Raw genomic sequence first — 576,716 nt, 5'->3', positions numbered from 1 at the left:
GCATCAGTGGACCTCAAGCCTTACAATGCATCTTTGATGTATCTTTGGACATTGCTTATTCTGCAGAAAAACTTTTAAAATATCTGTCAAGTAATAACTTCAGTATGTGGTAATAATTATTGAAAAAAGTAGTGCTATTTCCTTATTCTCTTTGATCTTTCTCTAGTTATACATGCACAGACTGCATTTATCCTCTTAGCCAAAACTCTGCGTTAGGAACCCATGTTGAACAGTTTTTTTCAAGGGATTAGCCTTTATTCTATAAGGATTTTTTATTTTGATGATAACCACCCATCAATCATAACCGTAGCCAACAGGAGCCCTAACTATAGCATATCCATGTGAAAATCAAGGTTGAAAGTGTCAGTTGAAACTGTAATTATTTTTATACTAAAAATACTGATTTTTTGGTATGATCTACCTATTGTGAGCACAAGTTGGAGAATAATGTTGATCTTCTAGAAAAGCTTGGGTGAATGGTTGGATGAACACTTATTTTTGTAACTATCTCTATAAAATTTAATTTGATGTGTTCACGCAGTGAAGGTGCTGATTCTGAGCTTGTTTTTAAAATTAGAGTTTTTAACTTTTGAAGAAAAATAATACGTGCTCTCAGTACTGCCTATCCTTCAGCACCTGGCTCAAGATAGGAATTTCTTTTGTCAATTTCTCTATTTTCATGCATGTTTACCCAGGCCAAAGAAGCCTGTGAGGCTACTAGCTGGCACAAGATCTAGCTCTGGAGAACTGTGTGTTTAGAACAGGACAGGTTGATGTTCTGCCACAGATACTGTGTGAGCAGGGGCTCACCCATTGGCCTCCCTGGGCCCTGAAATGTGCTTTCTCCAGCACCTGGATCCAGGAGCTGTACGAGCAGGCTGCTGACAGCTGTGCATTGAGTGACAGCCTGCAATCATCAGGCAACTGAAGTGATGACTCGTGTCCAGCATCAGCCCAGGAAGGCCAAACAGGAGACAGAACTGGAGACAAGAATTCCTGGTGTATAGCTCAGCCTGGGCTGAGACACTTTCTCTTGCTTCCAGATTTCACTTCCCAATTCAGCCCATCAGGCTCCCTTGTGCTGATTCTCTCTTAGCTCTGCTTTGATTCCTTGCTCTTTCTTGGCTCAGGGTCTGCTTCCAATATGATTTTCCAAGCCTTCACAGTTATGATTACATGGCTGTGGAGTTAATGAAAGTTTGTATGTAATTGTTGGGGCTCTTGTTGCATTCATTTATTATTTTAGAAGCAATCTATATTTGGTAAGAATGTCTGTGAGGTGTTAGTCTGAGCTAGAGCTCGTAAAAAAATCTAGTACATCAGTTCAACACTGACTGAATATTGTGATCTTTAAAGACAGCAAAATGAAGTACCATGGTCCCTTCCTTATGGAAGAAATTCCATGGTGAGTCAGTTCAAAGAGAAAATAAGCAGTGATAATTCTTTAAATATTTTGCCAATAAATTCTCTCCTTCAGAGGAAGTTTTTAATGGGGCTTTTTATGGAAGGAAGTGGTCACAGAGTAAGTTCTCAGCCTTCTAATATGGACACAGCCATTCCCTCCAGATAATACAGACTTCTCCAAACAATAAATGGATAGGGAGTGCATTGTTTCCAACTGATATGAGCTGCCAATAAGAGAAATAGGAGTCAAACGATCCTTTATTTTTTCAGGACATAGAATTTCTCAGATCATTGTGATCCTCTTCCTTTTCTATGTTTATCACTTGCAATTCTGCAATTGAATTTAAAAACTAATTCTTCTACAAGATTTTTAATTAGTGTGTATTGGACAGATGTGCTATAAACTGGGAGAGGTAAATTAGGAACTGAAGTATTAAAGTATCAGATTGCTTTTTTAGGTAAATGACCTCATGTCTAACACTGGATGGCTCTGAAGTACACACTATGGAGCCAAGTAGGGTACAGGAAGAGGCTAAGTTCCATTATAAAGCTTAATTCTGCATGGAACTAACTGGATAAGGGGTTTTCATGGTATTAACCTCTCCCAAAATAGTATCTCTTTAAGGTGCAATGCAAAGAGGATTTGTGAGTCGTCTGTGAGGTCTGATTCAGAATTTATCCTGGCATTATGACAGAAACTTAGCAGGCACTTGATATAGTGACAATTAAAAAATTTATATTGAGACTTCAAGGCAGAGTGCAAACTCTATCCTGACTCAGTGCAGCATAAGTAGCTGTCTGGTTTCATGTGAAGCTGTCTTACCTACTGACTGACATATGCAGTCTGCTGAGAGTTGAATATATGACTCCTATTTAAGAGGGATATTTCAATGGTCATTAATATGAAGGATTTGCAATGGTGCAATCCAGATGAGGATGTGAACTGAGCATGTGCTGAATTTAAAGCACAGGAGAAGTCCTCTGGATATTAAATATCCTCTTGCTTCAGAGCTGACCATGAAGAATGAAAAATGATGCTGCAATGCAAGTGTCAGATGGTCTCCTTCCTGCCTTCTCATATCTGCGCCCACTGTGTATTCTACAGAAGAAAAGTCTCAAAACATTCCATTCTGGGGTGATTTTGAAGAAATAATTTTAAGTTTTGGATTTTTCTTAGAATTTCTGTGTCTTAGAAGTCTTGTGTTTAGCAGAGCAATAAAAGGGCAGGATCCCTCCTATTTTGTACATGTCAAAGAACTTGTCAAGTTCCTTGTCATTTGCTATGACACAAAGGCCATCTGCTGGAGCTGGGCTGATTCCTTCATGTAATTCCCTTAAAAAATAAATCACAATATTTCTTGGTGTTGCAAGGAATACAAGTATGTTCCTTGTTTTATTGTTCTTTTTGAAACCATGATTAATTTTTAGTCTTGTCCTTAACTGCGTGCTGTTAATTTTGATGCTTGTACTACCTTGGAATATGATCCTATATTTTGTCAGAGATGCATAAAGTAACAGAGACTGCTCAGTTCATACAAAAAAAAAATTCCTCAAACAATAAACATAGCAGTAATAATATTAAGATTATAATTTTTACAACAACCTACCTGGATGAAGTCTTCCAGCTTCCTGTTTATGCAAAGTTTATTTTGTAACAACTTTTCAGGGGTCTCCAAAACACGTTCTTATTTATGACTTCTAAGTGGGACTTATGTTACCAATTTCTGTGTTGGTAACAGAAACTAATCCAAGCCTAATTTTTCCACCACTGTCCACAAATTACTGAGGTCAGTAGGATTTTATCTTGTGTGATGGAGACTGGCACATGGCAGCAGCATCTGGAACCATACTAGCATCATCTGGGTAGTAATTAATATTTAAACTCACTGATTAAAACCAACACAAAGATGTAAAGTACGTCTAGTAGACTAGAAGGTCTAGTAGTGTTTATGTCTTACATTCAAAAACTGAAATTGGGCAACAGGATTACTATGTCCATGCAGAGGTGTGGAATGAGTCAGTTGTAGTCCAAGACAGACATAAAAACCAGAGCTGTGTTTTCAAGTGCTGCACCACACCGACCACAATCATAATCAGATATGACAGCCTGTGGAGATCCTCTTTCCAATGGGCACCCACACTGCTTTTCCTACATTTTAATTCTCCTGTTGTGCTGTGTTGTTGCAGTCTCCTGTGTTGGCAGGTTGTACATTAGATACCTAACCTCGAAGTCTAGAGATTGCTTTGAATCTGTGATCAAAGAACTGGAAGTTGGTGCAGATGCTATGAAAAGGATGGGGAAACTGTCCAAAGGGAGATAAACTTAGAAGCACTTTTTAGTAGCTAAGAATTTGTCTCTTACAAACAGTTCAAAGAAAAAAAAACCCACACAAATACAGAATATGGTTTTAAAAAATATATTTTTATAAAATTCATAAATTGAAATGAAAACATGTCATAATTTTTATATTATCCAGCAACAATAATAATAAAAGTAATGGCTATTCACTTTTAAGCCTTATTCTTCTGAAACCTGCTGACTGAAAAAACAATAGTGACTCATTGTTCATGTGTGGTTCTTTGCTGCACAATATTTTTTGATAGTGTGTGAAATGCCAAGTACATGAATCAAAATAAATATTCCCCTCCTTATGGTCTGTAGTTTGAAGCCATAAATCCTGAAACACTGCTAAAAGTTTAGTGACTTTCCTATGAGTGAATGAAAAGTGTCCCACCTTTTCATCAGCTGCTGATGTCCCCAAGTAAACAATTACTTGGCTAAAAGGAAGTGTTGATGGATAGAAAAACAAGTCTTCCTTCTTGTGAAATATCCAATAGCATTTACTTCACAGGGGTTACACAGAAGTCTATCAAACTAGGGAAAGGAAAATAAATCAATTGTAACATGTCTATAGATTGTGCCACAAAATAATCCTGATCGATGCTCATGAAATTTTCAGTGTAGTTCAACCCTGAGAAGCCTTAAATTGTTTCTGACATTGCAGTGGTTTATATATCATTTTTATTGGCTTAATGAAATATACATGTGTACATTCTTCCTTGCCTGCCCTTGACTCTTCCTAATAAGCTCATCTTTTTGTAGTTTTCATTTGCCATAAAAACCACCTTAAAGCAAAAGGAACAGCATAAATAACTTGCTAACTACTGGGAGTTAAACTTGATATTAAGATATATTGTCAGTATTATATATATTCTAGACTTTGTGCAGTCGCCCATTAAAGCTATCTGTCCTAACCCTGCTTATGATAAAATTATATATATATTTCATTGAAAAAAAAATTTCTTAGATAAAATTATTTGACCGCCATTATGTTTATAATCTGTCTTATTATTTACTGCTTACTAATATTTATATTAAAATTTTATGACCCACTGTAAATGCAAGAAAACAATCAGCAAGAAGAGGCAATTTTTAATTTAGAATAGGACTAAGCTTTAGGTGTTTATTCCTAATCAAACTCAAGTCACAGAATAAATGATTCTGTTAGTTTTAAATATGGGTGAATCCTGAGATCTTTGAATTTAGGGAACCAAAAGCAGCAGTGTATACCTTGCTGGTTGTTCAACCCACAAATGATGTTCATTTACACCATGGTTTTGATACTAGAGACACCAGAAGGGGAAAATGCGAAGAACATAATTAATTTATTTAAATTCTGATGGTATTGCTACATTAGGGTAAACTCATCACTGTATTTTATTTGCCTCCTTACCATACTTTCTGTTTTGCTGTGACACTGTTTTTGCCTCCAGTGCCTGGTACCTAAGTGCCACAATTACACAGCATTTTCCATTGACAGATCTTATCTGAGCACATATATGTACAGTGAACATGTTTGGCTGATGTTTGTAAACTTACGCATTTTATTTCTTTGTTGATTGTCTTGGTTAGTAAGAATTGAGAGAGAAAGAGGGAGCAAGAGGAAGTTACAGTGTTTGATCTTTCCAAGTCATTGCCAAATATGATGGGGTCCTGCTTTCCTGGAGATGACAATACCTGCCTACATGGGAAGTGGTGAATTAATTCCTGATTTTAATTTGTTTGTGTGCACAGCTTTTGCTTTATCTATTAAACTGTTCTTGTCTCAAGCCATGACTTTTCTCACTTTTATTCTTCCAATTCTCTCCCTCATCCCCCCAGGGTGGTAGTGAATGAGCAGCAGCTTGGGACTCATCTGCCCACCAGGGTTAAACTTGGCACTTGTCTTCTTCAGATATTGTTTCTTTCAAATTGGATGCTCAGTTACAGAGTGCTGTGAACTCTTGCGTAGCTTCATTACAGACTCTTGACTTCCTGCCCCTGACAGTGTCTTACTGTTCTGTCAGAAATGCATGGTGTTCACCCCACCTTACCTGATCCATGACGGCTCTGAACTTCTTGTCCCAGAATCTTCTCCCGATCTGCTCTCTCGATAGTTGTTCAGTCCTTCAAAATCATAAGACTGTTTCTTTTTTAATGAGGTTAGCCACATGCTCTTTTTTGCACTTTCTTTAAATTGGAACATTTTTCTTATATTTCATTTTTTGTATGGAGTACTGTTGTTGCTGGTTTCACAGAATTCAGTCACCATTGCCCAACAACTAAAAGGCATTTAATTTATCATGTGCTTCAAAACCAAATATCATCCTTTATTCTGCTAGCAAAATGAGGTTTTGTTTAAATTTTTTCGAACAGCCATGTCTACAGGCCCAAAGTCTGTACTCATCTGAACAGATTTTAAACAATATTTGGGTTTTAGCTGCTCCATCCTTCCAGTTAGGGTTTCTTTCCTCTGTACATGATGACCAGGCAGTGTAGTTTTATAATCTCCCTAAACCAACAGACTAACTGGTTGCCGTTAAAGGTAATGATCTCTCCATTCCTTCCTTGCTTTGGCTGCACATCCTGCTACTGTCTATGGCCTGGTGCTGGCAGCTATCTAGATAAATAAAAACTCAACCTTTTTTCTTTTCTTTGGCACCTTTTCAGCTGTGTAAGTTTCCTGATCCAGACTGTTGTACAGATGCAGAAATCCAGTCTGTCATAGCAGGCCTGGGGAGGAGGAAGAAGTGTCAGAAACCTTATGTCTTAATCTTTTCACTAGAAGTCTCTTTACCTTGTACAGCAACATGCTCCATCCAGATCCAGATGTAATACTGAGCTTTTAAATTTCAGGATTCTCTATGTGGCAAGAATGAGAAAATGGACCAGATTCTTTTGACGCAGAAATCAAAGTAGTCCTTGTTGTTTGTTGTGTGCCTAATATTTTTCAATCTGATTTGGCATGTTTAGACAGTGTAGGTGGGAGAAGATGCTGCAAGCAGAATTAGGAACCTGTAGAAAATGAATTTGTTTGTATATGACATGGGCAAAATAGTACAGGCAGACTGGTCCCATTGTTAAATACGGAGTTTTATAAAAACAGCCCTCAGTTTAGTGTTTGGCTGTACGGATGGCTCCACCTCTGATTCAGACCTTGTGGCTGTGTCTACACTGCAGATCTGTGTCTACACTGCAATCTGTGTCTACACAGCAGTGCAGTGTTGTGCTTGGGGTTGACTGGGTGGATACCTGGTGCCCCCCAAAGTTGCTCCATCACTCCCCCTCCTCAGCTGGACAGGAGAGAGAAAATATAATGAAAGTCTCATGGATTGGGATCAGGATGGAGAGAGATCACTCATCAATTACTGTCACGGGTGAAATAGACTCAGGGAAACGGACTTAATTTGTTGCCAATGAAGTCAGAGTAGGGTAATAAGAAACAAAAGCAAATCTTAAAACATGTTCACCCCATCCCTCCCTTCTTCCCAGGCTCAACTTTTCTCCACTTTACCTCTCCCCAAGAGCAGCACAGGTACACTGGAAATGGAGGTTTTGGTTAGTTCAAAACTCATCTGTATGGCTCCTTTCTCCTGACTCTTCCCTTCCTCCAGTGTGGTGTCCTTCCCATGGGAGGCAGTTCTCCATGAACTTTTTCAACATGGATCCTTACCACAGGCTGCAGTTCCTCACCAACTACTCGGTGTGAGTCCCTCGTGATTTGCCATCCTTCAAGAACAGGCTGCTCCAGCATGGGTTCCCCACAGGGTCAAGAGTCACACCGCATACCTGCTCCAGCCTGGGCTCCTTTCCATGGGGGCACAGCTTTGGTGTGGGATTTTGCATTGGTTGTAGCTGAGTATCTCTTCCACCCTGGAGCACAGCTGCCTCATCATGGTCTGCACCATGGGCTGCAGGGGAATCTCAGCTCTGGCGCCCAGAGCACCTCCTCCCCCTTTTCTTCACTGACCTCTGCGTCAGCAGGGCTGCTTCTCTCACATGCTCTCACTCCTCTCTCCAGCTGCAGTTGCTCTTGCAGCAACTGTTTGATTTCACTCCCTGCTCTGCTCCCCCTCCTGCTACTTAAACAAGTTATCTCAGAGGTGCTGCCACTGTCACCAGTGGGCTGGCACTGGCTCTGTCAGACAGGGACAGATGCTGGCAGTTTCTCAAAAAGCCAAAACAGCCAAAACCTTGCCAAGAGAAATGTCAAAAGTACAGCAGGTGCATCACAAGGCCTTTCATGTGCGTTCTGCAAGTGCACCATCACGCAGAAATGCCCTGTGAGGTCCTAGTTAGCAAAAGATAAATCAGTCTTTAATTCAATAGAAAAATTGCTTTCTCCCAGAAGTTTTGGATTAAGTAGCATCCAAAGTGCTATTTCAGTAAATTCTTAAAATAGTGCCTGCATCATCTCATTAAAAACAACAAAAAACCCACCAGAAAAAAAAAACAAACACAAAAACAAAAAAAAGAAACACAAGAACAACAACAAAAAAAAAACCCAAAAAAAAACAACAAAAAAAACCATTACTGTTGCTACAGCAATGTTAAAAAGTACTTTGTGACACAGAGTTTCATAATGTTTTACTCTAACAGGACAAAAAAAAACCAAAACCAACCCTGTTTGTACATGAAGAACTTTTCTTCCTTTCAAATCCATTCTCAAAACACCTAAGGAGTGCATAAATTTGATTTTCTTTTCCTGGAGAAAGATATTACGGTGCCAGGGATATATGAAGAGTTCATACCCTCACTGCAAAGATCATGACACAAAGGAAGAGTGTGCCTTGAGGTTAGTTAATGATTTTGTAACTGCTCCTAACTCAGCCAGCTGTTTTAATTTGAAATCTGAACACAGGACACCGCTGCAGAATTTGTAAATATACAGGGAACAGAAATAAAGGAAAACTATTCTTCATATAATTGTTTAAAAAGGCAAATAGAAATGTTTTCTTTCTCTATTTCCATCTGAAAAGCAAAGATGCTTATCAACTAATGATAGTTCATAGTGGATTCAAAGTTGGCAAAGGATTTTTCTTTTGTGCTCAGTTTTCTGTCTGGAAATTTCATGCAGATTATGATCACTGCACTAATCAAAGAGGAGACTACTTTGGGAACCATCTTATAATTCTGTCTTTCCTTTGGAAATTACTCATTCTTACAGAGATAATATTCTATTTCTTATATTTAAGCAAACATTTTGAACATTTTGCAGTATTCAAAATCTCTCACTAATCTTACTCTCATCCAAAATAAGGCAATATATGCATTTCTATTTAAAGCCTCTTCATACACTGACTTTTATATTTAGAATTTAAAAAATAGGTTGTTATCCATATCTGATAGAAGCACATACATTAAAATTTTACTCACAGGATGAGTGAGACCAGACATTACAGTAATCTACTTCTTTTAGATGATAATGCGATAATTAATGCTACTCCTTTATCTCTCCAGGAACCATAAACACAGGCCGTTATTTTTCAGACATTTGTTTGATGACTTGGACATGAATTTTTCTAGTTTCCTCTCTACCTACCATCAGAAGGAAAAGTATCATCCCAGGTGCATGTAACTTCTTGCTGCATCCTCATGACTGAAGGGAAAGAAACAGAAAGATCAAATATGGCATACAGATGAAGTAAAATCTAACATATAAATTGGAGAGCAAAACAGCTGGCAAGAAGAATCAAGACAAAAGTGTAACAGTGCACCAAATAGATAGAATATGCAGGGAAAGAATGATTATGAAAGAACAAAGAAAAAAAGACAGTAAGAAAATAGTTTCGTGAATGAGGGTCAGGAGGAAATACACAAGGGAAAACAGATGCCATGGTTGTGAATTTGTCAATGAGTACTTTGAAAATGTATGTGAAAGACTGTTACTTGAATTATTAATACAAGTTGGATGATGCACATTTTTATCCTCTTTCTACAGTGGCATAACTGAAACAATCTAAACATGTGATAAAAATAATGTTAAAATAATGTAGTGATTGATCACATAGAATAGGAATTGGAAAGATTTGGATTTGAGTCTTTTTTTAAGTATTCCATGGAATAACAATTGTGCTTTGTCTTTTCCCATAGCCTATGAATAATTTCTGAAAGCACGATGTTGAGATTTTGGAAGTGATCTAAAAGAAGGGTTTGTTAATAGCTGTAAGAACAAAGCTGAAAAATTTTTAGTCTAATATTCTTGGAGCACAGAATCAGAATATACAGTTTCAGTACTTAATTGCTCTGTGGCAGTTATTCTATAATGTTTTTTGCTTTCTAAACATGTCTACTAATTGTGATGAAAAGAGAGTTTAATGCACTGAGGTTTTTTTACTCTTAATGCTAATCCATTGACCTTAAGCAGCTTGAACTGAAGATATTTATAGTTTGGCACTGTCTGGAGTCTTGGATGTTGAATGGGAAAGCTTCCTTCAATTGTTTGTTTCTGACTATCAGCTCAGACTCTTGGCATTCCATCAACATCTAGGAGCAGGTGGCCTGTTTTGTCTTGTATTCACTAATGTTGCTGAAGTATTTAAAATTACATTAGTGAGAATGGTGTAATGACAGCACTGTGCTACATGACCTGTGATCCAGGGTCAGTTTCCAATTTTCAAGCACTATGACAGAGGCAAGTGCAGAGCAGTTCCACTTTGAGCAGTTCTGAAGACCCTAGGGGGCTTTGAAGACCAAACAGATGCAAAGGAGCATTTAAGCATTTCTCTTCATAGCAGGCCTAAGGCAAGTCTTCTTATTCTTTTTCATTCTTCTTCTTCAAAAGAAAATAAAGAATTAATTTTTAATACTTGGATTACTTGGATGAATTTATTACAGAATCTGCTTCTTTTTTTTTTTTTTTTGGTTTGTTGGTTGGTTTTGTTTCTTGGGTTTTTACATTTAATTTCATGAAACCAAATGAAATTTTGGGAGATAAAAGTGATTCTAGACAATTTCTATCTCCTCTGCAACAGGTCTGACTTTCTCACTAGTCTTAAACTTCACCTTGCAAATGAAACTTTGCACAAAAATAGAGATTATTAAAATACATCTTACTTTTAACATGGATGTTTAATTTAAGAAGTATAGACCAAGAACTAGTAGGAGAGTTCGGGGCAGAATGTCAGTAATACATTATAGTTAATGTGCTGAGTAAGGACTGCACCCCTGAAAGTTTAAAATCATCTTTTAGAAGGTCCTTCAAGTCTGCAGGGAAAGATATTCCCTTATATTGGATCTCCAGACTGGCATACTTCAAAAAAGAAGTCTTCTGCAAAAAGTTATAGACAGTTAAAATGTACCAAGAATCTGCCTGATTTTACCAAAGTTAACCTTTGTTCTAACAACTACCTATAAAACATTTTCTATGTGCATTTCAACAATATGTTATAGGTACTTAATTAAATACAGTTTTCTTTTTCTGTTTATGTACACGTCTTATGGAAGTTTCATTGGGACTTCAGCAAAGCATGCCTCTTTGTTTAACTGGGAGAGGAGATACCTCCCATGTTGACCAGATCTCTCCTTCGTTCTGTTAGTTTACCTTCCTCACTCCAACATATATTTCCTTTAGAAAATATTTTCAAAATAGTTTCCACCAAAAATATTTTTATAAAAATGTCAAATGTTTATACCAGCATATTTTTTATTGATTCTGGGATATTTTTTTGGCAGTTTAGCAAAGCCTCAGTGTAAATTGCTGCTACATTTAAAAGACAAATTGACTGATTGCAGTGAATGTGGCATTACTAGCAAAGAGGTTATGTTGCAAACATAACAAACCCACAAATGATCTTTCTTTCAAACCATGAGGAAAAGATATGATTAGAAAGAGATTCTTGCTTCAAAAAGTGTCATAAATTTTTAAATTATTTCAAGATTTTTTCTTCTAGAAGGCAGCCTTCAAGACTTACCCTTCTAAACTTACTATTCAACAACAAATAAAGGTCACTTATAAGTTAAAAAACATCAAACAAGTGATTTTTTTCAACAGTCAGCTGCAGTTTTCTAATGGGAAGTTATGAACCATATCTGAAATAGATGCAACCTAAAAAAAAAAAAAAAAAAAGTATTAATGGAAAAGGGGGAGGACATTCCAGATTAGAAGGATTCCTCAAATATTATAAAATACTTAATCTGAGGCAACTAAAATTAAAATGCTTCTGCCTCTATTTCTACAATTAGCTCTTCAGTCTCATTTTCCCCCCCTCCATCATTATGAGGTTTTCAGGTTGTTTTTGTAATGAATGAAATAATGTCTTTACAGAAGTTTTCAGTCTCTCTAGGAAACAATAACATTGGGAAAATCCTGTGGATTTAACAGGTAAGCAGTGAATTCTGTGTCTTGAAAACCTAACATTATCTGCTATGTGAATGTCAATGACTGGTTTAGTTCTACTACCTTCAGTTAGCGAGAAGTGTAAATATCTGTCTGTATCTATCCCATTGCAACACTGTCTTCTGCATATCTTTTGTATTTTTAATAAACAAATTTACTTTCCTCCCTCTACACGAGTCTTCTCTTATACTCTGCCCCCAACAATATTAGAATTAGCAATATGCCTAATTTTAAGCATTTAATCACTAAAGAGTCCCCATGTAAGGTGACAATCTACTTACCTTTTAGAGACTATTGACAGAATGGAAGGCAGTTCTGTCATCTGAAAACAGACAGATGAGTCAGCTAACTTCTGATCTAGATGTAGATTTATCTCTTCATTAATTAAATAGAGAGATACAGAGATAGCTTAGATGCATCCTCAGTGAGTTTGTAGATGACACCAAGCTGAATGGTGTAGTTGATAATTTAGAGGGAAGAGATGCCATCTAGGTGCACAGTGACAGGCTTGAGAGGTGGGTCCATGTGAACCTCATGAAGTTCAACAAGGACAAGTGTAAGGAACTGCACCTGTTTTGGGGCAAACCCAAACACAAATTAAGACTGGGAAATAAGTGGATTGAGAGAAGCCTTGCAGAGGACTTAGGGTTCTGATGGACACAAAACTGAGTGTGACCAGTAAGTGAGCACTCACAGCCCAGAAAAACAGTTGTGTCTTGGGCTGTATCCACAGCAGCATGGGCAGCAGGTCCAGGGAGCGGACTCTGCCCCCCTGCTCGGGGGAGACCCCACCTGGAGCAGTCTCTTCATTCAGCTCTGGTGCCTCTGTCATGAAAAGGACATCTGTTGGAGTGAGTACAGAGGAGAGCCACCAAGCTGACCAGAAGACTGGAATGCCTGTCCTGTGAGAAAAGGCTGACAGGGGTGGGGTTGTTCACCCCAGAGAACAGAAGGCTGCACTTACAGACAGCCTTATAGCAGCTATCCAGTTCCTGAAGGAACTGAAAGCTGCTGTAAGGGGGCTTACAAGAGAGCTGGGGGGACTTCTGACCAGGGCGTGTAGTGGTAGGACAAGTGGGAGTGGTTGGGGTAGATTAGATGTTAGGAAGAAATTCTTTGCTGTGAGGGTGTTGAGGCACTGGAACAGGTTGCCCAGAGAAGCTGTGGATGCCCATCCCTGGCAGTGTTCAAGGCCAGGCTGGATGGGGATGAACTTGATCTAGGGAAAGGGATTCCTGTCCATGGCAGGGGCTTTGGAAAAAAATATCTTTAAGGTTCTTTTCAACCCATTCTATGATTCTATATCTCTCCTGTATATATCTAAAGCTGGGTGAGAGGATTATTATTCCTCAATATTTACAATTTATTTTTTTCTTGTTTTCAATGCAATTTGCTTACAGGAATCAAGAAAATTCATTTTGTTTCACCTTATGGATTTCCATAGCCTCATATGCTGCAGCAGTTTCTTGTAAATCAGAGTTGTACTAAAATATAATGTGGATTTATACACGTTTGTGTATAAATTTGTGACATCACACTTGAACACAAAGTAGAGGAAGGCTACTTTTATTGAAAAAACCTGGGAAAATGCTAATGAATTTGCTAAATACTGTCTCTTTGGACTGTACAATGCACCAATGACTACTTCTAAAAGACACCTTTTCCCTAATTTTCTTTTTTTTTTTTTGTGCAAGGCTTGGTGGTTCAAATATTATACACAAGACTACAAAGAAGCAGAGAAATGTGATAATGGTGTGTGGACAAAAATGCATAGTTCTCAAATAACAGGTGGAAATGGTTGTGAATCCCTGCAACAGTTGGATATTAAACCTCCAGTAGAAGCATATCCATGAGAACTAGCTAATTTCTGAATTTTCTCAAAAATAGCACTATCACTCTCTGGGATAAAGGTTGTGGGTCTATATGCTGGAGATAAAATGGGGAAACAAAAACTGGAACCTTTTGGCTAGAATCTAGACAGGGAGGAATGAAAAGAGCTAGCCAGTACTTCAAAGAAACCATTGCAGAATCCCAGAGATGATGTAATATTATAAAATATTGTGTAGGCAACACTGATGATCCCTTTAGGCTACTCAGAAAGAGATGGGTTGAGGAGTTTGGAGAGGGCTCAAGATTTATTCTTTTCTCATTGATATTCTGCTCCCACTTCTTGTGGGGCATTTACATTGATTGCATTTTAAATGCTAAAAGGCTGAACACTGGAGCCTTTCTGAAAAGATATTGTGCTGCCTGTTTTTATGATGCTCTGTCTTGCCTACAATGCAGTGCAAGCTTAGAAGAAACACCAGGAACTTTGCTGGTTTCACCTTGTCTTGGCTTCTGAGGCATTGCCTTCTGCATTGAGTTCCTCATGCAGGTATAGAAAAGGTTATGAGAAAATACAGCTTGATAATCCCACAATATTTTTGTGAGTTACTTTGTCAGGTTTTTGGGAAAAATGCCCGGGAGGCCCTGCAGCAAAGAAGCACAAGCTACAGAGAAAAGTAATCTTCATTTCTGCAGGGTAAGAATGGTTTTTGGGTTTTTTACAGTCAGTGGAGCAGAGGGACTTGTTTGTTATCTATTTTGTGTTTGTAGAAGCAGAAAAATTAATTCCTTTTTCTTCTCTCTCATTTAAGCCTTGAGGTTAGTCTAAACAGTGGTTCCTAATCAATTAAAATAAGGCAATTTCATTAATTGTATGACTTCACTCTAGCCACTGGAGAGGCTTTGGCAGTCAATTCATCACTTTCTGTACAGCTGTACAAACTCTGCTACAACTCAAGCCCAGTCATACAAATGATGGGCAAGAAAACCTACATGGGAATACTGAAAGCCCCTCTTTTGTAGGGAAGAAGGAATATGAATCATCTTGATAGCTGAGAGAAGTGTACCAGTTACTTAATTAACAGAAAGGAATCTATGAAGTGAAAGCTGTGTGGGTGATGCCAAGCTGTGGCTTGGATGCTCTCCCTGTTTCAGCTTCTCTTACTCAGTGAGGGGATGGAAACACAAGGCTGGGAACCTGGGATATTCTATGCTCATATTAACACTGGTGCTTGTACAGTAGCAAGCCTAAAGCGTGTAGAACAGTCTACTCAGTGAAGGCATGATGGATGCTGAATAATGAAGAATCCTTTCTTTCCAGCTTGAACATCAAGGCTAGAGAACTCAAGGCACATGTGTTTTGGATTGAGGTCCTTGGCTCAGAGCTTACCTGGGATCAGCTACATGGTGCAGTACATAGCATTATTAGACGATAATTATTGCAATATTTTTAGTGAAGGTCTTAATCTTTACATAACTATGGAAAGAAAAAAACAAACAACATGAGCTTAGAATGGAGGGAGAGGGATCTGGATGCAACATCCAAAGCAACAGGTCAAAATCAAGATGTTCAAGGATCACCTTATTTCAGCTGAAGCATTTGAGTGCACCAATCACTCTTGCATTGTTTCTTTTGTCCATTGTCTGGTCTTTTTGATCCATTTGAAAGTCTCAGAAATTATCTTTCTGCAATTAGGTCAAACCCATGTTAATTTCAAGCTTGTGGAGCCATAGATGCTTTAGTGTTTTAGCATTGTTCTTTCAGTAAGGACCACTGGGAATAAGTTGCAACATCTGTGAACTTTGTTGCTACTCTCTGTCAAGGGTGGCAGATAATTCTTCTCAGTACACCAAATATACACAGATGGGGTAGCCTCCAAACCCGCGGACAGCAAGATGAATAACTGGACACAAGACTGACAGTTATTGGATCTTCAAAAGTACAGAAAGTCCAGTTGGTGCCCAAACCTCACACAGATTTGTGGTAATTGAAACACAAATATCTGGGCAAGAAATTGTTATGACAGAGGTTAATGGTATATCAATGAACCAGAATTCATTGCTTCAGTGACTGCTGCAAATCTGAAAGATCTGTTTGTTATTTAAAGCTCATATTCTAATACAATTAATTGTAAAATTTTGGCTGTTTCATACTGACTGCACTGGTTATTTGAATCTCTGAATATTATTTTCACTGTAATGAAGTCCCTAAAAAAGGGTACATTGGAAGGTTCTGCATTTTCATCTAGTATTTCTGTAATTCCTGCCCAGCACATCTCCCAACATGACTTGTCTGTAATGTTTTGTCCTTACTAAACAACCTGTGTTTCCATAAAAGAAAATAAATTTGAAAAGTGAGCAGAACCATAAAATTGTTTGGGTTGGAAATGATCTTAAAGATCTTCTAGCTCCAAATCCCCTGCCATGGACAGGGAAACCTTTTGCTAGACCAAGTTGCTCAGCCCAGTCCAACCTGGCCTTGGACACCTGCAATAATGTTGCATCCAAAACTTCTCTGGGAAAGCTGTGCCGGTGTCTCACCACCCTCACAGCAAAGCTTTTCTTTTTAATATCTAATCTAAATCTACTCTCAGTTAGAGGCCATTTCCCTTAGTCCTCTCACTACATGCTCTTGTAAACAATCTCCATGTTCCTTGTAGGCTCCCTTCATGCACTTGGAAGGCTGCAATTAGGTCATCCCAAATCCTTCTCTTCCCCTAGCTGAACAATGCCAGTTCTCTCAGTCTTCCCTAATACAAGAGGTGCTCCATCCCCCTGATCAATTTGGTGGCCCTTTCTGGACTCTCTCCAACAGCTCCAGTCCTTCGTGTGCTGAGACCCCAGAGCTGATGCAGCCCTGCAGGTGGGCTCTCAGCAGAGCAGAGCAGAGGGACAGAATCCCCTCCCTGGCCCTGCTGCCCACGCTGCTCTGGATGCAGCCCAGGACACGTGTGGCTGTCTGGACTGGATCATGTCCAGCCTCTCATCCCTCAGCACCCCCAAGCCCTTCTGGGCAGGGCTGCTCTGATCTGTTCATCCCCAGCCTGAATTGACACTGGGGGTGTCACCTGACTGAGGTGCAGCACCTTGCACTTGGTCTTGTTAAATCTCATGAGATTACCTTGGCTCCACTTCTCAAGGTTGTCCAGGTCCCTCTGGATCACATTTCTAGTGCCCTAAGATGTTTTTTTCGGCAAGTCAAAAAGAAATGGCTCGTCTCTGATTCTCAGGCCTAATAGTCTTAAGAGCCAAAATTTTCTTTAGAAGGTATGCACTGGCTTGTGTTAGCTGATTGTGCATCTTTGTGAGACAAAGACAGTAGGCTAAAAGTATCTAAAGGTTGAAATACTTAGAAACATCTCCACTGAGATTAAAAATAAAAGTAAATTAAAAAGTAATTTCAATACAACTGAAATTACAGCACAGAATTGAAAAACTGAGTTAGAAGTTTTCAACATGAATATAATTGTGATAAGTTCTCATTCTGTATGATTTCTATCTGAACATATTGTTATTGTAAATCTATATATTCATCTGTAATGAAGCTGTAATTAAGTAAACAAATGAAATATATCACTTTATCCACATTAGATTAAGTCATCTGAAATTTGTCTACCCTTTGTGCAGTGCTTTGTTTATGACAATCTTGCTGATATGGTATTGCAGGGAACTGCTTACCAACACAGAGATCAGAAGGAGCACTCATTAATTTAATGAAGCACAAATGACACTTACCTTTTCATGTGCTCAGTTTCCCTGGAGTTGGGGATGGGGCTGTGCTGGCATCTGTGCAGCTTAGTAGCTCATCATCTGTTGCAAGGAGACAAGGGACAGAACATGAGCAATTTAGCCTAACTGTCCTGCTGATTAAAATTTTTCATTCAGAAATTAAGTTAGCTGATCACCTAAGGCATGCTTCTTGCTCTTCTGTATGCACACAGACACAGGCATGTGTATGCATGCATCTTGTCTACATTAGAAACAACCCGAAGATATCCAAATCTACTTTGAGGACTTCTAGCCTACTAAGACACCAATGCCTAGACAATGCATAATCTATTGCGCAAGGTGCTCCAGCGTCTCTGAAATTGATCCGGGTTATTCTGTGCTGCTAGGTGCCCTAGCTGTAAAGTGGAGCTAAATTTATTGGCCAAAGACTGTGTCTTGTCTACAGGTATTTTTCTGATATTTCTTGGTTGCTATGCTGAAGTGGCTGCTCCTACAAAACATAGCTAAAAAATTCCTATTTAAAGAAATGAAGGTGGCTGAAAATTAATTTTAGATGTGATTCTTAAAGATCTATTTATTATCTAGAATAGGCAGTCTTCAGTAAATGAGGGATCTAACTACTTATTTAACTTCTTGCAAAATTGAAATTAAAGGAAATTTGAAGCTTAAAAAGAACCAGTCCATGCTCTCTTCATACCTAATGGAACAATTTACAAAAACGTACTAGCTTACTGCTGGTGGTTAACCACAAAGACAAGATTAATTATTGCATTGCCCTGCATTTTTCAAGTATGTAATTATAATGGACAAGGCATGACATTCAAGCAGGACAGCAGGATTAATAGCACACCTCATATGACATGGACTAGAAGTAAATATGTATCTTTGGGAACAGACAGGACAGAGCTCAGCAATAATCTTATCAAAGGTATCCTGTCAAGAAAAGGCTCTCATCAGTTAAGACAAACAAAAAAGTGCTTGTTACTAAGGTACGATGGAAAACAACACAGACCTTGTTTTCTTTTGATCATGGGGGCAAAAAACCTGTTGAGCTTTAATGAACAGTGTTTGAGGAAGAATACTGTGGGTGTAATGGTATTGTGTCCAGTCAAGCTTTTTGTACTTTTATAAAGAAGAACTCTTGGACATTGTAGGAAATCTCATCTGTTGATCATCTATTAAGAAAGAAAACAGACATTGTAAATTCATGAGATAGATGATTGGGAAGGATAGATAATCTATGTCATGCTTGAAACACAAAAATTCAGCTATTCAATCTATCTCTATTGTGGTTGGAAGAGTAATAATACTTAACTGATAAGAACAATGCTTCTCTAATTAACCCTTCTTAATTTCATTAGTTTATCTGAAATGAAATTAAAGGGGTCTTCTAATTCAAACAAAAGGATTTGGGTTATTGACATTTTTCTGCCTTGATTCTTTCCTTTTTATGTGTTTCCATCTTCCCTTGCTTGTAACTTATTGCCTATGAATTGTGCACATTTTTATCTTCATAAGCTGACAAAATCCTTCCTAATCAGTGAAGGAATAAATTTTTAAAGAGATAATACAAAAACATATTATTTTGTTTGCTTCTTTTACATCTCACTCTTACATGGCCATCTCACCCTTTTAAAAAGTAAGCATTATTTTAATGTTCATGCAATTATTCATTGCCTGCTCTTTTACACAGCTTGGATTTAGATGTCTTTGCCAGCTGACCTGTAGCAGTGTAGCCCAGATAAGATTTCAAATGAGGGCTCTGATTTTTAATTTCTGGCTTAATTTCTGACTGAGATACACAGTTCCTGATCAGTTGTGGGTGATTGACCAAACCTTCTGTGGAGTCTTTCCTATTCATGAGGATGATTATTTTTTCTGTCTTACTCAAGTATTGTGAAAATATCAACAAATATTTAATGTACACTTATTGACGTAGCACCATACGGAACTTAAAACATACCCAAATTCTTCTCCAGTAAAATATGAATGAATGCTCTAAGAATATTTAGGGTGGGTTTTTTTTTGTGTGTAATTACCTGGAAAAAAATTGTAGACATAATGCTGTCTAGTTTCCTTTTTTTGGTTTTATTATATTTACCTTTGGTTTTCAATGTGATTTTATTACTCAAGTGCTGAACAGAGTGATTTGCTTCCACTGAAGTTTTTGCAAGGACTTAGCATCCATGCCATTTTTTCCTGGAATTAGTTTTTTGGTTTTGCAAACAATTTTTGCTAATGTTTTAATTGTACTTTTAGCCTTTTATTTTATTTCAGTAGGTAACTTATCAAGTGGAATGACTTTGTGTACTTGAAGTATGAATCAAATTCTTGAAGCCCTATTGAAGTCAATATTTCCATTTTTCATTTAGTTAATTATTTCACTAAATGACTGTCACAATGAGAATGCAGTTCTAAATTTGCAGATTCAGCTGTGTGTTATGTAAGAACTATAGTGATTTACAACCTAATGTCATAACAGTCTGTGAAACTAAAGGACTAGGCTTGCTCCTACAAAAATCTTTGTCTTTCCTACACTTGAATATTTCTTGCAGCTGCAACAGTGGTGATATTCCTAAGTTATTGTTAGAATTTTTCTTTCCATATGAAATAAAAAGAAGTGCTTTGTATATCATACTTATTCATTTTAAAATGGGATTTGGACTTACAGGTATAGATCTCATAATTACATAAAAGTATTTTGGAATCAGATGCGATACATTGTAGGAAGCATTTATTGTTTGCTATAGGTTATTAAAACCAGAAGTTGTCTCAGTAAAGCTGATTTCAAAGCATTATTTAGATTCCTCCAGGAGAAGAAATCACAAATGACATGATATACTGAAGACCAGTCACTAAATTAATTTCTCTCTGTCCAAGAAGTGTCACTATTTAATTTACCTAAAGGGTTTTAAGTCCATTGACACTGATACACATGAACTGTGCTTTAACAAAGATTAATAAAGATATCCACTCCCAGGAATATAGATATTCTAGAAAAGAAAGAAAAAGAAAAGGCAAGAAATGTAGGCAAGAGGAGAAGTAAAAGTGTGAGATTAAGCTGTGAGAATGCACAGACAATAATATAGGTGAGTCAGGGCATTCAACTACCATTTGGGCAATGATTTATAGCCAGGTATCATTTCAATCAACAGGCAGTGGGAGCAGCAGGGTCTCTAATACCCTTGAAAATGAGGGATACCTTGTATCTCCAGCTCATCACCCTGATTTTGGTGGACATTTATATGTCTATTTATGTATTATTAATTTATAAAATTTTCACATAAAATTTGTAGTGGACAGGAATGTACTCTTCTGAAATATCCAACAAAAGTTAGATCCTGAAATGTTACCACTGAAAGCCAGTTATTTAGTAACATACAAATATATTCTTAATTTTGCAAAAATAATTCAAAATTAATACATTTACCATAGGTTTACTTTTTAGTTCTCACTGTGTTTCCAGACTGAAATGCCTTTTCCCAAGCACTAGGTACAATGGGAGTTTTCTATTTAAAGCACAATGGCTGGCACAAGAGACTCCCACTCTCTGCCTAGTATCTCCATATGGTCTTATTTTTCATCCTTTAAAACAGTATTACTACTAGAATGGATGGAAGTGTTTGGACCTGGGTCTAGGTCAGAAAGCAGTGCCTCCTACTTATGCTCAGGACAAGGCTGTTACCATCTCCCACTCTCCAGTAAGAAGAGAGGTATTCTTATTTTGCTATTCTTGACGATGAACAACTTTGACAATGCTTCCAAAGGCGCTCACAGGACTTCCATTTCAGATCCTTTTCTTCACTGCAAGTAACTTCCAAGAACTGCACTGTATCAGTGATCTGGAGGCCTGGCTCTGATTCTGGCTGCCCAGAGGTGTGGGGTTGTACCTCGCCCCAGATCTGGTAAGGCTGAGATGGTACGTGTGCCTGAAGACTGCAGCAGTGCAGCTTGCTTAGGTGCAACAAGCCTCTGTGGAGCACCATGGCAAGCCCTCACAGAGTTTATAAACAGCTTTAAGTGCTTCTGAAAATGCTAACTAGCTCGAGTGATGAGTGTTTGTTGTGATGGAATTAAACGCCAATGTAGCATGGCTGCCTTCACACAGCTGAGGAGCTGCGAGTGTGCATCTCCGTTGTGCTAATTTGCAGCACACATATGCAGTGACTGGTTCAGCCTGCAGAGAAGGATCATTGTGTTTAGATCACATTGCTCATGTTGTTTAGTCTTTTGCTGGCAGAGCCTAATAATTGCTAATTACTGTTCTGCTAGTATTTGTAACACTGAACTGCTAAAGTACATGACATTTATCTGGGTTCTAGCTTTTACTCTCCAGCCAACAGCCACACCAGAAGGCTGGAACAGGCAAAATTTAGAAGTGCTTTTCTATGCATCACTGATAATCTGACGGAAGAAGAAAACAGCACTTGTTGAGAGAATCCCAATTAGCCGGGGTTTGACTACCAACTGTGCTTCAGCGAGGCACGATCAGGCCCAAATAAGCCGGCGTGGCCAGAAACGTTTTTCTCAGAAAACTGGCCAACATTGACATTCCCTCTGCTACTGCTTTCCTCTCGTGCCCCCATTACTGCTCCGCCAATTTCTTTTCGGATTCATTTCCGCGGATGACGTCCCGCGGGGACGAGCATCCCGATCCCTGCCGGGAAGGCTGCTGAGGCGAGACCGAGGTCCGCGCAGCGCGGGGAGGACGGAGATCCACGCCCGCCACCGGGACGGACGCGGCGGGGGCCGGGTGCCCACGCCGGGGTTGTCCGCACCGGACGAGCGCTCGGTGCGCGCGTGTGCGAGCGCTGCGGCTCGGCTCCGTTCCGTTCCGTTCCGTTCCGCTCCGCTCCGCACGGCTGCTGCGCGCTGCCCTCGCCATGTCGGTGGCCGGGCTGAAGAAGCAGTTCCACAAAGCCACGCAGGTACCGAGCGCTCTCCCCGCGCGTGGAGCGCGCTCGGCTGCGGCCGGCGTGTGCGCGGGCATGCCGGGGTGTGCGCGGGTCTCCGTTCGAGTGGGTTTGCGCGGATGCTCTGCCCGGTCGTGCGTGATGAGTGAGCGTGGCAGGGGCCGCGCGTGTGGCCGGGTGTATGGATGTGCGCGAATGTGCGCGGAGGGTGGTGGGTCTGCAGGGTGTCCATCTGCGGAGGGCCGCGGCTTGCCGGGCCGCCGCGCCTCCCCGCGCTCGGCTCCGGCCGCGATGCGGCAGCGGGCAGCGGCTCCCGGGCTGCGGGAGGAGCTCCTGGGCTGCCCTGACCTCCGCGCCGGGACCCGCGGGGCTGCTGCTGCAGCAAATACCCGCCGTGGGCTCGGAGCTTCCCTGCCGAAGTCTGTGCGCCGTGTTTCCATAGGCGTTGTTTGTTTTAGCCTGACTTTGGGAAAACAGCAGTAAACATGACCTTTTTGTTTCGTGGGTCTAGACCGCAGCTGAAATCCCAGTAATGATGTTTGGTTCTGTTGCTTTAGGCATGGTGTGATACTGCAGGAAGGTCAGGGTGAGTGTTTCACCAGTAGTTGAGTTGTTTCATAATACAAAATCTGTGTGTTACAGTCTGCAAGGCTACAGTTTCTGACTTAGTCTGCTTCAGGGCTAAATCTAAAATGGTTTCATAGAAGTCAGAGGAATTGATTTAGATCTAGAGAGCTGACACCAAGACCTGTGCAGTGCAGGTGGTTTTTTTGGTTGTTTTGTTTTGTTTTTTTTTTTTTATTTTTTTTTTGTATTTTTAGAGGTTTGTTATTGTCTGTTTTTGTGGTGTTTGTGTTGTTTGTTGGTTTTAAATTTTGTTTCAAATACAAAATCTCCAGTTATTTCCTATTGCTTGCCATTGCAGGCATCTTCAGCTAGGAGTCTTGGTCACTGCAAGCAATCTGTAGATCCAGTCACGCAAGATACATTCAGCTGTTTATATTTTCAACACTCATGTATTTCCCCCTTCTCATGCATCTCATCTCTTGAGCACTATGGGGAAATATTCCCTTTAAAAATGATCCTTAATCCAAATATTTGTCCAAATTCTGATTTTCCATACCTTGTAGTTACACTAGTACACATTATAACTCTGAATGCAATGGTTTTACACCAAGTCCTGCATGGTAGTGCAAAAGCATTGAATAACACAGTGTCTCACCTTTCACGCCACATTGTGCTGCATCATTGGTAAAATAAGCTTTGCAAGAAAGTGGCTGCACTCAAAACAGATGGCATAAGGAGCAGGTAAGGCTGCCTGAGCCTATCCAGCAGTGCCCATCTGCTACTGCTTACTTTGTTGTTTCTTCCCCTGCTGCCTATGGTGCTATGAGCAGCCTAGGAATCATCATTACAGCAAGGAGTTCTGGTACTGAAAATAAAAATTTCAGTGTCAGTCCATGCTTTAAGAAGCAGGCAAAATGAAGTTCACTTTTTAGGACTAGAAATCTCAGTTCTCCATTTTTGTGAGCTAATGAGAATGCATCTGCAACAGCAGAGGTAAACATCTTCTTTTGAGGGAGCATGGTGCGAAAGGTCTGTGCCTGCTGTTTTGCCCTTCAGATGACACTCTCACACTAATTGTCAGCAGTACTGTCATTTAGAAGGAAGGAAGAGTTTTAGCTGTCTGGAACAAAAATATTTAAGTCTCTGATGCCAGATTTAGCAGCCTGACATCTGATGACCCAGGGATTTTTGGCCCCAGCCTTGACTTTCACAGTTTGTTTTCACGCAGGCTATGAAGACACATTCATGTATGAGAATGACTCACAAGTATGTTGAAGAGTGATCTGCTTATTGGCTTGTGTGCATTATGAGTGAGAAATCCGCGACATAGTTGTGCTGACCTTGCTCCAGGAATAATCCTTTTGACTAGCGGTTAAACACCAGGTGAAATACAGGTTGACATTGCTGGCATGAATGGAGCTTTCCAGATAGACCAGACAAATAGGAATCTTTTAAAAATTATAAATTATTGATTTGGTTCTTATCCATGTTTATTTGTATGGTGCTGTTTTAATAGAGTCCTAAGTCATATCAAGAGCACATCTGGATTGTTTTATACAATGTAAACATTTTATTTAATTTTTTGTTTTCTGACTTGTGAAATGTCAAGCTAACCTGCATGAAGTACTGCCAGTTTAGCAGCTGTGCTGAAGAACTTAATGCCTGTCAACTTTCGTGGACTAACTGCAACAGCAGTGAGAGATTGAAGAGCAGGAGGATACTTTGCACCTCCTGGAATGACTCGAGTGTTTACCCTTTTGCCTTTCAGAAAAACTAATGGGTTTACCTCTGTGCAGCAGATAAATAAAGTATAGAGAAATCTTCCTGAGTTTGTAAAAGCAGGATGAGTCTGGAAGTCCTACGTTAATACAGAATTGCATTAATACAGATGTTCGACTGACCAGTGTGGAGCAGGTTAGGTTGTTCATTTACTTCTAATATCCACAGAGTACCTAAGAAGGAGAAGTAACCCCATTTGAATGTTAACATGCTGCTGCAGATCTGTCATACATCCTGAAGCTAGGAGGATCTAAAGAGTGTTTTTCCAGAAATGGGCAGCGAAGTGCTGTGCCACCAAATGTTCCCTTTTTCTTTAGGCAGCGGACTTCTTTGCCAGTAGTGTTATGCCAGTGTGACCAGCAGAATATTGCTTCCTCCAGGTTCATGTGCAGTAATAAAACTACCACAATCACTTTGGGTGATACAGATTGGACAGTCTGGGGCATTTAAACAGAGTTGCTTTAAAATAGCATGAGCTTTGTTTCCACATGACTGCATTCATTGCATAATATGGCTCTTGTGAGGCACAGTCAAAAGTAAGCTTTCAGAAAGTAATAATTTTAAAGGGAAAGAGATTAACAAAATTTCTGGGACAGGCCACATCTGATGTTCCATTTGAAACAACTGAATAAATGTGACTGACATTTAAATAGCAGTATGAATGTGGTGATTTGAACCAAAAGCTTGTAGTATGCTTTATTTTCTACCACTGTATTCTGCTTTCATGATTAAGCTTGTCTCAACACCAAGACCAAATTAACCAGTTTATACAGTCCTATAGAGAGAAAAATGTTTGAAAGAAACATCTGAAGAACATCTGAAGAAATTACTTCCACTCCACTCATCATTGTCAGTGGCTTGTAAGATGCCATTACTACATTTTAGGTGGAAAGTACTATGCTACGGTCTTTGACAAGGTAACCTGTGAATGGCACAGTAAGAGAATGACTCTGCTGGTTTATAAGAAGCAAATGGGGCTCCTGCCTAGTCATGCTGTTGTCCAAAAAATTCTGTGGTCTTCCTAGGGATTCTGTGCTAATTCAGAGCATGTCTACACAGATTCTCTTGTGAAAAAGGGAATATTGGGGTTCATCATGCTTTTTTAATTCCTTGGCCAGAAGTATGTAAAATGTTTTTCTCTGTAATGTATGACACAGTCCACTTACTAAACAAACTGCAACTAACCAATTTTTACTGTTCTCCGTTGATAACTATATTTTCCTTAATCTCTAGCACACTCTATATTCATAATATGTTCCTGATTGTCTGCAGTGTTGTGTGGGAGCTGTGTTTGCTTTTCCAGTGATAGGACATCACCTGTCTTTTCCAGCAGACTGGTTGAAGCTGGACTCACACTGGGTCTGCTTTTCTCCCTTCATGTTTCCTCACATGTAAAGGTACTTGAGGGAGTTGGTCTGGAAAGCTGGGCAGTGTTCTATTTTTCTTAATGCAAATGCTTGTGTGTTGCTTTTGTGGAACTTAATGATCTCCCTTCTCATGTGGTGGGGAAAATTGCGAGCAGTCTGAGGAAGGTGGAAGGAGAGTTGTTTGCTGCATGGTGTAGCTCTGAGGATAGAGCCCAAACAGGCTGCTAGAAACCTCTGTCTGAGAGGCATGCACCACTGGCAGTCTGTTGGTTTCTCTCAGTGTGGAGCACTACCTTTTGAGAGCAAGGAAAGAGAGCACTACTTTTTGATCAGGAAATAAAGACTGTTTTTAGAAAACAATACTTAGCTGCAGAGGGGATTATTTCCACAGCAGGTAGGGAAATTCCTTCTGTTTGTGCACTCTAGCTGATTGCCAGATACATTATTCAGATTTGGCATCGTTCCCATGCGTCCTTTTATTGATATTACATAATTGAAAGGGTGAAAAATTGACTTTAATCTAAATTGCTCTTTAGTTGGATACTGTGTAACCCTTTTGAGTTGTTGATGGCTTAAACAGTCTGTGCCAGTTTTAAACCGTGTTTCTAAATCTGATTGGAGGAATTGCTGCTTTTTGTACTAAAAAGATCATGGCTTTTTTTTTTTTTCAGGATTTCTCAAACATCTATTACTGTAGTAACTTTCCAGCTGACAGACACACTTTCCATTTTAATATATGTATATAAAAGTTGGCGCACTAAATGACACCCATCTCTGTGTTTCTCCCAGTTATGTCTGGAGGCAAAGAATACCTATGAATGCTGTGTTCAAAACACAGCATGCACCAGATTTTTGTTTCATATCTTGACTTCCATTGTAACTGGAATTATTACGTAGCAAGGAAGAACTGGACACTCTTGGTCACTCATGCAAAACTGTCTTTGAGTTTTAAATGTGTCCTCATGACTAACATGCTGCATAAAAGGGCTGGAGCAGCATAATCAGTTTTAATTGAAGAAGATTTTGCAGAGGTTAGTGCGCAGAAAATTCTGTACTTTTACGTAGCTCCTAATTACAAGTGGAAGGGAGGTACTGGGTTGGTCTGATGTACTTCTTGAAGGAATGGAGGCTTGAGGAGCTTGAACATTGCCTCTCATGACCTAGCAGTATACCGCTGAAGTCTTTGGCTTTTAAAAGCTCAGCAAGAGGGATGGAGTTGAAAATCTGCTTTGTGGGCCCCACGGAGCTGCTACCACTCTGTGAGGACATGTGAAGAGAAACTGTATGGACAGCATTCAGTGGTAAGTGCCCTGATGAAGCAGACTCGTGGCCCTCTTACCAATGAAAGTCTGTGGTATGTTCAGGGACAGCCAAAACATCCTCCAAACCTCTTTTCTTAGAACTAAAATGTCTTCCTTCTGCTGCTTTCCAGAAACTTCTGTGACTCTGATTCTCTTCTCAGGCAGTAGCCCCTGATGGACAATGGTGGTGCTTATTCTTTCTTAAGGATATGCAGATAATCAGATGAAAGAAAACTGAGCTACAGCGTGGTGTTATTGCAATGATGTTTGCCAAAGCACAATTACCTTGCCTTCAGTGCTTATCTAATCCTGCACTTAATCTTGGAGACAAAATAGTAGCGTTTTTATAATCTGAGGTTATAGCACATCTCAGGAATCCATCCAATCTGTCATAGAAGTGCTAGGAGTTAAAATTTATTGGTTTTTTTCCCCTCCCAAAGTGGTCAAAAAAGAGAGAAATTGCTACTTACTGTGCTTACATTTTTCATAAGATTTCCCCTTTATGGAAGCTCTACAGACCTGCATGGTAGAAAATTGAAAATTAGAAGTGGTTGTTTGAAGTTCAGCATATTTTCAGTTTGTCTATAGATGGAAATCACTGTGATGGACATGTACAGAATGATTTTTGGGTATGTAATTGCACTTGATATAATAGTGATTATGTTCTTGTGCCTGTGATGGAGGACATATCTTTATAAATAAACATATTTCAATTTTTTTTTATTCTGTAGCCTGAAATGGGACTGATGTAGTTGTTACAGCATCATATGATTCACACTGAGTGCAGGAGTTTATGCTCACCTTCCTTGCCCGTCATCATTTCTCCACAGAAAGGGAGTGTTATTTGATCCCAGCAAAGGTGCTGCTGAGGCAGCAGCAGTATAACCTTGTGGTTTGGTGTGATGCCAGAGGACCTTCTGAAAGAACAAGAAGTTCAACCACTCATTTAGCTATTGCACCTCTTACTGGAGGAGGGCTGGAGAATTGAATGCATATCTGTTTCAGAGTAGATAGGTGCCACTAGCTGGGATCCTTGTCAGCATTTATGTGATTTTCATCAGGCTGTGTTTTGGTCTTGTGTTCCTTGGATTTGTTACCACTGTCAAAAGGGGTTGCTATGCTGAATCCTTTGTAAGCAGAAATTCTAAAATATAGAAAAAATACTGGCTTTCCCTGCTTTTTCCTTCAAAATTCTATGGCAGCAGAACACTTTGCACTGTGCAAAATGTTTGTGTTGCACTCTGCCTCCATCATATTTTTTGTGGATTTCAGTTTGATGGTTTTAATAACTTGTATTATTTATACCTCAATTATTGCTCTTTTTCATTGCCTAATTTCCAGTTTCTATTGGCTGCAAAAGGTCTTTACATGTGAAAAGAGTTTATCTAAACGTTTTGATACAGAGCTTGTTTTTCATCTTTGGGTTATGAAATTCAGTGAATGTTGTACAGAAACACTAGAGATACTGTTTGTCTTTCAATTTAAAGTGCCATTAAGTACTAGACATCACTTTTGTTCTTTGTCTTTGGGAAAGAGTGCAACTACAGTGAAACAGGGTGGAAGAAGAACAAGTTTCATTAGAGATAAAAACTGGGGGTATTTTTCCTCTAGAAAGAAATTTTTCCTGCAAATGTTCACTTAGTCTTTTATGACTTTCAGTAGACTAACAGGATTTGCTCTTTTAAGCAACACTTAGATAGATATTATTGCTGAGTTCCTTTCCAATCTGTACACTTTTCAGCTTTAAGGTCTGTGCCAGAAATTCCTTTTCATGCAAAATCAATCTCGATGCAGAAAACCAATTAATAATTCATAAGGTATAAATGTCAAAAATAAATGGTGTTTGCCTTTCTAGATGAGTCACTTAGAGCTTGTCTGCCTTGGAAAGTTATGGTGTCGTAATCTAAAGGCTGAATTGGAAATGCTGCAATTTTACAAGTATAACTCTGCAATGGATGGGTTTCTTTTTGCATGTAGAAGAACAGCTTTAGAACAGCTTTTCAGCTTAACTGTTTGTTGGGTTTTTTTTTGTTTTGTTTTGGGTTTTTTTTGTTTTGTTTTGTTTGTTTTTTTTTTGTGAAGGGAGTTGAGGGCATCAAACTAAGACCTATCCTTCCGCTGCAGTGAAGGTGTTTGCATAGAACTGGCTAAGGCATTAGAGGTGACAGGCTAGTGTATTTTTCTCTATTAATTCACCATATTATTTTTTTCCCTCTGGGAACATTATCTTTGTCATCCAAACACAGTTAGCTAAAATTGCTGGTTGCTTCATTCCATTTCTTGCACTGGTCAGGAATGGATGGAATTTGGTTTTATTTTCTACTGTTATGAAAGGAATTAAGAACTTTTAAAACAGAGCTGAGGCATGAAGAATGTTCCAACCAAATGCAAATCAGAATGTTTGAATTTTTAGTAATCCAAATGTTTGAATGTGAAAATGTGCCTTGATGTGCAGGATAACCACAAGTCCATATTTACTGGCTAGGCTCCATCATCCAAGGAGCCTTTCACTAGTATTAAAAAATGGAAGTTCGTCTTTCAGGAAGAGTGGTTAGATCTTGTGTTATTATTTGCAGTCTAGATTTGGGTTTTAAATATGCACATAGTATTCTGGCAGGGAATCTTCCTTCCTCACAAAATTGCTGAAAAACATATTGCCAAATATAAGGCAAATTCACCACTGTCAGAAGTGGATATGACTGTTGCAAGTAGTAAACATAACATACCTTTCTTCTAGACTGCCACAACTATAAATAGGTAAAATATGAATTTTTGAAGCATGGGAAGGTGTAATTGCCTTAGGTAAATGGTAAAAGCTTAGGTAAATCATATAAATCTTTAGCTTTTCAATGCAGAAAAGTATTTTTTTCCTCTATTAGTATCTTTCTGTATTGTTTCACCTATGTAAGCTACTGCAAAAAAAGCCATATAGGAATGAAAATTAAGCTTTGCATGGTAGGAGTGGGATTTTCTTGCTAGAGAGAATAAGAGCCAAAAATATATAAAACATCAAAACACATAAAATATCAAAAGATAAATAAATTTTTATTTTATAATATTTTGTTTTATAATATTGTCATTCAAAATATGTAAGTCAGGGTGATTTTGGACCTGTGAATTTTAAAAGGCCTGAACTGGCATGTTTTTGGAAGGCTGCACTTTTATGGCCAAAAAACTGTAACACTTGAAATAGAATAACAAAAGCTCTACAAAAGCTTCTGGAAAGTATCCTGGTTTTTTTTATTTAACAGTAGACTTGGGCAGGAGTAAAATACTAGAAAGGAAGATGAGTGAGGATGAAAGACTGGAGAGGTCCACACCAGGGATCCTTGAAAACTGAGCAGAGGTAAACTGTCTGCTCTGGTATGTATGGGTGGGTGACTGACTAGAGGCAGACGTTCATGAAGGAAGCTAGCACTTGCTGTTTCCTGCTTTGTTAGCCTGCTAGTTCCAGGATTCCAGATCTGGACACAGTGATAATGTGTATTGTTCCAGCCCAGGAGCAAAGACAACTGTTCCCAAAACACATACAGTTTAAGTATCACCAACAGGTTGACGAGGTAAGCATGAATTTAATGGCGTCTGTCAGTATAGGTGGAATCAAATGTGACTAACAAGGGAAAAAGCCAACATTGTTTCTAAGATGACAACCCCAGGTGTTGCAGATTTCCTGTCTCACAGGGAGAAAGGAAAAGGCAATAATACTCCTCTGCTGCTCTGATTTCAGGATAGTCTTCTAACAAGACCTGCTGGACAGCCACTGAAAAAGAAGGTTTCCATGACTTAGTGCTTTTTTCTTTCCCTAGGGAGAGTTTGCTGTTCTGAGTAGACTGACAGATCCTTTATATTTTGTGTGTGGAAAGTTTCCCCAGCGCTGACTGCCAAAGGTTCTGCTAGGTTTTGATCAGCCAAGTCCCTGCATCAAATCGGTGACTCATTCAGGCAGTCCGGTGAAGCTCAAAACGCTCCCAGGCAGAAGCTGAGCTCTGGGCTAGCGTGTTCCTGGCGCTCCCTGCAGTGCCGTGCTGGGCTGGGGCCCGAGGTGCTCTCAGCGACTCAAAGTACCCAGCCGGGCTGCAAAGGCAGAATGCAGTAACACGTACTGGCTATGCAGATGTGTAGCTTTTTGGGATGAAAGACAAGATTGTCCCAGTGTGTCTTCCTTCTCCATAACCATAAGGAGGGGGAAGACCCTTGTACTTTAACATGAGAAAGCACTGCTGCAGACTCTTGAGATGAGTTTCAGTATGTCTGCAGAAAAGGAGCTATCCTGCTCTGTGCTGTTCAGTGCATGTCTTAAGTGACTAAACCAAATATGATCTCGTTTGTCAGAAGAACATAAGTCTCTGGACATGTGGGCAGTTTGTGGCTCTTGAGGTCTCGAGAGTCTCAAGGGCAGGAGGTGGGGCTTGGCTGTCTTGTTTCTTGATGCACAGCCTGAATGTATGAGCCAAGAAAGGAGATGAGCATGCTTGGGTTAAGCTTCTGACTGGGGTTTGCTGGTTCCACTGCAGAATCTATTCTAGTAATAAAAATAAGTTCTTGAGATAAAAACAAATTGAAGTGTGGATGGACTTCTATTTGAAAATGTCTGCCAGACTGTAGGAGAAAATTTACATGACACCCAAGGGCTGACCTACCACTTATTTCTTTTGAGCTGGTAGGATAATTGATTTACCCCCATCTTAAGAACAAGACCACTTCCCAAATTATGTATTGAAAACAGCTATATGAGATTTCTAGCAACTTTTATAAAATGCAGGCAGTCTTCCTGAGCAGATTTGAAAACTTCTCTAGAGACATACAGACATGGTGCTATTGTATATTGCTCCTTGTAAAAGACTCTTTCTCTCTTTTCTTCCACAGTACATTGGAGCAAGAGAGATTTGAAAATTTAATGAAGCTGCAATAAAGCAGCCTATTCTAGTTCCATATTTTTCTCATTTCTGTTTGCAGATTAACTACATGTGTGCTCAGGGGAACTTCTTGATCTACAAACAGATTGACTGCTGTAGACTTTTTTTTCCTTGATTTCCTCCTGATATTTCTTTAAAACCTTTGGAAAGTATTATTACAGTAAATTGCATTTCCTTTAAATGCTATATTAATTTTCTTGCAGTAAAATTAAAGTTGAGAAGGTAAATTAAGTAGCTGAGGGAGAAGCCGTGGGTGTCAAATGAGCTGTTTGTTAAAGAATAAAGACCAGATCAGGAGTATAAGTGACAGCCTTGTGGATGGCTGAGCCAGAAGGCTCAGGATTAGAAATTTAGGGCTCTTAGAAGTCCTTTGAAGCATGTGATGGAGCAGGTAGCAGAGAGCTAAAGTAAGTGGGGAGAGTGGGATGAGGTGTTGTCTTTGTATGCTGTGTTTTAGTAATTTTATTAACACTACGCTGAGGACTTAATGGAAGAGAATGTGAATTTTTTCCCCCTAGTCTCTATTGCAACGCCATGAATGTAGTCATGATGCCACAGCACACCATGGCAGTATCACTATCAGAAGTTATCAGATGCCTGGTATGTCCCTTGAAAGGGATTGGGTTTGTGGTTATAGGTTTAACATGTGAAATATTGAGGGTTTAGAATCATTAATAAGCGTGGACAAGATAATGCCAACTTGCTCCTTAGTATTCCCAGGTGAGAGATGAGAGTGCTTTAAAATGCTGTTGCCCTGTTTTTGCTTTTGGTCTTGCCTTTGAAGTTACTTCCTATACATTGAAGAAGAAAGTACTAGTAATTTCTGGTCCTGTGCTAAGCTACAGGGAAGACTTGAGAGAAAGGTATAGGAATTCTGTCCTATCATATCACAGAGGAACCTAAGTCTGACAGAAAATCCCAGGGAAGAGTGGAAGTGGCAGGGGGAAAAGACAAATTAAAGTATGTTTACAGCTATTTGGTTTTCTGCCACAACCTGCCTGAGCCAACAAGAAAAGCTCTGCAGTGCCCTCTTCTGCAACCATCCCTTTTCTCACATCTCTGCTGCAAAGTGACCAGGAGGGCATAAAAAGTGAATTTTTTGCTCTTTTTCTGTGCAATCCTTTGATATCTGAGGAATTTCTGATAGGTTTTGTGGGCCTCGTTTCCTCTGCAGCAGGTCAGGGTGATCACAGAGCTGAAACTTAAGCAATTAATTTATTGTTTCTATTATTGTGAGTCCTTTGCTCTACTGAAATAATGTATTTGGTTAGCAGGCTGGTTGGGTTTGTTTTGATACCTTATTTGTTTTTAAACAGCAAGAGTCCTGGCATTAACTATTGCTCTTAAATTATAAAACAATGTAGTGTAGATCTTAATTCTTTAATGTAATATTTTAAAGTATGTATAAATTGGTTAAGGAAAGTAGAAAGCATTTATGTATTATCACAAGTTTTGCAAGCAAGCAGTGCATTATCAAGATTTACAAGAATTCCCAGTATTTTGTTTCCAAAGGAGACTTTATACAAATGTACAAAGGAGGTGACCTTATTCTTAGTATGAGACATTCACTAATGCATGTGGTATATGCCTTTACTCAGCAGCAGAAAACATTCTGCAGACTAAATTCTGCTGATCTGGGTGTTTTTGCTCATTTATCTTAAGCATTCAGAAATAATTTTTAACCAAGATTTTTAAAATTATTATTATTAATAATAACAGTGGTTTAGCAGAATATAATCCCAAACATTAAGGAGACGTTACAGAATCCTGGTGTTTTAAAATTAGTAATGCAAGAGCAAAACGTAGGGTTTTGTTATAACTACATGGTTATAAGACTTCAGAGGTTTGAGGGAGAAACAACACATTACAGCAGACGAATGACAGGCACTGCAAGAACCATCAGTAATTCCTCTGAGTCATTTTGTCTCTTAAAGTTTACCTCCTTTGAGAGCTGTTCCAGTTTAAAATATGTTCCAGATCTTTGACAGTGTGTGATTGTGCCTCTCTGTCTTGCTGTCTTTCAGGCAGAGTGATGTAGCAGCTGACCTGAACTTCTGAGGCAGTATCTATATTGGAAAGTCACACAGTGCAAATGGCTTGTGAAAATTGCAGAAAACATTCCAGTTCCAGACGCGTTTTTCTATGTCATGTGAATATTTAGTTGGTTTTTTTTCAGACAGCTTTGAAGAGCTCTCTGTTCAGCTGATGGGTTGACTTGAGTTTTAAATTTATTAAATTGATTGTCTACTACTAACTTCCTTTGCAAGCAAGGGGGTGGGTAGATGCAAGAAGAAAAGTAACTTCATCCACACAGAAAAGAAATCATGTGAATTGATGGACCAAGAGGGTTGTAATAATTAAAAGATGTGGCAGGGCAGGTTTCTTTATCTTCATCTCATTTTAAAGAACTAGATTGTATTTTCTGAGGCACAGAAAACACGGGACTTTAAAGAGACCAGGAAGGAACTCCTGAAAAACTCCCTGTGATCTCTGGTGGTCTTGGTAGCACTGCTGATTTGCCATCTAGGAGTGTCATCTTCAGGAAATCTGAGGTGCTGGATACCCTGCTGCAGCACTGATTGTTCACATCTGCAAGGTTTGAAAAATGCAAACCTGGTGAGGAACAGCTTCTGTGCTCCATCATGAGTTTGATGTCTGCTGTAGTTGGCCTTCACTAAGAAGTGAAGGGTCTTTCACCACTTTCATTCTGCACCCAGACATAAGCTAGGCAGTAGATAATTGTAGTAACCGAGGGATCTGCAATGGCAGTGCAAGCTTTGCTCGGAATTCCTCTCCCTGCTTTGCATCACTTTTGTATCGCCAGTGTGCAAAAGTTGTGACAGTGGAAAAGTAGCTGTAAACTCATGAGGAAACTGTGAATTCATGATCTCTGGGTATGCCAGAGAGGGTGGCTATTGTAAATGTGGCCCTGAAGGCAAATGTCTATTTATTCTGCTTTTTTTTGCTTTGTATTTCTTTGTATTTTCTGATCTGAGCCATTGATCTCATGCAGCCAGAACCCAATGACTAGAGTGGTGTATGATGTTGACTGATGCTGGTCTTGCTGAAGATACATGCTGTGTACTTCTGACTTGCTAATTTACCCCAGTATGCAGTGCTAGTGATTGATGGTACTGCCGTACCTGTTTGTTGTCAGTGGTTTGAAATACATTGTTTTAAAACCTCACTTTGCAGACAAAGATAGCCCTGTGATTTCTCCTTGACATGAAAACTTTGGTTTTCCTGTTGATCAGGTAATCAGTGGGACTGGGAGATGTGATCAATTTAATCTACACTCAATAGGTGAAGCTTATTGTAGAAACTGAAATATTTCAGGTGAGTGTGGGAAGACCCTGCATTCTGCATCCCTCTGAAGAGTAAAGAATATGGTAAGCCTCCTGGCTTCTGGAGGCTTTCCAAATACTTCCAGTAAAGCAATGTACTTCATCAGAACCATGTGCCATGAATTTTGGTCACCTTCAAATGCTTTATTGGCACCTCAACTTTTTTTTGGTATGTGGTAGGAGAAAGATGTATATTTATGTTACTTTTAAGGTCTTTTATTTAATTTCTTTGAAGAGTTGAAGATTTAAATGAAGAGAGTGTATTCAGAAAAATAAATTTTCAGCACAGATAATGAATTGATCATAATTTATCATCTTTTTAAATTTGGGCTGTTCAGCTACACTTCCCGAAGTTCACACAAAAGCTTGATAAATTGTAATAAATACAGTTTCTCATTATGGTATATATTTGCTAATATATGTGGGTGAGAGCCAGTCTATATTTAAACTGGTTAGTGTACCCCCTATTTAATCATAGCTTTCCTCATATTGTTATGTGTCTGTCAGGTTCTGTAGAGTCATTGTGATCTCTGCACTCTCGCTTGGTAGGGGCATGTGCATGGCAAAACTTCCAAGGCTGCATGGACTTTTGAAGTTTTCAGAAAGCCCTCTTTGTTACAGAGAGCAGTCATGTAAAGTGAATATTTGTCTTTTTTCCCTTTAAATCTTCCTAAGGCAAATGTCACCATTGGTGTACTTTACTGTCATGCTGCGCAAATAATGCTTATCTGTACTTATGCAAACAGCCTTTGTGAGAGCTCTGTTCCTTCTGTTTACTTGTGTTTCTAGGGCTGTTACAACTTTACTTCCCATAAGACCTAATGACATCACTGAGCAGTGTTAGAAGTGATCTTCGTCTTTTAACGTGAACTAATCAGTAACACAGAATTGTCCAGGGAGTAAACCATAACCTGAATAATCTCTATGGTATTTTTTTGGTGGATTGTTCAACAGAGCTGCGAGCAGCAAGGTCCAAGATCGTCTGTCTAAATAACAACACAGAGATGGCTTTGCCCTCAGACTGCTATAGCTGATGCTGCAAGTAACTGTAAAGATTGGTGTATCCCATTGGAATCCTGCATATACACCCTGCCCTCTACCTGTGTCCTTGCTGCTGTGAGGACAAAACTAGATGGTGACAGACATTTCCTTGATACACTTCCTTCAGACTGAACATATATACAGACACACACACACACACACATATATATATATGTATACACACTATAATATGGTATGCACAGTTTTATATTTTGATTTCTTGACTGACATCATGAAAAGTAGCTGTCCCCCTGAGACTAACCCAGCTCTGTGTGTGTTCAGGTGTCTTAGAATTTGTCTGCTTTTGGGGTGATGTGTATGTGGCAATTGCTCTTCCTCTCTTCTGGTCCTTACCCTCTCTCAAGCACTCTGAAGATCTTAGGAGCCATATAAATACATTACTTTTTCTTGCTTTTTTTACACTACAAATGTATTTGGGTTTATAGCATTTCTTCTGCCCACATAACCTGAATTTTTCCTGCTAATTTAATGTATTCATTCTCTCTGGAAGGACCTGTGAGTCAGTCTTTGCTTTTCTGCATTTGGAGATGAATTTGAAATTCTTGAATCCAGTTAGAGTCTCCCTGTAGACATGCAAGCATTTTTCATTTCATGTTCTTCTGCTTTACTTGTCCTTGTGGAACTAGCAGTGAAATTATTATGAAGCATCCCTATTCACATATCTGTATATGATTATCTATCAAGCAGTCCCAGCCATTGGGGATGTGAATGTAATACTCAGACAAAGGTGATAGGTAATTTTCATATTATTTATTATCAGAAGAGGAGATATTTAGCTATGGACACCCTACCCCTAGTAATCTGAAGCTCCTCTTTAGGCGATGAAGTGGTATGTCAGAGAAAATGAGTAGCTATTGTTACCATCTGACCCGAGAAGAATATATGAAAATGGTGCATCAGTTGTATATATGTGTGCTGCAAACATAAACAAAAGGGTGTGGATACTAGTAGAAAAGGGATCATCAAGCTTTTTGTAGCAATCTTGAGCTTAAGCATTCAAATCAAGGGATGAACGTGCCTTCTGAAGTGATAATTAATATTTTATGATTTATATCCAAGTAGAAAATCATAGTAGTTTAATGAGACAAGCAGTACTATTTTTACATATGTGGTGTAATCAGCTGTGAACATTTAAAAATCTTGATGTAGGCCATTATGATACTGAGATGCTGAATTAAAAGCATGATTTAAAAAGTACACCAGACTGAGTTTGCATTGTTCTTGATTTGAAACTTTGTGTGTTCATGATTCCAAACCTTTCAAGAAGTGTGGGGGCTAAATGTTTAGTTTAGAACTCCAAGATGTAGATATTTTCAGGTAAACTGTTTGCCTCCAAGTTCTGAAGCTTTTATGAAAATAGTAAATAAAATTGCAGGATTTCAAAGTTTAAAAATCACAGACATTTCGCAATCAAAGTGAATTCCTCCATAGACTAAGTGTAATATGTGGCCTTTTCTTCCCAGTGTTGGCATTGGGATAATGACCTTCCCATTAAGTGACATCAGCTGCTCTTTGTAAGTCTTTCTCTGAAGATCTTTCACCCCCTTGGTCACCTTCCTTTGGACACACTCCTTGAACTGAGCTCCCAGAACTGCACACAGAACTTGAGGTGAGGCTACACCAGCACAAAGAGGGACAATCATTTCTCTTGCCCAGCTGGCAATACTTGCCTGAGGGACCCCAGAACACCCCTGTTGCCTTCCTGGCTGGCAGAGCACTGCTGGCTCATATTCAATTTGCCATCAATCCAAACTCCCTCTTGTTTTTCCATGAGGCTGCTTTCCAGGCTCTTGTCACCCAGTTTTACATGTAAGCTGGATTATTCCATCGCAGGAAGGAAATCCACCACTTGCTCTTGTTCAATTTCATGTAGCTGATGATTGCCCACCTCTCTAGTTTTATCCATATCTCTCTGTAAGGCCTCTCCACTCTGAGGAAGTTCACAGCTTTTCCTCTTTTGGTAACATCAGCAAAGTACTTAGCATACTTTCAGTTTCTGTGTGCAGATAATTTAAAATAAAAACATCAAAGAGCACTGGCCCTAGAAGTGAGCCCCATGAAGCCTGCTGGTGACTGTCTGCCAGCCTGATGTGACATCATTTACTACCCATCAGTCAATTTCTCACCCAACATGTTATAGACTTTCCTAGCTGTGTGCTGGACATTTTGTCCAGCAGGCTACTGTGAGAGACAGTATATTAATCATGTATAATTAATGCTTTCATTAAGTGCTGTACACCACATCCTCTCCATTATATAACATGTTTTAACTATTTATATTCACAACAGAGTGTGAAACTTCTTTTGCCAGTTCTTAACACTGTTGAATAAAGTTTTCTTGAGTCCTTTATGAAGTTTGCATTAAATCTCACCTCTTCTAGTTCTACGCTGTGAATTGTTTTCCTATGTCTAACACTTCAGAGATGACTCACCTGTCCTGGGTGATATCTTGACCCCAATGAAGTAGTTTTATAAAAACAAAAGTATTGCATTATTTTTTTTTCTGCACTGCTGCAGATGCTCTGCCTGTAGGGTCTTGTTCAGTTACAGAGGGAAAGAGAGGCTCTAGCAAACAAAGGGTCAGTGTACCAGTATGGAAATATTAGTATGTGGCACTGATAAATAACTGTGATTGCTGTATTTAAAACATGCTGGAATTAAATCCATTATGAAGCTCTTACAAGTAAAATGAACTGTAGAAGAAGAAATTGCTTTGCTGCTTCTATGTGAATGGCTTCTTTGGGCAGAGGTCTGGAGATCAAGAGTCAAGTCAGTTCCCAGCCAACACTTATCTGTGTTAGGGCGAGTATGCAGTGTAGATCTGCCTGAATGGTGGGTGTGAAAAAGGAAGGATAAGTGTGGTCACATAGTTTTACACATGCTGGCCAAAGAGCCTGGAGCAATAATGAGTTATGAGACCAGGCTGCAGGAGGCTGCTGAGAGCTGTAGTGTCAGCCTGTGTCATGGGGATCAACACACATCTTCAGGTTCTTGGAAGATGCAGGACCAGGTACTGTGCAGTTAACGAAATTAATGTCTTTCTGAAACATTCCATTATGCATTCAGATTTTTCATTTAGGTTTAAGGTTTTGATTTAAGGACACAGATGCAAGAATGAAGTAAGTAGAAGCTTGTGGCATATTAAAGATTTATGTATCGGCACTTTCTCTAGCTTAATTAATTCCAAATACAGAAGGCATACGGATGTTTTAAGTTCTTAGTATCCTAATTTCTATTATTTATTTATTATAATGTATAATAGGACTTTGGTTTTATGTAATTGGGGAAAGAAAATAAAATTATTTTTCTAACTCAGGTTCTGCACATTGATTTTCTTTGAACTTGAATTCTCCAGTAAGTGGTTCTTAAGCTACTTCAGACATGTTAAAGAATATTCAAAATCCAACTTTCAAAATTTGGTGAGGACATGAAATAATGTATCCAGTAATGATGCTGGCTATTATGATTGTAATAGGAAGAACTGTCTGTGGTTCTGATGGAAAAGATAAGTTAAATTGAAAGGTTTATGACATCTTTCACTACTAAGTGATAATTGAACAGTAGTTAAAGCCTTGTTTATCTTGAGATATATTTGAAGCACAGATATGTACAAGAGATTAAGTATGTTTTTTTATGTCTGTGTGAAATACAAGTTGACTGTTAAGTTCCTTATTCCTGTTTCTTTTTCTGGTGGAGCCATTGGCTAATATGCCTTGTAGAGATGGTTCTTGCTAGTAACTAATTACTTGATACAGGATTAATGCTTTAATACCATCTGTGGAATGGAGTAGTTTTGCTAAGAAATACAAATTATCACAAAATTTTCGACAATTATTGGTAAACTGCAACATTTATCAGTGAGATGTACAGGATGTAGAATAAAGTCTGTACAAGAATTTCATTTGGGAGAAGGCGTTTCTGTTTGTGTTTGAAGCAGTTTGTAAGCCAGTGTTTCACCAATTTTCTGCTCTTCTTTCTTAAGCAACTTCAGTTTCTTAGAGTAGAAGAGGTAATTGATAAGTGAAAGGCTCTGAAAGCAAGAATACCTCCAGTGATACAGCCTACTTGTGAGCTAGTAGGGGTATAGTATTGTAAGAGAAAAGAAGCTTACCTACTGAAAAATTCTGTCTGTCTTTCCACATTGGCAGAGAGGACCGTATCATCTGGAGCTTTGCCTGAATTTTCATGCCGCTGCCATCAGTTTTGCATCAGATGTCCAAGTGAGAGACCCCCTCACCCTTAGGGATGCCAGTAGCAGCAGAATCACTGTTGGGAGAAAAGAAGGAGAAGGCTGCATGGAGTATCACTCTAGAAAACACTTGTCAGGAGACAAACCAGGTTAATGATGAGCACAACAGTGATGATTAGTGGACAAGGCTGGTAAATGAACCCTTGTTGACATTTTAAACCAAATAACAATATTTATTATCCTTCTTCTCAGCACCTCATGGGGAAGCTCTCTAGTTGTACAAATATGAGAACTGGGGATTTAATTGTACTAAAAAAGAGTAAACCCTTTCATGTAAATAATGGCTTTTTCATAGGAACAAAAAAAAGAGACCTCTTTAAGATTTGTGTTTCCGTTCTAAGCTGACTAAAAGGGCAACACAAACATTCTAAAGACAAATGCTGGGATTAAAAAATGCTTTTTTTTAGGAGTTGTTTTGAGGGAGGAAAAATGCTGATGCATTTCAAAACAGAGATGCAGTTTTTATAGGAACTTCTGACACACCACAATAATCCCCTTAATCTTACATTCACACAAGTTACTTTAGGAAATGGTACTAAACAATTAATTAAGAAATGAGTAATGTGTGGTAATAGACAAATAATTTTAACTGTACAGTCCAAATTATACTGGTAACAATTAGTCTTTCAGTAACAGTCTTGTTTTGTGTGATAAGAGTGCCTTTGTGACGTGATGGTGGCTCAAGTTCTGACACATACCAGCCTTTGAGACAGTCAGTGATGCTCATTATCAAAGTGCCACAGCACAGCAAAGCCATGGTGACTGTTGTACTGCATGTTTTACTTTGCAACAGGCCCAATCCAACTTAATTTGGTAAATTACTGTAAACTTCCTTTGAGTACTCTGCAGAATCAAGCAATGTCAAAGGAATTGTTCAAGGCTCCACTATGCAGAGCAAAAATCTTCAGAGGAAATCTGAGGAAAGTAGATCTGGATAAGAGATTCAGGATTACTGCGTTTTGTAGGAATGGCATATCTAATTAAATAGAATTAAATACAGTTAAATACAGTTAAAATGTTCAACAGCATAAAAAAATAATGACTTTGTAATTGAACTATTTATAGAAAATGCCATTTGACATTTCAGTCATATTCAAAATACCTAATTCTCAGTGTGCATACTTGAGATTTAGGTAGTTGCTATACCAAGTAGAGGAATTATCAGTGAAGTAAAATTTAAATGAGCTCTGATTTATTGCAGTCCAAAGGTAGAGGAACACTAAAAAAGGTTACCACATTTGTTACAGGAGTTTTCAGAGAGACAGTAAAATAAAGTACATTGATTTGTTGGTTTTATGGACAAGACTGTAAACATATGAGCTTTTTATTTTGAGTTTTGGCAATTGAGCAATCACCACAAAAGATATTCAGCAGAAAAGCCAATACTGACCTGAAACTTTCATCATTATGTCTGTGGGACATTTCAAGATCACATTTCTTCTAGGCTTCCCCAGAACACTGCTGATTTGAAAATTGAGTCTTCCACTGTTTTTTTCCTTTCTTCTTGGTTGTGCAGACATCAGTGACATTGGAACAGTGATGCCTGTTCTGGCACTCCAATCAAATCTGTGGTTTCCAGAATAGAGTGTGCTGTGTGTCCACTAAAAGAAGGACACTCAAGGAACTGCTGTCTTGTATTTCTCTGTTCCATCTTTCCTTTAAACTCATCTGACACTAGTAATGAGGAGGCAGTGAAAACGTACTGATTAGCAGGAAACATCATATGCTAAGAGAAGAAAAGTCAGACTTTTTGAGAAGTCTATCTAGACAAAATAATGTTGCAACAGAATGGAGCTGACTACAGGAGTGGGTGTTGCATTGAACAGCTGTGTGAATTGGGGCTCCCTGAGGGAAGCAGTGATATGGTCAGTGTAAGTGAGTTGTTCAATATTATTTTCCATTCAAACCTCACACTCTTGCAAAGGCAGAGAAAGTTGATAACACTTTGATGTTCAGACATGGAATTTTCAGGATACAAGAGAGAACATCTACAGGTCCTTATCGTTGCTATCCCTTGACCTGCTTGGAAGCAGAAGCATTTGGGAATTTGCAGATAAACTGGTTCCAGCAAGGTGTCACTAAAGTAGAAGGAGTTCTCTGCAATACTTTGCCTCTCTTTGCATTTCTGGCTATAAATGGATGAACACCACATTCAAGATTATATTTTGAAGTGAAAACATCACTTTTTCAGTATTGAGTGGTTAATTAATTTTTATATGCCTCCAAACAGACTTATTACAGTCTCAGCTAGAAACCTTGGCTCTGACTCCTGCTTAAATGGTGATTACTGTTGTGGCTGACTGTTGGGTGATTAAATGAGGAACATCCGTCACTAAAGGTGGAAGATGGTTTAGGTTAATCTTGGATCTGTAGGCTCCCTGTCCGAGTTTACTGACGGTTTACATGATGCAGAGATAGAAGATAGGAAGGAGCCATTGTTATTGGATCAGAGCTGATTCATTCTGTTCATCCCTTCAAAAAAAGATTGTACTCTTTGTGGCTGTCTCATGCCAGGATGCTGACAACAGAAAAAAAATTGCCATTATTTTCCTAAGAGGCACAAGTCATTCAATTCCTGATGAGCTGTTCTTAAACCATATTTCTGCTGTAGAGTTTGTCATCATCCTCATCTCCAGACAGTCAGATCTGCTGTTGAGGCTGTGTCAATAGCCTAATTAACATGTTCTGTCCTGCTAGGAGTTACAGCAACTATACTGAAATCTTTTAAACTCTTTTCTTGAGGATCAACATTGGTCTATTTTTATAGTGTTGAGCAGCACATCAACGTTGTTAGGAAAGTTTTAAAGATGGCACCTTTGGTGCCTGCAATGTCTGTGGCTGTATGAGATTTATGTCCTGTGTCCTGTGCTGCGAGCACCGTTTTGGCTGTGTTTGGTGTGAGGTGAGGTGGCAGGAGCAGGGCTGATGGCTGGGGAGTGACGCTGCATTGCCCAGCGGTGGGGGGCTGCTGAGTGACTTCAGCACAGCACCAGTTCAGGCCCCCACTTCACAAATTTCAGTTGCTATCAGTTACAAGCACTGAGGGAGAAGGGGGGCACAGGAGACACACTTCACCCCTGCCTGGCCTTTTCCAGTTGATTTAAGAGTATTACAGTGGTTATATAATGCAGTGTCCCGGGAGGCATGGACAGCAGATTGCGTGCAGGAAGTTTCCTGATCAGAGAAATTCTGGCTTATGAGCCATTGTTGGGCAGCCTTGTCCCCTACCCTCCTGAACTGATATATTGTCAGCTCACAAAGCAGTACAAGCTACTTTTATTCTCTTGATTTGTCTGAGAGGATGTTAAGATTGTATTTAGTCACAGGGTATGATAAGCTGTATATGGCTTATCTGTAGGTTATGTAATGTTCCACAATCACAGGCTGGGGTCTCAGTTGATCCTGGGCTGGCTGTGCAGGGCTTATGCTGTAGCAGTATTGTCATGGCCTGTATTTATCCATTTGTTTAGAAACAGTTCATCCATTTCATACAGTCTTTGTAAAATGCTAAGGACAACTCTTAAGAAGCCAGGGCATCTGGAATAAGTCCTTTTGTCCATTTTTTTTTAAGCTATAATGCTACATAGGTAGAAAGTGAAAACAATGAAATAGTTGTTGTCAGTGTTTTGCCCTTCCTAAACTTTCACGTACCTTGGTGAGACCCATTTTTAAATATTTAGAAGCATCTTTGTTACCAAAAGCTGATACAGTATTCAGTAACAAAAACCTGAATTCTTGATCAACTAAACTTAAAGATCATTATTGAAATTTAACTCTAACAGGATTTTTAAGCCATTTTCTTTGTGCTTTATGAGCACTGCCCTTTGACAGTTAAAAAATCTGTTTAACAAATGTGAACTCAAACCAGATATTGTTGTAGGTATTTATAAACTTTGTATCCCTTCTGCAGTTCATTTATCTTACTTTCTTTGTAAAACAGTTTTTTAAGGCATCTTCAGTATTTCCTTAAAGTATTCAAAGGCTGCTTAGAAGACTTTGGCTCTTAATTAAAAGAAAGCACATAATAGGTGTGGAAAGAGAACAACAGGTTTGGATAGTGTTTAAATATTTATTGTTTAAATCTTGTTTCCTGCAAGAAGCTTGTATATGGAAATTTTTTGCAATATGTGTTTTTCTCCAGCTTGGTACAGACTGCATTATGATTGCATACCTTTTGAAATAACACTTGTTTCTGCAAACACAGCATCTTATGACATAGCAGTACTGTAATGATGATGAGGAAGAGGCTGTGGACATTGTCTGCCTGGACTTCAGCAATGTCTTTGACACCATCTCCTATAGCACTATCCTGGAAAAGGACAGGTGCAGCCTTCATTTAGTTAAGATGGCCAGGCTGGATGGCCAGACCTAGAGAGTGTGGTGAATTCAGTTTGTATTCAGTTGGCATCCAGGCGCTGGTGGCATTTCCTTGGGATCAGTGTTGGGCCCAGTCCTGATTAATATCTCCACTGGTGAGCTGGGTGAGGGGAGCAAGAGTGCCCTCAATACATTCATGGATCGCACCAAGCTGGGCAGAATTGTTGATTTACTGGAGGGCTGGAAGGCTCTGCAAGGGCATTTGTTTAGGCTGGAGACCAGCACCGTGACGTTCAGCAAGGCCAAGTGCTGAGTTCTGGTCTTTGGCTACAACAACCCCAGGCTGGGGGCAGAGTGACTGGAAAGTGGCCCAGCAGAAAAGGACCAGAGGGTGCTGGTGGCAGTGGCTGAACATGAGCCAGCAGTGCCCAGGTGGCCAAGAAGGCCAATGGCATCCTGGCCTGCATCAGCCATTGTGTGGCCAGCAGGAGCAGGGCAGGGATTGTCCCTCTGTGCTTGGCACTGGTGAGGCCACATTTCGAATCCTTTGTTCAGTTTTGGGTTCCTCAATTCAGGATGGGCACTGAGATACAGGAGTGTATCCAGCGAAGAGAAATGGAGCTGGTTTGGAGCACAGGTCCTGTGAGGAGTGGGTGAGGGAGCTGGAGTTGTTCAGCCTGGAGAAAAGGAGACTCAGCAGTGATCTTATCTCTCTAACTACTGCCTGAGTGGGGGTCAGCCTGTTTTTCCAGGCAATTAGTGACAAGATGAAAGAATGTAGTTCTAAGGTCCACCAGGGGAAGTTTAGGTAGGGCATCAGGAAAAAATTCTTCACAGAAAGAGTGATCAGACATTGGAATGGGCTGCTCAGGGAGGTGGTGGAGTCACTATCCCTGGAGATGTTTAAGGAAAGACTGAATGTCACATTCAGTGTCATGATCAAGTTGACATAGTGGTGTTCAATTAGAGATTGGACAATGATCTCAGAGGTTTTTTCCAGCCTCATTGTTTCAGTGACAACCTTAACAATGTCCTTTTAAATCTGGTGGCTCTTGCCATTCACTTGAGTAATTTCTCCTGTTCCTAATCTACTAGAAAATGATGCTTCAGCCACAGATCACAATTCCAATATGACTACTGTGAAAGATCAAAAAATTTGAGAATCTGCTACTGTAATACAACTAATTAACCAATAGTCAGCGAGTTACCTGTGTGCAGAAAACATTTATTTCTCCCAGGATTATTTCCATTGCAGCCATGAGCAATGATAGAGCAGTGGCCCTTCTTGCAGCTACTTATAGGTGGTGAATAATGTTTCAAAAGCTTTCAGATCTTGTAGAAGTTCTTTTCATCAAGTTTTAACAGATGAACTTTTGATAGCTGTAATGCTAGTATGCATTGGGGAAGTACAATATTTAAATAGAAGTGAATTGCTTGCCTTTGAAGGCTTACTTGTTAGCTTTCTGTGATGTGATTTAAGTGGTTATTTATGTTAAGAATATACTACTTTCTGTCTGAAAGAGCATGTTCCTGTGTTGAAAAGCTTCTGTTATGCAGATGCTGTTAAAATCAGTTTCCAGGGAACTGCTACTAGAATTTAAACATGAAAAGTAAGAATTTGTGATAAAAATTATTATTGTCCTGTAATTTAAATGATTCTCAGATTCAGACCCAGAAACCAATTAATACAAGAAAGACTATTTGTTTCTATTTCTGAATTTATGGAAACTTTGCAAACTGCAGCTGCACTAAAGTGACATTCTAACTTGTCATGGACTCTGTACTGTGATTCTTAGGGTACTGGCTTATTAATTGATGCATTGAATATAACTTACCAGTGTGCAAGCATGGAGATAGATTTATAAATGAGATATTCCAAAAGTTGCTATCATAATTGCATGAAAAGGTAAAGGATGAGTAAGCAGTGAAGATGTAAAAAGTTAAAGAAGAAGCTCAAGATGTCACAAAAATGTTCTGTCCATATAAGAAAAGGTGCAATCATGTAGGCTTTGATCAAGTTACGGGAGCCACATTTTTGTGCAGAACTGTTGCTTTAGCAAGGCAATAGTTTTATTCAGTCAGTCCAGCATTTGTAAATATCTTCTGGTAATAAACTCAACTGCAGTAAAGCAGTTGGATAGTCTTGCAACAGTATTGGTACTTTTCCCATTTCACCCATGTCAAAATATTCTGAGGAGTTACCTGTGACAGGATGAGGAATACACACTAAAGTGGACCCTCAATAAATTATAATGTCTAGTGAAGACAGACATGTGGAAAATATTTGGAGTCAAATATGAGTAATCAATGAACATATTTTACCATACGCTGTTTCAGCCAAATCTTGTATCTTGCTTACTGTATTCAGATGGTGAAAGAAAAGTCTCGTAAAGATCAGAAATCAGGAGATTGTCGTAAAAAGTTGATGGACTCATAGCAAACTTGAGGACTTGTACTTTGAATAAAGATTTTTTTCAAATATCCCATTGAAAATACGGCAGTGAATTTTCTGCTGCTTTTGTGCAAGCCAATGTATAACCACTTGAGATTTCTCATAGGAAAGGGCAAAATAGGCATTGCAATTGGGAGACCCAGAAAATGGAAGTACATAGATTTGGAGGCATCTATTTTACTTGATAGAATACATGACGATTATAGAGCTTGGGATGTGTCGAGTAAACCCACTTCCTACCAGAATGCATTTTTAAGCTAAATAAGAAAAAAACCTATACCATTGTCTATAACAATTGTTCCTTCACAAAGTCTATTCCCCATGTGCAAAGATTTTAGATGGGAGATAACAATCAGTTACAGAGTAAAATATAGACAAGGCGTACTCTACAAGAGTTGAGAATGTCAAATTTCTATGCTTTTAATCTCCTTAAGAGAGATTAAAATGGGTGTTAAGAATACTAATTATTTTTCATAAAGAATTGTTTAGGAAATAATGGTTTTTTCTCCACTGGAAAACAGTAGTCTTTCAGAACTATTTCCTTAATGTTCTAAACAGAAAAAAAGCTGGATATAGCAATGGGGTTCAGTAATGGCAGCAGTTGTGGCTTTCACCAGCCTTACAGTGGTTATCTTTTTGCGTGTATGAGTAATCCGCAACCTAAATTGAACCCAGCTGTCTTAGCTTGTTATTTAACTGCTGCAGCTTCTGGAATAAGCATGTGTTCGGCAGAAGCTTCCTGGGGATTATCCGTGCCTGTAAAAAGGAAATTGCAAAACTCTGAAATGGGCCTCACAGTACTGGAAAAATTAATTTTTGATTAATGATCTGGGCCAAATAGGTAAAATTGATTCAACTGCCTTCTAATTTTGATGTGTTATGATTTTGCCACTCATCTTGAGAGATTTTTCTTACTTGTCGTCTTCATAGGTTCCTTTTTTTTAGGAAATAAACTTTTAAAAATCATGCTTATTTTAAAGAAAGGAATAAAATAAAAAAAGAAGATGAAAAAAGAAAGGATAAACTTTGAAATCTCTGCAGCTAGCTAAAAGCAAAATTCCTGGAAAACTGATGTCTTAAAGATACCATTCCGTTCCCTCTGTGGTTCTCTGTGTCAACTGGGATCAAAATGGAACATTGGGCACCACCAATTGTCTCCAAATAATTTATATGATTTGTTTTTAAGTTAAAGCGTAGATTTTGAGGAATTCCAGAAAGTCCATCTTTTAGAATAATTTTGCATGCTTTCTAGACTTAAAAATGTGTAAACTACTTTTGTTTTTATTTTGAATTCTGTGAAACCTACCTGTCATGGTTTGACTCTGGCACAGTGCCAGTGCCTGCATGAAAATACACTTTCTCTAGTGGCTTCTGTGAGATGTGATCAGGAACAGAGCAAAGCAGGCTCCAACTTAGGAATAAAGGAAACAAACTTTATTAACTACAACCTCTAAAAAACGAAACAGACAGAATGAAGAATGAAAACCCTCCAAACACATTCCTCCTCCTCCCCTCCATTTTCTCTACAGAATGAAATAACACCATAGATTTCCACTCCGTCACCATCTCTCGCATAATCAACTTTCAGTCCATCATCACCCCTCAAATAATCAACCCTCAAATCCATCAGGGAGAGGAGTCCCCCCTTGCACCACTGGCTTCCCCTAGAAGCACAATTGAAACCTCTTGTGTTTCTGTGTCACTCGTGGCACTGCCCAGAGAACATCGGCCCTCGTGACTTCTTCCCCCCCATGTCCAGTGCTCTCACCATTGCACATGGGCCAGGACTGCTTTTAGGGTTCCCTGTTTAAGGATGCTCCACCCAGTTCCAAAAGCAGCAGTCTCTCAGCTTCGGGACACCAGTCCCCCCCAGATTTCACCCCCTGGGGCTGAGGGGCCTCGTGAACAGAGATCTTCCTCTTCACTAAAGGCAGAGGGCATCCCACACCCTCCTCACCCACCTCTGTTCAAGCCACTGCTTCACTCCAAGGCATTGCCTCCCCCTAAACACAGTCTCCGGGTCACAGGAAAAACACGGGTCTGTCCATGGCCATACAAGAAAGAGTCCAGCTCAAGGCCACTCCATCATCTCTTCCCACCTAGGACTCTTCCAACGGCTTCCGACACCTCTCACATGCACCAACTTTCCTCACACTTGCCCATTTCATCATGCTTCATCTCTCTTTCCTCATTCTGATTCAGGAGGATCAGTATTTGTAAGGTTTCCATTATTCTACAAAGGGGTTAAAATCTTCACCTCTGTCTGCCCAGAACTCCCATAGCTCCCGGGCACCTTTCCCTCCACTTCTGGCCAGCCTGCTGTCAGCAGGGTAGTGGCGGGGATCCGATGCTTCTCAGGGCTCCTCCACCCTTCCATCTGCAAGGCCTTCATCCCCCTCCTCTGCCCGAGGCTCCGGCCTACCTCACCCGGCCTCATGGCTTCCCTCCCCCAGCCAGCCCTGGCTGGGCAGGGGAGCTCTGAGCTCCTTCACTGACCGGGACCAAGAGAGAGAGTTCCTGGGAGTTCTCTGATTTTAACCCCCTGTGTTCTCAGAGGTGGTCCATACCTTCAGTGGCCAAACCAGGTGCCAATATTCAAATCCAAGCATTGATTGGTTTGACCACAACCTCCCAAAAAACTCACTTCCTTCTTAACCTACAACACTACCATATGTAAAAATAAATGTTTCTCCAACCATCTCATATCTCGCCACCAGTATATGCAGTTTAAAACAGCATTCCTTTAGAATGGCTTTTGTAGTCTTCCTAAGCTCCTGTCTGGTAATTTCTTGAAAGGATTTTTCCCATGGTTGGTCTTCATTTTAGATTTCTCAGAGGAGCTTCATTTTGAAATTCTGTTTTATAGGAGGAACTGTGTGAATTGCATGTCAGTCCCTTATCAGTTAGTGATGACTTCTCGTCATTGGCAAAGTCTGACTGTTTCGCTCTGTTAAATTTTTAACCTGCATATAAATCGGGGCCACAAGAGGATGTTTTCCCTTCTTATTTTCTAGTATTCTGATTTGTATTTCATCTTAATTAAAACCATGCCAGAGGAGAAGTTAGAAGATGATGACCCATACAGATTTTCTACTTTATGGTAGTACAGTTTGTGTTCTCTACTTGATAGAATACATGATGATTATAGAACTGAGGAGGTATCTCTTTTGCACTCACAAACAACTTTCTTCAAGAAATATTGTTTGTTTGTTTTTCCACCCTCAGCATTTGAATAGAGGTTGTATTTTGGACTTCTGGGCTGGTGGGAGAGCAGGATTCTGTTTTTTTTCGCTTAGTGCGGGGTCAGTGATCTTCTCTGGAAATTAATTCACAGACGACCTTCAGTCAAGCTGGTAGATGGGATTAAACAAGCAGAGTTAACATGCGTGTGATAAAACTCCACTTCTGCTTAAGTTTTTTATTTTTCCTAAAAATAAAACTGTTTGGTAAACTTCACTTTGACAAGAACTGTCAGCTTCTTAAGTAAAATTTTAAATCCTTGTGTTAAATATAAAAAAATTATGATCAGAAAATTCCAGGGAATTTAACTCTAGGAGATATATTTCAGATGTGTTTTTTCCTCTATGGGCTAATTTCTCATGGGGGACTAAGTTGTGTGAAAATGGGTATGGTCTGGTATGCTGTGAGTTACTTTGCTTAAAGGGCCTTCTAGAGAAGGTGGGGCTGTATGAGGCTCTTAGATTTTATTTCTTAAGGACACCATAATATATTTTTTGAGTTTTCTACCTAGAAAAGTGTAAAGATTTGACTATATTTGATTTTATGCTAATAAGAAAATTTTAAGGTCATTATCAGACAGTAAAACTAGCTTCTAGTTCTATTAAATTCAAGACATGGAAAGGTGAAGATGATAGTTTGACAATTATGTAAATGTTACTTCTTAAGGAAGTCCTTTGAATTAAAGTACTAGTAAATTTTTTTTTTCTTTTTTGCAGCGTAATGCTTTTTATCAATCTTTATGCAGAAAACAGGTCAATTTGCTTCAATAAAACCTTGCCAGTTAGTAACTGAGAAAAACTGTGGACAATTTATTCAGCAGAGAGCATGCAGCTCTGAGTTTAAATCACCTGGTAACGTGGTGGAAGCACCACTTTTGTGACACAGTATTTTACTGTATTTTCTTTTCCTTGCTGCTGATTTGTTTCTCAATATATGCAGACAAGTAATGACTGTGTCATCTCTGCTTTCCTAAAACATAATAGCTGCTAAAATAGTGTGTCATGTAGATGTCTTTCAATGTCTGCCATCCTGTAATTTTTGCATTTATCTTCTGCACAGTAACAGAAATAGAGACATAAAAAGAGACTAGCCTATTTTTTTCTTCTACATGGTGGCTTTGGATTTACCCTCAAAAGTCACAAAGTCAATGTGTATATCTGTCACATTTGCATTCCCATACTCAGGTCAAGTGTATTCCAGTACTTGGAAACATCTTTGATTGTTGGAACCTGGGTATTTTGAGGGGATGTAGTGTTATTTTGAGTACAGAATTATTTAAATTGCGCAGGTGAAGTGATTTGAAATCTACCACAAGCTGCATCTATCTGTTGCTTTATTCAGACACAGGTAACAAAGAACCCCAGCTAATGGGAAAAACTTATTTTCAGCACGTAATATCGAAATCTATTAATAGCATGCTCCTGACTTTTATATCCAAGAGCAATCCAAATCATCCATCTTTTCCTCCACTTTCCCACTATTTGTAAAAATAGTGGGATGCAATCATTCATCTTGAAATCCTGTTTGCACTGATACTTGGATGTCATCCACTGTACCTCTAAAATGAGTCTTTTACCACTTTCTGCAAAGAAAAACATAGACAAAAGTAATACTAATGAAATTCCTCATTACATAACATAATGTGATGATTCTGTGAAAACTTCAGTGAATACAGCAAGGTGTATCTGCTAGATAAGTAATTTTAACTGCTTATACATCTATGTGTGAGCCTCTTTGTAGTTCCTGAGACCTACAGAAAAACCTTTTGGGATTTTTATCATTAATTTTTAAAATTTGTAGTTCATTTTTGTTGTTCGTTTTGGGTTTTGTTTGCTTCTTTGTTTTTTAAAGAGGCATTGGAGAAGTTGTTATTTCATTGGGCTTTTTGTTCAGACACAAATCATAATTGAAAAGCAAGGAAGAAATAGACACTTTTACACAACATTTCAGTGTTGTGAAGTTTGCAGATGCGTAACATCCTAGTATCATCTGCTGCACTCTTTTCCAGGCTCCTTTGAGATCCACACTTTCTGCCATTTGGAGACTTTGGTAAATGCTTATTTTGAATTAACAAAAAGGAGGAAAAAGTCTGAAACATTAAGGATACTCCAGAATATATCTCTGCACTCTACAATAAGAAATTTTTTGCCATAGCTACTCTGTTAGGAGGGAAAATGACTTACCATACTTGAAAGTTATATCAGAGTATCCATCACTTGTTATGAATTAATTTTTTGGACTAAAATAAAGTGTGGTTTTGGCATATTTAGAGTTTTATCCAGCAAAATAAAAATGTGCCGTGGAGAAAGTGATACAGAGTTTATTGCTTGGTTGATGGCAGTATTTAAACAAATCAAAAATAAATTGAATTAAAATGTTGTAACCCATGCTAAATCATTGTCTCACTACAAACTAGCACTTTTTTCTCGCTAAAAGCTTTCAAGTTTTTTTGTTAGCTGCTATATTAGGCATACAACACCTGCTAGCTGGGATGCATATAGGTCTGTACTTACGCTCGTAATGAGTCATTCTGATTATGCTTACCTTTGGATTACTTAAAATAAATTATCTCACCTATTCATTCCTGTATCTGACACTCATCTGCTTATTTACCATTTCTTCAACCTGAATTTCTCACTAGAAGATAATGGTTTCATAGCAATGAAGCTTCTTAAATTTTTCATTTTTATTTTTCAGTTTTAATTTTCATTTCAAAGGTTAAATGCTTATAATTCTTTCTCCATCTAAATTCTTTACCATCTAAGATGGTAAGAATTCTGATTTCAAACTGCTAGTAGAGCAAACTGTCCACTTAAGCATAAGGTTTGACTAAAAGTTAAGGGTTTCATAGGAATTTGATAATACACAATGGTTTATAACACAAATCCAATGGGACCTAAACTAATAGATACTCTGGATTTTTGGTATTGAGGAATAAGAACAGAAAAAAACCCAGAAAAAATCTCAATCACTAGGCTGATTCCCCTTTGATTTTTCCTTGTCTGTTTGGATGCAGCTTCCCCTGGTCTTGGACAATAGGTCATCATTTATTTTGGGTGAAATCATGTCACTTTTGCTTCCTCCAGTCAGAAGATGAGTCAGCCACAGTTGCCTCACAGCTGATGTTTGGGTACTTCTTAGAGTCAGGTCAGTCTTATTTTCTTTGACTGAAGAGCTTGTGCTCAGGCATTGATGAGCACAAAGATCATTAATGAAAAGAGCCATCTGTTATTTTTCATTTGGGGCACATCAGGGACAACAGATCATTAACTTATAAGCCAGTTTTATTCCTGCACAAGTTTACCCTTCTCTGAGTGTATGGAAGGATCTTGAAAGTCTCTGTATAATATGACTTCTTGGCTAGGTTTTGTGAAGGTGCTGTGTGTCAGTATTAGGAGATGCTTACAGTGCAGTTGTTGTTTGACTTTGTAAGGTGGCTAAAATTGTCTTTTATAGTTTGGATTTTTTGACATCCTAAATGCAGTGATTTTTCTCACTTAAAAATGTCAGGCTTATTTTGATAAATTCAGAGAGATTCTCTTCTGCAGTAGATATGGACATACGGTAATGTTACATGTTTTGAAGGCAATTTTCCTTTGCTGCTGTATCTGAAAGAACATGTAGCTGAAAGCTGTCTCTAAAATTTCAAAGTTTAAATCCTGAAAAATTCTTCTGGCCAACTCCTGGGCCAGAATGCCTGCAATTCTACTGGCTTTTAAAACCTTGTCTCACCTAGTCTTCAGTTTATTGACTACAGTCTGTCAGTGACTTTGGTTCTGTTTCTACAACCAGCCAGCTGAATTCTAAGATTTAGGCAATTTAGTAGCTGAGCACTTTGCTTATAATTCAGAAGAACGGGTTAAAAAACTTGACTCTTATCTGTCTGAATTAGTCAATGCTTCATGGGTCTCATACTCACCTTCAGAATGTCACTCTTTGTAGTGGATTTCTTGTACCACTTCTTTTACCGGGACCTAAAACACTCATTCAGAAAATGGGAGAATTCTTCTGAAGACTAGTAATGTTCATTGTCTGTGCCTCCTGGTTTTGTTAGCAGTCTTTCAGTCACCGGAGTGGGAATATTGTACCTTATTTCTGAATCAGATCTTACAAACAAACAAGTGATCTTTTGAGTGCCTGGAAACATGGCTGTGAGATGTGATCTTCTTCTGCTTGGTTTCTCCACATTGGATTTGGAAGATTTGTCTAGGGACTGAGAGTAGGGCAGTAAGTCAACATTTGTAAGATCTCTGTCTTAAGTTATTTTACTGCCATTTTACTGCCATTTGGTATAACAAAACTTATGCCAACATAAGTTTTGTTATACCAAATTTTAATGTAATGCTAACCAAGACTCTGCAAAGGGTCTTAAGGGTTAGTGTTATAATTAAAAACCTAACATAAACCATAGAAGTGCAGTTACTGATTTTTTTTTTCCTGCACTCCCTTCCCTTAAACATTCTCTGAGGGTTTGGAAAGCTGCAAATGGAACAGAACCCTGGCTGTAGGTGGAAGGTGGCATGCAGGAAGAACAAACAAAAAATTGTAGTTTGAAAATTGAGCTCACTCTGCTGCACGTGGGTGTTAGTGGAGCTTCAAGTGGTCTCAGATGAGTGAATCAGTACATTTTTCTCTTCAGCAGAACATTATAAACAATTCACTTCACAGGACACTAGGGCCTGCTGGCGTCTGTAGAGGTAAAGCAACTAGGTTTTAGTAGTAAGTGCTGTAAGAAAAGGAGGATTGGGGTGAGGGGAAAGAAATGTAATATTTTGGCTTCCTCACAACAATATTTAAATGTTGACTGTGTCCTAGGCCAGCTGGCTACAGTTAAGCCTGTGTATTTAGAGCAGTCAGGTCAAACATGTTCTGGAGACATCTGCTGCAGTATATGAGCAGGACAGTGGGACAAGGAGGGAAGTCAGTTTACAGGATATGCATCAGTTTGTCCAGATCCTGTGGCCCAAAAGGTACCCTGTCTGTCAAACAGCCAAGCAAGGAATATATGTCTTTCCCATGGTCTTTTATAATCTGGTGTATGCAAGGCTTCAGAAGTATAACTCAACCATTTTTCCTCTTTTTCTGAGACGAAAGTGTGTAACATAGGATCTGCTGAGTCTTAACTTCACTCATATTTTGCTTTACATGAAGGTATTCCTTGTATTTTCCACTGCTTCTGTGAATATTTGTGGATGTAAATTTCTAGAAATCATATGCAATCATTTTTGTAAAGGCTGTTGTTAAAAAATGAGGAGAAACGTGGAGAAAATGGCATCAAAGGAGAGTGGGAGATTTAATTGAGCCAGTACTCTTTCATAGAGCAATAGCACTTTTCTCTTATAGTGCCTCCTGTGACAGTCTAAAAGATTTTTATCTTTTCAAAGATGAGGAACTTGAGACAATGGTATAGGCTATTTATATGGCTCTCCTGTGCAAGTATCATTTGTATGGGATGTGCATTTTAAATGAGTAAAATCAAAAGCTATTTTTTAATGCTTGTAGTGGGAAAATGGGTCATGCAGAGCTCGCTCAGGATTTTGGACACAGCCTTACTGAGATTAATTTATGTGTATGTAGAAAATCCTAATAAACATGGTTTGCTTAGCAAAGGTATATCATTGCTATTGATGTGCAGGCAGAGAAAATGCTTCTTGTGCAATTATTGCTTTTACAGCTTCATCTGTAGAGTTAAAAAGCAGAATAGGTTAATGACATAAAGATTGGTAGCATTCTAGTTTTACCCTCCTGAACTTGTGAAGACTTAACAGGAAAATTGATGTTGCTAATAATGTTTCAACCTTCAGTTTAAAGAGATTGTGTATGGAGAAAGAAAGAGAAGGGAAGTGCTCTTACTAATTCCTGGGGTTTTTTTAAAAATTGAGCTTTTCTATTCTGATACTGATGTCTTGACCACATAGACAACCTGCACATTTATCACTGTTTCAGTTAAGCTGCATGAACTTAGCACCAGATAGAATCACCCTAACAGAAGTTTTATTTTAAAGAGTACTGTGGGCCTGATAAAATCTGTTTTCAGAGGAATGGGACAGACATAAGAATACAAGTGGAGGTGTGATTATCTCACAGCTACTTACATCTGTATTAGTGAAAATCGTGGTAAAATGTCCAAATGTCCCTGTTCCTTTCTGAATAAACAGACGTTGCATGTAAGTGAACAGCTTGTGTTAAGAACGTCAAGCTGCTAATTAAATTCTGCAATAGTTTTCACATTTATTTCATTTAATCACCCAGTGAATATAATCCTAAGTATCTTGCAAGAAGGAAACTGTACTTTGTGAAACTTCATATCTCTGACAGAACCAGAGCAATGAATGTTTCTTATGTTTCTTGAGATCTAGTTATCTCCCCACTTGCTTTAAAAAAATAGAATTTGCAAGTACCTGACCTTACATTTGATTATTCATGTATCATCCATAACAAACAGAAGCAATAAAATATGTCCAACTTGGATGATTCTTTGTAATATTTACAACTTCCGAACCTGTTTCCTGCCTTAAAACTTTGTAAAAATAACCATTCAACAAGTGAAAGAAGGACCACTCTCTTTTCTCTGGTTTTTCTTTATGATCATGAACTGGATCAATGAGTTTGAAATTAACTAATAGGTGGCACTGAGAACTCATTAAGAAATCAGTCTCTTTGAAATTGAACATGAGTCATGTCCTCCCCCCTTACAGATTGTGCCACTTGAGGATGGCAATGACAGACTATGATCACAGGAATTGCCTTATGATGAAGACAGAATGCTGTGTAATTTAAGACTGTGTCTCTGTTTCTTCAGATCACTGGAGAGTATCAGCACCTGTTACCAGAAACTAAATTTTTACTTGTTTTTTAAAGAAACCAAATATTCCAAAACAAGTCAGTTGAGTAATTTTATCACATGGAATATCATGGTATGCATAATGTTATGCAGACAGGGAGTCTTGATAAGTACTCAGTTTCTTTTGGATCTGTCTTAGCAGAAAGATTTCATCTGTTTCTTTTCAAGGAAAAGTTAAAATACCTATCTTCTGAAAAACATTGAGGACTAGTAAGTGGTGCTTTTTCACATCTTGCTGTTGTACATTGTGTCCTTAGAGTGTTTGTTTTTCCCCTATTGCACTGTATTTAGAGTGTTACCCCAGAATAAAAGGAATTTTATGGGAAATTTGAAAAGCATCTTCTGTCTCATCTTTTTAATGTAAGTGAGTAGATATGGAAAGAATATCTGCCTTTGTGTGTTGCATTATGTATCGTAAATGAATTACATTTGTACTTCAAGCACTGGCTTCCATTTTGGCTGGCTGCTATGATGAGTGGCATATTTCCATATAGATCAATTAAGAAATAGTAACTGTGAAATAGGTATTTTGTCATTCATCCTTCAGAGAGGACGTGATGACATCAGATCTCCATTGAGCAATACATCCTTAGGAGCTGTATCACACCAGTGTAAGTACAAGGTCTTTCTACAGCTGAAAAGCACAGTGCCCTACACCTGGACACTGCAGGCTAACCTAGATGGCCAGGACACATTTTAATATGTATTTCAAATGGCTGGCTGGCTGAAAACTCAGCTGAACAGCAGTCAGCATCCTTGAAGCTGACTCTGAATTTAGGTGAGGAGTACAGCAGTTTGCCTAGGCTGCATGTCACTAGATTCTCCTCCTGGCCATGAGTTCCAGCTGCTGCACCACTTTGCTTTGTGGTGGAATTTTTCCTTTAATGAGGAAGGGGACAATGGCCAAAATTATCTCCTTCTGAGACAGTTTGCCTCAGTGTATAATAGCAAGAAAATGCACATTTTGTGGAGTAGGTGCAGACCTACCCACAACTTTACCACCAATGATAGCCAGTGTGAACTGGCACATTTTTGTCCAGATTAGTTACATCTGGAAAGAAAAGCTATTTTGTTGATGACGCTTCCTTGTCAGGACATTAACAGCTAATTAGGATGCAAAGGCCTCTTATCTGTTACATAGTGACTGTCTGGGCTAGTTTGTGTCCCTGAGATGTGGGTTTGGTTTCGGGTGCCTTGTTCATATTGGTTCTGGTGGTATCCTGAGAATGACAGTATCTCTATGTTGATATGGTCTTAGCAGACAGATTTAAAAAACAGCTAAGATTTTACTGCTGGAGTAGGACATTTGGGACCCAGAAACTTGTATTGCACTTTACAGTAGCACCTGAGCCAGGCAGTCTAATGGGAGATTGCAGTGCAGTTACTCTCACTAGGACCAGATGGAGCTGCACAGTCACACTGCAGTTGCCAAGGTAACTGCAGTAAAGGCAAATTCAGTCTTTGGAGGCTGGAGTTCCATATCTCAGTATTCCCATGGGGTGTCTGGACCCAGTTTCTCTGCTGTGCTCTTTCTCCCCTAATCTATCCCTCACTTCCTGTGCTCTCTATTCTTACAAAGTAATGCTTTAACTCACTGTTGCAGTCTTTCAGTAGTGTCCAAAGATGCTTTGCACTGATGTGAGGAACAAATGATCATTTAAGATAATGAATGAACATGGCACAGTGCTGTTGAAGTTGTGAAGAAAATTAGAGGTCAAAATCACCTTTGCTTTGTACCCTTTGCCTTCATCCAAAGTCAGGAGTGGCAGGTGAAGTTATCTCTTAGGATTCTCGTTGGCTGTTTGTATCCAGAGCATTTACAAGGCTAGCTTTTATTAAAGCTGATCAATCTGAAGCTAGATGTATGCTGAACACACTGCTCTCCTGATACAGTTGGTAACTGTGACATCCTGATCAGAAATTAAAATATGCAAGTATTAAAATTTATTGAGATATAAGATGCTAAGAGTCTTAAACCAATGAAGAAATAAACATTGCTGCACTTTTATTTAGCATGTCTCTTTTTCTGTGCTTTGATGCATTTTCTCCTAAACCAGAAGAAAACAGAGCAAAAAAGGAAACTTAGCTTCTGCATTGAATAGTTTCAAGCCTCCACAGCTTAAAAAAGCAAATAGTACAAACATTTTTTAAAAAGCATACTGCATTATCAGGTTAATAATTCCATTAATCATATTCAGAAGTGCAGCTTGCTTTTCAGCCCCTTAATGCTGAAGTTAGATGGTTTTGGTAGACCTTCCTGTAAAGTCCAACAGGCATCTACCAAATTTAACAAAACCTTGTCCCCAGGTGATTTGTTCTCACCTCAGAATATCCATCTTCTTTTTTGAGTAGTATCTCTCTGGCTTTTTTGCATGTTGGTATTCAATAACTCTCTAACAAAGATAATGGTTACTGCAATGTCTAGCAGCCATAATATCCTAATACTTTTCAAAGACTGGTAGTTTTGTGCTGTACATCCATTGTGTAATAATTGTTTATATAAACTTGCTGCAAATTATATATATGTATAGTTATAGATACACAATATTTCTGGACCATATTGTTTTTTAAGAAAGGCTTGTTTTGGTTTGGTTTAAATAATTGTAATTCAATTAGTTTAAAATCCCATTAAATGCTATAAATACTGCAGCCACATATGGTAGACAGACTGTTCTAAGATCTAGATAATCCTTTTGATTTTGGTTTGGAAACCACTGCAGACCAGGAAGCAGAGAAAAAGTGTCTTGACCTTTCCTTTAATACCAAAGATAGCCCCCCAAAACTCACAGAAGTACCTCTGCACAGCTCTTATTAATTGTTCTGCAGAACCTACCTTCAGCAGGTAAGGCAAAGAAAAATTTCAGCAAGGAACAAGAATCAAATAGCATAAATAGTAACCAGCCTAACCAAAAAGGTGGATTTAGGTTCTCTCCAGCTGAGACTTTGTTAGAGTTCAACTGATGCAGAAATAGTACAACTGAAATTGTTATCACAGGAGATGGAGTCTCACAGAACTTCAGCTGGGAATTGAACTCTCCGATTCTAAACCCTCATTTTATTGACTGCGAATGCGCTAATAATATCTTTAAGAGGAAGAAGTGTGCATTGAAAAGAGTAGAAGGTAAATTAGGGTCAAGACCTAGGATAGAGTAATGTACCTCAATGTTGTAGTGAGTAGCAAGCTTTTACGTATTCCATTAAAAGGTAATGAAGGCTCCAAAATTGGCAATTCCATAAGGGACACATCCCTTTGACTCATCTTGCGTAAGCAGAGCTGAGTCCTTGTGCCAAAAATAGAATAAAGTACTCCCATTCTATGAAGTGAAAGCAGTGTAGTTAAGGAAATATAATTTCCCCCCCCCTTTTTTCCCCTTAGCTTTATTTTAGTTGTGATTTTGTTGCTCTCAATTAAGCAAGATTTTCACAAACTCATAAAGTCTCAGCATGGCATTAAAAAAAAAGGTCAATCAGAAGTTCTTGTATGTGTAAGAAATTGTTACCTCAACCAGATCATTCAGCACCCCCTATTTTAATTGTGATAATTTTCAATTTAGAGGGCATCTTATTAAAAATGGACATTAATTGCCTTGTGTTCCATCATGATTTTAGAAACTGTGTCTTTTTAAGGACATTAAGGAGTGATTTTTTTTAGATTTATGGAAAAATAATCCAAGTAAGTTTTTTATATTGTATGACTGTAAATGGTTAAGAATAATAATAAAAATAAAAAAACCCCATGTTTTTACTGCATTTTCATAGCACCATGCCCAAAGATGTATTTTTTGTCTCTTATATATTTTGTCATAATACTATTTTTAAGCATACGATGTTAGTCATAAGAAGTCAAGACTTTTGAAGTAGCAGTAGCCATGACAACCTTCACTCTTGGGGGTGCAGTACAGGGTCTGTTGCTGTGTGGCTGGACGTACGCTGCATGTGACTGGATGAGATATTACTGTGTATGGTAAAATTACTTATGACTTCATTAAAGTCTACTTTTTCTAGGTCATGCAACAAATTAGCTACAAGCTGCAATTCAGGAAATTAGTTGTCACTGCTGTGATTGTTTCATCAAACAGTCGATAAAGACACTGTTGTGCAAGCAAGGTCTATTAAACAGGACATGTTTTGTGAATTATTCTTTTTATTTCTTTGTATTTCCAGTTTTCTTCTCACATTCTGCTTACTTTTCTTTATTTCCTCCCTTTTGCTTATTTCTCCATTTTTTCTTTCTGTTTCTCTGTTTTCTGCTCTTGATCATCCTTTGTACTTAGAACTGGTGAATTTCTAAAACAAGTAAATAGAACTTTTTTAACTTTCTTGGAAGATGCATGTGTTTTTAACCCCATCTGAGTTGTACTGATCTTTAACTGCATAATTCTCACTGCAGTCAATTGGAATAATTGAGATGTCTTGTGATACCTATCTTTAAGTATGTCAGAATTAAAATACGACACATTTTCTGAAGATGTGTTTTCCCTGAGGAGATGTGGGGCTCACCAAGGTAATATTTAGATGAGTGATGTTCTCTTGAGCACCATCAGTATTCAGCAATGCAGTTAGAAATGTCTGAATGAAACTCTGAAGCCCCTGTTGCTACTACTGTACTGCAAAAAAACCCATTCTGTGAGCAGGATTTAAGCTTTGTACATAACAGCAAAGGTGTTTATGATCATGTATGCTTGTCAGTGTATAAATACCAGGCTAAAATAATATCAGAACTGTATTTAGCAAGCATTTAAAAAAATAAGGGTTTTCTATGAAGTTTTTATCAACATAAATTAAAACTTTTGTTTAGCTCTCAGGTAGTAATTAATATGGTGGGAAATTATGTTATGAAGGATTTAATCTTTATGCAGGTTATGATTTTGTTGTAAGATGGTTCTGTACAGATTGCACAGTAGAGCTGAAAAAAAGTGAAATCCATGGGTTTTTTAAATGCTACCCATGCTATATAATGAATGACAAAATTATAGTGAAATTGCAGCTAGTTCAAAAGTAGTGCAAGTTTATACACCTTAGTGATATATGCAGAGAGCATGTTAGGAGCTGAATTGAAGTTACTTTGTGCTGTTTCTTGTATTTTTGAATGCATCTATAAAACCTTCCTTATCTTCAAAACAATTTTATGCACGTGGTTTAGTTTATGTTTTTTCTGTCTCTAAAATACAGTTACATAGGTAGTATTTTAATGATAAATATAGCAACAGTATTTCAGAAATAATTTTAGATTGCAAATAACTTATTGGAAATACAATTTATTATTGAGGATACATTCATTATGGTTAAATACTATTATAAACTTATATACTATTATAAATTTAAAGTATTTATTTAATTTAAATTTTTGTAGATGTATATTCAATCAAAGAATACATATCTTCAAGTTAAAACAACAGCTGCATTATTTCTCCGAATGTTAAGGAATTTTTACTTTTCAGTTGGACAACTAGAACAAAGCTAACCTAGATTTTTTACAAAGTTGCTTGGGAATGAAATCCAGGCAACATCACCTTAGTAATTTTACAGCATCTTAGATCCACTTACTCAATATTGAAACCAATTTCTGATCAAAAAAAGAGCAACTTACATAAACTACTTGTTTTGTATGTGGTTCATGTATCTGGATTTCTGGTAAGTATGGGTGTTCCTCCACATTAATACAGAGCTAGAAAGAAGTTAAGAGTTAGTTCACTTGTGCCTGTATTTTCACAGGCATACACATACACAGGCATCCCTGTCTGCTTAGAGGGAGGATGGTGGGGCATTTGCTCTAGTCCCCAGGAACAGTCTTGGAGGGCAGGGGGCAGGGTGGTAATGCACTGTGGGCCATGACGTTTAATAAAGTTATGTGTGCTAAACAAAACACCTGAGAAATGCCAGACAGGAAGGGAGGAAGAATTTGGGGGAGAGTTATGTTTCACATTGTGTAGTGTGGGGACAGATTGGGCATGGCAGCTTTTTCCCAAGGGAAGCAAAGGAGAGCCTGGCAGTTTAGGGTACTACTGTCCAAGAGCTGTCAGCACCAGCTTCTCCTTTGACCTGGTCAATTTGGTCTCTAATGCATAGAATCACAGAGGTGACAATCTTGCTTGTGATCCAGCCTCTTCCACTAGTTTGCTTTTCAGTTTTGCTTGTTTGCTCAAATTAAGAGATAAATCTGGTCCCAGGAGAGCTTTCTGTGAACAGCACAGAATATTCCCATGCAGTGCATAGGCCAGTTACATGCTGCATATTTGTATCTCACATGGACATAAGTCAAAACTGATCAAGCAGATGATAATAGTGGTTCATCTGGCATATTAAATTATGTAATAACCCTTACTTCTTTGCTGCACTTGGACATAAGTCGTGTCAGTTGTTCTGGTGTGTTTGACTTCTTACCTTCAAGATAGATCAGTAATTTCTGTATTTGAAGAAAATCTTCTCTAAGGTGTACAGTACTTGAGCATGTGGAACATGGGCATGGACTACATTATGTTTACTCTAAGTAGCTGGGTTTTTCTTTTGACTTCTGACAGATGTGTCGGTTCTGTTCCTTTCTCTTTGGCATTTGTACATATCAGAAAGTCAGTGATAGCCCATGTGTGAATGTCTCTGTGATAGAAGGATTACAATTTCAATATTCCAATATTGATTGCAATATTACATTTTGTTAGGACTACCCACTTTTGGTGTGCTTCTTCTGAAACACTTAGATAAAGTTCTGTATTCAGGTTTTTTTCATTTACAAGACAGTCCCTTGGATTTGGAGGTGGTAATTTTTAATTTTTTTTCCTAAATGATAAATCCAGCTGAACCAGCATAAAAGAAACCTGTCTCACAAGCCAAAAAGAACATTTATCTGGAATGCAAAATGTGGAAAAGGATAAGTATAGGAATATATTGAGATGCTATGCTTTGTGGTGGTAAAAAGTTCATTATTTCATGGGGTTTTTTTGTTGGTTGGGTTTTAGTGTTTATTTTTTGTTGTTGTTTTCTCAGTTAATTTATTGAGATAAAATGTTCTGAAATTTTTCTGAGTATTTCTGAATAGCTCAAGAAGCTTATTAAACAGCCTAGAACAATGCTGGGGTACAACAGTGGAAAAAAACCTGCTCATAAATAAATTATATTTACTGACAGGAAGTCAGTGTACTTCTCTGGTAATGATTCTAGCATGATAATGCAAAGTATCCTGTAGTTCTTAAAGGATTCAGGAATTTTCTTTTTTTTTTTTTTAATTTTTATTTTTATTTTATAGCTGCTTGAGAATACCTCATTTTGTAAAAATTCCTTATTTTGAAAGAATTTATCTGTATCTTAACTCTTGTGTGAAATATTTCTTTCAAATTCCACCTCTTTAAATGCTTATAACAAAGCCACACAGTAAATTTAAAATGCAAATAATCCCATGTTATTTATTTTGAGTTATTCAGAGAAAATAAGGGCAATGAAGCTGGTGGAGGTTCTGGAGCACAAGTCCTGTGAGGAGTGGCTGAAAGAGCTGGGGGTGTTTAGCCTGGAGAGGAGGAGGTTCAGGGAAAGCCTTGTTGCTCTCTACAACTGCCTGAAAGGAGGATGTGCTGAGGTGAGGGTCAAACTCTTCTGCCAGGCAGCCAGAAGCAGGGCAAGAGGAAACAGCCCCAAGTTGCACCAGAAGAGGTTTGGATTGGATATTAGGAAAACCTAATTGAAAAAGTCTGCCTGGGTTGAATCACCATCCCCAGAAGCGTTCAAAAATGATGTGGATGCAGTGCTTAGGGGCATGGTTTAGTGCTTATTAAACAGCCTAGAACAATGCTGGGGTACAACAGTGGAAAAAAACCTGCTCATAAATAAATTATATTTACTGACAGGAAGTCAGTGTACTTCTCTGGTAATGATTCTAGCATGATAATGCAAAGTATCCTGTAGTTCTTAAGGGATTCAGGAATTTTCTTTTTTTTTTTTTTAATTTTTATTTTTATTTTATAGCTGCTTGAGAATACCTCATTTTGTAAAAATTCCTTATTTTGAAAGAATTTATCTGTATCTTAACTCTTGTGTGAAATATTTCTTTCAAATTCCACCTCTTTAAATGCTTATAACAAAGCCACACAGTAAATTTAAAATGCAAATAATCCCATGTTATTTATTTTGAGTTATTCAGAGAAAATAAGGGCAATGAAGCTGGTGGAGGTTCTGGAGCACAAGTCCTGTGAGGAGTGGCTGAAAGAGCTGGGGGTGTTTAGCCTGGAGAGGAGGAGGTTCAGGGAAAGCCTTGTTGCTCTCTACAACTGCCTGAAAGGAGGATGTGCTGAGGTGAGGGTCAAACTCTTCTGCCAGGCAGCCAGAAGCAGGGCAAGAGGAAACAGCCCCAAGTTGCACCAGAAGAGGTTTGGATTGGATATTAGGAAAACCTAATTGAAAAAGTCTGCCTGGGTTGAATCACCATCCCCAGAAGCGTTCAAAAATGATGTGGATGCAGTGCTTAGGGGCATGGTTTAGTGGTGGACTTGGCATGGCCAGGTTAACTGGTTTGGACTTGATGGTGGTATTTTTTCCAACCTAATCAAATCTGTGATTTTAGAATAATAGACTATCTGTAAAAAAGATGTAATTTTAGTAGTAATTTACCTAAAAGTGTGGAAAATTCTTGATAAAAGAAGGCTATCCAAAATTCAAAATTGACTTCTGTTATCTGTGCCTGCTTTCTCACTGTTTTGAAGGTATGAAGCATCTGTCCTGGAACAATATTTGCTTCAGAGACTCCCAATGCCCACCTACCCTCTTTGCTTCCTATCTGCACAACCAGCATTGCACTGCGCTGTGTAGGAGACACATCACATGAGATTCAGGCTTGGTAGATTAATTCTCAACCTCAATGGCCCCCATTCTTGTTTTGCAATGTGTAGGGCTCTGGAGCAATAGCTGACTGGATTCTATATGTTTTTTTTCAGATAACCTACTTCCTTGTGACTTGTATGACTCCTATGAAACCATGCAAAGTTATGAGGGAGATATCCATCGCTGATAATATCACAAGATTTAATTATCGCTGATGATATCACAAGACAATGATTTCATTTTAAAGATGTTTTTTTTCCTAAACGATAAATCCAGCTGAACCAGCATAAAAGAAACCTGTCTCACAAGCCAAAAAGAACATTTATCTGGAATGCAAAATGTGGAAAAGGATAAGTATAGGAATATATTGAGATGCTATGCTTTGTGGTGGTAAAAAGTTCATTATTTCATGGGGTTTTTTTGTTGGTTGGGTTTTAGTGTTTATTTTTTGTTGTTGTTTTCTCAGTTAATTTATTGAGATAAAATGTTCTGAAATTTTTCTGAGTATTTCTGAATAGCTCAAGAAGCTTATTAAACAGCCTAGAACAATGCTGGGGTACAACAGTGGAAAAAAACCTGCTCATAAATAAATTATATTTACTGACAGGAAGTCAGTGTACTTCTCTGGTAATGATTCTAGCATGATAATGCAAAGTATCCTGTAGTTCTTAAAGGATTCAGGAATTTTCTTTTTTTTTTAATTTTTATTTTTATTTTATAGCTGCTTGAGAATACCTCATTTTGTAAAAATTCCTTATTTTGAAAGAATTTATCTGTATCTTAACTCTTGTGTGAAATATTTCTTTCAAATTCCACCTCTTTAAATGCTTATAACAAAGCCACACAGTAAATTTAAAACGCAAATAATTTATTAATGATCAGGTAATGACTTCTATTTAAAAGCTGGTAAACCTTTTTCATGGCACAACTGGTAATGTTGAAGTTGCATGTCTATATAGACACATGCTGTGTGCTGCACACAGCATTTCTTTCAAATTCCACCTCTTTAAATGCTTATAACAAAGCCACACAGTAAATTTAAAATGCAAATAATCCCATGTTATTTATTTTGAGTTATTCAGAGAAAATAAGGGCAATGAAGCTGGTGGAGGTTCTGGAGCACAAGTCCTGTGAGGAGTGGCTGAAAGAGCTGGGGATGTTTAGCCTGGAGAGGAGGAGGCTCTGGGAAAGCCTTGTTGCTCTCTACAACTGCCTGAAAGGAGGATGTGCTGAGGTGAGGGTCAAACTCTTCTGCCAGGCAGCCAGAAGCAGGGCAAGAGGAAACAGCCCCAAGTTGCACCAGAAGAGGTTTGGATTGGATATTAGGAAAACCTGTTCGCAGAAAGGATGATCAGACATTGAAAAAGTCTGCCTGGGTTGAATCACCATCCCCAGAAGCGTTCAAAAATGATGTGGATGCAGTGCTTAGGGGCATGGTTTAGTGGTGGACTTGGCATGGCCAGGTTAACTGGTTTGGACTTGATGGTGGTATTTTTTCCAACCTAATCAAATTTGTGATTTTAGAATAATAGACTATCTGTAAAAAAGATGTAATTTTAGTAGTAATTTACCTAAAAGTGTGGAAAATTCTTGATAAAAGAAGGCTATCCAAAATTCAAAATTGACTTCTGTTATCTGTGCCTGCTTTCTCACTGTTTTGAAGGTATGAAGCATCTGTCCTGGAACAATATTTGCTTCAGAGACTCCCAATGCCCACCTACCCTCTTTGCTTCCTATCTGCACAACCAGCATTGCACTGCGCTGTGTAGGAGACACATCACATGAGATTCAGGCTTGGTAGATTAATTCTCAACCTCAATGGCCCCCATTCTTGTTTTGCAATGTGTAGGGCTCTGGAGCAATAGCTTACTGGATTCTATATGTTTTTTTCAGATAACCTACTTCCTTGTGACTTGTATGACTCCTATGAAACCATGCAAAGTTATGAGGGAGATATCCATCGCTGATAATATCACAAGATTTAATTATCGCTGATGATATCACAAGACAATGATTTCATCTTAAAGATGGTTCAAAGCTTCAGCAAAGAGAGAGAATAGACCTGACTTGCTGTTCCTGGTGAGGAGCTGATGAGCTGTATTATGTATAACTGGGGCTTTTGGAAGTCTCTCTGAGCCTTACAAGTAGTGAATTGCGTAGCAAAGCTGAGAAATAGCAGGCTGTCAAATCACTGTCTCAGGACAGTGCCAAATGGGCACAACAGCTTGACAGTATTCTGCAATTGATTAAAGTGCTCTGCTCAGTGCTATGTTAGAGAGCTATGAGAAAGCAGCTACTTTCTGCAGAAAACAAAGCACGATTTAAAACCTCTTTAGGGCTCAGAATTCAGCATCCCTGTTATCTAAGTTGGAAAATTTTTATAAGGTGAAAACAAAGACTGAAAGTTTATTGAAGCAATAATCTGTTTGATATAAAGCAAAGATGATTTAAGACTACAAGTCTATACTATAAAGAAACAAAAAAATGCTTGTCTGTTTCTGTTTTTATGTCATCAGCAGTCACAGCGGGTCTCTATAAGAAAAGTGCATTCTGTTTTTAATGTGATCATAGTTATTTCTCTTTTTTTGAGATAGTGGTAGGAAAAAAATTGAGTTATGTTTCTGATTTTGTACTGCAGGAAAACACAAAGGTTTTCGCTCTTACACTGCTACAGAAGAAATATTAATTTATAGTATGTACAGGAAGAAAATATGGAAAATTGTTCCTATAAGTTGAATTGAAGCTCCCATGTTTCAAGAAATTACTTTAGGAAGGCTATGTTAGGGGATGATTTTGTGTTCTCTAAAGTGGACATAAACTAATTAATGTAACCTAGGATGACATATGATCTGTGAGTATTTTGTTATATGAGTTATTAAGGTAATTTAGTGACCTGTCTCAAGGTGCTTAAATAACTCAGTACTGGGTAATGAGGTTAACAGAGTTTGATCTGTAAGTCACCAACTTGTATCATTACTTTCAGCTTGTGGAGCTGAACGTAATGGTGCTCCTGGCCTGCTGCAGAGCAGGCTACTACGCTGCTTTAAAACAAAACTGACCATGTTCAGGGAATTAGTGTTCTAATTCCCAGGGATGTTGGTGTGAACACCGAGTGACGTAGCATCTTATAAACAAACTTCAGCTGTTATCAGTCAAGGCATTTATGGCCCTAGAAAAAAACAGTTTCTCTGACAATTTAGATAAATTTTCGATTAAATAATAACAAAGTGGTTTTTTCTAATGGGTTTTGTTTAATAATATTTTTATCTATTTAATAATAGAAGTGTGTGTTCTATTGTGTCAAAAATATTCAGTGCAGGGTTTGGCCTGGGCTTTGTTAGAAATAGAATGAGGTAGTGTAGTATAATTTCATGGCTATTTGTGACATGAATTTTTTTTGCATGGTGTATTAATGTACAGTTATATCAATAACCTTATTCAAAATTTACAGAACAAGCGCACTGCTTTTAAAGTTATGTTCCCTCTGGGCCAGTTTCATGAATTGAAATCTCTTACTAATGGCTCAACTTTTTGTGGTTTTTTTATTCAGCAATATTGTATATAGATCCAAGGTTTCTGTGATATGCAGATTGGTATTGGCTGGAAGCATATTCTAATCCTTTGTTTACACTGCAGAAATAAAAATATATTGTTTACTTTTGCATTTTTTCACATAGCCTTCCATACATTTTTACGTGTGGATAGAACTGACCCTTGCTGAGTTAATTGGTAAGAGAGACATGCTAGACATACTCCAACAAGTGAACAATTAATTATCATTAAAGCTAATATGATTTAAGAAAATTAATCCAACTGTATATTTAGTTGCTGAAGTACATAAACAAGTTTTAACCTTAATGTTTGTAAATGAAACTGAAGCTATTCAGCTTTGAGTAATAAAATGCCATTAGATGCTTGAGAATTGAAAAAGAATGCTAGTACAAGCAAACTGTGGTGTTGGTAGATGTGATGTGTGGAGGCACTGCTTCATTTTGTTGAAAAGGTATGTTTTTACTTGTCAGTACATGGAGGGAGTGTTTATTGTGGCCTTCACTTTCCTCTCTATTTTTTGTATCAGTTGTAGCAGTGTGGAACCACAACTGTTTATTTTCCGAACTGAAAGCCTATGGGCTTGCACACTGCTACAGAGTTTGCAGGTGCTTTCTGCAGGACAAGTGGTGATAAGGCCAGTTATATAGGAGATCTTTGAAGTTATTTAATGGGTTAGCAGTCAGTTGTTTTGGGATATTGGTATGATCTAAAGTTTCTTGCTAGCATATTCTAGGATTGAAAGTACTCCAAAAATTATAGGAAAGTTGTGAGGTGTCAAGTATGTAATGGAGAAAAATTTGAGGAAGGTTTTATGGTGTAATAACTTTGGGTAGCATTTTTTCAGTTCTACTTGTGAGCAGCATGCTGTGCTTTATTTGTGAAGAAACATGTATACTCTAGTGAGCAGCTCTTGAGCTGGTATATGTTAGTCTGCTAGTTAACTGCTCATCACAATAAATGCAAAAAACCACCAAGGGTAAGAAAAAAGATTAGAGGAGTAATGACAGGCTCAGGAACCCTTCTAACCTACTGCAAAGTACACTGAATCAGGGACTTGTCATCAAAAAATACCAAATGAATACCATCAGAAGGGGAATGTTGGATCATTACACTTAGTGCAAAATCTAAGATGATTTAAAGAAAAAAGTCATTTCACTAAATAATTGGAGGACATTCTCCTTGTGGTTTGAACTGACAGCGGAGAAATACTTTGTTTGGACAGCTCTTGCACAATTTAGTTTGCTCCAGTCTATGTCCCTTCAAAAGATAACACTTTTTTCTTTGACCTGGAGGCCTTCCATCCACTTCATGCATAATTACTCCTCTTGCGGTAAGTCTCTGAAATCAGTTAAAATGCATTGCTAAAACCATTGCCAAGTGCTTAGATGAAGGTAAGACTGCAGATGTTGAAATTCTTTTCCAGTTCATGGTCTTGAAAAATTGTTTTTATTGCCAGAAAGATGTCTTCCACCATAAGAAGAAAAACAACAAAATATTTATATAGTGGAAAAGAGCTAGATAAATTTTGTTTCGTACTCAATAGGAAAAATATTGTATGTAGTGGTTTATTTGATTATACATCCGGTGCAGCTACAGGAATTACTTTGGTAACTTCTCTATCAAAACTCCTAACATTACTACTGCAGAAAGACACTGCAGCAACAATTAAATGACAAACACCTTTTCTTGCTGTTACTCTGCCAGCCAGTGCACATGGACATAAATCTGAAGCAGAAACAAAGTTGAATTCATTCAGGATGTTGAATATTTGTTTGGGATATAATCCTTGCCCAGTAGCATTAGATGCTGCTCAGAAAAAAAAATGGTGTGAGTTAGTGTGAGACTGAGGAAAAATAGTAATTTGAAATTTGGTTTAAGTGGTTACTAAGAGAGGGTGAGAGAGTTGATTAAGAGCATTATAAAACATTTTAACACAGTATTTATTCCTTTTAGATCCAAGTCAAAAGACTTAAATAATTGCCATTTCTCCAACATGTACTCTGTTGTATGTGGCTACAGTAAGAGCACAAAAATATCCTGATCTCTGTGATTGGTAGATTCTGATCCTAGAGACCTAGGGATTTTTAAAATAATAAAACCCCTAATTCCTGACTCTGTCAACACATACCTTTCCCTTTTATTTTCTACCTAATAGAATTATTTTAATTCCACTGGTACCTCTCTGGAAACCTTAACTCAGTCACAAATGAAAACTGGAGTGGCTCTCCCATACTTTTGAAAGAGTTGTGTAAAGTCCTGAAAGTCTGGGCACCGCATCTTTCTGTAGGCAGGTGTGACTGGGTCATGTCCGTGGTGCTGCAGGTCTCAGGTCAGGCTGCTTGGAGCTATTGCTGTCTTTCTCTAGCTGAATTCCATCCAATCCATCCTCACTACCTGGCATTTTAATGCCAGCTACAAAGGTAGCTTCTTACTGAACTGTAAGTTGGAGTATAGACCTTCAATTTATAAAGAGATGTACAATTCACCCAAAAAAAATTTTTCTTTGAAATGGAAGTACTTAACATTCTTTCGCCTGTCTAGTTCAGCTGAAATGTAAATCACAGAGTCTAGATAATTGCACATAATCTCTTAATCTAGCAGAGATCTTGCTTGTATTGCCTCCATATCTAAAAAACACCAGCTGTCATTTTCTACACTCTCTAGGACCTTTTTAACTCATGTTCAAATCACCTGGACTGGTACTTTTTATGCTGGTGAACAGGAGCAGCACAGCTCCATGCTTACATTGCAGTTTCTGCGATTCTCTTCCATTTTACATTTGTATAACTGAAAAATCTCTGCATGCACTGTCATTGTTTTGTTTCATGTCATTTGCTTTATCCTTACATCCAGAAATTTCTCTTAGTTTTCTGTTTCTACAGTAGTTTAATTTTTTTGTTTTGATTTTTCCAATTTTCATCACTCATTTTATACTAGATGCTTTTCTTTCTTATGTGTATTTTTGGATGTTGTTTTTATTGCCTTTAGAGTTCTGTTCAGTGTTTTTTGCTTGTACTTCCCAGTAAATGTCTCTTTCATTTCATACATAAGAAAAGGTAAAATTTTAGCTTGTGTTTCTTAGAAACAATGTTATTGATGACTTTACTTACAGTTCAAGATTTGTATAATGACTTTATAAGTTTTGAAAAGCATTATAGGACCATCCTTGAACCTAGTTTAAGACACTGCATATGTCTTTAAGTGTTTGTTACAGAATGACATTTGAGCATCTACTCCTGTTTTTAGTTTTATATTGTAACTATTCTCTGAAAAGTATTTACATGGGGCTTACAAAGTTCTAAAAAACCTGCAAGTTTAGTAGTGTTAGATGATAGCAGTGTGATGAACTTCAGATGAATCAGTGGCAAATCCAAGAGTTAGAATACCCACCACCATCTGTGATGAGGAAGGAGCTGTGACCTGTTTATGAAAAAAGGCTCAAAGCTAATATTCTCTGAGTCATAGCTCTACCAAAGTTTGTATAGCTGGTGTAGTTGAAGCTAAACTCTGTACATGGATATATCTACAATTTTTTAAGTGAAGGATTAGGTTTGCCAAGGTACAAACACAGCTTCTTGAAAAATAAAGCTGGAGCATAGTTATTCCTGAACTGGAGCGTAGTTCTTCAGACAACATAAGGACTTTTAACATGTCTCTAATATCTACATCACACAATAGCAAAGTATGATCTGTGTCTTTAAAATAATGAATTTAGAGCTTCACATAATGGTGGTATTGCCCAAGAAAATAAGATCTTCTCTATCATCTTGAATATCAAAGAAATCTTAGAAGGTCTCCCTGTATGTAATAGTAACTGGCAAAATTGACAACAGACATTAAAGACTGTACATCCTTATTATGCAATTTAAAGTTCAATGAACACAGAGTTATTTTGAGTAACTGACTGTAACAGAGATGCCTGATAATGGTGCCCCTATAAAGAGGGATAAGTCAGATACTATGGTCCTGAAGAATGTGAATCAGCTAAGAAATAAAGATTGGCCCCTGAACTTAAGAAAAGTAGAATTTAGCTCTTCAAGGAGATAGTCAATAGGATCCCCTGGAAAACTGCCCGTAGGGAGTAGGGAGCAGAATACAGCTTGCAGATCTTTAAGGAAGTCTCCCATAGAACACAAGAGCTGACAATCCCCAGGAGTAAGAATTCAGGCAAAGAAGGCAAGAGACTGGTATGGCTGAGTAGGGAACTTCTGGTCAGACTAAAGGAAAATAAGCAAATGCAGACAGTGAAAATAAGGACCTGGGAAGGGTGTAGAGATCCCTAGGTTCAGTTGTGTAGGGATGGGGTGAGGAAGGCCAAGGCAATGCCAACCTGAAGTTGGCAAGGGACATAAAGAATAAGAAGGTCCCCTTTGGGTATGATAACCTGAAGGTGACCCCGCCCCCCCACCAAACAGTGCTGGAAAACTGGTAACTATGGATAAGGAGAAGGAATTCTGAGATTCTCAAATTTTTGTTTTGCCTCAGTCTTCAATGGTAACCTATCTTCCCACAGCTCTTAAGGGGATGGACAGCAGGATGGGGCTGGCTGGGGCGGTGGTTTCTAAATACTCCCAACTGTAAGTAAATATCAGGTTTATGATCACCTGAGGAAATTGAGTCTACCTAAGTCTGTGGGACTTGATGAGCTGCATCCCAGAGTCCTGAGGAAATTTACTGATGTAGTTGCCAAGCTGCTCTCCCTGATACTTGAAAAGTTGTGACAGTCAGGCAAAATCTCTGGGGATTGGAAATAGTGAAAGATTTTACCCATCTTGAAAAAGGATAGAAATGAGAGCCTGACAACTTCGCCTCAGTGCCTGTGAAGATCATGGAACACATCCTCCTAAAAGTTGTGCTTTTAGGGAGGTTCAGGAGGTGATTTGAGACATCGAGCATGGCTTCACCAAGGGCAAGACCCCACCTGGATTGCTGTGTCCAGCTCTGGGGTCCCCAGCACAAGAAGGATATTGAAGGAATGCCACAAAGATGATCAGAAGGATGGAGCAACTCTCCTGTGAGGAAAGGCTGAGAGAAATGGATTGAACAGCCTGGAGAAGAGAAGGCTTTATGGTGACCTAATCACAGCCTTCCAGTACCTGAAGGGAGCTGCAAGAAATATGGAGAAAGACTCTTTACAAGAGCATGTAGTGACAGCACAAGAGGAGATGGCTTCAAACTGAAAGAGAGTAGGTTTAGATTAGATATTAGGAAGGGATCTTTTACTGTGAGGGTGATGAGACACTGGCACAGGTTTCCCAGGGAAGTTGTGCTTGCTCCATCCCTAGAAGCATTCAGGGCCAGATTAGATGGGATTTTGAGAAGCCTGGTCTAGTGGAACTTGATTGGAACTGAGAAACTAATATCCAGAGGTGAAATAATGTGTCAAAGCAATGAATGCAGCACTGCTGATTGGCTGAGACTTGACACAGACAAATATTTCAATGTCATCTTGCAGTAGGTTTCTTGAATTTCCTCTACACACATGTTTCATGTGTAAAGCAAACCACTAGAGTGATGTAGTATTGACAACAGTATTGATAACTAAGGTTGCTGTTTACAGCATGTTTGATACCTACTGTACGTGTAAATGTTTCAGGATATACAATTTTTATGTATGCTTTTATGTTAATTTATTATTCTTTCTCTATGAAACTGCTTTGTATTAAGCTCTGATTTGATAAAAATCATTCCGTCAAGTCTTTGCAACTCTCTATTTGGTGTAAATCATGTATAAGTATGCAAACTGCACAGCCAATCTGAGGACTTCAGTGCATTTCCTTCTGTGTCATAAGAGCAGCAATCTGAATATTTGGAGTTTCAGTGTTTGTGATTTCTCTTTCTCTAGTTTCATTTCTGTTGTACATAGATTGTTCACCAGAAGTCTAGTTAGTAAAATATTTCAGTAGGTGGGATCAGTGGTAGATAATAATTTTTGCATTTTTTTCACCCATTTGTTTTAGGGAGAAAGACCTCTGAAAGGGTGGGAGAGAAATGTCTGCAGTACAGGGCAGCTGGGATTCCAAGAAAGAAAAAGTAAGCAGGTAGAGTGGTTGAAAATAGAATGGTTATGTGTGGACAGTAAAAAAAACTACTCAAGGGGAAGACTAGAGTTCCACAAACACTGGACATTGGACTATTATTTTACCATAGGCTAGTGGTACAGTATGGACAGCTAAGAGAGCTACCTATAGCTGAAACTTTATGGAGCTGAATGTCAAGTATTCTCATAGTACCTGCTATCTTGCATCTTCTACAAAGATACCTTTTAAAAACACCCCTTTGCCTTCTGCTTGGAGTAAGAAAAGGTCAGAAAACAATTACTTCAGCAGTAAGTTTGTGCACAAAAACTATTACAGGATCCATTTTGTATCAGGACTGGGACTGTTCCAAGGTGCTTCAAAAATCATCCACAGAGGTTGAGCATTTTTGTTCTTTTTTTCTCCTTCATCCTGCTTTGTTGGGGTTTTTTTTTCACAGCATTGTATAATATCTGTCTTATGACTCATGGCTTATTTGACATCTTCCCAAACAAAACTACAGCAGCTGAAGCTGACCTGATAATAAATTGGACTAGCTAGTAAGAAATGCTACTTGTGTGGGAAGTGAGAGTGTTTGTATAAGCCTGGATTGTGATGTCTCAGAGAACATCCCTCAAATCCAAACACTGGTGGGAAAGCTATGTCGGAATGGATGCATACCTGGGACTTTGCTGCTCTTTAGCTGCCATTGAGAGTGCTTGCAGAAAAACAAAACCCAGTTGTGGTGTGGATAGTGGATCTAAGCCTTTATACTTTTATATCAGTAGTATATTTCTTCTCTGAGAGAGTAATATTTATAAAGCATGAAATTGTACAGGTGTAATAAAAAGTGAAATAAATTTTGAGTGATGACACATTTTGCTTCTGAGTTGTTGCAGTAAATTTCTCCTATGTACTAGTTGATCTTAACAGTTTCTTTTGGCCCATCTCCACTTTGAGTTCCTTCTTTCTCTTCATTTGCTTCACAATTTTAATTCAAAATGTTTGAGAAATTTTTAAACATACCTAAAGCTATTCTATAGTGTACTGGCAGTTACTATTTATAGGTATTGTTCAGATGCCCTGAACTACGCAAATCTTTCTGCAGTTATTAATGGTGCTGATCTTGTGGGTTCCTAACTGTCTTTACAAAGGGCATATGAATCAGAAGTTATTACATAGAAGAGATGCAGGTAAGAGCAAAAACATCATCATGCTGTATCATTTGACCTGTTTGAACAGTGCTCAAATCAGTCATCTCCTTGATTGTATCACATGAGATGGCCAGTGTCTTAAAAGCTTCAGTTTTATTGCTTTTGTCTGCAGCTTGCACAAGGCTTTATAGCTTCATGAGGAACATGAGAGGTTTTTAGACATATCCTTTTGCTGCATTTTGTATGTCAAAATTGAGGTGTACCTCTCCTCAGCACTAGTGCATCAGCAGTGGCAAGCATACAGTCCTGACAGATTGAACTAGCATGATGATGTGTATGCTGTGTATAAAAATAGCCCCAGTGTTTCCCAGCCAGATTTACAGCTCCAGTATGCAAAAGAGAGAAAAATTGAGGAAGTAGGTACTACTCTTCACAGAAAGGATAGTGACATTGAAACATTAGGAGCCTCATTTCAAGAAATGGCTAGCTCTGTCAGTTTGTAGGTTAATACATCTGGTCCTAGTCCTGCAGGATTTAGAGATAAAATTTATCAGAATTTTAACTAGCATTTTTTTCCTGTGTCAGGATAACAAAATTGTAACTTGATATTGTTTTGTGTTGATTTATTTTTTCAGTTTCAAATTTTAGGATGATTGTTAAATTTTTTATTGATAAAGCTATTTCAGGGCATAATGTCCTTATTTTAGAGTGTTTTTTCATACTTAAAAGTTAGGGAATTTTTGCCTTTTTTTTTTTTTCTTGATGCTCCTACAGTTTAAGAGAAGGGTGTACTAATTTGGAATTGTAACTGTTCATTTTGCTCTGCTTGACAGAAGCAATGTTGTGTGTCAAGAAAAAGTGTATTGGAAAAAGCCCAGCTTCACAAAAGAACTTTATACAACAAATAAGAATTAGAAACTTCTCAGTTACTGCTAAAGATAAGTAAAATGTTTGTTGTAAGAGCAAATTACATGTTCTTTTCCGTTAAGCACAGTAATTCTTTCTTCAATTTCCTCAGTAATTTAAAGTAGCATTATCTCTCAGAATGGCTGTGCTGTGGTAAGATAAGCTTGAGAATGAAATATAAACTGTGGAGCAGAAAAGGCTTTTCATCCCCCCACTTACTACTAAATAAAATGGGTCATCAGTCATGAGAGTGGAGTGCACTACCAGGTTATCTCAGCAAAGGTGGTACTGCTGCTGAAGCTGTGCAAAAACAAAGTCAGGGTAGCTTGTGACAGAAGTAGTGCATGAACAAATTCTACTGTGGTGTATCGTGATCAGAAATAAAAACAAATGATTGAGTGACCACCAGGACAAGAACTTGTAATGATTTTTTTGACATCTTCATAAATAGATACTGCCTCATGTTTGTGAAGCACAGGAGATAGTGTATAGCTAGGGGTAGCTTTTCTTCCCTTAGAAAACAGACTTTGGGCTGTGCATCTTTTGACATCTTTAAAAGCAGATCCAGTTGGCTTTGCTTTTCCTAATTCCACCCCAGCCCCCGCACACACACATACCACTGTCCCCGTTCACAAGTGTAGTGGCAGAACCAGTTGTACATTTCTGTCATGCTGGAAGGAAGTCTTCTCCAAGCTCCTGTTTTCCCACCACTGCAACAGCTACAGCCTGCTTTCCCATATGTCTCTTTTGAGACTTCTAATACAAATAGGATTCAGTGGATCATGGCCTACCTTGTCATGGTCCACATTATCATAGTGGAGAACCTAAGGGTTGAAGAGTAAGAAGTGAAAAGTAAGTCTTGAGAGTGCCAGTAGTACATGTATCCATACAGTTTTTTGCCCTAATTTGTCAGATTGTGTCTATCAAGCTAATTTTCACAGTGTCATTATATGTGATGTTCTTTTAGCTTTTGAAAAGTGCTGCTAAACTTGTGTGACAAGAATCTCTTTTTTTGTACCTCTTGTTTAGCATTTGTCCATGTTTATATTGGCATAGAGTGTCTGGATATGGGATTCTTGGATCATAATCAGGAGGCACAACATGACAGATTTGTAAATCCATACAACTCCTGCATATTTTAAGAAGATACAAAAATGGTTCATTTTGCTGTATTTTACCAGTCACAGAGTAGCTAAAGAATTGGGTCACAGGGAAAATATATATTTTATATATATTCACAACATAGTTTATTTATTGTCCACCAGTCTACACAATGTCAAAGTAAGTGACATATTCAGCATAAATGGCGTATGAAAAATGAGATATTGCAAAATCCTCTATGATTTATCTGTCTCTGCACTTCCTAGTTTCCTTTCTAGATAGTTTTCAACCACTAAAATCCTTAATTTTGAATTGCCATTAGCTGATGGTAAATGACAGAATACTAATATGTCTAAATTTTCATATATATTATAAATTCTATTTATGTATTTTTCTTTATTTAGAAAAATCCCATTCATCTGTATTGATATGTATTGTAATGCCTGTATTACTCTGCCCCCAGCCTGTGGAACTGCCTGGGATTGTCATAACCAGAGGGTGGGACCCACCACTTGGCCTTGTTGAACCACTTCCACTCAGCATTGGCCCATCAGTCCAGTTGTTCCCGATCCCTCTGCAGAGCCTCCCTGCCCTCCAGCAGATCAACACTTCTTCTCCACTTGGTATCATCAGCAAGCTCACCAAGAGTGAACTCAATCCCCCGTGATTAAGAATTAATGGCCCCAGTTCTGAGCCCTGAGAAATACCCACTGGTGACCAGCCGCCACCTGGATTTAACTCCCTTCACCACCATTGTCTGGGCCCAGCCATCCAGTCAGTTTTTCACACAGTGAAAAATGCACCCAACTATTTTCTCCCAGAGAATGTTGTTTGAAATGGTTTCAGTGGCTTTACTGAAGTCCAGGTAGGCAACATCCACAGCCCTTCTTCCCCCTTCCACTAAGCAGGCCAGAGGTCTAACACTGCATCACTTCTGCAGCTTTCCTTTTGTAAAGTCAGTGAGAATTTTTCTTCTGATCTCTGTGGTAAAAGCTTAGTTGTGACAACTACAGCATGTTTCCTAAGAAGCAAATTTTGCTAACTTTCTGGTGAGTAAATTTGTACTTCACAAAACATTCTAACTCCAAGATGCAGTGGTGACTGGGATCCTCATTAATCCATCCTTCTGCTGATGTGGTGTAGGGAAGAATGTGCATGTGCTGAAATCTGGTTGCAGGTGATTGCAGAACTTGGCTAAAATTACGCTCATTCGGTGAGTACCTCACTGTAAAAACGTTCCAAACACAGCGACACCCACCTACATAGAGAAGAAGTGGTGTCTTAAGATATCTGTAGGGGTACAGTTTCAGCTGTAATACAGGATTTCCTTTTTTACTGGTTTTCTGAAGACTGTGAGGATAAATGAGTTTAAAATATTTTAAAATATGTGTATATGAGACACCATGACACGCTAATTACAGTACTCCTCATAGACTCAACAGCCATCAGGTGGTACTGTAGAAGATGCAAGGGGCTTTGCCTGTCACTGAATGGTTTGTGCAGGCTGGTCTGGTATTTTCTCTAGATGGAAGGTGCATTAAGGCAGTTCAAGACCAACGAAGCATATTAATATGTTCAAAGCTGACCATCTCTGCATATAATTTTTGCTTGCATGTTTCTTTCAGAAACTAATTTGAATGTAATATTTTAAAGCAAGAAACAGCAGTGTAAAACATTTAGGACTTCTCAGGAATTACTTTTTGCTTCAGATTGTGTATACTGCTAAGCAACTTCCAAGGCAGAGTAAACCCATGAAGTATTTAGTGGCTTTTCTATCTCTGTGTTTCTTTTATGGCCAGCTACATGTCTCAAGGCTGTGTAAGAATACAGTCCAACTTATTCTTCCCCTCACCTCCACAACATAAAACTTTGGGTGAAATGAACATGTTAATTGTCTGCAAAATGGACAGTAGCTCTGAACACCTCATCTGGTTTGCATTTTTGTTATTTTTTGCTTTTACATAACCTCAGAATAACGTGTGGTAAATTTCATATGGAACATAAATGTTCTATGTTTAATTAATTAATTAAAAACAGATTAGCACAAAGGATCATACATGCTTTGATATCCCATGCAGACTGTAATGTGTTTTTTCCTAAAATTCATGACATGTTTTAATACTTGCCACTATGGAAAACGCGGGGAAGACAGAGGGAAGAAAAAGTTCTGCTTTCCTAGTGTAAGGTGATTGCTCTAGTGGAAGGTGATTGTCTTCTAAAACATTTTCCGTTAGTTTATTTCAAATGGAAGGGGAATCCTATGCATTTTAGAGCTTTATTTTGCATATCTCTTTCATCTTATGCTGTAAAGTACAAATATTCTTTTTGCTGAAATGTAATACCTCTGAGATAGAACCTGGAATAAAGGAATTCAGTGCCTGGCAACACAATGTTTTTAAGAAAACAGATGAAGGAAGAAAAATGTCTGGAAATGGAAAACTGTCATAAAATGGAAGCTGATTCATGTGTGTTACACCTACTGAAGGACCCGTCTCCATTATGCTCTGGTTTACTTGCTTTTTCCACATGCCCTCTCTTCTCCTGAGGTAGTACTCTTTTGCAGGTAGCAGATAGTAGCCTCCACATGTTTTACAGAAGCTGTAGTCTCTGTGCATGTGGCAAGGACTGTATGACATGTCTATAAAATGGAGAAAATAGATGTCAGTGAGGTGCCTGTAGATGTGGAGACAGGCAGAGTCCATGGGCATGGGCTTTTCCGAGTCTCTCAAAGACAGATGTGGTCTTCTAAATTGGATGCAATAAACTAAGTAAAATAATCAAAATAAACTGTTGCTGTGTAACTGAACTTGACATGAATATGCAGCTGTCTTTCTAAAAAGGGCAGCTTTCTAAAAGGATAGCTCTTCATCTGCATTAAATGCTGAAAGAATCAGGTGGGGCTTTAGCACCAAACAGTATATTACCATGTCTACATTTCTGCGCTCCTACTTGAGAATATTGTTCCCTTTATGTAGGTTTTATTATTTATGGTTTTATTCTGTGTGCGCTGTCTAAAAGGTGGTCGCTCATTTTTCAGAGGAACATGCCTCTGGTGTGGTTTAGGAGGATGAAATGGCAGCATTTATAAACTCTTACCTTTATTTTTGTGAAGACCTCAGTGTTTTCCAGACTTATTTTATCTCATCTCTGAAAGTAACCTATTTATTTGTGCATGTGCACATTAGAATCTATTTCTCTTGTTTTGTTTTCTGCATGTGCTAATGGAGCTTAAGAACGTTTTCTTTATGGAGTTTAAAAACACTTTCATTGTTGGTGATGGACTTCCAGACACTGAGAGTAGGGGGTGCATGAAAATGGATTAACTGTTAAAGGCAATTTTGAAAAGAATCTGTTGTCACTTTTCATATTTTTGTAAAAATTAAGAAATTTAACCAGTTCCACATTTGCATCTTCCAAATCAGTTTTTAAAATTCAAAGTCCTCATTTTTTAGTGAGCTTGCACAGCCAGGTCTTGAAGACTTCATAAACTGCCGTAGTTTATTCTCATAAACTCTTAAAAGTACAGGGGAAAGGCAAAAGGCATCAACTGAATTTGTACATGAAGAGAAACATTCCTCTTCTCTGTGAAACTTCAGGTATGTAAATAATTAGGTGTGCAATGGCTCAGAGGTTTGACTGATATGTAAGCCTGAAAGACTGATTGTAGAGGACTTCAAATATATTGAGTTACTCAATGGTGTAAATTTTTACAAGTTTTGAGCTGGCCACAGATCCTTTGAGCAAGGACTTGTGTCGTCTCTTCTTTTTTTTTTTTAATTCTGTTATTTTTTTTTAAATCGCATTTTCACCAAGATTCCATTAAATTGTGGACTAACATTAGCAAAAATGACCTTTTAATTTTATCTCTCAAAAATCTGTATATTCCTTCTAGTAGTGAGACTCTGCTTTGTAAATTAGTTAAAAACTTACCAAAAGATAAGTTAATAATTCAATTATTTTCCTTTGTCACAGAGGCCTTCTTAGACCATCGATATCTTGAATACAAGCTAGAACCATAGACTCATTAGTGCAGTTAAGGCAGAGTTTGTTTGCTGCATTGTGATCAGATGTGACAGTAGTCATGAACCAGTCAATGAGATCAATGCTACTGTGTAATTTATTTTCAGGGGGATATTATGGTCCTCCTTCTCGTTTCTTTGGTGCCTCTTGGAAGGCAGTACCCATCAGAGAGCAGCAGACTCAGCTCTGCTTTTGCTTAAAGCAGATAGGTTTGTGTAGCTGCATGGATGTCAGAGGTGCTTCTGGTGGGTCTCTTGTTTATTTGTAAAAGTTTAGTTTCCTTACATTTTAAAATTACCTTTATCATTGGTAGCTGATACACACAGTGTTGAAAGGAGGAAAATTATCATCATCAAATTTAGATATTAACTCCTAAGGCTGTGGTTATGCCTTCATTTTGGTAGGAAGGGTATGCTCTTCCTCTGTGTCAGGGATACTGACAGGATCCCTCTGCTGACATTGCTGCAGTTGCAGAAGAAAAGCTGCCTCTGCTCTGTGTAGCATGCTTATAACACAATACAGTGTTGGGCTAAGTGATGCCTCCAGTCATTTTCTTCTTTTATCTGGATGTGTTTCATCCAGGCCTAACTCAGTCAGTTCCCTTTCTCTTCTTTTTCTCTTGCCTACATCTCAGAAGCACAAAAAGGCACACCACCATTTCAGTCCATCAGGGGGTCACACCAAAAATGCCCAGGGCTCATAGAACTTCACTGTCACATTGTGGTGCCCTCCCTCCAGCCCCAAGAACAGGCCAGCGCTTTGGGATAAATTGCTCTTATATGCTGAGTTGAGACAGAGGACATCAGTTTGATGGGAACTGATTAAATCCAGTTTAATTTAAATAGTGCTAATGTAAAAAAAAAAAAAGGAACCTTAAAGCAGATCTCAGCCATTTCTAAATGTGCTGCTATCAAACTGAAAGTGTTGGGTGGGTTTGGCTTGTTAAGTATGTAGTTAATAAGCTATCAACACTACCTGCCAACGACATAAGAAAATAATTTGGACTGGCACTTAGCTGTGCTGTGTTGACTGCCTTTTAGATGTAGTGGCAATAGGAAAACCAGAAAGCAAATGTACGTCAGTAATAGCAACAGCTTACAGGCATGTTTTTTCTCACAAAGTTCTTTTAATGTCTCTTAGATAACAATTAATTCAGTGAGAGTTTCCAACAAACTCTTCCAAATGTAGCAGGAGTAACTTCACAATGGCAGAGTTTGTATGGCTCCTAAATTATGAATCATATTTAAGCCATGTTCACTTATCCTTTTGCAGCTTCTGAATATTCTCTGCATTCTGACATTTCCAGATGTTAAAGACTAGGCTAACTTTCACCCAGCAGAAGGCATGTATACTAATATACATTATGTAGAGATGTAAAATACGTCCTAAATTTGGTTGCTGTGAACTTCTCATGCTGTTATTTTGCCTGCTCTTTTCCTTTTCCTTTTCCTTTTCCTTTTCCTTTTCCTTTTCCTTTTCCTTTTCCTTTTCCTTTTCCTTTTCCTTTTCCTTTTCCTTTTCGCCAGGTTATGCCCTATTTATTTCTGCTAGACTTTAATTCATTCCTGTATTGAGAGAAAAATTACAAAGCTTCAGTGCTCTAGAAAAATGGGCTGTTAATTGCCTGACAAAGTCATGTCTGCTTTACCAGTCAATGTTGTTGCATCACTACTTGCATAATGCTGATCAAATATTTGGACTCTATTGTGGAGATCTTAGCAAGCTGTAGACTGTGCCCTAGCACTCTTTACCTTCTATGACTGTTTTTCACTGCCTGTGAAATACTCCAATGTTTTTCAAAGTCTAGCACATGTAAGTCTGCTGAATCAGTAGCCAAGACTAAACATTCTTCATGAAGAGTGAGCATGAGCTCAGCCTCCCAGCTGGCAGCTTAAACCACTGCTGCAGAAAACATAGTTTTGTGCTGAAATGGAGTAGGTGAGGACAAGCAGTCTGGTGACATAGTTTAAGAAACCATGGGATTATTTAAATTTCCTGTCACCTGTGCCCAAATTGTGTCTACTTTGTGGTAAGGCATGTGCCAAGTGAAGCAGTGGAATGTTCTTGCTGAATTTAGAAGCTACATGGATGAAGCACACGTTAATGTGTGTAGTTTAGCTAAAATGGATCTTGATCCATAAGCATGCTCTAGATTAGGATGCTAACTGAATGGATATCTGGTCTGTGTTCTTTTCCTCTCTTTTCCCACTCCATATATTTTCATACTGTACATGTGCCACTCATCTGCCCTAAAGTACAGCAACAAAATTTAAAGCTGCAACTCAGTCTACCTAGAGGAAGCAGTTTTGTTTGAAAGCCTCTTCAAAATTGTTTTGGAGACATGAGAGAGGTATGGAAGTTTGAGTGAATATGTCATTTTAAGGTGTACACTCTCTCAAACCCTATTTACACGTATACATGATAATAGAGCACGATAGGTCAGGAGCTGGCAACTGGTAGCATAGCAGATGAGAAAGCCAGTGCTGTGTACCTTTCTAAGAAAGAAACATGAGAACTCCAGAATTTTTAGTGAATTTGGACTGGTTTTGCTGCTTTCTTAGAATTTCCGTATCGCCACCCAGTGGAATGAGCTGCTTACATCAAAGAAACAGGCAGCTACCAAATTTTTTTGGCACTGAGAAATACGGCACAGATGTCTTCTTTCTTTGTGGCAGTGCAGTGTAGGGCAGGGCTCCCTGTAAGAAATGTGTGTCTGAATCCAGATCCCTTTGCACAAAAGTAAAAACTTGTGGGCATTTTATTGCCCACAGGTTCACTATAGAGACTGACAGAGTCGTGGTGCTGTTGTCATTGGAAGTAGGGATGTCATATAGGAATAGATCCTCCGCTCCTTTCCTGTACTGCACAAAAGCAGAGATTGGCATGTTTTCCAGCTAACACAGCCACCTTTTTAATACCAATTTCTTCCTTTTCCCCTACTGGTGTCCTTCTGGGGACAGAGAGTGTTGAAAAAAGCACACAGTGTTCTGACTGTCTTCAGCTCTCTGTCAGCTTTTGAGCTTCTGCCAGCTTCTCTTTGTCAGCTCCCAAGGCCACTCTAAACTTCAGAGGTGCTGGGGTTGTGACCAGCTTGCTGGCTGAACTTAAACTTCTCAGAGAGCCAGCCTCCTGAGGTGTGTGTTTGGTAAACAGGGAAGACTTCAGTAATAAGTTTAAATATGTGAAATTAATTCTGTTTTCATGGATGTATTGCAGTGTCTCTGCTATCAGCCCACTTCTCTCACTGAAATGCATAACACTGATTTCAATTTTTGTCAGCCGTAGGGTAGTACCTTCCTCATCTGTCCCTGCCTCTAGACAGGGACTTCCCTTACAGAGATACAGCATGGAGCAGTACTGCACCAGTGCTTCCTCAGCAGACCCTTCCCTGCCTGTTTTATTTCACTTACCAGAGGACAGCCTCCAGTGTGATGCAGCAGCAGCAGCATTGCAGCAGAGTCTCCGCAGTAACTCCTGTCAGTGCAGAAGCTTGCGGCATACTTTCATATTGTGAGCTAGTGCTGAATGTGAATGACTTCCCCTGCATTGCTGGAGTTGCAGAAATTCTGCAGTATGGTCCTTGGTAGTAGTTAGAAAGCAGAAGTCTGGATCAGATTGAAGAAAGGATTGTTCCAGCTACCCTCGTCCCTCCCCTTGGAATACTCTGACTTGAAGATGAAAAATCAAAAAAGAGAATCTAAATGAAAAGAGTAAGAACATGAGATAGGTTCACAATGCGTATTTCATACCATGTAACAATGCTGGAGGTTGGGATCCTTACCTTTGTGTATCCTTCTTGAGGAGCAATAGGTTGGCTGAGATATTTTGCTTTTGCTCCACACTGACATTACTGGGCAGCCTATCCCACAAAGAGTTTCATTTATGGTTTGACAGGCTTTAGCAATGGCCTGTCTTTCACACTGACAGTTCTTGTGTCTTACGTATGTCACATCTACAGCCAATTTCCCTGGCTTTCTGACCTGCCCTCAGACTGTTAGTGGAACTTATAAACAGGGCCCTACTACTAGCAGCTGTGAGGACTAGCAGGGCCAAGCTATTGTGTATAGATATAAAGGGTATTTAGACGAAGCTTTGTGAGAGAAGAAGGCAAGCCTTTTAGAAGCCAGTCATAGCCTTCCCTGTTTGAGTTTCCAAAATTCAGTTTACTTCCTGGTCTTTGAATAGCACACTTTATTGTTCACACTCTGAATCCAGCAGCAGAGTCAAGGGAATGTTTAAGGGTGAATAAAGCTAGCCAGCCTGTGGCTAGTTTGGTGTTGTGATAGAACAGGCCAGCAAACAAAAATTTCTAGCAGGAAGAAAGTGATTTCAGTGCCATCAGGGGACAGAGTATATTATTCCCTGATTAAATATATCTGCTGAGTGACAGAAGGAAAAAAGAAAAGATAATCTCAGGCTTGTCTGGCAGATGCTTACCTAAAATACATGACGAACATTTCTGCTAGATATGCTGCTGATGGCAAGCGGTAGCGGGTGTAAATTAATGCTAACTATTTTCACATGTGCTTTGCAAGTGCATTTCTTCATTTTGCTATGGAGAAAGCAAAGCCTCAATGGCATGATCAGAGTCTCAGTGAAAACAGGACATAAAAATTAAGTTCACTGGACATTCTTAGTTCTCTAAGTTTCTTTACTTTTGCCTTTCACACTGTCTTCATGACCTGTTACAAGCTTCTGTGATAGCAGTGGAGTCACTATGCTGCTCAGTTCTGTATGGTAAGGATCTTCTGGTGCTGAGCTGGCATGTGGCCTTCCATTGTGGCTCTACAGCTGAAGAAGAGAAATTTACTAATGAAATGTAAATGGGCATTACTGTGACTTAAATGTATGTAAAATTTGTCCTCTTTTCATTTTACTACTAAGGTGGCTTTTTTGTATTCTCAAGTTGTGTTCTACTAACAGTCTATTTTGCACAAGCTGTTTACATATTTAAAAGAAAAATAGAATAATATTCATATAATGTTAAATGTAGCGTTGAGTGTTACAAGCTTTCCTTGTGAATCTGTTGTATTTAATGGAAGTGTGGGGTTTGCTCAATTTCACTGACAAATAGCTACAGTAGGAATGTAAGCTGCAGTATGAATGCAAGGCTTATCAAGCACTTCTGTCTTCTTGTGAGATTTATCACATTTGTTGAGTTTCCTGAAGCTTTCCAAAACTAATGATACTGGGTCCTTTGGCTTGTAAATGAGGACTACCCTTATCTAGATGTTTATTCTGGAAAAATTGATTGAGATTGCTCTACATCAGCTGAAATTATTTTCAGTATATGATAAGGTGCTGTTGAATCAGTACTGATGTTTTCTACAGCCTCTTAATGTTTCTGAGATAAGGTATCTCCATATTAATCTGGAAAAGTCCTTTTTATATATATATATATATATATATATATAGATGCCAATTGAAAAAAAAGGTCTAAAATGCAGCTAATTTACTTATGCTTTTGTGGTGGGTTTTTCTTACAGTTCCTATTCTTTTATATGAATAAGCAGAAGATCTCCTCTCTTGCTGACTGTTATTGCTGAGAATGTGATTTGCCATGAGGTGTTTCATAATCTACAGAGAACCAAGGTCATGATCATAAATCTAAATTGCAGATGTCACATATTTTCTGTGGTAGCAAAATCTGATACCATAAATGCCAAACAGTGCAGGATCAGCCAGACACAAAAATTAGTCTGCAAGCCTTTTTCTTACTCTAGTGTGTGGAGTGACAGAATAAAAAACAAGTTCTTTGTTAGAGGTTGTGGTTTTTTTTAAAATAAATATGTTCCTTTTCAAATATTTTCTCCTGAAAAGCCTGCAGTGTTGGAAAACCTTCACCATATATACACAGACTTCTTCCCATTGAAATGTGTACTTCTTCCTTGTGTTTGAAAAGCTCACAAAGCATCAAACATTTTAGAGCCTATTTGAAAACTTTTAACAAATCTGGAGATAATTCTTTTACTGTGCTTCCTTATTGTGACAGAAAAAACTCAAATGGCAAAAACAGCATGGAAGAACTGTAGAAACCTGTAGAAGAAATACTGAGCAATCAGGAATGAGAAATCAATAGGGTGACTTGAATTTAATGAGCACGAAATATAGAGAGCGTTTTCATTTTCCATTGTGAATTTGTAAGTTTCATTCATTAATCTTTCCCATAGCTGTCACATTAATAAAAATTTTCTTTATACCAACCTGTCCACTGTGTAACAATTAGATAGGACTGTGCTGTCAACAGCCTTCCTCCGAGAAGTTTAATGCAGGTCTTACTGCATTTTCAAGTTTGGTTAACATCATATCATACTCTCCAGGATTTTCTGGTAGCAGGTCTTTGGCCTGTGAATTGTTCAGAGCTCTGGTACAATGCAGTGTCCTGGAATAGCTGTCTAATGCATGTTTGATTTATATTTTGTGAATAGTGAGAGATGACAGCATCAGATTTGCATCTTTAGAGGACTGCTGTATGAGCTATTAAGTGATCATCACTGTATTCTATGAAAGATTACTAGAATTTTCAAGATATTCATAGTGACTGCACAAGCATTCTTTGGCATGCTGCATCATAACACAGCAACACACCAAAAAGAAAAAAAGGCTTATTTGCACAAATACCTGAGCAAATGGCTTAATAACTATAACTTAACAAGTTTTGTTGTTTCATATGAAATTAATCTACCAAACCTCATGCTTCTGTCAACATTTACCAAAATCTGTGTTTTTAATATTAACTGCCAGGAGAAGAGGAAAGAAAAAAAAACAAAACAAAAAACCAAGTATGTGTAAGAGTTGTGCCAGTTTTTTTGTTCCTACTGAAACCGTTCTGACCATCAGATGTCAAAATCATATTCTGCCTGTGTGGAAATAGGATCATTATAAAATTGGAATTTACTCCAAGGTACTATATTTAGCACTGGTTTTCAGTCAAATGAAGTATGAAGATACCAACAGTAAAACATGACATTATTAGGGGTAGAAGAAGTCTGTATATTCTTGATTCACAAAAATGTTTTCAGGATATCCCCTCATTCCTTTAGAAAGCCCAATTTTAGGTCTGTTGTAAAGCAAGAACCAAAATGTTTATGCCTTAAAATTACGTGGCCAGGGAGACTTTCAATTTCTGGGTAGCTGTAGCTGTTAGCTGACAACGTTCCTGAGAGCTTCTTAAATCTTTAGCACGAGAGCAGATCCTGAGCTGCTGGAAGCTGGCATGGCTTCATGACCTATGATAATCAGATCGGACAATCTTAGATGCTGATGGAGTGGTAGCCTGAGTGAAATGCATTAACAGTAGATTTGGAGAATGAGTATAAACAGGCTGAAAAATATCTCTAAATTTAGTCAATACTACTCACTACTACAAGGGCATTGATGTGGGCCCTATTGCAAATGCCTTTCTCAGGCTCAAAGGTCCCACCTGACTATTGATTTTGGCCTTGAAAAGGGAGTGTGGTGCCCTCTTTTGAGCAATTATCCCTTTCTGACCCAAGGGACAAGAACTGATGAAGGTTTAATTTTATTTTATCCTTAAATCTGAATTCTTAATTTGAGTTCTCATCTCTAGCTGCTTGAGTGACTGTGGTTTTCAAGGAAAAAAAAAATCAAAACCAAACAGTACTTAAATTTTTAAGTGGGATTTTGTTTCAGCTGTTTTTTTTCCTGTGGTCTGTCTGTGCTTCTCCAAACCAGAGGTTTGTCTGGATAATGGAGTTGAGCACAGTTCTTGGAGGGCATGTGATGTAACTATCCTGAGAGAAGAGACTCCCAGCCCCAGAAGGGCTGAACACTTAACAGCTCATCTCTCTCTCTCCTTTGACTTACCGGTTTGTAACAGTACTTGTCACAGAGCTTTACAAATTATTTTCTGCTTAGCACATAGTATTTTTAGCCACCTTAAATGAGTGACTCTGAATGGTAACTGTGAGCCTAATGTTGACAAGGTAAGCAAAAACTGAAAGTAAGTTTAGAAGAGGAGGTGAGCTGCCTTTTTGACTATGCAGTGACCACTCCAGAAGACTGCTGGGCTGTGCTTTTAAGAGTGTCATACACTCCTCAGCTAAGTAGTGATGAATGTGAAAGAAAGGAGCAATTGCTATGGTTTATAGATGTGAATTAGGACATTTAGGGCATCTGTGGGGGTGAAAAGACATGTCTTTGCAAATCCTCGTCAACCATGAAAATATTTCAAAATGATGAAATGTAGAGCTACAGCCAAAAAGGGCTGGGATATTAATTCATTTTGAGTACTTTGTAACCTTGGAGTTGAACTACAGATATTTAAAAATCTATTTTAAATATTTAAGTGCTAGCATATTAGCATACTGTTATTTTCAGGGATGTGAAATCTTTATGGTAGGAAGCTTCTGTGCAGATTTAGCCATATTATCTGTAGTAGGATATCCATTTGCAGAAGATTCATTCATGAAATTAATTAATAAAAACTTTTAAAACGCTGAAACTATTGCTTGTCCACTACTAACTGTACTGTTTTGATTCTTTTGTGGCACTTCGCTTATCTCTGTGGAGCAAAAGTTTAGTAATACAGACCACACAAATTCATTCATATTCAGATTATTGATAAGAGCCTGTCTGCTTGGTTTTGCAAATCTCTTTTGTACAGGAAATACTGGGAAGTACAGTTCTTTGTTTTTGTCACAGTAGTGTTGTTTCCTTAATGCACCATTTTGACTACTAATTTGTGAGATGCTGACAGAAAACAAACAGAGCCAATAGCTATTTCCTAGTGCACAGATAATTACAGCCTGCATTAGTAAGTACTTGGCCACCATGCACTTGCAGCTTTGTTGTACTGAACTGAAGTGAATTTAAAATCATACAGATGTCTGGATTTTACTAATTGCATGTGAGTGACTGTGGGTATTCCTCCTCTTTATACTAAACAAATAGTATAGAGGACTTTCCACAGTAGTTAAAACCAAGAGGGGAAAAGTGAAATTTTTGTTTTCTTTCTTCTTGTTTATTACTCGAATCACTTCACTGAAATCAGTAATTAATAACTTATATGGTGATTAATTGATTAATTAATATGACAAACACCATCCCAGTGAAAGATTAATACATTCACTGGATCATATGCACCTGATTTAGTTGAGGGATTATAGCAGTAGAAGACTTTGTGACTGACAAGGTAATTGTTAAAATCAATTTTCAATGGTGCTGTATTAGCAATTACTGTTCAAGTCTGCTATCATCAATATTAGTGTAAATGGGAACATAGTTTAATGTATTACATTGTATCAGGGAGGTTAAACAGTAGCACAATTAAATTTTCCAATTAGTTTTCAAACTGAATATTTTATAAAAAACCCAGGGTATTTGCTAAAGTCATACTAACAGAGTTCCATTTATTTCTTTCAATCTAGATAAGTGAATTGGGTATCTTATGTATAACTTACATAATACTCAAGCTCTTTCATGGTGTGAATATAGGAGTTTTTTTTAATCAATCTCTCTGTCTCTCTGACTATCAAGTTTATATATAAATTTTTGACTTTTACTGATGATCTACTTGGGGTTGAGTCAATATCTGAAAGTTCTCAGGCATGGGTGCCTCTTGCCTTCTGGATGGCTAGAGCCATGCCTTGTGAGCTTATTGCTTTGTCTTAAGTGTGACTTCTATCCTTGGTCAAAGACTGGGTCTCTGAGGCTTAAGCAGTAATATGTTATTTCTGAATGTTAAACTTCAGAGTGTGTTTGAAATAAGCTTTTCAGAAGGAGTAATAAGTTTTACTGTTGTGCTGACTCCACAGAAAAAACCCTAGCATTTCTAAAAAGAAATGTTGTAGATAGATTTTTTTTCAGTTGTTGCTGACTCTGTTGTTCTTTTTTTAATTGCAGAAAGTGAGTGAAAAAGTAGGAGGTGCAGAAGGAACAAAACTAGATGATGATTTCAAAGAAATGGAAAGGGTAAGTCTAAATACAGCATATATTCATTATTACCATGCATTTTTTCTTTGTAGGACAGGAATTTCAAAGGTTTTGGTCCAAGAATCACTCAGAGAATTTTGAACACTTAGCTTTTATTCATCAGGACTGTGTTTTCAGTTTTCTATTTATTTTTGTTTTCTAACCAAGGGATATGTAATGTATGGCACTCTATAATGCAAATGCTTCATTCATATATTGGGGCTGAAGTCATCTACAAATTAGCTGCATTTAAACCATTGTGGTAGATCTCTGAAAACTGGGTCAGTCTACAAGACAGCCATTTCAGTGGGGAAGGGGGCTGGTGGTTCTCAGTTCCTTGAGTATCAAAGCTCTAGGCATGACAGTGGCACTGTATTAATTCACAGCTTCAGAGGTCCTGTTAGGCAGCCTCCACTGGCACTCTGCTTCAGGTAGATGGGGCTAACCCTCCAACAGGCTGTTTGGTAAGGCTGGCAGTGATAGCACTGACTGTCTCAGTGGAGAGGAAAAAAAATAAAAGCCACAGCTCTCTGTGGCAGTAATAGTATTTCACCTGAAAGGATCAGTAGGGGCAGCGTTTTTTCAGGCTTCAGGTTTCAAAGGTACAAATCTTGTAACAAAAGCTTGTGATGGGAGATTTGTAAGGTATGTATCTGATCTATAACTCTGATTAAGCGAAACATAAGCTATTTATCTGTACGTCTGTATAATGAGGTGGGGGAAAAAACTTGGATGAAAAATTAAGTGTATGTGCTTCTTAAAAAGAAGAGCTGGCTTCTCCCTCTCAGTTTCTCTTTAAGTGGGGTAACCAGTATGGGCAGTCCTACTGGAAAATTTTAACAGGGTTTCAGAAAACTGGGATAGAGTTTAGAGTGAAAAACAGGAGATTGCAACAGCCTGTTGTGGGTCCCACATCATACTTGTGGGCGGGATGGGTTGGCAGCCCAGGAGACAGGAGCACTGAATGTTGCGGACAGAATGGAGTAAATCCATCAGTTGCCTCCACACTCCCCACCTGGCCCTGTGTCCACTGCCAGCTTTTCTGCAGGTAGTGGACATGAGCCTTCTGCACATCGCTGGCCTTCTGTTCCCTCGTCCCCACTATCCTCTGCAGCCTCCTAGCCATTTCTGTGTTCCCCGCCAGGCAGTTCAGCTGCTTACTCACCCAAGTCTGGCAGACCTCTCCTGCTTCTCTGTGTAAAGGATAGAGCAAGACCTGACAGATGGTAATGGCAACAGGAAACAGGAAGGACATGATGACAGCACAATGCAAACAACCTATCTCAGGTGTTCTTTTTTAAAATAGGAACTTGCCATTATAATAAAGAAGTTCACTCTGTGGGACACAAGCTACCCTGCAGAGAAATGCAATGCGTCCTCATAAATACAGAGTACAGGACATTATGGGATCCCCCAGTCTGCCAAAGCAGATTTTTTTCTCTGAGACCTGATTCTGAGAGTAAGAATAGTTGCATACTTTGCTACATTTGGTCTAGGATGTGGACAGGGACTGCTTCCTAGAAAGAAATATTTCTTACAACAAAAGAAAGTAGAGGAAAGTAATGCTATTCAGTTCCAAGTTTTTTAAAATTCTAGATATGGGAATCAGCCAGGGATAAATGAATGGTCAGTGCATTCATGCTGATCGGTTCCTTGAAACTGGGAACTGAGTGATATCTAGTCTTCCTTACCCCAGTTTTATCTTCTGGAAGAGGTAAACAGCACGTTTTATTGTTAGTGGTTGGTTTTGAGTGACTTCTGCTTTCCTCTCATTTTGCCAGTTATTAGGGGATCAAAGATAGACAGTTCTCCAAAAAGCTGTCTGTGACTGTTCTATCAAAAATGCTTCCCTATTGTGGATGATTTCCATGGTGATATCATTTATCCATGTACAGCAATAATCAAATGCATCAAATTTATCAATAACACTGTACAATGTGTCTAATTCCTAACCCATTCTGAGGTAATCTGTACTAGTGGTCTTACTTGAGAATAGACCTGCTCTAAACTGAAATGGTGGACTCATACTTTAGTACTTTTCCAGATATTGTCACCATTTGGTACCAGGGCTGTTCAGAAGCACATAAAAATAAAATTATAAGAAGAGTTAAAAAAAAGTATAAGAGAAAAATGAGAGAAAAACTTCTTCCTTTTGGCTAACTTCCATTTCTCTTTTTGTTTAACCCTCTCTCCTCTAGAAAGTGGATGTTACCAGCAGGGCAGTTGTGGAAATAATGGCAAAGACAATAGAGTATCTTCAGCCAAATCCAGGTAACCTAATTTCACAATTACAGTTTTGCAGTACTTCTTGGAAACACTTTTTTCTAAAGTCTGTCAGATCTCATCCTCACTGGTGCAATTATGGTTGACACAAAATTGGCAAAGTCATGACAAAATAAACAACAGAGATGAGTACAGTCCTCTGTGTTAGGCTGTCATGGTGAAAGGAGACTGGCTTTGGAAGGCTTTGTTTCCTTTCTGAGTCTTCTTTCGTTAGGTGACGGGCAGCACATGCCCACGAACCGGGGGTCATGTGCTGATGGTGATGAGGCCCCACCATCAGCCCACACCTGGGGGTCAGGGGAGGTGTGGTGGGTGTGTCTGCATGAGGCAGCTCTTTCCTTTGCCTTCCCAGTCATTTGCCATGTGAAGGAAAAGGACCAGGCAGTCCTTGCAGACCATGGAAAATCAAAGTTCCAAAGCAACTTCCTTCATGGCACTAGAAAAGATACCACTTTTCGTCTGGTCCTCTGGCAATTTCCCATCCTTGTTACAGAAAAGAGATGGTGTGAAAGAGCTGGTGATGTCGTACTAGAGAAAAGGACAGAAAATCAAGTGTTATCAGACATAAATTGAACCCTCAAAATAGAAACCAATGAGTCTTTTCCATTGGGAGATGAAAGAACAGGTTTGATAGGGCTGATGGAGAACTACCTATTCCTCTTTTGCCAAAGGTTTCTCTCAGCACAGGGTAATCTGGACTTGCAATAAACAGTAAACCATTACATTGAATATTACAGAGATTTCTGTAGTGATCTGGGAACATAATGTTTTGATGTTAGCATAAGTCAATGCCAGCATCACTGTTAAGGTCAATGGAGTTAGCTTGTGATAAATCACAGAATCACAGAATATGCAGAGTTGGAAGGGACCCTCAAGGATTATTGAGTCCTGGCCCTGAACAGCACCATCCCCAAGAATCATACCGTATGCCTGGAACTGTTGTACAAAAAACTTTTCAAACTCTCTCAGGCTGGTTCTGGGACTACTTCCCTGAAGGTAAAGTTAAGCCTTCTGTCTACCATAAGTACCTTAGAGTTTCATGGAACTACAGACCAAATTCACACATTTACCCTGAGAAATTTTATTCCTAGTAGCTGGAAATAAATATGAACTGCTGTGAAATGTTTTAACTCCAATGTGGTATGCTGAAGGGCCGCTGCTGCTACAGACTAATTGCTTATTTTTTGATGGGAGACGCAGAAGAGAAGATAATATTTTGATAATGCTGACAGTGGAGTGGGAAAAAAAAAAGGAGGAACAGTATTTAAAAGTTCAAGAACTACTCGATAGAAAATAATGATGACCCAAACAGTTTCTGTGTCAGCAGATGAAATTCTGTTTATGACTTGAGTACAAAGCTTCATTGCTCATTGTAATGTACTCTGCAGGAAAAGCAGCAGGATTGGCAAACATAGGAATAGTGATAAAATTGTTAACTGCTGTCAAACTGCTGTTAAGCAACACGGTGTAGACTGAATAATAAGCTTTGGCTGTTTTAGTGCTTCTCTGACTGCCTTCTTGACACATCTGAGAGGCTATGGTTGCTGTGAATCGTGAAACAGGCCCACAGTAAAAGCAGACAGCAAAATTTCTGCAGGTAGCTATGGGTCTGATTTCAGGCACTTCAGTCAGTTTTAAATTGGCAGTGCTGCATGAATGAAAGTTTCCATAGTCTAGCTACATATCCTTTCGTCTGCTTGTAGCACATGCAAGTAGAATCAAAAAATTAACATCGTAATAGGTGGGGGAAGATTCACTTTTGCCCATTATAATGAGATCATGTTCATTCCACAGGTAGGAGAATAAGAGGACTAAACTTTTTCAGCACTCATCTGATCTTAGATTGTGTTATGTCAGGTGAAAAAGGGCTCCCTATAATGAGAAGAATTTTAATTTATTTTTTCAATAAAATAAAATTTTTTCTCTTATAAATTCTCTCTACAGCTGTATTACCTTTTACATGGGTCACCAAAAAATGCCATTTTCTAGTATTTCCCATTTGCTTTCCCATTTTCATAAAAATTAGGAATATTGCATTGAGAAAAGAGAGAGAATTTAATTTAAAAAAATAAAAAACCCCAAAAACAACAAAACAAGCCACATACAGGAAACAAACCTTTTAACAGCGGTATTTTAAAGAAAATTAAAAGTTTAACTGGGTTTGGTAGGAAGAAGAGGACTTTAGATGTAGCACACATTCCTTGATAAATAACATGTGCCTGGAGAACACTTGGATAACATAGTACTGTGATACTACAGTTCACCTGAGTCCATGGTGTTTTGAAGCATCAATTAAAGAAGTATGCATCATTGTCTAACTTTTGCTTTCTGCTCTTACCTTGCTGTCCAAAATATAGCCACTTCATTTTTTCATATTCCCTCTTATATTTCTTTCTTTAATTTCTGAAAATGCTCCATTTGCTCCTGATTTAATCCAGCTTGCTGCCTCCACTTCCCTGACTAATTTTGTTTGTGCCTTGTTTTCTTTTGTGCTTCTGTATTTTTTTATTGCCACCATCATTTCAATGACATTTAACTTCATTAAAATGCAGTTTCTTGTATTGAACAGTCAGCAAGTCTGCTGACTGTAGTTTTGTAGTGGGTAGAAGCAGAAGGCATGAAGAAATTCAGTTATTGAAACATATAATCTGATGGCACTCCAGGATAGTGGGAAAACTAAAAAAAAACATAATTACTAAATGCTAAAAATACGTTGCCCTTTCACAGCTGGTTTTCAGGCAAAATAAGTACTGTGAGACTTGTCTGATTTTCCTGTGTGTGTTTCCATTACTGTATCTGTGTGAACAGATACAAAGGCTGAAAAATAAAACATACTCCACAAGAAGATCTCTCTCTTGACATGTACTTTTAACAATAAATATATGAAAAACATTTGTTGACTCCAGTCTGCTAATATTTCATTTTGCTGAAGTAACTTGTGTGAGGCTGAGTTTTGACCAATGAAATCAGCACACAACAGTGTGAACTACTAATGTTTTGTTGACAGGAAAACTAATTTTAAGAGCACCTTACAAAATCAAGCTTTTGCAAGGGGAAAAGTAGAATTCATAGCTGCCCTCCAGTAGCACACACAGTAATGTAGATGAGAAACATGCTCTGAGTCTGCATTGCTGGCAGTAGGATTTAGCTGGAAAAATTTGAAGTCAAGTGGCATTAACCAATTCACTCTCTACAGGCCATCCACATGCTGTAGTTGCAAAAATTCACTAAGGCACAGCAGCAAACAAATTAGTTCTTTTATATTTGCTGTCTTTGTTTCCATCGATTGCAATATTTGTGTTGTGTATTTTCATATTTGTTCTTCAGGTGTGTGTCTGAAACAAAATGCAAGCTGAAGTACAGTTGAAAACCTTATTGAAGTAGGAGTTTCCCTAAATCCCCATAAAAAACAAAAAGTGTTGCAAAAGCTGTTGCACGTCATGTTTGGGGACATAGGCTTTCCTTAATGTTCTACAACTGAAAAACTTTCAAACATTTAAAAAATGGGGCGTACCACAGTTTAATCTTCAGTATACCTAGTCTGGACTTTTCCTTGAGGGTAAGGCTGGTTCAGTCTGGTATCCATCTGGTATCTAGGCATCTTAAGATTAAGATGAATTTGGAGATATCTTAGAGATTTTCTTCTCTGTCACATGTCAAACATGCTGTCTTGGGTATGTTCCTGGGCTTACTTCTGTCCAAGTCATTTCAAGGGAAGCTTTGTCTTAGAAGTTCAGGACAGAGACTCCTCTCTCGTCTGCCAGCAAAATAAAAACAGTATTGACCAACAATATTTAATTCCTTTGCTCCAAAAAGAATTTATGAAAAACAGGGCTTAGTCCTAAACTTACATAGTGTCTTTAAAATATGTTTTAAGTTGCTCAGATAAATTTAAACTCAAGAATGAATTTATGCCTGTGTAAGCAAATTATTGCGTGCTTGTAACCTTTGTCACTTGCCTTCTTCAGCTTCCAGAGCTAAACTCAGCATGATCAACACTATGTCAAAAATACGAGGCCAGGAGAAGGGACCAGGCTATCCTCAGGCAGAAGCCTTGCTGGCAGATGCAATGCTGAAATTTGGCCGAGAGCTTGGTGAAGATTGCAACTTTGGTAACTTGTTTAATTCCCTTTCCATTATAATGCAATAAAAACAGCAGGAAAAATTCATAGGGCTTTCATTATTAAAGGGCTGCACTCTTATGGAGGAAAAACATCTGCAAGAAGCATTAGAGTTCTGCTTCTCACAAGAAGCTTTGGAATTCTGCTTCATCCAACTTTTCATTTAAGGTTGGTCTAGGCCTGTTTAGAGTATCTTTTGAAGATTTTGACTAGAGAAACTTCTCATATAAATGGAAGTCAAATTGTTTCTATTTTGACCCATAGGCGTTAGCTCTGTCAGAAATTGTGATACTTACTGTGGCTGTGTTGGATTGAAATATGTACATGTACAGAAATTGTATTATTGTGTATGCATATATAGAACAAAGTGCTTTTGTCCTCAGAATCCGTAAACCATCTGTTACTGTCGTCATTGCAGGCAAGGAATAAAAACTTACAGATTTTTAACAGGCTTTGGCCTTTTTTTCTGACCAAATTCCACATTTTAAGACACTAATGAACACTCCTGTCTTATCTTTTAACTCCAAATGAGTTTACAGCTATCTGAGTTACAGATGTTAAATTGACTCTTTAAACTATGTTCAGTGGTAGAGTTCTGATTATAAAAAGATGACCTTCACAGCAGCATGCTTTGTCTTTCTGTCTTGTTTGTGTGGACTTCTTTGTGGCCATTTTTACATGGAAACACAGAGGACCCTCAAATGGGACTGTGGAAATCCTGTTCTCTATTTGAACCATCATAAAATTGTTTTTCTGACATAAAGACATATGGAGTGGGAAAAGTACTTTCTTGTTTTATGTAATTCAGTAGTAAATTTGACAGATGTGGTTTGATTTGTGCTAAATACTACTGATTTTTTTTAATTGGTTGCCTCTCATTTATTAAATTTCAAATAAATTTTTAAAAGGAAAATGAAGAACTAATATAATCTAGTTTCTGCAACTTGCTTTATATTCTGTGATAACTTCACTACAATGCAGCAGAATAGATACAACAATTATTTTCACATTCTTAACTAATAGCAGCTATTATGGCTATTTGTCATTCTTTGTCCAAATCTGGAAGTCTCTCTCATTTTGCAGTGCATTGCTGGCATCTGCTGCTTGGGAGACAAAGCTTTGGATTTCTCACACATTTTGGTTTTCAGACCCTTTGTATTCTTTAAAAGTGGTTTTGCTTTCTTTATCCCTAGCCTATACCTCAAACCAGGAGGTATGTTTGAGCTTCTTGCTTTTCTTTTTATGGAGCAGAAGTAAAACATTTTTGTGGTAATTTTTGTGGTAATTTTTGTGGCCCTTAAGTTAATCTTGGAGGAAATTTCAAAAGGCGGTTGGGGTTATTGAAGTTCATGAGCTTCATAAATCTACACTTGAGTAGTGTGTGTAGTAGACCTCTTAAGTGTAGTAGTACTATGAAGTCTCATTAAAAACACCTTTCATTTAAAAACAATCTCTGAAATTGTTAAGAATTTTTACATTTGGTACTGTCACCAGTCTTACTGGTAGAAATGGGGAGACCTAGACTTGAATTGAACTATTTTTTAATGCAATGTGGTGATGATACCCCCAAGTAAATTCTGTTCTAGCATATTTATTTCAACAGAGTGAGGAATGAACGGACAACAAGGGGTGTGGAGGAGCCTCTCTTGACACATCATAGAACCACAAATTCAGTTGTATTACAAGGCATGAACTCTGCTGAATGCAGAACTGTAAAATCTATGTTGCTCTTTCACATAGTGCATTATCCTCTGTTTCTTTCCTAAATTTGTTACCTAAAATGAAATACTAATGCCATGATGTTTCCATGACTCAGTTTCATTCTATGGTGATTCAAAATGAACTTATTTTGACTGAATCTTTTCTTTCAGGACCAGCACTTGTTGATGTGGGAGAAGCTATGAAGGAGCTTTCTGAAGTCAAGGACTCTTTAGACATGGAGGTGAAGCAAAACTTCATTGATCCACTTCAGAATCTCCATGACAAAGACCTGAGAGAAATACAGGTATTGCCCTCAATGCAGCATTTTAATAATGCCAAATATGTGGACTGTCTATATGTTTAGAATTTTTGTTAGATGTGTAATGAAATGGGGCATTCAGGTTTGAAAATGGCCTGATTTTTGTCTCTTTTGACTTGAATTTTGCTTTCAATTCTGTATCTCTTGATGAGGAAAGATAAAAATTTGAACATTTTTTGATGGCAAAATTTTCAGTCTTGTGTAGGCAAGAGCACAGTACTCTAATCTTGCCATTTGAAAGCTCATTTCACAAAATAGATGTACTGATGTTTACGTTCCATTTCCTAGTGCATGGCAAATGCTTATCTGCATAAGTAGCTGCTCTTCTCAGCTCAGCAAGATTTTCATACTGTTAAATGTATGTGGATAAAAGATATCTTGGACTGTTTGATATAATTTAGAAAATGTGTAGTTATAAATATTGTATTGCATGATAAATTGATTCTTCTGAGAGAAAGTAAACACCTCAAATAATCATGGTCATGCTGGTAGCATTAACTTCTGGCCAGCTGAACATGGCAGCTGCTAAACAGATGAACATGAATGTTATCTCACGTAACAGTCTAGGAAATCTTCAGTATAAGATAGCATTAAGATAATTTAGTGGTCTGGTAGAAATGATAAAAATAAGTCCTGTGTTGCTTTGTTTATGAATGCTGTTACACAGACAAAAATGAAATAAGTTGTGCTTTGAAAGTATTTTCTCCTGAACATCTAGGGAAAAAATATAGTTCAGGTAATTCTCATCAGAGTTAAAAACCAAGAAACCTCTGTATCTGTTATAGAGATGGCAATTGAAGTTGTCCATTCTGCATGGCCTTTTATGAGTCTTGGTCTGTCATTTAGATCATTGCTTCTTAAATGATACGTAAACTCAAGTATTTCAGTGTTTCATATTTCTCTCCTCTGGGAAAGGGTTAGTAGGCAACAAACAGCATATGTTTCCAAGTGTGCGTGGACTACCTGCCTGCTTACAATGCAATATCAGGAAAGTTGGGGAAGTTCCTTTATTGTCTGCTTGCATTTGTGTTTTTTGGTTTTTTAGCATCACCTGAAGAAAATGGAGGGTCGACGCCTGGATTTTGATTACAAGAAAAAAAGACAGGGCAAGCTCCCTGATGAAGAACTTCGTCAAGCTCTGGAGAAATTTGATGAGTCAAAAGAAATTGCTGAGTCAAGCATGTTTAACCTTCTGGAGATGGATGTGAGATAACCCTTGTTAATCTTTGACCAGAGTTTTAGAAAGATAGTGGAGGCACATTCCTCCTTGTTGGACACAGTGAAAGGCTCAGAACCTATAGTAATGTACAACATATTCTTGTAGGAACCATTTTTTAGGTATTTTATAGGTAAGTGAGCTAGAGAATGTGAGTCCTCTGTAGCATCGTGTGCTTCCTAAATGCAAAGCATTACTTACAAAACTGAACTGTCTTTCTTCTTAGAATTATATAACTATTTATGTTTACAAAAGCCTTGGCCCAAACCCTATAACCACAAGTAGTTATAGGGTTTGAGCCAAGGCTTTTGCTCAAGTGTGTGGCCTGCTGAGAGGACTGTAAAGATCAAAAATTATAAACTCCTAACCTTATGGTCCCTGTTGTAACTAGATGTAATAGTGAACAGAAAACCCAAAGTTACTGTGACTTCATACCTGATTCTGCAGAATATGTTTTACTTATATATTGGTTCAGATTCAGCATTTTCTAGGTTTATCTAATGTTCTATTTATAATTAATGTTGAAGTTGTTAAATTATGCAAGAAAAACATCTCTATAAGACATCAGCTGTCTTATAGAATATGTTATCAAAGCAAATTAATTTTAAGTATTTCTGTTGATATGAATTATTTTATTTATTTTAAGCACGCACTTATTCTAATTCCTCATTTTGTTACCAGATTGCTGTAGATGAGCTGTAACAAACCTGAAAATATTTCCATATAGCACTTAGTATTTGCATAGGAATTAAATATAGCTGCACTGAAATGAAGGAAATATAACAAGTTTGTAGTTTTAATCTTTGTAGTAACATCCATACCTATGTGTGCAAATAGTGCTGACAAACATTACACCATTGTGGTGTTGTGCACTATGAAAGCCACTAGCAATTGCACTGCCCACCAAGTGGGGATCTGGGTGTTTTTTCCGTTATGAAGTGGAATGCTCTCTCCCCTCAGCACAATTATTCTGCATCCCAAAGTCTGTAGTAACTTTCTGTTTGGTCTGCTTCACAGGTCAGAATACAGTAGAAGCATGACCATGGTCATGTAGTTATGTGCCCTTCAAAGGCAGGGAGGGAGAAGGTGTATTATACTCTCATTACAGTCTCATTTTTACTTTCATAGTGTTTGCTGAATGTGGTAGGTCTATAGGCTGCTGTTCATGCGAATCAGCCATGGAGAGATGATCAGCAGAGAAGAGTTGCAGTTACCATTCCAGATCAGCTTATAATCAGATGTGGAAATGCGTAAAGACTAATATGCAAATTTTAATGCTAACTGCAAAGATAAATCAAGGTTTTAGAGAGATAAGTTAAATTACCTTTGTGATGGATAGTGTTCTTCATTCTCTATTGCCTGAGCTTTTAGTATTCACCTAAGATCTGATGTTTTAATGTCAATCCTCAGATTGAGCAAGTGAGCCAGCTTTCTGCTCTTGTGCAAGCCCAGCTGGAGTACCACAAGCAGGCCACACAGATCCTACAGCGAGTTACTTCTAAACTGGAAGACAGGTAATGCACCTTTTGCAAGTTTCTTGAATAGTTTGTTAGTTTTACAGAGGTGGAAAACCTATGAGTAGAATGCAATGCTGTTATCTTTCTCGACTTGGTACCTGTACTTTTATGAAATCAAGGACCATTTCATTAGATGATTGCAAGCTGAGATTTAAATGTTTTGGAGATGCATCTACTTCTAAGTATGGGTTCAGGAAAGCAGCTCAGCTCAGTAAAGCTATCAAATGTGAGTTAACTGAAAGTGTTTATAAAGATTGAACTCAGTGACACTCACTGAATACCTTACTGTTTGCGCACGTGTTCACAAAGCGTGCTCATTCTCTGGGTTCAAGAAAGCAGCTCAGCTCAGTAAAGCTATCAAATGTGAGTTAACTGAAAGTGTTTATAAATATTGAACTCAGTGACACTCACAACTTTGAATACCTTACTGTTTGCACGTGTGTTCACAAAGCGTGCTCATTCTGAAGGAAGATGTTAAAAATTGATTTTGCAAAAGAGTATCTTGTTGCATTCTTATCTACCTGAAGATCTTCCTTAGCCAGTAGTGAGACCCTCATTATTAACAACTGCATTAAATATTCCTCCTATTATCAGATAAAACTTGATACACTACTTGACCTATCTCTTCCATCCCCTTTTGTACAACTGCATACGCTATCAGAATTCCTACAACATCTTTTTTTAAAAGAGTTTCATAGTTTTTACTTTAGAATTTTTGTTTCCATCTAAACAAATTGATCAGCTTCTCACACACGTCCTTCTTCAAAGAAATTTAACATTCAGGGAAGGTTTCTCTACTAATATGGTTCTGGCAGACTCTTAGAAAAAGCTGGATATAATTCCCAAGAGGAGATAATGTTCACATACTGTGCAAAGGCAGCTGTTTTGTGATATCATTAGTGTAGATCAAGTTGCTAATACTGCCAGATTTGTCAGTGTTAATTTTCTCAGAGCATCCATCCTGAAAACCTCCTTCAGTTCTGAGTCTTAAAAGTGTTTGTGACTAGCAGCAGGACTTGTTATGGTGAGTAGGCTGTCGTGCTGACCCTTCCTTGATACAGTTTGCAGTACTGTCTGATCAGCTAACAGAACAATTTTTAGCACTTGCAAAAGAGTACTGCAATTCACTTTCTTTACAGAAGCATTCCTCAGGAACAGGTGTTTTATCTTGTAGTCCATAAATTATGCCATTAAGTGCACATACATCTCTACAATAGATTTCTCTTCCTGTATCAGTTCAGACGATCCTTTGCCATTTTTAAATTTCTGCTAATGGTCAGTATTTTTACTTCAAGTTTCAGCTATGAATGATTTTAGCTTTGCAAGGGACTTGCATCAGAATTCTATGATAATTCAGTTGAACTAAATGTTTTGCAACCCTAATTGAGGCTGCTGGCTAAATCATACTTCATCCACACCGTTGGACACAGATGTGTTCATGCCAGAGATGAGTCAGGGATATAGAGCAGTTACTATCCAAACTACTAGTCTTTCCCTGCTGTTGATAGGCAGGTAGCAAGTAATGCATAACCCCTGGGGTTTGGTTTGGTTTTTTTTGACCATATAGACCAGAAAATAAATCAGGATTTACTTTTAAGCTGAGCAAATTTGTTACTGTTCACTGTCAGTGATGTCTACAGCACATACTGCCCATTTTCTAGGTACTCTTTAAAAGAGTGAATGGAACCTGTTTCTGCTGGCTTCTGGCATGGACAACGTCCAATAACTACCAAGACTGTCCTGTGTAAAATATTCACAAAAGAATCTTTAAAAAGTATGAGATAGACTGCAAAAACAAATAAAAATTTAAAAGTGCACTTGTCCTCTATTTTTTCTTGTCTGTTTAGATTAGACTTCAAGATTTTCTTCAGGAAGTTCAAGTGAAAGAATTTAATTTTTTTTTTTGTACACATTAGTGGAAGGCATAAATGTCCTTAAAATGCTATGGTTTCAGGAACTAGGAAATGTTAGGAGTTTGGCTAACATTGGGAAATTTTCGGTAAAATTAATAAAAACTGGAAGGTCAGCAAAGACTATTTTGAACTCCCTTTTTCACCAAGTGAAATGAGGATGCAGTTTTCCTAACACAGTATCATGACAAAGTAGATGGGAAACAGGAATGGTCTCCTTGGAGGTATTTATTTTCTTAAGAATCATGGCTCATGCTGAGCTTTTGGGTAATTTTTAACAAGTCAGTAGAACTATCACCTTATAGTTTATAATCTGAAAAAAATGGTGTTTCATGAAAGCATTAAGTATTACAGAACTAGTTTTTCTTAAAAATTATACTGACTTGAATTTTGCTAATGAGTGAAACAAAACAAAGGCTTTTTATTTATTTTGACCACTTCAATTATTTAAATGGTTTGGTTTTTTGGGGTTGTTGTTGTTGTTTTCTGATGGGTTTGGTATTTTAATGTGAAAGAAAAGCACTCTGTAGTAACTGACTCATATTGGTATTTTGGATGGTGAGGAAAACCTTGTTATAAAAATCAAAAGTCAGTGTAAGTTAGATGTAGATCTTTACAATAGATAAAACAAAATGTGCTACCAGCAGCAAGTCTAGGGCAGATATAGAAAAGGTTAGAAAAATCAACTTGTCTTGTAAGTACATATGAAGCGTTCTTTCATATGTGGAATTAGAAATACAAGTGGTAGTTCTGCATAAGTTGCTCTGATTCTGTTTATCCCTTATTTGGATTTTACCCTGGAATTTGTAAATAGAGCCTTCTCTAGGAACTCTAGATTTCTCAATTAGAAGAAATAGTTGAAATTAATGATAAATAAATGGTTATTTTGAGAGTAGGGAAGAATGGACTTTTGTCCCTTTGTGAAACAAGTATTCCAGATTGCAAATTAACCAAGTCTGCAGCTGAAGTCAGTACATTCCCACAGAGTCTTCTTACAAAATGACAAGAGTTGGCATCAATTAACTGAATAAATAATGCTTGCAAGGATTTAGGAGCAAAAAGTCATACTAAAAATGGGGACAGGGATGTTTCTCTAGCCCTTCTCTAAGCACTGATAGTCATATAACAAGTTTTTTTAATTATGAGCTCTTTGTTTTTGTTAGACGAGAGGAAGATCTACAAATTGCTAGGTTTTCTAAAAGGAATGAAGAATTAACAACTTACAGCACAGTCACATCAGCTGGTTTTGATAATTTAAACTACCGTTGTAAACAAAAAAAACTACTCCAAATTACTCAACTTGTTTACTACAAATGATTAGTGGATGAGAATTTCAGCCTTGGAAATAAATGTATTTGGTGCTTCTTGTCTGCAAACAAGATATTGACTCTGCTGTGATGTCTTGGCAGAATAAAAGAGGCATCATCTCAGCCCAGGCGAGAGTACCAGCCCAAACCCCGTATGAGCCTGGATTTTTCAACTGGTGACAATACACAGCACAATGGAGGAATATCCCATGCCACCACACCCAAACCATCAGGTAATGTCAGAGTTTTGTGTCCATGCAGAAGCTGCATGCTGTCTTCTGGAAATTAGTCTTTCCATGAGGGAAAAAGAGAATAGGGATGGTATATAAAAGAGAGATGTTTGAACTGTTGTTCCTTTGGAAAGTGTTTACATCCTCAGGCAGGAGAACAGAGATGGATTATCTACTGCTTTAAATGTGTCTTTTGGTCAAAAATTTATTTTGTCTTAGAAGATTACCCTGAAATACAGATCTTTACAAAATAGTCATTTAGAAAACCAAAATAACAATTGAAAGTTTTCCACAAAAATCCAGAAACCTAAGGCCAGCAAGACCTCCATAACCATATCCTGCTTTTTAAAATAAGGTATTACAACACAATGAACCTGAAAGTAAAAATAACTGAAAAGAAAAACTAAGCTATATAAACTGATTTCTTTGTTTAAGTAGGAGCAGCACAAGCAAGATTAACCATTAGTACAAGTGTACATAATTACTATCTCAAAGAATGGTTTATTTAATATCAGCATATACCATGGAGGCCTTACTATTTGTTTCTTACACAATAATGACCTGTTATCCCATGGTACAGTGAGGGCTGGCCTCTGTCCAGACCCTGATTTTAGTTATTCCAGTTTACCTCCGTGACAATTGCTATCATGTTCCACCTTGCAAGAGTAGGTTTTTTTCACTAGATCTTTAGTCAGGATTTCCTTTCTTTCCTTCACATCCTGATGTGAATGTTTGATTTTCTCCCACATATAGATAGGAAGAGTATCTCCATTTGGCTCTGAAAACTTGAAATTATCTTACAGAACCTAGCAAATTCCTAACAATCTCCTGGCTATGCTAACAAGGAGAAGGATATAATGGAGATTCCCTGTGCATGAGTGTGGCTTGAGTCTTGCATGCTAGAGCTCTCTTCATTCCACCAGTAATTTTCTTCTTTACTCCTTTTTCCTAGTGTCATGAACAGTTGTCTGTGCTCAGCCAGAGCAGACTGACGTTTATGTATCTCTCCAGCATTTATATTTCCCTCTTCAGAGAGCTGTATTTAACATTTTTTTCAGTAGGGCTTTTATTTTGAAGTGTATATTGGTTTCAGAGGTACGCCTTCTTTGAAAATCCTTGAATATATGTTTGGAGCAATTAATTCAAAGAGTTTATTTGCTAATTCTTCTAAATTTCAGCTGGTAGCAATGAGGATACCAAACATGTTGTAAGGCTTGTTGATGTCGGCACAGTAGTCTTCGTGACAAACAAACCAAAATAGCCTCTGAGCATTATGTAAAGAAAAGAAAATAAGGTTTCACTGTAGTATTTTAAAAATTAATCTGGTATTTGAAAAACTTGCTCTATTGAGATCTATAGAAATGGAAAAATTTTCTTCTAAAATAACTCAAGCATGGGCCTTCTAACCAGCGTGAGTGTTCAAAATGAAGATGCAGAATGTTTGAATCTGAAACTTACTCATCTCAAAGCCAGTATTCATGAAAAAGTAAAATATATATTTTTAGAACTATCATTATGGTGAAGTGGCATGTGTTAGTTCATTCAGACCACTGAAAATGTGTGAACTTTTACTATGGAAATTCAGGGAGGGATATGATTTCTTACAATTTAGTGCTGCTCAATCCTAAATATTTTGACCAGTAACAATTTTGGTTTTGGTAGGCTTGAAGCTATAGAGACTTCAGGGGGAGGGAAGAGGGAGTATATTTGTTGATTTCATATAACATATGAAAATCCAGTCAAACTAATTACTTAAATAATAACCATTAGCTATCTTAAAGAGTTTATGGTCAGATGTTCCTCACCTAGCATATTGGAAAGCTCTGAATTTCAGACTTTCTGTGGATCTATCCTGATGGTTCTGCAATAAAGTGTTTTGTGGGAATGGGGAATAAAAGTCTTTGGAAGTGTGATACTAAAATTAAGAGGATTAGGAGCATATACAGTGGTATAGCTGTAGCAGTGAAATTTCCAAATAAAGGGCAAACACGCAGTTATATCTGCACTGTTGTTTTAAGCTACCACTTACACTGCTTACCTGAGGTAAACAGACAAAACATCTCTTCGCCAGTAAAGCTGGAAATATGTTAGGGGTTTTGCTTAATATTTTTTTTGTGTGTTTTATTAACAAACAAAAATTAGAGTCCAGATTTTATCATTGTTGTGGTTTCAGGTCTGGGCTTGACTATAGCTTGGTTCTTTTGGGATTCTCAGACTTCTACCAGCAGGCACTCAGAGTAACTGAAGACTGTCAGGAGCTAATAGTTGTCTTCTAACAAATTTTGGCAGTCTAAATATAGGTATAATCAAAGAACTGTCATCACAATATTAGTGAGAACAGAAACAGCAAAATCTGCCATAGGTACAGTAGTAAAATGGGTACTCTTAAGTGTTGAGATTTTTAAGCATGTTGTTTCTATGTTTCTTCTCCTTAGGTGTTCACATGGATCAGCCATGCTGCCGAGCTCTGTATGACTTTGAACCAGAGAATGAAGGGGAGCTGGGATTTAAAGAGGGTGATATTATTACCCTCACTAACCAGATTGATGAAAACTGGTATGAGGGGATGCTTCATGGCCAGTCAGGTTTCTTCCCCATCAATTATGTCGATATTCTAGTTCCATTACCCAATTAGGAATGCTGATGCACCACCTCTGACACAGATAGCTGTGTCAGTACCACTGCTTTCAAAATGCTGCTTCTTACACCTTACAAGTGCAAACTGCAGTGGTTAGAGTTACCGATTCCTAATGAGCATCTTTGGTTTACGTGTTGTCATACTATGTGGTGGTGATGCGTTGTATCTTCTGAGCCAGCATAGCGTGGATTAGTTTATTGACTGTGCTGGCCTGGTAGTAACCAGAGCCATTAGTGAGGTGAAACAGGGAAGATGATGGCAAGCAAAGCAGGTAATTCATAGTGAAGTAGCAGAAAGTGAAGGTGGTGTTGGGAAGATAATGCCTATCACCACCGTATTACTTTTTCAGTCTTAGTTCTCTATAAAAAGAGGGAAAAGTTCTTGCCATTCCATCTTTCCCTTCCTAATGATACAGTTCATACAGGTCTAACATTGACTAACCAGAATTGTATCTTCCAACCAAACTGACTGGCTGGTCTCACAGAGAGAGCATAAGTGTAGATCCTCTGGTTTCTCAGAAAGTGAACCACTGTACTGTGTGTCCTGCTGCTCTCTGCTAAGTTTTATATTCTTAATTATTGTTAAAAGGCCTATTTCCCTCCAGAGGTAAACTGTAAGCTATCAAATGGGGATTCCTGTAGTAGAAATGTTGGACCACAAACCACCTGAATTTGCCCTTCAGGAACTTTTAGCATGCTCACCAAAATGCCAGTAAATGGGCAAGATGGGGAATAAAACTGGCATTTATTAATGTTTCTTGTCAAGTCTTGGCACAAAACCTTGCTGCTTAAGCACCAGATATCCTTTGTAAACTCATTCACCGAGGAATACAGTAACCAGCCAAACACAACCCTCATTTCATTTGTTTCTGTCTGCCATGTGTTCTTTGAACATCATTTGTGCATACTCTCTCCTCAATGAGGACAAAATAAAACATTTTATTTTTCTGTTGAGCAACTGAAGACATGGGCTGTATATATAAAAACATTTCCCATCTGTTTGGTTGGTTCTTCTGTATTCCTCCTTCCTGCACTTGGTGTGTACAGTGCTGTGCCTAGCTTCTTGGCATTCTTTTGGTAACAGTTGCAGAAGTTCTGTTAGTTTAGTTATCCAGAGTTCTATTTATCTAAATTGTACAGACTCTATCAGAGGTTTAATGTGCTGCTTCGAATGTGCCACTTCAGTACTGGATGATGTGAAATGAAGACAATTCCCTACTGCTTAATGTTTAAACTATGTAATGGAAAGTATTGTTATTTCAAATAAATGCTGAGAGAATAACTAGAATGATGTTGTGGATTATTGCTTTGTTGCTTTAAAATCTGCTTTGATAACTTCAGCTAACAAGAATTTTATTTTAGAAAGCATATATCTCATTTCCTGCAAATGTGAAAAATCTTTCCCTTTTTTGGCATTATCATTTTACTTCAGTCAAATAAATCTCATACATGTAATGGCCTTTATAAGCAGGATGAATTTAACAATGACCACATTAAATTAGTCTCTCAGTGAGTAGCATGCTGTCTTGCAGATACAAGTTACTGCTTATCAAAGAACCCTGGCATCCACAATGCTAATGAAGCTTAAAGACTTGGCAACTTATAATTTATTTATGGTTTAAGTAAAAACAGAGATATTGTTACAAGCAAAACAGACTTGACTTGGAGAAAACTTATTTAAACAAATTCAAGTATTTTTGTGCAGTGAGAACAAAAAGACTCACTTTTCCTGTCCCAGTTCCCAAGCTCAAATTCACTCCTGACTCTCCCCACCAGCTGCTCACTGGCATGGGTACTTGTAGGTGTACAGTGTACATACAGGCACCTCTCTGCTGCTTCTCCCTCCTATTTTTTTTCTTCCTTTTCAGTAGTGAGTCGAGCACAGGTCTCATTGTGACTATCTGCTGTTGTTTCATGGACTGTCTCCACCTCATTGTTCTTCAGCCTTGGTGCTCCCTCTGCTAAGAGTGTTTCTCACTCTTATTTTCCCCCTCTTCTGCTCTCTGCTGTACGTTCATATCCCAGTGCACGTCGACAGAGACTGACAGGGTAGAAGAGTCTGTCAGAGATGGCACCTCATTCAAGGCTCAGTTCAAGGTCAGGCTGGACAAGGGTCTGAGCGAACGCATGTAATTAAAGATGCTCATTGCAGGGGTCTTGGGCTAGGTGACATTTTACAGTCCCTTTTAACCCAAACTATTAAAAAATATACATACAGAAACAATTCCTGTAACTTTTTATTACAGTTCAGTCCTAAATCCTATGGCTGGCCTCTAAGGAAGTTTCTGCCAGTGACTGGAAGAAATCTGTTTCAAACTCAATGGATGTGAAACCATTTTGCAGATGCATTAATGGTGCCATGCAGTTACTGTTAGTTAGTATTACTATAAACAGTTACATAACTAAAAACTATGTTAGTTATCAAGGCCTAGCAGACACAGGTACTGCACTGACATACCCCTGTTTTGTCAGATTATAATTCTGTAGCATTTCTGGAGAGCATGCAACCACAGGGCAACAACAGAGATAAATTTACATGATGTAGACCAAAAGAGTGGTTGGTGTGCAGTGCTGCCCCACCTTGCTGAGGGGCCCTGTTTTTTAAGATGTAGGGAATGGTAGTGTCTTTTAACAAATGAGACCAGAAGGATTGTACAAAATAGTCATCATGATGACATGGGCCTAGTCTTGACATGTTGCAGAATTCTTGGCACTTCCTTATTACTCTGTTCTGTGTCTCCTGCAGGTAATAACTAAAGAATGCTTTATTCCTGAGGTAGTGGGATCAGCATCTGACTTGGCTAAGAGAGGAATTACCAGGGATGACAAAAGTTTGTATCTAAACATTCGGTATTAGGATAAAGACAGTGATCCAGAAAAAAGCAGAAGGATGTTTGCTTTTGCGCATCAGGTAGTTCAAAGCTTTGCCTATGGAGCTCCATGACTTTCATTCTAGAATCACAGAGGATATGATGTTGATGGATGAAATATTTTTTCTCTGGGAGACTTAAACCTTCTGTCATCCTCCTTCCTAAGGTGTATGTTTGCAGAAATATTGTAAAAATATGACATGGGTTCCTAGTTACCAAACTTGGCTGCAGAACTGCTTGTCACAGAAGAAATTGGGAAGCCTGCCAGCACTGAGATATCAGCTGCCAGATATAGCTAAATGGTTTGATGTTGGTTTCTTTTTTTTTTCTTTTTTTTCTGTTGAACTGTAAGGTTCTTAGCCTGTACTATTTATTGCAGAGTGAATCTTTGTGAAAAAACATAGCAAAATACCCCAGCAGTTCGCTGAACAGTTCTCCATCTAAATAATGAAGTGATTGAAATTGTGAGGTTTTTCTTCTTTTAGAATAGCCTCTTCCCTCCAGAAAGAAAGATGGGAGTCACATCCGGAATTTTGTATTTGAATCTGGCTTACAGGCAGTTCTCCCCTTGAAGATAGTCATACTGCTTTCTCCACATGAGCTACTCTGGCAAAACTTGAAAACTGCTATGAGGACTTCTTTTCTGGTTTCACACTTGTAGGTCTTGCAAATCTTTATGGCCACTTCTACACTGAGTAATAGTTCTGTTTCAGAATGCATCCTAAGCTTCTCATCTCTCAAGGATTCAGGTGCATGTAGGTCAGTGGAAATGGTTCTTGTCCCAGCACAGGAGTAGGCTGACTTTGTGATAGGCAAATGGCACAATGAATTTGGGTGTATACTCGGTTAACACTGTTTAAAAGCATGTACATTTTATAGATGTGTTTAATTTTCTGTAAAGCAAATTAGGTAGGTTGTCATAGCTTAAGCTCAGAATGTCTAGAATGTTCTGTAATTATTATTTTTAATTTTTAAACTTTTAGCACTCTGGTAGTTCAAGCAGATTTGCTGAAATTTCCAGAAGGCTTTTCGGTCTTTCCTTGCCATTTGATCTAACATGTTGCATAAGATGGGAACAGATTTGTCATACCTATTCTTGCTGTGCACTGTAAGGTAGAGAAAATTTCTAAGTTGTTTATCTTTGTTAGTATTTTCTTGAAAATGCAGCACAGTGGACCAGTCAAAGAAACAGCAACTTCTGCTATGCTCTTGAATGCTCTAGTAGTTCTGGGACACACACGGGAAGCATCTCCCTTTCAGGTGCCTCTAGGAAAAACAGTGGACAAGCTGAAGTCCTTGTAGTGAAAGCCATCTCCTGGCCCACAGCGCATTTGGTGGAGTAATGGCAGCCAGCTTCATGCTTCTTGTTCTCCCTTGCACTCTGCTTAGGGCTTGTGTCTTTCACTTTCTCTCCACCTTTGGTTAAACATGGAATTGAAGCACTAATAATGCAGGGAAAGATAAAGGGGCTCAAGCTCCTCTGTCTCACCTCATCTGTTAATGGAAAGGTTCCAGGAGAGGCTGGGACAAGATCTGCTTTAGCAGTGTCTGCAGATACCCCTGTTACTTCTTCAGGTCACTGTTTGAAACTGGAGGATTCAGCAATTTATCCAACCACCATCAACAATGCTTATCTAGGGGCTTTCCTGTCCCTCAGCAGTCACTGATGAGGGAGACATCCTGTGTTCAGAGCCTTCACATGGGCAGCAAGATCCTTCAGCAGGCATTGGCTGTAATGCACATCACCAAGACAGCTGCTTTAGTGGAATTTCTAATAAATATATATAAGCTGGAGGTGCAGTTTTCCCAATTTTTAGGGTTTTTTTCTTTAAGAGAGGTAGAATTTACTTTGTTTCTGTTGGAAATGTAAAACCATAGCATTGTAAAAGCAGGTATAAGCTGTGCATTATGACTCTGTGTGACTGTTACAGCTATAATGGCTGACTGAAGTATTTGAGGGGTACTGAGGCATCTAATGGTGGATGTGCAAGTAGAACTCAATCCAGTATGCAGTTAAATTTTCTTGACTTATGTTGAGATCTGTTAGGTGACTTGATCTTCAGTACATCTAAAATGTTGAGCAAGAATTGGAGCACTTAGTCTAACTGGGCAGTCCCATTCAAACATTTCATATATGCGCCTGTCTGGATCTCCCACAGATCACAGTAGGAAGAACCCAGAAGATCCTGGGTAGGAATGTAAGAGGTATCATATGCCTGAAGCTTCAGCTCATGTATGGGGTTGCATGGTGAACAAGGCCTTCTTAGCTTTAGAAGAGGGAGAAAGGAAGTTTAAGCTGCTTTCTTAAGTAAGAAGTTTTACCAGAACCATCCTCTCTTATTGCTGGATTTTCAGGTAATAGTAGAAATGAATACTTCCTAAATCATAAGGGAACAGCAGAGTAAGAAAAAGAGGGAGGGATTTTATTTCTTTTCTGTTCTTCTAGATTAAGGATGTATATTCCTGGAATTTCTCTATTTTAGCCTGGAAGTCAAACATGATCAGAGATGATCCTAGGACAAATACCACACAAATAGAAAAATAGTCATAAATGGAAAACCTTGATAGCATAATTTAATTCTTAACCTTGAGAGAAAAGGTGGTCTCTTGCAGTCCTTTTACATTAGGCGGCAATGGCTTGTAGGCAGCTGCAGTTGCTATAATGCAAACTTGGACCATGAGGAAAAGAGACAGTATGATGATAGCATCAGTGATGATGTCTAGAGGAAGCTGAAGATTCATCAGCTTCATCAATCCTACAGAGATCTTCTGATCAAATGTTGTACCCAGTTCCTCTGTGGGTATGGGAAAAAGTGGTGCTAAGGCAGCAGATCAGTTTCTGCAACCTCTCTAATCAGGTGCTTTAAAGTGTCGTCTTCCAGAAGCAGAACAAACTACAGATATAAAGTAAGTAGAAGGCAGCAATGTATATGCCATCATTTTAACACTTCTGATCAAGAGGATAAAAGGGCTTGTGCACCACAATGTTGAATATGACAGAGCAGAACTGGTATCTTGGCTATGTGTAAATCTGAGATAGCTGTTAAAAATGAGTAAGCTTCCAGGGGTTGGACATTATAGATCATTTCACCACATCCTCAGCATTCCTTCTCCCAGAAACTGCTCCTTGCTTTAACTTTAGAGCATCACGAAGTTATTCTTTGCTTTGGGCTGAAGTCCAGCAGCATCTCATGGGGTTCCCAAAATGAGAAGGTCACATGCTACCTGATCAATTTTAGGTTCTAGGATGGAACTCAGCATAGATTTGATTTCTCACGCTGATGGAGAATTGTTGCCTGGGTAGTGCATTTAGATTTAATTCTGCAGCTGTGCAATAGGGATGATAATAATTCCATATTTCACAGAGTGGTTGAGGGTGCATATAAATATGCATAAAGCTCTCAGAGTTTTCACTGTGGACCTGTGGGGAAAAAAAAAAAAAATCTGTTGTTTTCCTGTGTCGTGGTTTGGCCCAGAAATGTGTTTCTGGAAAGGTTTAGGTCAAGCCAATTGGTAACTAGATCTGAAGCTAGCAGCTGTGCTGGCCACTGAGATTTAGATACACCTCTGAGAACACACAGGGGTTAAAAACAGAGCATTCCCAGAGGAACTTCCTCTGGGAGCAGGTGAACTGGTCTGACCTCCTCCCCCTGCCCAGCTGCGTCTGGGTGGGGGAGGGGGAGGCCATGCGGCCTGAGGGGAGAAGGCCAGAGGCTCCTGCAGGAGGAGGGGTGGAGAACATGGGACAGTTTGGGCAGCCCCCCTGGGAGAGAATGGCAGAGACTGTGCTGGCTTGGAATGTGATATCTCATGCAGGCACCACTGCCAGGAGAAGGGCAGGGGGGCGAGGTGAAGGGCAGGGGGGCAAGGTGCCCGCTGACCTCCTCCCCCTGCCCAGCTTCGTCTGGGTGGGGAGGGGAGGCCATGCGACCTGAGGGGAGAAGGCCAGAGGCTCCTGCAGGAGGAGGGGTGGAGAACATGGGACGGTTTGGGCAGCCCCCCTGGGAGAGAATGGCAGAGACTGTGCTGGCTTGGAATGTGATATCTCGTGCCGGCACCCGCCAGGAGAAGGGCAGGGGGGCAAGGTGCCCAGCCGCTGGGAGACCAGGCTGAGCTTTTAACCCTTTTAGTGTTGAAACAATGGAAGCTGTAAAACACTGATCTTCCCCAGCTGATAGTTAGGAGGGGACGGAGGATGGGAAAGAAGAAAAGGTTCAAGTAGGTGAAGAAAATACCAGCAGATGAGAGTGCCCCAGATAAAAGAAATTATTGGAGTGGCTTTGGCTGAACTTTTCTCTTACATAGCCACGGGCGAGACCAATTTTCTTCTGATAATAGAGAGACTACAGCCCTGGGGGAGGTGGTTGGCCGTAGGCCAGGAATGATAAGGCCGCGAGGAGAAGTAGAGAGAACAGAGACTGAAGGGGAGGGTGTGGTGGAGCCCTCTGCCTTCAGCAGAGAAGGATCTCTGTTCTCGAGATCCAGACCCCAGGGGAGTGAAAATATGAGGGGGACAGACGTCCCAAATGGTAAGAGGCGGCCATTTCTTGAAACTGGGCGACAAAGCATTCTTAAAAGGACCCAAAGAGCAGTCTAGATCCGTAGACTCTGGTGAGAGCGCAGAACATGGAAAGAAGATGGTCACCACGGCAGATTTTTCTTTGGGCTGCTGCCGCATGTGACACAGAAGCACAGGAGGTTCCACTGTGTTTCCAGGGGAAGCCCATGGTGTAAGAAGAAGACTTCTCTCTCTTGATGAACTAAGGAGAAGCTTGTGTGAAAGAGGGTATTAGACTGAGAATCGATGTGTTAGAGGAGATTTGAATGTTAGAGAACTGAGGGGAGGAAGAGTGTTTTGAAAGTTCCATTGTAAATTGTTGTGTGTGGTTTTTTTTCTTTTTCCCATGTTTTTGTGTTGTAGATTATTAAAGTGTTGTGTTTTCCCTCCATCCCCAATTGGGAGCCTGCTTTGTTCTGTTTCTGAGTCACGTCTCACAGCAACCATTTTAGAAATACACCTTTCATGGGGGCCCTGGCATTGTGCCAAAGTCAAACCATGACATTTTTGTTGTTTTTTTTGTTTTGTTTTGTTTTGGTTTTTTTTACTATTAGTTAGTTTTAGCTAACTAAAACAAAAAAAATTCGCTAGACTGTAATTTTTTCCTTTTTACTTAAACCTATTCAAACCTACTCTAAACTAAACACTCAAAAAAACACCAGCAACTCCACCTGTAACACCCCTAGCCAAATCTGAACCACAACAGTCTAGATCCGTAGACTCTGGTGAGAGCGCAGAACATGGAAAGAAGATGGTCACCACGGCAGATTTTTCTTTGGGCTGCTGCCGCATGTGACACAGAAGCACAGGAGGTTCCACTGTGTTTCCAGGGGAAGCCCATGGTGTAAGAAGAAGACTTCTCTCTCTTGATGAACTAAACACCAGCAACTCCACCTGTAACACCCCTAGCCAAATCTGAACCACAACATTTCCAACACCAAAAAAACTAATCAAAAACTAAATAAACCAAGCTACAACCCAAAAAAAGACTGTTCTGAGTTTACCTTTTTTTTAAAGCAATAAAAAGTTTTATTGTTTAATATTGTTTAGTTTCTTTTAGTTTATTTAATAAACAAATTCCTTTCCACTTTTTCTCCAAAAAACACATTTTCTCCCAAACCAATTAAAAAAAAAAAGAAACAATTAAATCTGCTTTTATAAAAAAGCCCCTTTAAAAATTATCTCCCAAACTTACCCTAAACCAAAACAAATACACCTTTTAAAACTGTGGTATTAATCCAGCCAAAACAAAATTTCTGCTTTTATTTAGGCCAGACATTTTTCTTTTGACAGTTTAAGAATATTTACAAAGCAGTAATACTCTAAACTTCAGTTGAGAGTATGAAAACAGAATTAAGCTGAATATGTCTTCCATTGAATTCTGGGATTGTGTTTGGCAAAAAAGAAGTATTAATGCACTGCAATTTCATAGCTATCTGGAGGTCAAAACATTACCACTTCACTAGACTGTGCAGCTAAGTGGTGAGGTGCTTGCCACACCTTCATGTCTGAGTAATACTGCAACAAGCATTGGTGCTTCTATTTCTATCCTGATTCTCAGCTTGAAAAAGTAATAAATAATGCTGATCTTGCACATTTTTCATTTCTTTATGTCTAAAGGAACTTCATGCAATTCCAAAATTCCCTGTAACCCAAGAAAATCTCTCATTTCCTGCTTCTCTGCAATATTGAAGTATGAAGAGTGGTATCAAGAAGCAAGTCTGCTTATCTGGCTTTTATGCGCACTTTGAGAGATACTAATACTAATGCTAATATTAATACTAAAACCCTGGTAGAAACTGGAATCACCGACATGTGTTAAAATCTTCCTCCCCACGTCAGACACTGGATGCTGATGGTCAGCAATCAGCTTCTGGCACACTGAAGCAAATGTTTCCATTTTGCACAACAAGGTTTTAAATTGATATCTGAGGCATCTGTTTACTTGATGTTTGTCTCCCTTTTGATAGTGTGCTACTGACAATCTTTTTCTAAGCTTAACACAGGTCAGTAGCCCATTTTTTTGTCACAGCTCCTGTGGGGAGCTAGAGCAGGAAAGGATCGTGCAGAAGCAGGACTTTCACAATCCTTGCTGAACTTGTAGGCTCTCATGAGATGTAGACAATTTAACGGAATATTCTTGGTTTCCATTTTCATAAAATGCTGGAAAGCATTTTGCTAGTTTGCACCCCTACACTAGTTGATGATGCACAACCTTGCAGCATTGTTGATGCATTATGATCGTGGTTTGCTCTGACGCACTCAGCAGCCACTGGAGAGGCCAGTCTCTTCAAGCTGCATACAGCCTATGGTACCACCACCTTTTCAAGACGTGGGATGGATATAAATCTGTTTTTAACGAGTGCAATACGTTTGAAATTAAATGCAGCAGTCGATCTCTTGTATTTTGGACGGCAGTGCGTTACAAACGCCTGATTTTTGTTACTGTTAGTGCTACCACTGTGAGCCAGTAGAGGGCACCCCGATATTTCATTTTAGTGTTACTTATAAATAGATACGCTGTCTCTGAAATTTAAAGTTTTAAGGGATACTCTTAACAGACGTAGTGACTTCTATAGATAATAGCTATTGTACAACGACAGTTTTGAAAGTCTGCTTTTTCAATATCATAAAACCCGAATATTAGAGTTTTAATTCCCCAAACAATACAGAAGCCCAAGCTGTGGAAATTGCTAAAGTTCACCCTATTTGCTTTCATCTGTCACATTTTCATAATGTAGGTAATTTTTTTTTCCATATGGACCCTCAGAATTAGTTAATATAATACACCTAAAGATTGAAAAGTCCTATAAAACAATTGAATAGCATCCACATCACTAATCTGTTCTGTATAAAGTTATTTTTAACTGTCAGCTTGCTACAGATCACTCCAGCACAATTTTTTATTACTTCAGTCAGGCACATACACACTTAGACTAAATTTTTTATCCCCTCTATCCCATATAATAACAGAATTGCAGATACTCACATTCAGAAAACATAAAATTAAAAAGAAAAATCTGAATAGGCTTTGAAATTGTTCATTCAAGCATGAACTATTTGTCAAAAAGTCCATCTGTCAGCCTTTAGCTAGAAGGAGAGTTGCTTACTTTGGGCCAAACTGTCTCAAGGAATATATTAGAGTGCGAATATTTTGACAGGTCATAGCATCTTTCATCTCAAGTTCCCTAAATATTTCACATATATTAATGGAGGTTCCTTCTAGTAGCAGAATTTTTTTATAACTAGTTTATATTTGAGCCCTTGAGGAATAAGTGATTAAAACCTCTTTTTGCAAAGTGCGTTTTGAAATTGCTATTTCAATGCTCACTGTGAGCATAGGGTAATTTCAAATGTGTTTTGTTTTGTTTCTCTAAAAATGCTTTAAGAATAAGAGAAGGTGTGGGAGCTAATACTGTCTAAGATTTTAATTAATTTGGAACTTGACTGCCAGATATACGTGCGAGAATAAGGAATAATAAGTGGTTTTAGGAGTAAAGTTAAATTCTCTAGGGACATTCCAAAAGTTACTCCTATTGGTAAAGAGCAAAGCTGAAAATACCTCTTAGAAATGCTGAAATAGGTACTCTTCATAGGAAATCTTGAAGCCATCCACATAACTAGATTGTAATCATATCAACCTTGTTCTGATGTGCAGAAGGAGAGAGAGGACAGAGCAAGAAAATAATAAACTCAGGCACTGGAAACTGGTATAGATGAGGCAGAGAAGATTCAGGATTTCAAAGGTACAGGAGCAATGATGGCAAATCATTGCCAAGTGTCCCTGCATGACTCCACCCGAGATGTCATCATCAGTGCCAAATATCATCATCAATGCCAATGCTTTGAAAATGTGTCTTTGTCCAGCATCACACAGAGACACATTTTCTTTAGACTTTCACTACTCATAGCTATCATTTTGACCATTCAGAATTAATTAAAAAGAAAAGAAAACAGTCTGACAAAAAGAAACTAGGTCTTTTTGTGTCCTTATTGGAACAGAAAAATAAGTGAAAAACACAAGAGTGGGGATAGAGCTCCATGGATACAGGCTTCTGTTTCCACCAGCACACCACTGTAGGAGGGAAGGCTTACAAGGGCTGCTCCCGGCATGACAGTGTCAGCACATTCCTTGCAAGTAACATGAATGTGCAAAGTGGAAATGTTTTGTTGATGTGCTCTGGAAAATCCCTTCTAGCAACCAATCTTTCTGTCTTTATCCCTTGCTCCTTTCAAAGCATCATTAGTGACAGCAATTGTATCAGCTAGCTCTTTGTTCCTGAAGACCTAAGGGAATTCCCTACAGTTAAATCTATCTGGATAACAAAACACAAGGTTTCCAAGGAATATGCAGTCTCAATGCTAAATTATTTGGATATTCTGTGCTGTGATAGATTCTCAAAACTTCTAGACAGTACAGATAGCAAAATATCTTGTGATGGCTGAAAGCAAATCCTTTTCATAGGGTGTTTAAATTTTCATTCTTTTCCAAATATTTGATATTTTTGTCTAAAAGTATTTTTTAATTGCTGCAGGGCTATTGCAACCATTTCCCTAAGGTACTTGAGCATAATAAGCCACAGTGACAGGCAAGCAAGCAAGAAAGAACTGAGTGGAATGAGCCATAGTATAGCTCATGGATAAAAACTGACAGGAGAACAACCCCTGAAACAGCTGGAAAGGCCCATTGTATATCTGTTTGAGACAGCATGGGGCTATAAACATCCACAGCATTAAGAACTTGGGGAAGCTGGTATGTGGACATCTGGCGCCATGAAGAAACAGAACATCCAGAATTCAACTGCAAAAGCATTGTCTGTCAAGTCCTGAGGCAGAGCCCATCACGGAGCCATTAGACAGTGTCACTTTTTCTGAATCCTCAGCATTCTAGCATGAAACTCCGTGCATGTGTACATGTGTGCAAAATCCTTTACCTAATGTTATAAGTAAAAATAAAAATTGACCGAACTGTAATAAAAATAAAACAAAAAAATTTATTTGCGACCGTATTACAGTCCCGACAGCCACCAATAAAAAAAATGGACAGCACAGACCCTGGGGATACAGGCTGGGTGGACGCAGATCTGGCCTCTCACACCGAACCTCCCTTCGTCCACACTTGCTGCAGGGACAGTCCTTATACTCTTTTACTTGCCCGTGGCATAGTCCTTTTGTCTCCTTTCAAAGTCCATCATATTCATGTTGGTTTCTTTCTTCACTCAACGCTGCACAAAACCTCGTCTGGGAAGAGGGAAATGTTCCTCCTCCGATTCCTGGAATCCTGTATTCAGGTGCAAGGTGTTGATGGCCCTGGTTATTTCAGATGTGTATCTTCATGGGCCATCATCACTGAGCGTCCTTCGGTACATGCCACCGTGAACGACCAGGATTAAACCCTGGCCCCCCCTTTAATAGCATGTTTGATACATATATCTATAATCCATTGGCACAAATTTCTATCATATCCCTAACACCTAACATAGTCCATGCTGCTGGTTTGGTCCATTTAATAAAGTAGTCAACTCATCTACGTCATGGTATCTGGTGTTCTTGTTCCCCCATGAGATTATGTTATTATCAAAGAATAGAAGTTACCTTCAAAATATTTTCTCCCTTTTTATGAGAGATAACTTTTTCTTACATTTAAATATAAACTTTAATTTCTTACATGTAAAAGTCTCAGCTCTGGAGAGTTTTTCTTTTCTTTGTTAAAGTCATGCTTTTGACCCAAAATGGAGAGTGAAAAGACTTATTGTTCTGCTATCTTATTTTTAAGTGTTCCACTGAAGCAAAATGACTACTTTCTTTTCTTGCTTATGGATTCTATATGCCATATTTTTCCTGTGTTTCAGTAGAAAGAACAAACAAATAAACAAAACCCTTAAAAAACTAGAATTTCTAGCTTTAGAAAAAGTACTTAAAACTTTTATTTTCTTCAGGTGTTTTACTCTGAGTCAGTATTCTAAGATAAAGGCCATTGGAGACAGTTTGTAATTAAATAAGTCATAACTTTTTCTGAGAAAAATAAGCTTTAATAAACAATTTTCAGTAGGCACTTGAGTATGTCTGTAATTAAATATGTGAGCTACAGCAAGACTTCCTGGACCAAGGTTAAAATATACAGGGTCTTATAGAACTGTGGAGTCATAAAATGTCTTGGGAAGGGACCTTAAATACTATCTGATTACAGCTCTCCTGCCAAAGGCAGGGACACCTTTTACTAGATCAGGTTGCTCAGAGCCCCATTTAAGTGAGCCTTGAACACTTCAAGGAATGAGGTACCCAACACTTCTCTGGGCAACCTGTCCCAATGCTGTATCTCCCCCAGAATAAGGAATTTCTTCCTGATATTCAGTCTAAACCAGCCCTCTCTCAGTTTAAATACATCGCCCATTTCCTGTCATTCTCTGCCCATATAAAATGTCCCTCTCCTGTTTTATAAGGCACTTTAAGGTACTGAAAGACCACAATGAGGTCTGCCTGGAGCCTTTTTTCTCCATTCTAGCCCCAGCTCTCTCAGCTTGTCATTGTAGGAGAATTGCTCCAGCCTGCTGATCATCTGGACATGCTCAAACAGATCCAGGTATTTCTTCTATTAAGAACCCCAGAGCTGGACATAGTACTCCAGGTGGGGAATCACAAGGCAGAGTAGAGGTGAAAATCCACAGGGTTCACCTGAAGGTCACCCCTGTTTGGATGCAGGCCAAAGACTGGCCTTCTGGGCTGAAGGTGCACACTGTTAGCTCATGTCCAGATTTTCATTCACAAGAAATCTCAGTCCTTCTTGGCAAGGTTGGTCTCAATGACTTCTTCTCCCACTCCTTATTTATATCTGGGATTGTCCCAAGCCAGATGCAGGGCCTCACACTTGGACTTGTTGAACTTCTTGTGGTCCTTGTGGGCCTACTTTTGAAGCTTGTCTAGGTCCCTGTGGATACCATCCCATCTTTCTGTGGTGTAAACAGTACCTGTTAACTTCAGGTCATCTGTAAATCTGCTGAAGGTGTACTGAATCCCACCATCAATGTCATTGATGAAGATATTGAAGAGCAGTTGTCCCAAGACAGAGATCCAAGGGACATCACTTGTCACTATCTTCCACCTAGATACAGAGCCATTGACCCCAGCTCACTTGCTGTGTCCATCCGTCCATCCATCCATCCATCCATCCATCCATCCATCCATCCATCCATCCATCCATCCATTTCCTTGTCCACTGAATCATCCATCAATCAGCTCTGTATTTGGAGATGAGGATATCGTGTGGGACCATATTGAACGCCTTAAAAAAGTCCAGACTGATAACATCTATCAGTCATCCCTTGTTGACTGTTGCCATCATTCCATAATAGAAGGCCACTAAATTGGTCAGTCAGGATGTGCCCTTAGTAAAGGGTTGTGCTGGCTGCCTCACATCACCTCCTTATCTTTCAAGTGCCTTAGCCCATCTTTTGGTAGGATCTGCTACATGATCTTGTCAGGCTGGTGAGGCTTACCAGTCTGTCGATCACTGTGTCCTCCTTTCTCCACTTTTTAAACATGGGAGCAATGTTTCTCTTTTTCTAGTCACTGGGAACTTCACTTGACTACCATGGCTTTTCAGTTGTGATAGAAAATGTCTTGGTTACAACATCAGCTAGCTCCCTCAGGACCCTGTTACATAAAATGGTGTCTATAGAGGCTTTGATATGGAAAATTACTGTACAACTTGCACTGTTATAGAGGATGCTCACCTACTTGTTAAGAAGCTTGCTCTGAAGGAGAAAATGTTGATAAAATGATACCAATTTATGAATCTCTTTTATCAACATTATTCTTTTTACTTTCATTTCTTCTTGTTGTCACATCTCTCCTGCGTATTCACTGTAAAACTTGAGAACTCATGTTCCAGAGGTTGCCGAAAATAGTTACTACATTTCATCTCTTCTGGCTGTATATTAGAATAGCATCAGCAATCCTTTTCTATTTGGCCTTTGTCCTTTTCTGCTTAACATTCTGTAAAACTTTATGTAGCTTTTCTATTTTTGTTGTGGATACTCAGACAGCAGGGATCTAGTTGAAAAGCACTTTTTAAAAATTCCCTAAATCTGTCTGCATTTAGTGGTGCACTGCCTCAGGCTGTGTGCATCTTCTCTCTTTCAACTATTTTGATTCTATGACTGGATAACTGGTCACTTATTTCTACAGGATTCAGTAGAGAAAGAGGAAAAAAATTCTCCATAATTTTTAAAGAAAATAAACATGTTGTAGTTCTACAGTAATTTTGCATATCGGTACTTAGCAGCTGTAGACATAATCCTACATAGTACACATTACAGCTTAAAATTGTCCAGAATAGTTTTTCCATTTATTTTCTATAATATTATACTATTCAGATCTGCTTTAAAAGGTCTCCCATACTAAGGCCTGTAATGACAATCTAGAGTGAAGGACCTTTAGATGCTGCTGCTCAAAAGCACAGAGAAAACAAGAGACAGTAAAAGTGTCTTGCATTAGCCATGTTCCCAAACAGCTAATCCTGTGTTGGTATCCTTGGGATCAACATTTCTGCAAATTGGAACCCACTAGTGGGGGTATCCACACACACACACAGGGAGAGTGAAGGAATGTTGAAGCCCAGGAATCTGGTGAGGAAAGGGTAGTTAGAGATTCTTCTCTGGTTGTTATCAAAAAGAATGTCATGTAATTCCTGTTCAGTTTGACGTAAAGGAAATATAAGACACAAGAAGCTTCTTACTTAATACTCTTCTCTCAAAGTAATAAGAGGGAAATTTTAATGATATGTTCCTCTGTTTCAATTAGGTCTGAAAACATTTTCTCATGTGAACATTTCACCCAAGTTTCTGCTTTTATTATTTCCAGTTACAATCAAAAAGGCTAAGCCTTTTTTCTTGGTTTGAAAGACAGGTGTCTGCCAAGGAAGGCAGGAACCTATGTTGGAATGGAGAATACAACCCCCCTCCCTCTGAATTATTATTTGAAATTATTTGAAATTAAGAGGCTTTCAGCAAAGATATGGGAAAAGGTATAACAGTTCTTTACTAGAACAAACAAACAACTAGGCAAACAACAACTAGGCAAACAACAACTAGGCAGACAAAAAACAACAATGGCAGCAACAAAAACCAAGAGGAAAAACCCAATGAACAGTCTCTTCCCACTCCGTAAGCAGTTCCAGCCGCGGCCAGGAGGGGTGCTGCTGGCTCCCCCGCGGCTGCAGGGGCGCTGTGGCGAGAGCTCAGGGAGCGCGCGGTTATGGTGGCTTGGCCGAGATGCGAAGGGATAGAAGGGATAAAGAAAAAGTTCTTTACAACCCCCAGGCACAGCCGATCCCGGTGGCCCCGCAGGTCCCTTGGAAGCAGCAAGGGTAGAAGTAAGGCAGCAGGAGACAGAGCCTGGCAGTGGTGACGAATTGTCCTCATAGCAACCGTGGCCTCTCTCCCCATGAAGGCGGAGAACGCAAGAGAGGTAGGAGCTGCACTCAACTCCTTTTCCCCAGCCCAGTTCTCTTGGTATCTCTGTCCTTTTCAGAGAAACACCCAGGTAAAAAGGAAGACTAGCCAGCTGGAGCCCTCCCCTGAGCTGTGGCCACTTCTCTTGTCCCTCTTAAATACCTGGTCATTATTGTGTCCTAGCAAGACATATGGGAGAAAATTCCCTGAGAGAAAGAAACAAAAGGAATAATCCTAAACCCTAACACCTTCATACAAAATATATTTCCAAAGTGTTGATTTACCAGCCAAAATATTTTGTATAAGCTTCTGTGTGGATATGTTTAATATATTTCTGACATATTTAAAAAAAACAAAACCAAAAACCACCACCTGTTAGATTTTCTGACCAGCTTCTCCTATGTTACAGCTTCAAAAATCCAGAAATCTTTCCTAGTAATTCTGTGCAGGGGATCTTACATTTAGAGAAATTTATGTGAGAAATATGTGGTTGATTTTAAAAAGGGATCAAAACTCAGTTCCTGCTATGTTCTTAGGCTATCAGAGCAGTCTGAAGATTTGTGAAGTTTTTCATCCCCTATCTTTTACTCTCTATGCTATTTTTCACCTCTACAATCTGTTGGTTCATGGACAGAGCTGAGGAGTTTGCTCCACTCAGAATTGGTTTTCATTCTGGGCTGCTGTTAAAGGATAATAAACAGATCATAAAAACTGTGTTATGTGCATGAGTTTTATATTGTTGAGCTGCTTCCAGCCATTCAAAATAAATCTGCACTTCCTTACTAACAACGATGCATCTAACTTTCTGAAGTATGTAAATAGAGTAGTAAACAGTAGATGCAAAGTTGCAGAGATTTTGTGAAACTGATGCCAGTACGCTACATATACCTCTAACATCAACACTTACAAAAAAATGAAAAATGTAAATGTGGGAATATACTTGTAAATTGTTTGAAGGTGAGGGAAACACCCTGGTAAAACTCAAACCTTGTTTAGCTTACTAAGAAATAGAAATAAATTATTTTTTACATAAAAATATATTTTTATATAAATAGAATAACACAGAGAATGCATTTGGTCTACTAAAGCTCATAAATACAATAAGGAAAGGCAGTTGGCCAAAATATAAAGGGAAAAAATTCATTCCTGATCTCTAGGTAATTGGGTCCCTTCCAAACTTCAGAGCATATAACACGGCAAAGTGTATACATGTAGTTACAGAGTGACAAATGAATTAAAGTCCTGAGGCTTGAATAAATGTGTCTATATGTTTGTTATAGGTAAAAATTGATCCAGCCAAATTGATAAAAAATAAAAATTAACAATCAAAAAATAGCGCCAACCCCGGGATCGGAGAGGGTGAACGATGATCTGGCCTCTATCGCACCAAATCCCCCTGTTCACCATCGAGACCCGGCAGAGTTCGATGTTTATACTCTTTTTCTTGCCCATGGCAGAGTCTCTTTGTCCCCTCCTGGAGTTCTTCATATTCATGTAGTGTCTATTCACTGTCCTGCCCTGGACAAAGCTACATCTGGGAATTGATGTGTTTCTGTCTCCAGTTCCCGGAATCCTTCATTCAGATCTATGTCCTTGATGGTACTGTCTATCTGGGGTGGACATCTTCATGGGCCATCATCACTGGGCGTTTTCTTGTTTATGCCATCGGAGAGTGCCCATCTCCTGTGCAGGCTAGGTTTTCTTCGTATGTTAATGGTGCACCTCCTCCTCGGCTGTGAGTTGTCCTGTGTGGCAATCTCCCTCTCCCCTTTGCTGGTGTGATCTTAAGGCTTCATTTTATATTACATTAATAATCTTATATTTCCAGCATGGATTACCCCCTTATTCATAACATGTTTAATAGCCCTTACCAAAGAAGTTGATTGGGAAGAAACCACTGAGATTGGACAGTAGAGAAAGAAGTGAACACACTATCAAAAAGGATGTAGATAACAGGAAAATAGAGCAACATGAGAGTAATGACTTCCCCTTGATGAAATTAATTAGCACTGTTGGTTTGCTAGTAAGAACTTGTGTTTGAAATGCATGAAGACTGTTTTAAGTGATACATTATGCCAGAAGATCTCTCTAAAGTCTTCTCTCCTTTCTTGAAAGGATGCTGGATGGATCACTAACCCTTACTAAAAAAAGTCAGACAGACCAACAGTGTAGCCTCAGTTCTATGCCAGAAGACTAAAGTCTTCTCTCCTTTCTTGAAAGGATGCTGGATGGGTCACTAACCCTTACTGAAAAAAGTCAGACAGACCAACAGACCTCAGTTGGAGGTGTTAATAGAATCTGAAAACCTAACATCTCTCTTGAGATACTTGTATACTGTCTTGTATACTGTCAAAATCAGCTAAATATTATAATCTTCCATTATGGTAGCTAGTTGGTAAGGTGATGAAATCCAGAAAAGGTGTGTGGTATCTTGACTCTGGTTGGATGCCAGGCACCCAGCAAAGCCACTCCTCTCCACAGCTGGACAGAGGAGAGAAAATATAAAAAAGGTTCCTGGGTTGAGATAAGGACAGAGAAAGATCATTAATCAGAGACTGTCACAGGCAAAACAGGCTTGAATGAGAGATATTAATTGAATTTGTTGCTATTAAAATCAGAGCAGAATTCAAAGAAATAATAGAAGACCTTAAGAAGCATCTTCTCCTCACCCCAGCCTCCTTCCCAGCTCTATCTCGTTTCCCTCAGAGGCACATGGAGACAGGGAATGGGGGTTCTGTCCATCACATGTTGTTTCTCCCGCTGCTCAGGAAGGGGACTGCTTCCCTTGCTCCAGTGTGGAAATTTATAACTAGTTCCTCCTCACTTACACTTGGTCTTCTCTAGTGTTCTTCAAAGTGGAAGATTCACACTTGTGTAGTTCAGAAAGAGAGAATATAGCATAAAGAACTTTCTAGCATATTCAGTCATGTAAAGAATTTTATTTGGTATTATAGAGGCAATGAGCATTTCACCTCCACAATCCCTGTATTGAAAATTTACCTTTATTTCATCCATTTTCTTTGATGGCATATATATGTTTCTATAGTACATGAAGAACAAGGCAGTTCATATTAATGATTGAAAAGTTTTTAGTGGATGCTTTAGCCCTATCTAGTCTTGAAGAATGTTCTTCAACTGTGTTTGGGTACTTGTAACTGAGTGCTGAAACAGCACAGTGCAAAAGAAGCATTATCACATTGAAAATCTCTGCCTAGCTGGCACACAAGCACTTTTCCTTTCTATTTTCTGTTATAGAAAACATTCCTAATGTCAAGAATTACTAGCACACCTCTGGATTCCCTGCATATTTTCATTTTATAAGAGAAGCTGCATTGTTCTCTTTTTTTTATATAACTACAGAAAGAGATCAATTCCTTGTGCAGTAAGTACCATAAAATAGTTGACTAACCTTTGAAATACATCAAACAGCTCCTTCAGATAGTGTGAGTGAAGTATATAATGTAAGTCTCATAGAGGCATTTAGCTAGAGATACAGAAGACAAGCTGATAGATGACAATGACAAGTCATTTAAGAAATTGTCTTCGGTTTCTTTTTCATGCATAATTAGGAAGGCTTTGTCCTACTTTCAGCTCTTCAACAACTTTGAGCAATTTGCGCCAGGCTGAGATAGATACCTGCAAGTGCATTTAATCCACTGAGAAAGGGCTGCACAGCATTCAGGGAAACTGAGAACAATCTTGGTGATGAAGAGGGAAATGCTGTTTGCATTTGGAGTGTTCAATATATTGCTTCTTTTTTTTCACTTGTTCTTAGAAAGCACCTTTTAATGGATTTCTGTTTACCTCATCATTAATACCTTCAATACAATGTGTCCAAAAGAGGTTTGTGAAAAGGTAAATTTGAGTGATAAAGTTTGGAGATAGAGAGATATCAACAGGGAGAAGGAGGAAAATAATGCCCAGAATTTTTTTCTGTTTTAATGGCTGCACCAAATTTGCTGCTACAGCTTATATCACAGTATCTGTTGTCTAATAATTCAAGCTTTATTGTCTATCTCTTTGAAAGATTTTTAAATTTTCCCGTGCATCTTAAAATCAGAATTCATATTTAACTGCATGGATAGTAAAAAGTAAAAATCCACATTTTGGCACATTGCTACTTGATGTCCAAATTTTCGTCTACCAACGCTCACAAGTCCTTTTTGGCAGGGCTGTTCTTTATCTGTTTACTTCCCAGTTCCAGCAGTATTGACACTGGGGATTGCTGTGACCCAGGCACAGCACCTTGCTCTTGGCCTTGTTATACCCCATGGAATTCCCACTCCTTAGCCTTTTCCAGCTCCCTGTCGATGGCATTCTCTCCCTTGGGCATGTCAGCTGTGCCACTGAGCTTGGTGTTGTCTGCCAACTTTCTGACAGCTCATTCAATCCTACTACTGTTTATGCCATTGACGAAAATATTAAACAGTACTGGACCCAATACGAATGTCTGAGGGACAACACTGATCTCCATTTGGATGTTGAGCTGTTGACCACTGCTCTCTGGATACAACCATCCAGAAAATTCCTTACACACATAGTAGTCCACCTATCAAAATCTTCTCCATTTAGAGAGAATGTTGTGAGAGACTGTGTCAGAGGTCTACTTACAGAAGTCCAGATAGGTGATATTTGCAGCCCTTCCCTTGTTCATGGATGAAGTTTCTCCACCATAGAAGGCAAGATCTCTCCACCACTATGTTGGTCAGGCACGATGTGTCCTAGGTGAAGTAGTGCTGGTTGTCTTGAAATACTTTACTCCATGTATAAATTGTATTTGGTGGACAGTGGCTGGGACAGTACCTGAGGGGCCAATACTTGGTCCAGTCCTGTTTAACACCTGCATAAATAAGCCGGATCATGGAACAGTTTGCCCTCTGCAAAGTTACACAAAGCTGAGAAGAGTAGCAGATACACCAGAGGGTCATGTTGTCATCTCACACGGATTTTGTCTGACTGGAGAAATGGGCTAACAGGAACTTAATAAATTTCAACAATGAGAAGTACACAGTCCTATACCTAGGTAGGAGCAGTCCAGCAGTGTGTCATTGCAGTAAAGAAAATAAATGAGATCCTGGGCTGCATTAAGCAAGGGATTGACAACAGGTAGAAGGCAATCCTTCTCTACTCAGCACTAGTGAGGCCACATCTGAAGTTCTGTGTCCAATTCTGGGTTCCTCAGTATAAGAGAGACATGGATGTACTGGTCGCAGTCCAGTAATGAGCAGTAGCAATGGAACTCTTGGGCAGCACCTCACCAACCCCTCTCACACCCTATCCTGTGAATTAGTTGGACAACAACCTAACTGCCCACCTGAATGTGCCTGTTCCTCCATTAAATTCAAGGGCAAATGAGGAAAGAAACAGGGATTATGAGTGAAATAGCCCAAATTTTACCTCCAAGTTGCACCCACTGGACTGAAAAATTACATTGGTTTTCAGGCCTCCTGCACTCAAGAGACTATAGTGCTCCCCATGGAACTTCTGGCTTTAGACTTTGGAGTTTACATCAGTTACAGATAAATGTCTGTATGTCCATTGCCTTGAGAATTTGCTGCTGGAGGTACAGAGCAGAAGTAAATCTCCCTGTCACAAAGACAGGTTTCTGTGTTTACAGTATTCAGCTGGAAGCTGACTGTGTTTTGGATTTCAGGGTGGAGGAATGGTGGCTCCCTTAAGGACAAGCAGAAGGCAGAAGAGGAGAGTTGTGCCAGTGTCCAGACTTAAGGTGCCATCTGAATAGAATGGGCCAGTGCTTTGGGGATTATGATGGTCAAATACTGCCAGGCTCCGATGACTCTTTCCTGGGGTTAGATGGAGGGAGTACCTCCCATGCAAAAGGATTTTGCAAGGAACTTAGGCAGGGAAAGTGAGTGAAAATAACATGGTCTTGTGTCCTGCTACCCTACTATGTGTGCTGAAAGTCTGGAGGGAGGAGAAAAGCACTTAGCATGGAGAGTTCAAGTCAACTGTGGGGTGCTCCAGCAGCATCTAGAAAGGAAAGATTCTTTACTTGAGTCCCAGAGCTGCTGGGTTTTCCAGAGCTGGTGACTCTAGGAAGGCAAGACAGCTGCTGTTGCTGGTTCTTTTGCTCACTGCCTAGGACTGGAAGCAATTTACCCACCCATCTCCAGCAGTGATTCTTTGTAGGATCACCCAAAATAATAGTCACTGACCTTTGGGATACATCCTTTATCTGCCACATCCATATCTGCATTGAGGTGCTGTAGCTGGTACCAGCTGTAATTCACATCACTGCCAGAATTAAAAACTGAGATAAAATTAGACTTTCTAATGATCCCTTCACAGTCTCCTCCCACATCAAGATGGCAAGATGTTGACTGCGGACATAGGGAGGTTGCGCATAGGGAGGAGGGAGGAGGCATGCTTGAGATCCCACCTCCCTGCTGCAGTAATCAGCCTCAGTTGACATAGAGGGGCAGCAGCTGGGAGTGGGAGGAAGAGGTCCAGGCAGATCCTGTCACAGGCAGAGCACTGACAGATATAGTGGTGTCCTGCAGAGACATGGACAAGGCAGCGAGCTCCCTCGCAGCAGGATGGTGCTGGCTCTTCAGGGCTGTCAGGCCCAGGCACGCAGGCAGGCTTGGTGCAAACAAGGCAGCTGAGGAACAGCCTGCCTTTACTCCTTTCCTGCAGCACTGCAGCATGCACACCCTTGCTGGCTGGTGTCCTGGGACTCCTGAGACCCTGCCAGGCTGCTGTTGGCTCCTCTCCCTGCCCAGGCAGTTCCTTGTGATCTTGGAGAAGCCTTTCTTGTACTCCTGATTGTGGGAGATGAAGCTCTTCTACAAGCTTACATGCTCTCCCTTAGCCACAGAAGTATTGTCTGTCTGGCCTGCTGTCCTCCGGGAGGTATCCAAGAGAACAGTGTCTGACAGGGTTTCCTGTCTTCCTCTCAAATTTGATTTGATTTGCCCTGTGCACCTGTGCAAGATGTGTACTTCCTGCAATCCCCAATAGCTAATCAAATGTAATTAGTATTACCAACCTGATAAAAACCTGCAATTTATAGGTTAGTTACCACAGCATTTATTCATCTTGCTCTGAGTACCAGCCTGATATATAAAATTATTTTGGTGGCTGTAAAAACACAGAAATTGTTAAAGTGCACCAATTTATTAATTGTAATAAACAATTTAATAATGCACAATTATTAAATTATTATTTAAGAATTAATAATACGCAATTTGTTTGTACTATTTAAGGCAAATATGTGTATATTTATAATGGTTAAAACCTAAACTGAATCCTAATGTAGTGTTGCAGTTGGTTTGGTAGGTGTTGTATCAGAACTGAAATCCTGTAGTGAACAAATTGATGACCTCTTCTATCTCCAGCAGCTTTAAAGGGAAGAATTAAGCACTGTCAGTGAAGTACTTGAAACACACTTAAAAACACCAGTAAAGTAATCTCCCGTAATCTTCCAATCAAAATACTTTTTAATCTGCTTATTATATTTCATCCTCTGGTTAGGCACAAGAACAAATAAGTGAAGAAAAATGTTACATGCTTCAGCCAACGTAAATGAGGAAAATACTTCCTGTGTTTCTGTTCTGACCTGACAGAGTCTGAAAAGAGCCTGGATTAACTGGTTGTTTGTAGTCTGGCTTTGCTCTATTAATATGTGCTTTGAGTTTTCTGCTAGTTGCTGTGGAGGGTATTTTCTTTGCCAAGGAAAGAAGACTCTTCTCCTCCCTCTTTCACTTCCTTCCTCCCTTGCCCCACTCAGAGAACACTTAAAAGATCAACTGTTGGGCACTGTCAGACTTCTCTGAAGCACTGCACTGAAAATCAAGTAAATGTAGACCAAATGTAGACCAAAATACCAACAATAAGTTTTATCTGGTGTCTGACTGATGAAAAAACTAATATCCTTGTGATTTAACCAACCATGGGGTTTGGAGTAAAGAAATATTTTTTCTTTAGATCAAATAGGAAAAGAATTATAATTTTTTCTTTCTCCTCAGTAGTGTCAAACATGGCTTTCTGCTGAGGATCATCTGTGAGCTTTGCCGAAGTAGGAGTCCATGTACGAAGCTGTGTGAGATTTGTGAGACCTTCTGTCCCCTCTGCTTATTTCCTATGTTTCTTTATACTTGTGGATTTTCTTCATTTGGCTTTGACTTTTCTGTAGGTTATTGAGAACTATTTTGGGTTCAGTGGTGACACACAGAATAGAAATCCTATAGCTGAGCCTTTTTGACAGTGTTTTTTTTTTCTTTTCAACAGCTAGACTAAAACAGACTTATTATTGTCTTACTGACTTGCTGCAACCATGGACTCTAGGACTATATCTAAGAGTGTAATTGAATCTTCAGTTACTAATCTTAAATTTCCACTAAGACTGTTGATTAATTTTGATTGTTATAATTGCTTTGAAACAGCCCTTTTATTTAGCTGTACATAGCAATGTATCTTATTACAGAGAGATTTGAGCTTTTTATTTGACATGAACTGAAGAATTTATTCCTTCTGCTTGCTTAAAGGTTTCCTGTGATTCTTTTCAAACAGAATTTATTCCTTTTCAAAATTAAGTAGCTGCAGAAATGAGAGACACTCATTCCCTGACCATCCTTCTCCTTTCTGTGTCCATCACAAAGCAAGATAGGTAGAAAAATGTAATGGATGGTTACTAGAGAATTATCTGTTTTACCAACACCTTCAGTGGGCTAATATGAGGAGATCCTGGCCAGTGCAGACATCTGTTCTCTTACCTTCATTATAATTAATGATGATCTGGATTCCACTTATCTAAATAAAGCTTCAGTTCAATAAGTGTAAGTGATATCCCATTTCCACTTCAGTGTGGCTATCATCCAGTCTCTTGAGCTGACTGACTGAAAATCTTTGGAAGCTAAGTAGCTGGTTCATTGCTCTTTTTTAAGCCTCAGGAATGTGACTGCATTTACTCACCTTGGCTCATACCAAAATTTCAGTCTGTATAATAAGTCTATGTTCATATAGGTCTCCATAACACTGGTTTTAAATATAATTCTCAAATGTGTGATGAAGGATGTGTAAAGATGAAGATCCAGTAGTGTGTTTAGGATCCAATTTTTCATTGCTGATGAAGACTTCATCTTTCTATAATTACTGATAGTAGACACAGAGGAGTGAAACCAGAATTAAATTATGTTCGTGGCTTTTTACATGGCCTTGTTTCAGGCTTTTGACCAGTGCAGTCAAAAGGTAAAGTTCATTGTAAGAATTTCTTGCAATATCTCCAGTTTCATTTAAAAAGCTCTAATATTTGCACATGACTGGGTATATGAGAAATCTTTTAAGTATGTTTCTTGCCCTCTAGAAGCTTAAAACATTTAGAAGATTTTTAAATGCTTTTTAGAGTATTAAAAAAAGAGGGGGGGCAGCTAAAAAGGAGTATTTACAACAATAACTTGAATATAATTATTTTTAAGAATCTTTTCTTTTTCGATGGCAGTTATGCCTAATCTTCATGGAGTGCAGTCTGGTACATGTCTTTGAAAAATCACAAAAGACAAGAAAATACCCTTTATGAAAAGGAAATTCTACATCCCCAAATTCTGCACTGAGAGAAAAAAAATTGTATTTCAAAGATGCTTTTGTTATCATGCTGCCCTTTTAACCTTTTGACTGAAGCTCTCTAAATAAACACAGATGCTCTGGGTTTTTAACTGCAGCTGGCTAGTTTTGACAGTGCATCTCTTCAGTGAAGGTGTCATTCAGCCCCCTGTAGAACAGTGGTAAAGGGCAGTTTCATTTCTATTTCTGCTACTGCTGAAGCATGCTGCTTCTGAAACATAGGTTCTGGATGAGGTGAGGCACATGTACAGTGTGTGTGGTACCTAAGGAAAGAGAGCAAGGGCCCATGCAGCCTTGGGGAATACCAGATTTTGACAGATCTCTGGATTTTGATGGATGACTTTATTTACCGAGAGAGAGAAACAGGGAGTGGTCAAGTTGACCAGGTTATTTTTGGGCAGGCAAAAAAAAGAGGGAGAGAAACAGCAAATAGTAGTATAAGCAGATGCTGAGGCTCTGTTTTGTGGCAAAAACTTAACCTTTTCTATTGGTCCTTTTTTTGGTCAGTTATTTAAGTCTCTGTTGTGTGCAGAGGTAATCTACAGGTACAACATTTATTACAGTGGGGCTCAGACTTTCTTTTGCAATAATTATTCTCTAAAAAACTGTTGTCAGGTTCTTTTTGTCTCAGTGTTTTCATCTCACATTATATATATGGAATACTTAAAATACCATTAAAAGCAGTGGCATTTGAAGGCCACAGTTTATCTTTCTGTGGTACAAAATTAATTGATATGTGTGTGACAGACAAGGAAACAAGGAAGTGTTGCTTACTCTGATTTTTATTAAAAAACAAATAAACAAACAAAAAACCCTCATCTTTCAAGAGAAAATATTCTGATGAATACCAGAGATCTTCAAGATTTCCAAATGACTCAAAAAATGTTAAGAATTCTGAGTGATATGTAAGAAACCATGCTATGCTATGAAGAAGTGAGCAGCTCAATAGATGGTACTTAGTGGTTACTAAGCAATGCAATTCTATATGCAAATAAAACTGATAAAAAGCATTTTGTTGCCTCTTAAGTGTCCAGTGCTTCTTTGTCATATAAAAGGTGGAACTTACAGACACATAATGCATGTATATTTTGTGTGACTGTTAGAGAGTGCACAGTTAAAATTTTACCTAAGTGAATATACAAATAAGTTCTAATTGAGAAGATTTAAAATTAGTTGATCCAGTTCCCTAATATGGTGAAGCACCTCTTAACATATATTTCAAAATGTGTTGTTTTTTATAGGGCTCAATCATTTTACTTGTTCAGAAACATGCATGTGTTGTAACTCAGCCAGAGTTCCAAACTAAGGCCCAAATCCAAACATCTTTAAAACTCGGATATGATCAGATCCAAAGTATTGGTTCAGCTCATTATAAGACAGCTGCAAAATCTGGATTCTGATGCAGTAACTTCCTCAGAATTTGTAGTGTCCAGATGTTTGGTGGGGAGCATTGCTTGTTCAGGTCATTCCAGCATTTGTTCTTTGTCTTTATTTTTTAATATATTCTTACATGTTTATATTCATCTTTTTTCTGACATATCTGTTGAGACAGTAAGCTTTATATGGAGTTTGAAAGACTGAAATGTCTTTAATCCTGGTTTGCTTTTTTTCCTATGTAATACAAACAGTGGATAAGCATGATACTGTAGAGAGACTGTCTTGCACAAATTTGTTGTGAGATTTGGCTTCTGGACACTGTCTTGGATTCAGCCTTGAAGTGAACCAATGCATCATTTCAGGGGCTGGAAATTCTCAAGACCTTGCTACTTGTAAGACCAACTAAGTTAATCACTGGAAATTTAAATCCATAGAGTAAAAGTATTTTAGAAGTTTTATCTGACTAACACAATGGTGTCATGTTCATACTGAGTTAATAATGTCATTTAGATTATAATATCCAAGACAAGTTGTTTTCAAATCCAGGACTGTATAGCTGGTGAAAACCGCACTGTTTGTAATACACTGCTAGATCAAACATTTACATTTATTATTATGAAGTTTTTGTTCCTCCTTTTGGAATTGCTTTACTCCAACATGTCAACTCAACTCCCCCATTGTTAGTGATTTTTTTGCTTTCTTTACATATGATAATCATTCCAGTGAGTTGAAAAGTGACATTATTCTTGAATTATTGTACCTTCTCTGAACTGTTCATGGAAATGAACCTGGAGGGATAATACTTTATGATTTAAAGTAATGATATCACTGAAGTAACTACCTTAATCACATCAGAATACACTTCAAGAGGATTTGTTTTCTTTCTGATGAAATTAAGCCCAGAGGCCAAAAGCAAGGATGGACTTCTAGGTCAATTTATCTAATTTAGAAAACAGGTATCCTGTGACAGTAACTGGCACTGAAAATAGTGCCTGTTCTCCTGACTCTATGTTGTAGGCTGTGCAATGTGCAAACGAAACTTTTCTAGGGTGGGCTGCAGGCAAAAATAATTTGCTCTGTGATAATTTTATCTAGACATAAAGAGAAAATGAGTTGTGTGCCCCACAAAGATCCTTCCATTCTACAACAGTGTGCTGCAGGTGGTGACCAACTGGTGGCAAGGCTGGGAGTACCTCTCAGCAGAGAGCTGGAAAGTGTGACACTTGTGCGTGTTCTCCCTGCTAACAAGCCCTGGGCTGTAAAATGGTGTGTGTTGGGGTGGGGAGGGCAGGGCCATTCTTTGCGTGTCTCCCGTGCCCTACGATCAGCATTCACTTGAGTGTGCTGTGTTCAGTCAGTATGACTTCATTAACAGGGGACAGTTTCAGCATGTGAAGGAAGAAGGAGCAGTGCCTTCTAAGTCACAGGGATGTTGTCAAAGCTGAACTGCACAGGAACAGCATGCAGACAAATGTTTGGCACCAGAATTACACTTGGGCTCCAGCAGTTTAGCTTCTCAAGTCCGGTTACACTCTGCAGCCAAAATCACAATGCTCTGATTTCCCAATTTATAGAAACCTTTGTGCTTTATATTAGGCTTCAATCTCTGCTCAATTTAACCTACTTCATGGTATATTAGGAGGAATTACCTGCAGTACCCTGAAAAGGTGTAGATATTTACTTACAAGGAGAGCATAAGATGTGTATTTTTCATAGAAAAATTGACAAAATTATTATATTGGGAGCTGAGCAGGACTTCCAACTTCTGCAGCTTGGGATGGTCTGAAAGTATGTATACTGGCTAAACTCCTACTGAGTGGTCTAATAGCAAGAATTTTAAAGGGAAGGGTCAGGGGCTTTTTTGTGTGCCATCTTTACTGGTAATACTGTTTTATTTCATAAGTAGTCTTATTGATCTCTGAGGTAATTCTTGGACTGGATGGTAAATTACTGTTTAAAACATGTAAGAAAAGCAAAATTGAATCATAAAACAAAGTTACCTTTACAATCATGGGGAATCGAAATAAGTGGTTTTATAGCAGGCCAAGGAATTGCTGACCTTTTTTTTTAGATCTCTGCTCATCTAATCCATCTCAACAAGCAGGGCTCACTCTCTGGCATTTAGCAACAGTGTAAGGGAGTGTACAGAGTGTACTTCCAGCACCAGAGAAGAAGTTGGAGTCTCCTCATTTGCTTTCTTTATGGTTCCTCCTTAAAGAGTGCTTCTAGTGTATCTGGCAATCTCCATTCACCTACATGTAGAGACAGAGGCATGTTGTACTTCTTCATGTACATTTTCCTGGCAATCTGCACAGTAAGAATTTTTGTATTCTTTCTAGCACACAAACAAGATCAAAGGTGACATTTTCCTTATTTCTTAAATTAACTTTTAACTCTTGTAATAGTAGATGTTAAACATTTTGCAGAACAATCATATATGCATGTTAGTGCTGTGAAAAAAGGATTCTTCCTTTTCCTGACATATGTTAATTACACAAAAGAAAGAATGTAGAATTACTTTGTGTGGTACCATAGAGCAGAGCTGCAAGTATTGGAATCAAATGATAATAAAGAGAAATTAACATAGGCTGAGCAACCAGAAAAAGTTCTTAATGAGTTCACATCCCAAGAGGCTTAGTGAAAACTCTGTCATATGTAATGCTTAACATTTCATTTTTAACATTAGACTGCAAAATGCATTGAATGAAGGACTAATCCTGCTCTGGCAGAGGAAGGTACTTATAATGCAACTTATAATTTCAGGGCCAAATTCTCTGCTTGCATAAATAAGCCAAACTCTGCTGAAGTCAAAAGAGACCCACCCTTTCATGCCAACAAAGGATATAGTCTTCGCTGCTACTCTGAATGTAGCACAGTTTTGAATGGGGATCATTAATCCCCATGAAGCAAGAGGCCTTGTAGAGTACTTAGCTTTCCAGGAGAGTTTTGGGGTTTTGGTTTAGTTTTGTTTGGGGTTCTTCCCCAAGCCCCCACCGCCCCACCGCCACTATGATGAAGGCCTGAATAAGAAAAAGCAATCTGTGGCATGCTTTCTTTAACCCCCAGCATGTAGTGTTTGTTGACTTTCATAGAAGTGTTTGTCACAGTTATGTCTCATGAAGCTGTGTGACTTTTTCAAATCTGGTACTGCAAAAAGAATTGCATTGAACTAAATCTTTAATTTTTTCAACAAATGTGTTTGATGCAGATAAGGGCATCAGCCCAAAGAACCGGCATTCTAACTGCAGGCACATTACTAAACAACCTTAGTTGTTTTGTTTTGTGGTTTTTGGGGGCTTTTGGGTTATTTCAGGTTTTGGTTTTTGTGGAGGTTTTGTTGTTGTTTTTTACTTTTGTGATCCTGATCTGTCAGTGCTTATACTTAGTTTAAACAGCTAAATTTCTCTCCCTTCTTTCTTCCCTCTGCTTGCACCAGCTTCATTCCAACAAGTAATAGCTCAAATGTGGTATTAAGGTGTACCCTAGGAGATCATCTAACCTCTCACTTTCAGACCTCCAAGTTTCAAATGCCTAGCAGCAATTCACAATTTATTTTCCCTGCTAACTGCTTTTCAAAGCCTGAGAGAATTATTGAGACTCACTAGCAATTCCAGTGGAGAACTTTTAGGCCCAGAATCAAAGTTGCTGTTATCAGATTAAAAAAAATCTGGTCAGATTTATTCAGAAATAAGGATGGCACGAACCTGCTGGACTGTGAGCCTCATTTATTCATAAGAGCCATAGGCATTTAGAGTATCAGAACACTGCTTGGGACCCCAGAGTGAAAGAGTGTCATTCTGTGCATGATGTGGGCAGAGGAAGCACAAAATTTTTGCAAGCAAGTTAGTATGTTTTTACCTCAAGGTCTGGGATCAGGATGGGCTTGACCCTTCGCTCCCCTTCAGTCTGGGCAGGGCCACTGCATTTAAGAAATTAAGAGAAATCTTGCCACCAACACCAGCAGTGATATGCAGAACTGCCCTGCAGACAGACTTGATGGCAACTGCCAGTAGTAGCCTTCAACTACTGTGTTGGAGGGCACAGTTTTGCTGCTCAGGATTTTGGCATACCTGCAAACCTTTTTCAGTGTGTGCATCTCTTGGGATGTTAATGCAATACTCATCTTCAAACATACTGAAATGGCCTCTATCAGTTCAGCAGAGGTAGAGTAGAATATTGCTTTCCACTTCCAGAAGGACTGATTAACACGTCAAGAAGGGACAGACCTTGTGACACCTATTTCCAAGTGTGCACTGATAGCAACACAAGATGTCAGTCCAGGTTTTCTCTATTTACAGTTGAACACCAGCCTTTTTTATCATTATTATTATTTTCACTGTGTAAGGAGCACTGTTTTCCAGCTGCTCTGGCTGGAAAACGCCATTTCTTAGTCTGAAAGCTTCTGGGCTAGAAACGGTTTAACTATCAACCAGATACTTATGTGATAACTATGTAACTTCTTCAAACACTTCTTAAAAGAACAGGGCTTTGCAGGATAAATCTGCCTGGGGGTGACGCCTGGAGGTAGTCTCTGGGATTCTGAAATAACACCATGTATTTTGTTCAGACTTTTACCCTGGCAAAAAAACCCTTCTGGACACTGGGATTCCTGTGATTTGCATACTTAGTAAAAGCTTCCTCAGTTTCTGCTCTCACAAGCAGAGTTCATCATTGAACACAACCTTATTATTTTATGAGAGGAAAATATATGGTTGTCCGTGATACTTTCACATGAGACCCAGACAAATTTGATAAAAGAATATTTAGAGAGTAGTTCCAGCCTGTTGTTCCAACAACAGTTGGACTACATGTTATTCTCAGGCATTATAGAGAGGCAGTGATTTGTGTTTTCCAAAAAACATTTTACAAAATAGATTTTCACAGGGATGTTAGGCCATGCCAGAAAAACAGAAAAGGGGTTCTTCCAGTGCATGTCTAGGTCAAAAACTGAAGGCTTTAAAAATATTGTTAAGCACTCTTTGTCATAGACTGCCTTCTGCATGTTCTGAAGGGTTCTGGTTTCTATTGCTCACGTCTCCTCATTTCTGATGATAGAGCACTGCACTGCCACACGCTTCTTAAGGTCATCACTGGCTGGATTTATCATAAGTCCATCACGAGACACCTCAGTGCCCCAAATTTATATTTTCACTGCTTGTTGTAGTTAGACTGATATCATTAACCTTTAAAGACTTGTCTCCAGATTACAAGTAGCCATTGAATTTGGAGTCTCATGACACATTTCATATTCAAATTTCAAATTTCATAATGTCCTCATCTGGAGACACATAAATATGCCCTGAGCAATTGCATCCAGTGCCCCAGGTGACTACTCTCAAATGTCACAGAATCTGTGCCATGATAAAGGCAGCAGTATTGCAGGGCATGTAAGACATTGTAAAGTTGAAGGCCTGATGCCATGATGAAGCACACTGTGAAAATGTTGGTGCTGCATTTCAGAATCACACATCCTTTGGCAGTGTCCACATCCTCATTGGTAAAATTCACATGGGGACTCATGGCAAGCCAGAGAGGAGATAACCTTACAAGTCATCTGATTTTCTTACAATGATAGTGATGGTGTGGTTGGATGTCTGTCTCAATCTTTTCTGTGGAAAATTTAAAAAATTGTTTTAAAATTTGGCATTTGGTATAATTTTTCTTAATATGCTCAGGACACATCTTTCTTCCTTTAATCTGCAACATATTCGGCTTTTTGTCATCATCTGTTTATCAGGCTGCGTAGCCTGATGCTTCCTACTTCTGTTGGAAGTATAGTTTTAAATAATCTCTGGAAAGACTTCTACCCACTGATGAAAATGTCAAACCCCTTAAATTTTATAGCCTTTCTTCAGACACTTCACCAATTCCAAAGAATACCACGTACCCATAAAGGCTCCTTCTTCATTGCTGTGGATGCAGAGGGCATGGCAGCTTTCTGCTCGAGCATGGCATAAGGGAAACAGTTGCTTGCCTTTTATTGTAATGGGAAGCACAGGGAGAAAGAGTCCCTGAGGTGGGTAGACTTTTACTTTGAACATCCAACAGCAGGCTGTCAGGGTGTCAAAAAATAACTCCAGGGTTTTCTGGAGGATAATGCTTTGTTTGCTGGTGAAGAAGTAGAGGCTACCAAAGTCTTATTAATATATTTTTCTGTCAGTGTCTGGTTTGCAATAAAACCAGAATTTTTTCCTGCCACCAAAAGTCAGTTTTCTGGGGCTCGGCAGCGTGAACGCTTTGTCTGAAAGTTTTCTACTTCTGAGTTTTTCAGTGCACCTCTCAAGAGCAGTTTGGATCTGATGTTAAAACCTACCATTTTCAGGTAGTTCATCTTTCATTATGTGTAATGCACATATCCAAAGCCAGGCAGAGAATTCCAGTTCTTTTCATGGTAACAGTCAATGCAGACATGAATAGATATCCACTAAATTAAAAAGTAGTAGGCACCGTAGGACTAGATGAACATCTAAAAAAGTAGGATCCTGCTTTACATTCACCATATTGTAACAGATTTAATTTTTTTTTTCCACAGACATAAGTGGCCAATGAAAAGTGTTGAATGCCTCTTTTTTTCCTTCTGTTTGTACTCATCTGGAGGGAGAAGTGTAACTGTGTTGTCTTCAAGGAACATAAACTGGTACATAGACTTGCAAGTAGAGGTCAGTGTAATGTTGGGGTCCTGTACAGCAATAAACTTCCACCTTTTCACTGTCCTTTTTTTCAGAATCTGCAATGGGGCATCACTGTATTCCTATTTTTGCATGATCTACAGGCATCTCCAAACATTTTTACATATTTTTTGCAATAATAACTGTTTATTTTGCAAGTCAAAATCCCTGTTCATTATAATATTGCTGTGCCTAGAACTGCTGAGATTTTTCTTTTCTTCAAGAATCATGCTGTTTCCTCCATAATAATCCAGTGGTGGAAGAGGGCCTTCATAAGTTCAATTTTCAGCAGCGTTGGGAAAAAATGGGGGAAATAATAGATTTCCTAATAGACTGGGGAAGGCTACTTAGCTTCATAGGAAAAGTTTACCACCTTGGGTGATTAATTGCATATGCATTTTTCATTTAGAAGCTGACTAACAATGAAGTGGCCATCACAACCTTTGACATTATGTGCTAGTAAAATATAGCCCTAAAATTTTCTGTCCATAAACAGCTGAATGAATTTTCTGCAATACTTGCAGCAAAGAAGATATTATTGTCACTGTTGGTTAGAGCAATTAAATATTCCAGGTTTTTAGTCCATAATTTTGCATTAGGGGGGATAGGTTGCAGGATCCTGAAAATGCTGCCACATATTTTTTCCACAACAATGAAGCCAGAAAGAAAGTTTGATCAAAGCCCTGATCGCTTTGTAGGAGAGTACTCACCCAATCTAAAACATTCTGTTGCATTGTGTAAATAAGTAGTGGGAGAAAAAAAGAGTAACTCATGCTGACAGCTTCAAGATGGAGTTGAGCATAATTAGCAGGTTCAACAATGAACAAATGTTTCATAAGTTTCAAGTACAGATTTTGGACCTAAAGTAACAAATCCGTATTGTTCTACATTGTGTTCAGCTCTGAGGTTCTGAACTGTCCAGAGCCAAAGCCTAACATGCTTCCTTTTGTCACCATCTAACTTCTTGCTGCTGCTTTGTGCTTCAGAATAAATAATCACGGTTTGTGCATGCTAAATCCTTTGTTACTATCTATTTCTGCCACACCCACAAACTGGCTCGGCTACCCTTTTATCAGCAACATCCTGCTGATGTTTTCTGAGAGCACGGGAACGGAGGTCTTCAGACAGTATGCTCAGCCCTCCATGTTACTTGCAACATCAAACTAAGGATATGAAGAAACATATCCTTAGATGAACATCCAACACAATTTTAGGGAAAGAGAGCTTTCCACCACTACCATCCTTTCTGTGTGACACTGCTCTTGAAATCCACTTTACAGTTCATGGACCTTTTTTCCGGTCCACCTGGTCTTCTCTTGGATCACTTTATGTCTTTTCATTATTGCCTCCTCCTGTGTGCTCTTCTGAAGTTGGCATTTTGCTCTGTTTTTCCACTTCTTCAAACAGCCTTGCCTGTGTCTTGTAGCACTGAGCAAATCCCCAAGTCTGTGCTGTCGCCCATTCTGCTGGACTGAATGAGGGTACAAAAGCCTCTTGGCTCATTAATACATGGGTATTTCGATAAGTATATGCTGGATATAAATGTATGTATTTTTTATCTGACTTCTTCATGGCCCAAAGGACAGAGGCAGGCAATCACCGAGTTGCCTGAGCACATGTGGGTATGATGGTGTCAAGAAATGGCCATCAGCCAATCATGGTGCAGTATGAGAGCATGTTAAACACACCATGTTTAACTACAGGTGCCATAAAACGTACGAAAACACATAATTTTCCTGTAACTGTTCTAGTACTGTCAGGTCCCTTTACACTATGTGGTGTTTGTATCCCAGCTCCTTGAATTAGGTGTTGACTTTGTGGAATGTGCCAGACACACATATATCTATATATACTCACCTTTTTTTTCTCTTTTTTTAAGTTGGAAACAAGCAGAAAAGAATGGAAGGGTTTGACACAAACATGCAAACAACATCTCTCTCAGCTGTTCTACAGCCTTAGAAAAAAAATGGAGTGTAGAAGTTGAAACTGCCTCCAGGCAGCTTGAAGTTTGAGGGTTGACACTTACATAACTGATCATACTAGGCTTTACTGAATTTGGCAGCCATGTAGGGGTTGTGTTTTTCACATGGATGAACTGTTCTTGAACAATTTCTCCAATGTATTGAGCACAAACAGGCCTTTCTTCAACATCGAGCATGCAGGTCTCTCTTTCTCACCTGTTCCTCCCCCCTCCCATCCTCCCACTAACAAACAAAGTTATTGTGACCACAGTGGTGGATTCTGTCTTAAAAACAAAATATATTCTGATAGCATAGTGCTGTTAAGGATGAGGAAATGGAAAGAAGTAAATTCACTTTGGGCTAGGTTGCAACCCATGCAATTGTGCCAGAGGGAACACACGTTATTGCCGTGCACTCACATACTTTGCAGATCAGCAGTAACCACAATCCCTGTGGATTTGCAATGCTCCAGAACCAACAGCTCAAATCTCTGACACACTGTAGGTTGTTCACCTGCTGTGCACTGCACCCTCTATCAGAAAACATAGATACTGGGAGTATAACTCCTCAGCAGCGAGGGGATTACAACTCTGCTCTCCCTGTGCAGCGTTAGGATTCAAGCCTTCAGAGGAGAATGGAAAGTCTTTCTTTTCTTTACATCCCAGGATACAATAGGCACAGAAATGGAGGGGCAAAATATCTGTGATGTGTTGAGAGTGGCTCTGTATCCTTGATCCACCTTTTGTCTAACTTTTGGGTTATTTTTAAGTGGTTTTTGTACTTTTCACCATATGGGCAACATAGAAATAAGAAAGAGCTTTCTGAATTTTTTTTTAAAAGGGAAACCATAAATCCTGCTACAGTTTCAGAGTGGGTTTTTGTACTTTTCACCATATGGGCAACATAGAAATAAGAAAGAGCTTTCTGAGTTTTTTTTAAAAGGGAAACCATAAATACTGCTACAGTTTCAGAGTTAAATATTTTCTAAAAATATGCCAAGTAGCTATTTTAAGAGTAATAGGGAAACTGGTACATTCAACAATGGTATTTTTAAAAATCCTTTTTTTTAAATTTGAGGTCATATCAGGAACACAGATTGGCAGAACAATGATGTATAAGTTATTTGTTCTTGCTGAATTAGTCTGTGAGGAAATAAAACCTAACAACCCCCATATATTATATTAGAGTTAACACAAATGGTAAAAAGCCTTATAGCTCTATCTCTCAGAATGTACTTTTAAATTTTTTATGCTATTTTTGACTACCCAGGCATATGTGAATAAAATTTTGGATCTATGGATGCTTCATTTTTGTTATAGTCAATCTGATTTTCTCATGTAATAGTATATACCCTGCTATATTTCTTATGGCTGCCTTTTTTAACCTCAAAGTTTAATACAAAATCTGTTTAAATGTGATGATTTTACTTTCTGTGTTTGTGTTTTAGCACTTTCAGCAGTGTTTACTGCATATGTTGCTCATGTTTTCTGATTCTGAAGCATTAAGGCACCAATCTACTTTTTAACATATGGAGAATCTGTATTACCAAATATTACAACCATTTTACATGGCTATCTGGTTTCTCAACTTGTTGATTTTTTTTTGTTTTTTACAGGAAGCAGCAATGAAACAGTGATGAACTAATTATTTGATTATCAGAGAGGTTAGGCTAGCCAAGGCACTTAAAACAAGAGCAGAAGGTTTTTCTGTACTTTTGAAAACCAGATTGTAAATGGGTGAGAAACAAAGCACAGTGCTTTAAAAAACATCTGAATGCCAAATGAAAACAGGGAGACACTTCCACACTTCCTAAAAAGTTGTGCTTAAATAAAACTGTTCCTCATTGAATAGTTAATATTCCCCATAGGACATTCTAGTAAGATGATGTAAAGTAGTTCGGGTGTGGGAGGCCATACCATGAAGCACAGGAAATAGCTGAAATCTTTTGATATGTTTACAATACTAAGTAGATGGGAAATGGCTACAGCTGAGGTTGTCAACTACTTCACAGTCTGGCAGATGGTCACATTTCCCTGTCAAAAATTCTCTGAAATTGCATACAGAAGCAAGGTGTGCAAGCAGTTCTGCAGCCAGTGCTCAGAATAGTCTCTTAAAGCAATTTGCTTTAATTTTAAAAGTTTTGCTTTGGTATTCCTTCTCTCCTCTGTGAGGCTCCTAAATAGTCCACACACACTTGTAATGTGTAAATGGGTTTTTCTTTTCACTAATAGGGTATGGATGCTCTTTACTGTACTGAACATGCTTTTAAAGGAGTTTGCAGCACCAGCCATGACAATCTAGAAGACACTTCTGTTTTGCTGTTTGTAGAAGTTTCCCTCCCTCCCTCCTTCCTTTGCTTCCCCTTCTTTCTCTGCTCTTGCTTTTTTCTGTAAAAAGTCAGCATATCTCCTACACAATGCCTCAGAGAAGGCAGGCTTGTGCCTTTGGAGCCTCTGATAACGGGAGTTATTCAGAGTTGTTTAGAAAGTCTCTGGGTGAAGGGACAGTACAACAGAAAATGAGAAGCACCGAGACCCTGATTCAGGAGTGACTACTTTCAGTGCACTCTTACTACTCCTGAAACTAGTAGGTCTGAATCCAAAACTCAAAATAAGTTTAGAATTTACACTTCAAACTGAAGCAAGTTTGTTTGGTTTTTGTTCCTCAAACATTGCATAAAATCACTTCATTTTTGAGGGACTACAAAAAGAAGAAAAAAGAAGGGAAACCAAAAAAAAGAAAAAAAAAAACAACCAAAATCAAAATCTGACTAAAAAGGAAAGGCTTTTTATCCTTTTATACAGTTATGTTGTTTTGGTTTCACTGTTCGTGTCTTTCACTGTTCGTATTGTTTTAATACAGAGGAATATAAGTTCCTATTCCTGTTCCTATTCCTATTCTATTCCTATTCCTTCATGGGTGATGTACTCCACAATTGTGCTCCCCTGAGTCTCTGGAGCCACAGAACAGCCTATCTTTGCCTGGTCATACAGGCTTCTTTGTAAGAGAAATGAGGGCAAGCAGGGGGCTGATACACAAGCTGCTGTTGGCAGCACTTGGAAAGAGACCACAGTATTTATGTGGATCTAGAAAAATTTTTCCATGGTTTAGATGCATTTACTGAGTGCTCTTCAGTCACCAGGCAGAAGCAAAACCAACATCTGTCCAAAGAGAATTAATACATAGTCAGCATTAAGGCAACTAAATATAAAATGGGCAAAAATTTGATTCAGATTAGTTTGATATATCTTACAGAACATGGAATTTAAGATTATGTTGAATACCTGGGAAGACTGCTTGCCCTGAATGACGGACAACTTTTATATTAAAGAAGTATTAGAATATATCAATATCTGTATAGGTCTCTGCTACTTATAGTTTATCAGCTTCCTCATCCCTTCCTAAATTTAACTTGCTGACAAGCCACTCATCATTGCATCCAATAACTATGATTATTGTGGTTGGTTGTAGCAGTATGGGGGTTTAAATGGTGGATGCTGCTTCCTATTTCCCAACAAGCATCTCCTGTAGAAAAGCCACTTGGGTAAACATTCAGGCGAGGCAGTCAAGTCCACACACCACACTCACCACAGCTAGCTCAGTGAAGAGAGGCAGAATGTCTTTTGTATGATAAATTCCAGTGAAGGCTTATTGCATCCACCACATCAAAGGGAAACCAGGGACAAAAGCCAGAACATGTTCTCTGCACAAGGCTTAAGCAGGGGAAGATATGGGGGCAGTACAAAGGGAAGAAGGGCCAGCCACCAGGGGTACCACAACAATGAGGAAACAGGGAAAGGAGAAACCAGGGGACGTTGGGACGTACAGGGAAAGGAACTGGGATGGATCAATGTTGTGCAAGACTCCACGGGGAAGTTTTTCTGTCCGCCCAGGTGGGGAAACTCTATGGTAAGTCTTTCCATGGAAGAGCTCTGGGGAATCCCCTGAGGAGAAAAAATCCTGAGGATTCCACAACTCCCCTGTTTTTTTTAGTAAGAAGGCTTCCCCATGGACTTCTCCTAGACACTCAACTAAGCAGGGAAACATAAGTAAAATGATAAAAACAATTATTAGAATTAAAAAATTCCTTTAACAAAAGATGAAACCCATCCTGTCAACCCCCATTGTCCAAAAAGTTCATTGAAATTCAACAGAGTCTTATAATCTTTTGTAGCAGTGGAGAGTCATCTTCTGTGATGAATATCTGTGTTTACAGTCTTTTTCAAAATATGATGTTTTATGAACAAGAAAAAGTGGGAGTCTGTTTCATGAGTTTTTTTTTGTTTTTTTTTTTTAACTTGAGGGACTTTAGACCTTGTTTTGTCTTACAACAGCTACAACACAAAAAGCAGTACTGCAGAGTTTACCAGAAGCACATCTGAGCCTTGAACAGATTGGATTATCATCTATGTCCCTTTTGTTATCACTGTTATATACAAACGTTGGTTTTGTTCTGGCTGTAGTTTTCATCCCATCAAAATTGAAAACCCATTTAGCTTGGAAAAAATAGTTGGAATGAGTAATATTTTCAGTACACTCATAACCTTTGCACTACCCCAATGAATTTTTTGCCTATAATGTGGCACTTATAAAATAGACTTCAGGGAAAGGGTACGATTCAGAATCCTTTAAAATACAGTAAAAATAGATGGTTATTCAAAAATTCTTGTAGGAAACTTTATTATTATATATATATATATATATATATATATATAATTTTTTTTTGTGGTGAGTATTTTTTTCCAGGCAATAAGGAAATGCCACTTACTGCCCCAAAAAAAGTGCATTCTCTGGCATCAAAGCTAGACATGAAAATGTTCACTGTTTATTAGAAAAACCAAACAACAAAATCTTTTCTTCATTTACACATTTTGGTTTGTGTGAATGCATAATCTCGGAGAATATGAGGCAAATTCCCTATATGTAACAAAAAATCCCATGCAGATTCTCTTGTAACAAGAACAGCTTTCTTGTTATTGAGCTCATAAAATGTCATCAAGCTTGCCTGTAACACACAGCAGACTTTAGTAGGAAACACCTATTTAGACAATGACATTAATTCTTCATTCTGACCTCTATGGACTGGTTGATACCAATGACATTATAATGGAGAAATAGAATTAATATCTGGATGTTCAGTATGTATTATGGGTCTTAATTTGGATTGGGTTTTTTGCCTTCTGTATCACTCAGATGTGCTGTGTTTTGTGGTTCCAGAGACTCAGGGGAACGCAGTTGTGAAGTATGTAGCCCATGAAGGAATCGGAATCAGAGTAGGAACACAAATAGGAACTGACATTCCTCTATATTAAAACTATACACATGAACAGTGAAATCAAAAAAGTCTTAGGTATGCCTGAGATGAAGGTAGTTCCAGTCCCCCTTCACTACTCATTATAGTAAAATTACTGATGTAGGAAAACATATTTCTACTTTGGAAAGTTATAAATCCTGATTGAAATATACTTATGAAGTGTTTTAAAACTGATTTTTAAAAATTAATTAGAACTGACTTGCTTCGGCCTGCAGCTACACAGTTCTTCAACCAAACCCGACCAATATGCACCAGCATCCCCATAACAGCCCACTGCCACTGCTTAATCTCTTCTAAGACTAACAGATAAAAATGGTTCATATTCAACATTTTTTGTTATACTAGACACTATTCTTTTAAAAATATCCCCTGATGTCTTAAAAAAGACTTATTTTGAATTGTTAATGTATTCCATACTGGAAAGATTCAGACATGGCCTTCTGATGATTCAGAGGTAGAGTCTGAAGTCAGAGTAATATGTTAGAACAGTATAGCTTCCTGGTATTAAGGAGTGAAGTATTCCTATATATTTGTTGAACAGTAAATGACTAAAAAACAAAAATTAGCTATTATTAGTCTATATATCTATACATCTCTCTTTATATCCATATATGTGTTATATCTGGTCTTCCTTCTCCCCCAAGCTTAGCTCTGAATGAAAATAAACTAAAACTGACTATTGCTGTGGAATCTTGTGGGCTTTGTTTCAGTGGTATCTGGAAAACAGGTATAAAGTGGACTGACTGCATTTTTTCCATTTTTTCCCATTTTCTACTGGAAAAATTTCTTTTTTTTGTAAAAAACTCTGATTCCTAGGAATTCCAAGTGAATATGGGTGAATATATAATACCCAATACAGCTCAAACATGTAAAATGATATTTATTCCCACACATATGAAAAATGTAAAAACATTAATTCAGTCAATTAGTCAAAATTTATAAAGCCACTCAAAAACCCAACACACCTGAGGATTTCAAATTGTTTTTATTTAGACTGATAGGCTGTAGTCCTTTTATTTATTTTGAAGTTAATATTGCTTGGCAATATAATTGAACATGTCTTTCTTGATTCAATCAGTCTAAATACTAATTTTGATTTAGCCTGAAGGGATTAGTTCAGGAAGAAGTTTTGCTCCTTTTGCAATATTCGTAACTTATCTTAGGAAAATACAGAATGCTGCACACACAAACAAGTGAGTCACAAAGACTCCTTATCCATTTATAGTAACCCTCCAAGCAGCCTATGCTCTCATCTCCCCACTTTAAGTTTGGGAATTCACTTAAAATCAGTGATATTTCCATTGCAGTGAAGTGTGAATCACTTGTTTTAAGCATGTGCTAACTTTTATGAATAAATGTAAATTCCCTGGGGTAAATTATCTATGAAATTGTTTTAATTTGCAAAGTTAGCAGATTTTGCAAATAAGCTTTGGTGTCCATACTTGTGAACAGAAAACAGCAAAGTACTAACCCAGTCCATCTTTAGAAATTCGCTTTCCAAATTGAACTTTCATTGATTCTGTTCTTGTTAGGTAGCTGCAGTTAGATGTCAGTGTTGTAGGTTGGAAGTGACATCACTAAGAACAGAGGAAAGAAAAAGAGATCAAATCATTCATTGTCTTATCAGTTTATTGCCTTAAATGCCTTAAATTTAATATATAACATCTCCTGACATCCAAGAGTTTTAATTGGGGTGTGCATAGGGGTCTCTGTGTGCAGACTTATGAAAGTGGGTTTTTATTTACTGCTTAAAAAAGGAAGAGTTCTTATTTCCTATATATAAGCTTCATGTTTACCCTTGCTTCACAAAGGAAGTCTGATGTGGGCATTCTGGAAGTCCATGGATTGTTTCTAAAGGCAAAAGAGGTAAATTATAAATGTGGTTATTTCTTATGTGAAGATGTTTCTTATGTAAAACTGAATACTGGCAGTATCCATGCAGTTCAAATTAGAAAACAGATCACTGTTGTAATAATAAAACAACGCAAAACCAACAAAAACCTCTTACACAGGAATTCACATTTTAGTATATAATAGCTTTCTGTTATTACCTGAAAAAATGAATGTCATGTAAAGTGCAAGGATGATGACTCTTCTCTAGTTTCTGGTACAGAACTAATTAAAATTTTCCTGGAACACACCAGTACCAGTCACACTGCTTGTGTTCTCCAGACAGACATGAAAAAGGAAAAGATAGCTATGCAGACACTTTCTCAAAGGAAGAAGACGTATTAAAATTATTATATTTCTAAGAAATATAATAATTTTCCTTTTTTACTACTTGAACTTTTCAACAGACTTTAAGATAGTTTTAATTCTTCTATAAAAGAGTAATCAAAATGTAAATAGGGATTGTGGAACAAAATTTTTGTATAACAGAATCAGGAATTTCCATGTTTAGAACTTGATTTTGGGCAGTGTCAGATTCTTAATAATTTACTTCAGCGAAAGTGATAACATATTTTATTTTGACTGTTATTTACAGAGTTGCTCCTCACAGAGGTTTTGGTTGTTGTTTTTTTTTTTTTCAGAAGGCAAAGTAGTTGCCACAAATTAGACCTATGCTCTTACAAATGGCTTTTTAGATGCTGTTCAGATGTTTGTGGAATGCAGTATATCACAAGCGTCTAATCAAGAGTAGGTGGTCCCATTGTGTCCCAAAATGCATTTTCATCTAGGCCTGAAAGGGAGTGAGAGAGGAATACACTGCTGCTGCTTAGTGTAATTGTTTATTGGCATTTTTGCTGACACTCTTAAGCAGTGGTGGAGACAGGCTTTTTTAGTGTGAATCCTATTAGGCCCAAAATGACTCAAAACAGAGCTCTGAAAACTGGCAACAACCTTCATAGTCATGTGTGAAGGCTTCATAGGTAGTTATTCTTCCTCTCTTATTAATTGAAAGTGGGAAAAATTAGAAGAATCTGTGAAATGCAGATTCAAAGCCACCTACTCCCCTAACTTTGTGATTTGGGTTTATATTTTGACAGAGAATAAAGCAGATTCTAGCACCTAAGTCCAGGTCCACTAAAATGGAATGTAAATCACTAAAATCTGGGAGTTATTGGAAACATGATTTTAGTCTGTATTCAGCTGTGATTTCTGCTAAGGTAGCCAGGATTTAACATAAACACTGGAAGCTCTTTTCTTTTCTTTTCTTTTCTTTTCCTTCCTTTTTCTTTCCTTTCCTTTCCTTTCCTTCCCTTTCCTTTCCTTTCCTTTCCTTCCCTTTCCTTTCCTTTCCTTTCCTTCCCTTTCCTTTCCTTTCCTTTCCTTCCCTTTCCTTTCCTTTCCTTTCCTTCCCTTTCCTTTCCTTTCCTTTCCTTCCCTTTCCTTTCCTTTCCTTTCCTTCCCTTTCCTTTCCTTTCCTTTCCTTCCCTTTCCTTTCCTTTCCTTTCCTTCCCTTTCCTTTCCTTTCCTTTCCTTTCTCCTTTTCCTTTTCCTTTCTCCTTTTCCTTTTCCTTTTCCTTTTCCTTTTCCTTCCTGGAACTTTCCTGGAATTTCCCTTCCCTTCCTGGAACTTACTTTCCCTTCCCAAAACTTCCCTTTCCCCTTCCCCTTCCTTTTCCCTTTTCCTTTTCCGTAAGTGTTTAATTTCTGACATGTTTTGGATGCAGTGAGTACCCATAGCTTAAAGAATTTTTTTTAATACACAAAAATTAGTTAAACATTAATACAAGATAGGACATCTGTTATCATATTTGAATACTTATAGCTCTTCGTATTTAAAAAAAAAAAAAAATTATCATACGTAGTAGTCAAAAGTTAGTGTGGAGTGTGTATTTCTCATGTTTTACCTTTCTCTTTTCCTCTCCTTTTTGTTACACCCGGATGAACAAAAATCACCTGCAGAGCAATTTTGGAGTAACTGGTGATGTGTCTATTTGCACAACATCAAAAATACCTTGGGAAATTATAAGACAAAAGACGACATTCAAAATAGTGCAGAGCATAGTTTGTAAAACATAAGCCTTAAAAGGAACATTTGTTCTAGAGACGTTTTCCCCCATGCCCTGTACCCAGTCAAGAGAGTGGAAATGCTGGTGCAGCCTTTCGGCCTGCAGCTCGCAGTCTCGTTCTGCAGTGCTCATGAATGCAGCAGGCTCCGCAGCCTGGAGAGCAGCTGTGCATCCCGTGGGGAGTCCCTGCTTGGTTACAGAGCAGATTGAAGAGCGCTGAAATCAGTGGCAACTGTTGAGCAGCTGTGGATGAGTATGTTCCACTTAATTTCAGAAAAGGTGTAAGTAGGACTGGAAGGTGAATTCCCACCTCCCTCATGCCATGAGATCTTATCCTACCTGACTTTTACCCTGACTCCTGTTACAGAGGAGGAGGATGAAGATGAGGATGACGAGGAAGATGAGGAGGAGGAGGAGGATGTCTATTCCACTGTATGCGTTCTCCAGGGCTGGAGATTGTCCCCCGCGTTCTTGCAGTACAAATCTATGGGAGCACTGGAAAGGCTGCAGCTAGGCTCGTTGTTCCTGTTCCTGCTCCTGTTTGAACTGTTGATGCAGGAGCTGCCATACTAGATGAACTCAGCAGCCTGCTTGCCTGACGGTCTGGCTGTCAGCTTTAGGCAGACTATGGTCATGAGTGCTAAGGCAATGTCCAGCTTGCTTTGCCTCCTAATCATCTTTTTGCCTGAGTGATATCTTGTGGCTATGACATGTTCATCTTTGAAATTTCAAAATGTTTATTTTTTCATCCCAAAGGAGTTCTGCCTTGAAAATTTTGTACGAGAAGGTGAAAAGGAAAATTCTTAGTGATATGGAGCTAAAGACATATGCCCTGAGTATAAACAAAATGAATTAATGTCTTTAAATAAAAATGTTGTCTGGGGTTTATAATGAGTTGACTCCTGTGATAAAATGGAGTTACGTAAGGGAAGAGATTTACTTGGATATACACAGAAAAATCAGCACAATCTAGGGCTCTTCACATTTGGGCATAACTTTTTATATTTCAGATAATAAGATACTGATGGCTTTCTTGTCAGGCCTCAATTATTTCTCCATCAGTAGGACTGAACTTCTCTGACTTGAGAAATGATCATTCAGAAGACTGCAACAGATCTACAGAAATTATTTAGCAATTAGCACTACAAGCCTATTATCAATAGACTTCAAGGACCATAGGATTAGCCTGTTAACCTTTGTCATTTTCCTTATTTGTTTCCCATCTGAAACACATTTCTATTAAGTTCCACCAGTTTCTGGCTTTTATCTCCCCATTTATGTCAGTGTTGTACAGAAGCTGATGTAACAGCAGCAACAGTATGTTCCACTAGTCTCTGGCTGATATTTGCTCACTCTTCCTAAGTGGAAAGAACCTAGGGAAGAATGCAACCCTGAAGAAATGGTTTTCCTAAAAGTAAAGGAAGGCGAGTTTTTAACAATGTGGTTTTTTAAATAATTCATATTTCAATTACTTAGTCATAACAAAACATAAAGTAGAGGAGTACAGGTTATTAGAAAGGGAGCTAGATTTGCTTTGTGGCTAAACTTTTGACCAGATGCCTGGTTCAGAGCCTGTTCTTCACAGAATCAGTGACAGGTTTCCAGTGTATTATTAACTATGGCATGTTCGGTGCCTTGTACAAAGGCACAAAATGAATTACTTATCTCAGGATTATTTTTGATGTGGAGAGTTAAGTCTATGAAGTGATGCAGGAGATGGGGCTTAGGTTTGAATTCAAGTAAAACAATTGACACTGTGCTAAAATAGTTGTAATGTAGTGCTTTGGAGACATAATCAGATGGAAATTTACCAGTATATGAACAGTGCTAATTAAACAGTTGTACAAAGTTTCTTATGGAGTATTTTCTTTATTTATCAAGCCTCTGAAATTCAAAGGGTTTGAATTTACTTCATGCATTTTCACTGTGTATTATTATAAATCTATCTGTTAGATTGTATATCACAAAGTCTGGATTTTCCTCTAGACCAAGTCGCTCAAAGCTCTATTCAACCTGGCCTTGGACATTTTCAGGGATGGGTTTTTCACAGCTTCTCTAGACAACCTGTTCCAGTATCTCATCAGTATCCCTCACAGTAAAGAGTTTCTTCCTAATGTATAATCTAAATCTACTATTATCCCTTGTTCTTTCAACACATCGCCCTGTCAAAAGTCCCTCTCCAGCCCTCTTGAAGACCCCCTTTAGGTGCAGGAAGGCTGCTGTAAGGTCTCTGTGGAGCCTTCTCCCCTCCAGGCTGAACAACCCCAGCTCTTTCAGCCTGTCTTCATAGGAGAGGTGCTCCAGTCTCTGATCATCTTCACGACCTCCCCTGGACTCACTCCAACAGGTCCAAGTCCTTCCTACACTGGGGGCGCTAGAGCTGGATGCAGTTCTTTTTAATAAACTCCAAAACCTGTATTGCTAAAACAGTACGACAGAATGTAGAAAATGCCATTATTTGTTTTGGAATAACTACCAGACCTTAGGAAAGAGTTTTTCAGGTATGCTTGAGTACACAAATGTATGAACAATTAAAAAAGCCTTGGTTCTGTGATAGTATGACATCTTAATGCCAGGGGGAAAAATCCCCAAAATGTGCAAACAAATACTTCAGCCATGTCAGAAAGTGCCATTCTACTGCAATTGAAAATGGCTTGTGGGAATGGAATGCATAACTACCTAATAGCTCCTGTGTGAACAAAGTACTGTAGAGGATAAGTACTGTGCTAAAATACTGAAGTCTGCATCACAAGTGTCATTTATTGGTGGGCAAGAAGGTGAATATCTGTTTCTGCTGCTCCTGACAGTGCATATGCAAATGCTGATGGCTGTGTTCTGCTCCCATCCCCTTTTCTGCATAATTAAATTTATTGAAAAGACTCATGGAAGTGGAAGCAGGTGACAGAGTTTTGCTATCTCCTGGCTCTTCCTCCAGCATTTGAGAAGTCACTAAGGATGGCAGATTCAGTACAGAGATTTCTGAGCTAGATATGAGGTGTTAAGGGAAACAGAAATAATTTCTGTATCAGTGTTTCTGTTCCACAAATATTATGTCTCTGTATTTTAACTATCTATTGCGTATCCTTGGGGAACAGTACATGGTAAGTTCTTTGAGAAGGTCTTTAAACACTCTATGACAATTTCAGGAACTTTTTATCGTGGTTAATCCTAGGTCTTGTATGGCTAGTTAAGCCTCACCCAGAAAGCCTCACCCTTCAGAGTTTATATGTGTTATTATACTTTGGAATGTTAAGTGTTTTAGATGCAGTCTCTGCTGGGAGCTCTTATATAAAGAACAGGTTTTCTTCCATGAAACAAGCAAGTATTCAAAACACACACCCCTCCCCCACAAAAATTCTGAAATTGCCTTGTATTGCTTAAGTTTTTAACAATTTGTGATACATTTTTTTATAAAAAGAGAAAAAAAATAATGCTGTCACACACTGAGTTTTGAACAAACCTAAATCAAAGGATTAAGCGTTCTAAGCACTTAAACACTTCATCCAATTAGTTTGTTTCAGTGTGGCTTTTCTATCTCTGAACTGCTTCTGGTAAACTTTCAATGCAGAAAGATAAACCCATCTATATGTTTCTACTTCTGTACAGGTATGATGTTGTTTTTATCCACAAAGTAATTTTAATGTTTAAATATGCATATTGTTAATTTTATCTTTTTTCCTTCTACTATGCTGATTCTTTGGATTTTTTTTTTTTGTTTTACTAATTCACTATATTTTGTCACACTGAAATGGATTCTGAAGACCTTGAAACATCATTTTATGGAATGACCAGCTGTTTCTGGCTCAGTGTCTTGAAAGACAGATCACAATAAATGCAGCTATAGTTAAAAGGTGATTGCCTGCTCAGTTGCCAACAGGTGAAATGTGATTAATGCATACACAATAGCCAACAAAATGCTTTGTTTGTCTGAGGAAACGGAAAGTGGCAAAGGACAGGGGAGGGGAGCACACGCATGGGATTGTAGTTTTTCTGTTTGCTTCACTGTTTTAGTCATTTATAGTAAAGTACATTTCTAGAGATTGAATCTCCTTCAACTTCACTGTCTGGGATGGAATACACTATTAAAACTGCTTGTTCTAAGGAAAATTATTAGCTTTTCAAAAATGGGATTTTTTTGCTCACTAACACATTTGATTCTTCAAACATTGCTTTTTTCTGCATAAACTGCTTTTTCCAGTGGTTATTATTTATTTAATTTTAAGGGTTCAATTCATGCCAGATATTAATTATTTTAAAAAAATGGGCTTGCTACTTATTACTTCTTTTGAATAGTATATAGTTAAAATATAGAAGAAAAGGAATCTCTACCTATGCTAAATCTTTCTGTGGAATAAAATAAAACACAAAAAAAAAAAAAAACAAGCTGAAAATCATTGTGTCATTTGCAAGCAGGAGAGGATAAGAAAGGAAAACTTGTACTCACATTTTCTATATTCCTTGAAAAAAACTTTGGGCCCTTCACTACGTACACTGAGCAATGGCTGACATACACGAATGAAGAGCCTACCTACCCTGTGAGACACCTGAAGGCTCCCACATTCATAATCTCTCAGCCATCTAAGCACGATCAAATTATCACAACTTTCTACATCTGGGAAAGGATTGTGTACTTACAACATTATCTTACTGATGCAAGCTCTAGTTACAAAAGCATGTAAGTGGGAACTGAATATCTAAATGGAATTGTCATTGCCTTTGTAGTTTCCGAGCTGAAGCAAAACTCAAACCCCTGGAATTAATTTTGTACAGTATGGAGAACAATGGCACATCACTGTTGTAGAGGTGAATTTTGGCCAAATATGTTGTGTAATTCTGAGACCAATGGAAGAAAATGCCTAAAGCCCAAAGTGCTAAATTGAACATTAACTTATCATGAGGTCAGAGGCTCTACCTGAATTTAGTGCTGCAAGTCTGTATTTAAAAATGCATTTCCATTTCAGCAGGAAACAACCTGTTTATATAGAAAAGAGAAAGAGACACAGGACAATCTTATTTTGTATGTCATACTAAGGCAATGCTGCTGGGAGGAAAAAAGTTAAATTTTCTACAGATGTAGCCTGCCTGGATTCTAAATATGGAGAAAAACTTATTCTTGCTAAGCATGTAATCTTCTGGCTAATACTGAAAGTGTCTTCAAAGTTGTTAAACTTTGTTGTTGTTAAACAAAGTTGTTGTTTTGTTTTTCTGAACAAGGAGAGCAATTCTCTCCCTACACATGAACCCTTGATATTTGCTTAGTTCTTAATAGATCTTAATTTTCCTAAGTCTTCTCAGAGCCCTGAGCTGATGATAGTATGGACTTGCTATATTGCACTTAGCAATATTGTTGTGAATCTCACAGAAGAGTAACCAAGAGCCCTGAGCTGATGATAGTATGGACTTGCTATATTGCACTTAGCAATATTTTGAATCTCACAGAAGAGTAACCGTACTTACTTTTGTAAGTACTGTTAATTTTTTTTCTGTTTAAACATAGATTTATTAAATTCCTTCAAGTCCATTTGAGCAGGAAGGTACTTTCAGAAAACTCTCTCTCCTTCCCTCACTACCTAGTAATTTACAACTCTGCTCTTGTACATACAACTGTTACAGAGCTATTAGACAACAATGGTACAGTTCCAACATTGTTGCTATAAATTTGGTGTGAGAATAGAGAAGTCTTGCTTTTTATATGCAAACAACAGATAGTTCATAATGTAAGTAGTAACAATTGTCGATAAAACATTTCTTAGTTCATAATGTAAGTAGTAACAATTGTCGATAAAACATTTCTTGACCATTAACATATAGCTTGGTTTTGCCTTGAACTGTCAGGCCCTTCAGACAGTTGTAAATGCCAGGAAATGTCCTTCTGATTCTTGAAATATAAGCATAACTTGCAATATGAAACTTGGAAACATCTCATTCCTGACCAATTAATGAAAATTTTTTCATGACAAAAACATGAAAACAACGTTTTGTTCAGCCAAATTTTGTTGCTCAGATCATGTGGTGTTTATGACATACTTTAGACCACACTATACTTACAGAAGTCTTAACCTCTATAATTACATGCTGCTAAAACCAATAATGTTTATGCACAATGTTTATGTATTTTTCTAACCATATGTCTGTAAAAAGAAAACCAAAATTCTAGAAGTTCATCAGAAGTCATACATACTCATAGAGTATTCCTGATGTACTTATATAATCAAGCACTTTTCAATTTAACTATGTTTCAAGTAGCTGTACTTGAAAGAGCATTTCTAAAATCTTAACCATGGAGTTTGTTTGTTGTATAATTAATAGGTTTTAAAGAATTATCAAATGAAAGAGGTTATAAATCTCAGTGTGAAAGAGCTATTATGATTTCTCATGCCGATCTGAGCCACAAACTCATCATGCGTTCTCTGCACAGGGCAAAGTCTTTGTCAACAATGTCTGACATAATGCATAAAAGATGGAGAGAAATGTGGCAGTTTTTAGTCCCTGCACATGCTGCTTCCCATATGATTTATTTGGCTAGTCAGTGAGGTGCACATTTTCCAGGCATTATCCAAATATCTCAATACCTGTGGCGAGAATGCTGTGGGAGCATTCAGATAGGCTTATGGTGGTGACTTTAGGGACATGCACAGTGACAGTGGTTATTAACAGGCACAATAACTTGTGGTTTTGCAAGAGACTTATAAAAGCTGCCACAAACTTTTCCCAAGCAGCCAACACAATTTTAGTCAGATTCTTGTTTGTCCCAGCTTGCATTTTGACTGTTGTGTCAAATGATGGAGATGATGAAGTTGCAGGTACTAGCCAAGAACTTTAAGTGAAGGGCTTGAAGGTAGCTGAGGGAGCTAACCATATGAAGGGGCTTTGCTCCCCTGGCTAAGCACCTGCAGCCTTTACCTCCAGGCAGATGTGGGCAGCAGGAGTCAGCACTACAGCATTTCAGCTTAGTATCCTGGAAATTCTCTCATGCTTAGTAGGCAATCATGTCAAAGAAAGCATACCACGGCAGGTGGGGGCCCGTCCCTGGATCTGCACACCCTGCACCTGAATGACTGGCTATGCCTGCCTGCCTTGTGCTTGCCGCAGTGTCCCACCCTTGCCAATATACCCTGCTCCTGCTTTAACCACCCAGGCCTGCATGGCCCGTACCCGCCTGCGTACGCCACCCCTGTCTGCATGTCCCATGCCTGCATGTCCCATGCCTGCATGTCCCATGCCTGCATGTCCCATGCCTGCATGTCCCATGCCTGCTTGTGTGCGCCAGCCCCACCTGCCTCAGCCTGGAACGTCCATTCCAGCCTGCGCGCTCTGTGCCTGCCTGCGTGCCCCGTTCTTGCCCACACGCCCATCCCTTCCCAAACATCGAATCCTCGCCCTCGCCCTCTCTCTCAGAGTTCCCCACCGCTGCTTGCACCTCCTGTGGCCGCCCGTGCGTTCCGTCCTCTCCGGAGAGCCCCGTCCCCAAGGCCGCCCACCGCTTCCCGAGCCCCCGCGTGCACCGTCCGCCCTCCGTCCGCACCCCTGCCCGGAGGACCCTCGGGGGCGGGAGCGGGCCGTCGTGGGCGGCTCCCCGCTTCCCTCCCCGCCGTCCGGCAGCGGGGGGCCGCGCCCGCGCCGCTCGCAGAGGCGCGCAGGGGCGGCCCGAGGCAGCCGGAGCGCCGCGGGAGCAGGATGGCCGCGGGGCAGCGCCGGGCCACTGCCGCCTCCCCGCTCGCCCTGGCCTTGGGGCTCCTCGCCGTCGCACAGGTAAGGGCGCTGGCGGGTCGCCCGCCCGCCTCTCCGGGACGCGGCTCCCCCGCCACGCTGGGGCGGAGAGAGGTCCGCACCTGCGGCTGCGGTCGGCTCCCCCTCGGCGGCAGGTAGCTGCCGCGGCTGCCCCAGCCGGGCGACTCTGCCCGCTGCTGGGCTCGCCGAGCGCGCGTCTCCGTGAGCCTGGCGCGTCCCGCCAGCTCCGTGGAAGGGCGGATGGAAGGGTCGTTATAAAAGTTGCGATGTTGCTGGGCTTTTCCGAGTGTCGGGAGTGAGGTTCTCAGCCTGCTTCATTGCGGGGAAATACTCTCCAAGATACAGAGGAACTTAGAGAGTCCCCGCCTGCGTTTCTCACATGGGTGTTTATTTCCGAAAGTCGAGACCTGAGCCGGGGCCGTGTCAGTGCGTTTCCCTTGGGTGTAATTTACATCCTCTAACGTGCTTTGCAGGTAGTTTGTTTTGCTTATTCATCAATTTGCCATTGCCCAGCTTTCATTTCAGACTCCTGCAAAACAAAACAAAGTAATGATAATAATAATAATAATAACAATACAAACTCACTGAGGGTGCACCAGTTACCACTCTGGAGACAATGTATGAACTCACTTTCACCTTTGTTTGTGCCTTAAGGAAAAAAAAAGTGTAAACCTGGCTCTCTAAAACTGTTCCCATTTTATTTTGTTCTTAAATTTCAAAGATGAATTTTAAACATATTTTAAAGCACATTTCAGTAATGATGATATTTTTGTGTTTAGGGCAATATCTTAAATCTCTCAAGAAAACAAGAAACAACACCTTAATTAAAAAAAAAAAACAAAAACAAAAACCAAAGATACAGGGTCACTTGAAATAAACTTAGACACATAATTATCTTTATTTGAATTTTTGGTCTCCTTTTGTGCTCATGAAATGTATTTTATCCTCTCTTGAACCTCTGCAGTAACTGTACATCCACAGGCAAGTTAGCCTAGTGATCTGAGTAAAGTTTTTAGTTTTGATAGAGAAACTTTTCTGTTAGCTTGTTTTGCCTTCTGTTATTGCACTACTTTGGGCTCCATGCAAGGAATCTGTTCAAAAGCACTGTGGAGTGCCATGAGGGATGAAGTGTGATGCCAGCCTGCACCTGTAGGCATGTGGCCAGGACTGGATCAGAACTATGTCACTGGAAAAGTTGTTGAAAAAGCTTGCATGTTGCTTTGGTAGCACTGGTATCCTCAGGATGCCCAGACTGGCCCACAGAGACCAGCCTCTAATGACATCTGCTGTCTTTTCTGATATAGGCCACTAGAGTTGTAATGGCTGTGATCCTGCAATGGAAAACTCATCTGCCACTTCCTTTAATCCTGCCTCCAGTCTCTTCCCAGGACTGAGATCGAGCTGATCTCCCTTGGCACTCTGCTCTCTCCCAGTTTATCCTGGCCCTGTGCACCTGCTTTCCCTCTTTCTTGCAAGCTGTTCTGCTTTGTGAGGAAGTGAAATATCTCCTTATTTCTTTTTACAAGCAAATACAGACTATTCAGGTTTACATTTGAAAATTGTGGAGTGATAGAAATGTAGTGAAATGTCTTGGGAGCTGAGACAGGTAGTTTAGTTTCCCCTGGCTTATATGTTGGATACTTAGTTACAACAATTTCGTTTTACACTTACTGAGATAGTGTTACTCTTGAAATAGCATTTTGGCACTGCCTCCTGCCTCTATTCTCAAATTTACACACAGATAGTGCGAGTAAAATCAGTTGTCCTCATGGACAGCATTTTCCTAGGGCAAGAACATAATCAGCTTGGGAAACCTCCTGTTGTTTTTCTTGCATTTGTAATGCAAGATAGTGGAGTAAGGGGGGATTAAAATTATGCTTCACTGAGCAGTCACAGGTTAGACAGCTGTGTGCCTGTATTACAAAAAAGGTGTATATATATATATACACGTGTGTGTGTGTGTGTGTCTCTATATAAAAACAAACTGCAATTGTGTAATGCTGCATGTATTAATTTAGAATTCTGATTAAATTAAGGTGAGAAATTATTCTTCTCATTTACTAAGTATGACCATATATTTATGATTTGGATGATATTTCTATACCATTCTATATTATCATAGCATGGTTTGGATTGAAAGACACCTAAGTATAATCTGGCTCCAAATACCCTGACATGGGCAGGGACACCTTCCATCAGGCTAGGCTGCTGAAAGCCCCATGCAGCCTGACTCTGAACATTTACAGGTATAGGACAAAAGAGCATGCTAAATCCTTTCAATACTTTTCCTTCTTTCTTTAGTTGTTTTTTTTAATTATTTTTAAGGAGAAATAAACTGGGTCTACAAATCATGCATTGTTGTTATTACTATTTTAATTATTATTTTAAATAGTTATTGTTATTTTTAAACTAGATCAAATTGTGTCTTTTCAGTAATGATAAATATCATCTATTAATAAATGTAGGTCTGAACTCTTTCCGAGCTCTATTTTGGAATTAAGTACAAATTTGCTTAGGTTGACATGTGCTCCTACTGCATTCTCAGTTCACTGTTTCTGTATAATTTCAATTTCCTCTTAATTTTAATGGATACAACTTTTCTTTCTTTCATAATTTTTTTCTTGTTTGGGTCTATAAATGAATATACTGTTTTTTTATTAGGATGGTTCTTCTCACAGGGATTTATTTTTTCATATTTGTGGTTGCGATTATAGCAGATACCTCAACAAAAGAACATAAACCAGCATCTAAAATTGAATTGCACATAATAGTTATTGTAGCAGCTGCAGTTTTTACTCTGCCTAAAATTTCGTGTATGAGCTTTGTGGATAAATGCATGTGCACATGTGTTCTGTGGGCTGATTGGATATGGGCAGGTTTAGGTCTGGAAGGAGTGTAAGCAAATGTAGGCCATTGGTAAGCAGATTTTCTACACATTTGCTATATGCTGTTCTATTTTGTATTTAAATTATTATGCTTGCTACAGTGTACCTTTGTTGTGTCCACAATACATGTTACATGTTACAGGGTGGAAGGAAGTAAAGTGGTGGTGTTTCGTGTGTCAGGAAATAGTCATATGGAGAAGAGAGCATCTTTTTAAAACAGTTACATGTAATGACAAATGCTTAATAATATTAAGCAGTTACCTTTATCCTCCCCCAGAAAAATACTTACCATGTGAAAATCCACTGAGTTTTGTTCCATTGTCCAGAGAAGACTATAACTTCCTCTTTTACTGGGCAAATTTGAAAATAAAGCCAGTCAAAGATACTGAAAATAAAAACACACTCCCTACACTCCTCTGAAATTACTCCTGATTAAAGAATTTAGATCCTCTTACTATAATATGGTGAGGTTTGAAAAACTCTTATTATAATAAGAGAATCTAAATACTTCAATCAGGAGCAATTTCAGACAAGACTGCAGGAAAAACCTGAAATGAGGACAAAATATTAGGATACAAGTACTGTATTTATTGGTACTTGGTCAATTAGTCAGCCAAAAATCACTAAAAATCACGATAAAACATCACGATGCCCTACTTGCTTCATGTACAGCCATCTTGAAAGCAGTTTTGTACCCATCAAAGCAATTTTATAGTGAGTTTTTTAATAAATCTTGGAAGCATTTTTATTATCAATATAATTTTATCAAAATTATATTGATAAACCTAATTATGGCTGGCAATATTAAATTTGAGCAAACTCAAAAGTAGTTTCATCTTCTTGTGGAAGGTTTAAGTAAACTTCTGTTACTTTAATGACTAGAGATTTTTTTTTAAATTTGTAGTAGATCAAATGGATTCTTGAGTTATATTGTCAACTCAAGGCAAAAAATTACACTGAGGTATATCTTTTTTTGCATCATCATCTGACATATTGAACTTCCTGTTGCTTCACCCTTCCCTTCCAATTAGAATCACAGAATCATAGTCTGAATAAGGTTTGCAGAGACCTCTAGACATCATCCTGTCCAATCCCCCCATTCAAGCAGGGTTCTATAGAGCCAGCTGCCCAGGATCATATCCAGGCAGATTTTGAAAGTCACCTCTCTGGGAAACCTATTCCAGGACTCACCCTCAGAGTGTCCTAATGTCCAGAGTGAACGTCCCGTGTTGCAGTCTGCAAACATTCCTCGTATTCTGTTGCTGGGCACCACTGAAAAGAGCCTGATTGTGTCTTCTTTGCACCTTCCCTTCAGGTATTTATATACATTAATAGGATCTCCCCTAGCCTGCCTTTCTCCAGGCCCTCTCAGCCTGTCAGTCCAGTTCCCCCATCATCGCTGTGGCCATTTGTTGGACTCCTCTTGTATGTCCATCTCTCTTGTGTGCTGGAGAGTCTGGAGCTGGACACAAGTCTCCAGGCATGGCCTCATCAGTGCTGGTTTGATGGGAAGGATCCTTTCCCTCAGACTACTGGCAGTCATTTGATTAATGCAGACCAGAATAACATTTGCCTTCTCTAGTGCAAGGGAAACTGGCTAATGGTCAGTTTTGTGTCTACCAGCTCTGACTGTGCCCAGTCTTTTCCTGCAGAGCTGTTCTTTACTTTAAGAAACCACTTTGGGCTAGCTTTTTACCATGGTGGGCTAACTTCAACCTGTAGTAAGTACACCTGGCTTCAACTGACTGTTTTTAGGAAGTATTAATGAAAAACTGTATTGCCATTTCTGAGAATTCAGGTGTATGGGACAAAATTTAATTTAAGACAGTTCTTATGACCTTTCTTTTATGAAAACCTTAAGTCCCCTTTGTGAAGAAGGGTTAAATATTTAGCAAGAGAAAGGACTTGCACTGGAGATGTCAATTGCTGGAATTATGAAAGTGGGAATAAGCTTGCTTAAGTTAGAGATCTCTGAGCATTCATAGCCTGCAGCTCACTAGAGATTTAAGCCCTCAGCATTTTCACACATTTTCACAGGCCATATGTGAATATGTGCAGGGAAAGAAGCGATACTTCCTCTTCTCCTGTTGCACTAAAGTCAGGTTATTCACAAAATGCTATTACATATGGATCCTGCAGCAGTCATATTTTCACGGTAATGGGCATGTACAAAAGGTAGGGTGAATCAAGGGTTTGTGCATTCTTACTGCAGATTAAAAAAGAGCTACACCTGATTCAGAGATAAAGAGAGAGGATGGGAATATTTTAGCACTGGTCTGATTGTACAGTTTCTGACAAAATCTCTGAAAATATTAGTAGTTCTTCTTGACCCCAATAAACCCCTCTTCAGGATGAAGGGAAAAGAAAAACTATATTTCTGTAGCATCTATCTGATTTGAAATTTTATCTCTTTCCTCATATAATTATGAATGTCAGATTTCACAGGCTTAAAAATACTTCCCTTTTCATGAATATTTCCTGCAGTGATTGGGTTGATAATGCTACCATACGATTAAGTACAGACAATGAATATTCTGTGATCATTAATGAGTGATGGCAGAATTGCTTGATGAATATATACTTCAAAAAGTCTAATTTTTGAGGTATAATTTTTGGTAATATGGATTAGATTGCTAGTATCACATTCCAGTTTCGTATCTCTGTAAATTGCTTCTCTTAGAATAGATATTAAAATTAAAATTTAAATGCATCTCTGTTCTTGCACATTGGGTGCGTGAAGTGAACACTACTAGAGCTTTATGGGAACGTCAGAGGATGTAAATTACTGCTGCTAGTTTTCCCCAAGGATTAAGGAATTCTGTGTGGCTATCAGATAGGCCTTTATTTTTTCAGGATTTTTGAAAGTCTTGGTTAGAAATGGAATGTTTTCCTTAGACTTTTATTATACTTTCACTTAACTTAAAAAATAAAAAAAAAATCATTTTTCACTGTAATCCACACTTCAGTAATTTTACTCTTCAGTGTCCTTACTTGTGTTTGTTTGTTTGGGAGTTTTTTGTGTGTTTTTTTTTTTTTTTTTTTTTTTTTGGTTTTGGTTTTTTTTTTTTTAATGAAAAGCACAATAAAATATGCCTGCCTGTGATCTAGAACATAATGAAATGTGATAAAGTCTTCTATTGGGATGAGTTATGGTGAATAGACTAGCAAGTAATTGGCTGAATTTTGCACCACTTTGCCGTTTTACAGTATTCCCTGTATGCATCTGGTCCTGTATTTTAAATCCTCCTCTAACAGCTCCTGTACAGCATGGGTACATGTTGCTATTGCACACCTTAAGTCACTTTGCATTCTGAATTTGCAGTTCTGTCCCACCTGCAAGCAAGATGTTTCTGTTACAGTAAGCAATGCAATGTAATGGCAAAGTAACATGTCATTTACAAGACTTGGTGAATAATGCCATGTGCATCTGAGTCATGCCTCTATTAAATTTAATTAAACTCTTTACACCCTTTTCAGTCTTAAGGGTATATTTTTTATGCCTTTTGAGAGAAATGTGCAGTCAGCATAATTGTTAAACATGTATGTGCAAGGAAAGCTACCAAGAGGGGGAGAGGTGGAAAGCAAAGAGGCAATTCAAGGCCTTTTGGAAATACATGTATTGGAGCTGCAGAAGTTATCCTAGAATACATTCTGGGATGACTATATCATTGGTATTTTTGGACACAGTTATATTTCTTTAAGTGGAAGAAGAAAAGAAAGGAGAGAAAAAAAGATGCTGCATCACTTGAACTGAATATATATAGGTGAAATTTTATTACAACAATGTGTTCTGCTGAACTACAGAAAGCCTGTGTTTTTTTAATATGTTCTGCTGAGTGGACAAAAGCACTATTATATGTGCTGCTTACACACCAGTTCAAGGCTGGTGCGGGAAAGGAGGGGGTGATCTAGCAGGACTGTCTGATCTTGGCCAATAACATCCATCAGAGCAATTAAACAAAGCTTATTCTTGCATCCATGCTTCAGATTTTCATAGTTCTATGTGTCTATATGTCATAAAAAATGACTATATTACATCAGTCCCAGATATGGCTTATGGAGTGTTGTTTGATCCTGCTACCAAGGATCTGCAACTGAGTTTTTCCGGAATTTTAATCTGTACCTATATGTATTTTTTTAAACTGGCCCCATGTATAATGGGTATTTAATAATGGAAGAATGGATTTATACAAAACTGCCAGTAATTGTTCTCATTTAGTTTTGTTTTGACTTGCAGATTAAATGGGCATGTGTATTGCACTAAATAGAAAGATCTGCTTTTGGATTTTGACATTGTTACAATAATAATGCCATTCTCTGTGTAACTCAGGTGGCTGCAGAAACCAGTTTTTCCTTGTACTGTAATTTTTTTGGATTCTGTGAAGAGTTGACGTGAAGGAAAGACTTTACGTATAAGAATGACCCTACTACGTAATATAATAGCCAAACACTAGTCCTATGTGGTTACATTTATGATTTGATTTGATTTGATTTGATTTGATTTGATTTGATTTGATTTCTCTCAGTGTTTTTTTAGATGAAATAGAGGGTGGCCACATTCATCCTGACTTACACTAACTCCCAAAGAAATAAGATGGTGAGATGACCATCTCTTTACTATTTCTATGGGCTTGGCTACACTATGTTGGATTGGACAGTGGAAATGAAGAAGGAAAGATTTTATTTTTTTCTTAACAGGTGATTTACATTTCAAGAGTAAATGAACATAGTGAAACAAGAACTATTTAGTTTGGGGTTTTGAGTCAAAGACCAGGAAATAGTCTTATCTTTGCATTGTTTTATTTATTCCATTTATTTATTCAATTTTCTTGAAACAGTGATTGTAGAACATACCTTCAAAGGCAAGTTTTAAACATACCTGCTCTAGGTAAATCACAGTGAGTTTGTAGTGTAGAAAGGATTTATTATTTGATGAATGGCTTGTTCAAGGAAGCTGAGCACAGGAGTTACTCAAGTGCCATTAGTTTCTGATATAATTTGCAAAGGTCACTTTAACTTCTTACTGCAGTAACAGAGAAATCTACTAATGACTGAACAGCCATGCAGTGAAGAATGTTTTTATCTGCTAGAAAAGAGACATAAGGAAAAAAAAAACAAACCAAGAAGGCAATGCTTGGTTGCTGTTCAAATGAAGAAATGTAGCAGAATTCATCAGACAGGAAGAAGTTTTTGCACTTCCCCTGACTGCCTGACCTGTGTCAGTCAAGGAACAGCAAGATGAAAAGAGATGCGCTTAATATTTCAGAGAGATAATATAAAACTGACTGCAGAGTTGATAGTGGGAAAGATGACAGTACTAACTGCATATGTGCATATGAAATCCAGAAAATTATTAGACCTGGTGCTAAAAGGCAATTTTGGGAAATTATTTTAAAGTCACAGTTGAACATTTTTTAATGAAATGTCTACTTAACAGAATAAAATTCTCCTTAGGAAAACCTTACTAGTAGAGATTTTAGGAATTTTAGAAACTATTCTTATTCCTTTTGAAGCCTTCATTTTCATTATGTTTAAAGTAAAAAAAAACAAAACAACCAAACAAAAAAATAAAACAAACAACAACAAAACTCCAAAACCAAAGCCAACCAAATTAATCATACTTAAAATATATTTTTTCTTCTGTAATTGTGTGCAACTTTGTATTTTGTACCAGGTCAAAGTGGACTATTCTCAAATTAATTTAGCTAGTGAGACCTGCAAGCTGTTTATAATGTTTTGGTGGAGGGTGAGTGGTATTTGAATTTTCATTTTTTCTTCAGATTTTTAAGATTTCTTGAGGGGTAGGAGTCTTTCATTTTATTTTCTTCTTACCTCTTTTCTTTTTAAACTGTAGCAACAATTTATCTAATCAAATCTCTCTAACAAAGAAGCATGTCTTCCTGGTCAATCTTAACATGCTAAAATTTCCTTTTTCCTTGTCCTTATTTCCCTCTCTCCTGAAATTAATGGTGCTGTTCTCAAACATGTTGATAGAAATTAAATTTTTTCATTGAATCTGAATTTTTTTGAGCAATTATGACAGAGCTTCTATTTATTCTCCTTTTCCTCTCAAAAACCTTCTGTCTCAAAAACCTTTCTTCTGTCCCCACATGAACCTACTCACAGAATGGGATATTTTGTTCATAGACCCTGCCACAGGATCAAGCTGAGGCCTTGAATTTCTAATGCTTCTAATATACACTGTATTTTGCATTCTTTATATGGCTTTTTTAGTTGTAACTCAGAGATGAGACTTTATATTTTCTCATGTCTTTTGTATTTTTTGTACAGTTTTGAAGCAGAAATTTGTATGTTCTTTAGGAAGTACATAGCACAACCTAGTTCTTGATGAAGTTATTCAGAAGAAATTGCAATTTAAATAACTACTGTGAAAACCACAGACTTTAATGGCAGAATCTCTGCAAGCTGCATTTTTGCTAGCTGAGTGTTTTCAGATTACAGGATTAACACCTGAAAATTATGTTTAAAATAACTGAAGTTAGATTTTTCCACATGACAGCTCTGAAATTCTACTAAGCATCTGCTGGCAGCATTTTTCTTGCTTGTAATAACAAGATTATATGTCTCCTCCCCAAAGCCTGCATTGTGTAAAGACATCCTTCAAAATCTTTATCAGCGCTCTTGCCATCTTTATCCCTGCTTTGGTAATGATATTCAGCTTTTTCCAAGTTTACAGCTACTGATAAATTTGTCTGGAATGCTGGGTAAAATCATGGTCTGGAAAGCAATTTCTAGAACAAAAATTAGGAAGAAACTTCCAGTGTTTAAATACTATGTCATAATACTTTTGTCAAATCTTTGTAGCCTAGCTAAAATAAAAGAGGCAGAAACCAAAGAACTGACAGTATATCTTTTCATCTGGAGACACTGTTTTCATGAAAAATTCCATCTACAATTCTTCATATTTGTGTATGTGTCTACCTGATTGTCTGTATAGTACAGGCACTTTATTGTGACCAAGACTGGAAGTGGGATATATTGAACCTGATAACTGTATGTAATTTTTCAAACTGAGGGTTTGGTACCTTTGCAATACTTGCAGTAGCAATGTTTGTCTGAATAGTACCATGTGTTATGAACTTGGAATTGAGAATGGATTCTTGATTGCATAAAAAACACAGAAAGTCAAATATCTTAAAGACAAAATAATGTTCACAACCATTATTTTTTTCTTCTATGTCCTATTTTAGCAAAGCAGGAGAATTTTTGTTTGTTTTTAAACTTCTAGAAGCACATGAGAAACCCTTCATGTTGTTCTTATTTTTGCTGTTTTGTAGTGGTTTTGCTTATGTTTGCATTTTCTAAGTATTTGAAAATGTCAAGATGAAAGACTGTATATGTAAACTGCTCTGATTTGAAAAATTTGGATGGTCCTATGAGATGAAGTTAGCATGGAGTTTAATTTACCCTAATAGAAGTTTTTCCACTTGTTCTGAACCCTGTGGATTCAAAGAATCCTAGTTTCTTAAAAGCTCTGGAATGTATACTTGTACCTCTGAGAAGGACAAATTACTTACATTGAATTGCAGAATTTAAGAGGGTTCAAATCATCTTCAATGTGTGCTAGAATGACTAGAAGAGGTATATGGTCACATGGCAACCTGGATATACTTCCCATGTCATTGGGAAGGCATGTTTTTGTGTGCATTTAATCTAAATATGTGGATTCTGAAATTGTGGAATTTTTAATTTGGTCGTTGTTCATGTTTAACAGCATCTTCTTCACTTGATGCTGTATTCAAAGTTGTGAAAGAGTGAGCAATAGAGATCTGAAAAACTCTTTCAAAGCTAAGAATTTAACTAGAGCATTTTTTTTTGGTAACTGTTTAAGAGGTGAGCCTTTCCCTCCTGCTTTCAGTGTGACTTGTTTCTTAGAAATCACATATCATTATGTTGAGAAAGCTAAGGATTCTCCCATACAGAAGTAGTGAGAGAATGAAATTACTGGGGTTAGGTTGCAGCTACAAATCACTTCAGCTGGTGTCATGTCTCTGAGGAGTGCAGCAAGAGACGTGCTTGTGACAAATTGTTTTTTTTTGTCTGGTTGGTTTTGTTTTTTGTGTTGGTTGGTTGTTGTTTTGGTTTGTGGTGTTTTTGTTTTCGTTTTGTTTTTTTTTTCTTTTTTTTTTAAATAAAGAAAAATTAACATCTATGGAGCCTCAAACAGTGAATGTTTGGAACTGTTCCTTTCCAGTCAGCAACAGGTAGAAATTCTCTGTTAACGTTCTCATAGCTGAGCAGAAGAAACATGCCTTTCATATTTTTAACACAATCTGGAAAATAGGAAATCGTTGCAGGACATTGAAAGCTGATGGTTATTGGATGCAAAAATAAAATTAATTCAGTTAGAAAAGAATGAAATATGAATTTTTAAAGACAGAATAAGGCAGAAATAATCTGAAACAGTTTTCAAATAATTAAGTACAATATCCAAACTGTAGTATTTGAGATTGTGTTTATCTTCAGTAGCAACAAGTAGTTTGACATCTTGGGTTATGAAAATTAAATATATGATTACTGTTTTTAATTACTTGGTCAAAGAGGATAGATCTCCCTTTAGAAATCTTGTTTACATAAATCACAATATTAAATGAACATAAGTAGCCTATGTTTTTTATTCTTAACTCCAATGGTAAACGAATGAAGAAAACAAAGCAGCATTATTTTTTGTGTTTAAGCAGAACAAAGAAAGCAAACAAAAAGTAATTCTGTGCCATTTCCTGAATAGACTATGTAGGTGCTGCTTTGAAACAGTTTCCTTAAATAAGGTATCTATACCACAAATTTTGCCATACCACTACCTAATACAAATGTTTGAAAAAACAGAGTTTTAGGAAGGTTATCTTCAGACTAAAGTACTTTCAAAAAGATACTTTAATTTCCAAGAAAGAGAAAATTGAAAAAAATCTGGAAAGGGATGGTTCAGAGGAAGTTATGAAAACAGAATAGAGGATAGTCCTGGATTTTCACTTAAGGAATTCCTCTAGCAATATTCATGAACAGGCACAGAAATCTCACTGGAAATGTTTTGAATAGTTATATGCAATAATATATTGCCCTTTGGAAAAGAGTTTTGAGGCAAGTATGGACAGAAGCAATTAACTGGATCCTTAATATGATAAACACTTAACTTCTTATGATGTCCCTTAATCGTTTGAGGTAAGTATTTCCTTTTGGTTTTATTTTCCAGGCCTTTAACTAAACATTTATTTATTCTGATGTAGCTTTTAGACTTGGACTTCTCTTGGCTACCAATTCATTCATCGAAGGAAGGAAGGAAGGAAGGAAGGAAGGAAGGAAGGAAGGAAGGATAAAGTGATTAGTTTAATGATGTCAGTCTCTTACTTTCACAGAATTGCTATAACCTTTGCAGTCTGTTTTCTTATGCTTCTATCTCTTCTTCACCTCCTGCCTATTCAAGATTACCAGCAAAAATATTTTTTTTTCCTACAGTTACAAAGTGTGTCTTGCTGAAAGCAAAGTTTAATACAAAGATTTAATGATATTAATTATAGAAAACCATGGGGAATTTCTTCCTTCTTAACGCTGAATAACAGGATGACAAGTTACATATCTATAGAATCTTGGAAGAATCATTCACATCCTCTCCTTTTTTATTTCTCCCTCCCCTTGTTCCCCTATCCACATTTTTCTGAAGCTCTGGATGTTTGCCATGGCTTGAAGGATGTTGAGCTGCATGTGCAAATAGCTTTCCTTGTTCTTGTGTGTGTAATTTTCCTCATTCAGAAGTCACTTGCCAGATTTTTAGGTCATTATCCTTGCCCTTTTCTTAAGATCACCTGGCATGTTCCATTTAACAAATTCTTTGTTGTAGGGCTGTGAATGATGTGTTCAGTGTTCCCTCATGGAGTACACCAATTTGTGCCTTTAGATAATTTGTATAAAGGATACACGCCTGTCATTTCCAGGGTGTTTGGTTGTGTGTAAGTGGTAAGCATGTGATGGATTTTCTGAAACTGGTCTCTTACCTGAAATGAGCCACTTGTGGGATTTTATCCAGCACTTTCTTCAGAGCCCTACCAAACAAAAGTATCCCTAAGTGGATCTCTCTGTATGTCATGTAATTGCTTTTGGTAAATAACTTGTTTTCAGCTTTTGTATTATCCATTGCCATAGGCTCTTGGCTGTCTTGATTAGTGTGATCATAAATTTTCATACCATAATTAATTTTGTTAGTCTTTTGCAGCTTCTTTAAAGTGGTTTAGATAATTAGGTCTGTGTTTTTTATAACAGTATTTTGTTCAATAAAGAGAAGTGTGACAGATAATGTACTAACAGCAAATTAATCCTTTTAAAATCTTCCATTAATCTTTTGTTTTCTAATCAAAGCAAGTTACCAGTGAATGCATTTTTATTTGAAAAAAATATTGTTGTTGTCTTCTTCAGTAACTGTCATAGTCTCGTTAAAGGACTGTTCAGTCTTTTCTTATTATGTTAGAATCTAGAACATGAGAAATATATAAAGACAACTGGAAATCATATTAATAAATTAATTGTCACTGAGGAACCGTATTTGTAATTGATTTATCCAGATATGAATGATGTGGTATTTTAATACAACATTATTCAAAAACTCAAATTCTGCAACATTGACATAATTTTCTTTGCTGAAGTTTTTCCTGTTCTTGGTATCTCCACTGTTACCCCAAATCATGGCAAAAGTTCACAGAAGTTTAGAGAAGGGGTTTTTCTGTTTGTTTTCTTTTGTTTTTTTGATACAGTGTCCTGTCCCAGAGAGTTAAAAATTAGAAAGTTATTGCTTGTCTGTTTCTGCAGTCCTGTGATCAGAAGAAAAACGGGGAGCACATTGTAGGTCAAAGTCACCAGTGAGCCAGCAAGAGAAACATAGATTTATGCCTCTACATGAAAAAAGTGATGAGAAAACATTACAGTGGAAAGTAATAGATACAGTAGAATGGCATGTAGGTGAGTAATAAACACAGACAATCTAGAGGGACAGAAAACAGACACGCAAAAAATGACACACATTCTTATGATTTGATGATGTTTTGTGTCTGATTTTGGTCCTTTTCATGTATCTGAGGCAAAATAAGTGAAAATTATATTAGTATTAGTCATAATCTAACATGCTTTTGTAGACATTTGTTACGTTTAATGAAAATGGGACTTTAAAGTTAGGAACAAAATGGGTTTTATTATTTTAATTTCACCTTCTGCTTTATCTGCTCAATAGAATATTTCCCAAAAGATCTGCAACCACAGAGAGCCTCGTGTTGAAATTTAAACCTCAGCTATGCAAGATACCAATATATTGACCCAAGATTACTTACTTTTTATTAGACATTGTTGCTCAAAAGCAATACTCTATTTACCCCTTACAGAGGGTGCAATATTTTGGTATGGTACAGGAGATGGGATTTCTTTACAATAAACTTATTTAAACTGGGAGATGATAGTGGCAGCTTCACTATTTCAGGGTTACATACTAAGAGCTGAGTTCAACAAACACATCCCAGAAACTTTGGTCAGCAGAGCTGAGAGGCAAGGGAGTGCGTGACTCCTCAAGTACCCTGTCTTGAGGCAGCACTGGGACTAGAAGCTTGCTAAATCCTGGGATTTTCTTTCAGCCTATCAGGAAGCTGAATTATACAGTAGTCCTCATGTTATTGAAGGTCTGCTGCTGCTCATGGAAATTAGCTGGTAGCACTGCAAGAGAGCTGCTTATAAACTGCATGTGGCTAAAAACCACATGTTGATTGCCCAGATATTAAGTATGTGATCATATAAGGAATTCTGTATGATGTCTGTATCAGCAGGAGATAAATTTAACCACAAAGGGATAAATTAGATAAAACTAGTGAAGTACACATTCCAGAATGCGGGCAATTAGCCAAAGATGCATATTTTGACCCAGTAAGGTATGTGATACCATTTTAAGTAGGTGGGAAAGCAGAAAAGCAGGTTTACACATGTTACTTCTTGGGAACCATCCTGCACTGAATAGAGGCACTTTAGATCAGCTAGTCAAGGAGATAACAGTACTCCGTAAGATCACCACTTCATGCAAGGAGATTGAGACCTTTGATTCTAGTGTTTCACAACCACTGTTCTGTTTTTATGTACTGTGCTGTATGAAATTAAAAAGTACTGAGCAATTTGAAGAGTAGTAGGCTAGATTAGACCTGAAGTGACTTTAACGACAAAAAAGAATATATCATTTGCATTTTTCATTTTTTTTAAAATTCCTTAAACATGCTTACTTTCATTTTTCAGAGAAAGGTTTTCTATTTATTGGACTGTTAGCTGGGAAAACTACCAGAAGCCTTTGCTTTTGTAAGAGTTGACTGAGCCAACATGCCAAAATCACCATGTATGGTATGGTGTGTACATCTAGCTCCTGAGCAGCATGTGCTGCATGTTCTGTGACCTTACTGGTTCAGAATTTAGCACAGAGGCCTTTTTCAAGTAAAATAAATAAGACAAACTGCACGCCCCTCCTAACAACACATTTTACAGGAATATGCATATATATATATATATATGTATATATATATATGTGTGTGTGTGTGTGTATATGTATGTATAAAATTTATATATGTGTGAGCATTTAAAAATTCTGATAAGGACAGAGTGAGACTTAAGAATTTTTTCTCTATAAAAGTATATACATATGGTGTGCAAATTTTTATGGATTTTATGTCTGTGAAAAATAGCTTGATGCTGAAGGATATGCAAAACAAAGTTTATTTATCAAAATGAACATGCATATTTCTATAATAAGTTGGTTTTTTTTCCCTGCCTCTAGCAGGGAAAATATAGAATGAATTGTAGAAAGTATGCAATAAATTGATCATTTTAATACATTAAACTAAATCATAATATTGAAGTGTCAAAGTTGTTGAGCACTCCATAAGTACTCATTTTAATGTTATTTAGTAATATGGTGGTCAACAGTCACTTTTATGGAGGGCTTATAGACTAAGGAAATACAGATTTATTTGAAAACTGGTAAGCAGTGCTTTTAATCAGTCTGGCAGTAAAAATTATTCTTATATTTTCTTCTTTGGAACATTACAGACGTAATCTATAAAGAGGTGTATTGAGGTTATTTAATTTTCATATATCATATATTCCCAAGAGGAAAGGTCTGCTAAAATAATGGTGGACAGGACAGTTCTTGCAATACTATATTTTTCTGAATTTGATCTGAATACTCTTCATTGCTACTTTTGAACAACCTGAAAGGCCCTCCTGATCTGCATGTGAGCTAAATGCCATCTGGGGAATGAAGGGATTGAGAACAACCTTACTGTGAAGGACTAGGGGTGCAGGTTGATGAGAGGCTGGACATGACCCAGCCTCTCAGAAAGCCAAAACGTGTCCTGGGCTGCATCCAAAGCAGTGTGGGCAGCAGGGCCAGGGAGCGGATTCTGCCCCTCCTACTCCACAATTGTGAGACCCCACTTGGAATTATGCATCCAGCTCTGGGGCTCTCATTACAAGATTTACGGATTAAAGGGATGTCCACGAAGATGGCCAGAGTGCTGGAGCACCTCTCCTATGAAGATAGACTGAGAGAGCTGGAGGTGTTCAGCCTAGAAAAGAGAAGGCTCCATAGGGATGTTACAGCAGTGTTCTAAAAGGATCCTGTAAGAAATATGGGGACAGACATTTTAGTAGTGTCTGCTGTGATAGGATAAGAGGTAATGGTTTTAACCTGTAAGAGGGTAGATTCAGACTAGATGCTAGGAAGACATTTTGTACAACAAAGATGGTGAGGCAATGGAACAGGTTGATCAGAGAAGTTGTGGATGCCTCATCTCTTGGAGTGTTCAAAGCCAGGTTGTATGGGGCTTTGAGCAACCTAGTTTAGTTGAAGATGTCCTTCTCATCATAGCGGCCCTGGACTAGATGACTTCTAGAGATCCCTTCCCATGCAGACTATTCTGTGATTCTAAATATGAAATAGAAAGAAAATAGTTTTATTTGTACAATGTTATTGTGTGAGTGGAGTTGGTGAGAGGAAGGAGTACTGGTTAAAGACTGCCAGATATTGGTGGAAAGTCACTATCCAGCCAAACATTAGAAGGGGTGAGAGAAGGATAGTGTTGTCAATTGACCACATGTAAGTTCCTTCCATTTATTGTGGAGCGTTCAGTCAGCCATAAGATAGCTTAATTAGGAATGTCTTTGGCTTAGATAAAATGGTAAGGAAGAGCTATTTTAATATCTTCAGGTTTGTGTTCAAGTCGGTCTCTTGACAAATATGGATAGAAGACTTTTCAATGTGATCTCCTCCATTGCTTTTCCAATGCAAGCAAATGATAATTCATTTGTAAGGTGCTAAGAAGATACAATACCATAGATTTGTTCAACGACCAGGTGTGGAAGCAGCACCACTGTTTGTCTTTTCCCTTTGACAGATGACTGGAGCTGAAGACTTGTCTGGAGCAAACATTACCTCATAACATATTTGGCACCAGCACAACTGAAATATTAGAGAAGAAAATAGTAATGTGCTAAAATGTGAAAAGGAAAAGAATACTGTTTTCTCCATCTGAAATTCACAATTTGTCCATTAATGCAGCATAGCTGGGAGAGTAGCTTGTTTCACTATTCTGTGTATGGGAACCGGTGATGCTTCCTGGATAAGGTATGTCTGGATGTCTTGAACCACTTGAATGAGAAATTTCTTCTTATTTGATGACATGCAGTCTTTTTAATGATGGAAGGTTAACGTGGTCACACTGTCATTTTTTACTAGCATACTAAACCAGCACTTTCTTCCTACTTCCTCAGATTTAATTATCTGTGAGCTACTAGTGAGCTAGTAGCAAGCTATGTTTAGAGTAATTTCTGCAGTAACACCTGGTAATAGCAGGGCCTACCAGCTCCAGGATCCCTGGCAGCTGAATCCACCCAGCAATGTGCTTTCAATTTTCTCACAAGCATTCCTGGTTTTGCTTTGCAGCTTTTGGGAACTTTATGGACCAGTTTTCTTTTTCCTCTCTGAAACAAATGTCAGCAGAGTCAGGATCCATAAACTCACTATTGAAAAGTGAAAACAAAGTGCTGACTCAGCCCAGGGAGTTGGAAGCAAGTTGCTCCCATAACAGGTTTGCATAGAAATAACTGCTGTGATAGCTGGGAGGGTCTTGTAAGTTTGCTTTTTATTGAGATTTTCATATGGGCTTCTGGTGTTGTGTTTTTGCGCCATTGCTTGAATTATATGGGCTGTGCAAACTCTTTTGGGACACCAGAAGAGTGACACTTCTTGACACCATTCCCTTGCTGGAGAGGATTTGAGTCAATATTGTCTGGTGCAAAGTCACTGTGTCCTTGTGCTCTGGAATATGGAAGTGTTCACTTCTGGGAACTGTACTGGTGTAAGTACAAACTGGCATGTGCAGGCAGACTGTGTTTTCTGGCTTGTATTTTATTTCTCCCGATTGCACTCTGAAGGTGAAAACAGAGATATCCTTTGCTTTTTGGGAGTGGTATCTTTGAATTAGGTAGGGTTAGCTCCCTTGAAGACATGCCATGTGCTGCTCTCCGTTTACATCATCTCAGCAGTGAGAAATAAATCCAGCAAAAAACCCTGCTTTCATTAGCCTTAACTTTATAAATTTTCCACACTAGGCAGTATCTAGTTAACATATGGACCATACGATAGATTATCCCAATGTGAATATGGTGTAAGCCACTCAAGGGATTTGGCCGCTGTGATCAATCACAAGAGCATTTGCTCTAGGGCCATGTGTTATTATTTATGATATATACTGTTTATACTTCATACAATTCTCTGATCACTCTTTATTTCATAAAATCAATTTATTGAAAGAAAGAGCCAAAAGATTTATCATTTTCATAATAAAATATCTTACTTCACCTGCCAGGAGTAGCCAAATCAATTTTTAACGTCTGTTAATGATTTAACTCTCCCTTTTTACTGACGTCAGTAAAAGGGTGTTGCCACTCCCAGTCTTCAGTGAAAGGGTATTTTCAGTTTACATAAAAATGTACTGCTTGCCTCTGCATTTATAAATGCATAATTTACACTACACTTTAATTTCTTATCAATTAAATGTTGAAAACTTAGGTAGAACTTAGATAATAGCATAGTTGGATACTCTGAATATAGTGGATATTCAAGAGGGCATATCAAGATGGCATGTAAAGGGTCTTTAAAAAATCGTTAAAATTTTATATTTACTCTTCTTCTGTTTATTATGAATAACTAATTTAAGAGACCACTTTGTCTTGCTTATCAGCCTTCTCATTGCAATTCAGAGATATTTAGATTGAATATTGATTAAGTCCCAAGGAGTATGCGCATTTTTAGAGAGAAAATGTGTTACACAAAGAATTAGGTAATTGATTAACAGATGCTCTTTTATGCACTTTGATATATAACATTACACAGATACCATTTTCTTCATTTCACAGTAAAAAATTGTCTAAAAGTAATTACTAGTATCATGTTCTTTCTAAGGGCGTTGTGAATTTAAACTTGAAATGTCATTTTGTGATGGGTTTTCTTTGTCCAAGTGGATTTTCACTCTTATTAAAAGGTTGCTATAATTGACTAGCCTTGATTATATGGAGATGAGAGATTATTTTGTATATAAGATTTTACAATGTAAACAAATACTTCTGTGTTTACATGTTTTCATAAAAATTGGTTGGTCAGAGGTTCGTATCTAACATATTTTCAGTTGTTACCTAATGTCTCTCTGTCAAAACATTTTATATAAATTTTAGAATTTTGGTTTAATTGAGAGGGTTTCTTTGAGGATTTTCCACATCCAGGATGGTTCTCTTGTTTCACAGTGTATAAAAAGAGCGCCCATTACAGAGTAGCCAGAGGGATGAGAAAGATGTGTGCAGCAAGGAGTTTGACTCTTTCCCCCATGCTTCATTTGTAAGCTGTCACTTATAATTGCTATTGCAAAATCTTATGGTATGTTTTTTTGTTGCTCTAGAAAGAAACTGTGATGGAAAGGTCATTAATTTTGGTTGATTCTCAAACAGGGGAAGTATTTTTTTAGGTTCCCCATTCTATCAGAGGCATGCAGGTTTATGCACATTCTGAAATACATGAATTGTTTTCTGAAAGTATCTCTTTTAATTTCTTCAGTGTATGGTAATCCTAGGAATACTGCCGTCTCAATTTAGCACATATAGATAACTTCTGGCATCTTTGTGATTAACCACTCTAAATCTGCTGCCCAGTGGCATCTTGGGTGGCTGCACTCTGGTGGAGAGGGCACTGAGCTGCTTTGTAAGTGTCACAGGAATGCAAATCTGGCTAGTTATTCAAGTCTTAACTTGCTCTGTTTAAATTTCAAATAAGCACTTTTTTTTTTTTTTTTTTTTTTCCTGATGGGGAAAAAAGTATCTGAAATTTTTAGACTAACTTGCCATGAGCTATAATCATGAGTACATTTTACCTGTTATCTTAGTTCCTCAGAAGGGAAAGATTCTTAACTCACACTCAGTTTAAAGACTCAAATCAGATCCAGTAATTTAAAAAAATTGCTATGTCTAAATTCTGAATAGTATTATGTTCTCATGCTTATTTAAAGCCATGTTTTAACCTGTTAAAATTATATTATCAAAACCATTATTTTTTAAAGGTCTGTCTGAAGAGCCTAGCCTTTAGACTATGTTGCTCTGGGCAAAAGTGAAATGTTGCATTCTTCTTCAAATCCACTTGCTATGACTTGAACAGTGTAAGCAGTTATTGGTCAAGATAATCCTGATATTTCAAATTCCTTTTATTAAGAAAATACTTATATTAAAATTAAGTACAGTAGGACTTCTTCCATTTTTCCCCTTTTCTCCCCCTCTCCCCTGTCTGAGAAGATCACTCTCCGAAGAGAAGGAATCAGTTTTGGTGTTGTCTTCAGGAGACTAACCACTTCAATAGTCCCTCTACACACATGGATATCTGTGTTGATGGCTATATTAATTTTTAACCTCAGGAGAAGACCATTTTTATTTTCTTGAGGTCTGTCTTACACTAGTAGCAGATATAGTTTTTTTGCCTGCTTTAACAGTGATATGGACAGTTATAGCTGTGTAACTGCGTTCTACTCTGGTAGAAACCATATTCCACAGGCTGAGTGTGTGACTGAGCTTGCATGTGCTAAGATTACTGGCCATGGTAGGAATTTATTTAGACCAGGGGGAAAGAAATTCCAAGGACAATAAGAGTTCATAAAAACATGGTGTGTAGACCATGTCTAAGAGATTCTAAACTTGGTAGGAAGCACCAGAAGGTAAATTCCTTTAAATGTGGAAATAGGTATGAAAGATATATGTATGTTTTTCTCTTCATCAGCAAGTCAGGTAATTCTGGCAGGAAGTAAAGGGCGACAGAAGATTGGCAAAGCCAAGTCGCAGGCAGTTTAAATAATTATCAGGCTTTTCCAGTGCTTTGCAGAGCACAATAAATTGCAGCAACTTCAGCTATTGTGTTCAGTGTTACTGACTGGAGAGCCATTTCTTAGTAAGACACTCAGTAGCCAGTTAGCTGTCACCTGATATGAATGAAAGTGTAGTTCCCTAGGTTTTTCCCATGAGTAGGCTAGGTGTGTCCAATCTCTTCTCTGAAAAGCCTGGCTATTGCTGCTGCTGATGTTTTGGATTTATGTGGAATAGCAGTTTCACACCGGCATGACAAATATCTCTTCTGGAGATGATCGTATGGTTCAGTCAAATCAAATGCTAAAATTTCGTTATCCCTTGGGATCCATACAGCTTCCTTTTGATTACATAGCTAACATAGCCATTTTTCATCAAGAAGTGAGATTGCCCCATATGGTGAGAAAACTCATACAATGTAATTAATATCATTCGAGAAAATAAATTTCAAAGGTGTCAATAGGTGGGAGAAACACTGTAAAATTATGCCTGGGGGCCAAGTGAAGTACCATTGAGAGTCTTGGCTAGCAATGCAGCAGCTTCTCTGTTTCTTTGACTAATTGCTAATTGGTATAAATATCCTTTCAGAGCTGTAACAGAACTGACAGGAGGAAGCATAGCATTATGGAAAAAATATCAAGAAAAAGGACTTGGTTTAATCATTGACACAGGTTGAAGAATGGATGGTTCACATTAGATCATAGTAAAAAGCATGAACTGAAACAAGTTATGTGGGAAATATTCCACTTACAGTAAGTTATGTATGTAAAGTGGCTTTCATAAAAGACAAATATATGGATGTGAGGAACTTTATAATGTTCTAAAATATTTTTTTAAGGAAAATAAAATAAAATCAAAGGACTGATAATGAAAGATGACAAAATAAGTGATTCAAATCAGAACCATTTCTGCAGATTTCTGCTAGCAGTAAACTGTGAGAAAAAGTCTGAATGGACCTTCTGTGTAATCTACTGAACTGGGACTATAAAATAGATTGATTTATGTTACTCTTCGATTTTTCAATTTAGTACTTGATTAAAAGTTCCTAATATATGAAGCACAACTAGACTGCTGATAGTAGAAAAAACAGTTCACGTGTCCTAGCCTTCTGAGGCATTTAAGGTGTACTCTGTGTTGCACTTCAAATTACTAGAACGTGTTATCTCTATCAGCAAAAGGGAGGCAAGCCAGTACAAGCAGGAGTCAGAAAGTTAAGAATGTAACAGAGAAGTAATAATACATAATGTGTTTTCTTACCTCCTGTAATTAACTATTTGTTGCAATATTTTGACAGGGATTCCACGTGTCCTTGTACACGCCTGCATACTTGCCATTTGTTAAAAATGGATGCACAAGTTAAATTGAACACGGATTTTTTTCTTTTTGGTAGATAATTTATAACATCCAAGTGCACAATAAAATCATAAAATACCAGTGTAAAAGTGTCTTTCACTCAGGAATTGGATGCTAACTCTGAGGAAGCATAACTGTTTCAAAGATCTGAGTGCAATTTGGCATACAACATAAGTTCTGTAACACTCTGCACACACTACAACAAATGTTACACACTGCAATTAATATCCCACACAAGCAATTGGATTAATCAGAATAGGCTTGGGGTATATGTATAATACAATACTTAAATATGTATAATACATACTTTAAAAATGTTTAAAATATTCAAGACAAGATCAATTTTTTTTTTATAAGCAAACATTTTACCTAAGAATTGATAAGTTCTGGGGACATAGGTGAATGTGAGTATTTTCCAAAACAACTTTTTTTTTGTTAGGTTAGGTGCTTTAAAGCAATATAGATAGGACTATTAATAATTTATACAGTAACAATATCTTTTTCAGGCTAATCCCACTTTTTTAATCTTTATAAATTTTTTTTGTCAGTTATTTCATTTAATCATGCCAAAGTCCTTCTCAATCCAACATTTCCTTAAATTTTCCTCATATTACACCCACCTTGTCCCATTCAGAACAGTAGCTAATCAAAAATGGTGCGGCAAAATGCTTACTGTAAATGGTAAGGTGTGACAATTTTGCTTTCTCTAAGGTAATTTAGCAGTCATAAATGACCCTCTAACTAAAAAAAAAAAAAAATCCTTTAGGCTGGGATGACTGCACTTTAAATTAAACTTTTTTGCCTTTCAGATGCAAAGGAAAAGTACTTTCATTTATAAAGGCAGTTTCCTTAACTCTGAGCTGTTGTAGAGACGTTGCTGCATTCCACAATTGCCTTTAGTTCCTAGTCAGTATTAAAGGTTATGGTACGACAGAGGATTTGTCCCAGTCAGGTTAGAGTGCAACTCAAACTCAAATAGACATTTAAACAAGAATGTGTATCTTAAGGATTCTAGTCTGCTGTCAGCAAACTCATAATTTCTCTTAACTGCCCACATTTTATAGAGCTCTGATCTCTGTTCTGTGTGATGTGAGTATTCCGCTGCAGTTCTTAAGCTCTAAATGTCACCAACGCCTTGTCAAACTCTGATCCTTATTCAAAATTGGAAATGCTGGAGTTAATTTAGGGCAGTATATGGAACAAGTCCCATGTTGATGTGACATCCTGGTTTTTTGATGCATGTGTTTTCCTTTCCTTTTTGTTTCTATTCACTTTTTAACTTTCATCAAGATCTGTGTCCAGCTATGCAGTGAAAACACTATTAAATTTACAGCTCAGGAACACTATAGGCTTTGCACACTAAAGATTTTGTAAGTAACACTTTACCAACTATGTGAAAAATTACTTTTATTTTCTTTTCACTTTGATTGTAGACAAAAATAATAGTTTTCAAAATAATGTATAGATTTAGAATAAGCGGGATGAAAAGAACTTGGGGACTGGTAAGATATTTTTGAGACCAAGTTATTAGATAGTCAGATGGGAGTGGATATTTGGCAATATATCCTTTCCTGCTCCTTTTCCCCCATGCCTTTTACCAATTCAGATATCTGGAATGTCCTATCTGTTAAATGCTGTAGGAAAGAGCATGCATCCCATGAATTCAGCATTCTTTCAGACCTTGACGTTGATAACATACAGAAGAAATTCTCCAGAATGACATAGTTTGGAGCAAAGACAGATAGTTTATGAAAGCATTACAAGCTTGATAAATTAGCTGGTTTGTGTTTGTGATTTTTTGCTAAGTAAGACAGTGACAGGTTGCATGCTACATTTGACAAATTTCATGGACTAAGACTTAAGAATTGTTTAAAATATCAGCTGAAATGGGGCTTTGCTTGATTACCCATGTGGATCCTGAAAATTGCAAAGAATGACTAATGTAGAAATGAGGGAATGCAGTATGAAACAGACGATGTTGCAAAGATTTTTCTTTAAAAGCTGAGTAGTAATAACTGTTATTTTTAAAATGAGAATGGTGGGTTTTCTGTTTTCTGTTTCTATGGTTGTTTCCTATTGTTTTGTTTAGGTTTTTTTTAATGTCTTGCTTCATTAGCTTTGTGATTTCTTCTTATTCAGTCTTTTGACTAGTGACATTAGTACCAAAATCAAATCATTATGTGCTAATAAAGAGGTAATATTCACAGCTTAAAATAACATTGGTCCTTTGTGAAAGAGAACACAAGGGTGAAAGCTGTGGCAAACAGAAGATCTATTTTCATGATAAATTTTTTTAAAAAGCTGTTTCTGTTTCTTACTCTATTCCCATTCTTTTACAATTTTAAACTGTCACACACACTGTCTGTTAATTAGAATACAATATTCATGTGATTCAAGAGTAATCTTTACCTTTCTATACAACCAGGAGAATCACAGGAGTTAGAATTTTGGAAAAGTTAGCTCTTTTTTCATAACAGTATGCATTGTATACTGAACAGCATCATTTACTCCCAAGGAAGCTGGTGGGCAGTCTAATTTTGGCTAAACAGTAGCCTAATTTTGTCTAATCTCAACCAGTTTTGTAGCACTGGAGCTTGCAGTATAACTTATAGCAAGCTATGAACCTGACATTTGCTCCCAATACACAGGAAGAAATTTGGGGGTGAACAAAATGCTATCTTGAAACTGATCTGTACATATTTTAGCAAAATGGATAAAAATTACAGAGGGAAAGGATAAAACTGACAATAAGATTTCAGCTTTTTTGAGAAGGTTAATGTAAAAGTAGGTAAGAAGAGGAAAAATCTCAACAGATTATTGAAAGAAAATTTACTCCTTTTTGAATTTTTTAAGACTAATTTAAAATTTCCTTTTAGAAAGAGTTTAATGAGTGTCTAAATGAGCTATTTCCGATTTAAACTCCTAGTAGATTATGTGCCATCTTTAATAACAAAACATAGAAATGGCAGCTTTAGCACTAGAATTTGGAAAAAAATGCCATGACTGCACATTAGAAACCCAATCTCTACATTATTATAAATTATAAATTATTGTTCCATTACTCAGGGGAATAGTTGACACTTCCTTCATCTCTGACCAGGTGATGATGATTCCTCATCTGTGGAGAGATCCCAATGATGATGATCAAAATTCATTAATTCAAGAGCTGAAATGAAGTTCCCTAATTCCTAATCTATCTGTCTCAATTTTGAGACAAGTTTTTTTCTTCCACCTGAACATGTTTTAGAAATGATCACTTATATCCACATCCTTTAATGGCTCCTGTATCCAAATATATGTATCATAAGATTTGCCAATAAATGTAGGTGTTTCACAGTAAACACTAGTGTAGGTGTGTTTCTAATCTGTAAAGGTATCTTTAAAGGACAGGGCCCAGATGGCAAGATGTAATCTTGATCACCAGGTGAACTTACTGAAAATGCTCTACTTGCAATATAAAACTAGTACCACTACATGAAGTAAGTTGTAGTTTCGTTTCTACTTCCTTTCTACTTGTAAGAAATTTTGTATTTGCTTACTGTTCTGCAGCAGTCTCTTTCTATCTGGCATGCCAATTGTACCTGTAAATATTTACATTTAAGCTTTTAAGCCACAGAAAAGTATTTTAAGCCTTTAAATTACAGTTAAACTTTTTTTCTTTGGTTTTAGATGAGGATTTTTGTATTCTATTTCTGCAAATATCTGTAATGGTAATACTTTGAGACTTTTCAATTACTATCTTTGGCTTCTCACTTGTCCAGTGTAGTTTGAGTTTGTTTTTTCAGTTCCATGGCTAGACAAATGAAACCAAGACCTAATTAAAAAAGACCGATCTGAGCACAGAGAAATTAAGTAGATGTAAGATTTATCCAATTTTAATTTTACCTGTGCTACCACAGCAATGTCCACAGAGTCTGCCACTGGTGCTGCTCAGGGGATGCAGAATTTCATCTTGAACTCTCCTGTAGCTTTAACAGCGTTTATTTATTGGGGTTTTTTTTGTTTTGTTTTTGGTGGGTTTTTTTGGTTTTTTGTTTTTTTTTTTTTTTTTTTTTTTTTTTTTTTGGTTTTTTTTTTTTTTTTTTTTTTTTTTTTTTTTTTTTTTTTTTAGTTTTTCATTTGCAAAGATGGGTCTTCAGAAGGTCCTTATATTCTGTAATCCTATAATGAAGAGCAAGATTAATCTGAAATAATCTTAATGCAGTGCTGAAATACATTTCTCAGACATGCCATGAGACATCAAAGGTCACATGTGATATTTTGAAACTGAGAATCCCATCAATCTGCTACTAGACCTCTATTAAAACCTTTATTTTCAAGGATCTAACTACACTGATGCCTAATCTTCATTCCCTGTGGCCAGCTTTTCAGGTACCTCCTGAAGCGCTGAATTAAAAACCAGTCATAACTGATAAATTCATGAGGAAAAATAATGGTGTGGATAAATAGATTATGCACAGATGTGAAGTATTTTTCAAGGTTGCTGATGTTGCTCACCTATGCACAACAAAGCAAAGCATTCAGATACCTCATATTTCTTTTACATACATCATGACCTCTTTAAAGTAGAGAAATCTTTCTGAGCCCTCATCATTGCTGTCCATGTTAAAGTTTTTGAAGTCAGATGGATAAAGAATGCAGAGGTCTTCTGTCAACATAAAATTCCCCTGTAAAAAGTGTCCATGAGCCCTGAAGAATTTATTTTATCTATTCATATACACCTGTTGTCCTTTACATATATTTCGGGAACCAGTTGGCCAGAGACTTGCATATTGGTCTTAGTTTAGTTATAGCCTCCATACTTTTCAAAAAGTTCTCTAAAACACAGAAATCTTCCTTCTTCAAGCAAAGGTTTTGAAAATCAATTTAAAAATTCTATATCTAGTTCTGGAAAGTTTTAATATTATTTCAAATCCTTTCCTGGGCTTGAGAAAACTGATTCTAGAGTGAAAGTGAGAATGTGTACATGTGGTGCATATTGGTCTTAGTTTAGTTATAGCCTCCATACTTTTCAAAAAGTTCTCTAAATAATAAAACACAGAAATCTTCCTTCTTCAAGCAAAGGTTTTGAAAATCAATTTAAAAATTCTATATCTAGTTCTGGAAAGTTTTAATATTATTTCAAATCCTTTCCTGGGCTTGAGAAAACTGATTCTAGAGTGAAAGTGAGAATGTGTACATGTGGCAATTAAAAACTGACTCAGTAACTTTTATACTGGAAAGCATTTCAGTATTAGCTCCGCTATTTTCATACTTAGAGTTGAGTCTCCACCAGTCTTCCTGAGTAGGAAGACCTAGTTCATTACTGAAAACAAGTAAGACCTTAAGGTTTGAACTTCCTTCTGAGTCAATGGGTTCTTGTACACCCACTTTTTTTTACCAAAGCAGTGCTTTGAGAAGCACCTTCCATTTAGTATTTTGCCTCTGTACGGTTTTCTTCTTTTTAGAAAGATAGTGGTTTGGAAAGATTACATTTTAACAGGCTATTATTGCTGTCCAGTTCAGCTCTTTTCAGTTAAGAAGCTATTTAAATTCTTCTGTATGTTTATCAACAGCAATACACCTCCTAAGGTTACTTCACCATTTTTGTCGTAGCATTGTCCTCAACAATATGACAGTAAGGGGAATTACGTTAAATCATGTCAACAAGGACTTTCTTTCTATTTATATTCAACTTTGTTTGTTTAAAATTTGAGGAAAATATGTGAAATCTGCTTGTGATCAGGTATATTAGCAGATTTGAATCTTTATATTTTAGAAATAATAGCACTTCTGGTAATATTCACCATTTTCTAAGACCATGTTGATTTCAGTGTAGTAAATTAGGTAAGGAACCTGCAAATAAGTATGTAGTCTAACTCAAGACTACATCTTAAGGTATTTTCACAGGGTCACAGGTTGACAATGCATCAACAGTTCTAAGTTTTGTGTGATCAGATTTATGAATTTATGAGACTGTGGTCAGACATAGTCTGTGCTGGGTCTTGGCTTATGACCAGAGACTTTCTCATGCTAAGTATACAGATTGGAGAGATTGGCCTTTTGGTTTTGTAAAGTTTGCAGGAGAACATTGGCCAAAAATCTATCTTACAACTGTAAAATATAGTTTTATTTTGAAATACTTCTTTTTTCTCAGTACAGTCCACTACAATTTAAATGTCTTGATTTTATGTCTGAATAATTGCCAATGAAGTAGATGACGTGCTCAAACCCAATGTAAATATCAATTCCATCTAAAAATAACATTTATGAGAAGTGCATAAAGGATGGAAAGAAGTAAACTGTCATTTTCAAGTGTTAATGCAGAGTTGAGCAAATCCTTTCATGCTGTGGTGATACAACAGTAAATAATGCGTGTGACAGCATCTAGCAATTAGTTGATAGTACCTTTTACTAACTTAACCATAATTCTTGCTTCATTCCATGTATTACCATACCATGGTTGAAGTTCCACTGTGCACACTGTCACACCATACCTATATTTTATGTGTTTTTTAAGCAAAGTGTGGGGAGCTGGGGCAGGCAGTGTTGTTAAAGTGAAAAGGTGTCACATTGTCTGTGTAACTGGTAGATTAAATTGAGAAATCGGCTGAAAACCTGTTCAGGTTTCTTTGCATCAGATGCTGATGAACAAAGAAATGGTAATAAGGGCCACAGTTAGCCTGCTAAGCTGTGGCCTTCCTTGATTGCCAGCCAGGAGGCTACAAAGCAAAACACAGCATTCAGGTACTTCGGAAGCAGACTTTTTGAGAACATAAGCAAAAGGCTGTCTCAAATCTTAGAGTCTTACTTTGTATTTTCCTGTAAATATTTTATGACAAATCCTTAAAAATTTGAGAGAGAATAGTTTTCAGTCAGGTTCCAATCTCACTAAGACATAAGAATCTAAAGACTGGTGAAAATAGCAATCTATCAAACCCAAGTTTTGATTTCTTACTTTAGAAAATAGTGAAAACCAAGAGATTTTATGCATGGATGCAAGGATTTTAGCACATTGTACCAATTTGTCCCTTAGTGACAAATTATTTTATACGTATGATTATCTGTATGTTTGACATTTATAGTACCTCTGCAGCAGTGGTAGCAGCACTTTTAGTTAAAGGTAAAATAAAAGCAAAATACATACACACACACATTTGTACACACACATATATATATATATGTAATATACATATGTATATTTGTTTCTTGGGATTAGATGATGGCTGTGGCCTGTGTTCAGTGTATAGTTTCCTTGAAAACTTTCAAACTCTTTTAGAAGCTCTGGCGTGCAGTCAGCATCCCTGCCTCACACTCCTAAACAACCAGCAAAGGGAGCACACCCCAAACTTGAACCCACAGAGCAGCTTACAAATGGCTTCCACAAACACAGGAACAAAAAGCCCCACCAAAGGTACAGAGGGCCATTCATAGTAAGTAATGTCTTGATAATTTACAGTTTTTTCTGCTTAAGATTTTTAAAGAAAACCAGTGACATTTGCAGGAATTAAAGGCTAAGGACTAAAAGTGAGCTATATTCTTCTCCTACACAGTTACAAATAGAAGCAGAGTTTGAGCTCCCATTGTAATTGATTATCTTAGGACTTCTTTCTTGCTCTGCCTGCAGTGTGGGTGCGTGGGAATGGTGCATGACAATAATGGCAGAGATAGATGAGGCCTGTAAAATGAGAAAATTGAGAAATGGTAACGCAATTATCAAGCTAAGCCATTAAGAGTTTCTAATAACAGAGTCACAGAATGATAGGGCTTTGGAGTGGACCTCTGAAGATCATTTAGTCCAACACCTTTGCTAAAGCAAATTCAGTTACAACAGGTTCAATAGGATCATGTCCAGGTGAGCTATGAATCTTGGCAAAGAAGATTTTAGAAAGTTTCTGGGCAGCCTGTTCCAGTGCTCTGTTGCCCTTCCAGTGTACAAGTTTTCCTGTATACAGAAGTTCAGAAGAAACTTGTGTTTCCACTTGTGACCATTGTCCTGTCCCTGGGTACTACTGAAAAAAGCTTGGTCTCCACAGATTCTGGATTGTATAAAAGACAGAGGGGAATTTGAAACTTTGTAGTTTAAAAAAAAAGACAACCATTAAAAAAATCTTTATGGAATTCTATGGCTTCTGCATAATATGCCATTATGTTATTTCTCTGTTATTACATTATAAAGCCCTTCAGCTTTAGTTGCAGCGGCTACTGCTGACATAAATTAGGGGTTGAACCCTGGCCTCTAAACCAATCATTCAATGTCCTGGACAGAATGTTCTGGATGAGTAGGCAAGGACTCTGAATAACAGACAGGCAGTTAGGGAGGAATTTAGGAAAGATAAAGTGTAGCTGACGGGACAATTCCACTCGATTCACTTCCACAGCAGACATCGACTTAACGATAAGCCCTAGAAATTTGTGCCTAATCCACAGGGATAGTATGAAATTATATTAGCATGTTTTTGTCTGCACAGGTCAGAGTGGAGTACTGGCAACATATTGTGTGGGGTGTGGCAGCCTTGCTATCATAGGCAGTAGAGATCTAGGCTGGGCTAGGCAGTAAGTTCAAAATAGGAAGTTTTAAAATAGAACTGGTGGGCAGTTCTATTTTGTTTGGGCAAAAAGATGCAGAAATAGCATTTACATATACCTTTGTCAGCACTTTTAGAAGTGCGTTGAAGTTCCAAAAAGTGAAGCTATGGTTGACAGAGCATCTTCTGTTTGAATAGCCTCTCCTGTGTAAAAGTGCTCTCTATGGACTCAAGATGTTTCACATGTGTGGAACCATGCATGATCATGCATGGTACTGAAGTTAGTATTTCAAGAAAGAGAAAGTGAAATGCATAGAGCTAAAGATTGTTGTGTGATCTTTCATATATATGAATATGCAAAGACTTGGAAATATCATTAAGATTGCTGAGATCTTAGCATATGTCACATATCTGACTCTTGAAAGATTGGTAGGACAATGTTAATGTTTGTTTTGTGGTGTGTTTTTCACATGGATTATTGGTAGTCTCTATGCAGTCTTCCAAGGAAGGAAACCAGAATGAAGTCATAGTTTAAAGAAATTACAATGACCTCAGTGCAAGGCATTTGGAGAAGAAGGAAGAATTACATCATCTGCTGGTGATAATGCAGCCTAATGTACCACGAATGAACAAAATTGTTAGTTTACAAAGTTGTTACTTACAATATTAGAATATCTTAAGAAACATCTCTCATAATGCTGATGTTTTTAAAATTTATTTGAATATATTCCTTTAATGACCTCAAGGGCAGGATAGACATAAATATTTAATGCTTTGAAATTTTTATTCTGCTTTGTGTTAGAAAAATATGTAATCTCTCTGTTCTGTGGAGAGCAATATCCGTTTAACAGTGTGTAGTTATGATACTGCAAACATGGTGATCAGTCCTTCTTGGAAGATTGAAATTTTGATTGCTTCTGGGGATTTTTTAAGCTCCTCCAAGTTGAACTTGATTCTCACCTTTCACTTAGAAAAAACAATATTGCAAGTTGTTCTGATTATAAAGAAAATATAAAATATGTGAATTTCAGTGACAAAGGTGAGGAAAAAAGAAAGAATACAATGGTAGTTTTACATCAACACTCCTGGAGACATGAAATGGAATTTTGGAACACTTGGGGCGAACAATATTAAGATCTGGTTTGTTGTATCTACCTACATTAGAAATTGAGTAGGATATTTCTGCTAACACTGATTTCTGCTTGAAGCTTTACAGACCTGTCTATGTATAACATATGGGCAGATCTCTGATACACAGCGATGCACAAAATTATAATGAAGAGATTAGATAATGTTGAAGGGATATTGCATGAGACAGAATTTCAGGTAAAATGCCTGGAGTGCTTGGTGGACTTCTAGAACCTGCATTAAAGAGTCTTTCTCAAAACTTTATGGCTATTCCAACTTGGTTAGCTAGACTGAAGCTGGAATGACTGACTATAATCCTGGAACAATGTTTTCATCCTCTGGAGGCACAGCTCCAGGCAGACAGTTACTTCTTGCTGTTAAAATATAGATTATCCAAGACAATTCCTTCTCATCAACACTTCCTTTTCTTTCTCCACGAATTCTGTGCAATTCTGTGGGATAAAGCCAGACTACTTTAATAGATTTTGAACACATTTAGGTAAAATCCTTCAGAAGCTTGTCAAATAGACTTACAGTTATGCTCTGATATACAAAGCCTTTTATCTCTGGAGTGCAGCCATGAGGTAACAGTGGTGTAAAGCAGGCTTGAGTATGCTCAGATGTTTCTGTGTATGGCAAATTCTCTTCCATATTATAAGCACTGTAGAGTTCAGTGGCATGGCTCAGCCAGGGAACTAATTTCTGAGCTGATGTTTTAGTTTTGTTTCTGCCTGGCTTGCAGGAAATAAAACATAATCTTTGCTTCTGAATGTTTTTTTCAGATGCTCTTTACCAGAAAGTGCAGTGTGTTTTCATTTTAGGTGGTTGTGATTATAATTGCTTGGGAATTTTTGAACAGTGCTTTTGTTTTTTTATTTTTTTCTTGTAAGAAGATATATATTCATCAAAACTGCAATAAGTAAAATTCAGTGCTTGTAAATTTTCAATCAAGTCCTAAACATATTTCAAAATTTTTGGAATAAATGTGGTTGTTCTATTATTATAATAACATTTTTATTTTGAACTTTCAGTTATGAAAAATTAACAAAATTTCACTATTTTGAAGTTATGAAAAATGATAAAGTCAAACTTATTTTTAACAGTTGTTCAACTCTGTTACATAGATAAACAAGTCATGAAATTCAATTAGAGTTACAAAATAATTATGAATATTCTCCAGTAATTTCCAATCCACAGTGGCCGGGCTTCAGTTTATGAATATCAGATATTGTTATGACTTTGTTTGTCAATTCAGAGAGTATTCTACTGTTGAAACTTAAGTAGATATTTATAATTGAATTTAGGCAATCTATGCTTGTTTCACTTACTAAACTTGGTTTCTGAGGCAAAATATCAAATAATTCCTAAATGAATCATGCAATTTGTTCTGAATCTTTCAATTTGAACACCTGTTTTGAAACAGAGATGTCAAAACCGAGTTAAGTGGTCTCATTGGTGCCTTGAATGCATGATATTTCAACAAATATCTCTAAACTGTTAAGGCATCCTCTGGCAGGAGAAGGTGGATTTAATATGTCTAGTCCATTTAAAATGGAAAGTGGCATGCATATATGCAAATGTCTTTGCTAACAATTCTCAAGTGACACTGATGGTGAGAAAATCATATATATAGGATCTCTCAACTACAGAACAAAATCTCTTCAACTGCTTATATATAGAACAAGTTATAAATAACAATATAAAGAATAATTTATCTGGTAGGTAAAATACGTATAAGTCAGGTAGCATTTAAAAATGATACTTTTGTACTTGCAGACATTCACTGCTGTGAGATGCAGTTTAAATATCAGTAGACATTTAAGCTAATACTGAGATAGGACATTTCTTTAGTTTGAATGATGCTGACTGTATATCTTAAGTAGTGTTATTGGTCAGTGCAAAATAAAATTAAAAGACCTGCTGAGAAAAACAGCTTAATTGTGAAGATTATTTATCTCCTAGTCTTTGCTTTCCTGGTATTCCTTCCCTGGACAAGACCATAATTCAGTTCTTATGCTAGGATGAAAACTGAGCTTGTGGAAATTTTCTGTCAAGCGTGAGCAAAGTTAAAATAAAAAAAAAAATTGTTTTATTTAAATTGCCATTTTTAGTGGGGTGGGAGCATTAGTTAATTTTACAGACAATGTGATGTCATTTGGATTTAACATAAATTCATTGCAATATGAAAATTCTTCTCATGAGTGTCTTTTCAATTAAAGGTGAGTAAAGTTTGTTCTAATCTTCTGTCCTGAAATACTTTACTCTTAATTCAGCTGAGAGGATCTTTCTTGTCTGCATGAAATAAAAATGTATGTTAGTAGATCTAAGAGATACTTTAAAAAAGGAGAACATGTAGTAAAGGAATGAGTATAATAAAAGCCCCTTGTATCTGCTGGTCTGAGCTTTCACCCGGTTATGGACTAGTGGCTAAATGCAGCTTTTGACCTGTTTGCTGTATGGTGGCCAAGCTCAGCTTTACTTTCTTCACACATCAGTACAAGTGCAGTACTTAGTGCACAGAACACTTTGATTTTGCGCTCTAAGGATTTGTGATTTTTTAGCACGTAACAGTAGATAACCTACAATTGTGTTTGTGCGAACTGCGAAATATCTGATATTATGAGTCCAATGCATAACAGAGTGAGTTTGTTTTATAATTACCTCTGTAGTGATGGAAAAAATAATCACAGGCCATTCAGGTTGAATTTGCCTGAGCTGAAACATGACAGGCAGGTGTGTAGCTGTGGAAAAACTACAGCTTGGCACTGTTGCTTTTTCACCGAAGTTGAGTGCAAAAATAAAAGGGAACCCAAACCAGGAGATGACTGTCAACCCTCCTTTTCCTCCTAGCCTAAATATGGGATGTCTTTGGCATCCCTGAAAACTGTCAGGGAGCTTTTCTGCACAAAGAAAGAATTTGTGCTGTGGGCAAGCTATTTTTACTTCACTTAGGGAACAGCCAAAGGAAATATACAGAAGCTGTCAGTAGAAATCAAGGGCTGAACAGGATGCATGCAGAGTGGCTGAATGGTCACTTTATCTTTGGCTCAACTTGCTTGGTGTTTTTACAGAAATTAATATGTATGATTAAATTTTTAGACCTTATTAATAGCTTGCTACAAGCAAATAGATACTTCAGAAGATATAAGCCTTAGTAGTCTAATACATAGGTCTATGTGAATACATGAATAATACCCCAAATATTGTTTGTATGTCCTTCATGTTTAGCTGAAAATCTTGAAGGAGTAACACCTAAACCACTGAGATTGCTGGCCCAAATTTCATAGCCTAACAGCAGAATCCCTGTTAGTGCATAATTATGGCGTGTAAGTTCCAAGTGAACAGTAATATTGTAGGAATCACAGCTGTTGAATGCTATAGAAAGTGAATCTTTGGATTTAACTCTTTCACAAGGCTTCCAATCAGTGACACCCTTGGGAGGGCTTCCAGCACGGGACACCTGCCTGGCAGCACCCTTCATGAAGTGTGTGCATGTGTGCGTATGGAAGTACGCTGTATGAAAAAGGGAGCTGCTGATTGAAAATATATTTCTTACTTCAGCTGTTAGAGGCAGTGTGTGGCATAAATACTTCACTTTATCTTAAAGACAACAGTCAGATTTCCAGACATTCACTTGGAAAATTGTCCTTGGAGTAGTAAATTTATTTTATTTTGTTAAAGAAAAGAACGTTATTCTTACACAATTTGAAGTTGATATAGTCACATCTTCAGCAAATAGGATGATTTGTGATAAATGGTGTCATTGGCTAGCCAGTTCCAGATAGTGTATCCTGTATAAAAGAAGGAACTGAAGATTGGATTCCTATTTTTTGCAAAAGCAAATTGAAAACTTTTACCTGATAAGGTAGGGGTTTGAAATAAACTCAAACATCCAAAGAAATTGTAAATGTGTTCTGGAAAGCTTTGCTCTAAAGTGCTTTTCTTTTTCTTTGAAGTTTCAATAGGCTGGTTTTGACCAATCCTGTTAGGATGCATTACAGCTTTGCACACAAATATTTTTATGTTTGTACCAGTTCTGTTTCATGAAAAAAACCCAAAGCTTTGTACTGAAATCAATCATCTATTCTTGAATTCTTTCCTATTGTGGAGGACAGTGAGCCAGGAAGAGAGAAATAAATAATAAAGACATTTAGCGAAACAATTGGAACAGAATACAATGGTACAAACTGTGTCTATATCTTACTGCTTTCATTTTCATGGTAGCTTTAAGGAATTAGATGGTCACTAAGACTATCTAGAGAAAATGAGAAATACCAGAATTATGCCAGGTACAGGAGGATCTCTCAAAGGAGGAAGCTGGAGGATTCCTTGATCATAATTCTAACCTCTTCAGGCAGAGGAAAGTCAGAATTGTTTTCACATATCCTACCAACCACTTAAAGTATATGATTTCCATCATTGTTTATGTCTACAGCATTATGTCTATAATGCATTTTCATGATGGAAAATGCATTATTTGTATGACCAGATATGTGATTGACAGAGAAAGCAATCTGTAGACTTATAGAAGGGTTTGGGTTGGAAGAGAACTTAAATATTACCTAGTTCCAATCCCCTTGCTGTGGGCAGGGAACCTTCTGCTAGACCAGGTAACCTTGTCCAGCCTGGCCTTGGAAGCCAGTTGATTAGAGTATAGTGCTTGTAATGCCAAGGTTGCAGGTTCACCCCCTGCAGGGCCATTCTCTTAAGAGCTGGACTCAATGATCATTGTGAGTCCCTTCCAACTCAGAATATTCTGTGATTCCTGCCCAACCTCCAGGGATGGTGAGTTCACAAACACTGGAAAACTTGTTCCAGTACCTCACCACTGTCATGATAAAGAGGTGCTTGCTAATATCTAATCTAAACCTACTCTTCTTCAGCTTGAAGCCATTCACCTGTGTCCTATCACTTTATGCCTTGTGAAATGCTCCCTCTTGAGCTGTCTCATAAGTCCCCTTTTGGTACTACAATTAAGATCATCAGTTGAAGGCTTGTCCCTCTTTCTTCTCTAGTTATTCCTAAATCCTGTCAAAATGCCCACTGAGATATATATTTGTGCATTTTCAAGCTGGACTATATGTGTAAATTAATATATTTTTCCCTAAAGTTTACCAAAAACAACTATCTATAAAATTAGGCATGCCCAAATATAAGTGGATGAAAATCCAGAGAACAGGATATTTCTTCTTCATATGAGTGGAAGCAAGTAATTTTAAACAAAAAGGTGTAGTGCAAAGTGAGAGAAACTTGTTTTAGTAACTGTTGCTTGAACTGTCTCTAGCACAGAGAAATCAAAGGATTTAAGGTCTTAGAGAGCATATAATTCTTAGTGAACCTAAAGAAGTATTTGTTGGCAAAGTATTTGCCTCACTACAGAAAACAGAATTTGCCCTCCATGGCTGGATGATGAGTGTTCTTCTCTACAAAAAGGAAAAGGACAAGATGACGTGTTCACTCATCAGCTTTAGTTCTTTTTGCAAGTAGTCAAATTTTCAGGAATTATGTAAGTATTCTCACTAGTAAACGCTAAGAATATTTAAATTAAAAATGTAAAAAACCTGAAAAGAATTTATGTTCCATGAGAGAAGAGAAAGTTACCTATGGTATGAGTTACCTATGGTATTTTAGATGCAATTAAACAAGAGCAAAGCTGTATACAAAGTGACACACTACTCTTAAATGAGATCTATAACTAGTAAATACTAAATTTGCTTGATCTTTTTGGGACAATAATAAACAGTGGAAATCACAAGACAGTTTTATTCATGTTTAGCTATAACATGACACTTAAATGTATGAATAATACAGAAGTATAGTAAAGAAAAAAGAATACAGCAGTATTTCCTAGTCTATTATTTACACATTCTCTGTTTAGAGTAATTTCTTCTGTTTGACCCTCTTTCGTATGTCTTCTTTGATGGTAAGCATAGAGAAAGAGACATTTAAAACACTGATCTATGGAATTTCTATTATCTATGATACCCCACAGGGATGGAAAAAGGAAAAAAACCTACTTCTTTCCATTGATACTTCAAAGAATTTCAACTGATTTGTCCAGAAGTTGCATTTCTGCATGTTGAAATATATGATAACTGTAAAAGTAAAAAATAAACAATGCTAATACTTAATCTCTATAAAGAAGAAACAAGTTTATGTTGCTTAAATGATCACTTGAATAAACATAAAGTACTCACCTTTCCAGTGAAGTTCTGCCCTTTGTTTCTCAAAAATATGTTCCCTACAGAACAACAAATTGTCCCGCAAAGACATTTGATTTTTGATGCAAAAGTATGATCTTTTTACGCTTACACATAATAACGGTAAATATAACTAAAATTTTGCACAAATGAGAATGGATTAAGGTTATGGGTTAACATCATGTGATTTATCAGGATAATGAGTTCAGCAAATGCTTGATGAGGAAATGAAGACTTAGGTATATGAGCATATAACTTTTAACTCTCTTTTCTTGGAACTGGCAGAAGCCACTGGAAATTATCTGTAAGTGCTCCTGGTGTATTCATTATGTTCTTCTTGTATCCTCCTAATGTAACTATGTTTTTCCACAGCAAGGAACATGCTGTGGTGCAATATGTAGTCTCAGATTGGAAGCCACCTGTGCTTGCATTTGGCCAACAGCTATAAAACATTCTTATAGGTGATGCCTGTAATCCTTGTTCTGCCTGACCAATCTGAACGTCCAGCCTAACACATAGATTAGCATCTGCTAATACTTGTTGCTAATGCCTTGGCAGTGTATGCTCCCAAAATTGTGTACAGCAATTTTACACACCCACCTTTCTCACATCATGCATAAACAGGAGCAGCACAAGCACACAACCTTGTGCATATGTGGGTGTGCCTGCTTTTTCAGGTTTTTCTAAAGAATACTCTTTGCATGAAGAATCTCTGTTAGATTGTGGTGTCGTACTCTGCTGTCAGTTTTGGTTCAGAAGGCACATGGAATAACAAAAGAGAAAAGCTCTTGGAATGATGTAGGGTCATCTGAAATACGTGACTTTCTTCTTCAATTTCTAGAATAATTAAAAAGTACAGAGGACTTAAAATACCTAGCATAATTCTTAGTGCAATTAAAGACAATGTTTCATTTCAAAAATAGAAATGTCTGAAAACTAAGTAGTAGAAAACATATTCAAGGAGCTACATATTTATATTAATTATGATTTTTTTTTCCCAGCTGAGTCAGAAAGCACAATTTGAAAAAGATGTATGCCTTTATTGATCATAGTGTCTCTTCTCCTTCTTCTTACCTCTTCCTTCTTTCATCCCTAACTGAGAGCTTTGTATCCATAACTGGAAGCTGTGATGTACATAAAAGTGTTCTTCAACAACTCTTCATTTCCGAGTGCTTTAGCTGTGTATCCTTAGTACTCTAAGTTCCCCAGACACGTGGGTGTCTGGCATTCCCTGTGTATTCTCTCTGATGGTTGTCAGGGGAACAAATGATATGCAGCCAAGTGGATGCAGAGAAAAATACTGAGGAACTCAGAACAGCTCAAGTCCATTTATCTTTGCTTCTAACAAGCACAAGGAGTAAGGTGGAATGAGTAAAACAAAAAAAGAGTGGGAGAAAGGAAAAGGTAAGAAGTCGAGACATGAGGGGTGGAAACATTTCAGACCCTGGGCTTTTGTGGTTTAAATTACATCTGTGGATGAAAATGCTTGAGAAGGAGGGCACCTTGGATGGTGGTAAACTGAACCTGTAACTGTAAAATGGGACAAACATTGTTTAAGTCAGTTTTCTTGGATGATTTTGAGACAGTATACCTTGTGACCATTTTGTGCACAGGAATTGGTTTGTGATGCCAGCACCTGCCTGAAAGAGGGATTTTCATTTTGTTGTTACAACTTTTGGTTTTATTCTTTGAAGAAGTAAATGTTCTGCAATGTAACTGTCAGAGGAATACAGATACAGCAAAATGACCAAAGACCAATTACAGCTTGAGCACTGAAAAAGAAAAGCAATTTAGAACCTAGGAACCACTCAGAAAGGCACTGGCAATGTATTTTGTTAGGTTTGTTTTGTATGGGCATTTTTTTTTATCTTTCTTGATGAGGAGTTTGTGAGCAGTAAGTTCTACCTGTACTCATTTGTCTGAAAGTACATGAATAGGAAGAATTGGTTATTATATCTTTTAATCCCAGAACTGGAGATTTTCAAATTACAGCAACAGATGTTGAATTAAAAGGGGAGAAAAAAAGTCCATATTTCTTCAAAATGTGTATAATTAAGCCATAGGAAGGTGCAGATTCCAAGATCTGAAATCATAGGTGAGATGAAAATAGGCTTGCATTTGTTCTTTTACTATCTCTTAAGTGACTACTTTGGCTGGAGTAGGGTGGCACTGATAGACATTTTCATTGAAGGCACCGTAAATTCTGTATCTGAAAAAGAAAAATTGTAATTTCTACTGAGAGGGGAAAACTAAAACACAAACCATGCAGGGAAGCATTTCCTCTCCTGATGGAACTAATTTAAATTAGCATAATCAGAAAATATTTCCTATAGAAGTATTGGTCTTGTCTGACTGAGCCTTATATGGATATTCTGAAATGGTTATCTTAGATTATGCATAGCATCTGTTTTTGAAAACAGTCTGTAATCACAAAGGATAAAACTGATTTAATGGAAACATTACTTATAAAAGTTGGCTACATCTTTACTTATAAAGAAAATAATTGTGTACGGGTATTTGTAAATATACAAATAAATTTTAAAAACCCAAACACCACCCAAGTAAACATGAAAAAGTTTGCTTGTATATCCATAGTATTTGTGTAACTTTGTTTCTAGGAATAAGGGAAGGAAGAATGTTTATATTTTATAATGTTTTGGGAAAAAAACCCCAAACACTTAAAAACTCCATCAAGAAAAATCAGAGGGGCAACTGCCAGTTTTAAGTTTCTAACAAATTACTCTGCCAGTCCTATGTGAGCTTTGTAATTGAAGACCTCCGATGCACAAATATTTAACGGGCTTTATTCTGCTTTAGCTGTTTGGATTATTTGCTTGTTTTGGAACTAAAAAGCTTTAATTTTTATTTTGCATTTCTTTGTGTCTTCCTTTAATTTTGAGGATCCCAATTGAAAATATCTCCTTCAAATGGATTTGCCTATGTTTTGCCTTTGGTTACTCCAAATATAAAGTAGGTTTCACTGTTAAATTTCTGTATTACTGTTGAATATAGTTCAATTTATCAAGAAACCTACCTGAAAAGATTTGGTTTGCAAGCACTACACAATATTAACCTGAAGGAAACAGTAGTCTAAAAGTCTAAATAAACCAAGTGTTAGTGAAGCTTATGCATTCTTGACAGAAATAGCAGGAGGGGAAAGAAAGATGATTTGCTGCTCTTCAGAATAGTCTCAGCTGTCTGAATGTCTTGATGTTCTAAATCTCTCTGCTAACCTGCCTGTGCATTGCACTAGGGAAATCTTTAGTAGCTAAGTACCTAGATTAGGAGTTGCACAGTGGTTGCAGCTCTGCTTGTAAACCTCTGATGTTTGAGCCCAGCTGTTTCAGTGCTGCCTATTAATTTGCAATTTTATTCACTGCTATTAAAGAAGATAGCATGTGTCTGCTATTGTTTCTGGAATACATAGAAAAGTTGAGCAGAAACACTGAATTGCTTGAGTTGTTCTGGCTTCCAGAGACCCCCACATAAATGTATAGAGAATGTCTGTCTCTTGATGTGGATCATGCAGTGTGGATCCTGAATGGTTTCAACTGGTGTTAAAGTATTTTTAAAAGAGAACTGTGAAAGATTATTATGGAAGTAAAATTTACATCCATTAAACAAAGGAACAGTTAAAGCTGATATTTTATGTGTGGGGAAATGAAGTGTAGAGATACATACCACTGGCATTTTATCTTATCTCTCTATAGACCTCTCCTTGTAGTTGAAAATAGGTGATAATATCCACAAAATAGTTAAATGTTCACTAAACAGAAACTGCTCTTCTGGTGCAAAAATGGGGTTTTTTGTGTGCCTTTGTATAGGTAATTATACAAATGTCTTTACAGCCTTCAATGATCTAATGTAAAATACAAAAACTGCCTTTTTTTGTTACAACTTTACATGCTGTTGAGTTTCAAAGTTAGTATCAATGAGAGTTAATGGCTGGTAATAATTGTTTTGTATGACTGGTTATTGCCTTCAGTAACATTTGTGTAGTGACATTACCAGGAATGTCATTATTTTTCATCTAAGGAAAGAATAGCAAATATCAGGATATGAAAGAAGAAAGACTCTATTTTCATTCTACCTTTGCTAAGCTAATTGGAATAAATGGTAATAAGCAGACATTTTTATGTTAGCTCAGAAAAGCTGACAATGTGAAGTATGAACTACCAGTTAATATAACATTTGCTCAGAAAAGAGAAATAACACACTTTGTTTTATGGTACTGAATTACAGGGTTCATGTCTAATTTGAGGTAGGAATTTGAATATTGCTTATTTTTTCTACTGTTTTAATACCTCTGAAGAGCCTGGCAGGATGTCACATCAGTATTAACTAGTTCTAAGGACTTCTTTCAGTATCAATTGTATCTGACTACTGTTTTACAAATAATTTTTGTTGTAACTTACAGAAAGAGAGAGCTCCCTGCAGACTGTGCACTGCAATTATCAATGTCTCTTAACACAGACATTCTCTCTTGTCCTTCTCTCTGTACTTGCCTGGTTATTAAACCTACACTGCATATACTTTTACTCTGACAAACAAATTCACATAGTGAATGATTGTGATTTGTTTCATCTTTCATATACCTAAAATGAAATTATTTTTTATTTGGGAAATGCATGTTAATTTTTAAAACTAGAACTGTTTTAATACCTTTTAAAATTGTTTAGCCTTGTAGAAATGATACATGGGAATCCTTTGCAGTATGTTCTCTTGTTTAAAAGATGCTTTGTTGAAAAGTTTGGCTGTCACATAACACAAACTTCTCTTTTACAACATGCCTCTTGCTGTTAAGTGGATTGTTTGGCTGTTGTAAACCTCTTTTGTCAAGTGGGTGTTCTGATTATGAGCCAGGCTCTACTCTAATTTCCATCCAGGTTCTGAAAGGCAAGACCAAACTATTTACATACATCTCTGTTTCATTATCTCCTGTGGTTAGGGTTTTGCTAGTTTGGGATTGTTTTGGTTCATGTTTTAAAACTGGTTTTATTTTCCCAATTTTTTTTTCTTTTTAAAAAAGTAAAATGAGGAACATATTATATACAAACACTGCATTCATGATCAGCATCTGGAAAAATGCCATTTTCCATTATGTGCTAGGCAAGCCATCAGGAAAAAAGTGAAAATAACTAGATCGATCTCCATTTTCTTGGGAATGTGCAGCTGGACACAAAACTTTTCTTTCTTAAAAGGAAAGAGGAATAAAATAAACTGGCTGCAATATTTTTTTCAAGAAGCAGACCTGTGGATCTTCATTTCAATGCAGACAACTTCACTCATCACAAGTCAATTTCAATAGTCTCCATGGGCTTACAAGTCCTTTGTGAATTTGTTACTTCTAAGAAATTTCAGATGAGGTTTTGTATGATGTCTGGGTCTGATTTGTTTGGTGATTCTCTTATGCTACCACATACTCTATCATATTTATTTGAAACAAACCTAATCCAACCCTTTTCTCAGGGAATATAATTTTGGTGCAATTCTAAAAATCTCAATGAAAGATTTGCAATATTGTTCTTTATCCATCCCTGGTGAAGAGTTGCTCAGGAACACTTTTATTCAGCATAAGAAAATCAGGTAAATTAATTCAGTGATTCCTGATCAGTACAAAGACACTAATATTTGTCCTCTGAGTACAATTATCATATGTAGTCTACTTATATCTGTCCTTTTTGTGCATGTGAACAGTTCTACCACTTGCCTTTATTATTTCCTGTGGTTTTATCCCTTCTCTCTCTTTAGCAGTTAGAACACGCTGTGTGTTCCTCTAGGGAAATGTATGTTAAGGGCTTGTGGCCTTTGGCTTAAATTAGCTTCTATGAGGTATAAAGGTTACTACCAGTTAATGGGGGGATAATTTGGCTGTGTTCAGCTGGCTTTGACTTTCACACCTGGCTTCATGAGTGAATTATAAACAATTTCTGCAGCAAGCATTCGTGCTTGAGAAAAAAAAAAACCTGAAATATTTAATGTGTTTAGAGTGGCTCAGTACTTTGGAGGTGAAGGGAAAAATATTTCAAAAGAGTGGTTTTCAACAGCTGGAAAAGCAACTGCACATAAAACTGACTTCCCAGTTTAAGCCCCGAAAGGGAAGGTGCTGAATCATGCAGACTTTACTCATGTATCCATTTTCCCTTTGAGATTACTTTCTCTGCAAAACAGAACAGGACTTTCAGTTGTTTTTTGAAGTATTATACTGCTGTGTAGAAAATGCACCTTGGTATTACTTTTGGCATGAAATGCATTCAGCTTATCTTGGTTCTTCCTAATACTCGCTATCATCAACAAAGTTGTCTTTATCCATGATCTTGATGTAATCTCAAAACACCTAAAGCCAGGATTCTCACTGATTTGCATGTGTATGTGATAATTTTTTAATAGCTGTAGCCTGGTGCTTTAATTTCTGGAGGTCCATATCAGATTTCACCCTCTATGACTTGTGCATTTAAGAAAGAGCAAGTTGAAGGAAAAGTTTGACTTGTCTGCTAAATGCTAGCCATGTAGGACTTTGAAGATTGCAGCCAGGGGTGTATTTTCGTCCTCTCTATTTCTCTGATCAGTATGAAGGGAGAGGCAGCATCCTTCAAGCTATTTTTTATCTGTGAAATGGGAGCTTCAACAGAATGCTGCAGAGAAGTAATTTCCTAGGTGTTGTTGAAACAATAATTGAAAAAGTTAATAGTTTTCCCATGTTAACTTTATATGATAGGTAAATCCTTTGAGGAGAAGTTCTTTTGGAACAAACAAGAATGGGTTAGTTTACTGTAACACAGTTTTACTATTCTTGATGCTAATGCAACAACAAAGGGAAGAGAGTCCTGTGCTGAAGCACTCTAAGGACTGATTGGTGTCCTCTTTTGTGTTTTGAGCTTCAAGACTGGAAATTTAACCCAGGTGGTTGAAACATCCCCTTATATCCCCTTACCATCCTCGGAATGAACTCTGAAATTCAAATATCTCTGCATGGACCTAAACCCGTAACAATTTAGAAAAAAAAGCTGAAAGGATGGCAGAGACTTATTAATCTTTTGGAATAGCAGGAAAAAGTGAGGTTTTCCTTAGCTTATTCCTAGAATACTTTCTATTTCTTGATGGCTAAGGACATATAAAGCACACATCTGGACTAACAAAAAAGAGTTTTGGGTATCCAACGCAAGTGTGGAGAAGGTAGCACAATTGTGTGATTATTGCTCATTGAACACTGAGTGCTCTTGGGATTAGTTCAAGTCTTTCTGCTTTGAACCCCCTCTTTAGGAATAGGAAGTTAGCCCCAGCTGAGTAATAATTCTGTTGGTTCTTGGAAAGGCAGGTTTTCTCTGGATACATATTTCTGTGACCTTTGCTCATTACTAGTTTCACCTGAATGTCAGTGGGGGAGAGTGGGAAGGTAATGTTTTTTTTCTCAAAGGGTTCAAAATTACTTTTAGAACAACTGTCCTTTTAAAATTTGTTGCAATGGTTGCTCTTGAAAGGTCATCTTTCATTCCCAGTTAACTTTTACAGAATTTGAAAGAGTTTTATCCACATTTATAATGGGAAGATAGATCAGTGATGTATAGCAAATGCTTTAATACAGAAATTCATATAGAAGTAATTGAAGGGAGTGGAGCTGCAAGAAGGGACTTCCATATCTCAAAGAACAAAGATTAGAGAGACAGAATTGAATACTTCTGAGTAAATCAAGGTGTGGCATGGGAAAAAAAAGATAAGAGGATTTAGGTAATATTTGGAAATGGAATATTTTTCTAGGATAATGTGTAGTAAACAGCTATCTTGTATTACCTAATGTAAGTTGTCACTGAGACTCATTCAGCATCTCTGCTTACAGAGACTGACTTATTCCAGCTTGCTTTCAAGATGCACAGATGTTTACTCTGTGACTAAAACATACAACAAGTAAGAAATAGAGAGCTAAGAATTACAAAATCCTCTTAAGAGTACAGCCAAACTTCTTCACCTTATCCATGTACATTTTCTTTTTTCACATGTAATCTCATTAACAGAGCTGCTTGGCCTGACTAAATAAGGCAAACTAAATCTTCAGAACCACTTCTTTCTAAATACTTCACTTCAAAAATAAATTTCTGTGCAGCGTTGTAGTTCTGACTGCACTACTGATTTGGAATTTGTTCGAGTTGTACCAGCCCATGCAAACTATCAACTTTTTTTTTAACTTCAATTTCTCAGAGCTCTTTCTAGTGCTGGCTATTTTTGCAACAGTTTGCAGATGTTCAGTTCAGACCTCCTCTAGAGAATTGTTCACTTAGTACTCTGGAACCGATGCAAGGGAAACTTAGATCATTTTAAATCATCCCAAGTTTGTACACATAATGTGTAATAAAAGGAGGAAAGAGGGAAGTCAGTTGGTAAAATGAAAAGTGGTTTGTTTTCTAATCTATAGTTTTAGGAGTGCATAGACTTTGGTTTTCATAAATATTTTTATAAGTGTATTTAAAAATAAAGGAGCATAGTGGTTTGGGTGGGGTTTTTTTTCCAGGGGATGTTGGGGGCTAAATAGGGCAGATATATCTGTTGTGTAACCAATTAACCTGGCTATTTGCAGAACTTGTGGAATACTTCTGGGAAGGCATTAATATGAGAAATTGTTGCAAATATGTTGGGTCTTTTAAGAGAGTTTTCTACAAATCCTGGGATCCAGGATGTGAGCTCAAAATCAGTTTAACAAGTCTTTTCTTCATTGTAAAATAGCTTGAGATGAGGAGCTAATACTGCATCTGAAAACTGTTGGAGTTTTTAGCAAGAACTCCACTTTTTGTCCAAGAATGGGGATACGGAGTGTTTGGTTGATAGGACAGAATCACATAATGGCTGAAGTTTTGAAGGGATCTCTAGAAATTACTTCCTGCTATGTCCCTGTCACCTAGAGCTGGCTGGTCAGGAACATTTTGAGATAGTTTTTGAGTATCTCCAGGGCAAGTGACTCCAGCACTTCTCTGGGCTCTCTGTTCCAGTTCCCAGCCATCCTCACAGACTCGTTACTTTCAGGGAGATCCTCCCATGTTTCAATTTGTTCATTTTGACCAATAACTGGGCACCAAAAAAGAGCCTGGCTTGATCTGCTTTCCTTCAGGTGTTCATACATGTTGATATAATTTCCCATAAATCTTCTCCAAGCTGAATAGTCCCAGCTCTCTTTAGTATTGGAGAACCCAGAAATAGACATGGGACTCCAGGTGCAGTCTTACCAGTGCTGAGTGTAAATAATCCTCTTTCATTTCCAGAGGTTACCTGACAGGATCCCTCAGCACTGAGTTTTTGACTGTTTAAGAATACAGATCCTTAAAAAGCCTGGTAGTTTGCTGAAAAATAAATAAAACAATGCCAGAATAAATGGCCAGTTTTCATAGCATAGCAAGGCCACCCCTCCAGTTTTTCAGGGACTCTGCAACTATGCAGGTGCTGACACCCCTGGAGATTTACCAGTGATCTGAAAAAGAAGTAGTTATCATTATGTAAGAAAGTATGTTGGCTATAAGTTTTTTTTCAGGTGGGAGCAGATATGAAGAGCTGTGTTAAAACACTGTATTAAACAGAAAGACAGGACAGTAAAATGGCAAATGAAGTTGAATATGGGTTTAAATGTAAAGCAAACAAAGAAGACTGTTTGTCACTCAGTGTGTAGCAGAGCAAGGTACTTCCTACTTTCAATCTGCTGTGAACATTAAAATTTTGTGTAGATGGTAAGATAACTGGATATTCTCATGGAAAAAGAAGTCCAGTAGAGGGTATCTGAAAAAAAATTAATTTTGAAAATGTCATTTTGTACAAAGTTCTTTCAATACAAATTTTTGAAATCAGTAACAGTATTATCAGAAAAAGCCATGTTTTTCATTGTTCTAGGGGCATGCAATGCTGGATGCAGTGTAGGGGGTCAATGGATGTGTGATTTTATGAGTACCATTGCCCTTAAGACTTTGTTGCCTTTGTATATTGGTTAAGCCAAAGTAACAGTGATATCCGTTCATTACTTTTCTCTGGACTATTGGGTAAAATTAATACCTGACAATATTTGAACTTGAAGGAAATAAGCTTTAAGCTGATCTTCCATATAAGATAGTTGAAACAACAGGAGTTTTACAGGGGAATTTTATCCACAGCTGAAGGTAAATTTCAGCAGCAGAAAAATTGGTCTTCATTGCTTTCCCAGGGCAAGACCACACCATCTGCTGCTGAAGCTCAACAGTCACAGCTCAGGAGAGTCCTGCAAATTACATATGAGGTTTTTTTGAGTTGATCATGGGACTGTTTGGGATCAGCAGAGTAAAAACATGAAGTAAAATGCCTAGAGTTCAGAGTGGCAGTAGAACTGCAACAGTAATTTTACTGTCCTGACATCAGCTCTCTGCATCAGGAGTAAGTTTCTTCTCTGTTTACTTTGCTACAAATTGTTATGACATGAATAATCTTAAATGTAAAGAAAAAAAAAAATCAGGATCCGGGGAATGTGTGGGTTTTATTGGGAGGTGGGGTTTTTTTTCAGTTTTTTTTGTTGTTTTTTGGGGTTTTGTTTTTTGGTTTGGTTTGGTTTGAGGGTTTTTTTGTGCAAAATGAAAAAAAAAAATCAGGATCCGGGGAATGTGTGGGTTTTATTGGGAGGTGGGGGTTTTTTTCAGGTTTTTTTGGTTGTTTTTTGGGGTTTTGTTTTTTGTTTTGGTTTGGTTTGGGGGTTTTTTTGTGCAAAAATTTACAATCAATTGTACATCAAACTAGAAGCTGGTAAATTTGTTCTGTTACTAAATAATAAAACAAGATAATTTACTTCCTGAAAGCAGTGCTAAGTCCTTATCATTGCTTTCCCCACATTTTTATTAATCTTGCTGGATATTTAAAAGTAGAAAAATAAAATTATTTTCTACTTGGCTAATAGTTGCTTTGTAGCAGACTTAAAGCCCATTGAAGATCTAAAACAGTTTCCAGTGTCTACTGTGAGATTTTGGTCTGAGTCTTATTTGTTAATTTCACTTGGTCAAAAGCTCTTTAAATGCTTTTCAGCACATTTGAAAACATGATCTGTCAGTGTGCTCCATGTGTATTCATAATTTAGTTTGTGCTAATTTATTATTTTATGATCTTAAAGAATACAGAAAGGATACAGACAGAAGGCTAAAAGATACTAATGTAAACTTGTGACTCTCTCTTCAGACTCTGACACAGCTTGGCTGAAATTGGCCAATAAGTCAAAATAATTCACAGCAGAAACCAATGAAACAACCACCTGTTGGATAAACAGTCTCCAACCACATTCCAAAGCAGCAAAACACAAGAGAAGCAAATGAGATAATACTGTTTTCCTTCATCTCTGAGGCTTCTCAGCTTCTAAGGAAAAGAATCCTGGGCAAGGGGATTTTTCCAGAAAATATGATGATGACACCAGCCTGAGTATAAATATAGCACCGGAGTTGCCCTAAGGGTATTAGATCACAGACCTGAATTTCCTAAGTCATGTTTAGCGGTCAAGAAACCTTTTCTTGCTTTTCACGTTGAAGTCTGTTAAGGAAATATGTTTAGCCATGCAGCTTTTGATAGGAAGTCTAAGTTTACCGCACGTGTAAAGGCATGCCGGGATTCATTTTCTAAGAAGAAAACCATGTTTCAAGTTCAAGTGGAACTTGAAACATAGTTGTTGGCACTTGAAGATTACAGACCTGTGAAAACTCTGATTTTTCCACAATGAAACCAGGATGCTTTGCACATCCTGCTGCTCTACTAAAGGTGCATGCTTTTAGACCAGCCCTCTGGAAACACAGTAGGCTGTACACTTCTTTGAGCTCATTTTCTATTTCTGAATTGCACATAAATTCTCTTAAATTAGACATTGGTTTATGTGATTTAAAATGTCAGTATCTAGGGATACCAGCTTTCAACATGTTCAGATGCACCCGGGAAAACAGACAATACTCAGGCATTTCTTCATGTTGACTAATCCCCTGGATTTCAAAGGGGTGTTTTTTTCCCCCTGGTGCTGTTCAAGGTGCTAAACCTCACCCTCTGACCACTTTGGTCTACCTGTTGTTCATCTACCATTAATTTTACTTGTGGTAGTAGTATTAATTAATTTTACTACTATTACTAGTAATTCTACTACTAATTTTAAATACTGATTATATCTATTAATGGGGAAGTGACTTAGGAAAGATATAGAAAAATAGGATTTCAAAACAAAAAACACCAAACAGTCTTTTCTCAGCCATTGCTTGAGCAATCTGAATAAAATGTTCACATGCTGAGTTAAAACCTACTTATTTTGACTACATGTAATTGGTCCTTCTTTAAAAGGTGAACAAATTAGTCCTATTTGGCACAAACATCTGATTAATTATGTGGGATTTTGCAGTGATGTTAGCTCCTAAAATACTAGTGGAAGAGCAAGTGGAAAGCAAGAGCTTTCCCTAAGTTACAGAGTGCTGCAAATGTGGATCTCCATGAAAGGAAATAAAAATACCAACTTCCTGTGAGAAAGAAAAGGTGGATGATCACTGTTCAAGGTGGAGCCTGCATTCAGCTGATGTTCTTTCCCTCAAAACTCCGCAGAGAAAAAGTTTATTCTGTGAGAGGAAGTGCAGAAAAGCTAGGTGAAAGACATTGAACTGATCACCTTCTGCCTGAATTGAGTGAGGCATGGGAAAAGATATTGAAAAAATAGCATCCACTTACTATAAAGCAAACCACTCTGTTCAAAGTACATAGTTAGAATAACCACATAATACTAACATATGGTGATAATCAGTAGAATGGTAACATTGAAAAAGGCATGAGAAAAAACATCAAAGAGAAAGTAGCACTGCTTTCAAAATGTTCTCTGCTGTAAGAGAAAGGTAAAAGGTTTTAAGGTTCTGCATCTGGTGTCTCCAGATGTCTTTTAAATTTTTTTAATTTTTTTTTCTTTTTATGCTCCAAATATAGAAAAGTGGCATCTAAACCAGTTCAGCTATTTATCAGCAAGGCACAGTTAATAATCCTGGGGAAAAAACCACCTACCATATTTTTTGACATTTCATTACAGTATATATATATATATATATATATAATTCTAGCCACAGGTTTTGTGTTTGGTGGAGTTCACTTTCTGCCTTTATTTTAAATATTTAGTTTCTTTATCATGTCATCTTCCTTATTAGTTTCTTGTATTACTAAAATTAAATGGGATTGTCTGCCTTCTACTTTAGATTCTCTTTCCATAGTAAATTTATTTTCAGCTGACATATATTGGATGGAAATATTTGTATTTATAGAATCTGGAACAAAACTTGCCCTGCCCCCAAACACACTCAGTTTGAAATTGAAGTTGGCCATAACTCACTAATAACCCAGGTTCTTATGAGGCCTTAGGGTGACCAGAAGTAAATGAGAAGCCTGATAAATTTAAAAAGTCATTCAGAGTCCACAAACAGCCAGAAACACTGGGAGCAACACAGACGTTCCCCAGTGGTAATGGATTCCTGTGAGTTGAGTGCAGGGAGAATATGTCAGCTCATTTGTATGAGAATTCTTCAGATATCTTAGTGAAGAAGAACTGAAATCTGCTTGAAATTTCAGGATAATAACAGTAATAGTACTGATATAGCCTTTACTGTCTGATGTATTTTGAGTCACAAGATTTAAAAATTATGTGGAGTGTTGGGTAACAGATTTTTTTCTCTTGTTTTTTCTAAGCAAAAAAAAATGTTGATTTACAAATGCTGAATGAACACAGGTCTGGAATGAAGGCAAACTTTTTATGCAATACAAGAATTAACAGCTTGTCACATTTTGACAACAAGTTTACTTCATTGAACAGTTCTACTTGTAGGACAGCATAAGTGGATTTATCCCATATAATGTGTATTCAGGCAAATGATCACTCCTACATTACACAGATGAACAAGTGTTTCAAGGACATAATGTGATGAAACAACTTAATCATAACTCTGAGGATATAAACTAATTTTCAGAGATTTAAGCAGATCAGGCAAGATTTTGTCACTGGATTTACAACCAAAAGGTATTTCTGCAAAGGTTCTTAATGGAACTTCAATATTATAGACATAAACTTTGTAGAAATTAACATCTTGTTCACTGGTAGTCCAATGAGTTATTGATCCTAAATTCCATATACAGACTGAATGTTCAAGGTGTTACCAGTTTAGTTCAGAAACCACCTGTGTACCTATAGTCTTTATAGAATATTTCCTTTAAAGCTTTCATTACAAAATTATAGTGAATGTTTAAAACACTCCTGGAATTTTTAACAGCAGTATATACATACTGTATATATGTTAAGCAGTGGACTGGATCCATCTTGTCAATACCTGCTTAAAATAATTTCAACATGCTGCTGGCTCTTTGAGGATTTGTTACACACAAAAATCATAATTACTTTGTGTAACCTACAGAAATAGGGAAGTGTGGCTTTTTTGGTTTAAAAATTGTTTTCACAAGGACTGGAAAAATATCAAGGGTATAAATATCAGTCAGACAGTAGTCTTTATCCCATTATGATGTTCAGAGTTGTTTGGTTATTTTTATTTTAATTTTTAACACTTTTTCTTTGCTTGAGAGAAAAAGTGAGTTCAACCTAAACATATTTCAGAAAGTCCTTCTCATTCTGTCCACTTGCCTTGGGTTACTCTCCCTTAATAAAATGCTATCAAACCTTTAGAAGCATTTAACAAGCCTCTCTCTGACTTTATACATCATGGTGCTCCAAAGTCCTATTAAATATTTAACAAGACTTACAAAAAATGCATGCAGATGGATTATGGTGAAAGATCTTTAAAATACAGTGTATTTTGTGTTGTGGTGTGTTGTGCACTGTTCCTTCATGACTTCCAGTAACTCTCATGTCCAGGAAGAAGGTGCAAGAAGTTTGAGCATGTCTTGTTCAATTTTTTGATCTTAATTAAAGATAAGACAATATGGGTATCCTCAGACATAAACGGTCTTTGAGTAATTTTCTTTCATTCAGCTTTTTAAATCCTTTACAGAGAACACACAGCAGTCTACAATAAACTGTTACATATGCTTCTCACTGAGGAAAAGAAATCTAACCTGTAAAACAAATCCTTCTTTTTTTAAATACACAGATCACCTTCTGAATAGAAATGCTAAGGTATTTATCTCCCTGCACTGTCAAATTTAAAAAAAATGAATTCATTATTCAAGAAAAATTCTAAAGCAGAAGCAGCAAGTGCTTGTTTCAGACTGTGACATTAGTACTGTCAAATCCTTCCAGCTGATGGTTTGTTGTTTCTGTAGGGTGCTAACCTCCTGTAAGTGTGTGAGAAGTGTTTCATTCTGAATATGCTAATCCTTTTCAGTAGATGGTCACCACATTGTCCTTGTAAAATTTGTATTGGGTAGATTTTCATTTTGTTTACAGCAGCAGGACAGTGATTCTGATACAGAAGAAAGAGGGTGTGAACTTTAAAACTGTCTTTAATTACATGAAGACTCCAGACAAGCTGAAGCATGGGACTCCCTGCTCCCACCCATGGAGCAGGCTTGTGCTACTAATTATATTAGCTTTTGGGAATGCTTTCTTCTGGCCTTGCCAACCCAGGTGAATACCCTATTTCTTAATCCATAAAATCATCTTCAAAACTTATTTGTGACATGCATTGCATCAATCTGGCAAAGTTATGCATAATAAAAATCTATGCATTGGCAATTGTGTGTGACTTTAAGTACTAATATGAACTTTTCAGGTGTGTCATTCTTCCTCCCTCTTCCTCTGAATATTACAATTCTAAGGATTTTAGATTTTAAAAGTTTCCTTTTAAACAGAATTGGTTTAATTCTCAGTGCTTCAGTTGTTGGATTTATACCCAACAACTAAGTCATGTTTTTAAAAAGAGATTTGAGTCTCTTTAATGGGCAGGTTTCTGTGTGCATTTAAATGAAATAAGTAATACTGAGAACAATCTACAGTTCCTCTCACTCCCTGATTTGATTTGATGCTTCTTCGTGAAAAGTATCCTTGTCTGATCCAGACATCTAAAAATGAAAGTACTAGTAGGTAGCAAGAAGAGAGGGAGAGTTTTCGCTTTGTGGTAAAATTTTTTCTGACATAAGCTGAAGATGACAATACATTAGCTCACTGAAAGACACAAATATTTTTTTGAGTTCCTTTAACTGAATCATTTCCCTCTCCAGCCTTTTCCTCTCAAAACTGAAGAACTTCTCAGCTCTTCAAATCTCTGTTCATAAAGCAGCCAATCCACCTCCTGGTTCATAGTTGATTTTCTTTTTCTCCTTTCTATCTTCCCCTTGAGATGCAAATAGTGGAATGACATACAACATTCAAGATATGTGTGCATCAGTGTTTGTTATAGGAACAAACAGATGACCCTGGCCTCAGTGACCTTCTTGATGAAGCCAAACTTTTTATTGGTTTCTCAAGTACCACTGCATGCTGAGCTGATGACTTCAGGGAACTTCCAAAGCTGACTCAGAGATACTGTTCAAGTTTAAATGTCATTTCTGTGTTTCTCCACAGCACAGTCTTACACCTACGACATCCCTGTGGCACTTCTAGAGTTCTTTGCCATGGGCACAGCATTTGGCCACCCTTAAAGAGCCTAGTATGACCTACATCTTGGAGATTTCAGGTGCCACTTTCCTTTCAGACTCCTTTCCAGGTGTCTGAAACGAAAGTGATATACAGCTGTACCCACTACCAACCCTTGAAAGAGGCACCCTACTCTTACAATTTTTCCATCCTGAAAGTTACCCCTAAAAACTACCATTTTCCCCTCTTCTGTATCTGTCCCCCTGTTGCCAAAATTATTTCTTATTTAACCCCACAGCAATGGAATTTCTTTATAAGACTTCGTGTGGAACCTTGTCCTAGGCCATTTGAAAATCCACTCAGGATTAATTAACATGGTTATAGCTATTCTTCTACAATTCCAACAGGTTAATAACGCAGAATTTCGCTTTATAAAAGCCACACTGATAAGTCCCCAACAAAGCTGTGCTCACCTGTATGTGTGTGTTAAGTAATTTCTTTCCCCATTTTCTTCCAAAAATCCCCTTCAAATCATAGTTTTCAAAGATGTTTATGGGAGTGTATGAACTTACTTGATTTGCAAAACTACTTAAGAAGGGTTGCAAGTAAAAAATAAAAAAGAGAATTTAAACTGAGAACTTTATTATGATTATTGATTTTTATTTCCATGTAACACTCACCAGATTGCTATATATCATAGTGTATTTGAATATTTTGGAAACTTTACAGACATCAACTTGGTGTGTGAAGTTCACAAATGAGATAAGTATTTCTTTTTTTGCATGGAGTGGCCAAAAAATCCCTGGCAGACCAAGTGTCTTGACAGTGAACTTTCAATGTATTGTTAAAGATTTCATCTTTGGATAAATAGTGATTTTGGAATTTATTGCATTTAAAAAAAAAAAAAAAGAAAAAGTCTATTTCAAATACAGTCATGTAGGAAGTTCAAGAAGACTAGATTCACATATTTTAAAATTCACAATAAATATTCATCATAAATATTATGATGAAATGTTCTCAGTCCCATGGAGGTTAAGTCCTCCTTAGAAGAACACAACAGTGACAAACTACTGTAGATGATTTCCTTTTGCAGAGCTCTGGCACAGACTCTTTTTAGCTGAGTTGTACTGCAACTGGCTCTGGAAACCTTCAGAGATATAGGAATAGTATATCTATGGAAGTTTTGAGATAGGAGTTTGGAAGACGGGAAGATGTTGATGACTGTTACAAAATCTCCAGTGGAAAGGCTTCCAGGTTTGCAGTAGGACTCTAATGCTTTTCTTCCTTTTTTCCATAGAATTGGAGTGCACCATGCATCCCTTTCCTCATATGCATACAGACATGCATGGTCTACCCTAAACACATTTCCTGTTTGGAAAGGTCCCTTTGTGCATCAAGTAAACTGACTGTGGCTTAGCCTTGAACATTCTCTTCAGCATTAAAATCACAGATTTTTGTGCACTGTTGGAGACTATGTGAATAAAGAAGAGTGCTAACTGGATCTTGCAAGTAGATGTAGGATCTTAGGTGACCATGGAACATTTAAAAGATTATGGAAAGGCTGAAGCTTCCCTTGTCTCTAGTGTGCCAGCTAGCTTCTATGCCCACTATTAGTATGAGGAAAAATCTCTCTCTGGCTTTTTAACACTTATTCATCCTTGGATCAATAATTACAAATTTTCAGGTTTTTTATTTTGAGGTAATGGGAAGTTCTTTCTGACCTTGCAGCTCTTTAGGTAGTTTCACACTGAAAATTCATGCTTCGGGGTGATCCTTTTGCTCATTAGATCATCTGCTACATTTTCCTCACTGGAGCTGGTGCTGCCTCCCACCAGGATAGTCTAGTCAGGATACTTTTGGGCCACCATCAGAATAGGGAGTTGCCAAAACAAATGTTTTCTAGAAAGATTTCACACTCATGTCTAATGAAATAGACATTTTTCTAACTGTTGCTTTAGAGCTTAGATTTTCTTCGAGGTCTGTAATGAAAATATTTCATGACCTGTTGACATATTCATATGGTGATTTTCAAAAGAGATATTTCGTTTACAAAATGATCTTGGCAACAAGCTGGAATATCTGGGAAGTTGAACAAGACTGTTGACAGGCAAAATTAGGATTGAATCACAACTGATACTAGGTTTGCAGCTGAGCCATTTTTAAAACTGACCAATAGGGTTTGCACTAGTGTTTTTGAGAGTTCAAGAGTGAGATGGGTAATCAGTGCATACTCACAGTGGTGATTGTGATTCTGGAGATACTTACATGAATGGCAGGTTTTGATAGAATTGGCTAGCTCTTATCCTGTGGATGTACACGTTACGAGAATGGCACAAAGAAAATGCTCAGCTTTTAATAAGTTACTCAGGGTGAGAAAACGTTTTTTCATTGTCAGTAAAACAAAATAAAACTTCATGTTCCCCTATTTTGTATGTTTTTCTTTATACACTATATTTGTTTCCTTATCACAATGGAGCAATTCCAAGTTTTGTCTTATTGTCCAGATTCCCAAGTTCATCGTGAGTTGGTGACTCATTTCTACTGGTTCTAAATCTTGCAAATTCTATAGTAATTCTTCATATTATGCAAGAAATTAGCACAATGGCGTATGGTTTATTTTATGTTTATTTTTGTTTATGTTTAATTCTTTGGAGGACCATGTTTTTTTCTGATGCAAAATACCTTAAAAATTGTGAAACTTTAATTACACTTGTAGGCATTGAATTTCATGTAAATGCAGTTGTTACCTTTTAGAGGCACTACAAGAAGTTGAAAAATGTTCTTTCCAGTAGTGGAAACAATAGTTCAATCTTTTAACATTATCACTTATGGGGAAAAAATGCATATTCCATGAAAGTAGTTGCAATGTGAAACTTAGGGATCAATTTATAGACATGATGCCAATCACTGCAGGGATTATGGTTTTATATGAATATATTTCACAGAAGTGTGAATAACTTAGAATTTACACTATGATGTAAGTTGGAAAACACTTTTGGATGACAATGCAGGACAAAAATATCATTACAATATATTCTTGTATGTATTAAAATTTAATATCGCTTCTAAAGATTTTACTGAGTCAGTGAAAAATATGGAGAATAGAGAGTCATAATTGTGGCAAACAGGGAATCAAATACTGTCTAATGTAACTGAGCAATTGCTAGGCCTAAAATCCAAGTATTTCCTTCAGATAATATAATGACAATTTGATACCATTGTCAGGGTAATTGAGGATGGCTGTAAAACTTGGTAGAAGGGATAGTTGATAAAAATTAATTGCGTTTTTGTGTGTGCAATTCACATGTATACATATTCACAGAAGTTATATGATACCTGTGTATTTTAATTCCCTCATGAAGTTTTAAATTTAAAAAAATTAACTAGTAAATAAATAAAATAATAAAAAATAAAATCAATCTACAAAAATAAACTTTACTAACTGAAAATACAGTACCGTGCTGATAATAAAATAAAACTGGTTTTGCCTCACTACATGTAGTACCAATTAAAAAAAAAAATCCAAAGTAATGTTAGGGTTTGTATATAATGAACACTAAGAAGAAAAAATATTTGTCATAACAAGTGTAATAGAACTGTATAGAAGAAATGCCACTCACATTTTGCACCATCCATAATTTAAAAAAAATAAGCTATGTTTTTGTAAGGTCTGGACCACCTCAAACCTTTTTCAGCAGTTAGAGAAACTAGTATTTAATGTAGAACCTTGACTTTGCACAGATGTAGAGCTTCACTGCTTAGCATTTATTGCTGGATTTTACAGCTCTAGCACTTGCCCAAATCTCCTGAATCGTAGGCTGTGATGGAAAGTTTGTAATTAGCATACTATATGATTTGATGATAAAAACCCCAAAATCCAAACAGCCAGCACACAACCCCATTAAAAAAAAAAAAAAAAAGCTTGGTGAGATGAATTTAAAGAAAACCTCAGCCATAATATTCAACTTTTCCTTCGAACTGAGAACTAGTGGTAACAGAACTACGGAACCTCCTGATTATTAGGAGTTTTTTGATAGTCCTAGGCTGAGCTATCAAGGTTATAGGTGAAATATATTATAACCTTTAAGAACTAAAATATTTTGACAAATTTTGTTCTGTTTCTTACAGTCTTAATACATTCACAATGATATCTTGATTCACTGCTCACAAGTTTAAAAGTGTTAATTTCTCACAACCTAAAGGAAGATTTTAGAATGTAACATAAAAAGCTGAGTGTGCTTTTGATTTTGTAAGATTTTGATTTTTGCTGAGAGGTAAAATTTTATAACTTTACAAAAAATAGTAACAAATCTGTCAAAATGCTTTATATGTTAATTTAAATATTCAATTATTGCTGTATTTTTCTTTTCACAAATATAAATATGAGGTAGAAATTTATTTTGCATTCTTCCAAACATGTAGTTAGGGGAAAGGTCAGTCTGGAGAATTTTTCTGAACTGATTTTTGTTTTTCAAAACTTCGGATTCAACAAAGTGTTACAGCTTCGAATTTTTCAGTATGACACTATTTTAAAACAATATAAATTTTTAGCTCTAGTTATTACCCAGGGATGAGACTGGGAGACCTTGCAGGATGGCTTGTATTACCTTTGCAAAACTGAATCTCTTACAGCTGTTGAACATAGACTCATAGATTGGTTTGGGTTGTAAGGGACCTTTAAGATCATCTAGTTCCAAGCCCCTGTCTTGCGCAGGGGCACCTTACACTAACCAGGTTACTCAGAGCTCCATCCAGCCTGGTCTTTAACACTGACAGGGAAGGGGCATCCACAGCTTTTCTGAGCAGCCAATTCCATTGTCTCATCACCCTCACACTAAAGAATTTTTTTCTAGTATCTAATATAAACCTTTCCTCTTTGAGTATGAAGCCATTCCCCCTTCTTCTCCATGAAATATACATATCCTTGTAAAAAGTGTCTTTTTGTCTTTCTTGTAGGCTGCCTTCAGATACAGGAAGAGTACAATGAGGTCTCCCCAGATCTTTCTCTTCTCCAGGCTAAACAGCCCCAACTCTTTTAACGAGATCTAATAGTGATAATTTCAAGATCACTTAGTATCATTTATTTAACTTCATTTTAGCATTGTTTGAACAAGTAGAATGTATTAATATAGGGTTATGTACTTCTACAAAATAATTCAAAATGACAGTACTTATGACCTGCTTTTGCTGAACTTGGTAATATAAACCCAGAAGTAAAGATGATCTGTTAATGAACAATTTTTTTGACATCTCTTACACTGTGATGCTGCAGACTATGACTTGTCCAAAGCAACAAAGCATCACACTAAATAAAGGACGTAGCGCAGCAACCAGCCTCCCAAACTACGGTCTGAATATTTTTATTATTTAGTTTAAGTACAATAATATTTCTCACTCACTTCTGTAATTTTTGACCAAGAATACTATGCTTTAGCCATTTCAATACACTACAAAATAACTTCAAGGAGATATTTGATCTTCAATTAGTTCAACATTCATGTTAATTTAAGCGAATAATTCTATGTTCCTCCTTTGCTAAATTTTTGCTGTAATAAGCTGCAGTCTATTGTTCTGATAGAGGAATTTAACACATCAGTCAGAGAAATGCAAATATGTCAAGAAAGTTCTTTTTATGTTTTTGAGAAATCCACATTTAAAAAGTTATTCAAATTCAGCCACACAGGATGCAATTATCTTATTTTTTTTGTAAACTTCCTAGAAGAAGATCAGTCTCTTTGTTGTAGTTGGCCTACCAGAAAATGGATCAAAGACAGAAAATATTATCATCACATAAATAGTAAACTGATGAAAGTTTGAGATAATTAAAATATGTACATATTTCTAAATCAGTGACCAGTTTATTGACTTTTGTATTTGGTGAAATGAGTCTAGACAAAATGAAACAGCCATCCAAACAGTTCTTTCAGCTGTCCAGGAAGAATGATGTGATAGTGATATCACCATGAATATTTTTGTTCATATGAAAATTAAAAACTGAATATTGAATAAATCAGTCTTGTCTTAAAAAAACTCACAATGTAGGTGTCACCTGGTTTAAAAGAGAAATGTCCTGTCAATGCGAAGAGTTTTCTTTTATAGTTTATTTTTAAGTTTCAGTCATTCCATGACTGAAAAGGATAGATTATTGTATTCATCAAAAAATCATTCACCAAAACAGGTTATTGCATTCATCAAAAGATAGTTCACAAAAAAATAATTGCTTGGAACTCCTGAACAGATTTTGCTCAGTTTAAAAACATTAAATATTTTTGTCTTTTTTCTTTTTTTTTTAAATTCTACTGGTGTTGTTATTCATGAACCTTTATCAGATACCAGATTTTTGCATTATTTCTGTCGTATTTTAAACTGATGTTAAGGTGATGAAATATACATTATATCTCACTTGGCCATGTTTTGGAGTCCTGAAAAGAATCCAACTATTTTCCTTTAGGCAGTCTCTTGGCATCAAAGCAATAATACTCTATATAGCTATAACATTAATATAAAATGAACTCAGAGAACATTATTTTTCTCTCATATTTTATGAAACCCAATGTATTTTCAATTTTTTTTTTCTTTTTTTAAGGCATATAATCAGTAAGGGGTAGTAGAAAAGCAGGAATTTTGGTAACATGGGATTATCATGTAGCATATGTAAAACAGGTTATTGGATTCAACCCATTTCACAGCAAACAGGTGGATCTATTACAGAAACAACCTTCCTTATTCTAATACTAATTGAAACTTATGTTTCTGTGTGTTCAAGAACAAATGCCAAGGATTAAGTGGGCAAGAAGCCAAAAGTAACCTTTTCCTCTGTAATAGGCACGTACAAAAAGCTGTTCCAGTTTCAAGAAACAGCAGAAATTATTCTTTATAATAATTCTTGGTCAAGTATCATATTTATGTGCACACAAAAATCAAAACAAGAAGCTTAATAATTGATTCTCATTCTTTTCTGTAAACTCAAGTGTAGGACAAAAATGCAATTCAAGCTCAGCAGTGCTTCTTAAAATTTAAGTGTATATTGTTTTGGAAAATCATTTTCATTTCATGCATGGAAAATTAACTTAGCAGCATTAGGTGATCCCAAAGATTTTTTGTTGGCCCAAGAATACATACCTAAAGATTTTTAAGACAGATGTCTGTGGCAGATAATAATTGCTATTAAATTTAATTGTCAAAGTTCAGTGTAGAGAAAGTATTCTTTGAGATGATTGAAGCTTTTTCCTAGAAGAAATTAATAGTAATAGTAATAGTAATAGTAATAGTAATAGTAATAGTAATAGTAATAGTAATAGCAATAGCAATAGCAATAGTAATAGTAATAAAACTGAGAAAAAATTGAACTAACAGAGGAACAATTAAATGGCAGCAATGAGGTATGAATTCAGTGAGAGCTTTGAAATGGATGGGCTTAAATTTTCTCTGATAATAAATTCCCCACAGTCTTTTTAAACTTAAAAATGCAATTAAAAGCATACCAAAGAAATTCACCTTTATAAATAAACAAAATTGCAACTTAGTACAAAACACTTTGGAAGAACAGAAACAAACATATTTATTTTCGCAGTTTTTATCAGTTATTTCAGTACTTATAGATCCTAATTTCTTGCACACTGTTCAGTGGTAACAAACTTATTCTGGTTCCAAGGAAATGCTTCTTACTACCTCAGAGACACCATGCCATCTCTCAATATTGCATTACTTCTGGCATGCTTACCCTCCCTCTATGCAGAAGAAAAATAATAATTTTTGTTCTGCTGAATCTTCTTTTTTTTTGTTTTCAGAATACTATAAACTTAGAAGGAGCTTCCAGTGGACATATATAGTACTCAGTGCCTTCTTTACCTTAGTCTTCTCCAACATGCTCTGCCTGATCCACCTGATTCCCTCTTATGAAGGATAAAAAGGCTGGATTGATGAGTAATCTGAGGACACTGGAGATTATTTGCATTGTCTATAGCAAAGCTTTTGACATTGTCTACTACAATATTCTTCTATCTGTTTTAGGACAATGAAGCTTGGGTTGATGAATGAGTAAAACACTTTGGATGGTCATATTGAGATGGCTGTACACTGCCTGGAGGCAAAATAGGGTCTGCCCTGGTACCTCTTCTGTTTTACATCTCTCTCAGTAATTGAGAGGAGGACACAGAGGGCATGTTTTTCTGTTTTGCAGATGACTTCAAACTCTGGTGACCACTCCTCCATCAAATATGCCTGCTTTCCTAGGTTATTTCTCCTAATTTTTGAAAGACTTGTAAATAAAAATGCAAAATATTAATGCCTGTGAGCTCAAGACACCATAGCATTGGTTTCTTAAATGCTTCTGATTCAGGGATACAGGTTAGAGTACCAAAGGTGAAGATAAGTTCATTTAAAAAAACACATGTTTAGTTTAATGTGTTTACTAACTTGGCTTCATCCATTCAGCTTGTAAACTTGTGAGCTATAGCTGTCAAAAGTGAAAATTCAGAAAATCAAGTTGTCTGTCATTTTTGTCCTGATAGATTTTATGTATAGTTTCTTTTTTTCTTTCTCCTCCCCCTCCATCTTCCACCTCAAAACTCCTTTTGTCAGACTAACGTAAAACTACAGTCTGATTTGCTTCATATATTGACAAATTCATTCCTTGTGAAACTTTCTTGCCTGCCTCTGAGGAGTGTTTTGAGTAGAATTTAAAACTCATTAATTCTAAACCTGCTAGGATTAATTTGATCTTTAAGTTAATGGCCTTACTGTTCCTGGTAATTTGAGAAATTTTATAAACTTTAAAGTCCTGGAAGTTTCTTTTGGTGTTGTAATGCTTCTATTTGCTATTCTTGTTGAAGCTGGAATGAAAGAGTAAGAGGGGTTATCAGAGCAGTTAACATTATTGAGAAGAATAAAGACAGCAAAAAATGATTAAAACACTCTTTGGAATTGTGTGTTGGAAATATAGAACACAGTGTTAAATATATTTCTATTTTTGCTTAAGAATGTTTTAGCAATAAACAGTCTCTCATGCTAATAACTTTCCAAGGAGACTTGCCTAACATTAATCGACCTTGTTTTAACATTCAGCTAACAGACACATGGCAATTGGACAGGGTCCTGTTGTTAGGAACACCCCTACATGAAATGCCCTTCATTACTCATGATCCGAGTGGTATGTATAAAAAGGCAAAGCAGCCAACTCTCAATCTGTGATTGCCTTTAATGGGGGTGAAGGGGAATACTCTGGAGCCACAGAAGTTAAAAACAAAGACAAACATAGAAACAGCGTGGTCAGAGGCTGTTTTAATCACATAATGGGGACATGATAATTTGATCCAGCTACATTCAACACTTTGGAATAGACAGGACTTCTGAAAACTGAATGTATTCCAAAATGTAATAGTTTTAGGTTCAAATGAGCTGGACTACTTTGAACTGAATAATCATATATCTTTCTCTCATTTGTATGTATTTATTACTCAGATAAAAGAGTTGAACAGCAAATTACCATGGGCTGCATTCTAACTATAGTACAAACTATGCTAACAGGGAGAGCTGTAGAAGTTGGCATTACTGTATTTTTGGGAGAGAATCTGCATCCTCTGCACAGTGATAGATGGCATAGATTTAGCACTAGATGTTCCACTGCCTTGCAAAGATAGGAGGAATAAATAGTCCTTGTCTGCTGCTTAGCTACTGTTTTCAGAAAACAGAAATGAAATGCCTTCCAAAGAGTTGAACTCATTCTGCTCTTCTTTTTGTAGTAGCACTAGCGCAGTCATATTTGGAGGGAGTTATTTTTAAAATAATTTGGTTCTTTACCAGTGTCTTTTCTGGTGGTGAATGGCTCATAATTCTAATGTGAGGTGATTACAAGCAATGTTCCTGCACACTGATATCTCCTGTTATTAAAAGAATTACTAATATCTATTATTTTTTAGCTGTTATTATAGACTCAGATCTGAATTTCTAATCACGATAATTTTTAAAATATTATACCTGTCATGACTATAGGTGTACATTTATGCTCTCCTATTAATAATTTTAAGTGGAGAAAAGGATGTCTATCTTAATTCTGCTCTTCCCTAAGTGGATGCTAATGACCACAGTTTAAGATTATCAACTGAACCACACAGAATTTTGGCCTGATGTAATATAGTTGTTCTTATGTGTAAAACATTGAACATTTGAGACTTTCTATGCTGTGTTGTTGCAGCTTTAATTGCTTTTCTTGGATTCATGTACTTCTAGCCAACCTGAAGCTGAAATGAGATGGTTTGAGGAAAATACCACAGTAGCAGTGAGCCTGGTCCAGGCACTTGCAAAGTTTCCACTGGGAAGTGGAACTGTTTTTCTGATAATGTAGGTTCTAACCATACACAAACATGAAAGGTCATGGGAATATGTGTAGTTTTGCATACTTTGTAACTTTAAATTTCAGGTCTCCTTAGCTGGAAGATGAACTTCAGAATATCGAGTCTGTTTAGGCAAGTCTGATTGCTTGTAAGTGAAGCCTTAAGAAGCATCATTAGAAACCTGGCAATTGTCCTAATTTCCTCTGATAACCTATGTACTATGGTGTTTTGTCATATAATGTTGTTTCCCACACGATTGTTTTCAGGTTACTAAACACCTAGGGCTGGGGCTGAGGGGATTCAAGTATTGAGTTGATATAGTGAAGAGAGTATCACCATACTTAAACTAACCTTAACCCTAAGGGTGTATGAAGACAATTTCATATGAAAGTAAATTATTTTCTTGCATTTGGCATTTGAATAGTAGTATTTGAATAAACTGTTATTCTCAAGTACAGTTTTACCACTCTCATTCATTGTAAATTTAAGTTTTGAAGATGAGGAATGCTATACTTTGTATTGGTTTCAATCCCTGCTTTTATATCAGTACACTAGAGATTCTTAGCTTTGACTCACAAATTTTGAATGGATGTTTTGGTCTCTCTGTCCATCCTCATAGGAATTAGAAGACAAAGGCAGAGACAGCCCTGGTCTTAAAATAAATAAGCAAGCATACATAACTATAGGAAATAAGGAATGATGATTTTTGCAAAAGGCTAGTAAGTAATATAGTAAGTTCCTGTTTGCTATTTACATATACCTAGTGGGCTTTTGTTTTGTTTTGTTTCTCATATGCAATGGAATGAGTTATGCACATAAATCATCAAGTTTGGGGCTTCTTTAATATTTACCCAACATGCAGGTGAGTTTTTACTGTTAAACAATGGAACCAATAAGACTCTCTCTCTATGGGAGAAAGAGCTTGACAAAATATAGTGCAGCTATTTCAAAATGCTACCATGAGTGCTAAACTACATACACTGAAACTCTGAGCTGAGAACATTTAGCTTCAGTGTACTGACACTTTCCAAGTACATACTCCTATATACTCAGATATGTTTTTTAAAAAGTAATTTTCCTGTAAAATCTGGGCCATTACCTCCTCTGTAGGATAATCAGAGCATGAATTAGACTAGAGGTACATTCACACAGACAGTGGCAGATGTCCTGGCTACACAGCTGTCAGCTGACAATGCTTGGGCTCAGCTAAGTTTCTGCTCAGATTTTGCCTTAGTTGGTCTGTAGTACATACAGAATTTTAATCTAATAACATGCTGGTCTGAAAAACCAACAAAAATAAATTGACTGAAGGTTTCAGTAAACTTAAACCTTAAACACCCCTATTTTAAGACCACACTGATACAAGTGAACTGAATTAGCAAGGAATAGTCTAAACTCTAGGCAAATGGTGTGTATAAAAATGTTTGTCTTATTTGCTTGATTTCAATAACTGAGTAGTTAAAATTACATGAGTGGGTGTTGTGCTTTTAATTTACAAGTGTGGATTAGGGTGGGGGAGGAGTAGGATGGGGAGGGTGAACCTGAGACCTTAATGCTTTGGAGTTTATTCCAGCTGTGTTTTGCAAAGATGTTGGGAGTTCCCAAATAAAAAGGTGGGGATTTATTGTTCACTAATACCTCTTTTGCTAGAAAGGGAGAGAGGGTTGGTTTCTCAAATTTGTCTGTCGTCCTCGCAGAATGTGGGGAGGGGAGGTTTGAGGAACACAAAATGAAATTTCATCGTGTAACCAGGGACTCGTTGTTAACACTGTCAAACATATGGCACAGCTGTGAAATTTTTGTGCCAGGCCTGGTGAGCTAGTGGGAAATCTTACAAAGCCAAGCAAGCCATTTGGATTGATGGTGTTGTTAGTAGGAAGAAGCAAATGATAAAACAATTTTATTTAAATGCTTAGAAAAATAGTCCTGTGATTTATTTTCTAAGCCACCAGATGTACTGTACTATACTGTACTACATAATTGAGACAGCATTCTCTGATGTAATAAGGACATAAAATGTGTGTGGGTGTGCGGGGTGAGAAAGGAATAGTGGAATTGAGGGCAAGTTGAATAAACTGTTGGAGATTTAGATTTGGCTTTTTTTCTCTCATTGCAGAGTGTAAAATGCTAATATGCCTCATAACCAAAAGGCTCTTAAAAATAACGGTGGGCTCAGAAGGGTTGGTTTTTGCTCCAGATCAAATCCCTGGCAAGCCATTTCCTGTGTACGTAAAGATGGTTCAGATTTTGTCATTGTTGTCAGCAGTAGGAAGGTTAATGACCAAGGGATTGGGTGTGGAGAGGGGAGAGGTTCGAGCTACTTTGCCAGACTTCAGATCATTAGCAGGAAGCAGCCAGGAGGAAACGTGCTGTTTCTGGAGCCCTGTTCAGTGCTCCTAGAGCAACGAGAAACATGCAGGGGTTTGGGTAGCAAAAATGCCCATGCTGGATACAGAATTTGTGTTTTGCTCTGATGGTTTCCTCAGACCACAAGGTTTTTATATTGCCTCTCAGCCAGAATTTGAGAAGTTCTCCATAGTTTTATGTGAAAGGCATTTCCCAGGTGGTGGGGCTGCCAATATAGGTCAGCTTTACAGAAAACAGGAAGGAAAGGGAGGTGGTCAGTGATGGGAGATACTTTTGAAACCTGCTTGGCGTCATAATTGCAGAAAAAGCAAAAAAGCCTTGAAAAAACTTTGACAAAAGTTATTTAGTTTGTAAAAGGGAACGAAAATCTGTGTCAGATAAGTTTTAAGAAAAAACCAGAACACGTCAGTGCTGTATTAAATATGTTGTTTTTATAGCAGATTTTCAGGTAGTAGGGATGAAAGGAAAAGGAACAGATGAGGCGAAAATCAATGCCTGTACCTTTTGTGTGAATCTTAGCCCAGACAAGTTTTTTTAAAAATCTTGATTTCTGGATATCAAATATATCTATTTTAATAACAGAAGTAGCTTTATACTGGTGGACAGAATTTTTTATTTTCCAAGAAGATAAACTGTGAAATTTCAGAAAAGACAGATGATTTATTAAAAAAGTAAAGGGAAAAGGAATAGAAAAAGAAAAAGGGACTGTTATATGGGTTTTAATCTTATAGAACAAAATTTCTAATTGGCTTTCAGTGTTCCAAAACCAGTGGAATTTTGCTGCGCATGCTTGATGCAGAACCAGGAAAAAAAGTTGTTATAAGTGAAGAGAGATTAAGAAAGCGATTAGGCCACTCAGCTCTGACACTAAGAAGCATAACAAACTGTAAGATATATGTGGGCAAATTTCTCAGAAAATTGTGGTTTTGACAGATTATAAGCAAAATTTGCACAGGAGAAATGACTGTTTTTTCTGGAAATTTTCATTTAACACAGATGTAGGGTTTATAAAAACATGTTACATTTAAATATTTAATTCTAAATAAAGGAACAATTTATAAAGCAAAAATTGCTGTTATTTGTTCCAGCACGTTTATTCCATTATTTGGGTCAAAAGCTTGTAAGTGAAAATTGTAGAACTGTCCATGAACTCAGATACAGATATGTCTTATGGAAGGGATAATGAAGGTTTTATCTGAGCAGCAAGGAGAAGACAAGGATAAATGTGTACATTTGAGTCTGACAGTGACTGACTTATTGTAGAAGAATGGAAGCTATAGATTGTTTAGATTGCATAGATTGTTTTAAGACATATAAAAATGAAAAATACTTTAAATTACATTTGTAATTGAAAATACCAAAGCATATCAGAATTTTTCTTTTTATTTCTTTTCCGCTACTTTGGGGTTTTGTGTGTGCGTGTGTTTTTAACATGAGACAAAAGGTAATACTGAAATTCCAACTTTCCAGTCAGGCCTAACAATAGTGAAAACCATTATAAAATATGTAGAATAAATTGGTATTGACATTTTCTGGTATTTGCAAATTCAAAGTTCTCTTAAACTTTGTTTTCACTGAGTATAATTAAGCCCCTTGTCACATATGATTCTTTTTTTAAATTTGCAGGATAAAGTACACACCATGAAAGAAGGAGACTTATGGTAGTGAGTGATATACTAATAACTTTGTCCTATTAATACCACAAAAGAGTTTTGTAAAAGGAAGTGTTAAGAGGGTTTACTCAAAAAGGCCTTTTCAGAAGATGGATTGTTTTATTTATCCTCATAGAAGCCTAGAATGGTTTGGGTCAGAAGGGACCTTATGGATCATCTCATTCCAGCCCTCCTGCCATGAGCAGGGGCACCTTGAAGTAGATCAGGTTGCTCAGAACCCCATCCGACCGTGAACAGTGCCAGGGATGGGGCATCCACAGCTTCTCTGGGAAATGTGTTCCAATGCCCAGGAGATGAAAGATAAGGATAGAAAGACAGAAGAATTATGCAAAACAACAATGTAACTACCACTTCTTCTTCCAACACTGTTCATCTGATATAAATTCAGAGAGGAGGTAGGGTCAGGACGTGTGCTTGCCGCAGGCTTTGGTTTAAATAGCCTTTGGCCTTCCTGGGCCCTTCCCCCAGGTGGGACTGGGCCATCTGGCCCTGCAAGGCCAGCCAGGGCTCCAGGGTGGGTTGGGCACGGCCTCCGGCGGGCCAGGGACCGGCGGCCACCGCGGGGCCGGGGCCAGGCCCGGGCTGGGCTGTGCGGGCAGGGCCTCGGCTCAGCAGGGCCGGGCGCGGCCTGCCCTGCCCGCGCACACCGCCTGCTCCCGCACACCGCACCTACCGTGCCTCACACTCACCTACTGACAACTTTGCAGCAAAAGCCCCTTCTACCTACTTACTGTTTTATATTTTTAATCCTTCTATTTAAATGAATAAACGTCTGAGCTTATTTTTCGTTATTTAATTTTTGCTTAATTAAACTAGTCTTCAGGTAGTTCCTTTTTGTTTGGTACTTTTTTGTTTGGTTGGGGTTTTTTTTGTTTTGTTTTTGTTTTGTTTTTGTTTTGTTTCTTTTTTGCTGTTGTTGATGAAATTATTTTCATTTGTCATTTTTCAAGTTCTACTAGCTGCAACAGCTACAAATTACTAAGCCTGTCATTGTTAGCAGTCTTTTATTTTCTGAATGTTTGGAAATATATTTGGAAGTATATTTGGGGTATTATTTTCTGTACAAAAACCCCAATCCTTGCCAGTAATTTCTTCTCCAGTAATAAGAATTAACTCTTTGCCTGTATCAAACTGGGACTGTAGTTGTGATTGGCAGACTTATTTTACAATCTCATCAGAGTCTTCTTTTTTAGTAATTATTTCACATAATATTTTTTCTCCCAGATAATTTTAAAATACATAAAGGCATACCTGACAGTTTTATCTTCAGTCTCCTTGAGCAATTCTTTCCTCACATTACCTGCATTCGGAAGTTTTTTGGGTTTTGTTTTACAATTAGATTTACGCCTTATGCATGTTTCTATCATCTGTTCAGGGTGTTGATAAGTCTTCTTATATAATTCTACAAAAGTAGGGCTCATTTCTTATGGACTTTAATTTTCTAAGCCAAGTTTGTATCTTTTTCACCCTCTGTAATTCCTACTTAATTTTTGCTCTCCACTTATTGATGTTTTCTGTGATTTTGCCAACTTTTCTGTGGAATTTTAAAATCTATTTTTGTATGGTATTTTACCTAACTTTCTATCTTCTGTGATTCAGAGTTCTGAAAACAAGCCTTTATACTCTTTATGTTTAATACTCTTCAGTTTTTTCCTTGCCCTGACCAAAGAAAGATTTTGTTTTGCATTTTTGGCCTACACACATGAAAAGGCCTGTTTCTATTTCTTCCTTTTGACAGCTAAAGCTGATCTACAGCACCAGTTCTTTATTTTTTTCCTTATGCAATTCAGTTCTTCTAATAAGCAAAATAATTGGATTATAAATGACCTGAATGTCTATTTGTGTGAAACTCCTTGCTGAACACGACAGATCTATAATTTATGTGAAAGTATACTTTTAAAAGGATGGCTTATGTCAAAAATTGACAGTCTTCCATCAGTTACCTAGTTATTAGGCCTTTGGACTACAGGATCGTTGCTGATCCCTTCCAACTGAACTATTCTGTTTTGTTCTAATTATTTTTTATGGTATTGCATATGAAATATATATTTGTGAAACGTATCTGTTCTCCAGAAGTTTCCTTCTTGCATTGCGTCTGTGGCTACAAATGTCAATTATCTCTTTCTTTAGCTTGTGCCTGGCCATTGCACAGACACTCATAGGCAGAAAGTTTGTTTAATAAAAAGCCCATGGCTTTTTAATAAAAAGCTTATGGCATAGGATAGAACTCTTGTTAATTCTTTCAGACAGGATGATCAAATGCGGTCCAAATTATGATCTCAAGACTCCTTGTTGTCTTCATCAGGATCAGGTGAAACTCTCTGAACCACTTTTTGCACTTGGATGGTGCTGTGTGACCACTCCTTCACATGCATGATCCTTCATTATTGGCTGGCTTGGATTACACAGAAACTATCTTCTAAACACATTACCTGTACAAAGGACTGTTGTGCATGGTGGCCCTGTCTGCACTTGCAGAGTTCCTACTGACTATTTATAACTGTTATATTTCTGCACTTTTTAATCAGTTCTGCAACAGGATCTTTTAGGGGCTATCTGGAGGAAGGCTGGGACTCCTCCACCCAGGATGCTAAACACCATATTGAAACATACAAACTGGTACATGCACTTTTACTAATTTTCAGGAAGTTTATTCAAGACAATCCAAAATTTCCACCTGGAACACATCTGGAAGAAGTAGTCAGACATTTTGTTCTGAAAATGGCTAGAATTTAGTACATCTTCTCTGTTGTAGTCAACTCACTGCTCCAAATCAATTGGTTCTCTCACCAATGCAGATGGCAGCCTGGGGAGATGCTGGAATATAAAGGGATTTCATGACTGAAATTCACTGGGTGCACACACAGGCACAGCAGTGATGCTGGGGCAGACCATATTTATACCTAAAGGACAAACATGAGGTAGTTTCCTTTCAGATGTAATGGCATTTTCCTTAGTTTTGTTTCTTTGTTCTTGAAAAATTGCTTGGTTTGATTTTCACTGGAATGTCTACCAGGAAAATGAAAGAAAAAGGGCAGACATTGATACGAGAACTCCACTAGCTTTCCTAAGAAATGAAGGGATCTAATCAGCAGCTTTCTGACATTATTCTTTCATTCCTTTCCACTTCATGTTACCTTGTTTTTCTGAATTATGGGCTCTTTCTTCTGAAGTATTGATATTACCTGCTTTTGCAGGCTTTATGCTTCATTTTACAGTGTATCACCGCTCAGAAGATAGATTCGTACTTGGGAAGCTGGAGACTTTGAACAGGGTTTTCAAACATTTTGCTTGTTTTAGCCCTTATATTCCTTAAGCCTTCACCTGCACGTCTTAATACTTTGTGATTACTTTGTTTAATGGTCCTTGTTTCATTGAGGCTGAATGTTGGCCACAGCAGTGACCCACTGTGGTTGTCTCTAATCTCCTCCTTTCCTGTGTCTTTCTTTGGGAAAGATAGAAGTAATAGCTACAGAATTGCTTTCAAGCATGTGAGCATGTGGCCAATCTTCTCCTGAGTAAAGGCTGTAGATTGCACAGCTGCAATTCCTTAGTGAAAGCAGATGAACCGTGACCTACTGCCGACAGCCACTTTGGGTTACATCATCCCACTAAGTCACCACCCACTGCTGTAGACAGCCAGCCAGAGAGACACAGCGAACAGGCTGCCTTTCATTGACACTTCATGAATTAACAGCTAGGGGCTGCTCAGGAGGAGGACAGTTGGCATTTCTTCCTCCTCAGAGACCCAGTGTTTGATATCCCTGTGGCAGAAATTCAGGGAAAAGAGGATGGATTACAAAAAGCCTCTCCTTGCTGTTTTGGAATATGTTGTTCTTTTGGCAACAGTGATTTTTTTTGTTTGTTTGTTTGGGTTTTTCCTTCTCTGCTACTAGGCTAGTATATTACCTAAAGAGATATGTCCTTCATGCAGAATATTTGAGGGAAAGTGTTGAAGATGAATTCCCATTCTTCTCATATGTCATTCTCTTGATTCTCATTAAAAGATGACTGTGTGTCTCTGGTTTTTATCATCCATGTTTTACATTTCAGCTCTTATGAGGAGTGATGTGCACTGTGCTGAGCAAATGCTTCATCATGGTCTTGCTGATTTCAAATCTGCTCCAGTGATGTGATCTGTCAAGCTGCTCTCAGAATGATTAGAAAATTGAATGATGGATCAAACAAGAAGCAGCTAAATGATAGCTTCCTGTTCAATGTCAGACCAGTAAACCCTACTTGTTAATTCTCTGCAAATAAAGTAGTACTCAATATAGTGAGACAAACACTGTTGAAAAGTCAAGCCAGTTCTGAGCAACATTGATCCTCAATCACAGTTAAGCTGATGTCATAACCTCTTAATGCAGAAGCAAAGAAATTCTCCATGGCAAAGATTTGTCAGCCTGTAGCAGGGTCTCAAAATTCAGCATCAATGCACTACCTAGAGTAAAGGGTAAAAAAATGGCATTGGGCAGGCAGTATAATTACATGTAATTGGTAGCCTGATTCTAGTTACTTGGTTTTGCATAAATTACTTTATACAGATGCTTTTTCACATCAGTAAAACTGTACTTAATATTTTAATCCAACTTTTCAATTTGCTATTCCACAGGGGTCTTACTGCTGTGAAAAGAAAAGAGAGACTTTGAAAATTCAAATAGTAACGCATAAAATCTAACATGTTCTTATTTGAAAGATGAGAATAGCTGCATCAATTTTATGCCTTTAAAAATGATGCAACAAATATTTAATAGTCTCTGCTCTTGTAGTTTGACATATAGTAAACAAAGATTTATCCACCAAAAGATTATTTGAAAATAGCTGCCAAACTGGACATTTTCAAGTTTTTTGCTGGTAGTAACTACTTCATTTTCCTTATTGTTTTGTTAGAATTATATTTGCACATTAAATAGGAAGGGGAAATCTGTGTATCAGTAAAGGTTTTCTTTCAAAATTCAAACCTGTTCTAAGTGAATCAAAATGTGAAATGTGATTGCTTGAAATAAAATAAGTGGCTTTCGTTTACATTGGCTTCAGTTTATTTTTGTCCTCATTCAAAGCAGTTTCTGTACGTTGATTTCACAGCAGCTAACTAAAGAAGCCTATTTCTAAAAGAAAATTAAAGTAGCCCTGAAGTTGAAATTAATGCAGTGTCTATCTGAATTTTGTCTAAGAAGTTTATTTTACAATGAGCTGCATGGTCGTCACTCAATGAACCCTGGCTGGGCGTGTTTATTCGGGTAAGGACAAAATCCTGGAAGATAAGGATGCTTGATTTAGTTTGTCTAATTCTCTTAAAGATTTAGAATCTGCACAAGAATCTGCAAAATTTAAGGAGGAATTTCTTGAATATTTAATGTAACACTGCTAGTATTTCCTGCTCTTTCTTGATCTGGGATAACTGTAATAGCAGTTGGTCTGTCTTAATGGAGTTTTAGCACTTTCCTCTCTTGGGAGAAATGAAACTGATGGGAAAAACAAGAAACCAAATATTTGAGCAACTTCAAAACCATTTGTGGTTTTGGTTTTAGAAATATGAAGTTTTTTGTGGGTGGAGTCACATGTTTATTTTTCTGAAGCAATTTACAAGCCCATAAAAATTGCGTCAAACCAATCGCCATTAGTTGCTCCCTTCTTAGCCACAGATAGCTGTGTTTAGACAATATAATTGCTAGTGTAATATATATATAAATTATTTTATTAAAACTAAAGTGATCCAGTTTCTTGAGAACTAAACTTTGAATAGTTGAACAATTTTTAAAAGTCTTCCCGCTTCACATGAGTAAATATAGCAGCTCTGGAACTGGGTCACTGTCAGGCAAGAGAGTTTGGAACAGTGCAACTGTTTAATGGAACAGTGCAACTGGGAACTGAGTTCTTATTGGAAAACACCTGTTTCTTGCATTATTTCAATAATATGAATGTACTCGAGTGATCACATTTCCCATTTTGTAAAATTAAAGTTGTAGTGAGGGAGCCCTCCTTAGCCCTGCTAAATCTGGGAAGAACACTCACAGATGTCTGAGATTATGTAATAGCTGAGAAAATACAAACTGAAGAGAGCACTTACAATTGCCTGAGATTAGTCAAATGATGATTTCCCTGGTTTGTGATGTCCTATAAATTCCTGCTATAATTTGGATAAAAATACTTCGTAGAAACACATTTTAGGGATTACAAGGAGGTACTGTTAATATTCCTGTGCTGAATAAGATGTCTGAAGTGTGCCAAAATTTTTTTTTGTAATTATCCTTAAATAATCCTTTTCCAATCCTTGCCAAAATGTTTCTAAGTTTAGTTCGTCAAATGAATAATAAAGGAAAGTAGTACATAGTAAATTTTTTACTACTTATATCTGATTGAAACTATTACCTGAAGAAGAAGTATGTCTGAAGCAAGACAATTTCAAGGCCTCATGACTGGTGAGAGTGTTTTGTCCTTTTTTTTTTCACAAATAAGTGAGATTGCATGCTGAGGTAGATTTATCAGAAGGGTATATGCCCCAGAGCAGATAGACTCAAGAGGAATTTTCAGGACCATTTAGTCCCATCACCAATGTTGTGCAACACCCTCATTTTCAATTTTTATAACCCCATCTGATATTAAAATAGCAATGTGAAACATAGATTCATGTGTCAAAACAGGACCTATATTTTAAATTCCTTGATTTTTTATTGGAATGAAATTGGTTTATATCTTTAACACAACATATATTAAAATGACACTGAAGCAGACATCAATAGATTATATATTTTGTTGGACAAAATATGACAAATTTGAGAAGTAAAAAATACCTCCATACATAATGTGGGTAATGGAAGGCAAAAATACATAGAAATAACACAAAAGACAGCACTTGGAATCTAGCTACATGTTAGTTTCAATATCATGTCTGGATTTCCTATGTGGCCTGATGTATTTATGTACTGAATGGATGACTTAGTGTGACCACTCTTCTACCTAAATTTATACTGTAGAAGTTTTAGTGTGAAAGACAAACTCCTCATAATTTGATATTCTAATAATAAAAGCAAAGTTATCTTTCTTTTATAATATTTATAAATTAAAAATAATTATAAACATCTCTATCTGTGATCCAGAGGATTATTTAAGCACAAGGGCTGTCTGATGTAGTACTGCTCTATCTCTAGTCCCACTCAGCCTTGCTTGACTCATCAGTGACTCAAATATGAAAGTAAATATTGTGATTACTAACCCTGGTATTATACAAATGGCACTGAAACAATTGCTTTATTTTCTACAGGCTGCTTAATAATATTTTAGAAACTGTAATTAATTAGCCAGTTTTTTGGGCTGCAAATGTTCAATCTGTTTGGTTGTTTGCTTGCAGGTCACCCAAATGCACATCTTTTCACAGAATGTCATCCAGCTTTTTCGTTGTTCCAAGTGTCGCCACAGTCTCATGCTCAGTGATTTTGTCCCTCAGCTTACTAATTTATTAAGGTGTTGAGGAACAAGACTTAAGTCAAGATTTTAGTAATATGTATTTAGAGTTTGTTGAAGATTGCTTACAGCTGGTTAAAAAATAGTTGAAGTTACTTGTAAAAAGCAAGCAAAGGCTCATACATGGCCAGTCTAAGAATCTTCTTAATTAACTTTAAACAACAATAAAGCAACACTGTGAATGCTAAACAGGACTGTAAAGATAGAAATTCAAACTGGAAAAAATTATTGTAGGGAGTATGTTGTAATATATATAAAATATGTGATGTATATTGTAGTTTTTCCTTTCCAAATCTATTAATTGTAACAATATCCTCTACAAATACTATGTGTACATACTGCCATCCTGTTCCTCTGTTTCCTTATTATCTCAATATGTCATAACTAAATAAATAAATATGTCATAACTAAAATGAAGTGTTTCTGAGTACGTAGATTCCTTGTGTTTGAAAGAATTCTAGAACTGTACTAGTAATTTCATAGATACTGTTTAGTAACTTCATTTGAATTGTGTTTTCTGACTTTTGGTTTCTTTGGATTGTGAGACCAGTAAGTCTCTCAACTACAGTGAGAATTGTTTATCTATGTTTTCATCCATCATTTCAACTACCATTGTGTGAGAGTTCATTTTTCCTGCCTTCCTTTCTGCTGTGTATTACCAGAGTGCCAAGGAGATGAATGATGGTGGCATCAGACTGAGGAAGTAGTGAGAGCTCTTTGGCAGCTATTATGTGTAGTTTCTCAATTTGCTACTCCAAGATTTGGAGTGTTAGGTCTTAAAAAATTTTTCATTGTCATTCATAAGATCAGCTGTCTTTTTCTAGAGTGTAAATGGAGAAGCATGAAACTTTTTATCTCAAAAGTTATTTACATGAAATTTAATGTCCTTCATCAAGATATGCCTGTGAGTGGAATTGTGACAGGAGGTACTCCTGTGTAGACACAGAAAATGCATGCCCATAATTATTTTCTCCTTAGGCTTGAAGACTATGAGGAAAGTATAAAAAAATGTCTTGTGGGAACCAGAAAACACAGTTCTGTTTTCATTCTTGAGATGTGAGACTGTAAAAAAGTAATGTTCATCTCAATGATTGCTTTACTACTCAAGGTATCAAGGCATGTGATACATCATACTAACAGAGTCTGAATTTAATTTTGAATAATTTAATTTTTTTTTAAGCAAAAAAGTATTGTTGTATTGCTTCTTAAAAACCAAAATTGTCTTCCAGAATCATGATTCCTTTGTGTGATTAAATCTGGTGGTGTAAAGAGTGTGACATTCAAATATATTTTTCTTCTTTTTTGTAATGGTGACTGTTTTACATGTTGAAATAGCCCGTAATTTTCCTTTCTTTGAATATGCTGTGACTGAGTGCACTCTATTGGAGATCTGAGGGAGAGACTCTTTCCTTCTCTCCTTACAATGGTCTGCATCTGGTCTTCTGAACAGGAAGAAATGTCATGCCTTGTATACTGTTTGTTGTCAGACATTCTACTACAAACTGGCACTGAATGTTGATATGCACCTACAACATTTGGGCATTGGTAGCTATTTTCAGGAGTTTTAAACTGAGTGTAAATAAACAAACTTGGAAAAAAATTGACTCCATCTGTTAATAGATCACAGACTTCCTGTTTATAACCAAAATGTAAAAATCTATGAGTTTTATCCACTTCCAGGTAGTGATGGAGTCTTCCATACCTTCATGATGAAGATCCTGATTTTAGTTAATCATTGCATTCCTCAAAGATGATGGTGTTTAGGAAAATTTGTTTCTGAAAAGGTCAGTCTAGTTTCTGTTTCCTGTTTAGCTAATGTAACTGTAAAATTTACAGATGAAACCCACCAAATGTATCTACTCAATGTTCAGATTTTTTTTTTCTTTTTTTACATTTTAGTCCTTTTTAAAAAATATATTAGATAGGGTATTTTTTACTATATTACTCTTTTGCTCTTTCTGTTTTTGTATTACTGTTTTGAGGTCTTTTATCTCTGTCATACAAATCAAACCCTGAACGGACATGAGTTTTCCTGTTTTATCTAGATGCCATACCATTTCCAGTAATTTCATCCTGGAAGTCAAATTCAAATTCCTTGAAGTCAAGCAGGCCCTAAGAGCAGCATCGTGGCAGGATTTGGGAGCATACTGAGACTGTGCTTTGTTGTCTGCTCTGTCTACCTCTGTGCAGACTCTCTTGGTTGCTGTGTTCTGTCTCTGTCTATGCAGCAGCTGTTCTAGCAGCTGTTCTAGCAGCTTCTAGCAGCTGCTGGATGTTACACTTTGCTGGTACTTCCTTCACTTGTATATGCAATTCCACAATTGCTTTTTAAGCTAAACTGGACTTAACTACAACTAATTTAAGTGTTTTAAACAGAAAGATATGACAAAGAGTGATGAAAATTATTTTTGGAGAAATTCTGGTGTAATTACTCTAACAAACTTACACAGGTATAGGATGTTACTCATGCTCCCTAATCAAGTAATGAGATGCTTCTTCTAAAATACATATTTTCTTTTTCCAAAAGTTATATGAGTAAGGTGGAAAACAGTGATTCTCAGGTTTCCTGCTGTTGGGATGACCTGAGAGTCCCTTTTTCCCAGCCTGATGGTCGAAGAAAGAGTCAGGATTCTTCAGCTCTGGTTCACAAGGTTGTTTATTATCTATTATTTAAAATATTTTTTTTTCAGACTCGCACAGGTCTGCTCTGCAGGTCTGTCCATGGCACACTGCCTGCCCCTGGTCTGGTGTCAACATTTTATACTATTAATTACGTGTACTTTATTTATCATTATTTTCCAGTAGCTATCACCTATGTTAGACTGTCTACTTCTATTCTAAACCCATCCAAATGTGCCAGCGTCACCCAGAACATGGAGGTTAGGAAGGAGAAAGAAAAAGGACAGGGAATGCCCAAATTCCTCCATTCTGAGACTCCAAATCCCTGTTCTAAAAATCCCAAAATTCTATTTTTGACCCTGTCACAACTACTATTATGCTACTTAAACTTTTGTGACTTGTAATTCTTCCTACAAAGTTGGTCATTTGTTCCATGGATTAAGATTGAAATCCCAGGTGTCTTTGGCTTCCTGCCAGGATTCTGCAGCCCCCTGCCAGGGGCACGTGCCATCCAGGGCACCCAGAGGGGTGTTCTGGGCTCTGACAAATGATGGATTAATACAGGAATTTTGTCTGAAATATATAGCCTGATAATGAATGTGGCCTCTGGCCTTCAATTCTATGAAACTCTGAAAATGCTGAAAAATGACTTGGTGAGATTGAGAACAGCATCTAACACAAAACAAGTTTCAAGTAAGCCTGTCACAAAAGGCATGTGACTCAGGTTCTAGGAAATTCTCTCATTATTGGCTGTATGAGCACAACACAGTGTAAAAGGGGTGCTGTGTTTTATGTACATTTAGGGAGACACCCTGTAACACAAGGAGTGAAGGGGATGTTGGTTATGCTTGGAAAAGGCAGTACAGTTAAGCATGAGCTGGAAACAGTGTGAGGAAGCTGTTATCTGGCTGGATGCACCATCTTGTGGTGTTAGGAAGCTGCTGTGTCAATGGCCACTGCACTCAGATAAAAAGGCCTCAAAATATCGTTAAAAGTAAATTAGAAACACAGTAACCTCCTCAGCAGTACAGCCTAAAAGATGAATGTGTGGATCACTAAATAAATAATTGGAAAATCCTGCTATGATTAAAAAAACAAAGGTTTTTTTTGTTGTTAAGCAGGTGTACTTCAGCTGGTAAAAATCAATAGTTGAAATGAAATTGTGCTAATTTACTACAGCTAGATATCTAGTCTCTTACTTGCTAATTTGTGTCAAATGCACAGCCCTGCTCTCATCTCCTCCAGAATTTTTCAGATGCTTATTTAGCATGCAAAGAACTGAGAGAAATTAGAAATTCTGTTTGCAAAAGTCTGACCCAACTGACTTCATTGATAACACATTCAATAATAATGTATCAAATATGAAGATTTGGCTGTATGAGCACAACACAGTGTAAAAGGGGTGCTGTGTTTTATGTACATTTAGGGAGACACCCTGTAACACAAGGAGTGAAGGGGATGTTGGTTATGCTTGGAAAAGGCAGTACAGTTAAGCATGAGCTGGAAACAGTGTGAGGAAGCTGTTATCTGGCTGGATGCACCATCTTGTGGTGTTAGGAAGCTGCTGTGTCAATGGCCACTGCACTCTGATAAAAAGGCCTCAAAATATCGTTAAAAGTAAATTAGAAACACAGTAACCTCCTCAGCAGTACAGCCCAAAAGATGTATGTATGGATCACTAAATAAATAATCGGAAAATCCTGCTGTGATTAAAAAAACAAAGTTTTTTTGTTGTTGTTAAGCAGGTGTACTTCAGCTGGTAAAAATCAATAGTTGAAATGAAATTGTGCTAATTTACTACAGCTAGATATCTAGTCTCTTACTTGCTAATTTGTGTCAAATGCACAGCCCTGCTCTCATCTCCTCCAGAATTTTTCAGATGCTTATTTAGCGTGCAAAGAACTGAGAGAAATTAGAAATTCTGTTTGCAAAAGTCTGACCCAACTGACTTCATTGATAACACATTCAATAATAATGTATCAAATATGAAGATATAAAAGAAAGAAACCCTCCTTTAAAGTCACATACTTATCTTTTTTAATCCCCAAAGGAAAACACAAAGCACAAAAACTCTCCTATATTCACAAACTATTCGTAATGACTCTAATGTTATTAAAACCTGTCTTACCACTGGCAGAAAGCATCACAAATTTCATGAGGAGTATTTTTAAACCAAAATACAGTTTGAAAAAAAAGATTCCTCAGAATCTGTGAATCAAGTCTTCTATTAAAATAAAAATCACAGTTGAAAGACATACAAAAAATCTCATGCCATGGAGCTACTTATTCTCATAAGTTTCCTACTGGATGACTTAATATTTCACAGACATAAGAAAATCATGGCTTCTATTTCAGTATTTTGCAATGTCTGACAAAAGCTTATGAATCTGGTGATGAAGTACAAACAAAACCAGTCATTGTATTGATGGAAACAAAGGTAGTTTGACTACCCAGCCAGGAAAAAGCATACTCATCTGGAAAAAATGAAGTCTGCAGTGCTTTGTTGTAAAGACATGAAATCACTGAAACCTATCTAATTGAATGGCAAGTTATAAAGATAGCATTTCTACTGTTTTCTACTGTATTAGCTGTTTGAAATATCAACAGTATTGCTGTAAATACTGTAAGATTTGATTAGCAGAAAATACTATATAGGTAATGACCATTAGCAATCTGGTAGATCACTCCTGAAATTCTAGTTCCTAATAAAGTAGAGGTGGTCTGAAGCACGACCATATGACAAGACAGTAATAAACAAACTATTATTTTAATAAATAATCCCATGTAAAGAATTACATTAGTTTCCTCTTCTTTTTTTGCAATAATATGATAGAGATTAAAAAAAAATATCCAGGGCCTTCCATTGTAAGTAGCTGTGCTTCCTGTCAGTAGGATTTGAGACAGTATCTGTAATGTCAGCTTACTGAATTTTCTACAGAGCTCCTTATTCTCTAACATAAAAATGTTTAACATTAAAAAGAAGAAGCCAAATGAGTAGTTTGATTACTTTGTTTAAAAGTGATGTTTATCAGTCCTGGGTCACAAAAGCCCAAAATTCAAGTACTGAAGAAATCATGAAGAATAGAATTGTGAAGTTTTATTTTCATAAAGAAAATATTCAATGCTTAGGGTTCCCAGGAAGTTTGATGAAGTGATTCTGAAGAACTTGCTAGTTTCTTCTTCCAAAACAGAAAAGTCAAGGAAGCTGAGGGGATTCCACAAATGAAGTAAAAAAAAACCCTCCTGAGAAATGGTATTCAAAGAGGAAGAAAAATAATTACTTTTTCAAATTATTCAGTCTCTGGGTTAAATTAGATTATGAATTCCATTAGTTTCCTGAATGCATATTTGTAATTTCTTATTTTCTCACTTTGGGAAAGTTCCACTACTATAATTTTTTTATAACACACTCAAAATTACCGCAATAAATATATGGTGATAATTTAAGTTCAGCTAATTGTGATATATGTTGAAAAACAATGGTAAGTCTTATTTTATGCTTACTTTCATGCCAATAACAGTTTGAAATCTGTTACTGCTGATTAGATAATATTTGGGAATGAGTGGTCTTGCTAATCTCAGATAATTATTTGTTCATGCAATTTGACATTGTTTTTGGCCTATTCTGGCCCTTAGGAAAATATTGCAAATGAGTGGCAAGGTGCATTGATAAATCAGCATACTGAGGCTTCTAGAATGATTTCTAAAACTGTTACTTGCTCCATATTCTTTCATAGCACATACTAATTCTGGCCATTTAAAAACTGATGCAGCTTCTAATAATTTAATAATTACAGTTAAAATAAATACAGTCTAAATAATTACAGTTTAGTTAACAAGTCCATACCTGTTCATGGTCAACCAAGTAAGGCAACAAACAGCAGAAGATGAATTCTTCAGACTTAATTTCTTGGTTTTGTTTAATTTTATATCATAGAAATGTATGTGTCTGCTTTCAAGTATTTTGAACAACAGTGTTTATTTGGCTTGTTTTGAAAAATAAATCTGTTTAGACCTTGGACACATTCTTTCTCAAATCTCAGTATAAATTTGTTTGTTTGTTTTTTGTCGTGTTTTTTTGTTTGTTTGTTTTGTTTATTTTTGTTGGGTTTTTTTAATAGCTTTCATGAAGATGAGAAGCTATAGCTATCTAAATATGTCCTGTTTCTCCAGTAAATTAGAAACTAGGTAATTCTGGACTATAATTTCAGCTCTTGCTCATGAAGCTTTTTAACCTTGATGCATTTTGCCTTATCTACTCCCAGAAAGAAGGTTCTAATCAGCAGGATTTTAAAGGAACTCTATAGCTTTGGGTTTTTTGTTTCTGTTGGACTTCAGCTTTTTTATTCCCTTTTTATCCAAAGTCTGCTTTTTTCTTTACTTGTTTTTTTCTCTTGTTCTTTCTCCATTTTCACCTCTCCTTTCTTTCTTTTTTTTTTTTTTTCTGTTCCTATGGTTGCTTGGCAGCAGGATAATTGCTGTGGTTTTGTGCATTCTGCATTTTTGCCTCTCCTTTCAATGGGGCCATATTATATTGGCTTTCTCTCTTGCTGGTAGACTGTGGGTCAAGTGTAGGCGAGTGCATGCTTTACAGATTTATCCCCATCGTTGCTAATGTCTGTCCAAGATGTTGGTAGCTGGTGGTTTTGTCTGAGGAGCACTTCAAGCTGTAATTCAAGAGTGCAAAATACTTTTATTTCTTTTGTTCATTTATAATGAGAGACTGAAATGGAGCTTAAATAATTCCTGCAATAAAAACATTAACCAGACTCTGCTATTGTGGTTGTTTAAGAACGGAAAATAATTAGCACAAATTCACATTTCCTTCACAGAGCTTTAAAAGAAGTCAGGATATTACAATTAAGATAATAATGAATTCATTCTCTGTGGAAAGGCAAGGAAGAAAGAAAAAAAGATTAAATATATTTCAAGACTAGCAAAAAGATTTTTGGTGGGAACATTTCACTATTGAATAAAACATTCCCTTGGGAAATACATTGCTATTTGTGCTCATATTTCAAGGCATCATGTGAGTACCTTCAGAGAAGCCAAACAAGAACACCCTCCTCTCTTAAAAAAAATTCTAAACCTACAATCCCACTATAAAGAGTAGCCAGCTTCAAAAGACCCTGGCTTTAATTCAGAAACTATAATCTTATCACTGTTTGGAAAGATTGGAATCAGAAAGCAATATTTTTGATAATCCAGTCTCAGGAAAAATTTCTTTTCCATGAGGGTAAAGAATTTTTGTTTCTTTGTTTCTCTTATATAATTTTTCCTGCTCATGACAAGCAATCCTATTTTGAGCTATCAGAAGAAGATATTACAGTAGTTAAGAATGTTGGCTTAGAATTTATTTAATTCATAAATCTAGACAACCCTTTCATCCATTTGAAAGACAGCAAGTTGAGAATCAAAGCCATAAAATCTAAGGGTTGTAAGGCAAGAACAAGCTATTATCTATCCATGAAAAGAAAAGCTGTGAAACTAACCTCTAAAGGTTACCTTAAAGAAAAAAAATTCCGCATGAACAAAGAGAACTTCTCTTCAGACCTTACTTACAGGAAAGACAGAAAGAAATATGTTGACAGCAGTTACTTTAGGCCTGGGATAGTCTTCTACACCTTAAGCAGAGGTGCTGAATCTTTGCCAAGGGTAATAAAGAACTGAAGGTGAAGAACTGACCCCAGTTAATCTGCTGAGAATCTGACTACTTCCTTATGCCCTTTCTATTCACTGTTGACTGCATGAGAGTTGTGTGTACAATCACCTGAGTTTTCTTCTGCATTCTCACATGGTAATAAATATTTTCTGTATATAGACAGCACTCCAGCATGCCTGTAATGGAGAGGCTCACATGAACTATACTATACTCACATGAGCACATTTGTCACAGGACTATGCACTGGGAATGTCATAGGACATTAGGCACTGGGAGCTTAATGCTATCACATGTGGATGTTTTATTAGAAAAGCCCTCAATTTTCTTTAACTTTACAACCATGGCTTAGAAATGAAACATATCATATTGTCTAACCTCATAAAAATGAAGGAAAAATCAAAGATTTATTGTTTTTTCCTTGTTGTTGTTTTTTTGGCAATAAAGCCAAAATGAATGTGTCCACTGAAGAAGAATGTGTCCACTGGAATAATTAAAAAAATCCCTACATTTCATGGAAGGGAAGGGATTTTCTATGGGGAGAACAGTCATTTTCACAGCTCTAGGGTATAATTTGTGAGACAGAAATTATAAAAGAGAAAGAAGAATTTAAGATAGAGCTGTTGCTACTTCTGTCTAAATATAAAATTTTTACTTTGGATTCTACCTTATCTCTCATACGGATTCTTCTAATCTTTGGTTTAAAGCAAGGCTTGAATGCACGACGGCAAACACTTAAAAATTTAAAATCTTTTTACAAGTGCATTGACAGTCTCTCTGTTCACCTGAATCTGCGTATTTCCCTATGGGCACTTAGAAAATTCATTGGGAACATTTTAAACATATCTGAAATATATAATAAGGAAACATAGCACTTGGAGAATGATGTTCTTAATTAAATAGGTTAGTATCTCCTTTAGGATATATTTATCTTAAAAACATAGTGTGCTCATATGCAAGAAATTCCCGGAAGATAACATGCAGAATAGATTTTAAATTGTGCATATCTTTCTGGGTCTCCGTGGAGGAATGAAAAGTGTTCAGAATGATTAACAGTGGCAGAATTGGGAAGTAATATTTCTGCATATTTTAAATTCTTACATGGATTTTGGTAAAAACAAACAGCTTTCACAATTTAGATTTAGAGCCAGACTATAATTGCTTCTGAATTTGGGACCTGGTATTGGATTGGTACCCCCCTCTACCTACCCCTCTTTTAATTTCATTTTGGAGAATAATGAAAGAGAAAATTTGGATCACCATTGCAGCATAAAACTGTGGCAGATTAAAGCCAATGGTAATGATTTCTTATTTCAGAATTCCCTATGAGATTTTGTTAAACAATTTCTTGAGGCAGCAGTGGTAGGAATCAAGTTTATTTGACAGCTAGCAGCTGCTTATAAACACTTTTGAGTCTTCTGGGATGCCTTTCCTTCTTGCATGATTGGCGGGGCTGAAGGATGCAGTAAAGCCCTTGTCACCCATATAAAAGTGCAGCACTCTTTCTCTTGGAAGTATGGGCAGTAAAGTAGAATGTTGTTGTTAGGTTTTATGGAGGGTAATTCAGAATTTAAATACATGCACAAGTTGGTATGGTGTTTGGAGTGCAGTTTAGTCTAAAAAAAGACAATGTACAATAACTTGGCTTGTTAAAATCCTGCATTCCTCATCCCTTGCTATAAATGTCACTGCCACCCTTTCTGCTATTTAATACCTTAAATTTGGTCATGTTTCCTATTTCAGTTTGTTTCTGTCAAGAAAATCAAAAGATTCATAGTGCTAGTTGGCAAAGTAGTCCTCTTTTCATTGTCAAAACACTGTAGGTCTCTTTGTAAAAAACCCAAAACTGGAAGAATCTGATTTTTTAAACAATTTATCAGAAATAATTTTTAATAAACAGGTGTTTTTGCCTCTAGTTTTGATGTTAGTCATAACTTTCTCTGTGCTTTAGACTTTGAAAATACAAAATAAAAAAAGCTTTAACAGAGAAACTGTCACCTTGAAACTACTAATGAAATGTGCCTAAATGTTTAATTATAAATATTTGAGGCCACATTTGATATTTCTGCTTTCTGAGCAAAGTACTTTGAAACTCCTTGTCTGTGCTGAGAAAGATGATATCAAAGGTGCTATGATTATTTACATCAAACTCCAAGCCTGTGTTGTTCGCCTTGTGCCTTGTGAATTCAGCAACATATTACTGTTACACCTTGCTAACAATAATTATTAGTAGTTTACTTTACTGCTGGTCACAGCAAAATTAATGGAGTTAGTTCCACAGTGGGACAGTAATAAAGTGCAAGAAAACTTAGGCTTTGTTGGCTGGGATACAACCTTTCATCTTCTGTTTTGTGTTGGGTCTTTTATTTTCTAATTATGTATTTGTCAGCATGATTCCTCAAAGATTTCCTCCATATGGACTCACACCACTGGATCTAATGGAACAATTTATGTTTTGCATTGATTTGAGAGATAAAAACTGAAAATGAAAAAAACGTTATTGCTTATAATTTGCTAGAATTTTATCTCATGTCAATTTCATAAAAGGCTCCTTTGCAAAGTTGGTTGAGCAACTGAATACCTAGATATCTTTCTCATACTGAGAAACTTTAATTATATGCCTTTGATTTTCATGTGCACTAGTGAAACTTCATTTACAATGTTGTTTGCAAATTCTTGAAAAGTCACATGTTGATGTTTATGACTGCTGCTGCTAAAGGTCAGATTACTGTCAGGCTACTGTTTCTTGTATGATTTGCTCACTGCTTAAAAAAGGCTACGTTGGGGTATTTTTGGAGATATTTTCTAAGCTTTTCTGATCATAAACTTATTGAAGATAGATGAGAAATATGATGGCTGTGTTATGATGAAAATAGGTTTCCTGAGGGCATGAAATGGTCATGCATATGTAGCCAGGACTTCGAGAAAAACTTGAAAAAGAAAAAACAGTTGTTCAGGACATTATTCCAATTTACTGACACTCATCTTTAATGGATGATCTTTAATGGATAGATCTTTGATTCCAGCTCTCTTAGTAAGGATGAAGATACGCGAAGTATGTTTTATCATATGATGGATAAGTTAAAGCTAACTCAGAGCGAGCTATTACTCAAAGCAGGAAAATATAATATATGAATCAGGAAAATAATAACATTCTTTGCATAACCACATACTTTCAGTCCTCTTCATTTTTTTCCAAGACTTTATCCTACATATTAGCTAAATTAAAAGAAAATTATTTTTTCCATTCTTTCCTTGCTTTCATTCCTTCATTACTGCTCTTCCGGGTCTTTTATTTCTCATCTTTTTCATCTTTTCCTTCATCATAAGGATCCCAATGTCTTCTTTTTTTTTTTTTTTTTTTTTTGACTGCTTGTCTCTGTCCCTTCCTTTGGAATAGTGTCTCTGACACCTATTTCCCACCTATGTAATTAGAAGTAGTCAGCATTAATGCTGCCATGGTAGACAGTTAAGTTTCAAAGATTAGCAATAACTTATTGAGATAATTGATATTGCATATGCATTCTTTATCAACAGATTTCATTTATTTTGAAAAACAAATTGAAATTTTAATAACTACAGCTGACTGCTCTTAAAAGGAAAAGAATTTTCAGAATCTGGGTATATTTTTATAGGAACAAAATAAGCTAAATAGGAAGGTGGATCATTGGTGATGAAGTGACTCTTTACATTGTAATTTGACTTCTAAAATTAATTACACAGTGATCTGGGCAGGCTGGATTGGTGAGAAAAGGCCAATGGTGTGATGTTCAATAAGACCTGGTGCTGTGTCTGGCATTTGGGTCACAACAACCCCAAGCAGCACCACAGGTTGGGGGCAGATTAGCTGGAAAGCTGCCCAGTAGGTAAAGGACCTGGTAGCAGTGGCTGGACATGAGCCAGCTGTGCCCAGACAGCCAAAAAATGCAGTGGCATCCTGGCCTGTACCAACAATAGTGTGGGCAGCAGGACTAGGGCCGTGATTGTCCTCCTGTACTTGGCGCTTGAAGCCACACCTCCAATCCTGTGTTCAGTTTTGGGTCCTTTGTGACAGGAAGGACACTGAGATACTGGAGCGTGTCCAGAGATGGGCAATGGAGGTGGTGAAGGATATGAAGCATAAGTCTCCTGAGGAAAGGGCGGGGGTAGCTGAGGGTATTTAGCCTGGAGAAAAGGAGTTTCAGTCTTATCTCCTTTCCAGGTAGCAAGCAATAGGATAAGGGGAAATGGCCTTGAGTTTTGCCAGGGAAGGTTTAGATTAGGTATTAGGAAAAATTAATCACACAAAATGTTGAGAAGCATTGGAACCAGCTGTCCAGGGACACGGTTGAGTCACTATCTCTGGTGGTTCTTAAAAGACATCTGGATGAGACTCTTAGGGATTGCGTTTAGTGGTGGACTGGGCAGTGCTGGATTAAAAGTTGGACTAGATGATTTTATAGATACTTTCTAAATTAAACAATTTGATAATTTTATAACTTTTGTCGTTAGATTTGCTGATCACAGATGTTGAAAATCACAAGTAGATGCCACCATTATTTCAAAGTAAAATAAAATAACAGCTTTCCTTTCTTGAAATAACTTTATTCTTTGAATAGATTTTGCCAAACTTGAGTTGAAACACTTTTATGAAGTATGACCTAGTTCAAAAACATTTTTATTTGTAAGGTAATGATTTATCAAAAAAGAATACATGTCTGTAGCAGAACTTCTTTTACTTTAGGGCACATGCCTATTTCTTCCTCAGACACCCCTGAGGACTCTGCATTGTTATGACTCAATAATATAAGAATAAAATCAGTGAATGTATCTCTGAATGTTATACACAAGATGGGAAGCCAACTATACATTTAAAAACCCTACTCCTGTAATTACTTTAATACATAATACTTTAATACTTTAATGCTTAATAAAATAACATTATTTTATGTAATGTTATTTTTCTTCTTGTGTTCTTAAAAAAAAATAAATTACAGCAGAGGATCTCAAAGCAACCAGAAGAATGTGGTGCTCTCTATTTCACTAATAGAGGCAAGAATTTTATATCAAAGAAAACATCTATTATGTTTAGGTGCATATGGTTTGGATTCATGGTCTCTTAGTTCTTCACATTACCCAACTTCATAGAAATTCCCATTTCTCCCTGTAAATTAATTAGATAATCTTCTTCTGGTCAGCTCATTATAACTGCCCTAGCTTTACAGAAGCTCTGCTCTCAGTTCTAGCTGGCAGGGAAGATTACCTCCTCCAAAAAAGCAATGCCAATTCACTTGTAGGGAAAAGAAGGCAAATCTGTTCATTCTCCCTTTGGGCACTAAAATGCCATGTTACTCACAAGCCATTTGAACTTCTCAGCTAAGTAGAGCATAATTATGACACCTGGCTGTACAGAAAGATGAATAGAAGAAATAGTCATCATAAAAGCAGCAGAACATGGACTTTCTTCTTAGTAAAAGGTATTAATTGCAGCTCTCGTGAGTAATAACTGTCCATTTATAAGTACTGCACCTGTCTTAGTGAGGAAATAACATAGCCTCTGTTCCTCATTATAGTATATTATAGTATCTTATATAGTATCCATCTCTGAGATGGATAACATAAACAGATACTTTTTACTTTTCTGGAACAGGAATCAGAATCTCATATAAATAAATAATTTATAGCAGTTGCATTTGTCTAATTCACACTAGTGTGGTTGCTGTTGTCAAACAATAAAGTAGTCTTACTTAGTCATTTTGATAAAGCATCCTGTTCTCTCAAATTGAATGGCTTTCCAAATGCTGGTAACGGAAAAATCTACCAGATTTCCAGAGATAACACAGTCCCTATTCCTGGTTGTTAACAATCTCTGTGGATATGTCACCTGTAGTGGAATTCTTTAGAGTCAGTCTAATGAAACAGCAATGTTTTGACATGTTCCAAAACCCTCCCTCATATTTCACTGGTTTCTAAAACTTTAAATTTATGTTATACCTAAAAAAGTTCTTTGGCTTGAACAACCAAAGAAAAAATTGATGTGAGAACTTGGAAGAATGTGGGTTTGTTTTCATTATTTATTTCTAAAATCTATAAAAATGTCATAATTCTACCTGGGACATTTTGATAGTAATTGCTTAGTCAACCACTGATGAAACAACCTCTTTTTCAGATAGCGCTTATATATATATATATTTCTAAAAAGAATAGATACAAAGTTAGTTTAAATTATTTTGAATGCATGTGTATATTGGAGTTTGCTAGCCAAAGAACTTATAAATAATTTTTTTCTGTCCCTTCAAAGTTTTAAGCTCTGTCTTCTTATGATAGACTGGTCAAAATGCTGGACAAACATTATCTGTTTCATAAAGTAAAAATGCAATTTAAAGATTAACTCATTTCACAAAAGAGTTTTTAAACATGAACTGCTTCATGAGCCACAGATATAAATAAGAATATAGAAACGTTTTCCACAGAAATTGCAGAATTTAATGCAAATGTAAATTATTTGTAACCATAATGACATTCTTTAAATGCACGTCAGTGTTCTCATTAATGGCAAGGCTGTCTGGTTAGAGCAAGTGTAGTAGTAGAAAACAGAGGACCATTAACTGGCTTTTTAATCTTCCAGTCATATTTTTCTGGTACTAGGATCATGTCTATGAAAGAATTAAAATTTTACATTTCCTAATATCATGTTTTCTTTCTAGGTTTTTGGAGACCAAAATCAAGGAGCAGTTTTCCTACGTGAATTTACATTGATTCGGAGAGAAAGTCTTCATGATGATTTCCTATCTGATTTGCTGAATAACCACAAAACAGAAGACCCGGTAGGAATCTTCTATTATTCCAAAACATTTTAGAAGAAATTGTTGCAGGAATTGCTTCATTCTGCTTCATTGATCTATGGAAAGTAATGAAATTAGATTTTTTAGCATAAAAATGTTAGCCTAAAAATACTGTAAATTTCAATTAAAGTAAAGACTTGTTCATAGGATAGGTTCATGGCTGTCAATGTATATGAGTTTTCATTATTTAAAGACAAACTTTTTCACACAGATTGATCTTTTGCTTTCTAATGGTAGCTTTTATATTCAGAATTTTGGCAGTCTAAATTGTTACCATTGTTTGCTTTATACAAGCTTAGGGAGATTATTTTTTATTAAATATGAATGTGCAATGCTAATTGTATAGGTTATATAAAAATAACCATTTGAAAGGAATAATTTTATTAAATGTACCAAGAAATTTAATAAACAGGGAAAACAGTCTTATGAAAAATATTTTTTCACTCTCTTCTGCATATGTTTGGCAAAGTACTTATTTCTGCTCTGAAGGATTCCATGTTGTCTAGCAGCTGATATTTTTGAAGAAAAGAATGTAGAAGTAAGTAACTCGGGAGTCATGCCTAATCAGGCTTTAATATGCAGTGAAACAAATGAGCTGATTTTAAACTGCAGCAAATATTTTCTGCCAAGATGACTAAGGGACTAGATAGGCTATCTGTGTTACAAGGAAAGGGTGAGGGTGCTGAGTTTGTTCATACTTAAGAAGAGACAATGGAAGGGGCATGTCATTAATACATAGGAATATCTGAAGGGAGGGTGTCGGTGGATGGATCCAGGCTCTGCTTGGAGGTGCCAAGCAAGAGGCAATGGGCACAAACTGATGCACAGGGAGCTCCACCTGAACATGACAAGGATCTTTACTGCGCAGTGACTGACCGCAGAACAGATTGCCCAGGAGGTTGTAGAATTTACCTCCCTGGATATATTCAAGAGCCATCTGTAAACAGTCTTGTGCAGTGTGCTCTGGGATGACCCTGCTTGAGCAGGAAGGTTGGACCAGATAACTCACTTTGACTTTCAGTCAGCCATCTGTAAACAGTCTTGTGCAGTGTGCTCTGGGATGACCCTGCTTGAACAGGAAGGTTGGATCAGATAACTCACTTTGACTTTCAGTTTCATCTCTTCTGTAATTTTGTAAACTTTTAGGTCTGATATTTTCAAGGACTGATACATCATGGATGTCTTACAGATTATGGTTTAACAGAAGCAGTGGTGCATTAGCCTCTGATATAACCAGGAACTGGCAATGTATTTTAGGGATGAAATACTTTATAATATTAAGTGTTTGTTTACTCTGGAGGACAGAGTGAGTCAAGAAATTAATGTTGGCACAGCCACACTTAGCCCCTTTTTAATCGAGTTTTACCTTTCTTAGGTTATTTTTCTTTGTGCAAGAGGGAATGTTATCTAATTATCACTGGTGGAAGTATGTAGAGCTAGGACTTCAGAAGAATAGAGTGGATGTCTTTTGATAAGTCTTACTGCTTAAAGAAACTAGTTAACAAAAGTAGTGAAGGTATTAAACAATCTACTGTGTTTTTGCTAACCCACCTGCTCTTGAACTAATTGTCCTTTGTGCTCTACTATTGCTAAAAAAAAATTTCAGATCAGTCAAAATCAACACTTTATTCTACCATTTTGGGTAATTTTACAACAGATCAGGATTTTTCAAGCAACTGCATTGCTGCTGGAATGCCTGTAATTGTTCTTTATTAAAACCATTTATTTTCTGTGCTCCAGAGAAGAAAATGACACTTCATTACAATTCTGTCAGTACTGGTACCAGTACTTGTGACTTGTTATTTCTTGTTTTTCTGAGTTGTGCTGGTTGTATGCGTGTTTATAAGTATAAGCAGAAAGTACTCTGCAAAATATTCATAGATTTCACTTCAAGGCAGGGTTCTTTTTTCTTTAATTACCTTCCCAGTTCCTGTGATCTTCTTTCTGTGCAGTTTTGAGTGCTTGAGAACACCTCTACACTGCATAGTGCCCAGAAAATATGACTTTGCAATCTACATTTACATATGACTTAAAGAACTTTACCAACTTCATCTCTCTGTGATATCATCTTCTAATACTGAAGCACATAATGTTTTCTCTGCATGACTGATTTGGTTGGCAAAAGGTAGTGTGAAAGAACTTGAAATAACTTTTCAGTATTTTGCCTGAAATATTGTAAATGTATGCGACTAGTTCATTGTAAGCTATGTAGTCTGTTTCAAAGACAGGCACTAGTTTCAACCAGGGCTTTCCTTTAGCACTTATTCCAAATTTCTGCTAAATACTAGTGAATTGGTTTTCCAAAATCTCTGTAGCATATACAGGGTATTGTTCCTATTTTATGGATGTAGATTCAAAGGTTTATAGATGGACATTAAGGTCAAAAGTATCAACTTTTCTTGAGTATTTGAGACGCAAGGATCCATTTTTTTCAATTTACCTTACGTGACACAGCACTAAGGTGAGGGGGGAACTGTTGACCTCAAATGCAGCCGTGACTGCTCAGCGTCTTTGTCTGTCAAGCTAAAGATAACAGGTAAGGCTTCTACAAATCAAAGTAAGTGATTAATGTATCCAACAAAATGCTACAAGTGACTCAACTGGAGTGATACAGAAATTGTTATAGAAGCAGATAGAGAGTATAATTTTCCAGAAAAGAAAGCACAAACTGTATTTCAGGATCAGTCATTCCCAGTTCATAGGACAAATCCTTTCTTTACGGTAATTTCAAGTGAGATAATGGTGTACCTAATGAGAAAACCAATGTAAAACTGTTTTTCTAACAAATAAAACAGAAGCAACCTCTTTTATAATAGTTCCCCAATAAATCTCCCACTCTGGTTCCTTTCAGAAGTCCTGTTGAATTGTGGTATGATTGCGTGCTGGTGTTGAGACAGCAGAAAAGGAAGCCATTTTTAGAAAGATGGAGTTGTAAGCCTTGCCCACATTAGGAAGATGAAAAATTGTAACAAAACCAAGCCAATGTTTGCATAATGGTATAGAACACTGTTTGGTCTACCACAGTAATTAACAGAGTCAAATTTATGCATATCTCTTCCAGATAACTCTCTTCTACAACTGAAAATTTTCCTAGAATCTATCAGATTAAGTAGCTTTTCTATTTGCCTCACTGAAGGACTTGAAACTCTTTTTTTCATTATACTGTTTCTGCTCCATGGGAGCATAATTCAAAAAGCTAGTAGCTGTTTTTGCACTAGTACAATATGTGGATGCTCTCTATTTGTGGAAATCTCACTTCTGTGCATTTTAATAGAAGCCTTTTGAAACAGAGTGTAAATAGTTCAAGAAGAAAATTAGTTTAGAATAGTCATTACAATCAAAATATGTATAAGTCTAACATTTCAAAGCAAACATTCAATGTCTTCTAAAATGTTGCTTCATCAAAATGAGCAATTCCTCTTTTTTATATAATTGGCAAAATTTATATAATAGATTCAATGGAATGGAATTTGTTAATTAAAAACAAGTGAAGGGTAAGCATCAAGCAGATGAAAGTAATACAAAAGCTCTCTAGCAAGAAAGTCAGGATATTGACCTGAGATATTCCAGTCTTCCTCTTCTATCTGAAATAATGAATTTCACCTTGAATTTTTCTATAGAAGGTAAAACATAAGTAAGTGTAAAGACCTATAATCTTTTAACAACTGATGATGATAATATGAGTGGCTCATTTAAATGTTTTGTAAGAAAGTACTCCTTTTTGTTGGACTTAGACTACAACCTTGACTAAGAATACCTTTTTCTACAGCTGTGCAAATGTTTGTGATTTTCTGCATTATAGATATTAACTGATCATGCTGGTAAAAAATGTGATTTAATTGCTTTAGGTATTTGCAAATTTGTCATTCCTCATACTTTCATAATTCTGTGTTAGGGCTGGTATACCTTTAATGTTCTGTAAGTTTTTTTTTCTTTGTGAATACATAATATATGTATGTATATGTATATGTATGTATATTTACATTATGGAGATATTTCATGTGAATATACCTATCTAGATGCCATGTTTGCAACACAAGTCTCAGCAGTGTGAAGTAATGTAGACTCAGCAAATGCTCACTAATCAATTGTTTGAAACAGACTAGAGGAACAACTTACAGATTATTCTTTCAGCTTTGCTTTTTCAGTAGTTACAAAGAATCTTATGTACTGTGGCCTGAGATATCTTTAGGATCACAGGCTTTTTAAGAGTGCTTCTCTTGCTTTCAAGGCGTATGGAGCTTTCTTAGCTGCACTGAATACAGACAGAGTTTGCGATCAATGCTGCATCTTGCAGTTACAGAGACTCTGCCTGCTGTCCTCCACCCCTGGTTAGTGCCTTTCAGCATCACTATAAATGAAAGGACAGGACTCATTCACTAGAGCCCAGGCTGCCTCCTGAGATTGGTCGTTGGACGTCCAGCCTAGGGAGCTTCAGCTGTCTAAGGGAGTTAACAAACCGAAGGGATTACAGGATGTTAGAAATGCTTAAGCTTCTTCCCTTTTGGGTCACACTAAATTATGCAAGGGTATTATTCCTATAAAAAGTTTGCTATTGAAAAATCACTGTCTGGTTTAAAAGTTTAAATTTAGCTTTTGGACCTAAAAGCAAATCTGTATGCCTGTATTTCCTAGCTATTATGTGGGCCATAGTCTGATCTTATTAAGCTGCTTCTGGTCTAGGACACTGAGAAAAGGTTTTGGAAACTTCTGCCTCTGAACTGTGCAGTAATTGCAGTGTCAGCAAAATGCACTAATGATTATAGAGTTTACACCAATGATCAGAAGGCTTGGTGCTTGGATTGTAACATTTTCATTGCCCAGTGTCAGCAAATATGCTTCTCTTTCTCTGTGTCTCCTTTCCTTTTCTTTAAATTTGTTTGTTTTATTATTTAATTACTTAACTATTTATTTATTGAGTATATTACTGTGATTCTGTGATTCTCATCTCATGGTTGCCATAAAGCTTACAGTGATGATATTAAAGAACATATAGTTTTGTAAATGACTTTGTAGAAGCATAACTATAGGCAAAGCTCATATATTTCCATGCTTATGTAAATAAATCAACAAGTGGGTTTGCAGACCTGAATAAACCCAGGCCAGAATCAAGTGCTTACTTGCTGAACTTTATTGTCATGTTTACTCTGCTTCTAGTGTCTAGATTTAGTATTGTAAATACTTGAATACCTAAGAATGGATAACCACAGAATCAGAATAAATCCCAAGTTGCTCGTCCTCCATTGAAGTATCAATAAGGAGAACATGGTTTCAATAAAAATTGACACACAGAGCCATTTTTATATCTTAATAAATTTGTTTCATTTGTTGGCATTTTTGATTAATATTGTATAATTTTCTTACTAAATTCTTATTTGAAACCTACAGTGAAGTCAGCTTCATTTTTGTTCTTCCGTGGTTTCCATGGCTTCTCTTCCTTGTAGCTTTCAGATTCGCAGTGCAGGCCTGAATCCAAATAGGTTGGCTGTACTCCACTGGAACTTATAACAAGATGTTTGTCAGTCTGATCATACCGCTTTTTTTGCAGACTTTCAGAGAAGCAAGATCATTGGTAGAGTCTGAACAGCAAGTTGATCAGAAAAAATCTGTTACAAGATATAAGGACATAAAATATCAAACCCTGCAATGATAATCCAATGCAGCTTTTTTTTTGCTACACAGAGGCTGCTATTAGAGTGTGTTTTCTGAATAAATGAATTAAATTTTTTCCTAACTTTGTACAATCTTTTATGCTTACAATATACAAAAAGTCTCATTAATTTATCATTCTACAGAGAGATTACTGTTTGAATGGGAAGTTTATTTCTGTTCTATATAGGTTTTCACTCTGTGTCATTCTCACCTGACCTCTTTCAGTAGCAATGTTTCTTCCCTCTTCTTCTGCTAGATTAGTGTGGGCTCTGAAACAATTTTATTTTCTGAATGTGAATGTACTATGCTAGGTATTAATTATAATGCCTGCTTATGATGAAGATAGGAATGGATCTGCACTAGAATCAAAAGATAGTGAGATTTGCACAAAAATAGAGGGTGAGGTATAATCCTTCAAGGAATCAAATTTTTTTCAGCGTAGTATCTACCCTTAAAATTATTTTTTTTTGTGCAGGGATGAGTTTTCCCTGTGCTGTCATGCATCACACAAACAGATCTGCTGACCAGTTTCCATGCACTGACTTCAGTTTTCAGATGCTGTATAGTGTTCCTGCTGTGTAGCTTCTGGGTTAGGTCCTGGGCCAAGAATTTTATTGAGAATTTTATTGAGAATTCACAGGTAGCAAAAGATAGATTTAATGTGTACTCAGAGCAAGTTCCTTCACTTGTTACTAGATGCAGTTTTCTACATTATGAGAATTTTTACTTCTTTCCCATGGTGTGGAAAAAAAAATCTATTGCATTTTTGTATGGCAAGAAAGGTGTACTGTTATTCCTGCATTCATTGCATCAATTCTCTGTGATTTAAACTGGAATTGTGAAAAAATGGGTTACAGATCCAATTATATATATGAGTCTAAACCATTCAAATATATTGTTTTTTAAATATATAAAGAAATGTGCCTAAGGACCCGTGAGGGATATTGGGCAGTAGAGACTCTACTTTAGAAATCACATGATTACTCTATAGTTAAGTGGAATTCACAGTGTTTGGAACATGTGTGCATGATTTTTTTCTCCTTTTGGTTTTAACATACAGAGAAGAAAATATGGGAGTGATTCTGGAAGTAGTCCTATGACCTTTTTATTGCTTGATCCTGCCTATCCCCCTCCCCCCCCAAAAAAGAAAAAAGAAAGGAAACAAACAATCAAAAACAAGTCTATTTTATTCCTTTGTATTAAACTGATGAATTTGTTGGAAACCTGATATCTAAAATACACCTTTGATGCAGTATTGTCAGTAATAATAAGTGATTTTTTTATTACTAATTAAAAATTACTTCCTTGTCAAGGTTTAAAAATCCAAGATGAATTAGCTTTAATGAAATTGCTTAAAAAGGAGCAAGGAAGGGAAAGAAAAAGAACTGTAAAGGGGAAAGGTTGTGTATTGGGCAGATATTTGTTCTTTTCTCTTGTTTCAGAAATGGTAGTCTGCTAAACTTAGTACATATCACAGGCTTTTTTGAACTTCAGAAACACAACTGCATTTTAATTCAAATTGCTACTTTAACAAAAATGACAAATTTGTATTACAGCAATGTATTTTCAGTGACTTAACACACCTATTTTAATTGTGTTTAAAAATGTACTTGCAGCTGTATTTTATCACATCCACATTTTGACATACTGCTATTTTGGCATACCACTATTATATACAGACATAGCTCTGTCATTTAGTTTCCTTCCGTAGCTGTGTGTTTAAATGTCCATGAGAAACTGCAAAATAATACCCAAATTATATATATATATTTTTTATCAGTCTTGGCGTAAGAATGGAAGAAAAATGACTTCAGCATGCCTCACAGCCTCTCCTCACAGGGCAAAGGCTCCATCCCCACTGCCTTGGTTCTTCTTCTCACCTCCAGCCAGCTTGCAGATGTCTTCCCTGCATGCAGGGTGATATTCATGATGAGATATGACGTACACTGTAGAGGCTTCCCAGGCTTCCCCCCCTTCCCAGGCTCTGGGGCTGTCCTGTACCCATGTGCCCAGACAATGCTGTCCCCCATTGCTGCATGGCCACTCTGGGGCTGTCCCCCGCAGCTGCAGCCTGCACCCCACAGGGCTCTGCCTTCCCGGGAAACACATTCCTGTTGGCAAATGTCTGTCATGGTCGTTTTGGCAAGCTGGCATGCCCTCAAGTATAAATACTGCTCAACAAGAATTGTTTTGAATGTAAATAACAGTGTCCAAGATAGTCATGGGAACAAAACTTTCCTGTCTACAGAAGGTATAGTAGGAACAAAACCATGACAGTACAGGCAGGCCTGAGAGATGATTAGCGGTCTAGTTATAAATTGCTTAAAATCACAAGATTGCATCAGGAATTTAGTTGGTCTTCCAGACTGCCATATCTAGGTGTTCACCAGTACCTAGAAACTGAAGGCTTCAGAGTATTTGTTCTTCTGGATAGCTGCAACATGAGCAAAAGAAATCACCATTTTCTATATGATTCTGTACTAATTTACCTGCAATGGAAAATGACCTCACATATCAGGGCAACCAACAACCATATTTTTTTCCCTCATTAAGCAACTAAAAACTGGGAGATTGCCATTAACAATTATAATTATTAGAAATATTTTTTTCCTTTGGTTGGTAGTTTCTGTAGATGTACTTAAGGGGCTTGTGGATCTTTGATATTATTTTAACTAATAACAAAGATCCACAAAACAACATTGCTTATGACAACAAGAAATGCTTTTGACATTGTTCTCAGTGGTCTTGAAGCCTACAGTATAATACATCGCATGTTGTCTGGTAGTGGTTACAGAGCTCCATCAGGCTGACATAATTCCATTTAAGACACATGTTTGAGGAAGAGCAATTTGTCCTTGAATTTTACCTGAGTTCTGCAGAAAAAAAAAAAATGTTATTCAGTTGTGAAATTCCATGTAAATATCTGATTGTGAACTTGTTTATAATAATTACATTAATAATACTACTAAAATATTATGAATACACACAGAAATTATGTGCAATTTCTCATTCCTGCTATATTTTATTTACATTAATATCAGTTAAAACCTGGTTGAAAGTAATAAAAAATATACTTTCCCCCTCCAAATTTTATTAATAGCCTCTCTAGCAATTATTTCTTCTTCCTCTTTCCTTCTCCCTCCTTGCAATTCTTAAATCCTTCTTAAAAATATTCAGAATATTGTATCAATTTTTTTTTCCTCTGGATATGTTTGGATTTTCTTTATCTGCTATTTCTTCTCTTTTCCTTTTTAAGAGGTCATCTAGCTCTGTAGGATAAAAAAAGTGAGTTCTGTGTTAACCAAATCTTGCCGTTTTCCACTTCTGTTTTTTTTTTCAATTATTTCTTAAATTTTATTTTCTAAATGCAATCCTACAGTTCATGTCTGTAAACTCTGTAGAAGATGCAAGTAAAATATAGCATTTGAATATAATCTTCTATGAGGTATTTACATGCCAAAATGCAATTTTCTTTCAAACAAACTATCTTCAAATTTAGTGTATTAAGATAACAAAGAGGAAAACCAGAAAGAAATAAATTAATGGAACATACCCATTACAGCAGAAGACATAATTCTTTTATTCATGTTATTCACCTCTCAATACCCATCAAAATTCTATTTACACTGTTTTCTCTGCTGCTTTAAGTGCAAGATTATTCTAATGCCTGATTTCTTTGATAGTTAGAAACATTACTACGTACCTTATTTATGTTATGTTTTGCATTTATCTTGCAAAATCTGCTAAGACTACCCCACTAAACTTTTTTTAAATGTATTTTTAAACTTCTGGATGTTGTGGAATAGATGCATAACTTTCTGCCTTCTGACTTGAGTGTAACTTAAACTAGTGATTATCCTAGGTATGATGGATGGTTTGTCTGTTGATGAGGACTAAAATAGTGACCAACACTATATATCAGTCCAGCACAAATATTCTTTCTTTACAGTGGAAATATTTGAAGGAGAAGAAATCAGAAAGGAAGAAAAATGTGAAAGACTTATTTCAACCTCTAATTTCATGTTACAAAATTATGTTGATCCAGTTCTCAGTAACTGGGGTTGTATTCTACATTTGTCTTTTTTTTTTAGGATAAACAAGTCAAAAAAATGAAGCCGTTTCAGGTTGTTCACAATCTTTATTAAAATAATGAAGTTTTTCAGTTTTGCACATTTTATTACAATAACTTTTAAGGTGCTTTTATAAAGAAAAGGATAAATGCAACCTTCACAACTGAAATATCAATGCTGGTGCATAATTCCTTAAATAATAACAATCAACTCAATCTGAAATGTTCAATAGATTTTATCACCATATACGAAACATGTTACAAGATCAAAAACCAGTTTCTGTTGTCTAAAAGACATTGCTCTACAGCTTTATTAATAGTAATATTTCTAATAAGAAGTGCTATACATAAAAAGATTGAAGATATTTAACAGTAAGAATTCAAAGAAAGAGCAAGTTGGAAGATTGCAGACCTATGCTTGAAAAATATTTGGGGGTAATGTTTAAAAAAATTTTTTCCAACTTTCAAAGTCATAAAATGAAAATTCCATTTAGTATCAAGTGTCCTTTAAAAACAATATTTAATACTGGTTTTATTTTCAAATGTAATGTTATTATATTTGTTGGAGTCTTTTTTGCCTTTATATGAAAAAATATACGTTTGTGAATACAGTCTGTACAAAGTCTGACTCCCAGATGATGGATTTACTGTGTGTTGGTTGCTGTTGCATATTCAGAAAGGGATTCAAGTGAAAATCTCACTGCAGGAATCTTTTTCCTTTCCATTCTCTCTTGAGAAATGCAATGTCATAACTGACTGTGTGAAATGATATATGGTGTGAATTGCCCTCTGAGCTGCAGAGGAGTTGAGTGCTTTAGAGACATATAACCAGATAGTAATGGAGATTAATGAAAATAGTTGCCGTAAAAAATGACTGCTGTTAACGTGAGGTATTTTAAAAATGTGCCATCATACTGAGAAATTAACAGTCTAAATGTTTAAAAAAAAAAAAAAGAAGAAGAAGAAAATCAAGTGTTGCTGAGAAGCAGCTGTCTGAATCAGTCATCCTTTTAAAGCCTTAATTATCAAAAAACTATGGATATTGGGCATGGAGAGGCTAGTTTACCTTATCACTCCCACTTCCACAGCAGGAAATTAAATTCTTTAGTACCTTTCTTCAGCATAATGCCAAATGTTTTACGCAGCTAGTTTTAAATTACTTAAATAATGGGTATCAGAAATTCAGTGAGAGTTTTCTGGCTGATTTATGTAGAACATCAGCACAAATGATGAAATTCCAAAAGGTGGTCAATGACCTGAAGGAATACCTAGAAAAGGTGCAGTGAATATTATATAAATGTGCCTTCTGGTGAGGCTGGTGATTGAAGAGTGAGAACATGCTAATGCATGACCATTCAATAATGGATTTACAGGCTGGTGGAGAAAACGATTAAATTTTCAATCTGCAGTTATGATGTGATTATAAGATATGCCTTTGTCTGAATTAAGCTGCAAACAAGACCATATGGCAAAGCCAACAGTACAGATTTTATCTAATAGTAAATGTGGGGTAGAGAGATAGAAGTAGGAAGCAGTGGCAAAGAGGAGAAGGGAAAGAAAGGGAGATTAAGTAAAGATATCACCTCTATTGTAGTAAAGATATCACCTCTATTGTGGACTCCTGCAGCAGCCTGCTGGTCTTACATCACCTTGGTCTTCCCAGAGGTGGGGGTGCCTGAGTCTTTCTTCGGGAGGCACCACTTTTATACAGTCCAAATCTCAGCTCTCCATGGATGCCATCACCTTGGCATTGAAACTTGAAATGGCAGGTGTAATGAGCACTTGCTTCCTTGCTACAGTTTGCCACAGTGGCAAATTTTGTCCAGGTGCTAACCAAACCTCAATATCCATTAGGTCTGGAATTAGCTTCTTCCTGCTGTGTCATCTGTGTCTATCTCAAGTTCCTGGTGTAGTGGCTTATCTTATGGGAAATTTCTTCTTTGAGAGTGTTTTGTGATAGTTATCTACACTTCTGAAAGCCCTTACAGCAGTTCAGAAGGTAGGTCAGATAAAGGAATATTGATGGAACTTGAAACCTGTCTTGAGGAATACACATGCTTGTGTGAGATTGTGCCCTGAGCCTGAAGAATTGAGAATTACTCTCTAAATGTGCTATTGTCAAGAAACTGCAAAATAAGAACTTCATAGATCCATCTGCTTTTGTTGATTAGATTAATTGCAGAATAAGTAAAGAGTGGTAGGCTTTCTAGATATCCAATTGTATTGGGTGGGCGTGGCAAGATTTTGATAGCAGGGGTTCTGCAGGGATGACTTCTGTAAGAAGCTGCCAGACAGCTCCCCTGTGTCTCATAGTGACAGTGGCAGCACCTCTGTGGTAACACATTAAAGGATAGGGGAAAATAACCAACTGGACAGTAGCAATTGCAGCCAGATAATAAGAATACGAGAGAAGCAGCCCCCACAGACATCAAGGTCCCTGCAGGAGAGAGGTGTCCCATGCACCAGAACTGAGATTCTGCTGAAGCTGGTGGTAGAGAGCATGGGGGGCAGATGTGCTGCAGCCCACAGAGGTCCACAGTGGAGCAGATACTCACCTGCAGATCATGGAGACACCAGCTGGATGCTTGAAGGAGGTTGTGACCCCTGGAGGAGGAGCTGCGGCTTCATAGAAAGACAAGCCTGTGCTGAAACAGGTTTTGCGGCAGGACTGCTGACCCCATGGAGCACCAACACTGGTTTTCACAAAAGACAGCACCTTATGGAAAGGACCCACACTGAAGAGGCACATAGAGGACTGCAGCCTGTGGAAGGACTCATGCTGATACAGTTCATGAAGGACTGCTTCCCATGGAGGGAACTCATGTTGGAGTAGGGGAAGAATATGAGAAGCCCATCCCCTGTGGAAGAAGGAGTGGAAGAGTTCATCATATGATGAACTGACCAAACCCTCATTCTTCATCCCCCTGCGCCTCTTGGGGGTATGAGATAAGAAAGTCAGTAGTAAAGTTGAGTCTGGAAAGAAGGCAGGGGAAAAGAAAGGTGTTTTAAGATTTAATTTCTCATTACCCTGCTCTGATTTGATTAGTAATGAATGAAATTAATTTTTCCAAGTCAAGTGTGTTTTGCCTGTGATGGCAATTACTGGGTGATTTCTTCCTGTTCCTTATCTCAAACCCACAAATCTTTCTTTGTATTTTCTGTCCCCTGTCTGGTTAAGGAAGAGGCACGTTGGAGTGGCTGCAGTGGGCACCTGGCATCCCATCAAGATCAACCACACTGATACATGACCCTGTATGGAATGACCATACCAAGAATGTTAACAGCAGTTGTCTTTGTGCTGTATCTCATTCCCTCAGAAAATCTCTCCCATGGTAGCTCCTTGTTAGTAGGGAATTTTCCATTTTCTGAGCCTGAGACAACAGTGGTTTGGTTGGAGCCAGCTGGCAAGATTAGCCTACCATAAGTGTACAGGCCAACTAACTGTACTATGGTACATCATAGGGAAAGATGTTCCAGAACAATTATTTGTAGATAACAGGAATGGATTAACTGAATTGAGATCTAGAGGTTCCTCTCATTTATCAGACCAAAGCAGCTTGTCCCAAAACCTTTACAATTTGGAACATCTTTGTAATTCTTGAAAAACACCATTCAGATGTGCACAGAAATTATCTGCTTAACTCTTGTAAAATAATGTGCCAGAAAAGTGTCATAATACTTGGAATGGGACATGACTTTACCTGCAGAGGTTTTTTACAGATTTAGACTGTTTTTTCCTCCCTGCTTTATTAAAGATAATAAGATACCTTTTTTTTCTCATACATTTGTCTTTGTGGTCTTTCCTTGAATGAGTACTCTTGGCCAAGCTGATTTATGTTTAACTTGTACAAGCCAATCAAGAAAAGGTGGTATGAAGCGTCTTAAACTTTTATCTTTTTTGCTGGTACATGCTTGTTAAGTGGGGCAGAAAGTAATTAAGAGTATAAACAGTTGGGTCTTACTCCAGAAGTATCATCATATACCATGGCTGAGCATAGCTGCAAGGTTTCTTCCCAGGTTTTATGTCAAATCACTCACTGCTGTTTAATCTGGAGTACTAGATGCTCCTTGAACCTTTTTTCTTACCATCTAAGTTCTTTCTCAAAAAATACCTTTTGCATTTTCTTTAGTTCACAGCACTGGAAAATAGTTTTGCAACTTTGGATAACATCTAGAAATAGCATGTTCCTCGTAAGGATCTTTGTCACCATTCTTCAAATTCTAATTATTTCTCCATAGTGGTTTTGACTATTATTTTTCCATTGTACTTCCAAAAGGTCAATTTGATTTATTTGGATGGAATCAGCTGGAATCTACACAGTAAACAGAGGCAGTTTGAATATTATACTCATTCTTTAAAGACACCATATACCAAATTTCTCAATATCAAAACTAGATTGGATTGTAGCATCTGTTGAAGCCATTGATTTGGATTGCTGGTGTATAAGTACATTTTGATTACTTAAGATTTTGTTTAGGAAGAAAACCCCACACATTAAACAGACTAAGTAGTCCTTCAGATTCCTTATGAAGGTAAGTGTAAGAGCATGAAGCTGTGTCAGGAAGGACAGGAAGGCTTAGGCTGGATATTAGGAAAAGCTTCTTCATCCAGATGATGTTGGGCAGTGAAACAAGTTCTCCAGGGAAGTGGTCACAGCCTGACAGACTTCAAATAAATGTTTGGACAATGCTCTCAAGCTAATGGTGTGACTATTGGGGTGTCTTGCATAGGGCTAAGAGCTGGACTTTGATGATCCTTGTGGGTCCCTTCCCACTTGGAGTAGTCTGTGATTCTCCAACAAATGTAGGGTTTAATTGGTATGAACCATTTAAGGATTTCTTCTTTGCAGCAGATACCTGATTTTATATGGATATCAAAGAGCATGTGCAAGAGCTATTCTTCTCCAAGGTCTCTTACAGTGAAACATAATGATGTCACAAAAAAAAGGAATTCTGCATCTGATTGAAATTAAATATAATCTCGGGGTGATTGTGAAAAGTGTTTCACTGGGGTTTTTTTGTTGGTTTTTTTGTTTGTTTGTTTTTTGGTTTTGGGTGTTCTTTGGTTAGTGATAAAATGGTGTTTCTTCCATGAATATTGTAAAATACATCAATGTTTCTTAAAAGCTCTCTCCATTTTGTCAACTGGACTTAGATCTGAGTTCCTGCTTTCATCAGTGTGCATTTGCTCAGACTCTTAATGTTGTTTTTCTTTGTCTTCCAGTCACTATAGTTCTGGGCATCTGAAGCATGCATTGCAGTTCATAAGGAACCCTCCATTCCTACTTTTGTCCTTCTGATCAGCTTCTCTGAATTTCCCCACATATATACCCGAATACCTGGGCTGAGCTCAACTCTAAGTTATACTAGGTCAAGAAGCCTGATAGTTCTTTGAAGATTTTGTACATGCAATGTGAAACAAAAAGATTTTTTTTACAATTTTTGTTTCCTAAACTGACATTAGTTAAAGAATATAATACGTATTAGTACAGGTATTAAATGAATTCTTCTCATTACTCTGAGCAAAACTGTGTTCTTTGCAATTTTTAATGGCAATTTTTAATGTGATTTGCCTAAACAACCTCACAAGGGGAATAACGGTGATTAGGCTTGTGGTGAATTTATGAGATTAGCAAGCATTATATACAAGCAATATCATTTGTAAATATCATAGCTGCTGCTAATTCTTGAAAAATGTTTTCAAGCTAACTTGGTTTTCTTCTGTATCTGAATTTTCTCTTATGAATTTCAAACCATGTCCCTTTTCTAGGCTTTTAGGAAAAGTGTACTTGGATTGACAAGCTAAGTGTACCTCTGCAGTGAGCCCTCTGTGCCAAGATCCTTCAACGCTAAGTAAGAGCTCCCTGAGGCTCTGGATGGCATTTTTTTCTTCCTGCTTTCAACCACAGATATCTGCTTCTGTGCTTCCTCATAATGTTCTGTTACTTTGACTTGCACAGTAGTTGTAATAGCAATACTGTTAGTAGCAAGATTAGTAAAAGATCTCTTGACTGATTTTAGGCCCCTAACTCTTTGATAATTGCATGTGGTGTTAGACTTGCTTATGACACAACGATACTTGGGTAGAAGCCACCTTACCTATGCAGCCAAAATATGCATTTTTCTCTGTTCTCCTTTCCTGCATTATTTATCATGAGAGAGGTTTTTCATGTTTTTAAGGAGAATTCACGGAACAGGATTATTCTGACTTCATAGAAGCCTTGAATTTTCTCTAAACAGCTGCTTTCCCCCCTCACTGCCCTTTTGAGAGCCCTGGAGTTTCAGGGAAAAGGGAGTTTCCTTGCCTTTGCCACTAGATTCAGATCACTAAACATCCAAATCTGAACAAAGTCGGAGAAAAAGGGGAGAAAGGTGCAAAAGCAACAACATGATACTGATTTCACAGCACTGCCAAATTAATTTTTCAAACAACCTTAATCTTTGAAGGCTTGCCCTTTATACTGTTCATGAAAAAGGCACTCCCATTGCAAGTAGTGTTAGTGTTAGTCTTAGTGTTTTGAGACTGTGCTTTTATTTCAAAGCCACAGGTGTAGCAACACTGGATCACAGACTGGCAATGCTCTCTCCCTGTATTACGAGGTCCCTGGCTTCTAAAATTCCAGTGACAGACTGAGTGATATGTTAATAGCAAAAAAAAATTGTAAGGCCCTCTGTTGTCCTTTCTATTTAAGACCTTATAGATCTTTTTCTCTGCTTATGATTAGAAAATACTTAGTATAGTATTTAGTTCTCATTTTTAATCAAAGATGTCTTGAACATAATCAAGGATGTCTTGAAACAATTTCCAGACATTTCAACATAGTCTATATGATTTGTGTTTGGCATGCCAGCTTAGACACAATTCTGTAATATTTACCTGAGACTGGACTTCTGCCTTGACAACTTTTCCTCCAGACAATGTAGAATTTTTGAGATTTGTATCCAGTTGCAGATAGCATTTGAATTTCTGGAGAAAGATGGACAGTTATTAAACTATATATATTTTCAGGAAGAATGAAAAAAGGGAGCCAGTATTTTGCCTCTTTTTGATTCCTAATCAAGATTTGGGAGTGCACCAACAAAATGGCCAACAATTACTGGAAGGAGGACTTGCAATTTTGTGAAACTAATGAGACCTTATTGGAAATTGAAATAAGTTCTTGATTAAACAAACACCTGTGAATAGACAGCATAACTCTGAACACCTCAGCTGAACCTGAAACTTCTGCTGTTCACATGCACAGAAATCCCATATAGTCCTTGCCTTGGGGAACTGACAATCCAAAGTATATCAGGAAGAGAAATGCTGATGCAGTGAGTTGAAAGACACTTCTGGGTCAGACAGAAGTGGAACAGAACTTATGTTTTCCAACTGCTTTTCTGAGCCCAAAAGGCTCAGAAGGAGCATGAAGCCTAACAGGATCTATATAAGTTGATATACATAATATATAAAAGTATATAAGCAAAAATACTTTAAAAGGCTTGCTATACAGTGTGTTTTTCATCATTTACAGTACTATCATCCACCTACTGCTACCACTAAAGACAATTTCAGGCTTCTGAAGAGAGAACACATTTAGTTTTTAATCCTAGTGGGGCCTTCAAAAGCTCTCCATATTACCTCCCAAATTATTACTCTATCATCTCCCAAAAAGTACACTTACTTCAGAGTTGGTGGGATTAGTTTTCTCACGTGCTCCTCTATTTGTATCATCTGACCTATCTTGTGCCAAAAATCTTAAGAAAGTCTTTTCTCTACAGAGAAGTCCCCCAGTAAACTGGAATGCTTCAAGATAATATGAGACAAAGAAAATTGTGGTACTGCTTTTTCCCCCGTCTCTTTACGGAATTTTAGCATTGTGTTCAAAAACATACTCATATTAACACCAATATTTATTTTTTTTTATTCTGATAGAAAAGTCCCCAAATTTTCACTTTTAATTCTAAGCATATATTGACTTTTGTTTCATTTTAGAACAAATTAAATTCTTTGTACATTGCAATGTTCCAGACTGGCCAGACTGGCCAGATTTCAATTTGTGGTTTCTACACTTTGATTCATAAAAATCCATAGTGGCATGAAGACAATTTTTGGTTTCATCAATCCAGCTTAGAATTTTGTTTTGGATTGAACTGAATTTAAGCAACATGCTGAAAATAAAATAAAACAATATTACTGTCCATTCCCTTCTGAATTTTTTGCATAGGAAAAAGAACTTTTCAATGGTTCAGTGCCATGTCCTTGTTTCACTCTGTAATTTAATCTCCCTTGGACTTCAAGAAAACACAGCTGAACTCCAAAGCAAAATATGTTGTCCTAAAGGGATAATTAACTAGAAGGATTAACAAAGAACCATTATCCTCATAGCTAACAAAAGGTAATGAAAGTTATGAAGTGATTACAAGAAAGATCATGCAGCATTTCTAAAGGTTAGTGAGAAGAGTTCTAGCCATGCTGTAAAGAGTACAAATCCACTTGGTAAATCATGGCATCTTGGCTCTAGTACTCTCCTGTAGGGCTAAATTGTCTACACACATCTTGCTCTGAAAACATTATCCACATTTGATGCCAACATTTATGAATATTGTGGATTATATAATGAGTCATCCTGACTTCTTAATTAGAACATACTCTGACTTTTAATAGCTGTAGGGCAACAAGTATTTCTGCTTACTCTTTGGTATGCTTTACCTACAAGGAACAAAAGTCAGATTAAAAATCACAGGACATGTAAACTAAAAATAACTAAAACTGATTACGAGTTGAAGAGTGTGGAAGAATTTTAGATGGATTATTCAGATAAAAAAACTTACTCATTACTATCCTACAAAATGTTGTACCTTGATTCAGAATCTGGAACATGTTGAGACATACAAATGACTCTTGGGCCCTGAAGCCTCTCATTTTACTTTCTTTATTTTTTTCATTCCTTTTCCCTGTAATTCTAGTGTAAGTGCTTAACAAAATGTTTTAAAAACAGATGTGTGTAGAAATAGAAAAATGAGATGCTGGATGTTGAACTATACACTCATATCTTCTTTTGTTAATTAAAGCGACAAATATAACTACCTACAAGTTGAAGCCTGGTATAGAATAATATAAGATCATCTTGTTTCTCTTTCACTTGTGTATTTCTGTATTTTAGTCAAACTTTTCTTTCCCATGGGACTAGTGCGCTATTTAGAATTATTTTTGGTTTGAACTCCAGAAAACCAAAATAGAGGCAATACTTCCTGGATTTTTTTTAAATACCCGCATCTGTCTCAAAAGTAATAATTTAGAAAAAGGAAATTGGCACCTCTGTCCTTTGCCTCCCAATATGCCTATAGCTGATATTTTCACTGAAACTTTCTGTATATTGATTGCTGAACAAGGACTCAGTCATTCAATATTTGCCTTTCTCCGTTTCTTACTTTTTAAATATGAATACAAAATATAACATATTTTTTTTCTGATTAGAAGAGTCTTTAAATTTGAAATTAGTTTGGTGTCTGCTTTTAAACAGGTATTCCTGATTTCTAGCTGAAAAGACTTCTAAAAATTTAAATTATTTTCTACTGTTCAGGATTTTGAGCTTCTTTTTTCTAATTTTACCAAAGTGCACCTTTTTATCTCTCTCCACACTTATTTTTTTTACCTATATAACACAAAAATTTGTACAACGTTTATTCATCCTTGGATTTTAGGCAGCGAAATCATTAAGAAAGTTAACTAATCTCTTTAGAGGAATAGCCCTGCTATGTCTGCCTTCAAAAGGCAGTGAAAAAGGCTCATGCTCTTTCTTGAGCATGAGCCTTTAAAATTGTTGAGGATTTGTCTGGACAAAAATATTTAATTTAGTAATATTATATATTTTACATTTTATAAGTGTTTTGTTCTTTTTTTATTAGAATATTTTTCCATCTCAGAGGGAGGAAGGAAACTCAGAAACCGCTTTGGTGAGTTTGGGTCAGATGTTTCAGTCATGTTCCCTCCCAGCCTCTGACTCTCACCCAGTTTACTGGCCTTTGGAGATGCAGGTGTTTAGAGGAAAACCCTTGATGCTGCTCAACCATTGCTCAGCCACAGCAAAAACATTGGTTTATCCAATGTTATCAACACTGCTTTATCCACAAACGCAAACCACAGCACCATGCAAGCTGCTGTGAAGAAAGTTAACTCCATCCCAGACAGACTCAGTGCAATATGGAAATTGTTAAGCCAATTCACTGTTTAATAAAATGTTGATGGAGATGTTAGAGATGTACCTGCAGGATGAAAACAAAAAGGCACAAGGGATCATGTCTTCTCAACTGGACTTAAATGAAATCTGAACTGCTTTCACTTATTTGGTTGGAGAGGTAGCCAAGTAAGGGTGATAATGTTCTGCTTACCCTAATTAGATCTCAGCTATGTGAAGCATTTATTTCTGCTTCCTGCCCTAGGCTCTTTCATTAAATTTCTATGTTGTATTAATTGTGGCCTTTTGTCAGTGGAAATGTTTGGTATAGCAGGAAGTAGCTGTGTGAGGAAAATTAAATGACAGTATTCTGCCTAATTAAAAATTGTGCATCTGAAGGGAATTTGACAGTGCTTCATCTAATTAGACAGTTGTATTAATGCATTCAACCAGAAATGCTGATGTTAAGTATTAAATTGATGATCACTGATCAGTATTCCCAGCATGTTCCAAATAAATAAACTTTTCCTTGCACTGTGTGAACATGCTTCCCCAGCTCATTTGAAATGCGTTATGTGTCTTTTATATGTCTACTGTATTACAAATTTAGTCTGTAACATGTGAATTTATCTGACTGGATTCTCTTTTATGACAATCCTTCTTCCCTCACGAGAGACACATCAGCACAAAGAAGGCCATCCTTTTGCTATTTCCCTTCTTTACAAAAATTTTTCTACTCTTCAGTAATAATAACTGAGACAACTTTGAATAATTTCTGTGCCTGTGACAAAAGCCTTTTTGATGAGAATGGAGAAAAATACTTCTGTCCATAAGAACAAACACCTTTCAGCTTTTCAGCAAGCTCTGCAAGAATCATTCAGGTTTGGCTATCTCACTGTAACAAAAGTAGTCTGGAACAGATTTTACTGCTTCTCTTTATCACAACCAAAGTGGATAAAACCCACAGAGTAGCTGCCAACAGCATCTGACACTCCCCCAACTCAACAAAACCTGCTAAAAGACACTCAAAAGTAGAGGCCAGCACAAACCTTCATATTTTTCCACAGCTAGACAGCTTCTGTGCTGAATGACAGAGCTAAAAGCTATTGTAAGTTTCTCTTTCAAGTCTGCAGGGCACTCAGTCTGAGACATCACTAAAACATTGGACACAAATGGAAAGTTCCTTTCTTTCCCCTGCATCTACCTACCTGGAAAAATCTACATACTGCTGCATTTCAGAAGACTGACTAATCGACAGGTTTTCCATATCCCAGACTGAATTTTTCACCACTTCTCCTAAATTAGTTTCACCTTGAAAAAAAAGTGTATGGTCGCAGTAGCCGATAAATACTGCCTGAATTTTCCCCATTTTGCAGAGAAATTTTAATGCAGAATCCAAGGAAATATTTATTTACCTAATGTAGGAGGAGTTGGTTGTATTAAGGACTTAATTATCCAGAAGTTTTTTCCAACCCAAACAATTCTAGGAGGAGCTTCTAAAGAAAGACACAGAGACAGAATTTTCTCGATTGACTTCATAGACCACAGTATCTTGTTGGAGTATGACAACTCGAGTTCACATTCTTGCTGTTAATCAGGAAGAATTGAGAATCAATGGGCATCTAAGTGACCTTCCCCAAAGCACTCTCTTGCCATGCTTGTTCTCCTCTCACAATAAAAAAACCAGAACCTTCTAGTAAAAATTTTAGCCTTAGGAGTGACACTATATTTAGTAGGGACACGTTTGAATTCCACATTAATTAGATTTATTTTAATTAATGTATTTTGATAAAGTATTGTTTGAAAACACTGCCAATATTCTGGTAGTGAAAAAAGCCTGAGAAATGAAGGGAATAGTGAGTCAGAGTATTCATAAATATCCATATAAGTTTTAAATACATCAAGAATCTGCATGTAACAATACGAGAAAGCAGTGACTCACCTTGAGGTCGGCAGTGGGGTGCAAAACCAGCTTTACTCAGCACCTGAGGCAGACAACTATCTTTTAATAACCTTTTGTTATTAATCTGTCAATAATCTGTTGTTTCACAGGTAGAACAGAGGTAATTAAATTAAACTTAACAACAATTAAAAATATTTTGGTCATCAAATATCTACCTTTTCTAGAGTACATTCTATTAGTAGATTGCAAAGGCATAGAAAAGGAGTTGAAGTATATGTTTGACCATATGACTTCATTTTAATCCAGTTGCAATTTAATTTTGGAAAATGTTAGAGTCCTGGATCCAAAAATCTCCAAAGTCAACTTCAGCCCCAGCCACTGTGTCTGCACTTTGAAGCCTTTTGAAGTAACTTTGGATTGGACCAAAGCTGACAGATAAGTCAAAACTTGGCTGCAAGCAGGGGATTTTTTTCTTCTTCAAACCACTGGTTCCTCCCTCGAGTTGCTGAGGGCAGTGTAAGTCCAATCTGTAGATACTTCAAAGGCCTCAAACAGCAGACACTGTGGCTATGTCTGAGGCTGAAACAGATGGTTCAACAGAACCAAAAGATTTTGGGGCCTGCCAGTGCTTCTCAGTGCATTTTAAAGAAGACTAAAATTGTTATAAAATAGAAAGTAATGCGTAGAAGTCTTTCTCCCTTTATCTTTGCAAAAAATCTGGACTTACAAGAACATCTGTCTACCTTTATGTCTAAGTGAAACTCTTTCCAGTATAAAGCATGAAAAACTCTTTAGACTAACAGCTTTACAAAGCCAAACATCCAGTTCCGAGCTCACTTGGTTTCTCCAATTTAATTGTTTTACTATTCAAGTTTTTGATGAAGGTAGTAACTTGAAGGATGAAAGATTTAAACATAAACAAAAGGAACTAAAAAACACTCTGCACATGGAAGAATAAATATACAATAAAATAATTATATCTTATATTTAATAACTTCCTTTCACAATAAATTAAAATATTGTAAAATTCTTTTTTATGCTTATTTCTGTTTCCAACTCGGACATGGGATGAAGTCGATGACAGCTGGAAATTAAACTAGGTCTTAAAAACATTGTGAATTTTAGTCATTGGGGTTTCTCTTCTAAGGATTTATTCAAAGTATTACTCCTTTCTTACATGTTATAGATAAGATATTCTGTTTACTTCCAGCTGTGTGGATTTGCCTGCACTTTACTAATATATATTTTAAAATTATGTACATGTTAGTGATCAAGTTGCATGTTTATCATAATATAAAGTTTGACTTAAAATAACTAGGTGGATACAAAAGGAAAATAAGAAAAACATGCAGCTGATTTGCTAAGTACGAAGAGTCTTCTGATTGAGCTGTTTTCATTAGATACTGCAACATGTTTCACAGACAGTAACTTTTCACCTCCATTAAACCAGTCTCTAGTTATGCTGTTCAGCTTTAGGTGAAATCTCAGCAACTCATTATCAATATCACAAATAATTTAGGTATGAGTGCAGTTAATGGGAAGACAAGTTTAACTTTTTGTTTATTAAATCTGGTTTTGGCCTTTCTTAAAGTTACTCCTTCAGGTCAGGTTAAGCCATTCATGCAGTGGCTGCAGGTGTACTTTACTCAAGTGCCATGTCCAAAATATTCCCACTAACACAGGATATGCTGCAGACATTTACAGTAAGAACCACCTCTATTTAAAATGAAAGCATGCAGGATCAAATTAGGAGAGTTTGTCACCTCAGTCCCTGAGAGTTTTATGTCCACATTTTTGAGCAATGACTTTCAGTCCAGGAAGACTGGAAGACAAATCAGGGCATGGAACCCTTGTCTCAGCTGAGCAAGAATCCAGATCTATCCTGTATGAGAGGATAGATACAAGAGGAAAACCTTCTATCCATAGAACAGGTGTTAATGCCACAGTGCCCAGCTCAGAAGGAACATACCAGCCTCTGGCTGGTGCTGATGTGAACTCAATTTTAGTGACAGAAGGGAAGACACAGTAGGTAAGACATTGAGGACACCAGACAACAGCAGCAGTGGTAGCCAGATCCCTCCATGTCTTGTAGCAGCAATGGAGCTGAGGGACCCCTGGTCACCACTTGGGCAGCTTTACCTGCTTTGCTGCTGTTCCAGTGGTGGTTCCTGCAAGAAGCACCAGCTCATAGTGTTAGGTATGGCAAGGTGTCTTTCTGCCCTGATACTCTGGAGTTCTGGAAGCAGCACAAATTTGTGGGGAAAAAATATGCACTAAATCCATTAACTAGAACTTCAGTGCATTGAATTATAGTATTCTGATACCTCAATACCAAGGAAATGAAAAGTATTATTCTTGTGTGTATTTTCAGGCAAGCATGATAATAGGCCAAGTACAGTTGGAAGAATGAAAAGACAGAATTATTACATTCAACATAGAAGCTTAGATAAGGAATAGTCTGATTCAGACATCTGCAAATGGTAATTTAGGTCTTTTACTGTTTATTTTTTTGTATGTTTGGTACCAAATTGTCAGCTCTGCATAGTGATCTGAATGTTACAATTTTGTTATAGTGAAGTCTTTTTGATTCTTGATAGTGAACAGCTTTTTGAAATGTCTACCAAGTATGGCTTAGATGATAATGTAAAATTTGAATACTGAAAAGGTTTCCAGATGTATCTGGATGTCAGATGTACTGGCAAAGACTTTGCACTGGGGAGAAATGCATTGAAAGGTATGACCAGAGGCAAAAATTCCACACTAAAGAGCCTTCTATCTCTACATTTTATTCTCTCATTTTTCTCAGTTCCTGGGTTGAATCAGCATTCACGAAAGAAACATATTTTTGGGCAAGAGGAGGTGTTTTTCTTTCATCTCAGAATAGATACAGGAAATAATTTCTTAATAGTCTGTCACGGCATGGATATCGGATATACTTCACTGTTTGTTAAGATGGTTTTATTGCCAGCCTGTGGACCTGAGCCATTGCAACTTGTTATTGTTGCAAACAGGACTGGTCAGAGCTGCTTGATACAAAGTTTGTGGTGAGCTTATTCTGCTTGTACGGATTCCAAGCTCAATGGACAAACAAAAATGGAGAATGGGAGAGTCTTCAGCATCATTTTACATTTGATAAAGGCAGATGTCCCTGGTGCAGATGTGGTTCCTGTGTACTATGTTTTCTGAGGACAAGATAAATACATTTTTTTTCTCACCATTTCTTATTAATGTTTTCCATACATAAAGCTATGAAGTGGATTATGAAAATTACGTTATTCCAGCGGCTGGTGTGGAGAAACTGTTTCAGTAAGTAGACAGGGTGGTGCAGAATTATACAATATAAATACACAGAATTAAGGACACAGCAACAGTACTGCTCACTGTGTAAGTGACAAGAGGTGAACTCTTCCCACCTACCAACAGAAAAAAATTTAGCTCTTAAAAAAAGTAGAGAAAATAAATCTACTACTCAAATGACTCTAGAAGAACAGGTGAGGTTTGATGTCTCTGTGTTGCACTGCATTCAAGTTTATTGCACAAGAAACCCTGTAGTGAGCAGTGAGAGAAAATTTTAGAAAAGAGAAACAGACAAAATAATAACTGTTTAACCCAAGTGTTCTGAGTTTTCCTGTCCCTAGGTTGGAATGCTACAGAAGAAGATTCAAATATTTTCCTTACTGAAGGAAACTCTACAGATTGCACTAAAGTAATCAACACAGAAACCACACAGGAAAGTGCTACTATGAACTGCCACTATGGCAGGAAAAGGACTCTCATTCATTTCCAAGGAATTATTGAAGATATGAAAGGATAGAAGAAACCAAGCTGCATTTAACTGCAAATAGAATTAATAGACTTATCCTTGATCTTGAATTAAGATACCTGAATACAAGACCAGTATGTCTGTTTGTAGTCTGTAGTACTTTAGAAAACTGAAGAAGGAGGTAACATTAAAAGGATTAGAACATATATAAAATATACTGGGCATATTTTCTGGGATGGACATGCACTATGCAGGTATTGATATGATTGCAACTTTAAAAAGCACTTAGCAAATTAAATAACATTTAACAGTTCATCATGGATGATGTGTTGCTACATTAAAGAGAACTGACAGCAAATCTGCTCATCCCTGTCCATCCAGAAAGAAGACAAACCTTTTCTTGTCTTGTCCCAGTGCTGCAGGCTGGATGGAAAGCATCAGTCCTCTGCTGACACGAGAGACTGATTTTATCCTTGTCTTCATCAAGGCCTTAGCCTTACTGAAACTGAAATTTTAAAGACAGCAAAACATGATGTGGAGTTTTGTTGAAACTAAAATTCTCAGCAGAATTAAGGTGAAAGTATAGCTAAACTCTCCACTCAGGGACCTCAGTATTTACAGCTATCAGAATAGAAGAATATTTCATGGAGTGTTACAGATATTATGGGAGAGCTCCATCAATGACAGATGACTTCTGGGGTTAGTAAATAATGACTTCATTTGAACATGAATCTTAAACAACAGCCGTCAAATATCTGAGTCAGTTTGAGTTCCCTTATTTGGCCCTGTGGTTCTTTGCCTTCCTGACCAAACTGTCTGCTAGGCCTAATGCATGAGGTGTCTGTCTTTGCAGCAGACAGGCATGCTATGCGCAGCATTTGTGGCTGATGTTTTATTTCTAGGCAGACATCCAGATGACTGGCACTTTCTGAATACCTGAGAGAGGAATCCTTCCCTTTCCACCCCACATTACTGCTCATGCTGCTCATCCATCCTGCCTTTCGACGTCCCTCTCCATCGCTGCTAGCAGTGGCTGCAGAGTGTAATTCTCAATGTCTGTCCATATTAGTTTGGCTGTTGGCAGAGGTGGTAAGAGCACTCTTTGAAACTAGTACAATATTCCTTAGCCCACTGAGTCATATGCATCTGCTGGTGGGAGGAGGGTTGGAATCTATAAGAGAAATTCATTTACAAGAGAAACTACTGATTACCATCAAGTACATTAGGTATTTTCAGGCAACACAATTATCTTGATAAATCTTATACTACATTTTTTCAGTGTGATACCATAGGCTTTCTGAATACCGTTGTCACATCCTGACAACTAAATTACCTGAAGTACAATATTAATAGCAGTCATGACATTCAGTAAAAGCCACAAGTTGACAGTTCTTTCAGTTGTGCCTCAGTAATTTGCTAGGTTAGAAATTAACAATTTGAGTATGCCTGGCTCCAGCCAGTAGCACACTGCTTAACCCCACTTGTTTGACCTTGTTTTAGCTTCAGTGCCTGCTGTGGATTCTTGAATGGAAAAATGAAAGGCAGTTAACCCTTTCTGACTTAAAACCATCCTTTATTTTCTTTTTTACCTTTATTTTATTCACAATGAAATAAGTTGTAAAGTCAATATTGCTTTCTTTTTTCCCATTTACTGGGGAAATTTATTCTGTCCTGGCTGACAGCAGTAGGAATACTATGTGACCACATGGGCAAGACCTCTGCTATGAAAGCACTGGCCTAAGCATAGGTTGCTGAAATCCTGCTGTCCATTCTGCCCTAAAAGCTGATGACCCATGCTGTCCCTGGCCAGCACAGTGCTATCCCGAGTCAAGGGTAAGTTTGACTCAGACAGCTGTTCTGGACAGACAGTTGTCTTGTCTGGGGTGTTATTTCAGTATCAGAAAAGTGCCAGCACCAGCAAAGAAGCATGCTCTCATGAAGTGTGGTAACTAAAGTTATTCATACCCCAGTGAAAATTCACTGGCCATTTTTTTGAGAAGTTTGATAAGAAGTTTGGTAAGACTCTGGAAGTTGTATTACGACAGAGTTATCTTAGATTTGCCTTTAAAGGTAAAAAAGTTACAGATACTTAGACCTTAAGAGAAGGAATAAGCAATATTATTTTTTCATATATTTTATTCTTTTTTTTAATCTATTTTTTCATATATTAATTCCCCATAGGTACTTTTTGCTTCCTTTTATCACGTAGCTCTAGATAAATTTGCATAAAGTGATGGCAAAGTTCTAATAAAAAAATAACAGCCTATTTCTAATCAAGAAATAACAGCCACTTTCATTATTCTGTTCTGGAGACTAATGCAATAGAAATTGGAATAATGTTATTGGATAGTAGCAAGAAAATGTCTTGTTCTTTGAGCAATGAAGAACAGAGTCATCACTTACTGCAATTTATCGGCAAGATTTTGTCAAGTGTAATTACTTACACTTGCAGGGATTTCTTCATGACAAAAGAAAAAGAGCATAAAATGTAAAACGATTTGACACAAATATGAGTGCAGCTAATATACATTAGTTTTGATGTTAGCTACATCAACATATGCCTCTGACAAGTCAGGCCCTACAGCTAGTAGAAAGAAATCCTGAAATTTCTGCAGTTGCAGATTACCTGTTTTATAATTAATGCAGTCATACAACAGCTACAAGTTGGCTTTATCTTGTTTTGACACTACAGGATGTCATTAGGTATTACTTTTTCTAAAGTTTTTTTCACTTTTCTTCTTCTCCATCCTTCTGCCCTACTTTTATGTCTTTAGACACTGAGTTATGTTGAACAACTTCCAAAACATTTTTCTCTTCCTCTTCTCCCATTAGATCTTGTCATAGCCAGGAGTGAGATTTCAATTTTCGAATAGACAGATTTTTCTCATGTCTGAGATTCTATATGTGTGCAAAAGAAATGCCCCAAATTGCATTCCCCATCTATTAACAGTTCTCTTGATTTGTGGCTGCATCATCATTTTAAGAAGAGCTGAAAGCACTGGATATTTAGACACCCTGTGTCACAGTGATGACATATTGCAATGGGGAATATAATTCATACACTCTTGCATCTTGCTTTCTTATTAGGTTTTTGCATCATCATTTTAAGAAGAGCTGAAAGCACTGGATATTTAGACACCCTGTGTCACATCATATGTGATGACATATTGCAATGAGGAATATAATTCATACACTCTTGCATCCTGCTTTATTATTAGGTTTCACTCCTAATGTTATGGGCATTCATTTTAATATTCCTTATTGTTAATGAAGACTCTAAGCTAGAATTGGCCATTGAGTTCTGTATTTCTTTGATAGATTTTTCACTTTCTACTGAGAGCGGCATGAATTACTCTTACTCCAAGAAGTAAGATTTGTACAGAGCTTGATGATTTTATTTCAGTGTTGGAATATACACTGTGACTGTTGAGTGCTAAAGCAAATTTTATTTCCTATCACCGGTAATGGGAACTGAAGTGTAGTTAGTGTGAGAACTGACTCCATTCTTCAATATGTGCATTCTGTTAGAGTTTTGGAGATCTGGAGGCATCCACCAATTTTTAGTACCAGTTCTCTCTAGGTAGACCTATAAACACTTACCTACTTTTCCGCTTCTTGAATAACATTTTCAGCATACACTACTATTTGCAGAAGATGTAAAAATAGAGTGGAACATATGTCAGCTACATTTATTTATTGTTCTTAGTGTTTTAAGGAGAAGTGTGTATTAAAATGCTACAGATGTCTTCTATTCTGTCAGCACACCAGTAGGCTTTTGACCCAGCTAGGAACAGGACTGGCATCAAAATTCCCTGTGTAAATTTTGTAAGTTTTCTTTAGTCATCTAATTCCAGATTTAATTTATGTCAGCAAAAAGAGATTTAAAATAGAAACCTTCTGCTGCTGTTAGGCAATTATCAGAATATAGTGTTATAGCATGACTCTGCTCCTGTCTTTGTACCTTTCACATGTTATTAGCAGAGTCTCTGTACAATCTTTCAGATATTTTCACTGAGCAGTCACACAAATGAGAAAGAATTAATGTCTTACTGCTTACTTTTCCATTCTGTTAGTACACAGCTTTTACTATTCTCCATTGAAACTATTGCTTGGGAACTTATTTTTGTTTTGCTTTAATTGCTTGATTTCTGTCAGGATACCAACTGGTCATTTGGAAAAATCTACAACTTGATATACCAAGAAGAGATTTACGTAAACTTTTATTTCCTTACCTACCTGATATTTTTCAAAAATCTTGAATGTCATAGGGGAAAATCAGCACTTGACAAATACTGCAGGAAACTTCTAAAATTCCTTTCTGAATTTCCTGATGGAGGAAATGGGATTATTTGGATTGCCTTTCTGTATAGGAGCAGGGCCTCACTATCACATCTGTAGATTATGTTTGCAGTTGGTCTGTACAGAATTAGGTAGTTCAGACCTCACTGAGACCTGGGTAGGTCACCTGCCAGGCAGTCGTTAATGTGAGGTATGGTCCAGCTGCCTACAGCCATCTTCACAAAGTGAGGAGTTCCCACAGTTTTTCTCTGCTACCTTTGTGCTGCCAACACCACAGAACCATTTCATATATTCTTGTGTGACCAAGTACAGAACTGCAGTATTTTCTTCCCAAGCAGCAGTGAAACTAAGAGTCAGAAAAAATGTTGAAAAGTATTTCTTAGACTACTGTTTTTTGCTGGCAGACAAAATATGAAAAAAAGATCTTGGAAAAGTTACAAAATAATGTAGATAAAACAGTCTATCCAAGAGTCCTGCTCTGTTCCGCATATACTTCCTTATCTTTTTGCCTAATCTTTCCTTATTCTCTGCTTTATCTGTAAAACAGATGGGAATAGATTTTTCTTGACATGACTTCAAGCTTCCCTGTCAGTTAACTGTCCTCCTGCATAGGGTATTCTGCACTCACTGTAATTATGAAACAAAATGAAATTGTGGTTGGATTCAGACACGCACCAGCATTTGTCTGACTCAGTCAGCCACAAACAACGATTTCTTTCCATGTGAGAAAGTGGAGTAATCGTACAGCTCTACATAATTTAATTGAAATGGTAAAATTCTGTCAATATAAAGGGTCCAGGTAGGTGTATTTGTGGCAAGAGCTGAATGTGATGTTTTCTGTATCCATGGGAAAATACAAACACTTACACAGAGATCTTTTTCTTGTTAAGAAACTGCTGTTTTTCATCTCTCATGTGTAATACTGGCATGTTCATAGCTATTCTCCTAGGATAGTAAAGTCTCCCTCCTAGGAGAGTAAAATTAGTGGGATATATATATTACCCTGGGTGTAGTATTAGGCAGAATGACTCAATCATAACAGTTTCAGAAATCCATTGTAGTATCAAAATTAGTAAATATATTAAGAAAGCTGGAATTTATTCTTATTTGTACTTTCAAAATAATATGCTTAGTGATAGTAAGCTAGTGGGAGTTCTGTGTCTCTATAAAGAGAATTTTAAGCATATCTGAGAAGACAAAATTCATGAAAGAGACAAGCAAAATTAATATACTAGTTATACACCCTTGCTCTTCCCAATTTCTCAAGTGCTGTACTGAAAAAAAGAATCATACAGACTTAAATGTACTCTTACTGAATCAGGGAAGCCACATCCAACTACTTGAAGATGAGCTAAATAGCCCATTTTCTGTATCTCTTCAGTTCCATCTCAGACAAGCCTTTCAGTGGGTTTAATGAAAGCTTTGCTTTCAGTAGAGGTGCGTTATACTAGCCTTGTTTTTCTTCTTGTTTCACCACCACTTCCTCACACTTTTTTATTGTCAGAGAGATGAGAAAAAAGTATTCCTGGTGGGGCACAGTTTTGTTGGAATTGAGTATAATGAGACTAGAGCAGGACAGTACAGTCAGAATTAAATAAGCAGATATTATATAGAAGACTTCTGCTCTCTCTGTTACTAGGAGAGAGTATCATCCTGAAGACAGTGACTATCAGACTGGAGAACATATAAAGAAATTTGTTACTGCTCATCAGTGGAAATTATGTTTGATTGATGCTTACAGTGTCTTTAAGCAAGTCTTGGACTGTGTACTTGTAAGAACGTAAAGGGAAGGGTACATGACCTTCATGTTTGTGAGTAACTGCTGTAGCAACAGGAAGAACAGTTTTTAATCTCTGTTCATGAGACATGAATTGGTGGGTTTAAACCAGAGCAACAAAGGCAGGCTACACATCAAGGAAAAAATTCATTCCAATAAGCACAGATAAGTAGCTGGTACATCTGTCAAGTCTGTAAAGCATGTGATGTATTCCTTGCCTGACTTCCGACATCCGCTGTATGTCAGACTGCATCTGCCCCTCCTGTATTGCAAGAAGTGCAAAACCCAGCAGAAACACAGCTCCAAAATTCTCTCATTCCTCACTTCCAAATCAAAAGCTGAATTCATTCTAAAACTCCTGTTAATTCCAAAAGCTTTTGTTAAGGCTTGAGCCCTTAAGAGGCACAGCTTCACACAAGAAGCTGAAAAAGAGACAGGAAGATTCAAACAACCCGCCTACAGTATTAAAGGAAAATTGATTAGCCATTTTCTGGTTTTACACAAATAAGGAGTCATTCTCATTTAGTATAGCATATAATTCAGATTTCATTTCCTTGTTGGTGTGTAGCACTCAAGGAATAAGTCAAGAATCACATCCTAAAATGTGATACCCTTAATGGGTATCCATTTAGTCCTACCTTGACTGAGATTAATTTTGATATTTTTTCATAGTCAAGGTACTAAATTTCAATACTATTTTCTGCCTTTTTTTTCAACCACTCTCTCAGTCCTGCTCAGAGGATCAAACTTAAAAAGATAAAGGTATTTATCCAGAGTTTTTAAATATCTATTTCAGATATATTTTCATTGAATGAAGATATTACATCCATTCTGATCAGGTTATTGGCGGTCTATCCCAGACAAATGTCACCACAGAGCCATCTGGTGCATTTTTCCTGCAACTTCACTGGAAGAGTACTGATGCTACTCAAAAATCAAGATTACATTGCAAAATAAAAATAAAATAATTCTCCATAGCAGTGAATAGCATAGAAAATGGCTATTTTGTATTGTTATGTTTTGACAATGAAAGGTAAATAAAGGCAGAATTATTTACAGCCTTTTATATTTTAATAAAACAGAAGTATCCTGGATCCAATCTGACCTGGGATTCTTCCCATATACTTCTCACCTTTTGCACCTATTGCTATTTTTAACTTCTAATTCAGCTAGTACTACACATTTGGGAGAATTCATGACACAGCAAATGATTAATTCGGGTACTGATGGTTTTGATTTTTGATTTTGGCGTCTTTTGTAATAGAGCACCTGGTAATGAGTGGGAAGGCTCATGTAATGGGAAGGCTGGAAAAGACAACAGGATTTTACAGATTAATACAAAGTAGTGGCATCAATATCAGCAATTCTTTCTGTTTGTTTTTCTTCTGGATTGTAATTTGTTGTAAAGAGGGTCACTGTCCTGAGGAAAAGTGTAATGCACAGAAACAAAACTACAGGGATGTGAGATTCAGATAACAGATAAATCACACAAGTTGTGCAAGTGATCCACACAGTCATTGCAGACACAGTGCCATTTGTGCTGCTCTCCTAAATGCACAGAGAGAACAACATCAGAAAAAACTGACAAAAATATGTACTAGAGAAGAAGGTCTGTCAGGCAGAAGCAGAAAGAAGGGTTTTTATTAATGATGGGGTTTATTTAAGGGCCTGGTTTCAGCATAAAATTAGGGAGAATATATATTTCTTCTAATACTCTCAGATACCAGCTTGGGACAATTTTGTTACTGTAACAAGAAATGGATGTTTCTCTTTGGTCTAATTGGAGTCAGCTGCTGCCTTGCTCAGTTTTAGGAGGTTCATGTCATTCAGTATGAACCTCCTTTGCCATCTACTGAAAATACTAAAGATCAGTCATCTGCAGTTTATTTTTGGATAGGTCATGTTAGGCAAATGGGCTGATGCTTCTTGTGTGCCAAGGTTTAAATATTATGCAAAAATAGGATGGGGGAATAGGAAGAGTATACTAAAATAATGCAGCCAACACTTTTTGAGCACTGTGCAATGAAAGAGAGCTATTCAGGCAATGCCTTGCACTAAGCTACTTCCCTGGCAGTTCTGTGGCAGCTAGCATGATATATCCGGATTTTCAGCTTTTGTGCATTTGTTCTGACATTGCCTGAAGGATGCACATGACTTCTGTGGAACAAAAGTGATGTTACTGTACTTAAAAAGCATGGAATGGCAAATGATATCACTTCATGCACCTTTTCTTTAAATTTTACCAAAGGCTGGAAAGCTAATAATATGTTATTTTTTCCACTAACAGGACTACTGTACATTTCTAGGCTTTCAAAGGTGAATATATACTCAGCTCAAGCTTACATTTCATAACAATCTCAGGGAAAGGTGAAGAGATAGCAATTTGGCATCTGAAATGGTAGCTAGCACATTTACCCCTTTAAAATTCCTGGATTTTCAAAAATTGAAAACTATTTCCACATTGGTTCCTCAAACACTCTCAGCCTCAGAGCTTTCTTTATCTAAAATCCCAATTTAGAAGAGTGAGAAAATTTACATGCTTATAATATAAATTTTCTAATGCCAGGTCTTCAGAGGAAGATCAATTATCTGTATTGGTCAGGTCTTTTTGCATTGCATTTAAGTTTAGATGCTCAAAGTCAACGAATAACTGTTGCAAGACACAGAACCAGGGTTGGAAAACCTCTGGACTTCACCCAGACCGACCTCCTTGCCAAAGCAGGGTCCTCTAGAGAAGGTGACATAGGAATGTGTCTGATTGGGTTTTGAGTGTCTCCAGAGAGGGAGACTCCACAACATATCCAGGCAGCTGTTCCAGTGCTCTGCCACCCTCAGTGTAAAGCCTGATCAGCTTCCTTGTCCGAGTCAGGTGGCCTGTAGTATACACCCACAACAGTGTCACCCATTTTAGGCTGTCCCTCATTCTTTACCCATAAGCTCTCAACTCCTTGTCTGTCCCTGGGCAGAGCTTGATATTCTTTCACATAAAGACCAACTCCACCACCTCACCTCACTGACCTGTCCTTTCTAAAAAGTACACAGAAATCCATGATAACATTCCAGTGGTGAGCTATCCCACCATGTCTCTGAAATTGCAATGAGAGCATAACTCTGTGACCACACATAGATTGCCAGTTCTTCTTGTTTGTTCCCTGTGCTTGGTGCATTTGTGTACAGGCACAAATGGGATGCAGCTGAGCGTCCAGATTCCCTAGGAGGAGTGTAAGAGCCTCCTTATAGCCATACACACTTTGATGTGGGTAGCTGTTGGAGTGGGTCTGGTTTAAAGGGGTAGCAGAATAGTCCCACTGACTTACTCAAAAAGTATTAACCTTAGGCTGTGGGAAACGTCTTGTTAAGTTACGGCGAATAGCATGGAATGATGGGAATACTTATGCAAAGTAATCCATTTCATATAAAGCCATGTCCTGAACCCTACCCTCTGACTGGTTTACTACAATTTCCTTATTTAGCCTAATGTTTTGTTCTCTGCCCTGGTTGGGTCCTATCCGCTCAGCTGTATAAGGTTGTTTTCCCCCACTGTGAGGTCTTTGGATCCTGCCCCTCATAAGGTTTTTCCACGTTTGTTATTTTCACATATTACTTAAAGTTCTTTATTTTTCAGGCAAATCCATTGTATCTGTTCTTTTATTCATTGCCATGCTCTCAGCTGACTCAGTCTGGGGGTCGCACACAGGAGAGGACTGTGCTGGCACGACAGCGCTAGGACTCTCATCTTGCAGCAGCCAAGCTTGCACTGGTTGGCATGGCCCACTCCCCAGGAGAAAGCAATGGCATGAGTATTGCCACTGCGGACCCCAGCCAAGTCATTCAGTTTAAAGCCCATCTCACCAAATTGGCGGGTCTAGCATTTCTGTTGAATCCTATTTGTTGTATAGAAAACTATCTTGAAGCATAGTAGCTTGAACTAATCAGAAGTCTCTAACTAACCTGGGAACTTAACTCTTCAAAAATTAGGTAGAAGAATTCACTACTGGAGCTAAAGGTCTGTGTGCAGCTGTGGGCTATAGCCCCTATATTGCTTTTCAGAGTGGGGACTTGCATCCCTAAGTCACCTACTTTTGAGTGGTTAACATAACTCTAGTACTGGAGATTTTGTTACTTCCAGCTTTTAATTACTTGTATAATATAAATGCCATAAGTGGTGTTGTTGTTATACCTCTCGGTACCAGAGTACTGAGATCCCCTGGAGCAGGTTGAGCGGAGGGCTACAAAGACTATTAGGGATTGGAGCATTTCTCATATGAGGAAAGACTGAGAGAACTGGATCTAGCCTGGAGACGGGAACACTGAAAGGACCTCATCAGTATCTATAAGCATCTGAAGCAAGGGTGTCAAAGAGGGTGTTTCCAGGCTCTTTGGAGTGGTGCCCAGGTATAGGACAAGAAGTAGTGGGGAGAAATTTTAATGCACAGGAAGTTCAGGGAGAAACTGGTGCACAGGAAGTTTCACCTTAACATGTGGAAAAACTTCTTTATTTGTTTGTATGACTGAACACAGGAACAGACTGCCCTGTTCAAACACAGAGTTTGAGACACCTCTTAAACTTGTTTTCTTGTTTTGCCATTTTTCCCTTTTGAAAATTTTCATATAGACTAAAATCTCATTAACTAAAAGACATCGAAGAACTCACACTGCAGAAGAGGTTATAGCAACACATAGGTAAAGTTCAGCATGATTTATGTTGGCATTTATTTTTTAAACAAGTTTCCTATTTGTGTCAAATTAGCAAATGTAAAATATGAAGCAGTCTTATTATCCATGGAACTGATGCAGTATGAACAGCAGCAGAGAAAGCACCTTCACAGCTGCTGCCAATGTTCCTCAGTGCAGGAGGGGAGCTCAGGTGACCAATTCATGTATGATCACTTGAGGCAATTCATTTATGATTACATGGGCCATTCATGTGAGCTGTAAAATCCTCTGTGATAGTGACATCTGACTGGCTAAGTGTGGCAATTATGGAATGCTATTCCTCATACCTAGTTCGCATAGCATTCTGAAAAAGAACAAGCAGATGAGTAGAGAAAATTCAGAGAAGGATAGTTAGGGCACCTACTCATCATCATATAAGCATACATTTTGCAAAGACTTTTTCCAGTCTTCACAAAGGACAAGAAGATGAGAGCAATACTAATAAATTATTTTGATATTGAGCATTGAAAATTCTAAAACAATTTTCTCATTGACATGAAATAATTCTGATCACTACCATGCTGAACTAAATTTTAATTATCGACCTCCTGAAGAAAGGCTAACTAATCTTAAGGTATATGCAAGACAGTGTTCATGTACATAGCCAGATGGACTTCCTTTTCCCCCCTCTTTTTTTAAATTGCCTATTTGAGAGTTAAGAGAATGATTGCATTTTTTGTTCTCATTGTATTTGAAGCAGAAATGCAAACTACAGGCATGCTGTAGCTTTTTGTAGATTAATCCCTTTGGGACAAGTAGCATAAGTACAGAGAGTCCAAGAAATGAAATACTGATGCTGAACTACTCAACTATAAAAGTTGTTCCCACCTTAAGTAGAGACCTTAACTAATAAATTTGACTCATCTACTTGCCCATCTACAAGACTCTTTTCTACGTGGATTGGTAATGTAGCAGATAAAGTACCATCCTACATGCTTTCAGATGGGAAATGAAGATACTTGGAGTCACAGCATTGCTAAATTAAAAAATAGCATCTTCTTTCAGCGGAAAAAATCCAACCAAACACCACAGTGAGAAGCACTGGAAGTTTTTTTTATCATGACAATTTCTTGGCAATCTCAGAGAAACTACAAATTCTTCATATTTTATTTCTTCATCTTTCCTAATGAAGATTCATGTTGCTAGAATATATTACTCACATTAATTAATTTTGGAGATTTGAACATGTTTTTCAAACTGTCAAAAAGCACCTGGAGTAGTAAAGACCTGATAGAAAAAACAGGGAAGAGAAGGAGACCTTGTAGAAGACAAATGCTACTTAATCTTGTTATCTTATTGAGGGAGTTGAAAGTACAGGATTAGAGAAAATCTTCATTTTTGCTGCAGGTTTATCATCCAGATGTATATATTCTGCAGCCTGGAGAGGCCCTGTATTGTTCTAAATTGTAAAACAGAACAATTTCTGAAGGAAAGATTTCCAGGACATCTGAAGAAAAAACTGCTGCAGATAATGGACATGCTGCAAAAGCAGTGATTATGTGAGACTGTAAAAACATTCAGGCACAAAAAGACAATTTCACATCTTCCCTATCCATCAAATGTTAATTCCAACCTTTTGGCAACTCCACTGTCTTTCAATCTGTTTTTAATTTCCACAGTGAAATCTATTAGCAAAACAATACCTTTTTTTTAGGATATGGGATGTATTCTTCACTTAGTGAAGAATATATTTTAAAAAATCATTACGTTATCCTTTTGTAAAAACAGTAATGTGATCCAAGTCACACATTCTGTTGTGATGGTTTTCCACATGTATTTTATAAATGACATGTTTTTTTAAATAATTGTGAAAATAACACATTACTCACTTCTCAGCCTCTCAAGCTATGCTCATGCTCATTCTCTTAAATCCAATTTAGACAACTGTTCCAAAATGCTGAGAGATCCAATAAGCTGAGGTATTGATAAGCATGGTATTGAACCCCTGAGCTTAAAGGAAGCTTGACTCCATCATCATCATCATCCTGTCTCTCAGCAGATCTCAGTCTGGCAAGACCTAAGAAGTAGATTTTGTGTCACCTAGTTATTAAGTACTTGCTTTCAACTTCAGGTGCTTATTCCCACTACAAGTTGTGTGAACTTGCTAATGAGTCAGACAGTAGTTTGCTGTAGATGCTTTATCTGCTTCCTCAAGTATTTTCCAGATTTCATTTATCAATAAGAAGATTTATACTATAAATCCACCAAAATCAGTATTAAATTTGTTTTAGTTTTGAGAAACTGATTTTTTAAATTCAGCCCTTTATGATCTTTTTGTGAATTTGTGTACTGATAAATTTTGCCAAAAGAGTTTTTACTCTGTCAAATTCTTAGCTATAGTGCTGCATATCACAAGGTCCTCCATTAGAGGGTCCCATAACACTGACATAAGCAGAATAAGCTACCATTGGTAAAATTGTTAAAATTGCTAATTAAGTGCAAGTTAAGTATCTCAGATGAACACTGGTATTTTGGTTCTAATATCTAAGAGCAGAAGTGAAGAAGCACAGACACATTAGAAAACAATGTAGGGAGGTGACACAATAGAGACCTAAATTCAAAGTAGTCATGGATAATTATTAATTATGAAATCTCCATCTTGTTTTACAGTAGTTGTTTACTTCCTTTTAGCACAAATTATTGTTTATCATGTGTTGGACACTGTTGACTTCCTATCACATCTTCATATTAATGTAATATTTTTATATTTTCTTTGAGTTTTATCATCAGTTCCACATGTATTTCAGGCCCTGGAATGCCCTTGCTCTTACTATGTAATGAAATCTTGAGATTATGGAAACCAGCACTTTTTACATACCAAGAAATCCTCATTCTATATAATGAATTGGTTTCCTTAGAGATTGCTAATATGGTACTTCAAATTTTTTCTGCAAGTAACTTAAAACTTGATTCCATTTGAACAAACTAAGCGCAACAGGATTCATATAATGCCAGGCAAATTTGTGTGTTATAGGTACATTTTGAATTTGTGCCATGGTTTAACTAAAAAGTAGAGCATTGTCAAGCAATTTGTAGTATTCAGATTAGTTCTTATCTTCTTAATAATCTGCCATAATCTGAGAATTATGGTACTCATGAGAGTTTCAATACAAAATAATTGTTGTTGTAATTTGTATTGTTACTGGATAATGATTTTACATAGTATTAGTAAAAAAAACACATTTCTAAGAGTTGTACTCTACTGACTGAAATGTCTGTGCTTAAGCAGGGAGAATTTCAATCACAATAAATATTTTATGCATAAATCTTCTTCAATGAAAACTTTTACCTGGAAGGTGTCTTGAAAGTAATCTGAGGATTAGAAAATTAAGTTTTCTTTTATCTTGATCCAAAGACTGACGTGAATAGAATTCTGCTAGCTCACTGCAATAAGGTTTTTTCAACCCCTGAAATTAAGGTAGCATTAGATCACTTTTCCTGTGGAAAGGCAAAATTCCACTTAAAGTACTTTTAGGTTTATATTGAAGCCCTAGAACTTGTTCAATTTTCCCAACCTTTTATTATGCCATTGTAGCTGAAATTTATTATAGGAAAAAAGCAACTTTTTTGCTTGCTTTATAAATTTACTTCCTTTAAAGTAAGCATTTATAATTTATTTGTCAAAACTTTCAGGCACTGGAGTAGGAAAGAGGATACTGTAAAGTGTGCAAGATTAAGAAACTTCATTTATTGGGGAAAAAAAGGAGGAAATTATTACCTTTAACTTGAAATTTCATTTGGTCAGTATATAGTATTCCTATTGGAAGACGTTTAGTGAAGTTTTTATTGTTGAACTCTCTGAAAAGTAAGAAAATTGCTTCAGAATAAATAAGAGCCCTAACATTTGACACTAAATCTAATTTTCACATGATAAAACCTTAGCAACAAAACTTCAAAATCTCAAAGTATCAAATTCAGGGGTATAACTTCTCTCTTTTAAGATGAATTCTGAAAACTCTATCTTTCTAGAAGTATATGCTAGGAGTGTATAACAGTTCTTATGATACGTTTTTAATGAGTTCTTTAACTGCCTAGAGGCCAGTTACAAGTTATCAATATTTAGGGTGGGAAAAAAAAGAAGCTAAGTACCGTAGATAGTTGTTTTTAAAGCAGAGCTGCTATGTACCCACTGCTTGAGTATGTCCTTTGGTTTGCATCTCATTTTTATTTTGAGACCAAATGATCTGGATTTATCTAGGCCAGGAAGAAGAATCACAGATCACAGAGTACACTGCACTTGTTACCTTACTTAGTTATTGTAATTTGCATCCTTCATATAATATTTTTATTTGTCAAGTTTAAATTCATAAATAAATAAAACAAATGTTGATTTGTATAAGTGCCATATTGTTGATTTTTTCTTTTGAGCTCACATTCTAACACATCCAGTTTGAAAATGGGAATGGTCACACATAGTACAGGGTTTCCAGAAATACAAAAACTTGAACCTGACAGTGTTTCTTGTCAGAAATGAAATATTTTATATTAATTTCTCTATTTGTCTATTAATCTTTTTGTATCCTGAATTACATCAATATTCTTAGGAAATGAAGCCAATTATTAGGTTTTATTCTACTTTCTTTATTTTACAAAGAAATACTTGAACCTTCTTGATAAATAAAGCCTTACAGAATTTGATGAAAAGGATTAGTGCAGTAGTTTAGCAAGCTCAGCAATAATATTTCAAGGGATATTGAAATTCTGAATTCTATATGGTTTTAAATCATCTGAAATAAGAAAAGGCTATTCTTAGCATTTTGGGATATGCACAGACCTATCTGGTTGGTATTGCATTAACTTCCAAAGCCAGTGCACATTGCAGAACTGCATTGTGCTAGCTGGTGTTAAGCAAAAACAGTATTTTTCAGAAGTCACGGGTACTCATGACAAATAGTAGGGAGGAAATGCTAAGTGTAGTAAGAGAATGTAATTTACCTGGTCTTGATCTGGTACTTCTGAGAACATTAAATGCAGTATTTTTTATGAAAAAAAGAAAAAAACCCAAACAGCACAAGAAATACCAGCCAAGTGGGACTGTTTCTGAGTGGGACTATTACCCATTTTAGATGAAATCTACAGTAGAATCAATGTTAGTTCTTAGAATTGGAAGATTGTGAAACCATTTCCTACATAGCAAGGCACCAACAGCGCCTCCTGAACATAATCATACGGGATAGTGTTTAATGGAATGGTGTATTTTCTCCCTGACGTGTTCTTCTAGCCCGCTGTTGCTCTGCCTAGCTGATGCATTTTGTTCAGCTGGGACGAAGAGACAGACACTTTCACACACATATTTAGGCTGATGTCATGCTTGGATTACAAGAGCTTGTAATCCAGAAGGGGACCAATCTGAAGGTCTTGATGGAAAAATCAGAACTTCTTTTTCAGGTTCAAAAAACCCATTCATTTCCCTTCATTTCCTCCTAGTTCTTTTTCTGTTTTCTACTGCATAAATTTTATCCTCAGTTGCCTACAGGTGCTGAAGAATTGAGTTTTATCATTTTAAGATTTAGTCTAATAATAAATGTTAGGACATGTTTTGTTTATACATGTATATTGATGTTAACCTAAATTGTAAGAAAATAATCCTCAGTATGATCGGTTTTCAGAATCTCTTAAATTTTTGTTTGATCCAATGACAGTATTCTCTGCGTGTTACATCAGTCTTGTAGTATAGTTGCAAGACTTGTGGTTTTTCTCTCATTATTCACTATTATTCACTATTTTTTCCTCTCATTAGTTTTAAAGGAAAATTTATTTTAAAGGCTTTGAATCTGTTTATTTTTACGTGTTTCTGAGTTTTTTAAATGACTGTAACTTTTCAAACTGGACACTAAGGGGTGCTGTCTCATACACTTTGCATGCACTCTTGTCTGCTCACATACACACACAAACGTGTGCTGCTGCTCTTACACTAGCTTATCACTTCTACATGTTTATCACCAAGTTAAGAAAGACAACAAGAAGTAAAACCATGTAAGTTTTTTTTTATTTTATATATAGCACTTGACTGTCACAGAGAGAAGAGGATCATCATTGCTTTCAGCTGTGCTACACAGTCATGGTAGTGATGAAGAGAGCATATTAAAAGAAAGGCAAAATAGAGCTCCCTTGTAATATGATTAAAGGGATAGGCTGAAGGGCATGGAAATCCCCTAGAAATCCAAAAATATAATGACACAGGAGATATTTGAAATGGGAATCTAAATTCATCTTAAACAATTAAACAGGCCATGGAAGAAAGCTTTTATAATCTATAACTAAAACATATGCTGGATCAGGTCTGTGAAGATATGCGCCAGCTTCTGGGGGAACAAGTGGTTGGAATGGTTGTACCTGTCTTAAAAAATCATCTAACAAAAAAAAAATATTATCCCTCTTTTGTGTCTGTTAAATTGCGTGAGAAAAATATGTCGACAAATATTGTTAGAATGATTATAGCTATTTCTTGAAAAATAGCATGGCCAAGTTATTGTTTTGTTTTGCGAATCTCCAAGAGCCACTGAAATAAATGTAGAAACCTATGACTAACAGGATTAGTCAGGTGAGATAAACTACATACATATAGTATGAAACTTAGGTGTCATATACATTTTTTAGAAACAGCACAAATTTTGCATTTCTTGTTTGTCTGCTGAAGCTCAAAAAGGCAAATGTTTTCCCTATTTGGACGTTCCTCACTATAGTTCCTCTGCAACTATACATCATGGAGTTTTGTCTTCATCCAGACTGAGTCAGAATGACTAAATTTTTTCTACAGAACCATTCTTGGTTTTGAATGTACCACCTCTCTAAAAAGGGAATGGTGTTGTACATATATGTAGGAATAATCATTGAGCATTCATACTGTCTCCTGTATTTCTACCCCTCAGGAAGTGCTGGCCTGGATTCTAAAAGTGATGATGAATCACACATAACATATAGCTTTTCCAGCTTGCATGTGACTTGGAATTCTCTAACTTAAATAAATATGTCTTGCCAGTCTGAATTTAAGTAACCATTAACATGATTAACTCAGATTTTCAAACTGACATCTGCATTCTATGCCAGTTTTAAAAAGGAAAAATTGTGCATTTGCACTAAGGAATGATTTAATAAGGTAGTGAGGTCCACTCTGATGAGCTCACAAGTCCAACCTTCTGTTCTTGTATTTTGTCTCTCCTGCAAAATTTTGCAATGATGATCATGGGATATCCACCCAAACAAAATTAAGCTTTTGAAGGCATTCCATATTGCAGGTATGCTTGTCCAATTGCCACATATGACAAGCTGGACAGTAAAGAGGAAAGTAGGCCTTATCAGGCAATAACTGTGGCTAGAGGGAAAAATGGTTCATTGGCAGCTGTAGAAGTGACTACTGTCTGACTAGATATTCAGGTTTTGGTTGCTCAACTTTGTGTTTTGGTCTTATGTTTAGTTTTCTCCTCTGGAGAAAAGGAGTCTGGATCTGCTGTCTGAAAATTGAGTTTCTTCAAGGCATCTTAAATAGTGACATCAAAAAATGTGTGAAATTAGAACATTTTTAGCAGAAAAATGTGCATTCCAGTTCTGTTCATATTTTAAAGCTAACCAAAGGTCTATCTTTGAATAAATTAATGGGATGTTTGAAAGACAAAAATGCCACTGTGAAAGACGAAATAGAAAAATAAATTAGTAAGCCTATAATTTGGGATAAGGGTTGTTCACAATGATATCACACGGCTAAAGGCTTGTCCAGTAAAGTACTGTATATAAAGACTGGAAATATGTATATAAAAACTACTGCTGTAGGGCAGAAATAAAGAAACTCTACAGTTTGCAGACTTCCTAGAGTTTATTTCCCTATCTGTGGAATACACTGTAACTTTCTTTTGCAGGCCTCTTTATACTGATATTTCAGTTTTCTTTTAGAAAATATTTTGAATGCTTTCTTCTGCAGTCATAATCATGGGGCAACATATCATATTCCCCAGAAATTCATGCTTATTTAATGAAAGATGAAAGCTACATTAAAAGTCTGTTAACAGATCTGTACCTGGATCCATTTAGATGACATGTCATGGGAGTAAATGGTGGTAGCCAGAAAGGCGGGATCTAGTAGCAAATATGCATTGCACAGTTCTGCCATTCAGTATCACTCAGAAAAATTGCCAGTCTCCACCATGTCAGTGTCCAGGAGTCACAATGAGTCTCCACCATGTTCATGCAGTGACAGAGCCACACAGTGGTTGAATCTGGCAGGCACTTTTGGGGGTCACCCAAATTACATCTGCTCAAGCAGCTGGATTAGTATCTCCAAGGAGAGTTTGCTCACTGATTCCCCAGGCAACCTTTGCCAGTTTTGGATCACTTTCACTGTAGAAATGTTTCAGGATATTTTTTTCTCCCCTGTATTTAAAAGGAATTTCCAGTATTTCCTTTTGTGTCCATTGCCCACTGTTCTGCAACTGGCCACCAGCAAGAAGAATCTGCCTCGGTCTTCTTTTCAAACACACCTGCATAGTATTTCAAACACTTCTGAAGTCCCCTTGAACCTGTTGTTCTTGGGGACAAAGGCTCCTAGAAGTTTCACCCTCTCCTTTTATGACAGATGGTCCTTTGTTATCTTCATGGCTCTTTGCCCTTTGCCCAGTTGTGCTGTCCATCATGTTCGTCTCTCCTGAACTGGGGAACCCAGTAGTGAACCAAGAGTCAGATGGTGTCATCAGTGCTGAGTGGAGGCACAGGATCACTTCACCTGGCTTTCTGGCAACACGCTGGCTAATGCAGCCCAGGAGGCTGTTGGCATTTTTTTCCACTGGAGCACTTCTCTTGTTCATGAACAGTTTGAATGCCCAGAACATTTTCTGACAAGGTGTTTTCCAGACAGTCAGTCTCAAGCCTGTGTGCCTGCTTGTGTTTATTCCTCAAACAGGAGAATGGCTTGCCATTCCATTTTTTGTAGAACTTCTTGAAGTTCCTGTTGGCTGATCACTCCAGCATCTCTGGTCTCTCTAGATTGCAGCAAATCTCTCTCGTTTATCAACCACTTTTGCCAAGTTTGTATTACCTGCAAAACTTCTGAGAGTGCACTCTGGGCCACCATCCAGGTTATTCGGGAAGATACTGAATACTATTGGCACCAGTATCCGCACCTGGGATACTACTGCCTACTGGCCTCCAGTTGGACCTGGTGGTGCTGATCACAACTCTGTGTGCTCACCAATTTAGTAGTTTCCAGTTCACCTCACTGTCCACTTACCCAGGCCCTAGTTCATCAGGTTTTTTTACAGAAACTTTCCAGGAAAGCATGTAATAGAACTAAGTGGATGTTTCTTATTGCTGGCAGTGGTGTGTTTTACTTTAGGCTTGATAAGACTGTGCTATACATAATCTCTTACAACCATCTTCTGAAACACAAAGACTAGAACCAATTACTTTGTTATTTAAACTCACATCTGCTAATATACCAATCTCATTCCTTTGTTACACAAGAAATTGGCATTCCTATGTACTTCAGTGTAGAAAATATGTAAAAGAAGACCATTTAAGTTTGGATACATTTTCAGTTTCCAACAAAGTTAACATGTGGAAGGTCTTGGTTCTTCTTAACTATTTATTTTCATCATCAGCAGTTGTTCATTAGCAAGCCAACAGACAAGTAAGAAAACTCACAGTGAAATAGGGAAAGCAGTATTTTAAAACAGACGCTTTTAGAAGCCACTGTGTCTGTAAGTTCCAGAGATATCTGCAACAAGAAAATGTGGCCTACAGCACAGTTTATCTCATGGCACAAGGGAAAATGCTAAAAATATGAGTTCTTTGGCAACCAATGAGATTAAAAAAGGATTCAATGTATGACAAAATGGCTTTCAGGATGCAAACTGAACAGAAATAAAAATCCATGAGCTGTCTTACATTTCACATGCAACAATGTTTTGCACAGCTGTCTTAGTTTTTAGTGAGAACTGTAAAAATATTATTTTCAAGATGTAGAAGTATGTGCAAACTCTCGATCATGTTTATTATAGTGGTGCTAGAGGAGGAGGTCATCCATGCTCAAAACACTTCCCTCTGTTATCTGGTGTCTACTTTACTTTATACCATCTGCTGGTTGCTGAGCCCATCTCTCCTGTGGACAGATGATCCATTTCAGATGCCTGCCTTCTCTTTGCCAAGGCCAAGCACTGGCATGGTCTAATTGCCTGTCTGGTTGCTTTCTTGTTGCCTTTGGAAGGCTGTGCTCTCACTGCGGCTTTTGTGGTTGTTTCCATCAGGCAGTGTGGTCCCTCTCAGAGGCACGAGCATGCCAGACAAACCTTTTTGAATCCATGCCAGTCCTCTTCCTTGGGAGGTGAAGCCAAATATCATATATTTAAAACTGTAATGTTTTACTTGTCCACCTAGCTCCTGTCTCCTGAAGTCATTACTTGTGGTTTTACTTCACTGTTAAAATACTCTTCAGTTTCCTTGCCTCTCAGCTCTACCTATTTTCAACTCTCTGCTTAGCAAACTCTTTGTAGGTAAAATGGAGAGATTCTGCTCTTCTACTTAACTCTGCTTATTTTTTATTCTTTTTGTGTCATAAGGAAGCAGAATGTGTTTCTTATTAAATGTGAAATGCTGTTTAAATAATATTTAGGAGCTGTTGTAAATCAACTAAAGCCAAGCTACCTAAAATTATTTTTAACATTCTGTGTCTAGCAAGTAAACTATACACTATAGTGGACAATGAAACCTTAATAGTGCTGCTACTAAAAATGGGATTTTTAAAAATATTAAATTAATGGTCCTTTCAAGATTTTGATGCTTATCTGCATACAGTGCTTCCCTAGTAAGGTACTGATCTCAACAATGGCTGATCACGTTTACACAGCTTTATCAGGAGATACTCTGACTCACTATTAAACATCAGTCAGTTAAAGCTCTTATTCTTGCTATTCAAGATCTACAGTCATTAAGGCTAAGTCATCTTCTCACAACAGATAAAAAATACTCAAAGTAAGAATAGAGTTGGTCAGCTTTCTTTTCAGGCTTTCTGCTTAGCTTGAAATAAATTGTCACTCAGGCTTCAGTAACACATTCCAGTTAAATTACATCAATCCGCAACAGAGATATATTCATCTCATATAAATTACTAGATATTCAGCACAAATAGCCTACTTTAGTTAAATACAAATATATTTACTAAAATAATCTTAATGTTCCAGACAGAGATATTCAAATCTCTACAGCAAAAGGAATGACTTTACAATCAATCAACTGCATTTAAAATCAATCAACACTCTTTCTTGTAATACTATGAAACTATATTACTTCAGCAAGTCTGGTTGTAGGACAAGAAATGAAATCTCTTCTTAAATCTGTTCTTAAATCTTCTGGTTGTCGTAGGAATTGAGCAAACAATTTAGCATATTTATATACTAATATATATGAACCAGAATAATTTACTTCTGTTTCTTTTTTGAATGGCTGTTAGTTGTTTTGATTTGGTTTGTTGTTTGGGGTTTCTTTCTCACATATTCATGTGTTGAATAAAACAGAATAGACTTTGCTTGTGGTGTATTAAATGTGACACAGTTGGGCAATACCAGTGTATTCTGTGTAAGCCATCTGACTTCATTGGTCTTAATGAACTCTGGCTGAAAAATCTGTGTACCAGCAGCATTCTTACATATTTCCTAATATTTGGGCCTGATTTAATTTATTTCTAGTCATTACCAATGCCTTTCTTATTATAACAAGTTGAACACATTCACCTACATTATACTGTGTACTCTTGTAATACACTACCATGATAAATGAAAACTTACCAAGCTGTGCAGTATATGCAGAAGCAAAAACTATTGAAGGGGTCAATAAAATGGTGTGTTGATAAAAATTATTGTCTGAGAATTATGTTTTAGGATTGAAGAATACAGAGATCTCCAATATAAAGATAGCCGAGTCACCAATCCTGCACTTTTACTAGCAGTGAATATTTTTAAAGATAAATGGAAGAAGATTAGACTAGGACTGCTATCAAACTAGCAGGAAATGGGGAAGGAAAAAGGCAGCTAGAGGAGAGAGAGATACAGGGCTGGGATGCAATTTGCATATAACTGCTTACAACATGGCAAGGAAATGTGGTAATGCATATCCCTACTTCTAAGTAACTTTAGCCCAACTAATCTCTAGAAGGCCACTATTATGAATTGTCTAAGTAATTATCATCAAATTCATTTTACATATATATATAAAGTCATTATTCTTTGACATTCTTTGATATTTCCTTTTAAGCAAGGCACTGGCTACTTTGTTCTAGCTAAATTCTTCTTCTGCACCTATTACCTAAGCTATGAAGCCTGTAAATGACATGGTTTAGGATTCATACTGCTTTTAATAGTAACAGCACATTAAAAAACATTAAGATAAAACTTTAAGAATGTTGAGATCAGAAAAAAATTAATGATTCTATGGAAACATAGTCCTATTTTATTGTGAAGAGTTCAAATATAAGAGAAAGTGTACTTTGAACATACAGATCTCACTTTGATTCATGGTGTCACATAACATTTTCTTATTCTCAAAGGAGAGAAAAATGCCTTGAACTGACAGACAATAAGATAAAGGATTTACCACTGCATTCACTTTTATTAAGGAAATTCTATTTCAAAGAGCTAAAGGGCTTAGTTATATTAGTTACATTTCTTTTGGAAGAAATTTATAACACTTCTTTAGTCAGTCTTATACACTGTCTGACAAAATTGTTTCATTTACCAATTTACTTGTATTTTCCTATTTTCATTCAGCTGAATTAGTGTTTTAAAATAAAAAAAAATTATTTTCAGTTTTACGATCTGGAACAAAGCTAACATGAGTTTTCTTCTTCATTAATTTTTGTCCTCCGGACATCTGTCTTGAAGGCCTTACATACACTGAATATTACTTGCATTGTTGTCCCACTTTTTCTTCTTTCCCTCTTAGTATCAGAACTGTGTTTTACTGATGTTGTACACAAGGAAAAAAAAGAGAAGATAAGTGCATAACTGTTTTACATAACTTTGAAGGCACTTTTTTTCTAATAATATTTTCTGATTATCAATATCTGCATGGTGTTAATAGCATATTGTTAGTCTGTATTACTTTGTCCTAAGCTTATATTGTGGTCATGGAAAATAAGTGAAAGCTATGGTACATCACCATGCTTTGTTGATCAGGAGTACCTCTGACTCTGACTTTATTCTGAAACTCAATGCAATCTTGCAGCCAGCAGAGTAATTGTGCCATTTGCAACATTAAGGAATCCTCTTTGTTGTCTCACACTCTGAGAAACTGTATTTTGAGCACAGAATCCTCAATTTCAGGATGCTTGCTTATACACAAAAAGTTACATTACTTTATATATGTATTACTGGGCAGTTGTACACCCTTGTCTCACCCATCTAGATGTTAAATATTTACATTGTAATATTTGATAAAAAACTTTACTAAGGATTAAAAAATTACTTCAATAATAAAAATAATATATAGTGTATCAAAATGTATTGAGTTATGCTCTAATCAAGTGGTTAGCATCTTTATGGCTAAGATTTTCTTTTCCTGTGACTATTTACCATCCTATTTTAATATATTCTTCATTTTGTATAATCCAAGTGGCAGCATTTTTTAGATACATGACTTTATAGAATACTGATGTCAAATGTGTTCTTTATGGCATTCATGTTAAAGGGCAGCTACAGGTTTGAGAGGTCAGACCATCTGAAAAACTTGTTTGCGATTCCCTGTATAGTCTTTCAAATGCAGTTTGGACAAGAGAGATAAGATTCCAAGAAACAGAGGCACTGGCATTGGGGAGTAATGTTTCAGTACTAATCAGGCATATTTAAGATTGTTGGACCATACAGGGTGTGGGAAGAAGATGGAAAACTACCAGAGGATGCTTATGCTTCCCTGAGGCCAGTGTGGATCATAGTGAAGACTGTGTTAAAACCAGAGCAAGGGTTCCAGCGTATAATGACAAAAGGATGTTTGAATACACATATGCTTTATTTATCAGATGGTTCCTCGATGTTTGCAGTGCACCAGTCTTTAGGGCCTGATAAGAACTTGCTTCATGGTCAATTGTATTAGAGAGAAATTTCTATAGATTTTCAGATGTTTTATTTGTCAAATCAATCTTTGTGCCCATTCATCTAGACAGGAAGAAAGAAGGAAAATACAATTCTCTGTAATGAAGGCTAGTTTTGTTTGTAAACAAAAAGATTTTTGATGCCAGTAATCAATATCTTCCAAACTACTGTAATTTTTTCATCCTCTCTATGATGAATACAGATACCTCCCTCTTTCCTAGTTTTTAGAAGGGTTCTAATTTTAGCCATCCTACTACCTCCTCCTTCATTTTTAGTTTCCTTTTGTAGTTTACGTCTTCCTTTTAGTGACTGGAAGCTCTGTCCTCTGCCTCCCAAGACTCATGCTCATATGTTTTCCTGACTTTCAGGTTTTCCATGATTCTGTACTGGGTAGTTTGAAGGACATAGGATAACGGGACTTGGATGAGTCTTTGCCCTTGACATAGGGTTTGTAATTCAGTTATGTGTGTTTGCCTACTTAGTCTATGATGAGAGTTAATCAGACTCTATGAGTGCCCAAATCATATTAATATTTATTATGTTTTCTTATGAGAATGCTAATAATGTCAGGTTCCCATGATCAAAGGTGCTATAACATTTCAAAATGACCACAGAAATATTTTCTTCCTTTTTACTGCAACCTGGTAAATCTGAGATTTACCCTTGCAATTATAGTAATATGTGAATTGAGTCAACCTAAATGACTTCTAGAATTTTAAAATTTGCTTATTATAATAATAGTTAAAGATCTTTTAAGAAAGGCTTGGAATTATTTTATTTCAATCTGTTAAGTAACATATTAAATTTTAAATTAGACACAAAAAAATATGAAGGATAATCTCACTCATTCTTATTAGATACCTTCTAAACTATGCCTGAGTTATTTTCCTGTATAATATATACTGTTAAGAACAGATTACAGCAGTGCATAAAGGTTTGATTGTTTCTTCCATGGGATCACCTACACAATCAGCTCATGATTTGACATTTGGGAGTTCTTGTGGACTTTGCCAAATCGTGCTGTGCCATCATGTGTGTCTCTGTAATATTTATTTTCAGTATGTTATACTCTTGCATAAGTAACTTGCCAAAGAAAATCTGGCCCTCTGCTTTATGTGGTTGAGTAATTGCCATGAGTTATTGTCAATAGCTTCTCTAGGGAGAGCTATCTAACTCTGATGAACTTGAAACATTAGCTCAGAACGTGCTTCTGTTCTCATCCACTGTGAATTCATGATATCTGATGTCACAGTTGTTCCTCAGTCTCTTGCATGTTTTCCTCAGGTGAGCTGTAAGAATTTTGAGTTTGATGCAAGCCTTCCATCAGGCATGCTTTCATCACCTTAGGGGTAATTCTAGGTCTAAAGGACTCCTGTAGGACTTTGTGTTGTGCTGTAAACTGAGCACATCACTGAACAAAGTTTTGAGAACATCTTCTGGAAAACAGCTCTTCATTGTTATTGAGCCTTAGAGGCCTCAAATGCTTAGGTCTGTTAACAAAACTCATCCTACTGAATTGCAGCATCTTGCTAGGAATACACATGCCATCAGTGAAAACATGGACACATGAAGGGATTTTAAAATCAAGGTCTACTCATGCCTAATCATTTGCTAAATCTCAATCTCCTTAATCCCAAAGAGGTTCCTGCTAAGAAAAAACAAATTTGCCCTCCAACCCTAAAAACAAATGTTCAAGGCTGAAAATATTTTTCTCAAGGCATTTGAGTTCTCTAGCCCATCTGAATGAGTGTTTTGTTTAATTAAAAACCCAATGGCAACTATATCAGTGCATTGGGGAAAGAGTATTACATAGATAGCATTGTTTCCTTGTAGATGTAATAATTTACTTTTTTCTTTTTCAGAAGGTGTTTGAAAATTTTGGTGCATTTTTTCAGTCTTTTTTTTTGTCTGCCTTAAAGATGAGGAGGACTGAGAGGGAGATGGACAATTTTCTTTGAATAATGGCAGCTCTTTGTTAATTTAGTATCTTTTCTTTCACCCTGCCTGAGTAACATACATCATGTTTGCGGATTTGGTGCTATGATCCACTCATGCTCCTGGGAAGGATGATCAGTGTTCTGACACCTTGCATGTATTTTACAGAGCTGCTTGTCTGGGTAGGAGAGTGTAGCAAGCACAAGCTATCCTAGTGCCTTGAAACATGCCCTGGTCATTGAGCAGCAGTCTTCTAGGCAGTTCATGTCCAATGTGTCAAGTCAAGAGCCAATCAGGACACAAGGTGACCTGGCTTTCTCCAACATTTTATCCTCTTTCCTTGGTAAAGACTTTTCTTACCTAGGGAGGTTCATTCTTGCATCTAGGCCAGGGTCCTGTCATCTGCAGAGTCAGATCACTTGGAACAAGGTCACAGGGGCTTGTCAGCAGCAGCTACATGCCAGACAAGATATCATAACCAAAATCCTGTCCTGTAGGTGCAGATGACAGGAGCATAATTGTGTTTGACAAGCTACTAAAAGAGGAGGGAGGCAAGCTACAGTACTCTGCTTTCTCTTCTCTCAGTGCTTTATTCACATCCTCGCTGCTTCTAACGTGCTCTGTTAACTGATCATTTTAGGTTGCCGACATAATGGGAGCCCTAGGGAATTAGTCTGCATGAGATGTAAGGGGCCGCTTCTTGGTAATGTATTAGTCATTTCAAAACACTTTGCGGAGGAAGCAGAAAAAATGACAAGCTAATTCTCTGATATATTTCAGAAGTATTCAGACCCCTGTAAGAACAATACTTCTATTCATGTCTTGGCACCATTGGAAAATCATTTTTCCTTTGTTTGAGAGAGTGGCCTGAGCAGAAGCAGAGAGAGAAAGGCAACGTGGTCTTCCGTAAGACAAGATTTCTGCAGTTATCAGGGTGAATGACTGCAGTGTTTGTTGACTATATTAGGAGAAAGTCCAGGGATACATTACCCTTACAAAGTATGATGTGTTCAGTCTGTCCTCTGGGATTCTTCTTGCTGTGATGTAATATACACAGGTATCAGGCAAATCTTACAAGTTGTGTTCCTCTGAAACGTACACTTTATTATGTAGGGCAGTAAGTTTATGAGGACTGTATAACATTTGATTTATTGGGAAAGTAAGTGTAAAACAGGATCATCTAGCTGCCCATTCTATGTAGGAAATGGTAGTCAAATGAAACAAGCTAAATAATATCATAGCATACTATGGGGATAGGGGTTGGCTGTCTTCCCAGCACTGTGCTAGCTTGTTCAACTCTAATGGGTATGGGTAAAGGCAAACATTCCCTGATGGAACAGGGCATGACAAGTAGAACTTGTCTAGTTCTACTAGTGTGAGTACACTGGTATTAATTAAAGAGTCATAGCCAGTTTCAAAATTAGGAGTTGTGATTAAAATTGTGATTATATTTTAGGTGCTGATAGAAAATTTCTCTAAGTGTTACAATACTTCAAGTGGGCATAATTTTTGAACATACCTATTTCAGTGTAGAGCAAATCAGCTTCAAAGGGTAGTAAGATTTATAAACACAAGCTCAATGAGTAAGGCTATAGACAAGGTTTTGGAAACTTGAGTTGGGCTTCTTTCAAAACTCACCCCATTTAAACCTTTCCCAGAAATTTAAATAAGCTGAATTTTGCCATGAGCCAAAGTAGGAAACTTCAGTCAGATAATTTCTTCTTTTCTTTAGTCTTTCATTGTGCAATCTGACTATATATTTACCTCATTCTATTTTCACATGCTCTGTGTGACTCAGGGAGCTCCTCTGCAAGTGGCAGAGACATTTCTTAAACTTACATCTCTTCTGGATGGTATTCCTTGTCTTCGCAAACCAAGGAAATGAAGGGAGTCATTAAAAGCTATAGCTATGTCTTCCCCAGAACTTTGCCTAAGTAATTCAGCAAAGTATTTAAGCAGTTAACACCAAAAATAAGTGTTCAAATTGTAAATGTGGATAAAAATAGTATGTTCTCCTTCCTGAACTGAAATTAGTGCCTTAATGTTCTTTCCTAAAGATCAATCTTACATCAGCATACATGAATCCCCCAGGTCCTGATAGCCCATGAAATTTCAGGGCAAGGAATGTTTTCCCTCACTGGAGACAAAGAGGTGAGGCATTATATAGACAAACTGGACACAGCCAGGTCCATTGGCCGTGATGGGATGCACCCATAAGTGCTGAGAAAGCTGGCCCACGTCACTGTGAGGCTACTCTCAGTAAACTGCAAGTGCTTACAGCAATTAAGGTAGTAAATGCCATTTCCATCTTGAAGAAGGACAAGAAGGATGATCTAGAAACCTAGAGGCAGGTCAGAGAAAATAATGGAGCACATAATCCTGGAATCGATTTCCTAACACATGAAAGATTAGAAGATGACTGGGAGTAGACGGATTTATGTCTGTGGGGGAAAGTCAAGATGGACCATGTGATAGCTTTCTACAGGAAACCAGCTGATTCAGTAGATAAAGGGAGAACAAAAGGTGCGGTTAGATCAGATTTAGTAAGGTTTTGCACACTATCTCTCATTTACAAGTTGATGAAAAACATCTCAGATAAATGATCCATGAGGTGCACTGAGAACACGTTGAGCCACTGATCTCATAGAGTTGTGATCAGCACCACCGGGACCAGCTGGAGGCCAGCAGGCAGTGTAGTACCCCAGGTGTGGATACTGGTGCCAACAGTATTCAGCAGCTTCCTAAATTATCTGGATGATAAGACAGAGTGCACTCTCAGCAGCTTTGCAAGTGATTAGGAGAAATGGTTGATAAACCAGATGGCCTTGCTGCCATCCAGACAATCTTATGATAGAAAAATGGGCAACAGTAACTTCTAGAAGTCCAACAAAAGGTTAAGTGGCAAGATTTTCTCCTGTTAAGGAATAAGCCCATGCAACAGCACAGGCTGGTGCTGGTCAGCTAGAGAGCAATATGTCAGAAAATCCCTCAGGGATCCTGGTGGATCCACTGTGCTGGCCGTAAACCAGTCTTGTGGCCTTGTGGCAAACAGTCTCCTGGGATGCATCAGACAAAATTTTTAACCTAGAGGAGGCTCAGAGGGATTTCACCAGTGTATTTTAATATCATATGAAAGGAGGAGTAAGACAAGGGCAGGTTTTTGTCCACGGTGCCCAGCTTCAGAACAGCAGGCAATGGACATAAATTGAAGGACTGGAAATTTTGAAAGACTGGAATTTCATTTAAACATAAAGGGAAAAAAGTCTAACCCAAACATATCCACAGTGAATCAGAACAAACACTGGGACAGATTGCCCAGAGAAGTGTTGGAGTCCCCCTCCTTGGAGATACTGAAGCCAGTGTGGTCATGGCCCTGAGCAAACTGCTGCAGCTGGTAAAGTAGATTGGTGGATGAGTTGACCTCCCAGGATGATGAACATTGTCAGCCACTGTTTCATCACAGTCTGGTTCTGTGATTTCATGATTTGCTGAGAATACTGATATATTCCATTCATTACACCAAAAAACTGGGATATAAAATGCCTTTCGTGACTTTTATTTAGACTGATAGCAAAACCTTCAGTTATCTAACTCTGCAGTAATGGATCTTATGTTTCTGCATATGCAACGTTACGGATTAATACTGCATAGAAATTATGGCAGAGCAAGCACTAAAATATTACATGATTTCTAAAACCAAAATACTATTCTGGCAAGGCCTGCGTATCCTGAATTGGTTTTGTAGAACTATTTACTCCTCAACTTCTATGAATGGTACGGAGCAGCCACTTCTGTAGTGGCTTTGCTTCTGCAGTTTTAAGGTGTCTGCATGTGTTGGTGGAATTTACAGCAAAATAGAACTGGGGGAATCAACATTTTGTTACACCCCCAGGACCCCAAAACAAGAAAAGATAAAAGGTTTTTAACAAACAAAAACAGAACAACAGAGTTCAGAGGAATAAGTATATTTCTATTTCAAATGGCATTCTCATGATGGAAAATCAGAATTGTGTTTCTAGTTTCCACAGCTGTGCTTTCTGAGATGTGAAGCATCCAAGCAACTTTCCTAGTATTGCACATCAACTTGGTTCTTTCCTAGAGGAGGTCTCTTACTGTTAGGGTGTTGTGCAGGATCCTGAACATTAACACTGAACTATATGAATATTTATCACTATGAATTTAAAGCATTTTTGCCTCAGCTTATGTGACACCATTCTGCAGATAAGCAAAAGACAGAGAGAGACTATAAACTAGATACAACAGAGGACATGGGATTCTCTTGCCTTTAGTAGAACCTTAATTTGCAAAGCTGCGCTGGCTCTCCTGTACAAGAAAGATCTGGGGTCCAGAATTATGACTTTACCAGGCATCCCCCTAGGCTAAAGTCTTAAAATTTACCTATTTGGAACATCTATTGGCAAGCACATACAATGACTAAAAGGCATGTCTTCAATCCTCTTTTCATGACAGTCTGCTAGGAGAAACTCCAGTACAATCAAGACAGTTTGTATATCCCATTCCTAAAGACAAGTGCCTATGGCATAATTTTAAGAAGCTAAGAAAAGCCCAAGATTTTCTTTATGCTTTTGAAACTGGGAAATTATAAGGAATTTGAGTCTCTACTGCCTGTCATCTGAATCAAATACTGACATCACCCCATTTAGAGTGGAGACACTTTCAGTGACTTCTGTGCTTCAGTGCAGAAAATGAGGATAAAACTCCTTGGCACTAACTTAGCACAGAAGAAGACTGGCATCTTCCTTCAAGGAAAAATTTAAAATTTAGTTTTTAATAAATACTCTATAGTCCAAAAGTCAGAGTTGTTTGACTCCCTGAGGTCCTTAGGCTCAAGGCTGTGGCGCTTTTTGTTGTGCTTGGTGCCCATTTTTCCAGCTGTCCATACATCCAGGTGGTTTTAGATCTTGCTGATACTAATATGGTACTCATACAGAGTAAAAAACCAGATATAATCATACATGACTTCAGAAAATCTTCTCATAACTGCACTAGCAATTTGCACTTTAAAGCAGGAGAAGACACTGAGAACAAACGTAACGTTTATGGCCCCTGTCCCAACTTCAGTGGCATTCATACCAACGCCCTTTTTTTTCAAGAGGGAAAAATGACAGAGTAAGCAAGGTAAGTAAGAGGGGACAGGAGATAATTTAGGATTAAGGCCAGTTTTAATTTAATGGCAAGAATAAAAACGTGGCACCATTTCAAAAAAACATTATTTTTAAAAGGCACCAAGGAATTTAGTGCCTGTGCCTGCAGAGGTTAAATTCAATTAATTTTGCCAGTTACCTGATCTGTGTGTCAAGATGTCATTTTCAGTCTTTTTTGATGAATTTATTTCCGCAGTGGTCAAACTTGTGAAGCACATGTATAAAAACCAAATCTTGAGACATTTTCTCTTCCTCTCAACAGATATTTTTATTTAAAATACTGTCATGGAATAGTTAGGAGTACTTAAATCATAAAGTTAATAAGTAATAATAACAAAATTCTTCTATTTTAATCACATCAATGAGCAGATCCTTATAATAAACAAAAAAATAAAATGCACTTCCTACTCAAAATATATTGTGAAGTAAGCATCTGTGTACAGAAATAAGGTGTAAGACTTTTCTCATGTGGGATGTACTATGAAGTAAACTGTTAAAAAAGTGACGTAAAATTAGTCCAAGAGAAGCCAAGGTCAGGTCTTGTCCAACAGTGAGAGAAGCTAAGTGAGTGGTTTGATACAGCAGAAATGGGGACTTTCACTGTTTATCTGTATTGCTATTCCTTTCACATTAGTACCAAGAAACTCTGGAAAATGTATCTTAAAAATGGAAACTGGATTTTTAATAAGTGGAATAATTTCAAAAAATGGAGCAAGATTAAAAGAAATTTCCAGGTTTTTTGCAGATAATTTCTGCCAGCCAGGACAGTTTCTGTAACTGATCTGTCCAAGATCCCCACAAAATATTGGAGTAAGATTTTTCAACAGAGAAATTATATCATCAGATGAAGTTATTGAGATAATTCTTAAATTTCATGTGCAGTCAACATTTTTTGGTTTTTTTGGAACAGGGAAGCTTCTTATATGAAGTTTACTAATGAAAATAAATGTTGCCTATCCCAAGACAAGTATTTGAAGAGCTGTACTGACGTCTCTCAAACATTGTTGCTTTCTTTTAGCTCTGAACCATTGTATATCCTATACTACTATAGCATCACAGTGAAATGGTTACTTTTTTCATGAATGTATAGCAGGAGTAATAGTAATTTTTATGATATTACACAGATACATGTTTTGACACAGACAAGAAATACTATGTTTGGACTAGAAAGTTAAATTGCTCTCTCTCCAGAGAATAAATAAAGTCTCTGTATTGTATCTCATTGTGGTCCTGCAAACTTGTTAAATATTTCGGAAAAAAAGTAATGTAAATTCTGTGCTATATATGAGTCAAATCGTTGCACAAAGGCCTTCCTGTTAGGACAAAGTTTGCCTGTACTGCGTGAAACTGCATTTGTCTATTGCAAAGAGCATAATTTATCAACACATTGGTTTTTTGGCCTTCCATTTTATATCCAGTAATGAATAATTAAATTAGATTTTATTTTATAGTTAAACATAATATCCATTTGTATTTATGTGCATACGGGCTGCTTTTTGCACATTTCTCTGGGAGTAAATCAGTCAATATCCACCCAGAGGAAGAAAAATTGAAGTTTTATCTTAGTGGAAGATGATCTCTGAAAAACTTTTAAACAGACTTTGCAAAACTGAAAAAAATGAAAGCCCATAAACACAATTATCCTGAGACTATTAGTGTCTTAACATTATTCTAGGGACTAATGTCATCTAGGGATGTTGTAATTTAAAGACAGACAAAATACCTGTTTCTGAATAGTAGAAGAATATTGAGAGGCAAAATGGCTTAATTAGATATATAAATTTTGAAAGACTTTTTAAACACTAAAGGAAGAGACCAATTGAATAAACAATTTCTTAGATAATGGGATGTGCTTCATGGAAATAGCAATTGCTTAATCTTATTTACTTTTTTATGAGATAGTCTGCCCCTCATAATCACAAGAAAGGTGTATTTGCAGACTGATGATGGAATTTCTCCAAGTTAGAAATGTGGGAGAAAACAGCATTCTGAATATTTCACAATTCTCTCTGTATTCACTTGTCATTAATGTTTCCTAATAGCTATGCATTTGATAAACAAATTGATTGTATATTAAATGTCTTGCTTTGACTTCCTTATTGGAACAACAGTGGGTGCAAAAGACACCAAATCTGGGGAGATGTGTAGCAGAATCCAGATAGTAGATCAGCTGTATGCTTTTCTGCCTTTGCCCAAAGGCTTCCAGTGAATCACCAAACTGTGATCACCAGAAAGTCTAAAGGAGCATAATTTTATTTCCTTGGCAGTTGCAAAGTTAACTGAGAGATAGGTTAAAAGACATCAAAATATTTTCTTTCCAGTACCTTTGACTATATAGAGCTATGTTACATGTACACTTACTCTGTGAACTACCAAACTCTGCTCCTGCTGAACTGTGAATATAGAAAGCAAGCAGTGTTTTTTAAGTAGGCAAAATTCTAATTTAAATACTTCTGTTATTTAGGGAAAGTGCTTCTATTTCAAGAGCTGTGTGCTGCCAATTATTATGCAAGGCTCTGCATGAGTATATAATTTTATTTGAAAATATTTTTTTCCTGATAATGACTCAATGGCAAGACAAGAAGTAAAGTAAATTTTTAAAATAATCTCGATAAACTTTTCCATAGCATTCTGCCTGAATTCAGAAATTAACAGTATGTAGTGTTATAACTCAATGCTGCTGTAAAGCTAGGATTATAAATAAATAAATGCATCTAAAAAAACCATATTTTTGTTTGTTTTCATTATGCTGTTTATTTATAAACATGCCTGCAGAGCCATCTGTCTCTGTCAACTGCTCACTATGAGGCCTTCTTCTTAAAACCCCTGCATTTGTTCAGTCCATAAATGTCTGTGCTAAGTCAGGTGGTACGAAGGATTTGGATTTTCCTTTTTAAGCTTCTGGAAATTAGTTCTAAGGTCTTCTTAAAGGAGAAGAGAATGCTCCCATTAGAAAATGCAAATCATAATTCAAAATAAAATTTGGGGCTTGTGTTGTTGGGTTGCAGATATTAACTTGAGTATACAGTCTTCTTACGTGTTTTGATTCAAATAATTGTAATGTCCAATCAGACACTGTCTTTCTGGGTTTTAAAACTAATTCTGCATATTACTGCTGTAGCAATTTGCCCAAGTTCTCCATAAAAGTTTTCTTCACTGACATTTCTATAGTAATGACTGACAAACGATTTGATACTTTGCAATGCCCTGTTCAAGAAAGAGTTCTGTGATACTCTATAAAGTGCTGTTGACTTTACATTAAGGTGAATACTGAGACAAAGTGAAATGAGTGCTTTACCAAAGGTTGCATACAGATGAAGAGAATTCCAGTGTGAGGCTTCTCAGCTCTGTGCTTTCAGAGAATATGCACTGTATATGCACCACAATACTCCTATAGATAATCTATGTCTAATGTACTGATAAGGAATCCTCTGTGCTTCCACCTAGCTGAAGGAGAAAAGATGTGAATCTGCTTGAAAACAGGCTGGTAGTGTCAAGAATTTGAAAAATGTAATTATTTTTCAAGTAGGGTGATGAAAAGTACATAGAATATAGGAAGAATATCCTCCTGTTTATGCCATCTTCTTAAACCAGATTTTTAAAAAAAAAATATTTTTATGTTGTTTTTCAAAGTCAAATGTGCATTTGGCTATTAATAGTCTTTCTCACCTTAATGTTCATACATTTGTTTCTTTCCTCTTTGTCATCCTAAGGAACTAAAAGGCTTTTAGAAGTTAACAGCCTTGAAGGTTATGGCAATTTACCACAAAGTAGTATAAAAAAGTGTTCTTTTGAAAACTTGGGAGTAAAGTAACAGCTAAGTGGCAATATAATACAATTTTGTGATGTATTCCTTCCATGAAGCAGTCAATGCTGAATTTTGTGTAAATAAACTCAAAATAGTATCAATATGGCTTCATATTTCAAACTGGTTGTGGAATAACAGATCCAACACCATGTACAAAGAACTCTACAAGCCTTCACATCTTTTTTATTTAGGAATTTAATTTTGGAGTAAGCTATTCTAAAAACCCCTGTAAACTGCAATTCAGCTTAAATTAGCATATTAAATTAGTTTAGGTTAGAAACCTAAACTGGGGCTAGAGTAATTGAACCTTAAGGCTGATAATAATGGGTTTTTACTCAGCTAGGTGTTTTGTAAAATGGGACTGACACTCATATCAAGTAAGAAATCAAGAAAAAATCATAAGATTTATATATATCAAGATATCTCAGTAAGCTGGCAACTAGGAGTTGCTGTGAGTTAATGATTAAAGGAAACAATTGCAGACTAATGCAACTGTAGTTTTTAAAAATTTTGTCGGTCTAAGCCTAAAACTGTAATCCCTGGCTAGACACCTATGTTATGTTTGAGGGTATTTATTGCATGAGAAGTAATAGTTTGCTCATGCTGTGAGGCACTTTTTGGTGAAGTACCCCCTACTATTACAGAAGATTTCAGATGAATAGAGGACATGTACAGTTTTATGCTTATTCACAATGGTATAGCCTGTGCATTTTATTCATGAGACTCATTTTGCCATTAAATTTTATGGCACCTTTAAATTTCCTAACCCCATATTTTAATAGCCAAGTTCAACCCAACCATACAGTATAAGGTGCTAAAAATATTTCACAACATCAGGGAAGGAGGGAATCCAGGATGTCTTAACTCAGTTTTTTCTTTTGTGTATTTTTCTCTCATACTGTAGATTATAGGGTAAAACCAATGTCTTGACCATTTGTTTTGATTTTGCTCACCTTCTTTCCCTTATTTTGTGTTTTACCATTCCTTGGGTAACTGAGAAAAAGGTTAGCTGTAATACTGGAAGCATGAAGGAGAAGAAAAAATGGGAAATTCTTGCTCCTGCAGATATGTAGTAACTTTAGGGCTACAGTTATTATGAAAATTTAGAAGGAAAATATGGACAAACTCTTTGGAAAATATTGCTGTATCTTTGAAGAAAGACTCTTTTTCCTGAGCCTCCAAAGTTTTGCTTTCTCTACTTTTACAATTGTTCTTAATTTCTAACCCCTGGACCCTTCCTGAGAAATCCCCAGAGCAGCCTAATATCCTCCCCTCACACTTCTGCTGTTCTAAACCACTTACTGGCCATCATAGTGGTATTTGAACGCCTGACAGAGTCATAGGCTTCATTTATAATTGCCATCATCAAAATAGTTTCTTTTCCACACTTCGTCTGTTCAGTGTTTCCTCATCTTGTAGAGCCTACACTCAGGGGAAAGCCTTGCTTTCCAACAGCCCCTCAGCTGTTTCGGACGGCTGAGCAGGCCTCAAGAACTTTGCAATAAATTTTTCAGAAGTCAAGTAGCATTGAATACACAGCAAATTAAAAAGGAAACTTTGCTAAACAGTTTATGTCTGTCATTTTCTGTAATTATTTCCATCTTTTCATCTTAAATTTGCATGATCATCAGTAATTGCACTCCACTATCCAGAACACTGGAATTTCTATGATAAATATACATATTTCTTGCTTCCAAATTCATTAAGGTCTTTCACTTCTTCATCATGAAAATCAAAAGCTTTCACTTATTACCTACAAATTGGAGCTATCTGCCTCTTGGCAAAAAACAACAACAACAAAAAAAACCAAACAAACAAAAAAAAGAAAAAAAGAAAGAAAAAACAATACCAAAAAAAGAAAAAAAACCCAAAAAACAAAAACCAAAAACCACCAACTTATTTTTTCTTAAATATTATGATTTTGTTCTCTATTGAGTAAATGTCACTGTGCTGAATATATGGCATGGGACTGCTTTTTTTTCTCAAAAAAAAACCTGTTGACTAGAAGGAAATATGAGATTTCTAGCATCTTCTGCCAGTGGAGAAAGCAGTAGAAATACATATAAGCACAGACAATATGGGAGGTGCAAGAAAATATACTTCCTCATACGCTCCCTCTTTGCTGCTCCTTCAGCTGCCATATGTGACAGACAGGTATAAAACCAGATGACACATGTCATGCAGAGATCTATTAGTATTTTAATGTGAATAGCCTGAGCTTGAATTATCATGAAGGGCACAAACATAGATTAAGGATGAGAAATTAGAATGGAATGTCCTTGTTCAATAGGCATGGTTTGAAGATTCTCAGCAAAACTCCAGTTTGATAGTTCTTAGCATTTTTATCCCTGGGTTGAATTTGGCTTCAAGAGAGAATTTCAGAATGGAGTGCTCATCCTCAGCTGACAACAACACAGGGCTGTCAGGGTAGTGGGGGTATTAGTTGAAAAAATGGCACAGTAAAGGCAATTTCATGCTGAAACTATCAATTGTGTTTTACTCTCCATTGCCAGGTTTATTACACAGTTAAATAATTTGGCTTCTGGAACTCAGGAGGACCTTGTAACTGTGAAACTCAAAAAGTATCCTTTTTATCCATCTAATATGGGTGGTGGAAGACTTAAAAATCTTCTAATGCAGCATGACTATAATCAGTTTTAGACGTGAAACAATAAAAATTATGTATTTGTTTTGTATCAGCACAGATGCATTCTAACATAAGTGAAATAATAGCACAGTAACTGTAGTGCAGTTGTGGACTAATGTCGGATATCCAGGTCTGGCAGCAAATTAGTGAGGTATCTCAGCCATAGTAATGGAAACATAGTACTGCTGAGATTTATTCTCTCTTTATTGTGTTTTAAGAAACATAGAGATGTGTACATCTGCAAATATTGAATGCTGATACCTGGGAGGGAAATGGGGAAATATACTTGCTCTACACAGTATTTCAAGACTAACATTAATGTAATTGTTTTGGCCGTCTGCTTCATGCTTGCAAAGTCTCTGAAAAATACTGTAAGCTTTTTTTGACGTCATTAGAATTATGATTCTTTATGGTGTTTGGCAGCTAAAAGAAAGTTTTTTCTTTTATCTTAGAACGAGATATTTTGTCACTAGCCTTGAAGTAACCATGGGACCTTCTTTCAGTTGTACTTCTCTGTAGTTCATATTCCATACACCCCATACCCCTTCAGCTGTTAGAACTGGATCTTTAAGCAGGGTTATACATGAAACAATTTTGCCAATACTATAGTGGGACAAAAACTATAGTTAAATCACAGTAACTGCTCTATGTGTTCTTAAATTGCAGCTATTTAATAGGGGTAGTCAATATGAATATCGGACTATCTATGCGTCTCATAATAAAAGTTGATAGACTACCAAAATGTATCTAGTGCTAATAATCCTTTCTAGATGCATAATCTAGAAAACATATAATATAAAGCAGGATGAGCACAATGTATCTATTCTTGTATGAGGTTCATGCAATGCTACAGGCTTGTTGGCAGAGTGCCTGGAAAACAGCCTGATGGGAAAGGGCCTGGGGGTGTTGGCTGACACAGCTGAACATGAGCCACCTGTGCCCAGCTGGCCAAGAAGGCCAATGGCATCCTGGCCTCTACCAGCAATAGTGTGGCCAGCAGGACCATGGCAGAGATTGTCCCCCTGTATTCAGTGCTGATGAGGCCACACCTCGAGTGCTGTGTGCAGTTCTGGGCCTCTCACTGCAGGACAGACATTGAGGCGCTGAAGTGTGTCCAGAGAAACCCAACAGAGCTGGGGAAGGGTCTGGAGCACAAGATGTTATCGCTCTCTAAAACTACCTGACAGGACATTGTAGTGAGGTGGAGGATGGTCTCTTCTCCCATTTAACAAGTGACAAGACAAGAGCAAGTGACAGGACAAGAGAAAATGGCTTCAAGATGTGCCAGGGAGGTTTAGACTAGATATTAGGAAAAGTTTCTTCACTGGGAGGGTTGTGAAGTATTGGAACAGGCTGCCAAGGAAGTTGTTGAATCACTGTATTGGACATTTTTGGAAGTCATGTAGATGGCATGGTTGGGACATGGTTTAGTGGTGGGTTTGGTAGTGCTACATTAATGGTTGGACTCTTAAAGATCTTAAAGGTCTTTTCCAACCTAAATGAGTCAATGATTACCATGAGGAATGTCTGAGAGAGCCAAGACTGTTCAGCCTGGAGGAAAACAGGCTAAAGGGGATTTTATCAATATATATAAATACCTGAAGAGAGAATACAAATAGTATGACAGAGCCACGCTTTTTCCAGTGGTGCCAGCTGACAGGACCAGAGGCAGTGACACAAGCTGAAATAAAGGAGTCTATAAAGGAGTCTTTGTCTGAGCAAAGAAAAATGTGGTGCCAGCTGACAGGACCAGAGGCAGTGACACAAGCTGAAATAAAGGAGTCTAATAAAGGAGTCTTTGTCTGAGCATCAGGAAATATTTTTTCATCATGAGAGTGACTGAGCACTGGCAGAGGTTGCTTAGGGAGGGTATGGCATCTCCATCCTCAGAGGAACCAGCTCTAGATGAACCCTATTTGAACAAGAACATTGGAGAAGTTGACTTCTAGACATCTCTTGCAACAGTAATCATGCTGTGAAATTGTTTATTATCAGCTACAGATTTAATGGGAAATAGAATTAATATCTTATTACAGGCACATTTTTAATTGATCACTACAGGGCCTTACAACAAAAATAGATGGAAGAATAAGGAAATGCAAAGGCAAAATTAACCACAGAGCCTCTGTATCTGTCCTGCTTAACATGTTTGTGACTAAGCCACCTTCCTTTAAATGACTTTTCATTTCAGTAGTTGTATAAAACATGCTGCTAAATAGTCATAAACCATACAGCTTTGTACTAAAGCAGCTGAGTGTCAGTAGCCCAAGTATCAACCAGAGCCTTCAGCTCTTCATCAGTTGAACTAAAATGAAAATAATATCAAATATTTCATATTTTATAACACTTTTATTATATTAGTTTCCTGGACAAAAGGAGAGTGTATAGTAGCATCAAATTGCAGTAGTCTTGCCTCAAATTATATTTTTATAAGACATTGGCAAGCAGCCCAAAAAAATATTGATGTGATGTCTGATTTGCCAGTATTGTGGAATTTCTTCTGTGTTGTGAATACAGCTGGGAGGTTTGAAAGTGTTAGGCAGCTGCTGTAAATTCAGGAGCTGAGGCAAGCAACAACTCCTCTAGAGCAACCCAGAAGTTAATATGTTATATCCTTAGACAGACTATGCTATCTTCTGCATATGCATGCATGTATGACCAGTATCTGTTCCTCACTGATTCAGACACACAATAATTTAATTTCATCTAAAATCAATAAAATGAATGCCTTAAGGTAAAAAAAAATCACCTTTATTATTTTTAATGAGACTTTGCAGTGACACCACTTAATACTCTGAAATAAAATCATCCAGTAAGAAAAAAATGGTACTCCCAAATCCCATTATACACTACTTCATCCAAAGAAGTGCTTGACTTTAAATCTTAAAGCAAGATTTACCATGTCTTATAGTCATTTGCAACTTAAGTCTCTAGCAAATCACTGGAAGATATAGCTAACAAAGCATGGAATGTATCTGCCAATAGGCTCCATTCTAGTAAAAAGAACAATTGATGTGGATTGATGGTGATCCACAGCAGATGTGGGTTGTCTGATCTCAGTTGTGGTGTTGTTAGTGGGAGAATGACTTCTGAGCCAAAAAGTACAGTCTCTGAAGTTGTAAAACTTGTATCCTGAATGGAGACAGTGCTTAACCTTCTTAAGTGTATATGGTGTCATCTGCAAGAACCACTCCATGAAACACAAGTTGCAAGAGCATTTATTTAAAAGGACCATAAAGAAAAGATTTTGCACAGAAGAATCACAGAATCATCAAGTCTAGAAAAGACCTTTAAGATCATCAAGTCCAACCATCAACACAGCATCACCATAATCACCCTTAAATCATATCCCCATGTGCCACATCTAGACACTGCTTGAACACTTCAAGAAAGAGTGAGTGACCTCCCTGGGCGACTTATCCCAATGCCTAATCACTCTTTTGGAGAAAAAAATTCTAATATCTGATCTGAACCTCTCCTGGTTCAACTTAAGGCCATTTCCTCCTGTCTTTTCACTTGAAACATGGCAGAAAAGACTGCCTGAAAAGACTGACCTCCTTTGGGGTAGTTGAGGAGAGTTGTAGAGAGTAATAGAATCCCTCCTGAGCTTCGTCTTCATTGATTCAAGCATTTTCTCTGGGGTGATGAGCTGCCTGTTTAGAGCTACAAAATATATTACAGTGATTTTACTCAAAGAAACTTGCTCCACAAGTTGACAAAGTTAGCAAATACAGAAATGCAGGAAAGTCATCACTACTGCCATGGCATGAGATTTTCACTGTTTTCTTTAAACTTTGTGCACAAGTGTAATGTCCAGTATTGAATTGCTAAAAATTCGGTCTGAGATCAAACGACCCTTGACTAAATATGTTGATCAGTCCGTAATAACAGCAGCTGTAGAGAAGAAATCTTATATTGCTGCTGAAAGGAACATTATAGGTCTGTTTGTTTTTGTTGCACTGTTGGGATTAATTTACAGTTTTAAATTTGATTGAAGTTTTATATTTCAGAAATATCACCAATAATTTTTCAGAAAAAACATCCAGAAACTAAATTTAAATAAAAGTATCTCCACAGGTTTCAATCTGACTGCTAAACCCATCAAAAAAACTAACAGCTTTGCCTACTCTTTTTCTGTCTGATTTCAAAGCTTCGGGGAAGAGAAGTTTTTGGTTTTAGCAGGCTGACCAAATAATAAAACTTAAGACTACTTTTATTTTGAGAAGTAATTTAATGATATGGTAAAAGAGTTCTGTGATTTTTGTCTACATTTTAATCAATCTATGCACTCTTGCAGCAGTAAAGACCAACAGCATTCTGGTCAGCATAAAGGGGAATGTTGCCAGCAGGCCAATGGAAATGATACTTGTACTCTGCTCTGGTGAGACACATCAAGTGTGCTGTACCTGTTTCTGGAGTCATCAGTGCAAAAAAAATATGTAACTACTTTGTTGGATCCAGTCCAAAAAAGGGCCAGATGGTAGCACATGGGCATAAACTGAAAAGCATGAAACTTCATCTGAACAGAGAAAAACATTTCTTTCCCATGAGGGTAGTTGAACACTAGCACAGCGTACGTAGACATGCTGTGAAGACTCTGTCCATTATCAAACCTGCTGATATGGAGATTATCAAACCCAACCAGATATGATCCTGGCAAACCTGCTGTTGACCCTGCTTGCTCAGAGGTTGCAAGGCTGCACTGAGTCATCTCAGGAAATCACTCCCAACTTCAACCGTTCTTAAATTCTGCTTCTGTCGATATTCTCTTGTGATGAACGGACTATGAATGTTTTGTTATTGGGTTTGGCTTGGTTAAGCAGCCAAATTCTCAGGTGCCTGTATCCAAAGTGTTATCCAGGCAATCAACTGACTTTTGATTAAACAAGTATGTGATGGCAGCAATACTTTTCACAGATTTTAAGCTGGCACTACATGTAGCACCAGAGCATTTTCAGGAGTCTACTAGAGTTTAAACACTTTTTCTAGTATCTGTCTGGGCAGTCTGCACAGCAATGCTTCAAGTTCTGTCTTGTACATATATCAGCATATTTTGCTGTGGCAGAGGGATGTCACCTTTTCCATAGCTGTTCTGTAATATTAGGAGTATTTTCTTCTAACTGTAAACAAAACTAGGAACTGCAGAAGAATGTCAAAGTAATGAAACATAAACAAAGTGTTGAAGAATGTCAAAGTAATGAAACATAAACAAAGTGTTTAGCATTTTTTAAAAAGTTTGTTTGGCTTGATGTTTGAACAAAATTTTGGATATTATTGCCTTTTTACCCAAGATCCTTTGTGAATGGTAAAGCATGTTTCATAGGAAAGCACAAGAGCTTTCTATATATCTAGCATAGCTAGTTGTGTAGGAATATTTGCTTGTGTGATATTTAGTTTCTTAAGATAAGCATCTTATGGCTCAACTTTGCAATTTCATGCACCACAGCCAAAGCAATCGGGGTTAAGCTTAAATATTATGTAACATTTATAATGAATCAGGAATGAGCCAAAAATTTCCATACATCTCTCACTTTAGATACATCTTTTAATGCTTTTGTTATCTACATTCAAATCCTGTAGCTAAGTTTATGGTGCTTATCACATAAGATAACATATAGCAAAGCACTGAATTACAGGTTCAATTATTACTTGATAGGTGTAAGACCACAGGAACCTTCCATGGTTTCCTGTTCTGTGGGATAGCCCACATACAGGCAATTCAGTCATTCATGGAACATAAATCTGTGTTTTGCTTTCCTTCTCACATGAAATGGGGCAGGATTTTTCTCTCTTCTGATTAACAACAATTTTAATTGCATTCATTTGCAGAACTTAGAAACATGAATATGGGAAGTGTGTAGAGAAAATCAGTGCTACTAATGAGTAAATGTATCAGTGATTTTTGAATGTGCATATCTATTTGAATCTATCTGTAAATGGAATTTTCTTTTTTTACTACTAAGATAAAATTTGCACTGTACAGTACAAAAATTGTTCAGTATTCATTCGGTTTCATATATAATTGCTATATTGACTTTAATGGCATAAATATAACTTCTGCTAATGCCTGTATTCCAGTATTTTCATCTAGGATTTTACAAGGCCTCTCTTTTATAAAGCTTTGCTTATCGATAACAGTTAATAACCTTCATTGTTTCCAGTATTTTATCTTAACACTGGAAGGGTTAATCTGAAACTGAAATTATAAATTTGTTTTATGAAAAAATGAGTAACAGCCATGAACAACCTCCTGATTGTTTTCCCATAATTTAAAAATTATCTTGATGAAGACAAGCATACAAGCAAGACAATTTTGTTTAACTGGGGAGTAAATAATAAAGTGATGTAAGACAGAAATAAGCACAGGGACAAGACTAATATTCAAATTAGAGAATACAAAACAAGTGTAGTTTGAAGTTCCTCAAATAGTCTTTCACATTTGGCATACTGGGCAAGCAACATGTTGAGACTACAAACTGCTCTAGAGGGCTTAGGGTCAGCTTAATATCCAGCATTAATGCATCTTTCCCAGTGTTATTTGAGTCCAATTCTCTTTTGTTACATTTAAGAACCATTCTTCTCTCACTATTCTTAATTTGCTGTGTCCCCCACCCAATTACATTGCTTGAAATGATACTTCCTTTTCCTAAATCCTTGCCCAAGAAGTGATAAATTAAGTGAACATTAACTGAGGGTGGTAGCTCAACAGGAGCCAGTTTGGCTTCAAGTCAACCTCCCTTGGCAAACCAGGGAAATATGTAACGCTGACTGATTACTCCCAGAGAATATTTTTGCCATTTTCAGGGCATATATTTGAAATTCAGCAGTTCATTTTCCCCTAAGTTTTTCTCCCTTAACATTACAAAAGGGAGGGGGGAAAGAGCTAGAGATGAAAGCTTGGACTGTAGATGTGCAGCAGTAGGAAAATACCATCCAGGCTGTGGATAAAGATGAGCCTAGCTTTTATTTTTTGTGGAATAATAGGATGTGATGAATGTTATATGGCAACTTGGCTCAAAGTATCTATGCATTCTATGTACCAGTTGTTTTGTTTTGTGGGAAGATGCTAACATTTACTAAACAACCAATGAGAAGGTGCTTCAGGTGTTGACAAGACTAGTGTTCATCAGGATTACTGTTCTCTCAGCTAGGAAGAGTGAATTCTCATTTTGAAAATCCTTGTATATAAATTCTGTTACTTAATATAATACAACAAATATATTTCTATGATATTTTATATAATCCCATACATTAATATAGTTCTGTGTGGCTAATAATAAAATACAGTGATATGAGATAATATAATTAATTCAATACAATATAATATGATAACTAATAATTAGTATATTTCTATCCAAAAGTCCAGTCTTTGCCACGGTGCAAGCACATCTCAAGCAAGACTGGTGCCACTAGCCATACAAGACTTTAGGCCTTGAACTTGACACATGATGATGAGATCAGGCATTTAGATCAGGTATTTAGATCACAATGATGCTGAGATCAGGTGTTACTGTGTTCAGGGAGTCCTTTGCAATACTTCAGTTACAGCAGGAGCTAAACACATGGACTGAAACCACTCACAGTCTTCCTCAAAACTGAGGGCCACCCTGCAGCCTTCAGGTGTAGCCAGTCCCTGTGCAATTTTGCAGTGTTGTTAATCAGCATTTGTGCTGGTCCCAGAATTAGAGGTTAGAAAACACAGAGCATGATGGTAAGCAAAATTGGTCTGTCTCTTCATGAAATTGAGAAACACCTGCGCCCACCTGCTTCCAAATATGGGGGAACATTAATGAAATTATGCAGAGAAAGATTAATGCATAACTCTAGAAATGTTGTTGCCTTTCTGTTCTTTCCCACAAAATCTTACTTATCTGTTTTGTCACTAGAGGACTTGAAGAAATCTTTCAAGATCTGGATATTTTCCTTAAGTAAAAATTGTCTTTTCTTACTTACTTTCTTTTTCTTTTACACAGTTCTATGATAAAATGCTTTAGAAAAATAATATTACAAAACTGAGAATTAAGTTAATAAATCAGATTTTTAAAATGGAGCTAAAATATAGAAACATTTACAAATATTGTTGATTTATGTGGGAAGAAAGAAGCAAAGAATACAGGAGTACTCTAGAATGCCCATTCTTTAAAATGAAAGTCACTTTTTTAGCATTGTCCTATGCAATATGAATCTTATGCAGGAGCCAATCATTAGTCTGTCCTGAGGTTAATGACATGATTCGGAAGTCTTCCACAGTTCTTGTCAATATGGAAGAGTTGACATGAGTTAACCATTCAGGTATTTTGTAAGTACTATCAAAAAGACCATAGGACTGATTAGTAAATTAATTGTCATTTGAAAATTTCTTATGCTGCTTGTGTTTAAAAGCCAGGAAAAAAGACAAACCAAATATTTTTCATTTTCTTTTTTTTATTTTTGTCTCTTATTCAGTCATTATAAGATACTTGACAAATCAATGCTTTCTGACATTCTAAATAAAGATATTTTGGCCATTTGATTCACTGTAGTCTATGAAAAATATGCATCAAAATCTAGAAAAAGTACTTTGTACTTCTGACTGTGAATTGCAGTTTAAATAAGAAAAAATCTCTATTTTTTTAAGACATTCACTCACTTTTAGGAGAATGTGTGCTTGAAATTGTACCATACTATTCTGTTGTCAGAGAATGTTTTGAGTATTTTATATGCACCTTTCTTTAATGTTTTTGGGGAGTTTTCCATATGTTTTTTGCTTTCCATATGTTTCTTTGACAACAGACATTTCAGGAATTCTGTTTCCACTTTGTTTTGTTTGGTTTGGTTTAGTTTGTTTTACTTTGTTTTGCTTTTCTTTGTTTTGTTTTGTTTGTTTGCCAAGACTACTCCATGTGGTTTTATTTAGCAGTCATATTACCCATTCATGTAACTGAATATGGGTTCTTCTATGATATTGCGCATGTGAGCTCCAGACTGTCCATTAGTTTTCCTTATAGAAACGGAAAATCGTTATCTGTATTGAAAATTTAATTCCTAACCCTATTGCTGAAGTAACAGTACTGTTCTGTTGCTGAAGACTGGTGGGTACTCGGTTAAATGCCTTCTCTGCTTCCACCCTTGTCTTAAAATGGGCATACAAGTTTGGTGGAGAGCAGCTTATGACATCTATGTTCACATAATGCTTAGCTACCTAATTAAGTCATCTTGCAAGAAAAAACCCAGAGCTGCTGGTGACAGAAAACTTTCTGTGTGAAAAAGTTGTGCATTATCACTGTATTGTGTGAATGTAGCAAGTGAGAGCTTTATCTGTCTTCAGTGGAGTAATTGCTTCAATCAGCTTTTGTTCCCACCCCCATTTCTTATTTTCTTGTATAGAGAAATTATGTATTTCGTAATGCTTTGGAAAAGGAGTCACAAGGTGTGCTGACTGCCTCCTAAACGTGTTGGCGTTGTTGGACTTCACAGTCCTGCTGTAAAGAGAACCCTGTACAGTTCTTAGTGTTACTTGCAGACATTTTCATCTTGGTGTTAAAATTAATTGTAAAATTGAGGAAGTTTATAGAATATAGAGGAACACTTCTGATGTTCTCACTGAGCAATAGACTCAGGAGCAAAACTCTGGCCTGCTGGAAGTTCCTGGGAAAATTCTTACTTCATTGCATTGTCAGCATATAGACTTTACTTAGAGCTGTGGTAACTGCATGACAGGGTTGATTTTTGCCTTCCCAATTTAGCAGAAAGCCTAGGCAACATTATAAAGTGTTTTTCTTCTGCAGATCACAAAGCACTTTCCCATATGAGTAATTATTTAGGCATCAACCAGTAAAATGATTACACCATGATCACAAATCAGGTAACCTAAGCAGAAAAAAAAGTATTTGATTAACACTGCTCTATTCAAAAAATCAAACCAAACCAAATGACATCAAAATACCCCATTCCAAGAAACTCAGACTTCCTGACTGAACCTCTGTTTCTGCTGACTCCTACAATTCTTATGCTTTATAGTTGTCAAATTTTCTTCATTCTTAGGTACTCTTAATAAGTAGGCTTGGGAGGATTGTGAGACAAAATGAAAAGACATATTAAAAAAACTGAAATTAAGGACCTAGATCAGCATTGGAATTTTTATTGTAATATATTTACAGGCTCCCCAGAGAAGTGGTCACAGTAGCAACCTGACAGAGTTGAAGAAGCATTTGAACAATACTCTCAGGCATATAGTGTGACCATTGGGGATGGTTCTGTGAAGGGCTAGAGGCTGGACTTGATGATCATTGTGAGTGCCTTCCAACTCGGCATATTCTGTGATTCTGTGGTATCTGGCATGACTGTAATTCTCTGGATATTGTTATACAGTTCACAAGTTACTTCTGACTACAAACAGTTTTGCTGCAGAAAAGCATAGTCATTGATATATCACTATTTGTATTCATCTCATATACTCCTTGGACTTCAAGACAGATGCATTTTAGAAATGAGGTGCTCAATGACAGTGATTTTGGAATCAGTACCTGAAGTGACTTAATAACAAGGTTTGCCAGTATCTTCTTTAAGAGTTAGCGAGGGAATGGGAGGTGGACAGGAGATAAGCAAAGTTCCCAGCCTTTTGCTCTCATCAGGACAATTCTCTGCCTTCCCATATGAAAGAATTCTGTCTTTTCCCTTCTGTCTTTGCAATTTTCAGTTGACTATATTTGTAATTTTTAGTTGTTTTTGCTGCTGAATAGGCTTGTGGGGAAAGCCCAGGAAGTCAGCATAGAAGTTCATATAAATGTGTAATTATAAATTGTCTCTATAAATTCCACAGTAAATACTGCAAACATAACATATATTATTCAAGGTATTACCAGGTTACACTGGAGTTACATGTATGATTTCTAAAATTATTTTTAAAATTGTGTTCTGCTTTTTGTCTCCTTTAATTCCTTTAATTCACAAGAAGAACATAAGTATCTTCAGTTTGTCAAAATCATCTGTTTTTTTCTTTTAAAAAATCATAATCTTTCTTTGCTGTAGCTTGGTTTTGTTTTGTAGTTTTTGGGTTTTCACTAGCCAGGTCCAGGTTAATTTACAGGCTATTTGCAGGTGATTAACTGCTGTCATCATCAATTCTCTGTGTCTCAGATTATGAGTGCTTGTTAAGATCAGACACCTGTGTACTGTTCTCTGCAAGGTAAACTTTGCATTCAGTTTTAGTCTTTTCTACACTGAGAAGTACCAGCCATCTTCTTGTTTTCTTTAAAAATAAGAACTAGGTTATGAAGTTCCAAATTTCATCTTAACAACTGGGGAAAAACGGTGCTAAGAGGAAAGGTTAACAGAGTTGCTTCTGATTTAATATCACTGCTATTCCTACCACTAACATGGACAAAGAATAGTACGTGCCCTAGAGTTTATGCAGTTTATTGGGCCAGTTTTAGAGTTTGGTTTAAGCATTATGCTGAGACAATCAATGAGCAGGGGCTTTGTGCCCTTGCCAAGTGAAGAAAGGCAAGGGTCTTGTGCAAGAAGTGGGTAGAATGCTAAGCAGGCACTCTCCCAGTGAGATTTAGAAAGCATTGCTATTTTTCTCCCAGGGCTGAAGTACAGGTGCTGAAGGCAGTACAAAGTGTTTGCCTGCATTCCACAGAGCCTTGGGCATATCTCATTCATAATGGACCTGAGCTCCAGTCTCCATGCTTCTGCCATCTGAAGTGGCATGGTCTGTGCTGTTTTCTGGGGCAGATGGAGAGAGAAGGAAACAGCTGGTGCCCGGGCAGAGAGGGAGCTGTTTTACTTAGGTTTGCCATCAGACCACAACAAGTATTGGATCCTGGCACTGAAACAGGATTCCATAGCAAACTAGTGAAAATTCTTCCAGTAGCTAGAGTAAGACTTGGGATATCTGGGGAAATTCTGTGTTAATCTATGCATTTTCCATGTCTGCACCAGTGGTAACCCTCCTCCTGCTCTGTCATCATTGATCAGTCCCTCGAGTAGAGGATGTCTTACTCCTTTCTTACATAGATTGATATTTCCATTAAAGATCTGACTAACATTTTCTCTCCCTTGCTGTCTTTTTCACAGCCTCACTGTGTTTGCTATATGTGGTCATTTCTTTTCCATACCAGTAAGAGCTAAGCACCCCTAGATAATCTGGTTGTTGCATCAAACAGCTTCCCAGAAACTTACCAACACTGCTAGTGCTCCAGAATGCAAATGTGACATGGCATGACAGAGTAGTAGTAGTTAACATGCAGAGTTGGGTCACTGCCCCAGGAAACAAAGGAGACAAAGAGAAACATTCCATCAGAAGGCCAAATGGGTAATGATAAATCACACTGTACCTGTGGACAATATGAAGCCTTGCTGTTTAGGAACTTTTGCTTTTCTGCCAGTAACATAGTTGAACAATCCTGTAGTTCTGTATTCTATGATACAGTTTTCATCATAAGTGAAGCAAAAATAAAATGAGAATTAAAAATAAGATTGAATTTTTTTTACAGGATTCTTTCCTATTAAAAATCTTATAAATTATCTAAGTAATCACTACTGTTGCCATGAAGATAATGGGAAAAAAGAAACACAGTATTGTAGTTATTATTGAGTAATAGGTTATTTTGGTTTTCTTTCTTCTTCCAAACAATTTTAGAGGCTTTTAACAATTAATGTTATCTAGATAGGTGATAGTGTGATTCCATAGCATATCACAAAGACTTCTCCCACTGAATGTCCCAAATGGGAGGGACAAAGCAAGAAGCATAAAATTGATTCCATTTGTCATGTGGAAAGTTCTGTTTGGGATTCAAATATTTTGAAAGTGAAAAAAAAAATTAAAAAAGGCTCCAAAGCATGTGTAGTTTTGCAAGAAAAGTACTGAACACAAGCCAACATAAATTCGTGGTCTCAGCTGAGTTTCGAGCAAACTCTAGCCTTCACTACAAATTCATCAGGAACAATTATATGTAATTTGGCACAATTGTCAGCTCATAGTAGGAGGCCCTTTATACCGAGCTACAGAAGAGACTGTTTTATTTCCCCTTTGTAGTGGGTGCATTAGTCCTTGCTCAAGGGACATATCATGAATACAGGCACTGCTGTCAAATCCTCACTGAGCAGATCCCAGCCCTCATGGTGAACTTTGGGGAGAAAGTCTGTGCTAATACTCAAGAATCAGAGTAGCTTCCTTTCAGCAGGCATATTTTCTTGACCTTGATGTCTGACTATAATGCCCAGATGTAGTTCTAAGAGTTTGTGTTTAAGACGTATGCATACATGTATATTGTCCTTCAAATCTTTGCAATTTTCAGGGGAGTAAAGGGCAATAAGGTATTAAAATGTAATGAAAATCCATTAGTGTCATATCCTTAATGTGTAAAACCACCTATGCAGGAGCCACACAAAGTGAGGTTAAAGTTGAGATTGGTTTACATTCCCCAGGAAGACCAGGATTTGAGCTTAAAGGCTTTGGAAAGACACAAGTATATAATCTGTGTGATACTATCTCATGAACTTGGGTGTACTCAGTAGAAATAGAAATCCAGCTTTTTTGAATATGAAATTTTTATTTTAATAATAGAAGGCATCTTATATACTCTGTTCTTTGAGGTCCTTTAGCATCATATAAGTGTACAAGTTTTAAGAGATAACACAATGGACCAAGTTCCTGAGTGAAACAGGTTCAATTAATTTTGAATAAACCTTTTAGAGAAGCTGGATTACTATTCCATGCAGATTCACTGCATGGAATAGCCACATTTACAGTTATGTCCTCAAACAGAGAAGATAGTAAACTTGCAATCAGGTATTCAAGCTACTGTATGTTTAAAGAAGTAGCAGTGTGATGTAGATATGCAAAATATGAACACAAATATTGGCAAGTTCCTTGATAAATGAATATTGAAAAATTCCAATGTATGTAGATGTGAGAAAAATATTATGAACCAGGAATACATTTATTAACTTACAAAACCACTAAAAAAACATTCATACTTTGAGAGGCAGATTGCCTTATTTATCCTGTTTCAACTTTTCTTTTTTATTGCAACTTGTCTAAGGATGGAAAAGATTTGTACTGAGAGAGACAAAATGCATCTTTCAGGTGCCCTGAGCTGACCATGCTGTTAACCCAAACATGCTATCACATCCTGGGTAATAAAGTTGTTCTGCAAGGTCTCCACATATCTTTGTGCCAATAAAATCTGTCTTCATGTAATGAAATAACAGGGCCGATACTGTACTAAGGTTTCCCTTATATCCTGCATATTTCTTTTCTGACTCTAAGTTATTGACTGTCTCTCTCTTAAAGGAATCTCTTGTGGTGTTGTGTCCTGCTAGATGTGGTCATCAAGAGAACAGTGAATTCCTGTGTCACAAAACATCAGTATCATAGACATATATAGAGTCTGTAGAATGGCTTGGGGTGGAAGAGACATTAAAGATCATCTAGTCCCAGTTCTCTTGCTGTGAGCAGGGACACCTTCCAGTAGGTCAGGTTGCTCAGAGCCCCATCCAACCTGGCCTTAAATGCTCCCAGGGATGGGGCATCCCCAATTTATCTGGGCAGCCTGTTCCAGTGCCTCACTACCCTCACAGTAAAGACTTTCTTCCTAATATCTAATCAAAGTTTACTTTCCTTCAGTTTGAAGCCTTTCCTCCTCATCCTGTCACTATATGCTCTTATAGTGTGTCTCCACACTCTTGTAGGCTCCTTTCAGATACTGGAAGGCCCCAGTTAGTTAGGTCATTCTGAGGCCTTCTCTTTTTCAGGGTGAGCAATCCCAGTTCTCTCAGCCTCCCCTCACAGCAGAGCTGGTGTCCCTTTTATCATGTTGTTGACCCTCTTCTGGACATGTTCCAACAGGTCCGTGTCCTTCCTGTGCTGGGACCCCAGAGCTGATGCAGCCCTGCAGGTGGGCTCTCAGCAGAGCAGAGGGGCAGAATCCCCTCCCTTGCAGTGGCAGGCTGCTTTGGATGCAGCCTGGAGTGCCACTGGTTGTCTGGGTTCCAAGCACACATTGCTGGGTCATGTCCAGGATCTTCTGTACCAGCACCCTCAAGTCCATCTCAGCAGGGCTGCCCTCAATTTCAATTCATGCCCCAGACTGTGCTGATACCAGGGGTAGTCTTGAGCCGGGTGCAACACTTTGCACTTGGTCTTGGTAAACCTCACGATATACCCCATGCACCCTCTTAAGCAGGCCCCTGGAAGGATTTGTCAGAATTTGATGTTTTCTGTCCCTGAACGAGTTTTTCCATTCTTGTGAAATTTCTTTGTTGTCGCCCTGTGCTGTTTCTCACTTGACCTGTGAGAACTTCTCCACCTTCTGTTTGTACAGTCCCATGCATTCATTTCCCTTGAATACATTAGGTCTCCTTAGTATTTACAAAGTGCATTGCTATGGCCTGCAGATTTAGAAGGTCTGAAAGGAGATAAATATAAGACCTCAGAAACACATGATGATAAATAACAGAAAAATAGCCAGACTTTTATAATTAAACCAAAAAAATTTTCAATGTTTAATGTTGTAGCAGAAAAACAGAGGAAAGGGGAAAAGTCTATAAATTATCTGCCACAGAAATATGCTGAAGACTGTACATTAGATTAACTTACTATTACTTATTAGATTTCCCAAACCAAACTTAATTGTAAATTTGTTGCAAGGCTCTAATAAATGCGTCTTTTGTGTGCTCTGTAATTAAATATACAAGTGTGCTGTGCTGAGACATAAATATGCATTGACACTCTGAGAAAGCAGCAAGCAGTATTCCTATGAGGGAATCTGAGCTAGGTGGCTCCAGCACAGACATTGCTTGCAATGACAGGCACAGCTCTTCAGGGCTGGACCACAGTAGGCAGATAGATACTGATGACAGGGTCTATCACCAGCCTGGGCATGGCAAGAGGATGACCTGAGTACAATCAGGGCCTTCTAGATGTAGCACAGCACAAACCTGAAATAGCAGCTTTGATTTTTCTATACTGCTAACCTCAGCTCCTGACTGGTAGTGAGACCTTGTGATAGCTTGTGATAGGCTTACAAGTTGGTAGATGAGGGATTTATCATGTGAATATTTCTGAGGCCTGTAAAGATGGATGTAGCACATCTACACTGTAGTCTCTTCTGCTTTGCCATTTTTAGTTTGAGAAACACACACTCATTTCATTGTCCACTAAAGGTCCCTAAAGCTTGTTGTCATATCAGATGTAAAAGTTGAGCCATTGTAACAATTTGTATGGAGGGGTTATGAATACATATTTGTTGGATTAGAACAGCCCACAATATGCCTGATATAGGAGAAAACAGGTTACAGAAGCTTCAAATATCAAGTCAACAAAATGCAAGAGGCACTGTGCATCAGCTTGTGGCGCAAGATCAATGTGAGATGACCTCAAGAACAACTGAAAGAAACAATGAAAGCTGTGGCAAAAGGCCAGAGGACTCTGCTCCAGTCTCCTAGCACTCCAGTGCCTTGCAGAAAAGCTACAAAATTATAATTGGTCAGTTGGAAATATCAGGTTAGTACAGGGGTTTGGCAATATCCTCCTGCAGCTCCATTGCTGTGAAGCATCAACACTGGTTTCCAGACTGTGACTGATGTCTGCATGTATACAAAGTGGTGATGGTATCATTTCTACATGTTTAATATTAATTTTCCATTCACATCACAAATTAAAATTTCCCAATAAAAGAAGAATTGTATTCCAACAGTGAATGTGGCCACTTTTGTGCGGTTAAAACCAGTAACTGCTGACTAAACATGATTTTGGCATCTTCCTCCTCTGAGCCAAAATTGGATATTTAAGCCAGAACCAACAAGGCAATACAAGGTATAAGAGAGAGCTAAACTAAGCTCTGTCAATTGGTTTCATGTAACTGATGTTACAGATCATTGCAAACAATTATCTCTCAGTTTGTAGGCCCTGTTTAGATTTTATTTTAAATCACTGTGGTAATTATTTAATAAAAGATTAATTAAATAAAGTTTTAAAATGTATGTTTAATATTCTATCTAGCAAATTCTTTATATCTTCCTGTTCATTACTTTACGGCGTTTTCTTACTATGCAGATTTAGTATTCTTTTCTATAGATAGAGGATGTGCTATTAATTTAACTTAGCAATTAATTGCCCATGAATTGCAAAAGCCAAGTCTAGCTAGGCACGGCAAGTCTGCCTGACAAGGCTTCTGGTACAATCTCTGAGAAATGTGGTCTGCAATGAGATCAAGTCTCTCCTTTTGATATGCAAAGAACATTAAAAGTTGAATGAGAACTGACAGGCCATCCATGATCAGGAAACTTTCTTTCTTTGATTGTACAAAGAAAAAACCCAAATTTCAGTAATCTTAAGAGATGGTACAAAAGACAGACAAAACTTATGACAGTAAGTAGCTTTTGCTTCAGGTTTGTTAAAGCCAGGGAGTTTGAAAAGTCATGGGGTAACAGAAATTTGTGCAATAACCAGCAAGATAAATGTCAACAAACATTTTGTGAGGTTATTTGCTGCTTATTGTTCCATTGGCTGAGCTGTAAAGTCACATTTTGGCCAAGTGGTCAGTTTTTTTAATACAGCACAACACACCAGTATCCTGTTGAAAGAAATGCCTTTTCAGATCTTTTTCTAGGTTTCCTTTTCTTTTAATTATCTTCTAATTTTGAGTGTGCAGTTATTACTGTGCTATGCAGAGTTTTCTGTTCTCTCTTGCATTCTACTGAAGATTAGGCATAGAGCCAAGACTCTCAAAAGCCTCGACCAGGTTCCAATGCCCATGAGACTTTTAAACAACTGAATCAGATCCTTAGATTCTGGGATTTTTTTTACTTTGATATTCATGTTGTATTTATCTTCATGGCTCAGGCTTATATCATTGGCTAGTAAGGAAAGATGCAAGATCTGGGGTTGAAATACTAGAGCCAATGCCATGTTCCCATAGAATCTTGTTATTGGTTATTTATGCAGCCATTATGATTTGAGTTGGTGCTTTTCTGTCAATGGTAAGCCTCTTCTGAACTACTGAAATATGGAATTCTTGGCACAGTGTCAGGGAAAGTAAGGATGAATTTCACAGTTTTGTGCTTCTTGATTCTGGATCATGTGTGGAGAAATGAAAATTTTGTTAGCTATGTGTATCCTGCAGTCTGTCTCCCAGCATGATCTCTACTAATTTATGTGGTACACTCCTTGAGAAAAAATTCATGAAAAACAATGAAAGACTGGTAGATTATTCCTTATGTTTAAACTATCCTGACCAAACAAAGAGCTTTTTGATGTCTTTTATCTGACTTTATTTTATGTGGAAAAACTGGTAAAAAGGAAGACTTCATGAGCACAGTAAAACTGTAATTGTAATCAGCACATTGAACATCATTATGTCTCATTTCGGAATTGCAATCTTCCATGGTAACACTGGTCCTCTGCTCCTTGCATATTTGATGGGGTTGTGGTTTGTGATTGCTTTGCAATCTGACCTCATGTTTTTGTGGTATATCCAGCTCAGGAAAAAAAGGTAGAGTTTCTGCTTTATTATGTTTTGTATACTGAAAGCAATTTAATTTCTTTCTGTTATTCAGGGAAGTTTTGATTTGACCGGTAAACTTAGGTCCTACCTTAATAACAACATATTAATGTCTAAAAACAGGCTCTGTGTTTATACGGTATGGTTTGTTGTTGACTTGGGCATATTTTAGGTGTTTGCATTTTGGGGATAAGTACTGTTATTTCTTTGATCCATTACCTGGATTAAGGTATAGCTAGCTTAAGCCAGGATGTGAAACTTCTTTGCTTTCTCTGATGCATTTTAGGGTGAAGGAAAAGAATCTTCTAATACTTAATTTTCCCCCACATAAATTCTGGAGCCAGAGTTAATGTTGATTTCAGAATTTACATTAAACGTTTTACCTGTTGTTTTCTAAAGTAGGAGCTGTTTTGGTTTGAAGGCACAGCAGTTTGAAAGTGAACAGAGAAACATTGCATATCAAGTAAGGCCAAGGGGTTTTAACAAAAAAAAATCCATGTCTTTAAAATTTCACTTACATCTTGTATCAGATTTGTCTCAGTGGCAATTCTCCCTTGATGTCCTGGTTACTCAATGGGAAATTCAGTCTGAACAGATTGAGCTTTGGAAACTGCCTCCAGATTACTGAAATGTCACAAATCGGTTAAGTCTCTATTAGAGTGCAAATGTCTTTTTTTTTTTTTTTTTTTTTGCATTAAAATTTAAGCATATTGCCCTTAAAATGCACATTCTATATGTAGATAATACACACCATTCTATACCAGAAGTAACTCCTGAGGACAAATGAGTATTCTCAGTTTTATCCTAAGTTTGAAAAGAGCTGTTCTTTTCACAGGAGAGAAAACTATTTAATAATTCATTATTTTAGACCATAACAGAAAAAGAGATTTTTCAGATAAGAAGTATGTCAAGTTATAGACTTGCTCAAGATTTCACACAGCTGTGACTTGGTCTCATTTATACTGTTTTTAGCTGTGGATTCTTAGAATTGAGGCAGCTGTAGCAAGTACCACACTTTGTCTTTATTTGAAAGCTGTGTCTGAGAGTAGTGCTGTGTCTAAGGGATCAAGGGAACACTCACTGGCAATTACAGGTAGGGATGCAAGGGGAGGGGCAACCAGAGGAGTAGAGAAATTTCTGGAGAGCAGATGAGTGGTTATCTGTCTTCACCATGCATTTCATTTTCACTGATGCTTGGAGGGTCTTGTTTTCTCCTGATGGTCTCCTATCAGCTTAAAGTCCACTGATATTTTCCCTGTTTGCTGAGTAGTTGCTGATGGCTTCACAGGTAAAGATTTTTAGATCTACCATGCCTGAGCTTATACATGGATAATACATTTTAAAATATTACCTTTGCATTTTATTTTGTACAGGAAATTCCAAGCATCTAAAGCATTATCTTTTTCGTGTGAGCTTAGGCTGAAAAAGTTGTAGGGAAAATGTCAGATGAGAATTTGCTGTTCAACCAACTTCCCAAGCCAAAAATATAATGAAAGGTTATTTTAGTCAAAACGTGCAACCTCCTATGCATGGAATCACACTAGTTACAGTTGTGTTCTGCCAGGAGTTTCACAGCCAAAATTACAATTCTTATAGTATTTATTATTCAGCTGCTGCTTCTCAGGGTAGGTTTGCTTGAGAAATAAGCTCTAGGTCTCTTCCTGTTTTTCCTCTGCTCCACAAAAGAAGAAAAAGTGAAACCAAGTGAAACACCAAATCAGTTATAAGAAGCATGTGATAGCAGGGTGTAGTGAGAATTAAAAATTATTTCTTACCCAAAGTCTGTGTTTCTGTAGTCAAAGACAATCTTCTGCATGCTGCTGAAAGATGTATAAAAAATTCTTGTTTTAACTAGCTCTTAATGCATTGGGAAGTTCTGCTGTGTCATCCATCCTTTGTGATTAATGGAAATTGCCTGATCAGATTTTTACTGGAGTGGGGATTATCTGTAGAAAATTGTATCTTATGGGATAAAGCAGAGAAGACAGAATTGAATACGTACAAATTTTCTAATATCAGTTGATTATCATCTACAATTATTATTTTCCATGTATTTTAAAGCAAACCATTTGTGGAAGATGCTATATGACTAAAACCTATATGGGGAACTTTCTAGAGAGCTTTTCTCGTTTTAAATATCTGTGTTTGGGGGATAAATTAGAACATCCTTCTGAGGTAATAACTCAATCTCTTTCTCTCTACTTTGACACTACTACTTTGCTGTAAAGACACCAGTGGTGTTTATGAACTGATTATTTATTATTGCTTTTCATTGGTCTATTGTGGAATACATTGGGCTGGAATCACATTGTGAGTGCAGCCTAAGAATTTGTCATCTGCGTGTGATTGTGGTCTGGTACCTCCAGCTTGTTTGTAACTGCCCCAAAGAAGACTCATACATTTCAATATGAGTTTGCAACAGAGATAGAATGGGTGGAGTCTCAACAGGGGGAGAGAACTCTAGAGATTTTTCAATTCACTTCCATGAATTTGGTAGTAATTGAAATAGAGGAAAGGTTTTGCCTCACTCTATCAAGTGGAAGCATTCTTCCATCCTGTGAAGCATATTTGTTTTTCAAACCAATAAACACATAAGATTTTTGGCTGATTTCAATTAATTTTCTCTTTGGAGCTGTGAGTCTCTCAGCTTTTCGACAATTGTATAATGCTTTTGAAAATCGAAAAGATGCTATCATTGTGTGTAACCTATTAGTTATATGCTATATTGCTAGCTTGTTATTTTTGGTGGCATGTGCACTTCCTTTCTCCATGCTTCTCTTTCCTTTAAATCCTTATGTGGGTAATTGCTGAAAGTGAGCTTCCAGTTCTCACTGTTGGCAGGTATTAATTCTTCACTACAGGAGCAAGTGGACATTATTGAAAAGTCCAGAATTTGGAAGTTTTCTGTCTGCTGCCAGAATTCAAGAGCTGACCAGTGCTATTAAAAGCCACAGGATCTGTTGTGGCTATGAGAACATTTTCTGGGCATAAAGAAGGGACAGTGATTTAGAGGCATGTGAGCGCATGAAGGATGAATAAAATAAACTATTTCCTTGATCTGTGAGGTATTAAGATTCTATTTACCAAACCCATTGCAACACAGAACATAGAGCACATGTTGACTAGTTTAATAATTCTGAACTATTCTACATTCTCATACCTATGGACACATAGAGCTCCACTGTTCTTCAATATGCATCCAATTCTACTTTATTTCAAAAAGTCAACACAAACAAATTAGGCAGGTGGGTTTGCATTTTGTTGGGTTTTTTTCCTGCAGGAGGAGAAAACTCATTTATGACTGTAAATCTGACTCTTTGATTCCACTCACTCAGAAAAAAAATCAGAATATGTATCAAATTAAGAGAAAATCTAGAGCACATGTGGAGCCTTTGCAGTACTGTAATGAATGACAACTGTTTCACTGATTTGAATGGATGAGATGAAAAATGAACTCCCAGGGCAAATGATCATTCATTTATGTCAGAGCACATAAAAGAGAACTTTTTTATTTACTTACCTTTTTGTTTTGGCATGGATAACATTATCTCTTAAAACAATCAATGTGTGACAATGCCTTGGTAGTAGTGTTTGGAAAGGAGTAATTGAACCAATACTCAGGAGAAAGGACATTATAGTGTCACACGACATAAAAAAGTGTTCTGAGGTTCTTATTATGCAAGAACAGTATCATGTCAGGCAAAGGCATGATTTCATTGATTGAGTGGGATTATTCAAAGTGATTTTTTAATAAATACTATAGAAATTTGTTTTCGTGTTTGTTTGGATTGCAATTTCAATTGGTGTTTTGAAGTGGCATTTTGAATAACTTTCATGCTGACCTTTATTTTTAAAGCATAGTTCCTTTCTGCATTTATTCTATGTCTTTGTAATTATTATAATTATATCACATGCTTTTCAAGGCCCAATATTGTTTTCACCTTTCACCTAGACGCAATCTTTTTACCGCCTACATTTCTCATAATATATCTCATGCATACTATACCAGATTAGAAAGATTGCGGAAAACAGCAGATGCAATTCTTAGAGGTATTTCAGCTCATTTGAAGAGTTTGACTTTGTAGTACGTTAAGAACATGACGTTTCCTGTGATAAAGTTTTAATATTATGAAGTCATTCAGTAATCTAACCCCAAAATCAGACTCCTAGTTGTCTTAAAATTAATGGTGTTACACAAGCCATATCAAGAAAGTGAGTCTCTTGGGGAGGCAGAAGAAGTTTTGTCTGAGTTTTAAAAGCCAGAAAATTATCCCTTATATACTTTGCTCCATTTTTCTTATAATACAAGAGAAACATAATACCACTCTGTGTATGTAACAGCTTTACTGAAGAACCTCATGGTACCTCAGAAAAGAAAATGAATTGCTAAGAAATTATTGTAATGAGAATTGATCTAACACTGTCAGTCCTTTTAAAGTGTAACTTCTTTAATCACTGGCTGCAATTCTTGGAGTAAGCAGAAAACTATTAATTGCATTTAAAACAAATAACAAAAACCCACCAGTTCCTAGCTTCTAAGAATGCCATTTTCATTTTTGTTTTGACTTTACCACTAAGCACAACTTGGCTGACATTCTGCTTTTTCTAATGCTTGCCACAATCAGAGCTGCTAACTAGCAACACATGGCATAAGAGAGAAGCCCTAGGAAAACAGTGGCAGGGTTTTTCCTTAATGATTTGGAAATGTCTGTCACCTTGCATACTTTTGACCTTAACAGTTTCTGTCAGTTGTCCAACATCTTTCTCTCTCTCTCTCTCTCTATCTCTCTCCTACAAGCATGGACACCCCCAAGTTGAAATAGATGCACTTGTATGCTCAGATGAGGTGACTATCAGGTACTTGCATAAAACAGCAGAGCACTAATATAATGCCCAATTCTTAATGAGATAATCAGCTTGCTTGCTAGTCCAGGGGAGAACTGATACTGCTATGAAGCCCAACTTCATATGGACATAGGAAACTTACAAGAACCTGACTGCAGTGCAAACAGAATTAACTCAGAATGAAGGAGTGCAGTATCAGCTGGAAGATCACTAATTCTATCCTAAAGATTTGGATATTTTGCATGTGTCTTTGCTTGGGGGAAAAAAAATAAAGATATCATAATTTCAGTGTTTCTACAACCTCCTTGGTGTTATTTCAGTCTCTCCTGTTTCAAAAGGACATACTGGAATTTATACCATAGAGCTTTTCTCGGATATTTTTCTTAACTGTGCTGGAGACACAACACAGAACTTTGGGATGACTAAATGTTACACAGATGAGTGTGTAATTTGTGTCGTGCTTTAACTAAAAAAAGCATCCACCAAGTTCCTGTCCTCCAAACTCATTTAGAAAAAGTAAATTTATTTCTCAAGTATGTCAGTCTTTCAGTGTGTATGAAAAAAACCCAACATGCAGCAAATCTAAAAGAGTCTACTGTATATCTCCTAGAAACGTGTTGAACTGCAGTTGTTCCCACGAGCCTTGATGGGGTGATAGTATCAGTTAAGTCAGAACAGCTGACCCTACTTTGTCTGAGTTATAAAATTGCATTTTCTTTTTAAGACACTATATGTTTTCTACTCATGGGATTAATTACTCTAGGGTTGGTTGCTACCTAAATAATAGTTCCCTTTACTAAAATTTGGAAGCAAAGAAATCACTTGAAGGGATCAAAATATATAATATAAAATATATTAATTACTCCTACTTTATCCAGTTTTAAAAACAGACACTGAGTCAGATAAACCATGAGAAAGAACCACACCAGCTCACTTATAAGTTATGTTCTCAACAGCATTAATGGTTCTCAAACCTTTTTCACCCTTGATTTGTTTACACTAAGTTGGCGTTGTTGGACTATAATACAAAATATTGTATTAAAAAGCCTTTAGTTAGAAGTCCACATTCTCAAAATTAGACTATATTATGCCCTGTTTTAAAGTTGGCATGGTAGAAATTAAGGGAAAACAGCACCTGCATACCAGTTATATAACTTTTTGACTTTATGGTTAAACTCATCTTCACTTCTGCCACTCAGAAGTTAGTCACTCTATCCATTTTCTTGGATCCAAAACCAGTAAAATTCTGCATAAAGTTGGTTCAGTGAATGTGCAGATTACATGGAAGTAAGAAAACAACTGAGTCTTGCAGGACTTCCAGAATTTGTTAAATCAATCAGAGAAGGGGAGGACAGTAAGTATTACTTCACAGGAGATGCTGCAGTGCATTGCATTGCATTGTGTATCAGGGAAGGATTTTTAGTATTTTTTGTAGTATAGGATGAGGAAGAGGCAAGAAAACCCATTGGGGGATAGGGAATGTGTGCATGTGTATGCTTGCTATGTGGTAAGTGCAGATGGTGTTAATGGAATAGGGAAACATTTCTGATTTTCTTGTGTATTCACCACTCTCATTTCTGTCAGCAATTTACTATGCTATTGTGAATTAATATAGAAAACTGACAAAATCATCTCCCCAGCTAATTCAAGTTAATGAGAGGTTCTGTTTTGCCCTGGAGAGTAGAAGGAGCTGAAGTTAAGTGGGAATATGAGAAGGAAGACTTCCCAAAAAGGACAAAATATGGAGGATTTTGAGTCTGAACCAAGTTTCAATTAAATATTGGTATTATTTTTACTACTAAAAGGTTCTGATATTGAGCACATGCACTCCTGTTCTCATGTGAGATTGTTATTTTACCTTGAGCAGTCTTTTTTTCAGTGGTCAGTAAAAAGTATAGTGGCATTTTCAAAATGCTATGCTGCTCCCAGTGTTATAATGTGGAATGAAGAGTTTTGGCCTGTCTATTTTCTTCATCTTGGGACTGCTGAGCATTCCTGGAGGAATAAATAGTAGCCTAAGTTCATTCACTTAGCAGTTTTCAGTTGCTGGGCTGGTGCCAAAGTACAGTCTTTTTCTGGTTTTGTTCTATAAATGCAGCTACCTTGCTGTGATAAAGCTAAGGCATAAACCCTTTTTACATTGGCTCAGAAATCCCCTCTTGTTTGTCCAGTGCCCAAGTTTAAATGTTTCTGAGCCAATGTCTCTGTCTGATTTGTTTGACATCAAGGCACAGACTCTTTACAAAGTTTTGGCTAAGTAATTACTAACTACGATGATGTCACAACCCTTTTCACTCACTGGATCATCAGAGCCTCTTTTTTAAGTAGCTACATGTCAAGGGACATGTGATTTAAACATAGGAACTGTTTTGCACTGGTAAGCTGGTTTGCTGTCAGCAGCCAGACTTCTATACAGGTTCCCATTTCGAAAAAAACCCCCGAAAGAACAAAATAAAACACAGACACCACTCACTGGATCATCAGAGCCTCTTTTTTAAGTAGCTACATGTCAAGGGACGTGATTTCAACATAGGAACTGTTTTGCACTGGTAAGCTGGTTTGCTGTCAGCAGCCAGACTTCTATACAGGTTCCCATTTCGAAAAAAAACCCCAAAAGAACAAAATAAAACACACACACACACAAAAAAAAAAAAAAAAAAAAAAAAAAAGGAGCTGCTACCAGAGCATTTCTGTAATTTTTTGTGTTACTGGCTCAGCATTTCCCACATGTCACTTTGATTTCTATGGTTAGGCCTCTCCTTGTAGGATTACTGGCTCAGTAACCTAATTGTATTCAGCTAGTGTCAAGATCCAGCGAAAAAGAAAACCCAGTTGCCCCCAGCATGACAGAGCTGGCCTCAAGGCACAGGTTTCACAGAACACTTTTTGATATGCTGTGTCAGCACACTTGGGCACAGACATCTTCAGCTGCAGAGTTCTTCAACTATTCTATAGTTCACATTTTACAGAGAGCTTTAGCAGATCCTGAAGCCAATTAGATCCCTGCTTTTATGACTTTATGCCACCACTAACCATCCAACTCTGTTGCCACACTCTTACATTCACTGTATTTATTTGAAATAAATCTAATATTTTCAGTTTCAATGCTAAGAGATGGATCCTGAACCTAGAGCTAGATATTTCTTCTGTATTTTCATGATTTCACATTTTTTGCAACTCTGTAACATCAAGTTGTTGCAAATGTGAGCATGTAGGCCCATTTTGGTTTTCAAATGGGCCTACATGCTCTAACACTAGCTGTATCCACAGTGAATCATATGAGGATAAGTATATGCATCACATATGAAATTTGATCTGTGGAAGCAGACACAGGTTTTAAAAGAAATCTTAAAGCAGTGTGATTACTGTGGCAGTGGTGTGTGAAAAACAACAGATGATAAAGCTGGAAGAAGATTGTAGGTGAGAGGTTTGGCTCTTATTGTATTAGTGAGCAAAAAGCTTACCTCAGTATTGTAATTACATTATTCCCTTTGATTCAGTACATGTTGTATGTGTACAAACAAAAGAGCTGACAGAATTCCATTTGGTCAGAAAAGGGAATAGGAGCCTTGTTTGAAGAAAGCATTTTTTGCATCATGTTATTAAATGGAACACTTAATCAGCTTGTCTGCCAAAAGAAATCTTCCCATTATACTTATTATATATAAACTGTGTTAGAAGAAAAACATTGAAGAAAACTGAAGTGTTGTAATGCTGAATATAATGTCCCTGGTTCATGTATATGCTAGTCTAAGGTACAAAGAACAGACTGAAACTTAAATTTAGGGCTATGTCTTCTGGTAGGTTTGAGTTTCACCTTTTGTAAATAACTCAAGCAATGTCCTGAATGGTTTTGTCAGTCAGATTTCTCCCTTGCACTTTTTCTGAGCTTTTTCCAGGTTTAGTATTATTTTATCCAAAACAAATTACATCATGGAAAAGAAGTCCCATGAAGCTGCTTTCAAAATATAGTTCACAATAAGTTTGTATGAAATTACATAGGATTGATACAAATCTGTTCAAGATCTTACCATCTACATCTGTTTGGATCTTCGTTTTGCTCAAAGGAGGCAAAAAGACTGGGAAAATTGTGTATCCATCTACTTAGAGCCAACTAAACTCTGGTTTGCCTTCAGAGACATATAAAAAACATAGTACTGCATGCTATTCTTTGTTTTACCCAAAAGCATTTCTATGGCAGTAGTAGTATTATAGTATTGTTTTTATATACTTATTCCAAGCACATCTACTTGATTTTCTATGTCAATCAAATGATAAGACAGATCTTCAGCAGTTTTAAGTAACTTTTTGACAAGTTAGTAGAACTTATTACTGATTTACCCTAGACAAGAATCTGACCTTTGCCATCTTGCTGCACTAAAGAGAAAAATTCAGTCTGTGAGAAGCTGGGACCAAAGTACTTCAAAACCAAATGGCTAATGCTGTGAGGACTAAATTTCTGACTTCTGTGGCATGCATCTCTTTGGGTAGTCTCTCTCTGTTGTCTAAATCATTTCTAAAAAGAAAATCATCTCCCTAACAACAAATCTGTGAAGTTTGCTCTAGGCTTGGAGTAGAAATACACAAGAATTTGGATTTAATTTGCTAAAATAATCATTATTTATAAATAGATAAATAGATTATTATTGTCGTAATAGGGTGCATTAGATGTAACAGAGGTGAAAGGAACCATAAATACACACTTTGAAATTGCCAAAGAAATTGTTTTTGCTAAGGCAGTGCAGTATACCTTTTAGATATAAAGAAAATATAGTATTTATATATAAATATATAGAAAATGTAGTATTTATGTTTAACCTTTCAAACAAATGCATTATTTTAGTATTCTAAAATTTTCAATTTCTACCTTTTAGTCATTACGTAAACACAAATTATTAGCATCTGGCACCAAAGGAAATTGTACAGGAATAGCTTACATGTGTAAAATACCATCTTCCCCTCCCTTTCCCATAGGAAACAGAGGCCATTCCTCACACACACAAGCAATATATTATAGTGTATTTATTCATGCAAACTCTGTATAATATTAGTATATTTATGAGTACCCTGTGGGCACACTTTTGCCAGCACAAAATCAATCCCAGTGCTGTCACATTTGGGAGATAAAGTTTTTGTCATTTCAGGGGGTGTGTGGTAAGCCTGCTGGAAGTGCTTTGGTGCTTTGCATATGATAGGATTGTTCAGTTTGTGGAGACTGGGACAGACAAAGCAGAGAAAGTAAGCATCTTGCATTTAAAATAAGCAATTACGTCTTATGCCTATTAAGAAAGATATTGTGATGTAGAAGGAAAAGGACATTTGCCAAAGAACAGAAAACACTTCTTCAGCAGTAGGTTCCTAGAAACTGCACAGTGTGCATAGATTTTCACGTAAAGGTGCTATTAAAAGTACCTAAATTCACATATGCATGCAGAACATACCCACCCACCGATCTTTCTGTAATTTGGAAAGCTCTTAAAGGATCCCAGTCATAATGGATTTTTGTTCACATGTTTCAAATAAATGTAATCACACTTGAAATCAAATACTCAAGGGCATGTAAAGAAATACTCCTGTACTGTTGTTGAAACAGGTTACAACAAAGGTTTCTTTTATTTCCTGATTATTCATTTTCCTACAACAAGTAAGCAACATATGTATATTTTAAATTAGTATACATTAAAAAAAAATAGGAAGCCAGGAATAACTGAAACTTGTAAGCAAGGTAATATCTGCTACAGATTGTCTGATTCAACAGAAATAACTTTTCCAGTTCTTATAGTATATGTCATGGTTGAATGCTTTCTTTAAGGTCACGTAGTGTGCATTCTGACTAAGTTTTTTTTTTCTGATTTTGGATATTCAAAACATAGAGTTAGCACACATTTGGAAGCAGGGTCTAGAAAAATCACTTAATTTGTCAATCTCATCCCATGTAACTTTTGGCAACAGAACAGAAGATGTTTAATAAAAAAGATCCACAGAACAGTCATGTGCTAGAGGACATCAGGTGGAAGCACCTTCTCAACAGAGAGTGTCGGCTTCATTTCCTCTGCCCATACTTCTTTTGATCCTAAATCTAATTTTGATCCTAACTACACCTTTAGTTCTTTACAGGCCTACTATTTCACCCTGCCTCATGATATTCTTTGGATAGATTCTTTGTGTTCTGTATGAGAATTCAACCTCCTCTGGTTCTGTTCCTCAGGAATCTTGAATTGATAGACAAATATTTTAACTTCTCTCAAAAGAAGGTGGGAAAATTTATTACCATTTTTAATAACAAAAAGTGGAGATTATTTGATGGAAAGATTACATGCTTTGATATAAAAAATAAGAAATGCTACCCCATTCTCCAGAATAGAGGCTTAGACCCTTTCTCATATTGTACAGTCTGTTATATTTTATGTAATATTAACTTGGCCTATGTTTCTGTTGATCCTCTTGGAAAAAACCTTTTCATATTTGGAGAAAAGTCAAAGAACACAACAAGGCAAACAAGACTATTCCTGTCCTCTGTTTCTGAGATTTTAGTAGATGATTATGTGTTCAAGATTGTTTTGTTTGGGATTAAGAAGGCAAGACTTGATCCATTCTCTCTTCAGGCAAAAGCTATATGGCAGAGAATATACTTGTGCCACAGTTAGTTTGGGGGTTTTTTGTTCCCTGTGTCATGTGTTACTGTTCAGTAATACTAAATTTTCCTTCAAAATTAGGGCCAACACTCTGTAATATACAGATTTCAAGAGACGAGCAATAATACTTTAGGAATAGCAGTGATACTTGAAGAGTAGCAAATCTCACTATTGGGAAGTGTGTTTGCTAATGAACTTTTAATTGAAAAAAGCCTAACAGAAACCCTCTTACCTTCTATCTTGTTTTGAAATGTGTTGATACTCATTTTCTAACCACTCTGTTTCATGCTTGGAAAATGCAATTTGTACTTTAAAAGATGAGAATCTCCTTAGTTGCTGCTTGCCCTCTGAATTTGGAAGGTGATTCTTGGTGTTTATTCTCAGCATATAATTTGGTACTCATATGCACAGCTCAATAATCCTCAAGGGTTGTGTTGGTTTCTTTGGCAGGTAGGATTCACTGCTCACCTACAATATTGAAGCACATTGTCATACAAAAGCAGAAGAGTTCAGAAAAGGGAGCATGAGGTAGCCACCACCGTAAATTGAGCAATCCTGCTGCACACACTAGGCTGCCCAAAAGTGTACCTGACTCAGAGCTGGTGGACATCAGTTTTGAAAGGAAGATTTATCTGTTGGGGTAAGGTGGATTTAATGTTAGTATGGTGTAATTTGGCTAAGCTAAACTTCTTGCTTTTACTCTGAAATGATGTGTTCATTTCAGTGTAATCAAAGACCAGTTAAGAGTCATGGAATGACAGAATCATAGAATAAACTGAGTTGGAAGGGACACACAAAAATCAAGTCCAACTCCTGGCCCTGCACAGGATGCCTCAAGTCATACCAAGTGCCTGAGAATGCAGTCCAAATTCTTCTTGAGTTCAGACAGCCTGGTGTTAAGACCACCTCCCTGGGGAGTCTACTCCAGTGCCCAAACAGCCTCTAGGTGAAGAACCTTTTCCTATTATGCTTTGTCGCTGAGCAAGCCTGCTTCCAATTTAGCTTTTTTTTTTTTTTTTGGTTTTTTTTTTTGGTTTTTTTTTTTTTTTTTTTTGTTTGGTTGGTTTTTTTTTTGAGCAGGCAGTAATTAAGGATTAGGAACAAGATCCACTGTTCAGCTGATGCAATCTTGTATATATGCATAGACTGATTTGCATTATTTGATGGTTCGGTCTTGTACAGTTATGTTCTTTGAGACTCAGGCCACTTAAAACCCAATCTATTCATTTTCCCATAAAACTTAGGTAAAACTCAGCCCCTATACAGGTTTGAAGCTGTCACTTGATAACTGCTTCCCCTTACGCGTAGTGATATACAGTGACTGGAAGCTTTGAACTCTTTGCTTTATGCTGAGAAACAAGATCTGTAGTTCTTTCATAAACCATATCCATAAGAACTACATTAAAATGAAACACTGTCAAGCATCTAATGTCTAATATAAACTGTATAACTAATATATTATTATTTTTGTTCTCATTTGAAATTTGGTATTTGTACATTATTTTTGGCATTTGCACAGGCATTTTGAGAAGCCTTCTTGGTTGTAACATGAAGGAACATATTAAAAGAATAAAGAAGACAAGAGCAGAATATCAGATGAAAAATATCAAGAATCACTGACTTGCAACCAAAATAAATTAGTCAGTAATGTCCATACTAGATATGTCCAAACTGAAAAATAGTGTTTTCTGCTGTCTCTTCAAAAAGTCACAAATTTGGATTATCGACAATTCTGTGTGTCAGTTTTTCAGATATGGTCTGTAAAAAAGACAGCTTGAATACATTTTAATTGTGTTTTAATTTTGTGTTGATGAAGAAAACAAGGAAAGCTACATTATAATGAAAATTTGAAATATTCATAATCTGTATTGATTATGAGTACTAGTTATATGTGTGGAATGCTTCGGTAAGGGACACATACATGTACACTTCCATTTGTTCCTGTGTTTATCTTCTCTTTTAGACAGCCACTACTGGCTGGTTTTGGAAGCAGAATAGTGAAAATAATTTCTTTTGGTCCAGATAATTTTAATGCATTCTTAAAGGAACAAATCTTCTGAGAAAGTACTGTATGTCTAGGTAGATTTAAAAAAAAAATGGCAATCATATTATGAAGGTAAAGATAGGGAAAAAAATGCACATGCATTTGGTGCATTATTGTTTTGCAAATGGACTGATGACTTGATTAAATTTACATTCAGAACAAATACCCTTGTGAGGGTGTAATGTTTTTGAAGAAAAATGTGACTTATAAACAGCAGCTTATAATTTATAACCATAATTTTCATTTCTAAGATACTGTAAGTGGTGTTTTCTTATTATAGCCAAACCAAGGCAAAAGTACTTAAAATTCAATTCAGGTAGGGCTTTTTTTATTCAATGCAAGGATCTGTTTTGATTTTGGATTTCAAAAATATCTTAAATTAGTCATATTTGAAAGCAATGTTTTAAACAGTTGTCAGTGAGTAAGTAAAAAAGTATAATAATTTCCTGATATTAAAAGGGGGGGGAAAATGTTATCCCAAAAACCAATCCCTGTAAGGTAAAGGGAACATCAACTATGATACATGTAACATGTACCCATGGCTAGTGGGATACATTTCTGTGTATCACACTTCACAAAAAGGAAAAACATGGCTGGCAGATAAATAAGTATTCTGTAAACTTTTGCCCTTCTCTACAGAAAGGCAATTCCCCTGTAACTTGATATTTTACCCATATTTATTGACTCACCTGCTCAAATATAGCTTCTTATCTCTTTTCTCAGTGCATTCTCATATTTCAGTAAGTAGACTACTCCTTATTTAAAATAAACCATTATAGGAAATGAATAATATTATCATATAGGATTTTTTAGATAAAATGTACCTATAAGCCCCAGTTAGAAATAAGTGGCTTGATTTTTTTTAATTTAATTTTTTAAAATTGTTAGTTAAGTAATGTTAATGTATTCTTTGAGAAAAGACAGGAAGTATCTAATGGTAATGCAGGGTAAGTACCAGTTATCTGTTACTGGTTATGCTACTGCCTGCATGTTATAAAGGTTAATGAACGAACCAGCATTTGCGCTGGTTTTAGCATTTAGCACCAGCACCAGCATTTAGCATCTCATACCTGTATGTACCTTATAAGTGAACTCTGTCTCTCTTATTTCATGATGGCTAGCTGTATCAGCTTCCCAGTTCTTCCTGAAAACCACTTTTACCAATTTCTCCAGGGTTTTTCTCTTACTTCTTGAAGGTCCACAGGTATTTGGTGTTGTAGAAAAAAAATCTGGCTATGTGCCCAATTTTTTGCCTCATAGAGATAAATTGCTTTCTGTTTAATTTAAACAAGAATCCACATTTCTGCTTTGATTCTGGAGAATCAAGATAATATCAAAGAAAACAGCTTTTAAATAACAACTGAAGTGAACTCAGTGATATCCTTTTCTGATCTTATCCTCCTTTTTAGTCTGATTCTTTTATTTAGCAAGAAAGTCCCCAGATCTGGAGATGTTTTTTCCTGTCCTTTGTGGAAGGTCAATCAGGATGTCAAGGCAAGACTACAGGTGATATCAAAAGACAAAAGATTTTTTTGTTTTGTACTGTCTTGACCCTTTTGAGGTAATTTTGGTTCTTTCTTCACATGCTGATCTGTCATTTGATGAACTGTGTTGGTGAGACATCAGAAAAATGCAGGGCTTTCCTTCCTTTTCCCAGCGCTCTCTCCCTCTGTCATGCTCTTTCTGAACACACTATTATCTGATCTTCTTTTACCTGCCTCTCTGAATAACCAGTAATTTTTCCAGTAAAATGCAGATTTTAGTCTCCCTGTATAACATATGTCCTCTTAATGGGTTTGGGTTAGTGTCAAGAGCCCTATATCTCCACTTCCTCCAGCTTAATGACAGTAATAATCCACACCTGAAGAGTTTTCTTAAATAACATCTATTAAAAGCAGAAAACAGTTACAAAAGGAGTTACAGTCAAAAGACCAAGCATGCTAATGAACAAAACACTATAAAAAAACACTATCAGTCATGCCTGATTTCCAGGAGAAAACTACTCTCTTCACAAGCAGAATGAATATAGCTCCAGAAGATCTTTAGGCATAGTAAAGGTGACCTGGTGAGAGGAATATGTTATGGTTGGGGTAAGGAAGTCAGCAAAATATTTTTTAATTAACCTGAAGACTGGTCACAGACTGTGTACAGGCATGGTGAAGCTGTCAGGGTGACCAGAATTTGATGCCCAGGAACACAGCTAAAAATGTGCAAGGATGTGATGGGGCTTTGGTTGCAGAAAACATGAAGGAGTAGGTCCCATTATGGGTGAGGAAAACAAATAGCAGCAGATCCTTTATTCAAAGAGAGCAGATCTGGTCACACTTTGGAAGCAAGTTGGATTCCCATTGAAAGTAATTCAGGAAAGCTTGCAGGACAGACTCCTGCAAGCACGAGAACATTATGCCCCAGGATGCAGATGTGTCAAAAGAACAATTTGTCTAAGCAGAATAGTTGTGACAGAGCTAAAATGACAAAATGCAACGCACAGACAGGGTGTGGATATGAGGATAAGCTCCAGAAGAGAAGTAGTAAAGCATTACGTAGGCATGCAACTTACCAGCTGGCTTTGGCTTTACTGAGGCAAAAAACAGCTCCATAAGAGAAGGCTTGACAGCCTTAAGTGGAAGGACAACATGTAGGGTCTCTTAAGCCACTCAGTGCACCACTATATTGTTCTATCTTTGTATCTGTTACATGCCTGTACAGTCATATTTTTTGAGACAATTTATTTAGCAGTTTAATAAAATTGTTAAAACACAGGGTTTAAGGGCATTCCTATAATATCCTCTTGAGGAAGTGTGTCAGGAAAAATGCTGAGCAGTAAAGTATCAGGGGGTGCTGGTCAACAGCTGGCCAAACATGAGCCCAGGTGGCCAAGAAGGAAAATGGCATCCTGGCCACTCGCCTGGCCAGAAATCGTGTGGCAGTGATTGTTCCTCTGTGTTCAGCACTAGTGAGGCCACATCTTGAAAGCATTTTCTTTTGGGCCTCTTACTCTTACTCCAAGAAAGACATTGAGGTGTTGGAACGTGTCCAGAGAAGGGCAATGGAGCTGGTCAGGAGCACACATCTTTTAAGTGGCTAAGGAATCTGCAAAGGTTTATCCTGGTGAAAAGGAGGCTCAAAGGAGGCTTTATTGCTCTCTGCCACTGTCAGAAGGCTGTAGTGTGGTGATGGTGATGGTCTTTTAGTAAAAAGTGATAGGACAGAGGAAACAGCCTCAAATTGTGCCAGAGGAGGTTTAGATTGAATACTGGGAAAACTGATATGAGGGTCAGGCATTGAAACAGGCTTCGCATGTAAATGACACATAGATGTGATATGTGTCATGGTTTAATGGTGGACTTGGCACCGCTGGTCTAATGGTTGGACTTAATCTTGATTATCTTAAACATCTTTTCCAATCAAAATTATTATATTTTATGAGTCTCCACTCTTGCAGATGTTTAGTTAAAATTTTGTAATTTTGTTAATACCTGTGGATCCCCTGGCTAACAAGGTCTAATCCTTTTTGCCCTGTATTATCAATTCTCCCTTACACTGCATGTAACACTTGAGTACCCTCTGAGCACATATTTTTTTTAGCTTTTTCTTCAAGAGTTGGTGAGAAATATGGGGTAACAAGAAGTCTACATCAGCCTAGCTGTTTCAGAAATGTTGGGCACAGTTCAGAAATTTTCAGTAGGATCATGTTTAACTGAAGACAAGTGAAGTTCACAATTCAAAGAATTACACAATACTTCTCTGTGAGTTGCTTTTTAGGATTTGGGGCTGTGGAAACTGTATGCCTTTATAATATGTGAGCAAAAGCCTACTGTGCTTCTCAGGTAAAGTATGCTCATTTTAAAATTGTTTTTCCTATGCAACTGAGTTGTATTTAAATACACAACGAATGAACTTATCTTTTAAAAAAGTGTTTGGGTACATAGCACTGACATTTAAAAACAAACATAACTGCTGGAGAACTGGGAAGTGCTTATGACTTCAGGGAACACAAAAAGATGAAAGAAGCACTAACATTTCAATGCAGAGAAATGATGTGAATTTAATTTCTTCTAAAAGAAATGGAAAGCAGTCTTTTGCCAGCACATATTTGCTGCTTTTTCTCATGTAGGTAAATTATTAGATACATGATACCAAGCTCTAATTTGCCAGCACATATTTGCTGCTTTTTCTCATTTAGATACATGATACCAAGCTCTACTGTGGTTTCTTAATGTCCTGCATCTCAACCATTTTTGACATTATTATCAGTGGAGCTTGATGTCAAGATAGACAACAATCACTAAAGTAGATGCAACTACTATGGAAGAAAGCACATCAAATCTATTATAGTGTTTTCAAGAAAAAAATGTTATCTCAATAATGCCTGAACTAACATAAATGTGGAAAAAATAACGTGAATTAATGAGCATATGTGTGTATAAGACACTGTTGTTTGTCTTTTCAAATGTGTAAGCTGAAGGAAGGGAGCAAACATATAACACTGCATGTGGAAGAATTATCTGGATTTGTGACACTGCTTAGAGAAATTTAGTCCCATGAATTTGAATGGATTATCTGGATAAATGAATATAATATTTCCTTATGTGACAGATATAAGTCAGTCATAATTTGTCAGAGAAAATCATGTTCTTCTTTTTCAAAAGACAAACAATTCTGCATCTCAAGTGATAAAAGGCATTTCAAAGCAGACATAAACTAAGAAATATTCATCACTCTTAATCTGTCATAATCTTTTAAGGCTGTATGTAAGAGCAGAGTGGGTGCTGTTTTATATTTATGATTTTACAGCACCATGTGTGGGCAAAAAATGCAGGATTTTACTTATTCAAAGTCATAGATGAATTTCCCAAATGTTACAGCACGTCTTGCACATAACATTCATATTAGAGATGATGTGTCACAATGAAGTAAGTGGCATCCACAAAATAGTAAATCAATAGAGAACAATTTGCCAAAATTATTAAACAATAGCCTTTTCTCTCAGCACCACTGAGTTCATTGCTGTTCAGAATTACGTGGTGAGGTAATTAGAACATGCTCAGGAAACTCTAAACCTTTTTAACCTATATTTTTTTGTTACCTTGGTCTGCTAGGACAGCTGTTGAAAGAAGCCTGTGGGTCACTCTTGGGCAAGTGAGAAGTCCCCATTTGAGGCCAGTGCCTGTGGTGGGACTGTCTGGAGTCAGGCTTTACCAAACCTACAATCTTCAATGCGCAGGTGTGGATGACAGAAATTTCCCTAAGCCAATATTTTTGCAGTCTAAGCTGCTGAGTGGTCTGTGGGATAAGATAGCAGAACCAAAGCTCCAGCTGGCCACCACTGGTACATGACTGCATACAGCTTTTCTGGTGAAGATATTTTTAGCTGATATATTCCTGTGTTTTCTTACTGATAAATTTCCAGATATCAGTATATGCATTTCCCCCTGCTCCAGCACACTGTAGTGGTTTTTATAAAATGATGTTATTTTATGTTATGTTTTGCTGAGTTATATTTAGATTTGTTTGCTTGGGCTTAGTAGTTGCATATAATATGTGAAACCTCACAGTGCCTGCTGTTAGTCCTCCAAATACAACTGAAAACATTAGTGCAAAGAATTCATCATTCAGATACTGTTTTTTCTCTTCTAGCTCTAGAATATGCTTTTCTTTGAGTCTTAAAACTCTGTCAAAATAAATCAGAAGCAGTATATTGAATTTAGGGGTTGGCCAATATTTTTTCCTTAGTGTGTGTTGCACATCAAGTTCTAATCTCATAAAATTATAAACAAGTTTACTGGAAGAAATTTTTTTCATTTTCCCATGAGTAGATAAAGTTTGTGGCCATTGCTGCTAGAGTGCAGAACTATTTTGGGTGATATTACACAACTGTGCTTCAAATTCACAAATTTACTTTCTAAATTTGACCTAAGGGGTTTTACAGTTTCCACCACATATTATATTACTTTTTGCACAAACTTTGTTTTCCTTACTTAATAAATGACCACATTGTGGTATAATAGAAATCTCTACCATCTTCAAAAAAGCAGTTTACATCCTCCCTTTGGAGGAATTTTTATGTGGCAGGGGTAGGAAAAAGGGATGTTGAATTGGGCAAGGGGGGAGGAGGGGGAGAGATGGAGTGCAGGTGATGAATTTAAATTAAATGACATTTCTAGATTTCTAGTTCTCTGGTCACTGTTTTGATTAAAATTGAATCACACTTACAGAAGCTTTCAGAGTAGCTGTCTCTTCCATAAAGTAAGCTAAATGCTTCAGGTTTCACAGGGGAAAAAAAAATCTGTTTCTTTTACATGCCCTTTTGGATTTTCTTCTGTGAGCTTTTGCATACTGAACTCCAGCTGATGTGGATGGAAATTCCACATATGGATGGCCTGGAGAGTCAAACCCCTTGCTTTTCACATGTTTTTCCCTGTCTTTCAAATATGCAGGAATGTATAAAACACCAGTCATTGTACTGGTGTTTTATAAATTTTCTAGCTATTTCCAGATTTAGCTCCAGACTCTCAGCAGCAAACGCAAAACTCTACCTTCCCATTCACCTCCACCCCTCAGGGTTAAAGGCAGAATTACTTTTTTCTCAGAGTTATGTCAGAAAAATTTGACTACCTCATGAGAGATAATCAGCTGGGTGGTTTCTGGAAGATGCAAAGGGAGACAGGGAACCAGCCTGGGTCACTTACGGGGCAAAGGGCAGTGAAAGGTCAGTGGGTCTATGCCTTACTGTCTCCCTTTTTTTTTCTCCTCTTCACATTCTCCCTCAGCTGCCACTCTGTTACTCTCTCAAACCCCTTAACTCTACTGTATCTGTAAAAATATTGTTATAAAATCTCTATAACTTGACACTCAGTAAAAGGTGTAAGGAAAGTAGCCATAATAAAAGCCATCTAATGATAAAACATACATTTAATTTTTTTTTTCTTTTTTCCTCTTTTTTTTTTTTTTATTAAAGGCCAGTGACCTTTATCTGTGGAAGTCTCAAATCTGTGGAAATAAGTCAAAAGGAAAAAAAAATACAGAGTCTAGTTTTGGGCCTTTTTTTTTTTCTTTTTTCCTTTTTTTTTTTTTTTAATTAAAGGCCAGTGACCTTTATCTCTGGAAGTCTCAAATCTGTGGAAATATGTCAAAAGGAAAAAATAATACAGACTCTAGTTTTGGGATTTTTTTTTGAATTATCATAAGAGGGGAAACATTGAGAAAGGATGTTCACCTTAAAATCTGTATTTAAAAAATATTGAAGTTCTGATTTATAGTGTTGTAAGTAGCAGCCATAAATCAATACAACTGATGACTTGCACATCACTGAAGACAAGGACATTCTTTAATTTTAAAATTTTTTGTCTGGATTATATTTTCATTTTTCCCTCATACTGTTTAATGTCAAATTGTTTAGACAGTCAGTATACATGTCCCCTGTTTGTTTTTATTAAGATAAATGTTTTGCAGTAATGCCTTTGTAACTGACATTTTGAGAAATTTCAAACAAAACCTGACCAGTATAATTTTCATTTGCAGTTAATGCCTGCAATCTGTAAACTTGCAGTCTGTATGCTTGACAGTGCCAGCAAAGAATAAAAGTGGTCTCTACTCCAGACAGCATTTGATATGCAGTACCTCAGCTCTCAATGAATTGCAGTATGTAAGCCATCAGAGCTGGCAAAATGTCTGTGAGAAAGGCTTTTCCTGATTCTGCAAACATTTTCAAACTCTTTGGTCTTCACAGAAGAGGGTGTGTAAGCAGGAAAATTGCTTCTCTGATGTGCATGCAGGTCTTGTTTTGCTGGGGGACTTCAACCACATGGACATCTGCTCGAAAAGCAGCACAGCAATCTGTAGGCAGTCCAGGAGATTCCTGGAATGCATGGGGATAACTTCATAAGCCGAGTGATAGAAAAACTAACCAGAGGGAATGCAGTACTAGATACAATAGTCACCAACATAAGTGCACTAATCAGGGATGTCAACATTGAAGGTATATACCCCACCACACTGGGCTGCAGTGATCACACACTGATGGAGTTTGCAGTCTTGAGGAATATAGGTCAGGTAAGGAGTCAAAGCTGGGCCCTGAACTTTAGGAAGGCAGATTTCCAACTCTTCAGGGAGATTGTCAGTGGGATCCCCAGGGAAACATCTCTTAGGAACAAGGGAGCAGAACAGAGCAGGCAGATATTTAGGGAAATCTTCCACAGAGCACAACAGCTGGAAATCTTCAGGGGCAAGAAGATGGGCAAGGAAAGCAAGAGACAGAATGACTGAGTAGGGAACTGCTGGTCAAACTAAAGGAAGAGAAGCAAATGCAGACAGTGGAAAAAGGGCCAGACAGCCTGAGGAGAGTACAGACCTGAACCATGGTTATGTAGGGAGTGGGAGAGGAAGACCAAAGCAAAATTGGAACTGAACATGACAAGGGACACAAAGAATCACAAGGGCTTCTACAAGTATGTCAATCAGAAAAGAAAGTTCAAAAAGAAGGTGTACTGCCTCTGATAAGTAATGCTGTGAACAAGTAACAATTATCAGGAGAAGGCTGAGGTACTGACAAACTTTTTGCCTGTTTTCAATGGCAGCTCCTTTTTCACATCTCTTGAGGGGATGGACAGCAGGATGGGACTGGGATGTCAAAGTGCTCCCAGTTGAAAGTAAATAGAGTGTTCTTGACCACCTGAGGAACTTGAATTTGCACAAGTCTTTGGGACCTGATGAGCTGCATCCTAGAGTTCTGAGGAAATCCACTGATGTAGTTTCCAAGCCACTCTCTGTGATATTTGAAAAGTCATGGCAGTCAGGCAAAATCTCAGGGCACTGGAAAAAGGGGAAGATTGTACCCATCTTTACAAAGGGAAGAAAGGAAGACTCTGGGAACTACAGTCTTGCCAGCCTCCCCTCTGTGCCTGAGGAGATCATGGAACAGAAGCTGTGGCACATGGAGGACAGGGAGCTGATTCAAGACAGCCAGCATGGCTTCAGTAAGGGCACGTCCTGCTTGCCGAGCCAGTTAACTTTCTGTGATGGAGTGATTACATCAGTAGGCAAGGGAATAACTACAGATGTCATCTATTTGGACTTCTGTAAAACCTTTGACACAGTCCCCCCACAACATCCTTCTCTCTAAATTGAAGAGCAATGGATTCAATAGATCAGTAGATTAGGAATTGGTTGGATAATTGCATCCAGAGGGCAGTCATAATGTCTCAGAGTCCCAATGGACATCAGTGACAAGTGGTGTCTTGGAGTCCATATTTGGACCAATAGAATTTACAGAAAAAACGAGGCAAGACTATTTACAAAAGCATGTAGTGACAGGACAAGGAAGAATGGGTTGAGATTGAAAGAGAGTAGGTTTTGGTTAGATATTAGGAAGAAAATCTTAACTGTGAAGGTGGTAAGGTACTGGAACAAGTTGCCTGGTGAACAGTTGTGAATGTCCCATCCTCAGAGCTGTTCAACGCCAGGCTGGAGGGGACTCTGAGCAAACAGGTCTAGTTCCAATCCCCTACAGCAAGGGGGTTGGAACTAGATGATCTTCAAGGTCCCCTCCCAACCCAAACCAGTCTATGATCCTATAACTCTATCCATTTATGCTGAAACCAAATCTCTGTGTTGTGTGCCTTTGCCTTTTGACTTATTTAGGTTCATTTGAAGGCAGAATTCTAGCCTATTGCATATTGCAGAATTTATTAGCATGATCTTGCTAAATAATGGGACTTTTAGTATCTGTCCTGCACTTACTTTGAGTAAGTTTGAAGAACATCTAGGGAGGTTCGTTATTTTCTATTGGTATAACTTCATGTGAGCACCTTGCTTATTTGTTCTTTTCAAAGCAAATTGAATTCAAGTGCCACCCTGTAAAAGACATGTAATTAGTAGTGCTATACTGAGAATCTGACACAGTTATTTTTTCCCTGGATATTGAGAAGTTTCATGAACAAAAGTGAATAGCCTATGTTGAAAGGTTGATAAAGTGGCACATAGTACTTCTGATTGCTATTCTCAGAAGCAATCTTTTAATTAGAAACATAGCTATTGATCTAACAATGCAATGAGAAGCATGTTAATAAATACCAGAGGATCACGTGACATTTGGGTTGCTTAGTGCTGCTTAGAAAGCAGTATCCATGTGGAACACAGACTACTCTCAGCACTGAAAATTGCCATTGAAAATTGCATGCCCTCAGTGTTATTTTTGCTATTATCCCAGAGAAGGGGGCATACGTCATTTTTAGGGTGCTTCACCACCTTCTCTGGATTCTTGAATTCTTTGAGAAATGACAAGGGTGGGAGAAGAGAGTTCATTAAGGAGCCCATTAGAGCAGTTTTACCGTCTATTGAACATCTTTGCTATTTTCACCTGGGGAAACAAACATGCTACCCTTATATAGAAAGCCACCTGGGCTAGCACAGCCACTTGGTACTCATTTCAAACAGCTGGAGTGAAATTAAATTAATATAGGTAATTTCACATTCCTGTGGTGGGGATACTTCTACTGCTGGTTGTCTTTCAGCTCTGTGACAGCCCTAGCCCTTCCTGGGTTGCCAAGGAAACTTTTAGGGGTGTGGGGGTGGTGGACCTTGACTGCCATCATATCTGGTGGTGCTCCTTTTGCAGGGGTGTTTTTCTTCCTATGCAATAGAATTTTGTGGGTTTATTCTTGGCTGGTCTGTTAGTTTTTCTCCCTTACATCCTCTCCAAGTTGTTTCTGACACTGCTGCTATGCCCCATCTTGAACATTTAGGCACAGTCTAAAGGGGGCTGCTGCACTACTAACCTCTCTGCAGCAGTCAGCTACTAATCTGAGTACTAAACCTGTCTATCGCCATCATCAAATTCTTGCTCTTTCCTCTAGCATAGACTTCATGTAACTGCACTTATATGCCGGCATGCAGAGGTGCAGGATTTATCCCTGACTGGCTTCTAGTGGTCTGTTCTGAGATCATTTTGGGAATGAATGACTATGGGACAAACTGCAGTGACTTTATCATTCAAAATTTATACAAATAAACTACCAGTGATCATGTCTAAAAGTGTGACCAACGTGTACGACAGAGAGCATGCAATAACATTTCAGGAAGTTAGTTGCAACAGCAATTTCTACACAACAGTACAACAAATACTGTAAAAACTATAAAAGCAATCACCATAATGACTCCTTGCCACAACTCTGCCCCATTCTCTGGGCCCCTCAATGTCAATGAGGAATGTGGTTTCTTACAGGCATACATTAAATATTCTGTCTGGGTTTAAACTGTTCTGCCCACAAAGTTTAATATGGAGGCTTGATGGCACTAAAAATACCAACGGTTTGGTTTGCAGATTACTAGTTGTTGTGGCTGTAAATATGCTGTCATGCAAATGTCTATGGGATCCTATTTATGAAGGCAGCCACTTTTTCATTTTCTCTGGGGCTGTCTTTCAAAGATGACACATTCTTCCCAAAGATACTTATAACTGGAAATACTTAGCAGGAGCATAGAAACCTTATAAAGTCTGATCCTAATGCAGTTCAGTGGGTTTTCAGAAGAGTTATCTCCTACACAAGGCTTTTAGGCAGACAGGTTAGGTAAATGTGAAAAACAAATTGTGCAAACAAAGGCCATTACCCCTTGACAAATCCACTTTTTGCAAAAGTGCTCCAATGAATAATGCTGCTTAGAAATTTTGCATTTCCTCTGGGTCAGAAAAAAACACGTTTCTGACTATTTATGTGCTTTATATCTTTGGCTTAGGACTTTTGGGGGAATATGACTTAGGACCTTTTTGGGAAATATGTCTTGCCATATTCCCTGAAACAGTATTAGTTGTTCCAGTCACGATACAGGAAGCAGCAGGATAAATCACAGCCAGTGATGACACACATTGAGGGAGCACGTATTCATGGGTTTTCAAAAAAATATCATGACAAGTTTTTAGTTCTACAAGGCATGTCAAAAATCTTGTGATTTAGAAGCCAGTAACTGTGTGTCTAGTGCTGGAAAATCTGGCACTATTTATTCCAAGTTGCATTTTTCTCTGGTTGCCAGCTACATGAAACTGAATCCTCTCTGTACTGCTCTACCTCTTGTGTTTTCTTCATGAGACCAGTGAGATCAAGAACAGGTCAGTCAAAATTACCCAAACTGCTGTTTCAGTTAATTATCTTTGACATAGTCTTATGTCTTTTTTCTTACTTAGGATCAAAAAATTATTTTCTGAAATGCAATCAACCATTCATGTTCTTGAACCACAGATTCATTTAGAACCACTGCTTGAAAAATGCTCATTGTAATGGAAACAAAAAGAAATTATTAAGAGATGGAAAATAAAAGTATTTAAATTTTGTACAAAATATTATTAAGAATCCAAATATCTACTGTTTACTTAAACTCATCATTATTTCTCCCCTAATGAATCTTCTCTTAAATTGCCAATAGTCTTGAAGAATGTGTAAGATTTTTTGACGTGGAGTACAGTAGTATGTAAACTGCAGATATGGCAAGCTGTCTGCTGTGTAGATGCCAGTGTTTTGTGGAACAGTGGCAGTACAGGCCACAGGTTACAGAGTGATGCCATAGTAAAATATTCATTCTCAGTGTTCCCCAGAAGAATAAAAGAAAACATACAACAAACGGAAGAAAAATGTAGCTGGAAAAGGATGTATTTTTCCTCAAGTACTGAAACTCAGCTGCAGAGTTTGACTCTGCCCTTAACACCCACTCCATTCTTACTGGAATGACTAGTCTGGTGATCAGGCCAGACCTGTTTTTTATTATGTGGTAAAGGGTTCCTTTTTAACTCTTTTAAAAACATAAAAATGCATAAGGGAGCCTGAAGTCAGCTCTGTCTCTCACAATTTAAGTGGTGAGAGTGGAGCTACTGCTGTATTTGTAATTCAGAAGAGGGATATAAAAAGTCAAAGCTGAGAAAATTCAAACCAGTAATGTAACAAGTGTTTTAATAAATGCTAAAATACTATCCTTGGATTTCCTAAAGGAAGCTCTATGTGCCCCTTAACAAGATGGGAGAAGAGGGCTCAAAATTATACCTTCATGTTACACACACACAAAATTAACTAGTTTTGCTTTATCCCACCACATCCAGTTACTATAGAGGATGGGTTAGTAGATTTTACCTTCTTGGGCATCAAATAATAGGTAATCAGTGTTGTTTAATTAAAGCAGCCATGAGCACCATTTCTTCAAGCACAAAGCTCATGATGTGTGGGCATATGCTTAGAGGAATTTTCTTTATTTACCTCTGAGCCAGTTAGGCAGAGAATGGTTTGGTGATTGTTGGCCAGAATTTCAATAAACTTTCATGTAATTGTCTATACTGTGCACCTCACTTGTCTGTATCACATATTCTCACATCTGAATACAGAAAATAAAAGATGCTTTTGAATCATGTGGTGATAACTATGCTAGTGGACAGACATGCTTATAAATTGCAAAACCTCTGTTTACTGTCACTTACACAGAAGAAACTGGCTAATTTTTTTGTAGTTAGTTGGACACATGGCACAGTGGTCCTGACACATGCACCTATACTCACCCTATACAAATGAGGCACACCTCAGTCATATGTGGCAGCTTTGTCACAGGGGTGGATGTCTCAGGAAGGGCTGTCCTACTGTGAGCATTTCTGGGACAAGAGGATTAATGGCACACAGCTTGCTTCCCTACCTGCATTTTGAAGACACCAAGCAAGGACTGCCTGTCAGTCAGTGGAAAGAAGGCTCTATTGAACAGAAAGGCCTTAGAAATGTAAAGCCTAATGATTATAGATGGCACTGAAGGAAGTGCATCTATGACAAAACTCCTGGTGTTACAGCCTCTCCTGCTATGTGACACTACAAAACTATAAATCACTAACCTTACCCACTGCTGTTGCATAGCATTTCTGAGGAGTTTTCCTCTGCCCACTAGGAAAGGGGTTTTTAAGTAGCATATATATTTCCACCTACATATAGATTTTAGAAAGCTGAGCATTTAATGAAAGCTGAGCCTTTCTTTATCTTCATATAGATACATCTATATTAAAATAAACTTTATTAAGCATAAAGTGTACAGCTCGGCCAGTATGAAAGCTCTAGCTCCTTCCATCCTACCTGCATTAGGTTTTGAATTGTTGATGGAATCATAGGAAATTATTGACAAGCTGACAGTGTTCTACAATGCATTTGTAGAATACAATGGTCAATGCCATTTTCTTTCTCCACGCAGAGAAGACCTGTGTTCATACATATTAAAACATTATGACAAAAGAAACCAAATTGATGTCTCAGTTCACAAAGATACAATGTAGACCTATAATACAACCATGCTGCTTTTGCTTTATCTTTTACTGTGAACTTTGACAGAAGAACAAGACAATATACTTGGTCAAAGCCAGGAGGGAAGTGAGGAGAAGGAAGAAGCAATGTTTAGCAGGGGCATGTAAATTTTAACACATAAATAATAGTCTAAAACCACAGTAAGTAATTAGGATTGATTAGATAATCTCATCCATGATTTTTAATTATTTAGATACAGTTCTTTCTTATTATATCAATTTTTTTTTTTTTCTAGAACAAAGGATTCCAACTAGTAGCCCCCTCTTATACTTTCACTTCACAAAGACACAGTGCAGCACAAAAATATTTCATATCATCTTCAGTGATGTGGTGCAGACAAACAGAATTACAAACCTAAGTGGTCGGAACAACTGCCAATGTCAAAGATATATAAAAGCAGATTTTATAAATTAGGATTCAAATAAGAGAAAGAAGGTTAACACAAAACTGCATTAAGATAGCCCCATGAAAGTCTTTATAAGCTAAATATAGTAGAGATTATTCAAAGGACTAGCCTTTGAAAATAAGAATGCATGAAATAAAATACCCATTTCAGTGGATAAAGTGCTTACATAAAACAAATGGCATCTGGTTACAGACAAACTATAATGATTGCTCCGAGAGGTTTTTTTAAAGGATATATATCTTTGTTATAGCTATGACTTCAGGCAAGATAGAAGATGTGCAAAAATAAAGGCCAGTCTGTCATGGACTGTCAAGTGAGGTAGCTAAAAAGACACTGCAAAAAGATCTCAGAGAATTTGTGACATGCAAAGATTACGGGACTTTATGCTTCTCTTGTACAGATAAAGGAAGTCCTTTCATTGTCTTACATTTCTCATAATTATTGGGATTAAAATATGCCTGATGCAATAAGATACCTGAAAAGAGTAGATCCTCATGAGAATTCATCTGGTAAACAGCCTTTGTGGTTGAAGCTCCGAATTGCAGAAGGTAATTCAGAACTCAGTCTTGTCTGCTTTTCCCATGTAAAAATGATAGTGCAGCAGGCTTTGACACAGTGACTGTGTAAATAAATTATGGTTCTAAATAATCTAGTCTGAAATTCAGTTAGAGATCTATTGTGTCCTGATATGCTGACAAAATTAATATAAATCAAAATGCTACAGAACTAGAGCATTTGACTTCTGACTTTGAGTAACCCCAGGCACAAAAGTCCTGTTTGCTCATCCATGCAGCATTGTCTGCTGTCCTCTCAGCATGTCCTCCAATACATTTTGATAATATATACTGATCAATTTGATGAAAACTGACAGATAGGAAGTTCTTGTATGAGTGAAGGATTTAGTTTTCCATGTCTAAAACTGGTGATGTTTATTTGCAAATACTCCTTCCATTGCTCAGAAATTTGTGTCTATTGCAGCAGTTGATTTGACTGGAATATCACATCTTTCTCATAGGTAAGGTTTAATTCTCTTAGTCTAGACAGTTTTCTTCAGTTCCTTGGTATTTGCATTCTTAGTGCCATGATTGTCTTTATCTTCAACCACTACATGAAAGTCTTTTATTTTTGAAATTCGGATTCTGTAAGCACACATTACACATTAAAACAAATTATAATGCAGACAAAATACCATTAAGATCTTACTTCAATTTTCACCTGTTTTGGGTTGTCAAAGACCCTACTGAGTTCCTTTCCATTATTATTCCCAATTTTATTCCCGATTTCTTCCTTGAATAAGAAAAATACTGAGTGTCTTAAGATTCTATAATCTACTTGCATGCCTGACTCAGTACAAGCTAGTCAGATAAACCTACTAGACACAATCATTCTTCAAATGTTTTTTAGAGGTGTTTCTGTGATGATTCAGTCCATATATGGATTTGAATTTTGAGTTGCCAACTATCATGCATTCAAACTAGAAGGTCACCAGATCCTACCAGCTGTAAATCCAAAAAATAAAAATTATTTCATTTTTTCACCTGTTTTTCTGATAGTAGAATATTTTCTGCCTCACTTGAGCGGAAAATACTATCTGTCTTTTTTCACTGCTTCCTGTATTTCTACCATTTTGCAACTGTTTAATCCATCAAGTAGAAACTGCTGCTCTTTGCACAGAGAACTGCAATGCTGAGAAATTTAATATGGAACACGATAGTCTCCTAGTTATTAACATTATAATCTCTTCCAGTATTTTACTGGTTGCTTAAAAATACATTTTTGTTACAACATAATAGTGCATTCATGGTCACAATTGTATACAGGTAGAAGTTGTTCTCTTTTCTCAAATATTTGCAAGAAACATAAACAAAAACCATATGTTTCAAATATTTTACTGAATACCTTTTTCCACTCCTATGTGTATGTTGCAGCCATTTGAGTACTCTGCTGTTTCAAAATCCTACCATTTACTCTCATGATTTATAACATATTCTTTATCTTTCTATATTTTAAAATGTCTTTTGTCTCCTAACCTGAGGATTTATTTTCCTCAACATCAACCTTCATATTTGCTCAATCTCTGTAATTGTCACAAGAGCAATTCCAGCTTTCAAATATGTCATTATGTGTCTTTGTGCTAATAATCCTTGCTGTTCATCTGCATTGCTAAACTTTATTATCTTGGCCAACTTGGGGGTAAGCAGTCTGTGCCTTTTGCTTAGAAAAACACATTGTGACTGAGTGGGTGTTCCAACCATGGAGCATCATCACTATTGTTTTGATATTCAAAACCCTCTCAATAAGAAAGATTTCTCCAATGCTCAAATATCTCACTGGCTCAACATTTCAAAGTATGCTTTGTGCTGTCCTGGAATTTTCATTAATTGCTAGCACAAGAGATGGGCCAAAACCCAAAGACTTTGAATCCAACTCCTCTCCTTCCTCCACACCTCCTCTTGTGGAAACTTTGGAAAGCTGAATACAGACACAGAGCTGAGTATTGCAAATGGTGCAAACACAAATCCCATCTCCACCTTAAGGGTTTTCCAAATTCTGATCCAAAATGTACTTCCTAGTCTTTTTTTGTGTGTGTAATTTCTTTGTAAGATCATTAAAACTTGCATATCCTTCCTTTCATTATATTTTGTCAGTTTCACATGATTTAGGTTGACTCATGATGGTCTATGCCTGCTTATAGAATCTCAGTTTTTATAAGAAGAAAATGGAAATGTAATTGAATCCTATTTGCATTGCAAATGACCATATAAATAATTACCTATACTTTACTTCCATAGAAAGAAAAATGAGACAAGATTCTAAATTAGATGTTGAAAACCCTATGAGGTTTTTTGTTTGATTTGGGTTTGCTTTTATCAGTAAAGAAATTTATAACTCAACTGATACAAAAAAATTCCAGATACAAAAATATAAGCTCTGTTTCTGCAGTATTCAAAGGCAGAATCATCTGCCCCAAGTGCTGCTGTGTAATCTCTCTAAAATCACAGGCTTGATAGTTTGAATATTGAGATTTCTCATTAATTACATAAGTCCTGTTTGTGTCTTCTTTGAGTATCTGTTTTCTGGTGAATTTTTGCCAACAGCATGCCTAGAGACTTTCATGAAGAACAAAACTCACATATTGACTTGACATTTGAAGTCAGGCCCATAATTTAAAAACACAACGACTATAAAACTGTTCATGGATTTTCAAGAGCTATAGAACAAGTTTCTTACTTGAAGTTCATTGCAAGATCTGGATGTTCTGTAAGGCAATGGAAATGCTCTGCAATTAATGTTACTTTGTCATACATATTTAAGTGAGATTTACTTTCATGTGATTTCTCATGGAACTTAAGCACCATATGGGTCCATATAGCTAAGGCTGCTGGTTTGCAACTTCAGAAATGTTGTACAATTCTGTCCTCTGTTAGTGCCTTCATGTAAAATCATGGGTAAATTACTTAATCTCACTTAATCTTACTGTACTTCCAGTGCCCTGTTTTTAAAACAGAAACTGATTGTTTTCTGTGTTTTGTGGGCTGCTGGAAAAGCAAGGCAAGTCAAGTTTGAGAGCAAGCTGAGATACAGCAGTGACTGGGAGGCAAAAGGCATGGAAAGAGAGGAGATAAATAAGGTTTCTTGAAAAATCTTCTGAAAGTAGACTTCAAAAGGAGCATACAGCAGCAGAACAATAGAGGAAACTGTCTTGTCTGAAGAAATAAGCCTGAGAGAGAAATGATGTTGGAAGAATGATATATAAGTGCTTGCCTTGTTCACCTGGAATTCTCTGTCAAAACAGGAGGAGGAAGTAATTTTGTGTCTCCTGTTGCAGAATTTCCCTATTTTGTTGTTTTAACTTAGGTTCTCAAGCATGTCTGTTCAAGATGTTTGGCTCATCCACTAAACTGCCACACCCTTACAAAGAAAAAATTGAACATGGTGTTAAATTGTTGTGATAAACCCTGGAGGAGTCTATAACCATTTAGACATTTTGGTGAAATTTTGGTTTAGATTTTACTGCTGGCAAAGGTCTAGGTCTATTACTGAAATACAACAGATATCATCATTCATAAGGTAAATGGTAACAACTAACAAAGAAGGGGAGAGTTCTCTATAGCTCATTACTTCAATAAATACAGTTGAATTTCAAGAAGCAGTCCTATATAGGAATTCACTCCAACTTTTTTCCATTATTCCCATGGAAGAGGGAACTGTTCAGCTTCAATACTGGAAGCTTAAAATGTTTCATGTGGAAGCATCTCATAGGTGTGATTTCTGTTCAAACAAAATGGATTATGCAATGTTACCTATATTCCCTTTCTTGAGACCTCGCTTCACATTAAATGTGAGTGTTGAACACAGAGAGATCACAGTGCACCTGTCCCAAAGTGACAGCATTTCACCCCAGTGCTCATGGCAACCAGTCTCTCGTAAAGGGTAAAGACCTGGTGAATCTGAAGGCTGAACTAAGTATCTATTTCCCTGCTAGGCATGAATAAGGAATTTCTTACTGCTCAGAGCTGTATTGTTCCTCCTATCATACTTTTGAGTCTTATTTCAAGCTGGAGGTCTAGCTAAAGGTTTGTATGCATCAGCACCTTAAACTTTAAGGAAAAGTGCTTTCATAATCACACATCATGTATATCTAAATGAGCTGTACCTAGACACTCCAGAATATTACAGTCCTTATATCTTTCATTCTAGTTTCTTTCACAGCCTTGGAAGGCACACAGTGATACACATACATGTAAATGCAAATCCTGCCCATATCCACTTATAAAGCACTGGCTCCCTTCTACTTCTCACTTTCTATATTTGCACAAGCTTCCAGATTCCCAGAAATCAATCCAGGTTTATAATAGGAAAAAAAAAATCTAAGAACTAATGCTAACTGAAAAAGCAGAAAAAATTTAAAAATTCAATTTGCTACAGACTGTATGGCAAAAAAGAGGTCCAGATACCAGGAAGAGACAGGTGTCTTCTGAGTGACAATGGTAGCATATTCTCATCAGGGAGATCAGCTCCAAAGCTGAGTTCACTCTTTCCTGCTAGAAAGTATATTGATGTTAACAGGTTTTTTCTGCCTGCATGTGTGTTTTTCAAATTAAGTATTGTTAAATCTGTAAAGCTTAAAATACTGCTTCAGACACCCACCTTGGCTTCTACTTCCATTTCATATAATCTCTAATAGGTATAGTACAGTGTCGATTATGAATTCTGTTTCTTTCAAACAGATGCAAACAGATTTAATTTAACAAACACCTGTAAGAGGTGAAGGAAAACTGGAATGAATAACCACTTCAGAAAGTGGAAGGTGTAATTTTCAGAACACAGAGTAGCAAGTATTTGTGCAATCTCCCTTGAGATGGTGAAAGGCATGTATTTGTAAGGGTTTGGAGGGTGACATATTTGCATATGTGTACTCAGAAAGTGGTGCTGAATGCAATCCTAGATTCACCAATCTCCATTACCAGGTTTTGAAAATTATTTTTAGTGTCTCAGGAATTCATCTGTAGCTTTAAGATTTTGCTAAAAACAACCTCTGTCTTACGGGGAAAACAACAGTGCTGGGCAGATTAGGCACCATCCACACTGGCTAACATATCCCTTAGAGTTTCAGCTATTACTTCGGCTTCAGATAGCAGTCTTATTGTTCTGAATTCTTGTATTCACTTGGGGTATATGACAGAGAAAATTTGGATATGAACAGGGCCCAAGTTTTTGCACTCTTCAGGCAATGTTACTTTGTTTAGAGCATCTTTTCCTTTGTAGTGTAGGCTTTATTTTATATATATATATATATATATATATATATATATATATGTGCATCCAAAGAAGAAATACCACACTCCATAATCCCAAAATAGTGTTCCATATATAGAATGAAATTTCAGCAAAACAAATAAATTAACTCCATACAAATGCATATATGCAGTATAATAAAATCCTGGGCCTAAACAGCAGGACATGGAGATAGGCTTTAGAGCCCTTTCAGATAGTTGATGCTTTAATGTAATTTTTCAGTAAATCTACTCTTTCTTTCTTTCTTTCTTTCTTTCTTTCTTTCTTTCTTTCTTTCTTTCTTTCTTTCTTTCTTTCTTTCTTTCTTTCTTTCTTTTTCTTTCTTTTTTTCTCTTTTTTTCTTTCTTTCTTTCTCTCTTTCTTCTTTTCTTTCTTGCCTTCCTTTCTTTTCTTTCTTTTCTTTCAGTTTTTTCTTTTCTTTTTTTTTTTTCCAGTTAGGAATAACTCAAATGAGCCTTAAGGTACATCCAATACAGTTCTGTAGAAATTGGCAGATATTGGGCATGACTGCTCATTAAAGCTATAGGCAAGAATTTGAGTAGACCTTTCCCTTGGACTTGATTCATATGTTTCCATTCCCTGAATTTCACTTTGATTTCTAAGTTCAACTATGTGCAGAAAACTGAAAGCCAAACTGTTGGAAGAATGTGGGTTTTTATTTATAGTGGTTTTTATTAAGAATATTTATGTGGTTTCATGAAAAAATTACATGGTTTGCATGAGTTCGTTGTGAAAACAAAATTCAAGCTGCATTTTAGACTCTGGTCTAAATTTTAAATGTGCAACAGAGTATCAGTCATGGTGAATTTCAGGCGTATTGTAATACTATTATGAATATCATGCTGCTGTGCTAGTGATTAAACACATATCTTGAATAAAGAAAGCTCTTTAAAATCACCTTTTTGACATGTCTGAACATTGCAGACTACATAATTTTGTGGCATTACTGTAAGACATTCAACTCACTACAAGAAAGAAATTGAAGTTCTGGAGCACATCCAAAAAAGAGCAAGGGAGCTGGTGAAGAGCACACATCCTGTGAGGAGTGGCTGAGGGAACTGGGGCATTGAGCCTGGAGAAAAGAAGACTGGGGGGACACCTGATCACTGTCTACAACTCTGAGTTGGTGGTCAGTCACTTCTCCCAATGAACAAGTGGTAGGAGAAGAAGAAACAACCTCAAGCTGAAGCAGCAGATGTTTAGATGAAATATTGGGAACTGAGGTGGTTGTCAGGCTGTCAAGGGAAGTGGTTGAGTCACCATCCCTGGAGGTATTCAAAAGATGTGTAGATGTGGTGCTTGGGGGCATTGTTTATTGGTAGAATTGGCAGTGTTAAAGTAACATTTGGACTTGGTGATCTTAAAGGTTTTATCCAACCTAATGATTCTATCATTCTATTGTACAATAAACTCCTGTCTCCCACCATCATTCATCATGCAGCATTCCCATCAGCTGTGATGGAGTTCCATGATCAGAAAACTGACATTGAATATAAATATAATTCCAAAAATATTACTCCATCTTAGATGATACAATTGTCTATTGGGGCTTCTGTACAGATAAGAATAATATCCTATACTTCCTTTTAAAAAAGCCACATTTTCCAAAGTTGAACAAGAAATACCTAAAATGAGGTATTCAGAAATAAGTTTGTATGTTAGTGCAACATCTCCAGTTTAAAGTCAAGACTAAGAGAAAGAAAAAAATAAATAAACCATACAAATAAACCCAAACACATGGTTATGAAAACATCTTTGTCTGTTGTTCCATCCATTGTAAGTCATGTAATCATAATTGCAGAAGTTTTTTTTCTTAACAATAAAGCAGCCATGATTCATTTATTCAATATTACAAATCTTGCTGTTTACATTGAAAAGTTTGTCTTGAGAATTTCATTTACAGGAATTCCAGGAACTACTGTAAGTATGCTCCAATTACTCCAATTAGTCTTGTAGAGAAGGAAAAGTGTAAGGTGGAAAACATACAACAACAGCTAGGAGATGTATGTACAAAATCCTTTTGTGCAGAACTTGGTGTATGTGTTGACACTGCTGGTGAAGAAAAGTACGAGGGCTTTACTTCAGGGGGATAATAGTGTTATTTGTAAAAGGTAAACTAGATTTTTAGTGGATTTATATGTTGAGTTTCCTGAGTTTTAAAGGGCAATAGAAGAAGTCAAAATTTGTCTGTTGATGTCATCCTATAGTTGCTTCCTCACTTCTGGTGGTGCAAAGTGGTCCATCCCTCTCCTTTCCTCCACGAAGAAGTCACTGAAGTTGCTGTATCTCTATGTGGATACATAAAGATGTACTGGAGGAATCTTGGAACCTGTTTCAAACCTTTTCTCATCCCTGATATGTTCAGTCCAGCTACTGCATTTTCCATCATAGCACCTCCCTACTGAGCCTTTTCAGTCTTTCTGGCCCTGCTTCTTCACCTGCCAATTCCAAAGGTACCCAACCCAATGACTGCTGGGCAGTGAAGGCTGAAATCTATTTCTCCCACTGTTCCTAATTACTTTAATTTCTTATTTTAAATTTATTCTTCAGCCTTGTTTCCTAAAGCCTATCTCCATCTAGTTGATATCTTTTCTATTTTGGCCTTCAGATAACTTCAGTGTTTATGTTTCTGTTCCTGTTATACAAAGCCACACACTTCTGTCCTCCTATCTGACTTCTCATCTATGACTCTTTTTCATTTTTCCACCCAGTTCCTTTTGTTTTACAAAGTCTGTATCAATTTCCATCTGTTCATCCAGCTTTTCCTCCAGGCAGATTTTAATTTCTACTGATGTGAAGTTCTCTTAAATAGTCTGTGGTCTACCCTTGCTCCTTTTTCCTTTCTGTCCCCAGTCCTGGCCCTTGGCAGAGTTTCCTTTTCCTTTGCTAGCTTCTGACTTCAGTCACTTTTAAGACTAAGACTTTTAAGCATAGCATACTATTCTCCACCCCTAACACACATGTACCTTATTTTTCTCCATTGTCTGAGCTTGCTGATGAGCCAGAATCATGACTTTACTGGGCTGTCTATATGCCCATATGGATGTGGTGTGCCCTACAGCACCAAAATGCTGTAACTGCAAGGCATCCAGCTCAGCCCAATGTGGGCGATTGTCTACTGCTTTTAGAAAATTCTTGGATCCAGTTTGAAATTTCTCCTTCAGAAAATAAAATAAAGAGACAGTAAAAAAAAAAAAAAAAAAAAAAAAAAAAAAAAAAGCTGGACAATTCAGGCAATGCAGAAGCATAGGCAGGCAAATTAAATTAACTCTGAACAGACTGAGACCAGTTACCAGTTGTTTGAAACTCCTATCTGTCAAATTAATACTTAAAAGGCAGAGTTCCCACCTTTTCTGAGGTGTGTGAGTCTTTGACTTTCTGTGCAAAAGTCTTCCTCCAGTAATCCCACTTTCCTTCCAATAGGTTAGGTTTCAAATTTCCCCAAAGAATAAAAATGTAGTTACAGAAAGACTGTCACCCAGTCCTGTTGAAAACATTTTTGCTTCACAATTTTAAAGCAGATGCAGAGCTCTTTATTGCTGAGCAAATGGTGTAAAAGAGAGCATTTTTCTGTAAAGAATCGAGGCTTTAGCAAACTGTGCATTCTCCCTAGAGGATGTAAGCATTTTCCTATTGGTGTTTTTTATGGCATACGTTCTGCATTGACACAGATTGAGTTTCCCTCCTGTCTGGAACAATGCACGCTCAGGAGAGCTACTGACCTAGCAGTAAGCGCGAACAGCTCACGGCAAGTGGTGAAGCGGCGCTCCGGGAGCTGCAGGCAGACCTCTGCCATTCTGCTCCTCCTACTACTCCTCCTCTCCCGCTCTCTTTTTCCTTCCCCGCTGTAGCTGCTACGCTTTCCCCAGACCTCTTGGCTTTGTTGTGCTGCACGTCTGAGCAGGAGGAGGGGGCTTGGCCAAGCGCTCCCCCGCAGCTCGGCCAGCCCGCTCCGCACGCCGGGCGCGGCGGAGCCGATGGAGGCGGGGAAGCGGGGCTGAAGGCTGGCACCGGGCTGCGGGGACCGAGCTCGCCTGTCTGACCGCAGGGCCGGCACCCACCCGACAATGGAGTGCTGCCGCTGGACAGCCGCCGGCACCCTGCTTCTAGCTTCCCTCATCCTGGTAAATGCCATTTCTTTCCTAAAATGCGTACCGCCTCTAGCTGAGTCTGTATCTGCGTGCATATATGCGGGTGGGTATGTTTTTAATCTCTTAAGATAGCGGTTGGAGAGAGTTTGTTTTGAACAAGTCATGTAAGTTTTATCCTGTCTACAGCCCTGCAGACTTGGAGGCTCGATATTATGGGTTGCTGCAGGTAGAACCAAGAAGTTGATGTTGGCATCAGCTTTCTAAACTTCTAAATGACCTGTAAATGGTGATTTAACTGCTTGGGATTCAGAGAGGAGCTGTTTCTCTGCTCTTTAAATCAAACTATATCGTGCTGTAATGTTCCAAGAATTTTCTTCCAAAAAAAAAAAAAAAAAAAGTTTTGCACGTGCAGAGAAAACAGGTACAGCATGTACTGAACTTTTTCCTGAAACCAACTTAAATAAGCTCTTATTATTTCTGTACCTCATTACAGAGTCAAGTTTATACCAACCTTTGAGAGATACATTCTGTGATATCTGGTATACTTCGGGGCAGTAAATTTGATCATTGCTATATTATTTTCCTGCATACTTCCCCTCATTATCCTGATAGGATGCTTACAGCTGAGAGATGTACCTATGCTGTTTGATTGACATTATATGTTCCATTTTGACTCATACTTAATTTTATGAGCAGTGTGTTGGCAATCAGAAAATCTGCCGAAAGGATATTAATATACATATTATATATATATATATATATATATATATATATATATATATATATCCTTTTGATGCCACAGTCATTTTGGCATATGCATATTGCTGTTTTCCTAGAATTTGATTGAATATAGTAGTTAAAATAGCAAAACACCATTAAGAAATACATTAATTTTATAGCAGCTTCCATCTTATTTATCTGTGTCCACCAACCCATAGTAATCATTGTAAACTAATCTTAACACAATTTTTAGTAGCCATATGGAGAGCTAACCATTAGGATAACCCTGTTCAAAATACTTCTTTTAAATGACTGTATTATTAAAAAAAAAGAAGAAACAGCTTTTTGGATAGAGTCACTAAATACTATTTGAGCGCTAGAAATAAGAATGCTGTCTGTACTGATCTAAAAGTCTTACTTTGTTTAAAAGGCTGTTTTCCTTTTATAATACTGAATTTGCACAAAATGGCATAAAGTCAGCATAGATTCTCTTTCATGTTTGAAAATGAGATGTTTATTACCTGATGACTGTAATAAGTCAGTAATGACGGAGACAATCCTGCAGGACTAATTTAAGAAAGATCAACAGGAGATATGACTCAACAAGAATGTGTGAAGACTGGGGGATTTGGCCCCATGTTAAGCTCATACTCATAATATTTGTATATCACTCTGCTGCTTGTGAATTAAGTTCTCAGTCCCTGATTCAAGAAAATAAATAATGCATTCTGGTGCCAAATATTATGCATTATATTCCACATTATACTAGTTTTTATTTGTATGACTTACCCTGCCTCAAGAGATTCCCCCCCCCCCACAAATCTCTTTGTACCTTAAGAATAGTGATGTGAAGCAAGCTTAACTTTCCTTTTTCAATCAAGCCATTCTTTTGCTCCTTCCATAGTTCAGAAAATTTCTCTCTTGCTTTCAGCAGGAGATTAGGTAAACATTCCAGTGTTTGACTTACAGCTTGGCTAGAGATAGGGATAAGTTGTAGGATACCTTGGTACACCCATTCCTACTGCAGTTTATTGCAGCATGGTTTCACCAAAGGCATGGTAGAAAGCTCATAGATCTTTTTTGAGAGAAAAACAAGAAGTCATTAAATCAGGCTGTGACCTGGCTGTTAGCATCTTAGATGTTAGCCTTTAGCCAGGTAGACAGAATGAGTTTGAAATCTATGACAATCAACATTTGGATTTATGTGTATCACCTTGTATCTCTTCTAAAGGCCCTATCTTTCCCATGATAACAATTACCAGCAGCTTCTTGTCATGTGGCACTTCATTAGCAAAGGTTCACAGTTGCAAGCACTAAGGTTATTCAATAAATGCTTACAGGATTGCTCTTAGAATAATTTATCACACGTTCCTAAATTTTCAGTACAACACAGTAGAGCGAAGTAGCACATAAATTCTTTATTGAGCATCCTCGCTTCAGGAAGGAGGTTGCAGAGCCCAGGCACATGTACAGCCTATGTACATGTGATGCTAAGGCAATTGAGCCTTAGCAGCCTCGCAGGCTGTGACAAGTCCACAGGCAGCAACAGCAATAACCCCTCCTCTTTCTCTCACTATCAGCTGCCTGGAGTGATGTCGTAGTGAGTGCTGCTCACTACTCCATTGGGGTTCTTAACCTTCTTCAGAAGAAATTGTATTCATTTTCAGTTGAGTGCAGGTCACTGAGGGTCCCTAGCGTATTTTGTCAACTGTCCTAAAACTTGCTCCATACTCAGAGAACCAGTTTCTCTAGCATTTACGTGAACTAAGTATTTTCACAGCTACTCTTAAGAATCTGAGCCATAACACTAAGGTGCTTGTCTTGAAAAAGTAGTATGAAAATGCAGTTTCTCTTTCCAGAGAAAGACCAGATATTTGTAGAATTTTGCTTATTGCTCCATGAACTTTTCATGCTAAGGAAATACTACTTTTAAGAGCAACAAAAGAAAGCAGGCATTTTGTTCCAGAGATTTTACTTTCTGTTAGTTTAAAAATAAAAGCCTAGCACAAGCAAATCACAGTTGTCTAACTCAAAGGAATGTGGCCAAACCAAAACCAGCCATGAGCTCAGCTGAACTGGAAGTCAAATCACGTCATGTCAGAAGGACATTTAAACACATTTGCATTTTTTATTTGCATCTTTTCAGCAGCATTTTTCAGCTCTTTGTTGCTGTTGTGATACTTACAGAAGTAACACTCTAGAGTATAATAATGTACATGTGTTTTTCTGCAGGATTTCTTTCTTTTGCTGTGCTAATTTGTACATGGAAAATAGTCAAATACAATAGCCCATTCCTTCCAGGCTCTTTGGCATTACACTCCCCTATTATCTAACTGGCTCTGTCTTGGATGACCACAAGCGCAATTAGGCAGTGAAATGAATATGTTTCTTGTTTACATCTGAATGTATAAAGCTTAACCGTTTTTCCTTTCATGTGTAGATAGGTCTACCTACTGCTGTGTCAGCTCGTCTGTCTCAAAAATTGTAGGTATATTAAAGGGGTGTTTTCCAGTGTGAGGTCCAAAGAACACAAATGTATTTTCATGCGGGATCATGTATAGATCATGTACAAACTAGCATTTGCTCAGATCAGTTGGGTGAGGATGAACTGAAATGCAGAGTTCAGCTATACAGAGCTGAGATCTATTCATGTTACAAAGTGAAAATATCTCACCATTGTGGTTTGTGACCCACGCTGCCGTACTTCAGATATGTCATGTCTATAAAACAAAACCACTTCTTATAGGAAGGACTAGATGCTACTAAGTATGTATGATTATAATTTCTTGCTATTTACTCTAGAATTCTATATTGGGACATATTTTACTAACCTCTTCCTTCAGATTCTTGAAGTATAAAACTTCAAACTTATTTCTTCTACCGAGAGCAGAAGCTGCATGAGCTAAACTAAGGTTATGTGATGAAAATTTTTTTGGTTTTGAATTTTACTGAAAAGAGGTCAGTACTTAATGTAGACTGTTGAGTTACTGGTCTGCTTCACCAGTGTCACTAAAGTTTAACATGTTCTTTTAATGACTTTGCTAGATTCATAGGGCTGCAAAAGAATAATAAAAGAAGGTGTGACATAGAACTCTGTGGAGAGTCTGAAGATTTGAATGTGGTTACCTGTAGTCATGGATCTGTCAGCTGGACAGCCTTCAATGTTCAGAAGGTTCATAATTATAAAGTCTGACAAGGCCACATGACCAGACAAATAATTTGTTAGAAGAGGAGTATCAGTTTCTGCATGACTAAATTTTCACTGAAGAAAATAAAATCTTAATCCCTTACAACTGTGTCATTAGGTGTCCAGATAAAACCTGATGGTTTCTTTTGTATTGTCAAATCTGCAAACAGCAATGTTGGTTCCATTTCTTTTCTGTAGCTATTTTCTTAACTTTGTAAGAAAATCAGAATTGTATGGGAAATAATTACATGGGGGTAAAATGGTAAATTGCAGTCTGAGGAAGAAAAAAGAATGGTAAGATCATCCTTATGGAAACAATTAAAAAGCTAAAGGTATTGGAAGGAAAAAGGGAAAACATGCCAATCACCAGGTGCTATAATAACATGATGGGGATCAGGAAAAAGAAAAATAAATTATTTGTCTCAGCCCAAGCCAAGGACAGTTCTAAAATAAGTCTTCTCATCTGGTAGACAACAACTAATCCAAAAATTGGCATGAAGTGTTTATTTCATCAGAATATTGTACTTGGCTTTGAACCAAAACTTCTTCCTAACCCTTGAAAAGGCTAATTTTTGCTGTGGGCTTCTCCAGCTTTTTGCATCACCTTATGGACAGTAAGCTTGTCTTAACAGATGACTGACCAGTTTTGCATACTCAAGGTGTTACAACATGTTCTAATTCTTAGATGTATATATAGGCAAAATAGGGGAAGTTAGCAAGGCATATACATTTCATGGAGTGAGATCTTCTCTTAGTCTGTTAACCTTGTGTGAACACAGTCTGTGAACACAGGCCACTAAAAGTCAAAGCTTAGTAAAATCTGACCACTTAGATGTCCTTCTATCTCAGGGAATATGAATAATTTCATCACAGGTCTGAGATTTTAATCTATCATCCACCTTTTAAGTATCCTCTCTATAATTTAATTCCATATATGACCACCTTTTTTTTTTCTGTAATAATTGACCTTTTCTAAACTTCTTATAAAAGCAGCTCAAGTTGTGTCACATTGGAAGGGGAGAGGAAGCAGTGTGTGTATTTGTGAGATTTAATTTTCTTACAAAACCAGCATATGTAGAAATCTTAATAGTTTTGCCACCTGTGGATTTTTTGGTCACTTCTTATAGGGGCAGTCCTTCTAGCTGGCAGAGAAATTAGTGATATGTCCATTGATTCTACTGTACATTAATTTTCACATTGTTTCCACTTTTGTTTTCACTGTGTTTATGAAATCTCTTCCAAAGCTTCATCCTTTAAAATTTCTGCTGCTCAAGGACTTCTCATAGAGGAGGTTCAGCAGAGAGGGTGTCAGGGTAGAGGGAATGGTTGTGTGGTAATATAAGACCTCCTGAAATAAATTATAGGAGTCCTCAAGAAATGAGGCAGGAAATTATATGCAACTTATAATAAATTCAAACTGTCACATAAAGTAAATATATTTGTTTTGTTTCCTTATGAATATACTGTGTGGGTGTTGAATTTCCCCTTCTAGCTTTGTTGGATATAATCTCAGTCCCTGTTTGAAGTTTGCTAGTATGTTGTTCACATTCTGCGCTGTATCAACAGAGCCAGATATGAAAGGAAATAGAGGAACTAATAAGGTCTCCTACTGTTTTGATGCTGGCATCAGATGGGTGAATTATTTATTTATTTACTTACTTACTAGTTTATTGAAACTCTGTATTTCTTTCAGTTTGAATTGTTAAAAGCATGAGTTGCTCAGGGCAAATATAACGGGCCTTAACAAGCCCAAGGCTGTTTTCTTTCATTGTAAATGTCCTTAGGGTAAGACATTTTCATATTTCCTGTAATTTTTTAAAAGAGGGAGGGTTTTCAAGTTCCCGTGGTATGTCCCTTATATGTCCTTTAAAGGTCCAGCCATGTTTTAAAAATGGAAGATCTGAATTAGCTGAAGGGAAGTATTGTAACAGAAATATGTGAAACAAAAACTTGGGTTGCTGTGTCTTTAATTGTAATATTCTGCCACTCCAAATGTTAAAAGTCTTGTCATTCTCTAACGAGCTCATTCACCCATCAGTGCTGGTAAACACCAGTGAAGAGGGAGTGTCTTATCACCATTGTTTGACCACCTTGTGATAAGCTGAAGACTTGGAGAGAAATGCATATCCTTTCTGTAGCAAACGGGTTCAAAATGTGGGTGTGTGGTTTTTGGGTACAGCAAGGGAAAAATTTTCATCACAGTGATTAGAGGGCAGCATTAGAGGAGTAGCAGCAGCTTATGTCCTGTCAGCATTTAGTCACTTCCATGTTGGCAGTTCAATGTAAATTCATGGGGAAAAAAGCCCAAACAAATCTTCCTTCCTGCCTTCCTTCCTGTCATCCTGCCTGCCTTCCTGCCTGTCTTCCTGCCTTCTGCCTGCATGCATTCCTGCCTTCATCCCTACCTATTTTTTACATAAATATTTCCCTTTTGGTTTTCATGCCTCCACCAAGGCTTAATGCTTCAACCCTTTATATGGCCCCTTGTTGTTAAGATAAGCATATATGCATCTCCATGACATAACTGAGGGAGATGACAGACCATTGGAAGAACAGGAGGCTTCATTTGTTTAGAATAAAGGTCATAATTGTGGATGTTGTCTGAAATTGCACAAGTCTTTGGAATGTTCTCTTCCTTTGTCTAAAATGCCTCCTGACCAGGGTGTCATCTGCCTGTTGCAACCTATGTCACCTTTACTTAGTGCTGTGATCTGCTCCAGAGGCTGGGATGTCCTAGGTCTGAGTAAAAACTATGCTGATCAAAATCTGTGCTGATACAACAATGTCTTCAAGTTCAGACTGTCAGAATCAGGGTTTCTAAACCCAGATAAAATGGTGTTTTGTGAGGGGACTCACTGTGGAACATTGTGATCTCTACCAAAGGTTAGGTTAAGAGGGTGAACATACGAAGATTAAGGTCAGTTTACTGAAAAGGAAAATGGCCAATATAAATTTCTTCTATGTAAATATCTTCTTCCTTGGAGACACGGTGGAGCTTTCAGTGTCAGGTGTATATTGGCTGTTTTTTCTTAAAGCTGTTGAGCACAGCACAGCCAGCACATACTTTCATTTCTCACCACTTAGAAAACACTTGGCATGCAATAGGCCCCATGACAGGTTACAATTTTACTTTTTTCTCATCTCCTTGCTGTGTGCCTTTTGTGCTTTTTCCCTGACCACAGTTCTTGCTACGTGGAAAACAAACCTAAAGTCCTGGAGTGCAAGATGCACTTTTGAACTCCTGCCTTTGGGTGGGTTCCGAATTCTGAAAAGTGATTTCACCTATCCTGCATCTGAACCAGCCCTAGCCTTAAAAACCCCGAGTCAATAAGGCGACAAGTCTGAGGCTGAGCCAGCTTGGACTTGCTGTGTATTGGATCACCCATGCCTGGTGTTTACACCAGCATGGCAGGATTTAAATACAACAAAATGTTGTAACTTCTGTCTGTGAGAGCAAGAAAGAAAACTTTTTCATTCACATTGCTCTGCTGGTGTGTTTTTTCATGTGGGTGAGAGGGACGAGAGATAGGACTCATCTGAGGTTTATAAGGTACTGTTATAAAATGTTACACAGAGCTCAGTGTGCACACGTTGAAGTGATATGGTGTCAGCTCCATTCTCTGCCAGCAACCCCCTTCCCCGCCCCTCCAGCTGGCTGCTGCCCTTCTATGAGAAGAAATGAGCTCACATTTGGCACATTTCTCCTGGGATACAACTTCCAGTCCAGGTTTAGGAATAGCTGTTTAGCTCCTAATGTCCTGAGATGGCTGTTAATCGATTCCTAGCTCTGCTGTTGCACACTGGAAGCTGTGTCCTCCCATATACACAGCGCAGCTATATGGTTTGCTGCGGGGCATTGGAAATCCCTTGTGACTATGAGGACAGCACTGGCAATGTTCTTATCTTTCTGAGATGAATTAGTGTAAGAGGATACAACTGTGTACAACACTGAGACTGCAGACACAGTGTTTTCAGGAGCTCAGTGGGACACTTTGTCCCATTACTTGTGCAATTGCCATATCAAGTCATGGTTGTGAAGGGATGTGAGATTAGTGCCCTCTCAATAAACCTTTGTTTTCCTGTGCAAAAGGAAAACATCCTATATTTATAATTTTCTGTCCCCTTAGTAATGAGTTTGTCTTGCTGTTAAGAATAAGAGGACAAAAAGAAACACAGCACTGAAAAGGACTAACACAGCAAATTTTTACTAATGTCCCTGAACCGAGCTAGCTCTATGTGCATCAGGTGTTTTCCTTTAGGGTAGAGAGAAATCCACCTAGTATTCTTTCCCTTTGTTCACAGGAGCAGACTAAGTACTGGGAAACTGCAAGTGTATCTTGGTGAGATTTCCTTCAATTCTCATCAAGGTGTCTTCCCCTGTTTATTTTCAGTGATGGATGATTTGGGGCAAGAAGAAAGAGTAAATTTAAAACTATTGAGAAAGAGATTTGGATTTTTTTTTTCTTTATTCCTTTTTAAGACAGTGAAATAATAAATCCTGGCCCATTTATCTGCGCTAGAAAAATCTGAGCATAATTACCCAAAATTCAGAATGCATGTTCACATGCCTGTGCTCCTGTGCCAGTGCCTTCCTCTGGGGTTTGGAGACACTCAGATGAAGGGTTTCCTGTGCCAGGGGTTTTCCATAGGAAATACTCTCTTGATCCCCTCAGAAGTCTTTTGCTTTGACTTGCAAGTAAAAAGAAAGCAAAAATTCCTAAGTTAATTTCCAAGACTGTGAAGCCTGGGGCAAGTGGATGCTACTGTTCAGCTCACAGTTGCATTCCCAGTAGAAGGGAGCCACTAGCCTCTAGGGAACTGGGGAGATAGTGTTCGAAGAATAGCCACTTTCACCTCAAGATGTCTGATGCTCGCTGCAGCTACTCTTCTTTCCAGGTTGTTTGCCAGGGAATACAGTGTTGTAGGAGTATTTTGAACCTTTCTGTAGGCATCCTTTTGATCTGGCCATATGGAACAACATGCAGTTGTTCATGGCAGCAATAGTGCTTGCAGTCACTCAGCATCTCAGGTGCAGTAAACAATTTGGGTAGATTGGGTTAAAGGGCATTTGCTCTTTTCATCTTTTAACTTCTATGAGAGCAGAACTTCCATTACTTTGATAAGCATGTCAGGTAGGCAGGATGTTTTGGTTTGTGTGGTCCTTCTGGAGGATGGCTGGGTGGCAGGTCTGGTGGGATAAGTTCTTGTTTTGCTTTTACATGGGATACAGACAAGACAGTGGGAAAACAAGATATTTACCATACCAGCTAAACAGTGTTCATCTGTCCTGACCCTAAATCTAACCTTTGGGAAAAGAAAATAGGTTGAAGTCATTGGTTGCTGTGGTTTCATGAGGTGTGTGAAATGGAAGGATACCTACTTGGAACTGAAGAACTATTGTCATGGGAAATCCTAGTGCTTCCAGGGAAGCATGCTCCTCAGAAGGATGAGGCTTACTTTTGTAAGTCCTTTTTTCAGTATGGTACAGCTGTTCTGGAAGAGTAGGTGCGCCTTGGTCATACAGTACCATTTAAAATGATGTGCAACTTTTTGCCTTAATAAATTAAACATTTTCTTTTTGTGCATTGGAAACTTGATATGTCAGAATATTTTATGTATGGAATTTTCAAGATACTCACTTTGAAAAGTTGCAACAATTAGTCAGAAATGTCTTCATGTTAACGTTTTTTCTGATGGCAATTACCAATATCAATTCAACTGGCTATGAATTTGTTCTGCCTTGCCTTTTTTCCAAAAGCCAGAAATTTCCAAACAGTTTCCCACGTGGGCTTTAATCCATCTGTTAACTTGGATGGAATGCAATAAAGATACATAACATTGTGCAAATGAAATCGTATAAACCATATATTTACATTGGTTGAAGTTTTGAAATAAATGGTTTTTATAAAGAGTTGAGGTCACTGGCCTTGTCCCCTGCTGTTACACACCTAGGGAAGTGCTGATAGCAGTTTCTTCCTGGTTTGCTGTAGACAGCATTCCAGTACTGTGTGAAGTATGTATTTAATCTCAGTGACAAGCTAACATCAAAGGATGCTCAAGGATTACTCAAAGAAGAATGTGTGGCTTGGCAAGAATTCATATAGGGATGCTTTAAACTTATCTGAAAATTCTGGGCAGAAAGACCATTACAGAAGAAAAATACTAGTTTTCTGTCCCTAGTATAATTTTTACAGTAGCTAAAGGCAAGTTTAGGCAGTGGCCTCAGTGGAGCCTTGCATATTGTCACTGACACTTCATCATACCCTGAAACAGTGGGGATATGATAAGAACCAGATGATATAAATTTATTAACCAAACCAGTGGTTCATATTATCTGGGAAATAACTGGCCTAAATTCTGTATCAATGCTGTAGTCCAACAAGAGTTTAACTGCATTTTTCACTATCTGTATTGCTGTTTAATCTAGGAAAAACACTGGGTGCTTGAAAAAGGACTTCAGCAGCATTTTACTGAAAGAGGAGGAAAACTGAATGCCTCAGAACCAGAAGAGAAAGTAAATCATGTGATCTGTGTTTTTACACACAGTCTTCTGTGTGGCACTGACAAATAGCCGGATTCTGTAGGGATAACACTGTTCCAAACAAAATTTTAAATTCAATTACAATATGCAACTATGATGTATATTCTTAAGGCTGAACTTCTTTTATAGACTTCAGGACATGAAAAGACATCTTGTTGCTCTTCATTTTTCTCCCTCTATGCACCTACACACATATGCACACTTATTCTTTTAAGAGAAACCTGGTTCTTATCAGGCATGCAGATCCTAGATGTCCAGATAGCTGTTGTGATTTAAGGATATGTGACACTTGTATTCCAGATAGGCTAAATGATTTCTGTGTACTGTAAGTGGAAAGTGTAAGAAGCACCACTGAATAGAACATGAATGCCTGACAACTCTTTAGTAAATTCAGAAATTACTATTAAACACTGAAGTTGGATTTTTTTGAAGAATCAGGTTGGATATCTATCTCTATTATTCTTATCTGATTATGTCAGCTTTCTTATTTCTTTTGTTTGTATCACAAAAATTCCTTTGTTTGACTTGTAGTTCAAAGCTTTTTTTTTTTTTTTACTTCTGTAAGCATCTTCACCTCAGTACCCTATCTACTGACAGTGATTTAATTTTTTACACATTATCCTTTTTGCTTTCTGGTCCAATAGCACAAGCTGTTCTTCATATTTCTTACTGGACAACTTTTTGGGAGTCCTCCTGCCCATTCCCACAGGAGCTGAGGTATGGGGTGGTAGATGCAGTATCACATTCAGATTAACATGTGTATATTAAGATAGTAAGGGCGGCATTTCTGACTTGATAACTTTTGATGTCAGGGCATCCTGAATTTCTTCTGGACAAAGAAATGGAATTTTTCTGGGAAGCTCAGACTGACATCCACCTGGAACTGGCAGAAGGGATGAGGAAGGGCCTCTGGTACCAGCAACAGGGTATAATGAGGCTTGATGACTGCTTTTTCCTTCATTGACATACACTGGCATTTTGAGAACCACCAATCTGGAGCACTTCTGGCAGAGTATAAGACTTTTTCTGTGATGGAACATCTACTTAAAGAAAGATTTAAGTGGTGCCAGCTTTACTCTTTTCAACTTTAAGGGCATTTTTACTTTACTCCCCTCTATTTCCTCCCCATGTCATTTTTGGTTCCTTTTCTTTACTATTTATGACAGGAACTTCAGGGCTTTAAAGGAGTATTGTAGGAGTTCTTGCACTGCAGAACTCTTGACTGCTACTTTAAAGTTCATTTTGACAATAGTGGGTAGGAATTATTAACTACCTGTATAAACTACTTTGGAAAAAATCTATACTAGACAATGAATTCTTAGCTAGTAATTGTGTATATATCCTTTGAAGCTGGAATAAATCCGTAATAGGCAGTTGTCTTCTGATTTGAAATTACTTTTTGGGTATTGCTAGAATTTCAAGCTCAATCTTAACTCACAGGAAGGAAAACACTCTACTTTCTTTAGCATTAAACATGGATGGCGTTGAGATGAATTATGTTTATTCCACTTGTTAAAAGAAAACTTGGAGCCTGTTGTAGGTTGCAATCACATGTTTTCTGGGAATATATAAGTCTTAAAGCAAATTCTGGAATGCAAGTAATAGGCTCACAGATCTCCTCTGGGTGGGATCACAATTTATGTCAGAAAAATTTGGACCCATAGAATGTCTAGCTGCGCTGATGCCTATCATATGGTGGGGTAAGAGTACTTGGTTCATGTGAGTTTGCCTTGCAACTGTCTTAAATAATGTCTTTGGGCTTTCAGCCGGGGGTAAATTATCAGGTTATGCACCCATCTGCAGTTTGAAGGTATTTGTTTTCCTATTAACTGGAATCAAAAACATGTATTTTTATTTTAAGAGAATAAAATTGCAAATATTCATTTTCATTTTATAAAAATTACTCTTCAAAAAGTGCTTGGGTGAAATAACCTCAGTAAGTTGGTCATGTCTTCTCCTAACTCCAATGTAAATCTGGAAACTGAGTTACATGTAGTCATAATCAGAATCTGATTGCCTATGAAACTTTAATTTTTACATTTACCCTGGCAATTGCTGGGGGTTTTTTTGATATTTTTTTTTTATTTTAATAAAGGTAAGATAAAATGAGTGTGTCAAGTAATGGTTACACACTCATTAGACAGGCCCAAAATTATCTCTCACAGACTGAATTAATTCTTTTTTACTCATGAATAAAATTATTCAAGGTTGGTATGTTTCACCATATTTCATTACTATTACTCATCTTCACTGAAAGTGAAATTATTTCAGTGTTGAGCTATCTCTCTGTCTCAAATAATCCCTTAATGTTGCCAACAGGACGTCCTGGTCCTGATGGCACAGCATCACCAGCTGGGCAAGGAAGGGGATTGTCCTGCTCTGCTCTGAGCTGGGACAGTTTCATCTCAAGTGCTGGGGGCTGGTTTTGGGTGCCACAATATGAGAAAGATATTAAACTGTTGGAGAGCTCCAGTAGAGTCCAACAAAAATAGTGAAGGGCCTTGAAGAGAAGCTATGTGAGGAGCAGTTGAGGTCACTTTGTCTGTTCAGCCTGGAGAACAGGGTACTGAGGACAGATCTCAGCACAGTTACAAGTTCCTTGTGAGAGGGAAGAGAAGGGGCAGGCATTGATCTCTGCTCTGTGGGGACAGTGACAGCACCTGAGGGAATGGCCTGGAGGTGTGTGAGAGGAGGTTTGGGCTGGATATCAGGAAGAGGTTTTCACTGAGAGGATATTTGAGCACTCTAACAGGCTTCCTAAGGAAGTGATCACAACACCAGCCTGACAGAGTTCAAGTGTTTGGGCAATGCTGTCAGGCATGTGGTGTGACTCTTGGGATGTCCAGTGCAAGACCAGGAGTTGGATTTGATGATTCTGATATGTGTTTTCCAATTCAGTATCTTCTATGATGCTATGAAAGCTAAAGCTGACTGCTTTAACATGGGCCAGCAGTGATGCTTGCTGGTGTTTCTCTGTTTAAGGTGTACCTTTAAAGTCTTATATCGTTGTTTTTCGCTCTCATTAATTTCAAGTGTAGTTAGAACTGCTATTCACCAGACGCTGGTCTACAGCACAAGTTTTGAAGGAGAACACTGCCTATTTCCATCAGACACAAGCATTTTTGGGGAACCTTTGCTGGATTAGTCAGTTTTTCCAGCAAAACCACATTGCTCACTAGGGGCAATATCTATCTGTATAGTTAAATAATTTGTATCCTTACAAATCTATGTTTCTGTGCTGCATTTGCATGAAAGAAAATGAAATGCTGAATACAGGGTGTGACTACTTTATTTGAGACAGGTACTGCTATATGTTTATGACTTATTCCTCAAAGAGCTGAGCATTTCTGCATCCTTCAGTGCTGCTTCTCTGTGAAGTTGTTTGAGCACAGTCACTGGCATTAACAATAGCACTGGCATTAACCATTCTGATGTTGGTAACTTCTGCTCTTCAGGGAATGTGCATTTTCTTCTTTAAGCTAGCAAACAGTAGGGATGAAACAATTAGGGAGACTTTGTCCAGCAAGTTTCATAGACCTTTAGACAGAGTAGCAATGATAGTTCAAATTCCTTATAGTAAGTGCATGAAAGTGATTATATTGAATGCCTTTTTGCCTGTTGATTCACTAAGTTGTGTATTGATTTTTCCTTAAGAGCATTTTGGAAGGTTCATTTCAATATGCCTTTTCATAGCTTCTAACACAGCAGCAAAACTTCAGAGCACAATGTCTGATGTCTATAGTACTCCATTTCTTAATCAGAAAAGAAAGATCCTTTGTCTCACTGTTGTTCAAAGAGCAGTCTTCACTGGCCTCAAACTGAGATGAAGTAGGATATTCAAAAGATTAAAGTGAATTCATACACCATTCACTATTAAGGAACTGGTTGTCAAACCAGTAGGCATGCCAGAGAGGAACACATTTATTAAATTTATTCAGTACTTTTAATAACCAAGACTATATCCAGTAAAAAGAAAGGCTAAACTAGCAGCAGTAGTTTTGATGCTTAAGTGTTTTTTCCGGATTTTTTTTTCCTTTTCCCTCTCCTCAGAGCTCCAGAACAGCTCGCTCGGAGGAAGACCGAGACTCCCTGTGGGACGCCTGGGGCTCGTGGAGTGAATGCTCACGCACCTGTGGAGGAGGGGCTTCATATTCCCTGAGACGCTGCCTGAGCAGCAAGTGAGTGGCTGCATGTTTTTTACTTTACTGATGGAAAAATTCAACCTACTTATATGCGTTAGACCATAACAAGTAACCAGTGGAAGTCTTGACCTACATTGAAATTTCCACCTCGTTGTCAAAAAATTATGGTAATGTTTTGTTTTTCTTTAATTTGGGCAAGCAGCCAATGTGCTTGATAAGGCACCACCCTTTAAAATAAAGCAGGAACCCCTGGAGATATAAAAGGCTGCCAGCTCCTGAAGCTGAACTTCCCTCCACTTTCACCATTTAAATAATAAGAGTTGTCATGCACTCATACCAGAATACAGATAATTCACTACATTTAGCACCCCACAGTCTCAGCTACCCTGACTATAAAAGCAACACATTAATCAAATGAGGCATCCTGAGCTATATTAGAAAGAATAACAGTACTACAAAGGATATCTCACTAATTTCTGGTAGGAAATATTCAATACCAGCAAGGTCCCACCCGACAGAGATAAAATGGTCTGGTACAAAGGTGAATTCTGGCTACTCAGTCAGGCATCTGGGATTTTACTCCTACACAGTTACTAGCTTGCAATTGAAAAAGAACAACTCATTTGACATCTTTTCCACTCTGTACTTTATGTAAGTATTACCTGCAAAATATTTCTAGCAAATATTATTTCTGTCTACTTTAGGAAGAAATTTACCTGCAGTAAATATGGTATATGTGATAAATATTAACAGATTTCTGATAAAAAATATGAAGGAAAACTCCAACCTTTTTGGCTTATTGCCATTTCTTATACCTTATATATTGTAGAATAAAAAAATCTAATACAATTTTCCATTCTGCATACTTTCTTTCATATTTTTATTCATGTGCTTATAAAACTGATGTTAATATAACAAACAGCGGCCATACAGTCCAAATAATTTCCTCTGTCTGACACTTTAATATGTGATGTTGTTTAGTGAAGACAGGAAACAGCATAAGACATTGAACCATAACACCAGAATAGGATATTGTGTATTTAACTTTATCTGTGAACAATCTCTTAGTAGCCCCATTTATTGAGTTGACTGTGTGCAAAAATCTGCTAGAAGAAAAGATAAGCAAAGGCATCTGTTGAAATAAGTGGAAAACCAGTACTTTGCTATTGCATTCCCATGGATTAAAAAAAATATTTTAAATGTGGACCAGATTCTAATACCTTGTTAGTTTCATGGCCAGTTGTGATTCTGCATTCACCTCAAAATCTGAAATTTCAGAGACAGGAGATTAATTTTAAACACAGTATATAGTTTTCCATACTTAAAAAAATAAATTACCATCAATATGTTTTTTTAAAGTAAACATGAACCCAGATGTACCAGGAGATCTGGGGAATCTGACCAATAGGTGCTTTCTTCCCTCCCTCATGAGAGCTGTCTCCGTAGGTTCTAGAGGGCAAATCTTGGAGTTCCAAACAGTAGTAGTAGTAGTTGTCACGGTATTGACAATAAGAGCATAAATCATTTCTTCTGATTCCCTTTGACTCTTGTGCTGTTCAGGACAACCTTGAAGCTTACCAAGTGGAACAGGGAATAACCACATAAATCACATGAAATTAGGTTTCATACACTACCTTACTACTGTCCCTTCAGGACACAAGCAGTGCTTCCTGCCTTAAGGAACCAACCACAAACTATGACCCATTCAGACATGGAAACCTCCAATTTCTGGGATAGGATGCAGGGAGTTAATTAGGTGTGTGGCTTTTGGTAGCCAGTAGCAATAAATTATAAACAGTAACATTTGTGCTGGAATTAGCACTCTATCAAATGTGCAACGGTTTTTCATTTTTCCTAGTCTATGTGTAATTGTTGATTAAGTAAAGGATTTAAATGGTTAATTTTTCTGCTAAGCAAGCACTTTAAGCTGCTAAGTCAGAGAGGGAACAGAGTAAAGAAATTCATCGAAGGTTTCCAAATAAGCCTGTTCACAGGAGTACTTCAAAGCTGTCAAGGCTTGACCAAAATGTCCATCTCTGAGGGACAATTTCTTGGTCAGTACAGTTTATCTTATGTATTTGTTATGTGTAATTTCACTGCAGCTTGAAGGAATATAGTAGATTTTTCTGGCAAATGAAAACTGGCAACACATTTAGAACAAATTGGAACAAATTAATCCTAAATATTTCTCATCCTGGGAGGAATGCTTATAAGGCCTTATATCTTTTAGTTCTGTTTGAGATGACTTTCAGAGCATCCCATGAATAGAGAGAGCCTAGTGCATCTGCTTTGAAAAAATACAAAGACTAATTGCCCATTCCTAAACACCATTAACATAAATAGCTAAATAAAGGAAACCAGCCTTCTTTCCAGCTTTTATTTGCCAAAGTTATGTTCGTGCTTGTGTTGTTTGTTTTGGGAACATGTTTTGTGTTAGTCTTTCACAGCTGTGATGAAAGAATGGAAAGTGTTAGTGAAAAATTCTGTATTCTTGTGTTTTAAATAGCAAAAATTTCAGGGTAGTGACTGTTTAGCAGTACATTTCATTAGAAGAACTGGTTCTGATTATGCTAAGGACATTATGATAGTGATATAAATACATATGTCAGTCACACAAGCAGACACGGGTTGTCAGCCCAAGTCAATTTTATGTCCTCATGCTGACAGCAAGCACTGGGTCACTCCAAGGGCAGAATAAATCCCAGTAAAATAAAGTTTTATTAATTAGACTACCAAAACTCAAAGGATTATACTTTTCATGCTATTTATGCACCTTGACTCTTTATAATTTCTGATTATATTATTACTGTTGTTATTTACACAAAAGGACAGACCCCCTTTACATGCTACTGGGTTTTGCCTTAACTCACTTGAAGGTGAACCTCCTAGTCTAATTACATATTAGGTGGAGAGGTAAGTATTTTTATAATTTTAGAATGTTTTCCCCTTTTTTTTTAATGACCTGCCATGCAGCACTACTCACGAAAGCCTGTACAGAGGGGAACCATAGACCACTCCTATTTTTCTTGAGGGCCAAACTACCAGCACGTGAGTTTCTATGGGGAACCAAGTTTTATTAGCTGTTGGATACAAAGATTATGGAAATACAGGTAGAGAGGCACTGCATTATGGGCTTTGCCCTCTTGGTTAGAATCCAGCCCTTATTTGTTGCAGCAAGTAAGAGTTGAATATGCAGCACTGCTGGGATTTTTCATCTAGCATAGAGATTGATAATAACTTGAATACCTTCCATCCAGGTTTTAATATGTGTCCATATTGATTCAAGCAAACTCAAACAGAGTAATAATAAATATCTGAATTAGATATCTGATATTCATGTGTATTTTTTTCCTGTACTAGGATACATTTTCAAATTGTAAAAGAAATTATAAATTCTCTTCTTCATTTTTTCACTCATCCTGATCTAAAAATATTCTGTGTTTTCTGGATTTGTACTTTACATATTGATGAGTACTGCAGTAATAACAATACCATTTGCTCTGTCTAAGCTTGGCAAGAAGATAATTGTAATTATTTTTCCCACCATCTTCCAAATTCACCAGCTCTTTCTTTTAAAGTTAGGCTGCATGTAACAAAAGATAAGCATGTCCTAGTTATTTGAAAACTGTTTTTGCTTATAGTGGATATGTTGTCTATTCTTTAAACTGTATAGAAACCCTTCATTAATGTTGCTTCTGTTTAATGAAAAAAACATTAAGCAGAGAATAGTTTGAGCATACAGGAGAGTGCTGAGATAGTTATGGAGTCTCAAGGTTACTGAATCTAAGCTAAAGGGCCAAAATTTGAGATCATCACCCTTATCTCTGGGAAATAACGTGTAAACTTCTGAATAGAGTGGAGGTTTTCCTCCATTAAGTGAGGTGTTTATGTTTAGTAGCAGAAGAAAGTCTGCATTAACATTTTCCTGACAAATTTTGCTCAGTATAAGTGTCCAAGATTTAAAAAACAAAAAAAAACAAACAAAAAAATCCCCAAAAAAACCAAAAACAAAAACAAAAAACCCAAAGATATCAATAGGACAAAACAAACAAATGAAGAAAAGGACAAATTAAAAAAAAAAAGATGGAACGAGCATGAGAGAGTTAATCCCAGGATTGTTCATATGCTTCATACTGTCTGTGTCATTTACTGGAACATATTTTTCTCTCCCCTTTAAATACCTCTCTTTCTTTCTTCACCTGATGACTGCCTTTTGGTCATCCAAGTGAGTCACAAATATGAAATAGCATTTCTGCTAACTCAGCCTGCTAAATTAGATTAAGTGATTCACTTGCTTGGTTGTTCAGCACCTTGCTGTTGCATTCTGCAGAGTGAAAAGAATAAATCTGCATAAATGACTCTCAGCTTTATTGTCGTTTGACTGTGGGTTTCTACTTTAACAGATAGAAGCTAGCATATATTACTGTAATAATTGTGTAATGATATAAATGCAACCTGCTCTATCCTGGCACTACCAGATAAGCCTGATTAGGCTTTTAGACATTTGTTAAATGTTCCTATTGCTGTCAAAATGATCAGTTTAAACACTTGAGAATAAGCCCTTTTCTAGTTTAAGGTCTGTGGAATAAAGAGTAAATATTTGTGCACAAATGCTGCCAGTTTTTCAGTACATCCCCAAAAATAAATGACATTCTGTTGAAGCGTATCACATCACTCATGAAGAGTACAGTCCATGTCATAAAATTCTTCGGTGATGTGCACTATGAAATTATTTAGGAGGATGTTTCTCATTACTTTGTATAAAACTGTATCTGTATGCTAGTATAGTATATTGCTGAATTGCTGGGTTTTTTCTGCTTCAGTTGATACTTCTAAATAGTTTACTCTGTAAAGGACATCCTCCATGATACAGTGTATGATTCCAAATAGCTGGAAGAAATTTTTAGTTTCTTTACTTTGTAAGTGCTTCTAGTTAAGTCTCTGCCCCCCAGCAGCATTTTAAAAGGAATTTATTATTCTTCGTACTGTGTCATTAGTGAAATCCGTAATTATGAGAATTTTGAAACCATTTTCTAGTTTCATTTGATGAAGAAATGATTCCAAATTTTTTGAAAGAGATTACAGCTCTAACTCTTTCTAATGGCAGAAGCAGCAAGCAACCTATCTGAGTCAACATGTCAGCAGTATAAGAAGCTGAAAATTTCACACAATGTAAATCAGCATTGTAATCTGTGGAGTGACTGCTGATGATCTTCAGAAAACCAGTTAGATACACTGTGCTAGCTTCAGTGCCTAAATGAAATATCTAAAATTGTAGAAAATGCTTTCCTAGTGTAGTTTTCCTATGGAATCCCTTGCTACATCTGACACAGAGATGTTATGTATTGGTGTATTGGGTGAAAAACTAGTGTGTAGTAGAATGAACAGTACTCAGCATTGTAGTTACAGGTGAGTGATGGATATGGGCTCCATAAATGCATGTCTCTGTTGAGAAATGGCCCACAAACAAGAATGTCTGTGAAGTCCTCACTCAGGTGATATGTTCATATGTCCAGGTTCTGGACATATGAACATATGAACATATCATGACATATGTCCAGGTACTGGAAGAACTCTCAGCTATTCATAAGTCTTTCGATAAATCTTTCCTGAACTTAAATCAAAAAGAATTAAATCAGTCAGACTATTGCATGATGTCAAGTTTTTGTAAGCCTTAATTCCAGTAAGAATCTTAAGATGTGATTCTCTAAAGACTGAAGCACTAGATTGTACATAAAAAATTTCAGTGGAGGTGGGCTAACACACATGATTTAGATGTTGGTGCAAACTCCCTCAGAGAATGGAGAGCTTGCAATCCTGTTCAGCATGTTTGTTTTATAAAGACCAGCTGCAAAATCTGGATCCTGCTCCAATTACTAGAATGTTCAGATTTGGGATGTTAGTACTTTTGAGCCTGCATTCTGCATTATGTTCTATATGGTATATTTGTGATATAGCACAGCAGGTGAGATTTTATATTGTAGTTCTTTCCACCTGGCTTGTGAAGAGACTTCTCATCCTTGTTTTGCTGAAAGGCTTTTTTTTTTTTAATTCTTGCTTTTCTGCCTTTCTTGTCTTGCATCGTGAAAAACATTCACAACTGTAATTGCTTTCTGTATATCTGCAATACATGTTATATGTGCAAATCTAAAGTTAAAGACACTTCTTAAACTGTTATTAAGAAAATAAAAATACTGTGGTGATGAAAACATATGTGAGAATAACTGCTGAAAATAAACAGTATCCTGAAAGCACCTTGACAGGTTTTTTTTGTAGTTTCCATTTTTTTCTTAAACTGGATCTGTGTTATTTTAAGTGGACTAGCCAGTCATATTTTTGTGATTTTAGGGCATGTTATTTAATGCCAACTGTTACGTAGAAAACAATATTCAGTGACTTGGGATAAGTCAAAGGAAAACTTGAAAATAAAAATTTACCAGGCGGATACCGTGCAAACTGTATCAAAAGCTTTGCTAAATTCTAATAAAAACATGTCTACTAGTCAATGAGATGGCTGCCCTTGGTATATAAGAAAATTTAGTTAAACACGACTTTCCCCTTATGAACCCATTCACATTCCCTATCTTTCTTCATAGGAGTGGTGTTTCACTCCATTAATTGTTTTTGTGACATGGATGTGCTCACACAGCTCAGGTTCTGTCTGTTGCTGGGGACACAGACCCAAACACAACACTCCAGATGGGGTCTCATGAGAGCATAGTGGAGGGAGAGAATCATCTCCCTTGACCTGGTGGCCACACTTCCCTCTATGAAGCCCAGGATGAAATTGGCTTTCTGGACTGCAAATGCACATTGTCAGCTGATATTTAATTCTTCATCCACCAGTGTCCCCAAGCCCTTTTCTGCTCTTGGCCTATTCACCACTCAGTCTGTACTTATAGTGGAGATTGCTGCCATGCGGCATCTTGTGCTTGTCCTTGCTGAGGGGCACACGGGGTCACTGATGCTAAGTATAGTAACAGCAGTTATATCAGAATTATTGATTGCCTAATACCAAGGTTGTGGAAAACTTTATTTATTAAAAAAGTTGGCCTTTAGTGGCCCCAGATCAGTACACATGTTTTAATTTGCCTTGCTGGTTTTCTGCGTGTAGTGACTGAAGTTGGTATTTTCCTGGTTGTTTGTCTTTTTGATTGCAGAAGTAAGAATATTTATATGATCAGTAACTAAACCTGCTAGAGAAATTTGGCTTGTTCATCCATGCCCACTTTTCTTGTCTCAAAGTTAACTATTTATGTAACTCTTCTGGTATTTCAATTTCAACATGCAGGAGACAGTTTTCTAAACATAGAGAATGAAACATTTCTACAGATGCATAGCAAAACATACCAGTGCATCCCAACAACCCACAGTGGCAGGAAGGTTCTTGTGTGATGCCTTTAGAAGCTGCCTAGGACAGAGGCTAGACAGTGTTAGAGGAATAAAGTAGGTATTTATTAAAAAGCCTTGGATACACCTTGGGCCTTACAAGAGCCCAGCCGTGACTACACCCAAGATGGACAACTGGTCACGAGTTTTCACACTTTTATAAGTTTTGGTCCATTTGCATATTTGGGTTAGTTGTCCAATTACAGCTTCAGGTTATGAAGTCCCATCTACCAGACTGCTCTCATCAATTTGCTGTTGTTGACACTTTTTGGGCCAGAGGCTGTAACAAGGTCCTTGGTTCTCAGGCTGAGAATGGATCATTTTGTCTGACTAAACTGTGAGGAGAACTTGCTTACACTTTATATGAAGTTCAGAGTTATATACTAATGCAATAAAGAATCTGGAAAATATGAAAGCTAAAACTTAAGGCATCATGTGAAAAAAAAAGTGTATGGAAAAATCTTTTAAATTCTTTACAAATTATTGTCAATTGAGTGATTTAGACATGAGTTTAGCAGACCCAACCAAATAGTTTTGAAAAGCAAACTCCTTAAAGTCAATGCAGTCCTGATGAGTCTTTCTTGCTCATAACAATTTTGTGCTCAAAAGGGGTATGCTGGAAGAGTAAAAGAGACTAACTATTCCTCAGAGAAACACAAACACAGAAATTGTGTGGAGGATGACAGGGGGTCATAAGACTGTACCAATTCGGGAAAGAGCTGAGAGCAACAGTGAAGAAAGGGAGATGCAAGATGGTGTTATCCCCATGTGTGTAGCCTGGATTCATGCCACAGCCAGACGAAGATCTCATGGGAAAAGACAGACCCACAGCATATTTATCTCACAACTACAATGGAGAAACCAGAATCTGTCCCAGAAGAGTGGCTATCAAGGGGTGTGAGAATAAATAGTGGAGATTATTCAACATTGTATAAAATTCCAAACCCTGTAGTGAATGGCTGCATCAAAATTCATATGCACAAAAATAACCCACCCATGTCTCATAGTTGCTTGTTTATGTGCAGGCTTGTTTCTCAACTAAAGTAATTCAAACTCTGATGACTGCCGAGGGTGGCAGGTGTTGATGAGGTCCTCCTCTGAAAATCTCTTCGTAGTCTTTGGTAATTAGTGATAAAGGCAGCTTTGGCAGGGGGTTGCTGTTCATTCTGGCATGGATTTTTGCAAGGCTTCTAACTCTAGCTGAGCACAAATACACATCTACTTGAGGCCTTTGAGGGGGGGACTTGAACTAAGTCTGTCTACAAACTGGAGCCTGGAGAAATAAATACCAGGGGTTTGGGTTGTTTACATTAAGAGAAGAGAATATTTTAATATATTAAAAGTTGTTAACCTCTTTCAGAAACTTTACTGGAAACAAGTGGCTAAGTTTAAGGAACGAAACATGATTCCCAACAGCTTGCTTTTCTTTCATATTCACATGATAATAATTCCCTGTCAAGCCAAACCCTCAGCTACCTTTTTCCACTGAAAAATCCCCTGCAGTGTAGATAACAGAGATGGCTAGAAGTACTGCTTACTTCTCCCAGTTTTTCTGTGCTCTTCATGATGAACTTGGCGTATTGGTTGACTTCTGTTTTCCTGCTGGCTGTGTGTACTCCTTGTTGGTAGGAGTTGCCATTTATATCCTGAAGTGATCACAGGCTAAATGATGACTGTATCTCCAAACATGGGTTCAGTAGTCTGCCATGATCCCTCCTTGCATGCTAAGGGCTCAGTGCTGTGGAATTCTGCAAAGTGTCTGTCCTGAGATAAATGTGCAAATCTCATGTTTGAATTCCAAAAAAGCTGTTTGTGTTTAAGAGAATCTGAAATACCGTCCTGAGGTAGGGCTGAGACACAAACTACTAAGCAAATCTATTGAAAATATGTAATGTAAGGCTGAAAGCTGTTACCTGCTTTTGGCTGATAGGTGATAACCTGGAAACTAATGAGTTTAAACAACCAAACTCTAAAGTATGGTCTTACTGAGGAAACAAGGGGAATTTCCAAGTGTGTTTCCTAGTCTTCATGAATCATAAGAGCACTATGCTCATTTTATCTGAATATTCTTGGCCAATAGCCAGAAGAAGAAAAATGGAAGAAAAGAATGGAATAGTTGTTTTTTCATGTATCTAATGAGACAACCTATTATTTTCCCTAATGCAGAAAATAAGTGAAAAGTAAGTGTTTTGGTTTTTTTTTATTTCAAAACAGAAAATATGAAGAAACCATGAAAAGCAGAAAAAACTGAGAGGCAACTGATAGAAAGGAAGCCAAAGTTTTCCTGAAAGTTCAGTGGTTCTAAGATTAATCAGTTACAGTAATTTAAATTGTGCTAATAGCAAGTCTGTGTGAAGCAAAGTAATGTTTGATGGTTTGTGTGACAGTTCTGAGAGACACATGGGGCAGGTACCAAGCCTGATGAACAAGCTGTTCAGTGTGGTAAATGAGGCCTGCACTAGGGCTGCCTACATTTTGCATTATTTATTTATTTATTTATTTACTATCTATCATTAGCAAAGTACCTTTGTTGAATGCAATATAAACAGGTTTCCACAGTATTTTTCCAGGCTTGCCTATATTGCTTAGGAATGACGGAATAGTGTGTGTGGGACGGGGTGTTGCTTAGGTGTTTTGTTGTTGTTATTGGGTCTTCTAGTTGAGTTTTTTATTTCACAGTCTATTATGAATATAGTTTTTGTTATTGTACTGCCAAAACCAATTTTTTTCTACTGTTAGGTACACTGTGCACATTTTTCACTTCTGTGCATGGTTGAGATCGGAATTCTTTTGAGTTAAATATATAATGCTACAAAATCACTGAATTAGTGATAAGTGATATTTTGTTATGCTTTTAATATAATTTCTATAAGCCAAGTGCTATATAACAGAAAGTGTTATCTTTCCACTTAGATTTATTCTGAAAATCCAATGAGGTTTATTGTTTGTCTCGTGTTGTGATCATTTAGACAACTGTGGTATGCAAATGATTACTGGATGAATTTCACAATTAAGTCTTGTGGATAATGAAGGCAGAAAGGATGACTTCAGTAACTTAAACAAAGCTTGTTCCATTTATTTTAGAATTAACTCAGTGTGGGAAAAATATCTCTGCTTTAAAAATAATTTTTAAAAAAAGTGAAGAAAAATGAGTTCAGATGCTGCTGTCCTTTCCCTTGGATAGTTTAAAATGGTTTGGATTTTAAAAATCAGGCTTGGCAAGCATTTATTCCTGAAGGAATTTATGCTTATTAAGTCATGGCCAAAAAAAAGAAAGCGGGAGAGAGAGGAAAGTTGTGAAATTAAGAAATTAAAAATGTTAGGAATTCTATTCTTTTGAAGGATACATTTTAAAAGCCAAACTGCATTGTGATTTGCATGAGGGCCTCGGCAGAGTGTACTGTCTGAACTCATAAAATACGTGAAGCTTCACCTAAGGTCAAATGCTCAGAGTACATGCTGCTGAGTGCTAAAAAGGTATCTGACTGTTGACCTTTCTTTTGGGAGCTCTGCCAGCATCAGGGCTGGTATGGGTCTGTTGTGGGACAAAAGGAGGAAAGCCATGGAGAGCTCACATCAGGCTATGTGCTCTCCTTGACCTCACTGGGCCCAGCTGCTCTGAGGAGAAGCTTTATGCTCTCCTTCTTCCCTCATATCAAATAGTGCTCTCCTTGACCTCACTGGGCCCAGCTGCTCTTTGAATGAATTGAGAAGAAGCTTTATGCTCTCCTTCTTCCCTTATATCAAATTGGGAAAAAGCTATGTCACACTAGCCTGAAAGAAGGGAAATCTAAACTGAATGACAGTAGGTTTAAATTAATTTTTTGTTTTGTGTGTTTTTTTTTTTTTGTTTGTTTGTTTGGGTTTTTTTTGGTGTGTTTTTTTTTTTTGTTTTGGTTTTGTTGTTTTTTTTTGTTTTATGTGAGAGTGGTCAGGCATTGAAACAAGTTGTCGGGAGAAGCTTTGGGTGTCCCATCCCTCCATCCCCGAAAGTGCTCAAGGCCAGGTTGAATGAAGCTCTGAGCAATCTGTTCTAGTGAAAGGTGTCCCTGTCAATGGCAGTGGGATTGGAAGTAGATGGCCCCTTCGAAACTAAACTATACTTTGAGTTCATGCTGCTGCAGGCATAGTTCCTTCATCCCAGTGCCCAGCTGTTCCCCAGAAGACAAAGCCTGCCTGCTCAGACTGGGCCAGTGCTGCAGTGTGTGACAAGGTAGACACAGAGCTATGCCATTGTGAAATCATCAGGAATTGCATGGAGACACAAGATATTATTCATGTCATTCAGATGTTGTTTTTCAGCTAAAGTCTGTATTCTCACTTCTAATCTCATGCAAGCTGATGCTACCTAGAAAGTAATTTTTAAACCAAAGGTAGGAAACTAAGGAGTTGTAGACTTCATACCTCAATAGGGACAGATAACCTTTTACTTTGGGGAAAAGGGTTGATAGGGGTGTAGGTGATTAAAAATACATATAGAGAAGTTAATGACACAGTAAACATTATGTGTTGGCTTTTTATATTCAGCTATTAATGGTTTTGGGTTTGTTTTTAATTTTTGGACACAGGACCTGTGAAGGGCGAAACATCCGGTACAGGACATGCAGCAATGTGGTAAGTGAAGTATAGCTTTGATGTGATACAAATCATCTCATATGATTTCACGTCCATATTACTGCAAATAATTTGGTGAAGTGATAGTGAGAATCTTGTAGCTATCTAAACTATTGTCATATCACAGAACCCAGAACCATAGGCAAACCTTGCCAGTTTCTTGAAATGTGGAGAGATTACTGTGTAGCCTGATGCTAAAACTGTCTGGAAGGGATTGCATTCACAGCCACTATAAATAAAGAGTCAATGAAACTTCAGAGTTGCTCTTTACAGCCTCTCTTGCAGAATCAAGGCATCTTGTGTTACCACTAGTGCTTCGATAACCAGCTGGTTCATGTTGGGTAGTCTGTCAGGCTGGAGGATTAAACTGTTGAGAATTTGAGACAAGGTAGTAGAAGATATGTGATTCTATGATTCTGTGTATTTCTGTTCACTTGTGCCCTCACAGCATTTTAATTCTGTTGTGTGTCTTAGAAAAGCAATTTTACATAGCCTGTATCAGTGTTTTGGCATTTCCAAAGGGTCTTGCTGGTTTTTTTTAATATGTGGCAAACATAGTTTTCAATACAATAAAGTAAGAAACTTCAACTTCTGTCTCAACAAAGTGAAAGTATGTTTTCACTGTTGAAAATTGAAATAGAGGCTTTCATATGGAAAGTTTTATTGGGTGCCAAGAATAGTAAAGGCTCTCAAGTTACATGGAGAAATGTCAGTTTTACCAGTAAAGATGGAAAATGAAATCAAACGTACACCGGGCCAAGCTTTCTCATGCCTGATAGGGGCATATTCAGAAGCCTTTCAATACAAGCTTTGTTTGGAAAGTTTAAAAGTTTAACTTTAAAAAAGGAATATATTTGCTCATATTTAGCTTATCTTTTCTTCAACAGACCACAGTTCATAATGAAAGAAACTGCTTCTGTCTGAGTTGTAGTCTCCTATGCAGGAAGATTTCTCTCAGTTCTTTAGGAGTTGGGCTTTGATAATGCCTGTGAGCCCCTTCCAATTCAGAATATTCTATAATTGTTTGATTCCTCTGAAATTTTTTCTGATTGTATTATTTGAGTTCCTGAAATGTCTAATCAGTCTAGCCTTCAGCTTCCCTTGCTGATAGCAATTGGTGTAGTTAATAAATAGATTTGATGGCAGATTAGCAGTCCAATTTTCATCTGAGGAGTTTAGGCTACACCACATCTGTGTAAGGAATGGGAAGTTTGATTTGTGCTAGTCAAGTTGCACGCCATAGCTCTGCTCTATGACACACACGCAAAAAAAAACCAAACAAACAAACAAACAAAAAAAAACAACACCCAAAGAGATACTGTTAAAGGCAAATAAAGGCAAATTACAGGCCAATTGGACTACAACTAAACCTATTTGTTTTGTTTTTTGTTTTGGCTAGGCATTGCATATTTCTGTGTCTGATCTACTCTTGTGTATGTTAAGACCAGTGAGACAAAGTACATCCTGCTCTCCTGCCATTAGGTTCCTGGATCACTCTGATGAAAGGCTGGGGCTTTAGTTGAGTTGCAACCCTTATTTTAGAATCAATGAGTTTTCAGGATAAGGAATATTTCTTTAGATGTTATTTTTTAGATGTTATTTTTAGCTTAGGTTCTGCTTTGCAAATGTGCACCTGAACAGTTTTCCTTCAAAATAAAACCTTGCATAGTTTTGTCAGGCAATTCCTTTACATATCTTTTATTTGGCAATACTGGCTATAGCAGTGAGGCAAACAGCTGCAGAACTCAATTATTTCATACCAAATAATCCAAAATGAAGGCTTCAAGCTTTCAGCTTTGCTATGCTGAAATCAGTGGCAGTTTTTCCTCTGAAATATGAAGACCCAGGACTGCTTCTGTGATTCCAAACCATTTTTGGGGAGACTGTAAAGAATGGCTTGTGCAGTGTAAATTTAAAGCCATTTAGGAACCCTAGACTTGCATCTCTAATATCTCTTCTATTACTGAATTGTGCAGCTGTAACTCCGAAATACGCTTTGTCTCTTTCAGAGTAGTAAAGCAAAAAATTAAATCATGTACTTTGCCATTAATGAAGTCTACTTTTTTGTCTCCACATACACACAAATTGGATCTGCCTTCACAAATTTTGTCTGCATACACGCAAATTGGATCTTGAAAACAGTTCATTAAGCTCATAGCTTGTTGCGAAATTCTGCATTAGAAAAGGTCCACAATATTGTGTGTATTTTGTTAACTCAGATTTTGCCTTTCAAGATTTCATCCAAAAAGACACTGCAAATTTAGAGAGTGGAAATTCCAGGCCCACGAGACCTATGTTTTCATCTGTTACATGACAGTCTTTGAAGGTAAAAGAGCATGAATCCCCCCATTCCTAGCTTTCATTACCATTATCTTGTGCATAGCTTGAGGAATGATGTTCATAAATTAGCCAGTGGTTTTGTTTTTCGCAAGCTGCCTTTCTATGAACTGATGTGTTTTTTTAATGACCATTCTCTTGCAGGAAAGTATGGGTAGTCATATATACTAAAAGCGAATTATTTGAAATGTGAAATTGGAGTATTGGAAGAATAGTTTTGGAGTCTGGCAATGAACATGTTTTATAGGCACTATCATTTGCAAGATTTTGTTACAGCTGGTTTTAATTCATCCCAAAATTAAATTACAGAAGGGGAGAAAAATGAGATAAAGAAAAAGAGAGGCAAGGGGAAAGAGTGGCATGCCTGTTTCCCACTGACCTATATTAATTATTCCAGAGATGCTGAATAATTTTGCATAATAATGATTGCAGAAAAGACTGATACTGCTGTCTATAAAGCTTCTGAACAGTGCTTAAAAGAGTAAATCCAGTTCAGTATATTTGCCACTTGCATTGCCTGTTGATGATCAGAAACTGGAAAGATTATGGGTACGAAGCCACATGTGTAAATAGTAAAAGAAGGAATGAGAGAATCTGAAGATGATTTAGGGTTGAATTGCATCTGCTTTTTTTCTTATTATTATTCACATGGACTTAAGCATATTTCCAGCCATTTTAGAATATAATCATGGGAGGGAGAAAGGGAGTAATTTGTTTTCCTTTAGAAAATCAGTCAGAATGCAATGAAAACATGTTTTTGCAACTATCTGTGTTATTGTACTGAACATTATGCAAAATAAACAAATATAATGCCAAACTCTGGGTAGGATTTTTTAACTTATTCTCTTTCCTTTCTTTTTTTCCTCCAAGATAACACACTCTTTTTTCCCTTCTTCTATGTGCATTATTGGTTGCCAGGTGCTCTCCAGCTTTTCTACCAGGCTGTCATGACACCTCATGTGCCCTACCAGGCTTTTCTACCAGGCTGTCATGACACCTTTTTAGCCCTTCTGCTACTCTGCTGTCTTCTGCTTTCTCTTCCCTTCATTTACATGAAAATCACTCTGAAGGTTGTTTGTTGGAATATATACTATCTTTATGCCCTTCTTCTCAATTATCAGAATTCTTCTTGATACTGAAAACATTTTTATTTTCCCTGATATTTTTCCTTTCATTGCATTGCTTTCTGAATAAAAAAAAATAGAGAAAGAAAAAGAAAAAAAGACGAAACTGACACTAAAGCTGCACAACATTACTAGCTCTGTCAACAAGGTTTCTGTTAAGCCTAAGATAAAATTTGTAGATTGTAGATCCCATTAATCAGGCAACTAAAGCTTGTAAACACCACCTGCAACTTTTTGAATATATACCTCACTTTCTTCACTTGGCTGAAGTACCAGCTGTAATGTCATCCCCCATTTTTTGGCTTGCATTCAGACAAGCTACTTCCATCCCTGTTTCTTATCAGCTCATGCTGCATTTTGTATACACCAGTACCAGTGTTGTTCATCTTACTTTCTACAAAATAACACAATCTTCTTTCCATGCTCCAAACCCCAGCCTGGAAAATGTCAAACTTAAACTTCCATATAAGTACATAATTCTCAGAAGCACTGGCTTATGTGTACGAGAAGTATCATCACCAACTAGATAGTATCAGACCTACAAGAATGATTAGCAGAGTTTAATTTTTCTACCCAGTGGTGATTAGAAATGCCATTTTGCAGTCAAACCTCCCAATTTACATTTTGTGGTACAATATTAAAAAAAAAATTATACTAATTATAGGCACTCCACATATCCCCTTACTAACACACAATTTATTCTATGTAAATTTACTTTTTATGTGGAAATTCTTCTAAACTCAGATAATTTATTATGACTACAGTCTTTTCTTCAAACTACCAGATTTTAATAACTTCCATCCACTTATTTCTGATTGGCTGCATTTTAAAATCTCAATGTGTCACCTAGAAATTATTTCTTCATACTTGGAAACAAGTGCTTTTAGTATCTAGCAAATGACAGAAGCCTGGACATCTGGATTTGCAATCTTCTCAGCAAGCAGAACTGTGAATCTGTGACAATTAAGAAATAGAACAGAAAACCCCACAATGTGTCCAGTTAATGTAAATGTATAGAGAAACTTTTTTGCCCAAATCACCTGAATTGCTTCCCTTACAGTAATATTTCATGACTTGTCAGGACTCTGGGTAAATGAGAGTTTTAAATTCAGTATTTCTGGCAATTATTTTTTTTTATTTGAATAGCTCATTTTTTAGCTGTTTGATAATATGGCACCCTCAATGCCTTTAGAAAAGTGTGCTTCAATATTATGTACTTTATAAGTTTTTGACTGAAGTTCTTGGAAGTTTTCATGCTGAAATTAAACTCACTGTATCTAATTTAAATGCTTGTTTTAATATTTAAAAGAGATGGACAAAAAAAGAAATTTAAATTATACAGAAGGCTGCATATTGAGCTATTTGCCAAAATAGGAACATACTTCCAAAAAAAGACATTCTTTGAAAAAATTACTTTATAAATATTTATAATGACAAATATTAATGGAACTTTGCATTTATAGTTCACTGACAATTTTAGGTCTCTTCTCTATGCCATGTTTATTTAACACAGAGAACATTTGTTGGTATTTCCCCATTTTCTTTGTTCCTATTATTTTTCTCAACTTATCTCTGCATATTGCAATGTCTTGGGGTTCTTAGGAAAAGCCTTTAGCATGAGCCCCTCTCAATCTAAGCTACTAAGTATAACCCTCGTTATTTCTAAGTTCATGGGAGTAAACTGTTGAAAAATCTGGCTGCAAGAAAGATAATTCAAGCAGGGCACTCAACAAGGCTTCAAGGCTGAGTGAAGTTTCTCTTAAATCCCTAGAACTCCTAAGTCTCTGTGTTTTTATTTAAAGTTCTTATTTGGTCTTAGACAAGCCCGTACTTGAGGACTTCAGGTTTTCTTTCTCAGTAGGGAAATTGGTGCAGATGCAGCATCGGAGTACTTCATGGAACTGGTTCAATAAGCTGTTCTGTCAGATGCTGCACAGAGTAGTCCAGTTGTTAGTAATTTTTTGTACAGAGGAAGGGCTCCAGGTATAGTAAATCATTCTTGGCCTCTGCAAATATACAAGCACGTATATTGTAAACTGTTTTAAAGTTCTTCAACTGTTTCCACCTATTGCTGCTTAGATAGGATCTTCTACATTTCACCCACTAAGTAAACTTTAAAAAGGCTGACCCTCTTTTGTCCCATGAAATCTGATCTACCTATCACCATCAAGGGACATCTGGGATTCATCTTATCTTTTCCACCGGATTGTTGATTAATGGAAAATGTTTTGAATGGGATTCAAACATGGCAAAACTCCATGGACCTTATGAATTACAATAGGGTAAAATAGGAGGTCAAGTTAAAAAAAAAATAAAATCAATGTGAGGAAGAAAATGAAGCCATAATAATATGGGCCACATTACATGCCTAAGAAGTGAGGATGAAACTCCTGTGTATATTTTAAAATGGGTTTCACAGATCAAAGGGGTTTCTGATCACCTTTAAAATTATATATATTTTTATTGCAGTACAGGAAATCTTGACCTGACAGAATGAATAAGACTATAGGTATCCAGCACAGGCTCAGTGTTTCAGTAATATCTCATGAGACCTCATGAGATAAAAGCCATAAAAGACCCACCTAGAATTCACAGAATTAAAGAAGGAACAGTTGTTTCCTATTCATTGGAATTTTTTAATCCCTAAAAGGTCTTCATGAATAGGAAGTTTGAAGATAAATGGACCTAGATGAAACTTTCAAGTTTATTAGTTCTTTCTGATTCTTCAAGGAGTACAATGGCAGCAGTTCCTCATATCTGCAGGGTCCCATAGATAATTTCCAAAAGAAAACAAAACTGGTAAGACTTGGCTATAGTACCAAAATTGGAATAACCTGAAGCAGGACTGTAGTAGTTTTGTGGCCAGATACCAGGGCTGCTATATGCTCCAGGCCAAACACAGGCCATGCAGATATGGTTAACAAAATTCCTCACAGAACCACATAGCCCATGCAGAGATGCACTACCTCATGTTCACTGCTACACTGACTTGGCCTGTGATTCCTGGCTGTCTCAAAGTGTCTGTCAATCTGTTGTGCAGGTAGACAAGCTGCATACTGTTACAAAGCTCCCAGAATCAGACCCTTAGCTGGACCAACATGTAACTTCACTCAGAACAACGGAGCAGTGCTAGCTGATAGCCACAGAAGGTCCTCTTCCCCTAAACCATCATGCAAGTACCAAAAGCAGGCTGATTTTTTTCAAGAAGATATTTTGGAGTTAGTCTATAGTTTCTCCTGTCCAGGAGCCAGCATAAATAAGGCACAGCAAGACTGCCTCAAAACAGCAAGTGGTCTTATCTAAAAAAGGTGTGCAAAGTGTTTAGAAGAAAATAGCAATTTAGTGTTTGAAAATATACGCAAAAAACCACTGGTTTTACCTTATCTCCTGTTTCAGCAACTAGAATACTTATGTAAAGGCTGAAAACTTATATTGGGCTTTGATCATATGTTTGTCCAAATGTCAGCACAAAGAGGCTCTGATCTCCACTGACATATAATACAAACAAAAAATAGTAAATTTAAGATAAAAAAATGGATTTGCTAAGTTTTGTACAGTTCCTATATTTTTGGTCTCAGTGACCTGCTTCTAAAAATGAGAAATGTTCAGAATTCAGACTGCACATTTTCTCAACACTGTCCATTTTGTCATAAAAAAATATTATACAGCTTGTGAAGGTATTATACATGAACTTGCAAGTACTTGTGCTTTTTTAAGCCGAAGAAAAGATACTTTCTGAGGGAAAGACATCTCCAATGCCTTCAGGTAAATTTAGGATTCAGGGTTTCAGTCGGAGAAAAGTTTCTGTACCAGGCTGTGACCCTTTTTCACATCTGTGTGCCTAGATAAGTATGTGTGTCTGTGTTTCTGACTGCTTGCATGTATTCTTAATTGCTTCAAGCTTCACGTGAAAACTTTGTTAAACACAAGCTCTGCTATTTAAATCCATTGTTTTATTTTGACCACAATATCAAAGACTGGAAGTATTTAACATCAGTCCTGGTCACCTGCTGTGTCCTGAAGGCTTGTTATGTTGAAGAACATTTTTTATTTCTTTGATTAAGAAGTAAAATCCAACAAAACAAACATAGTATTGAGTTCTCTACAAATCAGGATTATGAATTCTGTGTGTCGTGTGCTTTATTGAGCCTTTTTCTCTTTGTAAAAATAAAGCTGTTACAAGCCAGGAAGTTCTGAAGGTAGAGCCAAGCTTGAACCGAACTTGAGAGTTGGCTTGGATTCTGCAACTGAGCCTTGGTTTGGGTATCTGCCAAGCCAATAGACCTGACTGTATTCATTTACAGACAGAAAAATTCACAGAAGGGTAGGCACCAGAAGATTTTGTGGTAGGAAATAAGGCCACTGTGTTCTTCTTTTCTTGTTTGAAAATAGAACTAAAGCAGATCTTGGGTCAAGCTGTAACTGTCTTATTGTTCACCCTTTGTATAAGAGCAGAACATAAAGACCACTTTTTCTCTAATTACAGAGCTATAGAGCAATAATGAATTCCCCACATATTTTTCTGCTTGCTTCAGTGTCCAAACTTTGTCTTGTATCAAAAGTTTGCCCAGATCATAAAAAGAGACTGATTGCCCCTCAGTTTTTCTTTATATTTTAAAATCAAACTGAAATACTTGCAGCTTTTTTTTTAATCTTCTGTAATATATTGATAGAAAAACTGAGTTCTCTGGCAGTAAAATACCAGTTACAGGCTTGGACTTTCAACCTCCACTTTCAAAAAGGAAAAATTAGCTCTGGGTTATTGCTCTTTGATACATATTTTTCTAGAGCTAGATTTAATCCACATCCTTTTTTCTCTTATGCTTAACTCCATTGAACTTTTTGTAATAGGAAAGCTATTACCTTTTGCTTGGATCACAGAACTTTTGGCTGGAGTTTTACCCTTTACTTTTGGGGTGCATCAGACTCAAACAGAAAGTGAATTAATTGAAAAGTTGTTCACATGGTACAAAAAAAATTAGATGACAATCTGTGGCTAAGGCCACAGCTTGTATGTGTGTATAGTTGACAACAAGAAAGGATTGGAGTGTTGTGATCCAAGATTATTCAACATTCAAATAAAATAGCCATAATCAGATTCCAACACTGAATGAGAGGCCAGAATGGCTAACCTGGGTTTAAGCCAAGGGCTTGCAAATGACAAATTCATAGCCAAGACTGTGCCGTGTTCCTTTGAGAGGAGGTTTGAAAACTTAGTTTTTAACACAGATTTTATTTTAGATTTTAATAATAAAAAATGATCCATTAATATCACAAAGTGAGATGCAGCCTTCATGCCTTTCATATCCAAAGCTGTAATAGTTTGCCCTTCTAAAAAAATGCAGAAAGCTGTTAGTGAATGAAGGGGTAAGAAAATATCTCAGAAACATAGGTGATTATTTAAATCTAAGATGTATTTTCCCTCAACAGCAATAAGACTTTCTTGAGTGGGAGCATAAGTAGTCTGTGAGTAAGGTTGTCATAAATGATTTTCTAATAGGAAGAAGTAGTTTCATGGTAAACAGCAAATACAACAAATCTATAATACAGTCCTATAAGTATTTTGTCTAGTTACGTGATTGTGTGTACATCAAAAACTTCTAACCAAGCCTACCATCAACATGTAGGATTGTCTATGATTTAGGATTTAAAAAATGTTATAGCCCTCAAGCAGAGGGGGATCAACTTTCATTTTATCTGGTACTTTACCAGATATAGCAGGAGTAGATCTCCTTATGGCAGTAAGGTGGAGGACTCCACGATCTTAATAATCTGAGGTAGTAATATTGCTTTTTTTTTTTGTCTCAGTTCTTAAGATGTTTAATGTTTTTTTGTAAAGCTTAGCTCCTATGTTCCTGTAATAATGCAAGAAATTCAAGTTACTTCTAAGAAAACCCTAGTGAATCCCTAGCTTTTGTGGTTGCTTGCAAAAGAAGACTTCAAATATCATTCTTCAAGGATCAAATACTGGAAAGGAAATAAAAAGAACTCATGTTTATTTTGCCTGAAGACTCATGATTTTAAAGCCCTTCTTGCTCTCTTGAGAACCTGTCTAATGTTCTTTAGTGCTGAGTGGCAGCATGAAAGTAAATGTGGGTAAGAAAAACCTACAATTCTTGTCAACAATGTACTTTATGCAGTAGGAGTGGTCTTTGGTTTTTATGTCGGCAGACTGAGGTCAGAGTTAGATTTATATGTCTCACAAATCTCCTGAAGAATTAAAAAAGGGGATTTTTTTTAAGGTCTTCTCAGTTGAAAGCCCCTAATTATGTGAGCTATGAAATGTTAACTTAAAGAAGTGCAAATATGTATCAAATGCTTCTGATTCACTTTGCCACAGCAACTGATTTATGTCACTGAGGGGAAAAAAAAAAAAAAGCTAGTGGCAAGAGCTTAAATAAAGAAACAATTAAATCACATCTTTCTTTATAGTTCTTTTTTCTCTCTCCTCAAGCAAAGGGTAAAACCTGTCTGGAACAGAGTGGCTGAACACACATGTTTTTCCACATATGTGCACAGGTAGAATGTGATCCAGCACGAGCATGGTGACCCTCTTTAGCTTAACCACAAGGCTGTGGTTAACATGTACAGTGCGTTTCTCATTTCCCATTTACATATGGTCTTGGTGTTCTTTCAGTACTTTCATGGAGGGAAGAAAGAAAGGTATAATCATAATGTGTCTTTTTTGTCTAAACAGAAACTGTCTCCATCTGGCAGCTGTGGAACACCGCCAGCTGCATGATACTGCAACTGGCGGTCCTGAATAGGCCAGCTGATCTTCTCCTCCTTCTTTTCTGCAGGACTGCCCGCCAGAAGCAGGTGATTTTCGTGCCCAGCAGTGCTCTGCTCACAACGATGTCAAGTACCAGGGGCAGTTGTATGAGTGGCTTCCTGTGTCTAATGACCCTGACAACCCATGCTCACTGAAGTGCCAAGCCAGAGGAACGGCTCTGGTTGTGGAGCTGGCACCAAAAGTTCTGGATGGGACACGGTGCTACACTGAATCCCTGGACATGTGCATCAGTGGCTTATGCCAAGTAAGGAAAGAAGACCTGCCTCAGCCCCTCTCCTCATGACTCCCCTCCTCAGGTCTCTCTCACATGCTCACTCCCTCTTCTCCTCCATACTTGTGCAATTTTAGGGTCTTTATTTTAATTATCTGGTTTCATTTACTTGAATTAATTTCTTTTACTGCTGTTTTGTTGGGATTTGTTTTGGGGGGGAGGGGGTAGAAGGGAGAGAGATGTATAATCTCAAGTGTTATTTTCTCACTTTATGCTGCTCCCTTGGGGCTCTTTTGAAGGATTTTATTATATGTTTTTGAACCTTTCTCTACAGCTAGCTGCAGTAGCATATCTGATTTGAAGCTCCAAGTATAAAATAGTTTTGTAGCTTTTAATTTAGATACATCAAAGTTTTCAACGTCTGTCAATCAAATTACATTACCTTTGAGGATTATTTTTCCCTGTAAATCAGAAACCTGCATGGCAGTAGATGAGGCACTAAAGTGAAAAACCTGCCATTCCTTCTGTAGGATTAATCAAGCTGCTACATCGCTTGGGACCTTAGCATTCCTTATCTGTTAACAAGGAGAAAAGGGGACTTTTCAACCCTTCACAGTGTGTGGCGATCTCTTGGTCATTCAGCCAATTTATTTACATCCTAATTTGGTTTTTTATTACCTTTGTGCTTTATTTATACATTGGTGCTCTATCATTGCTCCTCTTAAATTACTTACTCTACCTACATTAGTAAGATATTCTTCTAAACTACATGTAGGCTACTGGTTGATGAAGGGAAGGACTTTTTCACCATCTCTGTTAGGTTTTGATCACACCTAAGTCTCAAAAACAGTTGAGTGTAGATTCATGTTTCATTGCACGGTGACCTTCAAATCTATGTAAACTTGATGTGGTTTTGGCTTTCTGGTGTATTTTCAACTGCTTTTGGGGTTTTTTTGGAGAAGGTTTCCTCCCTATTTTTTCAACTGCTTTTGGGTTTTTTGGGGGGAAGGTTTTCTCCCTATTTCTTTTCTCTTTGATTTTCTGTTCTGAGCCAGAAGCAGTCCTGAAGCAAATGAAATAGAGTAGATAGTTCCTGCGTTACTGTCATTTGTGATCTGAAGAAGGCAATCATCTAAACCTCTTGACCTAAACCAAGGGCATTCTCAAATTTCTAGATTGCCTAATGAGACGGACTATTTTTAGTCTTGTTTTCTGTTTTCAAATCTTTTAAAAGCTTGACTGGAAGCACAAAAATCTGGATGGGAAAAAGATTCAAAGTTTTTTGCATATAGTGGCCTAGGATTTACGAGCAGGATGATTTCTGGCTTAGTCCAAATATGAAGCATACTTTTTCCCAAGAAAACTTTCCCTCATAAACAGAGTTCCTAAGCATCTAAAACAAACTCATTTGCATTCTCATGGCATTCTTTCTTGGAAGTCTGAAGGTAGCTGCAATGCTAAAACTATAAATACTGATGTTATTTCTCTGTGGCTTGAGAATAGATATATTATACTAGCACTAGTGTCCCTGAGTAATTTTAGTTAAACTAACTCTTTTCTTATATACCCTAAAATGGTATAATAATTTTTAATATTTAAATTACTTTAATATATAAATTACTTTATTTTACCATGTTCTTCAGCATTCAGTTTCTTCAACAAATTTGCCATATATTTACAATTACTGCATTTTTGAGGACGACCAAAAAAATTAAACTATAAATGCTCATCCTGCATTCCTCACAGTGAAAAATGGATGTGTTAAATTTAAATCAATTCAAAATATTATTGTCTGAGTGTATCCCTGTTAGCTTGCCAAATCTTTGTGACAGTAAAGGTACTGCATTAAAAAAATCCATAATTAGATTTGTCCTAACTATATGCTTTAGGAGAGAAATTGCCTTGCCATCAATCACAGCAATAGTTCATCCTACATAAGTAGTCCAGAATGGTAAAGAGTATGGAATTGCCACAATAAATTGTGAGCTTCATTTAAAAGCAATGATCTTCTGTTGCTTCTATAAAGGTTATTTTAAAAGATTGGGAAACCATAGTGTTATAGAAAAAACAGTGGGGCATTCTTTCTCTGTAACATTTGTGAAAAATAAACTTATTTCTTTAGTTATAGGGAATGAATGTAAACTTCAGAGAATACAAAATGTGATTTTAGAAATTATTTCTATTCATTTGCAGTAGGAGCTGCAGGCTACCACTTACCTAAAGTGGTTGACATACTGTAAACATGATAATCTTGGGTCTCAGTAGTTTGTGAGAGTTCATAATGATCCTGGAAGAAAACCAACATTTTCATGAGATGTCTCTGGAACAGCATGATTTGGGGCAGTGCAGCAGACAACTGTAATAATCTACATATGGTTTGTCACACCTGCAAAAAATGAAGTCTCCTAAGATGTATCTTCCATATATAAGGTCCTGAAGATTAAAAAATGAAGTATGTTTCTTATGTAGTTTAACAACAGCAAGAGCTGGATTTTGCACCTGGTACAGGGTAACCCTGGCTTTGTATGCAGATTGGAGAATGAGATGCAGCAGAACAGCCCTGCAGAAAGGGACCTGGGGGTCCTGGTTGATGGCAAGTTGAATGTGAGTCAGCAGTGCCCTGGCAGCCAGGAGGGCCAGCCCTGTCCTGGGTGGCACCAGGCACAGCATCGCCAGCCGGGCAAGGGAGGGATTGTCCTGCTCTGCTCTGAGCTGGGGCAGCCTCGCCCCGAGTGCTGGGGGCTGGTTTGAATGTTACAATGAAAGAAAGACATTAAACTGTCTTTCTTTCATTGTTAGAGAGTGTCCAATGGGTCACAAAGATCATGAAGGGTTTTGAGGGGAAGACGTATGAGGAGTGGCTGAGGTCACTTTTTCTGCTCAGCCTGGAGGAGAAGACTGAGGGGAAATCTCTTTGTGGCCTTCTACATGCTCATGAGGGTAAAAGGAAGTACCCATCCCTTCACTCACATGTCCAGTGACAGGACTTTGGGAAATAGCATGAAGCTGAGTAGAAGAAGGTTTAAATTGGATATAAGAATAGAGATTCTTCACCCAGAGTTGGTTGGGCACTGTAATAGGCTCCCCAGCAAAGTGGTCGCAGCAGCAGCCTGTTTGACTTTAAGAAGATTTGTACAATGCTCTCAGGCATGTGTTCTGATACTTGGAGTGTCCTGCACAGGGACAGCTGTTGGACTACATGATCCAGATGGGTCCTTTCCAACTCAGCATATTCTATGATTCTATAATAATGGGTCCTTTGCAACAATTGCACTGTGTTGAAGGTGACGAGATATGTTTTCTGGATTGCTCAGAGCAAAACTACTGAAAGCAACTTCAAGTTTACCCTCCGGTCAGCTTGCATTGATCCAAGTGTTATGGCAACCAAGATATTCTTGAGATACAATATTATACATAAAACATATCTTTATTTAATATGTTCAAGAGTCCTGGATTAGTAAAAGTGATGTTAAGATCAGTTTATGCTTACGTAGACATAGAGCATTTTTCCCAGTAGGTCAAACAACCATGTTAATTATCTTAACTAATCATAGGAATATATTTCTTTGTGTGTAAGACTTGGGTCAACCCATAGCTTATTGTGTGGTCACCAACTGTTCTTCATATTATTGAAATTAAAGGTTAGGTGCTTCTGTGTGCCTCAGTACTCACTCCTGATTTAAAGGTGATGGATTTCACTCTCATTGACAAGAATGTAATTGTAAAAAGGTGCAATATTTGGAAATTTTAACATCCTTCTCTCATATTTATCCTTTATTTTTCATACAGTTTGGAGGTTTAAGATTACCAGTACCTTAGTTGCATATTTATGAGTCTTTGTTTAATTATGAGATTTTGAACTGAAGCCTTTGTTTTGCCTGCTGGCCATTTAGTAAAGTCAGAAGAGACGTCTGATTCTATTCAGGGCAAGCAAAGCCAAATTTGTGTATAGAACAAGCTGAATCCCTGAATCTTTGACTCCAGGAGTAAGGTTAGAGATTTTTAAAATATTTTTATTTTATTTTGGGAGATAAAGTGCTGGAGAAGTTATTCAGTAGCTGATTCAGATATATTCCAAGGCATAGTCCAGTACCCATGACTATGTGATAGTTCAGAAATCGGGCTAGCTGTGAGCATTTTGCCTGTCTCCATATTATATAAACATGTATCTTTCCATATTGTATAAATGCATTTTTCCCATGAAGAGATGTATAACTTGCCTTTGTTCTTTGTGTGAAACACCTAAGAAATCTTAGAAATTAATATTGGAACATATTTTTTTTTCTCTGTAGTTTTACTCTTAAATGCATTGTGACACAGATCAAACAACAGCATTTTTCAAACAAAAAAAAACCACTCAGACTGTTATATGTTCTATTTCTTCCTAATCTTATTGTTCCTCCTGAACATTTTGCATTCCCTCCTCTGTGGACCTCCATGTAATTTGGATGTGCTTTCTTTCTCCTTTTGTTAAAGAAATACAGATTACTTCTCAGATCTTTGGGTCTCATTTTGAGTTTACCTCAGCTAATAATATGTCCCATTGGTGTATTACAACTGGCTTGAACCTCTGAAATCAATAGAATGGTCTTTAAGGAAATAGTGATTTGAAGTTCCACATTATGAAATGTCTTTATAGATAGATAGAATTAATGCATGTGCTGAGGACAAAACATTTAAAACTTCCAGTTTCTAGTTTAATTTTCCCTGTTTGCAAAATCAATTCCTGTACTTCAAATCCTTTTTTATGGTTTTGAGAGTATAAGCAATTTCTGCATACAACAGTTGAGGCTGCAAAGTTGGAGAATGGTGGCTTGATCCTGGCTGGATGCCAGGCACCCACCAAAGCTGCTCTCTGCAACCACATGGGGAGAGAAATTTTAACTGAATGGTCATAGGTTTAGATAAGGAATGGAAGAGGTTACTCACTGATTACTGTCATGGGCAAAACAGACTTGGGGAAATGAATTGAATTTATTGCCAATAAAAAATCAGAGGAAGATAAAGAGAAGTAAAATAAATCTCAAAAAACATCTTCCCCCCTACCTCTCCCTCCTTTCCTCTTCCTCCTCCCTGTGAGCAATAAAAGCAGATGGGGAGCAGAGGTTACAATCAGTTCATCGCACATTGCTCCTGCCACTGCTCAGGGAGAGGAATCATTCCCCTGCTCCAGTGTGGGATCCCTCCCAGGGGAGAGAGTTCTCCATGAACTTCTTCAGCATAAGTCTATCTTGCAAGCCACAGCTCTTCACAAACTGCTCCAAAGTGGGTCACTTACCACAGGGTGCAATCCTTCAGGAACAGCTTGCTCCTCCTTTTATTTGAAATCAAGCTCATACTTTGTTGTCACACTTCACATCATCACAGAAAAAAAAGAAAAAGAAAAAAACCCAAGAAAATTGCAGCACTGAGCGTGTGTGTTGGAATACTGATTTATACGTTATGTTTCATGCAGCTCACACCTTGTGTTCAGTCTCTCTGAAAAGGAAGCAACATGGGTATTTTCATTCCTTCTTCCACTTCCTTCCTTCCTTTTAGTAATGTAGACAAAATCTCCTTTGTGTTATTGGGTTTCCCTGTCACAATCTCTTAGTCTTTCTGATGCAAGGGAAATATTCTATTTTAATTTTCATTATTTTTCTATTTTCCTCATCCCTTTCACTTCTTCCTGTTATTGTAGTCTTCATATTTAGTTCTCTCAACATAATTTTTGCCTTCTGCTTGTGTGAATTCTGAAAAATGTTCTTCTTCTTACATCTGGCAAGGAAGAACAAGAAAGTCTTGGCTTCCTCTAATGGGTGATCAAGGACTATTCAAGGCTGCTTCTATCTTCAGGACAGATGTCAGAATCTATGTGTTGCTGTATAATTCCAGATCCAGGGTAATTTTTATGGTTTTCATTAAAGATGTGGCCAAAGAGTAAATTCTGTATTTTCCCAAAAGCATGTCCCATCACTATCATAGCCAAATCCTCACCTCGTGTAAATGAGTATTGCTCCCCTGAAGTCACAATCATGAAGACGATGTTTTCAGCCTGGGCAGCCTCTTTTGCTTACACAGCCGGAGAGACCCTTCTGCTATCCTTTCAGTCTCTCCAGCCCAGGGATCCCAGGGAACCACATGAGACATAAGCTTCTGTGAAGTGTATGATTTGTGGGCTTGCTTTAAACATTTCAGCCATTGCTCAGGACAACATCAGTTCTTCTCTGAGAAAAATCATGACAGCTGCACCATTTTTATGTTGATAGGTTAGACACTGAACATGTCCTTAACTAAACTATCTGCTGAAAGGATGAAACAGTGTTAGGTTTCCAATCAAAGGGAAAAAGTGTAGCCATGATCTATGAAAGATAAACTTCAGCAGAAAATTCTGAAAAAAAAAAATATGCTAAAATTAACAGCACCATTTGTCTGAAAAGTCAAAACCAGTTATACTAGTCAAATAAATTGATGAGAAATGTATTTGGGAAGACTTACAGACTGATTTCTTGTTTATGTAGAAGTGTAAGACCTATTAATTCCTTAAATTTCTCTGAAGAAGCAAGATAAAAGAGTTCTATTTTTCTTTCTGCTTTCTACATAAAACTTGAAGAGCTATTCTTCTGTTGATAAACCAAGCCTAATTCTAATTCTATTAAAGCTTTCATTATTATTATCATTATTATTATTATTGTTATTGTTATTACGATTATTGTTGTTGTTAATAATAATAACAATAACAATAACAATAATAATAATAATAATAATAATAATTCTGTGAAGTGTATGATTTGTGGGCTTGCTTTAAACATTTCAGCCATTGCTCAGGACAACATCAGTTCTTCTCTGAGAAAAATCATGACAGCTGCACCATTTTTATGTTGATAGGTTAGACACTGAACATGTCCTTAACTAAACTATCTGCTGAAAGGATGAAACAGTGTTAGGTTTCCAATCAAAGGGAAAAAGTGTAGCCATGATCTATGAAAGATAAACTTCAGCAGAAAATTCTGAAAAAAAAAAAATTATGCTAAAATTAACAGCACCATTTGTCTGAAAAGTCAAAACCAGTTATACTAGTCAAATAAATTGATGAGAAATGTATTTGGGAAGACTTACAGACTGATTTCTTGTTTATGTAGAAGTGTAAGACCTATTAATTCCTTAAATTTCTCTGAAGAAGCAAGATAAAAGAGTTCTATTTTTCTTTCTGCTTTCTACATAAAACTTGAAGAGCTATTCTTCTGTTGATAAACCAAGCCTAATTCTAATTCTATTAAAGCTTTCATTATTATTATCATTATTATTATTATTGTTATTGTTATTACGATTATTGTTGTTGTTAATAATAATAACAATAACAATAACAATAATAATAATAATAATAATAATAATAATAATAATAATAATAATAATAATATTACTGTTATTGCTGGGGTTTTTTATTAAAGACCATAAAATTACTTAATCTATATGGTAGAATAACATGATGAATCATATTATAGTTCTAATTGTAGGATCAGATCCAATGATTGCAAAACTGGGGTTTTTTAAGAAGGCTGTTAACTAAATTTGTTATTACAAAAAAGTTGTTTAGGACCAAAACCAGCCTTTTGTTTTCTCACAAAAATGGATAACTTTCTCCTTTACATTCTCTTAATTTTACAGGTTATTTGTTAAATCCCAGAAATATTATATTAATATATTAATGTTTATATTAATATAATGTTTACTATTTACAGAGTATTAAATTTCTCTTTAAAGATCTACTTTCACATAATACTGACGGTAGTTTTTTAAAAAAATCTGATTTACTGATTTCTAAGAGTTTATTTTACTGTGCTGCATAGTGAATTCAAGTTAGCTAACAAGCTTAGTTGTCTTTAGCTAACTTTAATTACCTGTAGCTGGTCAGAAGTCAGACTTGGTGATCTTGGAGGTTTTATTTTGATTCTGTGCTCAGCCAGTAGCTGGGGGGTTGACCTAGATGACCTTTAGAGGTCCCTTACAACCCAAACTAGTCCTTGGCTCTATTTTGTGGTTCTAGATACACCAATACTTAAATGACTCTGTCTGTGTATGTGCGTCTGTGTGTCTAGACTGGGAAATTCTGCTCCACTTTAAATAGGTAACTGTGCTGTATGTCCTGTGTGTCATGACTTCATGATAGAGAGTTTCTCCTTCTCTCTTCTGAACGCATCCTCTCCTGTTTCCAGTTCAGCCCAAAATACAGAGATAATCAGGATAACAGTGTCGCATGTTTGGAGTCTGGTGTATGGAAATTTTACTCATTGGCACAGTAAATCTGCATGAGACAGGTAAAAATAAGATTAGGTGGTCACCTCAGCAGGCTCTTGAAGGCTTATAAGCCTGCCTTGGGCCCTGACTGTCCATGTGGGATACACTTGGGATATAGCTGCAGGAATTTGCAGCTGGGCCATTGACTGCTCCTAGTCATTCCTTAGCTTGGGTTCTGATTTCTTTGCATGCCTTGCTTTCAAGTCAACTCCAGTTCTGGGGAATGAAAACACCAGGAGTCTATCCTGCCCCATGTTAACCCCTGATCTGCATTTTTCCACCCTGCAACATTATTATTCTAATAGTGGAGACTGTTCTTGTCCTCCTTGAGCACTGGTAACAAGGAGGATTGTGTGCTGATTTTCTCAAGATCCCTTTTTGTCTGCACTTAGACCTTATCTAACTGTGAATACTCTGAGCCAGTAACTTCCAGTAGGAGATTTTTACCTGTGTTTCTGTCTTTCACACATGCAGGAGGACTGAAAGTGCCATTATTTGCCTGTTTGATGACAAGGTAGAGAAATGAATGGCTTTTGTTTTATTAATTCTCAATAAAAACATCATTTGTATTTCCACCAACCCATATTATTTTAGAGGTATTTTGTCCCCCATGACAACTTCCAGTAATAATCTTTTTCTTCTGCCACAACTATGACAGAAATCAGGTCATAAAAAAAAATTATTTGTGGAAAAATAAGTCAAAGTATTACGTAGTGCAGAGACTTCAGTCTTGTGTAGTTTGGCTATTTCTGCCTCCTGTTTGTAACCCTTTTTTTTTTTCTTTATAGTCCATTGAAACCTAGATGTCTTTTGCGGAGATAACATTTCAGAAAGTACTGAATTCTTTGTCTGTTGGTCATATGTTTTGAACCTGTGTTGGGCTGAATGACTGAATTGTTGTTTGAATATTTTGCAGGTAGCACATCATGATTTTGTTCTCTTGTTGATGAATTTCAGTTTTTCTGAGGCAAAAAAGTAGCTTTTCCCCCAGTGTGATGTCTTTCCAGCACACAGAAAGGAGTGGGGTAGAGAACCATGATTCATAATAGTAGCCAAATGCTTAAATTGCTATCATCATGCCAGGTAGGAACAGTTTTGTGGTGGAGAGTGGAAGGGAAATGGGATTATCTTTTGTGTGTGAAAGAATTCTCAGTTGCACTATTAGAACTCCCTTGCTCTGAGTTACCAGCTTTTTACTTTCTGGACTAACAGAGGTTAGCACATCTGCAGAGATACTTTGTTCTAGTCTTTTAGCAGAAACAAGTCCTGTTCTCCAATGCTGACCAACTTATCTACTGCTCACATGTCTTTGACCAGCAGCACTCACAGCAGCTCCCTTAGCTGGTGGCAGAGGGAGGAACATTGTCATTTGGAGGCTTGACAATAATAAGAAATTTAAAAGAAGAACTTGGAGACTTCTAAGGCTTCTCTTTCAGTTACCAGGAAATAATCTCTCTTCATGTATTCCTCTAGTACACCTAAAAACCTGAGTTGTTAGACTGGTGCACTGGCTTTATTGCTATATGAGGATGGCAAGATGTCTGCAATGGTGCAGCAGTTTTTAGAGTCCTCAGCAAAACAGATTTGTGATTCTCATTGAAAACCTTGGCAAGGGGTCCAGTTACTTGGACAGGTGTGTTGCAGGCATGAGAGATAGTTTCCTCTGTTATCCTAAATGTCTTCTAGGGCCTGCATACATTCCTTTTACACACTGAGCAGCAGCATGGAGTACCATATAGACTAGCTGAGCTGTTTCAGCAGTAGCCTGGGGACAAGTAGCATTTCTCAAGTATTTGAACTGTGGAAGATATCTGTTCCTTGATAACACAGATTATGTGACTGTCAAAGCACCAGAAAATCTTTGCTGGCACTGGTATAGCAAAGCTCGGCAGCTGGATCCCCATTGATCCAGCCAACAGAGGACTGACTCCTGCCAACAAAAGAAGCTTGTACAGCCCAAGAGAAGAGAGCTCTGAATAGCAATTTCAAGCATGTCGTGAAGTCACCAGAGCTTACAAAGAGTCGCAGTCAAAAGTAATGTGTCACAAGTGTCAATTAAATGCTTTTACAATTAGTTTCTCATGTTCTAGGAGAAAAGAGTAAGTCCAGCAGGCAGAATTTTCTCTTGGTTTCTCAAGGACGTTGCTACCTCTGAGGGAGAGCTGCCTTGATGAATTTTGTGATAGACTGGCCTTTGCAGTCACTTTCTGATGTAGTGTTTTAATATTCTTCAAAAACTGACAAATCTTTCCCCTGGAACTGCTAAGATATCCAGACAATAGATGTGATTCTTCTGGAGAAACACAAGTATTTCAGTAATGATCTGCTAAAGAGAAGTAGCTAAAAAAGCAAAGTTAGGGGTTCTTTTCTCCTTCTTCAAGAAATACACATAAGGACATGTAAGGACAAAGGAGAAACTAATTTTTACTCCAACTCAATATCAATATGTAAACCTAAATGCAGCGAAAACCAAAGTGTAAATGAAATTATAAATGAATATGATTAATCACAGAAGCTTCTTTTCTTCCTGTTGTTGCCTGTTTATAAACTCTTGGAAGTTAGTTCTGTTTGAATGTTGCTTCTTACACAGCAGTAGCCTGTGGACTTTTGTATCATCAGAGGATGAACTACAGGGAGCTTTGTTCATACATCTGTGGACTCTCCTATGGTGGCTCACACAAAAAAACCTGGTTGGTTAAAAATGACTAAACCTGAAAAATTCAATCTTTTTTTTTATCTTGGGAGATTCCTCCTAATTAAATTTGCATGTAACAAGTAAACTTTTCCCCACATCCAAGACTTTAGACCATCTGTAATCCTTATTTAGAAGTGGCACCTTTAAAAATAGTTTAATTTCTATTTTTTTTAATTAAGGGTAGCTTCAGAGCAACTTTATATTTATTTTTCCCTGAGAGAAAAATAAGAAATAGAAATTTCTCTTCAGTTCCTTCTGCTGTTGGGTATTTGCTGTTTGCTTCTAGGGCTTTGGCTGAACCATTGATTCCCAAAGTATTGTGTCTGCTGTGCTGGTTGAGTGAGGCTATATAAGGGTCTTTGTTTAAATATATTAATAGCAGAGATCTCTGGTTACCTGAAATGATGGGACAGGTACCAAGCAGGATTTGCAGATTGGTTGCAGTGAATTAGTGGTAGATAAGGCAACCAGCAGCAACAAATTTATAATCTGGCCAGCCATGTTTCATGTGTTGGAAGGTGTATCTTAGCCACTTCAATGGCTGTATTTAACAATTGGGGTACTCATAAGTAACTGAAGTTTGTTTCTCACTGCCTGAACAGTTGTAAGGTATATTTCTCTTGAATACCAAGCAAGTACACTGATTGCACATGCTACTGGGCCTTCTGTTACCAGCATAGTTACAAATTACCTTGCCATTGTGGAAATCATCTTATGGTCATTGATTATAGTTGGATTGTGGTGTACCTCCACTGGAATTCCTGGGGACCTGTGGGAGTCATGCCTTGTGCCTGGTGCTGGTCAAGATTGCCTGTGATGGGATAATGTCATGAGGCTGTGCCAGAAAAATGCTGGGGCTGTACAATGTAATCGCAAAGGCATCAGTGCGCTGAAGGGCAGATACCTCATCAGCAGAAGCTGCAAGTCCTCATGTCACAGACACCAACACAGACCCAGTTTGCTGTACAAGCTCAAGCTTGTTCTCTCCCCAGTAAATTGAAGAGTAATGCAGCTCTTCATGCTGATTCTGTAAAACAGGATTTTGAACCCAGTTGAAATGATGGCTCTAATCCAAAACCTTTTCAACTGAGCAGTGACAATCCGCACAAGTCCCACATTGAGCCCCACATTAGTATCTATGTGAAGGGCAACTTTGTTTTTCTCAGATTCTCAGAACTTCTTGCGTTTGAACTGCAGACATGCCCCTTGAAAAACAGAGAGATTTATTTATAATTGCCTGGATTTGCAAGCTTGCTTTATTACATTATTTCCTGCTTAGGATTTCTTAATACTGAATAGAAATTATTATGAAAACTTCTTACTTCAGGGCATTTCCAGACTAGCAGGGCTGGAGCAGAACCTGTCATTGCTGGTCCAGTTTTATTTCTGGAAAAATCTGCTAAACTGAGCCAGAGTTCAAGTCCACAAGGGGAACACATACACTTATAACACTCATGCACGCACTCAATGATTTAGTTCCAACTCCTGTTGTGGGACTTTTAGCCCGATGCTTTTAAATAACATGCAAGTAGTTGATCTACAAACTTGATAGTCATCTCTTTTCTTGCAGCATCCTGTAAAAATTATTTTGCAATGTGTCTCAAAGTCAGGAATATCGTTATTTTTGTTCTGTCAAACCATGGGCTGTCAGGTGGAGTAAGGGGGGGCTTGGGGGGAGGAAGATGGGGGGAGAGTCAAACTCAGCATGAAGTCTGGGACTTCAGCCTAAAATATAATATGGAATCTTTACCTCTGAGTAGAACTGTGGTACCTTATGCCAGAAAACAATACAGGATTGGCCAACTAGGGATTAGCTGTTATTATTCTGGCTTTTTGTTGCTGGACTTTCTACGCTAAACCCATAAGGAAAATAAAAAATCAGCTCACTTTAGAGGTTGTGAAGAAGGTCTGGGCAGGCAGTTGGTACTCATCTGTGATTTCCTCACTCTGGTACTACATGATTGACAGTTTCCATATTCTGAGAGCCATCCAGAGCTCTGCAAAATCTAGCTCTACTGCTTTAAGGGCATTTAACCTCAACAGTAATGAGCTTCATAGAAGCACCTTTAGAAACACATAAGAGTTTCATCCAAAACTTATCAAACTTATAAGTGCATGTTCTTGATTTTAATGGAGTTTGGATTAGATAGTCAGGGAACTTAATGGAGCTGCTTCTGACATTTTGTGGAGTAACAATGTGCAGTTCAAGCCTCTGACCACACTTCAGCAACTTGAAACTCAAAAGATTTCAGTGTGGAAAGTCTGTGCTTCATTACTCTGCTTTAAGGGGAGGAAGCTTAACATGTAATAGAAATGAGTATGAAAACTGCTTACTTCAAAACATTTCCAGGCACAATTTGTTGTAGTAATCCATTTTCCTTTCTAGTGGAGTCTTCCTTCCCAGGCTTTTATGGATTGAAAAAGACTTCATCACCCTAAACCCCCCAGGATATATTGAGATCAGAACTAGAATGCATTGGAAAGGGAAGTTTCTATTCCACAGAAACTTCAGGATTTCAACATTAGATCCAGTTTCAAACCAAGACATGGAGTTGACATTTCAAAGCTTTTTGGAGAGTGAAATATTGCCTAGACTTATGATTCAAAATTGTCATTAAGGTGTTTCAAACTGTGTCCCCCAAACCATTACTATGAGCTGTAGATCGGAGGTACAAGGTATTTCCTTGGCTTACCATGGTGATGAAGCAGTGCCTTCCATGGTGCTTATTTTTATGACAAGATCCTCAGCCACCTCTCGTGAACAGACCCACACATTGTCTTGGCAGACTTTTCTAGTTCTGCAGACCAAGTCAGTCTACTGTTTTTGGTAGCTGGCCTCACGTAGTATCTTGCATCTTCAACATCTCTGATTATAGCCATTTTAAAACATTCCCTCTGTGTTTTGTTCGTGCTTTCTGGGTAAATGCTGAAAGAAAAAATTCTGCCTTCCTGTTCCTTGTTAACCCTTTGCAGATTTCTGGGTGAGTGGTGACATATTTTCACCTCTTCCATAACCTTTTTTAGTGAGTTCTCTGCAGCCTTGATGGACAGTGAAAATAATATTATGGAAATTACATGTTCTCAACTCAGCTAAACTTTTGTTTCTTCTGTTCAGAGACAAAAGATATTGCTCTCATGAGCTGTGTATTTTTTCAGGAGCACTTCAATATTTCCTTGTCTGATCTTTTGCTGTCACAAAAGTCCAGCCTGCAAAATGTTTTCATGTAAGAGCTACTAAAAACTCATATAAGAGATTGGGAGTAGTGTGTTTCATTTTAAAGCATCAGTGACTCCATTTCAAATACTAGCAACTTTTCTAGTGCCTGTAATTACCTTCAAAAAATGGAAGAATTTCCCTAAGTAATGAGAAATTAAAAGAAGGAGAAGGAGAAGGAGAAGAAGGAGAAGGAGAAGGAGAAGGAGAAGGAGAAGGAGAAGGAGAAGGAGAAGGAGAAGGAGAGACAAGGAGAGACAAGGAGAGACAAGGAGAGACAAGGAGAGACAAGGAGAGACAAGGAGAGACAAGGAGAGACAAGGAGAGACAAGGAGAGACAAGGAGAGACAAGGAGAGACAAGGAGAGACAAGGAGAGACAAGGAGAGACAAGGAGAGACAAGGAGAGACAAGGAAAAAAGAATAAACTTGGGAATTTTTTTTATTTCAGGCATTGGTTAATCACTCATAAGTTTTTTTTCTATGAAAATTTCATACATATTTCCAGAGCTCTGCATATCTATTTAGACAGATAATCTAACACAGTACAGAAAAATCTCTGCAGAGACCTCGGGAACAAATAGGATATTCAATTAATTTCATCAAACTTTTAATTGTATAAAGTTATCTGAGACAATTCCAAATACAGTAAGGTTAATATACATTTTGCACATACCACAGAAATATTAGTAATTACAAAGGTCTCCATACTTCCACTTTGCTCATACTTCCATTTGAAACACAGCATTTCAACAGAATAAATATTTTTATACTGTACACTGGTAATTGCTGTCCAACTCAAAAAAAGAAACAAACCATAATATAACTTCCTTTCACACCTGAGATTTTCCTGGTGGTTTCCTCCACAAGTTGTGACCTAGCTCCAAATTGCTCAGTTTATAAATTAACTTTAATCAGGGTATAGCCCATGGCAACATGTGAGCTGATGATTCATAAAGTTAAAAATGCTTTAAAACAGTAAATGCTGGGTTTTTTTAAATTGGTTACCTCATACCTGGACTTAAGATCCAGCCAGTTTTCTATCCAAACAGTTCACATATTCATTTCAATATAGGCAAAGGCATAAAGATTTGTGTACCACTCTAAACTGAATTTTTGAGCAGATATGAAAGGGAATTCAGACCTTTGTTCTGCTATCTGGGCTCCCCAGCAGGACCCTTCTCACTGCGGGTACTAGTGATCTCTAATACACTAGAAGGAAAATCTGATTTGTAGGCATTGACATACAGTTTGCAGATCATGCAAATTATTCTTTTTACCATTTTTTCTACACAGAGGCATTCATGGAAGTTAAAGCATACCACTCTGTGTATACCAAAGGTGGTTCAGCTCCTGTAGGAATATTCTCATTCAGAAAAAAATAGATTAAAATCTTACACAGTTCTGTGGATAAAATTTGTATATCTGTACTTGGAAGTTTTGCATGGAGCAATCACAGCAAAGATATCTTTGCTTCAGTTTTCTAACCTTTATTTGTTGTGATGTTTCTAATTTGTTAAAATGTCTCTTGCAGTCTTGATATAGCTAGCTTTTTCAGGAAATGTATCATTTTTGTGACTGTTGCTTCTTTAGACTTCATGAATTCCCTTACAGGAATCATAATATAATGTGTAAGCACAAGACTTTGACCCAGTTCTGACCTGGAAGAAGTAGGTAAAATTTAAAAAAAAAAAATTGATGATAGCTTTCATCAAGCTTGAATCTATAATGATTTAAATTGAATTAATTATATTGTCAATATGACAGATAATCAAGGAAACAGCTATTCTGCAGCTAGTAAAATAATGATGTTAGAAATGGAAATTGAATTGCTAAAAGAAAATACTGGTTATTAAAGCCTGCATTTTCACAGACAAATGAAGAGCAATTGTCAAACCCAGAAACATATGTCACCCTAGCATAGATGCGCAATTCTGCACACCCAAATTTGCACAAATAAGAAACATTGGTCTATAAATGTTTTAGTGGGCAAGTCACACATACAGCTTTTATGAGTCTTGATGATAAGTGCCCTATTTGCTCTCATCGTTTTCTAGGACCTAGTTCTCAGACAACTAAAACTCAGAAATAGGGGAAAAGTTAAAGCTGAAAAAATGCTTTATTTAAAATTCCCTGTGTTCACATACACATTCTCTGTTTGGCTAAGAGCCTTAGCACAACATCATTAGAAGTTATGGACAAATATTTGTTCATCGATTACTCTAAATGCCAGAATGCTAGAAGGCCTTTAATTTTCTAGTACTTACAAAGGTAATTATAGCGTTGCAAGGACTTTGTTAATTTCTTGGATTTCTATTATTTATGTAAAAAATTAATAACTTGGATGTAGAACTTATAGTTCAAACAAAAGGCCTACATTAACACTGTGTTAAACAAATAGTCCATTCATGAATTTTAAATGTACTTAGTTATAAATTACTATTTGATTCTTCTCAGAATAACAAGGTTTTTGCAAACTGAGAAACCTAGTTGATCTATTCAACTCTTAAAATGTTTAACCAAACAATTTACATGTAGGAATAAAGCCAATTTCAGAGCAGGTAATTACATTCATGCAATGACTCTCAATGCCTTTGTTGCAACCATTCCAGCCTTTTTTATCAGATCATTTGCAATGTCTGAACGCAGGCATTGACAGTGTGGAATGGGATTATTGTCAAACATAATTAAAACCACATGGCTTCCCCAGCTGCATAGCAGGTAAAATTTCAGAGCCATGCTGTTATTGATCCATGCTGCTCTTCACTTTTCTCTATCTCTCTGCTTCCTATCTGTCTTTTTGTCTGTTTCAGGCATTTTTCTTTGTGAAAGTCTAAGAAGGGAAATTTCTGATAGGACTCTGACCAAGAAATTTTCACAATGCCCTGAAATAACAACCTCCAACAATACTCTTTTCTTCCTCTGGACTGCAAAAGCCATTGAGTACTAACCTGTTCTCTATCTCTCGCCTGACTTCAGTACACATTGCCAGCCAGATTTGCTCAACCTTTTTCACTGCTAAGGTACTTTATGGCCCTCTAGAGATTCTAAGAGAGAAATTTAGAGTAATTAGTTGCAGAGATGGATTGAGCAGTCAGTTGGTAAGTGCTCACATTGAACTGCACATCTTTCTTTCTTGCCAGATTGTTGGCTGTGACCACCAGCTGGGAAGTGCTGTCAAGGAAGATAACTGTGGGGTCTGCAATGGAGATGGGTCCACCTGCCGGCTGGTTCGAGGCCAGTATAAGTCCCAGCTCTCCGCAAGTAAACGTAAGCTGTTCCTTCTGGTGGAGTGCCACCTTCCCCTTTTAGTGAAGGTTTCATTTTTTGCAGGCTAGATTTCACCCCACTCTTTCTCAGGTACCTGAATAATTGTGCTCAGTCTAGTCGTCCCCACAGGTGCTTGCCTCTTGGGTTAAAGCAGCCTTGCTCAGACTGTTGGTCAGGTTGTGGGGGTGGACAGAGGCTTGTGGAAAGCTGTCATCAGCATATTCCCCATCTCAGCTATCTGGTTGCTTATGAGAAGCAGGACAGCAGGAGGAGGTGGCTCTTCCAACAGCTCTCTGGCTGTATTAGCTGGCTATGCACAGGACTTAGTGCACACTGCTTTGAGCAGAATGGTTTATGCTGCTCTACAGCAGAGGGAAGCCCTGGGGGGCTGGTGGTGCCAACCTGGTGGAGTGCTGTCTCCAAGGCCTCTTAGCATCACGTGTGCCTGCATGCTCAGCATGGTCACCCAGTTCTGCAGGGAACTGAGGAACTGAATTTGACAGCGAGTGCCCACACAAGCTTGAGAGAGTTGCCTACAGAAAAACATGGCCTTTCCTGCATGCTGACCCAGCTTTAACTGAGAGTGGTAAAGTAGCATTAGTGTGCCCCAGTGAGGGGGTTAGGTTATCTCAAGACAGATTTTTTCAAGTTGTTTATAGCACCACAGATGGAGCTATAAAACTTTTGGGGTGGGAGATAAAGTGTGTCTTGTCACTTTGAAGGAAGGGTTAAAAGGTAGGTGTATTTTCATGCCTATGTAGGCACACCTAAGGAATCACATGTGCTAGCCTAAAAACCTGCCCCCAACCTTAGAGTTTAATCATACCAGCTCTACAATTCTGAAGCAACTTTGCAATTGCTGCATAGCGCATGACTTTAAAGATTCAAATAACAGTGCAATAATATCTGTTGAAGACTGTCTGTGTGCGTGTCTGTGTGTGTGTGTGTGGGTTCTTGTAACACTTGTGGGTTCTGTAACAGGGAAAGCTGCTTTTTCCAGCTTCTCTATGTCAAAGAGTAACTGCATTGGTGTGGAGCACAGCACACAGAGCAGCTGACAGCTAAGTGCAGGTGTGGCTCTGTGTTTTCTGAGTGAGAGAGAGAGTAGAAGAAAAAAAAAAAGGAGGAAAGGGAAGGGAAGTTCCAGGAAGGGAAGGGAAGGGCAACTATTTTGTATGAAGGCAAAAAGGAATAATTCTCATAAGAGGGTTCTGATGCAGAATTGTACATTAGAGGACAAAGGAAATAATTCACAAAGATTTAAGAATGGAATGTCACCTCATTGTTAAGTTTTTCGCAATGGACAGGAATAGATTTGGGAATCTACAGGCCATTTGAGACATAATAGTGTTTGTGAATTCCTTTTGGCAAATGTCTTTTTCTGTGGGAGCAATTAATTAGTTTTTAGTTGCTTTGTGGTAAAAAGGTGCTCATCTCTTCTCTACTGAGGATAAAGTCACTAATATATTACGCGCAGGACTAAAATGTTAGTAAAACATAGTGCCTATTTCCAATGGTTTGCTATTAAATGTAAAAAATGTTATATAGTTAATAGAGCAGATGGCAGAGAGCACAATCTTAATCTGAGATAAATGTGAAAAAAAGTTGGAGAATGGATTTCTCAGGCACATTTGCCTGTATATAATTGTTAGGCAGAGCTAGGAAAATTGTAGATTTTGTGTGCAGTCTTTATAATGTGGCATTATTTCCTTCCCTGCTATAAACATACATGTTTATATGCAACACTGTGAACTTTGAATCTGTGAACAGTAAGTCTATTTTTTAATTGGGTTTTTAAAAATCTTAAAGACATAGTTATGAATCCCCTTCATGTGTGTGAATTAATATGATTTCTGTTTTTGCAGTTGACTTCAAATATATGTAAATGTTGTGGAAAGTTGAGATTTTAATTGTTGAAATTCTTTCAAAAATCTATTGTGTTCATTTTCTGCATTTATCTTCCCCAGCTCTGTTGACACTTCATGTGTGTCAGGATCTTGCTTATTTGTCACTGTAAACATAAATACACTTGCAAATCTGTGATCGGGGCCTTATTAATTTTATTTACTCAGTCATTTAAATGACTGGAATCACTAGTTGATAGCTAAATTTCAAGTTTTCGTTATAAAATAATCCTGGTTTTTTAGATTTAAGTATATTTTAATCTGTGGTTTAAACAAGGGATTAAAGGACAGACTGCCATGCAGCATTAGAAAAATCACAAAGGTACATCAGCAAGTATCAACACTGACTAGTTATCTAGCCTCGTTTGGGAGTTTTGTTTCCCTAAGAGTAGTATTGAATCTTGAGGACTGTTCTATGGGTTGGACAGTTGACCTTTACTCCAGAGCTGTCCCAATAGTTTCTGAGGCTGTTTGTATCTCAAAACTATTCAACACAGTCTTGAGATCATCATACTAAAGTAATTTTCTCTTGGTGCTCACATCTGGTTCCCTTATCCCTGTTGTTTATATCATGCAAAGGCATAAGAGAAAGAAATTCATAGACCTTTTAAACACTTAGAATTTCCTACAGAAATAGCTTCTCCACTATTTATAGGGGTAGTACACAAGTTCCAGTGGCCTCAGAGACAGAAACATAGTAGGGCAGGATGTAGTGTGATGCTGAATTCTAACCTACATTTTTAATAAAAACAAAGTACCTGTGTCTGTACTTTTGTAAGACTAATAATAAAAAAAGCTACAAAAACCCTCATTCATTTCAGAAACATTCTTTTTTCTTAGGTGGCTTGGGTGGTTCTTTAGAAGTCTGCAGAAAATACATCTTTCTCTTTTTATTTAGTATCTTCTTTAGGGAACTCTGTATGTCATTCCTAGGAAGATCAGATGCATTTAAGCAGGCTTCTTTGTATTCACCAAGAAGCTAGAGAGTTAGTCCCATAAGTTGTGAATGCATTCTGCTAATCACCCAGTGCAAAGTTGGTATATCTCTAAAACAGGATTGACATCTACCAGCAGAGTAGTTTAAAATCCACTAGTAGAAATTATAATGCTGTGTAGATATTCACCTAATTACTGTTGTTATGGCTGTCAAAAATATATGTGGTTCCAGATTTCCACTGAGTGTCAGTAGTTATCTGGAGATAGAAAAAACTCAATTTTTCATCATGAGAACTGACAAACCATTTGTCCAAAATCCAAATTAAAAATACAAAACCAGAAGAAACTTCCCTCTCATGGGAGTCTGATGTATGTACATGACATTTAACTATTGCCTAAAACCTTGCACTTTCTTCTCAGCCCTGAGCCACTGTCCTCTCAGTTATACGGGACCTTCCTTTGCTTCCCTATGCATAGTCTCCAGAGAAAACCAACCACCTGTTAAAGCATTCTGTGTGTTTTCCACACAGCTGCTCAACAATCTGTCTCTCTGGTTATTGTTGGGGAGAGCTGTGACTAAATGTTAGCCTGCTTACTCTCACGTCTCTTCACAGGAAATGTCTCCTCCTTATCACTGTTAACCTCAGGAAATTATCCTTCAATCCCCACTGCTTCTGCTTTGTGAAAGCAGGAAGAACTGTGATAAGCATAAATCCCACTGAGCTTTGCATTTCACATAAAGCGTGCTAGGATTTCAAATGGAGAGCAAGTACAAGATCAGGTGAAATATAGTCCTAGCAATACCCTGGGGTAGGAGGTGCAGGCTGAGGACATGAGCTCACATGGGCTTTAAACTGTCCAGGTTTTCTGTGACGTGTCAGTGAGTTGTAGCTCTGCAGCACACAGTGCGTAACTGGGACAGTCAGATACAATAATGGCATGGGACTGTCTTTAAATAAGGCTTGTATAAAGCCCATTAATATTAGGGTTTTTTTTTAAATTGAAGTTACTGTTTTTCCAAATTCAGTCCAAAAAATGCTGCATATATACTGCAAAATGATGTGTCATACTCACATATTTTGTTCCCCAAAATGGATAAAATAATTTATCCTACCGGGTTGAATCTTAATGCTATAATGGTACCAAGAAAGCATTATTAGAGTATCAGTATTTAATTATTTTTTAGAAATTGAATATTTGTCTTGCCAAGTAGAAAATTTTAATTATGTATTGATATGAAGGATTCCTAGCTTTACTAATCAGTGAGATATCAGAGAATTAGGAAAACATGTGTTGAGTTTAAGCCCAGGCACAAAAGACTTAGACACTGAAATTTTGGATAGTTTGAGAAAAAATACCAAATCAGAACTTGAAAATGGGACATGGTTCAAAAGTTCCTGAAAATGTGAATGGTCTTTATGTCCACACAAATTTCTGGCACTTAGAGGGACTGCTTACATTCCCACCTCACTTCTGGGGTAGTAAGAGGCAACAAAATTATAAATGTTTCATCCCATAAAGCTTTGAAATATAAGAGTATAAAGAATCCCTATGCTGCATTACAGAATTCAAAATTTAAAAGTTCACAGTTTTTGAGATATTACAGGTTGGGATGAATAAATATATTGCTTAAAAGTTTCTGTTTCTCTGGTAGTGTTTCCTCTCTCTGTTGGCTCTCTACCTTTGATATAAAATGACAACATCAAGAAGTATTTTGCTAGTGAGTGACAATCCTGATTTAACTGGGTTCCAAGAGTTTTCCTAGTTTGGTCTGGGCAGAAGTGTAAGACCCCAACTCATATACTTGTGTGGATAAAGATAAAATGCTTTTATTGTCTGAGTTGGCCTCACCTGACAAGGCAAAACACTGTTTTGAGAGCAGAGCTGTAGCTCCTGCTAGAAGGTCTTTCATAACATAGATGTGAGCAGTTCAACAGTGAAAAAGACTTTTTCCTCTCACATCTACCACTTTCTCACTCACCCAGAAAAAATCTTTTTAGGCATGCATACCTTTTCTTTCACAACTTCAGTTACATGGGAAGAAGGCAGAAAGGACAGGGAAAGGTGAATGAAATGTGCTGATTTGTCCAGGTCAGCATTCTCTGGGCAGACCACTTCATAACCTAAGTATAACATTTTGTGTTGTCTTTCTGTGTCTTTGTGTCTCCTTTCAGGACATTACTGAGGTTACTGCCTCTTTAAAAATGCAAACCTAAGTAACTTTCACAGCTGCACATGGCCTATATGTTAATTCACACCTCGGTTTAAATGCAGTTGGCAAAGCTTCCAAGGGCTTCATAGGTGCAAGATCCTTCCTTAATGCCTATTTACATGACAGTCTAATGGGCTTCTGCTTTTCCAGGGGCTCTCTGCTAGCAGTGTAGAAAAAGAAGCAGAATTATAACCCTTATGGTCATGAAAATAAGAGGTGTGAAAGGGATACCTGAGAGCAGTAGGGGACCATCACATAACATGGAGAATAACATGGATCATGGAGAAGCTGTGGAGTTTAAGAGGGAAAATGTCAAGTGAGAAATGGGAAAGCTCTTCTGATTAAATATCAGAATAATCTTATGCTTCTGTACTTCGCCACAAACACTGATTCAAAATACTTGAGAGTTTTAAGTGGAGTTGTGATGAAATAAGAACTTATTAGTTACTCATGAAAACCATAAATAGTTGTGAAGGAGTTGGGGATAAATAAAATCAACAGGTTTGGATTCTTCTAGCAGAAGGTTCTTACTACATTTAACAAGTTCCTTTTTCAGATTTTTAGTAATAAGTCTTGGCATTTTTAATTGACCCTAAGGTTTTTCTTTTGACTGCCTTGTAAACACATATTTCTATGCTTATTTTAAAACAGATGGGAATTTCCTTGCTTATTTACTCCATGTGTTTTTGCATTCCCACAGTGGATGATACAGTGGTTGCTATTCCCTATGGAAGTAGACAAATTCGCCTCGTGCTGAAAGGACCTGATCATTTATGTAAGTACAAGTTGGTGTACCCTTGTTTAAGACAGCTTGGGTAACCTGCAGTGCTCTGTTTACACTGTGGCGTCTGGTTTCACTCTCTCAGATCACTGATTTCAACACACAGACGAGTCTTGCTCTCAGAAGTTCCCTCAGACCCAGTTATCTCAGTGATACATTTTTTTCAAAGTAGACCTTGGCCAACAGTGCAGAGTTCTTTGGCCCTCCATAATTTTTCAGTTATTTCTGTTTGCTTGTCCTTTGGCTGGCTCAGTTGGTGTCAAGTGCGTTTGTTTAAAATTAATAATGTACATACCACTGAGTGAAGAAATATTGAGAACAGTAAGTGTAATCTTCCCTGCAGCTCAGCTCAGCCACCAAGCTGCTCATGGCTTCAACACATTTCTGTTATGATCTTTCTCTCTCCCCTAGATACACATATACACTCACACCATGTGTGTGCTCATGAACACACACACACAAAATCACTCTCTAAAGATCTGAAATCACATACAAAAATGAAACCTTGTTCTTTAGCAGTGATACTGCTCCAAGGAGTTAAGGCCATGGAATTCTGCTAGCCCATCATTTAGCTTTAGCACTTTCCTGCTTTGTCTGTGTAACCCAGCAGCTGTATATCCCTTTTTTCTGGGAGGAGTCTCAGGCTTTGAGAATATTCTGCTAGACCTGAAGGCAAATCCATTTATTCCACTAATAGAATCTCCTGGCCCCCCTTTCTCTCATATTCCAGTGCAGGGGCTCTTCACAAGCTGCTTCCTTTCTTATCAGCAGGAAATGAATATTGGAGTATTAGTAAATAGGATTTACCATCAGAATAAAACCCCAAACTGTACTGCTTGACCTCTCAGTACCACAAATTATTATAAGTCAGGCTACCCTTTTATTTTTCCAAAAGTCCTTAGGAATTTTCTGCAGTACAGACCATTTATGTCTTCTGTGTTTGTCAGTGTAGGTACAAACATGAGTGTCAGCAAAGATGTGAAACACCAAATCGTTTCACTGCCTTCATATTTTCTTTCACCCAAAAATTTTATACGGGGTATCAAAATAAGGGATGGCTTACTAGTCCTGTACTACGGCTTTGGACTTGTGTTGAGAAAGCACTGGATTCTTCAGATTTAAAGCAGTGGATAAAGACGAGCAAATTACCAGTTATAAACCAAGGAAAAAATATATGTTATGTTTTTGTTAAAAGTTCAAATGCTGCCTGTACCTCAGCTTTAAGTGGCCCTTTGGGTATTCCTGAGCTGCTCCAGTTATGGCTAATATTATTTTCCCAGTACATGACATGCACTCTTCCTTTCCTTCGTGTCTTTTTTTCTAATATAGACATTCTCTTCCAAGGTAGAAAATTTTGTACTTGTCTTATTGTTTCAGTGAAATTGAGCTCAGAGAGAAATGAGATTTTAGCTGGAGAGATAGATCTAAAGCTTCAATCAGGCCATATCATATTTCATTACAAAGAGATTTGAATCAGCAAGGTCTGCCTCAGTCACTGGTTGAGATTTAGATTAACTGTGCTGTGTAAACATGAATAAGTCCAAATATATCTCTTTCTTGTTTCAGATGTCTCCATTAATCTTTCTGTTCACCCATCAAAGGATTTTATATATGTATGAGCTACAGTCAGTTTCAGGGGGAGGCAGTATTTTCCCCTGTGAACTTCGGTTGTGGGAGAAGTCAACAGGAGGCTGATTATATATACACAAGTCTTAAAACCATCTTTATTACTGATGCATGCAGCCTTGCCAAAAACAAATAGATGGCCAAGTGCATCACAAAGGAGGAGACTGGTCTCACTGAAAACCAAAGAATTCATCATTACAGTGAAAATTCTTAGTGTACTGCCTCGGCAACTTCTTTCCTTAATTAGTTCCCTTAATCCATAATGAAAAGCAGTCTAATTGCTGCAATTACATTTTTTGTTCCCAAATTAGCAACCCAATAGATGCAAATAAAAGCTTTTTTTTTTACTTGTCTTTGAAAATATATCTCTATCATAGATTAATAGTATGCCTCAGCTGCCTCATTGTGTTGGAGTTTTTCTGCCTATATTCATAAATATATGTGAAAGGTTTGCAGCTTTCCAGTCTTTCATGATGAAAGGCCCTGTTGTTTTTAAATAACTACCAGAAACAATTTTCTGGTGAATGTGCTGTAAAGCATAATCTGGAGTTGGTAGGGAGGCCAGCTGAATGGTGAAACAGACTTAGTTTCTGACTGTTGACTTGTATTTAAGAAATTATCATTACTTTTAATATGACAATCAGAAGTAGCTACTACAAAACAGTATCGGAATTAATGCCATTTTGGGGAACCGTGAATACAGAGAGAGACAGATGGAGAACTCAGGAGGGTTCAGCACCTACCTTCCCCTTCTACTCCTCTGGGATGGGTCAGACTGCTTCTGGAGAGGAAATGGGATTGCTGCCATACTGATCTTTCTTTCCTGGATATCCTGCTTTCAGTTAATTGTCTACCACAACAACATGTGGTTAGTGACCCACCTTTGAACTGAAAGAGGGTACAGCAACTTAGCAGTGCTCACGGGCCAAGGTCTGAGTCACGCTCCACACAGGAGCGTGACTTACTGAGGGTGAGTTAAACCACAGCAAATATGCCTAACAAGGAATGGATTAGTATGTCTGGAAGAGAGTAAAAATATGACCTATGGGTGAGGAGGGAATGTGAGCTAAAAATCCAGGGGTTGAACAGAGACAAAAAGCAGATGGAAGAAAAAAGAAAAGTGTGCAAATGTGAATAACTATGGGAAAAGAGTTGCAATATTACTAATTTTTGCTGGTTTGGGTTGTTGGTTTTTTGGTTTTTTTTTCTTCTCTCACTTCAAATTGCAATGCTTTGGTTTCCTGACATTTTTTTTCTGCTTGTCAGATTTGGAAACTAAGACTCTCCAAGGTGTGAAGAGTGAAAACAGCCTCAGCACCATTGGCTCCTTCCTTGTAGAAAATTCTAGCATTGATTTCCAGAAGTTTCCTGATAAGGAGATCTTAAGAATATCTGGGCCTCTCTCTGCAGACTTTACTATCAAGGTGAGCATCATTGGTCATTGACATCTTAGAGCAACATAAAGTAAGACAAGATGTACTAGGAAGGTGAAAGAGATTTTCCTAGATCTTCATTTTCTAGTAGATGTTTATCACAAAGCCTAATACAAGCTATCTCTTGAACTCTACATGTAATTCTTTATGGTTGTATATCTGATGAAAGCCTCACTGGAACTTCTGAGGAGAGAAAGACTGCCTTTATGTCATGAAAGGTATAGCCAATATATACCCTAAAAAGAAAAGATGAACTCATTTCAAGAAAGACAGATTATTTTCTATATGCACTACTGAGGTACTTATAAATCAATGACGTGCAGTTATCTTTGTCTGTGATAAGTAGAAAGATACATCTTTGGCCCATAGTTTGTTGGTTGTATACTAATGTAGTTGCACAGAAGACTGAAAGAAAGTGAAAAGTCCCCAAGCTCTAAAATAAATGGGATAACTTTGCTTGAGAAGTCATGGCATCATCTTGAAGTTCTGCTTTTTGTGGTACTGGCAATGAGAGGAAAATTGTTCCTTCCCATTAGAGCATTTCTATTCTTCCAGGTAATATAAAACATATTGCTGGAAGCAATGCATACATTCTGTGGGAGAACAAACATACAAAAATGAACATTTTGAAGTTGCAATAAAATAAATCCTTTTCCAGTAGGTCCAAGGAACCTGAAGGATTTCAGCTGTAAAACTGCAAAACCTGTATCATGTCCAGGATCATGCAAATTTTTCACTTTCAGCCCCAGATGTAGATGACATTTGCTTTAACCTTGAGCTAATGGCAGCTAGAGGTTTGAACAGTGAACTGGAAAACGTCCTAAGTGATTGTCCTGAGTTCAGCTGAGCTGTGCTGGAATGGGTTACTTTGGGAAGTAGAACAGTCTTGTAGACTGTCCCCTGTCCATCGTGGTATGTTAGCAGCTGAAAAAGCAAATTAAAATTTTCAGAACTCATTCACAAGGAGAAGCCTGAGCTAAGGAATATGTTCCTTCCTCTTTGAATGGCAGAACAAAAACGCCTTGCTAAAATAGATACTGTTCAATGCAAAATATCTAAAACTCATTTACCTCTTTTACAGGTGATACAGAGATGGCAAGCATCAGTGCAATGTAAACCGTATTTGTCACTTTGTTTTATTTCTGTTGTCTGTGAATTTCTGGCAGCCTAGTTATAATATAATAGTGGGAAACAGCTAATTACATAGACCAGTTGTCCTGCAGTGGCAACAGGAGGGTTGTACTCTCTTCCCTATCTTTCCACTGTTGTCTTTTGTGACAGGGAAAATACTTTTATCCCTTAGTGCTTGCATTTTCTTCTCTATCAAAGCAAGGTGAGACGTGATGATTAAATCAAAGAAGTACTCTGTATAAATGATGACAGTCTGACCAGTATGAATCTATAAGTTGGCTAGGCATGGGCAGAACAGACTGCTGAATTGAGGTGAAACTATTTTGAGTTCTGCTATATGTTTGTAACTTTGAAAGTCAGAGTAACGTGACTCATTAGGTGTTAAATCTGTTGTCTTTTGTGGATATAGAAAAATACATCAAAACCCCCAACCCATTGTTCATGGTTGTAGGATCTTTTCTAAGATTAGGATTAAATTTTGCATTGGATTAGGCACTAAAAAATTCTCTTCTCTTGAGTCACAGCTCATTTTTAATCAACAGCTATATAAGATTCTTTGGCTAGTACTTCATGCAACACAGATATTATTCTGAACTATTAAATTATTTTTCTAACAAGGTTTTTTTTCTTCTGGATATTTACTTTGTTAGATTTTACCAGATAAAAGCATGCACAGATGCGTGTACAACTGCATGCAATCCAAGATGCTACCTCTCAGTTATGTCAGGCTTGGAAATTGTTTTTCATACTTGCTTTATCCATGATGATTTTCCCTTCAGATTTTGAAGTTAAAATACTTTTCTTTGAAAAAAATCACATTAAGTATTTCTCTGTGATATTAGTAAGCTTTCCTTACAAAGTGGGATCTCTGTGGGTGTCAAGATTTTCTTTCCTGGGCCAAGGCAGATTTTTATGCAAACAGATCTAAGTGAATTTGAAGATGTAGCAGAACTATAGTGTCCTGGTTCAGGGCAAATTTGGGAGAGAACCCCTAAATGGGTTCCTCTAGAAAAGCAGATTCAATTGGCCCCTCCCCCAACTGGTTTGGGAGAAAGACTTCTTTGGATAAAAGTGGAATAAAACCTGTTTATTAAACAATAAAACCCAAACAATATGAAACAATAAAACCTCTTGCTGCTCCAAAAAAGATGGCAAGCTCAGAACAGTCCCCTCCTTGGGCTGCAGCTCGGCTCACTCAGTCTCTGGTCAGTCCCTCTGGCGCTGGAGACGCCGCGGCCCAGGCCTGGCCCGACGGGCACAGGTGGAGCTGCCGGTGCTCTGCTGGTGTTCAGGCCAGAGCAGGTTTGAACAGGTCCAAGAAAAAGAAAAACAGCAGTCCAGGGAACTTCTCTGCCTCAGCTAGCTAAAACTAACTAAAAGGAAAGGAGAGCTGTGTCCTGCTGTCTGTCCATCCACAGACAACACAGTCCAGGAACAGGAATGTGGAGGAATGAGTGCAGTGTCTGAAAACAAACTGCACGATTCTTCCCTCCCCTCTTAACTCACTGCAACAAGTCTTAAAGGTGCGAAACTTATTTTTCAGCATAAACAGAACAAGACAATTGGCAATAAAAGCATCATATAGTTAACCCAGGACATACAGTTTTAGAATCATTGTTCCCAGAATTATTCTTGAAATCCTTTTCACTTGAACCTGAATGCTCTTATTCAGACAGGTCAAGTTAGACGCCTGGATATAATTCAGAAGTAGAAACTCAGTGTGAGAGTTGACACTTAATTTTCTTTATTGCTAACACAAAGTGCATTAAAATTGCAAGAAGAAACCTCATGCTGTTCCTGGAGGAGCCGAGTTGTATAATTACTGGATTGCTTTACTGTGTAATAATCAATGGCACATTCCCCCTGTGCAAAACTTTGCAATTTTTTCACAAGATGTGTAAATAGTAGTGTATTTAAAAGAAAAGTAGTGTATTTAAAAGAAAATATTGTTATCACAAAATTGAAGCAGTTGCAAAGCTATTCATGTTCTTATTTTTTAGACTGATCATTTTGAGAATTATAAGTCTCCACTGTAAACTTTAATTTTTGAAAGGCAAAAGACCTAGCAAATGTGCCAGTAAACTTAAATCCCACTAGAACTGCTTTTCCTAAATTCTGATGATTTCTCTGTTTTGATGTTTTCAGTACAAAATTCTGGTTCACATGAATAGAAGTGCCTCTTTCCTGTAAGAAGAATGTGTTGTGTTTGACATAATCCTGAATAAACGAAGGTCCATTTTCATTTGGAAATCTGTTTCTGTGGTCTAGAGATAAGAGTAGTAATATAACACAGGGGGGCATGCCTTTTACACCAGAGCTGCCCCTGACCTGCTCTGTTGCTGGTGTTATGTTTGTTCACTTGTCTGTGCTAAAACATCTCCTCTGTTAGTGTACATTTCAGACCCTAAACAGAGAATCTTGGGGTACTCAGTTCATCTGCATCTGCTCTCCTTTGAGCAGGATGAAGCAGTACTGTAAGACAGGGTCTACAGCTGGCCATATAATGAGAGCGGACATCACCTGATGACTGTAAATATGAAATGTATTAGTGGCAGGCTTACAGGAACCACCAGTAGCAGCTGCCAGTGAAGAGTGGGGCTGGCAAAGCACAGCCTGTTGGGATCTGCTTCACAAGCTGATTGTTGTACGGCAAGGACCTTAATCCTGTGGCTGAGGTGTGAGCCAGCAAAGACCAGTGGGTTGAAAACAAGGTGTAGTGAAGGGTATTATCTAGGCTTGGGTTTGGTTTGGAGGATAAATAATTGTAGGCCTAGATCTAGGCTGGACTATGTTTATGTTGGTTTTAGATGCCAGATATTGATGAGGTAGTCATAGTGTTTGCCTAGACCAAGTCCTTTGCATGAGGGATGCATAAAGTTGAATTGCACAAATGTTTGTCTGGAGACTTTTAGAGCTATTTAGATTAGGATTGCATTGTATTGGTTGTCTTTTTGTAGTGCTAGGTCTGACAAGCCTTGGCTAAGTGCTGCTGCCAGGAGAGTGTCTGGTCCTTTTTTTTTGTGCTGGTGGCTGGGGTGTGCTGCTGGCTGATTAGAAATGGAGTGGACTGGGTTCGCTTGGGCAGAGTTACTGCTGAATTCAGGGCTTTGGCCACCAATTGTCCAAAAAGTCATAAAATGCATCTCATAAGTGCATGCTGAATTACAGAACTCTAGAGCTAGCCAGACAGCTGTTGGCTCAGCTGCAATCTAGCACTGGCAGAAGGTGCTGGTGAGATACAAGCATTTGATAATAGTCCAGGTTAGCAAAAGAAAATAAGGTTGGGACTTGGTCTACACTTCCTGGGACTTGCAAGGGCATGCAGGAGATAATTAATGTACAGGCAGCCAGCTGGCAGAGAGGTTGATGTACCTTGTCAGTCTAGGGCCAGGATTGGATTAAATGTTACTTTGAACAAGGAGCACACAGTGATTTACTTTGTGGCATGAAACAATTTATTTCAGCGCTTGTTTTAAGGCAGAGGCCAAATAATGCAAATTTGCTCGAGCAGCAAAGAGCTACTGTTTATAGTTCACATATTGTTGGATATTTGAGGTATTATCGTATTAGAATTGGAAGTAAAGACAGTAAGGGTCTTCTGTGCAATTTAGTTCTGATGCTGGCAGAGGTTTCTGTAAGACATTGTACCTCATATTTGGGAGAAAGCTTCCTATCAGGTGGGAAGTGGTGAAGAATCTTGGAAGCACTGACAGCTTGGGGTTAAGATGGTGCTCCTGGAAACTGATGAGATAGAATTAAGGCTGAGTAGACAGAAATAGTAATAGTTAAAGTTTAATGTAACTGATTCAGCTTTTGGGTATCTAGAAGAGATCAATGGAATATTGTCAATTTGTTGTAAAGGAGAAGTACCTCTTGAGATATCTGTCTCCCTGAAGTCATTTTGGCACACTGCAGATTGGATTTAGCTGGAAGCATGTCTGTATCAATGGGTTTTATAAACCTATGTTTGCATTCAATGCTTCTTTTCATAGTAATAGTCATAAAAATCACCTAATCTGATCTCCTGATATCCAAAAAATATACAATTTTTGTAATAATTTCTAGTAATAAACTCACAAGTAATGACCAGCCTGGTCATTACTTGTTTATTACTAGAAAAAATTACTATTACATGTGAGTTTATTACTAGAAAAGAGATGGGGGTCAGTCTCTTCTCCTATGTAACAAGTAATAGGACAGAAGGAAATGGCCTACTGTTCTGCCAGGGGAACTATAGATTGAATACTAGAAAAAATTTCATCACCAAAAGGCTGATTAAGTATTGGAACAGGCTGCCCAGGGGAGTAGTGGAAGTACCCATACTGGAATTGTTCAAAAACTGAGTAAATGTGCTTAGAGACATGGTGTAGTGGTGAACTTGGTGGTGTCAAGTTAGTGGTTGGACTGGATGATCTTAGAGGTCTTCTCTAACCTTAATAGTTGCTTGATTCTGTACACATATAATCAGGACAAATGGATTTTACCTGGCTGTGTACTTTTCTCTCCATTTTTCTTCCTTTCTGCAAAATTCTATTGATATTTTTAACTGATGCTGCACCTGAGCTGATATTTTCAGAGGAATATCTAAAATAACCCTATTATAATTCTGAATAGTAAAAGCTAATCTGGACAACAGTTTAATATATAATTAGCATATATAATTAACTGGGGCTTCCCATAGACATTATTTCTTTTTTTACTGAACTCAAATTTTAGTCTGTCAAAACTTTGGGTGCTTTCACAGATGGTTTCCATTTTAGGCACCATCCATAAACTTTTTCATTAGCAAACTTGGTAAGCTCATGATTGAGCCTTTATCCTGCTCATCTGTGCATCTGGCTAACAGCTCATGCTGTAGCACATATCCCTGAGAAATTCCACATCCTTCATCCATTGCAAGAGCAGGTTATTTGACTGTTATTTGTTACCCAGTCATCAGTTCATAGGAAGATCTTCTAGGAGGATCTGTCTAGGACCTTTGTTGATGGACCAAGAAAAAAACCTAGAATAACGAAACTACCTTTATGGGTTTGTTTTGGTTTTTTTTTTTTTTTGACAAAGTGTTCAGGAAAATTATCTTTCTCAGAATACTATTGAAATTGTGTTTTCTTTTTACATTCTATCTACTCACCCAATAACTGAGCTAGAAGATATTGGACTGAAGTTTTCTCATGAGTCATGAAGTGACTTCTGAAAACTGTTAAAAATTTCTATCTATATTTATGTGTTTTAAACACACTTTATGCAGGTAAGTAGACTGAATATGATCAAATGTGATTTATATTTGTGGTTCCTGTGCTCAACCAGTACATCATTTGAAAGTACCGGGTGGCTGCTGTTTGGATCTGAAGATGTATTGCCATTAATTGTATGTACTTCTTTGAAATACTGCTGATCTGAAACGTACTGGCAGGTTTTAAGGCAGTGGAGACAATTTCTTAGGTATGTACTTTCTATTCCTCTGAAAAAGTGCTATTTGTAATTTTTTTATTTTCTTATTCTGTAACTTTTGTTTACCTATATATCTCAAAAATCAGTCACATTTAGTGCTGTGAAGTCTTGTTGCCAACCTTGTTCATTTTCCACAATTTTAATAATTTGTGTGTCTATGGCAAAAAATGCCCTTTCAATTTGTTAGTTTTATTTTTATACAGTATCTATCACAATAGGATCCTCTTTTTACATTGATTTATTGGATATTGCTATTAATAAATGAAATTTCATAAATATTCTGCAGTGATGATTAAATTGGCTTGTTTAAAGGTGATTTCTCTTACCAGGGTTGTTGATGGTGCTGAAATGGTCTTTCCACAATGACTGGAATGTTGGTATCAAAGCAGAGACCGCAGCACATCTGGTTTGGTGTATTTGGGGTTGCCTTTGGTTCCATGGAACAATTTTGGTCTTCTCATTTGAGAAGCATCCATATTTGTTGTACTTACTAGTGGATTCTCTGCAGGTGGTTAATTGTTATAGCTGCTACTGCAGGTTCCATTACTGCTGGCTATCCTAGCCAATCCACTGCAGTGATTGTCTCTTTTTTTCTTCTTTTGGGCAGAATAATGGAACTGGTGAAAGACTTGAACCTTCTAGTTTTCTGTTTTGGCTTTGTGAGAGAATTAATCTAAAGGTTTTTTTAACAGATTTATCACCTAAAGGAATACTGTTTAATCCAAGATTGAGGCAGAATGAGCACGTTTGAGTCAGAGATACTTTGCAAAATATGTAAATCAGTGACAAGGTAATTTCAGGGTGATTTCTCTCGCTGATTTAAAGGCTTAAATTGGCAAGCAACAGATGGAGCTGATTTCATAAGAGGGACAATCCTAAAACCAAGCTGATCCAACACAGGACTATCACAGTCAGGGGATGTGAATGCAGAAGAGGACTGCAGATATGATCCCTGGACCTTCAGGGCAGAGATCCTTTCAGCATTCCAAGAGAATGACAAGGCAAACTCAGAGGTGTTATGGGGTAGCTCTGTCTTAAAACATATACTTGAAAGCCTTCAGCATCTCTCATTATTTACATTTTGTGTACTTTTTTGTGTTATTTTAAACAATCTTGTAAACTTGTTTTCCCATGGCAATGTCTGGCTTCTATTTCCTTCAAGAACAAATTATTAACAGCAACAAATCTCTCATACATCCTCCTTGATTTTTCAGTACAAGATATCACTACATACAACCTGCAATACTCAAGAACTCTTGGTAGAGTATTTTTTATACTGACATGAGAAACACAAAATTACATTTGTCAGATTTCTCATTAATTATTTTCATTAGTATCAATCTGATGATTTGGTATGTGGAACTTGCAGAATGCATTCAGGATCAGAATCAGAACCAGAATAATAATATGGTAGAATCCATTAGAATTTTTCTAATAAGCATGGAGCTAGCTCATTGCAGACCACATCAAGTTGTGTAAGACAAAATTTGCTGGAGCATTTCCAGAGGAGGACAACAAAGCTGGTGAACGGCCTAGAGAATAAGTCCTACAAGGAGTGGCTGAGGGACCTGGGGTTGTTTAGCCTGGAGAGGAGGAGGCTTATCACTCTCTATGACTGCCTGAAAGGAGGCTGTACCCAGGTTGGGGTTGGTCTCTTCTCACAGGCAACCACTCACAAGACAGGAGGACACAGGCTTAAGCTGCGCCGGAGGATGTCCAGGTTGAACATCAGGCAGAACTTCACTGAAAGGGTAGTCAGGATTGAAATCATCTGCCCAGGGAGGTGGTGGACTCACCATCCCTAGAAATATTCCGGAAACAATTGGACATGGTACTTAGTGCTGTGGTTTAGTTTACATGGTGGTGTTTGTTGAAGGTTGGACTCCGTGATCTGGGAAGCCTTTCCAGCCTTCATGATTCTATGATTCTGAGGTACAAAATAATAATTCCCTTTCTCCGTCCCCATTTTGGAACACACACACACACGCACAAGAAAGAAATGGTGTCTTTCCTCCTCACCTATCCCCAGCTGCATAAAATGAGAACATTTTATTGAATACACTTTTCATGGCTCAGCTGTACAAGTAACACTAGTAATTACTTAGTTATGACTGCTGGTTATAAAGTGCTGATTAAATTTTGAAACTGTCCAAGTAAACTACTGCAGTTTTGTAGGTCAGGCCATATGTTCTTCAGAGAACAAAAAGAAATGGTTCAGGCATACACTGCCAAAATTAAGCAAGAAATGGTTGGGCTTTTGGGAGCTTTACTTGTTTGGTTTTATGTGAAATAATAAAATTTTGGAGCTATAGGAAAAACTGGCACAGTGCAAGGGTGAAGTCAGATGTTGCAGTCTCTTGTTCAAAGAGCAGGTCAGAATATATCAAAAGTATTACACACCTTTTGTATTCAAATTTTTCTTTTCTTGTTTTCTTTTGACTTTCTGTGACATGTCCCAAGCCAAATCTGCATTTTATCAACTCCAAACTTCACCTGAGCAACAGTTTGTGCTTCTCTTGCATCATCCTAGGCAGGCATTAGAAAATAAGTGTAAAAAAAAGTCTAAAAGAGATTTTTTTTCCCAAGGTCTTTCAACAGTTGTTGATAGTGACTGTAGGCTAGACAGTGGATATTCTGAAGACTCTAGTTTTAACCAGTTCCTTAGAAGACTGGTGTTATTCTTTAGGGTCGACAGCCAACTGAACATGAGCCAGCAGTGTGCTCTGGTGGCCAAGAAGGCCAGTGCCATCCTGGCCTGTATCGGGAATAGTGTGGCCAGCAGGAACAGGGAGGTCATTCTCCCCCTGTACTCGGCACTGGTGAAGCTGCACCCTGAGTACTGTGTCCAGTTCTGGCCCCTCAGTTTGGGAAGGACCTTGAGGCACTTGAGCATGTCCAGAGGAGTGCAATGAGGCTGGTGAGGGCCTTGGAACACAAACTCTGTGAGGAAGAACTGAGGGAGCAGGAGTTGCCTGAAAGGAGGATGTAGCCAGGTATGGGTCAGCCTCTTCTCCCAGACAAATAGTACAGAACAAGAAGACATAGTCTTAAGCTGTGCCAGGGGAAGTTTAGCCTAAACATTAGGAAAAAATCATTATCATTCTTCATTAAAAGAGTGATTAAGGGAATCAGTCTTTGGAATAATCTGCTCAGAGAGGTGGTAGAATTACTCTTTGTGGAGGTATTTATAAAAAGACTGGATGTGACACTTGGTGCCGTGGTTTAGTTGATGAGGAGGCGTTAAGTCATAGGTAGAGCTTGATGATCTCAAGGGTCTTTTCCAGCCTAGTTCATTCTGTGATTCTCTGATTCTGTGAAAGTGGTAAGGGCTACTCTGATGTTAGGAATGCTCCAAATTCCCCCGAAAGTTAAAGTCAAGGATTATATCTGGGGAGTTGCCATGCACAAATGCAGGGATGAGTGCTCTGCAAGATCTGGGTACTTCGGACTTCAGCTATTAATAAATTTAGACAGGATTTTATTTGAAAATATAATTATCAATTGCTACTTTTTTTAGTTCAGTTACCTAAGTGTGCAAAACTCGTTGTTATTTAGAGGACTAGGTTAAGATTCCCAGGTGATGGCCATCTTTATTTGGATCTCTGGCATTTCTCATAGCTACAAGGGTGTTACTAATACTGCAAGGGTAAAAAATTTCATCATACTACAGAGCTGAGTATTTCGATGTGTGGGAGCTGGCCCTGTGCAGCCAAACCACAGCATTTCTTACAGCATTTAGCTATCAAGTCTCACTGAATTTTTCAGGGCTCAAGTAGCCAATGATGTTTTTCCCTGGATAAAGATCTTAGCTCTAACAAACAGTCAAACAAAATCAAGAAGTTTTGCTATATAGAATCACATGTTGTTGTTCCTCTTCTGCTTACAATACTCTTTAAAAATACACAATATTTTGTATGCTTCTTTTATTTGCTTGTTTTGTATAATTTGAGCTTAAGTCTGTGGCTCATTGCAATTCTTCCCCACCTATGTTGTTATCATGGCTGTATTAGTGACTTCCACATTAAACTGGAAGGGATGGTATGTCTGTCTTTTCTGTGTCTAAACAGACAGATATCTCCAAACATGCAAGAATAGTCTGCAGAGAGAGAAGAACTCTTCTTTCTTCCTGATTTACATTTTTTTCAGTGTAAGTTCCTTTTCCCTCCCCTTCATTTTATAGTAGCCCATGTGTGAACTCTTGGTCTGTTCTTCATGATTCACTGCAGACCGTACTGCTGAGTAGATCTGAGTTTAGGAATCACTGATGATCCTTAAAAAACAAAGAGTAAAAGCAGATTCTCCCCAGAGAATGCCTTTCCTGCACATTGAGATCATAGACCTCCCCAGATGGCTTCCAGAACAATTTTCCCAGAAGTGCCTGAAGCTTTCATGAGCCCAGAAAGACCCTTCTGAAGTGTGTAATTAATGCACCATCCCCACACAAGGAATTAAGTATCTTGTTTCTGACACACACATTCAAACAATATTGATCTGTGCACAAGGCCTCCCATTTGCTGAAGCAGTTGTATTGCTACAGCTGGTTTGGGTTTTTTTCCTTTTGAGAATTGACATCACTGTTTAATTAGAAAAGGGCAGCCTTAGCCTCAGTGGACCAGACCTCACGAGCACATCAACATTCTCGCCCTCCTCCTGCTCTTCAAGATATATCTCGGTTTGTAATCATGTTGCTGTCCATCTACAGGGGAAAACAAAACAAACAATCCAAGTTACAAACTTCATCTCAATTTGTCATATTTTTGCTTCCGTTTCACAGACCATTCTTTGAAAGTTTCTATTGGTATTTGGAAAGAGAGAAGAGTAAGGGAAAAATGGTGTTTCCAAGACTGGGAGACTAATTTGAAACATGAGAGAAAAAAAGGAAAAGGAGGCAGTGGTTAAAGAGTTTTAAGCTGTCTGAAAAAAAAGGAGGGAGGGTTGCTCCTGAGAGCAGCACTACTGTCTTGGAGAAGGGTCCATCTTTTCTAGATGTTATTTGGCAGTTTTCTCTACTGTGATGGCATCATGCCACTGGCACAGAGATGCTCAAGCAGCACTGAAACACTGTGTTCTAGGACAAAGCTGTGATGGCATCATGCCACTGGCACAGAGATGCTCAAGCAGCATCTCTGGCACAGAGATGCTCAAGCAACACTGTGTTCTAGGACAAATAGTCAAATAGGAGAGGTTTTTAGTAGCAGATTTTTGTTCTTTCCAGCTGTTCATGCAGAGGAATAAAGGTAAGGACAACCTGCTGAGATGTTGAAGTCCTCATAACTGGATTAATCAGCATAGATATCAGACAGGAAGGATTTTTATACTGGACAGGGTGTAAGTGATGCTGCTTTACCAGTGTGAAGATCTCTCCTATTGTAGTCCTTGCACTACAGACTTTTTAATGTGGAATGTCCATTCAGCACACCTAGTATTGAAAGCATGCTAGCTTTTAAGCTCAAGTGGCTTGTAGGCTCTGAGGACAGTTTTGCAGACATGGACTTAGCCCCAGCCAGGATTCCATGCCTATGACCGAAGGAAGCATTTTTACAAGCAAAATAAAGTAAGTAGAAGAACAAACTTTATAGTAATAACAGTGCCACAAAGGAGAGTGAAATAAAGACCTCGCCTCAGGAAGCAAAAAAAAGGTGAATTAAAGGTTTTATGCTGTTTATTATTTTTCACTGTGCAGGCTCCCATGTTTTACTCCATACTATCAAGTACATTGTAACTGTTTTTTGAGAGACTTTAAAGATCTAAAATCTATGTCCATATGTCAGGGACAACAGATAGAGGAAAGTGATTTTCTGATTCATTAAACATCAGTCCCTATCCTCTGTCCCTATGAGATTACTCAGTAGCACTAATCATACGTTTGCCATGCACTCATTATTTCAGAATGTGGCCTCAAAATGGGCACTGGTTATGCCCAGAAATTTATTTGACTGTGTTTTGAACCCAAGATTTTGCCACCAATCAATGCTTTGGTTTTGTATTTAGTTTTCCTCTTGCAAAATATATCTGGTATTTCATGAAGCTTCACGATGTCTCCAATCTGTAAGATGCTTTGGTGGAATACTTCTTCACAGCATTTGTGTTAAGTTCCCTCTTTGATATAATCTCTTTTTCAGATCCATTATGGTGGTGCTGCTGACAGTTCAGTCCAGTTCATCTTCTACCAGCCAATCATTCACAGATGGAGGGAAACTGATTTTTTCCCTTGTTCAGCATCCTGTGGTGGAGGTAATGGATTACCACCGTATTTCAGAAGCTGTCATCTGCATACATGACCTGTCCCAACTGCTACCCTGAGTTTTGGACCTTAAAAATAGGCAAGATCTAAAAATTTGAATAGTTACAACTAAATGAAGGGAGGGATTTAGCAACACAGTAGTAGCATGTAGATTTTCAGCAGTGTGCCAGACTCTGTAGATAAAGGACATGTTGATAACTACATATCTGTATTTAATGCTATAGCTGTCAGACATAAGTGCTGATGGGATTTGGGCCTGGATTTAGTAAAACAAGGTGTCTCCATTTGTCCCTTTTCCTGCCAGGTTTATTCTCTATACTAAAACCAAGGGTACAATTCTTGGTAACTAAAAAATCTCAGCCTTTGTTTTTTCTTTGTTTTTTCTAGACTTCTAAATTTTTGTTTGACCATACTGGTTATCTTCTGTTTCCTACTACATGTGATTTTCATTGCTACTTTCAATCTGGCCTGTAAAACAACAGCTGTTATGTCCAAAAGCACTGAAGCAAGCTGAAATTAGTTTCCTTTTTCCAACCTAAAACTTAGATACCTTTCAGACCCAGACAGGAAGAATATCACATCTCATATTATTTATTCCTCTGTGTATCGCAGGTTATCAATTGACATCTGCTGAGTGCTTTGATCTGAGAAGCAATCGGGTAGTAGCAGATCAATACTGTCACTATTATCCTGAAAATGTCAAGCCAAAGCCAAAACTTCAAGAGTGTAATCTGGATCCTTGTCCTGCAAGGTCAGTTGGCTTTAATTTTAAAGGAGACTGAGCTCTAAAGGGGTAAAATAAAATAGGAAAATATTCTGTTGCTATTTCTCACAGTGTCATTTATCATATATAATTCAACCTCTCATTCTAAAAGTGCACAGTGTAGAACACCTATTTAGCACCTTCACAGAGCAAAGACTGATTTGAAATGGTTGTTTCTTCCCCTCAGAATGTATTTTGCTTCATTAATTGTTACCAAGTATGAGAAAACAAATTGTCCATGATACCATCCCCATGCTCTGAATGCATGTGCTGAATATATGTCTCTTAAGTGTTAGTGAGATGGAAAAAATTCTTTTTGCATGAAAATTATTGTCATCACATTTAGATGAACTATTTCCATGAGGTTTGGGGTTTTTTTTAATTTTCTCCTTAATGAAAAGCCTGCTTGCATTTACAGAAGCTTGTAAAATGGAATGAGTGATTTTGTTCTAGTTAACAATGTCCTTTGGCCCTGCATGAAAGTCTGATCTCTGCTGCCCCTAGAATCACAGAATGGGTCGGGTTGGAAGGAACCATAGCGGGTAATCTGGTTCAACCTCCCTGCTCAGGCAGGGTCATCCCAGAGCACATGGCACAGGACACAGGATCGTGTTCAGATAATTCTTGAACATCCCCAGTGAGAGCGACTTCACAACCTCCCTGGGCGATTGTGCCAGTTCACTGGAACTGCATAGTAAAGACATTATTCCTGGTATAAAGGTAGAACTTACTGTGCATTCTTCCTCAGAAGAACAACAATAAGCATAGTAAGATCAGATAGTCAGATTTTCCATGTATAAGAAAAGAAAGAAAACCACAAAAAAGAGCCAATGCTTTGTTGCACTGATTGTCCTGAACTTCAGTGGGAGTCCATCTGCAGCCGCTCAATAGGCAGCTAAGATTTATTTGTGCAGTCTAAATCTTTTGGTCTTCTTGTATGGCTTTGCTAAAAGGTAGTTAAGCATTGCCCAGCAGACATAACAAGGATGCCCTAAAGCCATATTGTCACCAGCTCCTTTTCCTCTAGGCTTGTTTCTTACCAACTTTGATATTGTGAGTTCAAGCGTCACCTAAAAGTTGCTGTGTCGCTTCAGATTGCTGGAGGTTGTCAAAGAGAAAAGATGTCCTGATGAGAAAAAGGATACTTAAGAAACCTGCAGGGCTGTGTATCCACCTGACTGAGGGTGGCTGCTGCCCAAATCAGATGTACCAGCTCTAGAGCAGCTAGGCATTATCATAGCAGAACAAATCACTTTAAGGCAAAGATAGGTTTTATTTCTTACAGGAAGTTTTCGCTGAAGTTCACTGACCTTTTTTTGTGTTAACACTCAGATTTCTTTGTCATTGAAGACACCTTTACCTAGAGTGTATTGCAGTTTATATGCCTTTACTCATATAAGCACCTTTTATTAGAGGCAGATGCCAGTAGAGGCCAGGTATGATCAGGTAGAAGGCCAAAACAGGAATGTTTCAGGAAATGGATTGTTGAAAAATATGAATCAATATGGAACCTATCTTCTAGAGTTCCCTATCACAGTCTCAATGAGAAAGTAATTTTATGCAGTTGCTTTATTTTTTTTTTTTTTTAATTCTAAGATGCTATTTTTTAAACCTACTCTTCTGGGTCAAGTATGTAATTTGCCTCTGGAATTTGTGTGGTGGATGTGTTCCATACTTTCTCAATGATTTTAAATAACATATTCTCAAATTGGTGATGCAGATGACTGTGTGGTATATGAGAGGAAATAGGAAAAAAATAACAGCTGGGCAGATGTCAGGAACTGATTTTGTTTTATATAAGACATAACAAGGCAAAGTTGTTGTTATAAAGACCCTGAGGGGAGGGAGAGTTATGTAGAAATACAGCTATGCCATCCCAGAGGAACTGGCTTTTTGAAAACATCTTCACAGTCTGCCAAATTTCAAATTACTATTTGCAAAAGTGCCTTTGTAAAGAATTCAAGAATCAACAACCAGAGGGAAAAAAAGAACAGAGGAAATCCTTGGTAACTTCTAGATTCTGGTAACTTCTGATGATTTCTAGCAGTAGGGAAGAGGGTAGGTGAAGCAGAAACATGGGGTCAGAAGCGTGGACAAGGAGGGCATATTGGCTCTACAGTGTCTTTTCTGTGTGGAAGATGCTCTGCTCCACCAGTATAAAACCAAGAAGTTAATTTTTCCTGGCAAACCCAGTTCCAGTGAGGCATAGCTGATTAGTGGTTGCTGACTGTTCCTATGGTGTGTTAATGAATGCCACAGAAAATAATCATTGAAGACCATAGTGGCACTGAATAAAGGAACTGAGAGTGGTTGCTCTGAACACTAAACACTAAAATTTGCAGCAAAGGGAAAACTGAAAGAAAAGTTTAAATGAATGCCACAAGTATTGTGTGAGCCTGCAGTAAGTTGCCTCTTTAGGTTTAGTGCATAGAAATGTTTACTTCATTGTGCTTACTATGGCAATAATTAGCAGTATTGCTGGCCTCATGAATAGCAAAAAAGTTTAGTCTCAATAAACATGGGAAAGTATGTGGATGGTTATTTATCAAACACATATCTTATACATACTCGTTTTCCAAGTTAGGTAGAGGCAGCCACATATACTGTTCATCCAAGTCAGGCCAGTGATTCATGTCACAGAACACAATATACAGTGACACTGAGTGCCTTTTAATCCCTACATAACAATGCTCCGTTCAGCCTCTCTTATAAAACCTGTTTTGCATCCAGCTCATAATAACCAACAAGTAAAAAGGAAAGATCTGTTTGTTTACAGTCCATTATGATTTTATAGTCTGCCTTTGACTGGCAAAAATAAGTCTATATGCATATTACCTACTGATGTAAACAGCAGCCAAATCAATCTAGTCCACTCCCCTTCCATGGGGCAAAATCCAACATTAGTATTTTGCCTATTTAATTAAGTGAAAATCTTGTAACTACCCAAAACTTCACAGACTGGAAGGAATTTTTAGCTTTCATCTTTATCCTCCTTTCTGATAAATTTTAATAAAAAGTGAATGGGTATTTTTTTTTTCTTGCTAGAGAAGAGGTTTGTTCAGATTTGATTTAACTGGGTGTGCTACACTTGTTTAGGACAATTCCAAGGTGCTACAAACAGAAGATAAATTTGCTTCATAATTCCAAGGTTTCCCTGCAAAAACCAATTTTGACCCAAATGTGAAAAAGGCTGCTGCCCCACCCATCATTCACTCACTCACCAGGATACCCTCAGTATTATTGCTAGATTTCAGCTTTTAGGTGGCATTCCCAGCCATGCCATTCTGCATTTTTACTAATCTCCCATATTTTTTGTCTATTGCTGCTACATGTTAATGTGAGAGTTTCTGAGTCACAAAAGGTTTATTCGTGTTTTTACCAGGAAATTTCAATGATTTCAATGTCATATAAAGATTTCTAAAGACAACTTCAGCAAAGATTCTAAATTCATAAAGCAACTGTTTAAAAAATTTTGTATTAGCAAGCCTCTAGCATAAGGTGTTCATTTTAACACTTCAGTTCTTGGAGTTCAATCTGTAAACCTGCCACTAGAAATATTGTTTATACCTGTGGAAAATTTTGGGGGAGGGGGGGGTGTAGAATCTCTCATTCCAGCAAGGTTTTCAGTGTCCAGAGACCAGAAGAACTCTTAGATATATCCTGTTTATGGAGTCTTCCAGAGAAATTGCAAACTCCTTTTCCTGCTTATCAAAGTTTTTCTTTTAGCATTTTCATTTAAATATTGATATGGTGGTGGCAGAGGTTTGGAATTACCAAAAAGAAATTTAAAATAAAATTTAAATTTTAATAAAATTGTAGTTTTCAGTTGTTCATTTTCAGCTAATATAGCAAGAGCACTGAAGTACAAGTAAAAGCATACAAAAGACACCAGGATGCTATGACCATTCAGAGTGATTCTAAGTAGTGAGAAGTCCATAATATACTTGGCAATGTGAAAGTGGAATTCTAGATGGAAAAGGAGCTGGTACCATGGCAATGTTCTCATAGTAATAATCTGGGTTACCCGAGTTCAAGAGCGGGGTAAAGACAAGCAGCAGATAATTCTAATGCCTGAAGAGATACATTTCTCAATAAAAGCAGTTGGAACCTTGAACTTTTGGACAGGGCAAAAGTAATCTAAATTAATCTAGAAAATAACTTTGTCAGAATAGGTAGAAGGGGTGGGCTAGGAAGCACTTGTCAAGCACTTCAAAGATGTGAATAGCATTGCAAATTCAGCTCTGAGGGGACAATACATATTAATGAAACACGGAAAGAAAGGCAGAAAAGAGCTTCCAGGATACTTCCAGTAACAAGCTGTAAGGTGGGAAAAACATATCGTGTACTGCTATGACCATCATATCTGTCTGCCCAAAATGAAGTTACAGGAAAATTAGTCTGGTTTAAGTGCTAGAAGATGCCAAAACTGCAGCAAATAATTTATGGAGATTTTCACTGGATATTCAGTTGTTAAAGTTTAGTACTGTTAACTACTTATCGGCTCATTCCCTCTTTGTATCAAACATTGCTCATCCAAACCACCATAAAATATTGAACTGAATTTAAAAAAGGAGGTGTTTAGAAGCATTATAGTCATGCTGCTGGAAACATCTCTTTCACACACTGTGAAGACATTGGGTTTTAGCAGTCTGTGGCAATGACAAACCATATGTCACTTAGAATTTAAAATCTCTGCACCATAAACAAGACATTTTTTATAAAGGTAAGATACTGTCATGCCAAACAGACATTCTGTTTAAAGCAAGAGGTTTTTTGGATGCTGATACAAAAGGATGGCTTTCTCAATAGTGTTTTTAAAGTATCCACTGACATACCACTTTTAAATGTTTAAGCAGCAGACATTGGCTTTTGCCAATCTGTAAAGTGCTAAGAGCATATAAAAGGACATATGCATACAATGTACACGGTAGTTCAGTTTCACATTGATAGCATCCAGATCCAGAAAGGTGACTCACACTGGTAGCATAACTGAGAATTACTGTTTCACTGCCTGCAAAAGTAGGCACTGAAACCAATGTTGCCTATACCCCTGGTGTTAGTGTTATCTACCCCAGCTCTGAAGAGATACCATCTGTTTCAGGCCTCATTAACTGTTTCTCAACACAGAAAGTGTTCTTGTAGCACGAGATAATGTCACAGTGTGGCATCTTCAGAGATCACTGAAGTGCAGTATCACGCACCACCTTAGTGTCAGGATTTGAAGTGTTAAAATGCAATCTTTTGCACCAGATTGTTGTCTGTCTAGTGATAATCATGGCTTTCACAGAAATGCTGGCTTGGATGCTAAACTGTTGTCTCTGTTGGTGAGCACTTTCATGTCTTCCAGCATAGCCAACCCAAGCTACTTTAACAATTCATTTGTTCACAGCTCATAATGTCTTAAACGTATTCCATTGATAGCATGGCACAGTCCCTGCCATGCAGATATTTACTCTCAGGTCTGACAGAGTTCAGTGAAAGCTTAAGTCTTCACGTGCAAGTCTGATCAGGGAAGAGGTATAACGGGTGCAGTCACCCGGGTTATTGCATGGGCAGCCCTGCAGCTGTCAGTAGGACACCCCTGGCAAAACAAAGCCCTCAGCAGAAGTGGAGGCTGTGAACCAGAGGCACTTGAGCATCCTGCAAAGGCTGGGCAGCAGCACAGCAAGGGTGCAGGACATCAGCACAGGAGTGGCAGGTTGTCCCCATGTGAGTCATGCCACCCTGAGGCACCTTGGGAGCAGATGTCCTTTCTCCCTGCTGGCTCCTCTCTCAGTTTTAGCAACCATGCCCCCACTTGGCTCAACGGGTTCTAACCTGAGACTCATCGGCATGCAGGAGAGAGAGCTGGGATGGGCTGGCCTTGTCAGAAAGATGGAGTCATCAGGGAGGTAGAGGAGAAAGGCACTTGAGCTTAAAGCTTGTCATATGTGCTAAATCCAGTTAAGCAGTAAAAGGAACAGTTGGGGAGGAGTTGACCAAACTTGTCTTCCAAGGAATGCAGCTGGGGAAACTCATCCCAGGGGAAGGCTGAATGTTTGCAGAGATGGCAGATCTGATTGCAGCACTCTCACCTCTGGCAGCTCCCATTCCAACCATACACGTGCCTTGGAAGAGCAATTGTGTTGAGACTGCCAGCCCTCAGGAGGGAAAAAAAACAATGTGCAGAATATATGATAGGACTTGTTGGTCTGAAAGGCACGGTAGATTGCAGACATATAAAACAGAACAGCTCTGCAAAGTAATTTGCTTTGTGCTCCTGCTCCTGCCAAATCTCTTGATGTTTTGTGAATGACTCCTGTTAGCTACTCGCACATATTTCAGTGAAGGAATTGTTATTTCCTCTGCTCATTTAACACACCATCCCCTTTGCATTGTACGGGTAATGTGCAGTAAATAAACCCCATAAAGTAGATCTCTTCCATGTTGTTTATAGGCGTATGATGGACTCCTAGAATAATGGAATTTAAACCACTTTGTCCCATCAAAAAAATAAGAATACACCAAAGTAATCTCTTAAGCTTTTTTTTAAATGTTAACTTAGTCTTAGGGATTTTTTTATGGAGCTCATACAAAAAACCTCACACAAGACTAGCTAGAAAAGTGCAGATGACATTAATGATACGATGACCATCTGCTTTTCTGTTTTATCTTTAAGACAATTATTTTTAAAGTAATAAATTAAACCATTGTGTTTTATTGTGGGGGTCTTTTTCCTTGCTAAGACTTTATTGTGCTGATTCATTTTCTTGTAGTTGCAGAATGAGAGCCCTTGGCAGCCCCTCACATATGGAAAAAGACTGAATCAATAAATCTGTGAAGCTCAATACTGTTTACAGAAATGCAATTTTTGCATGCAGAATTTTTGAGGGTCAAACCTTTCAAATTACAATATTAACCTGGGGCTTTGTAAATGTTACTTAATATTCATAACAGTTCTTTAATATTGTACAGTTATTTCTATCTGAATAGTCTTAGAAGTAATGCATTCTAAAGAATGTAGACCTGGATTACGCATAGACAATCATGTTTATTAGAAACAAAATACTTTTCACTGCAATGAATAAGATTTTTTTTAAAAATCTGCTTCTTTCTTAGGCAGTAGATGCTTTTATATGTAATTCTTTCATTTTTTAATTCACTATGTTAACTTTTTTCCCCAACCACTTCTCAGCAAACTGATGAGCTGGAAAGTGCAAACAGAGGGCTTCAGAGTGGAACTTCAACAGCAGTAGTAGAAGAGTCAGGAAAACAGCAAATTCCCAAAGGCAGGGGCAAAAAAACCCTCACAAGAAGTTTGCTTCCATCTTCTTAAAATACTAGTACACAATTCCTCCACATTCTACAGATGTGTACCCATCAGGCTAAGTGTGAAAAGACTTGTTCGTTGCCCTTACTCTAAATGACCCATTTGTCTTTTCCAAAGTCCCAGTGCCAGAACAACCTCTCCTAGATTTTTAGATTTTTGTGAAGATGGGCAGCTCTTCGAAAATGCAAATATGTGCACTCATGCAGAGGGTTCCTGTGACTGCAGTGGCTGCTAATCTTAGAGGGAACTGTCTAGTCCCTCTCACACACTTCCAGGGCTCCAGCTGCTTCCCGCGCTTTAGCTGGAAAATTCCAACACACTGACCTGGCACTGACTCCTTGCTGTGGAAACACAATGGGATCTATTCTTCTATCTTGGACAAGTTATGCATATAAAACCCCTGTTGACTAAAAGGAAAATAGACCCCTTTTGGCCTGGCCTGACAAGACTCTTTGAATGCTCACAGCATTTTTCAGTGAGCTGTGTTGAGGATAGAGATTACTTTCTCCCTTCCCCCTCCTTCACTCCTTCCCCCTTGCAGAAATCCATAGCAACATACCTACCACCTCTCATCTGTAAAAGGCTCCCAAAAAACACCTTTATTCTTGACATTCAGTTTCATCTCTCTGTAACTTGGATGGAGACACACTTTTTATTTTAATGCAATTAGTGTTCACTTCTTGATTTTTCTGTCCACTTGCCCCATCCAAATACCCAAGTGGCCTTGATGAAGGTGATAAATTAGGTCCTCCACAATCATCTGTTTTATTTTAATAGATATGTCTGATAACTGGGAAACAATATGGTTAAAATTACTCTGAGCCAAAATTATAAACAGTGCAGACAAAATACAGACCAGCAATTCAGTGAGACCCTGTAGGTGTCAATGAGAAAAATTCCGTCCATCTCACACATAACTGGCAAGATAATATTTCAGATAACTCCTAATTTTGATGTATGCTATTGCCTTCTATAACTTTTAGGTGTTACATTGTGATACCACACCAATAATAACACTTCAGCAAAGCAATCCAACCAGTTATGACAAACAAAAAAGTTCTACCTGACATGTTAATCTCTTCTCAGGTTCCTTCTTTCTTTCAGGGAAAAAAGAAAATGCAGGTCTGGACTCATTTAAGGTGAAAAGACAAGCATTGCAGATACAAATTCTTGCAGTGTGATTACCCAGATTTCTAATCCTGTAACTTGTAAAAGCAGAGGTTTTATTCGATGGGCAGAAACAACCATATAATAGTTATTAAAAGGATTTTATTTAGAGGTCTCCAGCAGATAGAAGTTCCTCTATTGTCCTCAGTGACTTTGGATCCAAGCTCCAAGAATGTATCAAGTATAGGAACATTCTTTTTGACGCTAGATAATAAAAATGTAAGTTAAAATAATATTTGGGTCACTTTTAGCAATAGATTGCTTATTTGTCAAACAATAATATTTATAAGAAAAAAGTAGTAACCACTGATTTATTCTTTGAATTACTCAGAAAAAGTAGGATGGGAGTGTATTTTTTTTAATGGGATAACATCTTAGGTAAAATATTTTGTTTTGTTGATTTATAATACTGTAATACAAAAAGTTGTGTAATGTAATACAATATTGTAATACAAAACTTGTATAATGTAATCATCTAGTGTTTATTTTATTATGTGTACCTTCTACTCAGAGGGTTGGCATTATTGTTCCTAACAGTGATGGATACAAGCAGATCATGCCCTATGACCTCTACCATCCCCTTCCTCGGTATGTAAAACAGTCAACCAGATGCTAGGCTTAACAAGTCCATTTTCTTTTTCTTTTGCTCTTCTCTGTACTTCTGCTTTAGTCTCAGGCTAAATTAACAGATCCTGCTTCTCTGGACTCTAACAGATTAATGTAGAGATGTTCAAGTCCTAACCTGTTGTAATAAATTCTGTCAATGCAGAACTGAAATTATAGCCTATCTGAAGGAGAAGTGCAGATTTGTTAAGTGTGTGATCCCTTTCTTTCTCCCCTTCCTCGACCCCACTTTCCCTTTTCTCTCACAACTTTCCTATTCTTGCCTTTTACTCCTCTCTGAGCAGAACTATAAGCTGTGGCTTTGTTATGAACCACAAGATTTTCTCTCCCTCACCCCCAATTTCCTGTTTCTTACATGTCTATAATTTGTGAGCTTTTGGGTTTTGACAACATTAGTGTTGTTTTCTGATCCTACAAACTCATGCTAATGACTTTCCCAGGGGCATTAGTTCACTGGTTTTTCTAAGAAATAGGTGATCAGGGCAGAAATAGGATCAAGACCTGATTTTTATCATTATCTCACAATTAAAATGTCTTTAATGTAAGACTCAAAATTCTCATGGCAATAATCAGATGAGTCATTGTTTTTAAAGCAGTGAATAAGACTGTTGATGATAAAAATTTTTGATAGCTAAAGAATAATAACCTCTAGGTTTTGAAATACTGCCTGGACATGCAAAAGTATTGTGCTGTGCTTTCTTCTTTATTAATTTATTGTGTCATGCACATGAAATCATGGAAAGAACCCTTTAGACAACTTGATAGTCTCATCCAGGTGATGAAACAACCTCCATCCAATTATACTGAGGCCTGATGCACAGAGGTTTCAGCATCAGTGTACAAATGCAGCGTGTTCACACTCCACAGTCTCCAGCCAAAACATGGACCAACCTCCAACTGAGAACAAAACTCTCTGCTATATTTAAGCTACTTGAAATTGCTAAGGTTGCCTAAGACACCTGGAAATTTGGCCCAAAGACTTCAGGAAATTTCCTGGTACCATCACTTTTTAAGGCTAGGAAAAGATGGCTCAGGTGGGCTGACCCATCAAATTTTGAGCCAAGCAAATTTTACAGTTCACTGATTTCAGTTTGGGGCCTCTTGTTTGTGATAATAAGAAACCTTAGCTGTATGTTGGGAGACTTGTTCAGCAGAGCCACAGGAAACACACTGAAGTAGAAGTATACCTAAAATTACATCTTTGTAAAATATGTGGCTTATGATCAGCACGTGATGATGGCTGTGCATGGTGTAAAAATTGTTCCACCACTCCTAGTGGTAAGTCACAGAATTAATCAGTGGCTTTACTACTTGTAAACAACTTTTAATTTTAGCTGTTTTGAGTTTTATGGTGCTACCGGACAGTAGCCAGGTGAGGGTATTGCTAGATATGCTGGAGCTGATGAGAAGATTGTGGGCTGATATGATGTAAAATTAGAGAGAAAGATAAGCATTTTTCATATTGCTCAACAATCTTGGGGATCCTGTATTTGTTGCTTAACAAATATTTCCTTTAAGTGAGACAATAAAAGTCCTCACCTTTCACTTCTTTTACTTTTTGTCTGAAGGAGGAAACAGTTGGGGTGTTTTTTAGAAAAACTGTTCTTTGAGGTCAAAAACTGAAATCTTTTGTTGACTAAAATTGTTGTTTCAAACAGTATTTGTAATGTCATTATGAAAAAGATAATTGCCTTGTGGGGTAATAAATTATTTCATGAACTGTTTCCAGGTAGGCAGAACACACATACTTCTGTGCTTAAGTCATGCATAGTAATTTACAGGAATATCCACATTAGATGGTGGGAATGGTCCCACATCCAAACTGTGACAAAGGCTTGAATATAACAGAGGCAATACCAGACTATTTTATGTGGAAGGACATGTATATATATCAAGTAATGCATAGCTTATAGCATATGCATCACTAAAAAACGGATTCTCATAAGTATTCATAGCTTTTCAGAACATGCATATATTGTTCTTAGGATTTTTCATCACGTTCTCAATGGTATTTGTAGAGAAAAGATGGGTTCTCAGTGCTTTTCACTGCCTTAACTGTAAGGAGACAAGATCCGCCTGGTTTATCCATCAGAGGACATGTATCTTATAAGTATAGTCACATTTTCTTTTTGGTAATTTCCTCTCATCTTTCTTTCTTTTTTCTCTATTGAGTTCCTTCCTTGGAAAAAACACCACTCTTTCTCTTTATGTTCTGAAAAAGGGACATCAGCCTCATAGCACACCTGTGATTTGTGATAAAGATTCTTCAGAATATGAGAAATTATGAAAACTTGATATTCCCATCAATTAAAAAAATGGAAAAAAAAAAACCCTAAGTAAAAAGTATTTAGCTTTTCTGTGGCAGTAGTAATTGGATTAGTGGGGTAGAGGAGATTTCATATTATTAACTGTGGTGTAAAAGACACCAGCCATGAGCATGCTTTGTTGCTGTGGACACCTGTGAAAATAGATACATGATTAATTTTTACTGATGTTACCCTGGTAAAAAAAAACCAAAAACCGAGCTGAGCCAAGCTAAACCAAACAAAACCAAACCAAAACAAACCACAACCAAACAAAAAACCTCATAACAACAAGTAGCCCTACAGATAGCAGTTTATGCATTTTGGGGGTACAGGTGGGAGTGGGAAGAAGAAGGGTCATGTTTCCTGATGCTTCTTTGCTTTCCCAGATGGGAAAGTACACCCTGGACTGCCTGTTCCTCATCCTGTGGAGGGGGCATTCAAAGCCGCAGCGTCTCCTGTGTGGAAGAAGACATTCAGGGGCACATCAGCCCCGTAGATGAATGGAAATGCATGTATACTCCAAAGATGCCTGTTGTCCAGCCTTGCAATATATTTGACTGTCCAAAGTGGCTTGCTCAAGAATGGTCTCCGGTAATCAATTTAGTTTTGCTAGTTTTGTGTTTAATGCACTAGGGAAAATATCTTAAATCATACTTCAGTGAGTTTTTGCAAGTTAGAACATTTACTGTTTTCTCTCATTACCAACACCTCTATTTTAAATTATGCTATTTGTCTAACTGCAAAGTAACCACTCAGGGAAAATATATTTATAAGATGAACATGAGCAAGGAGAATGATGGAAAAATAAATCAGCTCTGTAACATTATTTTGTGACCTTCTACTAAAAATAGACTGGGAATATAACTGAAATGCAGCAAAAAAACCCCAATAAGTATGTAATGGTATTTCTGTATTACAGTATTTCAGTCATAAATTGAAACTTAAAATCACTGAGAAGTTTCAAGAAGCACATACATCTGTATATGACTCTGCTCTTTGATACCTGTATTTGTCTGTTTCTGACTTGCCTTTCCATCTCTATGAAAGTAAATGTCTTGGAAATATCCTTCCACAAAAGTAATGAAATATTTTAACTTAGTACATAAAGGCTTGGCTTGAATATATTTTCTCACCACCCCAGTTTCTCAACAAGTAAATTGTGCTTTAGAAGCTTGGCTAGGTTGCCTACAGATGAGGTGTTCTTGACTGATTGCAAAGTGTTTGCTGATTTTCAGATGAAAGCTGCTGTCCAAGAGCAAAACAGCATTGGTAACATCCATAGTGCTTCCAACTGATCGTCTCCTGTGCAACCAATTTTGAAGCAACCTGTGCAGGGGGTAAAAGTTGATGAATCAGAGTAAAAATAAATTAAAAAATTAAAAAAACAAAACAACCAAACAAACAAAAAAAACCTTTAAAAACTGTCTGAGGGGAAAAGGCCTGATAGTTTGCCATTCTGTTTGGTGCTTTTTTCCAGAATAGCTGAGTGTAATGCCTGTTGACACATGAGCCCCAGTACTTTGTCCAAGCAAAACAGAGTGGCTCCAAATTAAACTGACAACGTGTTACTGAGCTTATCCAGTATGGGACTGATGGCTACAAGCCAAGCAGGCAACATTGCGAAAGTGGCACTGCAAAACAAGTCCAGGGGCAAAATGTTCAAATCAAGTATATGTTCTGAGCAAAAAAGCAAAAGTTCCTATCAATTTTATACCTTATCCCTAATTACCAAATATTACAATTATTTTATTTTCAAGTTTGGATGTTTCTGCATCATGTTTGCCTCTCTTATGTTGCATATTCCCCTTATTTATTTATGATTGCTATGTGTGACCATTTTTTCTCCTTTTCATTTTCTCCTTTCATGGTTTTTTTTTATAATCCAGTGCACTGTGACCTGTGGACAAGGACTCAGATACCGTGTGGTCCTCTGCATTGACCACAGAGGGATGCATACAGGAGGCTGTAGTACTAAAACAAAGCCACACATAAAAGAAGAATGTGTTGTACCCACTCCTTGCTACAAGCCCAAAGGTAATGAGGCAGAATGTTTCTCATAAATTTTTTAGAGCTCTTTCATGTTCAGACGTTTTGTTTTGCTGCTGGCATCACTGTTTCCACCTGCACCTGAGTTATGATTTTGCACCTGTCTGTTCCTGTCTGCCTGCCAGTAGCTTGGAGTGACCGCTGACCTCTTTTGTCTTACAAGCTTTGGACTTTTCATAGTTAATTTGTAGTTAATAAAGTTAAAGTTAAGCAATATAAATGTAAACTTGGCTGTATTTTCACTGTTTACATCTGAGCTAAATGCAGCAAGACACAAAAGAGATCTTGTGTTGCAAACCATCCAAAACTGACTTCTGCTTAGAAGGATGCAAGGCCAGCTAGGAAAGCTTTGCTTACCTCTGTCTGTCATGAAATGTCTTCAAATGAGAGTCATCAAGGAACATAGTAAATTACTCCTTTCTGGAAGCCCACCCTTGCAAAAGCATGACATCTCTTGCATAAGATCTTGTGCTGCCCTTTGAGGCATGTACACACTTAATTTCTGAATGTAGGGAGCTACTTCCTTCTTCAATTTTTTCACATGGAATGAAAAGTCCTGTGCAAAGCTTGGTGTAACTGGGTTTAGTTTCCCTCCACGTCTTTGTTCTGGAACACTCTCACAGTTTTCCCATCATAATGCAAGGTGTAATGTTTGAATATCTGTGTATCTGAAGTCTGAGCAGTGGTTTCAGAAGAGTGTTGGACTAGATGGTGTCCAGAGGTGCCATCCAATTCTATTTTTAGGCTAGAAATTTGTCCTTTTTATGTCACAAAACTACAGTTAGAAATTTAGGGCAGAAGGGGCAATGAACCTCTCATCTATTGAATGTTTTAGTCCTAGACTGTTTTTTTTCAACAGCTACATTAACACAAAGCAGAAAACAGTCTTTCTAGCTGACAGAAGCAGCAAGGAAAAAATGTGCAAGTCTCTCTTCTCTTAACACACTCTGCAAAAAAAGAAATATAAGGCAAATTACTCATATAATTTCTTTCATTTTAGTTTATTCAAGACATAAGGCCCTTTATGTTGCACCAATAATGGGAAAAAATAGGATACCACAAGATTAAATAGTGATTTTCAGTTTTTATACAGAATGTATATTCATCTGATATAACTTTCTATGAAATATAAGTGTTTTTACTGGAAGTGTTAAAAAAAAAATTACTTTAATGTCCAAAAATAAAATTTTCTCCTTAGCTTATGTTAGAAGTGCTTTTTGTTCATTTTTCTCTCAAAGCATACTGTATAACATCAACATTTCTAATCCTCTAACAAATTTCACAGTGTAGATGCTAATTAACTACACCTGTTAAAAAAGGAAGATTATTTAAAAAGTCACAAATCAGGCTATGTAGACAAGAATTTTGCTTTTTACAAGCACTTGCATCTAAGCAAAAAACTCACATAAGATACAACTTTCAAAAACTCATAAACTGTAGAACATAGAAATATTTCCTACATGTTCTGGATGATTGTTAAAATACAGATTATTTATTAAGAGCTGTGATGGCATTCATCCTTAAATGGCACTAATATGTTAGATGAAGAGCTTGGAAAGCTGTTTTAAAGATAGAGGAATAGTAATTCAATTATTGTCCCTCTTTTCCTCAGTTAATAACTTTCTCCAAGGATATTTTCATGACTCAAGTTGCAGTAGCTGTGCAGTCAAATTGTAGGTCATTTTTCCTCTGTAATACAACTGAAAGATGGAAAATTTCATGTGCATGTGTGAAATGTTCTGCACAATAGAGCCACAGAAAAATCCTGACTATTCTGAATTACATTAACCTGCTCCCATTGGCTAGTACATGTCCATCCTTACACAAACCCAAAAGGCTTAGGTGATTTGTGAATAGCAAATAGTTTTGGCTCTGGTTCTCCTCAGTAGTCGGAGTCTCACTGCACTTTATATAGTTTTCCCCTGGTCCTAGCCCAGAATGTTCTGTTGAAGTGCAGAGCTCCTTCTCAACCTTTAGCTGAGCCAGATTTTCTCTTGCTTTATACCCCTGTAGAGCTAAACCAGCTCTGCTGCCTTCAGCTCAACTACTCTGCTCTGAACCTGCATTAAAGTGGAGTTTGGCTTGCAAAGCAGCATGGGCCCTGCATTCCCCAGAGCAGAGAAGCTCATTATCCTGTGCGCACATCCTGGAGAGGGAGAAAAGCAGCTCCAGTGTTTTCCATCAGGAATGAGAGAAAAATAATCAGGTTCATTTTTTTAAATCCACATAGGATGATGATAAACTGATGATAAACAGAGTTGAAAAGCATAGCTCGGCCATTTAACTATAGTTTTCCTGTTTGTTGTATCACTCATTAAAGCAGGATTTTCTTTATTTTTGTAATCCACCAAAGCCAAGCCCAGCATGTCTTCTGACATTCTGAAATTTAAAAGTAGATACAGGCATGTTACACATTTTGCCTTGTGTGATGCAGGCCTGTTACACTTGCAAATTTCCCTTCAAAAAAGTACTTTTCAAAGTACTTTTACAGTCCAGTTGTATAGTCTGAAAGGTGGCAATTTCAATTTGCCTGTCTGGCTTTAAGGCACTATAGCCCTTCTACCTGCAAAGGTGAAATATCTGGCCATACAACCTATCTGGCCATACAACCTTGCAAACTATATAGTCCAGGGTGTTTCTCTCCCCTGTGTTCTCATTTCTCTTTCTCCTCTTTCCCCTCCTTCTGCTTGGCCCCATGTGTGTGAGGGCACCCATACATCACATTCATGCTTGGTGAGCACAGGGAAGGTGGCAGTGTTACTGCATGCTTTCTGTTTTCACATGCTTGTGTTTGCTTCATAGAGAAACTTCCTGTGGAAGCAAAGTTGCCGTGGTATAAGCAGGCTCAAGAGCTGGAGGAAGGAACAGCCGTTTCTGAAGAACCCTCGTAAGTCTCAAAAATTTGCTTACAACAGGTTCTTGTTATGTGATCCTGAGAAGATGTAGTTGCTCTCTCCCTGGAGGTGTTCAAGGCCAGGTTGGATGGGGCTCTGAGCAACCTGGTCTAGGTGGAGGGTGTCCCTGCCCAAAGCACGGGGAGTGGGAACTAGAGAATCTCTAAGGTCGTTTCCAATCCAAAGCCCTCTGTGATTCTGTGTTTCCATGTGAGAATCTGGGACTTGTGCAGAACTAGCACAATCTCTTGAATGAATTTGGCTTCTGATAGAGTGTAAAGGATGAGCCCAACCCTGTGGAAATCTATGGTGTTAAGGCTGTATCATACTTACCTGCAAAGAGGTAAATGCAGATTTAATTTAATCAAATATACACATTTTATGTAAGATCATTAAAAGAGTATTATAATAAAAGTGCATCCACCTATGTATTAATATGTTCTCTATTACTGCTGTATCTTCACAGCCTGGCAGCTTTATTTATTTTATCAGTACCCCTGTGAAGCAAGAAGCAAAACAAAGCAGCCAGTGATGATTCCCTCTTGCCTTTTTCCCCGAGGAAAAGCATAATAACAGCAAAAAAAAGTATAAATTTTACCTGGGATGCATACCACATAAGCCTAGAGCAATGGGACTGAGAAATTATAAGTATTCTTATATTTTTATTATCAGTACAAAAACTTAGATGCTTTTGTCTGAAACTGTGATAAATCCATGCTATAATTGCAACTTCTGTACACAGCATCAATCAATATTCAATTCCTTGTGTCTGAGCACATGGCATTTTTTATTACAACTGTAACTATGTATTAGATTACAAAACATTTTTATACAATGTAATTGCAGCTCTGGCATGATTAATCTTAATTGAAGTGATTAGAAACTGGAGAACCAGTGAGCTGGAGACATATGTAATAAGTCCTCCAAAACAAACAAAAAAAAATCCAGTTGCCATATGTATATATACATACATATAGACAAATATATGTATACAGAAGCATTTATACACACATACACAGACAAATATACATTCATATGTCTTTATAGATATTTGTAGCAGCTATCAAATATAGTATGAGATCTTTAACTGCTTCCAGAGTTCCACAGACTCCATAGGTTGATTAATTCATAGTCAAAAGCCTAGAAAATTTTATATTCATGGACATACTAATTTTTCATTAGTAAAATGCATTTTCTTATGTTTTTTCTTATGGCTATACTAAATTACGTAGCTAAATGTGCATTTATCAACCTGTAAATAAATTTTGGGAACATACATAAAAGAGGAACAATACTGATATGCTGTTATATGAGTAATTTGTTACACTAAGAAGTTTTTTTATCAGTTTTGTGAACAAGGTTGATTGCACTGCAGAAAAGGAGTATAGGTATATATATATGTGTGTGTGTGTGTGTGTATGTGCATATACACATATGGGTATATGTAGCTTTAAGTATTAACAAGGTATTTGTTGAGTATAGGCATAACCTGTCGTTTGTCATGATGCATATTTTAATTAAATATTTTAGAAAACCTTACAGGTATATTACTTGTGATACTAAAACAGTCCTTGAGAGATCTAAGGGAGAGGAATTTAAGAATTTCAAATTGATTTCAAGTGCAGTTATGACGCCTCCACACTTCATGTCACTGCTCTGCTGCATTGGAGGCCATTTTCTGCAGAGACTGCTGCACCTGCTGCAAGGCTCCAGTCATGCCAGTGGGATACTATACTATTCCCATTCTGGACAGTGGACCACAGTCCAGACTAGATTCAGTCTGCCGTGAGGTGACATTTACTACACTTGTTTTCTCCCCACAAGGCAGATCTCTAGGAGTATTTCTAACCTTTATTTTAGGCTGATGCAAAGCATAGTTAATGTAAGTTCAAGAACAGATTTTTATATCTATTGACTAACAGGAAGAATAAAGGGCATGAAGTCAGGGTCTGCACACAAACTTTCCCAAAGCTCAGAAATGCCTTGAGTTTCCTTTAGAATGATTTTTGGTGATAAGGCATGAGATAGGAAAACCAAATAAAAACTTAGAAAATTTGTGCTGCAAGAACCATCCATGCAATCCCCATTTGTAAACTGTAACATCCATCTGTAACATCCATATTGTTCTAAAATATCTAATCTCTTTCAGGAATCTTGAGCGGTGAACTTCCACCTAAAATAGTGCCTCATTGTTTTTCATTAATGTCTGAATTTAAACAGTTATTTGTTTTAGGTCCTGATTATTAGATTGAAAAACTGTATGTAACAATATAAAAAATGAGACAAAACGTTTGGAACACACCAAAATACAAGGAACAATCAACTTTGGGGCCAGCTTTATAGCATCATTTCATTCAGGTGTAGGGATTTCAAACACACCAAGAGCATGGTGTATTCCCTGACAGCGCACCTTTTGGGCAGAGCTTCTGCAGCTGGGCAGAGACACAATGTAATACTCCATGGCCCACCACCCTTACAGAGGCCAGGCTACCATCCACGTATTTTGGCACATGAATGATCTTATTATGGCTGATCATATGACTTTCCTATTCACTCTGTGTTGGTGCAGTAATTACCAATTTCATTACTCCACTTGGGCAGACATCAGCAAGGATTCATTTGTTTCCCCTACTTCATCTGAGGCTCTTGCCAAGCTTTCTTATGCCACCAAGTCTCTGACTGCCCCCATTCTCCTCTACAGACAGGGCCATTCTTTGTAGCCAGTAGACCACTCTTCCCTGACCACTGTGATCGTTTCTCCCTTATCCTTCTTCAGGCAAAGAAATAAACTTCAGCTATAAGCAATTCTATTCTCTTTCTCAAAGTTTATATTTGATTAGAAATTTAAAAGCTAAACCCCAAAATTTTCAGCATATTTCTTCTATGAATTGATTTCTCACATTTCTGAATCTCTGTATTGCCATCTTCTGATTTTTGTAACTTTCTATTTAATATTATTTTTATTATGAAATTGCATGCTATGATTTATAAAGCTACAATATTTCTCACATATTATCCTTCTACCTGTAATTCGCGATCATTCTCTGATATGTGCTGCCAGAGCACCAGATGCTGCAATTTTATTCCATCTGTGTATAATGCCTTCCATAATTTATATCTTCAGGAATTTCTAATGCAAACAAGTCTTACAGTTGAATTTTGTCTGTATATGTCTGTCTGTCAGTTGCTTTCCTCTCCTCTCAGTAATGTCTGAATGTATTACTATTAAGTGATTCTGACAGAGGTATAAAATTATCATAGAGAATTTTACTCCTCTGTTAAACTTGGTTGATATTCTTCAGGAAATTCAGTAGAAGCTTTCTGTACGTGTCACTGAAATAAAAGACTCAGTAGAATTCCCCAGTTGAAGGAAAGGTTTTAAAGGAGTTCAGTCCTTAAAAGATAACAAAGAATCCACTTGGGCACTGAGCGTTCAAACATAAATCCATGCTAAATATTTCTTTATTGGTTCTGCTCCTCAAAGAATTAATCACAACCAATTCAGCCACTTCAAGTCTAGAGGGAATAGTGATGTTTGTGTTGTCTGACCTACTGCACCCCTAAATAGGATAAATTAAAAATTAATTGCTGGCAGAACTATTATGAAATATTCCGTGTTGGTAACAAAATATTGTAATCTTTCTCAGCACAAATGTTTAAGGTGAGAAGGCCTTGCTGTCCTGTGTTGAGGTACATGTTGTTCTCCTATTGCTGTCCCTCCCTGAAGTGACCATTCACCAGGCATTAGAAATGTTATCTGAGGAAGGAGCCACTGTATCTTTCTGTGTGACCTCTTCCTCTAGATTTCACTACACCAGCGCAGTGTGACAGCCAGAAAGAATAGCACTCATGATTAAAAAAGCATGGGGTTTTCTATGTATGATGAGATTAGCTTTATGAGTAGTGGAGGTTTTCTTAAAAGATTTCTAACTTTTGAAAAATGCTTTTATACGTTAACACCATGTCCAGCTTTTAACATACTGCCATAAACAACCCTGGTGTTAGCCATACAAAAAAAAGGTGGGGGGCGGGCTGGCAGATTGATGGGGGACAAACAATAATATCTGGATGCCAGATGGCACCATCCTAATGACGGGGCCAGTTCAGTAAAAAACAAAGGGAAATTCCTGACGTGCATTAGCAGGGGTGACAAAGCCCTCAGGGAATTGAATAAGGACCGAGAGACCAGTGTCGCAGACATACCCAATACTTTCTTACTTTTCAGTAGGTGTTTATGCTTCTAGACACATAAGCTGTTTTAATTTGATTTTCCTTGTTGAACAGTTTTCATCATGTTCTTTATATATGGGTTCACAGGTTAGTAAGTGAAGTAAGTTTAAACCTTCCTATTACAGCTGTACTGTAAAAATTGAGCATGTCCTGATTGTTGGATTGCCAAAAAAAATAAAAGATAGTGAGGACATAATATAGGTTTATCTACTGAGCCATTGTTTGTCCAGATTAGTAGATAGTGAAAAAGAAGAATATTCATATTAAGATATGATATATATGGCTGGTCAAAAGGAAGGTCATCAAAGCACACATTAGCTAAGGATTGCTATCTACTCATTCAAGGACCCACTACACACAGTCACAATTACTTAAGATTTATGTGTAACAACAATACAGGACAGAAACTGTTATCATTCCCTGTGGAGAAAGGCAGTGAATGAAAAGCACCAACCAATAGAGAGACAAACCTGAATGAAAAATCATATTCAAGCAACTTAAAAGAAACTATAGAGGGACATAATGGAATCACTCTGATTGGAATTGGACCTGTGCAGCTGCCTCCAGTTTTAATACTCTTAGAGATGGAGCCTGATATTTTATTGCTAAGTGGTAATGACCACTGTTTCATGTCTCTGAATAATGACACCAGCAGCTATCCAGTGCTGTGGTGTTACCAAGGCCTTAAAACCTGTGAAAAGGTGGTGTTTCCTGAAGGAAAAGGAAGGGTTTGCGTTTCAGGTCAAGACAAGGCATGTGGAAGTCTGTGCTCAGTTCTGGATCTATCACAGAAAATTTCCAAGCCTTCAAAGAAACCATTGAACATTCCATTTCACCAGTAGTATCTGAGTTTAGACACCTTAATAGATGGATGTCTCTACCTTAGAACATTCAGTCCCACTGGTATGTGCATGTCTCAAAACCTCAGACTTTATCTAACCCATGGATTTAACCAATGGTGTTTTAAAACAAGCAAACAAACAAACAAATCAAGAGGGGAAAAGCAACAAACAAAAAATAATTAAGCAATAAAAATTAAGAACAATATGTAATTAGGTAGCAGTGAAGAAAATTAGCTACTTTTCTCCATACTCAAAGCACACCAGTAAGTATGCACTTGTTTTTCTTCATAACATATTGTGGGAAACCATGTCCTAGACAGAAGAGGCTGTTGCTACATACACCAAGAGTTTTGAAAATCTGTGAAACACTCAGCAGAGCTCTCTGTGGATCTCACCCTGAACCCACTGTGAGCTGCTGTGAAAGGTCTCCCACCACTGAGCACTGACATTGTCTTCTGAATTCTCTTCTGACTTCTCCGGTTACGTATGTGTTTCTATATGGAGGGAAATATACATCAGTCCTTAGCTGAAGGAGTGAGTTATTGCCTTTGGCTTGTTTATTAGGGTTGTTGTTAGAGGGATGATTATTACAGTGGGATTTAATTAAACTATATGGAATGGCAACTGAAACACCTCAATCATTTCCCATTTTCTAAAAAACTACTTCTCAGTATATCTATTCCACGATTTCCATTTTCCAGGTAGCTCAGAGGTTAGCATACAAAAATGCCTAATGCTGAGCAGTGGAATAAGAGCTATATGCTGGACAAATAACTTCAAATCCATGAACTGTCTCCTTTTTATTCATATACTTTTTGTGGTTTGTGCTCACTATTTGGCAACATTTGTCATTAATGACAACACAAAGATATTTGAAAGTCTTTGTAATTTTCTGGTGTTAGCATGGTGGAAAATTCAGAAACGTATATTTATGTTATACATACACATTACATAAATGTTCAATTTTTAATGACTATTACTATATGGAGATTTCTTTGCAGGGTTTAATGAGTTTCCCCTCTTTTTTCTGCTTTTAACTCTTTTGATTCGGCTAATTTTCTCTTTACCAGCTAACAGTCATATTAGAATTAAATTGCATTTCCAATGTTAGCACTTAAAATGTAGAAATTTGGCCTAGATAGCTAAATTAACCCCCAATTTCCTGCAGGTATTATATTATTTTCATTATGAGTTGCTTACTTAAGTGAAATAATATAATACCTGGCATTTATAGATCAAGCTTCATTTCAAAAAGTATCATCTTCTTCAGTAATGTTCTTCATTTTCTTTTGTGTCCTTTCCCTTTTTTCCCATGTTTGTATGTATGAGGCACATCATGTGTAAATATTCAAAGTATTTGAAGCATCTCTGTTTTTCTAAATTAATAATTTTAATACCTTGAAGAATATCCTCCCTTTTGGTTAGGAGTACAGAAGTTCTTCAACAAAGCAAAGTTACAGAACAATTTACAGTGTTTAAAAATATAAGAAAGACAGCTTCTGATAAAGACCAGGACCTTTTTTTTTTTTTCCCCATAATCTGGTTAGCATTTCTACCTTTCAGTTTACCAGATTAAGAAGCTGTACATTTCAACTAGTCAAAATACCTAAGTCAGAGTGGCTGATGCAAACTGCTTAATCTCTGACAGGAGATTTTCTGCATGAAAATAGAATTTCAGTGGCTACAGTCATAGAGTGGTCCACCTGAAGTGTAAAACCCTCTCAAAATGAAAGATATCATCTTGGAAACACAACTGATATTTTAAGTTAAAATGTCTAATGAGGAGGAAAATGAACAATTTTGCACCATTCGTTTCCCATAAGCTTTGCTCCTAAAAGAATTCTTGTAGTCTTTGTAGCAGCATAATAAATATTTCCAAATTTTACAATAATATTTGCAATTAATTTCTTTCCTTTCTGTTACTTTCCATGTATAGTGCTAGTAGTGGATGTCAGGTTTATAACAAGATTTTATAAAGACCCACAAAAAGTGGGTAAAGAGATGCACACTCCCTGCTCCAAAAGACTGTGATGTTCCAGTCAGGCTTCCTGATATATGCATCCTGGGAAAACACTATCTTCCCTTTTAGGTTTTGGATTTTTTTAAACTTCAGCATGAAGGGGAAGTCCTTTTGTCAAAGAGAGAAAGGCAGGGGATGAAAGGAAGAAAAGTGTAAAAATATCTTCAAATATGCTGATCCCAAAACTAAATATCCCTTTTATTCCAATAAAACTGTTCATGGGATTCCCAAGGTAATAAATGAGTTTGCTAGAGCCCCAGACCATAGTAGAAACAGACAGGTATATTGCCTTCAGCCCTGGGCAAAGCTGTCCAACTCTGGTGTGGCCTATCAAAATAAAGACCAAAGAAAGATGAATATTGTCAGTGACAGCCAGGTTTCCATGAAATATACATCCCAAACACTGAGTTTGCAGAAGCAGACAGATTAAAAACACTTACTGTTAATGAGGGAGTGTTATCAACAGGGATTGTTCTTGTGAGGTTCAGTGAGGACCAGTGCCAGATCCAACTATTCATTCACTTGTTCTAGTCCTTAAAGTATATCTACAACTCTTGCCTCAGAACTTGCCTGTGGCAGAAGGTTTTGGAGAATGGCCAATGGAGAAGGCAAGAACAGTCAGATAAAGCTATCGAAATTACCCTGTATTCATAACTTCAGCGCTCCAGTGCCAGTGACATCAGGTATCAAAGCGCAGGTATTGCAGCTTATGGAGTGCCTTGAAACTATTGTTTCTGCATAGATTTAGGAGTCAGTTTAGTTCAACATGATCTTAGCAAAACAAGGTGTGTTACATTTCTGCAACAAAGTAGTAATCATGTGGTATAGAGTTGGATGTGAATCTTAGGCTTGATAGCTATGAGTAAAATGCTAGTCCAGTTATAGTACTGACATGGAAAAAGCAGTGACAGAGAAATTATTCAATTTTTGAGGAAAATAATGAGAGATGGAATTCAGTGTGTTTTATTGTAATGACAATTACAATAAAAGCTGCAAAGTGTTTTTATAAAATATTTATGGACTTCCAGAAGGAAAAATCTGGAGCATATAAGAGTTACTGATCAGTAAGACAAGTGCAACAGATAAACAAATCCACAACAGAAATTAAATGCTGTTGGATTTGGGGTTTTTGTTTGTTTGTTTGTTTGTTTGGGGGTTTTTTGTTTTTGTTTTTGTTTTGGTTTGTTTTGTTTTGTTTTTAATGAGAAAAAGGTAAATGCCCTGTGGAAAAAAAATTAATTTATTTAATTTTTTTTTTTAGGAGCATATAAGAGTTACTGATCAGTAAGACAAGTGCAACAAATAAACAAATCCACAACAGAAATTAAATGCTGTTGGATTTGGGTTTTTTGTTTGTTTGTTTGTTTGTTTGGGAGTTTTTTGTTTTTGTTTTTGTTTTGGTTTGGTTTTTTTTAATGAGAAAAAGATAAATGCCCTGTGGAAAAAAATTTAATTTATTTAATTATTTTTTTTAATTTTATGTATATAAATTTTAAAAGAAAAATAAAACAACAAAAAATAAGCTTAAGAAATTATGCTAGCTTCAAATTAAGACTTAAAAACAGTTCCAGTGACACAAGAAAAACAATTGAAATTGTTTTCCTTGTAGTCTTGCACTTACCTGAAAACAGCAGCCTTTTCTGTACTTACTAGTGAAAAAAAAAAAAAAATTAAGACAAATATTATCTAGGTTGAATACTTGAAAAAGGCAGCTAGTGGGATCATCATGTACATTGGGCACATTGGGAGATTGCTGGATGCCTTGCACTGAGATGTTTTAGGATCAGGGTGGGTATTACAAGGGTTTGCCTTGCTTCTTGGATATAGAGGAGACCTGCCACTGAGCTGTCAATAGAACCTCCTGTGTGTAGTTTTTAATGAATGCATGATGAGATGAAGTACTTGTTTTTCATTAAGTAAACTTTGACCTGGATAGGGCAATCCTGCTTTTGCTTCCCTGGCAATTTGTGGGCATAACTTGCCTTGCTCTTTTCCTCTCACAGGTTTATTCCTGAGGCTTGGTCCACCTGCAGTGTCACCTGTGGAGTAGGCAGCCAGATGCGGCTTGTGAAATGCCAAGTGCTCCTCTCTTTCTCTCAGTCAGTGGCTGATCTGCCCATCGATGAATGTGAAGGTCCCAAACCTGTGTCTCAGAGAGCCTGTTACAGCGGTCCCTGCAGTGGGGAGGCAACGGAATACACCCCAGAGGAGACTCAGCTTCTGTATGGCAGCTTGCAGGAGTTTGATGAGCTCTATGACTGGGAATATGAAGGCTTTACAGAGTGCTCAGAGTCCTGCGGAGGAGGTAGGTGCAAAATGTTTCTCTGCTGGATTTGCTTTCCTTCTTCAAGTGTGTGCTTGGCACTTAATACCTATAGACATGCTGCTTTGCTATGGCTAGTTAGAATCATTTAGGAAGGAAATAAAACTTAAGATTGTTAAGTCCAAACATATTTGAAAATGCAAAATAAGAAATGCAAAAAATCCTATGTGCACAACATATTTTAACCCAGGACTTCCAGATCTGTTCTCAGACTGTCACTAAAGAGTGCTCAGTTTATCACATGTTTCTGTTTCCTTTATCAGCTGATCACCCAAAGGCGATCACCAAAAAAAGCTAAATGTTAAAGGGTCTGGTGGTAGATGCTAACAATCACATATCATTTTTAGTTCTTATCTCTTGGTTTGATCTGTGCAAGCAAAAGCATGTGGAAGTAAATTGTCCTCCCACAGCAGATGAAATAAATAAGTGATATTTTAAAGGCTCAACCATTCCCTATCTCCTATCAACGAGGGACACCAGCTCCAACCCCAGTGCAAAAAAACTTCTGTCAAAATGGCACTAATTATGTCTGAAACAAGCAGGCTTGGAAATTGTAGTTTGTCAAAGTAAATCAAATTCTCAGGTTGCACATGCTATAGACCATTAACACACATTTCCAATATCCTTTTTTTCCCCATCATTTTATCTAACTAGTTCTGAGAAATATGTCCAGTCCAGTATTTTTTAAATTAAACCTAGATTTTTCCCGCTCTTGTCTTTTTACTTTACAACTTTCAGGTGATTTAAGAAAGGATTACTATAGAAAAATGCAAAATATATACTGTAGAACTGAAAACAACTCAGCATTTTATGAGTTAATAATATGTACAGATTCACAGATAATCAGTTATAGTCTTGAAAACCACAATTAGTAGAAAATAATGCAAAGGTTTTCTGTGCTTGTTTTTGGCTTGCTAATGGTAGTCAATATTTGGAGCAGTTCATAGCTGTCAGACCACTGAAGCTTTTGCTTTCTTTCCTACTCACACAAAAAAAAAAAAAAAAAAAAAAAAAAAAAAAAGACACAAGCATATGCTAAGTGCTGAGAAACACTGATGTTGCAAGAGTATATGTCATGTGTTGGTGTTACTGGTGTACAGTAACAATTAATCACACTTTTACTGTGACTACCAAAACCTCAACAGTTCCTAGAAATGTCCTCTTGAAATGAAGTAATTTCTTAGAATATAGGTTCATGCTAGTGTTTTTCAAATGTAACTCACAGAGACTGATTTGTAGGAGACATTTTTCTTTATAATCTCTTTCAATTGTCAGCAAAAAGTTTTAACTAAGATTTCTTTTTGTCTGACATCAACTCCAAACTTTCCAGATTAGCAAATGCTAAGTCAGATATTTTTGTAGCTATAGGTGCAAGACTGGTCAAACTAATTTTATTGGTTTTAGAGTCCTGGGAGAAGAAACTGGATAGATGCAGAAGTAACCTTTCACCTCCCAGAAGCAGCAACCAGAAGGAATGATTTAGTCATATAGTCTGCTGCTGGTGGCTTCATTTCCCAGAGCTGTCATCAAATATCATGTAACAATTATTCCATCCTGGTAGATATAAACATAGAAATTCTCATTTGATGGTGTTTTGAAAGTGAACTTAGACTGCCTAGATCCCACCATTCTTCATTTTTATACTGTGATTTCCTATCAAGAACTGATTTCTTTTTTTTTTTCCAAAAGAAAGCAATTTTAAAGCAGACAGCTTTTGTTCTAATCATATTGTGCAATAAATAATATTTTGAATTCAATCACTTGGCAAATGAACTCCCTGATATTCATATACCTTTTTAAATTATCTCTGTGCTGTGGAACTTCTGATTTATGATCAAAAGTTTTTATTTTTTCTTTTAAATGTTCAATTAGCCATCCTAATTTAAAGATTATAAGCATTTGCACATTGACCTATCAAAAATAGAGGGACAGTTGTTGTCATTATGCTGAGACACACTATAGTGAAATTCAAGAGGAAGCTGAAGAAAGTAATTCTGATCACATTTTTTTCTATGGAGCAAGCCAGATTTTGTTTCTCTCCCTCCTTTTTTCTTTTTTTTGTTTTGTTTTGTTTGTTTTTATTCATTCATTTGTTTGGTTTTTAGGGATTTTTTTGTTTGTTTCAGGAGTTTTTTTGTTTGGTTTGTTTGGTTTTTTTTCTGGCAAAAGCTATTAAAGCCAAAAATTGTCAATAAACATTCTAGCAACCATATTCAGACAGGAACCTTTTTCTTTGATATCTACACTCTCAGGCAAGATTACTGGATCTGTCAAAGATAAAAAGAAATTTTAATAGACAGACTAGAATGCCTGTAGTATGGATAAGAATTATTGGAATTGCAATCAAGATGACTTAGGTGAGAGAAATAAGCATGAGGAATGAATTTACTGTGAAGTTTAGGGCTGGTTGGATACTGAAAACTGAAGAACAGTAGTATCAGAGCTTAGCTATATGAATTATATAACACAAAAACCATCAGCATGACAAATGGAGAAAAGGTTGAATTCAAGACCTCATAGTCATCACTTTTCAGTATTCAACATTGAAACAGACAGTGGAAAATGTTGAATTGATAATAATTGTTCAGGAGCTCATTGATGACACCCTTCAGAAAGGAAAAACTGAAGCTGTGGAAGGACATTCAGTTTACAAAATTTTATCTGAGAAGACATACAGAAGGTGAGTGAGCTGTATGCCTAGCAAACAGAAACATGTCAACCAGCATGTGGCAGGAATCTGTGGTTTCTTTCCACAGAGTCTGGAAAAATACTTTCATGGTTTCCATACCTCTGGATCAGCAGTGCTTCTTTCCTGGCTTCATCAAATTGGTCTTGATATCAGGCCTAAACAGATGTTCCATGCAAAATAGCGACCAGTAGTTTGAACACAGTGCCATTTCCCATTAGGTAAAGAATCACCTCTGTTCTTCAGCCAGGAGCATTCCATTCTGGAGGATCCACATGCCTGTGCTTGCTGCATACAATATGATTACATGCTCAACAGAAAAATGAGTGAGCTAGAAAAATAATGAACAGGGCAGTGAACATCTTGTTCACATATATATAAGTTTTGTAAGTTTCTTTTCCTAGATATAAATAAATGTCATTAGTTCTGTCTTTTTACTAGGCTGCCTTTTTACAATATTGTTTAAAGTCTTTTGAGAGATGACTGAGATGATTGAGTAAAATTGAAAATGTGGGGCCACCTTGTAAAGAAGGAAATTGCCAACAGTACTGGCTGACTCCAGGGACTTTAGTAATTTTGATGTTGGTATACATGTCCAAAACTGTCAAATTTTCTTTCTTTTTTTTGGATACGGGAGACACACTGCATAGTCTTGTGTCATGGCCGTGGCCTAATAGGCTCACACACATAACAGCCAAAAAAATGGGGGCCCCAGCCTATACAGAGATTAAGGAGAATGAATTTGTGAATAATGTCAGGAATACAAGGACTGTGATCAGCTATATAGCACTTTGATCCTCTTGAAGGATATGAAATAATTTTTTGCCTAATGACACGTGATCTGGCATTAGAAACACCAGAATATATTGTTAACTCTGTGATAGTTTTTGGAGGTCTTTAAGGTCTCACAGCACTTTGTTTTGGTTTGGGTTTCTTTCCCTTCACATTAGCATCTTAAAAAATCCATTAGATGTTTTGGAAAAATGGTGATTTTGAAACTGTAATGTAATTGCTGGGAGTTCAGCTAATATTTTCTTAACTCAGGTCTCAGGAATTAATGTAAAAATCATACTTTTATTGTATTTGAACCACCGTGGATTAGATTCTCAGGAAGTTCAGGCCAATTATTATCCTCAGATGCTCTCAGACCCCTTTTATCCATGGGAAAATATATCCTTTCTCATCCATTCCTCTTCCCTGTGGCATGTAATGTTGCAGTCCCTGTTGTTCTAGCTTTCTAACCTTGTGAACCAAAAAGCCTGTGATGCCCCTAATCACAGAAAAAGTGAGAGTAACTGGTATGCCATAGGCTACATAGGGATTTTGGCTGTAACAAGGAATTTCTGATTTAAACTATAATAACCAAATCTTCCAGTTTCTCTTAGTCCCAATAGCTGCTGTTCTTTCCCAGGTCTCTCTAACCCATTCTTTCCCAGCTCTCAGATATACTCTGCAGGTTTGCATCTTTAGTTAGGGTACAGGCCCATGGATGCAGAAGAGTAAACTGAGAAGAGCTGAATTGTCTGACCACATTTTACTTTGTTTTGGCAAGTCATACTGTTGGTTAAAGTATACCACATGAAAGCTATGGCCATCTTCACACCTCAGCCTGCTTGGCCTGAAAAATAAAATGCCTCAAGGAAAAAAAATGAGAGCACTGGACAATTTTCTGTCCAGGGAGGTGAGCAGTGAATGAATCCATGGACTTTTCACAGCAGCACTGAGAAACCTTTCAGTGAGACTGAAAGCAATGACAAGTGTTCAGCTGGGGCTGCAGCCCCAGAGCTGCCAGCCTGAGGCTGGGTGTCACCACGTTCTGCAGCCTTGCTGGTCCTGTTGGGCCCACCCCTGACCTGGGCTGCCCCTGCAGGTACGGAGAGCTGGTTGTGACCATTATTTGTTGTGTGCAGGTGTCCAGGAGGCTGTGGTGACCTGTCTGAACAAGCAAACTAGGGAAATTGCAGACGAAACACTGTGCGTTAGCAGCCGTCGCCCTCCACAGCTGCTGAAGTCCTGTAGCCTGGACCCTTGCCCCCCAAGGTAGGCATAATTTTAAGTGACCCCAAACTGTATTGCCTTTCAGTCTGGAGAAACACTGCCTCAGGCATGGTTTTCTTAGGCTGCAGGGACTTACACTGTCTTCCTGCCACAATCATATTGACCAGGAAGTACAAAGCAGCAGTAAGACCAAAGGGCAAACGTCAGACTGTTTGCCTCTTCCTGTCCTTCAAGTAAACAGTTTATGGATTGGCTTAACTTTACCCAGAGTTTTGTGAATTTTTGAGACCTCTCCAACCTCTCCTCTCAGAAAAAGTTTTGCAGAACCTGCTTGTCCCTGGCCTCAGGCAGTTTCCACAATCATGACCCTAAAACAGCAGATCTTTCTCTGCAGAGATTCACATCTGCACCCTCGACAACGGAAAATAGCTGTTATGACATTCTTATGGTTTATTTAAATAGGGCCTGTCAAGACTATAAGATGTACTGTATACATATTGTCTTGTTTCCCAGCTGTACGCAGGTGCATTTGCTCCACAGTGACACTGCAGCAGATTTTCAATACATTGATGTATAACTTTGGACTATTTGAAACACTCAGCACTGTCCAGGTGGTAGACATACCTTAGAACATTTATTGATAGGTGTATGTATGATTTATAAGACAACAGGCTATAGAGAGGTATGTTGTTATGAATAATAGTAGATTTGAGATACACAGAGAAGGTTCACATGAAAAATCAAAGATGGCCAGCATGAAATAACAATAAGGACATAAATAACTGTTTGGTTAGTAATCAGGATTTTGGATTTGTGACAAGCAGACACAAATAGATTTAAATTTATTTACCAAAGCTTTACAAGTATTGCTTATGATGATACTGCAACCCTAACTTTATTTAAATTGTCTTAATTGCTGGAAATAACACAGAAATTTTATATAAATGTTTGAAAATTAATTTGTAGGTGGAACTCTTGTGGTAATTCATAGGAAGAAGCAGCAGTGCTGTTTCAAGTACATGGTAGAAGATTGATCAACCACCAATTCTGACATGAAAAATAAGTACTCTGTAGTTAAGGAAAAACAAAACACACTCCTATTGGCCAGTACTTATATGACTTTTATATACAAAAGTAATCTGAGTAATTGAATGAATACTCCTGGAATTAATCTGCATGATTATCCATAGCTGTGGTAACCTTGCTACCAGAATGGAGCTGCTTTAAAGCAGCCATAGGTATGCATTTCCCTCCATGAATTACAAGAGGATTATTCTGTAGGTGGGAATCAGCTTGTGAAGCAAAGGTGAAAGGGGATTCCTGCAGAGGGGGAAGATTAAGCAGCTTTAATCCACCCCTGGGGCTGCAACGGAGAAGAGGGGAAATCACTCTCTCCCCTGTATATACAACTTCTCTTCTGAAGCCCCCTCAGTCTGGAGGAAATTGCCTGTCTGCAGGCCCAGGATGAAGAACAGCACATGTTCTGCAAAACTGTTCCTGTGGTCAGAGCAGGTAGGCCTGCAGACTGCAGGCAGCATGGCTAATGGAAAGAGAGGCAACAAAGCAAGTTGATGTGTCTCCAGGCAGGCTGTGATGGGATAATTACCTTATTTCCTTCATGTTTCTGAAGTGCTACACCTAGCAATGTCACTGTGTTAAATACAATGGTATATTAATGGGTATATTAATGAGAGAAAGTATAAAAACTTTTGCTTTATAATCATTATTTACAGCCACTCTAACAATTTTTTTAAAGGAATAATAAAGGATTATTTATTTAAATTAAGATTTTCTCCTTGTTTAAATCATAAAATGCTTCAGAATTCTAATTCAAGAAATTGTAATCCAGGAGTATGATGAAAATTTAGGCTAAAATCATGTCCTTAGGTATGCTGATGAAGGCATTTCTACCCACTGACAAGTCCAAAAGTTATAATACACTGTGGCTGTGAACTTAGACCTCTTCTACAGGAGTTTCCAAAATCTGTGAACCATTGATACTTCCCAGAGCTCTTGCTGATGACTTATAGAGAGAACTGGCTGGTCTCGTAGTGTTGGCTCTGTTTTCCAGCTGCTTAAGTGCATTAACAGAAGCTAAAATTATAAAAACCACTTTCCTAAAATATTCTTGTACAAGTGACTGCTGGAGTATGCAGTTGTTGTGGGTAGAGGAGGCATTCCACTGAAAAGGCAACTGAAATGGTGATGAATGTCTAGGTAGGCAAGGAAATACTGTCCACAGCATGAAGAAAAAGCTGAGTAGCCTTGCCCAAGAGAACAAACATTCTCTCCTTATATATTTAGAGAAATTATTCCAGCGACACTTCTTGAACCTAAGCAGCCCAGCATGCTTAGAATGTAATGATTATGTCTAAAATCTAGTACAGTTAAAGATCTTGCTTAGCTGTAGAGGGAGAACATTTAAATGTTAGAACTTCAAAGCTTAATACTGCTTCTGCTACAGGCATTTTTGGTTACATGTAAGGCTACTCTATAGCCTCTCAAAGAGCTAGTCATGTAAGATGTAAACAATTGTTTTATCTGTTTTACTATATATAGACAAAACCACTGAACTACAGAATCTCATCAGCCTTTCTGGAGGGTCAGAAAGCATGGACCTCAAGAAAGATACTGTAGAAGGAGTAGGTGAAGAGTAATTTCATTCTGGTTTTGATCTTTTTTACTTTTGGACACTTTAGAAGAATGATTCTAAAAGGATCTGCACAGTAACTGGGTTACTGTTCATTTTGGTCCTTACTGAAAATAGATGTGTATAGATTAGAAAACTTCCTTACTCACTTAATACTTGAAATTAACCTATAGTGTCATCAACCTTTTCAATCTGTAATTGCCCTGGTCTGTCTTGGAACAGAATATGGTAAAAGGTAGAATATACTGGCAATATACTTCACATTTATGAAAACACTGAGAGATGATGGTGCGTGTACAGCAGCTGAGAATGCTTTGAAGTTTTCTTTGGAATTCTGGCTTAATATCTTAGCACATTACTATTCTGAGTACATGGAAGAGAGACAAAAACTAAACCACAGAAATCTGTCTTCAGATACTCACAGCTGTATGGAGTCAGAAAAATCCCATACTTACAATTCTTACAGAAGAAAGATTAAGAATCAGGAAGAGCTGCACAGAAAAAAAAATTGGAAGATTTCCTCCATATTCAAATCCCAACTGAGTCTCCTGGGGTTTCAGGTTTTGTTGAGATTTTTTTGCTTATTGCTTCAAGAACAATAGCAGAAAAAGAGTCCAGACCCTCTTCTCCTGGAAAGCAGTGTAAAAAAATTTACCATTTTGAACTGAATTAATAAAATGGGAAACACTGCAGAGCTGATTGCTAAGTCGGGAGCTAATAACTGACTTCCAACACAATAGCTACAGAGTAAAATTTGTTGTCATTAACTTAGTTTAATATTTCTAGAAGAAGGATGTACTAGGAGAGCCAGCATGCTTTCTCCAGGAAAGAGAGGAATGAAGACTATGACAATTTTAATTCAGTCATTCAGTTACTTAATTTGTGTCAGTCAAACTGTACCACTTGAAGAATTACATAGCAATAATTGAGCAGATCACAGTATTCCAGAAGTAGACTCAGAATAGCTGTTCAGTGTCTAGAGAAGTTTCTTTTGTAAGTGAAAAAAAATAACAAAAGAGATCACTCAGTTTTGCTAATTGCTATGTTAGTATTCTAAACTACAAAAAAAAAAAAAATAGAAGAACCCTGTTTCAATGTTAGCTTGGCTGTTTTCAGCAACAAAATTACTCACATCCAAAATGTGTCTTTTCCTCAGCCTCCACAGCCTGAATTACAGAGGCAGTCATCATCTAATCAGATATAATTGCTCTTGTTTATAAGAGCAACAGCATGAGCACCTCATGGTGAGCCAACAAGCTCACTCAAACGAGTGAAAGAGAATGTTGTAACTCTGTTATTAATTATAACTGCTCAATAATTTGGTCAATACGTGTTGAAAAGTTTTGGTAAACATGTATGGAGTAGTGAAGAGAGAATCAAAGCAATGAAAACCAGATGGCTGAAAATGGAGGAAATTACAGGCAATTTTTACAGCTTTGTTCATGAATATTTTCACAACTGAACTTTTATTTCTGTGCAACAAAGAACAGCTGAATTCCACAAAATGAAGAGCAGAAAAAAAAATGAAGAAGAAAAAGCAGATGGTTCTAGGAATAGCATAAAATTTTATCCCAGCACTCTCCCTTTATCACTTCAACCCTCTGTTGGTTTGCAAGAAAAGACAGGAAACCATCTGAGTAGCTCTGATATGTAACCAAAAGGGCAAACCGTGCCTGTGTTAGCCTAGGCTCTACCTCATTACCTGATTTTTTTTCCTCTTTCTTTTTTCTTATCTGTTAGCTTGATTTATGTTTGTGTGATGAATCACCTGTTCTTATTTTAATATTTATTTGCTAAATGTGGTATTGTCATCTGTTTTGCTCTGTTTCCCAGCTGAAGTTAAACTACAAAGGATTTAAAAAATCAACATGTTTTTCAAAGCATTAGATTGGTGATAGGCCAGACTTAGTGTAAGGCATGCTCCCATCAACAATTTGAAATTAATTCAATATGGGTGAAAGGGACAGAGCTTTCTCTAATCTATTAAAGGTGACCTATGTGTGGAAGGGTGTCAATACAGATGTGTTTTGCATTGGTGGGGGGAAATGTTAAAGCATCTCTATCTAGTTCATTAAAAAGGTTAAAAGGTCTGCAAGTCATTATATCTACAGATATTGCACTATAGCCTCACTGGAAGGGGATAGCAGTTCTTGTTATTATCAAAAACTACCAGTTCTTGCATTTTGGGGTTTTTTTTCAGATTTGTGAGTTAGAATTAGCATTAATGAGGCAAAGATTATATTACTGTGTCTTTGTGACACAGACAGGTTTTCAAATCCTCACAAACAAGTGACGTATTTTTTAAATGTGATGCATTTAGGTCTGTTTTTAGCTGAAGCACACTGAGAATGGCTTTGAGAGCCTCTTAAGATGTGGCCCACAGAGCCTCCTGAGATCACAGACCGCAGCTTGGACTGTGGTGGAAGAGGTTGGAAATCAGACATTAGAATGAATATACTGTCACACAGAACAGATTCACTCTTCTTTGATGCCTTCAGTTTGAGAAACATCTTAGACTTGGTGAGAGAAGCCATGGACTTGGTGAGGGAATCACAAGGTCCTTTATTCCCTAGCTTTACAATGCTAAACACAAACCTATATAGGGACATCTAAACAAGCTGCCCTCCCTAGGTGGCTCTGTTATGCTCTTACCTGCATTACCTGCATGACTACCCCCATACAACCCTGGCCTTAAAACATAGTAATCTGTGACCTAAAACATGTCTCTTCTCTTCCCTTTTCTATAACATAATCTCCTGCTTTGCAGCCTTTCCGGCTCTCAAGAGATTGCCCAAGATGTGTCTGGCAGCCTGCCCTTCCCCTTTCTCTCTGGTTGTTCTCTCTGGCTCCTCAGTGTCCTTTACTCAGCTGCAGTTACAGTGAAGTCCCCAAGGAGACTCTTTTCAACCACGTGTGTCCCACTGAAATGTGAAGCAAAGCAACTTGCAAGCTGGACCTCTGGAGCCTCCATCACACCCTGCCTCCAGCTCTTCTAGTTAAAAATTCCAGAGGTCTTCCCCCATTTTGCTTTTAAAAATGATGCTTCCTTCATTAGATGGGATTACATCAAGAGACATTTTCCTTCATTTCAGCTTCCATTCCCATGAGACTACTATCTCCATAAAATACTAGAGTGCAATTACAAATTTTTTTTAGTAGCTTCTACCATACATCCTTCTTACTTTGAATGACAAATCACACTTCTTTATCAGAATACTGTATATTTAGATAGATTATTTTCCTCTACACAGATCTCCAGTTCACTAATTTCTCCAAGTTAGTACACCATTGTGTCAAAACAATTTTATCATGCCCTAACACAGTTTTGTTATAGCTTCATTTGTGATGAGTATTAGATTTAACTCATGCTAGGGACTTTTTGATTTTCTCTGCAGAGCAGACTTACTCTTCTTTTTCTTCCTGCACAGTCAATTTTCTAGGTTTCATCACCTTAATACAGTCCATTTCTTCTAACCTTTCTCTTCATGTATGCTAGAATTTAGAATCCACTGACACTTGATATCTTTCAGTATTTTGAACAAATACGATTTTATTACAGTGTTTCATATGTTAGCTTCCACTCCTCATTTTTTTCTCTAAATTTTTTCTCAGTCTTCTTGAGTATTAATTTACTGCTTCAGCAGCAGGATTTCATTCCCCAAAGAAGCTTTCCCAACAGCAGCAAAAAAACCCCATGTCTTTTCTTTTGTGCCAAATATGAACTCAAACATTTTGTAGCATAATGAGCAGAATTAACTTTTTTACTTCAGCATTAACGTATGAAACAAGCTACAAGGTCTGATAAACTGTCGATTTTACAATCTTCACTTCCTTTAAAAGGGGGTGAACTGAACAGCACCATTATATCTTCCATTTACAGTATTGCTGAAGAAATTTGTAAGAGTCTGAGGAATACCCAGGACTTTCAAACCAATAAACCTTTATGGATGAAAAGATAAGCAAAAAAAAATTAAAATATGACCCTATTTCTTGAAAATGTATTGCATGGTTCTGTAACATTGTTACTCATCAGAAAGAGTCACTCATTAAATAAATTGAGAAACTGTCCTCACTTCCATCGAGTTTGGGGTGAATTAAGTACCTATTAAAGGAGTCAGACTGATGAAATTATGAATTCTCTATCTGCCAAGAGGTCTGTTACTCTCCAGAAGCATATAAAGACCTATTTGTGCCCATCTTCAATGTGCAATTACCCATTAGAATTGTGACTGAGCTGATGTATTGTATATTCTAACCAGCTGTTAGTAGTTCATTCCAGCTTTAGGAGACATTTGGAGCACTCATACAGAGTTCTATGCATCTAATTACAGGCTTGTAATTAGGATGGATCCACAATTTTGTAACTGTATTTTATGGAGGTCTGTTTGTTTGTTTGTTTAATTGTAATGCTTACATTGTTCAGGTCTGAACAGATTTTCAGGTTCATAAGACAAGTACATTTCCCTTCCTACGAGGAAGCAAACTGTGTTGTCCTAAGTCACTATCTTCTGCAAGATCTAAGAAGCCAGTTTCTCACTCAGGAAAATTTGGAGAAGTGCATTAAGTTGTCATTCTGTAGTATGTAGATTCAGTACAAAAATCTATGTAAACACAGCAATTAGGAGGAGATATGACATGTTTTAATGCCTTTAAATTTGCCTATGTACATCATTTTATGATACCATCATTTTGAATAGAAGGAGGAGATATGACATGTTTTAATGCCTTTAAATTTGCCTATGTACATCATAACTTTTATGATACCATCACTTTGAATAGATTTTTTTCCTTCCATTGAGTCAGAATCACTTAATACTTCCATGAATCTGACTACTTTAACATGGTTGGTTTTGATGATCTGTGTGTATAACATGAGTTGAGAGCCTCCCCACTCTAAGTGAGGAGCACCTGAATGTTTTGGTCTCTAAATATCAATGTGAAAAAAAAATCTTTTAATAGGGAACAGTGAGTGAACTACAAAATATATTATTGGTCACAGTTTCAGGATCTCTATCTATAAAGTAAAAAGGAATAGAATCATAGAATGGTTTGGAAAGGATCTTAAAGATCATGTATTTCTAACACCCCTGCCATGAGCAGGGACATCTCCACTAGACCAAGTTCCTCAGAGTCCCATCCAACCTGGTCTTGAACACCTGCAGGGATTGTGCTTCCACGGTTTCTCCAGGAAAACTGTGCCAGTATCTCACCACTCTCACAGTGAAGACTTCATTCCTAATATGTAATCTAAATCTACTCTCAGTTTGAAGCCATTCACCCTTGTCCTGTCAGTACATGCTCTTGTAAGCAGTCTGTCTCCATCTTTCTTCTAGGCTCCCTTCATGTACTTGGAAGGCCATAATTAGGTCACTCCAAAGCCCTCTCTTATCCTGGCTGAATAATCCCAACCCTCTCAGCCTTTCCTCACAGCAGAATTTTTGCATCCCTCCAATCATCTTCATGGCCTTCTCTGGACATACTCCAACAGGTCCATGTCCGTCCTGTGCTGGAGGCAGCCCTGCAGGTGGGCTCTCAGCAGAGCAGAGGGGCAGAATCCCCTCCCTGGCCCTGCTGCCCATGCTGCTTTGGATGCAGCCCAGGATATGTTTGGCTTTCTGGGCTGAGAGTGCCCACGGCTGGGTCATTTCCAGCCTCCTTGGGGGTGCCCCCAGCACCCCCAAATCCTTCTCAGCAGGGCTGCTCTCCATCTGTTCATTCACCAGCCTGTGTTGACACCAGGGGTTGCCCTGACCCTGCATGAGATTCCCATGGACCCATATTTTGATCTTTTCCAGATTTTTCATTGTAAATATAAAAATATAAATATAAAATAAAAATATAAAAATCAGCATAAAATACTGGTTTTGGATACACCCTTGGAACAAAATTCTTGTACTGCCTTTTTTGCACTATATTGCCAGAACGACATTGAAGGAAGCTCAAAACAGAACATGAAATGTAAGCAGACATTGTGAGCTTCCTGAGTTCAATCACAATACCATATAGTTATATAGGTATATTCTTAAGTTCTTTCCCCTACTAAAAGAAAACTAGAGGAACACTGTGTATGCCTCAGTTTGAGAGACAGTCTGTTTGTATCTTCTTCCTTGGTTAAATAGTTCAGGAATAGTTCATCCTGTTGAAAATATTATCCCTGTAATGCTGCCAGCCAGGTCAGCAAGAAGCTCATGTTATCTTCTGTTTTTGTGGCAATACTGCTCATAAAACTTGGATTTCCTAGAGAATTACTGAAACCCAGTCACTGTTATCTGAACACTCTCTTATTCATGAAAATACTTGCTTTGTCCATTCAATCCAGTGACATCTTTACTTCTTTCCTGTCCTTATCATTTCAGGAAAGGCTTCTTTTGATTTAGGGAGGGTCTCCTTAGTCTGTAGAACAAAATCACATGGTTCATGAATATTGATCTTACAATTTGGGAAGTCAGGCTTTTTGTATATTATTTCTGTGCTGCCTACATCCATATGTAATTTTTTTAATGTTTTGTTTTAGAAGGAATTTCAGATTAAAAATCATCAGTTAACTGCACATCTTTCTCACCTGCGGAGCTTCTTCTTTGTTTGCCTTCTGGTGTGTGTAAGCTTGCTGATGTCTTCCTCAGGAATAGCTGGGGTTTTTAATATTTTCCTTATATTGTAAAGGTAGGCCTAAAGAAAAGGTGTTGGCTTGTGACATTATCCTGCATGGAAAGCACCAGTGTGGAAAGAGCTAGGGAGCTTTCAGCATAAAGCAGCTCTGTCATGGGCAGCAAGGTGTTAAACTGTCTGTTGTGATTTAAGCCCAGATGGCAGCTCAGCACCACAAAATTTTGCACTCACCCCCTCACACCTCGGTGGAATGGGAAAGAGAATCAAAACTAAAACTTGTAGGTTGGGAGAGTAAGATTTTAATAAAGGAAACATAAATAATATATAATAATTACAGTAGATAATGAAAATGAGAATGATAACGAGAATGATAACAAGAGAGGAAGAAAAGGAAGAACAAGAGGTGCACAATACTATTGCTCACCTTCTGACAAATGCTCAGCCCAATCTCTACACCCCAAACAGCCCCCCTTCCAGGTAACTTCTCCAGTTTATATATCAGGCATGACATCCTGCAGTGTCCAATATCCATTTGGCCACTTTGGGTCACCTGTCCTGGCTATGCTCCTTCACAGTTTTTTTTATTGATCCTCATCATTGGCAGATTACAAGACTTTTAAAAAGTCCTTAACTTAGTGTACACAGTACTTAGCAGCAAATAAAATATCAGTGTGTTATCAACATTATTCTCATACTGAATCCAACCAACTATAGTGAAGGAATCAATTCTTCCTGAGCAGAAACCAGGATATTTTTCCTTTGTTTCTTTGCGAAAGAATCGTGTAGACTGACCTGCAAAATTTATTTTATAAATTAGTGGTTCTTGTGTTTCTGCATTGCTTGAATGTAGGTTTAGGGCAATGTACATAAAGCTCAAACTCACCCTGGTGTAGTTCCCAGTGTGTTTCCTCCACAGACTCATTCAGCTTCTGCCATCTTCTGTTATGAGTTCTACTTGTGCAATTTGTGTTCTATTCCTCAAAACTCCCAATATTATTTCTTAATCAGCTTTCCACCTTTACACTGATTTACTTTTTTTCCTTACCTGTTAACTGCTTCATCCTTGAAAGACTTACCAAGGATCTATTTTCATTGTATCTCACACAATAAATGAAACAACATCCTTGTTACAAGTTGCTGCTTTAAGCATAAGCCACATCTGAACTGGTATTCATTTATCTTTTCAAACCTAACCTGGTCTGTGTAGCTATATTGAAGCCTGCAATTGCTATCAATTTATTATCTCAATGCTGAAGTTACTAACCAGAATAAAAGTCTTGTGTTAGGCACTTTTCAGTACACAGTATGTCTGCTAATTCCTCAAGCAAGTTCCCTGCCAAATCAGTTCACTTACCTGAAGCTGTCTTTTCATGTTCCTGTGTGGTTCATGCAATCTGTATCTGCAAAAGTCCCCTGGAAGACCCACTGCACAACCTCCCACTGTTCAAAATGTTGACATTGGAACAAAAACTCTCTTTTCCGTCCTGCCTGGATAGTTGATGTTCTGTACCTCTGACTCAAGGGACAGTAAGACTTTTTTAAAGTGTAGAACCTTATAAATATTGTTTGAAGTATGTCATAAGGTTCCTCTAGCAATCAGAATTGTCAGCTATAGAGTTGCTGAATATTCCTTTTACCCTCTGACTTTTGAGTTACTTCTCTATGTTCCTCTGTTTGGCTCTGTTGTATAAATACTGGCTCCCTGCCACAATCAGCTGTAATGAGCTGCAATGCTAATTGATATCAGTAAGTTTACAGAGTGCAGGCCACTTTTGTCAGAGCACTTTCACTGAGCCTTTGATCTGCTTATGTGTGTTGTCTGCATATCTTTAATGGACTTCCTTCACTTCAAGGAAGACACTTTTTGAAGAAACACCTCATTCTCCCTTGAGCACAACCTTACCCTGAAACCTTTCCTGCCTGTTCAGTTTCCTTTTCACAGTGGAGACACTGTGCAATGGATATTGTACAATGGATTTTGTGAGCCTGGGACTGAGCAACTCTAAGTATGAATTGTTTTATCTTGTTTTGCTGGTGATGATTTAAAAGTACTTTCATTGTATTTTCATTTTTTTATATTTTAATGACAACTGATTTTTTTCAGAGCTTAGTTAAATCTCACTTTTCTTCTGAAGTATGTGTATATTGTATGTGTATTTGTAATGCTTGGTCTACTACAAATTGAAACACAGCAGTAGGGAAATCCCGTCCTAGAGAAATCAGTTCTGTGTTTGAACACTAGGGTTGAGATCTTTGCTCTTATACTTCATTTCAAATGAGCATTTGGATTTTACTGTGAGTGATTTAACATCTGGATGAAAGATAACTTGTAGTTAAAGTCTTGGTTTTGTGCCACCTTCTTTGAGACTTCTTTGATTATAAATTGGGAGTTCTCATCTCAGACCTGTAGCTTTGCTGCAAGAAACTATGCCACCCAAATGGAATGGATGGTATATTTTCCTGCTGTGCAGAGACTAAGATCACATTCTGACACGGTATTTAAGATGTGATACTGAGCATATTTACTCAATCAAAGATATATCTCTTAAATGAGCCTCAAGAAAGTCTTTCACACCTGAAGCAGGAATCTTCACCACAAACACTGTTCCAGGTTCATTAGGGGGAAAGGAAGGGAGGAGGTATTTGGGCTATGAGCAGACTTCTCTGTCTCCATGGCCAAATGGAGAAGGCACAGGTTGTCAGAGGACAGGAGAAAGCCAGTATTGATATAATATGTGATTTACTTAGCCTGTTGTATGCACATATACACAGCTGCCTCACAGCCCTTGTGCACTGAGGAATGTCTTTATGCAGGCAGGTGTCAGATGATAAGTCAGATGCTTCCTTTCTCCACACTGATGAATGTTTATTTTAGAAATAAGAAGAGCTCTTTTGTATAATTTTCATATGGTTTAACCACATAAAAATGGCAATAATTTCATTTTTTTTAACTACTTTGGGAGGTCTTTGTCTAGAAAAGTCTTTACTTTTCCTGTGCAATGTTCAATTGTCTTGGCACTGGTAGAAGAGACTCTACCAGCATTAGCACGTCAGCACCAGCTACCAGCATGTCAGCATTAAAACACATCCCTAGATAATTTTCTTATAACACCTAACACCTTAGAATGATTTGGGGTTTACCATATATGTCGTGCATATGGGAACTAATCCAAAGTTGTCACCTACATAGAGCTTTGGCTCAAGACTACAAGTTCTACCTACATCGTTTATTTTTTCCAGACTGATTATGGGGGTTGAGAGAGTGTTTTGTTCCGAAGGCTTGCAGCCCTACTGGGGCAAAAACTAATTCTAGCATCTTGTCTTGCCGTGAGTAGCTGCTTGCTATCCAGTGCCACTTTATGATCTCTCTAGCTAGCAGAAGTATTGTGTGATCTCCAGTTCTTGTGTCAGTGAGAGGGACATTTCAAAACTGAGGTAATAGTGCACTATTGTCCCTGTTGTTGCTCATGAGGCAATAATGCCTTGAGGCTCCTGTCAAGCTGAGACTCCCAATGTGCCAGCTAGTAGAGAAAAACAGAATACGATAACATCTCTGCTGTAAGGTTACTACCTAAGCAGGAAGCATGGACAAAGCACAGGTAGGGAAAAATACCACACAAAAGTATTTTGTGAATTTTGAAGTTGAGACACAGGTGGGAGAATGGTATGATCCAGCCCAGCACTTTACAATTCCCTTTGGACTTAGAGGGAATATACCCATACTCACAGGGTAACCCATGTTTCAGCAGTTCTGGTGTCACTCAGCAAAGAGCCAGGAACAAGTTCCTGCTCTCTTGATCCTCCAGTTCTTCACCTGAACTGCTGGGGTATAATATGATATTGATAGCTTTTATTCCTATTGAAAAAAAGAAGGAAAGTTCCTTTCTAATTAAAAATTAGATGTTTAGACCTTTACAGGTTTACATGTTCATGTCATGTGTTGGAATTTTTCAAAAAGCATTAAGCTGATAACAAATGCCCAAGTTTAATTCAAAGACCACAGGAAAGATTTTTGTTAACTATGTCAAGATCATTTCCCTATTAAAAATGGCATAGTTAAACTGCTTTGTGAGGGAATCTCTAGCACTTTTAGATTTACACTAATAGTACGGAATAATCATCCTGTGGTAGTAACTACAAAGTATTGAGCCTTTTTTAGCCATGGAGCTTCAAAGTTTTTCCCTTTCTTTTATTCAGGGGAGCTGTGAGTAAGTAATTCATGTATGTCATCTATGAGTTCAGTTATTTGCACATCCGTACTCCACTTTACATGTCTGCTTTACTCTACATTATTTACTTGCCATCTGTAAAGCCTATAAAAATCACTTGGGACCATGAAAGTACAAGAGTAAGAAGTATCTGACCTCACAGTTCGTGAGCTCCTCAAAAGAAACTCCTCTTTAATGCAGCTGGAAAGAATTGTGAAAAAAACAATGTTAGTTGTGGGAAGGGTAACAGATGCAACCTGCAATATTCAGAAATTTCAAACGCTGGAAAAACAAATCCTTTCTCTTTATGGAAACACAGCATTTCTTTCTGGAAGAAGAAACAGACACCCTCTTTTGAACAAGCCAAGATGTCCAAAAGGTTTATGTGGCTTCTTAGCCACTGAGATGGGAATTGCCAACAGAAACATTTTGCACTTACACCAATAACAAACAAAATATTGCTGGAGGCAACAGCTACTGCCAGCACTTGAAAAAAAAAATAAATTCTGGCAACTAACCATGTATCAAAATAGATTCTAAAGAAAGAAAATGCCTTCTTTTCACCACCTACTCAAATGTCTTATTTTAGATTGTGCCAAAACTGAAGGGTAGATGATATTTCCATTAATTCTGACAATTTCATGGGAAAATCTGGGAAGACCTCTTCCCCCAGATCATTCATATGGAGAACATATTCCAGCTTAGCTTAACTGGCTGCCATATGTCACTCCTTTTCCACTTATAAACAGCTCCAGTACATATGTACAGATTAGTGTCCTTCAGTGTATTATGGCCCGGAAAGTGACCACAGGAACTTCTAACTCAGTATGCAAAATGCATTTATTATTAGAAAGGGTTAAACAGATTGTTGTCATTGCTACTAAAATCTACTAACAGCAAGAATATTGTCTAAAAGCAAACTAGAGCATGATTAGTGCTTACAGTCAGGCCCAGGATGCCTACTTTTATAAAATCAGAGAATGTCACCAGCAGATGGAGCACAGTAGGGGAGCAATGTGCCTTTGGTCCATCAGGATATCATCTAGGGAGGAAAAAAATTTCTTACCTGCTAGCTGCTTAAATATGTTAAGGGTGTTACTTGAAAGGGAGGAAACATGCTCAAAAATAAAATTATAAAATAAAATTAGGTTAGAATTGTTCAGTGATTGTAGGGTAGCACAATCTTAAATGGTTATTTGAGTACGGTGTTTGCTAACATAGTATGTTTTATATGCACCGAGCTATTGCCATTGGCTGCAGATCTCAGAAAATCAGAGTGGGGTTTTTTCTGCTTCTTCCACAAAATCTGCTTCATTCTGCTGTCGTGCTTCATAACTTTTCTTCATTATATGCCTCCATCCTGTTTGGAGCCTGAGGGTATCTTCCTTCATAATCACGCTCTTTAAACTTCTGCCTGGATTTGCTTTCTTCAAAGATGGGCTTTCTGAGCATTCCTTTTCCTGAATTTTTAATTTATTCTCTCAGCAATCAGTTTCAATAATGTCATGCTGGAAATTAAGTTACTCTTCAGATTTAGAAAACATGGCACTATCTGGCTTTCATGATTTCATTTTTGATATGGTAGTATATCCAGGTCAGCACTGAGTTTTGCGTGAATTTGCTGGGGAGGCTATTTTCTTGTATTTTCCTTCTGAATATAGGACTGATTTTTTTTGTGTATACATTTCTACATATCTCTGAAGTGCTTTCGAGCTAAGACATGAGTGAAAGGCCTACTATTTTAAGGAATTTTCTGTGTTTAGCAGACAGAATTAGGGGGTCATACAGTTCAAATAGGAGAAACCTTGTTTTAAGGTGATGAATGCTAAATACAGTTATCAACAATCCTGTTGATGCAGGATTTACATAGCTAGTTCAAAGACTTACTTCAGTGGCAGGTGTTCATCCAGGGGTTAAAGATGATCCCCTGCTTTCCCACTGCATCTCTCAAAGCTTTAGTACCTCTTATCTCAATAGCCTAGAAAAGTCAGTCAGGAATACCATAGAAATTTCAGTTTACATTCTTTCTATTAAACTTCTGTTAATATCTTCCTTTGTTTTTTTTTTCTTGTTTAAGATAGGGGGAGAAAACCAGTTAATTAAATCTACTCTATTTTGAAATACATTGTCCATGCTCCTATAGACAGTTTTTTCTTGTTTAAGATAGGGGGAGAAAACCAGTTAATTAAATCTACTCTATTTTGAAATACATTGTCCATGCTCCATGCTCCTATAGACAAAAAAAATCCTACTGTCGGCCACAAAACATTTCCTGTGGTATTGCAGGAATCCCAGAGACTTGTAGTCCAAGAACTTCTGACAAAGAGATGAAAATGCAGAACTGCAAACATTCATCTTAGCCGCATTCTCCAGCTACCAGAGTGACATTGATCAGAGAAGGAAAACTCCCTTTCATTTACTGTATCTTCGTCTGTCATTATAATAAGAGAAAAATTAAGGTCAATTTTTTCTGTGCTTAAGATTTTCTCTGCTGACCCCTTCACAGATGGGAGATTGGGAATTGGAGCACTTGCAGTCTTACCTGTGGGGTTGGTTTGCAGACACGAGATGTCTTCTGTTCCCATCTACTATCAAGAGAGACCAATGAGACTGTGATTTTGGCAGATGAATTGTGCTCCAAACCCAAGCCATCCCTCGTGCAAGCCTGTAATCGCTTTGACTGCCCACCCTCCTGGTACCCTACAGAATGGCAAGAGGTAAGAATTTATGTGTGACCTCATTTTATGTCTGCTTAAAGTCCTCATTGCACACATTTCAGTGGTCAGAGGGCTGAAGCACCTCTCCTGTGAAGACAGGCTGGTCAGCTGCAGTAGAGAGGGCTCCAGGGAGAGCATAGAGCAGCCTTGCAGTTTACCAAGTGTGCCCACAAGAAAGCTGAAGAGGGACTTCTGACAAGAACATCTAGCGATGCGGCAAAGAGTAATGGATTTTAACTGAAAGAGGGTAGCTTTTGTTCAGATATTAGGAAAAAATGGTTTGGTGTGAGGGTAGTGAGGGACTGAAGCAGGTTTCTCGGAGGAGATGGTGGATGCCCCATTCCTGAAAGTGTTTGAGGCCAGGCTGGATGTAGCTTTGAGCAGCCTGGTCTAATGGAAGCTGTCCCTGCCTAGTGGGGGACAGAGGGGGGATGGGGTGGGGTGGAACTAGAAGAACTTTTAGGTTCTTTCCAACACAAACCTTGCTATGATTCTATGGTTTTGCTTTAGCCCATCAACAGGAATCATTAATCACTCTGACATGCCATTAAAAAACTGCAAAGTGTGCATTTTTTGCTCTTAAAAAACACATCAATGTTTCCAGAAGTAAATAATGACTGTAGCTATTTCTAATGCAAAGTTATTGGAAAATCTGAACAGCTGGCTATAGATTTCAAACAAAAATATCTGGAATATATTGGTCAGCTGCAGTGACTGGACTTGGGTAAGTTATGTCTAGGTTTCTAGGAATACTAAACTAGAAGGATTAAGGATAAAAGAGTATTTAAAGCATTTTGAGTATTTAATATATTCTCAAATAATAATTTTGTTTAGCACAAGATACATTCCTCATGCTTCAGGTTAAGAAATGTGCGTTAAACATTTCCCTTTGGGAGATGGATGTTTTATTACACTAATTATAAAAATTCCTGTCTACACAATGGGTCTGTACAAGGCTTTCCATCTTTAGAAATCACCCTGAAATGATTTAATTTGCTGAAGTCTGGTTACAAATTAAAATAATTCTTTAATTCAAAAGACTTAAAGATGTTTCTTTAAATGGTTGTAATATTACAGTTTTAGTAATACCATTGCAGGAAGAAAGGATCATGCACTGTTGTCAAGACTAAAGAAAAAATTTGCTGAGTGGTGTAGGTGTAAGCAAAACACCTAGTTAAATCTTCATTTTTGGTTTGTGCAAGTTTTAATTCTATCCCATGTGAAAACTATTAGCATTTTATATATGCATTCAGTGTCTGTATATAAAATCTGGTCTTCACTTAATAGCCAGGGAGATATTAATGTACTCACCTGATGAACTGTTTAGTCCATGAAGCTGGGAGAGCTTTGGGTTTGGGCAACCAATCCAGTAAAAAATATCTATTCCAGTCTGGTAGTCTGTCAAAGCTAGGTAATGAGCCTATGGCTTTAGTCCTCTGTTTAAAACAATTCAGGGATATTTCATGCTTTAATCTCTGCTGATACTCACACACATGTATATACTTAGCTGTACTTTCAAAAATTTCTGAACTATAGGTGTAATAGATGCTATATTTACAAATAGCAAATAGTATTCTACTAGTTCATAACAGAAGTCAAGCATTTTAAAATTAGGATATGCTAGAAGGAGCACCTATGCTTGTCAAAGTCCCACAATTGGCCACAGTCCTTACAGAAAGCAATTTTCCATAAGTATATGTGAACAATCAGAAGAGATAGATGTTACAGTATGTGAAAAAAAATATTTTCTGCTAACAGTGACAATTAGCTATAGGCCACACTAGAAAGATACCAAATTGTTTCTGCTAGAGCTATGTCCAAACAAAATTTTTCAAGATTGTAATATCTTCCTCAACAGTTTAAACATGCATACTGTCACCTGTCTAAAGTAATTTTTCCAGCTGTTCAAGGGCTGTCAAGTGCTGTCTCTTTGAAAGGTTTAGCAGATCTTAGTGAGGAGGAAGCTTGATTAAGTATAAAAGCTTTAACAACTACGTTAATAAGAAATTAAAACAAATTGTTCACAGGTTCACACTTGTGGTAGCTGGTATCTTCTCTGGGCCAAGAGAGAACCTGTGCTGTGATTCATTGCTTCAGTTCAACAAAGGTCATGTGGTAGCTCTTCTGCCTTACTTCCATAGACTTTTGAGACTGGGCACTGAATATTTACTGTGCTTACCTTTCCCTGGAGGAAAACAGCACAAAAATTGTGCTTCTCTACCTGCTGTCTTCTGCTTTTGTTCAGATGAGTACTGTGCCAGAAAAAAAAAACTCTAATCCATCAAAATCAATTTTCATTCTCTCATTTCTTAAAGGGTGTCTCTGTTCCTTCTTTGCAACACCATCATCTTTACAGATATTTCCACCCTGCAGGAAAGCCAGACCTTGCAAGCTCAGTCTCACACAGGTTTCCCATCTGAAAAACCTGCACCATAAGGCTTGTGTATTACACTTAGGGATTACTATAGCTGTTAGCTTCTGAGATGTGGAAAGAAAACAATTGGAGTGGCTGAGACAACTTCTGGAGGTGACCGCCAGTCATGAAAGCAAAACTGCTGTACATTGCTCCAGCAGAAGAAAACCTGAAGAAGGATTTCTTTCCTTGCTTTAAGGGACCCATAACACCTCCCATCTCCCCAGCCTCCTCAGAGAATTCCCCACACACAGGGAGATGAAGGGCCCTTCAGGAAGGTGCCTTCCTCACCCTAGGGAAGGTACCTTAAAGCTTCACCAGCATGAAAGTGTAAAATCTGTTCTCTACACAGCCTGATTTCAATACATTTCTTCGGCCTCATCAGCGGATTTTGTGGTGCTTTTCAGAACACTCACTCACACTGGTTTAATGCAAACATACAAAAAAAAAAAAATACCCACACAAAAAAACCCCACCAAAAAAAAAAAAAAAACCCCACCCCAAACAAACAAAAAAAAAGACCTCAAACACAATTACCAGTGATTTCTTTTCTAAGCCTTGTCTGTTTGTAAGGAAAGATTGTCTGTAGATTAACACACAATAATTATTAGTGTTGTAACATTAAAAACAATTTTTAAAACATCTCTTTACATATTACAGACTATTTATTTTTAAATATTTCTGTGTCTTAATTAAATGCATTAGAATCTTTATAATTTTCAGTGGAGCACTTCTTGAGCAGAGTTTAAGTTTTCATTTTACAAGGTCCTATAAATATTTTTTCTGCATACCTGAAATGGAAGACATCCATTAGTAAATCTTCATCCACCTTTGTTTTATTACTGAATAAGTGCTATAGTTTCAGTCCCAACATTCTTTATGTGGTCTTGGGTGCTGTCTTTGCTTCAATGTGAATTAGAACAATGACTTTAAAACAAAGTCAGCATGGGAAAATTGGTAGTATTTTCTTATATTTTCCTTTCTATTTCCAATCCATACCATAAAATATCTCTTCTAAATCTCCAAGTGTCAGGCCTTAAAAGAAACTGAGAGACCTTATGAGAAAAAAAAATTACTACTTTTGCAGGTGCTTTATCCTACTGTGGAATCTTAGCAGAGAATTAATTTTTTACAGTAAGGAAAATCCTGTATTGTGGTACAGGATTGTATTGTGTTCTCTTGAACAGAGAGCAGTGCAAAATTAAACCACGTGGGAGACCATGGAAAGGGACCTGGGAGTCGTGGTTGATGGCAAGTTGAACATGGGTCAGCAGTGCCCTGGCAGCCAGGAGGGCCAGCCCTGTCCTGGGTGGCACCAGGCCCAGCATTGCCAGCCAGGCAAGGGAGGGGATTGTCCTGCTCTGCTCTGAGCTGGGGCAGCCTCACCCCGAGTGCTGGGGGCTGGTGTGGGTGAAGGGCCTTGAGGGGAAGTTGTGTGAGCAGTGGCTGAGGTCACCTGGTCTGTTCAGCCTGGAAGACACTGAGGGGAGCCCTCACTGCAGTCTACAGTTGCCTTGTGAGTGGGGAAGGAGGGGCAGGCACTGATCTTTTCTCTGCAGTGACCAGTGACAGGATCTGAGGGAATGGCCTGAAGCTGTGCAAGGGGAGGTTTAGGTTGGGTATTCAGAAAAGGTTCTTCACCCAGAGGGTGGCTGGGCACTGGAACAACTCCCCAGGGCAGTGGTCACAGCCCCAGCCTGACAGAGTTCAAGAAGTGTTTGGACAATGCTGTCAGGCACATGGTGTGACTCTTGGGAATGTCTCGTACAGGGACAACACTATGTAAGTGAATAAAGTCCAAGAAGCAAGAAAATATATATTTTGTCTTAGAGTTGGAAGGGCAAAGAAACTTCCTGAGATTTACTGAATGACATACTTTGTGATATTTGTAGTGAGGAACCCATTTGTTATCTTGTATATGATAAAAGTCTGTAGGCAATATTGGAATAATACGTTTAATCATATTTTTCTTCCTCCTCAGGAGTGAATTTTCCTCAAATGAGAGGCTGATAGACATTTTCTTCTTTTGAAAACTAATGTTTTTCTTGCTTTTTTTTTGGAAGCCTTTGAGCTTTGTAACATTCAAAATAAGTAAGACAAAAGCTAATTTTACACATTAAAAGAAACCAAATATAAAAATTTCTTTCTGCACTTCCTTTCTGTCTTTCAAAGAAAATGTTTACCCTAAATATTCAGGCTAGCATTAAAGTTCATGCAGCCCTTTATCTCAGAGACAAAGGCCTTTCATGACTGCAAGATTTTTTAAAACACTCCCTTTTTAACTGCTTAAGTATACTTTTTAATACTTCTCCATATTATTGTCTGTTTCTCTTGAATAATTGCCATGTCACAAGTTATAAGCAACTCCTGGTCATGTCAATGTAATGCAAGCTCCCGCTTTCCTTTGCTAGATGAAAGGTGAAAAGGAGTTGAGCTGGCTGAACTGATCAGAACTGGGAGCCTGTTACCAGCCTCAGAAAAAGGATCCTCAGGAAAAAGGGCTGAGCAACTTATATTTTAAAAAATATTCAGGAAATCTAGTAAATTTGTTTACTCAAAAATTCCTGCCCTGCTTGAGTAGAAAAATGGATGTAGAGAGGGATATTTACATAAAAGACAGAGGGGAGATGTTCTCTGGATATTAATAATCTCAATTTACTTATCTACTGCTGGACAAAACTTTTCCACTCTTTCTGACACCATTAGTGTCAGAGCTCAGACACAGACGTTACTATTTAGATTCTCCACATCACATGAAATTGTCTCATTTTCCAGGTGGAGAGGACAGATTTCCCACCTCCCAGACTTCCCATACTGCAATGCTGACCCACTGTTTCCATGTATTTTGAAAGAACACCTTAAAACAGAACACTTCAGAAATACTGAAACAGTTTTTCTAAATATTAGCAAACTAACCTGCTTCCCCTTTCCAAAATAATTTTGACATTTTTAAAAGCAGTCTACTTTGAGATCTCTGAAATTTTTGGTTTATGTTTTCTATTTGGTCAGGACCAAGTGTTGATTTCTACCCTAATTCACAAGTAATTTTTGCAGCAAGTGGGGTGGTATGGGTGTGGTGTGAGGCAGCTGTCTCTCTTTTCTCACAGTGCTCACAGACCTGTGGTGGTGGTGTCCAGAAGCGAGATACACTTTGTAAGCAGCGCCTGGCTGATGGAAGCTTGCTAGAGCTGCCAGAAACCTTCTGCTCCATGCCAAGGACAATTACACAACAAGCCTGCAAAAATGAGGATTGTCCCAATGAGTGGCTTCTCTCTGAGTGGACACAGGTATACTATTTGTTTGTATGAGTATTGTACAGATCTTGGAGATTAAATTCCTTAGCCATTTGGGATAGAGAACCCAAATAAGGTCAGACTCCACAAAGCATGTTATGCCCAGTTTTGTCCTGTAATCTGTCCTTATCATCCTGATTGGGGATGTTATCACTAGCTCCATGTTCCTCTGTGGTGTGCCCTTCCACAGATGTGCTTTAGCCATCTGACCAAACCTTTTAAGACCCTTCTGGTGTAAACACAAGTCACGCTCCAAACAGTAAATCCCTGCCTCTGTCCCTGCCTACGCTTATTATTTCATCCAAGGCATCAATGAAGAGTAATCTTTTTCACCCTAGGCTACATGCTCTTTGTTGCCAAAACCTAGCTGTTCTGATCTCTATGGTCTTTTCCTCTTGGGGCCACTCCAACTCTTTCCTACGACGAAGAAAATAGAAAAGAAGAGGTAGGGAGGGAGCAAGAGAGGAAGGAAGGAGAAGGGGAAGTGGAAGGGAAAGGGAAAGGGAAGGAGATATTATAATAATATAATTTTACTTTATAAGGTCAAAGCAAAGGCAAAGGTTCATGTCAGTAAGCATGAAAATTATTCCACATCTTGCAGTTTCTGCCACCACTCTTCCAGTCCTCTTTCATGGAAGGTAGTGGAAATTGTCTTGTGGAAGTTGTAAAAGAAATGCCAGTCACCCTACGGAGCTGTCCCACCTGTGCCCTTTTTATTGGGGATCTGTCTGGGGATTTTTCTGAAATTAGTGTATGTTTTCATCAAGTCTTCTGCCAGGAGACAAACAGCCATTCTGGCAGTGAAGATGGTAATTACAGTGCTTTGCCCATTTTTTAGCTCTTTTTACAGACTTTGTTCCAGTGCACAGACACTGTATTTCTTTTTCCACAATTCTATATGCATAAATATGAAACTGAATAGTCATGATGAAGTCCATCAAACCATGTCCACCTGTGCAACAAGCACTGCAGTCTGGTATTAGAGGGTTTATACCATTCTGTGTAGGCCATGTGTAGTAAATACAAGGCTGAGGTAATTAATTGGTGACTAAAATATTCATCCCTTTGTTATTCCTAAATGGATTGGCAACAGCAAAGCTTAAAGATTAAGCTTAGGCCAGATTTTATCTGGCCCAGAATGCAACTGTGATCTTCAACTCCGTGAGGTGTGCTCTCGGACATGAGCTGGAGTTTTTCCAGCTAGCAGACACGAACACTTAGAAACAAAGCTCAAAGACTGGCTTTGAACTGTAGCACAGTACCATTAAAACAAGAGACATTATCTGACAGAAAAGATGTGATAACAGGAGCATGGAAAGAAACTAAGCCTTACAGGACAGAAAATAAAAAGTATTTCATCTCCTTACTGTGCCTGCACTGTTTGTAGCTGCATGGTCAGATGCTGCTCTGCTTTATTCCGCTGCAACATTTTGAAAACTCTATCCATTTTGAAATGCTCTGGCCTGTGGTGTGTGTGTACAATGTGGATATGGGAGCTGAGGAGTGTGTGACAAGGAGCACCTTTTTCATTTCTCCTAATGTTTCTCATCCTGTTCCTAGTGTTCAGTGAGCTGTGGAGAAGGCACGCAGAGTCGAAATGCTACTTGCAGAAAGATGCTGAAAACCGGGGACTATCTTATCATCAATTCCTCACTCTGCCTCCCTTTGCCATTCTCAGCCTTGATCAGGCCCTGTTCACTAGGCCCCTGTGCACGTAAGTGGAAAAGGTGTTTGGCAGTGTCTGGGGAAAAGGGATTGGAAGTGCTTCACTAAGAAATCCATGCTATTTCCTGCTTCACAGCCTGCTTTCACACTAGTATTGCTCAGTCTTGTGGAGTGGGTTTTTCTGTCTGTAAATAAATCAAGCCAGTGGAGGAGTGCTACAGATTTCACTAATGGAACTGGATATCAGCCATTGTGCTGGAAGGTAACTACTACTTTCTGGAAGAACTGGCTCAAAATTCTGACCAAAATCTAGATCTGAAATTCACAGCTGGAATGTAGAGGCTCAGAGATACAGCGCAGCAGCTGGAGGGCTGGAGCAAATAAACTGGCTGCTAGAACAGCTGCAAGGAAAATGGTTGGTAAGGGATTTTGCTGACGATCATTTAGAAATGTATTATTTCATTATGTCACTCCAAATCCTCTATGACATGAGATTTCTAATGAACCGTGCAACAGAAGTAGATGTATTTTATATTGGTGGTTCGTGCCCATATTTGTTTCTGCCCATCATAAGTTCCCCTGTATAATCTTCCCCAGTTTGCAGTAAGCCAACTGGATATGTGAAAGTCAGCCTAGCTTCAGCTTGCCTCTGAAACTGCTGAATGTTGGGTATGTAGGGAGAAAAGAAGATCTGATGTTTGGAACTAAAGCTAGGACCAAATTTTGCATGGTATTTACTAATAATATGCCTATGCAGCTGAATTTAGTGCTTCATAATAAAGATCTCAGACACAGAGATCAGGAAAAGAGAAGGACATGCTGAACTAGTGAACTTTAACAGTATTTACCATGTTTTTAAGCCTAGCCCAGAGAGTTTTTTTCTGTACAACATTACTCCTTGAGGTAGCAAGACTTTCATACTTCCTTGCTGTTGTGAGCTGCAAGATCACATTGTCTTTGAAGCTTTGGATGATAAACACTTGTCTATTCAGTGCATTCTTAAATAACAGTCTTTGTTTAAGTACTTTAACAAGAACTATGTTTCCACTGAAGTTTTCTCTCGCCCGTAAAGCTTTTATCCCTAGCTGTTTGGTTTCTACTCTCTAGGCTACTTTCACATTCCTGAAGTGTGTCTTATTATTCCTCTTATTTTGATTGTTCTAGTTTAATGTCCAGCAATTGGTGTCTAGTTTCTTCCATTACTGTCTATTGGGTCAAATGCTTCCCACAACAATGTAAACTACTTGTTTTGTTTAATGGTATCACATACTAATTATATAATGATATTTCAGGACGCAACAGACCAGCTCATAAGCAAGGCCCCCATATTATGGCTGTAAAGCAAGTTTACATCCAGACGAGGAAGCAGAAGAAACTGCACTTCATTGTGGGTGGACATGCCTACCTGCTGCCCAAAACTTCTGTTATTCTCCGATGCCCTACCAGGAGGTTCCGGAAATCAATGATCACCTGGGAGAAGGACGACAAGAGGCTTGTCAGTTCAGCTCACATCACCATTGCACCCTATGGATACATGAAAATACATCATCTGAAACCTTCAGACACTGGGACATACACCTGCACAGCAGGGCCAGCCCGGGAGCACTTCATAATTAAACTGATTGGAAGCAACAAGAAGATCATTGCTGGGCAACCAGCTGGTATTAGGGAGGAAGAAGTCATGAGAAAGGCCGGTTTAAATGATGCTTTGCGAACAGAGGATAAACATCTCAATGGGATTTTCTTCAATGGTAGCAAGGCTGAAAAGCAAGGACATCTTGCTAACCCCAGTAGATGGTATGACAATATTGTCTCAAGGCTGCTACAGCTCAGGGGCTGGCCAGCAGAAAATTTGGAGTCCTGGGAAGCCCAGGAGTCTGTGGAGAGAAATGCATCCTCTGAAGAGGACCAGAGCCGGGAGCATAGCCTGCCATTTACTATGGTCACAGAACAGAAACGCTTGGATGATATCATAAGGAATTTGTCTCAACAACCTGAGGAGCTTAAAGATACCTACACTGAGCATCTTGTTGTGCACCTGGCTCATGAGGTTTTCAAAAGCTACTTGGACCACCAGGAATCTGTCCTCAAAGCATCAAGGCAAAAAATGGATTCAACCTCAGTGGAGTACCCTTATCACAGACGTGTTTCTGGATTTACCAGCTCCTTGAGGGCATCATCTGCCGAAACATTTATTCCCACCTCTGTAGACCTGGCAAATCACTTGCACAGGCCTCACCAAAAGCCTGCCATCCTCCGAAAGATTTCAGCAGCACAACAACTTTCTGCTTCAGAGGTTGTCACCCACCTGGGACAGACTGTGGTCCTAGCAAGCGGCACACTGAGTGTGTTGCTTCACTGTGAAGCAGTGGGAAATCCAAAGCCCACCATCAGCTGGGCTAAGAATGGAGAGGAAGTGAAATACAATGATAGGTAAAGCATGTTATTTAACTTTTAAGAAAATAAGTGATATTTTGACTCGTCACTTTCCATGTGTTACTGCTTGTCAGTCCCGTGGACAAAACCATGTTTTGCTGTAGTCTGATTTCATAACAGAAGGAAGGGCAAGTGCATGTGAATTGGTAAATGGGTTAAACAGAGCACTGTAAATCTTCAGCAAGGTCTGGATGCTGGGTCAGACTGGTGTATCAGACAGGAACCTTACTTCTGTTTGAGTAAGTAAAAAGGAAGGGATTGTACATTACTAAAGGACATAAGTGCCTAATACAGTCAACAGAGCACTCTGCATCCAGAGACTGAGTCAAATTAGTTTATTTCCCAATCTGAAGGTGGAGATTTTTGCTATGAAGAATGATTTAGAGATATGAAAATTGGTCAATGATTGTTGCTATTATCTTCTGTTGGAGCTGAATTTGCATTTCTCCTAGTGCTACAGGAGGGCTTGACAGACATGGTAAGAGAAGATGGAGGAGATGTGGCTTTTGCCTTCCACATATGTATCCTTGCATTAAACAGCCCCAGGATAAGCCTAAAAGGGCATTACCATCACCATTTACTATGTATGTGCTGATGAAGGCTGTAAATTGTGGAACCACACCTCATGGTTGTTGGCAGCTTTGCTGTCGTCTCAACCGACGGATAATTTAGCATTTGTCTTCTCATGTGAGTTGGTGGATCCTCACCTCTTTAAATTCCAGAATGCTGGTACCAGGTGTAACCTGAGAAGTTGACATAACAAAATGCTTTCATCGGTATGCCACAAAAATTACGCTGTTTTTTCTTCAGGCATCCTATACTTTCTGATCCCTCCGCATTATTAGTTGGTGTGGAAGAGCCCACAGAAAGAGGTTATTTTCAGTACAAATTATATGTTTAACTGTGTTGATAACATACGTTCTTCTCATGTGTATGCTTGGGATTTTATATTTTGGTTCTGTTCTGTGAGAAATCATTATACAAGAACAGGAAAAGACTGTAGTAGACAGTGATAATGAGCAACACAGTACAACAAAGTTGTCCTGGGATCTGCTAGCAACTCCTTCTGCACAAGATACTGACCTCAGCTAAGACATATACATTTAGTCATAAGATCATGGGAAATTATGGAGTCAAGACAAAAATTAATTTCCAGTGTGGTGCCCTTGGATCATCCAGTAAAGTCTTGATTTAGGTAAAATTGACGCTTCTATACAGTTATGAAATTAGTTTCTTAGGTCCTTCTTTATTTTGACTATTGAATCAATGAAAAAGTAATTGCTTTCTATAATGATCTGAGTTTCCTGGTTCTTGCCTCTCTGTCTGAAGGCTAATAAGTATATTAAATTTGACACCAAAAAAAAAAACCAATAAAGGTAATTTTTGAAGGGGTAGAAGTCACTGAGAACAAGAATGTACCTCTGGTGGAGATCACATACAGTCATAATCATGACTTGGACATATAGAATCCCTTCATTTGGATATGTTCTGGTGAAAATATCTTTAGGTCACCTCCAAAACAAGTTTCATATATAAATTTTTGTCTAGCAGTTATATCCTTTCAGAACTGGGCCATTAAATTGAGGCTTTTTCTCTGTTTGAAATGACTGTTACTTCTGTGGCATCCATGAAAGGGAAGGGATGTTACATGAAGTTGACATATGAGGAATGCTGGACATCACAGTCATGAGAAATTGGCAAACTTATTTCACACCCTATAATCTCTCGTGGTATCACAACATGTAGATTAATTTAGCTGAAGAAAGACACACTTATATGATTCCTGAAGTTTTATTTCTGATTTTTTAATATATAATTTCACAATTCCTTTTCATTTTTTTTTTTCTCATTCAGTTTGGCTGAAATAGCCTTAAATGTTGTGGGTTTTTTATGAATTATCAGTCAGTTGTGTACTCAAAATTTCTATCAGAAAGTCTGAGGAAAGTATCATTTCTTTTCCAGTTAGTGGCATAAGTCATTGACAACTCTTCTTTAAATATTGAGGCAGTTTCTGCTTTATGAACTTCCTTCTGTACTCACCATTTATAATTCCCCCATGCTGGTGTGTGGGGGAAGAAGCTTCAGGTATAGCTTCAACACCTATACCTTTGGAGCTAACAGAAGTTAAGAAATTGTGGTGTGTAAAAAAATTGTTTTCTGGATTTTTTGCTGAGTTCTTTAACCTCAGTATTCTGGTTTTGGCTCAGAATGCTCTTGCTGCCTGTCAGTCAGCTGTGTCAATGGAAGCTGCAGTTTAAGCAGACTTAGAGAGTACTGCTGTACTGCAAGGCCACAGATGTAAACATGTGGTGGTGTCTGGTATGTCTGAACTGTCCTTCAGCTCTGCAGTTTGTTTTCTTTGTATTCAATTCTCCATTGAATTGAGAAGAGAATTTTCCAACCCAGCTCTGTCTTAGTGGGAATAAGGAAATAAATAGAGGTGGGCTTTCCTCTACCAGTATCAGAGAGAGACACTTCTGCTGAGAATGGCCAGAGAGTAATGCTGAAGTTCCTCAGGTTATACTCTATTGAATATACTGAGATTTCAGAAGTACTTGGTGGGTGTTGCAATTCTTAGAGTATAGGCTGCTTTGTATATACAAACCACTGACATAAAGGCATTCACTTTTACACATTGTGGCCGTGGATTTTGTCTGAGCCAGTGATGTCCAGTAATGATGGTTGATGTATGGCTCTATTCTCATTGCCCTACTCCATAAGCTGTTTAATCCACCTAAAAGTATGACTCTACTGCATGGCTATTCTTGCAACAATTAATTTTCTTTGACTTTAGTCTAGATACAGTCGTGAAAAGATATAACATAGGGCCCCCAAAAGTGCTGATTTTTAGTTACACAATAGAATGAAAACACATGGCACAAATAGCTGCAACAGTTGAAAATATCTGTGGTTCCAGTAAAAGATCCCCAGCTTATGTCTGCCTATTCATCCTGAGTACTTATTTACAGAAAATTCCACATTCTCTCCTAAGGTTAAAGAGTCAAGTTAACACCAACATAGGTTCTAAATGCCATTTCAGAGCCTACTAGAATCCATGCCAAAGTTTTCTGACTGCTGTATATGTTGTTAAATGTTTTGTTTTAAAGAAAATTCAGATTAAATTCCTTAGGAATCAGTTTTAAAAGTGAAAAATCTTTGAGAAATTTATGCACTGTTTAATAAGCCTTGCAAGTATGCTGCAATTTCTGTCACTGGGGATCCATTGGTGCTTGATAATTCATTTCTCCAAAATAGAAAAAAATTTTAGGAAAGGACATGAAGCAGCATGTGAACAGGAAGTGGTATGGAGTTAGGTGTTTGCGAGGTGTTTGTTAGGTGTTTGTCTGATTTAGTCATTGATATATGTCTTGTAAAATATGTTTTTGTCTTGGAGGCAATGCAGTGTGGAGCAAGTGAGATGACACTGATTAAATATTAAGCTATATTATTTTCAGTCCATAAATAAGATTCTGAAGACACGCTGGTGACACAAATAATTGCTACAGCTGGTTGTTTTTTTCCAGCCCGGACAAGCAACTCAATACCTAACAAAAATAGCCTTCTATGAGCACATAGGGAATTCAGCCAAAATAATTCTATACAATGAGGAATGATAAAGGATCTGCTTTCAAAAACAGCATCTATGCCAAATTGTGATGCACAAATAAGAGAATTATTGAAAAAAAAGAGGAGAAGGACATTAAAACTTGGGCTGCGAGAATAGGAGAATTGAGCTATGTTGGAGTTCATTTTTTTTTAAATGCAAGTATCTACCAGGACTACCTCTATTTTTAAAATATTTGTGCCGATCTTTAGGTGACTTAAGCTGTCAGAGAGAGTTTTATGTCAGGAGAGATGATTAATAACAAATTATTCATCCTTGTGTTTTATAAGGTGCAATACTAGGCAAGATCTTTCCTCAGCCTGAAGATGTCAGAAACATTAATTAAAACTATTTTAGGGGCCTTGTAAGCATTAGTTTGGAGTAGACTGAAGATCTACCTACATACTATATCTGCAGACATGCAGACAGAACACACAGAACTTAAATGTTACAGGTTGTTATAATTTGGGACAACTTCTGAAGATTTAATGAATTCCATGTAATGATTGAAGTAGTCAGTGTTAAACTAAAAATTTATGTGTGAGATAAAGATTATACATCAAGATTATAGTTAGTTTAACATTATACATACAATGTTAAACTAACTAACATTAGTTCTGCAAGTAAAAAAATCTGTTATTTGCTGTCACTCTTAGCAGTGACTATCTAGTCCGCCCTGGTTATGACTAAGAGGTAAGAAAAACATCCTTGACAGCAAAAGTGGGAAGGGAATTATTTCAGCCATTGGTGTTTTTTTAGCTGTGAAAGCACAGATGCAATTTTAAAAGTATTAATGTTTGTTTTGCAAATGTGCATTTTTCTAAACATCTACAAAACTTGTTTAAAAACAGACATCTCTTTATTGGTAATTACTATTTTTCTTATTACTCACAGAAGGGTAAAAAAAATAATGTTAACTCTGGAGGTTTTTTCCTCTAATAGATTTTGCTGGGTGGCCCTAATCTGGTTTGGTTTAAAGATCTACCACCCACAGCGTGGCTTATTCATCCATGAGACAACAGTTTTTATTGTGGTGATGGGAGTGTAAAGAAACTCATCAATTCCAGGACCTGTGAGCAGATTTCTATTGCATGTGTTTTACAGGCATATTCCTCCCCCAGTTTCATCCTTGCCACCCACTGTCAATCACAGCCTCAGTTACGGGTGTACAAGCGACAAATACTGAAAGTTGTTGACAAGAACACTAGATTTTATCTACAGTTTCAGCTAAAAAGAAAACTCAGAGAAACAATCACAGATCACAGTGTGATGAAAAGAAGAGTACATAAGCACAATGCACTGAATTCTTGCTGAAATAGGTGTATACCAGTGACAGAGCGTCCAATTTTGGGGGAAAGCTTAGCCGGGCTAGCTCACTTTCTCCCTCGGGGCTGTGCCGCCGAGTGGCCGCTCCCTGCCCAGTCACCGACAGGCAAGCGTAGCGGTGCAGCCAGAGGGTGACCGACACTTCTGACTGCGGACAGATGGACTGCAGCGCCAAGCGCCAAGATAAAGGAGCGGGAAAGGTCCTTTGTATGCGTCTCCAAGAGGCTTTATTCCGAAGGGGACAAAGTACCGCTGAAAGGGTACAGTGACAAAAGAACCAAGAAAAGTGCAATGTTACAACTTATAAAGGGAGGAGGTCTCAGGGGAGGAGACAACACAGTAACAAACCAGGGAGAATGGGGGAGGAGCGCAAGGCGGGATCACATTGCCTCAGAACCAACCAGGCGTACATGGGGAGAAGAACGCTCTTCCAGAACCTATAGGAATCCAGGGATTATTACATAGATGACACGGAGGGTTCTAGAAGGAAAGCTTGGGATTCCACTTAAATGACAAGGCAGAGGGGCAGGGCTACAATGACAGACATAGAAGGATAGGGAATTAGGGTTAGGTATTTGCAGTAACAGACAGGAAAGGGGAGGAAACATTGGGCTAAACCAACTGTGAGGGGGTTGCTAGGAACGAACCATTCAAACGTATTAACTATATTACAACAATAACCAAAAGGATTATCACAACGAAGACGCACCATCACATCTCCCCCTTTTTTGTTTAGTTTTCTTTAAGGAGCTGTGGGGAGGAATGGTAGACTTCAAACTTGGTTCTCTTCCCACCACTGTTGTGGCGGGAGACACCTGTGGTGGACAGTCTTTCTTGATAAAACTCTTTTAGCGATGTTAACGACTGCAGAATGAAGGAGAACTAAACAACCCATAAAACGTCTTTCACAATTGAGGACATCCGCCCGGATAGGTCCCAGTTCTTAAGTTTTGGAACCAGTCCCTGGTCTCTTCCTTGATGGTGTGCATCATGTCCTTAATTTTGTTGATTGATATTCTGGATATTCTGGCTTTTCTCTGTGATGTTAAAGCAACAGCATCCTTCAAACTCTTCGCAGCCATGCCTGTGCACTAGAAGAGTTTGAAGTCTAGGGCTGCACAATTTTGTAGTGTGGCCCGCCTGGTTGCTTCCTTATTCTCTAGGCGGTTGCTGAGAGCAGCTGAGGTCAAGTTGGCCTGTTTCACCCTACCAGCACTCTAGGTGGCCCAATTCACCTAGCACTTTTGCTGCCACTACCCACGGTAAAAAGATGGAGACAGCAGTTCTTTATGAAAGTGACCAGTGGACATTTTCATAGTCGCAATGCTCATCAAATTCTTTAATGCTACGTTTTTGGATTGCCAAATAGTTAGATTTAGATTGCAAATTTAAAATTTGGGTTTGGCTTGGCGAAAACAGGGACAGGTGTCCAATGGTACACGGGCCTCCTATTAGATAAGAGGGGATTCCCACCCAGGCCCTTTGCCCACAAATTAAAAAGACGTGTTTTGGCAGCTTGAGCGGTAACTGATTTTCACTTGATGGGATATTCAGGTGTGTGATGGATTGACACCATTTTGCTGCCTTAAACTCTTTTTTATGGATCTTAACAGAAGTATAAGACTCGGGGTAATAACGGGGTTTAAAAATGAATTGAACATAATAGGGTCCAACAGAGGAACCAAGGAGTTCAAATTCAGTGGGCTCTTTCTCAAATTCAGGTAACTCAGAAGACCACTTACGACATAACACTAAAGGTTTGTAATAGGAGCATAACAATAAATGAGGGCAGGAGTTTTATTGATTTCATTAGTGAGGGCCCAGAGCTGAGTTGGATACTGATTAAAGGAAAATGGAATCCCCACACCAGGCACACTGACACTGGGTCATCCACGGCGGCCATAGAAAGACAGATGGTCCCATTGAAGTGTACGGGCAAGGGTAACCCAGATGTTTTGCTTCAGCTGTGGGACAATCCACACCTCTGGGGACTAGCCCAGCAGCATCAGGAGCCACAGATGTCTCCACATTTTGATGACCACAATGGATGTTGCTTAAAGAAGAGAAAAGTAACATACAAGCAACTCAATACAAACTTTCAGTAATTATGATATAACGAAAGCATAATATTCATGATTCCTCCCCTTCCCTTTTCCTTTTATGATTTGAGGCCACAGATACGTCAGTGGGATTGTTTGAAGGGCAAGGGGTGGTTTTGTTGCTGTCCTTGCCCCTGGATGGAATATGGGGCTTGACACACTTGCATGGGATTCACCTAAGGCCTAAGGGAGTGGACACGCAAGTGTATCCACACCCCCAGGTTATTAATTCGAAAGGCCCTCTGGTCTCACAGGTCTCTCGATCTTTTACCATGACTGGTGGCCACTCTCTGAATTCTAGCATCTTATTTTGATGGAAATGTCTTATTACTAGGGAATTCAGGTTCTCAAAGGAGCAGTTCAAGGAATTAATGGTGAACAGCACCTTTAAGGTCCTGATATATGGGGATATGATCTCAACATCCTCTCTCTGATGTTCTAACATTTTCTTCAGATTCTGATGAGTTCGTTCTATTATTGCCTGGCCAGTAGGGGAGTATGGAATCCCTGTCCAATGTTGAACTTCCCATTCCAGCAGGAACTCACCAAACACCCTGGAGGTATAGGCCAGCTCGTTGTCTGTTTTAATTACCGTAGGGATCCCTGGGGTGGAGAAGGCTTGCACTAGGTAATTCTGTGCATCTCTGGCCTTCTCTTCCTTGTGGGCTGAGGCGTAGACCACACCAGAGAAAGTGTCCACCGAAACATGCACATACTAAAGTCTTCCAAATTGGGGAATGTGGGTGACATCTGTCTGCCACACCTCGCAACTTTGGAGTCCTCTAGGGTTCAGGTTCACCCCTGCTCCCATAGATGGTAATGAGGACTCCTGGCAGTTGGGGCATGTGGCCACGATCGCTCTGGCCTGGTCACACCTAAGATGGAACTGACGGACCAGACCAGACATATTTTGATGGAATTGCTGATGGCTAAGTTTGGCCTGATTGAAGATGTTATGTTGGCCAACCAGCTGCAGTGGTATAGCCAGAGCATCAGCTCTTTGATTCCCCTCTGCGATGAAACCGGGAAGGTCAGAGTGTGATCTCGTGTGCATTATGTAAAATGGTTGCTCTCACTGGGAAACCAGCTGTGTAAGTTTTGAGAGCAACCTAAAAATCACTGGGTTCGAGACCTCTCTCAGCACTATGTGCTCTGTCCTAGATACTACCCCCACCATGCAAGCCGAATCAGTGACAATGTTGATTGGCTCTGTGAATCTTTCAAAGACCCTGACAACTGCGTCCATCTCAGCTACTTGAGGGGAACCCTCAATGATCTTAACTTGTCACTTAAATGACAAGGCAGAGGGGCAGGGCTACAATGGTAGACATAGAAGGATAGGGAAATTGGGGTAGGTATTTGCACTAACAGACAGGAAAGGGGAGGAAACAGCATTGGGCTAAACCAGCTGTGAGGAGGTTGCTAGGAATGAACAATTGAATACAAACATATTGAATACAAACATATTGACTACATTACAACAATAATCAAAAGGATTATCACAACAAATATGCAGCACCACGTATCAGGACCTTATGAGTTACACCACTGCAAAACCAGACAGCAAAAATAAGCAGTTCATAAGAGCACTAAGACCATTTTAATTCCATTTAGCCATAGGCAGTACATTGAGCTCATGGTACTCTCCTCTTACTGGCAGAAGAAAGAAACAGTGGGTTCAGCCCAAGGAGGAGCTGAGAAGTCCTCTCTGTCTTCACTGACTATTAGGGAAGAATCAAGACTGCTGAGTTTGTACAAGCTGCCCATGAATAAAAGAATCTGAACCTATTTCAGGCTTTAATACTGACCCTGTGGTTCACTTCACTTCTTTCTGCATAGCTTCAGCATGTTTCATTATTTTTCCCTTGTGATAATTTGGCTTTTTCTTACTATTGCTATTCCTATGCTGCAGAACTGGAAGACAGCAATGCTGGGAAACTCATTCAGCATTATGCAGAAGTGGTACAGCAGAGGAGGTTTCACTGGGCAGATGTCCTAATTTTTTGGCAGTCTTTCTTTAATACACATATCAGCAGTAGAGGAACTGGGATTGAGACAAAAAATTTAATTTAAGTAATCACAACTTACCGTCTCAATGTAAGAATTTAAATTTCTTCATATGTTTTTAAATTTAACCTAAAGGCCTGATCTATAAAAAATATTACCTAAGCCTACAAATTCCCAGTAAATATGTTCATGTTCACATGGACTAAGAGACTATTACAGCTTTCTTTCTTTCTTTCTGCTTTATGCCAGGTTGCTCCTTCAGCCTGATGACTCCTTGCAGATTCTAGCACCTGTGGAAGCTGATGTGGGTTTCTATGCTTGCAATGCATCCAATGCCCTGGGATCTGACTCTGTCTCCATTGCTGTCACCCTAGCAGGTAAAAGTTTAACCTCTGTGATTGCAGGATGGTCCATTTTAGTTGTGTGAATCTGAACAGAAGTTGTTTGTGGGGGCTGCTAAAGCTGTGTAAAATGCATCAACAGAAGTACACTGGTGAAAACATGGGCTGTGAGCTCTGCAAAAACCTGAGGCTTTCATAGATAGTTTGTGAGGTGTATTTGTCTTTGCAAGACATCAATGTCTTTTCTCACTTGCATCTGACATGCTCTTAAAACAGCACTTATCTTGGTTATTTGCAGCCTGTAGGGGCAGTGCAGTCCAAGCCTCCCAACTTCTGTGATTCATTTTTAAACCTGACGCTGATCTCTTCAAGTATAACAGATGCATTGCCGAAGTTACTCAGGTGTACATTAGGCAAACAAGAAAACTTCCAGAGCTGAATCTTTCACAAGCATCACTGACACTGTTTCAACTGTAGCAAATAAAGGTTCTCAAAAAATTAGATTCCTTGTTTCTATTCCTCTAGTAACAGGTTCTAAAGAGACTAAATATCCTGTGCTGGTTTAGAATTCAATTCTAACAAAAACTCATCCAGGTAAAAGCAAAGGAAGTTAGAAGTATGTATACAGCTTCTTCAGGATTCTCTAGCAGACATGGTCAGCAGGTTCACAACCACATCAGCACTAGCAGAAGGGTGGAGCAGCAAACATGAATGAAGAGCTGCTGAGAAAGATACAGGAACAGAACAGACAATGACAGCTAATAAGTGTGACAGGGCAGAGACATTTTACAGATGTAGGATCCTATTTATCTATCCAAGGCAAAAGTAAACATGCTAATACTGAAAAGCATATTGATTCTGCAGACTTATCCATTTCATTGCTTTAGCATGTGGAAATGCTTGGAGGCTTCCAATGCATAGGCAGCAGCCATCACCTGCCATTGTATCCATGTATGACTAGAGAAAGGAATAGGATTTGGTAAGCTTTAATTAAAAAAAAATTACACCAAACATAGAGAAAATTTCAGTTAAGAAAAGCATAAATAAAATGTAATAAGACAACAGTGAATAACAGTGAAGCTTAGAAAATCAGTAAATCAACTAGAAAGAGACTTCGTCTTGTCCTTTAGCAGAATGGGTGAATCTTCCAAAGCAAAAAGAAAGATCTACATCAGAGCTACAAATTATTTGTAGGCAAAACTGAAGAGACTGATCCTTTTTACACTACTACTATCAGAAATAGCTTTGCTGAACTCCAGGCAGCAAGGCAGTAGTGCTGCTGTTAGGGTAGTGTCATACTTTAGAAGAAGCAGCTGTACAAATTATCTTCTTATGCTGCACCAGCATGAAGCTGAACATGAGATTAAAAAATCATCAGTCAAAACTGCTATTCTGTCCATGTTGTTCAGTTAGTGTAAAAGCCATAATTTTTGTACATGTTGTGGCAATAATTTTGTATGACACTGTAAAAATAAAGCCCTAGGTATACATGTGACACAGGAAGACTTTAAGCTTTTTGATTATAATTATTTATCAAAGTTGTAATTTAAACTTTTAGGTGAACTAACATTCATGCTTCCCAGACTCAAGCAGAACTCCTCTTAGGAACTGGTATACTTTTGCATCTACACCAAAAGCAAAGAGCTGAACAGCCTACAAAATGAGGCCATAAATATCAAAGTGAAATACTGAGCAGTTTTTGGAACAAAGTAACAATCTTTTTGCCATAATGGAAGTATTTTCTCCAAAAAACATGGAAAGCTGAGATCATCTTAGAGGAATCAAGAGAGGGGACAAAAGCTTATTTCATTGAAGAGTTTTCTGATTCATTTAACACGTGCATGGAAAAAAAAAGACAGTGGAATATGCTCCTTTTTGATTTCACAATGGTTTGCTACTCATTTATGGGTTGAACAGCTTAAAGATTTTTAATCTTGTGGTGGCGTTATGGAAACCAATCAGGAAAATAAAAGGCTGATGGATAGCTGAAGATTTTTTTTTTCTTTTCTTTAGGCTTTGCCAAAAAGTATCAAAACTTTTGAAGGTATTCAAACAATAAAATATAGTATTTCACTTTGCTATTCTTGGACATTAAAATGATCAAACTAAAATAAAATGTAAAGTATAAAAAAAAACTAAACTGATATGACACGAGTTACAGATGAATGATATTTTTTAAAAACCCTCGAAGTACAGCTATTTGAGAGAGTAATATTTAAGACTGACTTAAATTTTCAGAACTCTCCATGAACTCAATGAAATCAAATTCTTTTTCTCAGATCCATCTTTTTCGTTGGTCAGTACCAAATTAGCATACAAATAAAGCTAATGATGGACATTAGCCTGAAGCTGCAGCTTTTGGAGACCAAAGAGGATATCTGGTTTTGTATCTGACCATTTATTTCAAATGGGAGAGAAAAGGTTTAGCTTTTTGGAAAATTATGTGTTTGAAAATGTGTTTGAAAAGTCAAAAACACCCAAGTCCCCTGTGATTTAAAGCAATTCAGTAATTCTGTTATGTTCTGCTATTCCTGCAACATCATGACTTTCTCTGAGACAGGGGAGCACCTTAATTCGGCTCTTGTCAGCTTTGCTGCATTAGTCCTCTCTCTCAAAGCTAAGGTTGGGTACCCCTGACCTATTTTGTAAGCATCCCTTTACAGTAGCTCTACAAAAGGATTTGCAGAAGGCATCTTGAGCCACTGATGGTGGATAACTTTGTAAGTAATGCCACAAATACGACAGCAACAGTGAAACACCTTGAATTGCTGTCACCAATGTCAAAAGCACACTTTATTGTGGGCAAAGCAGTAGATGTATTAGAGACAAACCGCTTCCTATCAGATAACCTGTTTTGTTTTATCTAAAACATCTAGTAATGGTGTATAGCATTAATTCAGTTTATAACCCTCATCTTCTTCTGCTGGCCATCATGAGAAAACTTTCTGGTTTTGATCTGGTCTTCCCCACCCTGTTGTTTCCCCTGTAGGTTAAGGAAACCATGATCATTTTGTAGAAACAGCATGCATGTTACTCTAAACTTTCTCCACTGTGCTTGTAGCCATCACTCAGGCTCCTGGGTTTGGTCTTTACTAAAGGGTGGTGGTGCAGCTGCAGTGCCAGGCAAGCATCTCACTGCAGCTCCAGTTGTGCTGGTGTTGATTATTGTGCTGGTTATTGATTCAGCTGGTTCTCCTGTGTGTCCAAATGCTATTCTGCCTCTGCTTCAAGCATGCCTTTTCTTTTTTCAAGACAGCATTACCCATGGAATTTGGTGACACTGAAATATTATAAAAAGCAGGTGCCCTTACAGTTCATTTTCCCTTATCTGCCTGCCTGTTGCATGTACTTTCACAAAGAGTGTTCCAATCTATCTATGCCATTGTGACTCCAATGTTCTTGTTATGATAAACTGTGATGCTTCTTTTATGCAGGAAAGCCACTGATAAAGGCATCAAGAGCTACCATGATCAACACCGAATCACCTGCCGTCACTGTTGATATTGGAAGCATGCTGAAAACAATCCAGAAAGCAAATGTTAGCATTAACTGCCAGGTTGCAGGTAAAAAATTATTCTCTCCTTTGCAGTTTATAGCCTTTGGCTATAAATTTCTGTGGGATTCCTTGCTAAATTGGTATCTCCAGTTGCAGCTGAATGAAATTGCAAGGTTTTCCTAGGTCTTGGAGGATACTTCATTGTTTCTATTAATTCTTATCATAGAACTTGTCCTCTTCTTGTCCATATCAAACAAGGAACATGTAGTGGCTTAAGAAAATTGGGCTCAAAGAAATAAAACTGGGTCAATGCCACAGGCATCATTGTAAGAGATACACGGTACGGTGCGGATGCAACAAAACTTATACACGTGGCTACCTGTTGGGTATGTTCAGTGACAATATACAAGCATGGACTGACTAATTTTCTCACTGATGGGGATTTTAAAAATCATTCCAGCTAGTTTCTTCTTTTTTCTGCCAAACTTATTTTATATTTAAAGCATGTTAGAACTCTTTTTTTTTTCCTGGTTCTTTGTTTTCCTTTTTTTTTTCATCTTGGAATTGCAGGAGATCGGAGGAATTCTACTGAAATGGGATTTTCCCTAAAATTATTTTCTGGTCAGAGACTGAATATCCCTCAGTTTTACAGTGACAGTTTGCCTCTTTCCAGTGGTAACTAAAATAGGTTGACCATATCTGTGTGTGGCAGTCCTATGGCTGTTTGTGGGAATGATGTTGAGATCAGGAGGAGGAGCTGGGAAATCTCTGAAGACCTGGGGCCATACCATGGATTCGTTACACTGTTATCCATAGTATAACACACGCCTGCAATCAGACTGGTGTCCAGTGACTTTCAAGGGAGAAGATGGAAATGACACCCGGTTTTTTCCCCCCAGGCCTCACCATGCTCACCTGCATGGACATTGTATGAAAGAGACTAAATAATATATTAAAACAAATTATTTTGGATTTCTCTCTCTGGGTTCTGTCAGCTGCCCAGATACATAACCCACAGATTCAGACAGGTATTGCGGATCTAAGTGTAGCCATTTCTCTTCACCAAAAGCACCATGTAAACAACAGGATGCGACTAAACAAAGTTTCCACAGTACTTATAATATCAGCAAACTATACTCCTAGAAACACAAAATGGTCAGGGGCACAGGTTCAAAGTCTTTTCTGAGAGGAAAATAATCTCTAGCAATTTTGTGAAACTCACCCACTATGACAACATCCAAAATGGAAAATTTTAACTGTGTCTTCTCGTCTAAGAGAAGACTTTTTCTATCTACTACCTGTATATTGGAATCTTCTGTGACACTGAAGAAATTTTCTTAAATCCTAATTTTCTCCATGAGTGAAAAAAAAAAATTTCTACTACTGCCTCTGCAGAAAATATTAACTATTTTGACACCAGAGATTAATGCCCTTGAAATTATCATAAAATCATAAACCCCAAGCTGAGGTTTTATGTTGCAAAGGGAATGAGAGAGTTAATAATGAGGACAGATATGTTTTATGGGCACTAGAATTCTAATTTCGTAAAAGTAATGCTCATAATTCAACAGCATTTGCAAAAAAGCTACCTTGAGGAATGATTCAAGAACAGTAATTTCTATCAGCTGTCTCACCTACACCTGAAAAATTAACCAGCTCATAAAACCTATAACATAGTATGAGAATAAATGTAATTTTCCTTCTAATGTAAGAACAAACATTTTGTTTTAGCATCAGCTTTATGATTATTCAGCCTTTTATATAGTTTTGATCACCCTTAGAACAAACAATTCTAGGGATAAGAGTAACATGCACTACTTCTGCAGTCAGCAAATATGTCATATCCTAGTGATTCCTTTCAGGTAGATAAACTTTACATCTGTTTAGTTTGCCAAAGCTCCCCAGAAAACATTAACAATGAAATGGCTATTAAATCGTAGTAAATTAGCATGCAACAGTTAATGCAATAACATCTGGCAATAAAAAAGTAGTTAGTACGTGAGAGCAAAGTTAACACAGTTAGAAAGCAAACTAGCATATCCAGAAATTATGTGGAGACTTTTCTGGATGAAAACAGCTCTTCACACAGTTTTGTAAAGCTATAGTTTTTTCCTTCTAGTACTTTCTTTCTAGTCATGTCAGGATGTCCTGAGCCAGCCCAACCAATGAGAGTTTTAGGTCAGAGTTCAGTGACAGTTTATCCCATTAATATAAGATGTGTTTCTATCACTGTGCTGTACAGTCTCTGGCATAGGACCATATGTGAATTGGATCTGGATATCTCAGCTCATGTGAGGACACATTTTTACTGAGAGTCAGCAAGACAGCAGAATAGTTACAAGATAAATATTAAGGATCAGTTATGGTATTCTCTGAAGCTGCGTTTTCTGTCAAGGGCCAGAAATATACACTTGCTGCCAGCATGTGTTGATAAACCTGGAGAAGGTTTCTTAAAAATATGAGATAATGGAAGAGTATGCAATCAAAGCCTAGGGAGTAATTTTATATTGCTTTTCAACTTCTTAAGACAGGCATAAGCACTGTCAAAGTCTGTCTTCTGAGTTGAAATCTATAGATGTTAACTAAGGGACAAGGGGAAATATAATCATTCTGGATGCATTAGAGTTTAATTGGCATCTGATGTGATTTATGTCAAGATGAAGCTCTATTTCATTTTTACCACAAAGGCAGTGTAATGATTTTGATCAAGATTGAAAACCAACATTATTTCACTTGACATAACATCATTTCTTTGTTGATAGAGGTGAAGGAATATATTTTTTAACTATTGTTAGGTGATTGTTGTCAATTCCAGACTTCTCCAAAACTAATCCTAGGGGAACTCCCACCCAAAAGTCACTCAGGAGTCTTGCAGATGCCTGTGACTGCCAGCTGGAGGATTTGCTCCAAGCTTCAGAAAGCCAGCAGCATTTTTGGTGTGGGTAACTTTACTACTGTGCACCATTTCACTTAAAAATAGGATGTGAGAGCAATTTAGATCACATCAGCATCACTAGAGACCTTTCTGTTGATTTCAGCACTTAAACTGTGCAGATATTCATTTGCATACCAGAAGCTTCAAGCAATATAGCCCAGACTGTTACTGAAAATACAGTTTGACATGTAAGAAGGAATCAGTTTTAAAAATCTAGTTTGTAGGACATTCTGCAAAATGTCATGTACAATTAGTGACGGTTGAGTCAGAACAGGTTTGGAAGGATAGCTTAAAATATGTTACCTTCCTGTCCTTTACCTCCTTGTATCTTTGTTGTTCTAATTTTCAGTTCTCTCAGTTCTCCTAAACAGTTCTTTTCTCTGTGTTCCACCTACATGCTGAAGGTTTTATTTTCTAGTTCTTGCCTTGATTTATGGCCTGTGTTTATTCATCAGCTGTATCAGATTGTGAAATATTATTCACTATTTCAAGAATGTTGTGGCATTGGAAACTAGTCACTACTGTTATAAACTTGTATTGCAGTGATTCCTTTCTCCCAGAGCCTTGGTTTGGCAAAATTATCTCACTTGGCTTACACAATTCTGCTTACTAGTATTCCAGGTAGGCTTTTTGTGCTGGATACATGCACATTGATGGAGGGGAAAGCTGAAGAAGAATAGACTCGGGTAATTACTCACTACATAAAGTCTTGTCTGCCCAGCAAAGTGAGTTCTGTTTCCAGCTGGCACCTCTCAGACTGAGTCTCTGTGATACTTCTGCAAGGGAAACACTCAGCCCTCTGTCCTCTGGCATCCGTCGTTACCCAGCAAAGGCGATTGAAATGCTCTTGCTACCCCTTGTGGCAGTGATGCGACATGATTGCTCATCCCTGTGCTGGCCGCCTCCTGTTCCCGTCTCGAGGCTGTGTGTGTCACTGAACTTGGGAGATCAAAAGAAAATAAAACTGCTGCTCATTGGCATAAACTGCTTATCTTCCCCAAAGCAAACTGTAGGAACAGCTGTACCTGCGAATTTCCTGTTAGTGTGGAAACATTGGAGAAGGGAAAGACACGCTTGTAGAATACAATTAGAAAAACGTTTTTGTGGCATTGGTGGACATTTTGTAGGCAGAGTGCATCTTTCTCAACAGCAATACCTCAACATTAAGGAGATCTCACTTTTAACCCCTGTTTCTTCTGCTGCTAGTGAAGTGCAGAGGAATCTGCCTTTCTAGACTAGGACTATCTGAGTAGCTGCCTGCAAGAAGTATATTAATTGTGTCTGTCTCTGTATTTATTTAGTTGTTTATTTGAGTCACTGCTCTAAAGAACTGTGGTCATATGAAATCTTCCTTGTCCTTTCCCCTTCTTCTTTAGCCTGCACTTAGTACTCCTCATCTCTTCTTCCACTATTTGCCTTACAATTATTTTTGCCTTGTAATACTTACTTGTGTTAGTTACACTTTGCCAATGTTTTCCCAGGTGTTCCTGAAGCAAAAGTTACTTGGTTTAAGAACAAGGTGAAGCTGTCCTCTGCTCACCATCTGCAAAATGGGTTGCTGTTAATAGCAAATGTTTCTCTATCAGATCAGGGGTTATACTCCTGCAAGGCATCCAATCTTCACGGGGAAGTAACTGAAAGCTCCCAGCTGTTGGTTCTTGGTAAGTCCAGTGTATTTTGGTATTTTGGACTAGCAACAACAGTAATGTGGCTACTGGCACATCCAGATGGCAGAACTAATTGGTTGTTGTGGAAAGTGGAAATGGCATGCAGGCAGCCCTGTTCTAAAGGGAGCATCAATCTCTGTTTGTACTCTGGGCAGCATCAGCTGAAGCAAGGTGGTGGTAAAAGGAAAGTGGATAAGGAGAAAATGTCTAAAAACAGGAATCACACCTTCCAGTCCCAAGATACTCAGTTAAACTCTTTCAGACTTGCTAAGTAAGAAAAGCATTTATTAACCATTTCTTAAAGTGACTATCTTAAAATGAGAGTGATGGCACTTTTTCACTGTGAAGTGCTCTGTCTCCTCTGAGCAGTCTTTCCATTCAAGATTGTGTGATACTGACCCACTTCACAAAGGTCAGTAAAACCAGTTCACTTCTAAAAAGTACATCTCAAGTTCTGTGAACGGTGAATTTTACTTTTCCTGTGTTTTTAAACACCGGACAGAAAGCCCATCTGGGTGATTTGAAAGAGGGTGGCAGCTGTGAAATGTGAGTGGAAGTGGTACCTGGTGGGATCTGGAATTGTGGGTAAGGGAATTGTGGGAAAGACATTTCCTTTCCTAGTAACTCATCTTCTATAATTTCTGCCCGCCTGGCAGATGACTGATCCAGACAGATTTTCAGCACTTTAGAAGTGCATTTGTTGGTGATGTCTCAAATTTTGAAACCTATTCCCCACAACTGGGGCAACACCATTAGGGCATCCACTACAGCTCTCATCTTTCATAACTAGTGAGCTTCCAGAGGATGTATAACAGTGAGATTTTTGCAGACAATATTAAAATGAAGGTTCAAACTTTTCTCCTGCTAATCCAGACTGACTATAGCATCTCAGTCTAAAAAAATAATCTGGGAAAAAATCAGCTGAGTTTCAGCCTATAAATAAAGACTCCCAGATGATCTCTAAATCCTTTTCTGATCATTATAGATGGCTTAGCTTTTAAAGATGGCAAGTTACTGTGAGTTATGCAAGCTGCTTATGTTTGTAAGCAAATTACATTTTTAGCTCCTTGATGGAACAGAACAGTTCAGGCATCCTTGACCTGTACTCCTGGTGCTGAATGGCATCAGCAGTAGAAAACTTGCGTAATATGTGCCGTAATCTAATTGAAAGGGGATGAAGCCACTATTCATTTCAATCAAATATCACATCATTTTCATGACAAGAAGAATTGGGAATGCTAGGCATTACTTCAATTTTTAAAATAACATTGTGATTAGTAAACAACTAAATCCTGCAGTTCTCAGCAAAGACTGATCCTTTTGAGCTCTGAACTCTTAGTCCTTTGGAGTTCTGCCCAAGTATACCAGAGGATCTGGCAGTATTATAACCATATTTAATTAGGGCTTGATCCAGGTTGTAGCAGACACTAAAAGTTTTTCATTAATTGTCATGAACATGTGATTTGGCTTCTATGCTGTATACATTTGCTTTTTCTCCCAAGCTGCTGTATCTCCTAATACCATATAACTCTGTCATATATGAATAAGGGCTACCAGATTGCTGTGGTAACCTGCAAAGATTATTTCTTTAAGTTTGTGGTCACATTGATACAGATGTTATTTTAATAATTTCTCCAGCACCTTACCTAACACAAGGCAAAGATTTGCTTAATCTGCCCTTCTGAAATGGCAATGTTACAGCACAGTGAAAATTGCAGCAATATCTGGGGAGTTGGGGGGGGTGGGGGAAGAGGAGGACCAGGATCTGTATCCCAAGATGTTTTCTGCTATAGTGTTGCTCATTCTCCCAATCTGTTACCAGAGCCTCCACGACCTCTTCCTTACCTAGAAGACTTGACAGCAGTGCTTAGCAGTGCTGGGCCCAGCACCCATTCAGTGCTGACTTCTCCTTCAGGAACAAAACTGACTGTCAGTCCAGGGAGCTCTGCTCTCATAGGTAAGTCAAGTGCTTTAAGATTTTTAAATTTTAAAGTCGTTAGAGTTTATATTACAGTTACGCATCTGGTTAACCTTTACATTAAGGATTTGGTTATCTAGACATGGACACTGAGACAAAAGACATCGAATCAATAGTTTGTTGTGAGTCATAATCAATGCCAAATACTTTTTAGACCTCAGAAATTCATTTTTATAAAAGGTCCTTCAATTAGTTGAAAGCTGAATGCATGGTGCCACCCTTTATATATATATACAGCACCCTACAAGAAGCAGTTCCTGCCCTGGGGGGCTGGCAATTATTCAACACAAAGACATGGCAGATGGGAGTGCTACTTGATCTAAAAGAAGAGACGTTAGTGGTTCTGTTTTAATTTTTCTTTTATATTTGGGTAGTTGCTTTGCCATATGCCTGCTACTCATGTTGTATATCCTTCTTTAGAGCCTTTCCCACAGTTTTGCCTATCCCTCTCTACATGTTTTGACCTTGCATGCTCTCTGGTTTAAGTTGTTCATTTTATTTCTCTTTCTTATTTCACATAATCAGTGTTTGCATGAAGCCATATAAGGAATCATTCATCCTGAAGGAATGCTTTTCTTCTTTTCATCCTTTTTTGCCTTCCATATAGCTCTATCCTCTTTACACAGCAAGTTCTTCTTGTAAACTGTAAACTCCTCTAAACTCCTTTCAGATCTGTGGGTGTGATTTGTTTGCAAAGAGATTCTCATTATTTTCTAAATTTCAGGGTATATTTATTTTATTATGTCATTTCACAGGCTGCTTTGAAACTCTGTTAATTGTCAGGCTCAGATAGGCAAACAGCTTTCCTAACAAAAACATTACTGCATACCATGAAAACTTGTCAAGCTCTACAACTTCAGAGCTATCTTTTCTCCTTTTAGGGGTAGGGGTCTGAAACTTTTAGCAAGGGTTCTGCAGATGCAATGTCCTGAGTGTTAATACATCTCTACACTTTCCAAAACATTCTTTCCTCACATTTAACAGCAATTTTAAGATTTTATTTTCACAATGGAGACATTCTATTTATGCTTTTAGTTTTGTGGTTTCCTTTTCCAAGCATCTGCATATATCTGCATACATTTGCAATGGCTTTTAGTCTGCAGTTCTGGATTACATTTCTGCTTGCACAAAAACTGCATTGAAATAGTCCTCAGTGAGGAAAATGTTGTAGGTATTTATTAGCATTGAATAAATAATTTTGAATAAGGTTTTTTTATGTTCACTGATTTAAGACTGGGTCATACTCCTGTTTCATCCATTTCCTCTCAGATTTCCAAAAAGAGGACTTTAGGAGTTTCAGGCAGTTTTTATTATTTAAAAGAAGTAATTGAATGACAAAGGGTTTTCTGCACTGTCTGTATACAACCACGTCCAGATCAATCCCATTTGGCCATGTTGCTCTGTATCCTGCTGTTTCACTTCATGGGCAAGGAAATTCCGTGGACTGTAATTGCAAAATAGCAAACAAATTTAATTCTTGGGGCAGTTCTCTCAACTTCACTGGAGTTTTACTCGTTTGAATTTGAGCCTTGTTATTATTCAAACCTAGGAAAATCTTCTGTGATTTTTTTTTCTAACAAAACATTGGCATGGAATGGGCTATCCAGTCAATTAGAATATTGTCCATTGATTCTTTCCATTCTACTACCCACCCAATCAACTTTAATCCTGCTAAGTCTTTTATCATTTATTATGTCAAGGTGTTGGCTGTACATCCTCTGGATGTCCCATAGAAGAACTCTAAATTGCTATGTGTGAGATCCTTGTCTGTGATACTGTTAGGCACCAGTATCTCTTGGGACTCAAAAGGTACTCAGTTAGACATATTTTTGGAAATCTAGTCATATAAGGAATTGTTGAGTAGTGAAGGAAAACAGGATATGTGCAAAGGAACAGAGTGAAATGTGAAGAAAAGGAGTGATAAGTAAGCTCTGGGTGAACATTTTCTTTTACAGGAGTTAAAGACAACAAACGTGAAAAATTATGTTTGAAATCTGGATAAAGTCATGCATGGGTTTGCCAGAGTTTAAGAAAAATGGGAATCAAAACTTCATTAACCAATGACCAGTTTACTGGTTTCATGCCTTGGGGGGGTTAAAAAAAATGCAAACAGCAAATATTAATACAGCAATGGAAGTCCATAGCAGAGAAGAACTTGTTTGGAAATTAACATCTGTATCAAATATTAAAAAAAAATTATAAACTGAGTAGCAAGGAGATAAATAGAACTTCTGGATTATTATACATGCTATACACTGTCTTTTACAAAGTGTATTTGTGCAGTGCTTCCACCACAATTTCAACCATGTAAAATTATTAACTTGCTGTCTGGAATAACCTCCTATGGGTTTTTTCTACTTAAATTTCAGGGTGTTGCAGAAGATAGAGATCAGTATCATAACACACAGATATCTGGTCTGGAGGTTTTCCTTCTCATTGCAAGGGTCATTGAGAAGTCATTTATGTGCCTTCACAATAAAAGCAGAGGAAACTACCTGTTAAAAGACCCATGCCTTGCCCAACAGAATCAGCAACATTTTTATCTTATGTACTTTTGCTTCGAAAGTTTTGAGATTCCAGACAGCTTTCTAGGCCCAACTCATCATCCAGTTGAAAAGTATGATGTAGATGGTGGCTTGCTTAGATAGATGCTTGCCCTGCTCCTTCACAAATGTTGAAAATATGTGCAGAGTACACAGTCCTCCCTAGTCCTCACATTCATTGTCAGATTGTGTAGCAGACACTTGTCTATTATCTACAGATCACACAACTGAAGGACAGGATTATCTCCAAAGCAGAGCTAGAACACCCATGAGTTTGGAAATATTTCTGGGTTTTATGGTATTGCAATTATGCAATCACTGACGAGCCACAGACTGTCATGCACATTCTGATGTTCTTGGTTCATGGCAAACACACAAAAAGACTTTACATTATGTGTAAGATAAAACACATTTGATTTCTGAAGTGAAACAAATTTACATTTCTCTGGAAAGTTTTCACATTAGATCTTGATCTTACTCTTATTAATGTTTCTGTCTTTGGGACTTTTCAAATTTTGATTATATTTGTCCTGAATGTTGGTGATGAAAATATTACAAGGAACACTACTCTTTTCACAGAAAATGTATTTTGTTGGTCACCTGAAAATAATTCTTTGGGTTTTAAAAATATTCATGACCATTTGACCTCTGTCAATTCTGATTACTTCATGATGTTATCTTTTGGAATTATAGAAACATCCTAAGCTCGTATATTTTCAGTAGTTTATCAATGCTACAAGTATCAATGATTTTTTTTTTTTTTTTTACACAAGTCCTTGGACACATTTCCATGAGTCTTCATCTTTGTTAATATTAATATTGGCAGAAATCAAGGTTATAGGATCCAGTGTTCCTGACTTCTAACACTCCTGCAGAAAAAGTTTTAGGTCAAGAATATTTGTTTTCCTTTGGGTTCAAGCTTGTTATTTCCTGTATTTGAATATAATTCAGTGGGAAATTGAGGATCGTACAAATCCTCATGGAGATTCACTGCAACTTCTTGTATATATTGTATTATTATTGGAGGCTAAGAATTAGCAGACTTGGCAAAAGACACAAAATATGATTTTAAAATATGTCCTTGTTTCAGCACTGAACAATACTGAATGTGTTGTAATTGTGTTGTGTAGTGAAAGATGAAGCTTTAATAACTTTGACATCTATACATTAGTTATATTTAAGTGAGAGTTTTTGCAGGAACATTGGAAGAAATTTCAGAAACGAATACTTCTAGGAATATGAACATGGAGTACTCCCTGTATAATTTCAGACTGAAGTAAAGAGGGCAGAAGGAAAATGGTATTTTTGGGAATCTGATAATATGAATAAATGGAGAAAAGCCTAGGCAATTATTTGAAGTCTGGTTCCCATCCCTCCTTACTTGTAAGGGATACTGAAAAGTACAGTGAAGTTAGATCACAAACTGTATTTTTCTATTACCAGAAAAGTACAGTCAAATGTAAAAAAAAAAAATACTGCTGCACCGTATTTATTGTGTTCTCCTTGATTACTTCTGTATTTACTCACTTCACAAATTAGAACATGATTTAACTATCAGCACTGCAAACATAGTCCTAAAAAGCAGGTTTCTTTCTGCTTTCGTTACCCCAAATGACCATAGAATTAGAGCAGCATTGCTGCCAATTTCACTGCTGCTTCAGAGAATGACCAGCTGCACAACGAAGTCCTGTTCTTCAAATATCTATATTTGAAATTCAGTTATTTTTATCACATAGTGATAACTTTTTCACTTAAAAGGTACAAAGGATTTCTCTGTACCAAATTTACTGTATTTCATTCTCATTTTTCTTTTACTAGCAGTAGCATATCTGATTCATTTTCCAGTAGAATTGCTTAGGTTCCTGGAAGACCACCCAGAAAGCAGAATCAAAAAAGAGTCACCTTGCTTGCAATGGCCAGCCTTCTGAGTTTGAATAAATTACTTTTTTAAAAGGTTCAAGTGCCTTGAAGCCAAAACCCGAAGTTCAGGGTAGGGGTCAGGTTTTTTTATTATTTTAGAGGGGATCTCCTCAAGCCTCTGACTAGTTAGTACTCGCCAGTAGGTTTAAGGGTTATCTAGACATGACAGCAGAGAGAAAAATTTATCTAGAGTTTTTTGCATGTTCTTGGGTGCATTATAGTGAGCCAAATGTACAGCTGACTGCTTTAGGAGAAGAACCAGATCAGATAGGCTAATGTCAGGATCAAACTCTTTCAAGCAGAGCCAGACAAGTTAATGCTGCAATTGCCTGCTAAGTACTGTGCCATAACATCTGGCTCCCATAGCACTGACACTTGTTCAAAAATCAGTGTGAAAAGCAATAAACTATCCTAATGAACACAACTTATCTCATCAGTACAAATTTCTTCAGTGTTTACTGATATACTCAAGAGCAAGGGTATATCTTCTGGAAAGTATGTTTTCTTGCAACTCCCCTTTGCTCTTCCCATCTCTACCATGAGCCTGTTTTTAATTTTCCTGTATTTGGGGATTATTGCTGTATTAAAATCTGAAGCAGAAATGCAAAATAATTTGCAATCTGCACAAAGCTAGCAAAAAGAAAATTTGTGAGTAATTACAACTAAACTGGTATCTGTGCTCCCCTTAAGGAAGAAGACAGCTGCAGAAGCTGTGCATTAGGATTCAGATAAAATCATGAATATTTGAGAAGTTATTTTGCTCCATATCTTTTTTTTCTCATTCTCTGTAATAAATTGGTCATCATCTTTGAAAATAAGTTCTAAGAATATTTTTTAGCAACTTTATTTGATATTAACATTATGTCTAGTGTGATGAGGATAAAGTATCAGGTACATTCATGGAATAGCCTGTCCTTTTAATTGTGTTATCTGTGTCTTTCAATATTTTCTCAGTGAAAAGTCTGCTTTGTCACTGTATGTGTGAGAATTTCCAGGTAGGTACATGACCTTTCTGTAAAGACTAGAATTAAAATTAAGATCAAGAATGTGCCATTATCTTTGCTTTTAATTGCCTGATCACATACTATCACATTAATTACATCCTAAATATTGTAAAAAGTTCATAGAGTGTTCCATCATCTTCCTTCTACACCAGACTACAGCAGACTATGTCAGACTACACTGTAGGATTGCATTGAAATGTGTGGCTTTTCTTTTGCAAATACACACTGCATACATTTTGGGTTAAAAATTACGTGATGATACCTCTGAATGGTTGAACATTTTGGCTACATTAAAACAGTATTTGTTTTTCATGCAATCAGACACTAGTCCAGCCACTGCCAAGCTCTGTACACAGGGTCAAAAGAGTGTTGTCCTCCAGGCAATCTGCTGCTTTGAGTTTTTTCCTGACTGCTATTTTGTGCCATGAATGATATAATCTGACAACCACTGATCTATAGTAGTGGTCAGAAATGCTTCCATATAAAATAATATCACTGGCCTTTGGGGCAATATATGCTGAATTTTGAGTTTGTTGTAAGAGTTGCAGCTCTTGAACTTTTGTCTCTAAGCTTTACCCAAATAATTGACCCAGATTTTTTTCTAATGAAAGTAATGCAGATTTCCACTGAGAAACATCATTGTGGCTAAATAGAAGTATTAGACTTGCTGAGGGTATCCTGATATGGAGACCTCCTATTCTGCTAGCTTCCTTTTCATAAAAGATCTTTTAGACTTGCAAAATTGAGAATTCTTCTGAAGTGTTAAGGGAGTTTGAAACACTGGGGGATTTCCAACATGTTGACTAAAGGACTTCTCAATTACAAGTTTTGAAGCAACCTCTCACTCTATGATAATGCTCACATCTCTCAGAAGGACAGAAGTTACAGCCTCTTTGGAGCAGCATCACTGCCTTTCCCAAACTGTCTGCTCTCTACCTCCTCTGCTCTGATTTCTTTATTTTCCAAGTGCCACCTGAGATGCTGTTTCAAAATGTAGCAAGTTTATATTGGGTTATGACATAAAGAAAAACTTTTTTATTTCAGTGCAGCAGCACTGACATTTGCAACTTGATAATTGCATTATGTTCCAGCTCTTGCTCTGTCTTTTGTTGAACTCCTTGTGCTGTACTGTTGTTCAGTGCTTGTTCCACGAGTCTCATCTGACTGCCATTTTTCTCCCATAAATGGACAGTTAACCTGGAGCTGTGGCAGTGGTGGGTTAGAAGTTTACAGTTTAACTCCTTTTCTGTTTTTGTCATGAATTTAGTAAACCTATCAAAGTTACCTTAGGTGGTCATTTAAATATGCTGTATCCATTACTGTAGGGTTTGACTTTTGATTTGCCATTGCAGATTGTATTCAGAACAGTCCTTATTAATACGTGATTCTCAGTGTGTAGGATTTCTGTTGTCAGACTGTTTTAGGAAACAGTATTAACTACCAGAGCTTGAAAATTCCCTTGCTTTTTAATGGCCCCACCATGTGTCTGTGTATTTGGGAACATTTTTTACAACCACTGTGGGGCTGGGAATGAGCCTGACTCAATTTTTGTTGAATACTATGTATATTTGCAATGCTATGTAAGTGATGTCTCATAACGACAACATGTGTGGCATGTGTTACATTGGGTAACCAGTTGAGGTGTTTTGAGAACTGTTAAAAACCATGTCATACGTTTAGTATAGTATGTTTCAACTGCACCTTTGGAGCCATAAATAGTTATTTAAAATGCCTTCTTTTTTTCTTTTTCTTTTTTCAAGTGCTACTGTTATTAACTCAATTGGCTTATTTCAAGGATTCCTAAATATATGGTTTTCCTTGTCTAGCATAAATTCATGTTATTTGCATTGCCTTAAAAATATAAGTAAAAGTTGAATTTATAAAAATATTAATTCTTTGGTTTGTTTTGGGTTGTTTTTTTTTTTGATTCCATTGCTTTTTATAAATTTTATTTCATTCAGTGTGTGAAAGCAATGAGAAACAATTTTCATAATAGCAAACAGTTGTGTCTGTCACTTTATAGTATATTGAAAGATCTTTTCCCATTAGAAAAATTACAAAGACATGCCTCTTAGTTTTGCCTCTTCAGCAAAACAGGTATTACACACATGTGACTTTCAAACATGATCTTACCTACCTCCAGCTGGTTTAAAAGTTGAATACATCCTGTCAATTTTTATCCTTATGTTACATACAAGGTGGAATTGAATTTTAACTCCGTTCCATTTAACGTGCATTTATCATTTCAGTCAGCTAAGGAGAAAATTAGCCCTGAGAGGAAAATGGGGAACTGTTTCTCACTACCAGTAATCACCTACACAGTGTGAACACAGTAGCACAGTCTCAGCCACATCATAGTAGTTCAGCACCAAACTTGTTCTATTCAGATTGATATGTGGCTTCTCCACAGTTTGTTCAAAGCATTTTGTTCCTCGCTTCATCCTTTATCTGATTTCTGTTCTGAAAGCATACTTTTTTTCTTAAATGTAGAGTTTAGAGTGGAAATACTGTCAAGTTTCAAGTCTTGTAGCAGCATTACATTTATTATTTTAATACCATTTATTGTGGTCCACAACTGATTTCTGTTAGAGGTCAGTAAAATAACAGAAATACAAAATCAAATAAACTACCAGATTTTGGCCTGAAGTCTTCACTCAGATTCCATCTTTAATAAATATTAGAAACATTTCCTGGGGCTAATCATCCTGTCAACAGTAAATTAGAGTGTTATTTGTTAGACAAATATGAAGACTTGAAAATAATCTATATTTTAAGAATAGATACCTATTTTAAAGGCAGTGCTGGTTTGGTTTTTTTAAATTTACATTTTCAAATGTATTTAGCACTTGCAAAATTCACTTGACATTTTTATATTTTTATTTTATATTTTTTTATATTTATATATCTTTATTTCTACTTTTATATATTTCAAATGTATTTAGCACTTGCAAAATTCACTTCACATTTTTATATTTATTTTTTTTTATTTTTATATATCTTTATTTCAACTTTTATATGGTTTTATATATTATTTATATTTATTTTATATTTTATTTTATATTTTTATTCACTTGATGTTTTCTGTGCTGCCAAAAAGAAAAGGGATCCTAATATCAACGGCCTTTGCATTTGTTTTTATCAGGTCTGAAAGTGCAAAAGTGGTGTATGTTTTGTATTTTCTTCTCCTAGTCTTAGCATGTTAGCCCAGAGCCTTTCTGCAGCTACAGTCATTCAGAAACTGTTGCAAAGTGTAATGGGGAATTTGGTGGTGCAAAGGTAAATTTATCCTGGAGTGTGCATTTATTCTTTCCTCTCGAGAAACTGCTGGAGTTGTTGTGGAACATCAGTCTTCCCTTTCAAAATATGCCCTCGTTATCCTTGTTAACATTTTCCCTACTAGAAGATGTCATTTTTATTAGATTTTTGTTTCTATCTCCAGCTTTTGCACATCAGTAGTTCATCCTGGCTTTGAATGAATTCAGAGTCCCAGTAATCTTTGGAAGGGAGGATGAAGGCAGTATTTTCTTTCTCTGCTTAAGGACTGAAGTATTTTCTTTCTCTGCTTAAGACTGAAGGAGAAAGGCCCTCTCATGCCAGAGCTTTGAATGCTCCAAACAGTCCCAGAAGTGTGTTCCCTGATCATCTTCCCAAGGGTTCCAACACCTGAAAGTTCTGCAATAGCTGTGGTGTCTGGAAACAAAAACAGCTATTCCTTCTTAGGCATTATATGGATGGGGTTTGAGCTTTGAAAGGATAAAACAGTCAATGTCCATAGGGATTGGGGAAATAAAAAGTATTAGTAATCTGCATTAAATTATATTAAAATTGTTCCTGGACGATAAGGAGATATTGATGGAACATGAGATTTTATTGTACTCTATCTCTCACTTACTATGCATAAAATATTATCCCACAGCCTATGAATCCATACACATGGAAAATATATAGTAGATGTCACTTGTGAAATGTGAGAAATAGGTATTAGTAAAGTTTTACTGTTAAGTAGTAATCACTCGCTGGTAGTGCATATCTAGGCAATAGCTTTGGAGAGTTTTCCCCCAAACTATTGATTACTGGCTGTTCCTTTAGCTAATATTTTATATATACATTTTAGAAGCAGAAATACTATGTTAGACTAGTAAAATAGTCAGTACTAAGGAGACAGTATTGTGTTTCCTAACCATATTTTTTTAAAAGACAAACAGCATGAACCGGGACCATCTGCATGCTGAATTCAGGTTCATCCCATCTGTGTGTAGCATCAAGCTGACCTTTCTGCTTTCTGCATTTACGCTCTGCAAACTCTTGCAAATGCAAACAATAAAACTGGGCTCACTACATGCCTGTTTTAATTTCTGTGGCTATATGCTGACCTGTGGAAATCACTACACTAATCTTAAAGGACAAGTAAACTACAAAAATGGAATAATCTAGGCAAAAGCCATATAGCCACTTTTTAAGTTTGTCCATTTCCTCTATATTCCTTTGTCTTTCATTGTTTTTACTTAGGCAACTTTTAAACTATAAGGCTAAAACCTTTCATGTCACTCATTTACTTGAGAATGAGTATCTTGGAAAATGCATGAGTTATTTTTCAGCACAGAAGTGGGAAAAAATGAAACAGCAGGAGTAGAGAGCTTACAAAATTAAGGGTAAGAGAATAAGCAGCAGAGAATGCTGTGTCTTTCTTGTCAGGAAGGGAGTGCTGGGTAGAGATAACTGCCAAGGATGAAACTGCATTAGATCTTGCCAAAGAAATTAAAACAAACAGCAGACTCTTCACCCTTATAAATAAAAGTTAAAAAAGGGAAGAGGTGAAACCACTGGGGTCAGTTTCTGTCCTTCTGCTTTTTTATTCCCCCTTTTCCTTATTTTTAAACATTTGTTTGCATTTTTTACTAGTTCATTTCCAGTACAACTTTGTCATCGTGACTGCAGAGTCTACTGTGCATGTGTGTCTTTTGCTGGGGAGCCCTTGCTCTCTGAAATACCAGTTTCATGGAGTGAATGAGTCCCTACAGGCAGCTGTATCTAGCCCTTTCTTCCCCACAGTGCATACAGGCAGGGCTTGACAGCAACAGGGAACTAGCAGAGACTCATGTAGCCACTGTATCAGTGAGAGCCCCAGTATTTATCCTCCTGAGTGGCTGGAGTATCTGGATGTACCCCTCAGCATGAAAATGGCTGGGGCATACCACAAGTCACCACTGGCGTGTTCCGTCTTGTGTGAGACCTTCTGTTTTATAAGAAGGCAAGAGACTATCTTCTGTCATAGGAGTAGTGTGGTTGCAGGTATGATTAATGGCAAAAGGCACAAAAGTAAAGATTACAGTAGCCCAATCCCCTAGTTAGTTTACAGGTATAACCAAATTCAAAAGGGTCACAAGGGTTCCTAAATGAAGTAGCGAGTTCCTTAAGTCCAGGATTTGGTCTTAATGATGTTTGAAAATCAAACTCTTCAACCTTCCTGAGCAGATTAATGACAATGATATTTTGTTGTCTGAACTTTACTTGCCCATTATATGTTAGTCAAAGTTCTCCTCAGGTGGACCAACAAGAATGGAAGGAAGAGCAGTAACAAAAATGTCATGTTGCAGCATCTGTTAATTGTGTAGTGAAGCTACAGAGACTTCACATTCACATCTTCATTTGTTTCAGTGAATAGTAAATAGTAATCAAATTACATGGAGATGGCAGTATTGAAAGATCAGCTGATGGATTATTCCTTCATCTTAGAAGAATCTTCTATTTTCAGTATTTTAAATTCATACTCTTCCTTTTTTTTTTATCCCATTCCTTTTGAACAGTACTCATGTGAAAGCTGATGCATATATGTTATGTGTGCTTATAAAGGACAGTTCTTTCAAAAGGGGTTTTGTATACAATATAGTAATTCAAGCACATACATATTAATAAAAAAATATATATATAAAGCTTCAATATAACCAACTAGCAATCAGAGTAGATTACATTTGCAGAAACTTGGAGACCTTTCATGTCTCAGTGACATACATATCAGTGCAGGAGGACAAACCTAAACCAGAAGCAGTCCTAGTGAAATATGCCATCCCTCACATACAGCATTTCCATCTTCCGACCCCTGCAATTGGTGGCAATGGGTTATGCTATGGAAGTCAACTAGTTCTTAATTTTCTCCCCAGAAAATAGGCAAAACAACTTAGCTGACTTTCCCAAGTTGTACCAGTCTCACAAATTTCCTGCAATTCATCATGAAATTGGCAAAGTGTTCAGCTGATATAAGAGCCACAGTAAAAAGCAAAAAGTGTCTTGTAGATACACTTCCTTCAGGTCAACCGGCAAAGAACTCACTGAAAATTTAAATCTCATCATCTGTGCTGCTGATCCATAGATCTCACACAATGCTTTAGAACATCAGGGTTTTTTCAGTTGCTGTTTCTTGTGTGACAAAAAAGAAAAAACAAACAAACAAACAAACCACAACCCAACAAAACCTGTAAAGGCTCAATTTTATCTCTTTGGTTTTCCAACAAATTTTTTTGTATAACAAAAATGTCTGATATTTAATGTAACAGAAACAATAAATAACATTTAAAAATATTTTTAAAAGAAAGAGAAAGAGGAAGGTGGTCCTGTAGGTTATGTAGAAAATTTGGAGACCAGGTTGTGTTTGTATTGCACATTCAAGAATGGTCCTTGAGTTTATGCCAGGTTTATAACCCCCCTATCCCACATTCTTCAATACCAATATGAGGATAATCAGAAAACAGTGGGAACCTTAGAAGGTCTGATATAAATCATTCCAAACTATTTTGGATTTTCCAATTTGCAGATTATCTGTCTTTTGGATTTTATTCTGGATGATGAGAAGGTATTCCTTATTACAGAATTACTTTTTATCCTTATGAGAAAGTGAGGAGAAAATGGGATGAAATCAACTATTTCTCCTAATTTTGACCTCTTCAAAGCATAAACCTGGTTTAGTAATCAGCAAGTTTTTCTCATGTACCTATTTTTTAGGTTGTGCCGTCGATGGGCATCCAACCCCAAACATTACCTGGCTTTACTCTGGTGAGCCTCTCAGTCTGCAACATCAACTCCTGGCAGCAGGACGAATCCTTCATATACTCAATGTCAGTGATTTCACTAATGGTGAATTCAGCTGCCTTGCCCAGAATGAGGCTGGCTCACTCACACAAGTAATGACCCTGGCTATACAAGGTAACTCTTCCATTTCAGTCATTTCACCCTGGAAAGCTCTTGCCATGGACTTCCCTGTACTGTCTTTCTCATCCTGAATTTCTCCCCTCTGAAATCATCACCATGCATATCAGGAAAAAGATGTCTTGATGGTTTCTTGCCATGGATATAGATTTGCAGGACTACTGGGTACATTACAGTGTCTTATATTTTACTTTGCCAAAATGACACCAGATATTTCTGCCCTGCTGAGCACAAAACACACCTTCCCGATTCAAGCTATGCTTACAATTGAGCTTGGACAATTTTCTTGTCCAGAAATTCAAGACAGAGGTGGCAGAGTTTAAACCTCTTAAAACAGAAGCCCCTCTATTAATACTCAAAGGTCAGTGTCTCACAGTCTCTTCTTCCTTGAAAACCCTTCACTTGTAAAAGTTCTGGAGCTGTTGTTAGTGATCTCCTAGAAGAAAGGTGATAAAAAAGCCACAAGAACACAGTGGTGCAGCTGGGATGGCACAAAACATGCAGCTTTCATTGCTCCAATTGTCAGTGATGGAGAGGTGAGGAACTTAACTTTTCCTTCAATTTTGCTATAAAATTTTGAGTGTGTTGCTATTCCCACATTTATCTTCAGGACAAATTATCTGTGAACTGTCTGGTAAAAGACACGGGGTTTCAAGATCATAGAGTCATAGATACTGCTGGGAACTACTGATAACCGTATCTTCATTTAAGTAACACACCTTTAAAAATTCAGATGCTCAGTGGTATCTGGCTTCACCTAACTGCCATACTATGTTATTAACTTTCCATGCCTGATGCTTCTAAGCACCAAAAAACTGGGTTTGTTACACCAAAGGCAGTCAGGGGTTTTAATCAGGTGCCTTGCAGGGGTAGGTATCTCCCTTTCACCATATCCCTGTATTTCATCCTGGAGAACATCTTCAACTCTCTCCATTCTAATTAAACCCCCGCTGTCAGTTTTTCAGTGTTAACCTGCCTCTCCCACACTTCCTGGCAGAGTACCAGTGGTCGGTGGACAAACTGACAGCTTGTTCGGCTTCCTGCGGCCACAGAGGGCTGCAGCTGCCCCAGCTGAGGTGCCTTCTGGATGGAGTGGAAGTCAACGCATCCTACTGTGGAGAGACACCCAAGCCATCTCTGCAGCCCATCGCGTGCAACAGAAGAGACTGCCCTTCCCGGTTCGTCTGTCGCATGCGAAAATATCTTACGTGCATTTAAGATGTGCTGGAAGAGTTCTTTGTGCAGGTCATCACACCACTGCAGTTTCTCTGTTGCCTGTTTGGAAAAGTCATGGCTAAAAGGGAGTTTTTGAGTGCTAAATCCAGACAGTTGGGATTTTGTAGCAATATTAGTGGAAAACTTTGACAGGACAAGGTAGAAAGATAATTCACAGCTTGCAATGTCTTGGGTCACACCCTGTGTTGGTTATAAATTTCATGCTTGTTCTGAACACTGAATGCATGGAAATTTTGTCACCAAAGACCTGTAGAATAATTTCTTTTTTGGCTTCATATCAGTTTGCCCCAACAATATAACAGACAAGAAGCTAAGCTATTGTTATTATTAGCAGCTATTTCATTATTTTATTATGAGTTCTTTTGTTGCTTTAAAATCAATACAGGCAGGACTATAGCCATGGCTGCAGCTGCAAAGTATTCCCTTAGCAAGGTGAAAATATCTTTTGTAAAAGGGGACATCTCATCAGATCTAGTGGGCATGAAGGGGGCTGAATTCTGCCTCTTTTTGGAGTTTGCTAGCTTGTGATTGCTTTGGGATTGTAACTCTCTGCCCTTGTAGTCCTCTGGTTTTCACTTACTGCTATATACAAATGAGCCAGGACAGCTTGAAAAACTTCTGGCTACACCTAGGTTATCTTCTGGCACATCTCAGCTACTGTGTCCAATTTCTGACCCCTCACTACGAGAAAGAACAGAGAAGCTGGTAAAGGGTCTGGAGTACAAGTCCCATAAGAAGTGCCCGAGGAAGCTGAGGTTGTTTACTTTGGAGAAAATGGGGCCCAGGAGACCTTACCACTCTCTACAACTGCCTGAAAGGAGGCTGTAGTAAGCTGGGGGTTGGCCTCTTCTTCCAAGTGTCAAGTGACAAGACAAAAGGAATCAGCCTCAAGCGGCACCAGGAGAGGTTCAGATTGGCTATTAGGGAAAAATTCATCATGGAAAGAGTTGTCAAGCATTGGAACAGTTGGCCCAGGGAAGTCATCGTTTTAGTCATCGTCCTTGGACATATTTAAAAGATGTGTAGATGTGGTGCTTAGGGGCATGGTTTTTTGGTGGACTTGGCATTGCTGGGTTAATGATTGGACTTGATGATAATAAAAATAATTTCCAACATAAATTATTCTCTGACTTCACCCCTCATGAAGTCTTTTTTTTTTTTTTTGACACCCTTTGGTGCAAAGAAGAGGATGTCTTGAGCTTATCCAGGAGTCAGTGTAGTGTTATGCTCCCTCCTCTCCCTTATGTCCAATGTGGATGTGTTATGTTCAGTATACAAACGCTTAAAAGTAGTGAGTATCTCAAGAGAAATTTAGTACAACTTCCCTCATTCAATGGACATTCATTTATTCAACAGTGATTTAGGACTTGTATTAAAAAAAGACAGTCTAAGCTGAGGCAAGGAGAAGTACTAAGCAAGCTGATGAGAAGTGGCCAGATTCTCCACTCTTGCTGTGTCTTAGGCATATTCCAAGTTTCTGTTTAATTACCTTTTAAAATATATTCCTATTCTTCTTTGCAGGCAAATGTTTTCTGAGTTTCCAGCTGAGCCATAAGAAAGAAACCAAAAGAGATTTGATGAAATATGAAACATGCTCATTAGCAGCAGTTTTCCTTGCTGTTGACAATAAATTCCATGGGAATGGTTTATGTCTTTTTATACTTTCCCTGAATTGTAACATAACACCAAGCCCTCCCTCAGCTCCTGAGAAACTGCTGAGATGTAAGCTTGGAAATAAAAGTTGATTGACATGCAGACCAGAGCTTTATAAGCAGTGCGGAAATTGCAGGTTCAGCCTCACCAAACTGCATAAGAGTACCAGTGTTCTTGTTTTCCAGGTTGGGAATATGTTTGTTTATACTTGTTTCTGAGACCACTGCAGTTAATCACCCGCAGAAGGCAGAGAAATAGAAACGGATGTCTCTCCATGGGACTGGAGAATGCCTGTTGCCTATTTTGTAAAGTAATCATAAACACTGCTGGTGAGGGATGTGATAGGCAGTATTTTACTCCCAAAACCACACAAATCCTGCCAAGTGTACAGAAATTTAATGAAGCAAACTGCTGGCTTGACCATAAAACTGTTTAGAAAACTAACAATCAGTTGCATTCTCCCTATTCCTACCTAACGCTTTCCCAAACCTGACTGTATGAGCATTTCACCTAATGATCCTTACAACGACAAAATGCATTAGACTATTATTTTCTGTTATTTACACCCTTTTAGCTAGTTGGACTGGATTTTTTAAATGCCAGTACACAGGGGTTCAGAGCCTCAGCCTCAGCTGGTAAATGCATGGTCTGATCTTAAGAGGAAAGAGCAGTGTCCTTCCTTCCCTGGCCTAACTGTTCCTGAGCAATGTTCAGGCTTTTCTGGATTATGCCAGCTGTCAGGGGTACAGCAGAGGAGGCAGGCACCAGCAGGACCCAGCAGGCTTTTGGCTATTCCCTCACAAGTTTGAAGTGGCCTGTGAGCTACTCCAGCAATTACACAGAGATAGTTTTCCCTACTAATGGGTGCTACTGGGCTAGTCCTAGCATTGCACTGCAGTTTGTGACCGAGGCCTCTGTGGCACTGTGGTGTAAGAGCAGATTTTCACAACCCCTGTGCCAGGGCTACGAGTATTTACTAAGCCTCTAAAAACAGCTTTAAGGGCAAGAAAATTAATTCTGGGCCCAAAGAGCCTTGAGAAAGATTAATTCATGAAAAATTTGCAGTTGTCTCAGCTTTCATCCTCTGAACAGTTTCGAGTGAAAACTGTGGGAGGCTAAGACACTCAGATGTTCCAGGATCACACCCTGAACGAGCCAACCCACTGTTGCCTGTCTGTGGTCCAATAGCCAAAGACCAGTTGATGCCAAGGATCCTGCAGACAGTGTCACGTGCCTGCTCCCTGACCTGTTCTCCTTTCTCTCACAGGTGGATGGTAACATCCTGGTCTCCTTGCTCACGGAGCTGTGGTGGAGGCCTGCAGACGCGGAGAGTGACATGCCAGCGCCTGACAGCGAAAGGCAGCTCTGTCCCCATGTCCAACGAGGCATGTGCCCAGGTGTCCAAGCGCCCTGTGGACACACAGAGCTGTAACAGGCAGCCCTGTGTTGAGTGGGCAGCTTCCTCCTGGGGCCAGGTGAGGAACAAAGTAGCATTCCAAGGACAGTCCCATAGTGTGGGCTAGAAAAAAGAGACATAAAATGAGAGTAGTGATTTTTCAGCCTAGTATCTTTAGATTATGGTTTTGAGGCTTTGAGGCAGATGATAGTTTGTTCAGGTCCTTCTTTCTGTATATGATGCACTGCATGCTTGGATTTTTGTAGCTTCTCACAGTCACTAGAAATGAACATGAACATGAGCACAGTCATGAACAGGGCTTTTACTGCAGACCGCTGTGTCCTCCAGCAGAATGGTCTATAGCTCCGTGTTACAGTGATTAAGGACACTTCTGGGAAATAGCCTTCTTCAAGTCTTAATTCCCCTTACCAGCCAGTGAGAGTGTTTCAGTCTTGACTGGCTGGATTCAGGACTGATGATTGTGATAAGGTTCAAGGCAGGAGGACTGTGCAGTAATTCAGATTTACAAAGTTGCTGATGTTGCCTGAGAATACAAAAAAGTGTGAGCTTTCTTGACTTGCTTTATGATGAAAGGCAGAACGGAGGGCTAAAGGCATTTTCCTGTTGTTTTGCAGATCTTCACATTTTCTCTTAGCAGATTGCATTGCATCATGTTTTTTTTTATAATGTTGGTAGCAAAAAGTGCCTTCAGCTACTAGAACGTGTTATTGTTCACTGCTTGAAAACACCTTTGTTTAAATCTTGAAACGTGTCTGAGTTATTGTATTGCAAGTTAAGCTTGGAATCATCACTTTATATCAAAGAAGAAAATTTTCACTCCCTATGAAATTTCAAGGAAAGGACTGGATCATCCTTGCAAAAACCATTATGGGCTATATTTCTCCCCATGACATCATACTCAACTGAGACAATCAGATAGTTCAGAATTAATTTCTGAATTTTAGACCTCATCTCTGTGCATTATGATACAATATGTATTCTACCTAGCTTACAGTAAAAAAATTCAAGTTCCACATGGTTGCATACTGCCTAGTCTCCAAGCCAGAAGACTGTTACACGTAGTTAGGAATGTGCCACTGGTTCAGTAGTATGTTGCTTGGTAGTATTATGGGGTATCAGGTCACCCATTGCATAGGTGTAGCGATCAACTTTACCAGTTCACAAAGAAAATAAACAGCCTACCTGCTCTACCCCTATCTCTAGAGTTAGTTCCTTTCCTTCATTTAATGTTCCTGGAATTTTGTTCTCCGTTGTGTAATCCCATGGTGTTTTTAAGCTAGTGACTCACACTAATGACCCGTCATTCAGCCTTCAGTTTGTTCTTTGATATAATTTCCAGACACTTAGAAAAACAGTTTCCTAATAGTTGATGTAATTTTAAAATAGCAGAAATACATGCTTCATACTATACCAAGTTATGTTTTAATCAAAGAAGATGATTAGGAGAGTCAAACGGAAATGTAATAGTTAAGCTTGAATATGTTAGGGTGGCCTTAATTTTGGAGAAAGCTTGCATATCTTTTGTGCTTCTCATGCTTCCTGCTTTTGTTTATTGTCCTTCAATCCTTTTATATTATTCAGTGGAGTGGAATATGTCCTTGGTTCACTGCATTCTTAGTTATTTGGCCAATTCATGTGCTGCAAAATGCACAGTAAAAGTAATGTATTGAGATTTCCGGTATGGGTCATAGGCTCTTGGCTAATGGCATGAGAGCATTTTATTTCCCCTAACAGACATATTTAAGATTAAATTATTGAAGAGAAGAGTTAATTAATCTAGAGAGCAGATGCAGAAATGTAGTTTAATTGCTGCTGCAGGAGAATAAGGTAGAGCAGAAAATGGCTGCACAGTCAGCCTTCAAAGCTTGCAGAGGTCCAGAAAGCAGTTGAAATCTCAATAGACTCTGAATGGCAGTATGCACTTTATTTCACTAGCAGTTTTATAAAAAATGGAACTTGTCCTGTCTTTTACCTCCCCCGAGTGAATCTTCTGTGTTTGCAGTGTAATGGGCCTTGCATTGGACCACGACTGGCTGTACAGCACCGACAGATATTTTGCCAGACCAAAGATGGGACTTCTGTGTCATCTCATCAGTGCAGTTCCTTACCAAGGTGGGTGCCAAGAAATGTCTTATGTCTGAACCCACAACCCTTTTCAGAGATATTCAGTGGACTAGTGACTAAACTGAAAACTTATGGGTTTACCCTATGTGATAAAGAGGTCATGCTGCAGCCTGTACTTATCAGGCTTTTAGCCTGGACTTCCCTATTTATTCCTAGGAGCTTCAGGCCAGTTGGCCAAAAACTGGAAAATCTTCTATGCATGCCAAATCCTGACTGCAAGGCTGTGCTATATCTTCTTAAGTTGCCAGTCTTCTCACTTATTTAAACACAAACTCTAACAGAAAACAAGGGGTCTCCGCAGGTTTTGTTTTTCTGGAGATAAACTCCACTGTCATGAATTATGAATGATCATGACTGAATATTAATGTAATTGGCTTGTTGGCTCTCACTCATGCCTCTTCACTACCTGTGTGACAAATAGATATGAACCAAATGTGCCTATGCATCATCTGTGAGACTGTCTTGAAAGAAAAATAAGGGTTTCGGAGAATTGGTTCTGTTCCCACTGGATGTAAAGCCATAAAAAAATTACAAAGTCTTGCTGGACCACACCGGTCACTACTCATTTCACTTTTCAGCAGATCTCTGGTTTGGCCCTTTGTGGAGATGGAATTTCAGCCAAATCCTCAAACAGTTCAAATGTTCATTTAGCCTGCTGTTGGTATACCAGTGTGCACCCACTGAGGATCTGGTCCTTGAGAGCAGTTCAAAACTGCTGGACTTACCTGGCAGCTTTGGAAGACCTGATCCACACAGTATTTGAGTGAATTACCTTTGGGAAATGTAATGTTCGCTGTCCCTCCCTCCCTCCTGCCCACAGGCCACTGAGCACCCAGAACTGCTGGACTGATGTCTGTGGTGTGCACTGGAGGGTCAGCCTGTGGACCGTCTGCACGGCTACGTGCGGAAACTACGGCTTCCAGTCACGGCGTGTAGACTGCGTGCACATCCGCACCAACAAGCCCGTGATGGAGCACCACTGCTCCTGGAGGCCACGACCAGCAAACTGGCAGCGCTGCAACATCACACCCTGTGAAAACGGTACTTGGCTGAGAGGAGGGGAGGCTGAGAGGAGGGGAGGAGAGGAGGAGGTGCAGGAGTAGGAGAGAAGGGAGAGTCATCTCTCAGAAACACAGCACTGGAACTTGCAGCTGGGCATCTTGGGGAACATCCAGCCCAGCCCTGTGCAAAATCCAGTGTCTAAAGCTGAGCATCCCAGACAGGAATGCTGCCCATTGTGTAGGCTTTTGGCAATGGTGTTAGTGCTGGGATTGTGTCTCCTTTCTAACAGCATGAGAAATAATTCATGCAGTCTTCTGTGGCAAGTTCACAGTAGGCCACCAAGTCAGTCAGAGGGATGGAACACCTGTCATATGAAAAAAGGCTGAGGGAAATGGGATTATATAGCCCTGTTTTTAGGTGACCTACTTGTGGCCTTCCAGAGCCTGAAGGGAACTTGCAAGAAAGATGGAGCAAGACTATTTACAAAGCCATGTAGTGACAGAACAAGGGGGAACGGGTTCAAATTGAAACAGAGTAGTTTTAGTTTAGATATTAGGAAGAAATTCTTTACTGTGGGGGTGATGAGACAGTGGCACAGGTTCCCAAAGAAGCTGTAGATATCCCATCCCTGAAGGTTTTCAAGAACAGGTTGGATAGGACTCTGAGCAACCTGGTCCAGTGAAAGGCATCCCTGTCTACAGGTGGAGGCTTGGAACTACATGATCTTCAAGGTCCCCTTGCAGTGCAAACCATTCTATGATTCTATTATTAACTTTCTGTTAATGGTACAGACAGAAAGAAAAACACGAATCACAACCAGACTTATGGCTGTAGTCCAAATCCAGTAGGTAGGTAGATGATGGGAAATCCTGCAGGCAAGACTACATTCTTTCAAATTACAAGCAACAAATTGGGCCTGCCAGAGAACTAGAAAAGTTACTAATTTCAAAAAAAATTAACTAAAGAGAACAGACAATGCGCTTGTTTAGCATTGTCTATCTTGCCAGCTAGTTGCTTTGCAATTGTTGCAGATGCAGTAGCAGAATCCACATATGCTTGCCATTATTCACACCAGCTCTGATGCTACCTCTCAGCAAAGTGGACTACATAGGTCCAAACTCTTGAGTTTGTGGGGTCCTAATGGAAGTTGAAACAATGAAGGAGATTACAGATATCAAGCAGGACCTTTGCTGACACTCCAGCCTCTTTCTGCTATACAGAAATGTCCCAGATTCCAGAGTCTTGCAGGGATGGATACTGGACAGTTTTCCAAACTAAAAAGCAAGAGTTTGTGGGCCTCAAAAACTGTGCAAGTGGTACCAGAACCTAAGCCCTAGAGGAGTTTAAAAGGTGTCTTAACATCTTCATGGTGGGTGGTTTCTGACCTGTGAAAAACTGAAGACAACTCCCAGTCAGCTGGGGTGACACTCCCATACATGCCTCCTTGAGTGTGGCCACAGTGTCTCTGAGCTACGCTGTTAAAACAAGTGTCCACTTTAATTTAGTTATTCATCTTTGGTTTAACTGTTAGGAAACTCCTAGAGTCTCTCTAAAATGCTGGTAGATGACAAGCTGACAGTGTTGGAGCAGCTTCAGAAGCCCTTTCCCCAGGCTCTGAAAGTAAATGTTTCCTATCAATTCTTCATTGATCCTGTGGACTTGCAGTGCACGTTCGGTCTTTGCAGCAAGTCAAGCTCATGCTCACAGTAAGACCTCCCACCACAAAGGTTCTCCTCTTGGCCACCCAAGGATATATGTTCTCAAGTAAGAAATCTTTCTTTCATAACTTCATCACCATTTCTTCTTCTTCTTGTTTCCTGTTCGGCAGTGGAGTGCAGAGACACCACAAGGTACTGTGAGAAAGTGAAGCAGCTCAAGCTCTGCCAGCTCACCCAATTTAAGTCACGTTGCTGTGGGACTTGTGGAAAATCTTGAAGACAGACAAGATGAAAATGGAGGAACAAGGGGATCACAGCCTTTTCTTCACTGAGCAAAGGCTTTTGCAGAAAATACAGATGGATGGAATAATCTTTTTCATTTTATTTATTTATTTCCCTTTAAAAAAAAATGCCTTTGACAAATCATTGTTGTAAAGGGACTTGACCAGTTTTCCCTACTATGAATCTGGGAGACAGAATGCAGATAAACATAGCCATGAGGGTAGACCACAAAGAGTTAGAGAGACTCATGACACCAAGAAATGGGTATGAGAGGAGTGGGGCTTCCCCTCAATCTGTGTACATGACTGCAGGACACGCCAAGAGACAGGTGAGGAAGAGGATCAGAGTCAAATCCTAGCATCATATTACAGCATCACAGAATCATCAAGGTCCAGGGAGACCTTCAGGGTTTTTTAATCTCTAATCTGAGCCTCCCCAGCTTAATTTGAGGCCATTTTTTTCTCATCCTGTTGTTTGAAACATGGCAGAAGAGGCTGACCCCCACCTCATTACAACCTCCTTTCAGGCAGTTGTAGAGAGCAATGTGGTCACCCCTGAGCGTCCTCAGAGCTAAACAACCCCAGCTGCCCCAGTTTTTCCTTATAAGATGTGTCTTTAAGATCTTTCACCAGTTCCCTAACCCCTCTCTGGATATGCTCTATCACCTCAATGTCTGTCCTGCAGTGACGAGCCCAGAACTGAGCACAGGATTTGAGGTGTGGCCTCATCAGTGACGAATACAGGGGGACAATCAGTGCCTTGGCCCTGCTGGCCACACTGTTGCTGGTACAGGCCAGGATGCCATCAGCCACCTCAGGCACCTGAGCACTGCTGGCTGATATTTAGTCAGCTCATATTTAGGTGTTGACCAGCACCCCCAGGTCTCTTTCTGCTGAACAGCTCTCATCTCTCTTAGACTACCTTGAGAACGCGAGCACATGAGTTTGCTTTATAAGCTTATTTGTTACATCCAAGATTGGAAGCCTTTTTAATTTCTAAACCCCTCTCTCCTTCCTATACCAGGCAAGGGACATCCTTGTAATCTTTGAGGATCTGGAGAAGTTCAACAATGGTGTGTAACATAAGTGGGTCTAAAATACACTTGAAAATGTTTCCAGTTTGAGCTTGTGAGGTAGGATTGGGGACTGAAGGGTTGTCCTCAGCACAGAGGTGTGGAGGTGATGTAAATAATTAACCAGCAAAAGGAGAACAAGTAGGGTGACACACTTAAGTACAAACCTGCAAACACTGTTCCGTAGAGAGCATAGGCAGGAAAGATAGAAATTGTACGTGATAAACAGGAGACACTTTGCATACTGCATCCTATAATATTTATTTAGAAAAAAAGAGGTACTACTTCCCAAAGTTCTGGTACATTCAGACCTGGGGTTTTGGAAAAGAACTTGAAGAAATAGGGTTTTCTGTTTTGTTAATATGAAATTTCTCTTTTCTGGCAGACAAGCCTTTTGTATAACTGGTAGAAAAGAACTTTATTCTGAATTTTCATAGTTATTACTACTCAGTTGAAATATAATCACTTTAGTATCAGCACCATTGGACTAATGCAAATAATTTGTAAGAAACTTGCTCCTCTCCAGTTGCCTCCCACAACAAAACAGGTGCTATAAAGCAGATCTTTAACTCCAGGTATTACACCTTGAATGTACAGTCTAAAAAATGAGACTGAAACATCACACTCACAGCATGATTTTGCAAGCAGGCCATGAGTCTATCCTCCTGACCAGCTGCAGTGGATATTCAGCTAGTGAAGTGCTACCTGATATTAGTTCCTGGGCATTCTCTGCTCTGCTCAGAAGGAAAAAAAAAAAAAAAAAAAAATTTAGATGAAATCTACAAAGAAGAGGGTTTGAGAATTGTGAAACTTTAAAGGAGAACTACCTGATCTCAAGTTTTGCTTCAAGGCCTTCTCCAAATGAAAGGTTTGGTTGTGCCTTTCCTATAACTCCTGTTGGGGCTAGTGCCCTGTGGTATATTTATGAAATGTTGTTCAAGTCCTGCTTGAACATACCTTTCATGGTATGTGGATTTTTCAGTAAAACTGGGGGTCCATTATTGAGGTCAGTGCCAGGTTCATGACATCAATCTGTCTCAAATTGGCTTACTTCAAAACACATCTGGGAGTGAACACGCTTGGTAGAAATGGGTCTTCAAGAAATAAGCATCAGTGTAACTTTTTATTTAAAAAAAAAAAGAATAATGACTTTCTGTGTATGTAAATGTATATCTTTTCTGTATATTTATTAGGATTTCTTGTATAAAAAGTGCAATATTAATAACTGTACATTATTTTGTCCAGATAAAACTATTTTGGGTTTTTTTTAATCTCCCCAGAATTTTGTTCCTCTAAAATCAACAGTAATAGTGTATTTCTCTTAATTTTAACAGCACTTGCATTTAATTGGGGATCTGCTTCACTGTGCACAGAGTGCTTTATAGATTATGACATGAGAGAGGGATGATGTTTTTAACTTGTAAAATGATAATTATGCATGGAATGAAGGACAATTCCTTAATAACATAATAATAGCAATGATGATGATGACGCTGTGATGGATATTTTTGATACATTAGTTAACAATGTGCAGCATGGGGAAGTATTTTCTTTTGTGTAAAAGCAAAATATGTTCAAGCTATCACGTTCTATTGTATCTGTGTAACTGTGCACAGGATAAACACAAATGATCTGATCCGGTGGGGCCACTGTGTTGTCTCTGCACAGTGTGGATTTAATTTCACATGTCTGTCTTCTGAATTGTGACTTGGCAGCATCTCAGTAATATAAGAATTACTGGTTATTTTTTAAAAGGATGCTTTCCTTCTCTAAAGAGAAAACAAAACAGCAAACTTGTATTTATATAACTTTTTGTACAAGTAATGCAGCTTACATATTTAATTACAACTGTCTGATGTGTTGTTTTTTAATCTTAAAAACAAAATCCAAATTAGCAAACCTGTCCTTATTCTTTATTATGATAGCAGCACACACCTGTTACACGAAGTACACAAGATGTACCTGCCTTGGGGAAAGAGGAGATTTTTACCTCCTTTGTAAAACTCTCCAGCCATTAAGATTCTGTACCCTGTCTTGGAGATATGTTTTAATTCTCCATTTGCCTGACTTTGTTCTTATTTGCTAAAGGTTTACCCTTATTGCTCTCGCAGAAGTATAAAGCTGGTCCAAGGACCATGAAGATCAATAAAAGTAACTCCTTTTTTTAAGTAGCAATGCTCCCTAGACATAACTTTCCTCAGCAATCTATGGCTTGAATAAACACCTGTTAATCCAGTCTATCCTTATAGGTAGCTGCTACCTTCAGTAATGGACCTGCCAGCTACCTGAAGCATGAAGTGTGTGTGCAGAAGGAATTGTGGTAATGGTTTGAATTATGAAAGGAAAGAAGAAAAAAAGTTAATAAACATTTCTTCTAAACAAGGACAAAAATAGTTTTGAAAACTAAGCTGTTGCCCTTTTCAAACAAACAGTATGTCTCTGCTAAAAGGGAACAGCAATTTTGCTGTGATTTTTTGACAGTTTCTCTTGTATGATGTTTCTGCAGATGTTTTTTAGATATATACTGCAGAGAAGTAACACCTCACACAGACAAGCAAGTCAATGACCAGACCTAAGACTTCCAAGCAACAGTACTGAAGGCAATGGGAATTTCATCATTCATTTTCAGTTAAACGAGCGTAGAAGCTGTTTTGTGTGTAAAATGAACAGGTTTGTATATGTTCTCAAAAGTATAGTTATTGTCTTTTATGCTTATGGCTTTAGTTACTGCTCAAGGCCAAAAGTGCTCACAACCTTAAAAGCAAGCTTCCAGTTTTGCTCTCCTGACTAATTTTCCTCACTAAAGAAAAACAGTTCTGGACCAAAAGAAAGATACAGAAAGGTTCCCCACAGAAGATCTACTCCCAGCCCTTCTTATTGACAAGGAAAGCACAACTGAACTATTCCAGGCATCTGGGTCTCAATAAATAGAAGCCATAGCCAGAGTTTTCCAAAGTAATGTCTAGCTTTTCCTGCTCTCTAGATGTAGTTATATGGACTGCAGTTGGAGCTTGTTTAGTTTTTAAGTTAGGATTCTTCTTGCAAACTACCTATCAAGCAAAAAGGCCTTACCATTTGTTTGGTGCACCAACATTGATTCATAAATAAATTTGATTCTTCTAGATCAGCATCACTGACACCTCTGTTTGTAGAAGACGGTCAATCAAAAACTTACTCTTTTCCAAATTTTCAGAACCATAAATTTCCCCAGAAGTTTTTAATGCTTTCAGCAAGTGTCTGATCATTTGAGCTAGCAGTTGAGTAGATAAGTTTCATTCATTCAGTTACATAAGTTTTAACAGAGATGCTTTCAAAGTCTTTTGAATGTCAAGTTTGCTCCCAGATCAGCAGTGTATGCAGATAGGACCTAATGCTAACTCTATATATATTTATCAACAGTGTTTTGTATTAACTGTCCAGTTTTGCAGAGAGTAAACCAAAAAGCCTGTCAAATACTTGAGTTAGCACAAAATTGAAGGAGGAAAAAATCACATCTCCTACATCTCCTTCTTCTACTGATCTTTTACATTTCTCACACCAAAGCATATCTCAGTGTGTCACTATTTCACCTACATTGCTTTTCATCACCTCCAGCCAACAATTCCTTTACAGTCAGTCAGAATCAAATCTCAAGTCTGGTCATATACATAGCCATTTTAATATTTTTTTCATATAAATTTTTCATTGAGGTATTTCAGCAATTGCAACCCAAATTATCCATATTTATAAGGGAGAAAGAGACATATCAGCAGCTCCTTTTCCATCTGAAACACTTATTTATATTTTCACCTGCTTTTTCACTGAAGTACAATACTTGTTCCTTTACCAGAAGCAACCTTCTTGTCTCACAGGGTGTCTCCACTCTTGCCCAGACACAAATACCCAGGGTATCTGTTGACAGACCAGGATAATTTTGGTAAAATCTGTGGGATTTTAGGAGGGGTGCAGCACAGCAGGGAGGACTACATCAGCTGAGGCCTCAGCTGAACAGAGATTGAGCAGGAGACTCCTCTCTGCAAGCAGAGCAAGTTTGGGTTGCACTTCTCTATCCTTCCTGCTAACACAATGCTTGTCTCTCAGGAGAAGGAAAAACGGAAAAGCAAGAATTTTGTCCAGCCTTTAAAGCCTTTGTAAAGAAAGGTTTTGTATTTGTGTAGCTACAAATAAAATGCTGTTCTATGCAGCTAAAGAGTGCTGTTTTATGCAGCTAAAAGGGAAAGGGACACCAGAGGGCTGGACTCTGGTTACATATAAAAAATATTTTTTTTTAAAGCGGTGGCAGGATGTTAACAATTCCACAACAAGCATGTAGTTATCCACACATGCTTAGGATGACATGGGCATGTGAAACCACTCACTACTACTACTACTACACTCCTTAGTACTATAAAGTAGTCTTCTATTTGCATAAAACTCCCTAGAGACAGTGGGAAAGCACAATAATGGACCAGAAGGATCAGACCAGAGAGGCCATGAACAGCTTGCCCTCCGAGTGAGGAGCCAGGACAGATTTCTCTTCTCTTAAGGAAGTGCTTAATGTTTGAACTGAGGAATAGTTTATTTTGGGCTATATGCAGACTTCCCGCCACCCTTTTCAACATGCTGGTTGGTTTGGGTTTTTTTAAAGCATAAATTATTAGTTTGAATAAATAGCCAATAATGTTGGTGGATGCTTGTTAAAACACTTCACCTTCTGAAACATTCATGGAGTCAGTTTTCAAATAATGGCATACAACCTAGTGATTTTATTACCAAAAAAAGAAAAATCTCACTGTTAACCCACTACACACAAATAACAGAAAAATCAAATCCAGCTGTGCAGGGAGGATCTCACAGGCACTTTTTTTTTTCTTTTTTTTTTTAAGCAGAGAGTGAAGCAGAGCAGGGGCCTGCTTGCCCAGCAAAGCAGTATGCTTGAGCCTGAGTAATGGCATTTGGTAGTGCCACATGAGCCTTCTGCCTAGTCTGGGGACAGCTCACACCAGCAAGCACAGAGCCAGTGAGCTAGTGGAAACAGAGAATGCAGAGATGAACACAGCATTGTCATTTTTAGAGCTACTCTATTCCTTCTCTTCTGAACGCAGCCAAAAACCTCTATGAGACAGACATGCAACCACACAGGGAAGTGAAAATCATATTGCCCCAAAGCAGTATGTCCCCAAAAGACCAGAAGAGGAGCACAGGTCATCAAACCACTGCTTCCAAAGAGGAAAGGAGACAGAGAGACATTACTACAGAAGGGAGAAGACTGATTTTTAGAGGGATCAGCCAAAAGTGACCTCTCTTCAGAATATTCATTATGGAAGTTTCCATCCCAGTGAACTCTGTTCTCTGCCTAAATGCCTTTTTCCAGCTGAGATAACACAGATCCCTCAGGGAGATCATATCCATGCCTCAGGAAAGATCTTTCTTTGTCTTTCAAAGAAAAGGTTTGCTTTTTCACACATTAAATTCAGCTGCTTCCTGTCTCCCAAATACCATGCCCAAGATGTATATTGCTTCCCTCTGTGATACGAACACACTCAGTTCTTGCTGAAGCATACCACTTATCTTTCAAGTCCTGAAACACTTGAGGTGCCAACAATTTACTCTCCTTAGTAATCTACAGTGTTGGGTGAAGCCCTTTTTAGAATTCATGCTAAAGTTTTCTCAAATTTGCTGCTGGTTCATATTTCTAGACTGTAAGTACATAATTTACTGATTTTTTTTGACCTCTTAACTATTGCCAACTGCAAAACTCCAGATGAAATGCCTCCTGCAGATGTAAGGCACTGGGGTTGGTAGTCCTTTCAGACACAGGTGGTTGAAAGGCTGATATATAATACAAGTCAAAAGTGAATTATTATTTATCCCCCCCATTATTACAGGTAGCTTCTGGAGTTGTTTCATTTTGTTTCTCACTGAGAACAGACAAATCAAATAATATTGCTCAGCTTTTTCCCGGTGAGGAACTGCCTTCCTCCTGGCTATGAAAATGTTCATAACCTTCTATTAAGCTGCTACGCTTCTAAAATTTAATTTGCACATGTCTCCTTAATTCAGTTTTTGTGCTTAAGGCTTGCCAAACAGATTGTGCTTTGACTGGAGATGAGTAGTGCTGGTGAGTACACCTCTTGTGTATTTTCAGGAATGCAGGTAGAATCTATGCCTCCAAGCAGCCTCTGCAGTGTACATACATGAAACTGTTCCTGTGCATACGTGACATTTGTCATTGACTACAGTCACAGTGTAGTAACTGACTTTGACAGTGATGTTTTTCATCCATTATTACTTAGCACAATCCTCCTTGTTATCTTTTGCATACTTCATGGTGTAAGTACCCTGGATACCTTTTTTAAGGACAAAGGTCCTTTGTTTCATCCTTTCATTTTGGTCTTTGAAAGACTTTTTGATAGTAGGCTTTGTACTTCAGCCAGTGTTTAGGTATTGATGTCATTATACATTCTTCAAAAGTAGGATGTTGACTACAGCTGTTTCCTTCTTTCCACCCATTTGTTCACTGAGTGAGAAGTGTTGTATTGTGCTGTATCATGAGTGCAAGGTCACAGAACCACAGGACAGGTCAGGTTGGTAGAGACCACAGAGGATCATCTGGTCCACCCTCCCTGCTCAAGCAGGGTCATCCCAGAGCACATGGCGCAGGATTGTGTCCAGACAGTTGTGGAATATCCTTAGTGAGGGAGACTCCACAACCCTTCTGTTCAATCTATTCCAGTGCTTGGTCATTGCACAGGCAAAAAGTTCTTCCTCATGTTCAGGTGGAGCTTCCTGTGTGTCAGTTTGTGCCCGTTGCTTTTTGTTCTATTGCTTGGCACTGCCGAGCAGAGCCTGGATCCATCCTCTGACACCCTCCCTTCAGATACTCACAGACACTGATGAGGGCCCCTCTCAGGCATCTCTGCTCGAGGCTGAGCAGGCCCAGCTCCCTCAGCCTTTCCTCCTGAGAGATGCTCCTGTCCCCCCATCATCTTTGTCACCCTGTGCTGGACCAGCTCCAGCAGCTCTGTGTCTCTCTGGTCCTGAGGAGCCCAGAACTGGACACAGCACTCCAGATGTGCCTCACCAGGGCTGAGTAGAGGAGCAGGATCACCTCCCCCCACCTGCTGGCACTGCTCTTCCCAATGCACCCCAGGACACCATTGGCCTTCTTGGCCACCAGGACACACCGCTGGCTCATGGAGAGCTTGCTGTCCACCAGGAACCCCAGGTCCTTCTCCTCAGAGCTGCTTTCCAGCAGGTCAGCCCCAGCCTGTGCTGCTGCCTGGGGTTCTTCCTCCCCAGGTGCAGGAGGCTGCATTTGCCTTTGTTGGATTTCAGACAGTTCTTCTGTGCCTGGCATGAAATTACGTAAAATTAACTTCTCATCGTTATCTATTAATTCATTCTGCATCCAAATCCTGTGTACTCTAGAGCAGCCCAACTTTATTTTCTGTGTTAAACATCTCAGTTCTATCCCACAGTATGATTGTATAATGTTCTGTATTTCTCTTATGCTGATTTTCTAATGACACTGCCTAATTCAAACAAAGTTAAACTTTAGACATAGAAAATATTGCTTTACTTTAAATGCACTACTGACTGAAGGGAGGACTGCCAAATCAAGTCAGAGCTATCAGATCCATGTGATTCTTCACTGACCATCTGCACCTAAGTTGATAACTGCATGTCTGTGTCATCCACTCATTCAGGGAAATTAATTAAATGGGTTTTAATCTTACTAAAACACTGATTTTCACCCAGACAGGTAGGCCTTCTGATTTAGCCCATCATGCAGTTAGACAGCATTGATGTTATTATCAAAAGAGGGACAATGGGAAGCCATGCAGCTGTAGGAGAACAAAATGTGAAAGTGCAGCAGCCCAAGTTTTAGTCAGCCTTTACTTAAGGAACCACACCTTAAGTCACAAAACAGAAATCACTTTTTTTCCGTGGTGTTATCATATATTGGTTTTAATAAGTTTTTGACACACAGGAATACAAAAGAGAAAAAAAAAAACCCACAAGCCTGGGTTTCAAGCTCTGCAAGTGTTGGATTTAAATCAGTCAGGTCTGCTTGATGCTCGTGCAAGATGGTCCACTGCATGGAAAATCAAGATTCCCATTGTTAATGTTCAAGACCCAACAATTACTAGTGCTAAGTGGCATATTGCATTGCTATTGAGCTTGATAAGACTAACTTCCACCCAGCAAAAAAGAACCACACAAACCTGTAATAAAGATAAATTTACACACTAGACTGTCCTTGCTCTGTGTTCTCTGCCAGTCACATATCAGAGCTGAAAGAACAGTTGGAGAGCTCTTATGCATAAAAGCACAATCTTTTCTGCAGTCACAAACCTCAGATGTTTTTTTCATATAAATTCTATTTCAGAATTAGCAGCATTACAGGTTGGTAAATAAAATCAGAAAAACAACTAATGTAAAAGAGATGGGGAAGAAAAAGTATTTTCTTGTAGAAATTCAATATTAAAGAAATGAAGAGGTTGGTAAAAGAGGAGGAGCTGAAAAAAATGGCCAAACTTACTCTAAGTCAATACCTCACCACAGGTGAGTGGATATGTTACATATTACTGCATTTCTGAATGAAGGCTGTGTGAAGTCATCAATGACTGCATAGTTTGGCACATTTGTACAGCACAATCTGTAGAGATTTGCCTAGTTTTTCCTGTTGTAAGGAACATAATTTTTCATTGAACTAAGACATATGTTTAGAAAAGGCCTCTAGGCCTGATTCAAGTTCTCCAAGTGAAGCAGAACCACTGTGCCCCTAAGGTATTGTTCCAGTGGCTTCCCATCCTCAGGGTTAAGCATTCCTGTTTTCAGATGGAATGTGTTTGGCTTTAACTTGCCGGCACTTAGGAAGAATTTCTATCCCAACAGGTTTCAAAGCTTTTCCAAAGTTTTAAAATACCTTTGCACAGAAAATTATCTTCCTTTTTCAATGCTGCTTTGATGGTCAAACAGAAGCTTCTCACAGGATCATAGAATCATATATACATAGAATACCCTGAGTTGGAAGGGACCCACAAGAATCATCAACCATGCAGCAACTTCAGCTAGCACTTGAGCTAAATACTTGGGAAACAGCCAGAGCTGCCAGGAGTAAGGGAGAGGAGGATTTAGGAAAGTAGAATGTGCTTAAGAAGTCAGGAAGTTTCATAGTACTAATAGAACACACTGTAAGCCTACAGAAGCACTTTAGACAAAGAAATGAACAGTTAGGGTCAGAAGCTTAATAATGGCCTTATTCAAAACATAATGCAACTCTAGCTGCTGGCTGAGTTGTAGCAATATATGACAATTTCAACTCTTTGATGTTTCTGGTGCCCATCAAGACCTTGAAGGGAAGAGCTTTTACTGAAAAAGTTCTCTTATGAGGTGTCAGCCTAGGGTGGAAACTTTGGCACAAAAACCTCCCATCTGATAGCCTAGTTCAGGACAGCACAGTGACACAATTCATGAAGGTGCAATATTCAATAATATTTATACAGTAATTGTACCTCTTGTTTGTGTCTTTGATGGGAATACAGAAAAAGGCCAGATCTCAGACTTTATCCAGCAATGACTTTCACATGTGACTTCATATCATGCAATTCACCTGTTTTACCTCTGTTTTTATGGACATAGCTGAACCCCTTTTACATCAATAATAAAGTTTATTACTAAGAGATCTTTCTGTTACTGCCTTAGGAGGAGGACATGTCTCAATTAATAAGCAAGAGTTAGGAGGGAAAACTAAAAAAAAAAATAAAAATACAGAGAAACAAAAATCAGTATGTCTTTTCCCTGGATTTTATGTTCTTCTCTTGTATAAATTAGCCAGAAACAGTCAGTGCCAGGGAATTAAGTTTATTTTAAGAGTTCTCCAAATATGAAATTAGCAACTGGTTTTAAAGAACGTACCAAACAAAATCAAGCTGTCAGCACCAGTTCTCAAAGATGTAACTGAGGTAGGTCTTTGTAAGGGGCCAGGCATCTAACAAAGCCATTTGGTGTGTAACTGGCAGTGTAGGTTGTTTTAGCAGCTAGGAGAGTGTGATGCTTTGGGCCTGACCAGACAGGTTTATAGGTTTACATACCTGCAAGAATGAGGCCCATGATGGGTCCAAAACGTAGCCAAGAAATCTATTGGTTTTGCTGAGAAAGTCTGGAGCATGAGTGAAAGGTTTTAGTCTATTTCATAGCCAAGGCTTATAGTCTTCCTTCACTATAGAAGAGTTATTAAGTGGCTCAGTAATTTTATTAAACTAGGCTAAAGGTTGACACATATTGGCTGGCTTTTCATTTGGGTGCTTCCAATGTGTCCAAGTAGTGGTGTGAAGGCCCATTTTCTCCAGAGAAGAAAGATATACAACAGGTTTTCTGGTGAATACAGAAGGCTGTAGTCAAACTTTGTGTTTTTCCTGAAATTCAGTTGCAGTGGAGAAAGGCAGACAGGGACTGGCTTTATCTGGTATGGTTTTGGAAGCTTGGTTGGCTGACCAGCCCACCCCAGGTAAGAAAATTTGTGTGTAGTGAGGTCATCAAATGCAATATAATTGACCTTGTATTTCTAAATTTTATGGACATAATGTTTCACCAGAGGAGGTTGCACATCACAGAATAACAGAATCAGAAGGTTGGAAGAGACCTTGAAGATCATCAAGTCCAACCCATGTCCTACAGCTAAACCATGGCACCAAGTGCCACATCCAACCTTTTCTAAACACATCCAGGGATGGTGAGTCCACCACCTCCCCAGGCAGACCATTCCAGTATTTTATCACTCTTTCTGTAAAAAAAAAAAATTCCTAATATCTAATTTATATTTCCTTTGGTGCTGCTTGAGACTGGGTCCTCTTGTTCTGTCAGTTGCTGTGTGGAGGAAGAGACCACCTGATTACAGCCACCCTTCAGGGAGTTATAGAGAGTGACAAGGTCACCGCTGAGTCTCCTTTTCTCCAGGCTAAACACCCCCAGTTCCCTCAGTCATTCTTCACATGGTTTGTGTTCCAAGGCCCTCACCAGCCTCGTTGCCATCCCCTGGATGTGCTCCAGCATCTCAAGGTCCTTCCCAAAGTGAGGGGCCAGAACTGGACACAGCACTCAAGGTGTGACCTCACCAGTGCCGAGTACAGGGGAAGGATGACCTCCCTGCTCCTGCTGGCCACACTACTCCTGATCCAGGCCAGGATGCCACTGGCCTTCTTGGCCACCAGGGCTCACTGCTGGCTCATGTTCAGCCGGCTGTCACCAGCACCCCCAGGTCCCTTTCTGCCTGGGCACTGCCCAGGCACACTGTCCCCAGCCTGTAACACTGCAGGGGGTTATTGTGGCCAAAATGCAGCACTGGGCATTTGGACTTATTAAACTTCATCTTATTGGACTCTGCCCATCCATAATTCATTCTGTAATTGATTATGTACTCAAAGGGAGCCTTGCTTTTCTAGCCCAGATTCAGAGGTTTATAGCTTTAAGTGGCAACCTGTCCCCTGTAAAAACAGTTGTTCTGGACAATGGTTCTGTGGTAAAATTTCTCTTTTGATGGGGTAAACCTATTATTTGGTCTGATCTGCTCTGTCTTGGTTCATTCTGTAACACACAGTCATCTGAAACAAAAGAGGAGTCAAATTGAAATTCTCAACTGAAATCCTTTGACAAGTTCAACTATATATCAATAATATGATGATTACATTTTCTATTTCAATAAATATTTGTTTATGGTGTATTGTTTCACAAATCTTATTTGAAGAGCAGCTGTAGAATACATTACACACTACTGTGTTAAGCCCTGGATACTGTGCATCTTCACAGAAAGTTGAATCAAACAGGCCTGTACCCATTCATGCCTACAGAGACAATGAAATACCATGAGGGAAGATTCGCAGTCTCACAGAGACATCTTCTGGAGGTAACTGAGTGGGTGCCATCCCATATCAGTAAACCAGGAATCATGGAGGTGTAGCATCAAGGCAGTGCTTTTGACCTACTTCAAACACCTTCCTGCTGCTGGGTTGTGGCTCTGAGCACAGAGTATGCCTGTGTCTGCAGAAGGCTGTTTGGGTGTCTCACACAGCATCTCCAGGACAAGGAGAGCCAGACGTCCACCATTCCACTCTAAAGGCAGAGCTGCCATGCTACCCTTCCTCTTCCTACCTTCTCACTTGGCCTGGTGGCTGACCCGATTCCTCAGCTGCACAGCTGGAAGGCTGCCTATGGTTTGCCAAGTTCAGAGGCTTGCAGCTCATCTTGGTGTTAGCAAGCTGTGCTGTGTGGCATCACCTTGGCCCTTGGCTTTGCTCTCTGTGGTGCTCCTGCTGTCAGAACAAACAGAAACTGAGAAAGAACTTGCAACGCTGTCACAATTCTTCCTTATTAGAAAAACTGTGCTGAAATTTGCAGAATAAGTCTGCACTAATGTGAAACACTGAATTATATTGCAGAAATAGCCCATATTCCAGAAATTCTGCTATCCAAATTTATGACTAAGAAAATATTTTAGGTGGTATTTTAGGGACATATATATGTTCCTTTTTTGACAGGATATCAGGGAAATAAATGAGGCCCTGTAATCTGAAAAGATTTGTGTTTTCACACTAGGAATCTATTGCAAAGCTGCTAGCTGCTTAACTCTCTGACCAGTGCTGAGGCCATAAGACCATAGTTCTTTCCCCTTACCAGTAATTTTGTGCAACTTTCCCTAGAGACCATTATAGTTACTGGTGGAAGCTGAAATCAAATAGTCTTGGAACTAACCCAAGGGGTGTTTTTTGTTTTCTTTTTATAATTTTCCTTCCTTTCAAACCACACTAAGAGTCATAAAGCAAACAAGCTTCCAGCTGATTCTGCACAGGAAGGAAGTCTAGATGTCAAAGTACTATAGAGTAAATTATGCAATTAGGGTATTTGTATTAGGATATTTGAATTCTTCATTCCAATCAGAATTTGGCACTCCTGTTTCCTTTGGGAAGTAGGAGATGTCCAGGCACCACTACACTGGTGAGATGCTGACCAGTATATCATGCCTAGGGTACATAATTTTCCTGGAGAAACAGTCCAATAGGGTGAACCAGTAACACATACAGATGTGTTTTTACAGGAAATGCATTAATAAAGTTTTAAAAGTGAGTAGCTAATGAGATTCAGACCACCTCTAAGAGGAGGTTTGTTCAGAGATCTCACATTTTAGCTGCCAACCAAGAGTTACAAAAAACTTTTCAGGTTCTCCCATCATCTTTCTTGGAGAACACTCTGTGCATTTTTGATGTAACCACAGCTCTTGAAAAATATTCAAAACATGATAAGCAAGTCCATCTGTCTTCAATTTTTTATATTTATAAGCTCTACATGTTTGGAGACCTCATTGGCGTTATGAATTTATTTTACTTAGTGTAAGCCAGCAGTGCTACTAGTACTTCAAAATATGTTACAGTTTTATTGTAACTCTAATTCTTAACCATAGATATTAATAGTTTCCCATGTAGCACAATCTTGAAAACATTAAGGGGTACAGGAGGGAATGCAGGATATGAACCATATGTTATTGGAGGGTTAGGCACATCTCCCTATAACCAAGCAAGACTTAATTAAAATTACATTACATATCTGAAGATAGGCAGAAACAGCTACATTTGTAGCCTGGAGGAGATGAGAATTTTGAAACTTTAAGTTGCAAAGTCATCTGACATGAGCTGTGATAAGCAACAGCAACATTTTAACCCTCCAATGTCCTTTGTTATATGAAGTGTTCAGTGGGAAAGAACATGTCAATACAGTAGGAAAGGTAACTTAATACCAAAGCAGCACTATTTTAGATGCAGTTCCAATATTTTAGTTATGATGATTAATTGAATACAATGTTCCAAACACTTGGGTAGGTGTGCTGGTTTTGGCTGAGGTGGAGTTAACTTTCTTCACAGTGGCTGGTATAGTGCTATGTACTGGATTTGTGCTGAACACGAGAGTTGATAACACAGAGATATTTATGTTATTGCTGAGCAGGGCTTACACACAGCCAAGACCTTTTTCTGCTTTTTTATACACCATGCTGGTCAGGAAGTTGGGGGTGCTTGAGAGGTTTGGAGGAAACACAGCCAGGAGAGGTGACCCAAACTGACCAAAGAAGGAACATTCCAGATCATATGGCATCATGCTCAGTATGTAAAGTGGGGGGAAGGAGACTCCAGGCATTTGGAGTGATGCTGTTTGTCTTCCCAAATCAGTCACCTGTGATGGGGCCCTGCTCTCCTGTCGATGGCTGAACACCTGCCTGCCCATGGGAAGCACTGAATTAATTTGGTTTGCTTTGCTTTCGTGCACTGCTTTTCCTTTCCCTATTAAGCTGTCTTTATCTCAACCCACAAGTTTTCCAGCTTTTACCCTTCTGATTCTCTCCCTCATCCAGCTGGTAGGGGAGTGAGCAAGCGCTCGCATGGGGCTTGGCTGCTGCTTGGGGTTAAACCATGACAGTAGGGATTACTAAAACCTAGCAATGCTTAGAGAATACCACAATGAAAACTTGCAATTTTTGTTGAATCTGGGCCTTTAAGAGAATTTATTCAGCATGCAACTCGATCTTTGAGGGGGCTTGGACAAAGATTTCCATTTGCAGTGTTTGGAAAAATACTGTAAATTATAACCAAATGTGGCTGTGATACCTTTTATTAGAGCTCTGGAGTTACACTTAAGGTGCTGACCTAAACACTGAAAAAAGACTAAAATATACATATGTTTCAGATATGGAGAAGTTAAGGATATCTAAACACAGAAGGACAGATCCATACCTTGCACATAGCAGCTTTTTTTATTGGTTTCACCAACTTTATTCCAATGAATACCATCTGGTGACATTGCCTATGCAAAATAAAGTGTTCAAAAATGTGTAGATATGGATATTTTGCACCTGTGGGTCACAGTCTTCACAACTCAAGTCATTCTAAATCGATATTTCCTGTGTGTTTGATGTAAAAATTGCAGTTTATGCTGTTGCAAACATGCAGCAGTTACAATAAAGTGAAACTTTCAATCATTTCAGCCAGGTAATTTTAATGATGCATTCACATGCATCATTATTCCCCAAATTCTTTCATCATTTTCACGTCCAAGAAAAATATTGTCTGTGTACATTGGGACAAATCTACAATAATAAGCACCAGTCATAAGTTATTATATTTGCGCAGCATAATAACATGAAATACAGAAACACAAAAAACTATCTGCCTATCCATGTTAGCTAGCTGAAAGGTGAGCAGAGGGGGGGTAAAGTCCTCTGACTTTCTACTTATGACTTAATACCAAAACCAGTAGTGTTGCTGTAACTGTGTAACTGAAAATTTTTTCCCAGTGCACAGGGAAGACAATTTGTGCTGCTGCAGAGGAGGGGGGAAAAGCTCCCACAAAGACAAGCCACCAAGTTAGTGAAATTGAGAAACAAGGGCATAGTTAGATGCACAGCTCACCTGTTTTACCAGCAATAGAGCTGGAGTGCATTGTGTCTGTTTTTCTTGTATACATCTCTTGCATATTCATGAAATAACTCCACCGCAAACACAGAAAGGGTCTCATGCTTCATGAACTGCTCAGATCTAGGAAATTCCATATATTTTAGATGTGTCTCATCCACTGAATGTGTGGATCAGCTATGCAGTACCAGGAATATGTTCAGCACATCCAAAAGATGCTGTTGTGGGATCAACATACAGGAATACATACATTCCCATGGCCCTGCTTCCACCTAGGATTCCTGTAGGCCTGTTAGGTATGGAACGGAGATGAATCCAGAGAGATCTCAATGCTACCATTAATGCTGTGCTGTATTACCAACTACGTACTACATGTTTCTGTCTGCATGATTCCTGCACAGCGTGTTCGCATACATATAGAGAAAGAATACAATGTTTTGATCTGTCTTCTTAAAAACTGAAGTTATCTGTGAAGTCCTGAACAAAGCTGCAAGGGCAGCTTACCTGTGTAAGTGGTTCTTCTATCCATCTTGGTCCTGGGGATATGTCTCCTCATCCTCCAGGAGAGACATGAAGATACTTGAGACAGAGTGTAGGAGGAGGTAAGTAAGTGGAGGTCAAATCCATATTCTCATGTCTCTTGACATGCTTTTCAAATGGTTTAGGTTTCTGTGGCGACAATTCATGAGCTATGTAATCTCTCCTGTGAAGAATAATTTCATTACTTCTTTTTTGTTCCAGAAAAAAATATGCTCTTTTTTCAGGACACACAAAGAAATGAATACTTGCTCTTACCTCCACCAGATAAGGAAGTTTGGATATGATACAATCAGTTAGTGAAATACCCTAACTGGCCTTTTGCATTTTAAAACATGCAAAAGGAACAGAGGCAGCTCTTGATAACTCCAGATTTCCCCTTCTTTCCACCCAGCAAGAGTAATGGCTTTACTCTGTTCTACAGTGGAATTACACCAGGAGACACAACTCCTTTTAAAGGGCAATATTTATAGCACATTAGCTAGTGTTTATAGGAAACAAAGGAGGGAGCAGCCTTCCCAGACAACACGCTGGACACCAGTTCAGACCAGGCTGGGGAGGTAACATCAGAACAGTTTTACAGCTAAACACCAATTGGGCAAAGAAACATCCGCATGGCCAGATAGTCAGCTTTTTCTCAGCTATTGCTTTAAAAGAGCTATTTAAGATACCGGAATAGTGTTACTTAACTCTAGGACAACCTTGCAGAACCACAAGACTGAGAAGAAAACTTGGCCATCCAACATTCAACATCCTGAACCTATTTCACTACCCAAATCCTTTGGTACAGGGCAGGGTCTGCTGCCCAGCACAAGCAAATTCGCTTTCTTACATCAGAAGTACTTCTCCACTGGTGTGCAGATCTGTTTAGACCACTGGCAGTCAGCCAGGAGAAACAGGCAGTATAGGAGCTATTATAGTATTAATATTGCTCTTTGCTTCTGGAGTGGTGATGCTGAGTGGGCAGAAGCCTGAGCCTCTGAATACACTGTATTAGTGATACATTTTTAGCAAAATATACAAGGCTCTCAAAAGTCTGTGTAATGCAGAAGAAGAGAGAATTCACATTGCAAAGTATTAGGTATAGTGTTAAAACAGAAATTCAGAAGTAAAAAATAGCGAAGAACATCATGTAGAACATCATTGCAGCCACTTGGCATGCTGTTTTCAGCAATCTGAAGCAAATGCAGTTTTTAAGAAGGGTCAAGAAAAGATAAGCTGGAACACAACAGACATTTAGCGTCCTCAGCAGCATGGAGAACCTGGTAACAGAGAGGGTTTTTCCAAGCTACTCACTGCCCAGTTCCATGTTTGAAACAGTCAATATGTACCAGAGCCAAGAAACAGATCACAGGTAGGCAATACTTTACCAGAGTGATGAAGGGTTTTCTGGCAGTAGGTATAAGAAGGGGATGGAGTCAGTGAGTTCTACATCAGAATGGGTACTGTGAGAGCTGAAAGAAGCCACTCTCCATCATTTACAAGCTGCCCTGGCTAACCAAGGAGGTCACAAAAGACTGGAGGTTAGCAAATATTACCCCCATCTATAAGAAAGGCTGGAAGGAGGATATGGGGAGCTACAGGCCTGTTAGCCTGACCTCAGGGGAGTGTCAGGGGAGTCATGAATCAGATGAATCATGAAACAGATCATCTGGAGTGAGGACAAAACCCCGTCAGCCTGGGTTTGTGAAGCACATGTCCCAGGTCCTGCTTGACCAACCTGATTGTTTCCTACAACAAGGTGACCTGGTTAGTTGATGAAGGAAAGGCTGTGTCTACCCGGACTTTTGTCATGCCTTTGACGCCATCTCCCAAAGCTTTCTTCTGAGAAACCGGATACTCCTGGCTTGGACAGGTGTTCTCTCTACTGGGTAAAGAGCTGCTTGGATGGCTGGGTCCCAAGAGTGTTGGTGAAAGAAGTTAGATCCAGCTGGAGCCCAGCCACCAGTGGTGCTCCCCAGGGCTCAGTATTGGAGTTGGCCTGTTTGGTGTCTTTATCAATGGTGTGGATGAGGGAATTGCATGCACCCTCACTCAGTTTGCAGATGACACCAAGCTGGGCAGGAGTGTTGATCTGCCAGCGGGTCAGAAGGCTCTGCAGAGGGATCTGACAGGCAGGATCTACAGGCTAAGGCCAATGGCATGCGGTTCAATAAGCCAAACGCCAGGCCTTGCCCTTCAACTCTGTGAGGGACTGAAAACCTGAAAGACTTAATGTAAACCTGAAAGAGCTAATGTCTCAAACCTGTGACAGAAGAGAAAAGGAATGTCACCATGCCAACTAGATAAGATGTGGTTAGAAAAGAGGGTCTTGCAGAGGCAGCATAGTGCTTCTCGGGACCAGCTTCCTTATCTTGGGTAACTATCTTTAAGAACAAATTTGAAACCATGAGACCATCCAACCCCTTCTGAAAAGTTTGAGAATAACACAATGCAGATGCAAGGACTAGTCTATAAATAGCACAGCAGAGAGAGAGGTGAGGGTACGCATCCATCATCCATGCACCTGCCAGTCAGAGAAAAGAGACCAGAGACAGTAATGGAGCCCTGGGTGGTAACACAGATCTGTTTTCTCTATGTATTTTCCTAACTCTCCTTCTTTCTTCCTTCCTCTGCTTAAAAGTTTGAACCACTGCTGCTGCAGGCTGTTCAAAAATCACCATTGTCACGTGGTGTCCAGAAAAGTTTAAATCTTTAGTTAAAAGAAAAGTTGCTGCCAAAGGCCTTTCAACTTACATAAGATTTAGATCGTTTCTACCACAAATAAAGCTTTTTAATTAATTACATGGCATTGTTTTGCTGTAATTCAGCCCATGAGTGCTGCGAACATGGTCTCCCTCAGAGCAGGAGGTGCAGGACTGCTCTCTGGGGACCCAGCATGTTACAACAGCCCCAGGCAATGCTGCAGGCTGGGGGTGAGTGTATGGAAAGGCTCCTGAGGCAAAGAACTCAAGGATGCAGGTCAACATGGGCTGAGCATGAGCCAGCATGTGCCCAGGTGGCCAAGAAGGCGAACAGCATCCTGACCTGTACCAGCAATCATGTGGCCAGCAGGACCAGGGAAGGGATCACTGCCCTTGCTCATCACTGATGAGGCTGCCCTGTGTTCACTTTTGGGCCTGTCACTCACTACTGAAAAGACACTGAATTGCTGGAGCATGTCCAGAGAAGGACAACAGAGCTGGTGAAAAGTCTGAAGCACGAGTGGCTCAGGGAGCTGGGGTTGTTTATACTGGAGAAGAGGAGGCTTAGGGGTTACTCTATCACTCTGTATAACTACCTGCAAGGAGGGTGTGGCCAGCTGGGGGTGGGTCATTTCTCCTTGATAGGGTGACAAGAAATGGCCTCAAGTTGCACCAGTGGAGGTTTAGAATTGTTATTAAGAAGAATTTCTCTACAGAAAGGGTTGTAAAAGATTAGAACATGCTGTCCATGGGACATGGTTGAATTCCCCACTCCTGGAGGTATTTCAAATCCATGTTGATATGGTGCTTAGGAATAGGGTTTACTGGGAGTTTTGGCTAAGTTAATGGCTGGACTTGATGTTCCTGGGGTTTTTCCAGCTTAAAGGATTCTCTGAGGACAAATGGGTGGTGTTAGTTGGTAAGACTTCAATAGCCATTGTCTTCTCTTAGATTCTCTACTTTGATTCAACAAAGACAACAGTGATATTACTCAAGATTATGCCTTGGATGACACAGGAAGTAAACATAAAGATCAAGCAACAGCCATCATTTGAGGAAAGGGAAGCTCTCAGATCCATTTTAAAGGATCAGATTTCTACTTATGAATTCATGAGTTCCTTCTGTGGACAAATACTTGGAACATTATTCTCTGAGGAACAGGGAAAAGCCTAAGAACTGAATTCCATCAGGGTAATGGACACAGTGTAAGTATGAGGACTTCTTCTAAACATAAAGACTGAGGAATAACATATCTGAGAAAAATAAACAGCCCAGCAATCCAACAGTGACAAGTAGAGTTCCTCAGCACTCTGTATATGGAATGGTTTATTTAATATCATTATTAATGACATAGTCAAAGGGATCGAGTGCACTCTCAGCAAATTTGTGACACCAAGCTGAGTGATGTGGCTGACAAATCTGAAGGACAGGATGCCATTTAAGGGGACCTGGACAAGCTCAAGAACTGGGCTCACAGGAATCTCATAATGTTTGCCAAGACCGAGTGCAAGGCACTGCACCTGTGTTGGGGAACCCCCAGCACCAACACAGGCTATGGATGAACAGATCAGAGCAGCCCTGGGGAGAAGAACTTGGGGGTGCTGGTGGGTGAGAGGCTGGACATGACCCAGCCATGGGCACTCCCAGCCCAGAAAGCCAAACGTGTCCTGGGCTGCATCCAGAGCAGCGTGGGCAGCAGGGCCAGGGAGGGGATTCTGCCCCTCTGCTCTGCTGAGAGCCCACCTGCAGGGCTGCATCAGCTCTGGGGTCACAGCACAGGAAGGACATGGACCTGTTGGAGTGAATCCAGAGGAGAGTCAATAAGATGATCAGAGGGATGGAGCAGCTCTCCTGTGAGGAAAGGCTGAGAAAAATTGGCTTGTTCAGCCTGGAGAGGAGAAGCTTCAGGACCTAATTGTGACCTTCCAGCGCCTGAAGAGAGCCTAGAAGAAAGACAGAGAGAGAGACTCTTTACAAGAGCATGTAGTGACAGGACAAGGGGAGATGACTTCAAACTGAAAGAGAGCAGGTTTAGATTAGGTATTAGGAAAAAATTATTTACTTTTGAGGGCAGTGAGGCATTGGTACAGGTTTCCCAAAGAAGTTGTGTATGCCCCATCTCTAGGAATGTTCAAGGCCAGGCTGAAGGGAGCTTTGAGCAACCTGGTCCAGTGAAAGGCATTCCTGCCCATGGCACCAGAGTTGGAACTAAATGATCTTTAAATTGCCTTTCAACCCATTCTATGATTCTATGATGTCTCTGAAAGCAGCTCAGTTTGGGTAGTGCAAGACTATCACTGAAGGGTGTCAGGGACAGACAAAAGTAGTACAGAAATTCTACCATCAGAAGGCATGAAAAAGTACTTTATTATTAGAAATCCACTGTTCTTATAGAAACGATGGTGGACCTAAGACCTGATTAGCTTTTAGGAATCTTCTCTCACCTATCAGTCAAGCAGGGACAACTCCTTCTTGTAAACACTTTTGCAAACAGAGATTGCCTGCCAGGTGTAGAGATTGAGATTATAATTGTTTTAATTCTTTCTCTGAGCTTTCTCACAGCTTCTCGCAGCTTCCCAGGAAAACCCTGGGAGAACTATGTCTCTCTCAGTTCAGAGGATATTTGTGGTAATCATCCATCTCCATTACATCTGCAAAATGAGAACAGTGGGAACAAACTGATTTTTTGAGTAATCTCCATACTAATCAAGCTAATATGCCATCATGGACTGTCTATCATTGGTAGGGGTCCTACAAATCAGCAGGACAAGGGTGTGCAGTGCAGGAACCTCTTGGAACACCCCACAGGAGCTGCCAGAACCTACATTTTTCCCCTTGCAGACATTCCTGGCCTTATGAATGGTAGGGAACTTCTCAGCAACCCAGGAAAAAAGCTAGGATTGCCTGCAGATGGCAGTAACCCCAGGCTGCCCTGGTCTTTGCTCAGTGATGAAGTTTTCAGCATGATCTGGCAACACCATTGGTTTTACACCTCAAGAATTTCCCCCTCCCTCTTGTACATAATTCTGCTTTCTCCAGTGAATTTCAGAATGAATTTTATTGAATTTCCGTACATTATTATGTATGCCCTCAGATTTTACTGTAATACTCACTTTATTACAGACAAAAAGCAGCAGAGGACCATCAGTGGTAATTCAGCACCAACATATGATGGTATGAAAACTTTATTTCTGCACCCACAGACATGCCTGAAAATATTTTCTACTGGAAAATAATGGGAGAAAAAGAGCAAGAGAGCAAGACTCTTAAAAACAAGGAGTGGAACAGTACTAGACTTAGAGGTTTGCTACACTTTACTGATCTTTCTGGCATGATAAATGTTTATAAAATAACTACATGATTCATCAGGACTGAAGGCAATGTTTTGTGACTGCAGCAAGTCAGCACATTAATGTCAGTGCTAAACAGTTAAAATTGATGTATAAGCATTTTGATATTGCAGTTGTCAACTCATCCCCTTTTTTCTAAAAACTAATGATACCTATATTTTGCCATCTGCTGTGCTTCCTTGCTTAGCTATGGGGTTGGGATCTTTTGTTAATTTTTCTGATTTTCACTGTCTTCTGATTTTCCAAATTGCATATTTTCTTGACTGAGGTCTGTCAACAATACTGCTAATAAGATAGAACAAATACATAAGGATGGGAGGCTTACTAAGAATTAAGGAAGAATAGCAGACCCTTTGAGGGTAAAAAGAGTACAGGTCTTCTTCATTTATCTAAACAGAAACTGAGATGAAACTCATGAATAATTTTTCAGCTTAAATTAAATACTTGTTTAAACCAGGGAGGACACCCTGGAGTCACAGCTCAGAACCAGAATTCCAGATATTTGCTATGTGGCTTACTATTGATAATGACTGTCCACAGAGGTCTTGGATGCCATAGTACTACTGGTTGAGAGAAAAAAACTGCAGCCCACAAATGGCTGAACTGTAATTCAGGAGAATTTAGTTCTCCCTTGCTAAAATGAACCATCACAGGGAAAAGCAACCTCTCCTTAACTATGTAATCTACTTCTTGTACCACCTCTAATTTCTGTGAATGGTCAGATTGAAAAACAGCATAGAAATCTCTTCTTTAGGTGGCATGATGATGCTGTTCAAAACAAGACAGGGATGTAAAAATGTGGGAACTGGGAATTGGAACAGGCTCTAACAACAAGAACTGATTGCCCACAGTTAGGTTGCAAAGAAAATCACTGAAGATGAACCTTCATTTTTGTAAATACCGTCTCTTCTAAGCTGTTGGAGACACAGTCAGTGGCCCAGCTACCTGACCCAGTTACAGAAGAATAGATGAGAGATGAAATACTTGCAAAGGGAGGATCATTCATGTGTAAATATTATGTATATATATACGTATTTATATGTATATCACATACAAATATTGAATATGGAAGCAAAAGGAGCATATGAAAAGTAAAATGTTCTGCTTTTAGATGGCGAATAGATTTGAAACAGATAGTGAATGTACAGTAAGAGAAGGATCTCCCTTGAAAGAAGTTTGAAGCCCTTGTGACAATACCAGTACAACCAGAAACATTTGGAACATTATCTGTAATTCCCACACAACTCAGAAAATTTTTTCCTTGTGCCATACCAGAAGGTTGAAGTCAGGATGCCGAACATCACTTCTTTCAACCACCACATGTTAAAATAGATGGTTCAGCCACCTTCAAATTAATAAGTAACTGTTGAGAGCAGGTTTGAACCATTTACATGTATGCAGTGTTCTCTGCAATTTTGGGCAAAAGTTTAGCAAAAGAGAAAAGTATCTGTAGATGTATAGTGCTCATCAGTGCCTAAAAAATGAACTTCATGATAACTTAATCTTCCAAATTTACTGTTGTGGAAAACTGCTATGGAAAAGTCCAGTGCATTCTGACAATATAAACGTCATATAGACAGATCACAGGCTTCTCTATGAATCTATGTAGCTAGAGAATTGAATGCAAATTTTGGGTAATTGTTAAAAGACAATCACTTTACTTTTGAAGGACAGATGTCCTTAAGGTATAGAAACCCCTTTTGATGAGAAAAAACATTAAATTAAGTTATACATTAGGAAGAATTCATATTTCCTGTTGAACTGTTTCCTGTATCCATTTATCCTGCATGGTAATGAAGTCCTAGACTCTGTCATTGAGCAGCGTGGTTCTGTCCTGGCAGCCAACTTATCCAATTGTTTCATTACAGCTGCCTTTAGCAGAAGTTCCCAATGGTCTTTACAAAAAAACTGGTGCATCACCTGTATTATGCCTATGCATGCAAAGCCATGCTCTCTGCTATTTGTGTTTATGTGGTCACACTGTTTTGT

At 37.7% G+C, this 576,716-nt stretch overlaps 3 protein-coding genes across 6 annotated transcripts; 2 read left to right on the top strand and 1 right to left on the bottom strand.

Annotated features, from left to right (window-relative positions):
- Positions 1-22,434: 22,434 nt before the first annotated feature.
- On the top strand, positions 22,435-111,989 carry SH3GL2 (SH3 domain containing GRB2 like 2, endophilin A1). Its single transcript, XM_039729901.1, has 9 exons — positions 22,435-22,546; positions 93,392-93,460; positions 95,659-95,731; positions 99,712-99,855; positions 101,736-101,869; positions 102,930-103,088; positions 104,511-104,614; positions 107,937-108,067; positions 110,500-111,989. Exons 1-9 carry the CDS (start codon positions 22,502-22,504, stop codon positions 110,697-110,699), a joined length of 1,059 nt encoding a protein of 352 aa, XP_039585835.1. The 5' UTR covers positions 22,435-22,501; the 3' UTR covers positions 110,700-111,989.
- Positions 111,990-164,068: 52,079 nt separating this feature from the next.
- ADAMTSL1 (ADAMTS like 1) lies at positions 164,069-553,483 on the top strand. Of its 4 annotated transcripts, XM_039729897.1 has the most exons (30): positions 164,069-164,191; positions 255,991-256,110; positions 391,219-391,346; positions 403,268-403,313; positions 413,575-413,811; positions 431,106-431,232; positions 436,985-437,059; positions 439,958-440,115; positions 452,829-452,940; positions 453,563-453,701; positions 462,727-462,777; positions 465,506-465,710; positions 467,006-467,153; positions 469,968-470,052; positions 479,155-479,456; positions 484,071-484,200; positions 500,132-500,342; positions 505,863-506,042; positions 507,609-507,762; positions 509,006-510,146; positions 519,435-519,562; positions 522,961-523,089; positions 527,439-527,618; positions 529,447-529,581; positions 542,069-542,269; positions 543,270-543,450; positions 546,429-546,636; positions 548,581-548,690; positions 549,523-549,743; positions 551,533-553,483. In XM_039729897.1, exons 1-30 carry the CDS (start codon positions 164,117-164,119, stop codon positions 551,637-551,639), a joined length of 5,424 nt encoding a protein of 1,807 aa, XP_039585831.1. In that variant the 5' UTR covers positions 164,069-164,116; the 3' UTR covers positions 551,640-553,483. The 4 variants fall into 4 exon arrangements, with proteins under 4 accessions (XP_039585831.1, XP_039585832.1, XP_039585833.1 ...); XM_039729898.1 differs by lacking the exon at positions 462,727-462,777; XM_039729899.1 differs by lacking the exons at positions 164,069-164,191; positions 255,991-256,110 and adding an exon at positions 376,525-376,753.
- A 9,166-nt stretch (positions 553,484-562,649) lies between these two features.
- SAXO1 (stabilizer of axonemal microtubules 1) lies at positions 562,650-571,356 on the bottom strand. The gene is given in 9 exon segments (XM_039730005.1): positions 562,650-562,788; positions 562,790-562,864; positions 562,866-563,078; positions 564,068-564,278; positions 564,281-564,304; positions 568,661-568,762; positions 568,765-568,859; positions 570,562-570,821; positions 571,285-571,356. Coding segments are annotated over 9 exon segments (1,191 nt in total).
- Positions 571,357-576,716: the final 5,360 nt, after the last annotated feature.

Source organism: Passer montanus, unplaced genomic scaffold (genome assembly GCF_014805655.1).
Source record: "Passer montanus isolate IOZ18808 unplaced genomic scaffold, ASM1480565v1 scaffold7, whole genome shotgun sequence".
Lineage (NCBI taxonomy): Eukaryota > Metazoa > Chordata > Aves > Passeriformes > Passeridae > Passer > Passer montanus.
Note: the sequence above shows the minus strand (reverse complement) of the source record. Positions and strands in the feature narration are given on the sequence as shown.

Excerpts from the sequence above, each read along its gene's own strand:
- SH3GL2 (XM_039729901.1), top strand. The coding sequence starts at position 22,502 with ATGTCGGTGGCCGGGCTGAAGAAGCAGTTCCACAAAGCCACGCAG. Across the intron at positions 22,547-93,391 it reads AGTTCCACAAAGCCACGCAG|AAAGTGAGTGAAAAAGTAGG; the intron begins GTACCGAGCGCT and ends TTTTAATTGCAG. Across the intron at positions 103,089-104,510 it reads TTAACCTTCTGGAGATGGAT|ATTGAGCAAGTGAGCCAGCT; the intron begins GTGAGATAACCC and ends GTCAATCCTCAG.
- ADAMTSL1 (XM_039729897.1), top strand. The coding sequence starts at position 164,117 with ATGGCCGCGGGGCAGCGCCGGGCCACTGCCGCCTCCCCGCTCGCCCTG. Across the intron at positions 465,711-467,005 it reads TTGCTCAAGAATGGTCTCCG|TGCACTGTGACCTGTGGACA; the intron begins GTAATCAATTTA and ends TTTATAATCCAG. Across the intron at positions 548,691-549,522 it reads CAGTGCAGTTCCTTACCAAG|GCCACTGAGCACCCAGAACT; the intron begins GTGGGTGCCAAG and ends TCCTGCCCACAG.